At 58.3% G+C, this 564,255-nt stretch overlaps 6 protein-coding genes across 31 annotated transcripts; 3 read left to right on the forward strand and 3 right to left on the reverse strand.

The window, feature by feature from the left end:
• Positions 1-5,000: 5,000 nt before the first annotated feature.
• ARHGEF16 (Rho guanine nucleotide exchange factor 16) lies at positions 5,001-26,299 on the reverse strand. 4 transcript variants are annotated; one of them, XM_082421029.1, is made up of 15 exons: positions 26,147-26,293; positions 18,900-19,503; positions 17,046-17,088; positions 15,769-15,938; positions 14,106-14,162; positions 13,490-13,650; positions 12,256-12,408; positions 11,951-12,080; positions 10,664-10,738; positions 10,239-10,331; positions 8,229-8,380; positions 7,859-8,047; positions 6,907-6,980; positions 6,230-6,331; positions 5,001-5,685 (listed from the first exon to the last, which is right to left on the reverse strand). In XM_082421029.1, the coding sequence occupies exons 2-15, from the start codon at positions 19,482-19,484 to the stop codon at positions 5,546-5,548; spliced, it is 2,124 nt and encodes a 707-aa protein (XP_082277155.1). In that variant the 5' UTR covers positions 19,485-19,503; positions 26,147-26,293; the 3' UTR covers positions 5,001-5,545. The 4 variants fall into 4 exon arrangements, 3 of the variants coding, with proteins under 3 accessions (XP_082277155.1, XP_082277153.1, XP_082277154.1); XM_082421027.1 differs by having other exon boundaries at positions 17,046-17,091; positions 26,147-26,292; XM_082421028.1 differs by lacking the exon at positions 26,147-26,293 and adding an exon at positions 25,571-25,777 and having other exon boundaries at positions 17,046-17,091.
• A 13,086-nt stretch (positions 26,300-39,385) lies between these two features.
• Positions 39,386-365,910, reverse strand: PRDM16 (PR/SET domain 16). 4 transcript variants are annotated; one of them, XM_082463679.1, is made up of 17 exons: positions 365,567-365,910; positions 259,041-259,390; positions 206,510-206,560; positions 90,052-90,186; positions 78,835-78,937; positions 72,575-72,788; positions 70,624-70,771; positions 70,018-70,171; positions 63,819-65,232; positions 60,327-60,411; positions 57,318-57,487; positions 56,583-56,660; positions 50,980-51,149; positions 50,504-50,678; positions 46,462-46,692; positions 45,395-45,569; positions 39,386-44,207 (listed from the first exon to the last, which is right to left on the reverse strand). In XM_082463679.1, the coding sequence occupies exons 1-17, from the start codon at positions 365,601-365,603 to the stop codon at positions 44,073-44,075; spliced, it is 3,825 nt and encodes a 1,274-aa protein (XP_082319805.1). In that variant the 5' UTR covers positions 365,604-365,910; the 3' UTR covers positions 39,386-44,072. The 4 variants fall into 4 exon arrangements, with proteins under 4 accessions (XP_082319805.1, XP_082319804.1, XP_082319807.1 ...); XM_082463678.1 differs by having other exon boundaries at positions 60,327-60,414; XM_082463681.1 differs by lacking the exon at positions 259,041-259,390 and having other exon boundaries at positions 60,327-60,414; positions 365,567-365,631.
• Positions 79,399-99,294, forward strand: LOC309661775 (uncharacterized protein). Of its 5 annotated transcripts, none has more exons than XM_082463801.1 (4): positions 79,404-80,830; positions 87,009-87,202; positions 92,038-92,212; positions 96,082-99,293. In XM_082463801.1, the coding sequence occupies exons 2-4, from the start codon at positions 87,169-87,171 to the stop codon at positions 96,320-96,322; spliced, it is 450 nt and encodes a 149-aa protein (XP_082319927.1). In that variant the 5' UTR covers positions 79,404-80,830; positions 87,009-87,168; the 3' UTR covers positions 96,323-99,293. The 5 variants fall into 5 exon arrangements, 3 of the variants coding, with proteins under 3 accessions (XP_082319927.1, XP_082319926.1, XP_082319925.1); XM_082463800.1 differs by having other exon boundaries at positions 87,026-87,202; XR_014264270.1 differs by lacking the exon at positions 92,038-92,212 and having other exon boundaries at positions 79,399-80,830; positions 87,026-87,202; positions 96,082-99,294.
• LOC309661753 (uncharacterized protein) lies at positions 219,236-232,104 on the forward strand. Of its 2 annotated transcripts, XM_082463705.1 has the most exons (5): positions 219,236-227,447; positions 228,155-228,293; positions 228,685-229,002; positions 229,409-229,475; positions 229,762-232,104. In XM_082463705.1, exons 1-5 carry the CDS (start codon positions 227,189-227,191, stop codon positions 230,005-230,007), a joined length of 1,029 nt encoding a protein of 342 aa, XP_082319831.1. In that variant the 5' UTR covers positions 219,236-227,188; the 3' UTR covers positions 230,008-232,104. The 2 variants fall into 2 exon arrangements, with proteins under 2 accessions (XP_082319831.1, XP_082319832.1); XM_082463706.1 differs by lacking the exon at positions 228,685-229,002.
• LOC309661756 (uncharacterized protein) lies at positions 358,387-394,627 on the forward strand. Of its 15 annotated transcripts, none has more exons than XR_014264250.1 (3): positions 358,387-364,087; positions 365,922-366,027; positions 370,171-372,379. XR_014264250.1 is itself a non-coding variant. In XM_082463728.1 (3 exons), exons 1-3 carry the CDS (start codon positions 367,214-367,216, stop codon positions 393,645-393,647), a joined length of 672 nt encoding a protein of 223 aa, XP_082319854.1. In that variant the 5' UTR covers positions 366,037-367,213; the 3' UTR covers positions 393,648-394,627. The 15 variants fall into 15 exon arrangements, 1 of the variants encoding a protein (XP_082319854.1); XR_014264251.1 differs by having other exon boundaries at positions 365,927-366,027; XR_014264252.1 differs by lacking the exon at positions 358,387-364,087 and adding an exon at positions 364,484-364,637.
• Positions 394,628-410,736: 16,109 nt separating this feature from the next.
• On the reverse strand, positions 410,737-415,372 carry ACTRT2 (actin related protein T2). Its single transcript, XM_082436877.1, has one exon. The coding sequence runs from the start codon at positions 412,108-412,110 to the stop codon at positions 410,977-410,979; it is 1,134 nt and encodes a 377-aa protein (XP_082293003.1). The 5' UTR covers positions 412,111-415,372; the 3' UTR covers positions 410,737-410,976.
• Positions 415,373-564,255: the final 148,883 nt, after the last annotated feature.

The raw sequence follows: 564,255 nt of genomic DNA on the forward strand, positions 1-564,255 counted from the left end.
TAAAAGGAAGCCAAACCCTAGTGCAGTTGGAGCTGAATAAGAAACTGTGACCTCCGCAAAAATGCTGGCAGGATGTTTAACTTTCAAGTGGGAGGGAATTTGACCTCTCCAGTGGAAGGCAGGAAGAAAGGAAACGTCAAGCAGAATAAGAAAGTAGATTAAAGCCTGATTGAAGTTGTTACAGATGATCAAACATCAGATCCCTAGACTGCATTAAACATTCTTCAACAGCATTTTATTTACAAAAGACATACCTGGAAGGACAGAAGTATAAGCGTACAAAGTAAACAGAAAGAAAGCCGGGCCGTGAGTTTTGCTATTTCAGGGTGAAAAGCATCGTATGTGACTATATATAAATATACGCACATACATGCACCAACAGTTGAGGCTCAGATTCGTAAAGCAGTGGTGGGTGTAAAAGGCGGAAACGATTAAACTGGTGATTTTAATATGCTATTTACAAACGCCAATACAAAAGCAAGACAGCAATGATAACGTTTTAATCATCTTTACACACATGCTGTGTATACCTATGCCTATATTCATTTATTTATATTCATATATATACACATCTATGTTTAAGTCTATGAACTTCACACTCAACGAATGGAGAATAACAGAACATTTAACAAACCTAAAATTCCGTCTTTGAAGAGTAATAAGAATATTCTAACAAGACTGATGATTTTTTTAAACATGAAGCAAGAAAAAAAAATACAGAAGATGGGAGGGTTAACTACAGACACAGAGAATAAGACATAAAAGAGAATATTATGAACAACTACATACCAGTAACTTTGAACACTTAGAAAAATGGGTATGTTTTGGGAAAGTATAAAATGCCAGGATCAGTGTAAGTAGAAATTAAAAACTTGAATAAACTAGTAACTTAAGTAAATGCAAATAGTAGTCACAGCTCCGCCTCCCCCTGTGTCACCAGGAATGCCTGGGACAGGTGTCGGTAAAGGGGGCTGGGCCAGACTTCTGAGACACAGGAACTTGTCTGATGTGAGATGTTCCAGAAACATTAAATAGAGGAAATGCGACTCATTTCAGGAGGCCAGTCCCAACTGGGTTCTACAACCAGGTGAGGGCAGTACGAGAAAAGAAAATTACAGACTCACAACATGTATGCAGAAAGCCTGAGTAAAATATGTCAGCTTCTCAAAACTATTTAGAAAAACCCACTTGATCCAATGGGACTTGGACCTGATTAAAATGAGAGGACAGTTTAACATCAGAAAATGTGTCCATGTGTTTGGGTGACACGAAAAATCACGATGGTCTTGCTAGAAGTAGAAACAGCATTTGATGAAGTTCAGCTCTCTTTCGGATGTAAGTTCTTGGAAAACAGGTTACAGAAAGGCGATTTCTTGGCAATGGACATGTGCTAAGGATATACTAGTTGAGCAGGGAAAATGATGATTCCAGCAAGTGGCCCAGGCCTCCTCGCCCCCAACCTGGGCTCCTGCCTCCCCTCCCCCACATTGCTGGTCTCCTCAGCCCTGATGTGACAGCCTGTATTTCTGGCTGTCCTTCCACATTAGAACTGGGGGCATGGGCTTGGCTTGCGTCATGCTGGGCCACCTGGACAGGACCTGGGTTGGGCCATGTAAACCTCGTGGGAAGAATGAACAAATTCCCTTAAGGATGGAGAATCAGATCGTCACTCACTCCTCCTGACCCCAGCAGAGCTTGGAGGACCCCAGGCTATACCATCAGGTGAGCAAAAGAAGTAAGAGGTGTTCAGACCTGCGGGGAAGGGACAAACCAGCCTGTCGCTATAGGAAAGCTGAGAGGGCCAGAGACAGATTAGCACGATTATAAGAATTTGGCAAAGTGGGCCATAAAATCATATAGTTGATAGGAAACGTATAAAACCTATAAAAATCTGTAGTTCTAAAATACCGCCAATGACCCACTAGAAAACAGAATACAAAATAAGATCCTGTTCAACGTGGCAACAAACCCCGGAAATACCGGAATTTATCTGGCGAGAAGATGGGTGAAGCCCTTCACAGTTTCAGATCTTAAGGGCCAGAAAGTGAGGATGCCGGCCCCGGCCAGCCCTCAAATGGACTTGGTTCCAGTGACGGGGTAGATGGGTGACAACTTGGGGGGAGCGGTTTGGGGTCCAATGTCAGGAATGCTGACAAATAACAGAGAGCCGGGAGGAGGTGAGTGGGGTTCACCGAAACCCAAGGGCTCGCAGGGGTGTGGGTGGAGAAGCAGGATCTGCACATCCAAACACTGGTGCACAGCGTTGCTCCCAAGGGGCAGAAATGGCGGTCCAAGGGCTCTAAGGGAGGCCTGGGGATTGGGGTCCCCCAGGCACCGTTGGGTCCCAGGGGCCTGGGGGCCTTTGGATGCAGTGTAGGCCGAGGGCTGGGCCGCAGTGCCTGTGCCAGCCACCAGGGGCGATAGAGGACAGTGGGGCGGGGTGGGCGGTGGGGGGGGGTGTCTCCCAGCAGGAGGGACCCGTCAGGGATGTTCCCTAGTGGTTGGGAGCAGCCACATGTGCAGAGAGATCCTAAAGCTCATGTTGAGTGCGGTGAGAACGAGGTCACAGGAACATACACCCTTCATATAAATTATGTCCCCCTCTCCATAGAAGGGAAACTGATTTACAAGGACATGCGGCACATGGGAGGGTGGCCTCCAGGCCCTGGGGTGATGAGCTCAACTCAGCCCCTGATGCTCCCCCCAAAGGAGGGCTGGGGGCCATCCAGCTGTGTGACCGCCCACCCCTGGCCTCGGCGCTCCCGCGAACCACACCCCTTGTGCTCCCGCCTCTCCAGGGAGGGCGGAGGGTGCCCACTGCCCCTCGGGGCTGGGCACTGAGGTGCCCAGGGCAGCTCTGGGGAAGGGGCGCTAGCCCCCGCTCCTCACTGCTCCACAGTCACATCCACCCTGGTGGCCCGAGGCGAGAGGCCCCTGTGGAAGGGCTGGGACACCACAGTGTCGTTCCCACTGGACCCCATCTGGACATAGGCTTTGCTGGAGTTGGCTGGGGTCCTAGGAAGCCTCAGTGGCCCCCTGCAAACCCGCTGACCCCACCAGTAAGCAGAGGGCCCTTGGGCCTCTATTTCCCCACTTTGTAACAGGAGGGGCCGGGCTGGATCCATTCCTGGTGTCGCCCCCTCCCCAGTGGAGCAGCTGTGACAGGGTCCTGCATGGGGCCCCCTGTTATCTGGAGGGGGGAGTGTCACTAGGCACCAACACGGAGGACGTCTGTGGTCCTGAGAGGAGCAGCTCGGCAAGAAGGCAGGTCCGAGCTCCCTCCAGCTGGGGGTGGGAGAGTCCCAACTGGCCCTGCCCTGGGAGGGGGTCATGATGATGGGGTCATGACACCAGGGCCCGCAGGGCTGGACCCCAAGCTGAGCAGAGAGGCCCCTCGGAGGGGCCCCAGCAGCCACAGGTGCTGGGGGGAGCCTGGGCTTTCCTCTCACTGCCCACAACCCACCCTTCTAGGCCCCTCCAGGCCTCACCGCAGCTGGGGCCCTGTGCTTCCCGATTCTGCTGGGAGGGTTTTTGTCCCGAGCTGGCCTGGTCTGGCCCTCCCCAGGTGGACCCAGCCACCAGCAGCCCCGTCTCCAGTGACAGCCCCTCCCCAGGGTCCTGGGATGTCCTTCCTCCAGGCTAAGCATTCTTAACCTCTGCCTCCGAGGTAGAGGGCCTGCATCCACTTTGCAGAAGGAAACTGGGCTGAGGTCACTGACCCCAGGTCACTAAAGCAAGGACGTTGCCCAGGGCTTTTCCAATCAACTGAAAATGTACCTGGCAACCGATGGGCGGTGGGCTGGCCTGCCCTCCCCGAGAGTCAGGGGTCAGTGGTGAGAAGGACTAGGCAGGCTGCAGGCAGCTGGGCTTACACACCGATGCTGCCCACCTGCTCCTGCCCAGGGCACGCGCGCACACGCACACATACACACACACCTGCACCTCACCCTGGTCACTAGCTTGCCCCACGGCAGCTCCAGGAAAAGCGCAGGAGTTGGCTCACAGGTGGGAAAATGCAGGCCCCAGGTTTCCACCTGTCCAGGAAGTAGGAGCTGGGCCTGATCTCTGCTGACCCCGCCCCCCAGGTCACGCCTCTTTCACCGAGCCTGGCCCTGCGCCACCCCCCACCCTGCAGAGCTCCCTAGCAGGATGTTCCTTCTGGCTGCCCCAGGCCATGGAGGTCACCTTGGAGGTTAAAGGGAGGAGCTGCCCCTCCCTTCTGGTGCTGAACCTGGTTCAGTGGGCGGGGCTGGGATAAGCTCCACCCCCACCCAGTCCCCTCCCCCTGGCCCAGCGCACTCCTCCACTTCCTCCTGCAGCCAGCCCCAGGGATGGAAGTGACAGAGAGCTGGCCTCCCTGAGTCACCCAATTCTGGTCAGCGGGTGGGGATCCACACCCCAACTTTCAAAGGAAGACAGGGCCCCAGCAGATCGTCAGGAGAACGCCGGGAGCCCCACCCCAAGGACAGCACTGCCTAAGCGAGAAGGGCAACGGGCATGGGTGTGGGAATTGGGAGGGCTAGCAGGGGGCTTCCCGGGGGAGCAGACCTGTTCTCCTCGCACCTGGCCCAGCAGCGCCCTGCCACCCAGGTGGCCATCACCCTCTCGTGGGAAGCAGGACCCTTCTTCCCCAGCCCAGAGGCCAGGCCAGCCTGCCTCTCCCCACCTGCGTGTCCCAGGGGATCCTCAGGGAGCAGACCAGCTGGCAGGTGAGGGATGAGAGGACACCCCAGAGGGGTTCCCACAGCCTATGCCGTGTCCCCGAGTCCTCCAGACCCACCGGCCAGGCTCAGCCTCAAGGGGCTTCACGGGGATGGCCTTGCCCATGATGCTGCAGGTGGACAGATGGGGCAGGGCCAAGGACTAACACAGGGTGACCATGAATGGGGGCCCAGCACAGGTGACCACACAGAGGGGGACCAGTCCCGCCCACAGCACGTTGGGAATTTCTCAGGGACTGGTATGGCCCTTGCTGGGGCTCACAAATGTGCAAATCCAGGTGTTAAAGAAATACTTTAATGTCTCAAGTCACAATTCCAGTGCTGGCACTGCAGGGTCACCTGCCGGCAGCTGGGCCTCCTCTGGGAACATGGGGCAGCCCTGGGTACTCAAGGCTGGGGCAGGAGGGGTGCAGGAGGGAGAGCCCTCCAGGTCATCCCTGCTCTTCTCAGGGCCAACCGCCTCGATCACACGCCCATGGCATAACTGCCCCGTGGGTGCACAGGGGGCAGGGCGGGGCAGCCAGGAGCTGGGGGAGGGCGTAGCCAGCAAGCAGGCCTGGCTGGGCTCCTCCCAGGGACGCAGCCTGGGGTCAGGGCTGGCACGGCTCCTGAGCTTGTCAGGATGCTCCCCCGAGGGCGTGTGACCTTCCTCCTTGGAAGTGTCCGGAGCCTGCGCCGCAGCCCATGCGGCCTTGGGAGGCCGGGGACCTTTCAGGCCATGGGGGCAAGCCCACTTTGCTCCCAGGGGACGGACTCCACTTGCTGGAGTGCGGACCAAAGCTGCACGGCTGCAGCCTGGCCTGGCGAGGTGCCAGCAGATGCGGCTACACGTCCGTCTCCACCCGCAGCCGCTCCATCCTGCGCATGTTGCCCTCCACGGCCACGCGGCTGGTGATGCTCCGGGCTAAGTCCTCAGGGAACCAGCCCGTCTCTCCATCCCGCAGCCTCTCGCCATAGAACCATCCTGGACCCAGACACGGGGCAGGTGAGAGCAGGGTCCTGGGCACCAGGCAGGGACCCCTGTGTCGGCTCCCCCTCGGAGCTGCTGTTCCAGAAGACGCCAGGGCCAGGCATCCCTTGGAGCAGACCCCCCTCCCCGTCTTGCTCAAGGTCACGTGGGCACCTGGTCTTCCATCAGGTGCTCGGCCCCAACACTGGACTCAGGGGCTGAGCTCACTCCAACCAGCTTGGTCTGTCCTGTGCAGGTACTTGCAGGGGCCACCCTCCCGCTTAGGATACAGAGTGACCAAGAACCCACTTTTGATCCTGCAACTAGGGTACATTTGAGATGTCCTTGAGAGAGGGTACTGATGGGAGCCCTGGAATCAGGCCCACTGTGAGTACATACAGTGCCTACTTCGGGGGTAGGGGGCACTCAGGGCAGCTGCCCATGCCAGTGTGCTCTGGACCCTTGCTGCGGCCCCCAGACTCTCACTCAGCACCAGCCTGCCCGGCCCCTCTCCCACCTGCCCCACGTGCATCCCCCAGGCCCCTTCCCCTGTGCTCACCGTCCTCTTGCTCCAGGATCAGGACCACATCTGCCTGCTGCAGTGTGATCTCGTCCACCTGCTTGGCCAGGTAGGCCTTGGTGATCTCCACCTGGAGCAGGTCTGGCGGGGAAGGCAGGCATCAGAAGCAGGACTATTCCAGGGAGGGGGTGGGCCGGGAGCCCTGCAGCCCCGAGAGGGCAGGGCTCCAGTCCCAACACACCCCCTGTGGCTTGGTCTCGGTGGGGCCCAGGGGCCCCCAGGTGTCCCAGCACACGGTCACGTGGCAGCTTCCCTCCGGCTAAAGCTGGGACCCCTCCAGAGGCTGCAGGACTTGCTGCTCCCACTTTCAGGGCCCAAACGCCCAGCACCGGCAGAGGGTGTGCCCAGCTTCTAAGGGGCCAGGCAGGGCCCGAGCGGGGTGACAGCTCTACGGGCCAGCCCACTCCAGCTCCTTGGCCTCAGTTTCCCCAGCTACTGAGCAGCAGGGAGGACGGGGCCCTGAGACAGAGCTGGGCCTGTGTGTGCAGATGAACACACGCGTACCTGGGACTGGGGCCCCTCACCTGGCAGGTCACCCTGGGGCCAGGCTGTGGGATGGACAGAGGGCTGGACGGCACCTCTCCCCTCCAGGCCACCCCCCCCATCAGGGCCGGGAAGGGGTTGTGAGCCCTGCTGGGTTCGGGGCAGGCGCTCACCTCCTTTGTTAGTGGGGCCCGGCCGCTGCCTCTCCCGGTGCGTGAGCGCTGTGATCCACCGCGCGCGGTCACTCCTGGGGGCAGAGCGCGCGTGAGCGAGGCCCGAGGCCGATCCTACCAGCTGGCGACCTCTGCTTCACACTCCCCACCCAGTGCGGCACGGTGGGAGGGTCGGGGTGTCCCTGAGCCCCCCACAGCCTTCGAGGTGGGAAGGCAGTGGGGTGAAGCCTTCCGCTGCCCGGGTGCACTTTGGTGAGCTGGCCGGGAGCTGGAGGTGTAAGTGGGCGGCCCCTCTGGTCTCCCTGACCCACTGCGCTGGGGGCCGAGGCGCAGGAAATCACAGGCTCGGGAAGGAGCGGCAGGCAGGCCGCCCCCAGGCAGGCTGACCCCGAGTCACATCTGGCCAGGGACACGGAGTCGGGCAGCGGCTGCACCCACAGGACCCAGGCTGCCCTGTTTCCCGGCGCTGGACCCCAAGCGCCCTGCCCTGTCAGTTTGCTGTTAGAAACACTCAGCCTCAGCTTCGCACCTGGAAAGGGGGCCGTGCTGGAGGTAGCGTGGAAACCCAGCCAGCACCTTTCTGTGCGCTGGTCCCCCCACCATCTGACCTCACTGCCCTGCATGACCCCCACCCTGTGCTCCAGCCCTGTGTCCTCCTGGCAGGGGCCTCCTGCCTCAGGGCCTTTGCACTGCCGTGCCTCTGCTGAAGGCCCCTCCCCAGGGCCCCCACCCGGTACTCCCTCCCCTGCCTTGTTTCTCCTTAGTCCTCTCCCCTTGGACACACAGGACAGTTCAGCCGTGCATTTTGCAGCTGGAGTGTCCCCTTCCCGGGAGTGTGAACTGCTTGAGGACTAGGCCGTCCCTGGCACAGTGCGGTGCCCGGAACCCTGGATCAGGCATCCCGTCCCCACGGAGCTCTCAGGACCGCCCCCGCGGAGCCCCCCCATCTTACGCGGAGTCGGAGGATAGCAGCATCTTCCCCTGGCGGCCCTCGCTGTTGTGCAGCAGGGTCAGCTGGAAGGCGTACGGCACGAAGGAGCTGCGGTTGCCGCCCCCCGGCAGAGCGGCCTCCGAGGGCTCCATCTTCTGCACCTGGATGTGGTCCAGCTGGGCGTAGTCCTGGACCACGAAGCTGTCCTCGCTGCAGGGAGACAGGCGGTTGGCCAGATGCTGCAGAGGTCTGTGGGCAGCCTGAGGGCCAGCCAGCCGGAAGGATGCTCCCGAGAGCCGGCCCCAGCCCACCTCCCTGGCCCCCAGGCCACGGCTGCCGCCTGCTCCCCACTGCAAGGCCATGCAGCCTGGCGACCACGGGCGGGGCCCACCTCTTCTTCTTGGTGACCACGAGGACGTCGTTGAACAGGAACAGGTAGCATGTCGGCCGGCTGGCGAGTTTTCGGAAAAGCCCGGTTTCTTCCACCACGAAGAGCTCCCCGCGCTTCAGCAGCCAGCGGGAAGCAGAGATCAGTGGGAGGGACTGGGGCAGAGCGGGGACACGGGTGAGTCCCGGGGGGGGTGGGTGGCCGGGCTGTGCAGCCACGGGGATGAGCCCTGCCTCTGTGAACGGGGTGCCCAGGCCTCCCTGGGCTGCACCGAGGAAGGGAGCGTGACTGCCCAGGCCGCAGACAAAGGGCTGTTCAGGCCGTGAACAGGAGATCAGGGGGCGGCTGCTCTGTGCCTGGCCCGGGCCCAGACCCTGTGCAGCGACCCAGGACAGGCCTGTCCTGCTTCCAGCCAGGCCCAGGGGCCCACAGGGCACCTACCGAGGGCTCCCCTCAAACCAGGGGGCGAAGGCTGCTCTGGGAAGCCTCCTGGCCCACCTCACACCAAGCAGGGGGCTCGGCTCGGCTGCTTCTACGCAGACTGCAAGGAGCCCCCTGATCTGCGGGGCCACATCTGGCATCCAGGGGCCTTTGCTGCAAACGGAGCTCCCTCCCCTTCTGCGGCCTAGAGAACGGGCCCGGCTAAGGACGTGGGTCCCGTGTCGCCATGGCCGGTGCTCAGACAGCCTACCGCCAGCGAGGCTGGCGCTCTGGCGTGTCAAGCTGGAAGGGGAGGGGCAGGCAGGGCAGGCTTGGTGGGGAGGGAGCCAGGAGGCCCTGCCCACCAGCCTCTGCTCCCCTGACACGCCCCACCGGACACCCCACCCCTCCTGGGGCTCTGAGCCCCCGCACCCCGACCTGGGCCAGCTGCTCTCCTGCCCTCATGCCCTCCAGTTTCGAGACATGGGGGTAGAGGGGTGAGAGGCCCGCTCAGGGGTCAGCCAGGCCCAGGGTTGGGTCTTTGCTCTGGTCGGGGGCGTATTTCACCCCAAACGTGACATCTGCTGCCCGGCCGAGGAGAGGCTCAAGACCCCGGCCAAGGGTGTGGGCTCAGTGGGGCCGTGGCCATCATCACCCAAACGCCTCCTCTGTGAAGCCACTCTGACTCACCCCAAGGAGCCTGCTGCCCTTGTCCGAGCCTCTGTGCCCTCCCTGCACTGCCCTCTGGCCCCGCCCACGGCACTGGTTCCCATCGGCTCCAGCCTGCCAGGCCGCCTCTGGGGGCTGGAGGTCAGCAGCTCAGCCTGATTGATGATAAGCTGAGGGCGGGCCCATAGAGCTGCCCCAGGGACCCTCTGAGTCTCCTGCCCACCCGCCGGCCCACAGAGCTCTGCTGCAGCCAGGCCAGTGGGGGGAGGGGAGAGCAGGGCAGTGGGGCGGGGCAGAGGCTGCCTCCAGGCCCGATTCTGGAGAGCAGCTCCCACTTTGCCGGACAGCCCGAGTTGCTGCTGGGGCAGCCCCAGGACAGCACAAGGATGGGCTTGTCTGTGGGATGGTGGGGGAGCCCTGTGGGCAGAGGTCTGAGCTCTGCCTGCTTGGGAGGAGCTGTAGGCTGCCTAGAGCCCCGCCCCCAGGACTGACAGACCCATCTTGGCCCCAGCGGGAAGCCTGAGCTGGCCCTGAGGTCATCCAGCCCCTGCTCCCAGCACAGCTGGCAAGGAGCCTGGGCCCAGGCTGAGCCCTGCGACGGGGCCTGCCGCTGGCTCCCACTCACACAGCCCCGGGGTCTGCCCTCTGCCCCTGCAGCTCTGGGGGTGGGGGCAGCGGCCAGAGAGAGACCCACCGCAGGCAAGGGGGCGGTGGAGCTGAGACCTGAGGCCAAGGGGCAACGCTCTCAGGTGGGAAGAGGCCTGGGGAGGTCGAGGCGGAGGCCTGGCCCCGGGCTTCACCGGCGGGGAGGGGGGTGGCACCCCCAGAGGCCTCTCTCCAGCCCGCACGCCGGGGGGCGGTGACCCCTGACCGCACACAGAGCCGGGCCTGGGGACAGGTCAGGGGCCGCTGGGGACCGCCTACCTTGACCTTACTGAAGTCCAGCTGTGTGTGCAGCGTGTACATCTGCTCCGTGCGCTCCATCTTGTGGGCCCCCTCGTTGCACTGCTTCACCAGCTACAGGGCACGCACACGAGAGCAGGTGCTGAGGGCCGGCCCACAGCCTGGCGCCAGACCCCAGCCCCGCCCCGTCCAGCCCCGCCTGGCCACCCGCGGCACCGGCCCTCACGGCTGTCCTGGTCCCTGCCCTGCCCCGGGCTCACCGACTGTGTGAGCGGCTCTCTCTCTGAGCCTCAGTTTCCCCACCTGCACAGTGAGGAGCTGGGGAGGGACCGCCTGGAAACCCTCTCTGCCCCGCTCTCAGGGTCTCTGCCGACGGGTGGGCGTGGGGACAGAGCTCGGGGCTGGGCTGGGGCTGGGCGCCGCCTCCCCTACCCTGGACCCCTCACCTTGCTGATGGCCTTGAGCGCACGGCTGGCGGCCTTGTATCTCTCGGGGTGGCCCTGAGTCTTGAGGCAGAGTGTCTGCAGGAAGAGACCAGACGTGAGAAGCCACAGGTAGCCTTCTGCACCCCGGCTCAGGGGCCTGCCTGGGGCAGGGGCTCCCCTACCAACGCCAGCCCCCAGGGGGGCACCCAGGCCCCACCCCTTCAGTCCTTGGCTGTGGTGCTCCAGCCTGGGAGGCCCCTGAAGCCTCTATTTCTCCACTTCCCAGAGGGCCCCGGAGGGTCTGATATCCTGTCTGCCTGGGATGTTGACTCACTGAGCACGGGCCACATGCTGCCTCTCAGAGCTCAGCTGGGCTCCTGCCACGTGCAGGCTCTTGTGTGCATGTGTGTGTACGTGTACCTTTCACCCCACAAGGCCCTCTGCCCCGTGAGCTGGCATCTCAGAGCACGAGCCACTCCAGGAAGCCCCTTGGAGCCCCTCTGTCCACAAAACGGGGACGGTGACAGTGCCTGGGTCACCCCAGACCCACGCCCAGGACAACCGGCCGAGGGTAGGAGGAAGCAACAGCCCTGACTGATGCTCGGCAGGGGTCTGGGCGACACCGGATCAGACTCAGGACATGAATGAACCCCGTAACCATCAAGTAAGTGAACAAAAGTCCACCAAGCGCTGGAAGAGCTCCCAGCAGAGAGAGTTCTACGGGCAGTGCTGCTGCTGAAAGTGGGCACACCGGTCACTGTGGCGATCAAAGCCGTCTTGTAAGTGTCCTCATAACCGTACATAACACAGACGGAGCGGGGGGAGAAGGTCAGGAGGGAGCAGTGCTCTGCCGCAGAGGGGCCCCGGGCCCCCTGCCTGCCCGCGGCCGCGGCCAGGCACTCACGTCCGTCAGGAGGGAGCAATGCTCTGCCTGCAGAGGGACCCCAGGCCCCCTGCCTGCCCGGGGCTGCGGCTGGGCACTCACGTCTGTCAGGAGGGAGCAATGCTCTGCCTGCAGATGGGCCCCGGGCCCCCTGCCTGCCCGCGGCCGTGGCCGGGCACTCACGTCCGTCAGGAGGGAGCAATGCTCTGCCGCAGATGGGCCCCGGGCCCCCTGCCTGCCCGGGGCCGCGGCCGGGCACTCACGTCCGTCAGGAGGGAGCAATGCTCTGCCTGCAGAGGGACCCCAGGCCCCCTGCCTGCCCGGGGCCGCGGCTGGGCACTCACGTCCGTCAGGAGGGGGCAATGCTCTGCCTGCAGAGGGACCCCGGGCCCCCTGCCTGCCCAGGGCCGCGGCCGGGCACTCACGTCCGTCAGGAGGGGCAGCCGGGTCACCCTCTGCATGGGCAGGATCAGGAAGGAGATCATGGGCAGGCCCCCGCACGCGGGCCGCTGCTCGATCTCCCTCAGGGCCTCTCGGAAGGCGGCGCTGCTGCTTCTGCGACAGAGAAAGGGGTTCTCAGCTGCGGCGGGCGGCGCGGCCAGTCCATCGAGAGAGATCGGGCGGAAGCTGCGGAAGCCGGGCCGCGAGCAGCAACGTGCCCCGCGACAAGGGGCCGGAGCCTCCCGAGGCCACCCCGCCGGCCCCGTCCCGGGCCCCGGGGCCAGCTCACGTCAGCCGCTGCAGGGCGCGCTGCTGGTAGACCTCGTTGGAGCAGTAGGAGACGTAGGGGTGGAAGTGCCGCTCGGCGTGCTCCTCCAGGATGTCGCTGATGTCCTCCACGCACACCTGAGCCTTGTGCCGCTGCTCCAGGTCTTCGAAGAACCTGTGGGGGCGCGGGTGAGGCCCCAGGGCTGCTGGCCTGCCCGCGGCCCTGCACGTGTGAGCGCGCACACGCGCACGCACACGTGCGCACACACACGCATATGCACACACACACAGCAAGGCTCCCAGATGCACCCACACCAGGGGCTGGGTGGGTCAGCTGCCAGGGCGCTCCCGGGAGAAGCCCAGGACAGATTAGCTCCTTAAACCCGAAATAACTGGGCACACGCCCATGGCTAAATCCAAGGTCACTTCCTGCTAGAGTCTTGCAGATTCTAGCCGGCATCATGGGGAGCAGACAGGTAGGACAAAAAATTTGCCACTTTGACTGGATTCCCTGGGACTTGGGTCAGAATTGCCAGGAGCCACCTGGAGCCCCGGCCCCCTCTGCCCAGTGCAAGGCAGGGGCAGGGGTTCTGCTCCTTGCAGGTGATTGGGGTCTGACACCTGATCATCTCCCATGCCTCACCCCAGTCTGCAAGGGGGCAGGTATGGGACCCACCCCCTCAGGTTAGGGAGGGGACGCTGAGGCTCAGGGCGACGCCAGAGGGTGTTATGGGGTCGCTAGGGTGCAGGGCAGTGAGGGGCTGGACCCAACAGGTGCTACCTGGACCTCGCCCTCCATGGGAGTAAACACACACACACACACACACACTTGCTGCCACACACGCATGCACATGAACACACACACACACACACACACACACACAGGCCCTGGCAGGCCTGCAGCTACACACCCGGCCCCTCCTCCACCTCCTGGCCCTGCAACCAGAGCCCTGGGCCAGGCACCAAACACCTCGGCGCGGAACACGACCTGGGGCTGCAACTCAAGGCCGCCTCCTGCCTGCTCCGTCCCGCGGGCACCTCACGCCTCGTCATTGGCCCTCTGCGCTTGCACGTCCCCAGGGCCAGCTCTTGGTGGCCGCGGGGCCCGTGAGGTTCTCGCGCTCCCTGCCCCCCGAGGGCTGCTCCGGACCGTCCATCCGCACTCGCAGACCAGGGTCACCCAGAGCCCCAGCCTTCCCACCCTCGAGAGCCTGCGCCGTCGGGTGCCGGGCCGACGGGCTGGGCCCGGGCCCGACCTCCTGCTGGCGCTCAGGACGTCCGTGATGTTGGAGAAGAGGTGGTGGTGCTCTGTCTGGGTCATGGTCGCCCGCAGCTCCGGGGACTGCAGGAACTCGGCCACCAGGATGCCGAGGCTGTGCTGGTACGAGTACTCGGACGTGAGGATCTCGAAGATGGCCTGGCGCGAGAGCAGAGCGGGTGTGGGGGCAGCCGCGCTCGCCAGGCCCTGCCCGGAGCTGCCTGCCACACAAGGGGCCTGGCCCAGGGTGCGCGGGTGACAAGTGCTCAGGCCACAGGGATATGATCGGGGGGCAGGGGGCAGGTCGGGACTCGGGCCCCCTGGACAGGACGCTGGCTGGGGCTGTCCGCACGGCCGTGGGGACGTGAGCCCGAGTCCTGGGCTTGCACTCTGGCTCGGCCACTGATGATCTGTGGCGCCGGCAAGGACTCCCACCCTCGCCCGGAAAGTGGGTAACGGTAGCCCCCCTAGCCCACACCCCGGCCAGGGCATCAGCCATCGCTGGATACCAGGAGGCAGCTAATGGGTGGGTGGGCGATGTCACCATGGCTGGGGTCCCCACGCCCCCCACCGGCGTGTCAGCAGCAGGGCCACGCCCCCAGCCCACCCCTCACCTCCTGCCTCTTGTGCTCCTCGGCGGGCAGCTTGTCCAGGATGCCCGACTCCACCACCTGAGGACGGCACGGGCTCGAGTCACGGGAAGCTCATCCTCCCACCGGACCAGAGCCAGCACGGAGCCAGAGACGTGAGGCTGTCCGGGCAGAGCCGCCCCTCGTGGGACACCTGGGACCGCCGAGCTGGCCTGTCCCTGCTCGGTCCCCTCACCCAGGTCTCTCTTCTCCATGGACACCTTCCCTCTCAGAGGGGCCCTGGGGCAGCCAAGGAAGGGCATGGGCGTCCGGAGGGAAAGGCCTCTCCAGGGGTGGGAAGGGGGCTCTGTCCCACAGAGCTGCCCCGGGCTGGGAGGTGGTGGAGAGACTCAGAACCACCCAGGAAAGCGGAGGGGCGTGCCGAGCACGGGGCCACGACGCGGGCACACCTGGGCCAGGTGAGTGCCCGGAGGTAGGGGTGACACTGTTCCAGCATGGCGCACCGCCCCGCTCTCCGCCCCCCAGGCCCCCTGGCCCCGGCTGCCCCGGCGGGAGCGTGGCTCACTCGGCCACACTATGCCCGCCGAGTGCCTGCAGAGCCTGCCGGGGGCGACCCTCTGCAGGACCAGGGCCACCTGATTCGTGCTCCCCCCCCACCGGGCTGGGCGGAGGCTGCCAGCAGCGTTTGAGCTGGGAAGGTAAATCCTACGCCTCCTCAGACCCAGAGGCTTGGCCGAGAAACCTAAGCTCAGGTGACCGGGAGCAGAACCTCTGGCAGTGTTTCTAGGATAAACTGTCCTAGATCCCACCCCCGACCCGGGAGATCGCGCACATGCACCTCCGGGCACGCAGCTGGCACCTGGCAGGTGGGAACACACGTGCACTTCCGGAACTTTTCATCTGCCTGCCCTAACCCCCGCCCCATCTTGGGCCCTCCCTGGCCGGCGGCCCCATGGCATGCAGTGTCCTGGAGCTCAGTGGGCGGTCACGGTGCCTCAGCCCCTCTCCTGCCCCACGGGATGCAAATGAGGAGGCCTGTTGTACCGCAGACAGAAGCAACGGCCAGATGCCCCTCCCTGCTGCCCACCGCGCCCACAGCCCGCACTGCAGCTCCGTCCCTCGGCTCCCAGGGGACGGAGTCAGGAGTCTGTCTGCGCCACGGCCAGCTGCGCCCTCCTGGGGTAGCGAGAGCTGCCTCCCTGGGTACCTGCTTGGAGCACCGGCGCCTCTGTCCCAGCCATGCTCCACCGAGAACCCATAGCCCTGCGGGGCAGGGACCAGCCCCCTTTTCAGACGTGGAAGGTGAGGGGGCGCCTGGCAGTGGCACGCAGCTCCGGCCGGGCCTCTCCCCTCCCCTCTGGCCTCCTCACTCGGACCCTCCTGGCACTTTCTGGGCACAGCGCCCTGGGAGGAGGTCCCCTGTGCCCCCAGCTCCCTACAGGTCAGCCTGAGCAGGGCGCTCAGGGAGGTTGGGGGATTCACCCGTGGGACGACCGTCACACACACACAGGTGACACAGGCCCCTAACCCCTCTCCCCCCCAGCGACCACCCCCACGGGGCCCCGCAGGGCAGGGCAGCTCTGAGGCACCAGGAAGATCCGCCTGCCAGCTGGGCGCAGACGGGGCGTTTCTGGGAGGCCCACCCACGGGCCCGGGAAAAGGGCCTCTCCCGCCATCCCGGCCCCACCTCTGGGAGCTGGCTCCAGGTGATCTGGGGCGGCCGGTAGCTCTTGACCACGACGTGGACATCCACCTTCTGGGTTCCTTCAGGGCTGGAGGCCTCATCGAGCAAGTCATCGTCGGACTCGTGGCTGGTGTTCAGGCCGCGCTCCTGGATCTCCTGGTAGAACCGGGGATCTGGGGACAGGGGGTGTGTGTCACCTGCAGGCCTGGGGGCTCTGAGCGGTCCTGGCCCCCCGGGAACCCACCCGCTGAGTCCTCCCAAGGAGGCCCTGAGAGCGTCAGGTAGCACAGGGCCCCCCAGAGCAGGCTCCCCTCGGGCCAGCCGGCTCCCACAGCTGAGCTGGCCGAGCCCAGGGCAGGGGTGGCGTCCCCGTGCAGAAGGTGGCACCTTCAGACCAGGGCTGAGCCAACACATCAGAGAGTGGCACGGGCCAAACTGCATGGCCTTGGGGAGGCGGACTGGGCAGGGGCCGTCCCCAGGTCGGCCGAGGGCGCTCGAGGCTGGCTCCTGAGAGCCCCCCAACGCGAGGTGAGGTGTCCCGCTCTCCGGCTCTGCAGTGGCCACGCGCTCAGCAGCCCCGCTAGGCGGGTGCATGGCTCGGGGCGGCTCTGAGGGATCCCCTCTTTGCCGCTCCTTCCCGCCCTGGCTCCGAGAGCTGGGACATCCCTGCTGCTGTCCTGGGGGACGAGGCCCGATCCTGAGGCCTCCCCACGCCTGGACCTGTGGCTGTCCACGGAGGTTGGGGCTAGCAGGGAGGGGGCCCTTTCTGGCTGGGGCCCCTTACACCCACTGGCTGCTCCATCCAGGCTGGGCGGGCACCTACCCTCCAACTCCCATGGGGTCCTGCTGGCATCCCACCCCTCGGCAGGCTGAAGGCACTGCTCCGGGCCCTGCCACGGCCCAGGTGTCACCCATGGCCCCTGAGACTTTAACACTGGGTCCCTGTGGCCTGTGTCTGCACCCCAGGCCCAGGGCCCTCTGCCTGGCCTTGGTCCCACCGGCAGGGCCTGGAGCACACAGTGTGCTTGACAAACATCTGCTGAGGGTGAGTGGGGAGGCTCTGTCTGCCCGCTGCCCCTGGGACAGCACAGAGTCCAAGGGAACTTTCTAGGCCCATCAGAGCTGCAGGGTCAGATGGGCCACCAGGCCCTCCATTCCCCGGAGGGAACCCATCCAGCACGTAGTTCTCCGTCTCCCCCAGGATGCCCAAGTGAGACCAGCCTCCCCAGGGCCCAGCCCGGCCGCAGTGCCGCCCGACGGCGCCCCTTGGCCACACTCACCGTCCTTGAAGGAGCCCTTGTGTGCGCGTTTCCGCCCCAGCGTCTTCTGTGCAGAGAGACCCAGAGACATGGGCAGTCAGCAGGGAGGAGGGGCAGCGGGCAGCAGCCCCTGCACCTGGGCCCAGAGACCAGACCCTCCACATGTGACGCCACGCCCAACACGAGGGGCCTCTGCTGGGCATGCAGAAGGTGCTTAATAAACGTCGGCTCCACGAGGGAGGCGGGGCCGCCAAGCAGAGGCCAGGGCAGGTAGGACGGGGTGGGATGGGGCTCAGAGCAGGCAGGGCAGGTGACCCAGGTCTGGGCAGGCCCAGGAGGGCTGCCGAGAGGGGATGCTCAGGAAGGTGGGCCTGGAGGGAAGCCGAGGCAGCACAGGTGTGGCTGGGAGATGGCCTAGAAGGGACACTGGGGTGGGAGCCGGGGCCGCACGAGGGCCCCACGAGTCCGGGACCTGGGGGGGCAGGAAGAGCAGAGCCTGGCGGGTTGGCGTCCAGCCCCAGCACAGGCCCGGGGTCCCAGCAACTGCTGGTGGGGCTGCAGGGGTGAATTGGGGGCAGGCAGGGCTCTCAGGGCCCCATACCCTGGTCCTTCCAGTTGCCACTAAGAGCCCGCTTCCTTGGCTGGGACGCCATTTCCCCTGACCCACAGGTGCACGGGTTCCAGGAAAGCGGGACCTGGTTTCCTGAGACAAGTTGGAGCCTGAAACTCCCCGCACTGGTCTGGAATGTGTGGTGCCCCCAGCCGCACCCGGCTGCTCTCCCTGCTGCCCGGCACCCCCCAGCGTCCCCACCCCTTCCACCTCCAGGCCCGGGCACCTGCTGTCTCCGCAGCCCCTCCTCCACCTGGTTCCCATCCTGTGTCCACGCCTCTACTTTAACCCTCTCTTTTCCAGGACCCCTGCCCACCCCCCAGGCCCTGGGCTCCTGGGGAGCCCCACCTCTGTGCTCTCTCAGCACCCTGAGCACCCCCAGCCCAGCCCATGGGGCCCCACCACCCTGGGAGCTCTCCTGGGGCCTGCTCACTGGGTGCGTGAGGCCTCAGGAAACGTTGGCTGGCTGCATGAATCAAGCATGAATGAACATCGGACCCTGCAGGCCTGGCCCTGGGTGGGCGTGGAGGTGCCGGGGTCCAGGCTCTCCGGCGTGCACGGCAGGGGCTGTGCCCTGCCTCGCAGGCCAGGGGTGTCTCTAGCCCAAGGACAGTGGCCCTCCCCGCCCTGCCCCTCTGCACGCTGGGTCACCAGCATTCTGACAGGTGGTCTGGGCTTCTCCCCAGGTCAGGGCCAGGGCTCATGGTCTGGGCAGAAGCCCGTGGCGGAGGAGGCCACCGGGACGGCACCTGTGGGCGCAGAGAGCCCTGAGCCGGCGGTCAGGCAGGGCAGGGAGGGAGAGCGTGCAGGGGAGCAGCCGACTTCCGAGCTGCCACAAGCCCTCCTGAGTCCCCGATGGGAGCCCCTCGGGCAGACAGATCCCAGGCCAGGCGATGCTGCAAAGCCATGATTGAAATCTGTCCTTCAGATGGGCTGGCTCCCCCTCGGTGCTCAGAGGGACTTGGAGAGAAGGGCTGGTTCCTCCCCGGGCTCTGCTCCCCGCTGTGGCTGAGAGCCGGGGTCCTGGGTAAAACCTTCGATCTTCCTGAGCCTCAGCTGCCTCGTCTATAAAATGGGGACATTCACACTCTGCTCACGGCCTGGCTGTAGAGCTTAACTGGAATAAACCCTCCCAGGAGCCTGCACAAGGTGGGCGGCTGCATGATGATGTGAAGGTGTGTTCGGGCCCCTTCCCTGCCCACAAGCTCCCGAGGCCCCTTGAGGCACGGCCCCCACCCCGTTGCCCAGGCGCACGAGCCCCCTACCTTATTTTTGGCCGCGGACCGAGCAGGAGGCTGGCTGGGCTCCTCGGCCAGAGCCGGGATCTTGGGGCTGAGCTGGACGGGGCCGCCCTCGCCGCCGGGGGTCCCCAGCCCCTTCATGGCCGCCCGGTAGGATTGGTTCCTCAGATTTCGTCTCAGCATCCCCCCAGGACCCGTGTCCACGTCCATGTCGTCCAGGGAGAAGCTGGGGGCCGAGAGGAGCCGGGGGTCCCGCCGGGCAGCCTCTTTGCTGAGCATGGCCGCCCCAAAGCTCTGATGGCGGGCCGGGGTCTTAGCCTTGCTGGACACAGCCAGGCTCCGGGGGATCAGCTGCTGAGTGCCCATCTTGAGGGCTGCCGGGCTCTGCGTGCTCAGGACGATGGTCCTCAGCTCCTGGGCCTCAGGGGATGGCGACGGGGGCACCGGACTGTCGGGCTGGAAGGCCGCATTGCTCCTGCTTTGCAGGGAGCCCCGGACCATCGGGAGCCCAGATGCTGGGTTTCCCTCGGTGTCGAGCTTTAGCTCCGAGTGGAAGCGGTATTCCAGGAGCTTCTCCTCCAAGGAGCTGTCCGAGTGCTGCTGGGACATGCTGAGTGGCCGCGGGGACCTGGGGGAAAGGACAGAGGTGAGGGCAGCCCTGCTGCAGCCGGAGCCTGAGGTACGGCTGCCAGGATGCGGTGCTCAAAGGCTGGCTTCGCAGCCCGGAGCTGAGCTGCTACGCCCTGTGCCTCACTTTAAAAATCTGTAAAATGGGTACAGTAATAAGCACCCAGCTTCCTGAGGATGCTGGGAAAGGTGGGGAGCTCATACATGTAGCGCTTGAACAGGGACCTGGCCGCCGAGGGGCTGTGGTGTCACCGGTGCCGAATAGAAGGTTATCTGTGAGCCTCAAGAGGAGTGGCTGAAGGTTTAGAACTTCATACGATCAAAACGTCACATGGAGAGAACTCACTCCTTTAATTCTTTCCCATTTACTTTTAATAAGAACAAGGATAGCCACCACTCTTACACTTCCTATAAATGCAGAACTTCTGAATGTTAAAATTACAAGGGCCGGGTAAGGGTGGAAGCCTTTTTCAGATGGAGAACTAAGATTCTAAGTCACCCGCCCAGGTGGCCCCGCTGGGAGGGAACCTCATCTCAGAGCTTCACCACGGCGTCCCCTGCCACTTCCCCTGCGGACCTGGGGAGGACCGCTGACGCAGGAGTTTATCCAGCAGCTCTGTGGGGGGGGGAGGGCACGCCCTGCTCTCTCCCACCTGGGCGCACGCAGCCGGAGGGGGCCAGGCCTGGGATGGTGGGCGCCACCAGGGACCCACCGTCCGTCCCTGGACCCACCCGGCGGGTTCCAGCCTGAGCGCACCTCACACACACAGCCTTGGGTCCGGGTGCTTCCCCTGGAGGTTCTGAGCTTCAGCCCAGGAATCCCTCTGACAGGAGGCCGGGAAGGCCTGGCCACATGGGGTGGCCTAAATCACGGCACAGTGGGAGCGACTGAGGGGCCCCCAGAGGCCTGGCTCTCCGCCCTGCTCTGCTGCCCCAGCTCCCAGATTCTCGGCTAAAACCATCCCAGGAAGGTGTGTGCAGCTGGGCCTCCCGGGCCGGGCCGCAGGGAGGGGCTGCCGCTGGAGCCCTGGCCACGCCCACAGCGGGAGGATGGCCCACGCATTCCTGGGACATTCTGAGTCCCCAGGCCAAGGATGGCAGCGGCCACCCCAGGCCTCCCCAGGCGTTGGCAGCCGTGGGTGGGTCCGCACCTTCCTGGGTCACCCTCCCCGTGTTAACTTGGCTGCACCGTACCCAGGCCTGGCCGAGAAATGGGTTTCTTACAGGTTTCCATCTATGCAGGCCAAGCAAATGCACCCCAGTGGGCATCCAGGAGACGTCCAGCTCCTGAGTCTTTTTTTCTAGCCACTGTGTATTTCCCATGGGGGTGGTTTACATTGTATAACACGCAGGCGGCACTTAGAGGCCCACACGGAGACTGTGGTGCCCGTGACCCCTGCCCAGCCCATCCCCTCATCCTTCCTCCTTCCTCTCCCTCCTCCCCGTCTCAGGCCCCAGGCCTGAGTCCCCTCCTCTGACCCCAGGCCCCAGACCCAGCCTGTGGCACACGTCTTCTCCCAGGAGAGGGCAAAGGCTCTTCCGGAGCCGGAAGGTGCCAGACGGAGCCTGTCAGGCCAGCCCTTGCTGGGTGTGATCTCGGTTCCAAACAAGGCAGCCGCACCCACAGGCCTGGGGCGCCACCAGCCCGGGACCCAGGCCTGAAGGAGAGGGGCACTGTGCCAGGGGCGTGGGCCACTGCCCTGCTCTTGCACGGGCTTCAGGACCCGGGCCCGGCTGGAGCCGACTCCTGGGGTTGCAGCTGTCGCAGGACCCCTGTCTTCTTCCTCCCACTGCTTAGTTGATCACAGAGCTACCTGGGCATAGGTTCAAAGGTCAAACAGCGCTGAGAGGCTTATCATCCAAGATAGGCGTCCCCTCCTCTGCACCACCCTGTCTGCCACAAACCACCACTCCTGGCTTTTCAGCTTTCCCCAAATTTCTAAACAAGGCCCCACCTGCTCTTTTGAGATCTCTTAGCTGCAAGCATCACTCACTCTCCCCTGGCTGTGTGAACGAGGCTCCGGCCCCGGCTCGGCCGTGCCCCGTGGGTGTTTGTGTTAGCCTGGCCCGCCTGGCCGCCCTCTTGTTAATAATTCTCTCTTGTTTACTGGCTGGCTTTCTTCCTGTGAATTTCCCCCCGTGCATTCCAACATCCCTGCCCTGGGCATCTGGATCCTGTGCTCCAGAGTCCAAGAATCAGTCCTCTCTCCCCAGGCACCCCCTTCCCAGCTCTCAGGGCAGGAGCTTGGGCCCCTGACCCCCACCCCGCATCCTGGTCCTCCCCTTTCCTTCCTCCCTCCCCACTGAGCTGGGGCCCACCCCCTGGCACCTTCCCAAGGCAGCGTCACGGGAGGGAGACCTCTGAAAATGTCTTCTTTATGCCTTTAGAGTTCCACTGGAGATTATTTTCTTCCAGAATGGAGAAGCCTTCTTCCCTTGCCTTCCAGCTTTCACTGCCAACGAGACATCCGACGCCAGTCTGACTTCACCTCCTTGGTCACGACAGGAGGCTCTCTTTCCCCCTGCTCCGCTTTACCACCTACGGGGACAGGCACGGCGACGGAGCCACGTTCACTCCCTGAGCCACGGGCTTGAGCATCCTTCCCACATGTTTTAGGTCCACGTGTTTTCCAGTGCTATTTCTTTGATAATTTCTCCCACCTCCGTTTGCTCTGGTCTCTTTCTGGAACAGCCTTTAGTGAGAACCCCTCGTTTCTGACCTCTTCTCTCCTTCTCCTTCATCCCTTGTTCTCCTTTGTGGGAGATTCCCACCTTTCCTCCAAACGACTGTTGTTTTCATGGTCCCACGAAGAGCTCTCTCCTGCTCTTTATGCGGAGCAGCCTGTTCTTGTTTCACGGATGCCACATCCTCTTTCAATGTCCCAGTCAGCTGTCGGCTCCTATTTAGGAGACAGGCATGTTCTGGTGGGAGACCTGTGTGCCCTGTGAGCACACACACGTGAGCACACACACGTGAGCACATGCTTCTGCCTGGCAGGCTCTTTGGGACTCCCCACGGGGTCCATGTCTGGAGGCTTCTCCTCCAGCCAACTGGCTCTAAGAGCATCTCTTTCAGCGTCCTCACCGGATGCTGGCCCTTGCCTGGTGTCCTGCAGCCAGTGCAGGGGAGGGCCGAGAGCACAGACTCAATGGCGGCCATGTTCTGTGGGCAGCAATGCCACTGAGAGAGAGACCAGACACCCTGCAGTGACCACTCGAGCCACAGAGGCAGGTCTGCTCCCCAGCAAAGGCAGCCCTGGGAAGCTCCCCCACCGATGCCCACAGCAGCGAGGGCCGCATGCTGTCCGAATGTCCCTCTGTCTCCCCGACGAGTCTGTGCGTCCTTCAGGGGCAGGGATGATTTCCTGTTTACGTCCCGGCAAACAGTTGGGCTCAATTCGCAAACTGATGTGTGAACGCTGATATCGTGGGCGCCTGCCGGGCTCTGCTCTCCCTGGAACCGTGTCTTCCTGAAGAGGCCTGGGTGTTCCATGTGGAGAAGTAGCCCACTTGGTACTTTGCTTCAGGTGAGCCGAATCCACCAGGGCAGCTCCACAGGAGCCTCTAGACCCATCTCTGCCCCCTCCTGGGTGACGCCTTGCTGTTTCTGCTCAGGGTGGGCTGGGGAGGCCCCCTACGGCTGAGCCCTGGGAACCACAGCTTCTCCCTTTGCCACTAAGCAGCCCTTCCCGGTGTCCCCAGCACATGTGCAGGGGTGGGTAAGGGACACGCGGGGCTTGGGTGGGAGGAGCAGGGGCTGGGAGTCCACAGGTGGAGGTGGGGGAGGTCTCTGGCAGCCTCAGGTGACCCGACCCAGCCTGTCTGGTCCTACGTTGCACTTGGCCCTGCCCTGGCTCTGCATTTCACACTGACCTGGCCCAGAGGGCCCCTTGCAGCCCAGCACCCCTGGAGCCCTCGTTCTTCCTGACAGATGGGCTTCCCAGGACCCCGGCAGGCTCAGTGCCGTCCCTCCTGGCCTGGGCCTGGGACTCTGGTCACAGCAGCTCTCACAGCCACCAGGACCCAAACCGCACCGAGTATGGGACCTGCCACCCCTTGGGTGACGTCACCACAACACCTCCATCCGTGGGACGTCTGTCCCTCTAGGTCCAGCTGACGGGACCCTGCCTGGTGGGGCTCGGCCTCCCTGGCACCGTGCACACGACGCCATCTTTCCTGAGACAAACTGGACCCACAATGATGGCCTTGTGCTCGGGTAATTCTGCCCGGCCAGGTTCCAGACTTGGAGTCACATGGAATTTGGGGCAGGATTTGGCTTTGTAAACCATGCAGCACGTAGCAAACAGTTCTGTCTGCAGGGTGGCCAGGGGCAGCTGGGGGCTCTCAACCAGAGCAGCTTGGCCCCCCAGGGGACACTTTGCCGTGTCCGGAGACATTCTTGGTGGTCACAGCTGGGGCTGAGCTACCAGCCTCTTGTGGGCAGAGCCCACGGACACTGCTCAATACCCTACAGGGCCCAGGACCACCCACGACAAGGAATCATCTGGAACAAATGTCTGCAGTGCTGAGGTAGAGAAACCTCGGTTCAGCTAACTGGAGATTCACCCGCCTCCCTGGGGGTCGGGAAGACCCACCTGGCCGCCCTCAGCCCCGGACACAGCCTGGCAGTGGGAGGGGCAGTGGCAGGCCTCGTGCTCCTCCCACCCTGAGCAAAAGCCTCCTGCTGTCTCCTTCCTATGACGCCTCCGGGCACCGGCAGTGCCCACCCAGACAGGCCCCCCCGTGGCTCCCACTCCCGGCTCTGAATCCAGCCGCCCCATAAACCCAGTCCCCGTGCCAGGCTTGGCTGGCACACACAGTGTTTCCCCAAAGGAGCTCCGGATAAGAAATCAGAGCCCTGACTCCGACAGGTAGCCTGGACAGGTGACGCACGGGTGTCCTCTAAACACCTTCTCTCCCCGTGTGTCTAGCCCCTCAGGGATCTTCTGGAAGGCAGGCATTTCCCTGCTCTGCTAGGTGAGGAAACCAGGGACAGAGGGAATGTGACCTGCTGAGGTCAGGCTGCCGGTCAGCGGAGAGCTGGGCAAGGAGCCAGGCCCTGTCCTGACCCAGATCACTGCCCCAGTGGGCCAGCTGGGTGAGTGGCGACTCTCACTGGAAATAAAGATGCTGGTACAGGCGGCCAGTCGCCCGAGCGCGGCAACTGCCACAGGCGAAAGAGAGGGGCAGCTGAGATCCATTCAGAAACTGAAACTAGAATTCCAGGACCCAGCCGCGGGGAGTGGCTGTGCCCACCGGGTCACACACAGACTGGCATCTCAGGAGCCCCGCTGGCAAGTCACGTCACGCCACCTCACTCTGCACCTGGTTTCCTCTCGTACAGGTGAAAAGCGTCTCCCGTGTAGGGTGAGAGACACCCCCCTGCCCCGAGCCCCTGGGGAACCAGAGCCCTTGTGGAACAGAGATGCCCCTGCCCTGCACAGATTCCTCCCCTGCAGGTGCCCAGGTAGGAGGGGGAGGGGCCTCCACCAGCTCACTCCCCCCTGCCGGGAGAGCTTCGGAAAGCCCTGGGCAGTGCCCGTGATGTGATGCTGGCTTCTGTGGCCCATGGGCATCGTCAGGGCGGTAACCAGAAGAGGATCCAGCTGCAGCTGAGTCAGCACCCTCTAACTGCTCCCATTTCACGGAGCAGGAAACTGAGGCCCAGAGGGCTTAAGTAACAGGTTACACAGAGCCGGGATTTGGACCTGGGGTCCCCGCCCTTAAGCACTAGGCAGCAGGGGTGCAGGGTAGACTGCTGGTCGGCCTGACAAGCACCCACTGAGCCGCCACACCATGAGGTGCCGACTGTTCACCTCCAGGTCGGATGCAGAGCTCCCGGACGCCCCCCCACCCCGTGCCCGCTGCTGGGCTGAGGTCCACCCAAATCTCAAAAAGGATCCTTGCTTCCCGGATGCAGAAACGGAGGGTGGGCAGCTAAGCCAGGTGTCCTGGCAGTAAGCAGGACCCACAGCTTTGGGAGCCTAGCCCCGCCCTCCTCCCTTCCCCCTCCTTCTTAGTGGGACGCACGCACACCAGGACCCCTCCCTGCCGCCGGGTCTGCCTACCAGAGTGGGGGAGGAGTTTGCTCCCAGTTTGATGTGGGGAGGGGGTCCTCATTCTTGGGGCTGCTACTCCTGGTGCCAAAGCAGGTTTGGGCACCAGATTCTCCAGAGTTGCTGGGAGGGTCGTTCCGTGCACACCCTGCCCCGCCTTTTCAAAGGTCCTGGGGCTCCCTAGGGTCTCTCAGCCCTGATGCCCCAGTGGGAGCTCTGGCTGCGAGTTCCGTCCAGGGCGAGAGAGTGTCCTCTAGGGCTCAAAGGAGGGGAGGGGGCAGGGAGCTGGGACGCCCGAAGTCCAGGGGAGGGGGTGGGGGGGGTCAGAGGTCAGGGGCTCTAGGTCCAGCCAGGCTCTGTCCCCTCCCACAGCCCCCGCTGGGCAGCCACTGCGGAGGTGGGCAGCCGCAGAGTGACGCGGCCCTCGGGGCAGGGCTTTCGGGAAAAACGAAGGGGAGGAAGGGCGCCCTCGGCCTTGCCAGCCCCCTCCCCAAGGCTCGCCTCCATCACCTCACTCACCCGTCCCTTCCCAGGCCCACCTGTCTCCCAGGCTCACCTGTTCCCCCCTCACCTGTCCCCCGGGCTTACCTGCGCCGCGGGGCGGAGGACACGGAGCTACGAGCTCGGCGGCCGACGTGGGGCCAGTCCACCTCCAGGCTCTGCAGGCCCCGCGCTCTGTCCCGGCCGCTCGGTCCCTCCCTGTCCCCGCCCCCCCACTTCCTGTGCGGCCCTGCAGGAGGCGGCAGTGATCCGGCCCCGCCAGGTGGGCGGCCAGGTGGGCAGGGCGCGCGCCAGGCGGCTCCGGCTCCGAGTGCCGGGCGGGAGGGGCCGGCGGGGCGCGCCCCAGGTACCTGGCTGCGCAGCCTGCGTCACTGTCCCCACCTGGCCAGCCGGCGCCCACGTGACCTGCAGCCGAGCTGGCTCACGCCTCCAAGTCCCGGTCGGAGTCGCCCTTCTGGGACCTCCCTCCGCCCTGCGCCCTCCACGCCCACCGCCTCGGGCCTGGCGTTGCCTGCCAGGGTGACTCCAGGGCTACCCGGCTTCACCCCGCTGTGACCCTGCATTTCTCCTTACAGGCCCGGCTCTGCTGCCCCCCTCCTCCAGGTAGCCCTCCTAGAAGCCGACCAGCCCAGCGGGGAATTGGAGGTCTGCAAGGACTCCACTGCTGCAGAAATGGCCCCACCTTCTGGATTCTTTGCAGAATGGCGGCCAGAGGGCAGCCCAGGAGCTCTTGGAGAACTCTGGCCGCCTTCAAGGTGCTTGCTTTGTTTCCATCACCCCCATTTTACAGATGAGGTTCCTGAGGCCTGGAAAGCAAGGCGCTTGCCAGCCGGCACAAAGCTGAGTCTGGACTCCAAGCCTGCCCTTTCCAGGCCTTGTTCAGGGTGGGTCCCCCCAGCTTAGGCTGCAACAGCCCCCCAGCTGGGGTTTCAGGAATCAGGCTTCCTGGCACTGCAGGAGGTGCTGGGGGCGGGGACAGGTGGGTTTCCACTCTGAGCTTGGACTGACCTGCCAGTCAGCCAGGCAGGGAACCCCCCTGCCATCCGACCTGCCCTATGTCACCCACCAGCCCAGGGTGGCAACAGTGGAGGCGGCTCTCAGCATACTCAGGGACTGCCCATGACTTCCTCCATCAAGGGCAGAGGCCTCAACTTCCCCTTGAGGCCCACACTCTGCTGTGCAGCCCCCAACTTCCGAGCATTCCCTTCTCTGCAGGGGGAGAGGGCAGCCCAAGCCAGGAGACCTGCAGCACCTCCCTGTGCGAGGAGCACCCTTCCTGCCCCACGGAGCCAGGTGATGAGCTTTGGCCCAGGAACCTGGAGCAGAAACTTCTACAGCCATTGCCTGTGCCTGCTGGGTCCCCCGGCCTTTGCTTCCTCCAGGATAGGGTCTCCAGCCCCAGAATGAGGAGGCAAGTGGAGCAGAGCCAACTGCCACTGTTGGAAGCGCCTGACACGGGGGGCGTGTTTGTTACAGCAGCACAACCTGGTGGAAGCTGGCTGATGTTGATGCCTTCATCTGGGGCCAGCCCAAGGTTCATCTCCAGCAAGCCTCCTCCTCCTTCCTGCTTTCCTCCTACTTTACGCTTAGGTATTTATTGAGCAGCTACTGTATGCTGACTACTGTGCAGGGCATCAGAGATACAGCCATGAGCAAAAGTGCCATGATCTCTGTCCTTATGGAGCTCACTGTGGGGAAAGACAGACAAATGTAAAATGACAGCCACTCGGGGTTCCAGCAAAGACACAGTGATCAGATCTGGTGGAAAGACCCCTCCGGTAGTTGAGGAGAGTGGAGGGTGGAGGGGCCAAGACAGATACCCTGACCCCCAACCCAGACCAAGGAAGCTGATATCGTGCCTCTGCTTGAATACTTCCAGGACGGGGAGCTCACTACCTATCAAGACCAATTATTACATCATCCCTGGTTATTATGTTCTTTAGTCATTCCTTTTCTTTTTTTTTTTTAATTTATTTTATTTATTTATTTTTGGCTGTGTTGGGTCTTCGTTACTGAGCGCAGGCTTTCTCTAGTTGTGGCGAGCGGGGGCTGTTCTTCATTGCACTGCACGTGCTTCTCATTGCAGTGGCTTCTCTTGCTGTGGAGCACAGGCTCTTGGCGCATGGGCTTCAGTAGTTGTGGCACATGGGCTCAGTAGTTGTGGCTCTCAGGCTCTAGAGTGCAGGCTCAGTAGTTGTGGCTCTCAGGCTCTAGAGTGCAGGCTCAGTAGTTGTGGCGCACAGGCTTAGTTGCTCCCCGGCATGTGGGATCTTCCCAGACCAGGGCTTGAACCCGTGTCCCCTGCATTGGCAGGCGGATTCTTAACCACTGCGCCACCAGGGAAGCCCAGTCATTCTTGATATGACACGGAATCCAAATCATTTGTCATCCTGGCATGTTCCCCCAAGATGCTTCAAAATGTGTGAAAATCCCCCTTAAAATGCGGGGGGAACACTCACCTCTCTTCTGGATACGATTCCTCTGTTAATACAGCCCCTTCCTGCCACAGCTCTTGTATGTTCATCCCACAGCACAGAGCCCAGGGCCCTGTATACAGCAGGTGCTCAGCAAGGGCCTGGTGACTCACTGATGTGACCTGAGATCCCAGGACTCAGCCCTGGAGGTGCTGGGTGCCAGCCCCCTCCCCACCTGTCTTCGGTCCCTTTTCCAGGAGAGTCCCGTGGCCGAATGGGCCCCCCAGTGAGATTCCATTTGAGCCCCGCGCTGGGCTGTGCATGTGGGTGAGCTTCCAGCCGGCCACGGTCCCTTTGCTGACCCCAGGTGTTGGCACAGAGGGCAGGGTGCAGGGACATGCCAGCTGGCAGGGCACAGTCTAGCCTGGGGTGCACGCCTGCCCTCTCCTGGTGCCGCCTTCACAGGGCTGATGGCCCTGTGAGCTTGCTGCTCTCTGCAGGGCAAGGGGGTGCCACGGGCTTGGGGGCCTGGCTGGGCATTTTCTTGGGTGTCGTGGTTTGAAGGGCAGTCCTGCTGGGCACACCTGTGGCCTTGCCAGTCCCTGCCCGACATCAGTGCCCCCACCCCCAAAAGTCTGCCCTTCAGCCGGGGCCTGGCTGCCTGTGAGAGGGATGGCGCCCAACAGTCTGCCAGGTGGCAGGGCCCAGGCTGGCCACAGGAAGTGCCCACCGGGGCCATCAGTCCCATCTGTGTGTGTGTTGGGTGGGTGAGGGCTAATGGCTGACCCCTGTGGGCGGAGTCCTGGGCCCTGCGGCCACCTGGGTGGACAGACTGCTTCCAGGCAGCTCCTGGGAAAGGTGGGCACCTGCTGCCCTCCAGAGGCCATAGTCGGTACTACACCCACAAGGCCCAGAAGGCAGGAGGGTGCGGCTGGGGGAGTCCTGGGGGGTCTTGGCTGGTGGGGAGACCCAGGCCCCGTGGGTTCCCGACCCCCACTCGACGCCTTCCTAGAAAACGTTCTTTCAGAACCTGGCTTGGTCACTGCAGGGTTAATCCCCACCCACCCCTCCAGCACCCTGAGTCTGGCTCTGCCCCCAAACTGGGAGGCTTTGGGGGCCATCTCTCCATCTCCAGCTGGCTCAGTGTGTGGTTGGGGACAGGTGACCCGGAGCACGTGGCTTGGCCTGTCTGGGGCTCTGTACGCTCAGCTGTGAAGTGGAGATTTGATGATGGCATGTGAAATAACCCGCAGTCCACACTCAGGGCTGGCGGCTGCAAGGAAGCAGCTCGAGAGACCGGAGTGATCTGCGTGGGGAGAGGAAGCCGGGGCTGCCCGCACGGCCCTCCTCCTCTCGCTCTCCTGACAGCAGGGGCGAGTCTGTGGAACTCTCCCACCCTGTGGCTGGGACCAAGGGCAGGGGGGCCGGGTCAGCCCAGAGCAGATGGCCCTCTGGGACGGCGCCCAGGCCCCTCCTTCCCTGCCTTGGGCCTCCAGGCCGGCTGTGGCCCTCGCTGAGAGCCGAATGGTGCTGTGAGTTACCCTTATTTGGAAATAGGGTCTTTGCAGATGTAGTTTAGACAAGATCATACCAGATTAGGCCAGGCCCTAAATCCAATAAAAAGAGGGAGATCTGGACGTACAGACAGAAGGGAGAGGGTCAGGTGTCGATGGAGACAGGTCGGAGTGATGCGTCTGCAGGCTCAGGACACAGGGGGTGCCGGCAGCCGCCAGAAATAGGAAGAGGCAGGTAGAATCCCGTCCTAGAGCCTTCAGAGAGAGCACGGCCCTGCCCACACTTTGATCTCAGACGTCCGGCCTCTAGAACTGGGAGAGGATGCATTTCTGTCATTTTAAGCCCCCGGTTCGTGGTCATTTGTTGCGGTGGCCCAGGAAGACGACCGACCCTCTCCTGCCTTGTCTTTCTTCAGGGCTCCTCTGCCTCTGATGAGCCTCCTGCTTTGCTGACTTGTTTCTGTCCTTTTCTCTGCCTGCTGGGGTGGGGGATGGAGTGCATCTGCCCGCCCTCTCCCATGTGCAGGGGTGTGTCTGTGCCTGGCCTCGCTGAGCACCGTCCAGCAGGCTGGGGGGAGGAGGCCGGGCGGCACAGCCCCGGCTTCACCTGCGTGGCCGGCCGGAGCTCACCCGCACGTCCAGGCCTCCCCACTAGCCGGGGGAGATTTTCAGCCTTGAGAACTGAAAGGTAGAGGCCTCGCGAGGGTGGCTGCCACGTGGCCCTCCCTCCCCCTCCCCCATGGGAGCCTTGGCGGGGACATCACAGTCCCATCACGGGCTGGGGGCCTTAGCTCCTAGCGCCAGGGCCCCGGGGGCGGAGCCTGCACTGACTCCACGTAAGATGTGCGTCAGCGGCGTGCCTGGCCTGCCCAGCACTCACGAAATGAGGGCCCTTCCGCCTCTGGGGTCCCTGACGGGAGAGGATGTGGACCCCTGACCCCATGGCTATCGGGATTTCCTACGAAGAAGCTGACTGTGGCTCCAGGGCTACCTATGGCCCAGGAGGTCTCGCTCTGAGTCTTCCAAGCTTTTGCTCAGCTGCTGGGGCCGCAGCCCAGAGAGGCAGTATCCTGAGGCCAGCAGCCCCCCAGGAGGCCTTTGGGTCTGACTGTTCCAGTGCCCAGGGTTGAGGACAACCCAGGCTGCCAGGGACGAGTGGGCAGTGCCCGCTGCCCGCCCTTCCCTCCTGGGGCCGCAGGGAATGTGGGGGGTGGAGGGAAGGGGCACAACAGCTCTCCTTTCTTCTCCGGCCCTGGCATCCGGCTGACCCATCACTCACTGCAGGGTCCCACGGGTGCCCGGTCCAGCCAGCGGGCAGCTGGGAAAGGTCTCGCTGACCTCGGATGGTGCAGCGGCTGTGAGTGGGCCTGAGGACAGAGGCTCCTCTGTGCCAGGGGCCTGGAGGCCCAGGCCGGGTGGGGTCCGCAGATAGGCACGGGGGTGGCTTGGGGGCCAGGGTGCTGAGCGGAGCTGGCTGTCCCTCTGGCCCATGGGGGTGGCTTTGCTGAGCAGGACGCTCAGTTCAGGGAGCACACGGTCACTCCTCTTGTGCCCCAGGTAGCAAATGGTTGTTACCTGCTATTAAGCACCTGCTGTGTGCTGGGCCCCCGCCTCACCTTCTTGAATTCTTACAGAAACTCCCTAAGGTGTCAATGTCATCATCCCCATTTAATCCAGAGGTCAAGTGTTTGTGCTTTGTCACCTGGCTCATGAGTGGCCCGGCCAAGATGAGAGCCCAGATCTGTCTAACTCCAAAGCCCAGGGCCCCTCTCATAATTAGGGACTTTTTCAGGTTTCCAAACAGGTAAAGAATTTTTTTAAATGCGTGTTATCTGCTCCAATTGAGAATTCAAAACATTATAGACATTTTGGCGTGGATACATCTCCCACCATAATCAATAGAAATCTGGACAAAACGACTAGAAGCAACCGTTTTAAGCATTGGACAACAGGTGGCTGAGAAGAGTGGGGGGAAAGGAGCCAATGAGGTGAGCCCCACGCCTGACCAGCTTTCTTCTAAAAGGCAGAACCAAGCAGAGCACAGTGGCTTCGCTGAGCTGAGGGGACAGAGATGGGGTTTGGGGAGGCCGAGGGGACTGGGACTTGTGGGCAGAGCCCTGGAGGGGAGGCACTGATGCCGAGAAGGATCTCCAGCCGAGTCTGGTCAAATGCTATGCTGTGCGTGTGTAGAGTGGGATCCGGGAAGCCAGGTAAAGAACAGCTCCTAGCATTCACATGGGCTGAGAGACGCTTGAAAGCCAACTACCAGGATGACAAGGCCTCGTGGACCCCATGGCATTGGATGGAGATCAAAGAAGGCTACTTCTTGGGTGTAGGGTAAGCTAACCTTGGGGTGAAGGCTCTTCTACACCTGACATGTCAGAGCTTTGAAACAAGACTCGCAAAGACCAGGCTGGCCTCCAAGTTGTTAACTGCCTGTTAGCACAAAACTCAAGATTCTTAACAGAAGGCCAACAAGATCTAGGGTCTCAGCAATTTTGCATTTATAGCCTCCAGCACCCAATTAAACGTTACTAGACATGTGAGGAAGCAGGACCACGTGACCAAGCAGAAAAAGCAGCCAACAGAAAGAGACCCAGAAATGACGTAGATGATGGAATTAGCAGATAAGCATTTAAAACAGATATTATGATATTTAAAATGGATAACAAACAAGGACCTACTGTATAGCACAGGGAACTCTGCTCAATATTACGTAACAGCCTAAATGGGAAAAGAATTTGAAAAAGAATAGATACATATATATGTATAACTGAATCACTTTGCTGTACACCTGAAACTATCACAACAGTGTTAATCAACTATACTCCATGTAAAATAAAAAGTTAAAAAAAACCCCAGATTTTATAACTATTCCGAGGATATAAAAGGAGCCTTGACCATAATCAAAAGAGAAAGTGTAATACTGATCAAATGACAAATCTAAAGACAAAAATATACAAGATGTGAAAATTTAAAAATGTACTGGATGGAATTAGCAGCAGATTAGACACTACAGAAGGAAAGATCAGGGAACTTGAAGACAGGACAACATATGCTATCCAAACTAAAGCACAGAGAGAAAAAAGCCTGGGAAAAATAAGCAGAGACTTGCTGATCTGTGAACTGATATCAAGAAGTCTAACTGTATGTGTAATCAGAGGCCCAAAATGGTGAGGGGGAGAACATTTGTTAATTTAAAAAGTGGCTGAAAATTTTCCCAATGGGATAAACCCTCAAGCCCACAGATCCAAGAGCCTCAATGACCTCAAAACAGCACGAATACAATGAAAACCACACCAGGACACACAACAATCAAAGGGCTAGAAACCAATAATAGAAAATCTTGAGAATAACTGCTGATCCATATCAGAAACACTGCAAGCTGAGAACACCGGGACATCTTTAAAGTGACGAAGGAAAACAAAACTGTCAGCCAAGATGTCCATTTCTAGCAAAATGTCTTTCAAGAATGAAAGTGAAATCAAGACATTTTAGGACAAAAGCTGGGAGAATTCATCACTAACAGACCTGCACTACCATAAATGTCAAAGGAAGTTTTTTGGGCCATAAGAAAATGATAAGAGATGTAAATTCAGGTCTGCACGAAGCATAGAAGCCCACTGGAAATTGTAAATATGTGGATAAATATGACAGATTTTTTTTTCTGTGTGTTTTTTTTTAAAGATTTTTTTTTGATGTGGACCATTTTTAAAACATCTTTATTGAATTTGTAACACTATTTCATCTGTTTTTTTTGTTTTGGGTCCTGAGGCATGTGGGATCTTAGCTCCCTGACCAGGGATCAAACCCACACCCCCTGCATTGGAAGGTGAAGTCTTAACCACTGGGCCGTCAGGGAAGTCCCTCTATGTGTTTTAAACAGATTCTTTTCAAGATAATAGACTTTTTAAAGCAAAAATAATGACAGTGTACTATGGAGTTTTTAACATATGTAGAAGTAAAATATAATAAAAACCCAAAAGACAGGAAGAGAGCATAGAAATATACAGTTGTAAAGTTCATATATTTTACATGAAGTGATATAGTGTCACTTGAAGATAGATACTGATAAATTGAAGATAAAGCCTAATCCAATACTTAGTAATAAAAATCTCAGCCATATAAGAATAGAAGGAACTTGCTCATCCCGGTAAAGGGCATCTGCAGCTGACATCATACCTGATGGTGAGAAACTGAGACTTTCTCCTCCATCTCTGGAACGAGGCAAATGTGTTCACTTTCACCACTGCTATTCAGTGTTGCTCCTGGCCAGAGCAATGCGGCAAGAAAAATCAATAAAAGCATACATTTTGGAAAGGAAGAAGTCTAACTGTTTCTCTCTCTGTCTCTCTGTCTCTGTCTCTGTCTCTCTGTCTCTGCCTCTGTCTCTGTCTCTGTCTCTCTGTCTCTGTCTCTGTCTCTCTGTCTCTCCCCCATCCCCCCCTCTGCCTCCCTTGCTTCCCAGAGGAAACCACTACTTTGAATTTGGTGTTTATCCAACTCATGCATGTTTTTGCTCTTTTCCGACACATGTGTGTCACCATAAATAGTCTACAGTGTGGTTCCTTGAACTTCTAAACTCTGTAAATTGCAGCAGGCAGAAGGCCTGTACTCATGGGCTCCATGCTGGATGGGTCCTGGCAGGGCTCGGGCAGCTGAGTGTTGGAGGTTGGGACCACCCCAGATGCCTGCAGCAAGGCCAGGCTGGGGGCCCCGAGCTCGCCCTGGGCTAGGCCATAGGCCCCCCTGCTCCTTCCACCCCCTGATTCCAGCCTGGACGCCATGGGGGAAGGGCTCCTCCAAGGGCAGGCTGGATGGCCTGGGCGCGGGCACAGCGGCGGTGGGGACGAGCCTCGCCAGCCTGGGCAGCAAGTGCTTGAAGGTGGTCCAGGGCCTCCAAGACTTTGAGCTTCGTCATGGACCCTTTCCGCAAGGCGGGGGTGGGCGGGACACACTGTTTTCGAAAAATCATTGAATTAAGCTATAATGTACATAAAACAAGATTGCCCCTTTAACATGTACAATTAGATGAGTTTTAAACAAATGCATAGCTGCGTAAACACGATCGCGATAGGCAACACTACATCACCCCAGGCGGCTCCTCATGCCCTTGGCAGTCAAGCCGCTGTCCCCAGCCCCAGCTCCGGGCACTCAATGGCAGCCTCCTCGTTCTCGTGCTCGGGGATCCCGGCGCCTGCAGCCTCCTGCACGGGGCCTGGTGGTGAGCGCTGGCTGCGAGTTTTGTTGGGTGCATCAGCAGTGGCTCCTTTACTGAGGAGTGGAATTCCTTCCTTGGGTGCCCCACAGATGGTTTTCGGAGACAGACTATACAGACGACGGCCAGCCAGACATGAAAGAGGACTTAGACCTCTGCCCCACGATGGACGGGAGACAGCTCAGGCAGCTAAACCAGAAGCCCCAAACCAGCCGGCCAGATCGGCCAGGGCCTGGTCAGGTCAGGCAGCTCAGTTTGGCCCCTGCTTCCAACTCAGGACCAGCCAGAGAAAGCCAGGTGTGACCCCAACTGATCCCGTGGGGCACCCCCATTATAGTCAGTGCCTGCAGATCCCCCAGGCCCTCAGCCCCCATCAGGGCACACCCGGAACACCCCCCTTTCAGCCATGAAGCTCCCTCACTCCTCTGCCCACGTTTGAGTCTCTGCAAGTGCAGGCCTGGCCACGTCAAGCTCTGAGTAAATGGCCTTGGCCTCTTTGCATGGTGGGGGGGTCTCCCTTTATTTCCACGGTTTACATGCTCACTCACCAGTGGATAACCTTCGGGTTCTGTCCAGCTCAGGCTGTGATGCATACGGCTGCTGAGAACAGGGACACACAGAGGTTTGTGTGGCGGCATGTTTTCAGTTCACTGCCTTTTAGAGGCCGCCTCCTGCTCTGGATCGACTCTAAGGCCTGGTGGGCTCAGGAGTCCGGGCGCCACAGCTGGATCCCAGGAGAGAAGAGCTGACCCCTCCCTTGGGGCTTTGGGTGGGCCCAGGCCCTCTGCGGGGCCTCAGCGGGCGCCCGGGCTTCCCCGCCTTGTAGCCGTGGAATTCCGCCCTCTCTGCCCTGGAACTCTGGAGCAGAGCCCGCTTCCCTTCCCTGCACTGGGTGTGAGTTTGGGGAGGGGGCTGCCAGGCGGTGTTGAGCACAGCACTCTTTCCCTCACGGGGGCCGCAGCCCGGGCTGTGGCTGGAAGCCGCCGCCCACCCCAGAATCCCCCTCTGAGCATCTTCTTCTCCTGGGCGCCTCTCTCTAGTCCCTTTGTCCCCCAAAAGCCAGCCTGCGTCTGGCCATTTTACCCTGAATTAGGACACTTCTCAGTTTTGGGGAGACTTTTGCTGTCCTGACACATAAGTTAAGGATTCTCAGAATAGCTTCTCTGCAAATAACTGACAGTCTCACTTGGCCCAGAATGAATCTGAAGGGGAATTCAAAAGCATCTCTTTTCCCAGAAAACAGATTTCTCATTGACACATTTTTCTCCTGTTGATTTTTTTCCCCTTGTTTCCCAAATGGAGCTTTTTCCTCGATCCTTTGTGCCAGGAGCTGGGCTTCAGGGAGACAGAGTCTGCTTGTCAGCCTGTTCTGTGTATCTCTGCTCGCTTTTCCTCTAGGGTCTCCCGACAATAGGGCTCTTATCAGACAGGCTCGTGTCCCGGGACGCTCCTCTCCCCTCAGGGGAATATGGAGAAAGGCTGCTGGGCTGAACAAAGGTGGGAGGGCTGGTGCCCTACGGCAGCCCAGCTGGGAGCTCGGGGAGGGTGTGACGGGGTGTGCTGGAGACCAGCGCTCAAGCTTTTGGAGGTGTGGCCATGCATCTGTTCTGTGATTTACATCATTTGTCCTCCGAGAACGGAAGTGTATTTCCCGAAGGTTCTCTGTGCCCGGAGCTCTGGGGCGAACCCCACATCTGAACACGGGCTTCAGATCGCAGGATGTCAGTCACACCAGGGAGGAAATCACCTTGAAATGTTTACCTGATTCCCCCAACCAATCCCTCCCTGGGAACATGTACTTACTTGACTGCGTGAAGAAAGTAAAAAGGCTCAGTGCCCAGATTTAGGTCCAGGAATCCTGTTCCAAGATCAACTGCAGTTCCTTCCCTTTGGCGCCTCCTGGCACTGCTGTTTAGGGACACAAAGCCTTTCTCCCTCCCGTTACCTCCTCAGAGTATGTTCAGACCCCTCCGGAGGCACTGGAGTTCCCAGAATCCATGTTGAGTGAGGGTCCTTACAGCAAACCATCCATCCATCCATCCATCATTTGTCCATCCATCCATCCACAATCCACCCACAAATCCATCCAACTACCCATCCACCTATCCACCCATCCATCATCCATCATCCATCCACCAACCATCCGTCCATCCATCCGTCCATCCATCCGTCCATCCATCCATCCATCATCCATCCACAAATTCATCCATCCACCCATTCATCCGTCTATCCACCATCCATCCATCTGTTCATCCATCCATCAATTCATCCATCATCCATCACACATCCATCCACACATCCATCCATCCATCCACGCATCCATCCATCCATCATCCATTCATTCCTTCATTTCTTTGTGCAAGCTGCCTTCTACTGAGTGTTTCAAGCCAGGCTTTGGGGATGCAGAAATAAATCAAGTCACTTTCCATCTTCACAGTCCCCAAATCCAGTGCATGTAAGAGTTTCTGACTCTGTGAACAGAGAGAGGCTAAGGGGCTCCTGCATGTTCTGGGAGCCTGAGATGTCATCCGTGGGGGAGACTCTGGACCCCAGGCGCTTGAAAGCCATGGAGAGAAGGGAGATGCCCCCCGATTTCTGTTTGATATGAAATCTTGTTTTCTTCCTGCCTTAAGCGTCTGGGGGAGGACCATGGGCCGTCGTGGCGTGGGTGGGTTGTTTTGTCAGAGAGGCACCTCATCGGGCCTCTTTGGGTGAGGAGGGTGCCGCCCACCTCACCTCTGTGCTCTGGGGAGGATCGGCCACTGGTGTGAGAGTCCTCGGAATTTGAGAGCCACCTCCTGTGGCTTGAGTGGGTGAGGGTGGTGTGTAAAGGGGGGATGAGGAGCTTTGGGGATGGAGAGGAGACCGGGACTGTGGGCCAGGGAAGAAGTCACCTGTGGGATTGCTCAGCAGTGAGTCAGCAGTGGAGGTCTTGCTTATGAGCAGGTGTCAGGCAAAACAAATGTCACCTACGGAAGCCCCACCTGGAGATGCTGGAAGGCCAACCACCTGCGTCGACTCTCCAGGGAAGCTGCCTTTGTCGTGATGACCTTCCACCACCCAAAACTCCCAGCCGAGGGTTTTCCAGACATGCCACCTCCGGCCTGGCACCCTCCAGGTGTGTCCACCTCCAGGCAGGGCTGCCCCTGAGCATGCCTGTGTTGGAGGAGCGCGGGGTGCGGGGAGTCTGCCAGCAGGAGGTAGCAGGCAGGAGTCCGGGAGAAGTACAGGGGCCCGGGCCGGGGTGGGGGCTATTTGTATGGGGCAGGCGAGGCTGGCCCAGAGGCTTCAGGCCTAGAGGACACCTGAGTGACACTAATTAACCTCTGTGTCACCAGAAAGTAGAGTGGAGACACCCGTGGGTGAGAGGGTTTGGGGACCCCCCCGGGTGGTCCCACAAGGCCTAATTCAGCACGGAGCATTCGCTCTTTGTAGTTTAACGATTCAAGGCCTCTCGGTCAGACCAGAATCAGGTTGGGGGGCCCCTGTGAAGAAGGTCCCCAAGAAGGAATACTCAGAAAGAGGGGTGCCCTGAGGGCTAGGTCGGCTCCCCCTGCAGCCTGGGCATTTGCTCAGCCTCTGTCCTTCTGGCGACCGCCCGTGGGGCAGGCTCAGTCCTTGTTTGGGGGCAGTGTGAGGGGGGCAGGCCCAGCTGCTGTGGAGGGCTGGCTGGAGCGGAGGTCCACTCTCAGGAGGGGCAGATTTGGGGCTGGCCTTCCACAATGGGTTCCTCCACCACCAACAGGCACTGGACAAGAGTTCATGGGGGCAGCCTCTGGGGGCAGGCACACGTGAGGGTGGGCACGCCTGGGGCAGGCACATGTGAAGGTGGGCACACCAGGAGGGTGCCATGCCTGGAGGTGGGCCCACCTGGAGGAGGACACACCTGGAGGACATACCTGGAGGTCACCCTGCCTTGAGGTAGGCACACCTGGAGACCACCACTCTCACTGCAAGGCCATCCAGGGTAGTAGTCGGTGCCCTCTCTGAGCTTGTTCTTTTCTGGAAAACGGGAACAGCAAGGGGACCTGCCCTGGCGGTGGTGTCGGGAAGATGGCACGGGGGGGTCTCCACCAGGACTGGTGGAGAACCCTGCCATGCCCCAACTCTCAAGTCCGTCGTCCCCCGCCCTCCCCAGAGGCCTCTGTTCTCCCTGAATGAAGCATGAGGGCACGGAGGCTTAGAAAAGCACACAGATTTATTGCATATCAATCTCATGTATAAATTCATTGTAGCATCGGAAAGATTACATTTGGTATACAGTCCTAGACTACAGCATCAACCTCAAAATCAGCTTCTCCTAGGCTTCATCTTAAAGACATTTCTCTACACAAGTACATTTGTCTTTATCACAAGCATCAAAATGAAATCTGCAGAATCGCTCTCTGAATGATTCCTACACTTGGTGTCTTTTTTATTTCCTTCTCCCACAGCGATTTCCGTATGAATTAAGAACTGCATCTTCCGCGTGGGCAGTTCGGGACTTCTAGTCTTGAGGATGTAGACCCTAATCACATATTCAATAAGTGCATCTACGGGATTTTCCTTTTTGTAAAAATTTCACGAACAGACACGATAATGACTGCTACACACGAGCCATGCACAGTTTACTTAGAACAGAAGCAATTTACAATCGGGGGACGTGGGACACACACCAGCCTCCTTCTCAATGGTTTTTTAAAAAAACATTATATGAAAACCAGACATTTACATTTGATTTCTTTTTCAACATTATATAGCTCTAAAAGAAAAAAAAAAAAACAGAAACCGAATCTGTAATGTAACAGTGGTGAAGGATGCATGGACCCACAGGTTTGGCGTGTCACCAGCGTACACATACAGATGCTTTCAGTGCCGTCTTCTGACACGGGGCTCAGCTTCCCTCGTCTGGAACAGAACAGAGGATGCAAAATGCACGGAAAGGAACCTTTAGGGTTACTTTGTTCACAAGTGAATTGCACATTTGGAAACTCAAGCTGCCTTTTCATTTCATCTTCTTTTATGTTTTTCCAAAAGTGGTAATATGAATCAGTGACAGAAAAGAAATAAAACAAAAACACTGGAATGGCAGGAGAAAAGGATCGCTCCTTGGAATAACGCGAGGACGTCTTAGTCACAGTATCACTCATTGCTACAGAGACACAGTTTCATGGCTTTTGAGACCCGGCTGACCTCCACCGACCAGGAGCAGCTGTATCTTCGCGTCCCCAGCCGGGAGGGGAGCGAGGTGCCCGGCTCCCTGTCCGTCCCCCTACCCCGGGCAGCAGTGCGGGGTGCTCTCGGGGGGGGGTGCTGCCCCTCGCCCCCCCCCAGGACAGCACAGTGAATACAGCTCAGTAGATTTCAGTCACTTGGGCGGGCGCGCCGGGGCCCAGGGGCTGCATACTCCAGTGCTTCGAGGCTTCGGGGCTAACACGAGGGATGTGTATTCAGGCAAGTGCTTTGTGAACTGAGGAAGCAGCCAGGACAGAGAAGGCCGAGGGCCCTCAGGGTTTCCAGGGCCAATCAGGGTCGGGACACACTGGCTGCACCCTTGGCTTTGTGCAGGAAGGCCACGCGGGCCGGGCCGGCTCTCAGGCTCACCCCATCCACTCATCCGCACCCCAGGGTCCCAGGCCGGATGCAGGAACGCACGCCCCTGGGTTCAAATCGGGGGGCTTCTGGGTCCCGCTCATGAAGGGCTGGCTGGCCAAAGCGTTGGCAGCCCTGGGATCCTTCCTACCCGATGGTCCTGGGAATGAGAGGGTGTCGGTCCACGGGGGACTGGGGTTTGAGGGGCGGAGGAGGGAAGGGTGAGGAGGCTTCCTTTCCAATTTCCATTTGGGGGTAAGTGTCCACAGTCCAAAGAGGGAAGCAGTAGAGGCTGGACCGAAGGGCCCTGGCCCCCGGCACACCTGGCCCAGTGGGACACCTAGTTCACAGCCCTGACCCTGGCCACCCGGCCACGGACACAGTGGTCAGCCAGCCAGCTGCCTGCTGCGTCTGCGCTCCGAAGCTGGGATCTCGGAATTCTCCAGCCCGGGCTCCCTGGCTCCCAGACCCCAACCCCAGAGGGTCCCCCGGCACGTGGAGGCGTCTGGGCCTGAGCAAGCGGCTGGTGCTGGAGCCCGGGGGGCAGAGAAGGACCGGAGAGGGGGCAGCTCGCTGTGGTTGGGAGCAATGCTAAGCTTCGAAACCGGGCTTCACGGACACACCAGGCATAGGAAGTAAGTGCTCTCTTTGTCCAGGGGTACAAGGGCAGACCGCCCCCCCACCCCCCAGGCCTGCCAAGTGCTCAGGCCAGAGGAGAAACTGGGCTTGCTCTAATCGTTTTCAGAGGGACAAGAAAATAGGACTTAAAATGTGCAACCGGGGTTCTTGGGGAAGGGGAAGAAAAGAAGGAAAGGGAAGAGATAATGTTTACGAAGATCGCCCGCAAAAGTCCGACCGTGACGGTCACAGAGAGGCCAGAGGTGAACGGCAGGGCCGGGCCGCAGGGAACAGACCCTCGGGTCTCCCCCAGCCCAAACGTCCTGTTCTGCACTGAGAGAGTCATATCGCAAAAAAAAGCACACACCTTATTCTTTAGCAGAAGAAATCATATAATTTGGGTTTACAGAAATGGGGAGTTGGTATCTGAGGTTGACTTTTCAAAGGGGTCCCATCTCGACGGAGGGGAAGTTGGAAATCCCTACACACCAGGCGGGTCTGGCCGAGGCGGGTCGAGGGTGCCTACGAGCAGGTGTGAGCCGTTGGGTCTGCAAATCGTCACGGGTGTGGCCGCGGCCCCGCTCCTCCACCAGTAGCTTCTCCGGCTGCCCCGGGGCGACCTTCCAGCCGGCGCCCACGTGCGAGGTGCTCTGAGCCTGTTACCTCGACTGGATCTGGGAAAGGCCAGAGCCCTTTCACGGGGACCCGCAGGTCTGTGCGCCCCCGGGGACTCCCCACCGCAGGTCTCCAGCGCGAGGCTGGACCCCCAGTGCCCAGGTGGACGATTGTCTTGGCCTGGAGTGGCCGGACAGTTGGCCACTCCGTAGCCGTTTGTATTTTCACACTTTTTTTAGGGCAACTTGGGAGATTTTTTTTTTTTTTTCCTCTTCTTCTCAGGATGCTATTCTTCTTTTTATCTTCCAAACAAGAAAAGAAATAAATAGAGCACTTGTCTTAAATGCAACTGAAACTCAAATTTAACAGAAACACATGATTGTCTGGAAAACGGGCAGCAGGATTTGTTGGGCGGGGGACGCGGGGTATTTGGCACATTCAAAACCGCCCCACTCCCTGGTTGTTGATCACACATCACACGACCTTATTACACGGTTTTGGTCCTTCTCTAGATACTTATATTAACATTATTTCTTCACAATAAGAACGTCTAATGCCAAAAATACTGTTAAGGAAGAAATAAAATAAGAAAAGAAATGAATTAGAAAAAATTACAAGTTATATACAGATTAAGGTCAATTCCATCAGGGAAAACAAACGATTACTCGAAATTGGCCCCTATGGGAATAATTTAAAGCCCATCCGAGTGGAGAAGTAGCCTGGTCCCCGGGGAGGCGCCGTCCCCACGGGGCTCTGCTGCCTTTGCTCTTTGCGGTAGGTCGCGTCTGGACGCCCTTCGTTCTGGAGCCGGGTCCCGCCCGCCAGGAGCCCACACAAAGAGCGAAGTGGCAGTCGTGTCCTGGGGTGTCAGGTGCACGTGGAGCTTGGCGGCCTGGAGCAAGGGAGCCTTGGAGTGTGGCCCCCGGTGGCCCCCGAGGAGGCCCGCTTCCTTCCCCTTGTCCGTCTGACCGGGGGTGGGTGAGGGTGAGGGCTGGAGATCCGAATGTGACCGGCAGGCCCTGCCTTCTGAAGGACGGTGGCGGGCGGGCTGGCGTGGGGCGGCCGAGGCACAGCCCTTGTGGGGAGAACATCAGGGGCCCAGCTACCGCTCCGACCGCCCCCATACAATTGGGAGTCCGGGTGGGGGCCACGGGCACGAATCACATGGCACACAATGACAGGCACATTTCCGAGTCCCAGCCTTGGGCCAGCCCAGGACACCGTATCTGATTCCCGGGCACAGTCTGCAACTGCTCGCGGGAGTCGGCCCCCCAAACTCAGTTCTGCCCGGGGGAGGGGACCCCAGAATCACCTTGGCTTTACAAATACGGTCAGAGATAGAAAATTTCTCCGCATCTACAGTATAAAGAACACCCCTAAACGCAGTGCTGGTTCCCAGGCAGGTTTGGGTTTGCAAATAAGCTGAGATTTCAAAGCAATGCAAAATTACTTTTAAAAAACAATTGGCAAGTCACTTTTTGATTTTTTTTTTTTTTTTAAAAATACTGTCTATTTTTAAAACCACATGCTTAAATAGACTCTGTCGTCAATAAGATTACCAAAAGGGTCATTCTTGTAATTTTCATTATAAAAATCATCTGGGCGATTCCCTCTTTAGAGCACACCCAGCTGTCCGTTCCCTCTCGAGACACCACGCGGGCGCCTGGGAGCGGCCCGCCGGCCTCAGCTTGGGGTTCAAATCCCGCCCTCGCCCACGGGCTTGACTCTGCGAAGCAGCCCCCCTGCGCTGCGCCTGGACACTGTGAGCTGAACCATCTCGAACGCCGTCCTCAAGACCAATTCTTAGAGCCGGTGAAACCCTACGACGGCTCCAAGGACTCCGGGTTCTGAGTTTTCGTTGGAAAAGTTAAAGTTGAACCGTGGCGGGGGGCACAGACGCTGAGGAGAGGTCAGACGCAGGTGACAGGGGGTCTCCTCGGCCCCGGGCCGCTCCGGCTCCCCGAGGCCCTGGCCTCCATCTTCCGCAGCTGGGATTTCTGTTGGGACGTCGGGGGCCTGTGGTGGCCTCGCTTGGACTCTGACCCCAGCCCTTCCTGGGGAGGTCAGAGGTGGTTGATGGGGTTGAAGGCTCCGGACTCCGGCGTGGCTCCCGCCATGTTCAGCCAAGCATCCAGAGGGCTCTGGGAGGAGGTGTGGAGAGGAGCGTCCTCGGAAAGGGACAGCATCATTGCGTACGCCTGGTGGGAGAGAGGGCGGGGCACACCCGCGACGGGCAGGTGAGCGGTGCGGCCAGGGGTCCTGCAGACCCCAGGCCGGCCCCGTCCCCTCCCGGCCTCCCACCCGCTCTGGCTGGCCTCAGCTCCAGAGGTAGATGAGGGCAGAGGCACGGGGGGCCGGCCCACAGAGGAGGAAGGCGCGGTGGGAGGAGCTCTGTCAGGCGCTTGTGCAGAGTGCCACCAAGACCCTCAGCCTCTTTGGGGCACATCCCCCCTTGCAGTCGGCTCCGTATCCCCTGGTGATCAGCACGCGTTCCCAGGCAAGCGTGCTCTTTGGGAGGGAATGGGAATGCTGGTAGTTATCGCTAAGACCCTGTCAACGAGGCTCAGGCCCTGGCTGGTGGCGCCTGTCCCCTGTGGGTGACCATGGTGGCAGCACAGAGATATTATGGGGAAACGATGTGCAGTGTTTCTGAGACGTGCCTCTGGCCTGGAGCCCGGCTTAGCCCACAGGGCGTGAGTAGACAGGACTGGGGGCCGCTCAGGGCAGGCGGGCTGGGGGGATGTCCACCCGAGGTCACGCTCCGGACAGCATTAGTAAAAAGACGAAGACAGACACGCAAACGGCTTTTGCTGAGGCTCAGGTGGGCTGCAGAGAGCTGAGTGAAACCCCGAGCCCCCCAGACTGGAGAGAAGCAGGAGGCAGGCTCCTGAGACACCTATGCTGAGGAACGAGACGTGCCCAGCCAGCCGGGTGCCCGCTGACCCCGTCACAGCTGCAGCTTGCAATCCTGACCCCCGACGGGGCAGCGTCCCTCGAGAAGACCCTGGGCTATCGTCATCCCTGCTCGGGTAGAGGCAGAGGGAGGCCAATGCAGCCACGAGGGCAGGACACCTGCTGTGGACGCCTCCCTCCAGGGACGCGAGGACGGGGACCCACGTGTCCGCGAGCATTGTGGGGGGAGCGCCCCCGTGACGGTCCCGCTTGCGCTCATCTGCCCTCAACCTCTCCCTGCCCCACCCCGCTTGTGGGCAAGGGCCGTCATTTGGGGGTCTCTCTAGCCGATGCAATGGGCACGGGAGGTGTCCCCCAGGCAGACGTGGGATGGCCACAGCGAGAGACAAGGCTGTCCCTGGTGGAGGGGCCGCGGCTGCCGCCTGCCCTGCAGCCTGGGGAAGGTGAGGGGTGGGCTCTGGCGGGTACCTACCTGGTTCTTAGCCTGCCTGTACAGGGTCTGTTTTAAAGTCTCAGAATCTAGGGTGGAATTAAGCACATCTTTAACTTCAAATGCTTCCTCAGCTGCTCTGCGGAGATCCAGCCCCTTCCCAAAAGTCGGCATCGGCTCCAAAGCCAACAGACCTCCTGGATGCTCCTCAACACACCTGCACCAACGACCGGAGAGGGGCCTGCCGTTAGCCGGTCTGGCCTCTCGCCACCTCTCTGACGCCCCACGGCTGGCTCCGTGCCTGCATGCGCGCCACGGCGTCTCCACGGGCCACATGCACGAGGAGACAGACACACGGACACACGGACACCTGGACGGAAGCCACACGGATGCAGGAGAGCGGCGGAGGGAGGGCACGGAAGGAGGTGAGCACGTGCACACACTGCAGGCAGCAGGCAGGGCGCTTGGGTCTCGGCGGTGGGGGGCAGCCGGGGACGCCTCGGTTCCCGAGAATCTGGGCGGCTCTGGAGAGGCCCGGGGCTCCTGCTCCCCGGACTCAGGGCTGGGAGGAAACGGGCCATCTCGGAAAGGCCTCCGGGATCTACGGGCTTCCCCCAGGAGGATCTTGGAATGCCGGCAGCATCCCTGGTGCCGAAAGGAGGCGGCGAGCAGTCGGGACCTGGGGGACGTGGCTGTGGTCCACCTGCTTCCAGAACTGTGGGTGCTCTGCCCCCACCCCTCACAGCCCGCTGGAGGCCAGATGTCACCGCTCCGGGTTCTTCTGCACGGCCGGACACGGCCCGTGGGTCCAGGACCAGCTCCCTCTCAGCCTTCCCCTCCCCCACTCTGCTTCCAGGCCTGGGGAAGCGTGTGTGTGTGCGTGTGTGAGTTTGGGGGGCTGGGGCCCTGACCCCCTTTCCTGGGGCCCGGCCTCCCCCTTGCCTGCACACAGAAGTCCCTGCAGTAGGAACGCCTGCTGGGAAGCAGGGTGAGCCCCGCTGGGTGGATGGCAGGTGTGGGAATGAGGCCCCCCGCAACGGTGCTTGGCCCCGCCCCCGCCCCTGCCCGGGTCCCCCGGCACGCGGGGCCCCCGGAGGGCCGGTGCCCACCTTCGGGTGTGGTCGAAGCCCACGGCCAGCGAGGCGGGCGGCACCTCCTCCTCCTCCTCCGCGTAGGCGCCCTGGGGCTCAGGGGTGGGGGACGCGGTGTCGTCCTGCGACCTCCCCGCCAGGCTGTCGTCGTCCTCCAGCTCCTCCTCCTCGTCCTCCTCCACGTCCTCCGGCTTCCCGCCGGCCAGGCCCGGGCACTGGGGGGCACCGTCCAGGTCCTGGACTTCCGGCCTGAAATGACATGGAGGGAGTCGGCCACAGACGCCCGGAGGCCAGCGGGTCTGCTCCAGCGGCTTCAGCTCCTCCGCCCTCCCTGATGGCCCCCCCGCCCCCTGCGAAGGCAGCCTGCCCGCCGCGGTCACTGAACCCTCAGAGCCGGGGTCCCGAGTGGCTCTTCCGCACCCTCGGCCTCGGCTGCCATCCTTGTGGAGGGAGTGACTCAGGCAGAGAAGGGTGACTGCCGAGGGCCGGGCAGGGGCTGGAAGGGGACCGCTCGGCGGCAGGGCTCCTGTCATGCCGGTGTGGACACTGGGCTACTCAGGGGTTCAGGGAAGGAAGCCACGGCCGGCCTGGTGGGGAAGGGGGCTCTGGGCTTGGGCACCGCACAAGGGGCGCCCTCGGGGAGGCTCCGAGCACGGGAGGTTTGCCGGCCCAGCCCTGATGGATGCCTGCTCCTCCCCGCCCGCCGTGAGGGCACGAGGACAGGGCGGCCCCTCTGCAGACGGAGCGTCTGGGATCCAGGGTCCCCGACCATGCGGACCGGGCTGTTGTCAGCGATGGAAACCCGCCAGGGGAGTCTCTCCTGCAGCCCGGACCCCACCTCATCTCCCTCGGGGTCCCTGCAGCCGGGCGAGCCTTTCCCACCCCGGGTCCTCATGACTGAAAACGGAAAACAAGCAGTGAGGGAGAGGGTGCGCATTCTCTTCAGAAAATGTCACCAGCTTTGTCTGGTTCGTCTGCAAGGCTGTGACCAGGGGCTGTGGCCACAGGTGGGCTGGGCCCGAGGCCATCTGGGCAGGTGTCCGGCACGTGGGCAGAGGGGGGTGGGGAGGGCGAGGCACAGGCTTCCTGAGCCCGAGTTCAGAGCCCCCGGTCCCCACTCCTCCTGGACCTCACACGGCCCACGGGAGTCTGTCCACTGCTGTCAGGGGACACTCGGGGTCCCGCTCGGGGCACCAAGGCGAGAGGATACGTCCCCCCCGAGTGGTCACCACCTCCAAACGCAGAGAGGGTGGGGGGCCGGGCTGGGCTGGGGGAGACCCCGATGGCCCTGCTCTCGGCTGTCCGTGTCTTCACTTCTCTTTCCACGGGGAAGTATACGGATGCTGAGAGCTGACCTGACCTCCAGGACGGGCAGGACCCCAGCACGTTTCCCTCGTCACCGGGTGCACGCCCGTCCACCGCGGTGAGGCCCCCAGAGCCAGTTCCTGCCTCCCACTCTGGGTCTTGGCAGGGTCCCCTTGGACAGGGCTTGCCATCTCGGAGCCCACGCCCTCCCAGGGATGTGAGAACAGGCCCCACGCTGAGGGCTGATGCACAGCGCAGGTGGGGAGCCCTGGGCCCCGGGGCTCAGATCAGCGCAAAGCCCTGTGTGTCAGTTTAGCAAACCTGAGCTCGCTGTGCAGGTTTATACATGAGCCTCTCTGTAGGAGCAGCAGCCTTGAGCCTTTGTCTCTGCGTCCCCAGCCCCGCCCTGCATAGAGGGTCTGCGCGTTGGTGGGAGGCCTGCATCAAGCACCAGAGCTCACTGGGTGGGTGGAGGGGCGGACACGGCAGGGACAGAGCGGGGGGTCTGGCTGGAGACGGCTTCGGACAGAGAGGACACCAGGACGAGTGTCCAGGCCTCCACACAGCTGCCTGGGGCGGGGGAGTCTCCCCGAGGCCACCGTACCAGAGCAGCACGGCTGCGGCTCAAACAGCCATCCCTCCCTGTCCTGGAGTCTAGACGTCCCAGATCCCGCTGTCACAGGGCTGCTTCTCCTCCCGGCCCCTCCCCTGGACTCCAGTGGTCTGCTGGCGACGCTTGGGACTCCTTGGCTTGTGGACACATCACCCGATCTCTGCGTCGTCCTCACACGGTACCTCCCTGTGCGTGTGTGTCCCAATCTCCCCCTCTTCTAAGAACGCCAGTCCTATCGGATATGGGCCACCCGGCTCCAGTAAGACCTTATCTTAACTAATTACAACTTAAGACCCTATTTCCAAATAAGGTCACACTCTGAGGTGCTGGAGCTTAGCATTTCAACATAGGAATTTGGGGGGGGACAGGATTCAGCCCAGGAGTTTCTGGGATTGTAGGGCCACGAAGCCTGGCAGGCCCTGAATCCTCACTGACGGTCAAGAGAAAGACGCTGGTTCTGGATGATGTTAATATTGGCCCCTAACAGGACCGCCAACATCCTAACGCTTTCCGCACATTAGCCGACAAACGTCAACCGCGACCGTGGTCTCCACTTCCGACGACGACGTGCAGGCACCTCCAGTGGCCCCCGGCTCCCGGGACGCAGCGTCAGCAGGAGGGGCCAGCCGAGGGCCTGGGTTGGCAGGGTGGCTCTGCCCTGGCCTTCTGAGGGACGTGAGGCCAGCCTCCTCTGAGCGCCACTGACCCCCGCCCGGGGGCCCTGGTTGAAGTGTTCTGCTCCGTGGGGCTAGGATGGTGCCGTCCCCTCTTCCCTCTGGGGACAACTCCTCTGTCTGCTGGCTCTCCTGGAGCGTCCTCCTCGTGGCTGCGAGCTGGGCCTGCCACCCAAGCCTGAGGTGTGGGAGCCACCCCGGCACGGCCGCCCACCCCAGGGAGGATGCCCCGGGCATGTCTTTGTCAGTTCTCATCTGGCTTTGCCCTGGGCACAAAGGGAGAGTCTTTAACAGCCAGGACGTGCCTCGTGGCCTGGCCCCTGGGTGCTCAGGTCCGTGACTTTCTCTGAAGGCGGAGATCACAGAGCTTGAACTACGGCAGCTCTCAGAGCCGTGGGGTGCTGTGTGAGCACAATTCCGCACCCCGCACGCCGGGAGCGGATGGCAGGGGCTGGGTTCCCATGAGACCATAGCATGCGCCCAGAGCCAAGGATGGACGTGGGCACTTTGCTGGCTGTAGAGCAGGCAGGGCTGCCCCCAGGAGTGAGGTCTCCACTGCCAGCCAGGGCTCTGGGATGCGCAGCCCGTGGCCAGCCTCTCCCACGTCCCCTCCTCTGAGCCCACCCAGGCGCCAGGTGAGATCACCTTCCCGGGCATAGATTCAGGACTTAGCAGAGCCAGAAACAGTCCAAGTGTCATGTCATGCCCATTTGTAGATTTGACAGGTCTTTTTGGTGCCCCTGCTCTGCCCCCAGGGGCACCAGTGATGTGGGAACAGACAGGCTCTTGGGGAGCTGGATGTCCTGGGGGACCCTCGTCACCTTGCTGGGGATGGGTGGGGAGGGACCCGGGCCCTGGGGCCACAGAGCCACAGCCCACCCACTCCTCTGGGCCTCTGCAGAATTAGGGGAGCACATCCCTGAGGACTTGTGGAGTTTGGGCATCTCTGATTCTCTGCCAGCTGAGCCCTGGGATGGGGGTTATGCAGAATATCCTCCGTATCCTTGAATTCCCAATTCTGCCATTCTTCTGCCTCTGTGTGTGTGTATTTAAAGGGGCAGCACTCTTGCTAAGAAACCTTTTGTGCCTCGGATTAAATAAGAATGTCCTGGAGTTTCAGAGGCGTGGCAGATCTTGTGGCAGGAGCCGTCGCCTGGCCCATGTTTGGCTGCACGTCTCTTAACCGTGAGGCCAAACTGTGCCATTTAGGCCTCTGTGCTGGCATTGCACTGAGTGTGTGACACACGCCATCAGGCCAGGGCGCTTGTTCTAATCACCCTCTGCAGGTGGAGAAACCGAGGCAGAGAGGGGGCTGGGACGGACACTGGCTGCAGAGCCCACGGGCCTCGCCCTCTGCGGTGGGCCTGGGGTCCCTGGTGCTGGGACGGGGGACCCTGCTGTGGGCGTGACCACACAGGTGACCATGCAGAGCCCAGACCTTCCTGGGGCCCCGGGATGGGTTTCTTACCGCTTGTCTGTTCGCGTTGTTGCTTGGTTCATCTCGCTGTTGGCAATAAAGTTTCTGATTTCTGAGAAATAGGAGTCTTCCTTCTCATCTAAAAGTGCATGGTGGTCCGACTCGGAGGCGGGGGAGGAGGTGCTGGTCCCCAGGTGGTTCGTGAGGACCCCCGAATGCTGGCTCACTGCAGTGAGGGGGGAGCATGAGAGGAGGGCGTCCCTCAGCTGAGCCCCTCCCTCCACGGCGCACCAGTGACGGGGCGGGCAGCCAAGCAGGGTGTGCATTTGGGGCGGTCTTAGGGAACCCACTTCTTAGGAAAACCCAACAGGACGAGATTCTCCTTAATGAAAGTGGTCTGAGGGGTGACTGCAGGCTTTCCCACAGAACTAGCATGTGTTCCCTTCCTGCCCCCCTCCCCCCGCCCCTCCCCCCGCCCCTCCCCCTCCCCCCCTCCCCCCGCCCCTCCCCACCGGACAGACCCCCACCTGGAGCGTGCTCGTGCTCGTGCTTCTTCAGGTGTCTGTCCAGGTTGGTCTGCTGCCCGAAGCAGCGGTTGCACAGGTGGCACTTGAAGGGCTTCTCCTTGTTGTGGATGTTCCGGACGTGCCGCTGGAGGTTGGAGGAGATGCTGAAGGACCGGTCGCAGTACTTACACCTGTAAGACACGGCGCCTCAGCGGAGCCCCCGGCCTTGAGGAGACCCCCAGGCCACTGGGAGGCGGTCCTGGCAAAGCTGCCCCTGGAAGTGGGGGCTCCCCCCCAGACCCCTCGGCGGCGGATGGTGTCGGACTGTGCCCTGAGCAGGCGGGGGAGACCCTCTGGGGCCTGTGCCCCTGGGTAGGCAGCACCGGGGCCCTCCGGGGTCTCCCCTCATCTCTCGCCCTCTCTGCTGTCAGGGTCCGCCCAGCGCAGAGGCCAGGGCCTGGTGGTCCACGGCAGAGGGCGGCGTGCCCCCAGCAGCCTCAAGGGGGCACCCGCGCACCAGGAAAGATGCTCCTGGCAGGTTTTCCTGGGAAGGAGGAGCCCAGACCCGCTGCCTGCAACCTTCCTCCCTGGCGAAGAACCGCACCCTGGCCTGGTCCCGGCCCCTCTTCGCAGGTCCCTGGGCAGACCGCATCTCCCTTGGGGCCTCAGCTGGCCAGTCCATTGACAGGGCGCGGGGGCTGCCCCAACTCTCTCGAGCATCCTTCACTGACTGCCCTGAGGTGAAGAGGGCTCCCAGCCTCACCCCGTCAGGTGGCCTCCGTCCACGGACCCCCTTCAGTGGGGGGTGCCCTCAGCCCCTCTGCAGGGGCACCCCCTGCCAGGCTGCACGGCACGCTTGGGAAATTAGAAAAAGACGCTCTTTCCTCCAGATGCTTCTGTTGTCAGAATACTGTCGTGACCCCCCAAGTTTACCAGAGCAAAGCGCTTTACTGACGGGAAGTTGCCATGAGGCACGATTGCCACGTGCAGGTCCCCATGGGTGTGGGGCCTCGTGCGGGCACAGCCTTCACGACCACCCTTGGTGGCCCCGAGGGCAGGGAAAGAGAGGGTGATTGCCAGGGGAACTGACAGCGAGGGCCTGAGCGACACCGGCCCTGAGAAGCAAGCAGAGAGAACGAGAGAGAGAGAGAGCCGGGCCGGGGCACGGAGGACCCACGGCCGCCAGCTCTGCAGACACTGCCACCTCCTCCTGGCGGCAGGAGTCCCGGCCAAGGCCGTCCACCGCTCCCGCCCGCTCTGCACGTCCAGCTGGGCCATGGCAGAGGCACTCCGGCTCAGGGGTCTCCAGTCGCACACGTGTGCGTGGGTCTCAGCGTCTTGCACACACGTGTGGCTATGTGCACGCTTGCGGGTGCGTGTGCAGTGTGTGTGCACACGTGTTGGTGGGCACGCTCGTGTGCACCTGGCCTCAGAACTCCTCCCGGGATGCTCATGCAAGTCTCAGAGGCACAGGTGCACCGAAACATCCACCCCTGTGCTCAGGTCTCTTCCTGCTTTGGAAACGAGCTTCCACGGAGCGACAAGCTGAGAGGCAAGCACGGCAGAACGCTGACTGGCCGAGCCCTTCAGGAGGCAGAGTCTACGCAGCCAGTGCAGCGGGGCATGAGCTCGGGACATTAGGTTCACCCAGAGGGCGTGGCTGGAAGGCGTGGGGACCTGTCCTGAGGACGCGGCCTGGCATTCCTACAGGGGCCAGTGGCCGTGCTCCAGCACAGCGTACTGGTCACGAGCGCTCGGTCATATGCACGGGGACGTGCCTGAGGACGCTCTGGGGCCCTGGCCTCCTATCTGGGGACGGGCTGGCGGGGACTTTCCCAGTGCCGCCCACCCAGAACCCGAGGTGCCCGCCTGACACTTGACATTCAGAGGCTGGCCCTGCCTGGGGAGTCTGGGCAACCTCAGTGTTCCCAGGGCCCCCGAGGAAGGAAGCCTGAGGCCCCCACTAGCCGCCGCCGGGGCCCAGGAGCTGAGCTTTCCCTGCTCGAAGGGGTGGCAGCTTTATGAAGCTCTGTCCTGGTAGGTTGAGAGGCTCCAAGTTACCCCCACCTCCCGTCCTGTGGGATAACCCCTGGGGAGAGGGGCCCAGCTGGAGGGAGCCCCTACGGCTCCCCTGGTGTGATTCTGGGGCTTCATTTACTCAGTTCCCGAAGCGTCCAAATTCTGCCTGAGGCCAGGCTGACGCTGGCTCCCTCCACAGCAGACGGGCTAAGAGCCGTCCGTGATCTGCACGCTAACCCCCTGGGCTCCTCCTGAGCCGCGCTCAGCCTTCTCTGCTCCTCGGTGCCAGGCCGGCCTGCTGGGCCAGCTGAGCTGCCTCCGGGCCCCTGGGCGTCCCTGGGACGTGGGGCCTCGGTCCTCCCACAGCCTCGTGACTTGGACCCACGTCCTGGCTGCCAGCACCGGGAAGGTGGCTATCTTGTCTTTCTCAGCCTGCGGTGCCAGAGCAGCTGGGCTGGGGCTCGAGCCCTCTCCCTGGCTGGGCTGAGCAGAGATACTCGGGTGTCCTCTGACCTGGCGCTCCCCTCCCAACAGCCCAGAAAGGAGGATTTTTACATCCCAGCCTGCACAGTCTCGCTCCCCCACTCTGCCCCCGGCACACCCCCGAAGTTACAGAAACCCTCCACCCCCAGTGGTGCCAGGCTCGCCTGTAGGGCAAGTGCAAGGCCAAGCTGGCCCCAGCCCGGGTCTGGGCGTTTGCCCCCTGCCTGTCCAAGAGGCTTCACACGGGCTGCGTGGTGTGCCCGCCTTGGTCTACACAGGTGCCTGCACGCTTAGCCTTCCTTCCCTGTATCTTTGGAAATTCAGGGACCCACTGCAAGCTCCACCAGCGGCCGTGCATTATCCCAGAGCAGTGGGAACCCTGAGTACGAAACAGGATTGGACGAGGAGCTCATCACAGACCTGAGACCTCCCACCCTCAACCTCTGCGGGGCTGGGAGGGGCTGGGGAGGGCAGCGACGCATTCAATTTGGTCACAGAGTCCTGAATCTGGCCCTCTCCTGGTCCTAATCTAAATAAATGGCCCAGAGAAGTACATTTGAAATTTAGAGGACTGGTGAGCCCAGGGCTGCGAGGGAGCCGGGCTCTCAGAGCAGCTGGGATTTGCGTTGTAAATAAGCTGACAAGTGGCTAGTGAAATTTATGGCCGTGCTGTATAAAATAACACTCCATCGTGCTCCAGCAGGAGTGGGAGAGCAAAGACCGGCTGGCCACGGCGGCGGGCAGGAAGGGCCTTGAGGGGACCTTGCTGTGACCGCATCTGCCGCCGCCCTGGGAAAGCCAGCCGTGGTAGAGACCCAGCACCACGTGGGGGGGGGATGTGAAATGGCCCTTGGGGGGCTGGCAGCGTCCTCCCCGGGACCCAATGGGGCCACACCAGCCATCACAGGGAGAAACGCCTTTGGTCTTTGTAAAAGCCGGGAAAGGAAAGAAAGAAGAGATTTTGAAACCCAGCCCTAACAATAAAACGAGCAAAGAAAGGACACCTATGGGCCACCCGTAGCCCCGACGGAAATGGTAACAGGACCTTGCTGGGTGCTTTGACTTAACACAGTTAGCGAGACGGGGAGCCAGGGAGGAAACGCACTGCAGATGGGGAGGTGAGCATCCTTAAAGCCGGAATCCCGGGTCCCGCCAGGAGCCCATGGCCAGTCCACGAGCGCTCGCATCCAGAGCGTGACTCGAGGCCCCCCACCCCTGGGCAGCAGCTGGGGGGACCCCTGAGCACGGCGGCTGCCAGGACAGATGAAGGAAGCGGCCCCCCTCGTTCCCAATCCAATTTTTATATCTCTCCTCCCACATCTCAATAAGCCCTCTGTGCTGGAGCTTGAAGGAATGTGTCATCAACTGCCCCTGGCCCCGCAGCTTCACCCAAAGATCTCTAAGCCAGGACACGGGCTGGGCCGGGCAGAGGTGTGACCTCCTCTCCAGCAAATGTATCAGTCACACTAAGGAGTCTGTCTTTCTCTTGCTTGCGAGGGGCCCCTGACAGCCGGGCCTGTCCTGGCACACACGCAGCGCACACACGTGGGCTCCGGGCAGGCGGCGGGCGGTTTTCATCAGACCTGGCCTGGGCCGGCAACGGGCTTCTGTGGACAGACCTGCACATTTTCCTTCTCCAATTCAAGCCCTTCCGATTCACAGAGTGAGCCCAGAAGCCTCAGTGACGTCACAAGCACAGTCCCACACCCCGAACTCCTCATCGTAGGCTGCCTTGAACCAGACGTGGTCAGGATTTGCAGCGCAAACTTTCAAAGCAATCATTGTTACCCACGTCGAAACTCACAGATCGGAAAGAGCAAAAGAAGTCTATGATAATTAAACCCTTCTATAAACACGGCCCCGACCCCCCAGGGGCTCTTACACGCAACACTGTCCAGAAGTTGGTTCCCTTACAGAAAACACACGTGGCTCCTTTTCAGGGAGGGAACCAGGCCACACCAGCCTCTGTTAAGTTGTAAGTCACTTTTTGAGGGGAACGGCGGGCTGTGTGTTGTGGGCAGGCCGAGGGCACTGAACAGACGACGTGAGCTGACGCTTACCCGGCCAGGACAGGGCATGGTGACTGTGACACTTGCAGGAGCCCCGTGTGGCCGCCCGGCCGAGGGATGGGGACATGCCCCCCATCTCCAGGGCCGGTGGGTGACTCCCTGCTCTGTGCGGCAGCCAGAGGACAGGAATCTCATGTTGCCAACTTAAAACCACACCAAACCCCTTACTGCCGATGGCTGCTGTTCACCAGACAGCCCAGGATGTCGTCCTGGCATTGGGACCAAGATTTCCCCAATTTGCCTCATGGTCACCATCCCCTGGGACTCGCAGGGTCCCCCTGGGTGGGGTCCCCAAAACGCAGGGCACTACCCTCAGCTCTCTTCCTGCCCGACAAATGCCCCAGGGACCAAGAGGAAAGGCCAGAATGGTAAACTACCATGGCCATGATCTCGGACCCCTGGCAGGTCAGGGGCGTCTCTAAGCCTGGGGCTCCAAGTCTTTGAAATGGGGTGATGCCTCCACTAGTTGTGAACACGAAATGCACTGGCTCTCACACCCCCCATGCGCTTGTGCTCACACCTCTGCAGGCAGGAGCCCAGGCACCGAGGAGCGAGGTTGGGGGCAGAGGCGGCTTCCGTCCAGGGCGGTCAGGGGGATGTAAGGAATCCCTCAGGACGCCCCAAGCTTGGGCGGGACCCGAATTTGCATGGAGCTCCTTTTCCTCTGAGACCAGCCCACCCCGCCTTAGGCGCTTGCCCTGGTCCCCTGCCCAGGGCTAGGTCAGCTATGGCTGACGGCCGTGGTGAGGTGAGCGGAGGTGGGCTGGGTGGTGGTGAGGCTGAGGCCTCCCCCGCCAGACCACCCCTGGGCCTGGCTTCTCTGCTCCAGTCGACACCCCCGCGGCAGGTGGGAGGGCTGCTCCTGGGCACCCTTCTGGGTCAGTAGATGGGAACCTGCCGGTAGCCTAACCTTTACAGCGCCCCTGGGCGCAGGATGGCTGAGGGGCCAGGAGGGAGGGGCGCAGGAAGTGAGCTGGTGCAAGCATGCTGGCTCCCACCCGCTGCCCGTCCTGCCCGCCAGGAGCCGGCACCCCCTACCGGGCGGGCTCCTACCTGTACGGCTGCTCCCCGGTGTGCGTCCTCAGGTGTCTCGTGAGGTTCGCTGATCGGGGGAAGATCTTGCCACAGTACCTGGAGTGGAGGGGCGGGGGAGGGATGCGTGAAGCAGACGCGGCGCCAGAGACGCGGGCGCCCAGGTGCTTTCCTGTACTGTTTCTCCCACACCTGGGGGCCGGTGGCCCGGCTGCACACCCTGCATTTCAGTCTCTCCTCAGCCCCGGGGCCCAGCGGAGCCTCACAGAGGAGCTGGACTTGCACCACTGAGCAGACGGCACCGGCCCACCCTGGCCCGCTCGGGGCCGTCCCCCCGCGACCCCCCCGCCGCCAAGCAGTTTCTCAGCCCCGGAGCCCAGCCTTGGCCGAGCCGGCAAGGGCCGGCCTGCACGAGCCCGTGCACCTGGGGACGGACCATCTCTCCCCAGCAGTGGGCTCCCCACCGGCCCCCAGAGCTGTGGTTAAACACTGACCGCGGCGCCTCAGCCTCCGGCCTTGCGAACTCCGACCGGCTGGCCAAGGTCGCACTTTCTTGCGCTCACGGGAGCACAGCTTGGTGGGGGGCAAGTGCATATCTTTGGGGAATGACGTCAAGGGGACAACGGGCCATCGGTTGCTACCACGCTGTACCCTGGCTGAGACTGAGAGCTTTCTCCTGGAAGTGCAGGCTCACGGGCCGGCGTTGCACCTGTGGCCGCTGTGCCGGGGCCGCCCCAGGGGCTCTCGGCGTCTCACCTGCACGTGTAGCGCTCCTTGCCCTTCCTGAGGATGGGGTCCGAGAGCGTCGGGGGCGGGGACCGGAAGTTGAAGGGGTGGGGGGGGAGGGGCTGCAGGGAGCCGCCAGATTCCGCCTTCATGGCCGCGAAGCTCTCCAGCTTCTCAGTCATGGTCTCGATGGCTGACATCTGTTGGCAGGAGAGCGGGAGAGACTGTGGGGCGCCCCCGAGCCGCCCCCTCTCTTGACGCGCGGGAACCCGCCCCCACGGGCATCTGGGGGTCCTGGATGACTGAGCACATCACGGGCCCCCAGGGCAAGGAGGTGGTCACTGGAACCCGTGGCCTCCTCCTTCTTCTTGACCACTGGGCTGGGTTCCTTCCCTTTCTGCGGCCAGCCCTGCTCTTGTCCTTGCCTGGAAGCCCCTCACAGTCCAGTGTCTAGGCTGGGGGAGCCGCCACTGAACTTCCCCAGCCAACCTGTGCTGGCTGAGACGTGGGTGATGCAGGCTGCCGACACTCGCAATTACACAGCCCTTTACTTTGAAACAAGCCAGCAGGGCCCTGCTGGCTCGACCCCCGGCCAGCACTCCTGATGGCTAGTTTGGGTTAAAGACAGAATTACATCCATTTTTTTTTTTTTTGGAGTGGTAAAAAATTGATAGCTACCTGAATCAATCTCAGGTTAAAACATGAATCACGAGCCTGAGGCACTACCAGCACCTAGTGGCAGCAGGCCGTAATTGCTGGCAAAGTGCTAAAAGGAAATTCAACAGCCTAAGGTTGGATTCCACTAACTAAATGTTCGGAATGATAACTCCAACGTGACACGGCACAGGACACGGTGACACGGGCAAGAGGGGCTGCCTCTCTGCTCCTTGCAGATGCCAAGGCGTTGCCTGGGGAGGAGAAGGGAGTCACCTCCTCCTGGCATTGGTCATTTCCAGCTGGTGGGCAGGGTTCTGATCAGAATCCCAGGCTGCCCCTCTGCCCTGAGGCCCTGGGGCTGGGGGACAGGAGAGGGGAGGGGGCTGCACAGGCCTCAGCAGCACTTCTCCCCCAGAGAGTGCCCGCTGCAAGCCAGGCCCCGTGGGAGGCTGGGCTGAGACCAGAAAAGGAAGAGCTTTCATTATGCCCCGAGCCCCTCAAGGTTTAGGCTGGGGAACAACTGACTGGTTACAATAAGACACCAGAAAGGGGTTTACAAACAGAAAATGGGGTCCATCCTAGTGGCTGTGGCCTCCCTTGACCCTGGGCTGCCGCCTGGGCCCTGGCCAGCTCCGTCCAGTTGCAGGGCTTTGGGCCTCGCCATCCTTGTGGGGCAGGCACGCTCCCCATCAGATGCACACGATGCTTCCAGCCATGGTGGTCCCACCCATCCCCACTGATGGACAGATGGACACGGCCTTGGCCCTCAGCTGCCGTCCAGCCTCTCATTAGCCCCTCCATGGCCTGGACGATGGGACCTGGGCATACAGACTGCTGTCCATCTGCTTGTGGGTCTCAGTTTTAGCCACAGCCATGGGAGGCTCGGGGACTCTTCACCACCCCAGACTCCCCAGGACCCCAGAGGTGGTGAGGGGCAGTGGGCTGGCAGGACTGCCTCACCCTGCACCCTATACACCTGCACGTCGGGCCTCAGCAATGAAAGGCCCTGGCAAGGTCCTGCCAGGCAGCTGACCAATGCAGCTTCGTGCAGTGGTGACCCCTAGACTTTGTAGAGGCCACGACTTCTCCTGTCCGAGTGATGGTCTGACCTCAGACCATTTAATCAGGTGACTTACTAGTCCTCTCTCCCGCCCCCACCCCTGGCTCTGGGCCCACGGGCAGGCAGCAGGGGTGGCAGGTGGGGGGAGCGGGCAGCAGGGACAATGGGCAGCCGGCCCCCCGCCAGGCCCCTCTTCCTCAGGCCTGGGAGGGTCCGGCCTGCCTGGCCCGCTCCGCCTGATCAGATATTCCCGGCCGAGCTCCCGCACAAACACAAACACAGGATGTGCCTGGCTGGCCTGCCGGCTTTTTCCAGCCGGTCCCGAGGAAATCAGGGGAAGTTCTTAACCAAACTCCGAGGCCCCAGCAAGACAATGGGAGGCTCTAAGTTTAGCTGTGAACCCAGGCAGGGCACAGGTTCCACAAACCGCGGGGTTTGTCCCAGGCGGGAAACTCGGAGCAGGAGAACAATGCCCGGGCCTCGAGTCTGGGTCCAGGCCTGTCCCACAGCTCAGCCCCCGGCCCCTCCGGCTGGGACAGGGGAGGCCCGTGGCTCTGGGGCGGGGGCTGGGCCCCAAGCAGTGAGGACAGGTGGGCACCGGGGCAGGGAATCAGGGGGACTCCGCCGGCCCCGCTGCTCACCCCCTCTTCTGCCACCTCTCTGCGCCCACCCCTTGGGAGGACGTGGCCAGGGGGACACAGGTGTGCCTGTAGGCTTGGTGGGGTCTGCGGCCACTGCCCAGACTTGGGGGTTCTCTTTCCCAGACCCCTGATTCTAGTCTTGACAGGCGGCCTCTCCACCCTCTGCATCCCCAGGTGAGGGTGGTCCCCCTGCCCACTGCCCCCGGGACGCCTGGCCCTCGACGCCAGTCCCTCTACTGCTGTCCTGCCCCCTGCCTCTGCCCCCCTGCACTCAGGCCCTTCTCCTGCTCTTTCCCCTGAAGGATCCCCAAGTCCCTCGTACCAGAGAGACTGCTGGCGTCCACGCCTCCCCGGCTCGCTCGTGTCTATTCTCCCTACATTCAAAATTCTTGGGTTCGCTCCATCCGAGCTGCTGCCCACCGCCCCATGCAAGTTCACTCCCCCCCTAGAGCTTGAACCACAGGTCACTGGGGCCCCTTGTGGACCGGGGCCCTTGGCTGCCTCTGAGGGACCCACAGGGTGCCCCCACAGAGGACCACCCTCCTTCCTCACCTGTCTCGGCCCTTCCCATCCTCTCCAGCCTCAAAGGGACCCGTGGGTCTGCAGGAACGGGAAGCGGAGACCCGCCTGGGGTGCGCGCCTTGGCCCGTACGGACCTTGGGGCCCCTGGCTGGGCCTTACCTGGGGGTGGAAGAGCAGTGGGGACGGCCGCAGGTACTTCTCCTTAAGGGCTCCCACCGGGTCGGTCACCTTCCGCTTCTCCACCCTGCTGGACAGCAACACAGAGGGTTACGGACCCCACCGAGCGGCCCAGCGCTGGGTGGGGAGGGGCTGTGGCCCCCGCCCCTCTGGGCGCCCACCCGTGCCCCGTCGGTCACGAGGTGGGGGGTCACCATGGCGGCCCAGCTTCCATGTCCCCTGTGGCCACGTCTCACCTGACGCTGTGGGGACGTCTGTGACCCAGCCTCACAGTTGCCTGCCCGAGCACGAGCTCCCCATCACCATGCCCAGGTCTGTAGCCTTTCGAGTCTCCCCAGCGTCTGCCCCCCTCCCCACCCCCCCAGCTGCTGGCACCCAGGCACGTGATGAACGTTTGATGCTGGAGCCAGGAACCTTCTGAAGGGCCCGCGTGCACCAGCCTCTGCCAACTGGCCTGTCAGCCCAGAGAGGGCTCCCCTGAAGCAGAATGTGGAGCACAGGGGGGCTGCCGCCTACACCCCACGTCCCTCTCCCTCCCGGCCCATGGCACGGGCGCTCTGCCCTACTGGGCGGATACACGTGAGTGACCGGTAGGTCTCTATCCTGGGGAGGCTGCAGGGCCTCCCCGCGGCAGCCAGGCAGGGTCTACCTAAAACCTCAAGACAGCTGCTGGAGGTGATAATTCTAGAACATTGCCCAAATGCCAGGACAACTGTCAGTCACAAGCTGAGGAGGTGGCCATCCCTCCTCTCCCTGACCCCTCCTCTACTCTGTCCCAAGGACGCCTCCCTCAGTTTCCCCTGGGGGGGGTGTCGAGATTTACAAAGTGGGATTTGGGGAGGCCTGCCACCTCCCCACAGGCAGCCACAGCTGCGGTGACCCGCCACCTCGCTCGCCCAGGGCCACGCTCCCATCCCTCTTAGGCTCAGCTCTGCCCCCAGGGGACTGGCTGGGGCCTTGACCGGAGCAGGACAGGGATGGCCGCAAGGGCAGGGGCACCCCGCAGAGCGCAGGTGGCCACAGGTGACCCCACCGAGACCACAAGCCGGGTCCAAGGGGAGGAGGGGGTCTCCATGTGGGAAGTTGGCTTGAGGGGCACCTTGCTTTGCAGGGCTTAGCAGAGGCCCTGTTCAAAGCTGGACTGAGTTGGCCTTTCAACAAGGCCCCCTGGGGGGGTGGCGTGGGCCGAGAGGAAGGGGTCCCACGTGGGGGATTGTTAAATGTCTTCTTCTGCCTTTTCCCGACTTCTGTGTCTAGCGGCAGCCCAGCGGGCTGCTCCCAGCGACACCCGTCAGCTGACCCCACAGACCCCAGTGGACACGTGCTCTTCCAAGGCGCGTGGCTTTTGTCACCACACCATCCCCAGCCCATCTTGCAGAGACAGCAGCACGTGGCGGTGAGAGGGGCTGGAGGGCTGGGAGGTTGCCAGCCTGGCGGTGTTAGGGTTCCTCCAACCTGGGGGAGGGAGGATTGTGGGTATATGTCCACAGTCACTGCTGGGGCGTGGCCTGTGGGGAGTTTTGCTGGAGTCACCCCAGAACCACCCAGGAGCTGAGGGGACCCTGTCCCCTAGCCCTGGGCCAGCCTGTTAACAGGCAGTGACAGTCGCCCACACCTTCACTCGGAGAGGAACCTTCCCGACACCATGAGTGTTTATCTTGACTGGGCTTGGGGGGCGATGCGGAGAAAATTTGGAGCTAATCCACTCTCAGGCATTTTGCTGGTGCCTGTGTACAAAGTTGGGGGCCAGGCAGCCCCTCCACCAGCCACTGCACTTTAAATCCTGAGGGCAAAAGCCTAGCACACGCCGGGTCTCGGAGGAGCTCGGACAGGACCCGGGTTGGGGGCGCCTGTGGCCAGTTCCCGCCTTGGGGCCAGACTGGCTGCTCCCGCAGCTTCCAGGAAAAGGCCCTAAACCAGGCCTGGAGTGGGAGGAGAGGGGCACAGAAGGGCTGGGGTCCAGGAGGAGAGCTGGGACGGGGTGCACGAGGAGGCCAGGGACTGAGCAGGAACAGTTAACCGAGAGCCTCTTGCAGGCCCGCTGGCTCCAACTCCGGAGGCCCGACTAGAAGCGTCCCTCCCTAGGTCTCCAATCCTGCCCCCATCCTCTGCACAAGGGCGGCTCCTCCCGGGGGCATCCTCCCTCAAGCCCCAGGTGTCTCCTGGCTCCCCGTGGGTCCCGGAGATTCTTATTCTAGCTGGCAGATGCTCCCTGGGCCTTTGATGGCCATGTTCACCCCAGAAACTCTATGAGCCGCTGTCAGCAAACCATCTATGGATGGCGTGTTCTTAAAGAAAGACCCAAGGGGGGCATTTTTCATGTTTCCTGTGATGACGCCAGCAGGACCTGGCAGGAAACGGGGCCGGCAGCAGACACAGGCCGGCCAGGGCCCCGGGTGAGCGTGGAGGGCGGGGACCCGAGTGGGCGCCGGAGGGCGGGGACCCGAGTCGGCGCCAGAGGGCGGAGCAGGAGGCCGGCCCATCTCCCTCGTTGGCAGCTCTGCCATCATTTCTTTCCACTGCACCTTTAGCAGAGGTGACCTCACCTGCACACCCATCCCCAGGCCCTGCGTGGCCCCTGGGGAATAGCAGGCACGCAAGCCCTCAAGGCGGCCACATGCTCCCTGAATGCCCGTGTGGACACACTTACGTGTGTCCACACGGGCCCCTCCCACACAGAGCCGTGGGCCTGTATCAGGGGCTGAGCCAACACGCCTGCCTGCCCCTCCAGGCCCCCTCCCAGGCCCGTCCACGGGCACAGCCCCCTCCTCAGGGCTCAGCCTGCCCAGCACCCCCAGGACACGTGTGCTGGGCGGTCAGACCCCTCTCACCTAACAAACCCGCCTGATCAAACCGTGCCCAGCAGCCGGGGAGGGGGATTCAACTGGCCCCTCACTGGGAAGGTATCATTGGAATGGGACACTGGTTTTTGGCAAACCTTCCAAAGCTTCCTCCTTCCTCCCTCCCCCTCCTCCCACTGGGGACCAGCAGCTCCTCCTCTGGTCTCCCCTGGGCCACCAGAAGCCCAGCTGTGGAGCAGACACAGGGAAGCAGGGATGCTGAAGCAGAGGGAAGAGCCAGGAGTGCCGTGGGCAGAGTCTGTCCAGAGAAGGTGGCCGGAGCCTCCAGCAGGCGGGTGTCTGGGGTGGAGCCTGAGGGCAGGCTGCCGGGGGTGGGGGGAGGTAAGGGCTCGAGGGAGGACGGCGGGGGTCTCACAGCGGCTGTCAGTGAAAGGGAGCCAGGGGTGCCCAGGAGACCCCACCAGGGGCCCACCCCAGGAAAGGGCCGAGCCGGGCATGGACCCCAAGTGGCACGGACACCCCAGAGCCGAGGCGCCTGCTGAAGCCGCAAAGGCAGAGGGACGAAGCCTGGGGGGGCAGGCGAGAGCGTCCCCTCCCGCCGCGGTGCCCGCCTGGCGGCCCACCTGGGTGGCGGCCCCTCTGGAGAGCGGGTGAGGGCGGGGCATGTTAATACCTGTAGATGGGGTCCATGAAGAAGGGCGACGGCCTGGCGTAGTGCAGGGATGGCTGCTGGGGCAGCTGCGCCGGGCACGCCTTGGGCAGCCCCTCGCCGGCCCCCAGCCTGCGCTCGCCGTACACGTGGTTCTTGCGGGGCTCCCGGGTCGCTCCGTTCTGGCTCGCCCGCACCCGGCTGCCGATGCTGAGGTCCAGCGGCTGCTCCTCGCCGGACGCCGGGGCCGGGGGCGCCTTGGGCGCTGGCAGGACGGGCTTGGCCTCTTTGGGTTTGGTGGTGAGGTCGAAGGGTGACTCGGCGCTGGGGCCACCGGCCTTGAGGGCGTCCCGGGGCGACTTTGGCTCGGCCTTAACCAGCAGGCTGTGCGCGAGGGCGCGGTCTGTGAAAGGGTACAGGGAGTGGGGGAAGTTGGGCAGGAACTGGAAGGGGAACACGGAGTGGTAGGGCAGCGCACCCAGCTTCTTCTCCTGCATGCCCATGAAGCCGGGCCCGAAGTACTTCTCGGCGATGGACGCGATGGCCTTGATGGAGTCGCCCGCGGCGCCCGACGCTGTCAGCAGCTGCTCCTCGGGCGGCGGGAAGAAGTGCTGGGAGTAGAAGGCGGGCACCTCGCCCACGCTGTTCGGGGCGCCGGGGGCTGCCGCGCCGCCCCCGAGCTCGGCCTTGCCTGCGGCCGCCTTGCCCTTGGCCTTGGCCTTGTCGCGATCGCTGTCCGCGTCGCTGTCCAGGTCGGAACCCGTGCCCGTGGTCGTGTCCAGGTCGGTCCCGGTTGTGGTGTTGATATCCTCGAAGTCGCTGCCGTCTGACAGGTCGCTGCCCCGGGGCTTGAGCTTGGCGGCGTACGCGTCCTCCAGGCGGCTCTCCGGCTTCTCCTCGGGCCCCGTGGCCGCCGCGGCACCCTGCCCGCTGCTGCCGATGGCGGAGACGAGGGGCAGGGCCGGGTTGCCCAGGGGGCTGGGGAGCTTGGCGTCCTGCGTGTGGTTCCGGGGGCTCTTGAGCAGCGGCATGGGAGGTAGCAGGGGCGGCCGGGGGTACAGGGACGGAGGGAAGACGCCCGGGAAGCCGGGCGTGAGCGTGGGGAAGGCGGGGGGCGCCGCCGAGAAGGGCAGGCTCCCCGGGTGCGGCCTGGAGGGGAAGTACTCGTTGAAGCCCAGGCCGGCGTGGTTGAGGCTGGGGGGTGGCTTGGCCTTGTCCATCATGGGGCTGGGGGTCAGGGGCAGGCCCGGCGCGAAGATGCCACCCGGCGTGTAATGGTTCTTGCCCTCGCAGAAGCGCCGGTGTTTGTTGAGGGAAGAGGTAGTGCTGAACATCTGCCCGCAGTCCTTGCACTTGATCTGCGTGCGGCAGTCGGCGTGCATGCGCTTGTGGCGGCACAGGTTGGAGAACTGCGTGTACGACTTGTGGCAGACCTCACCTGAAACGTCAGCAGAAGCGAAGACCGGCAGCTATGAAATGATGGAAACCCTGGGCTGCAGGGTCCCGGGGGTGGGACCGGGGCGCTCCGGCCTCGGGGACCGGAGCAGCGTGTGCTTAGGTACGTGAGCATCTGTGTGTGTGTGTGTGTGTGCGTGCGTGCGCGTGCACTCACGGGCATCTGTGTCACTGTGTGTGAGTACCTACATACGTGCTCACATGTGTATGTGTGCATGCATGTGCGTACACGTGTCCGTGGGCACATGTGTGCTTGTGTACACACGTGTCATGCACGAGTGTGCATGTTCACACACGTGTGTACGTTGTACTTCAGGTGTGTACGTCATACATGTGTGCCCGCACGCGCGTGTGCACACATACGTACAGATTGCACGTGCACCCTACCTGGGACTGGCCTCTGGTGACCGGCACGGGTTGGCGAGGACACTCCCGTGCCTTCCCTGGGGTCCCTGGGCTGGCCTGGGTAGGTCTCCAGCTGCCTCAACCTTCTCCGCTGGAGAAAGGGGCCCTGACGCTCTTTGTGCCCTCCTAGCCCCCATGAGTTTGCCATGTGGCGCCAAGGCCTTCAAAATCGTTCCCAGAAACAAAGTCGTGGCACGCCATCACGTCTGCAGCTGCACCAGCCGCCCAGAATGCCCATCCGCCCTCCCTGCCACGTCAGCCACGCTGTGCCAGCAGGGGCGAGGGAAACACCGACCCCCGGGCTACGTCTCCCACTTTGTAAAGTTTAAAATGCTCTCTCTTTCCCCCCTCTTTCTGTCCCAGGCCCTGTGACCTGCACCCAGGACAGGAAGGCCTCAGGAGGGACCGGCCCCTTGGGGCTCTTAGTCCCGGAGGCTGGGCTTTGGGAGCACGGGTCCTGGCTGTGTGAGGTCACCGTCTGGGGGTGGCCTGAAGGTGGAGATGGGAGGGGAGCCACGTGGAGAGGGCTAGTTCCACGTTTGAGAAAATGGAAACCTCTCCCAACTGGGATGGAGAGGCCGCACCAGCTCTGGTTGCCAGACGCCGGCCTCTGCTCTTAACAGGAGAGGGTGGTGGCGGCCGAGGCCAAACGCCAGGACCCAGAGGCCCTGGGGACCCAGTCTCGGCCATTTTCCCAACGGCCTGTGAGCTGAGTGCCGACCAACTGCCAGTTTTTCTTTCTGCTCTTGTTTTTCTAACCAGCAAGGGAGGAATGATCACACACATACACACACACACACACGCACGCACACACGCTGTGTGTGTCTCTCTCTGCAGGACAATTTGCTTCCTAAATGCAGCCCCAGTGGAAACAATGATTTCAGTGCGTTTCTTGCTCACCGCACACCCTCCGCTGCCTGATGTCATGTGGCTCTAGCTGGGAGCGCTGGCCCGCAGATGATCGTGTCTTTAATCACAATATCTATTTATATTAACGGCTCTGCCTTCCTGGTCGTCTGGCTTGGCGGGACGTTTTCAAGGCTGAGGGGGAAGAGCACTGCCTCATTTGATCAAATCTGCCCATTTTGGGAGGCGGCTGGTGCAGAGAGGCTGTTCCACAGATGGTCTATAAATACCCGCAGGCCTCCGCCAGCCCTAGGGGGAGAAAGGCCGCTCCCCAGCTCAGGGCACCTGGCCAGACGAGTGATACCTTGCTGTATCCCCGGCCCCCGAAGAGGCTCTGTGACACCCTCTGCCCCCCATAGCAGGCCTCTGTGGCACCTCGTTAGTGGCTGCTGCCATCCTGAGCTTGGAAACTGGCCTTGAGCAGGCTCCCACCCAAGGCAGCTCTCAGGAGGGGCCCCTGGGGCCAGTGGCCATGCCTGGGCACAGGGAGCCTGGGACCCTTGCTTCCCACCCACCCACTCACACGATAAAGGGATCCTGCAGAGATGCTGGGGCTACAGAGAGGCCTCTGGGAGACTGAGGTCCTTGGAGAGGCAGGTCCTGGCCCTGGGATGGCTGACCGCTGGCTTAGAGCCGGTGACGGGAGGTGGCTGTCTGCAGAGGCTGGGGGAGGCCCGGGCAGCCCACAGTGAACTGGACGTGGGACCCGCGCCCGGTGGATGGTGCCCCAGGCCCTGCTGGGATGCAGAGGGGCCCTGGCCAGTACTTATTCTGATCAGCAGTTTCTTCTCCTGTAGGGTACGTGCAGGGATGCACACACACACGTGCACACACATGCACATGTACACACTCACTCCTAAGAAGGTCCTTTCTAAAAAGTGCCCACAGGAGCCAGTCTGCCTGTGTGCACGGATACACCCTCGCCCCGACCCCCCACATTTGAGTTTCCAGATGCAAGACACCCCACCGGGAGGTTATGCTGCCTTGGGCTGTGTGGTCAGTGAGGCTGGGAATTGGGGCAGGTTTGGTGCCCATGATGTGTGCTGTGTGTGGGCGCCCAGGGGCCGCGCGGCGGGGGACGGAGTCTGTGCACGAGTGACCGGCCGCCGTGAGCCCTTGCTCCCCCAGTGGCCCATCTTTTCTCAGAAGCGCTGCATCGTTTGCCCTCCGCTCACTTGTTCACAGTTTCCTTTCCAGAGCTGACCCCCTTAACTGTGGGCCAGAGGATGCTCTGCCCCGGTCGAGAGGACGCACAGGCCGATCTTCACGTCTAATCTAACTTCTCACATTTGCATCTCCCTCTCATACATGGCACCTGGCCAAGTTTGGGGGTTTTCTCTTTCGTTTTACCCCCTTGGCCAAAAGCCAAGGCCCAAGGTGGGCACGGGGCACAGACGAGAGGCGGAGGGCTGCTGATAGCCGGGGGGGCCCGTCCAGGCTGCCCCGTGTCCTCCCCATCTGCACACAGAGTCCGTGCAGGCAGCGGAAACAGTGGGCTCGGACCCTTCCCGACTGCTGAGGTTCCCAGAACTTACGTTACGACTACAAGCCAACACGACTTCACAAAGCCCATCTGCACGCCCAGAAAAGCAATGACTTGTAAGCCTGTGTGCAAGTTTCCTTTCCAAGCTGGCTGAAAAGCTTAGAAACCTATGATAGATGCACTCACGTGCGCTTCCTCCCACAGGGGGACTTGCTGGGATACTCGCCCTGGAAGCGGGCTATGCACCAGTCCCACAGTCCCGGCCCCCCCCAGCCTCCACTCCCACCCAGCCCACTCCTTCCTGGCCCCTCCCAGAGGGAACGGGCCCTGCTTCCATCGAGACTCAGACGCTCTTTCCAGGGTCTGCAGGTGAAGGAGGTGGTGGGTAAGAGGAAGACGGCCCCAGTGAGGTGGCCGCCAGGCACAGCGCTCTCTCCCTTTGCTTCCTCGACCGAGGGAGCAGGTGACCCAGGCAGGCCGGGGGCTCAGTCACCTCCAGCAGGACAGCTGGAAGCTTGGGCTCAAGGCAGTGGGCAGGAGGGGGGCACAGCCTCAGCTATTCAACAAAGGCCCGCGAAGCCAGTCAGCATGGCCTCTATGGGGCAGGAGTCCAGCCCTGTACAACCCCCAAGTCGGTGAAAACACCCGGAGCCACGTCTTCAAGCTCCCAGAGTTACCCCCCGACACACACACTGACGTGCTGGAGCCCGAGAGGCCCCAGGCTGCCCAGCCTGGGGTCAGGAGCCAGGCCCCTTGAGCTGGAATCGGGCTCTGCAGCCGAACCTTGAGGGCCTGGTCATTTAACGTTTCCACGCGCTTCCTTCTCTGTCAGTTCCCTTCAGTTGGACATAGTGTGGCCCCTGCTCCGTAAGGTTTTGTAAGGATGCTGTGAGGTCATGCGTGTGAAGTGATGGCTCAGCACAACCTCGTGCGGGCAGTGAGTCAGCACGATGCTGGTGTGAATGATGAGTCAGTGCTGTGTTGGTGTGAACAGTGACTCAGCAGAATCTTGTGTGAAATGAGACTCGGCGCAATGCTAGGCAGAGAAGAACCTTCAGTATCTTCCAAACTCCGAGAACCAGGGTCATGCCCCCGCGGTGGCCCACCAGAGCCCCAGACCCAAGCCCTGTGACCTCTGACCCCCTCTCCCCAAATGCAACCCAACCTCAAGGCCTCTGTGCTCACAGCCCCCCGTCGCGAGCCCTCTCCCCAGGCACCCCCTTGGTGCACCCCCACGCCTCCTGCAGTCCTCTGCTAGGACGCCTCTCGCCCAACAGACCGTCCTGACCTCCCAGCACGTGGACAGGACAGCACCCACCTGGACACCTGGAGGGCCTCCTGACCCTGCACTCCTGCCCCCCCCCCACTTAATGTGCCTGTCACGTGTGCCGTTACGATCTGTACGGCTTAGCCTCTGCCTTCTCCACTGGCAGGTAAACTCCGTGAGGACAGGGGTCCAGTTACTTACGGCTGGCCCCTGCTGCCCGGGTCAGGGCAGGCACACAGCCCAGGCTCCCCAAAGGCTGCTGGGGGGTGAACAGCAGGACTTGGGGGGCAGCAGTGGGATTATCACACCTGCTGGGGCTCAGGGCGGCACGTGCGTGCGGGGGAGAGGAGGGGAAGTGGGGGGCGGTGGGCTGCTGGGTCCTTCCGTAGGACCCGGGTTTCCTCACCACCCACTGCCCGCCTCTGGCCACTGGAGGGGCGAGTGAGGGGGAGGAACCAAGGAGGGCAGAGCGAGGACAGGCAAATCACGGCATGAGAGGGTGCAAGGGAGCAAAGCGATGGTGAAGCGGTACCAGGAGGGCAGCCAGGCCCGGGCTTCTCGCGGCAGAGGTGTCAGCAGCTGCCACGAGTGTTTTCTGGACAAACGGGGTCCCGTGAGTGGGGAAGAGCCGGGGGGTTTCACGCCTTGGCCTGACCCCCAAACTCCCACACCTCAGGGCTGGAAGCCCGGGCTGGGGGGCCACTCACATATGAAAGGTTTGACGGTGCTGTGGATGTGTTTGTGCTGCTTGAGGCCCGAGGATGTGGCGAACGTCTTCCCGCAGTCGGGGCAGGCGTGGGCCCGGGCGCCCACGTGCTGGGAGCGGATGTGCCGCTGCAGGTTGCTGGGGTCCGTGAACACCTGGGGACACAGACACCGTCGAGTTACTCCCCACCTGTTGCTCCACTGCGGGCCTGGGTCTGGCCACGGCATGGGGGTCTCCCTGGCTGCTCTGCCCCTGCACTGAGCCTGGCCCGGCGGGTCTCTGCTGCAGCGGTGACCCCCTGCATGGCTTTCGGCGAGCCGTCAGGCCTCCCTTGACTGTTTCTTCAACAGTAATTCTCGCGAGAACTGTGACCCTGAGGATGCTGGAGACGGGAGCTCAGAAGCGTTCTTCAGCTCCAGCACTTTGACCCATGACAGCCTGTCCTGCCACGCTGGCAGGGACCCTGAGAGGACCCAGGTCTGGCCCCGGGCCCTCCCCGGCTGTGCTGCCCGGCCCACTTCCTCTCTTCCCCGCACGACTCGGGGGCCCGTCACCTGCATCTCGACAGTGGGGGCGGGGCCGGGCTCGCGACCACGTTACACGTTACCTTCACACAGTTTTCACATTCGAAGCGCTTGCCACTGTCGTGGGACATCTGGTGGCGGATGAGGTTGGACTTCCAGTTGAAGGCCTTGGGACACTGGTCACACTTGTACTCTCGCTCCTCTGTGTGGATGACCATGTGCTGCTCCAAGCTGCGCACAGTGGACGGGGGTCACTGCGGGTCCCCCAGCCGCCCGCTGCCCGGGAGGGAGGGGCCTCAGCCCAGCACGGCCTGTTCCCGGCAGCCCCTTGGAGCCCCTGCCACTGCCTCCTGCTCAGAGAGCAGAGTGAGGTCTGGCAGCCGGTCTGTCCATCTCCCCCCCTGGACAGGGCAAGGGGATGGACGGGAAGGCATGGCCTTCCCACGTGGGATGGGGGGGAAGCCAGTGCATGGACAGAGCTCGGGCCCTCACCCAAGACCACACCCCAGGCACCCAGCGGCAGGCGGGGTCCCAGCTCAAAACAACTTTCAACTTGACGCTAACCTTGGGCCTAAGAAAAACGGGGTCTGGAAACTTCCAACACTGCCACGAGCCCCAGAGTGGGGACGAGGCCCAGGAGACCCAAGGCCTCCCCCTCTGAGTGACCTGGGGTTGCTCGCTGGCCAAGCCAGACTGAGAGGCTGCCCGCCACGCACACACCATGGAGGTCAGCGGGGAGTGAGGGCAGGGGGTCTCCAAAGGAGATGCGGTAGGCGGGGCGGGCACAGCTGCTGGGGAGGGGCTGCTGCACTTGGACGAACCAGCAGCTTGGAGCCCCCTCCTCTCGGGGGACATCCTGCTTCTCCTCCTGTCCCAGGTATGACCGTTAATCTTCATGAGCAAGGCAGCAATACATCATGGCCCGTTAATTACGGGGCCCAGCCATCCATTTAGATCAGAAACGCTTGGTTCTCGAGCACCCGGCAGATTGTAGCTTTTCCCCTGTTGTTAATTGTGATTTATGTGTTTATGTAAAGAAAACACGGACCCTCTTGAGCGGCGCTTACCGCCAAGGGCCTCAGTCGGGATTTGCCCAAACTCTTATTTTCTCAGTCATCCGTTCAGGGTGGAGGGTTTCCCGTCCCCAGGGGGCCGTGATGGGATTGGCATTCAATTCTCCGCAATCCCACAGCCAGTTAGTGACCTGATGGGGTTTTACTCTGACTTTGCAGGGCTGCCCTGGAGGATATTCTCAGAGGCAGAGGAGGGGCGCACATCGGGAAGGTCTTCACTGGACTGCCCGGCCTGCTTCTCCCCCCATGGGTCCCAGGGGCCCCTGCTCCCAGGGGCTGGGGAGGCCACATCCGGCCATCACACAGCTGGCCTGGCATCTGTGCCCACGCCTGTGAAGTCTCCACGGGGGCCCCCATGGGGAGCAGAGGCTGGAGCCTGGGGTGGGGGGTGAGGGGACCCCCGGGTGGCCCCTTCCTGCTCCTGCCCACTGTCTGAGAAGCGTGCCCAAGGGCCAGGCACTCCAGGAAGCCCCTGGGCGGCATCCCCCAGCCTGGTCCTGGACATCACGGAAGTGGCCCTGGGGCCTGACCCCTGCACGTCTGGGCGCCTGGCCTGTGTTCCTGACTTCCTCCAAGTCTGTCTCCGCAACTCGGCCCTGACCCCAGGATGGTGGGGCCACTGGTGGCTCGACCTGGTGACTTGCGGCTCCTTTGTGGATGGGGGGCTCTGACCAGGGGCCTGGCCTTTACGGTCAGAACAGTGACCACCGGTGGCCTCCAGCCGCCAGCCGGCGGGCCTGCTCTGTCCCCAGGGGCGGATGCGCAGGCCAGGGTACCTGCCCCTGAGGTGTGTCTCCACCTGTCCTTGGAGCTTTGGGCCTGTCAGCCTGGGAAGGCCTGAGGGGTCAGGGGTGACCTCTGCCCTCCTCAGGGCTTCCTCTGGGCCCCCAGGGCCAGCGGACCCTGCTGTCCTTGACTGGCTCCTGGCGGCGGGGCGGGCGGGGCGGGGCGGGGGCGGCACCTGTACTTGGTGGGGAACATCCGCTCGCAGTCTTTGCACTCGTGGGCCTGCCCGTCGCTGCCCCCGCCGCCCAGGCCCTCGGGCTTGAGCTCGTCGGCCAGGCCCTCGTAGAGCACGGCCCCCACCGAGCTGCACGCGTACTTCTTGTGGCGCCGCAGGTCCAGCTTGGACGGGAAGAGTTCGTCACACGCGTCGCAGCGGAACGTGGGGTCCTCTGCGAGGGAGAGAGGGCGGGCGGTGGGCAGGCGGCCCTGGGCCTGCCCCAGGCCCACCCCAGGCCCGGGGCTGCAGGGGGTGCCTCCCTCGCCGGCTGTGCCCCCTCCCGCATCCTCCCCGCCCTCCTCCTGGACCTGCGAGAGGCTGCCCCGGGGGACACAGAGGCGGCAGGGACCCGCGTCTGCCCCACAAGAAACACCGAGAAGCGCTGGGCCCCTCCCCGCGCCTCGGGAGCAGAGAAGGAAGCCTGGCCAAGCGCTTTGTGTATGAATCAGAAGAAAGACGGCACGGCTCCAATGCGTATCATAAACGATTGTCGTCAAGGTCAAACAAATAAAAGGGAGGCGGCGATTACGAAGTTTACGAGGCAGCATCCTGAGGACCCTGCCAAGCCAAACAGTTCGGAGCGTGAGTCCCCGGGGAAGGGCCTCCGGGCCCATCCCCAGCCCCTGGCTGTCCCGACGCAGCTTTTCCCTGGAGCAGGGGTCCCCCTCCCCGCCGAGGACCGCCTCGTGCTCCCCGCAGGTCTGAACAGAGAACCTGCACGAAGAGCTCCAGCACAAATGACTCGAAAGGTGTGCTGGTGAGTGGCTGTGTGAACGCACGTGTGCTCCTCGTGCACGGGTGTGCAGCTGTGTGTGTGTGCACGGGTGTGCACGTGGGTGAATATCTGAGCACGTCTGCCTCCTTATCAGGGCACCTTCGCATGGATGTGCAGGCATTTTTGTGCATCTGCACTCGTGTTTGTGCTGGTGTCATATGTATTCCTGTGCACGTGTGCATGTGTTTCTGTCTGCCGCCACAGGTGTGAAAATGTGCGTGCCTGTATAGCTGCACACTTGCATGCAGGTGCACGCAAGCGTGCCTGAGTGGGCACATCTGCCTTTGCGCACGTTTGTGTGTTCCTGTGTGTGATTCCTTGGCACACGTGAATGGATATGTCTCTGTGCACGCATGTGTGTTATGTGTGCACATGCACATGCATATTAAGTATACAAATTCATTTGCATGATTGACCATGTGTTAAGTGTGTTGGCTGTGCATGTGTATACGTGACGGCATGCACATTTGTGTGTGAATATGCATTTGTGTGCCTTTGCGTGTCTGTAAATGTGTGTGCAATTGTGTGTGTGAATATGTGTGCGTGGGTTTGTGTGTGAATGTTATGTGATTGTACTTGTGCGCATGAGTTAGTGTGTTTGTGTGAACGTGGGTGGGTATGTGTGCATTTTTGCGCGGGGGTGAGTGTGTGTGTGTGTGTGTTTGTGTGTGTGTGCATGTGAACAAGGACCTCTGGGCCTGGCAGTGAGCAGAGCCTTAACCTTGGGCTGGATGCTGACTGAAAGGGCCTGACCCTAAGGGGTGCAGAAGCCAGGGAGGTGGGGGAGATGGGGGCAGGCAGAAGGGGTGGTGCCCCCTCCTCGTGGCAGAAGGGCCACCATCAACATCTCAAGACAGGGGGTAGCTCTGCAACCTGGGCCTGTGGGCTGGGGGGAGGACGGGGGGATGGGAGGACTCCTCGAGACTGGAAGCTTCCCTGAGCCTGAGGGTGAAGGTATTGCTCCCAGCGTCTGGCCACACCCGGTGCCCCCACTAGTGGGCACCCAGAGCCCCCAACGCCCAAGGGGGACACTCCTGTGGGATCCGTCTCTGAGATGCCCCCGGGCCTTCGATGACACCCTCGGACACACACAGAGGCAGCTGTCACCTTCCCTGGGTGACAGGGGAGAGCTGCGGGGATGAGAGGAGCCCGGGGGACGCGTGTGTGTGGGGCAGGCCAGGCGGGCCCAGTGCTGGTCAGACACAGCCGAGTCCCAGCGTCCTGGCCTGCTCGCCGGCATGAGGCTGCTGTCAGGAAAGTGCCTGAGCAAGAAGGGGAAAAAACAGCTCGTGCTCAGAGTCTGGGGAATCCAGTGACAACCCCCAGCCCTGCCCTGGCTGCGGGGACCTGAGCTTAACTCGGGGCTTAGAAGGCTCTGCCCCCACCCAGTATCCCAGAAAGGCCACCCCTGGACCTGCCCCTGACACGTGCTGAGCCACAGAACAGACTGGAAGGAGGCAAGAGGGCCAGCTGGTCCTCAGCAACCACAGAAGCCCAGGATGGAGGGCGGCCGCGCCAGTGATCCTTGAGCCAGCGTTTGCGAACCCAAGGCCAGCAGGACCCTGGCGTCCCCGCCAGCGGGCAGCACCACTGGGCAGAAGCAATACGAGGTGGTGGGCTAAGTCAGAGAAGATTCTAAAATGAAGCCCACTGAGGCCCTGGGCCGGTCCTCGGGTGCTGGGGCGGAACCCCAAACACAGCCCTGGGAGGGGGCAGGTGGGCAAGGAGGACACACATCACAAACTAGTCACCTGGCAGGTCTGCAAGACGCTGCCTCTAAAACAGGAGGGGGCCTGAACGCTGCTTTCAGGGAAATGGCCACTGTGACGTGGAGGCGGGGACCCTCCACGTGGCAGGCTCCGTCCCGGGAACTTTATACGGTGTTCCCTCCCCCGAGCCCCGCATCAGTCCGCATGCTTTGTCACCGGTAAACGGAGGCTGCCTGGGGAGGCTGCCTGGCTCCCCGGGGCACCCAGAGGGGAGGTGGCAGAGCTGTGTACGTGGAGCCGTCGCTCTGCTGGGTGCCCGGGGCAGGCGGTTGAGTCCCAGCTTCCCGCTGAGGGTATAAGAAAGGCACCCCGTGTGGCGTGCGTGTGGGCACGCACTGTCACCCACCCGCCCCCGCAGGCCTTTCCTGTCCTTAGAAACATGGATTCCTTTCCACTGGGTCTGAGGACCAAGAGTACCATTTTAGAACAGAACCGGATGCATAGACCCCACAAAACTGCTCTTGTGGGCTTGTTCGGACTTCCTGGGCCGGAATGAGGCTGAGGGGGGCCCCTCCCACCAGCATCAAGATGAAGTTAGAAATGCCAGTTTGTATCTTACTCTTTCTGGACCCACCTAAGAACAGTCACCAACGTTGAAATTTGAAAACAAAGACAAGAAGAAGGGCCAGCCCCACCCATCCATAGCACTGACCAACTTATTTTTCCAGTTTGGATCTGGAATTTGGATTTACAATGAAAACTCAGCCTGTTTCTCACTCTGAAGGCATTTGAGGGCATCCTGGAGGCAGTGGAACCAACCGTGGAGGGCACCCTCTCCTCCATGCCCCCATCCCACCACCGACCCAAGTGTGTTCCTGTCGAAGGACAGAGCCGAGGACAGGACACGTCCAAGTCTCGCCCACCTGTGCCATGGTGTGGAAAGGTGTCCCAACGACTTCCATGCAGGTAAAGTTGACACTGAATACACACCCAGGGCAAGCTGGACGGGGCAAGAAGGATGTGCCCAGCACATGTGGTTTTCACTTTCCCAGCACAAGCAACTCCATTTTAAAGAAATACTAGAGTATGTTACACTCTGGTTACATTATGTTTATTGTGTTGTATTGCTATATTATATTATATTATTTTATATTATTTTATGCCTATCTCATGCTTTATACACAATACACTGCATCCTCTTGATATTTTTTGGAGAGGGGGAAAAGTTAATAAATTTGAGCCTTTCTCAAAAGAAAGGCATATTTGAAAGGAAATGATTTTCTTTATTTTCTCCCAAGAGCAAGAAGTTCCCCTGAAAGAGAAATCTTTCCCCTCTCCATTGAAAGAGTAAAAACAAAATAAAAAGTCCCTAGAACTAAAGAATCTAAAAGTGGCTTCCCTCTGCTCTGAATCACTTGTAGGTAAATGGGAACTGAATTTCTTTACAAAGCTGCAGCTTTGAAAGAGCATTGCCAGTCCCAGGTCTGCAGGACTGGTGCTGTTTCCCCCAGCGAACTGGCAAAGCAGCCCCCGCCCCCATTTCTTCCATGATACCTGGACGTTGTCCTGGCAGAGCCCCTGCCCCCAACAAGAGCACGCAGAATTGTGATTCAGAACTGAAGTCTCTTCATCTAAATCTGGGGAGGCCGTGGACCGGGGCTGAAGCTCTATCTTCCACCGAAACCAAACTAAACCAAGGCCATGGCGGCCTGATGTTTTGTTTGTCAAGTCTCAGCCTCACGTCTATCTGAAGTTCTATCAGCAACTTTTCAAGGCAAAGCAGGAATGTAACAGAAAAATACATCAGTGCCTAATGGCTTCAGGGAACCCAGGGGGACACAATTATGTGGCATCTACATGCTAATCTACCAGACTGGAGGCTCAAAAGCCCTCAAGAGTGCACTCCAAATTCCTGCCGTGATAAGGGGCCGCTGCATTTAGCTGGGGCTGGGATAAAAGATTTTTTATGATAATTATCTTAGTGAGGAACATTTTTACATTCTCTTTCTGTGTGATTCAGAGTTAACTGGGTGCGGGGGGGTCGGGGGGGGTACTGTTGAGAGGTGAAGGAGTGATCTTGACAGCAAAGGGTATGGAAAGTCAAATATTTGATGTTGGACTATTATGTGTGGAAAGCAATTAGCCCACAAACGTTTGATAAATTATTAGGAAAATGTAGACCCAGGTTATTTAAGATCGGGTGTTGGAAGGGGGACAGGAATCAAGGTTTCTAAAACCTTTTGGAAGAAAGACATGTCATCATACAAACGAAACCCCAACACCGAGTGCGCTCCTTGGGTTAGGCGGATTTATCTCTCGGCGTTCTCGTGCATTATCTAATATTCACAGGTCTTTTCAACAATTATTTTAAGTAAACTGAGACCATCCCCCTGCTACCCAGAGCTCAGCCGTTCTTTTCTCGGTGGCCTAATTAAAACCGAAGTCTAGAGGAGAGCATGCGTAGGGCCGTCTTGCAGAATTGTCCTTCTGTGGAGATAGCCTTTGGAACAACTCACAGGCACAAAGTGCTGCCCCACAAAGGTGGGCCACGCTCGGGGACCAAAAAGGTCACTCTGCTTCCTGCTAATTCCAACGCCCAGCTCCCTGGTCTAGCCAACCACACCCCCGGGCCATGACATTGGAGCAGTTCCTTAGAGAAACTTGCAGTTAGGGGCATTAATCATTAACCCTTGGAGTGTTTGGAGGGGAGGGGAAGAAAAACAGGAAGGGAAAGACCAACCTCCCCCCTTTCTCTAGCAGGAATGGAATCATGAGCTCCGGAGATGGCCAGAAGGAGAGGCTGCCTTTCTGCTCATTTGTGGGGTCTCATTCAAAGAAGAGACACGGTCTGCTCAGCAGCTGCACTTAGGGAGTTAACGGACCAGCTGGTCCTCCGCTGCCAACGCAGCTTCCTCCAACCGGACTTTTCCTCTGTGGCTTAAGAACTATTCCAGAATCCCAAGGCTTAACAATGTGGATGAAGGAAAAGAAATCTGGATTTCAGAAATCCAAGCTTATACGAGACTGTGATTTTCTCAAGCATCCTCTGAGATGTGCCTGAGCATGGACGAATAAGGAAGGGAAGTATGTCTACTGGACAAATGCCGAGTGACCAACCGAGAGGAAAGGACATTTAGGACGCTTACCGCAGTCCTGCTGAAAGAGCTCAGTGGCCACCGTACCACCGCGGAGCCCACCGAAGCCCTAAATTTTCCCTCTCTCCAAATAAATTTTCCCTTAACCTGTCTCTGGGACTTTTTGCTTTTAACTGCAGATGGGCGTTACTTTCAAAGACACTTATGGCATCAGTGCCCTCTCTTAAACGAGACCGAAACTTTCCCCTGGCACAGACTCTGGAGGCAAAGGTTTCCAAGCTGCAAAATGGTTTTGTTTGTTTTTAAGTCATGTAGAGAACAGGCAATGTTGCTGCTGCTAATACTAATTATACAGTTTTTAAAAATCCCCTCGGACTCCACCGCTACAAAGCTGTAAAGCGGCTCGACACCCGTTCACACGTACTGTCTGAAGTCGTCTCGAATTCAGGGTGTGGCCCACGTAACCCAAGGACGGAGAAAGCAAAGCGCTTAGGTTGAGAAGTTGTTAGGAAGAGGCTGGTTCTCTCATTTGGGGTCCGGGTGGTGGGCCTTGGGCAGCAGCTGGGGGACCCCCGGCCCCTGTCATGTGGCCCGAAGTGATGGGAGCTCCAGCCTCTGCTCCTGCAGGTGGGGGCTTACCATCCAGGCTGGGGGGCACCATCCCCAGGGAGTAGGAGCCTTCTTTCACGTGGACCAGCAGCTCTTCTCCTGGCTCAATGTCCTTAATGACTTTATAATAAATCTGTGAAGGAGAAACCAGAGAGAAGGGGTCAGCTTTGTCCGCCTTGCTGCTTGAAAAGCCACATCGCACACACCCAGCCCACGTGCCACTGACACTGCTCACTGGGGAGGCTGGCCCGCTGGGCACTTGACCTGCCTTCTAATTGCTGCTAAGAGGTTCCCCTTTGGAACTCCACAGAATACACTCAGAAGGGCTAGAGTCTATTTTTAACTTGTTTGATCCAGATTTTGGATATTGACAAAAGGGGTGCAAAAGGAAATAGGTGAGGATTAGCCCCAAAGTTCCCAAGCAGGGCGGGTCCTAGAGGGAAATATTAGGGAAAGTGCATCTTTCCATCAGGAGTGGAGCCTGGGTGGATTCGCAGGTTCCTTTTGTCAGTATGTATGTAAGACACCCTTTGCTGTCTGGGGGCGGGGTGGGGTCTTCAGGGGGGTCGAGAGTGAATCTGGATGTTTATGAAAGTGACTACGAACGCAGACGGAGGCCCGATCAGCGGGTGTGAGTCTCAGGTGAGTGTGGACGCCACCTGTGCCTGCCGCAAGCTCGGTGCCAGCAGCCGTTGGCGGTCTGCGATGGGGGACACCTCTGAAAACAGAGATGGGTCGGGTGGGGCTCAGGGTAGAGTCTGCAGCCTGGAGCAAGCTCTGAGGGACGTCCCATCTCAGTAGCAGCCCCGCACCTTGCCAAGGTGTCTCCTGAAAAAACATCGTCTGCATGGGAGGTGGCAGCCACTATCTGGACAATTCCAGCAACTCAGAAGGGCAGCATGACAGGGGCCATCGGGGATGGAGCCCAGGGACCAGGCTCCAACAGCTTGGGGGGCTTTGGGAGAGGACGGCGCCTTCCTTGCCTTTGCCAGACCCTACCTGGGAGCCCCTTCCCTCCCTGGAGACCAGGGACACAACTCCTCTGGGTGGGGGCACCCACTCCTCACGTGAGCGGGGCTGACACCAGGAACCCTGCATCTTAAATGTCAGGCAGCAGGGTGCATTTCTCTCAGGCCAGTCCACTGCCTGGCATGCTGGCACGTGGTGTTCGGGTCTTTCTTCAGATAACAGTAACCAAGGACCTTCCAGGAGCCCGAAAGCTCGGCCACAGGACTGGCTGGTGGGGGCCAGAGAAGGACCCGAGACGAAGTCCCTCTGCCCTGGGAGACCTGGGGGCTGAGGCTTCTCCAGGCCATTTCCATCCGAGGTCCTCCAGCGCCACCCTCCCCATGGAGGACCTGGCGGTTAGGTGTCAGGCCGGGCTTCCCAGAAGCAGCTGGCCTGGCTGTGGCCCCAGGGACTGAGCTGGGCACCGGCCTGCCGGTCTCCCTCCCCCCGCCCCCGGGTCCCGCCCTGGGGAAACATCTGGAAGGCTGAGCTTCCTCATCTCTGGTGGGGCCCCTTTCCCCCTTTCCCCCTCTCCCCAGGCCAAGTCCAGCTTGGACGCCCTCACAAACTGCCAGTCTCGACTAACTGCAGAATGACACCAATGTGCTCTCAAAGGGACAGCAGAGCCACACTGCGTCCCCAAACGCCCAGCCGAACACTTGGACTGCGGAACTGCACCCAGTAGAAGAATATGCACATGCGCAGATGGCTTATCAATGTGCAGAGCTCCTTTCCCTGTACTCGTTAGTAATTTCATTTGGCAACTATTCCCTGGCACGTCGCTAAAATAATGATGAGATTTTGAAAATGGAGACTAGAAACTGTACCATATTACCTTCTGTAATTAAATCAATTGTTATTAAGCTCCCAGTTTTGTATGATTTTATCTAAAAATTACACAGTGGCTGAATCATTGTTTTAAAAAATCAGACTCGAGTCACTGTATTTTAACATCGGATCCAGAGTGAATCCCACGCTTCAACAAAGCTCGGAGGAGCCCCTGAGCCATCCCGGGGAGGTGAGTCAGAGCTTATTAATACGCAGGAACAATCGCACTTTCATCCCGGCGGCGCTGAGTGAGCGCATCCAGCAAGCGCAGGTTTAATGCGCCCGCGGGCCGCTGAGTTCCTGCGCGCAGGCTGGGGCGGCCCGGCAGCGCGGTGGCTTCTCGAGGGTCCCCGTTAGAGGGCAATGTGGACCCGCCCGCAGCATCTTTCCCGGCCGCGCCCCCGCCCAGCCCGCGAGGGCCAGGGACGCGCGAGACCGGCGGCGCTCTCAGACCCGTTCCCGGCTCTGCGGCGGCCGCATCCTCTCGCGGCCGGGATGCTGGGCTCCTGCGCCAGCCGGGCTTCCGGGGCTGGTGCAGCCCGCCTCCCTCCTCCGCCTCCCCCTCCGACCCCCTCTGTGGGCCACCCAGCCTTCCAGGACCCCCACCCCACCTCTCCGAGGGCCCTCGGACCTCCAGAACCCCGCCCACCGCTTACTGGGAGGCTGCCCGGGTCCCCTCCCCCACACGCCTCCCAGCTCCGAGGGCTGCACGACCTCCTGCCCCCCTCCTCCCACGCCCCACCCCGCTCCGACCCCCTCGGAGGCTGCCTGGCCTCGGGGGGAACCGACCCTCCCCAGTCGCCGCCGGAGGGTCTAGCGCGCTGGCCGTGGGATGCAGTTTCTTGCGCAGCGGGCACCCCCTCCCCGGCCTGGGACCCTCGGGGCAGCCCCCCGGGCGCCTAGCAGGGGCCGCCTCGACTTTGAGCCGCAGTCGTAATTAATCGCTATTAGTGCTGATCGCAGAGCCTGGGGCGGGGCTGGGGGCGGTGGGCGTCCCCGACCTGCCTCCACCTTGAGGATGGGGCGGGGTGGCAAACCGGAGACCACTCGAACTTTCCCAAGCTCAGCCGGTCCCACTTTGCCAAGGGCGCCGGGGTGCGCGGGCCGCCCTGGGCCACACAAAGGCCGCCGGCGCTTTTACGACCTGTTCCCAGTGGCACCAAGGCCTTATCAGCCAGACGCGCAGAGAAAGACCCGGTTCCTGGTCTGCGGGGTCGGGGTCGGGCGACTTCCCGGGACAAAGGCCGGGCTTAGGTGGGACTGAGGCCTGGGCGGTCTCCTGGCTTATAGGGCACAATTACAAATTGCGCATTTACTGTACCGGCCGGCCCCTTCCGTTCGAGGCCTGTAATAAATTATTATTGCAGCCCCTTAAACATTCCTAAAGTCGGTTTATAACCTGCCTTTCATTGTGTGCCCCTCCGTGGGTCATATTCAGACCCCAGGGCCAAGTGGGCATCACGGACGGGCTGAGTCCTAAGGCTCTGCACAAGAGGGAAGACAGAAGCCTGTTCTCCAGGGAAGAAGGAGCCCTGGCCTCGGATGCCCTTTCGTTCCCAGGCTCAGCGCAGACCTGCCTTTGTCGGCATCTGAGTACCCCGGCCTGTCTCTAAACAGCATCCCTGACACTGTTTAAACTCGCCTCAGTCCTTGGACTGTGTGGCAAGGCAGAGCTGGAATTTTCTCTCTGGTTTCAGGATCTGAGGGCGGGGGCGTCGGGGGGGGGGCGGAACCCACAGCAACAGCTGAGTTTACTAGCGCCAATAAATGTCTGCTCTAAACGGCTTTAAAAAATAACAATGCCAAACAGACCTGATCCCAAGTTAAGTCCGTGTTCAGCATTTCAGTTCTCTTTGGAACAGCGAGACCTGATTGAACACGGGCGGGCGACACCAGCAAGGGGGCCTCCGGATTCTAACTGTATTTAGCCTGACCTGGCCTAGTTTCTTCCCCTTTTACCATCTCTAGACACAAAGAGACGGCTCCTTGTAGGTGAACGGAGCTGGGAAAAATAAGTGGCCACGTTCTCAACCAAAGACGGAGAAACTGCCTGAGAAAAGTTGGGTTTCGTATGGGCACATTCAGTGAGACCCAGCCTTTTAAGAAAATGAACATCATTTTCTTTTCCCCCAGCAACATTCTTTAAGACAAAGAAATATTTCAAATTGATGATGGCTGACACTTTGGGATATTTTCTCCTTAGAACTCCTTAAGTTTGTTTTTGTTTTTAATACCAAGTCAGTTTCACAAGGATAGATACTATTTTCAAACATGAAGAGGTACGTTCCACAATTTTTATTCCTCCTTAATCTTAGAATTTTAAAATTTAAATAGGTGAAAAACTCCAGCCAACCTACACTGGGTAGAAATGACTAGATTGCAGACTTCCAGCCTGTAGGTTGAATTCAGGCCAAAGCCGTGCTCTCGCCTCCCTGGAGCAAACGGTTTTCTTAAAAAACATGAAAGTGATAAGTGAACTGGACCACGTTCCCCGCCCCCCCGCCCCCCGGCCCCTTTGACCAGTTTGAGAAATTTTAAAGGCGCATTTGAGTAAAATAGGTGAAATCTCTTTCACAGTGCTTATCTTAAAAAAAAAAAAATTAAACATCTCTCCATCCTAGATTTCGGAATTCACTTGTGCTTGAATTTGTGAAGGCTTTCGGTGTGGTGCACAAGGGGCTTTTCACGAAAGAGAAGCACACAGCGAGGGGAATTTGCATTGCTCTAAGATCTTGCTGAAAAGCAAATTCGCCCGGTGGCCAGTCTGCCTTGGAGAGAGGAGGCTGGCCTGAGGGTTACCCCTGGGCATTTTTGGTCTCTCAGGATCCCCAAAGTGGTGAGGTGGGTCCTAGCGCTGCCTCATTGCTTCAAGACCTTTGGAAGTGTCACCATGTTTCTTCATTACTTGCTGTCCCCAAACGTGGACCATCTCTCTCTGGGAAAGTTGCGGACACTGGAGTCCTGAGGCTGGTGGAGGGGTTGAGCTTAAAAAACAGCCCAGGTGATGCTTCAGGATGAAGCAGGGAAGCAAGCGTTTGGAGCTGCCGAGGGTCTGGGCAGGTCTTTATTTCCCTTTGCCTTCACTGTGGGAACATTTCCCTGGCTCTTTCAGAGCAGGGTAGGAGCAAGGGGACGGCCAGCCACTCTGGGTTCGTTCGGCACCACCCGCAGGCTCCAGGGACTAGCAGACAATTCTTTCCTTAGGCCGAGAGAGGGGAGAAAGCTTGTCATCTTTGGGATTTGCCACTTTCCTCTCTTCCCAAGTGTGGCTGAAGCAGTTTGTGCCTAAATCTTTACTTTTTGCTGTTACATATTCTGTCACCTTCCCAGCAGTTCAACATTAAAAAACATCTCTCTATATATCTCTTCTTAGTTGTACAGTTTGTACCTGGATGTTACAATTATATTTATCTATGAATTATTATATTTATATATAATATAAAAATATATAGTATACAGTTTGTACCTAGATTTTTTTTTTTTTTTAACTTTTGCGTTTATTTATTTATTTATTTATGGCTGTGTTCGGTCTTCGTTTCTGTGTGAGGGCTTTCTCTAGTTGCGGCAAGCGGGGGCCACTCCTCATCGCGGTGCGCGGGCCTCTCACTATCGCGGCCTCTCTTGTTGCGGAGCACAGGCTCCAGACGCGCAGGCTCAGTAATTGTGGCTCACGGGCTTAGTTGCTCCGCGGCATGTGGGATCCTCCCAGACCAGGGCTCGAACCCGTGTTCCCTGCACTGGCAGGCAGATTCTCAACCACTGCGCCACCAGGGAAGCCCTAGATTTTTTTTTTTTTTAATGTATATATGTATATAGTATAAATTATTGGTCACAGTTAAATTGTCTTCATCATTCTTAAGTGCCTTCTTCTAATAAAGTATCCCACTTAATTAAGAAGAAAAAAATATAAATTCTGGTAAATGATGATAGCCAGTATCATGAATTGATACCTTGCTCTTTGCCCCAAAGGGGGTCAGTTTGCTCCAAAGAGTAAAATGCAACAGCTTTCTGACTCAAAACAAATTTGCTGTATTTTTCAAGTCTTTTGTAAATTGGTTAAGAAGCGCTAAAATGAATTCCCCATCCTTCTCATTTTCAAACAGAACATTGTATCTAATTGTTTGGAAGCTACCATTTAAACCGGCCCATCCACTTAACGATTTTTAATTTAAAGAAACTGTGGAGGGAGTGATGGGCTGTCCGGCAACAGGGCAGAGCAGGGCGGTGGACGTTGCCTGCCTGTCGTTTAAAATCCTAGCCCTGGCAGATCGCTCGCCCTGACAGGGGGATAGGCGGTGGGGGAGGGGAGGTGGTTCACACGGGAGCAGAGGAAATGAAAGCAAAAGAAAACGCCTTGAGCTTTGGCCTGGGAACACCAGGCTCTCATCAGAAACAAGTGTTGGCTCTCAAAGACAGGGTGCTGCGCGGTTATCCATTGGCTCATCTGCTAATGAAATTCCTTTGTTTAACACGCTCCGCGAAGGAGATTAGCCTTTGTCTGCTTCCACTTTGGGGAGACTCGGCCCCTCTGCTCAGGCTGAGCCCCTCACTGGCCCTCGGAAGGTGCTGGCGGTGGTGGGTTTTCCTCCTGCCCGGCCAGCCCCGGCAGTGGGGGTGCAGCGCGGGCCCCGCAGCCCCTTCGAGGTGTGCTGGGGGCTCCGACCCCCAAGTCGCGCTCCCCAACACATGCGCGTGTGACCCCAGCATCACGTGGTACCATCTTCAGCCCCACCGGCCACCGACATCCTTGCCCTGCTGAGGCAACATGGCAACAGGAGAGGGAGTTGGGCCGCGCGCTGGCCTCTTCCTGCCTTTGCTTCCTCGGGTGGGCACTTTATTTCCAAGCTCTTGTTTTCTTTCTTACCATTAAAACAAATCCAAGAACAGACCCTGTCTGTGTCTTCTGAAACATCTCAGACCAACTTGTTTGCTCATAAAGGTGAGAGGAAGAACCACCAGGGGTGATCTGAGGGTCTCGCGTTTTCCAAAAAGAAAAGTGGGAGTTGGAGGATGCTGGGGGAACGGTCGAGCCTCCCAAGGTGAACTGAAGCTCCCGCGGGCTCCTTGCCTTCTCTTCCTGCTAAGCTGGGAAAGTAAATCAAAGCACCCCAGGCTCTACAGCTATGGTCTGACCACCCCCCAAAAGTCCCAGAGGATGACATGTTCCGCCACAGCTGTCTGCTGTGCATGTTTTGGTCCTAGCACCTGGGCCGCCCTAAAGCTCGTGTGGCCTCAGGACCGACTGTGGGTTCTATGCAGTGGCAAACCACAAGTCACCTTTAGGTGATGCGCTGGGTGCAGGGGGACATTCATGGCCCCCCTGGCCTTTGCTGCCTGGGGCTTACCCCTCCAGAGCTGCACAGAGGAGGGCTGACGCCGGTGCTGAAGCTGGTGCCCAAGGAGCAGGAGTGACGGGCCAGTCACCTCTCCCCGAGGTCCGCTGGGGCAGGGACCGCTTAGAGCCACAGGGCTCCAAGAAGGGCACAGATGAGGATCTGGGGGAGGGGCCCTGAGCACGGTCCTGCAGTCCCACGGCTGGGCAGGGGGCACGTGCTCAGTGGCCTGAGTGGCTCCGGGGAGAACGAGGCCCGGCCGGATGGAAGGAGGCCGTCCTGGGGGGCTGCACTGCCTGGTGCCTGGGGTCCCCGAGCGCCCACGATGCAGCTGGAGGGCTGCCAGCCGCTCAGAACCTCACGGGGCATAGGGGTTATGTCTGTCCCCACGGCCTGTCTGGCCACTGGCAAAGGCCGTGCTGGGCTGAGGGGGATGAGACCCCCTGATCTCAGCTCGCCGCCCCACGTGGGTCTCTCCGGAGGACTCGGGACCATCCAGGAGGCCCGTCCAGAGCTGCCTCAAATCCTCTGGCCGCTGTGGCTTCTGGAACGTTCTCTCTAAGACACCCTCTCCTGCCTGGTCTCCTTTGTCCTCTGGACATTGGGGCTCAGGTCATGGTCACGAACTTCAAGTCAGTGCTCTTCTGACGGAAGTCACTTCTCTACAGAATACCATCTGGAAACACACTGTTTCCAGAAGCCGTTCTTATGGATCTGAGATCTTCAGCCCGGTTCCTTCCCTGTGTCTGTGCTGTGTTGGGAGGAGGTGGTGTGTATGTGTGTCTGTCTGTGTGTGTGTGTGGTGGGGAGCGGAGAGAGAGAAAGGGAAATTGTTCACTTAAGTGTGTTTGTGTGTTTGTATGAGTGTGTGTCGTCGGCGAGGCGGGGGAGGGGGAGTTCCCTAAGTGCCAGGAAATCCGGGGGGAAACTCTTGGGATTATGGAAATCTGAGAAACCCCATTAATATCGTGTAATGTTTCCTTCTCAAAGAGAGGCCTGTCTTCAAAAATCTTTGTTTTATTATTAATATTTCAGGGACGTTTTTATTCCAGCTCTACGCAGGGTCAAGCCGGTCGCTTTGCAGCAAGCTGAGTTGCCAACGGTCGGGACTGGGGGACGGAAGGAAAGACTTTCTGCTGGGCTGCGTGGCCATCCCGAGAGAGAGCACGTCAGGTTCTGAGAGATTGTCTACAAAATGGTTCGAAATCTAGCATACCCCCTTCAAAAAGGTATTTCTAAAATTCACTTCACTCAAACCAACAAATACTAAGAATCTATGTGTATTTCAGAGCAGTTTTCCTATTATTATTAGAGTTTAAAATTGTGTTATTTCTCAAAGGAAAATATATCCCACAAATTGCCCATCTTCCTTTGAGATCTGAGATGCGGCCGCCTCCTCACACCTGTTGGCTCCTGCTTCCCTGGGTGTTTGGAAGCCACTGCCATGCCGTTAAGTTTGGAGATGGGGACATTGGCGGGAATCTCGGTTGCCCGGTACCAGCAGGAATCACCCGCCATGGTCCCAGGAGGCAGGGCAGAGGGTCCTCTCTCCCTCGGAGGATGGAGGGTTTGAAAGGCCCTGGGTGGAGAAATTTTACTGCTTTTCATCTTTTTAAAATAATTTTTTTATAGATTTATTTATTTTTATTTATTTTTGTCTGTGTTGGGTCTTCGTTGCTGCATGTGGGCTTTCTGTAGTTACGGTGAGCGGGGCTACTCTTCATTGCGGTGGCTTCTCTCGTTGCGGAGCAGGGTCTCTAGGCACGCAGGCTTCAGTAGTTGTGGCATGTAGGCTCAGTAGTTGTGGCTCGCAGGCTGTAGAGTGCAGGCTCAGTAGTTGTGGCACACGGGCTTAGTTGCTCCACGGCATGTGGGATCATCCCGGACCAGGGCTCGAACCCGTGATCCCTGCATTAGCAGGCGGATTCTTAACCACTGTGCCATCAGGGAAGTCCCCAGGCCATTTCATTTTTGCTTTTGCTTAAATATGCACCGAAGTCCTCTCCGAGCCTGTGAACTAAGACGGGGATAATAAATCCCCCATTTTTAGGCTATTAGAAACATCCAGCAGGCAAGGATGACATTTTGATGTTACATTGGGTTTAAGTATTCGAGCCAGGTGTGGTTCCGAATGTAGGACGGAGCTTGGTAAGCACTGGGGGATAAAAGGGGGGTTAAATGAAAGGGAACCCATGAGTTTAGGGTATTCCTGTCCACTGGTCCTGAAGAAGGAAAGAGTTTGCTGCAAAGTAGTTAATTCCATTTGGACCCTGCGTGGAGCTGAAATAAAGGCTAACCTGAAATATTAATTATAAAACAAAGATGTCGGAAGACAGGCTTCTCTTTGAGAAGATGCTATGGCTGCATTTTCTGCATTTTCAAAAGCTTGCCACATAAAGGCACCTACCAAACATTTCTTTTTTAAATAAAAAATCTGGATCCTTCATTATTTTATGCTGCATCTCACAAAAGTGCAGTCCTGGCTCCGGCCTCCTGGTATTTTTTTTCACTGCCCCTCGGCTCCCAGACACACGACCAAGGACACATGTTCTTTGCAAAGACAGCCAACGGAAGGACCATCTTCCCATGTGCCTTAACCCTAATTCTCCTTCACTCACATTTCACATTCGTCTGAAAGGGTCTTTTCTTTTTAATTTTTATGATTATTCTTTTCCTTTATTTCCTCAATATATTTTGCAATTAAAAAAACCCTTTTTTTCAAAATGTTGGGTTCTCAGTGGAAGCTGTAGACCTCTCAGTAGCAGAGGTGGATTTGAGCATCACCAGATGATGTCCAGTGGAGGGAGGGCTGCTCGGTCCAGGCTGAGCCCCACGGCCGGGGACGGGGCTGAGCAGGTGAGGGCGAGGTGCTCGGCAGCTCACGCGGGTCCCAGGGCCTCCTGGGTGTGTGCTCTCTGCATTTCTTTATGCAAAACTGTCTCTCTAAAGTCAAGAGCCTCAAACGGCTTTTAGAGGTTTGCGCTGGCGACTCGAAGCTGCACCCTCTGTTATGTGGTCTCCACAAACCTTTTTTAAAGCAATGGAATCCTTTTTGCAGATGAAATCTCACGAGTAACCCCGAGACAGAGGCGAAAGCAAACTCCTCTGATGGAAGCGGCTGGGCCCCCAGGCATCTCGAGGAAGCCGTGCCCTGGGGACCCAGTGAAAGCGTGGCCTGAGGGGCCTGGCTCTGAGCAGAGTCTCTGGGGGCCACTTGCAAAGTTGTAATTAAAGACATTAAAGGACTAAGGCTCCTTTGTGGTGGAAACTCCGCGTGGCATCTTCTGTCCTGATTGGTTCCCGATACTGGACGCCTGCAGCCCTGGGCCGGCACGGACATGGAGTGGTGAGAAGGGTCCAGTGTGTCGAGAGGGGTCTTCGGCCTCTTGGGGGCTGGCAGCAGAAGCCAAAGCATCCCTTGGCCCTGGTAGGGCCTGGGCTGAAGTCAGGACCACACAGCTCAGGAAAAATATCAGTTGGCTCCCAGCAGGGCCAGGATTTTGTGCCAAAACAGGGCTAGTCACCTCCGCAGGCTGGCTGGGCTTCCACAGCTATTCTTGGGGACTCTGGGCAACTGGGGCCTCACCTCAGCCTTCCAGACGGCCAGTGCGGACCCTTCCGGGCAGCTTGGATAAACAGCCATTTAGACACGATTCTCACGACCAAGGACACATGTTCTTTGCAAAGACAGACAGAAGGACCATGTCTTTGCAAAGACAGACAACGGAAGGACCCCAAGGAGAGGGGTCCGGTTCTCCACTTCTCTCACGGGGGTGGCGTTTGTCGGAATGTGGACCCTGAAGTTTCAGACCCTGCCCGCTCCCGGCCATGTTTCTTCCCCTAAGCCATCATCTTTTGGCTCTCGAGCCCCGTCAGCCCCGGAGCAAAGGCTCTGATGGAGCATTCGGGGGTGTCGCTGAGTTCCTGGAAACTCAGCACTGGCCAAGTGTCAGGTAGCCCCCCCGCTGCAGGACGGGCTTGGTAGAGATGTGTCTAACCCCTCACCTGGCGGCCCCACTCCCATCCATCCTGGCGCCAGGGCCCCAGGGACAAGGCTCTGTGCGAGCCCCGGACCTACCTGCTCGTTGATCTGACACATGGTGAGGTTCTGGTGGTCACAGGAGCATGCCACGCGGACGTACTTGAGCCAGCTGCCGGCCCCGGCCTGATTAGCGTCCACGCAGAACTTCCCGCTGCCCAGGTCTTCGGAGATCTGCCCGGCAAGAAAGAAAACCAAGAAAGGTCAGAGGCATCCTGTGCGCTAGAGCCGACACACTCTATGTTCGCCCAGCAAGAGAGTCCGCCGTTTGGGTGCAGAGTAGGAAGGCAGGCCGGCCTCTGGGCATTGGCCGACCCTCCGGGCATCAGCCAGGCCCTCAGCCCGCCAAGCCCACCGACACCCAGGAGCCTCCAGGAGGGAGCCCGACGCAGAGGTAGGAGGACCGTCCTGTCTGTTCTCACCGAGCAGATCGCTGCCCTGGCACAGCCATAAAAGTGCCACCGGCGTTGTGAAAACTCCCCAGCAAGCGGCCCCACGTGTGAGAAAGCAGAGGCCGCTGTGTCCGAGAGCACGGCCCTCTGCTGAGCGCACTGGGCTGGGCTGGGGGTGAGCGGTCTCGAAGGTGAAGCTGTGGTCGGGGTGTGGCTGCGTGCGAATCTCGAGGCGTGTGCACCTGTGCGTGTGCGTGTGCCAGCGTGCACGCTCACAGCAGCGTGCACGTCGCCCTGCAAGAAGGAAAATCATTCGGTTTTCTTAAAAGTGGAAGTTTCCATCTGACGCTGGGTGTTTGCAGACGCCCAGCCGGCAGAGGCCCCACGGGCCCGACTGGCATCAGGTCCTTTGCTGCCGCTCTTGTTTTCTGAACGCCCTCCTGGCAGGCAGAGGCCGGGAGCGTCTCCGGCGTGCGCACCTCTGAGCAGGTCGTTTCCCAGAAGACCGACCTGACTGCTGTCCCTGCCAAGGTGGACGCTGCGGCAGAGTCCCTCCCACCTGCTTTGATCAGTGCCCGCTCAGGGGCCCGGATCCAGAGCCCTGGAGGCCAGTGGCATCGTGGGCAAGCTCCTGGGCAGCTGAGCTGGGAGGCTGGGGGGGGAGGGGGGAGGGGCTGAGGCCACCACCACATTGAGGACTGGAAGTAGGTGTCCAGGTGGGCAGGGGTGTCCAGGTGGGCAGGAGTGTCCAGGTGGACAGGGGTATCTAGGTGGGTACGGGTATCTAGGTGGGCAGGAGTGTCCAGGTGGGCAGGGGTATCTAGGTGGGCAGGGGTGTCCAGGTGGGCAGGGGTATCTAGGTAGGCAGGGATATCTAGGTGGGCAGGGGTATCTAGGTGGGCAGGGGTGATGGGAACAGGGCGTCAGAAGGACTCAGTGAAGTCAGGGCAGGGGGTAGTGACATGTCTTAGCACAAACAGAGGAGGCCGACCCCAGGCGCATGGCCCTTATTCCCCTGGGGGTTCGCCCCAGTGCCGCCTGATGAACAGGTAAGGACCCGAGAAGGGAGGCAGGCTGCCCCTGAGGCCTGGAGGAGCCCACTTCTGGCCAGAGAACCAGGATGCTTTGTAAACAGCTCCGGTGCCTCCCAAACGTCCATGGACACTTTCTAAATGGCCGAGGGTCCTGCCTGGCCCGGGAGTCAGGGAGGTTTCGGGAAGCGGCCGCCTTGCTGTGGGAGGGCCTAGAACCCACCTCTAGTCCTCCTGCGCATCCAAGCCCCACGGACCCCCGGAGCCCGCGGCAGCCCCTCCTGCCATGCCGAGGCTCTGAGTGGCTGCTGAGCTGACCTGGAAGGGGCTGTGAGCCCAGAGGCCTCCCTTGTGACGATTCTCCATTCTGGGGACTTCAACCAAATGGCCCTAATTCTGAAAGAGCGCCTGGGACAGTGTGGCCACAGGGAGGCTGCCCGGCCCAGCCTCTGGTCCTTGGCTGCCGGGGGTGAAGGGACACGGCCGCTCTGGGCCCCATCGGGAGGCCACTGTGGGCTTGTGGGGGGCAGGCCACACGGGAGAGGCCCCTCTCCTGATGCTAACGCCTCTCACGGGCCCCTCCTCTTACCTCCCACCCCCAGTGCAGGAAACCCGCAAGAAAGAGCCACCAAGCAAAGCTGTGGGTAGTGGCACCGTCACTCGGCGAGGCACCCGGCCGCCTGGCTCCATCACAGGGAGGAAGAGGGGCTGGCTGGCCAAGACCCAGGGACCCCTCCACCCCCCCAACCCTGGGCCTCCCACCCAGCATCTTCACAGGTGGGTGTCGGCGGGCGGCTGGCAGTCTCTCTGTCTCTGTCTCTTTGCCTGTGTCTCTCGGTCTCCTCCCCCCGCCCATGGTCCAGTCTGGACTAGCAGAGACTGTCAGTGATGCTGTGAGCCGTGACAACCAGCGCAGGGGGAGCCCCCGCGTCTCCCATCCCCCCAGAGAGCGCGCTTGACCCTGCGGTTCTCAAAGGACGTGTGGGGTTGGGACAGAAAAGCCCGGGAGGCCGGATGCAGGCACGGCCCGTTGCCTCAGTTCCAGTAGATTCTGCGACACTGCAGGGCGGCTGGAAGACCCCAGGCTCATCCCCCAGCCCCACACCCGAGCCCTGCCTGACCTAGGAGCAAATCCACACTTCTGCCGGCACACCTGCGGGCACATGCACAGCCCCCCCATGGCAGCACTGCCTCGCGCAGAGTAACTTCTGCATGGCCCGGCCCTCCCTCCTGAACGTCCCCTCTCGGCCCTCTGGGAACAGGCCTCTCTCTCCTCCACGTGATGGCCCTGCAGGTATTTGGACACGGCCCTCATTCGGCAGACAGCTCCAGGCCTCTCAAGTGCGTCTGAACGTGGACACGGCCGATGGCTAACCTGCACGGACACTGCTCTGGGGCCTCCGGCCTGTGTCCGTCCTTCTCGGGGTGCAGGGCCCAGAGTTCAGAGGCAAAAAATCCTCCAGGGCCCCCCTGCCCAGCTCCAGGGGATGTCTTCCCTCTCCGGTGAGCAGCCCCTTCCGGGAAACGTCCCTCCTCCTCAACCCGGAGGACCTGGTCCCCCAGCCCCGACCATCTGGACCATCACAAGGGTGGCAGCTACTTCCTGAAGGTCCCTAAAGGTCCGGGGCCCCTTCTCCCTCGTGGGCACCCTGGCTGGCTCTCTGGGGTGACAGAGGAGGCCTTGGTTAATACCTTCCACCCAAAGAGCCTAAAACTCTCCCTCTGACAGGTAGCAGGGAAGGGCTGACGTTTCCTCCAGGGAAGGCACAAGAAGCCCTGGTCCTGGGGCCCTGAACCAGCGAAGCGGGGCCAGGTTGGGCAGTGGGGGCCTCAGCCCGATGCCAGGACCACGTCTCTCTCCCGTCTTTGTGTGGAGAGTCCAGCCCTGTGGGGCACACCTGGGCACACCTGGGTGATGGAGCCGGGGCAGGGGGCAGGGGCAGGCACGCAGGCAGGAGCCTGGCCTGGAAGCTGCTGCTTTTCTGCTTCAGATCAGACCAGGAGTGGCCCTGGGCCTGGGCCTCGGGCCCGGTGGACAGGTGCCGTAGGCTTGGCTTCTTGTTTGCGGCGTGCATGGGCCGTGCCGTCTCTGGTTCCAGAAGGGGAGAAATGGGCCGCGACGTTTGTCTCTCTCTGGCCTCCTTTCCTTCTGTCTCGGGCCGTCTCTCCAGGGTCTCCGCCGTGGCCAAGCGGGGCCTCTGGGCTGCTCACACCATGAGCCGTGTGGGCTCAGGTCTCTCTTGGTACCAGCACTGCCCCTTCTTCGTCACTGCGGACCTCCCAGGCAGGGGCTGTTATTGCGCATTTTCAGGACACTAGATGGAGGCTCCAGGAGCAGGGCCGGGCCCAGCCCAGGCCCCCCACACACTGCCTGAGCCGGATCGAGGACCAGAGAGAGGGTCTCCGTGCCCACAGGACTCGGCACGCCCTGGGATCCAGAAAGCAGGCCGGGGCCGTCACAGGTCCCCCCTCCCGCCTCTCTCGGAATGAGACTTTCCAGGGCCCATAAGGACGGGTCATGTCACTCTCTGCCCAGCTCAGCAGGGCCTGAGGCCTGGTTTGGTCTGTGCTCAGAGCCGCGCCCCAGGAGGCCAATACAGGTAGAAGTGGACGGAGCAGAAGAGGGTGACTGCAGAGCCCCTACCCCAGGCTGCGAGCTTGGTTCCGCTCCTGCACAAGGCATGAACCAGGGAGGGTGTGACGGAAGGAAGGAGGTGGCCCGGTTGCCCCCTAACCAATCTCCTAGGGCAACGTTAGCAGGCAGTGGCCTGGAGGCTGCCATGGCCTTGGGGCTGGGTCTCTCTGCAGATCTGAGGTCCGGCCCCTCTGCCTGATTGCATACAAAGCCTGGCTCTGGGCAGTTTGGGGCTGAGCCTTGGGGGTCCCGGAACCTCCAAAGGAAGCTGCCCTCCTGCCCGCTCTCCCCTACTTGGCCTTCCAGGCCTCTGCACCCCTCGTCCCCCCACCAGCTTCCCCAGCTCATAAATCATCCCCACCAGAAAGGCCGAGTTATGAAGCAAAGGCATGGAAAAACTCTCTTCACCTTGACAATTTTTTTTGCACATCATTTGGGGTTTCCTGCACCTCGAATTTGTGGGCTCACTGCTGGGCTGCTCTCTCACGTTTAATGGGCAAGGCCAGCCTCTGGCCATGGGGGTGTGCGTGCCGGCGGGAATGCCAACGCCTCTGTCGTCAGCTGCCTGATGGGTTCCAAGCAGGCGGGAAGGAACGGGCCTGGGAGTCCGGTCCCTCGGCCCCGCGTCCTGCCTCTGCAGCTCGGCTCCATGGAGGCCTGGGCCCGGCGTCCGCTTCCAGCTCGGGGAGGACCCGCGGGGCAGGTCTCATCCTTCTCGCCCTGACCCCTTCTTTAAGCTGATCCAGAGCCACGGGCTCAGCCACCAAGCTGTGTGGGGCTGTCCTACCCACATGCACCCGCATGTGCGTAACACAGACACACACACACACACACACACGCACACCAAGATTTATGGCGTCCACGAGTAGCTGAAACAGAAAGTCCATTCTTGTGATGGAAGGAGGTGGGGGAGAGGCTTTCTGGAAACACCTCTGCTGGGTGCAGATGCGGAGCCTGGATGAGCTCGTAAATCCTCTGTCCTGACTCTCATTATGGGGCTCTGTGGTGACATGAGCAAGCACCAAGGAGAAATGTGGCCGGTGGGAAGGGGTCGCACGGCTGCCCAGCAGACAGGAGTCCTGGCAGGAGGGTCATGGGGCCCCACCTGCTCAGGCTGAGAGGAAGGCTGGGGGTGGGGGAGGGATGAGGGGGGGAGGGAGGGAGGGGGAGGGGAGGGAAGGGAAGGGGGAGGGAGGGGGAGGGAGGGGGAGGGGGAGGGGAGGGAGGGGGAGGGGGAGGGGAGGGAGGGGGAGGGAGGGAGGAAGGGGGCTGCTTCGAGGAGGAACTCATGGAAGCTGTTCCTCCAAGATGGAGGCCAGTCTGTCTCCGAAGCTCGCGGCGGGGGGTGGGTAGAGAGAGCCAGTGTCCACGGGGCTTGTGCCCAAAGGAGCCGCGTGGGGTTCCTAGGACACCCTTGCTGACCGTGATCTCCGTGGGACAGTTCCAGGACATTGTGGGGGGATAAGGGCCGGGGTCCCTCGGTCTCAGGGACCCGAGAGCACAGCCCAGGATGGGGATTCTGCAGAGGAAGCTGGGTGCCCGACAGGCTTGCTGATGGTGCAGCAAGGCCATGGCCCCACGCCCCTGCCTGGGGGAATCCACTCATGTTAGCGATGGGCAGAATCTCTCAGCTTAGAGCCAGACCCCAGAAACCACACTCTATGTGTTCGGGGGCCACAGATGCCTTCAAAGGTCAGACCAGAAATCACTTACACACCCAAGTGCTATATAAACACCCCCGGGGTTCTCAGACCCTCTCCCCTCAAAATCCAGACACCCAGGTGCCCCGGCGCTCCCTGGGGTTCACAGACCATCTCCCACAAAACACCCAGATATTCGATGCTGCTATGTTCCCGCGGTGCACGGCCCTGGGGGCCCAGCCTGGAGCCCAGGAAGCAGAGCTCACTGCCGCTGGACTTTCCTCTTCCCTCCCCACCTCCTTCTTCGGCCCCTCCTCCCCTTCCATCGGATTCTGATTTTACTTCTCCCTTTTTCTTCTTTTCCTCCTCAGGCCAGGGGCTGCACCTGAGGGGCCAACTCTCCCAGCAGCGTCTGTGCAGTTTGCAGAAAACCGGAGGGTGAGACGGCGGCAAAGCGGAGACGTTTGGTCTGCTCCGTGCATCGCCTGGGCTGGAGCAGGACTTAACATGCCTGAGCTCGCCAACAGCACCCAGGGGACAAGAAGAGAGGCTTCGGTGAACGCGGGGCTGTGTGGGCTATTCCGAGGGTCCCTGGCCCTTGGTGTGGCCTGAGCACAGCCCTGCTCCTGGCCCGAGTCGGGTGTTTGGGGGCTCGGCTTCCTCCCAGCCTGTCCCGTCCATCACGGCAAGTTTGCAGGCTGTCTCATCGGCCGTGGGCCATAGCCCTGACCCATCAGAAATCAACGGGCAAATTGGTGATTGAAACTAGTGCCCTTAAGTCTGCAGGGAAGTAAATGAATGAGAAACTTGCTCAGACACAGAAACCCCTCAGGGTGATTGGCAACCAGAGGGGTCTGCTGAAACCTCAGGCCCAGCAGCTGAGATGTCCCTATAGGCAGCCTGTGGGGTGGGTGAGAAGCCTTGCAAAGGGATGAGCGCCCCGTCACTGTGGGGATTCAAGGACCATCCCTCCAGGGTGCTCCAAAGGGAGACCGGACCTCTGACCATAGTTGCCTTTCCAGCCCTGACATTACAAATTCCGAATCTGACAACGTGGGGATTTTCTGGGCTCCAGCCTCAGTTTCCCCTTTGGAACTAGAAAGCCTCTTTCCTGCTTTCCAGCTGCGTGGAGGCCTGTGGCTCCTTGCAGGGAGAGCACGCTGTAAGGAACACTTGGTTTGCTCCTGGTAGCTCCTTGAAGACATCCCGAACAGAGCCCCACTCCCACAGCTCTGCCGGGTTCAAGGGCACGTGTGCTGCGGGGACATATCTGTGGCCACGCATGGCTGTGGGCATCTGCTGCTTCCCTGGCTGTCTGCACCTGCCCATCTGCTCTTCAGAAATGTGCCAGGTTGGGGGTGGGCTGTGCCCACTACAGGATGAAGAGGGTGCTGGCCAGAAGCAGGGCCTCTTCCTGGGTCTGCTGGGTGGGTAAGAAGCCCAGACTCCTGGCCAGTCGGGAATCTTCCGTGGGCTGCCCGGGGCCCCCGAGAGACAAACCAGCCCTGGCGGTGAGTAGGAGAAGGCCCCCAGCAAACAGGCTCCATCCCGTGCCTCCTCCTTCAAGAATCCCTCTGCCCTCAATGTTCAGAGCAGCACTGCTTACAATACCCAGGATGTGGAAGCAACCTGAGTGCCCATCGACGGAGGAATGGATAAAGAAGATGTGGCACGTATGCACAATGGAATACTACTCGGCCATAAAGAGGAATGAAATAATGCCATTTGCAGCGACACGGATGGACATAGACATTGTCATACTGAGTGAAGTAAGTCGGACAGAGAAAGACAAATATCGTATGATATCGCTTCCATGTGGAATCTGAAAAAATGGTACAAATGAACCTATTTACAAAACAGAAATAGAGTCACAGATGTAGAAAGCAAACTTATGGTTACCAGGGGGGGAAAGGCGGGGGGAGGGATAAATTGGGAAATTGGGATTGACATATACACATGACTATATATAAAATAGATAACTAATAAGGACCTATTGTATAGCACAGGGAACTCTACTCAATCCTCTGTAATAACCTGCATGGGAATAGAATCTAAAAAAGAGTGGATACGTGTATATGTATAACTGACTCACTTTGCTGTATAGGAGAAACTAACACAACATTGTAAATCAAGTATACTCCAATAAAAATTAATTTAAAAAAAAGAATCCCTCTGCCCACCGGTGTGTGGGGCTCTGGCATCATAGTCCGGAGGTTCTTGGGGTGTCCCCAAAGAGAAAGCCCCTGGTCCCTGCAGAGAGCCTGGGCCCAGCCTCAGCCCCCAGCAGGAGGGGGCCCTCTCGCAGACCCAAGCTAGCGGCTGAGCCAGGGGCTGCTGGGCGGAAGTCCCTGGCCCCTCTCTCAGTGGGGTGGTGGGCAGCTTTGGCCACCCACAGAGGGCACTTTTGCCCGTAGTCTCCGTCTTCAGCATAATGCTGGTAGCAGATGGTGGTACAAGACTTCTGTGGCCTTTCTGGGGCATTTCTCACAAGCACTGAGATGGGATTTCAGTTGCTGTGTGGACACCAGGGTCAAAGCAAGAATTTCAGGCTGAGCCTGGACCTGCCAAGGAGGGCAAACAACTGCGGACCCCAGACCTGGTCCCAGATCCCTGGCCCCCGTTTTACTTAACCTTGAGGAGATGGCTGGTGTCGCCAGGGCAGCTCCCTGCCAGATGGGTTCTTGCAGAAGTTTCTGTCCCCAAGTAATACAGGTGCACACCATGCCCCTCTCTGTCCCCGTGCCCTGGCACTGCAGTGGGGGACCCACGAGTGTCTTATGGAGGTCCCCGTGCAACCATACAGCAGGGGCTCCCAGCAAACACCAGCACAGACGGCCCAGCCTTGCCCAGCTCCAGCCTCAAAGGGGTTCTGCTTCTTGCGGGGTGAAAATGTCCACATCTGGTCCAGCCAGCAACAGCTGGGCCTGGGGGCTGACCAGAGAGTTTGATACTCAGGGAAGGGCAGAATCATGAGAAGCCATCCACGTGCCAACCCCCGGGATGGTCTGGACAGGTAAAGGCTGTTGGTACAGAGAAGCCTCCCCAAATCCTGGCCCGGCTTGTAAAGTTCCCCCCAGCTAGCAAGTTCCTGGCCTCACTGCAGGCTGCAGGCCTGCCCTGCTCCCTGGGCTGCCATGGTTAAATCGTTAACAACCCAAACACATTTTCAAACCCTGATCTGATTTGAATTTGGGTCCGGAGCAGAAGTCTCTGAGCCTCAAGTCTGCACATAAATGCAGATTCAGCTGTGACATTCTGAAGTGACACACTTGTGTTTGTTTCTTGATCATAAAAAAGATTGGAAAAAAAAAAAGCCCAAACACCCCAAACCAAAGGTTTGTGGCAGCATCCTTGCGAGGGCCGAGGCGGGAGCCCAGGGGCTGCCCACAGGAAGCGGTTTCTCTGTCGTTGAGTTAATGCGAGGCCCCCGGGAGGTGTCACATTCATAACCTTTTTCTGGCCACATTGATGGTGACAAACTGCAGAGCTTGTGACGGGGCACCCCCCTGCCCCGCCCCCTAGCAGGTGCAGGAGGAATTCCCACAATGGCTTGGCTGCTGTAAATTGAGGGGTGGGGGTTTCCAAAAAGAGCAAGCATGCTCCCTGAGGCTGGGGGTAGGGGGCTGCCTGCACCTCTCTTTGCCGGACAGAAGCCCCAAGCGTGGGAGCCAAACGCCAGGCTGAGGAGGCCACCAAGGATGCCCTGGGCCTCCTCACCCACCTCTCTGCCCCTTGGCTGGGATTCTGCTCCCTCCAGCCCACGACCTCAGCCCAGGGCCTTGCTACCCTCAGACCCTCTCAGACGACCCCGTCACCGTGGACAACAGCCAACGCAGGCTGCACTAGGAGTGACGTCCAGACGCAGCCCTCAGAGAAGCAGACACATTTGGGTGGAGGAAGGCTCCGTCTTCCCCCTGCCTTCCTCTTAGACATCCTCTTGTTCTCTGGAGGGCAGTGGTGTGCAGAGCCTGCCCCGGGGCTCTTTCCACCCCACCCTTGGTCAGGAGGAGGCAACTACAGGCCGCTGACGTTGCCCTCGCTGCTGGCCGCTGCTGAGTCTCATTACCGGGTCCCTAGATGTCCCCCTCCCTGACGGGGAGCCTCTGTTGTAGCCACATTTGTAGATGAGGAAACTGAGCACAGAGGAGTGAAGTAACTGGGCTAATGTTGCACAGCTGGAAAGGAGCAGATCAGCTGGACACTGTGCACTGGCTGCCTGTCTTGCCCCTTTTATGACCTGTGGGGACCACGTATCCTGGCCGGTCCTCCCCTTCTCACTGTTCTTCCTGAGGATGGTGGCCAAGAGCAACTGAAGCTTCCCTAGAGCCTCACCAAGGACAAGTGTTCACGCAGGGCTCACTGAACAAGTCCATGGAAGGATGGATGGTGGATGGATGAGTGGATGGCTGGATGGATGGATAAGTGGATGGATAGATGGATGGATGGGTGGATGGATAGATGGATGGGTGGATGGATGGATGGATGAGTGGATGGTAGGATGGATGGATGGTTGGATGATTGGATGGATGGGTGGATGGATGGATGGATGGATGGATGGATGGATGGATGGATGGGTGGATGGATGAGTGGATGGATGGATGGATAGATGGATGGATGGATGGATGGATGGATGGATGGATGGATGGATGGATGCATGGATGAGTGGATGGATGGATGGATGGATGGATGGATGGATGGATGGATGGATGGATAGATGGATGGATGGATAGATGGATGGGTGAATGGATGAGTGGATGGATGAATGGATGGTTGGATGGATGGATAAGTGGATGATGGATGGATAGATGGATGGGTGGATGGATGGATGGATGAGTGGATGGTAGGATGGATGGATGGTTGGATGATTGGATGGATAGATTGATGGATGGATAGATGGATGGATGGATGAATGGATGAGTGGATGGATGAATGGATGGCTGGATGAAAGGATGGGTTGATGGATGAGTGGATGAATGAATGGATGGTTGGTTGGATGGATGGATAGATGGATGAGGCACAGAATCCCCCCAACATGCCCAGACACTTCTGGCTTTCTCCAACTCCCATGGTGAGATATAAGGATACATTCTACCAAGAGTTGTAAAGGTGGCAGAACACAGAGACACCTCCCCCAAGAGGACTGCCCTGATCCCACACATTGGGGTGGGACCCTCTGAGGGGCTCTCACTGCCCCTGCCCCATCACAGTAAGGACGATGGTAGACCGTGGCTGTCCTGTCCACATAATTTCCTTCTCTTCCCCTGCATGATGAGGACTTCGAAGCTTTCATCTGGCCGATTCCCATGGCCAGGCTACAGTGGGTGCTCAATAAATGTTTGGGCAACAAATAATGAGTAGGTGCCTCAAGACAACGGATAACTTCCCCCAATATTCCATAGGCCTTTGCCCAAGGGTGTTTCTTTCCTCACGTCCCCTTGTCGCATTCTGGACCCTTTTCCTTCTCATTCTTCCGTGGATTCTGCTGAAGGACATACAAACCCTCCGTTTAGTTGCTCTCCCTCTCTGGAAATCAGAGCTGCAATTTTTCCTGGATCCAGTGTTACAGTGTTTCTCTCCTGTGCACAGTGCCGCAGTGTACTTTTCCCCGAAGTCATTGTGGCAACATCCTCTTTCCAGGACAGAGGCCAGGCTGGCTTGTCCATCTCAGCACCCCGTGGGACCTGGCACACAGTAGGTGCTCGTAGAAGGTCTGGCGGTGGCCAGGACGCATCCAGCAGGGTTATATTTAGTGCCTCCCCTGCCACTGACTCAGTCCCTCTGGGCCCATCCTTCTTCCTTCTCTGGGGGACATGTCAGTCTGGAGAAGCTCCATGACTCATCGCCTCTGTATCAGGCCTCATGTTTTGAAATCAGCTCCTGCAAATAGCTCCAATCTCAATGGGACGAATCTAAGCCCCATCACGAGCATTGCTCATTGCTCTGTGATGGACAAAAATGGCCACGGGAAGAGCTCCTGGTGCGGACGGCGTCTGAATGCCTGGCTAGAGGCCAGCTCTGGTTTCCTCCCCCCAGCGCCCAGGTGCCACATGTGAGAGTGCTGGCCGGGGCCTGGGCCTTGGTTTTGGCTTTACAGAGAGAGGAGGCGTGTTTCCCCCTGAACAGTTGGTTGTAATCGCTCCGCTTCCTAGGATTCAGCCGTCATCTAGTGGCTGAGTGGGGAGGGGTCCCGGGGTCCTGGAACTGTAACCCAGTGGGCTCATCCTTTCTCTTGCCCTCAACCCTCCCAGCACACTGGACGTGGAGTGTTAAGGGTCGGGGGTTTTGATGTCATTTTTCTGGATCCCGTGGTCTCCTTCTGGATCCCTCCATTCTCGGGAGCTGTCATCCTGGCCAGAGGTCATCGAGTTGCTCACTGATGGACCTTGAGCCTCACGCCAGGCCTGCCCTTGGATGTAAGCTCAGCCTGAGCTGTTGTCCTGGGAACCCAAAGCCGGCTTCCTTCCCAAGCTGTGGGCATGTTGGGTCAGACCAGCAAGTTTGGAAATGATTCATAGGCAGAGGTGAGGCAAAGTCAGTCTTGAATGACAAATGGAACCAATTAAATTCAATCGCTCTCCTTCTCTCCCCGCGTTCCAGCCAGTTCCTACAGCCAGTCACCTTTGACGAAATATATTAAAGGAATTAAGAGTATGTCCCCCACAATGATATTACCTGGACCCCTTTCAAGTCCACACCAGTCAAGTGCAAACATCTATTCAAGCCCAGGAAATAGAATTGAAACGGTTTATTAAAAATCTAATCACCAGCATTTATATGACACAAATGGTTCTGAACGGCACCCACCAACCCCACAGCCTCTTCAGGGGCAGCACAATGCAGTCGATTACCCAGAATTTAAATGGGGGTGTTTAAGAGCCTTGGAACATTTTAATCGGGAGCTTTCTTTGTGGATTCTGCTATTGTATTTTTCTCTTTGGAAAAAGGCAGAGGATGGGAGGACACATTTTCTTTCCTCCTTTGAGCGAGCTGCATATGACTTATTCTGGCAGATCTGTTTCTATTGATGTTGTCAGAACGTGAATAAAACCCATGGGAAAAGGGAACACCCCGCTTTGCTTAATTAAAGCAGAGTGGCTGGCCCGGCTGCTGTCCTGAGTCGGGACACCTCCCAGGTGACCGGATTGGAGCTCTCTCAAGATGAGAGGCTGCTTGCGTGCAGAGACGGTTCCCTTCTTCCCCAGGGTGGAGGCGGCTGGGGCCTCTGTCTCTGGGGGAGGGGTGGTTGGTCGTCTCCTTTGCATCTTGGCTTCCTGGATCTCTGGCTCCCGCACAGACGGTCAGAACAGCTGTGGGTACAGAAGGGTTTCCTCCGAAGCCTTCCTAGCCAGCCGCGGGCACCCAGAGCTTGATCACAGAGTGTCCAGGGGCCGAGACCCCCCAGACTTCCTCCAGATGGACGTGCTGCAGACCTGGTCTTTGGTGTGACTTCTGATCTGGGAACTATGTCCTGGAGACTCTTTGCCAGAGCTGCCCCACGTGGTGACTGGCCTCCAGCCCCACACGGCAAGGTTTGGGGCCGCTCTGGGCAGGCAGCCGGTCCTCAGCGATCCCTGGGAGGTTAAGAATGCTCACCGAGCTGGTGGTTTCCCTAAGTGGCACACGGCTCTTCCCCTCTGTCAGGGCCTGGGCTCTTTTCTAGAAGGTTCCCTGCCTCTGTGAGGAGATTCAGCCCTTAGGGATGTCAGATGGAAAATGTCCCTCAACCCCCTTTTCCTTCACCTCTCACTCTCTAAACATACATTCCTTTACTTTTATTTTAAATTCTTTTTGTTTAGTCTTCCTCTCCAAATGATGACTATTTTAAAATTATCTTTTAAGGAAAAATAATCACTTTGATTCTTTCCCAAGTGTTTTTTTTTGAAGACAAGGGTGGTTTTTTTCCTATTTAATGCCTAATTTAATTTAAAAAAAAGTAATGAAAAATATAACAGAATCAAAACATTTAAAATAAGTACACTCACTTCCTACTCCACTAATTCTTTGTCATATCAACTATGAATTACGAAAAATAAGTTCGTAAATGTAATTACTTTAAAATGCGTGACTACTTCCACTTTTGTCAATATTTTACATTTATGTATATATTCTATGGTGGAAATTCTCTCTGAAGACACTATCTCCTTAAAATCTTGAGGACCACCTTAGAGGCACTGTCAATAGCTGACATATAAAGTTGGAGTACAGGCCTTTGGAACTTGGCATCTCGCTGGTACAGTACAAGGACCAAGGTGTATCTGAAAATGAATCTCCAGCTGGGTGGGCCCCATGCTATAGCATCATGGTGATTTCCTTTAGACTCATATTTACAGAGGGGCCTGATTCTTGGGGAAGTCCAGAGCGGCTGCCCTGCATAACAGCCTGAGGGGGCTGAGAGGGCATCAGATGCGTTTCTTATGCATTGCCTTTGTGACTGAGAACTCTGGGGCTGATCCTGGCAGGGCTGGGTGGCAGGTCCTGCTTGGGGTCTTGGGCTGTGACCCCTTGGACGCCATCTCTGGGAAAGGCACACCCTGCCAGGTCCGGCCCTCTGCCAGCTGCACCTTGGGGAGGGCAGGGCAGGAGGCGGTGGCACGTGGAGATGCGGCCTCAGGGTGACTGGTTGCTTTGCCGGGTCCACTGTTGCTGCGGCCCCAAGGCACGCGGGTGTGACCCCTCACAGAGGCAGCTCTGTGTCCCACGCCCAGGACCGGGTCCCTGCACGACGGCTGGGGAGAAAATCCACCACGCGAGGGTTTTCTGCAGAGGCTGGGGGCGAAATTTCTGGATTCACATGGAGCTCAGACGCTAGGCTGTTTTCGCGACCAGCTCCCTCGCAGACAGTAACGGCTTCATTTCGGGGGTGGGGGTGTGTCCCTCCCGCTTTGCCGAGGCCCCTCTCACTTGAGGTCGGCTCCTCCTCCTCCAGCGACTTGAATAGGACGAGCTTTTTTCCTTTTCGTGTGTTTGGGTGGAAGAGGATCAAATTAGGTTTGATCTTCATCTCGCGCGGCTTCTGGAGGGCCGTCCGTTCACGGGAACCTCGGAGAGTAAGCAGTCTCTTTGGAGAGCCCGTACGTGGCGACATGGCCCCAAGACCAGGGCGCCGCAGGGCTGCGTGTGAGTTTCTGGGCAACGGACACGTGGGCGCAGCTCTCAGGGAGGTGCTGGGCTGGCGGCCCCGTCAGGTCCCTGCGTGTCCCAAAAAGCCACGTGGCTGTTGGTGAGCCGGGCTGGTGGTCAGCCGAAAAGGAGCTTCTCCCATGTCCCCACCCTCCCGGCAACAGCTCGCATTCTCTGCTGGTGGAGACCCGCCCAAATCACGCCCCGCCGTGCAATGCAAACGCACAACCTCCTGCCACTGGAAAAGGAGAGGCGACCCCCCTCCCCACGACAGCTAGATCCCCAAGCCGCAGGGACCCCTCTGCTCATCGAAGGGCAAACACCAGAGATGCCTGCTCCTTCTTAAACGGGTCAACATCCGAAAACAAAGCAGAGCAAAATAAAACATGCCGGTGCCACCCCTCACTCCCCTCCCCCTTGCCACAAAGTTCCCTTTGTGCCCCGGGAGGCTGGGTTGGACCCGACTGGGTGTTCGAAGACACACTTACAGCCTGATATTATGCAACAGGATGGTAACCCCACATTCTAATAAAAAAATAAACTAAATAATAATAAACATTTGACCTAGAGTAAAGATCTTTCACGAGACGCCCTAATCACTTTTCTGCTCCGACCTCAGTTTTTTCTGGACCAGCTCCAGGGAGCCCGGGGTGGTGCGACAGCCTTTTTCTTGGAGGGAACAAAAGGTCTTTTTTAGTCCTAAGGGCTGTCAAGTTTATCCAAATATTCTCAGCTTACTACTAGCCCCTTTCTGAATTGATATTTCCAATAAAAGGACACTTTGTATCTTTAAGCCACTCGGCCCGCCGAGCGAGGATGCCGAGGGCAGGGAAGCCCGCTGCACAGCCCCTTCGGCCACTTCCTCGGAGACAGGCGGGAAAAAGGCGGCCCCAGTGTGATGGGGTGGGAGTGGGCCGAGCGCAGGGGTCCAGGCTGTGTGCCGACGGATGGAGAAGACAGAACCCACAGAGGGTCCCCCCTGCACCTCACCCCGAGCCAAGGCATGGCCACGGCCCTGCGTCCTCCGGCATCTGTTCCCGTTTTGGCCAGGCCCGTCTAGTCTGTGATCAGCTGCCAAGCATGTTAAGTCGTGAGCATGCCCGGTGATGGAGGGAGAGTTCGTTTCAGCCAGGCCGAGCTGTGCTGTGCCAGGCCTGTGTTCCTGGCAGTCGGCTCTCCAGCCTCACTGGAGCCCACCTTTTATGACAGGCAAGGGCTGTTCTTAACACTGACCAGCTCCACCCCATCTGCCAGACCGCCTTCCACTAGCCAGCCCCGGGGCCCGGTCCTGCGTGTGCGTGTGCATTCGACTGCGTGTGTACAGAGGATGTGTGCATGTGTGTGCATTCGAGTGCGTGTGTACGGCGCATGTGCATTCCATTGCACGTGTGCAGTGCATGTGTATGTGTGCACGCGTGTGCACACGAGTGCACGTGTGAGCATGTGAGTGCGTGTACACAGTGCATGTGTGTGCCTTCCATTGTGTGTGTGTGTACGGTGCATGTGTACGTGTGCACGTGTGTGCATTCTATTGCATGTGTACGGTGCATGTGTGCGTGCGCATGCGTGTGCACGTGAGTGCACGTGTGAGCATGTGAGTGCGTGTGCACAGTGCACGTGTGCACCCCCACACGTGCGCTCACCCTTCAGAGCGGCCTCCGCAGCCCCACAAAGGGCACTTCCTTCCCTCCCAGCCTCCTCCAAACGGCTCTGATTAGCGTTAATGATAATTCTCATTAATCACCTTTGGCTGCTGCAGATGGAAGCAAGGCTGAGGCGAGGTGACAGGAGCCACTTAGGCGGTATTTACGACTTGCGAGCACAGCGGCAGCACCGGGCCCTGACACCTCTGGCCCGCGGCTGACATCAGGGCTGACATTTGGGGCTGCCGGCTGCCCGGCACAGGGCCTCAGTGTTTCTTCTTTGTGCCCAACATCAGGGATGCCGCCAGCCCCAGGCCCCTCCTCCTGCACAGTTCCTTCAGGGCCGATGGCGGAGGGAGGGGGCCTTTGGGGAGTGGGCAGCCTGCCCCCGGGCCGAGGAGGAAGAAACAGGAGGGGCACGCGTATCTGCCAGAAGCCCCCTCCTTCCTTCCCGAGGATAGCCGCCCCCCTTCCTCTCCCTGACCCCGGGGGATGGGCAACTGCTCTGGTTTGCGCTCCCTTGGACCCCGGCACAGACTCCCCCGTGCAGGGGTGGGACTGTGTCTGCCCCACTTGGGACCCTCGACAGCACACAGTAGGCGCTTGGGGGCTGAGCGCACAGTGGGAGGGGCTACATTGCCCTCCCAGGAACCTCACCAGAGCCCGCACCCCACACCCTGGAGTTGCCAGCCCATGCCCTCAGTCATTGCCGAGCCCGGGGGACCTTGCAGCTCAAATCACTCATTCCCAGACAGACCACAGAGAACCCTCCCTCCTGTGACTCAGGGTTGCCTCCAGGGGACCCCCTCCTCGCACAGCCCCGTCCACCGCGTCCCCCCCACTGAGATGCACCCGGTTTATTCTGGGGACCCCTGCATGTTTCCTGTTATCTCCCTTTTATGTCCACTCGCAGCCCTGCCCCGGGGGTGCTCCTGCGGGGTCAGACGGCAGTGGCACAGGTGTGGCAAGACGGTGCTGGTAAAGGATCGGGCCGCCCTAAAGCACTCCACTTCCCTCAGAAGCAATAAAAGTGTCTTTCTCGGGGCTCTGGGGGCAGGGGGATCGGCCCCACTTGTCAGCTTCTGGTCCCCCGGCTGGACCATGATAATTAAAACTGTGCTCCGGCTCTGGTTTCTATAAGGCCCACCTGTCCCCCTGGGCAGCTGGGGGAGGGGGGGAATAATTGCCCGGGCAGCAAATAACTATGTTGCCATCAGCGGGGTTTAATTTTGCCCTGGCACCAGGGGGCCACATGCAGGGGCACAGGGTCATTACTAGGCTGTTGCTGGGGGAAGGGGCGGGCAGCAGTGGCCCCAGGCGGTGACATTTTGGACGTAGACATTTTCGTTAAGGTCTGGGTTGAAATGGAAAAGGAGCCGTTGCCGGGACCCCTCCAGAAAGTGCTGGATGGTGGGTGTGGTTGGCGGATGGGCAGCTCTGACCCACTGTGCTAACCTGGGTCCTTCAAATCGCCAGACCCGTCCGTGTTCCTGTTACAAGGTCCAGCTGAGCTCTGCGAAAGCTGCTCTGCAGGGCTATTGGGGTCCGCTTAATGACAAACCAGGAACCCCCGAAGAGCCATTAAACCGCCTCCACCCCAGACCTCACACCGGGAGGAAAATCTTCTAAAGCCTATGAACTCCCACGCCACGGAGAGAACAGGGTGGGTTTGACCGCTGTGCCCTTCCAGAAGCCCACCTGAAGCTCTCGGAGAGCTGAACCCATATAGCAGCCTGGTGGGAGCGGACGGCTAGGAGAGCATCACTTAGACCGTCACCTGGGAGCTTCTATGCCCACGGCCACGTGCAGCGTAAGCCATGCCCCGAACCCAGGGAGAAGATAAAGGAATTCATTCACATTTCCAAAGACCTCCGGGGCTGATTCCAGTGCACGGTGCTGACTCGGGTCCTTCTGGTCCCTAACCAGCAGCATCTGCTTTCCGTGGAGTGGTTTTTACTGGGGGTGGGGACGGCATGGACCTGGGTTTTGTTTTGTTGCGGGGTTTTTCCCTCCTTCTCCTCCTCTTCCTCCCCCTCCCCTTCCTCCTTCCCTGCTTCTCGTCCTTTCTCTTCCTCAGGATTTTGGTCCCAACATGGAGCTTCGTGAAGGTCTCCTCGGGGAGACCGAGAAGCAGGGTCTGCAATCACTTCCTGCCACGTGCAGGCCGGCGTGGGAGCTTGTTGGAAGGTGGCCTTTTGCGGGGGGCTAGGGGAGCTTCTTATGGATTTTTTTCTTATGAAATCCAGGGTGGGTCACACTCTCAGGAATGAAGACATCTGTGAATGACACTCAGGCTCCCTGGGAAAATCCAATTGCTTCACCGAGGGGCAAAGCAGCCTCGTGTGAGGCCTGGGGTGGGTTTTGAAGCCACGGCTGCCTGGCCTCGCCTGGATTCCTCGGCTCTGAGATTTCCTGGACTGTCAACCCAGTGATTCCTTCCACAGTGGGAGGAATTCCCCAGAAATGAGGCCTCCCCTCGGATGTTTAATTAAGGACGATGTGGCATGTCCATTTCACGTAGGTGGTTAAACTACTTGTCAAAGGAGAACAAGAGTGGACAAACTGCAATTAATCGGACACGAGCCCATTGCCCACGGGCTGGGCAGCCCCTCTAACACGGACGGTGCAGCCTCGCACCTCGGGGTGGGCGGGAGGTCTGAGGCACCTGCCTTGGGCGCCTGACCTGCGAAGCTCAGGGGTCCCTGTCTTCCCTTGAGGGAGCAGTCACGAGGGGGCCCTTCACTGGTCCCTGAATAATGTGGCTACAAGTTTTGGGATCTTCAAGGGCCTGCTTTCCAGAGAGCTCTGAAGACACACAGTCCTGTTCCTTAGAAAGATCTCTGTATGTTTATATCTATCTAACCATGTACCTACCCACCTACCTATCTATCTATACTTTAAATCAGGTTCTCGACGCCCTTTGCAACCCAAGGCGAGGCTGTGTTCGTGGCCCCATTTCCGTAAGTGACCGGGGGCTGGTCTTCTGGTGACCGTCCAGCCCCCGCCCTATGTCCCTGCCTCCCTGCCAGCCCCCATCTCCTCCCCTCCAGGGAGGCCCCTGCCCACCTGCACAGCCACGCCTCCTGCTGAATTCCTTCCCTCTTGCGGCAGGACCCACGACTTGCACTGATGCACACCTGCGTCCTCTTCCTGGTTCTCAGGGGAAGGACTCCCGGGGCGCCCCGTGCACAGGGTAGGCGAGCCCTATCTCACCACATCCCCTCTGGGGCACGGCATTTTCTGACAAGATTGAGGTCAGCACTATAGACGCCCAGAGAGGGACTGAGGCCTTTGCTAGGAGAAGGCGGCCAAGCTCGCCAGAGCCAAAGTGAGGCCACTCCAGACCCTCGGACAGAAGTCCACCCGGAGGTGGGACTGAGTCCAGAGGGGGCACCTTCCTTCACCTTTCCATCGGTGTCCCGGGGCTCGCTGGCCACCATTTGGGCCCATTTCTCAAAGTCCAGGACACACCCGCCTTGTTCCCGCCTCCGAGGAAGTTGGGGTTTGGCAGGTGTTTTGCCCGGATGAACGTCAGGGTGGCACCCGGTGAGATTTGGACGCCCCATAGACCAGTGTGTGGCTATGCTCCACGAACCAATCTCTCTCTCTCTCTCAGCATTTTTCTTTCCTTAACCAAACAATGATTTTCCTGGGCGACACACAACCTGGGCGGGGTTGTTCTGTGTGCTTGAAGCAGGGGCTCCCAACTGCCCGCAACATGGGAGAAGTTCTGGGTAGCCAGAGACCCCGTCTCGGTCCACTCACCCTGGTCTCCCGCTCCCTTGGGGCGATGGATGCGGGTGAGGCGTGTGGGCTGAGGTGGGCCCCTGCGGCGTGAAGCAGATTGTGCTTCAAAGGCAGGGGCTTCTGAATGGGCTTCCGTGGCCCTGTCCACCCACCGGGTCAGAGCTGAAATGTGGGACGAGGGACGCTCTCTTCAAACTGTCCGCACTTGAAAAAGGCTTTTCACGCGGCTCAGCGGCACACGGTTCTGCAGACACTGCCCTGACTGTTGTCAGCATCTTGGCTCAATCGTCCAGAAGTGGCTGGTGGAGAAAAGGAAAGTGCCCAGAAGCCCCGGCCCGCAGCCCTTTCCCTCCTCCCTGCAGGGGGACAGTGCCAGCATGTCTAGCACCGCTTGCGGGAATTTCCAGGGATGTTCCACTTTGGAAAAACGGAGCAGTTTGGTCCACAGGGGAACTGGGAGGTGCGGGGTGCTGGGGCCATCTCCTCTTGTCACCCTGGGGCAGTCTCTCCTCCCATCGCAGCCCCTGCCCTGGCGGCCCCGTCGGACGCAGCGTGGCCCCGCTGAGCTCTTCCTCCTTCCCTTCCCACAGAACCCGGCGAGGATGCCCGAGCGGCGTCTCCTGCAGACAGCCAAATCTCCAGAGGTCAAAGTGGGCGCATGGCCGTGGGTGCCCTCTCCAGCCCCTCATCCCGGAGCCCACGCTCAGGGCAGACCTGCCTCTGCGGGGGTTGATTCTCAGTCCAGGGCCCCAAAGGCCAGGGCGATGGGGGTCACTGCGACCCAGGTGAATGCCCCGCACTCGGCCGTTCTTGGCCTCCGCTTCCCATCAGGGACCTGTGCCCGCTAGAGAGGGGCCTGCCCGCCACAGGGCACGACGACCTGGTCCCAGAACAAAGAGTAGCTCAGGGTCTGGAAGGATCGGCTGCTTCCAGAGGTGACCGGCCACCCTTGCCTGCAAGTCCTATCCACCACGCTTGGGCAGCAGTGGAAACATCCCCCTGGACTCACGTCCCCGGTCCACCCACATCTGGTCATCATTACAACGCAGTGTCCTGGACGACGAGATGAAAGGTGCGTTTGATGCAAATATGTGACAATGAGGGACAGGGGACCGTGGCCCTGCCAACAGGAATGCATGGCGTTAACTACATTCGCCTGTTGCTTCTCGCTGGCCGTGGAGCCACCGAAGGGGCCCCGCTGCACCCGGCGGGCTGGCAGCCTTCTCGACTGAGTCATCTGCGTCCTCAGGGGCTGCCTGGCTGCACGTGGTCACGGCCCCTACGAAAGCACACGCTCACGGCCTCAGTTTTCTGAGAGACCTTCCACATTCCACATCCAAGGTCCCTGTCCGATGCCAGCTTCTAAATAAACACACCTTCTTGCAAGGGTGGTGCTTCGAACGGGGGCTTGTTTCCAGGCTTCTGGCTGTCGCTGTTCCCTTCGGTTACACGGAGGACACGGTTTCTTTTTTGTTCTCCTCTGGGGGAAAAACGTTAAGATTGCCAACAATTTTCTAAAGACCCTTTAAAGGAAGACCCGGGGAGATAGAGCTGTGAAAGTTGGTGAGGGTAAACCATGATGACAGGTGGAGTCGCGGGTGAAATTCGAGCCCCAGAGTAACTGCAAGGAGAGATTCCTTGCAGATGGCGCGGACAGCCCTGCATCAGGGAGGTGGTGGTGGCACCCCCGACAGGGCCACGGGAGGCTCGCTGTTGGTGCCTCTTCCGGGGACCCTGTCTCCAGCCCTGAGACCCTCAGGGGACGGAGGGGAGACCCTCATGGCCTTGAGATACACGTGGTCAGGGTGGCCGTGTTTGTGAACTTTAACCCCTGGGATAAAGGAGTCCTCCTTCCCAGGACACCGGCCTCTGCTGCGCGAGGGTTTGACTTGTGGCCCCGATTCTCTGAACTTAGAAAATGATTCTGAGTTCAAAAAATGTATGCATAATTAAAGACTCCAGCGGGCAAACGGAGGCTGCATACATAGCTGAAAGACGACCCTGATGACAGTATTCGCTGCGATTGTGGTAACGTTTTTGCACTGAGAGTTCACGGGGCGCTGGCCCTTGTTCAAGTCTCCACGATCCTCTATTCTAGCACCAAGGGATGTCCATTCCCCTCCAAATGGTCTGAGCTGGGAGTGAGCCCACCTCCTCGCTTGTCACGAATCATCACGCACGGAGACTGTGCAGAGTCTCGGAATATGGTGGAAATCAGACCTAATGTCCATTCGTTGGGTCCTATTACCTTTGGAACTACTTGCACAGGCGCGGTGGTGTTTGTTTCTGGGCGCCCCATCTGGTCTGCAGCCCCTTGGAGACCATTACCCTTGTTGTCACACTTTTAAAGATGTTCGAGGGCTTTCAGCAAAGGTTGGGGGCGGCGAGAGGGGGGGTCACTCCCTGCCTCTTCCCAGGGCTCCGCCCTCATGCCCGCAGCTCTCTGAGGCCACAGCCGGGCATCTGGAGGTCAGCAGCTGGCTATTTCCTATGGCCGCCAAGGTCTTCTGCCTTTGAGCCCCTGGCTGCCACCCTGCCCAGGCTGAGCCTGTGAGAGGCGGGACCCGGAGTTTTACAGTGACTTTTACCTTCGTTCAGAGACGTGGGACAAACTGCCCTCCAAGGTGGAAAGTGGCCTGCTGCACTGTGTTCCTGTCGTCCACACTGACCCGGGCAAGGGGCCCCATCCCTGTCCTGGCCCTGGGGACAGACTTGTGCATGAGGGCGGGTCATGGGGACCGTGGGTACTACTGTCACCTCTTCCTTCAAGTGAAACAGCTTCTGTATACGCGGATTCCGGCATCATCCGAAGAGCACAGCGAGATTTACCCACCCCGCGCCTTTTTGCAGCAGCGTTAATACATGTTAACGGTTTTGTTCCGTTAGGATCACAGCCTCAGCAGGTTTCTCCACCTCACCACTGTGGACGCTGGGGTCCCATCACCCTCTGCTGGGGGTGGGGTGCATCCAGGGCCCTGCTGGTGTTGAGCAGCATGCCTGGGCTCTACGCACCAGCTCCCAGCGGTGACAGGCAGAAATGCCTCCAGATACTGTCGATGTCCCCTGGGAGGCAGAGTGGCCCGCGGTGGAGGCCCACGGGTGGGAGGCACAGCTGCTGAGGAGTGGCCCGCGGTGGAGGCCCACGGGTGGGAGGCACAGCTGCTGAGGAGTGGCCCGCGGTGGAGGACCACGGGTGGGAGGCACAGCTGCTGAGGCGGGAGCACCTATCTGCCATCGCTGTCAGGCTTCCGGGAGCGTGCGGCTGGGTCGGCAGAGAAGCGGCATAATCATCAGAATGGGTCTGGGTGAGATACCCCCGTGAAAGGCACCTGCACCTCTCCTAAGGGCACCGGTCCAGGGCCCGTGGGGAAAACTGCTTCCTGGATCCAGAGAAGGGAGAAGGCGGTCTGGGCGGGGCCTGGGGCTCTAGAAAACTCTGCAGGTGAGCCGTGTGGAGGGGATCCGCCCAGGCACCTGGTGGCTTTTCTCAGTCCTGCCACACTGCCTGCATCAGGTTGCCCATGGCTGATGCCTGGGGCCCAGGATGGGGAGAAGGCTGCGGAAGCTTCTCCAGCTCAGCCTGGGCTGGTGTCTTAGGAAGAGATGGCCCTCCATCCGGTGTGTGCAGTGCCGAGTGTCCTTGGAAGGAAGTGTCTTATCCATTCAGAAAGCGCAGGTCCCAGACGGAGAGACAACGCCGCCTCTCTGCTGGGCCATGGGCTGAGTGGGATCCCGGGGATGGTTGGGCACAGGATCTGCCCGCCAGGTGTCTGGCCTTCCTCCTGGGCCTAGGCTGTTTCTGGAGCACAAGCCACTCCTCTGTGCCCAGTGCCCAGCTAAGGATGGTGGCGGATCTCGCTGGGTGGGGTGAGGGTCCCCTGGTGTCCCCACGCTGGGTCTGTGTGGGCAAGCGGCAGCCAAGACGCAGGCTCTGTATCTGGGCCAGGCGCTGGCCGGCGTGTCTGCTCCAAGTCTGGAGGGGTGAAAGTGGAGCCGCCCCACCTGTTTGGAGACCCAGCATCCCAGCCTCCTGGGCCCAGGGTCGTGGCACCTACTCAGTTCCCTGAGCAGCCCTGCAGCGTGGGGACTTTCTCCGCGTCGGGTGGCCCAGCTTCCAGGACTCTGCCTCCGAACCTGGGCATCAGGGAGAGTGGCCGACTCTGTCCGGCCATTGGGGCAGCGCCCCCCGGAGCTCCCGGCTCCACCCCCTCCAGCTGCCCGATCTGCCCACGTGACTCCACTTTCCTTGCCATCGGCGAGCTCGTCTGTAAAATGGGTATAAGGGCAGTGCCTCCCTCGGGGGCTAATCTAAGCCTTAGCCAAGAGCACAGATGGCACCTGGACATAGCCAGTGTTCGGAGGGCTGGCTCTGCTGCGGCTGTTTCTATTTCTAAACGCTCTGCAAGCGGTCAAGGGGCAGGGGCAGGGGACATCGTCCTCTGGATTTCTCTCCGCAGTGTTGCCCTGCTGGAGACTGAGGACTTCAGACCCCTCCTCCCCCTCCCGGCTCCTCGGAGGGGCTGGGGCTGAGCCCCGCCGCAGGCCTCCCTGCGGCTGATCAGACGGCGGCCGCACATGCTAAAGTGCACAGCCACTCGCGTCTGCCCAGAGCTGCTCCCCTGGCGGGGGCTCCTTGCCGTCAGCTTCTTGGCTCAGAGATGACGGCTCGGCGGAGAGGGGCTGCGGGGCTTTGGAACAATTCCACAAATACCAGACACGCTGGGCCTGCTCAGGGCCGGTGCGACTATCCATCTGCCCGCGGCATGCTGATGTGGGCAAGGAGATTATTTGCTTAAGATTAGGGAAGTTTTGCTAATGCCACCATGGGAGTCATGGGAAGAGCATACGACCCTGTTTCCAGAAGAGCGTGGAGGGGTCTTGGGCCCTGAAAATTGCACTTGATTCAAGGTGTAGGTGGCAGCTGTCACTTTGTCACCGGCAGGCCAGTTGTTCTCGTCGGAAGGTGCCCGGAGGAGCTGGTACTCTGTGTCTCTGGCCACGTTACTCTCTGATCTCGTGGCCGGGGTGATGGGGGAGGGGAGAATCTGGGATCGCGGGCGCCCTGGTTTCCAGAGACGGCTCGTGGCCTGGAGTTTGGGAGGCCGGCCTGGGCACCCTGTCCAGCTCTGTCCGCGGGGCCAGTGGCTAAGCCTCCTCCTGCTCCAGGCTCCCCTCTGCGTGATCCGAGAGGCGCTGAGGGTCCACAGGAGAGTGAATGCCACCCTTATTTTATCACCGTGGCCGCATCCTCCCTAATCAGGGTCCCTCCCAGCCACCCCTTCAAGCAAGTGCTGCCGCCGGAAAAGCCTCTGGAACCTATTTCCTGCGAGGAAAGAGCAAGAGCCGTGACGCCCTCTCTCCCGGGCCTCGTGTATCCCAGCCACTGGGAGCAGAGTCTCTGTGTGGCCTGTGGGGTGCAGAGGGGGCAGCTTGGGGCTCCGGGCACCGGCAGGGCTCCAGCACCCAGACCCTGGGGCACTCGCGGCCTCACGCACACCCCGGGGAGGCGCAGCTGGATGGGGCAGTTGAGCCCTCGTTTGCTGGGCACGGAAATGAGACCAAGCTGCTCCCACCCAGCTGAAGGGATGGAAGTGAAGGTGTGGGGTGGTGGAGCTCTGTTTATGATTGGAGGACTGCGGGCGAGACCAGGGGCAGAGCTGGCTGAAGCGAGGCGGTGGGTTCAGAGGAGAGCCCGCGTGCTGTCTCCCCCCATGGTTCAGCCCTGTCGCTCTGGGCCCACCCCTGCTGGTCTCCCACCCGCACCCCCTCCAACCTCAGCCCCCCTCCCCGCCTCAGGACCGCTGACCCCAGAGCTCTGCGTGCCCCTCCCACACTGGCAGGTCTGGGTGTTCTGAGGCCCTCGCTCCAATCCCCCACAACCAGTCCCCCAGCTGGTCCCACTGCAGTGCGACCTTTGCTCCTGGTGATGCTCCCAGCAAAGCCACCTCCTCTCTGTCCTGCCTGTCTGGGGCTGGGCATCAGAGGCCCTCGTGCCCTTCTCCCTCTGGTCATGCTTCCTCAGGCTGTGGGATGCCCGCTCTGGCCAGCCCAGACCCGGCCGTGCAGACCTTCCTCTCGCCTTGGCACACGTGGTGCTTGCCTCCTGGGGCCCCGTCCGCACTTCGGACACGTGGCCTTGGCCATCGAGAGGTCCCCATGCTGCCCAGCCCGTCTGGGAATCAGACACGCGACCTCTTGCCTTCTCTATCCTCAACAGTCCTTGAGGGCAGGTGTGTCAGGATCTCAGAGGTCCTGGTCCCAGCAAGCACTGTGACAGGCAAAGTTTCTTTTTCCTTAGAGACCCTCCCGTGTCCTGTAATTCGGAATACCTGGTCACCTGACTTTGGATTAATTCTTAGCCATTTACAGTGTCGACCGGAACAGTCTCTGGAGACAAGCACCTCAACTAGGAACCAGCTCCATGAGCGTGGAGAGCCCCTGAGAGCCTGGAAGTCACTGCGCTCCACATCTCTTGGGACCCGGTGGCCAGGCCAGGGGGCTGAGCAGCTCAGGCCTCAACTGCGTGTGGTCGCCAGGCCTCTGTGGCCTCTGGAAAGGCCACTGGGCTTACAGGGCTGCCCTCGGCTGCTCTGGGCAGTGCTGCTGGCTCAGCTGGGAGCCGGGACAACGTGTGGGGAGGGGTCCGCGGGTCGGGGCAGCACAGAAAGATGCGGACCCTGGAGGCTGGAGGCCTGGCCTCAGTGGCCACCAGCTCAGCTGCTCTCTGCGTGTCTGGCCGTCCCCAGACCCCCAGCAGCCTGAGCTTTGGTCATCTACGTCTCCGCAGAGCTCATGGGAGGCCACGAGGATGAACTGAGGAGGGAGGGTGAGCAGCTTTGTGACTAGAGCGTTCCGCCCACGCGGTCCAGGTCACCGTGGATTAGGACCTTGGCCTGTGGTCGCCTCAACACTTGCATGGAGTGTAAGTGGCTGACCAGTGAAAACATCCTTGAAGACGGCGTTTTGGGGCAACCCCCAGGACAAAGGCAGGAGGCCGCCGGACGGCCTCACGATAGGCACCCCTGGGCCAGGTGCACGTCCAAGGTGTGACCGGAGGTGCCCCGGGCCTGCCCCTCCTGCTGTGCGGGCGCCCTGGACGCCGCTGTGCGAGCGAGTGGAGCCCGTGCACTAAATGGATCACAACAGATTACCCACCACCGTAAACTTCTAGCACACCCCACTCAGCGGCATGTCACACGTGCTTAACTTTTACAACAACCTCCAGGAGGAAGAGTGATGGCTGGGGAGCAGAGGAAGGCGGGCGGGTCCCAGCCTGGGGCTGAGGGGGGCTGGCTGGGGGCCAGTGTGCGAGCTCTCGGGGTGCACGGTGTCTGTCTCTCCCGCCTCGCTCTGGTTCCTCCTCGGGGGCTGCCCGGGTACAGCCCTGAGCCCGGCCCCGCACAGCCCCACGGAGCCCCTGGCCACTCCTGGGGATAAGCCTGCAGGCCGAGCGCCCCAAAGCCCGCCCTCTGCCCGCACTCAGGTCCCGCCGCGGACGCTGCCGTCCCCTCCCCTCCTTTCCATCCCTCTGCACAGGACGCGGAACTTTTATGTCTACCAACTGCGGCCCGACCTCCACCCTGAGCTGTCCATTGTTCATTAAACTGGGCAGAGGCCCTGGTGGGGACCCTGAAATTGGGGGGTGGGGAGTGGGGACGGGGGCTAATGTCTGTTTTCAATATGCGGCCAATCACGGCCTCTTTTCTTCTGTTTAGTATAATTTTATACTGGGTGGATGTATTTAGGGCCTGAACGGCTTGACAGTGAAGATTAATACCGTGCATTAGGAGATTCCAGAGCAAGTATTCGGGAGCTGGCTGAGCAGCTCCGTTCTCATCAGATGGCCGAGCCCGCAGGCTATTAAAAGCAGCAGGAGACCTTGAGGCTTAATCACAGAGGCTGGGCCCGTGGAGGGAGAAGAAAGGGAAAGGAAAAGAGAACAAATGAAATGATAGAAGGCGAGGGAGGAAATGCTACTGGAATCCCGTCCCCCCCACGCGCAGCCAGCGGGCAGGGGGGCGGGGGGAGGCAGTGAAGGGGAGAGGACTCAGGAGGGCATTTAGGGGGAGAAAAACAATTAAAAACTGCAGCCACCGCCAGAGACCACAACTCTGTGATGGGAAGTCTGCAAGGGGCGGGCGGCGCTGGGCTAGGGGAGACAGAAATAAATCAGCCCCGAGCCCGTGGGGGGAGAGGGCACCGGAGGAGGTGGGCCCTCCACTCGCCGGGTCCCCCCCTCCAGAGGATGGCCACGTGCACATTCCCTCCCAAGAGCGTCCCCTTTGGATGTGAAGCGCGGGGTCATCCTGCTCTCGGGATCCAGGGCAGGGCTGACGTTGGCACATCTGGGCCACCCTTGGGCATCAGTTCCTCCCGCCCCCAGGAGGCTGGAGACCAGGTCACAGCACCGTCGGGGCCCCCTGCTCAGGGAGAGTGTGTGCCTGAGTCCCCACCAGGGACCAGAGCCCCACACGGTGGGCTGGGGGGTGGCAGGGAGCAAGGTCCAAGCAAGGTGCTACGGTGCAAAGTGGGACACGGCGTGGCCTGGCGATGGGAGAGCTGTGGTCTGGAGACAGCAGCCAGGGCTGAGGAACCCTCACGCGCCTCCCGTCTGGGAAGAAACCCTTCCTGATTGGAAAAGGTGAAGTTCCAGGCAGAGGGAGGCTTGGTTTTGTCTGAAAATGAAGCTCGCAGGACCATTTTCAGAGCTCCTCTGTTTGGCGGGGGAGGAAAGAATCAGCTTGGAGCCCGAGGAGCTCCACCTAGCAGGGACCTGCTCCCCTCGCTGACATGGGGGGTTGATGGGTCCAGACCCTCCAGGGCCAGTGCGGGAAAAGATGAATAAAAGACAGTAACAGTCCTCTGAATTTTTACATCAAAAATACGGGTCACCGGCCTATCTGAGGTCGGAGGTCAGGGTGCTCCCTGGGGACTGTGTGCTGGCCGGCGGCGGGGGCGGGAAGGCGGGGAACCAGAAGCCCTGGACCTTGCCAAGCCCTGTGGGCCTGCACAGCCCTGGGCACCCGGCTTCAGGATGGGGGCGGGGAGGTGCCCTGGGATCCCAAGTGGCCCCCGCACACAGTTTTCTCCCTAAACCCAGCCCAGGTGAATGTGCTTTCCGGGCCAAATCTCCAGGTGGGCCTTCAGACTACCTGTCCTGGGCGGGGTCTCTTCCACCTGAAAGGCCGGGGACGGGGGCACTCGTGCCAATCCCTTTTGTGGGTTCCCTCTGCCTGCCCATTGCCTGGTGGGCTAGGATGTGTCTGGCATGCAAGCAGCTGCCGGTCAGGGCCGGCGTGGACCCTGGGGGGCACAGACGATTCTGCTCGGACGCCCCCAAGCCAGTGGACACGCCCCTCCCCCCCATGACGCCACATCTACCCAGAGAAGGACGACCGCCCCAGAGCTCAGGGCCCGTCGATCCGTCTGGTCTGGGAGACCTGCCACGCCAGCTCCACGGTCCCCAGAGGGCAGCCTACACCCCACCAGGGGGAGGGGGCCGTGCAAACGTGCAATGGCACAGACAGTCCCGCTCCCTGCTGGCTATTTTTGGAAATGGTTTTCCGATTTGTTTTTCTCCCAGGCTTCAGAATAAAAAGAGCTGAAGTGGAGCCCTGACACCTCCTTCAGAGCTGGCCCTACAAGGACTGGGGCCGTGGGACCCGGAAGGGCCAGGACTGGCCGAGCACCACCCACCTGGGTACAAAATGCGTGTGAGGCCCAGAAAGAGGAAAACACCAGACGCTACATCGGGAAGACGCCTCACGCGCAGAGTTCTTGCCAGGAGGGAGTAGCGGGCCCGGGCTGCCTGACTCTGCTTTCGTGTTGGAGAGGCCCCCGGACCCCCAGGCCCCCGGACCCCCAGGCCCACGGACCCCCAGGCCTACGACATGGGCTCTGCCCGAGGGCGCTCACTGGTGCAGCCATCCCGAGGCCCTGGACGAAGCCCAGCTGTGCCTGAGACCCACCAGGGCGGGGCTGGCTCCCTCCGCGTCCTCTGCCCATTCATTCTCCTGACGGAAGCCCACTCCATCCACAGCCCAGCGTGAGGGGCCCCGGAGCAGCCTGGGCTGCTGGCGTCCTGGGCCACGCCAGACCCTTGGCGCTTTACCTTTGCACAGACACACACCTCGTCTGGGCCGGAGCTGTACACTCAAATGCTCACCGAGCCTGGACCCTGGCCGCAGCCTCTGGCTGCACAGACGAGGAAATGGAGATGGAAGAGGGGGTGGGGGTCAATCCAAGGGCACCCAGCTCCAGAGTGGCGGAGCCTGGCACCCTCGTCCTCTTCCCTGGAGGACGAGCATCTCAGGGTGGGGGCAGGCCCCTACCTTCTGTTCTCCCTTGGCGCTCGGCGCTCGGCACATGGGGCTCAGGGCCGGGCCAGGCAGAGAGCGAGCCCTGGGCTGGACTGAGCCGAGCTAAATGTTCATGGCAGACCCAGAGCCAGGCCACTGGGGCCGCCGGGCTTTGGGCCCCTCACTCCCCACGCCCATGATAGCACCTGGCAGCGCCCGGGCCCCACGAGCGTTCTGAAGAGCAGAGAGCCCCCCCAGGACAGATCCCGATGGCACGTCGAAGACCCCCCGAGACAGGGGAGCTACCCTTGACCTGGGAGGCTGGAGAAGGCACAGCCTGACCCCTGACAGCTGCCCTTCCCCAGCAGCAAGCCGGCTGGGGGTTCCCCTTGGCTCTGCTGGGACAGGGGCGCCCTCTACGTTCAGGATGACTGGCTGACACGAGTGGGTGCTGGGCACCGACGGGCGGCGACAGACGGCTTGCTTCCCGCGGCTGCCACTTGCTGGGGCCTGACCTCCAGGTTATCAGGGGCCGCAGCCTGGGCGATGACCTCATTAAGCGCGGTGGCCACGTCAGCACCTTTCTGAAGCCTCTTTTATCACTCACAGCGTGCCGGGGCGGCCCCGTCGGCACCTCCTCCCTGACACGGCTCTATCTTATCTCCCTCGGGCGAGGGACCCTCGCTGGGAGCCAGCGAGCAGGTCTGGGAATGCCACGTCCAGACAGCCCGGCCATTGGCCCCCTTACACAGGCGGGGGGCAGGGCAGCGCCTGTGGAGTGCGGGTTTCTGGCCAACAGAATTGTGCAGAAACGCATTGACTTCTGGCCCCTGAAATTCAATAATCATTACGGCGATTATGCGTGCGAAGCCCCAGGCTTTTCCTCCGCAGTTTTGCACACGGTGCCGGCCCCCGTCGCTGCGCGGCTCACCTGGGCCCAGGCCCGCTGCAGAGGAGGGTGACCGTCCCTGGGCCCAGGCCCGCTGCAGAGGAGGGTGACCGTCACCTGGGCCCAGGCCCGCTGCAGAGGAGGGTGACCGTCACCTGGGCCCAGGCCCGCTGCAGAGGAGGGTGACCGTCACCTGGGCCCAGGCCCGCTGCAGAGGAGGGTGACCGTCCCTGGGCCCAGGCCCGCTGCAGAGGAGGGTGACCGTCACCTGGGCCCAGGCCCGCTGCAGAGGAGGGTGACCGTCACCTGGGCCCAGGCCCGCTGCAGAGGAGGGTGACCGTCACCTGGGCCCAGGCCCGCTGCAGAGGAGGGTGACCGTCCCTGGGCCCAGGCCCGCTGCAGAGGAGGGTGACCGTCACCTGGGCCCAGGCCCGCTGCAGAGGAGGGTGACCGTCACCTGGGCCCAGGCCCGCTGCAGAGGAGGGTGACCGTCCCTGGGAAGAGCCCAGCGGCTGGTGTCAGGAGTCCCGCCTGGGGCTCGGGGGCACCCAGCGTTCAAGGTCACCTCTCAGGAGGGCCTTCTTGAGTTCCAGGAGGAGGGCTTGCAGAGCTGGCTTGTGTGCCCCCGCCGCCCCCTCCGCCCTGCCCTCCGCACACACTAGGGCTGCCTCTGCGAGGGCAGCCGTGCCACAGCTCTGATGAAGGGGCTCTTTGTCCCCTGCCCTTGGCCCGAGAGTGGAGGCATGGCGCTGAGGGCCGCCCCTCCTGCCGGCCTCTCTTCACTTTCCTTTTGCTTCTCCCGGGGCCTCCATTCGAATACTAAAAAGGGGCCCAACCGGGCAGCGAACGTTTGCCCCAGAAAGCGCAGGCCTGGGCCCGTGTTGATGGAGGGCGCTGGGGGCCGGGCGGCAGGGGGAGCCCGAGCAAGTGGGTGGCTCCCCGCGCAGCCAAAACCAGCCCAGAAACGCCTGGGGGCCCCTCAGTGCTCCACTCGCACCCACTCCGTGTGGGAGCTGGGAGGGGGGCTTTCCTCCACCCAGCAGTCCTGCAAGAGCCCTGAGCAGCCTAAACTGCAGCTCGGTTCCAGTCTAGGTGGGGTGAGCCACTGAGATACTCAGCCCAGGGTCCAGATCCTCAGGGGAACCCAGGGCCTGGCCCAGAGGACCCTGCGGCCTCAGGGGATGGGCCCAGGAGAGGCTGCGGTGCAGGACGGGGTGCTGCCCTCCCTGCAGGGGGCCCGCGGGGCCAGTGCTGGACCACAGAAAGTGTTGGGGCGCTCGGGGTGGGGGCCAGGCCCAGGTGTGGGTTGGGGCAGGCTGCAGCTTGCTCGCACGGGGGCCCTGCTTCTCTGCCCGGGACTTGCCTGTCCACAGTGGGGACACCCGGTGTCTGAGAGGCACCAACTGCCCATGGAACGGTCAGTGACCCTTCCCCGTGACTCAGGCTCAGCAGCCGAGCCCCTGCCTGAACGCTGCCCAGCACAGGGATGCTCTGCCTTCCCGCTGCCCCACCCCAGCTGGCCCCTGGCTGCGTTCACTCCACAGGCACTAGATGAGTACCCACCGTAGGCAGGGCTCGGCCCAGGGTGCAGAAGGGGGAGGAGCGGACCTCCCAGAAGCAGGGGGACGGCACTCACCAGTGGGACTTCGGTCACGTCCCCAGAACCAGGTCCAGACGTGCACAGCCTCTAAGGGTCTCTCCCTCCTCGGCCTTGTTTCCCACCTGGAATACGGGCCAAGGTCCCTTCCAGCATCTGGGCTCACTCCTGGCTGCCTGGTGCCTCCCTGCACGCGCCCTTGGGGTGGAACCACATGTAAGACGATAATTCTAGGGCCAGTGGCATGGGAGCTGTCCCCAGCCCCTCCTGCTTTTCCAGGGCCATCGTCTTGGGCTCCCTCCATGCTCCCGGGATGAGATTTGGACACTGGATCTTTTGAGGTCCTCGAGGAGATCACAGGGAGGCTGTGAGACGTCTCCCCAGGCCCCCCAGAGCCCAGGCCTCCCGGCCAGCGCTGAGCACTTTGGGAGGATCCGGCTGCAGCCCAAAGCCCTGAGACAGATGCCACGGGCATCTCAGATGAAAACACGGATGCTCCGGGAGAGGGTGGCAGAGCCACACAGAGGCGGCTGGCAGGACTTGAGCCGATCCAACCGACCCATCCAACGTTCTGGCTGTCCAGCCTCTCCCCACACGTGTGTGCGGCGCTGGCTGGACACCAGGGTCGGGCGTGTGTCTGAACCACCCACCCACACCTCAAAGCAGAGGGGGTGCTGTGCGCAGGCACCAGAAGAGACCCCTGGCTCGGTGCAGCTGGGGCAAGAGAGGACACTGGACACCGTTTCGAACGTGCTTGGAGGACAGAGGGAGTGGACCTGCTGGCCATCGAGACGGATCCCGGGGAGGAGGTGATTTCTGCACAGCTGCCGGGAGACCGGCGTGGGGGGAGCTGAGAGAAAGGAGACCCCAGGACAGAATGGTGGTGGAGAGGGTCATGCAGGACCCTCAGGTGTCCTCAGAGGAGCACAGGCTCCCGAAGGAGAATGATAGGGAAGCCAGCTGGGGGCGCGTGGGGGGAACAGCAGCCCCTCCTGAATATCTGACTGCAATGCAGATGGTTGCCACCTTCAGTCGGGCAGGCCCCAGCGTCCCGCCCGAGACCCGGGACTCTCCTCGGCCCCCTTTGCCACGAAAGCCACATCAGCCGTCCGAGTCTCATCCGCTGGAAAAGCCGACGCCCCCCCCGCGCACTTCACACAGAACTCGAAGCACAGACACCTCTGCTGACGTGCTGGGGGAGGGCACCGCCCCTCACCGCCGTGGGGCAGAGCCAAAGGGAGAAACAAAAAAGGAAACCTGATAAACAGTTTCCATATCCAACATTTTCCACATTCAATTATTTTTAAATTAAATAATCTCTCCCTAGGAGAAAAAGGAAAGTTCCCGTTACACTCAGCCCTGCCAGGCCTCACAAAGCCCACATTGTGGGGCCCTGGTGGAGAATGAGTCCCCTTGGAGCCCGCCCCTCAATGCCCCCTTTCATATTCACGCTCACAGGCAGCCCCTCATACTGCCCCTGCACGGTGGAGACCCTGGACCACAGCCACACGGCCTCTGTGGGGCTCTTGTCAGCTCCCGGGAGCCCGGGGGGGGGACACCGAGCAGCTCTGGGTGGAGCGAAAAAGCCGCCAAGAAAAACCAAGCTACAGGAGGCAGCACGGAGAGGTGGCCGGGACAGGGGGTCCCGCTGTACCCGAGTGACTCATTCAGAACCAACAGCTGGAAGGGCAGGGGTTTTGCAAGCAGCCCATTGGCATTCATGGCCCGAGTGCTCTTGCTACCAGTTGGGTGTCCTTAGGTGAGGTACTTAACCAGTTTGAGCCTCACCATTGCCAGCTGTAAAATGGGAAGGATGTGTCCCCGGGCTGTGGCGAGGATAACGGAACAAGGGCACCGGGACATGCATGCGGGGGCCCTGGAGGCTCCGGTTTCAGGGACGGCAGAGTAGCTTGTGTTAGACCCACCCTCCTGCAGACACAAATATACACTGTGCACAAAATAGTAAAAAAAAAAAAAGATTCGAAGGCATTCGAGATGGAGTAAAAGCCTTGAAAGAAGTCCGCAATTAACTGCCTTTTCCCTTGAGGCCCCCACCCAGTCCACTTGGCACAGGGCAGCTAGAACTCCAGCAGAAAGCTTCAGTCTTATTGAATTTGGGTGTCAGAAGTTGGGGTTGGCGGCTGCCAGAGCAGCTGGACATCAAGAGAGGAATTCCTAGAGAGGACCCAGCCATAGACAGGTGGTCCTCAGTGTGCGTCTAACCCTCCAAAGCTTGGGCTCCCCCATGCATTGCCCATGCGTGGGGCAGACTACGAGAAGCACAGGGAAAAGCAACAGTTGGAAGGCCAAGAGGGCTGAGTAAAGACTTTGGCTGCTGCCCACCACAGCAGGGGAGGGAGAATCAGGAATTTGGGTCCCATCAACTTGGAGTGTCTTGGTGAACACTTCTGATTTTCCATTAAAATTCTGGGAGGGCTATACTTTAAGAGTAAAGCCTGCATCCTGAAACTAAGAGCAAACTTGAAACAGACACACCCTAACCAAGTGTTAGTCAAGCTTCTGCAAAATGAGCTCAAGGTGAGCAGCTGGTAACTGAAAGCGCTCTTAGAACAAAAACCAACACTCTTTGGAGAAAGATCACAGAATCTAAAGTTTCTACAATGTATCATCCACAATACCCAAGTCAATAAAAATTTTAAAATTACTAAGTGTACAAAGAAATAGGAAAATGTGACCCTTAATCAAGGGAAAAATTAGTCAAGACAAACCATCTCTGATATGACCCAGATGTTGGAATTAGCAGACAAGAATTTCAAAGCTGCTATTGTATGTCCAAAGACTTAAAGGAAAATATGACCAGAAGGAATGAATAGATAGGAAATGCCAAATGGAAACTGTATAAAGAACCAAATAGAAATTCTAGAACTAACAAGTCCCTGGATGGGCTTTTGATAGTAAGTTGGAGATGGCAGAAGAAAAGGTAAGTGAACTTAAAGACAGATCCATAAAAATTATCTAATCTAAATAAAAAGAAAAAAATTGAAACAAAATGAACAGAGCCACAGTCACCTGTGGGACAATATTTGGTATATGTGTAACAGGTCCCAGAAGGAGAGAGGAGATGAGATGGAGCAGGAAAATAACAAAAGAAAAGCCTGAAAAAGCACTAAATGCACAGAAATTTAAAACATCCACTAATCGAACAACTCAGCTAAGGAAATAAAAAGGCAAGCCAAACACTGGGAGAAAATATTTGCAATACATATAAATAACTAAGGAATTGTATCCAGAATATATAAAGATCTCCTAAAAACTAATCAATAAAAAGACAAAAAATCCAGTAAAAAAGTGGACAAAAGACTTGACAAACATTTCGCAAAAGCAGTGACACCCAAGGCTAATAGGTGCATGACATGAAAATATGCTCAAATATCCTTAGTCATCAGGGAGATGCCTCCTGAAACCACAGTGAAATGCTTCTTCATACCTGCTAAAATGGTTAAAATTTAAAAGATTGACAACACTAAACATCAGTGAGAATTGGAGCTACTGGAACACTCCACCATCACTGGAGGGAAAGCAAAATAGTTCATCACTTTGGAAAACGGCTTGGCAATGTCTTACACATTTAGTCATACATTTACCCTATGACCCAACAATTTTTACTCCTGGGTAACTTACACAAGAGAAATGAAAACTTAGGCCCACAAAATGGTTTGTACATGAATGTTCATAGCAACTGTACTCATAACAGCCCAAATCTGGAGACGACCCAGAATGCCCATCCACAGGAGAATGGATACACCTGTGATCTATCCATACCATGGGATACTATTCTGTGATAACAGAGAATGAACTTCTGACAAATGCAACAACATGGATGAATTTCAAACACTATTACGTTGAGCAGAAGAAGCTACCCAAGAGTACAGACTGTGTCAGCCTCCTTTTATGAAGTTCAAAGACATTTAAAGCTAGTCTAAGGTGAGAGAAATCAGAAGGGTGGTTGTCCGTCTGCCCTTGGGGAGTACTGACAGGGAGGGGCTAAGAGTGATGGTAATACACGCTACCTCAGTCCTGGTGGTGGGTACATCAAAGTCATCCAAGTGTACACTTGTGACTCGGGCAGTGTATCATCGTACACCCCACACGCGGGGGCTGTGAGGCTGGGCCACCCGGGTTTGAGTCTCGGCTCTGCCACGGGCTCCATGGGAGACCGCGCGAGTCTTAGACCCTCTGAGGGCCTCAGGTCTCCAATCAGCAAAATGGGGACAGAGTCAGCAATGAGGATTGTGTTACAGTTGAATGAGATACTCAGGTCAACCCCTAGAACAGAGTTGGCGCCGAAGAAAAAGCGCTTGTTAGCGCTTGCTGCTTTTTGTATAGGGTGGGCTGGAGGCCCATTTAGCACTTAGAGAGTTTTCAGCGTGTTCAGGAGCCGTGGACGCTTCACCCCGCAAGCTGCTTTCAGGAGGGGGAAGGGGATTCTCTTCGGAAACACTCGTGAACTCCCCAAGGACGAAGACGGTGTGCACTGTGGATGCCAAGGGTATCTCTGGGGTTGGGGGGGAGGGTGTCAGGGACCTGGGGAGCCATGCTGACCAGGGCGGCCCTCAGAGCCCCCTGCGTGTGCTGCTCTGGCGGGCTCTTCCCTGCTGAGCGCAGAGGCCGCAAAACATCAGAGTACTTTTGGCTGGAAGTGGGGCTCACTCTGGTTTTGAATTGTGATGTTTCCGATCTTTAAGTTAAGAACATGTGTGTGTTTTCTGACATCCTGGCTCCCCCATTTTCGTCTGCTCCTCCTGGTGGGCCGCACTGGCCAGGCCAGCCTGACACACTGATGGGGACTTTTGGGCTCCCCGGCTTCCCCGGTGACTCTCCCCTAGAGGCCGCCTCCAGGGCCACACGTGCCTCCCTGGTTGGACTGGACGCTCCCCGAGTCTCCAGCCCCTGCTGGGCTTGCGGGGGATCAGTGAGCTCCCGTCGCTGCCTCCGTGGCTGCCACACAACCAAGCCTTTGCTCCTGATGGCTGGTTCAGGCCTCCCAACGTCCTCATGCCACCTGGAGGCTCGTCTCCTTACAGCAAAGGGGAGGCGAGGCTCAGATGGGGCCACTTGGTTCATGAGAACGTGAGATTAGACGTGACCTGCTCCCCAGCCTGGGGCCTCCGGCCCCGCCCTGCCCGGCCTGGCGTGAGGGTGGCCTGACGGGGTCTCAGCGGGCGCGGGCTGGGTGCTTTCGTGCTGCGGCTGCACGTCCCCGGGGCTGGGCCCTGCTCCTCTGCCCATCCGGAGGGCACAGGGGCACCGTCCTTCGGCCGCTGTGCCCTTCTGCTCTCAGTCTCTTCGGTCCCTTTGGCTGTTAATTCCATAAAGAGGCCATTGTTCATCTAAATGGTCTTTACAGAAGCACGTCCCCGGCGAGTGGAAACATTTAGTTAATAATTTAACACTGTGCTGTCTGCTGAATTTTCAGGCCCCCAAATAAGATCGATGGAGCTAACAATCGGCTTATTGAGTTTGCCGGTCGTTTCCTGAAGACACAGGCCAGCGTAGAGGGATGGTCACAGGGAGGGGAGTCGGGGAGCACCGTGCAGGGAAAAAAACGTAGATGGTATTGATGCAAGTTGTCAAAAATAATTGTTTTATTTTCCCTGGGAATGTTCCAGATACCCCCGGACGCACTGATCCGTGACGCTGGCTCCCGAGAAGCAGGAGGTTGGTGTTTGTCGGCATTTTGCTGCCCCTCCCGAGACGTTCATCACATAAATGATCGTTATGTTACCATCCATCTCCGAACTGTTTCAGGAGGGGGTGAAGGGAAGGAGAGGTAGTGACCCGCACCCCCTTCTGTTGGCCTTTCAGGGTGTTTCCGGGGGGCAGGCTTGGGGGGCTTGCCTCAGAGGGTTGGGGTGTCCGAGTCTGTCGGGAGTTTGGGGGAGGCTCTGGGACACATGGAGCCGGGCAGCCTCGTGGGCATGTCCTCAGGTCTCCAATCTCTGGAGACATGGGAGACCGTGAGGCTCGGGCAGCGTGGGCAAGACCCCAGTAAGAGCACAGCTGCCACAGCTCTGCCCAGGACCTGAGGGAGGCCCCAGCCCAGAACCCCCGCAGCCTTTTACTAGAAGAAAAGGGGGATCACGCTCTGTCCATGAGGACCCTGGATGGCAGATTGCAGAGCATCTCCATGGAGCACAGCTGTCTGCCCTGGGGACCGTCCGGCAGCCCCGGAGAGCGAGGGATGCTTAGGGAGCATAGGGTCCCCAGTCCAGAGCCTGCCTAGCAGTTTTTCCAGCTCCAGCCTGCTGCCCAGAAGAACCACATCTTCCCACAGAACGAACGGGGGAGACTGTCTGTCCCCAGGACCCAGCCCCCTGGCTGGGAGGTTTCCTTCTTCTGGGAGTGGACGGCTCTCGGTTGCTTCCGGCAGTAGGGGCAACACGCTGGGCAGGCAAGGGGGCGCTCAGCCCCATCTCACACATTTCTTTGGAGGGCGGGGGCAGAAAGCATCAACTGAGCCTGATGAGGTTGTCACCTTCACTGTCACTTCAGGAGGCAGTGGGGTCTCGTGAGAGCAAGGTGATGGTCTCTCTGAAGCCCCACCACCACCTGTCTGGCCTGCTTGCCCGTATCCCTTTGCCAGAACAAAACCTTATGGTCCTCTAAGTCCCAGCCCAAGCAGCACCTCTTCCAGGGACCCCTCGAGGCTCTGCCAGGTGGAGGTGGACACTCTCTCCACCGTGCTGAGCCCTTTCTAGGGTCCTGCGGACCACCTAGGATGGTCATCACTTGTCCATCCATCTGTCCATTCATGTTTCCACGGCACCGATGCACCAAGGCCTGCTGTGTCTCCCTCCAGGCAGGAGCCAGGGATGCAAAGATGGGTGGGACACCTCCTGTCCCTGGGAAGGCTGTTTCCACTGGGGGCAGTGTCCCACAGAACACGGCTCGACTATCAGCGGCTGGAGGAGAGCACGGCCAGGAAACTGTGCTCCGGGAGCAGAAAGGTCAGGGGACACCTCTGAGTGCCTGGACAGGTGGGGCCTGGGGAGGGCAGAGAGGGGCAAACAGCTCAGAAGCCACCTGTTAGCAGCCTTCAAGCTGCAAGTCTCCCCAGAGAGAGAAGGGCTCCAAGGCTAATGGTCACCCTCAGAATTGGGGTCTTCCCCCTCTCTGGTGTTTGGGGGAGCTTGGCACAGTCCCAGAAGAGGGGCAGAAATGGTTCAGTGGCTGCCGTCGGATGGGGCTCCACTGCCGCTAGTACTGTGGACTCCGTCGACCCTCGCTGGCTCCAGACGCACCCCCCAGCTCCCAGCTGGTGTGTGTATGCATGTTTACATGCATGTGCCTGTATGTGCATGCATATGTGTACATGTGTGTATGTGCCTGTAGGCCTGTGTGTATGAATATGTGTGCCTCTGTGCATGTATGTGTATGTTCATGTATGTGCATTGTGCTTGTGGGGCTGTGTGAATGTGCACACGTGTGTGTACACACACATATGTCTTATGTGTGCAGGTGTGTATGTGTGCCTGCATGTGTCTGTGCATGCACGTGTCACGTGTCTACAAGGCTCTGTGCACGCACTCCTGCATGTGAGCATGTGTGTGCACATGTATCTGGTGTGTGCACGTGGGCATGTGTGTGTGTTTTGTCTCTTCCCCTCCTCCTTCCTTTCCAGCACCAAAGCTCAGGGTCTCAGGCTCTAGATCCCCGGGTGAGAGGGGGTGGAAATGCAAATCAGTGAGAAACTCTACCTCCTGGGCCACCTGGCATCCCCAGGCAGAGGGCAAATGGAAAAGTGTCCCAAATCATCGGCTGGAACCCAGAGGGCTGTGTGGTGTGTGTCCACAACGTCCACTGCCCCGGCCCAGCAGCGCCCAGGTCCTCGGCCCCAGAGTGGACATGTAGCCATCCTCTGGCCTCTCCACTGGGAGGGCCTCCAGCTAAGAGGTCCCTGCCCTCAGAATCAAGGACCCTGCGGGGGACGTCTGGGGAACCCAGCTTGGTCTGGAGGTTTGCTCTGCCCCCAAGACTGCAGCTTCAGAAATCAAAGTCCTAAGAACTCAAATGAGGACTGTTCTCCTGAAAAGAAGGGAGGCTGCGGGCTCAGAGAGGCAGCAACCGGATGCTTTCAGCGCAGGCGGCACTGGGAGCACTCAGGACGTGGGGGGAAGCACGTGCCTGCTCCCAGGCAGTCCCCGCCTCTCCTTCCTTCCGAATTAGACTTCCCAGCGGGTGTGCACATGTGCACGCATACCCACACACGTGGACGCACATACGTATGTGGGTACACACACACACACCCCACATGTGCACACAGGCACACAGATGCACACGTTCACAGATGCACACCCCCTGCCCAAGCACACGTGCCCTCGTGTACGTGCCTGTATACACATGTACACACACATGAACACCCCCCCACCCCCATGATCCAGGTGTGTCTGGAAGCCCCCATGCAGCAGTTTAGCCTGGTGTCGGACCCTCCGTCCTCCTTTTCCTGCCACCGTCCTCCAGAGCACAGCTGGTGTGTAACTGGTTTAGTAACACTTGGGGGTACCTGTGTTTAGACCTGTCATAGCTTCCTCTGCCCGCTGCCCTACGGGATCAGGGAATCAGGAATTCCACGAGGGAGATTCACAAGGATGTAGGTCCTGACGGCCAGAATGAGATCGGTGCTGGCCCGGCTCACCAGGACCAGACCCAGCCTCCGCCACCCCGAGCACTCGGTGGCCTGGCCCGCACGGCCCCTGTGAGCCTGTGAACCTGGCAGGGGCTGCAGGGGCACCTGGGGCAGCGCGGGCAGGCAGGGCCCGACACGGGCCACGCTGGCGCTTTCTACCAGGACGTGGCACGGAACACGGAATAATGGTGGATTTTGAAAGGAGATGTTTTACTTTGGAAAGTTTATTTGCAGATTTATGTCCGAGGGCGTGTTTTTTTTAAACCTTAGCCAGAGGTTAGATTTCAGATGTCCTCTGACTTCTCAGCTTCTTTGAAGTCCTGTTTATTTGTTTGGATTGGCCAGCCAGCAGCTCAAGCACACAAACCCTGCTTGGTTTAAGGCCTCGTTACGTGCGCTTTCGGACACGCGCCGCGCTGGTTGTGACTGGGTGAAGATCGCGCCCTCGACGGATGGCTTTCCCGCGTCCCCTGAGGTTTCACGTCGTCCCTCACTCTCAATAACATTCTTTCATCCACTTTCCAAAGCGGAAGCTCTGAGAACGGGCTGCCTGGGAAGCGAGCTTCCTCCTGTGGGACCGGCCCCGTGCAGGCATGCGCCTGCCACCTGCCTTTGCAGAAAGATGCTCGGTCCCCAAAACGCAGCCTCCGCTCCAGCCTCTGCACGAGGCGCTGGGGTCTTCGTGCACCGTGGCTCCTGGTCAGGGCTGCAGCTTGGCGTGAGCCCGCGGACCTCTCCAGGGAAACACCCGGCCCCGCTCCTCCGGCCTGTGCTCATGTCACGGTGGGGCCGGCTCTCCGGCCCTGAGTGCACAGGGCAACTTTCTGCTGTTGGCGGCCACACTGTTTTCCGGGGCTGGGGACGGAAGCTGTGAGCAGAGGGCACGGGTCTCGGCTGCCCTCGTCTGTGGAATGGGTCTGGGTAGAGTTCGCTGGGAGTGAGGAGCTGGCAGCCCACCTCCCTGTGATCCCTCCGGGATTATCGCCCACGGCAGAGCGTGCAGTGGGCTGTGGAGACCTTGGGTGAAGCTGGAAGTGCCCAAGGTGGTGGTGGGCAGGGGGTGGGGGCACTGAGTCCAGGCGGCTCTCAGCCATCTCCTCCCATGCTGGAGCCTCGTGGCCTCAGCTTCGTGGGCCTGGTGGACTTGGTGGGCCCGTCCTGTGTCCGTCCTTCTTTCCCAAGCACAGGAGCTGACAGAGGCTCCAGCAAGCAGAAGGGGTGAGGTCGGACGGGCTAATATTTGATGGTGAACCTGGGAACCTCAGAGACACCGTGGTGACCAGAACTGGAGGGCCTGGCCTGGCCACCTGGACTTCGGGAATGACCTGAGTGATGTCTAAGTGCCCTTCAGAGAAGGGGAGGGCCGGCTTTTAGGCTGACCCGCTGCCCTTGGCATCCCCCTTGGGCTCCGTGGCCTTGTGATGGGAACCCCTGGGCCCGGGGCTGGGACCTGGGACTGGGGCTCTTCATGGGGGAACTTCCGGGCCTTGAGATGCTCCCTGTGTCTGCTGTTGTCACTGTGACCTGAGCTTCACGTCGTGTCGGGCGTGGAACCACAGAGACTCCCATCCTCACGTGTAGGATTGCTCTGTGAACCTGTGTCCATCCATTCAAGGGTCGAGGAAGCAGACACTCGCGATTGCAGGCAGCCTAGTCACACAGCTTGTAAACAAAATGCGCACCAAGTCATTTAGACTCTGCGCCTGGGACCTGGACAGCGATGGCTTCTGGCAGAGAGAAGATTCCAGAAGATTCCTTTGGAGGAAGGCACTCCAGGGGCAGGTCTCTCATCCTTAATCTTGTGGCTCAGGTCTGAGCCCCCCATTCCCATAATCCCAAAGTGAGCTGGGGAAGCAGGAAGCGCTCCAGAGTCTGTGTTCTGGGGTGCAGCGGTACAGATGAAGCCCTGGGACCCATCCTTCTCCATCCGGGCTGCTGCACCTGGTCCTGTGAGCCTTCCTCTGGGGAGACCAGCCCCTCCGCTGCACACAGGGTCCTGGGCCTCCCAAGTCAGACCCCTACGCTGCCTTGGGGGGACCTTGCTGCTCCTGCCTCATTTGCTCTGGCCCCCACCCCAAGGGTCTACCAGCATCCCCGGAAGGACAGGCACTCAGCTCCTCAGGACACCTTAGCCCCCCTGCCCACCACCCCTGCTGCCAGCCTGCTTACACTTTGTCACTATAAGACTACAGATCTTCCTTGATTATGATGGGGTTATGGCCTGATAAACCCATCACAAGTTGAAAATATCCTAAGTCAAAAATGCGTGTAGTTCACCTAACCTACCAAACATCCCAGCTTAGCCTCACTTACCTTAACCGTGCTCAGAATACTCACGCTAGCCTACAGTTGGGCAAAATCATCTTACACAAAGCCTATTTTATAATAGTGTTGAATATCTCTTGCACTTTACTGGATGTAGTACTGACAGCGAAAAACAGCGTGGTTGTCTGGGTATAGAATGGTCATAATTGTATCCATTGTTACCCTCGTGATCTCAGGGCTGACTAGGAGCTTTGGCACTGCCTAGCATCACAAGAGAGTATATATCCCCCATTGCTACCAGGGAAAAGATCACAATTCAAAATTCAAAGTACGGTTTCTACTGAATGCACATCACTTCCGCACCATCAGAGAGTCAAAAAATGGGAAGTCGAACCATCACAAGCAGGGGACCATCTGTAGTAGGTAGATCATAAGACCCAGCAATTCCATCTCCAGACACACACCCTAGAGAACTGAAAACAGGTATTCAAACCGCAACTCGAACACAGATGTTCACAGCAGCACTGTTCACAGTAACCAGAGGCAGAAAGCCCCACGTCTAGCAAATGAACAGATAATCCAGATGTGATCTATCACACAATGGAATATTATTCAGCCATGAAAAGGAATGCGTTCCTGACACACGCTGCAACCAAAATGAGCCTCAAAAACACTGTGCTGAGAGAAAGTAAGCCAGACACAAAAGGCGGCATAATGTGTGATTCCATTCACAGGAAATACCTAGAAGAGGGAAATCCATAGACGGGAAGTAGATTCGTGGTTGCCAGGGGCTGGGCAGTGGGGAGGGGAAGTAACTCTAGCGGGTACGGGGTTTCCTTTTGGGGGGATGAAATATTCTGGAATTAGAGGCATATCACACCACTGGACCCTCCCAGGCTGGGGTGTGAGTAGCCCGGGGGCCCCGGGAGCCTGTTTTCCTCCCGGGGTGGGGAGGCACCCTCCCCGCCATCCAAGGTGGAGGCAGGAGGCTGCGAGGCCCCAAGAGGAAGGACAGGGCTCCAGCTCGGCTCGGCTCACGGGAGCGAGGGCTGGCCTTGCTGCACCCAGCAGCCCGCCCCCCTCTGTGGGTTCCCCCTGCAGCCCCGCCAGCAGACGCGCCATGATTGCTTGTCTAACCGGAGCTCCGCCTGTAACTACAGGGCCGCCTAATTGAAATGTATGAGAAACAATTAAGAGTAATTGGAATCAATTAATAGATGATTTTCTTGGGAACTAGTACACAATGTGAGGCAGAATCTAATTACAATTTCCAAGTGCACACATCTCCCCAATCGGGAGCTAGCGTGTTCCGTCGGTGAGCGGGAGAGGCCACCTCAGCGTGAGGACCGCTGAGCCGGCGGGTGGGGGGGCAGCCAAGGCTGGACAGAGGCGGGCGGCCCCTCCCGAGCAGGTGGGTCTCCAGCCTGCCCACTGTCCAGGGGGTGCCCGCCCAGCCCCGTGGCCAGGCTTTATTTTTCAGGGATGTGGTTGAGCCACTGCCCGGGCGGGGAGGCCACCCTCCCTCATCCTCTGAGACATGGGGACATCCGTGTCAAGCGAAGAAAGACCCCAGGCCTGGAGTCCCAGAGCCCCTCTGAAGGGGAGCTGGGGTGACAGCTCGCTGCTGTTCCACGGAGCTGGGAGACGGCTAATGAGGGGCCAATTAGCCCAGAACAGAGCCTCCGGGAGCCCAGGACAGGGGACCCAGGGGTAACGCACCTCAGCCGGTGCCAGAGCCTCTGCCCAGCGTGCCGGGCAACAGAGAAAGGCCGTCCCTGCCCGTTCCCACCAAGGGGTGTCCGGGCACCACCATCCCGCTCGGCAGCTAATTAGGGGATTTGGACAAATGTGTTTTTCCTTCAGGATCTGGCTTACTTCTTAAAGAAGAGGCCCAGAGAAGCCCTTCCCCCACCTCCCTCCCCAATTTTTGTCATCTTTTCAGCCGTCTCTGAGCCTGGACACAAAGCCTGGAGTATTCGTTCGTTCCTTCCTTCCTTCCTTCATTCATTCAACAAAGGTGTCTGCGCACCTCTGGGCGGGGGCTCCAGTGTGGGGGATTCCGCCGACCGGCCGTGTCCTCTGAGGAAGTACTAATCAACAGACGGGGGATAAAGGGGGTTGACAGGACCCCCGCAAGCTCCTTACCCTGGGTGGTGGGGAGAAGCAGCCCCATCAGGCCGGCCTGGGGGCTGCTTGGTTCACAGGGCTGAAGCCCACCCAGGCGGGGGTGGAGGCCAGGGCGGGAGAGAGCCCGTCCCTGGGGAAAGTCTCTTCCTCCTCCTCCTCCAGGCTGGAGCCCGGGTAGGCGGTGGGCGGCGGCGCCTGTCAGCGAGGGTTCAGCGTCCTCCTTATCAGATGGAACCGGGCGCTGCCTGCCACTCCTCCCCCCAGCGCTATTCTCCCGCATTCAGGCCCACTTCCTGTGAGCTGAAAGCCAAGCTCTGGGCACAAAGGGCTGGCTCTTATCTCCTCACCCCCTGACCCCAGGTGGGCACACGAGGCGGCTCTAATTTCTGCCCAGAGCCGCAGGTGACAAAGTCTCTGGAGTGGGGTGCGGGGGGAGTGTTCTCAGCTGCCCCCTCTTCAGCCCACCAGCAAAGGAGGTGCTCTGTTCTGGCCAAAGATCTGTGGGCCTGGCGAGGTCCCACTCTTCCTCACGGTCGTGGCCGAATGCGGGTTGGAAAAGAATTTCCAGACACAAGGCAGAACGTAAAGGAGACAGAATTTATTAGAGGGAAGGGTCGCTGCACCACACTCACGTGCTTCTCAAACAACCCCACCTCCCCCTGCCGTAATCCTCCTGGTGGCTGGTTTTCTCTGATTGGACCCTTGTGCCCCACGCAGCCAACTGACACTCTATCTGCTCTGCTGTGGAAGGCGGGAAGAGTGCGTGCTGGGGAGGGGGCTTTGACTGGGGGTTTGGGGCTGGGGGCTGGCTGGGGACAAGGCCGAGTCTGAGACCCCAGGACCAGGACAGCGACCGCCAAGAGGGTGGGTAGAGACAAAGAAAGCGCCACACTTTTTATCGTTAAAGGGGATCGGGGCTGGAGGGGCTGCTTGGAAGCAAGAGGCCAGTGAAAGTCAGGGATGAGAAGAGGCAGGGCCAGGCGAGGGTCAGGCTGGGCGTCTGCAAGGTGGAATGCATGCCCTCTGCTCAAGGTCACCACCGCTGGCATTCAGGATACTGAGCTCTGCAGTTCTGGCCAGGCAAGGGTTAAGCACTGCAGTGTGACTTGACAAGTCCAAGGTGAAGTGGGTGGCCAGAGTCTCAAAGGCATCCTTAACCCCTCTTGGCTGAGAATTCTAGCTGTTGTTCTCCGGATAGACCCTCCCATGTCACTTGTCTGGGGAACCAGAGATGCTGGCAGCCAGGCGGGCCCATGCTCTTAAAGGGACAGTGAGCCCTAAACCTTCCTACGGAGGGAACTTTTGTGGTTCCCCCAACTCAGCGCCTGGTGCGTTGCTTCTCAGCTGGGGGAACTCCACTCAGCCCAGTGCAGAGCCCAAGGATTGCCTGCTGGGTGGGTGCAGGGTGGGAGCAGGAAGAATGGCTGTCATTACGGGGGGCGGGGGGCAGGGGACTTGGGGCGCTTCACCACGAGGAGCCTCTCCAGGGTCCCACACAGACCAGTGCTTCCCCGAGGATGCTTGTTTTCCTGCAGCCAGAACAACTCCCAGCCCACTGGGCTGGCAGTGGATTGGGTGAGGGCCCGCCTGGGCTGGTGAGCCTCTGTCCTCCCTGGGGGCCTCCCAGAGACGGGAGGGCTCTGCTGGCTGGTGGCCACCGGCCCTGGAGCCTCCCCAGCCTCTTTGGGTCTTAGTAGCATCTGGCAAACAGGGCTCCTGCCAGGGCCCCCTCCTGGTGAGCCCCTTCCTTGCTCTGGCTTTCCTTTTTGAGGTCAGGATAATTCTAGACAGGCTGTTCAGTGCCTCAGCGACACCAAGTCCCAAGGGTCAAGGGTGAGACCTCTGCTTCCTGCCAGGCCCTGTGAAGGTGCAGCCTTGACAAGGCAGCAAGGTCCCTGCCCTCCCAGCCCACCATCCAGGGCATCATTGACCCCAATCTCCGCAAACTAGATGCCCAAAGCCAACCAGGGAGATGCAGTGGAGGGGCAGGGGCAAGGTGGGCTGGTGGGTCAGAGAGGTTGTGCTCTGATGCTCAGCCCTTTAGATGAAGAAGCAGGAGGAAAGCCCCCGCCCTCAGACCCTCATCGCATCTGCTTCCCACTCCAGAGCCCTGAGCCCAGGACGACCCCATCGCCGAGAACGTGGCTCCCCTGCCTTACACACAGACCCCCAAGCTCCCGCCTCCCTTAAGGTACAGCTGGGGTCCAGCCCCAAAGCCACCTGCTCCCCCACCCCGCCCCCGCACACGGCCCCCAGGAATGAAAACACTGGGCTCCAGAACGGGCCCCTGGGTGAGGACGAACGGGGGAGCGGTCTCCCAGGCTGTGCCATGTGGGCTCCTTAGAGCCTGAGGCTGCAGCCACGCCCACAGTGCACCCCGGTCCCCTCCAGGCAGACCAGCCGCATCCAATCTGGGGTCCCCCCTTGCATCGGCTCCGCCCAAGCCTGCACCCACATGTGGCTTGAAGGAGATGCGTTTAGGTTCCTTGGTGGACAGCTAGGGACGAGGGGAGCCAGCTGATGGGGGTGGGGTGCACGCTCTTCCTCGTTTTCCCACTAGAAAATGGGCACAGGGAGCAGGCGCTGGAGAACGGGGGGCTGGGGGCTCAGTCCGCAAGTGCCCGTGAGCCCGCCTGGCTGCAGAGCCAGCCCACGGGTTCCGGGGCCTCTGGAGTCCTCACCAGGCTCCGACGCCTGAGCCTGGTTCCAGGGTCTGGTAAAGCCCACTCCCAGTAGGAAAGCGTCTCTGCCTGGGACCCTCTTTGTCCCCGAGGAGGGGCTGTACAGTCTGGGTGGGGGCCTTGTGACATGGGCGCCCACCGTGTCCCGTTGGCACCAGGCAGGACCCCAGGGCTGCCGCCCTTTGAAGCGGGAGGGTGTCTGCATGTTTCCTACCAGCTTTGCAAGAACCCTGCTGCCGGGCGAGTGACGAAACCTCCAGGCTGGCCGTCAGCCCCCCAGGGAAGGCAGGGTTGAGACAGGGGCTTCGGGGATTTTGTCCCCCTTCCCCTACCGTGACACTTGGCACCGTATGGGACAGTTTTGGTTGTCACTGTCATCTGGTGGGCAGAGGCCAGGGGTGCTGCCAACACCCGACCCTGCAAAGGACAGCCCCCCAGGACAGATGATCTGAGCCCAATGTCAACGGTTTCCAGGTTGAGAAACCCTGACAAGGAAGCAGAGTCTCATAGCAGCTACGGGGGTGGGGGTGAGCTGGGGGCTTTCTTGGAGTTTCTCCGGGACCGGCCAGGTCATTGTCTAGCCCACACAGATAACCAGCCCCCCAAGGCTGGAGATGTGGACCCAGAGGCAGCCCCCAGGCTCTCCTGTAGGGGTCCCATTTCTAGAGCCCCTGTTCCTGTTTCCTAGGAGTCCCCAGGAACCCCCAGAGGTTTCCAGCTTGTTTTCTCCCATGAAATGTCTTTTCTGCTCAGTGGACTAGGGGACCCTGTGCCCTGGGCACCCTGGGTCTCACCCCCACCCCTGCCATCGTTGAAATGGGGAGAACGGACCATCTGCTGGGACCTGGGCTGTGAGAGGCTGCCTGGAAAGGTCTGTCGAGAAGCAGGGTTCCCTCTTGAAGCTTGGAGACCCCCACGTGGGGCTGCCCTGACCCTCTCACTGTCCTTCCCTCTGGGGCAAGTGGGCGATGGTGCCCAGGCAGTGCATCTGGGGACCTCGGCGCCACCCCCAGCACCCCCGCCCCGTGTGTCCTCCTTGCCACCGTGACGTGGCTTCTCAAACGCAGCCAGGCTCCAGGCCCCAGATGTCTGCGAGTGGCAGCCGTGTGCAGCCGCGAGAGCCGGCACGAGGTATCAGTAACCAGATCAGCGGCGGGGTCAGATAACTTATTGTCGGGATAAACAGAATTCCTGCCGGGCCCGCCGCGATTCTCCGTCCCATGTGTGGATGTGGGGACGGGGCGGTGGGGGTGGAAAGATGACTCCAGGTGTGCGATTCTGGGGGTGGGGTGAGGGGACCGAGGGGACGGATGTCCGAGGAGACAGGGGGGCACACAGGTGGCTGGGGCCCAGGCAGAGGCTGGAGGCCGGAATCCCAGGTTGTCCTTGGGAACGACCTCCCTGACCTGGATTTGGGTTATTTTACCCCTGAAATCTCAGGAGGTTCTGGGAGGTGGCTTTTAGGGGACTCTGCTGAGTGACAATTCAGAAAGAAAAAGAAGGAGGATAGAGACAAAAAGGATTTCAAATTCCCAATGTCAGCTTTGCAGAGCCTCCCAGGGCCTGCCTGCAGCGCCCTCAGGCCGTGTCTTCCCTCTGGACTCAGGGGCGTCTGGTCCTGGTCATCCCAGGCTCCCATCCCCGTCCTAGTGGCCCTCTCCTGCCAGGGTGGGTGTCTGCAGAGGCCCACAGCAGCCTGGGCGGCCAGAGAGCAATCTTCTCGGAGACTAAGGAGGCACTAGGCCCAGAGAGGCCGAGTGTGTCCTGGTGGGAGCAGGAGACCCCCTTCTCTGTCCCCATCCCGGAGCCCAAGCGGCCTCCGCTGCAGTCTGGCGCTCAGGGAGGCCGGCGGGAGGTGTGGGAGCAGAGTACGCTGGGAGAGACAGCCGTCAAGGGCCTGTGTGGTGTGTGATGGGACAGGCGGCCTCGTCCCCTTCCTCTGCCCTGGGCTCTGGCTCCCAGGCAGTGCAGAGACCTTCTTTCTGCTCGTCCGATGAGCTCTCAGGGGGCTGCACTCGTGTTTGGAGATGGGGTGATGACGGAGCCTGGGGGCTGCACCCGGGGAGGGATGCCCGCCCTGGCCGTTAGCCATGGTCAACGGGCCTCCGGGCAGGGCCGAGATTCCAGGGCCAACCCGGGTGCACCCCCCCCACCCGAGAGCTGACCGTGGTCCCTGCAGTGGGTTCAACAGTGTCCCCCTAAAACCCACATCGCCCCAGAACCTCAGAATATGCCTCATTTGGAAACAGTGTCCTTTCTTCCGGGGGCACAGTAGGGGCCTCCACCTCCACGCAGGGACACTGCCCTCCACCCCCAAGGGGCTTCCCTGCTTCTGTCCCCCAGGGAGAGTGCTGACCCAGTAGGACTGGGCCGGCGCTTCAGCTGTGCCTGCTGGGTGGCCTGAGCCTGTCCCGAGAGCCAGGGGCCACCACGGCCGCTATCCTCTTAGTTGCCTCGTCCTGCTCTGAGCTCCGGGCTGGGGGATTGGCCCCTCCCAGAGCCGGGGCTCCCCTCTGTGTGTGTGCGGGAGTGTTCGGAGGCCAGGGTCTGGGGAGGGGCGTAAAGTGGCCCCCCCCTGGGTGGCCGAGGGCTTTGCCCAGACCTCTGGAGCATCCGTCCCTGGGGGCACTTTCCCAGGGACTGGGGTCCAGGCCCAGGGGACAGCTGACTGCCAGGCCTGGACTTGGTGTCACGCCGGGTGAAGTCACATGTGGCCCCAGGATCCCTCCCCGGGTTGAGAATAGAGGGTGTGGGAGTGAGGACAGATTCAAGGGGACAAGCCCCGTGGATTCAGACCCACCTACTCCCGGTGCCAAGTCCGAGGGCCCCGCTAGGGCCTCAGTGCTTGGGAGGGGTCTGCCTGCCCAGCTGAGAGGCCATGCCTGGGAGGGACACGACGGCCTGGGGGCGACTGTCTGGCTTCTGGCCTGGGTGATGAGGTCCTTTTTGTCTTTCCCCAGGGAATGAATGAAGGAAGGAATGAATGACCTGCCAGGTTTGTGTCTCACCACCACCCTGCTGCCGCTCCACGCAGCAGCAATGGTGGGGCGTGCGTGGGGAGATCGGAGGTCATAGTAAGAGGGTGGGAAGGTGACCGTGAGGGTCCAGGATGGTGACAGGGGGTGGGAGGAAGTGGCAGGGGTGACCTCAGAGAGGCGACAGCGAGCAGGTCGGTGTTGGGGCAGCCCTGCAAAGCAAGTCCCCTTCCTTGGGGTTCTGAGATTCCCCCAGGCCCCGCTGGGGAAGTCCTGCCCTGTACCCACTTTGTAGAGTGGCGGGGGGGGGCCTCCGTGACCTGTCCTGTTGGCACGGGGTCCCCACCAGGCCTTGCTTCTCTGGCCGAGTGTCTAGGCGTGGCCACCCCTTCGGGCTTCTGACTCGAGGGTCATCCTTCAGCTACAGACCTTCTGCCTTCCCCAAGATAAGGCGGGGCGGGGGATGGAGAGCCCCCCCCCCTGCCCACCCCCCCCCCCCGCAACCCGCAGCAGGCCCTTTCCTTTCCATTTCCTGAGAAGAGAAGAGGCTGGTCCCGGAGTCCCTCGCCCAGCCCTGCCTGCGGCCCCAGCCATCAGGAGCTGTCTAAGCTGAAAAGGCTCTTTGACATCATTACATAAGCCGTCACATTGTTACCGGCCACGCCAGAAGTTGTAAATACTCGCGGAAAAAGCCCTCTTTGTTGACGAAGTTCTGGGATGTGGGGCCTTGCAGTTTTTACTGCTTTGGATTAAGGGCAATCAGGCCTGATAGAAAGTGCGTGGCCCGGGCACCTCTGCGCCCCTGATGGGGCTTTTTATGACCGCACGATCGGTTTCCAACCCCGGCAGCGGGGGCCCAGGGATTCCCTGTCCCAGGGCTCACAGGCTCCCCCGGTAGCTGGTGGCAGGTGGGGCCACCCCTGGTCCATACGAGCTTCCTTCTCCCTGGGCCCCTGGGGGATCCCAAGACAGAAGCCCGCAGCAGCAAGGAGATGCTTTCCCAGGAGGTGGGCAGGTACAGCTCCCATTCACTCGCAGCCCAGGTTACACCCCAGCTCCGGCTGTGTGTGCGGCTTGGAGGTCAGAAGCCCGGAGACACCCTGCCCAGCTCGCCTGAACTTTCTGATTTTCCCCGAGTTCTTCCAAGTCCAGGTGGCCCAGCTTTCAAAGTTGCCTTGGGGATGGCAGGTGTCTTGTCATCCCCAACCTCATGATTTCCCGCAGCCGATACCAGTGAGGGACAGGGCTGCTGGTGAGTGCTGATATCTATATCACACTTCTTGGGCTTCCCTGGTGGTGCAGTGGTTGAGAGTCTGCCTGCCAATGCAGGGGACACGGGTTCGAGCCCTGGTCTGGGGAGATCCCACATGCCACGGAGCGACTGGGCCCGTGAGCCACAATTGCTGAGCCTGCGCGTCTGGAGCCTGTGCTCCGCAACAAGAGAGGCCACGATAGTGAGAGGCCCGCGCACCGCGATGAAGAGTGGCCCCCGCTTGCCACAACTAGAGAAAGCCCTCGCACAGAGACGAAGACCCAACACAGCCATAAATAAATAAATAAATAAAAATTAAACTTTAAAAAGAATATCACCAAACATTCCGAGAAGCAACTGGCCCTGAATCTGATCAGGGACCACTTCTAATCTCTTTAAAAAAAAAAAAAAACAACAACAAAAAAAAAAAAACAAAACTTCTTAACCTCTGGAATATTTATCTCTTCATGCCTACAAATTACTATATATATATATATATGTATATATATATATGTATATATATATATATATACATATATATATATATATATGACACCAGACACCTCACGGAATCCCAAGCTTGAAAAGATGACAGTAGCGTCTCATTTCCCACCAAAGGCACACAGCGCTCTAGCAAGAAGCTCACGGACGACCGTGGACCGGCCCCCGTACGATGCCGGGGTGCCCCAAAGCCAACACACGAGCCCCTGCCCGGGAGCCCGACAGCGGGTCACAGTCAAGTTTCCCACAAGGCGGGGGCTACCCAGCCCCCCACACGCCAGCCCTGCCCTCGGCACCCACGGGCCCGCTCAATCCCACCGCCCCTTGGAACATGGTTTGTTTCTCAGCATCGTTGGAAACGCAGGAGAGCCACTGCTAGGTAACTGCACCACAGCCAGAAAGGAGAAAGTCCAGAACACAAGCAGCCCCCACTTTAAAAAATACAGTGGAATTTTCTTTTGTTTCTCCCCAGGTCCTCAGCAGGGGGGAGGTTCTGAATGAAGAAAGCAGATGAGCAGACACGGTGCCAGGGAACTGACGTCTGGGTAACAAGACCTGTGCCCATCCAAGAAGGCCACCGGGGAAGGGGCACTGTCCCGGGACCTGGCCTGTGGGGCTGGAGGCCGCGGGCCGCCAGCCTGTGACATCTGGGCCCGCCCAGGTCTGTACAGCAGGAAGGAGCCCAGAAATCAGCAAGGGCCTTGGGGTGTGGCATGGTGCCCTCCCCACCCCCGCCCCACCTCTGAGGTGGGACCCGCCCACAGGCCGCAGGGGCTGGAGCCCGGTAGGCCCAGGAGTCTCAGTTGTTTTTAAATTCTGTTTTTACAAGGTGCGTGAGATTTATAGGCTCTTGAAGGGAAGAAGGTGATGTAACGTGAGTCAATCAACAGACCGTTTATCCCGGGCCGGTTTCCTCTGTCTCTGAGCTCTGGAGACGCCCTGTGAGCACGTGATCTTCACAGAGGCCCACACACCGCACACGCCCACACATGTACCGCTCACTCCTGCTTCACACCCACAGCCAGGGTCCCTGGCACATGCTCCCGCCCCAGCTCACGCACGTGCAGGCGCAGACACACACGGAGTCCCCCGAAGCCTGGTGCAGGCTTCACGGAGGATGCTTCCACACGCTTCCACACGCTTCTGCCCTCACACACCCCCTCCCCTGATTGCCCGCATTCTCCTCCTTTGTGAAACCCCAAGGTGCCCCTGTAGTGTCTGACTTCGTCCCCTTGGAGCAGAGACGCGGGGCCCCCTGGGGAATGATGTACATTGTTACTCTGCGGGGCCCTGCCTAGCTGGGGGGGGGGGGTGGATGCCACATGCAGGGGGGCAGCCGGCTCCGTCCCCTCTGAACTCTGACTCTCCCTGGGGCCTGGCTGGTAGCTAGAAGCTCTTCCTGTCACAGCCAGGGCTGGGCTGGGCTGGGCAGGGTCCCTGAGTCACCTGGGCTTGGGCAGAAACCTTTGGAGGGATGGATGGAGATCAAAGCACTGGGTCTTATCTCAGCAGGACCTTGTGCAGAGCTGGGGAGCGTGGCTGCCGCGGGGTCGGTGCTCACATGTGAGGTTCCCTCTGGATGGCAGGTCCGCACCGTCGATGCCCGCCTCTGCCCCATTCACGGTCAGATGCAGACTTTGTGTCCTGAGGTGACAACAGCAGTGACCTGGGCCGCCTGGGAAACGAGCCTGTTCCCCGAGAACTCAGGTGCCCAGCAGCCCGCAGGCCCCACACCCTCCCGGGAGGCAGCCCCAGCTTGATGCTCACCTCGCACACACGTGTGTGACCACACGCACAGCCCCATGTACCTTTGGGTTGGCCCATGCAAAGGCCACTGCCTCATACTCAAAGTCCCAGGGACCTGTAGGGTCTGGTCCCTCACAGGCAGCAATGTATTTTCCTGTCTTGGCCCAATTTAGGTTTCTTTTAACTTGGCACACTTGTGCGTTTTATTAAGGCACTGCAGTGCAGCTAACTGACAGTAGAGGGGGTGAGCGTACACTTTGCATTGCTCTGCATCCAGGAAGAAGGAAGTAGGTCTCTCAAGAGATGGTACCTGGCTGTCGTGGCAGTGAGCGCTAAGCACCTTCCTCTAAGGGCAGTCTGGCTACTCCCTCCCTTCCTAGTCACCTGTCACGCGTGGCCAGCGTGTTGCTGACTGACTGGGGCGCTCAGCTGTGCTGTCCATAGGCCAGAAGGCCCATCAGTCTAACCCAGCTGGTCCTGCCTTGCTTTCCTGCAAGTGTGGGCAGGAGATGCCAAAGCTCAGTGGAGAAGCCATGGAAAGTCATAGGAGGAAAAGGTCCCTTCTCAGGGACAATGGCTTCTAGTGCCACGTGGGTGAGCTGGGGTGGCACTGAGGAAAGACTCCCCCCCCAGAGCGGCAGCAGGCTCTGCCCCCACTTTGGGGAAGCCAGTATTACACCTCGGCCTCAGTTTCCCCTACTGCCATTGACGCTGGAGGTCAGACAGGTGCTCAGAGCCCTCCCTACCCTCCTCCCATCCCTGGAGTCAAGGGCCAGCCAGCAAGACGCCCGTTCCCCCCTACCCTGGGGGGCTTCTCCCCCGCTTGCCCCACAGTCTCCCTCGGCCTGGTCCTTCCCCGTCAGCTCGGCTGGGGCCAGGAGGTCAGTCAGCCACCCCTGCCCCCGAGGCCAACACTCCCAGGCTGGGCTGTCTGGAGCAAATGCCCACGCTCGTCAGGAGAAAACAGTGGCTGTCTCTGACTCGCCTTCAGAGGTCGAGGCTTCCTGCCGGCTCTTGCACGGGGAGGAGGACCCCTGTGGGTCCTTCAGGAGGACCTGAGGGGGCCACACAGCCCAGCCTCCGCCCAGCTGTCCTCCCGCTGGGCCTGGGACCAGCTAGACCCCCGACGGCTGCGGTCCTCGTGTTCACCGGACACCACCCTCCCTGGGTCCTGAAGGAACAATCTCCCCCCAGCTGCCCCGACAGACATCAAAGCGGGACTCACGGGTCGGAATTCCCGGTGTCACTTCAAATGTCACGGCATGTTTGTAGCCATTTACGGCATTAAAAATGTAAATGAATTAATTATAGAGCTCGGGGCCCTTATTTTTCATTCACAGCTGCATTTTTCTAAGGAGAGTGGGGAGAGTGCTGGCAGCCACTGCAACTCTGTTGGCGTTTTGATTACTTTTTATTGTTACAAATCTTTCAATAAGCGGGGGAAAAACACCCTCTATTGCTTTTTGGCATGCCTGACATATCCAGATGATGCTCGGAATTTATAAATTTACTTTGTTACTTGCAATTTGGAAACGTGGTTATTGAGATTCCCCATCCTTCAGGGGAGTTCAAGGCCATGAGCGCTTGTCTGGCAAGGATGGAACTAAGAACCCCGAATTGGAAAAGAAATGATACACATGGCCCTCCCCCCATACACACCACACACACACACACACCACACATACACACACATGCACGTGTGCACATACATACACATACACACATGTTGTCTTGACACTTTCTTCCCCACATTTTCTGGTTTAAACTGCAGAAGAATAAGAAGAAAAGTGACATGGAAAAAAGTGAATTTGAGCCAGATAATTTTCTTAAAACACACACACACACACAACACCCCAAATCCTCAAGAATAGGAACAAGTTTGCGCAAGCTGTGGGTGAATAGCCCGATAAGACGAAGTAGAAAAGAGCTCGAAAGACGTTCTTACTGCAGTTATTAGAAGTCTTATACGTGTCTTCCCTTGTAATTGAATTTCACCGCATAATTTAAGAAAAGCCACACACAAAAAAACTCGTAGTAAAAAACTGGGGTATAATTTTCTTCAATCAACTCTGGCTCATGACTGCAATTACCCCAACCCTTTGCGAGCCTTGCTGAGATGCTCCGGGGACGGGCCTTGGAGCCGCCGTGGGTGGTGTCCTTTCATGTGCCTCTCAAACCGTTCTTTATTGTAAGGTTTCAAATTAGCGCTAGCAGCAATGAGCAAATTTGATAATTCGATCTCAAATTAGTTAATGTAATGTGCCAGTAACCACTAACTAGTGTATTACAAAGAGGAAAATGTATCTTTTTGGAGTTGGGATATAAAGTTAACCAGCCTGTCATTTTGCCTTTGGAAACTTTTTTGGGTCTTTATTAAAAGGAAATAATCCTATAAACAATGTGCATCCCTCTCGGCACTGGTGGAGGAGCGGGGGAGGGTGTGTGTGGGCAGGCTCTGGGCCGCGACACTCACCGCACCAGGCCTGCCCTCAAAGGGCTTCCCCAGTGAGCCGGGTCTGGAGGTCAAGGCCATCAGAGGTCCTGGGGAGGAGCTGAGAGGCAGGAGGGACCCACCTCCACGGCAGCTCCACTGCAGGAAGTCAGGTCCTGAAGGGAAATTGCGGTCAGGACCAAAGCAGGATGCTGCGGGGAGCCCAGGGACACCTAGCCCTGGAGCCTTCCCGTGTCCCACACCTTAATCCCAGGACCCCATCTACCCAGGCCTGCACCCAGCCCAGGAATGGAGCCAGCACCAAGAAAAGGGCGCCCTTGGTGAGCGTGGCCCTGGTTGTCCATCCTGGTCAGCTGGGATCCCCCCCGGGGTCAGTGAGGGTCTGGCTAGGAATATCCTCCTCCTCATCTCATCCCTGTCGCTCCCAGGTCGGGGCCTGCAGCATCACAGGAGCAGGCAGCCTAGGGGCAAACACCCTTTGCAAGTGGCCAGAGAGATAGTCTACCCAACGGTCACACTGTCAAACCAGACGGGATCACGAGGGCACGCTTATCCAGTGCGTCAGGTGCTTTCTGTGCACCAGGCTGTGGAGAGCCTCTTCTCTGTGTCTGGGTTATTATATATGTCACTGCTTCCTGCTACACCGCATCCCTGCTTCCTGCGACACTGCGCCCTTGCTTCCTGCTATACTGTGTCCCTGTTTTCTGCTATACTGTATCCCTGCTTCCTGGCTACACTGTATCCCTCCTTCCTACACACTGCATCCCTGCTTCCTGCTACACTGTATCCCTGTTTTCTGCTATACTGTATCCCCGTTTCTGCTACACTATCAGCTCCCTTCCTCTTCCCAGTTCCCACTCTCTCCTGGTTTCCTCCCAGAACTTGGTGTATATCGTTGATATTTAATAAGCACCTATTCTTCCCTGGAAGCTGGATTGATGTGAGTTGAGACATGAGGGATCCGAGCTCTTTCAGGCTGGACCTGATCCCTGCCTTGGGAAACGCAGGTTTCTTTGGAATGAGAGGCTAGCTGCCCCCTCAACCCCCACGGCATGGGGTAAGCCCAGTAAGTAAAGTGGGAAAGAAGGGCTGGAAAGACTTTCGAAAGCTCCACCATGGCCCTGAACTTGCTACTTTAATCAGACCTGAAAGGTCCCTCCCGCCCCCACCCGCCCTCAGTCAGTGACAGACGACTCCGGCCTGAAACGGTTTAAAAAGGAACAGGAGACGCTCTTTATCTGTGTGGCCTGAGCCCACGTACTCCAGGAGAGCCCCAGCCCCTGTCCGGCTGAAAGCCACGGCTTGTTCTCTCATCTGATGGATGAAAGGAATTTGGAAGCCTGATACTGTCCCTGGAGATGTCATTCAAATCCTCAGATACCTTCTCCAGGCCGGGCCACCACCACCAGCCTACGCATCCCTTCCCCTGCCCCCCCAAGCATCCTGGACCCTCACCTCTGAGCCGGGCTCTAATCAATAGAAACTAGAATGACGGGGGCGCGGGGGGGAGGGAGGTGTCTCCGATTGGTAGCCAGGAAAGTAAAAACATGATTAGGAATGAAGTCGCTGGGGATGCTCTAAATTGGGGCTCTTTGAAACCAGCCTGGGCAGATCAGCTTTCCTTCATGGGGGGATTTCTTGTCAGTTCTCATGTAAAGGAAAAGGATGAAAAATGCAAAAGACAAAGCTTGTGGCCCCTCCTCTCCAGGCTGCATGGGGGACAGCGGCAATGTTCTCTTGGCTCATTAAAAAAGTACAACAAAGAACAACAACTGCTAAGTGTTTCCTCTTAAAAAGAACAAAGAGAAAGCCACAGGTCTTAATGGTTCTCACTGATGGCTTATAAATGTGCCCATGTCCTTCAGCTAGAAGCTCTTCCTTGCCAGTCCTCCTTGGTTTTATTCCAAACTCCCCTTCCACCGCAATCCGCCCCCCCCCAATAATAATTCAAACAAACTTTAAAATCTATAGATGCAGCATTCCAGAGTGATGGATTTGCCCCTCTTCCTGAAATTCAAATATAAATCCCCCAGCCTTCTGCAAAGTAACCATGGCAGCTTGATTTATTTGGGCTGCTGCAGAGTTGCCCTGTAGACTTTCAAAAACTTGGAAAGGCAAAGAATGCAGGGAGAGGGAGAGGGAGGGAGGGAGAGGGGAGAGAGAGAGAGAGGGAGAGAGAGGCGCTACAGTGAGGTCCCTGCCTGCCCTGCTGGAGCTGCCATCCCGCCTGAGAGCAGGGGAGGGAGGGGGGAGGGAGGCGGGAGGGAGGGGGAGGGAGGGGATTTTGTTCAGAGCAATCCCATGCACTCAGTCAATCCGTCTTTCCCCGGATATCGCTAATCTGCACATTTCTCTTCTTGTGTGATGTTACCATCGCTTTATCACAAATGGGCTATGAAGACATTTGGAGCAGCTACTGTTGTGATCTATCCAAGATGAATAGGGGCGAAGGCTGAAATAAACTCCCCGTTTCCTGTCCCATCTGTCTGCCAGACTGCGGCTGCAGGTCAGGGCCATCCTCCCTCCAGGCTGGTAATTGCAAAAAAACGAAACAACTGAACCCAAACCAGAAGATCAAAGAGCTCAGGAGGAGAGGAGGAGGGGGCACTCTGCTGAGAACACGCTGGCTCCGGGGACGAAGGCGATTAGGGGAAACAACAACACGAACCCCAACCTTCCTTCATGAACAAAGCCAGGGACAGAAGGCGAGCGGGCAGCTGGAGTTTGCTCCTGCGACGGAGCAGGATAACCGGGCAGGGGCGGGGGGCAGACGCTCGCTCCATCCTCATCCTCGCCACCCCTGACCCCCAGGCCCTCGGTCATCTGGTCATCAGATCAGCCACACGTGCAAGTAAACCCTTCAGCCTCCGTGGAGAGACGTGATCTCCCCTCCCTCCGCCCCACCCCACCTCTGCCGCCTTCTCTCCAGGGCCAGTTTTAAAACCATCTTGGGCACACCACCCATGCCCAGACACACTGTCCTCCTGTCCCCAAACATCCCTCCCCTCCCACCACCTAGGACGTTCTGGTCACCGTGCCCACCACTTCCCTGGCCACCCCGGGACCCAGGTTTTCTGTCCTTAGATTTAAGCGACGGTGGGGTGGCCAGGACTGTTTTGTGGCCCCCAGCCCCCGTGTGGAGGGAGGGTGTGTTCCTGCCAGAGGGTCACGTGCCCCTGAAAACTGTGGTTGCTGGACCTTGTTTCTGGGGTCCCACACTTGGTGACTCATTAATAACATTTGATATTCAAGTGGACGAAACTCCGCAACCAACCAACATTTCCCCACCACCACGGGCAATAAATCGTAGCTGGGAGTGCTAACAGCGCTCACATTTACTCCTATTAATTCTTCCTGTTTCTGAATGCTGGGTCAGGTCCAGATTCGCTGCATTACAAGCTTTCCTGCTGGAGAAGCGAGGCCTCTAGGCTGCGTTCCAGTTATAACTGGCAGCTAATACCTTCACACATTCGCAAATCCCAGACCCGCCGGGGCAGGAGGGAGCTCGGGGTTTGCTGGGGGTCAGCAGATTGCCGTGCTCGCAGCCCCTGGGAGGCGATTCCAGCCCTCGAGGGGGCGGGCAGAGTGGGCCTCATGCAGCCTCGAGCCAGGGTGAGGGGCTTTGCCAGTGCAGCAGGCCCAAATAAATGATTTCTAATTTTGGGAAAAAAGTTTCCATTCCCATTTTCATTTTTCTTTCCACTTCCTTCCTCTCACCTGGATTCTGGGAGGGGGTGGAGGGACCAGCTGGGCAGAGGGCAGTGCGCTCTGATCCACTGAAATGCTCCTGCTTTCCTGACCTACCCGGAGCGATTTAAAATGTCACAGGTAACCAGGCTCTTGCCTCACAAGGGTCTCTTGTAAATTCAGCGCCGAGCGCTTGGATGCTATGCTTCCCCTTCTGACTCAGGGCTTCAGTGATGATGAATTGTTACGGAGAATGTGGTCCAGCTCCGGCGGCTCCGTGGGCAGAGTGGGTCTCCCTGAGTGTTTCGGAGGCAGCTAGCAGTTAAATTCCTTTCCAACGACTGCTCCCGCCTTAGGGTCTAACCCCTCGTGGGCAGAAAGCCAAGGATGAGGCAGCGGAAACCACACCCCCTCCACTGTCAGCTCATTCGGAAAGGCAGCCACGGCGCTGGAGCAGAGGGCAAAGGTCTGCTGGGTCCCTCAGCAGACACAGCGTGGCCCCTTCACAGGAAGACGCGGGCCTCCCAAAAGCCCTATGGTTGACAAACGCACGCAATGCCTGTAGGCTGCAGGCCCGAGGTACATGTGCGCGTGGGTGCCCACGCGTGGGTGCCTGTGTGTTTTGCAAAGCGTTTCTCCCCGGATGTCAGGATCACACGTGTTCAAAATCCAGGCGCACTGTTCAGAAGTTATTTCTGGAAAAATGTTGAATCTCATAGCAGCAATAAAAAGAAAATACTGCCTCAGCCAACATAAATGTCTATTTGGAACATGCTTGAAAAGCATTGGAATATTTGTGTAAGTTTGAAATTCCAGCCTTCGGAGGGGAGCAGCTTGGCCGTCAGTGGGCTTCGAGGAGGAGGATGGAGGGTCCGTTTCCGAAAGCCCCGTACTGAGCTTGTCCATTTGGTGGCCTGGACCTGCTGGCTCTGGGCTCCTGGATGGGCTCACGGTGCTTTCCACCGAGGGAATGACGCCGACGCGGGACACGACTAAGGCGGGGAGGTGGAGCTTCAGGCACCATTAGCGAGGGCAGGGTCCAGCCTCTGGGACCGGCCTCAGAGGAGGATGGGACAGTGGCCTCTTGCCCTCGGGGTCCTGTGGCCCCGCAGCCCAGCGTCTGTCCTACTGCTCACCATGCTACCTAATCAGCCACACACCTGCCAATCCCCACCCTGACGGCTTCCTCGCTGGGGCCCCGCACTGACCCCTCGTCTGGCACCGGGCGGGCATGGGAATAAGCGGAGAAGAGCCCAATGGGGGCAAGGATGCTGGTGGCACTGCTGCTGTCTGCTGAGGGCCTGAGATGGGCCAGGCTGAGCACAGGCCCTTTTGCACATGATCTCATTCAGCCCCAGTAGAACCAGGGGTCCTGAGAGTGGTCCCAATTCACACAAGGGGAGACAGAAGTCAAGATCAGAGCCCAAGGCATCTCTCCAGGGACAGGCAAGCTACCAGCCTCCTAGGCCTGGACATTGCTGGCCAGGAGCTGACCTGTGAATCTGGGGAGGGGCCTGCAGAACAGACACTGGTGGCTTGGGCAGCCTCTCTGGACCCAGGGGCAAGGGTGGCTCTGTATGGGGGCATGTTGGAAAGATAGTGAACCCAACTTCCCTGATGGGAGGTGGGACAGAACCTGGGATGAGAGACCAGCATCAGGGCTGCCTTTCGGGTCAGGCAGACCTGGGCTCCCACTCTCGCCCTTCCTGGCTGTGCCACCTGGGGGAGCTTCTGGACCTCTCTGTGCCTCAGTTTACCCATGCGTTAGAAGGTCAGTTGAGTGTTAAATGAAGACAAATCTGCCATGCTTGGCCCAGCCTTGACCTGTAAGTGGTCCTTGCCGATTCCTTGTCTCTCTCCCACTGCACCTCTGACTTCCCTGGGACCTGCCCACTGGGCCTGGGGATCTCAGCCCAGAAGGTTCCCTGGAGCCAGGATCGTGCCTTGGAGCCATGGGCACGAGCGAGGTGGACACCATCAGAGGGGCAGGCTTCCAGGCAATTTGGGGAAGAAATAAAGAATCTCTCTCTCTCTCGGCCTGGCTCCTCCTGTTTGTTTCCAAAAGTGAAAGAAAGCAAGAGAGAAAATGTAGACATACCGCGCCTACTTTTTGGGAAAAACAACAAAGATGCGTCCCTGGGGGGAGTGGCGCTAACACTGCAGGACTGTTGCAGGAGGTCTGGTTCTCATTAGCGGGAATGACTGCCCAGTCCCTGCACAGTTTGTGGCGCCTGCAGTGCGGGTTAACCCTTCCCGCCTCGCCCCCCTCCGCCACGCGGGCATGGTGGGCATCTCAGGCTGGGGGAGGGGGTCTCGGGCCAGGTGCAGCCGAGGACCCTGCTGCCAATGACAGCTCACACTGGAGCGTGCACACGCACGTGCACACGTGTGCACACACACGCACATGCATGCATGCACACACTGGGGCGCGTCTCCCTAGGGCTAGCTCACCTGAGGTTCTGCAGAGAGTCGCCAAAGTACTTGAAGGGCAGGAGGGAGCGGGAGAGAGGAAGGGAAAGATCAAGGGTGGCGATGAGGGGGCCGAGGGAGTCTGGGTGGGGTCACACCATGTCCCCTCGGGTGAGAAGGGCTTGCTGGCTGGGCTTGTAGAGCAGGGGCAGCCATGGACGTTGGGGACCGAGCGACCCAACTGATCGTGGCTCTGTCCCCGGGGAGCCTGGGCCTCACGACCGGGCTTGGCCAGGACCCCTTGGCATCCCAGAGGCCCCTGGGGCTGTGAGGTCAGGGGCGGCCGGAGCTGCGAGGAGGAGGAGGGCGGGTGCTAGGACTCCACCAGGCTGCCGTCACCCCGCTTAGCCAGGGAGAGGGCGTGTGGCAGTATGGCGGGGCGCTGGGGTCTTCCTGGGGGGACGGGCGGGGGTACCTGGCTCACTGTGGGCTCCTGCCTTTGGGTTCACCTCTGAGCAGCCTTCACCTGTATTATCTCAGTCAAGCTGTCCCAGGACCACTATGGAGGGATCGTTCTTGGTGATGCTCCCTTTACAGATGAGGGTGTGACCGTCTCATGTCCTCAGCTGGGCAGGGGCCGGGGCAGAGCCCCAGCCTGCGGCCCTGCTGCCTGAGTGTCCAGGCGCTGAGCTGTGCTGTAAAGTCTCAAACCAACAAGGACCTGCATGTGTGACAGTATCCTGGCTTCCTGTTTTAAAATGTGCCTTCCAAGTGGAAAATGATTAAAATACAGTAACATCCACTTGATGCACACACGTGCACACACACTCAGTGAGATCGGGGTCTGGGGGTCCTCTCACTGGGGGTCAGGCTTGCTCCACCCCCACCCCTGCGTGGATCCCGTGGTCGGCGGGGGAAAGGCTGCTCTCGGTCTTTCCTTGGAATGTGTGGTCTGAAGGTGGTGCTGGGTGAGCCTTGCAGTTGCTCTGAGGGGCCCGTGGGAGAAGCGCCCACACTGGGCGCCCTCGGCCCCTACGGTGGTGGTCGCTGAGGGGGACAGTGTGCATCCAGAGCCGTCGGCTTCAGCCCGGTGGGGCCTCAGGCTCGAGAGTCACAGCAAGCTCACTTAAGGCACTCGGTCCCCGAGGGATATGGGAAGGGAATGATGATGATGATGATGCTGGTGATGATGATGCTGGTGATGCTGGTGATGCTGGTGATGATGGTGATGATGATGATGATGATGATGGCGATGATGGTGATGCTGCTGATGGTGATGGTGATGATGGTGATGATGGTGATGGTGATGATGGTGATGATGATGATGGTGATGATGGTGATGATGATGGTGATGATGGTGATGGTGATGATGATGGTGATGATGGCGATGATGATGATGGCGATGATGGTGATGGTGATGATGGTGATGATGATGATGGCGATGATGATGATGGCGATGATGATGATGGCGATGATGATGATGGTGATGATGGTGATGGTGATGATGGTGATGATGATGATGGTGATGATGGTGATGATGATGGTGATGATGATGAAAATAATAATGATAATAGTTTTGGCCTCCATTTATTAGGCATCTTCTCCATGCTGAGTGCTGCTGCTGTCTTTTTACTTTCAGCCCTCATTGCTTCCCTAAGATATTTTCTAAGATGTGACGTACATCCACAGAGAAGTCAAAAAAAATTGCCCAAGGCCACAGACCTGGGACAGTGGGTGACCCTGAGAAGCCATGAAAGTGCTCCCCATGTCTGGGGACACTGTGGCCAGACCACGCCCCGCCCTGAGTTGGGAGGGGAGGAGCCAGGCTTGGGTCTCGCACCCAGAGCAGAACCGCACATCAGCGCAGCAGGGGACGTTTCTGATGATCGGCATCAGGGCTCTTCCCGTGACCCTCCCACCGTCATTGCTCCAAGGAAGCAGGGGGCAGACGCCCAGTGGACAAAAGAGGGTACACCCGGGAGAGTTCCTGTCACAGGAAGGGAAGTAAAAGGCTTTCAGAAAGGGAACCAGGTGCTGGGCGGGGGTGCGGGGAAGGGCAGAAGCCAGGTTTCCTCAGGTTCTCCCCATCCTTGGGGTGAAAATCTGGGGTGGGGACAAGTAGGGGCCTGGAGATTGCACAGATAGGATGTGGGGAATCGAGGTGGGGTGGGGGCATTGCTTGGTATTTCCCAAGGAGGAGCCATGGAAAATTAAACCCGCAGAGAATGTCCAGGCCACCTGGCACTAGCCCCTCCTGGACCCAGAGGGGGGCCAACCCCACATTATCTCCGCACTGCGTTCTCTAGTGGGTCCCGCCATCCCCCCGCAGCATCACTGTGTATCGTGCTGCACACGGCATCCCAGGTGCACTCTTACCACCATTCGTAAGAGAGGAAACCGAGTCACGGGGACGTTACGTCACCTGCCACCATCACGCAGCCAGGAGGCAGCAAAGCCAGAAGACAAGCCAGCGGTCTGGCTGGAGCTCAGATCTGCAGCCTGCCCCTCAATGGGAGGCATCCGGGCCTGAGTTCGCTTCTTCCTCAGGGCAGGGAGAGGATACAGCAAACCCCCACCCTGAGCTGGGGGCTTAGCAGTTATGCGCGAGCTGCTCTCTAAGAAAACGAGGCAGCAGGAACCACAGCGCAAACTCGAGAAGGGGCCGCGGTGATTCGTGCCCAGAATTGAGTCCCTCCCCTGGGATGGGGAGGAGTGGAAAATCCACCCCCCACCTCACCCCAGCATATACTGCACTCCCACTTATGATCTCCTGGTGGGGAGCAGGGCCCTGCAGGCCACCACTGGGGCCTGATCTACAGATGCCACCCATCCATGTGGTGTCCCACGTCCTGGTTTGCAGGAGGCTGAGGGGTCTCCTGGGACGTGGGACTTTCAGTGCTAAAACCGGGGCAGTCCTGCGCAGACAGGATGGTTGATTGCCTACCGAGGTCACGCAGCAGCGTGCCGTCAGAACCGCAGCGCTGGGCAGGAGGAGGAAAGACACTGCGGGGCTGGGGACGGGGCGGACTGCCCAGCACTCAGTGGGGGGCGCACAGGGCCACACGACGTGGTCCCCAGGACCGGAGAGGGACGGGGATCAGGGAAGCGAAGCTGGAGCCCCGGGACTGCTCGGGACCGTGTCTGAGGTCGAGAGGTGCTCTCCTCTCCCTTCCCGGGGTGGGGGGGTGGTATTTGCAGGTGACCCCCCTCGGAGAAGGTCACCCCACAGAACACAGAGCAAGATACTTGTATAAGGCCGAGCGATGGCAACACAAGACGGCACCCCACGAACTGTACCTTTTAATTGGTGTATTGTTTGGTATGTGAGTTGTATCTCAATAAAGCCATTTTAAAAATGCAGTTTTTGCACAGGGCAATCATTTTTCTGTGGAATCTTTAAAACTTCTCTGAAACATCCTACACCCGTGTGCAGTGGATTTTCACAGAGACGACCTCCATCTGTGACATGCCTCTGTCTCCGCGTGGCCGCGTCCAGGTGTAAAGAAAGTCCAGCCTTTCAGAACCATCAGGGCCTGAGGAGTCTGAGGCTTTCCAGGTAAGAGAGGGTGTGTCCCTTTCAACCTCTCAGCTCTTTTATATGGAAGATTTCTAAAGCAGGTGCCCTGTTCCTGGCCTTCTTATATAAGACAGCATGCGTCGTGTGGCTGTCGTTATACCTTGGATGTGATGCTGAGCTGACCCGCTCCAAGTGCACCCCTGCGGTCCTAGGATGGAAGATGGCTGCAGTCTGACCACCGGGGCGAGCGCTTCCCTTCCACTTCTGATTGGCTGGAGGCGCAGACCTCTGGAAACCAAGCCGCCTGGAAGTGTGGGAATCTGTTCTGAGCGGGCCCCTCCTGCAGCAAAGGAGCGCCATGGCAGGGACACCTCTGCCCCGAGACTTGGACGCTTTTCAGAGTCTGCAGTGACCTGGGCCTCACTCAGCGTCCAGCACGTGGACTTGAAGAGAATGGAAAGGGAATCTCCCCAAGCTTAACCCAGTGCCCAGCACAGGTGGGAGAGCTGCAAAGGGCTCTGTCCATGCGTGAATAAATAAACGACTGGGAAAGATGGAAAACAGGCTGGCAACTGCATCTTCTTACCCAGAAGGGTTTTCTTCTCCGTCTTGGAACCCAGCCCTACTCTAAGAGGTGAGGTCACCGCTGCTTGGCTTCTGCAGGGATGAGGCACCTGTGTGACATGGGGCTGCACAGTTCGAGAGGGCACCCCTCCCCGTCTCCAGCCATGCGTCCTGCCCTCGCAGTGGGCTCCGGTGCCTGACGTCATGCTGCTTTGCTGCCGTGACAATCGGCCACACCAAAGGCTTGTATTGCTTGACGAACTTCAGCCAAAGTCAGGCGCTACATGTAAGAGGCCACGACCAAGGGAGCAAATAGATAGAAAGAAGGAACTGAAGATCCACTTCCACCTAAGTATATGCCACTGACCAGGCCCTGGACCCTTAAAACCGGACCCCAGCCGGCGGCACCGAGAGGGCAAGGCGCTCGTTCTCCCCGCGGCACCCAGCCCATCTTCGGCCAGCCGTGGGCCCAGCTCTCCTGGGGTCTCGCCGTGCGTGCGCCCTGCACGCGGTTTCCTGCAGCCCCTCGGCTGGAATTGGGCTGTTTCAGTGTCTGTGGGAAGCTCTTCTGGGTGGGCTCTTTGTGAGTATTAATGGAAATATTCTTGCACAAAAGGACCAAAATGCTTAACTGCTGCCTGGAAGGCGGGCAGCCTTCCGCATCCAAAACCCTTTCCAGCTCAGAGTATCTCAGATGTGCGTTTATTTACCATCCATCCTGGACAAGCCTTTCTCAATAGGGTCCATTCTGGGGGGCCGGAGTGCAGAGGTCCAGAGGGTCCCTGTGCTCTGAGGCCACCCTGCCTTATCTAGAGGATTCAGGGCCTTGCTGGACAGCTGGAGGAGGGTGGGGGTACAGGAGGGTTTGTCCGGCTCCATCAGACCAGCTCCCGGGGCGGCTGTGTCCTTTGTGTTGTCCTGAAGGCACACAGAAGCCCACCTGGGGTTCGGCAAGGACCGGGCTCCGTGTCGTCCGCCTCGCTTGGAGAGCCAGGCCAGGGCAATGGCTCTGCAGCTCGAAGGTGAAATGCAAGGCTTTGTTTGCACAAAATGAGTGGGCATTTCTATTGGTGTCAACAGAGTAAGGCCTGACAAGAGAAAGTTCCATGGGAAACGGCCTTCCTCCCTTCCTGCTCGTTCAGAGGCAACGTTGCTCACACAGGTGTGCCACCTCCACCCAAGTCCTCGGCTGGGCTCCTGCCGCACTGCCCCCAAACATCTAAGAGTTGGCCTCCTGCACTCCCTAGTGCTTCATCTCAAAGAGCAGCACACACGGGATACACGTCACACCCGTGGGGATACTACCATCAAAGACGGTGACACCGAGCGTCAGTGAGCGTGTGGGGACACAGCACCCGGTGCACCGTCTTCGGGAAGGTAATACGTGATGCCGCTGTGGAAAACAGATGATGGTTCCTCAAAAACTTAAACATCAAGTCCCCATATGACCCAGCGAGTCCGCTCGTCAGTATACGCCCAAGAGAAATGAAAACACAGGTCCACACAAAAATGTGTGCATGCACGTCCAAGGCAGCACCATTCACAATCACCCAAAAGTGGAAACAACCCAAATGTCCATCGACGGTGAGATGGATAAACAAAATGTGGCCTGTCCCTACCGTGGGACATTATTCTACCGTAACCAGAATGAAGTCCTGACACATACACACTACAGCGTAGACGGACTCAAAACATTACACTCAGGGAAAGAAGCTGGTCACAAAAAAGTCACATACTGTAGGATCCCATTTATCTGAATGTCCCAAACAGGCAAACCCATAGAGACAGAAAGTGGATTAGTGGTTTCCAGGGGCTGGGGAGAGGGGGGATGGGCATTGACTGCTAAGGGGTATGGAACCTCTTTTGGGGGTGATGAAAATTTGCTAAGATTAGATGGTGGTGATGGTTCCACCACTCTATTCTCAATATACTAAAAACCACCAAATTGTGCCATTCAAAAGGGCTAAGTTTATGGTATGTGAGTTATATTTCAATAAAACTGATCTATACACGTCGTAAGCTGATCTATACACACATATACATGTTTACATTTACACAGCTGATTCTCATTATTCACAGATTCCGTATTTGCAGATTCGTCTACTTGCTAAAATGCATCTGCGAACCCAGACCGACCATCGCGGGGCTTCCTGTCACCCTGAATGTGCGCAGAGGGGAGGACACGCGGGTTCTGTGTCACGCACGGTCCCGGCTGCGGCTGAGTGAGAGACGCTCTGCCTTCTTGTTTTGGCTCAGACTGTTATCAAGCTTCCTTTTCGCAGCCTATTTAGTGTCATGTGTTTGGCATTTTGTGGGTTTTGCTGGTGATTCTCTGTGTAAAATGACCCCAGCCTGGAGCCGAAGCGTGTCTAGCGTTTCTGAGCACAAGAAGGCAGAGCGATGCGCCTGACAGAGGAAATGTGTGCTGGGTAAGCTTCCTCAGGCGTGAGTGACAGCGCTGCCGGCCGTGAGTGCAAAGTGAGTCAATGCTATATATTAAATTCCGGTCTTTAAACAGAAACACGTAAAGCAAGTTATGTGTTGATTGGCTGATGAAAAGGTAGTGACCAGAGCTGGCAGGAACCCAGCCGCCAAAGTTCGCTAGGAACACTGGGTCAGCGTTCTCAAAGACAGTGCTGATGGCACTTTGTAGAACTTTACACGGATAAAGAAAGTCGGCTGTGTATACATGGGTGCCACCTGCGTTCTCCTTTACCGGGAGGGCTCCCCAAATCTGACCTGAGCTATACCTGTGTGCACCCCACGGCCAAGCACGTGCTGAATGCCCACCCTTGGGAGGGCCCTGAGCCGGAGGAGTCTGATGGCAGCTGGAATAATCAGTCTTGAGGACACGCAGGTGGCCAGCTAATAAGGCCACCGGGAAACATGGGGCATGCGTGGTTCAGGTGTGACATGAACGTCGGGAGGGAGTGCCCTGAACGCTGGGCCAGTGTGGGACGTGGCTTTGCTTGGCGGAAGTAATAACCCACCGGACAGTCTGGTGGAACCCATTCTCTGGCTGGGCGCCTGTGTGTCTTTGCTTATTGGCAAACGTGCCTGTCCTGACCTGCGTTAACTTTGCAAGCCTCGGGCAGAGTCGCAGCTGAGGCTTGAAGAAACCCTTGTTGCAGGGCGCCGTGTCCTGCCATGCCATTGGGCTACGCACTGGTCACCAAGATGCTGTCCTTTGAAAATACAAAGTCCACGGAGGGCTTGATAATCAAAGGGCCGCTGAAAGTGACCGAAGCCAAACTTCCCTCTCTCTCTAGAGCACGTAACCCCAACCATGAAAGCATTTTTTTTTTTTTTTTCATGTGCCCATTCATCGGCAGGTATTCCTTGAACCCTGTGAGGGTTCAGGCTCTGGGGTCAGCGCTGTAGCCTTGGCCCCGAGAAAGCTGCTCTGTGGAAGGGGGCTGGGAACAGGGAGAAGCAGTTAGTTGTAGGGATAAGGGCAGAAAGCAAACAGAGGCACCAGGAAGAGAATGACAGTAGAAACCGGAAGACACGCTGAGGACCAGGCATAGACCTCGGCAGAGTCGGACGTGAGGGACAGAACCTCACCCAGTGATCCGCGTACCCCAGGTATAGGGCACCCCACGGGCACCAGGGAATGGGTCACTGCCGGAAGAGGAGAGGTGTTCGCGGAACTAGGAGGGGATGAGGGGTCCGCGGCGTGAGTACCCACAGGTGCTACGGCCCCAGCAGCAGAGTCAGCGCCTCGCTGGGGGTGGCGGGGGTCAGGGCAGGAGTTTCGGGAGGACAGCGTGGGGCCCTTCATCCCAGGCGGCCCCAGCTAGACTGGAAGTGGAACCAGCCCGTCCTACGTGTGGTGTGAGGGTTCCGTCGGGTACAGACACCTTGAAGCTGCAGGAAAGGCTTGCAGGAAAGTGAAAGGCGAAAGGATGACTTTTTGCCCAAACGTGGCCACAGCGGCATGAGAGTGCCCCTCCTCGGTGTCCCTGGCAGCTCCAGAACCGGCATATCTGTAAGACCCCTTCAGTTCTACACAAGCCCCCAGAGCTGGGCCCCGAGGTCCAGGCAGGAGCCCCGGACCTCCGTGAACAGAAGGGCTGGAAGAGCAAGAGTTTCCCAGGGGAAGCCATCTCTCCCAGAGGAGCCCTCTCACTGCCTCTCCAGCTCACACGGAAAGAGCTGCCCTGTGTGAATGCGGGCACTGAGGACAGGGGTGCCACGTGGCCAGGCCACTGCCAAAACCATTTGTCGACAGCCTATGATGTATTAGGAAACAAAGGCCCGTCATCCAGAGCTGCCCCGTCCAATGGGCTCACCATTTACATTGAAGACAATAAAGTGAAATCAGATGAAAACTTCAGAGCCTCAGCTGTACCGGCCACATTCTGCGACTCAGGGGCCACATGTGGTTCGTGGCTACCATCTTGGCCAGCGAGGTTCTAGACCACGTCCATCATCATATACAGTCCCCTTGCTCGAAGCCCCTGCCGCTGGGGTTACGCCTTCGAGGAGAAAGGACAGTGGATGCTCTGAGCCACGTGAGCGGGACACAAGGGAGAGAGGGACGTAGGGCTCGGGCACGAGGGGACGTGCCTCCTGCAGCTCAGGGGCTGGTCAGCAGCTCATGTGAACCCCCTTAAAGGACAGAAGATGCTCGATCACTTTACACTCACCCCCAAGCCTTGGAAGATGACCGGCTCCCCGAATCCTGCCCCACCTGCTGCTTTCCTCTCTTGGCTCCTCAGACCCCTGTAGGCCCCCTGGTGTGGGCTGGTGACATGGGAGCTGCTGGTGGACTTTGGATGCCGCTGAGCCGTGGTTCCCTCCTGGAGTGCTGGACCCTGGACTGGCTTCCGTCCTTGTCTCACCTCCTGGTCCACGTCGTCCTTTCCCTTCCTGCCTGGGCAGCCTGCCTCTGACGCCTTCTGTTCCCCGGCTGCCTGTCAGGGGTCCTAAGGGCAGGAGCCTGGCTCTGGTTTGATGCCGAGAGCCTTGGCCCCCGCTCTGATCCTTCCTGCCTGGCTGCCCTCACGCCACCCCCAGCCCTCAGAATCCCCCCCGCAACACACACACGGATAGGGCTCCCTGGGTCCAGGACACGGCCCCAGGCACTGGGACGGGCCGCGAGGAGGAGAGGGACACAGTCCCATAGAGCCTGGCGCCCACGAAGGCAGGGTGGGGGCTCCGTAAGGGCGAGGCCACCCCCTGGAGCACCGCCGCTGGGCAGGGAGTGGGTGACCCAGGTTGCTCAGAGTTCAAGGGCAGTTGTGCCCCTCAGTCCCACCTCCGCCCCACACACTGCTCTTCCCCTTCCGTCCGCTTAAAACGGTGCTTGAGCGGTATGTGAGAAGATTCTTCTTAAAAAAACACTGACCCTCCTTCCCAAGCGCTATCGTCTAATGCTCTGGCCCTTCTCCCCCTCAGGCCGCCTGTCGGCCTGCGGTCCCCGCACCCGGCCACCGTGAGCACGCAGCCCGCCCGCCTCTGCCCTCAGTCACCCTTTACGCATTCCTCTCACCCCTGCCTCCACCACAGGTTCCTCGGGGGCAAGGCCATGGCTTGAACGAGTCACCCCGTTTGCAAGGGCCACACTGGGCAGCGGGGGGCCACCCCCTTGGCTCCTCCGAGGTCCCTCTCGGACCATCAGAACCTGGGGCCCATCTGCGCGGGGCCCGATGGCATCTCAGTGGGGGCATCAGGCCGGAGCCTTGAGACCACCGGAGCTAGTCAGCTGGGCTGAGCGCTGTCCCCCGCCGACGCCGCAGGCCCGTGTTGACAAAGAACTGGAGGGAATGAGGCCAGGGGCTAGGATTCGCGCAGCCCGTTGTTCGGTATGGTTTGAAGAAGGCCCCCCATGCTTCCGGGGAGACCCCGAGCTCAGCATCACAGTGGGGCTGCCCGAGTCCCTCCTCACTCCCCACCCTCCGCTGCCCCCAGACGCGCTCCTGCCGCCCGGCCTTCCTGTGGGCCGAGGGTCACGCTCCAGTTACCCCAGGTCCCTGCAACCACTGTCGCCCTTGGGAGAGACAGGAACTTCTCCATCGAGGAGGGTGAGTTACTCTCCCCTGGGGCTGAATGAGTGGTGCCTTCAGCCTACAGAATTTTGGAAGAATTCGGAGAAAAAAGAGCCCAACGCCCAGAAACCCAGACTAAACAAAGCCTCCAGTGGGCGAGCTGCGGTGCCGGCCTGGGAGCCGCCGCGTGGAGGCTGGGGCCGCTGGGTTCCAGGCGGGGCGGTGCCCCGGCCCCAGAGGTGAGGGTGAAGGGGCCCTTTGTTCCTCGGGCACACGTGCAGGGCTACCTCTAATGAGAGTGGGAGCTGCACACCTGCATCAAAGGATGCCCCCTTCCCCTCCCCCACGGTGACCACGCTCCCGGGGGTCTGAGCAGGGGGCACTGGGGGTCAGCGAGGGTCCCAGATTCGAGCGTGCTCTCCATGAGCCCCTCACGGGAAGTCAGAGGCACCGGTGATGCGAGGAGCCCGAGGGGAGCTTGCCACCCTTTCTGGTCCCTGTGATGCCCTCCTCCCTGCTCTCAGAGCAGCTGCCCTCGTGGGGAGAGGGGAGCAGAGGCCAGAAGGCATCAGGCCCTCTTGCCCGCTGTCCCACGTTCATCCTGGGTACTATCTTAGAGGTGTCTTACCCACAGCTGTCAGGCCTGTCCTTCTACACTGGGGCCCAGGCCTCCCGCATCAGTGGCTCCATAGAGGCAATGACAGCGGACACAGGGCTTCCGGTGGGGTCGGCCAGAGCTGGGGTCCCTAGAGAGGCAGCTTCCTAAAGGCCAGTCCCCGCCCCACGGGCAAGAAAGTGCCTCAGATAAGCCCAGCAACACCACTGAGGTCAGAGCAGGAGGGCTGGGCACTGACCCCATGGGCTTAATTGGCTGTTTGGGGACAACCCAGAGGCCTCTGGGGGCCCTGTCCATCGTGATCCTGCAGGCAAGCTGGGAGGGAAAGCCCTGGGTTGTAGGGTGGAGACCTCTGGGCGTCTTCTGAACCTGCCGAAGGCGGAGCAGAGATGGAGATGGAGAGAAGGCCCAGTCTGCCACCTGCTTCCTCCACATGGAAGCAGCCCCTCAGGGGCCTCGTGGACAAGGCCTGGGGGCGTACAGCCCTCTCCATCCTGGGACACCCCACATCACAGTGCCTCTGAGCCAGGGTCTGCCCCGAAACGGAAGCTCTTTCCACCTGCAGTGCTTCACCTGTTTACCTGGATCTCGTCACCTGCTGCCTCCCTCAGGTGGGCACACAGGTGGGGTGCCTGGGCCCGAGGGAAGCAGGGAAATGGTCCAGCCATGGCTCTTGTAGGGAAGCCAGAAGCCCACACCCTATCACAGGAGCACGCGTACACGTGCGCGCACACACACACACACACACACGCGCACACTTTCTGAGCACCTGCTTGGAGCTGTGGGTGGTGCCCTTCAGAGACTCCAGCACCTGCAGGGCCAACGTTAACCGGGAGATGATGCGAAACCCACTAGAGACGAGCAACGGCCGTACTAACTCCTCACCGCCCAGTGACCGCGGAGCGCCCCGCACAGACGGCGCGCAGGATTCTTCCATAAATCCTGTTCAACAAGCTCTTCACAATGAAACACCCTACTATTAGCCCAGACAACCACTTACTCAAAACAAATACTAGTCATGAGCTGAGCGCAAACGCGGTCCCCAATGATCACCGGTTCCTGGCCTGGGCACTTCAATCTCTCTATTTATGAAACAATAATGGAATTCTATTTAACGGCATGGCGCCCGGGTTCGCCGCCTCTGATGAGTTTGCATTCCAACTTTGCCCCTGGCGATCAGCTCCTTCCTATTACCGCCTCGTCCTGCTTCACAGATGGATGAATCACCGCTCAGATAGCAATACAACCTTTACCCACGTATTATTATCAAAACCAGGGTCCATGGCGATTTTCAAAGGTTTCATTCCGACACAGCGGATGGGCTGGGGATGGAGATGCAAATGCGGCCCTGATTACCATACCCCTGTCCCCAGAAGCTGGCGGTGTGACTCTGGGCTTCTGGGCAGCGAGGGAGCCACCCGGGACACCTGGCTTTCTGGAGTGCTTGGCTGAGGCCTCTCCCTCCCTGGATGGGACCCTTCCCTCCCCCTCCAGTGAATGTTGGAAGGTGCCAGTGGTTCATCCAAATGCCTCTGGGCCCTGGCCCCATGTCAGGCATTAGGGTGGGATAGGGGGTCGATGGGATCTGGTCCCCATCTTCGTGGGGTCACCGGTTCTTGTGAAAACCCAGGCATTAGATCATCCCCTGTGCTGGTAATTAACTGCAGAAAGACAAAGTCCAAGTTCATGAGACAGAGCTGAACGCTTCCATTTGGGACAATTTAAGCGAGGTGGGCTGGAACCCTCCACGCCTCCCTTGTAGCGCTCACCACCCCTTCAGCGACCTGGTCCGCTGGGCAGCCTGAAGATACTCAGTGTGCTGGTGGAGCATGTCAGCCGGGGCTGCATCTTTGCCTCTGCACAGATGCCCGGACACCTGTCTCTGGGGGTCGCCCCGGCCCCGCGGGAAGCCTGGCAGCCTTGTTCCCGCCTCATCTTTCTTTTAGGGGAGCAGGCAGCTTGTTTCCCTTTCCTTTCTCTCTCAACTCCACCCCCCGCCCCCTTCTTATCTCCCACCAGACCGCGCGGTCAAGGGTGAAGGTTACGTGTGTGCTACTCGCCAAGAGAGCTCTTTTCAACACTCGGGGAAGCAGATAGCAGTGCAGCCCGGGCGGACTCAACTTGCTCAAGTGCTGTTTATCTTTTCGTGCCCTCTGCTTCCCGCGGGTGGAGACTCTGCAGGCCGGGGTGGAGGATCAAAGGCTCCCCGGATGTAGCTGGACGCGGCTTTGATTCACAGGGGCTAAAAATGCACGGGTTTAGAAAGGCCAGTCACCCCCATCACCTCCTCGCCTGCTCAGTCTGGCTCTGCGGGGCAATAATGTGGGTGTTGATTAACAGGCCTAAAGCCCGGCCACAAGATTCCTTCTGGCACTGCCCTTGGACAGAACAACTCCGCATGTTTTCCCCTCAATAAATCTATCATGTGTGGAAGGTCATTAGCACGACCTTGAAAGGCAAGTGTCCCGCCAAGACCTCTTCAGCCCAAAGACTCTGGTCTCCAAACCGGCCTTTCTGGAATGATCATGTGCCTTCTCGCTGGGCTCCCGCTGCCGTGTCCAGCTTTGGGCCTCCCAGGATCCCCTGTGCCGGCCAAGGAGGGGGATATGGGCCCAGGAGGAGCACCAGGGGCGTCCCGGCTGGGTGCCCGGCAGCGGGAGGTCTCTGTTACCTTCCCACAGGGAAGAACCTGGGAGAGCAGGGGTTGGAACTGGGCTTGTTCTCTGTATCCCACCCGCGGGGTCTCATCCTGGAATCTGGATCACCCGCAGGGCTGATTCACAGCACCAGCTGCACCCCGGGCCCCCCTCAGCGGGTCTGGGCTGGACCCCGAGAACCTGCCTTTCTAACAAGGTCTCAGGTGATGCTGAGAGCTACAGGCTCCATGTACCACACGTGTGGCACTTATTTGGAACTTATTTAAAACGGGCACTGATTCAATAGATCGGCAGTAGGTGGCTGGGGAGGTCCTGTCCCATGCTGTCCGGTGGTCAGTTTGCATGAGGAAATGGGGCACCAAGGGAAAGCCTGTGACCCACGGGCTGGGATAAGCACAAAAGCGCACGATATCGACTGGACATCCCCCGGGGGCCTGAAGCCATCCTTTTACCTCCTTTAACCTGCACAGGTTCCCCAGGTGTAGATGAAGAAACTGACGCTCAGGGAAGTGGGGCCCCCGAGGGGTCAGCAGTGGGCTGGCGCCGCGTCCGGGTGAGCGTGACTCAGGGCCTCTCCAGGGCCCCGTGTGGCATTTGGTTGGCCCTTCCATGGGGACCCCTGACTACTAGGGCTATTTCCACCCAGGCCGTCCTCCACTCTGGGACGCTGTGTTATCACTGCCCCAAAAGGAGGCTGCGTGGGTCGCGTCGTGCTGCAGACCTGCTTCCTCCACGCCTGCCTTGCGACACCCCGCGAGGTCCCCGCGCTTGCCGAGTGTCCCTCCTGCCCGTCTCCGCGTGGCTGGGGATGGGGACGGCCTCTCCCAGGCCCTGGAGTCAAGAGGCCAGGCTGCTCCTGTCACACCGTGGGACAGTTAATAAGGCCCCTGATGAAGGATGGGGACCCGTTTCTGCACCACTAATTTCCGTAACTATCGCTCTTTGAAAGACAGCTTGGGGCCTGGGCGCTCTCGGCCCTTCCAGACAGAGCTGTATTATGTGGCCAAGTTCAGGTTTCGTATCCCGTTTCAGGGGTCTAATGGGGCTGCCTCGGAGAACGTTGCAACGTGTTGCGATGCACGGCCGCCGCCTTGAGTTTCTTCCTCTGCTGAGCGTCCCCCTGGAGCCCAGTTCTCTCCTGGGCGGTGGGGATGGCGCTCCCTCCCGGGCACGGAGCCGACTCGGGCCAGCGTTCGGGGAAAGCTGCGGGATCACCCCAGACGGGTCCCCACCGCCGGAGGGGCTGCCAGACTGGCTGGGTCCAGGCCCGGAACGGTGTGACGGGCACGAGGGACGGAGGGACGGGCACGAGGGACGGAGGGACGGAGGGACGGGCAGCGTCACCTTTGGGATAACGGGTTCCGGCCGTCAGTGTTTCATCCTGGCCCCGTGGGAGCCGAGCATGTCCCAGCTCTCTGTGCCTTGGTTTCCTCATCCGAGAAATGGGGATGCCCATCGTGAGGAAGAAAGGGGTGACACATATGTGCAGGGGCCTCAGGGTCTGCAGGGCTGGCAGGCATGCTCTTCTATTAATCGTTCCCATTTTCTACTCCCAGATGCCAGGACCCTGCACTCTCGGGGACCCTGCCCAGGAGTTGCAGGGGTGACACTCAGGAGCCCAGTGTCCTGGTCAGTGTCGTCAGGATGCTGACTGTCGGCTCCGGGGACAGGCCTCCCTCACACCCAGCCCAGCGCCGCGTGGATGGGGCGGGGTGGGTTCCAGAAGTACTGGACACAGAGATGGCCTGGGGGCCAGGGGCCAGGCGTCAGGGCCGGGTCCTGTGAGCTTGTGAACAAGCGTCTGCTAGGCACCTGCACGGCGGGAGCACGGGTTTTGGCCACTTCACCTGCCGCGTGGGATCTGTCCCATCCTCCAGACTCCTACAGCCGGGCCTGGGGCTGACTGTCCAGGCTGGGTCTCCTCGGGGTCTGTCTGCCTGCAGCAGCCTTGTCGTCGCTGCTGGGTCCCCAGATTGTGGGGGCTTGTAGACCTGCAGGTTCCCCACTGACCCCCCTCCCCCCACACACAAAGTGTGTAGGACGCAGTGTGTCTGGTGCATGCCCCTGTGTCCTGAGACCACACGTCCAGTAGGCTGGCTCCTCCCCACCTGTGGTCCCCAGTTCTTCTCCCAGGGGTGATGGAGTCCAGGCCGAGGGACAGCTCAGTGCCCTGCCACAAGGCCCTGAAAAGAGGTGGCCCCAGGGGTAGTGTGCCAGCTCTCCCCCGTCAGGCCCTCCCCACTTTGGAATTGCAAAATACCAAATCTGCTGGGCAGTGGCCAAAAGCAGGAAGAGAACACCTGTCTCCCCCCTGTGGCATCGGCTGAGAAGGGGCGTCCTGGACCCTGCCCGCCAGCCCGGCCCCTGCCCCTTTCCTACAACACGGGCCCCGGGCAGGGAGACGGGGAAGGCTGACCGGGCTCCTGAAGGGGGAGGCTCCCAACGGGCCAGGACTTGGGGGGTCTCTCATCCACACGCGGAGACTCAATCACTAAACGCCCTGCAGCACCAGCTGCAGGAGCCCAAGGGGACCCAGAGACGGTAGGTAGGCGGCTCAGTCCCACGTCACTATGGCCACTGCTGAGCTGCAGAGGCGGCACCTGCTCCGGGCCCTGGCTGGGCTCAGCCCCAACCCCGGTGCTTGAGGCTGTGACCTGGACTTCCCAGGGAGGACCCTGGGTTCAGAAAGCAGACGGGGAGCGGGGGGCACTTTCCTGGCGGTCCAGTGGTTAAGACTCTGTGCTTCCACTGCAGGGGGCGAGGGTTCCATCCTTATCCGGGGAACTAAGATCCCACATGCTGCACGGAGCGGCCAAAGAAAAAAAACAGAGAAAAGTGTTGGTCAGAAAGCAGACAGGGGACCCCCGAGGTGGGCTTTCCCTGCTAACAGGGGGAGCAGGGTCTGGAGGACGCCTTCTCCTGGAAGCCAGTACGGAGGTGAAGAGCAGAAAAAGGAGTAGAAAGGGGGTCCGAGCTGCCCCTCAGCCCCGCCCCAGCGCGGGAGGTCCTGGGGACCTGCTGGAAGCTGACCCCGGCTCTCTGCTCACGGCACTGGACTGGGGGCCTGCGGGTCACAGGTCAGTCCTGGACAGCCAATCCCCCGAAATGCCAGAAAGTTCACCATGTTCTTCCTGAGGTGAGGACCGGCTGGTTCCCCAGGGATTCAGGCCATCGTGGCCCAGAGTGGACACTAGGGACCTTCCAGGCAGCCTGCTGGCCGTGAAGGCTTTGCCTCTCTGCCCGTGTGGCTCCGTACAGCCCTGGGCAGACGGCTTTGAGCTCTAGCCCTTTCCGCTTGCTAGCAGGCCAGCCGGCAGCCCTTTGTTTCCCTCTCCGGAGCGGGGCCTCACAAGAGCGAACATCCAGCACACAAGACGGCGCCAACACGGAAGCGGATCAGACAGCATCCCTGGCATCGTCGCCGGCACAGGAGGAACTGGGGGTGTGGAGGTGTGCGCACACGCTGGAGATCCCCAGGCCCTGCGGCAGACGCAATGCCCAGAACCCTCCGACGGGAGCCCGGGGGGCCCAGAGGGTCGGCCGGCACAGAGCAGGCGAGGATGCCCACCAAGAGGAAGGAGGGGAGCAGCAGGGGCTGCTGGGAAACTGGCACCCCTCTCTGGAATGTTCCGGAAGGCTCATGTGTCACCAACCCCGGTCTCTCTTCCGTAGGGGGACGCCACTGCCGGGCCTGCGGGTGGGGTGGGGTGAGGTCGGGCCATCGCGGGGTGGACAGCAGATCCTGCCCCTGAACCCGCACACACTGCCCGCTTTATCAACACGTGCTTTTCATTACTCACAGGACGGAGGGTATTTTGGTGTCTGTACCCACTTGATTCAATTACGGGGACCACGGTGAGGGATATTCCCTGCAGGGGACCTGGCGAACGCTCCAGTGCCCGCGGACGGGGAGGGGGGCCGGCAGCAGGGGAGGCGTGGGGAGAACGCTGACTCCGTTCCTTCCGAACTCCTGTAATTGACTTTTTAAAAAATGACATTAGCATTTAAATGGTCCCATCGTTACGAGGGTGAAGGTTCACTGGAATATGATCAATTTATTGAGCTCTTCAAATGTTCTGTGATATTTATTTTCGGATGTGTCACGCCGCAGGGCCTTTCCACCCGCTCTTTGATGAGGCTCCGAGTCCGCACAGAGAGGCTGCCAAGTCCGCCTGCAGGGGGTCTGAGCTCCTCCCGCCGAGGTGTGCCTGCCTTGCACCCCTCCCCGTGTCTGGGGGGCACCATGCTCTAGCGGTCAGCTGCCCGGCCCACCTCCCCTGCCCCACTGCCCACGCGCCAGCTGCCCTGGGAGCACCGAGGAGGGAGGTCGGGTGCCCCCGGGCTTGGGGCCGTGACACACCAGATGCGGACATGGGGTGGGCGGAGGACAGAGCCCTGTCCTACCCTGGGGGCTAGAGCCCTGCCCGAGCCCGGGGCCGCTGCTGGAGCCGAGATTTCTGCCCAGAGCTTTGTGAGTGGGGATCAGACACCAGCTGCAGGAGGGTCGCTTTGTGGCCTGGGAATGTTTTGCCAGAATTACAGGGATCAGGTGAAAATGTAAAATGACCTAAAGGAGAGCCCGCGGAACAATGGGACGCAGGCAGGAGGGCAGAGCAGCTTTCCCAGAGACACCTGGACAGGTCATCAGAACGTCCAGGTGGCCAGCTGGAGGGGAGAGGCGCTTGCCCTCTGTGGGGTTGGGGCCAGGGGAACAGGTGCCCTGAGCCAGACTTGGCTGGATGGCTGCAGTTCACACACCCACATCCTGGGCTCCCCAAGCTGTCCTGGGGGCCCTGAAAAACCTCCCCAGGACATGCTCTGGGCTGGCCAGAGCTTGGGGGGAACCAGAGCGCCAGCTGGCCTCCCTCCCACGCCGTCCAAGGTACCCTCCGCTCCCGAGGCTCCGAGCTCTGCATGTAAGGACTGCGCTGGCTGGAGGAACCTGCCAGCATCCGCCTCCCAAAGCCCAGGGTGTCTCTGCAGGAGCACATCGCTCTGGGGCTCATGGCAGGGAAGGGGCCACGTGCCACCCGGGCACACTGGGCTTCCTTCAGAGGCTGCAGACTGCACTGCATATGCCAAGTCCGCTTTGGTCCTTTCCTCGCTTTGCCCTTGGCCCTGGGCAGGACACTGCATCTCCGTGGCTCACGTGTGATCTCTGAAGTTCTCTAGATAAAAGGTCCTTTCAAGGAGCTGAGTAGAAGCCCAGCTGCCGGCATGGAATCCTCCCGCCCTGGCCCAAGGCGGACCATCAGTGTCCCATCATAAGGCCACGAACTTGGTCTAAAGACCATGGTCTGTGTCAAGACTGCGTCCCCATTCTCCCAGGGTGAGGGTCTCTCTGGGGAACCCAAGCTGTCCCAACTGCTTGACACCAGAAGAGGACAGGGACCCACATGCCAACAGACACAGCACCTGACAACAATCCCAGCAGCCTCTCCAGGGCTCCGGGGGGTCGGCTGGGGTGGGTGGGTGGGATCTACTCTCTGGGCTGGGTTACACGCCCCCATCGCCGAGGCTGTGTCCGTCCTCCGCAAATTGATTCCCAAGCGTGTGACTCGTAAGATCTCAGCCGACAGCATTGATCCCACGTGCCTTGGCAATGCTTCCAGGGCTGTTACAAATCTAAACAGTTTGAGTTGTGTGGAACCCGATTTTGTCAGCCCAGGGCCCCGTGCTGGTGTGGCCCGGAGGTTAGCGGGACCGGAGCAGTTTGGAAACGAGGTTCAGGCTGCTCAGAGGCTCCCACGGATGCAGAGCTTGTCTGACAAGGTCTTGACATCCCTGGAACCTGGAAGGCCTCCCACGGTCTCTCCAGAACCCAATCCAATATTTCAGGAGAGCGTCGTTGTCACGAGCACAGGTTGGTCCGTGACTGCGTAGCTCCCCTCCCCTCCCCGGCCCCCAGCCAATCTGCACCTTCCATGCTGTCCTGCCGCTGGGGGACCTTGGTGCCCCCCACCCTCGGGAGGAGCCTTCGCTGTGAATCCCGCCCTGGCAAACAGCCCTCCACCTCCGGAGCCCTCAGGGCCCCTGTGCTGCCCACACGGCTCGTCTGCCCAGTGAGGCCCACGTGTGGGGCTGGCATCCACTTGTCCAGCCAGGAAAACCAGACCGACGCTCCAGGTCATAACCGTCCCTGCAGTGAGTCACTAGAACGATAAACAAATTGCTTCGGAGGAAAAAAAATATCATCCGTTTGCCTCCAGGTGGAAAACTGACATTTTAGAAACCAAAAAAAAAAAAAACCCCAAAACCCTCCATAAAGCGTCTAAAGATGCTTATTGAATATGATGTCTGAACACACAAAGGCAGTTTCGAACCTGGAGAGGAAACGTTGTCTCCCCAAGCTGGACAGGAAAGCCTTATGGGCTGTTTGTTCTGTCCCTGCTCTGCTACTGTGCCACCACGGAAGAGCCTGAGGGCCCCAGCCCCACAAAATGCTGCGCCGAGAGACGTGAGGGTAAGCCCGCTCTGGGAGGCGTGCCCCCATCTCTGCCGCTTCCAGAGCTTTCTGAAGCGCTTTTGCTCTAGACAGGATTCCAGGCCACTGGGAAACCAGTTCATCATTTTGGCCGTATCTTCAATTGCTTTTCTACGAAAACTGACTTAACAGAAGGTCCATATGCCTCTCCCTCCTTCCCCTCCCCAGGTAAACACAATCATTTAAAAGCTCTGAAAAACACTCATGCTGCAAGAACCACACGGTTTATATTAAAAGTCAGATGGGAGCTGGAAAAGCTTGACTCTTTATTTTAAAGGTTCCCCAAAGGCAGATCACGTCTGGGGAAGCCGGGGCATTTGATGCTGGTTTGCAAAGGCTTTCGGGGCTGCCGGGCTTTGGAGACAAGACGTCCCCCAAGCCGGCGATAGAGGGCGCCTTCACCCCAGCGGCTGGCAGCCTGGTAGCAGCCCCGGCCCCTGCGGGCCTGGGCCCGGGCTGCAAGAGGACCACCCCTCGGGTCCCCCCAGGCCGCCTGCTGCCTGCCACACGGAGCAACTGGGTCCCACCTGCCGGGCCCTGCGAGCTTGGGGTCTTGAGATGCTCCTGCACCCCCAGGCAGGGAGCTGGGTTCTCACCCGAGTGTCACCCCTCAGAACTTGAGTTGTGTGCCCCCTGCCCTGGCACCTCCCTGGCGGGGAAGTCCCCCTGTGGCGGCATCTCGGGGCTAATGGGCACCCACGCCCGGACCACTGGGCCAGATTCCCCCAAAAATACGGTGTAGGGAAGGACAGAGGGAAGCCCACGCGTGCTGATAAGGTTCTCCCCTCCACCTGGTCCCCCAGGGCTTCACCTTTTCTCTAGCAGAGAATGTTACAAAGACCTGGGCTATGCTCACTGAGAGATGACCCAATATCAAGGGGAATGCAGGAGAAAATAAAGGGAAATCGCCGCCACAAGCTGCCCTGATAGGACCTCGACCCTAACCCGGGCCTTGGGGGAAAGATGCCCCCATCTCGGCGTACCCCGGCCCCTCCCATGCTTCAGACAAATAAAATGTGGCCTGGGGGGACACCAGGGGCGGTCAGTTCACCTGGGGAGGGAATGAATCCAGGTTTACCAAGAATTACACACGCAGCAACTCAAGCCGTAATAACCAAGCTTTCAATCGGCAGACTTCCCAGCCCCACGTGGACACAGGCCGCTGGCTTTCTCTGCAGGTGTTTTCCAGACACAAGACCGGGCTCCAGGGGGACCTCGGTGACCTTTACTCCTAAGACCCTCCCCCATCTCGTAGGAGGCGACCTTCCTCCTCGAGGGTGGACAGCCTGCCGTGGTTGCTGGGAGGGGCAGGGCCGAGGGAGGGGCCTCCCGAAACAGAGGCCCTGGCAGAGCCGGCCCCGCCGACAAGGCATCCCAGGGTCCAGGGTCCCCCAGACTACCAGGGGTGCCAGTCACCAGCCTGAGCGCCAGAGCTGGGGGCCAGGTCTCTGGGTCAAGGAGCTGGGAGCCTCTGCCTGGCTCACAGACAGCACCCCCCAGCCTGCGTCCCCAGGGGAAGTGCCAGAGCCTGGCACTTACCGACCTCTCCATGGAAATGTCTGCGTGCCAAAGCCAGCCCCAAACACATTCCTCATCTAGAACATTCTGAGAATACACGGAGCAGCCTGTTTATAGGTAGGAGAGGAGAGCCAAGTTGGATACTAGTTTCAGATGCTTTCCGTTTGCAAGTCCAAAGGGGCTTCCTTGGTAAAAGAGAGAGTGGGTGGTTCCACGCCAGGGGCTGGGCCTGGCACCTGGGCAAATGTGGGGTTGATGAATGCACGTGAGGAAGTGATGGTTAGAAAATGGGGCCCTCTGCTGAAGGCCACCTCCGAGGACCTCTGGCCGCACAGAAGGCCTAAAAGATGCGTAAACCCCCTGGGAGGTTCAGGCCTGCATCTCAAGGGACCTTCGGAGCCCCTGAAAATGTTCTGCCACAGAACTTGCACCAGCATCACGTTCCCAGGGTACCCAACCTGCTCCTGGCCCTGTGAATTCATTCAGAAAGTATCCACTGCACACCTACTATGTTCGGGCTGGGCTCTGGGGGCCTGGAACTAGCAGTGACAGAAAAAGATTCTGCCGTCAGAGCCACGTCTGAATCACCAGGCTCTCGGGGGACCCTGCACATGCCACGGCTCTGGGTTCGTGGCTGACTTGGCCGCAGTCTGAGACACGTCGTCTATACCGGCAGGTCCCACAGGCGTGTCCTCAGGTGGAGACGGAGGGGAACCAGCAGGACAGAACGGCAAAATTCACAGTTAAAGAGAACACCTGGGTACCTGGCAGCACCGTTCTGGTGACCGGATGCCAAACATGCCCGATTCTGCATCCAGTGCCCCGGGCTGTACATCAGCCTCACTGTACCTCCTCGGCCGCCCGGGAGGCTGATGGCATTGTCCCCGCTTCACAGACGCGTGACTTAGACTTGGAGAGTTTGGGGACTTGCCCAGTGTAGAGCTGCTAGCATGGGAAGAGCTGGGAAGGTGTGTGGCAGTGTCCCCCGCCCCCCCACCTCCCGGCCAGAGCCAGCCTCCCTGCTCTGCTCCTGGAATTTCGGAAGGAACCACCTCGGTGACTTCAATTGCACCTCAAAATCCTCCCCTTTGTTTCCAAGTGATTCATCCAAATTCTGCCTGAGTCCCTGAGAGATTTTCCTTCCCTCCCGGCGTGCCGAGGGAACCCGGCCCTGGTTCCTCCTGGACTTCTGGTTCTAAGAGTGAGCAGGTGACCCCAGGGAAGGCCGTCCACCCTGCTTCCTACTCGCCCCAGGAACTGGTCCTGCCCAAGCTTCCTTGTTCTTAGTATTGATTTTTTTTCAAAGCTAAACGCTTGCTTCAGACCTCAGCAAAGGTTTTAGTTGGCGCCAGTGAGTACAGAAGGAACAGCCCTTGGTGGGAGTTGGGGAGCGGCTGCACCTGCACCCCATCACGTCAAGACAGAGGGGGTGATGGGAGCCCTGAGGTCCTAACGTGGATGCTCCCAGATGTGGGGCTGGACACTGGGGGGCCGCGGGGAGGGGTGGAGACTGAGAGAAAACCACTTCCTCTGCGCGCAAGAGATGAGACTGCCACAGAGCCCTTCCCACCCTCCCAGGTCCACCTGCCCAGGTGAGACGGCGGTCCCTGAGTGATAAGTGACATCCTCTGAGAAGGTCATCGGTCTAGCTGGCTGTCCAGTGATGCTACACCATCACCCCCGACAGCCATTGCAGAACCTAAAATGCAAGAGCACTAAAGCCATAGGGCAATATCCCATGGCAATACCCCAGGGTAAGTGGAAGAGGCGAAGGTCTGAGGTTGATCTCGGCTGTGAGTATGCAGACTTGATAAGTACGTGTGTACACGCCTGCACCGCCCTTGGCCACACATGCACACGCAAACACCTGTGCGCACAGGTAGGCACGCACCTGACCATGGACACACATTCAGCTACTGCCGGCGGCCGCTCACTGGCTTAGTGCTGACAGTGAAATTGAGTTTCTCTTCCTAGGGCTTGGGTGTTTGTCTTTATAGATTAGCAGAGGAATCATGGGTAGTTTTGATTTTCTTATTTAAACGATCTTTGTGTTTTTCCCCTGCTTGCTTCACAAAGCATATATGTTATTATCATGATTGGGAGATAAGTCAATACTCCTTTTAAGAGATTCGGGATTCCACAAGGTTTTGTCCTAACGGGGCTCATGCTTTCCCGGTGACGTAATGGAGAAAACATCCAACCCCCTCGGTGGTGGGCGCCTGGTGGTTCTGCGCTGGCTGGCCGTCTGGGTGACACTGCTCAGGGGACGTGCTAGGCACGGGCTGGCTTCCCTGGCACCTCCCCTGGTGGTCCCCAGCCTGACCTTAGCTCCAGGCCACGGATGGGCCTTTGGGCGGGCTTCCCTCTGTGGGAGCCTGGGCAGAGGACGGGGCAGAGCCCCCTGTGTCCTGCCCTCCCTCCTTGTTCCTGTCCCCCTCTCTCTGCCCATCCCTTCACTCTGCCCTCCCGGGCCTCCTGCAGGACCCACCTCCCCAGCTGCCCCATTTCCTCAGCCGGAAGGGCCCAGCCGGCAGACTTCAGGCCTCTTTCTCAGAAGTCCTTACTTTCCACTGTCTTTTCTCTCCGCTGGCCATAGACAGAGCTCCGGCCAGGGCAGGTCAGAAGAAAGCCAGCCCAGGGCAGGGGTTCAGGTGCGGGAGCCGCTCCTCCGGGCCTGCCTGCACCGTCACTGGGGCGGGCGGCCGAGACCCGTCCAGCTCGGGCCCTCTGAACGCCCTGCCCTTCACCTCTCTCTATAAGGGTCTGACACCAGGGCATTTACCCCCATTCCAGCTGTGCCCTGGGCCTGGCATCAGGCTGCGCTAATCCCTGCTCCGGTCACCTTGCACCTGCCGGACAGAGGGCCCTGCCCTGCCGCTTGGACCCAGGTCGAGACACCGCCGGCCCTTCTGGGCGGACAAGCAGGGCTGTGGGGCCGCGGTGACCGCAGGCCCTTGGGCAGGAAGGTTCCCACCACAGCCTCCCCATCCCCACGCTTCAGGGGCCCAGAGCCGCTCTGGTGGCCACGCGTGCAGCTTCCACACCTGCTTTCTTTGCAAAGACAGCACAGAGGGAATGCACAGCCCGGCCCTGACAGCAGCGAGAGGCTGAGGAAGACACACAGAAAGCACACTGTATGCCCAGGTCTCCCCAAGACCAGCTGCAGCGCTGACAGCTGGGGCGGGAAATACAGGGGCGGGGCTGGAGAGCCTGTGGGGGGCTTTGAACAGTTCCCGCCCGGGGGCTTTGGGGAGCCTGGCCATCGGGAGATGGGGGTGCCTGGGTGGTTTGTGCTGTGGGTTTCTCCCTCCCCTCCTAGATCTCTGTTTTTAGACCAGCAGAGGTTTTCTGAATTGAGATGCATCTCCTGAAACACACCATTGGTCAACTGATTGATGCATTTGGAAAAGCTCCCGGGGGTCAGTATTCTACGGGTCGCTGAGGATGCAGACCTCAAGGGTAGGCCTTGCACTGAGATGCCCCCGGCAACATCCAGCCACAGCTCCACAGCCGGTGGTCCATCCACGGCTGCTGGGCGTCCTGGCTCACTGTGGTCACCGACGGGACCCCCAGGCTGTGGGCAGGTGTCTCGTGCCAGCACAGGGACGTCCCCGATGCGTCAAGCTTGCCGACCATTGTGCTCTGTGCGGTGCACGGCGGGGGCTTCCAAACGCCACCAGGGTTGCAGTGGTCAATTAAGTGCTGCTGCGGGGACGTCCTGTTTCGACATGAAATCACACTGGCCACCCGCGCTCTGCAGGCTGCTGCTGGGGTCCGACCTGCAGCAGGTCTTTATTTCGTCCCCCGTATGGCATCCAAACAGCAGGGGGCTTGCGGTGCTTGTCCTAAGAGGCAGCACCAGGCCATCCCTGGGAAAGGCCATCACGCTGGGAGGTGGTCCACGGGAGGGAGTAGGGTGTTGGGGGAGAGGCCTGGAAAGATTTTCTCTGCCACGGCAGGGAACGGGTCGAGGACCAGGCAAGGACCATGAGGACGGAGAGGCCGGCTATGCCGGGGCCTCGGGGCCCCTGGCTGGTGGGGGGGCGGGGGGCCGTGGTGACCAAGAGGAGCTCTCGATGTGAGCTAGGAAGCCCCCAGACACGGTTCCTGAGGTCCCCGGAGTCTGCATCCCCAAACGGCTGCTCTGGCCTCTCTCCTTTTTGGGTTACAGGACTCCCTGGCCTGACGGCAGCATCGGTTCACGTACAGCTCCCAGAGCATGGGGTTCACGATCTTAGGAGGGCGAGCGCCTGTGTGCCTGAGTGTGTGCACATGCGTGTGTGGAGGGACTCACCCCCCAGCTCCGGGGGTCTCCCGATATGCCCAGGCCCCAGTGTTGGAGACATTTGCACCCACCCCGTCCCTAGGCCAGCCAGAGGCGTCCCTTCACTGTGCTCCTTTGTCTCTGCAGACACGTCCAGGGAACAACATGCCTAGGAGAAGCCTGAGGGGGTGCTCTGCGGAGGGGGCGGGACCTGTGCAGGGCCCCCGGGGGTCCGTGCCGCTGATCTGCCCTCTGGTCTCCCAGCCGCCCTCCCAGGTGTGCAGGGCAGATGCCAGTGGCAGCTGGCCCAGGGCAGCCGACCCCGGGGATGGGGCACTGTCCCAACGTTCCGGCGGGTCCGATGGAAGGCAGACACATCCGTCTGGCCCACGCCACCCCGGCTGTGGGCCAGCCCCTCCTGAAGCCTGGTTCCTGTCTGTCTGCCGGCCGTCGTGTGCAGTGACCACAGGCAGCAGGTGACGAATGGCCGATGTCAAGGCCTGTCATGCCAACGGGGCCCGGAGGAAATGCGAGAGGCTCTCAGAATGGCTTTATGACCAACCTGTGGCCGCCGAGATGATCAATCACGTTGATCGGGGCAGGCAAACACGGGAGACGAGAGGCAGATGGCGGCCTGGAGGCCGGGGGTCAGTGCTGGGCGGGCAAGGGGCGGCCTGGGGAGGATGGCGTGTTGAATGCTGAACTTGAAGGCTGTGCAGGCCCCGTTGCCTCACGCTCGCTCCTTCCGTGACCAGGCTGGCCTCGGGGCCCTGGCAGGCGGCCCCGGGGGTGGAAAATGCCAGATCAGCACGGCGGAGGGATAGTTAGGGCGTGGGGGGCGGTTCCCTCCCCAGGGAGGAATCAGAACGCGGGGTGTTTCTCCGCGATGGCCTTGTTCACAGACCTGGAGCTGGCGGTGGAGACCAGGGCGGGGGGCCAAGCCACTGACCCCCCGGAGGAGGCCCTGCTGCTTCTCTGGGACCCAAGTCCTGAGCTACCTGAAGGCTGGGGGGCGGAGACAGCCCGGGGATAGACATCGCAGGAGTCGGGGCAGCTGGCCTTCCTGCCAAGGTGAGTCAGGGTTGCTGCCTCGTGTCTGCTTTGCACGGCCGGCTGTGCAAGGCCAGCTCCCTGCGCAGGGCCAGCTGCTGAGTTTCCAGATCCTAGCAGTTGCCCCCTTCCTGGACGGGTCCCCGAGAGCCCTGTGCAGGCGGGCGCTCCCTCCACCGAAGCGTGGTTTCTGGGCCGTCACGGGGGTGGCTGCTCTGGGCCCGGGGCTCCCATCGTGGGCGAGTGCGGAGAGCCCCTGGCTAGGAGCTTGAGGCCCGAGGCGGGTGGGAACGGGGGCCGCCACTCTCGCTGTCCAGGCCAGGATGAATCAGACCTTTCTTGGGGAAGTGCCTCCCGCTCAAGGACATTTTAGTCAGACATAATTGCTAGGAAAAATAAACCTGCCTTAACAGAAAACAGCTTTCCAGTTGTTTTTTTCCTCCTTGAAGCCTTTCAACTCCAGGTTTTGGCAAGTCCTGGCTGTGGGTAATTGTCAACACCGTGCAGTGTCCAGAGACCAAAACCAGGGGAACGGAAATGGCACCCGCAGCTGAGAGGGACCCGGGATGCGGCTCCGCAGGCACGCGTGTGCTCACGTGTGGGCACACACGCTCGCCGAGCACGCTGACCGCAGGCGAAGGGGAACTCTGTCTTGGCCACAGAGCAGGTGGCTCGGTGCGCCTTGGAGGCTCTGGTCCCGAGCAGCGAAGCTGGCGGGCCTCCCTGGGAGTGTCCGGAAGGGCCGCTATGGTGCGCAGGGCTCCCCCGGTTTGGGGTGGCTTCCTGGCTCTGCCTCCCTGTTCTCACGTCCCCCCCCCCGCCAGTGAAGGTCACCCAGAGTACGGGAGGAGCCCCAGCCGCATCCTTCCTCAAGGAAACTGGATGGAGCCCCCGAGGGACTTGGAAAGCGGGCAGGGCTGGTCCAGCCTTTGGTCCACAGCTGCGTCCCAAACTGTCCCCCCAAAAAGCCCTCCCAGTGGCAGGACGGGGTGATGGGGCCGTCGTCAGGAGCAGACAAGCCTACCGCTGGCACATGTGATGACCGCCGGTCTGTAACTGCCCCCCTGGACGGGCCCAGCTGGACCCTCCTCCTCCCTCCGTCTCTGTCATTCTTTAGGGGGCCTGCCAAAGGGGCACGGGGGCGATGGGGGGCCAGGAACAGGCAGCTGTGAGGAGGGGTGCGGGCCGGGGGCGGGGGGCCCGGGGGACAGGACGCCCATCACTTTGTCATCACTGACGTCCCTTGTTCATTTCCAGGAACTTGTTACAGGCGCCGTCAAGCCCACGGCTGACAGCCCGATGTTACTCACGTGGCTGGGTTCTGGAAAACGCAGGCTCATTTGCCAGGCAAAATTAATGAGAAGAGAAAGACTTTAACGAGATAATAATCTATGACTTCCACTGGGCCAGTCTCCCCGTGCGTCGAGGAGCATTTCATGTGAAACAATGCTGCACCCAAGGAAGCTGAGACGGGGCGCTGCTGGGTGGGTGGGCCCTCCCTGGCCCCCGGCCGGGATGTGCGGATCCCCGCACCAGAACACCCATTGCTAAATCTCAAGCCCAAAGGAGCAAATGCACAGCGTTTGTGTAAGTCCTGCACCCGAGCCCCGACCCAGGCCCAAGGCCCCTTCTCTTTCCTCCCTGCCCCCCAAAAACACAAAGGAGAAGAATGGAATGGAAAAGCCAGCAATGCAGCAGCAAAATAAACCTTTCCTAATGGCTACCAAACTTGCTGAGTGTCAGTTAGTTACTCTGTGCAGAGTCTGTAATAATCACGCAGCTCGGAGACAAGGCTGCTCTCTGGCAGGAGCCCCTGTGACAGGGCCTGGAAGGCAGGTGTTACTGTAATTAGCTATTGTTTGACTATGAAAAGTCAGGGCTGATTAAAGCCACTAAGCACAAGTGCACTATTTTGTTTCAAAGAATATTATGAACTGCACGCTGGGGCCCTTTCAGAGAGGGCCTCCCTTCCGCAGCCGGCAGTAATCAAACACGAAATCTGCATAAACCTTCAGGGTTTAATTCAAGCAGAGACCTTTCATTAGAAATATGTTACTTTATGAAATCTGGTCGCCAGCAAGGGGAGAAAAATGTGACTTCTTAAGAAGAGTGAATGGCACCTCTTTAGTGATTAACCCGAGATTAATGGAGGTCCCCACTGCTCGGCCTAAGTCCATTTTATTGCTAATTCATTTAGGTACCATTTCAGATATGCTTGACGAGAGTTACCTGCCAGGGCGACAGGTTTTGGCAAGCAAGGATAGCCATTACGGTCAAATCCCAAATACACTTTTTATTAAAGACGCTTTGAAAAGTGTCTTGTATTAGTCTCTTTTTTTCCCTTTCTTTTTGGGGGACTTTCTATTTAATGTACTCAATTAGTTAAAAATTCGGATCCTAATTCGTTAATCAGAGATGGATGTGACTGCTTCACTTTTAGCGGCTCCTTCCTTCCTTCCTTCCTTCCTCCCTCCCTCCCTCACTCCCTCCCTTCCTTCCTTCCTTCCCCAGCGCTGAGTCCATGGCGAGGGCGTTGCACTTGGGATACACACCACCACACATGTGCACACGCTCAGGCACACCCACCCATGTGCGCGTGAGTATACGGGGCACACGCACAGTCTGTCCACCCACACTCACGGACAAATGCCCCCCCATCCACACATGCACACACGTGCCCACACTTACCCACCACCCACACACATGCACACACACGTGCATGCACACACTCACACTTGAACACAGGGGGATCAGAGGGCTCTCAGGGCATCCTGGGTAGGATCACAGTAGAGGTGGAAGGGGGTGCCCCCACTCACCACTTCTGCCCCCAAAGCCCCCTCCCATGGCAGAGCATCCATTGTTCTTCTGGCCACTGGGACACCCGGGAGGCAGCCCCCACCCCTCTGTGAGTCCCTTTCTCCTGGTTCAGAAGAAACAAGGGATCAGATGGGTGTGAACAGGGTTAGGACCTGCTAAGCCATGCTGCCCCGCCCCCCACGTCCTGCCCTTGGACTCCTTTCTGCTTCTGGGGAGGGCGCTTTGCCCTGTCTTTCCATTCCAAAGGCATCCCCTCCCATGCAGGCCCTGGCTGTCCCTCTGGCAGCAGCGGACCCGGGCTACCTGCCCAGGCTCAGGCGATGGCCCGGCCTCTCCCTCCACCAAGGCACAATCTGACTCAAGGGACATCCCTGCCCTACTCCCAGGGGTTGGGGAGGGGGAGTCACAGCCTCAAGAAAGAGGGTGAATCAGTGTACCCGGGCTTCTCTCCTGCTCTAATCTCTTCCCCAGATTTGATTGGAGTCTTGGTTTATATCAAAAGGGAATTGAATAATACAGCAAAGAACATGGAACCACGGAAAACACTGCTGTCGACAATTGTTGACATTTTATCCTGTTTGCCTGGAGTCTTTCTTTTCCGTGGAAGAGACAGAGCTCCCCATGTAAGGGGGCGTCCTACTTTGGCTGGGACTCTTGGAGACCCGAGGGTTTGCCCAGTTCACGTGTCACCACGCCGTCCCTGGAGCTGGTCCCAGGGACCAACTAGGGTCTCCACACTCCGGGCCCCAGGCTGCTGGGGGAGTGGCCACAGGTTCATCACAGTGGTCCCCGCTTCCACATCCATCACCAGCACGTGGCTGCCTGACGTGGCGCCGGGGCCCTGCTGCCCCTCCCGTCACTCTGCCCCTCCCTGTGTCCCAGACGGGCGGCCTTCGCATATTCTGTTCCCCTCGAGAACACCCTTCCTGATGGTCTCTACTCCACCCTTTAGGTCCTGCCCAAGCCGTCCCCACCTGGAAGCTTCCGCAGCACTGCCCACACCTCCCTTCAAACGGCCTGGCTGCCCTTCTGCCCCCAGCACCGTGAACTCTGGCTCCGTCCACTAATTTAGGTGAACCCAGACCGAGGGCAGGGCCACATAGGCCACGCGGGTGCACAGAGACGTGGTCAGTGGACAAGCAGATGGATGGATGGATGCAAGGAGACCCCGCCCCACCTTGGACCCGATCCAGAGGCTGGGGCCACAAAGCTCATCCCAGGAACGCTGTGGGCCTCGCCTCCCAGCGCTGAGGGCACCCTGTGGACAGTAGGTCTGTCTCACACCATGTGTGGGGTCCCCTGGGTTGGCGGCGGGGGTCACTCTGTCCCTGCAGATCCAGTGAGGGGGACAAGGCATGGAGAAGGGACCCCCGACTCTCTCAGAGGAAAGGCAGGTCCTGGCCATGCCATCATGGCCTCGTGTTTGTGGGGCACTGGCTGTGTGCCCTGCTCAGTCCTCAGTGCAAGGCCAGGAGGGTGACGTGACACGACCCATGACCACAGTCCCCACTATTTGGCCGGCGAGACACCTGAGGCTTGAGGTGCCCACCCCCCTCCCAGGGCCCAGGCCTGGTCCCACTGTCCCTTCACGGGCACAGCTCACATGGCCACTGCCCCAGAGGGCATGGGGATGGGGCCATTCCTCACCCTTGGGGCTGGGGGCACAGGGCAGGGAGGAGGCCGTGGCCTTGCCCACCTGGTCCAGGCCTGGAACACTGGTCCCACACCCATGTTAAGGCAGCAGCCCCGGAGCCGGCTTAGTGCCTCCCAGAAACCCGGCATCACATCAAGAGCTTTTGAATCGCCCTCAACTAATGCACAACTAAGGACATGCAGCCGATACACCAGTTATTCTAAAATCCACACCTGTGTCCCAGGGGAAACATGACGATCGGTGGGCCACGGGGGGTTGAGCCCCCAGAGCTGGTGTGTCCTGAGCCCCTTCCAGGATCCCAGCCTTCCGCCAGCTCCCTGGGGGCCAGACCCCGCGTGGAAGGAGCAGCAGGTCCCAGGGGAGATCAACAGCTCGGGCTGCATGACGCCGGCTATGCACGCGCTCAGGGGAGAGCCCAGCACCTCGCCTGCTGAGGTTTTTATTCCTGAGTCCTGAGAACTGCCAACTGAAAATGCATCCAGCCCCTGATCAGAGACGGGGGTTGGGGGGACCCGAGATGCACAGGCTCCAGTTGCAGATACGAGCTGACGACGCGCTCCAGGGCCACGAAAACAGTCCCTGTAGAACCTGCCCTGAAGGAAACTGTGAGCCAGATACCCCAGGGCTGGAGCACTTCCTGGGCGCCGGCCGTCTCTGGAAGCTTCCAGAATCTGCCATCCTCCTGCAGCCCACAAGGGCACTGGGTCCCACCCTGACCAGCCCTGGTCAGACAGATGCCCCCGAAAGAGCAAACAGGCAAGCGGGGGCGCCTGAGTGGGAACTTGGTCTCCTTACAGGGGTCTCGGCTGTCACGTGGCGGGTTGGGGGGGGCGCGTCGAGGAGGTGATTGCCCAGCCCCTCCCACCTGCAGGTCAGGGAGTTGAGGGTGGGGTGTGTGTGGAGGGGGCAGAGAAGAGAAGGAGACGCCGTATGTCCGAAGGCAGGGACGGGCAGACCCAGGCCAAGGTGAAGCCAGGGTCACTTGGCCTCTGAAGCAGGCGCACCCTTTCCCTGCCACCCAGGCCCACCTCCAGCTGACCGTGACGGACGGCCTGGCCTCGCCCCGGAACCGGAGCTGAGAGACACGGCCCAGGTTCCGTGCAGTCCCAGAGGTTGGCTCCACCTGCTGGCCTCCGTCTCCGGCCGGTTCATTGGGTGGTAAGTTGATTTACGGCCACAGGCAGCTCTGAGGCCAAGGCTTCCTGGCAGCAGGGGCTGAGCCTGGCCCTGTCCCCGGCCGGCTGCAGGACCTGGGTGACCACAGCCTCTCGCTGGGCGGAGCTCCCAAGGGCTACCGTCTTGTTGTCATTCTTGGGTTTGGTTGGCAGTGACTTGCGAGTGAATTCTTGACCCCAAACTTTTGCCGTTTGCTGTTCTCCGAGGCCAGTCAACCATCAGGGAGTCCCCGCCTGCTGGCACCTCTAGGGTCCGTGACGACTACAGAAGAGCCCTCCCACCGGCGGGTAAGATGTGGGGGGCGTCCTCCATAATTTGGGGGGATGCTTTCGGCTCCTTCCTCTCAGATATCTGGCACAGGGGGATTGGGCTTTTGATTCTGACCTTGAGACTTCCAGGACCCCAGATGGGCCTGGCTGCCCAGCCACTGCCCTTAAAAATTAGAAGGACTTCCCCTGCACTGGCGGGGCTGATGGGGCACGTAGCAAGGCCACACTTCCCCGGGCCTGTCCACCAAGGCTCTCCACCACTGCCAGCTGCTCCGCTCCCCTGAGCCCGAAACCCGTACCTGTGTGTCTCTGTTCTCCCCCCCAAAAAAGCGAGAAACATGCCCAAGACCCCCATCTCTAAGACCCCCGTCTCCGAAGTGTCTAGCAGGGTCTGGTGGGCCTGCTTGCCAGGAAAGGCTCCTAGTGGGTGGGAGCCTTCAGTGGGTCACGGGGCCTCTGCACCTCACAGGGCGGGTCTCCAGCCCCAGGGCCTTTGCACGTCTGGACGAGGTCCATGTAGTCAGTGGTTTTCCCCAGCAGGAGGCAATACCACCCCCAGCCAGCCCCTCAGCCAGCCTCGGAACCAGGGTGAGGCTGGAGATGAAAGCAGAGCAGCTGGGATTGGATGGGGAAGGCGAACGTCTCCCCTCCCCCAAGGCACTGGGGGGCCTGGGGGCTGGGGTCCCGGACCAGGTCATCACTGACAGCCCTACAGCTTCCATATTCTAGGAAGATTAGACTCTCCTAGTGGCCCCAGTGAACTCTTGGGCTGGGCTGGGAGGCGGAAGGCCCACCTTGGAGGACCCTCTAGTGCCCATACCCTTTCCCCACCCTCTTCATCCTCACTTGGGAAGGTGAGCGCTGTGGAGGCTGTGGTTTCTGCTGAGGACCATGGATTTTTCTTTACGAAGGGACAGGCTTTCTCTGACCTACCCCAGGTAGTTGGGGCCTTGGGGTCGCCCACCGGCCAGGGCTGCCCACCACAAGCTGTAAGTCTCCAGTGGGGCTCCCTCACCCTCAGAGCCCGCCCTGCACAGCCGGGTGTCCTGTCCTCTGATACCCCATCTCACGGTTCTCTTTTAAATGCACGTGTTAATTATCTTGCCACTGCTGTAATTTCTCCCTGTAGTCCATTAATTAAGGGGTCACGATCTGAGAGCATATTTACCCAATAAGCTTTCTTTTTTAATTATCCTAATTGCTTGGAGACTGACAAAGACTCTCCTCTTCCCCTCTGCTGGTGGATTAGCGAGTGACAAACACACATGCACACGCGCACCCCACCTGACGCTTGCCGAGGGGCTGGGCCTGCATCCACAGTGGGGTCAGGGGCTCTGGGTGGCCCTGTTCAAGCCCCAGGGCTGCTGGGAACATGGGACCGTGGGGCTGGCGGGCTCGCACCCAAGGCCTGCTCACCACGTGCTCACACACGTGTACGAATGGGAGCCACGGCTGGTCGCTGTCAGAGGGCCTGGGACCCAGGCTAGCAGGGGTATGGGCGCCTGCTGGCCGTGTCCTAGGGTCAGGGTTGGTCAGCTTGTTCTCGTGGACGTTGTCTGTAAGCTGTAGGCAAACCCGGCCCTGATCTAAGCAGGACCCGAAAAGACAGCTTGGCCTCCTTGTAGGACTCGCTTAGAACCAGTGTCAACGTCCTTCATCCTATGCGTGGGGTTCCCTGTGGGCCAGGCCAGGCCTCGCCTCACTGATGGAAGGGCTGGTACCCAGCTCTGCCCCCTCCTCACTGATGGAGGGGCTGGTACCTGCTCTACCCCATCTGCAGAAGGGGGAACAGGAGCTCTGGTCACCCAGGGGTCCGTGGGTCGGCCCGTCAGCCACTCTGCGGAGCCCATTCTCATTCTCAGAGCAGCTCTGGGTCAAAAGAATGTGGACACCGGAATGTAAAATGGGGCAGCCACTGGGGATACAGTCTTGCGGTTCCCCCCAGAGTTACCCAGAGTCACCACAGGATCCAGCAGGTCCAGTCCAGCTATTTACCCAAGAGAATGGAAATCAGGGGCTCAAACCCTGGACCCTGGAGCAAGCACATTCACTGCAGCCCTAGTCACAACGGCAAAGATGGGGCACCTCAGATGCCCACCCACGGACGAACGGGTAAAGATGTGGTGGTCCATCCACGCAGTGGAATCTTCTCAGCCACAAAAAGGAACGAAGGACCGACACAGGCTACGACGCGGGTGAACCTCGGAAACACGATGCTGCGTGAAAACCTTCAGACGCAAGGGCCACGACTGGGACTCCATTTATACGAAGGGTCCGGAACAGGCAAACCACAGACGGAGACAGAGGTGGGCTGGTGCCGGGGGAGTGGGGGTGGGGGACGGGGTCCCCTCGAGGCTAAAGTGAGTGCCTGGAACTAGGTAGGGGTGGTGCCTACACAGCCTCACAAATGTACTAAGTGCCACAAAATTGTTCACTTTAAAGAACGGATTTGTATGTTTTGTGAATTTCACTTCAACAGAAAAGAAGAAGAGAGAAGAGGAGATGGCAGCCCCCCGCCCCCCACTCTTTCACTTCTTTCACAGGGGGCTGTCCAGCTCCCGGGGCAATGGTGGATCTGCGTCTGCCGAGGTGAGCGCAGGAACCCAGGGCAGAGGGGGTCCGTTCACTTGTTCCGCGGCGGATACGGTGGAGGGGTGTGCGGTGCTGGCGTCCTTTCCGGGCATCCGGCTGTGCCGGGCAAGCCCGCCCATTCCTTGCAAGTTTACGTCTCTTTAATAAAGATTAAGATGTCAGAGGGCCAGCCTTGCACAAAATCCACTTTTATTAACTTCTCATTACCAGCTGAAGGGTGAAGCCCATTTCTGAGCCTCTGAAGCAGCAAGAAGAAAATAGTTATTAAATGTGCGTTTAGGACGACCGGAGCTTACTGCCATTCTTGCTGACTCAGCGCGTGCGCCCGTGCCTCCCCGGCTGGGCTCCAGTTGACGGGGACCTGGTGAAAAAGTGACCTCACGGCCTGACCTGGGCTGGAGCCACTGGGCTCGGGATGCAGAGGGAGGAGGCCGGAGCTTGGCTGGCCAAGCTGGGTGGGCTCACATGAGGGGATCACAGAGATGAGGGGCCTGGGGCCCTGACTGGAAACGGGTCCTGGGGGTCTCAGTGGGCACTGAGTTCGTGGTGCGCTGTGCTGGCTGGACCTCGAGTCCCTCCAGCTGGGCCTGCTGTCATCTCCCCATTAACCACCCGCAGTTGCCATCCTTGCCTCTCGGGACGAACCCCACCGTCCACCTTCTCCAGGCGGCCCCTGGGCAAGGCTGTCACAGAGCCGCTGTCATGCCTGTCATTTCAGGGCCCCCAGACCAGGAAGCTGGTCCTGTTGACTTCACCCCCCTCTCCAAGGCGACTCAGCACCCCTTTCCCAGGACCTCAGGTGGGTCCCCTGAACCACAGGTCCCTGGCATCCCAGCTCAGGGGACAATGCTCTTGTCCAGGCTGTTGGTCACACTGTCCCTAGACCAGAGTCAGTTTGGTTCCATCTTCCTGTCACCCTCAGCACCAGGGTTCTCCCCCACTCTCCTCCCCCTGCGCTCAGAGCTCCAGAGCCACCCAGCTCCCTCCCAGCCCATCCGGGTTCCCACTTCCCGGATGGCCGCCCAAGCCCCAGGCTCCCCTGTACTCAGATGTCCTCTGGGATGTTCCTGGCGCATCTCAGGCGTAAGGTGCACCAAGTACCAAGCTAACATCCCCACCTCCACCTGCCCCACCGCTTGCCCAGGCTCCCCTTGCAAACGGCACCCCCCAGCTCCCCCCGCAGGTGCCCCACCGCTTGCCCAGGCTCCCCCTGCAAACGGCACCCCTCAGCTACCCCCGCAGGTGCCCCACTGCTTGCCCAGGCTCCCCCTGCAAACGGCACCCCCCAGCTACACCCGCAGGTGCCTTGGCCTCCTCGTGTCCATATACTAATGCTTCTCCCTCAAAAATACCCCAAATACATCACTTTTGTCACCTCCCTGGTCCCTCCCATGCCCAGCCATCCGCAACCTGGAATCCCTACAGCCCCCTCCCCTCAGAGCATGCCTTGACTCACCAGTGCCCGGGACGCCCAGCCTGGTCTGTGGTACTTTTGTTAAAACATCCCGAGCAGAATGAGACGGACGGGAGAGGGCTCCACGGGCAGGGGCCTGACAGTCACAGCTGCGGGCTCAGAGCCCAGCTCTAGCCCCGTGCGCAGTATGTCCTCAAGAAACACGTGCAGCGGGAACAGCTGAGGGGCCATGTGCTAGATGGCCACTTGGGAGCTTTGGGCAAAGTCTCACCACCGTGTGCCCGGAACCCTGGTCTGCAGAGCGGGCTTACCCGTCCTGTGGGTGAAGCTGTGTGCTGGGGACAGTGCTGGGGACAATGCCGGGGACAGTGCCGGCGCAGAGGAGGCTCTGCCAGATTGGTCCCCTGATCCAGTGAATGAACGGGCGGATGTTGACTTGAGGTCCCACCAGGCTCTGCCATCTGACCGTCGGTTGCTCTTTCAAAGGATGTTGAAGACTCCTCCGCGTTTCTTACTTAAACTATTTAAGGAGCTGTTTCCCTCAATATCAGTCTTGCCCAGGCAGGCTCTCTGCGGAGCGAAGCAAGAGGTTTGCCAGGGAAACGGCTGCTGCACCCAGAGGGACCTCGAGCCGTGTTTACAGGGAGCCGTGGCGGGACACAAGGTGGGGACCCACTGTTGTTGGTGCTCTGGCTGGGTTTTGGGGGGGTTCCATTGGCGGGAGCCAGGTGAGGCGGTGCCGGCCCTCAGGCCCAGGGGACAAAGGCCCAGTGGCCAGCAGCGGCCTTGCTCTAAGCCTGTAGCGGGGCGGCGGGAGCAGCTTTCCCACCACCTGACAGGTGGTCCCGTCTGGCCTGGACGCCCCGCAGGAGAGCAGCGTTCCCTACATATTTGGGATTGTCCCCGAATTCCGGCCTGGGCCTCATTTTCCCACACCTGCGGTAAGGCTGCAGCAAAGCCTGGTGAGAGGGGAGACCGGGCCTCGGGGCAATGGGAGTGTCACGCTGGTCACGGTCAACCAACCATGTTCTCAGAATGGCCTTCCATCCCTGGGCCTTCGACGCAACTGAAACCCAGGCAGAAGCAGCTCCGGGGCTGGCGACACACCCGGGGCAGTGCGGGGGACACACCTGGGGGCCGAGCGCGGCCAGGCTCCGAGGGGACGGTTGAGCGTGTGCTGACAGCACTGGAGTGGAGGCCGGGCCCGGAGGAGCCGCTGGGTGGGCAGGGCCCCTGGCCTGGCAGCGTTCCCGCCACAGACAGAGCCTCCCGCCCGTGGGCAGGCAGGCTCCGCTGGGACAGCGGTCCTTTTCAAGGAGGGCAGACAGCTTCAAGCCCTTTCCACACCTGGCAGCAACTCGGAGGGTGCGGACAGACCCTGAGCTGCCGTGCACTGAGGACCGAGCGCAGCGTGCACTCCTGTTGTCTGCCGTTATTATTATTATTACTGCTGTCATCGTGATGGCTTCAGGGCTTCCCTGCAAAGAGCCCTCGTGAAGGCTGGGGGCTTGTCTCTGTGGGTTCCCTGCAGGCTCTCCTCTTCCTCATGACCCCTTGTCAGGGAGGCCAGCCCTCCGACATTATCATCCAGTTTTGGGGACAGGGAGGCCGGGGTCAGCCGTGAGGGAGTAGAGGCAGGTGGGGGCAATGGGGAGGCTCTGACGCAGACTTTCGGGTCTGCGTCACCTCTGTGGCCCCGTCAGGGCCTTGCAAGACAGGCTCCTTCTGGCTCTGCCTCGATGGGCTCCATCAATCCACAAACGGGTGCTGAACCCCTACCCCGGGCTCCCATGTGCTGACAGAGGCAGTCCTGGGTCTTCAGGGTCCAGGGACCGCCACCCCCCCCGCCCCCCGCCCCAGGTCAGCCATGCACACTGATGGTGCAAACAGACCCTTGTCTGTCGAGGAGGGGCACATCATATTGCTAAGAGCACAGAGCCAGATGACCTGAGCTCAGACCCCGGCTCTAACCTCACAGCTGTGTGACACTGCACAGGTTACTGACCCTCTCTGGGCCTCGTTTCCTCGTCTGCAGAACGGGTTCTAGTTGATCTCGAGTGTTGGTCCCACAGCCAGCCTTTTGTAGCAGGTGTAAGTGCCCGAGCTCACTTAGTTCCCTTTTTCCCCAGAAAACAACCTGCACAGAGCCTTCGGTTCAGCTTTGGGCAGCAGGGTGGGTGGCTTGGAAAGGAAAGGGGACAGAGGGGTGGACAGCACCGTCCCTTGCCGTCCCGCCGCCTCGTGGCCCAGAACGGCAGCATGACATGCTCCCTTTGACCAAGAAGCCAAGTAGGCCGCGGCCCAGGCCCACCGTCAGCTGAGCAAACCCGCCCCACGGGGACACTTCTGAGTTGGGGCCAGGGTGGCTGTGAAGGAAACGCCAGCTCTCCCAGACTGCCTCAACCACCAGGCCAGCCAGACCGTCACAGCTCCAGCCGCAGTGTGTCTGTCACCTGCAGAGGCAGGCAGGTCACCTGGGAATCTGGCTCCAGGACAGCCCCGGGCAGGTCCCCCCCAACCCCGAGGGCCCGGCTGGGTGCTGAGTGTGGGTGGGCGGGCACTGTCCTGTGCCCCGTCCCCGCCCAGCAGGCACTCAATACCCGGCGCTCCAGGCCCTGTTTACCAGAGGGGGTGAGAGGGCCTTTCGCTGCTGTGTAAATAGACTTTCCAAAGGCCTCTGCTTTCTCACCCGTCCAGCTTTCCAAAGGCACATTATGAATTGGTGGGCTTATCAGAAGGGCCGTCTGGCAGTTAAAAGATGTTTCCACGCATTGTGAGGCTGCATGGAAACCGAGTCATGTCAGCCCCAAGGACAAAGGAACTCAAGTGTTTGAGACGCAAAAATATTTTGACCCGACTACATCATTTTTCAAAGGAAGAAAGTAATTCGCAGCTCACAATTCACTTGCTATCTCACAGGAAGTCCTGTATTTCTTATTAACTCCCCAAGGCCTGCTTCTCTGGGTGAGAGGTCACCTCGGAGGGCCAGCGTGTGAGGGGCATTTACGAGTTTTCTTTCCGTCGCTTCCTGTTGTTTTTTTCTTCTAGGGCTGCCTCCTGTTTGCGAGGGACGAGCCACCACGCTGCTCCGAGCCTTATCTCCAGGGTTTTCCCAGACCAGGCACTGGAGCTGGGCACAGAATGTCTGCCCTGCGTTGCCAGGTCGGAAACCAAGGCCCCGAGAGGTTAAGTGACTTGTCTCAGGTCACGCCCATGATGGTGGAGCCAGTACAGGAGGTCCTGTGGTCTGGTTCCCTTTGTGGACATCTTCTCCTGGCTCTTTGGTTCCCTCGTGGAAGGATGGTGTCTGGTGGGACCTCAAGGGTTCATCACCATCATTGGTATCATTATCAACATCACCATCATCACCACCATCATCATCATTACCAACATCTCCATCACCATGGTCACCATCCCCACCATCATTGTCATTATCAACATCACCATCGCCATCATCGTCATGATCAACATCACCATCGTCACCACCATCAACATCATGATCACCATCATCACCACCATCATCATCATTACCAACATCTCCATCACCATGGTCACCATCCTCACCATCATCGTCATTATCAACATCACCATCGCCATCATCGTCATTATCAACGTCACCATCATCACCACCATCAACATCATGATCACCATCATCATCCTCACCATCCTCACCTTCATCATCCTCACCATCTCCTTGGTCTCACTCTGAGCCCTAAGCTTGTGCCATGTGCTATTTTAAGTGTGCTTTGCACACAGTAACTCATGTAATCACTAAACACAACTTCGGGGCAGGAACTATTATCATCCCCATTTTACAGGAGAGGAAATTGAGGTCCTGAGAAGATAACGAAGTCCTCTGACAGTCTTTTGCCTTCCAAGAGGTCCTTGCCACCACCAAATCCCCCCAGCCCCCAGAAAGTGCCATGGACAGCCCTTTGTGTGGGCTGCAGGAGCAGCTCGGGGCAGGCTGAGCAAAGTCCTCACTGCCTCTGAAGCTGTGTTTGGGGGCCTGGCCCCCAGAAGCACAGGAATCGGGGCAGTTCAGGAAGTGCTCCCCGTGGCAGTGCAGGGCACTCGATTGGGCTCCCAAGGCAAAGGCTGTACCCCGGCCCCCGAGCGCGAGGAGGCAGAAAGGGGGCCAGGAGACACAAAGCTCCCCTCCCACCACGTCCTGGGGGCTCCCAAGGCGGCAAATGATGTGTCGTGTTGGGAAACCACGGGCCCAGAGAGGGGTGAGGGCTTTGAGGAGTATTACAGTGACACTTGGGGGTCAAAAGGTGATTATGAAAGGAGAATCACGGGTGTTTAATAAGGAAGCTGGGGTGAGGGACACACGCATAGCATCTGCTGTGCTAAGGGGAAGGAAGTCAGGACACGGCAGCACAACAAGTGAAACCAACCAGGAGAGGCGGCGGGAGCTAGCCCAGGCGGAGCTCCTGCCCTTGGTGCCTGGTTCTGGGGACACACGCTTTCCCATCAGACACGAGGGATGGCCCAGAGGGTGAGCGGTGGGCTGTCCTGCATGATGCTTCGCTGGGTACCCCCGGGCTTTCAGTGGGAGCAAGTGTGCCGCCTACTGTCTGCATGGCCTTGGCGGGGATTTGCCTGTCTGAACCCCAGGAAGATGAGCAGCTTCCTCACAGGGTTGCCATGAGGGCCCCGCACTCTCCAGATGTGACCGAAGCTCGTCACCTCTGCCAGGTTCGGGGACGCTGCAGTAAGCACGCAGATGTGGCCTCTGTCTCCCCGGGTCCTGGCCCCAACGTGGCCTGACTTTGCTCACAGGAGACACAGTCGCTGTGCCCCGGGCAGAGGCCTGTCCTCCTCGCCTGCTGAGAACCTGGCATTAAGCCCCGTCCTGGGACCTGCCGGTCAGTGCCCACCCACACCCTCCTCCTGGGTGAGCTTCGCAAGACACAGCCCTCCCCTGGGGCCGGTTCTACCTCTCAGGGGCCGCATGTGGGCGACATGGGATGAAGATGTCCACTGGCCTCCAGTGTGCCCACTGGTCCAGACCTTTCTGAGGGCTAATTTGATGTTTTTCTCTACCTTGCCAGTTCCCTTTTATTGTACCTCTGCATTTCTCGTCCAAAACAGAAATACAAAGGGAGGAAATCTATTCAAAATTCCTCCTCCTCATTTTATTTTTGTAGCTCTCCAGGGTGCCCATGCTTCAGATTCCCTTCCGATAATTATCTGCCCTTTCGGGGCCTTGGTAACCCAGAGCCTCGGGTTTGAGTGGCAAGAAGCAAGCGCTGGCCTGGCCGCGGCACACAGGACATCCTCGGTGACACTGAGACCTGCAAGCTTGGCCCGTCCCCTTGGCACCCAGCGCGAGTCTGGAGAAGCAGATTTTTATTATTCATTTTTGTCTTTGAATACCTCTCTTTACTCTCAACTGATCTATGATGAACAGCACGTCAGACTCTTTTTATGCGATAATTTTCCATCCCCGGCAACACACACATTTCTGTGGCTAATACTCTGAATCTTGGCCATTGCTCAGAAATAACAGAGGCAAGGTTCCAACAGAAAATAATAAGTCTTGCCTTTTATGACTTAATTTATCAACACTATACTGGAGAAACATCTTGTTAACTGGGTAAGAAGAAACCGTTCGCCAATACGGTCCCGGCTGATGGGAGTGGCGTCAGATGGAAATGATGCATCCCGTCAGCAAACGGAGAGCCAGTGCTGAAGGAGGGATCATTCAAAGAAGGAAATGTTAAGTGAGAACATGATACCCTCACGCCAAATCTGTTAGATTAAGAATCCCGCTCCTTCTGGCGCAAATCAATTTGTTATCCTCACAGTTTCCCCCTTTCTATGATAGAGAACTCACAGGAGAATTGCCCAGAAATAGGACTCCTTAGAATCATCAACCTACAGGGATGGGGCCAAGGCCATGTGACAAGATGGGGTCGTTTCTACCCAAAATGCACAGAGCAAACAGCACAAGAAGCTCTTGGAAGCTTGCCCACCACTAGGAGGAGTGTCTGAGCTGGGACATTGCAGCTGGGCATCACCAGGGGACCAGGGGCACCAAGAACAAAGGCTGTGGCAAACCATCTGCGCAGGTGACGGGTCTCAGAACATGAGCCGTGAGGGCAGAGACCTGGTGGAACTCAGCCTGGTGTCTCCAGCACCTGGGACGGCGTCCTGCACACAGTAGGCGCTTGGTAAGTATTTGTTGAAGGGGTGAGTGAGTGAGTGAATGAATGAAGGGTGTTTTGAGACGATGCAGAACCAGACAAAGCACCGGGAATTCCCTAAACGAATCAGTCAGGGTGAGTGAGGTTATGCCCCAATAACAGAGAGTCTCCAAGATGCAGAGGCCTGACAAAAGCTGCATTTCTGCTGCATGCCTGGCGAATTCACAGGGTGGCTGTGATTAATCACCTCAGGGTCTATCTTTCTGGCTACAGTTTCCGAGGGCACAGAGCGCTGGAGGGTGTCATGCTAGCCACTGGCCACTGAGCTAGAAGTGACCTGCATCTCTCACAGCCATTGGCCTGACAGCTCATCCAACCGCAGGGCAGGCAGAAGGTCCATCCTACCTCGGTCCCAGAAGGCACAGTCAGACATGTGGGCAAACAGCACTGAGGGAGCCCACACGAAGGCCCGGGGGGGGAACCCTGGACCACAAGGAGTTTATAATCTAACGAACGGGAATGCTCCCTGTGGACTGACCATGGTCACCTCGGCGTTAAGTCCTTTGCCACTTAGAGTGTTGCTATAGGACAGGAACTGTAAAAGCACTTTATGCGACTTAACATATTTAGTAACTAAAATACCCCATATAGATATTAATTTTAAAAAATCACGCATTATATCACCGCAAAGAATGACAGTACTTTTGTATACTTCCTTCCAGCCTTTTCATATTACGTATGTCCTTAAATGTGAGTATATATTTTATGTAAGATGTGGGTGTGTGTATAATATGCCACTTTCTGAAAATCCTTTTTTTAAAGAAGTAATAGCCCTCATTTTTTTAGAGCAGTTTTGGGTTTATAGGAAAATGAGTGGAAAGTATAGAGAGTTCCCATGTACCCCCCCACCCCGTCTCCCCCTCCAACAGCTTCCCCTGTTATTATCATCTTGTATTAGTGTGGCCACTTGTTACAGTTGATGAGTCAATAGTGATACATCATCATTAAAGCCCCTGATTGACACTAGGGTTCACTCTTGGTGTTGTGTATTCACAGGTCTGGATAAATATATGATAACATGTATCCACCAGTACAGTATCTTACAGGGTAGTTTCTCTGCCCTAAAAATCCCCTGCGCTCCCACATTCACCACCACCCCCCCAACCCCTGGCAACCACGACCTTTTTACTGTCTCCATAGTTTTGCCTTTTCCAGAATTTCATAGAGTTGGAATCATAGAAAGTGTAGCCTTTTCAGACTGGCTTCTTTCACTTAATAATACGTATTTAAAGTTCCTCCATGTCTTTCTGTGGCCTAAGGGCAATGATGATTATGTGTGTCACCTCCCCCTCCTCTCCTGCCGTCACCACCAGAACAACACTCCCCATGTACCTCGCTGGATGAGGAAGAAACTGGACCCAACTATCAGCTTGGAACCAAGCCCAGCCCAGCCCAGCCTAGATCAGCCAACTTGCACACAGGTGAAGATCAATGAGTGTTGTTTTAAGTGTTAAGGGTTTGGGGTGGTTTGTCACACAGCGTCATTGTGTAATAGCTGACTGATACACCAACTTCAATTACTCCAGCCCAACCCCCTCTTGCTTTTCTCTGAGTTCAATCGTATTTATTGTTCAATCGTATTTACCCCAATTCTTGAAGGGTCTGGAGGGCAATACATGGTACAACATGAGACTTAGGAACACTTGCTTTGGAGTCTTGTGGCTGGCCCTGGAAAATTCCTGGCCTCCCACTGAATTGTGTGGCCCCAGGCAACTGACAAACTGTCTGTTCCTTAATTTTCTATGCAGTAAAGTGGGAATAATAGTGCCTGGGGGTGATTGGGGGTAAATGAGCCGATGTGTATAAAGAGCCTGGCAGGCTTCCTGTAATGACAACAGTGACCATGACAGCGGTAAGAACAGCAGCAGCGCCCGGCTCCCAGGGCTTGTGTTCAGGAGGGGAGAGCCTCGTTGGGGGCAAGAGAGGCCCAATTCCACTTCCCCACAAGCCCACCCACCCGTCTGCTGTCCTTCCTCCCCAACACCCACTCCGCCTGCCTCCCACGCATCAGCACGAGGCACGGTCAGCCTGCAGCAACATGAGCCCAGAAGCTGCCTTGGGAGCTGGGGCAGAGGCTGGGGGCTCAGGGCCAGGCGCTGACAGGCCCCACGGGACCCTACCGCCACGCACCTACCTGTGCTACACACACCTGTGCCTCACACACCTGTTGTACACACATGCAGGGAGCCACCCCGCATCTCAGGGAAGTCGTGAGCAGAGGTGAGCTGAGAGGCGGGTGGACCTTCCGCGTCCCCGAGCCCCGGGCAGGTGCCTGTCGGGACAGCAGCCAGCTTCTCAGGCGGGCTGGGGAGGACACAGCCTTTCCCAAGAGTTTCCACCTGCCAGCCAGGCCTCGGAGACCCCCAGACGCTGGGAGGATGAGGCCCTCCCCGCTCTAGCTCAGGCCTGGGCCGAGAGAAGCAGTGGAAGGTTCTGTACCCCACTCTCGGGACTGGAGGCCACCCAGGGCCCTGCCTGGAGACCACGTGCCCATGGCCCCCCGAGACCTTCATGGGTGACCATCAGAGGCACAAGGGGACCTCAGGAAGCCGGCTCTCTCTGGAGGCCTGGATGTCCCGCCTGCACCCTGAGAGAGAAGTGACACACAGCTCGAGGTGACCGGCCGTGGGAGGGGCCCGGAGGGTCCACAGCACCCGCCCGCTGCCACCCTTTACCCCGGAGAGGGACGGGCCACCTTGACACCGTGTGTGTGTAAAACCAGAAGTCAGCCTTACACTCAGAACGATAATAATCGCACTGATGACCCGACGGCAGGTTTTGTAGAGCAAAGGTGAGCCCTGTGGTTTTCCCTGTGCCACAGGCAGAGGACGCGCCCACAAGCCAGCAATGCCTGCCGAGGACGCTTGTGTCTACTTTCAAAGCACAAGACGCTGAGCAGGCCTCAAGCTGATATATTTTTCTCTCCTAATAGTGCGGCACAATTTAATTAACTCACCATTGCGCCCACCTGAAGGTGACAGAGTTTATTGACACCACCATCTGGCTCCTATAAAGCCGGTAATGTAGACAGTAAATCCTCTTCATTACCCGCTGCCGGCGGAGGCCACCTCTCCCCGCCACCTTCCCCAGCGCCGTCCTGCGAGGGCCGCCTGGACACCCCAAGGTGCTGGCGCGGTTTCCAGGAGAGCGAGGCAGGCACCACGCCTGCCTGTAACCTCTGACCCGCTGCAGGTGGTATAGGGCCTGGCCCCCTGGTGCCCTGGCCAGGGCCACGTGGGCCCCCTTGTCCCACACCAGTAACAATAACAGTAACAGTGGCCACAGGCCCCAAGGTACATTCAGCTGGCCTGGCGACCAGAGCTGTGCTCAATTTATCGCTATCCTCCTGATGCCTAGGCCACGCAGGGCGCTGGATTATCATTTCCCCATTCGCAGGGGAGGAAACAGAAATGCAGAAGTTCAAGTTCAGCGCCTAGAGCCACACCATCCAGGGCAGAGCCAGGTTCAGAGGGCCAGGGGTGGGCTGGGCAGAGGCGATGGACCCAGCATGGCCTCCCGACCCGGGTCTCCAGTAAGAAGGAGAGGGTCCTTTGTCTACTTTTCGGGTAATGTACATTTTCAAGTTCTGAATCTGTCCCTTGAAATCAGTGATGTTTTGTCTGCCCTCGCTTGAGGTTTGGGCAGAAAGTGTCCGCAGGGTGGGGGAAGGGCCTGACCACAGAGATGTCACCTGCTCCCCATGCGCCCTGCCAGGAGCTGCTGCTGGACCCCAAGGAGGGGGGTCCCGCTGGCCGGGCTCTGGCCCCCTCACACCCACCTCCCTCCTGCAGGACCTCCACCCCAAGCTGCAGCTCAGAAGCCTTTTCAGAAGGTTTCACAAGGGATGCTTCAGTATGAGAAAGAAAACCCAGTTCATTGCTTTCTCAGCAGCAAAAACAGAGGGAATATTCACCTCTCATTCCTCCCACCCCCCAGGCGAGGTTCTCAGCGTTGGGTGGGTCCGTCTGAACAACGTGCCCCCCTCTGCCCGCTCTTAGTCCCTGCCCCACCCCGTCCAGCTAAGACGAGGCCTTCCTCAGACACGCAGGTCTGCAGCAGGTAATAAATTACTGCGGAGGAAATTAATTACCTGCATCTCTCCCCAGCTTAATCTGATGGTTTAGGCTGACTTCAGGGGCCCTTAGGTTGGGCTGGGGGAGGTAAACTCAGCTCAGTTGCTGGGGGAACAAAATGCAAATCCAGCCTGGAGCTGCCTGCGACTCGCCCTCGCCACCCTACTGCTGTTGGCCCATTAATCACCCTTATCTGCCTGGGAGGGGGCCACAGCGCCACGGCCCCCCAGAGGGCAAGTTCAGGTGCTGCGAGGTGGCGAGAGGGCAGAGTCCACCCGGGGCGGCTGAGGTGGAGGCGGCCAGGGCTTCCAGGCTGCGGCCCCTCCCTCAGGCTGGATTTTCTGCCGGCACCCGAGCCACCAGGGTCACGCCTAAGGGCCTCTTCAGATAAGCGTCTACAGTTGTGAAAAAATGAGGCCTCTGGGAGGGGCAGGGGGAGGGGCAAGAGCTAGACGCGGGGCTGGTCCCCAGCGGCTGAGGGTCCCCAAGGCCACCAGCCCAGAGCTGCTGCGGGAAGGGGACTGGCGGAGGTGGGGCTTTCCGACTTTCTGCGTCTTGGCCCCATTACACTTCTCCACTCGGCAGCCTTTGATTCAGCAAAATCAAGGATGCAAACTTCTTAGGAGTACTTAGTTTCCATGGCAACCGAAGCTGACCTCAACATTATTGTTCTCAAGAGGGGACTGACTTTACTATATGTTCATTCACTGAATTAATGGACTCCTGGTTCTTTTATCAGCAACCCCGAACAAAGGAAAGGGAAGCATGTCTCCGAAGGGCTTTCAGCCACTGTCCAGCCTTTGTCCGGGGCTTACCGGAACGAAGCAAGTCTATCCAGCCCGAGATTATCAAAATCAACTTGGAGCTGTCTCCGTGGCAGCTAAGCACACTTTGATTTCATAAAGACATAACCGATCCCACATGCAAATTATTAATTGTGAGCCCAGGCCTCTTAGGGCTTGGGACTCTGCTGTGATTTTTTTCAGGAATCAAGCGCATTGTAGGTAAACTGCAATTGAATTATAGCACCTGGGTGGCTCCTGAGCGCTGCTGGCTGGGGGTAAAGAGGAAAAGAAAAGGATTTCTAAAACTAACCTCGCTGGCACAGGCAAAGCATAACAGGGACAATCAAGCCTGTTCTGGTCCCAGTGAGACCGGCTGACCGCGACGCGTGCTCACCGGCCCTAGTGCTGGGGCCTTGGGGCTGGAGCATCTCCCCGTCTCTTGTTCCAGCCACAATCCTTCCTTCCCCACCATCCTTCCTCACCCTCCAGCCACCTGGAAAATACCTCTGCTTCCTCCAGGGGAAGAACAATGCAAGGGAAATAAACCACATGAAGCGACACTGATCGCAAATGCCTGGGTCCCTTGCGTGCTGGACTTGGCCCGAAACCCCCAAGGCACAGCCTGGTCGAAGCCTCTCCGAGACCTGGGGTGTGTGACCTTCTCAACTAATTGCTGCACAAAAGACACTTAGCAGCTGCCTGTGCATCTCCACTCCCACCTTCCAGGGTTTCCTGGCTCCCGGTCGGTCATCCTTTATTAGCCTTCAGGTCCCTGGGGAAGCAGCCGGGAGTCCCGGGGCGCCCATTACCAGAGGCGTTTCCCCCGGGCCAGGCTATAGAAAACATGCACGTATAACAGCCCAGTGGGATAGGCCGAGGTCCTCACATCCAAATAATCATTTCACGAATTATCATAATTATCAATCAATCACCCTATTTGGACAGTGCCAGGTTGGGCTATCGGATGACTTTTATGATCTGTAGCATTTTGTACGGAATAACAGAGAGAGATTTATGGACCTATCATGGTCCCTCTCCAGCAGTAGGGCTTTATTAGCTCTGTTTATTTTTGACTCTCCTTCAAAGCCTCGGGCTCCCCACCCCTGGCCCGGAGCGCTGGCTGGGGTGGCCACAATCTGGGATGCTTCTGAAGACACACCTTTCCCAGTCTGGTCCCAGCCCCACTGATGTGAATTCCTGATTCATTCATTTATTTTGGAGGGGCGGAGGCAGCGTGGGCAGAGAAGTGGGGGGGAGAGAAGAAAAAAGAAAAAGAAAAAAAGAAAAAGGTCACTTCCCTCTTCATTTTCTCCCAGTTGTACTGTATTAACACGTCCTTCCTTTTCAAGACGGTCAAAGAAAACAAGATAAAGCGAGACAATGGGACGGCTGTTGGGGGCCTGGTGTTTCGCCCTTTCATATCACAAGAGAGATTGAATCAAAATTCTTCTAGCTGATACCATCTCCCCGGGTGGACCACACTCTTGTTAACGGATAATTTCAAGCCCTCCAGAAAGTCAAAGAATAAATTTAAGCCTTTTGCCAAATGTCTATCCTATTGGATTTTGATAAGACGGCCATTGAGTCTTAATAATGTCTTCCATCCATTTTCAGCGGGCCCTTAACACGGCTCTTTATTCGTCCCCAAAGCCTCTTCGCCCGGCCTTTTTATTACAGGCTCTGGCGGGCTCTCCAGGGAGCCAGGCGACCCGAGTGATGGATGGACAACTCGCTAGATTATCTCCCGCAGATGTTTGCTCTCCAGGAGCCCCGGGCTTTCCCTCTAAGTAAACAGACTAAAGAGAGTCGGAGGCAGCGAGCAGTCCCAGAGGTCCCGGCCAGAGGCTAGAAAAGGCGACCAGCCCGACCTGCGGCCAAAGTGATTTTTAGGCGGAAGTGCGTGCGCAGCCCAAGCGCACACCTGGGTGAGCGACGGGCAGCCAGGGCACCAGCACGGAGCACGAAAGCTCCGGGCCGCGCTGCGCACGTGGAGATGGGGCGCCGGCAGCAGGATGCAGGAATGCAGAGACGTGGGTCGGGGGGGTGAGGTGGGGAGGGGGGGTGGAGGGGGTGGGTGGGAGGGATGAAGACGGATGAGTGGCACTGCAGGGGGACCCAGGGGAGACTGGGGGACAGAGGGACGTAGGAGGCCAGGACCACTGGGGGTGGGGATGGAGGGGACCGGAAGGAGGGGCGCAGGAGAGTTGGGGGGAGGGGGATGGAGGGTTCTCAGGGGCGGGGCCAAGCCCCGTGCAGGCTCACAGGCTGTGGTCGCTGTCACTCCAACGCGAGCCCCGCCCTGTGCCTGTGCCCTAGACCCTGGGTTCGAATCCCGCCTCCACTGCAGACGTAGGGGCCGCTAGCCTCGCTGGGCCTGGATTCTGTCCCCTGTAAACTCTTGACAGGTGGATTCCACAGACCCTTCAGCAACGTGGCTCTTTAATACTGAGAATTCATAACCACCGCTTCCTACAAAACATCACTGTTTCTGCATCTCTTGTGTCAAGCCACTGATTGAATTAATTAGCCTTAGTTACATTTCACCCACGCACGCCAATGAAGAGCAGGAAGTGGGACTCGGTTAATCCTGAAGATGGAAGAAGCGGCGCTCAGAGGTGTCAGCTGACCAACCCACGGCTGCACAGCCTCCAGCGCAGCCCCAGTGTCTCTTAAGGCCCCCAGACGTGCGTGTCTTTGGAGGGGGAGAGCCCTGTTTAGCCAGACTTGAAAATCCTAAACCACAGGACTGATAAATGGCTCTACGTCCCATTACCAAGGAATTCGCTAAATTAGTCCTTACAAAGCACACTGAGGCATGTGTGGTCCTCTTAGGTAATAAGCATATATGTATCTCCACGGCTGTAAGGGACACACCTGTTGGTAACCTGCACCTTCTATTTGGGAAGAAGGTCAAGGGAACGCTGCGCTGACAGTCCTCCGGCCCCGCAGCGGGACCCCGGCTGCCTTTGCACCTGAGTCTCTCTCAGCCCCTCCCTCCCTCCCTGGGAAGTGACCAGATGGCTCCGGACACCAGGCTTAGTTTTCGATCATCCACCAATGTGACCTGGGTCCCTGGCCAGACGGCACCTGCACCCACCCCGTGAGTAGCTCTTGGAAGGACGTCTGGACCACGGTAGCCAAGGCCCGACAGCCCCGCCGTTTGTAAAAGGAAAGGCCAATCAGGAGACGGCCCTGACCCAGGGAACAGAGGATGGGCCAGTTCAAAGGCATCCTTTGCCTCTCCACGAGCTTAACATAGACCCGGCCTTTCGACCTTCTGCCATGCACCTTGTCCCCAGGCTGGACAACTGACTGCCCGTCCCACCTCTAACCTCCAGCCTGGTGGGTGTCAGCCTGTCAGCCGCTTCTTTGTGGAAAAGATGGCTGTTTCACGTTCTCTCTGGAAGTTAAGAGACGAGCTGACTGCAGTCCCTGCTCGTGGGAAGTGGAAAAACCACAATTCTCTGAAATGTGGGAAAGCTGCTTCAGCTGCCCTCGCCACCTTATCCTTTAAGAAAATATGAGTTCATTCCCGGAGGCACGAAGGGGGAAGGGTTGCTGTTGGGATTTACTTCGGAGCCATCAGATGCGCTTCAAGGAAGAGAGGCCTCAGGCCCCCGGGCAGCGGGACAGGGAGAGGACACCTTGTCCCAGCTCTGCTCAGACAAAAGGGTCCCCCCGGGGCCAGACACAGACCACGGTTATGGAGACAAACGAGGCCAGAAGGTCACCGTTGCCAGAGGTCACCCCTTCACGAGGTCACCGCAGGGTCAGACAACGTCCCCCATTGCACAGTTTTCTCCAAAATCAATGTCTCCGGGGTTGACCCTGGCGAGAAGGGCAGGCCCCCATCCCTTACAGATTGGCCCCCCCAGACGGCAGGTCCCCCCAGACGGCGGGTCCCCCCAGACGGTGGGTCCACCCAGAGGCCTCAGCTCTAAGCAGCCAGCCAGACACAGGGAGAAAGTTACAAAGTTTGGCAGAACCAGCAAATTGCTTTCTTTTCACTTGCAGACCCAAAAAGGAATTTTCATGATGACGGGAATGCACGCTCAAGCGGTGGCGTTGGACCCTCCCAGAAGAGGTGACAGCACCCCGTGAGCACAGCTCCGTGATTCTGACATTAAGAAAACAGCCCTTGATAGGAGCTGGGTAGCCCCTGGCTGACTCATCGCCCCGGCCGCCCATGCTGTGCTTCCTGACGCGGTCGGGGTACCAGGAGAAGACGGACTCTCTCTGCTTCGTCTGGGTGGCGCTTTGAAGCCAAGATGCCAGGAGAGAGAAGGCTATAGTAATCCTACTGGAAACCCCAAATACCGCATCAGCTACCGTGTGTGTGTGTGTGTGTGTGTGCGTGCGCACACGTGTGTGCATTTGTGTGTATGTGTGTGCACGTGTGTCTCTGTGTGTGCACATGTGTGTCTGTGTGTGTATATGTATGCGCATGTGTATGGATGGCCCGAATTTTATGGATGTTGAACTCCATCTGATGAACGGCTTCTGGGTTTTGGAGGTGATTTCTGCATCCCTCTGCTGTCTGTCTAACATGCAGCGTGCACACGCAGGACGTGCCTGCCTGTGGGTGCCTGCTTTCCTCTGGGGGCGTGTGTATTCTTCTGGGCCTAGTTCACTCTCTGAACCTTTTGGAACTAACGTTTGTCAACCGGCTGTTACCCATCACCAGGGGACGATGCCCACGTTGACACTTGCTTTCGCTTGATGGTTTGCTTATTCAATGCCGCGCCTGAGCCCTCTTTGGAGGCTGAGTACTGCAAAAGGCTTTGTTGAATCTGCAGCCAATTGTGTGTTTTTTCTCTCTATATTCTTTTCACGTGAGTATCCAGTGGAGATAGCTAAATAAACACAACCTGCATTTATTTAATTTCCACACGTCAGCCTGGCCTGAAGCATTCCCCCAGGTACGGGGCTTGCCTCGGTTCTCCGGAACTAGGATGGTTCCGTGAAGTGAGCCCCTACTGCTACACAGTGAAAACAAGCATCCGTCCTAATCACTTGGGAATCAGCATTCTGCGCACACGCTTGACCGCAGATAACCTCGTACTCGGTGTACGCCGGACGGGAGGGGAGAAGGCGCAGACCAGCTCTCCTACCTTTTGGATGCAGCCCTCCTGGGACGACACCTCTGCGTCCGTCAGCATTTGCTGCAAAACAATTTGGAAAGGGGTTGTTAGTTTCCAACAAAATGCAGTCCTCAAGCTACAGCGGGTTATACATCGTGCGAGCAGAGCAAGCGTGCTCTGAAATAATACGGGTAAGGCGGGTGGCTTCTTCAAGGTGAGAAGGAGAACCGGGATCCTCTGTTCTGACAGTGTCTCCCCGTTTGTTGCACAGGGATTTGTTGGGATGGAGCCGCCCTGTGGAGCTCAGCCTGGTCCTGTAGTGACTGGGAACAGACCCACACGGAGGGGCCTTACTGCCCGCCGCACGTATGAGTAGGAACAGTCCAATGTGGGCACCGAGATGCTTGAAATGTGTAACAGGTTCCCTCCTTGTTTCCTGGGGTGAGCTCCTGCCCCAGCAGCGGGCGGTGGCAGCACCAGGAAGTCCTCCCCCCGCCCATGGGACACAGGCTTGGGACAGCGAGGAGAGAAAGTGCCAGCCGTTCTGGGTCTTTCTTCCATTCGACAGCTTTGGCTTGGAGCTTTCCTTGGCTCGGCTCTGAAGAGCTGTAGCATTTTGCCTGGCTGGCATCTCCTCTTAACCACCAAGTTCCACTCCAGCGGGGTGGCATTTCAGCGACGGGTCCCAGAGCGCTTTCTAAGCTAAGCAAACCGACAAATTAGCTGTATCCATGGGATTTTCCCTTCTGGATCGCAAGTACCCTGCACAGACACGTACAGAAATTTGTAATGTCATTTCCATAAGAATAGAAACCAAGATGGAAACTAATATTTGGAAAATAATAAGAGAAATGGGGTCAAATCCAGGGGTTTTATTTCCCCTCCCCTTAAAATGACACTATTGCCTTTTCAAATGACAAGCGTGGAAGAGCGTGCCCGCTGGTGCCCACGCAGGCCAGGTCAGAGGACCAAGATGCTGCGTTCCAAAATGCTGGCGGATTTGCCCAGGCTCAGCTGTAATAACAATAAGTCATATTTTTAAATGTTGAGAATTCTAACCAATTGGGGATTTTATGTTTCTTTTAATAGATTCTGAAATTGTGGTTTGGAATGCAACTAGGAGTGAAAACAGAGAATGAGACAGAAGAGGAGGACACGGAGACACCGGGGAGGTCTCCTCAGGAGAGCCAGCTAGAGATCAGGTCACTAGCTGCTCTGTCCCCGCTGGCCCGGGCTGGACAGGCCCCGGGGGAGACCTGGGGGCTGAGCTTTGCCAGCAGACGGGCTTGTGTAGTTTCCCTCTTGTCTGTCTGCTTTTCACTCCCGAAGCCAGAGCCTAGAGGGCTGGCTGGAGGCTCGGTCAACGCCGGGACAGGAGGAGGGAGAGGCTGACTGCTTGGGTCCCAGGAAAGCCTTGGTGTCCAGGAAGGGACCGTGCTCCCCTGGGAGGGAGATGGCCCACTCTCCGGCCGCAGGCTGCCCGGGCCTGCACCTGGACCGGAGACCTTTGTCAGCATCACGCAGAACTGGGGGTCCGAGCGCTGGCCCCGAGTCCTGTGATTCACCAACATGCCCCTTACGAAGGGGCGGCTTGAAGCAGAGGGAGAAAAAAATGTGTATTAATTTTTCCAAGCCGCACAGCCTCCAGGGCCCGGGACAAAACCACGGAAGGGGCGCACCCGTCCGAACGACTCCCCTCCCTGGGTCCTGTCCCCTCATGAAGGACAAAGGAGGCCCGAACCCAACGCCCGCCACCGAGGATCTGGAGCCTCACGACCCAGCGATGCCACTTCTCGTCACCCTGCTGCCGTGACTCTTCCCAGAGGAGGGGCCTCAGGGACCCTCCGCGAGCATGCTGACCACCAGGCGACTGTCCTGAGGAAGGTGACAAGCTGGCCTTCTCCGCCGGGCCCAGCTCATCACACGCCCGTGCGGGCCGTGCACCTGGTTACGGGCCAGGCTCACCATTGCTGTGGGGGCACCTGGAGAAGCCACCCTTGGGAGACCAGAGAGCCTTCAGGGCTGTACCTGCCCACGGCCTGCAGGCCTGTGCTGGCGGCAAAGCCCTGGTTGTGGGTAGAGAGGCAGACGTTCAAACCGCACCTTCCTTGAAGGTCAGGACGCCAGAACAACACACCAAGCACAGCACAGAAGCGGGCGGGGCCGGGTAGGACCAGGCAGAGGAAGGTCTCTCCAATGCTCCTCGGAGCCTGCCCCTTGGCTCCCCTTGGACAGGCCTGGGGTGTGGGCAGTTGAGCTGCAGGACCACAGGTGAGCAGAATGGAGCCCCACCCAATCCAGTGATGCAGAGAGAGCTGGGGTCATTAAGCCCAACCTGGCCGACAGCCCCGCCCAGAGGAAGCCTAACCCTCTGCCAATGACTCTGAAGAAAGAAGCCTCCTCCTGACGGGGAGTGGGTTCCAGGACCGCCCCGTTCCGGCAGCTTCTCCATGCCCACCCCCATGTAACGGCCCCTCCTTGGTAGGTGTGCCCGCCATAACCTCTGCTTTCACCCACTGCTGACTTCGGGTGCAAACCCACCCCACGCACCCCTCCTGGAGCCTCTGCTCCGGCCTTCTCCCCGCCAAGGCCGCCGCTTTGCTGAAAAACCTCTTTATTTTGCTCGTTGAGCCCTCGGCACACGCGCCGCTGGCTGGACGGCTGCTGGCAGCGGCGGGCTCTGCTCTCAAGCCCGTCTCCGCACCGGCAGAAGTATTAGGTGTGTTTTGATTCAGCAGTTTAGCCAAAAAAGTGAGGTTTGACCTGGAGCATTTGCTTCTCTCGTGGGTCTCGGTGCCAGGATTGAGCTAAGTGGGGTTGCTCAAAGCATCTTTTTTGACTCTTAAAATAAATAGCCTCTGTTCTCCAAAACGTCAGCCCAGAGGAGACACACACACAGACATCCATATGCTCACAGCTCCGGAGCTCTGGTGTGTCCCCCGAGGGGGCTAGGCTTTCTGCTTGGTGTCACAAACGGATCCCAGAAGGCTTCTCTCCCTTCAAAATAGTCTGTTATTAAAGGATCTGAAAACATACCTACAGGAGGAAACCCAGACAGAGCCCCGACCTCATGGCTTCCAAACCCAGAGAGAAGTGAATGAATTCCCCACCCACTGCCCAAGTCTGGCCTGTGGTCCAAGAGGTCACCAAACGCTCTCGTTTACCGACCTCTTCCTCTTGGCCTTGGAGCCCAGGCCTCTCTCTAACCTGTTTCTCTCTGTCCACTGCTGAAGTCGCCTTTTCCACCCCAAGAGGTAGGTGTGTCTGCGTCTAGAAGTGGCTACAAGCTGATTCCAAGGTCCCTCCCCTTGAATAAGCCTCCGCGGGCCGGGCCAGGGCCGTCTGCGCAGGTCACTGCTCAGGACTGACCCAGGAGACAGGGCTGGGGTTAGGGTTTGACAGAGGACCCCCTCGCATGCCGTCCTGGCTCTGTCTCACTCTGCTGCCCTCCGGGAAACTGGGGGACACAGTCTGAGCAGGCAGGTCAAGATGGAGGCTGGTGTCGCCTCCCCAGCCCCGTGGTCAGCTGCTTTGGACCCTGCATCACCTGCCCTCTGAGGAGGGTTTCAGGCCCAACGAAGCAGTGCCCTCAAATGCACCCAACGCGCTGCCGCTCAGAGCTCATCAAATCCCCCTGTTGCGAGCTCATCTTAATTCCTGCAAAGAACGCCCAAGGCCTCACGTGTGCGTCCTCCCTTCCTGGGGAGAGAGGCTTTTTAAAGAACAATTCTCATGCTGACTTTTCTGTCCAAATCAAAGTCCTACCACGACCGCCACTTTCCCTGGTAGAAACGCCGCAGTGACCGGTGATGGGCACAGCAGCAGTGTGGTGACAGGAGGACAGCGGGGGTGGCGGATCCTCCGTCCTTCTCGCGGCTGCCCCATCTGGGTGAGAGCTATCGTCATACCGGCTTTACAGGTAGGAGCTGGAGGCTCAGGAGTTGCAGCGACAGGGCAAAGGTCAAAGAGCTGCTGGGTGCGGGAGGCTGCGTCCAAGCCCCGGCCTCCTGATTCTGGAGGGACGGGGGCCGCTGGGTGGTGTGTCCGGTGGAAAGGAGCCACACGCCGCCGACCCTTCCAACTGGGACTCGCACCTGAACCCCGGCCAGACCATCCCCCCGCCAGGCCGGCCGTGTGGCCTGGGTGGGGTCCCGCTGGCAGCGCCCCCAGGAGCCGTCAGGGTGGTTAGTCCCTGGCCAGCCCGCTCTGGCTCCCGAGCAAAGGCTCCAACGGTGTTGACACAAACTCTTGAGCTCTCAACTGGGAGTGGGTCACATTTATTTATTTTTTGCATTAAAAAAAAAAAAAAAAAAACTCAGCTTAGCCGTGTTTGAGCTACAGAAATGATTTTTTTGAAAGGCGCCTTGGACACTGTTTTTCACTTTTATGCCTAAACAGATACTTCTCAGTTCTTTCAAGTGAGATCTTACCCAATGAATGGAGACTCTCTCTTTACTCCTAAGAAAAATATTTACACAGTCAAGTATGGCACGAAAAAGGACCCAGGCTCCTTCAGAGGGCCCGGCCGAAACGCATCTAGGTCTCCGCATGCAGTTTACATTCCCAGCCCGGCATCTCTGCCCTCCCCTCCCCTCCCCTCCCCAAAGGCATTTCCCAAGCCTCCCGCTTGGGACCCTGAAGTCGGGGTGCTGGGAGCGGCCCCTCCCGGGGGTGGGACAGGGGAAACCAGCCCTGCTTGAGTGACAGCCAGGTCCCACGTTCCCTACTTTTTCTGTTGGCCAACAAAAAACCTGGGCCCCCTGCAAGGGCTTCATCTAGACTCACCCCAATTCTCCCAGATCTCCCCCCAGACCTCCACCCCGGAGTGGGGGCCTCTATGTCTCTTGGCCTCTGTGGAGTGTTTCGGGGCCTCACTAGCACGAGCTAACGAGGGGCGGACGGCTTTTCCTGGCCCACACTTCCCTGCATGGCCCCAGCGCTCTGGCCATGGTTTGCCCGCTGTCAGATGTGCTGAGGACACTCTGCTGGCAGCTCCCGGCCGTGGGCACGCGCCCCTCTGCTGGACACCCTGCCCGACCCGGGGCTGTCGGGTGCCCATACCTCCCCTCCTGCAGGACAGACGACTGAGTGAGTGAACGAATCACGCCCTCTGAGTCCCCCAGGTTTATGGTCTAGTCTGTCCTAGGTCCCCTTCACAGCCTCCTTCCAGAAGCACCCATTGGGCACCTTTGGTCTGCCCTGCCCCACGGAAGGTGCCTTGGAGACATTTCAAGAAATCCTGAAACCGCGTTGATTCCAGTGTCAGCTACCTTTGGGGAAGAGGCAACGGCTGAAGCCCACCCGCCTCTCCAACAATACCGACGTGAGCAGGGAGCCCCTCGGAAGGGAGGGGCAGAGGTGGGCAGATGAGCTGGCCCAGAGGACGGCAAGGGGCCGCCAGGTTCAGAGAGGCCCAGAGGGCCCCGCTGCCTTGGGCGTCCGCAAGTGCCAGGCGGGGTTTCAATTTGCCTCTGAGGGTGAATATGGATGCCGGCGCTGGCCAGGAGGATGGTTGGGGGCCGGGGGCGGGGGGAGCAGGGGGGGAAGGAGGGTCTGCAGGAAGGGGGCAGGGAAGGGCGGCCTCGTGTAAGCCCTGGAGGCTAAGTGGCGGCAGTCCTTGGGTCTTCCCTGCTCACCCGCCTGTTGCCACGCCACGGTGGGCTCCGGGCAGGGGGGGTGCCCAGAGCTCAGGCCGCTGGGCCCCGGTTCCCCACCATCAGCTGGGGGACCTGTCAGAGGCCGCCCGAAGGGACACCAGCAAGATAGCAGGGAACAGAGGGCCGGCCGGGCCAGGCGCCACGGTGGGCTCACGTTAGGCATTAGAACTGAGAACAAGCCTCTGAGGGAGAGCTGCCGTTACCCTCTTTACAGATGAGAAAGGAGCTCAGAGAGGTAGAGTAACCTTCCCACACGTGCACAGTTGGCGAGGGTGGACACAGACGTCCACCCACAGGGATGGAGAGTATGGGGCCCGTGGGGCAGGGGCACCGACAGAGGGCCGGGCTGTGCAGCCCCTTTGCCAAGGAAAGACTGAAGGCAGCCCAGGTGTGGACCTGCCTGGTCCCTGACCCCTGGTCACCAGGCATCTGGTAGAGCAGGGTTCCCGCTGCAGCCGTTTTGCCGATGAAGAGCCCAAAGGAATAAGGGCAGTGCCAGCAGCCCCAGGGTCCCCAGCTTCCTTCCAACCCACAGACCACCTTCTTAGCAGCTCAGCACCTGAGCCGACCTCACCACGAACACTCCCCCGGCAGACGGCAAGTCCCTGGCCTTCCACTCGGAATCACAGGCCCCTCAGAGCCATCTGGATGGGGGTCCCGCCTGTGTCTCCCGCCAGCTCCTGGCCTGGGCAGCAGCCCACCCAGGCCCCCAGGGCTGTGACACATGGCCCCCTTGACCTGCCACCACTGTGACCTTAACTTGTCCCCTGTGCCTGATGCCATGGGGACATGGGTGCACTTGGGGCAGGGCTTGGGCTGACCACCTTCCCTGGGGGCGGCAGTTGTTCTGGGGGGGAGAGGGTGTTTGCAAGGACTCCTGCTCCCCCAGGACTGCCCCCCAAAGCTATCCCTTTCAAGAGAGAAGAGAGTGCAGGTCCCCCCCCAGCTCAGGACACCCAACCTCTGGCCAAGCCCTTCCAACAAGGCTCTGACTTCTCCCCCAGACCAAATATAGGCGCCTCACACGCTGGGCAGCTTGGGTCTCAGAGCCCCACCCCACAGACACTGCTCAGCCCTTTCTGTCACCACTTTCTGAATGGGGTGGCTTGGGTCCAACCCTGACCCGGCCTAGGAGCCCCCGCCCTCTTGTCCTGGCCCCAGCAGGAGCTCGTTCCCAGAGCTGCTACCTGGGGGCTCGTGTCCAGCTGCGCTCTGGACACAGAGAACAGACTGGTGGGCCGGGCCATGAGGGAGCTCGGGTTGGGGCGCTGACTAGGCAGGCGCCGGCAGGAGGAGGCCGCTGGGTCCACGCTTGTGTCAGCAGCCGTGGCACGGGCTCCAGAATCCCCCTCTGCCAGGCAGTGAGCCGAGGCCTGAGCCCAGGGCGGCTCCGTGGGCCCTTGTCCTGAGGAGGTGCGCATTCTGGGTCCCACCTGGCCTCAGGGGACAGCTTCTTCCTGCTGCTTCCAGAAGATGGATGTCCCCAAAGGAAGTGCACGTAAATCCTAAGAGCTGGGTGACGTGTGGCACATCCAATCAATGGCTCGTGACAGCCATAACTTTCAGCCTTCGGGAACCACTGGTGCGTCCAGGGGCCTCGCGACAGCCAGCTCCAGGAGCTGGACACGCACCCCCCAGAAGCTAGGAGAAGCAAATAGCTGTTTGTTCCTGGAGCTGGTGCCAGAGCTTCCTCCTGAGGGTCTGGGTTCAAGAGGAGAAAGCCAAGAGCTGGAAGGAGCGTGTGGACTCGGGAGGCCTCAGACCCTGCAGGAGAGTCCCAGCTTTTCTAGAACGTTCTTTCATATTCCAAAAGCCCAGTGTCCCTGTGCGGCTGACCCTTCTGTGGCCCCAGAACATTGCTCATCCATCGCGAGTGTCAGGCGCGTGCAGGACTGGCTTCCCATGGCTTCCCTGCTGTGCTCAATCCCATTTGCTTAAACCAACACCGGGCTCTGCCCATCGCAAACCAGAGGTGGCCCTGCCCGCTCGCGTCTGAAAATACGTCCTTCTGGGACCACTGCGGGCCATGCATGACTGGCTTCCGGACCTTCCGATAGCGCTGTACTCCAGCCTCGCCCGGACACCTGGATGACAGCCCAACTGGAGAAGCCGCCTTGGGGACCCTGCAGCCCGGGTGACTTTGCACCTTGGCGTCTCCCAAGGGGGAAAATAAATCACAGGTCAATGATCAGTTCTACGTGCACATTTGTCTTTTATTCTCAACCCTTTTTAGTTATAGAAATAACCTGCACATTGACAGAACCATATTAATGCACTTCCACTTGACCCTGCTTATCGATAACTTGTTTGTTAGATGATCCTTAATAATCATAAGTGAAGAAAAAGGGGTCATGGATCTCCAGCAGTGGCTGCTTGACAGACGCAAGTTTGAAAGTCCCGAGACCCAAGGCTGGGATGCGGATGGGGCTGGGCTGATGCTGAAATGTGACGACCCTCTCCCACCCCGCCCTGCCCACCGTGAATCCCCCGGGATTTGGGCTCTTCTTGGGCTGTGAATTCCCACCCCTCCTACTGGGGCATGGGGTCACCTTTAATATCGTGAAGGTGGGCGGGTCAGAGGTGATCACTCCACATTTCAGCACAGAGTTGAATTTCAACTCCCGTAACAACGTCAGGCAGTGCTTTCCAGGGACACAGAAGTGACACAATGTGAAAAGGCAGCCACCAGTGGTCCCTGTGTGCCCATGGGGGCAGTGACCTGGGGGACAGAAGGCCTTTCCCCATCAGATTCTGGCTTGTCCAATCCTCACCCTTTAATTATTCCACGTATTCACTCTGCAAATACTTGAGGACCCTCTCACTTTGGGGATTGCAAACTTCCAAGCCGGAAGTACATTGTTTTGAATCCCGATTATAATACTGTAGCAATGACAGTAATAACAGCCCAACTGTCAGCCCTGCGGGAGGCACAATAATCTCTAATAATCCCCATTTGCCCGCTGAGCTCAGAGAGGTTGAGTTCCTCACCCAGCGTCACACAGCTGGGAAGAGGCCGAGCTGGGATTCCAACCAGGCCGCACTCGAGCCATTAGGTTGTGCGGCCTCCACAGATCTGGCTCCATCTGGGGAGCGGGTCGGGGGTGGGCAGTGAGGAGGAGGGAGGGAAGGATGAGAAAGGGAGCTGGGCTTTCTCTCTCACAAAGGATGTTTCCCATCTGGGGGGAGGAGCCAGCTCTGCAGAGCCCGAGTGCCTGGGCTTTGGTCACAGCTGCCGTGCTAACTCGAGACCACCGTGCGTGGGGTCGGTAGGAGGTGGGGAGCCGCCCAGCAAGAGCGCACACTTTCCTAATGGGGCCCAATTACAGCAACAGCTGTGTGGAGGAATTCCGCACTGATCCGCTGTGAAAAGTGGGCAGCCTTTGGAATCTTAGAGCATCCATGCAACTGCCCTGCAGCCAGGAGCCCCCGGGGCCCGGGTCTGCTCTCTGGGGGGCGGGTTGAACCAGCAGAGCTGGGCCAGCCCACCCACTCCCACTCCGCCTCGAATTTCCAAGCACACCCCAGGCCGCCCCCACCCCGCTTCTGCATTTCCAGCTCAGGGTCAGGCACGTTGAAGATCAGGGAACTCGGGAGGACTTCCCAGACTTGCGAGCGCCTGTGGCTCAGGCCGCCCGCCCTGGGGACGCCTGTCGGGGCTTCCTGGCTGGCATGGGGTGTCCGCTGGACCCTCCTTCCTCAGGTGCCTTGGCAGGGCGGGAGGGGGCACAGGGCAGCACAGAGAACCCCGGCCCAGAGTCGGCTCTTCCGCCCTCCGTACCCGTGTGCCCCTGCTAACCTGCCTTGAATTGCTCGTCTGAGAAAAGGGGGGCACATGCGTCGGAGGCTGGCACTGTCCACGGCACCCCTTCCTGGGGCGGGCAAAGGGGAGTAGCCTACAGTAAGGGTGCTCAGAAGCCACAGTAGGGAGGACGAGGGCTACCTTGGCCTCTGGCAGGGTCGGCAGGGCAAATCTAGCCTGTGGCCTGTGTCCATGTGGCCTGTGAGCTACGAGGGCCGTTCCATGTTTAAAGAGTTGTGAAAATAAAGAATATGCAACAGGGATCACTTGTGGCACAAAAAGCCTGCCATGCTTACTGTCTGGTTCTCTGCAGAAGCAGCACGTGCCCCCCATCTCCCCGGCCCAGGGCAGACACCGTCACCAGAGGATGGAGGTGGGAGGTCCCGTGTCCTTGGAAATGCGGGCACGATGCTTCCTGAATGCTCTGTGAGCACGGAGGATGGGGTGGGCAGAGACGGCTCCCCTGTCCCAGGGCAGCTTTGCTCAGTGGCCAAGAGACGGGGCAGCCAGCAAGCCGGGTTCCCAGAACACCTGATCCCGCGAACAGCTGCCGCGCCCGCCCGGCCCCCACCCAGAGCGCATTCTCAGCTGCAGCCTCCTGCCGGGAAGAGATGGTGTGAAATTGGAAGCAGTTTGAAACCACTCCGTCCCTTGTCTTTCTTTCCTTTCCTGTTTGTTTTCCAACAAGAAGTGCTCAAAGTTGTCATGAAGGAAATCTCCAAACACCCATTGGGATGTCCACCTCGAGCCCCTCAACATCCCGGTGAGACCCCTCAGATGGGGAGACCCTTCCCAGGGGGCAGGTCTGGTGGCCGAGGGGCCCTGGGGGACTCGGAGTGTGAGGGTGGGGGACACATCCTCATGACACTGGGGGACCTGGGCGCCCTCGCCAACGCCTTCTGAAGAGCCCCTTGGCTCATCAGGAATGGGCCGCAGGTTGTCATGGAGGCCGTCTGGCTCTCGAGACCTCAGCTAGGGAGCTTGGTGCCCGAAACTGTCCTCTGCCGAGTCCACTTTAGCACGACGCTGGAGGGACCCAAGGATGTGCCTGTGTCACCTCGGGCCACAGTGACACCCCCAGAAGTGCAGAGAATGACACACAGACACCAAAAGCACCTGCTGACCGTCCTGACTTCTGCACAGAGCGTGATTTTACACGGCATCCCCTCTTTCTAACGAGTCGCCAGTGTGCGAGAGGTCACGTCAGTGCAGCGAGCACAAGTCACTGCCCTCCGGCCCCCGCCCGAGGTCTGAGATCTGAGGTCTGGATCCCACGGCTCTCCTGAGAGCCGGCGTCCAGCAGCCAAAAACCTCGGGACACGTGCCCAGCCCTGCTGCCTGCCTTCCTCTTTGTAGTCCTGAAAGCAAAGCAAGAGCTTCTTCAGTCCTTCTCTGGTTTTCCTGCAACGGCCAGAGGTACGAATGGGCAGCTGGAACCCCGTCCACAGACCCCGGAGGGGCGGCGTGGGAACAGGCTCCCATCAGACCTGTAGCAGGAGTGGCTGCGGGCTCGGGCCATGGGGTGGGGAGGTGGGGTGACACTCTGGCGCTCGCTGCCATGCCTGTCACTTTAACATGACAAGGTCACCCTCTGCCTGCGGGATGGACTCAGAAAACCGACCCCCATTAGTGCCGGAGGTAGAGTGGGCACAGGGGCGTGTGTGTCCCCAGGGCCGTCTGCAGGGGAGTCGGGAGGGCGCCTGGGGGCCCCGCGGGCTGTGAGCCTCTCCGGTCCTGCCCCACAGCTCTGAGCTGGTCTGCGGGCCGTCGGCGCTGCCAGGGAAGACTGTGCATGCAGCCCGTGCCTGGGACAACACGGCCTCAGGGAAACACTGACCGCGTTCGCAGAAATATTCTTGGGGCCAGACGGATTTTTAAAACTCTATTCTTGGAGCTGGGAGATTTTGTTCGGCAGCATAACTGATTTGCTTTTTCCAAAGACTGAGAAGAGAGCTGAGGTCTGCCGGGCTGCGAACCACACAAGGTCTGTGCAAGCACTGCCCGTGGGGGGGCGGGGGGGGGGCAGCGTGTCCCACACCTGGAGAGAGACAGGCAGAGATGGGGGAGATAAAGAGTCAGAGACAGAGAGAGACAGAAGGAGAGAGAGAGGTGGAGGGGACAGAGACAGAGAAAGATGGGGGAGAGACACAGTGCAAGCAGCCCCCGGAGACCCCGCCTGGCAGGGGCCCAGGAGAACCAGGGTAAGCTGAGGGGGGAGGGCACGGGGATGGAGACTGGGGTCCCACCGGCAGAGCTCAGCAGGCCTGCACCGTGGGGGTGGATGGCTCCCGGACAAAGACAACCTGAGCTCATCAGAGACAAGCATCACACCCGCACGTGTGCACAGCCTCAGCGGGGCTTGTGGTTTGACCGCTGGGCCAGCCTCCACCTCTCAGCACTTGGGGCGAAGAGCGAGATGGGCCCCCGTGTTGGGTGCCTCATTGACCCTCCTGGATGGCCCCGCCCCGGCCCCCGGTCCCTGTCCGGCTGGGCAAGCCCTGAATCCTCACACCCTCCATCTTTGGTTGTTTGGTTTGGTCTAACGGTCTCAATTACGGCACAATCGTGAACTGGAAAGACGGATTCCTCTGAGTGGATGCTGACGGGCTCTGCAGAGTCACCCAGCAGATGGAAGCAGACTTCTGGGCTGTTTTCCTCCCCCAGTTCCACACCCGAAGCAAACACATCTGCGTGCCCTGGTCGGTTCGCTTTCCCTCCCTAGACACCCTGTGCTTCTCCAGGTTTCTGCGCCTGGGAGAGGCCCTCGGACTTGGACAGATCCCCCCCTCAGGACTCTTTAGAAGAGGGACAGCCCTGCGGATGGAATCGGTGATGCCAGCTGACGGGGACCGCCTCGTGGCAGGTGATTTGTTCTTGTCTGGTTTTCCTCTATCAGAAAAAAGGTTTACTTGTATGAAACGATAAAACTTGGGATACAGCAAGGGGGCCCCATCTCAAAACAGAGGACCGGAGAAGTAATGAACTTGACCCCTGGGTGCCTGTGTGTGTGTGGGCCAGGACGGCGTGCCAGCCCCAAAGCCGACCGCAGACCAGCACCTGCCCCCACAGCCCCGGGGCGGGCAGCCCGCTGGAGGAAACTCTCCACAGCCAGCAAGGGAATCTGGCCTCTGCGTCTCACCCAGTCAGGTCCCAGAGCTGGGCCCTGAGTCCCCGATCCTGGGGTCCGATTTTGGGCCCACGGGTCCTGATTTCCTTCTGGCGCTGGCCATGAGTGGGCACGGCAGAGCTGGCCACGGCCATGTCCCTGCTCTCTGGGCTGTCTGCGCTCTGAGCCCCTCCACTCAGCAGCTCATGCCTGAGAGACACCACAATCTTTTTACCCAATTTTCCAGCTGAGTTGACTGAGGCCTGTGAAGGTCAAGGAGCTTGCCCGGGGTCACTGAGTAACACGGCTAAGCCTCTGGCCTCAGGACAAGGGTGCAGGACTCTGGTTCCTGTTCCTGATCGCTTCACCGAAGCCTCTTTCATAAATAATAGAAATAACAGGGCTTCGTTTTTCGCCGGAGGATGAACTCCCCAAACCACCACCAGGGCTGTGGTCAGCACGCGCTGCCAAGCCCTCGCGGGGTTCGAGGGGGCGCGAACAGCAGGCATTAGTCGGTCCCAGCCGTCCAAAGGCCTGGAAAGAGAGTCTGACGCGCGCTACACGCAACAGGGGCTGATGAGTCATAACTGACAGTTATTAGCCTATCATTAGACGTATGAATTGCCTCTTTCATACCACATGCCTATCCTTCAAGTGCTTTATTAACTAACGTTAACCAACCCAATTAGCAAAAGACACTGTATTTGTGTAATTAGTAACTTGAGGCTTTATCCTGTCTTGCTCTTAAAGAGAAAAGGCATTGGATGCTGATTAGCTTACACTGTACAATTAGAGAAGAGGTTGGGGCTCAGCCGGAACGTTCTGATCCCTGGGGTCCCGTTAAGGTACCCGGCCCTCCAAAGACCCGCGGGGGTTTATGCTTGTGGTGTTTAAGCGTCTCCAATTGCTTCCTCTCGCATCCAAGCTCCTCCCTGCTGTTGGCATGGCCTTCAACATGAGGAAGGGGAAATATTTATTTTTATTATAAACGTAGAGGCCCAAGCAGTGAGGAACCTTGTTATTAAACCCTCCAAGCCCAGTTCTGCAGAAAAGCTCAAAATCCAACTTTGAGTATTGATTGCAAGGTTTTTTTTCTAATCGGATGCCAAGAGGAGCTCAGTGGGGAAAGATGTGTCGGGGCCGGCCCTGGAGGGCAGCTCCTATGTTTGCGTCTCTGAGCGAACAGTCCGGTTTCAGAGGGGCCAGATGTTCTAGCTAAGAGCTGCAGGCTGCAGGCTGCGTGCGTGCACGCCACACAGAACTTGAGAACCGGCTTCTCATCCCGTCTGAGTGATCGGGCTGCAGGGGGTTCACCAAGAGGGCCCCGTGTTGGAAGTGACCATGGTGCACGGGCCAGGGGCCCTTCTGCACTCCCCATGGGAGCCCCAGACTCCATTTTTTTCATTTATTTTAAGATATATTTTTTTGATGGAAACCATTTTTATAGTCTTTATTGAATTTGTTAACAATATTGCTTCTGTTTTATGTTTTGGTTCTTTGGCCGCGAGGCATGTGGGGTCTCAGGTCCCCGACCAGGGATCGAACCCACACCCCCTGTGTTGGAAGGCGAAGTCTTAACCACTGGACCGCCAGGGAAGTCCCCTCAAACCTTAGTAGTTTGTGAACCTGCAGAGCAAGCTCTGTGGCTCTGAGTAACTGCCCCACTAGCTCTTCTTTTATTTGTATTTATTTACTAGGCGCGCCGGAAAACTCACAACCGGGGGTTGCTCGTACCATCTTCCCGCTGACCACCCTCGAGTTCTGGACGGGAAGGAAGATGGCCTCTGCCTTCCTTCCCAGCACCTGAGCCACCTGAACGAGGGAGCTGGTGTTTCACCAAAGCAGCCTTGAACCTGCCCAGCTGCCCGGCACCGCCCACACCCCCAGGCCGAGCCATCCTGAACATAGCCGCGTGAGTGATCCAGGCTAGCTGTCCCCTCACCCCTGGAGCATAGAGAAAGGCAAACCTCCCGCACCGAATTCCATTTGTTCGACAGAGGCGACAGTCACCTTGCAGGGCCTGGCGGTGCCTGCGGCCCGGTGGCCGCCCACACGTCTGGCTGCCCCAGGAGCTCTGTCCCGGGATCCGACACTTCTGGGGGCGGAGCTGGATTTCCTGCTTGCAACCCAGATGCTCGGGCAGGGGCAGCGAGCAGACCTCCCTGACTTCATTCCAGGGCCCGTTTTAGAGGGACGGAGCCTTTTTTCAACTCCGTCAAGTAGGATTCTCAGGCTTTTTTTTTCCCCATTACTTCTCAAATGAAGTTCAAACGCTTTAAGTCTGAAAGGCTCATCTCTTTTCTGGTCATCCTTGCTTTTATTCTCTGCTGCCTGTTCTCATGCACTTGCACACACACGCGCACACGCACACAGACACACACGGACTATCTGCCCATCACAGGCAGGTGGGCACGAGTCCGCCGGGCGCTCACGGAAGGCAGGACAGACGAGGAGACCTGGGTGCAAACACTGCAGAAACCTCTTCAAAATATTTGGGTTTGTCAAAATCCCAAACCGCTGTTGCCAGGCAGTTTTCCCGCTAGTGTTTGAGCCCTCGGGTATTTTAAAGGAAATGAAATCCGTGTGTTTCTGATTTATTTATACTTAACTCATCAAAATGCTGTTTTAAAGGACTATTTTGTGTCCAAAATGCCCTTATGCCTTTTTTCCCTTCCAAACGAAAAGCCATGTTTTGCCAAGTGTATATGACCTTAAATGCTAACATATTCAAGGCTCTTTCGAAAATCAAGCTCGTGAAGTCCAAACAGACCTGAACCGGCACCGACGCCCACTGCCCCCAGAAACCCAGCACCGGATGGGCAGGCGACGCCCTTTGCCCCCCCTGCTTTTAGCTCTGTGACTCTGCCCCAAGCAGGGGGTCCACCTGCCCCCACCATTGGAGCCCCCTGGTGCTGTGTCCGGTGGGAAATGAGCAAATTTCCCAGAGACGAGAATCCCCAGTTCTGGGGTTTTACAGGCCCTCCCAGAGCTCTAGCTGGCCCAGCTCAAGGTCACCTTGAGTGCGGCCCCTGCTTGCCCCGAGGACAAGGGGGCAAATGCTCCTCCCGGGAGAGGCGGGGGCTCCCTGGTCCTGTGGACCCCCAAGTGCCTTTTACCCCACCGGTCAGGGTTACTCCTCTGCCTCATCGCCCCCCTTGGACCTGCTGAAGGCAGGCAGCCAGGTGAGCACACAATTCTGATGCCGGTTTAAACCACTTCAGACCAGGACAATATTTTCTCTCCACTGAGAGAAGAAAAAGGTGGCGGTGTCAGTCCTGAGCGCGTGCAGGAGGGGAGGGGACAGAGTCCCACTTGCCGGCTGGGTCACTTAGAGGGGGACAAGCTCAGGCCTCCAGAGGGATAAACAAATACAGTGCTAGCAACACTGTCCCCTGACCTATAACACGGGGCTCAAGTGCTGTGCTTCGGGGTGTGATATTTATTTCTGGCCGATTTCATGCGATGGAGTTCAATTATGAATTTGATTGCTTTTTTTGTGCACAATATAAAATCCTTTATCCTCACGGCATTTAATTGTGTTCCCTGGCAGATTTGGTATTCGTCACGGCCCTGCTGTCCCCAGCCCCAAAGATAAACCATCCAAGGGGCAATAAACGTCCACTCTGATTATTGATGCTTTCAGGGAAATTGATTATCTATTTGAGGGGCGGAGCAGGCTGATGTATTACTGCCTCTTTCCCTCACACGAGAGCTTCCCTGAAAGACAAATCTCTTGATTGGTGCAATGGATTTTCTATCATATCTAACATTTTCCAAAGTGATGCCGTTTTATCTTAATATTTGGAAAAGGAGGTACAGCTTCTGATGCAGCCGGGAATTCTCCGTCATGTGCTCGCGGCATTTAAAGTTGAGAAAAGCAATGAGATAACAACTCAGAGCCTGGTGGGGGTGAGGGGGGGGCTGCTTCCTTATTCTGGTTGCACATCCTCTGTCCCACGGCCGCGGCTGAGCGCCGGGGCCCACGTGACATTCGTATCACATCTGTGATTTACTGAGAAATGTGTTCCCGGGGTTGTGATATTAGTGTGTGGTCCGAATCTTCAGAATTCGTGGAGTCTTTTCCTGCACCCCACGGGAAGAAAAGCAGGCTTTGGAAGAGTTTAATTGGATCCAAAGGAAAAAAAATCCAAGCAATTTTATTCTAGATTCAACAGCACGTACTTTGATGGCCAGAATGGCTTTCTCCCTCTTGTCATAATTTTTAAAACTGCGCAGGGGAGGAGAGTGTGGTGCTCACACACCTGTGTGGGGAGGTGCCGCCCTCCGGGCTGGGAAGGAGCCGAGTCCAGAGATGAACTTCGGCTCATCAGCGTCGCTTCTATTAGTCAAAAGATAACAGGTGTTATAAACGCGAGAAACGTTTGCCTCCGCGAAAATCAATAGCGACTCCATAATCAACATTGTGATTAGCTGTACCCTGGTCACGATTAGCCCAGGCTGTGTTCATGCGATAATTCCCTAACGGCAGAAAGAGGCCTTTATTTTGGCAGCGGCAGAGGCGGGGGATGGGGGTCATTTTGGCCTCATCCTGGCCCTCAGCAGATGCAGCGCACCTGTGGGCAGGTGGGCCCACGGCGGACGCCCGGCTCACACTCACTTCTGGGAGTCCTGGAGCTGCACCTTCCATGGCTGATCTGAATGCCCCGCAGGCCTCCCTGGGCCTCTCTGAGAGCAGCCAGCCCCGGGCTTTGCTGGCAGGGTGGGCAAGCTGCACACTCTCTCCAGTCCCCTTTGGATGCATAATGCCCGATCTTCGGGGTTTGGAAACCACCAGCTGAGGAATCACGGGTGGGTGCACCTGCAGGCACAGAGCTGGCAGTGGCCACGGCGCTGAGGGCTGAGCTCTGGTTCTCACTCCCAACCCCAGGCCCCACTCTGGAAACATCCAAAGACTTTGCAAAACGCCGGTGCCTGGGTCCACCCCCGTCTCATGAATGTCATGGGTGTGGGCCAGGAGGGCCCGGGCGTCGCAGTTTGTGAAAGCTCCCGGGTGATTCTGGAGTGCGGCCAGGGCGAGAGCAGCCCCAGCCCCACACGGGGTCTGGGAGCAAGGCGGCTTGGTGGGGGTCTAGAACGTCCCAGCGGGCTCCGCCATCCGAAGCCCACCAAGAAAGGAGGGACGGTGGACGGCGGGCTGAGAGCTCCCACCCCTCGTGGCGGAGGGAAGGAGGGAGAGCTTCCCAGAAGAAAGAGGAACCCAAGCACTGGGCCTGCGTGGAGCCTCGGGAAGTGCATCCCAGGCCGGGACCGCCCGAGCAGCGGCCGGCAGGCTGGGGGGCAGCTCGCCCCTGCGGGCAACGAGGTCTCTTGTCCTCGGCTCTCCCACCGGGCTACTTGCTTTGTGGAGGGTGGGCCCCATGGGACCTGAGTGCAAGGTCACGGCGCCTGACGCTGAGGCCGGCCCTGTGGGTGCATCTTCCCTCCCCACCTAGGGCACAAGCACCAGGCCCGCAGGCCCCTGTCGGGGAGCAGTGAGTTCCCCGCCATCCAGAGCAGACCCCGGGGTCCAGGGAACAGAAGAGTGAGAAGCCATCATCACGAAGTTTCCTGTGCTGTCCTGTCCCCTGACAGGCTCTCCCGCACAGATTTCTCCACACCACGAAAACTCAGAGAGGGGCTCCTGGGTCCTGAGCCTCAGAATGAGGGGAGAGTGATTCTCCGTGAGGAACTCACGTGTGCATGCATGCGCATGCGTGTGTGTGCGTGTGGGCGCATGCCTGTGCTTTGTGCGCATGCGCACACACGTGTGTCCCTGCTGCACCTGTGAGCACGCGTGTGTGTCCCGTGAGCTCAGGTTCCGGCTCGCTCAGGGCCTAGTGCGAAGGGGCCGGATGCAAAACGCCCATCCTGCCTCTGCTCCTTGGGAACAGCGCTGTGTGCATTGTGCATCTGAGGCCAGACTTTTTCATGATTGATGGCCTGGGCAGTACCTCTTTATTTTTAGTGAAGAAAATACAGTGCTTATAGACCGGGTCCACTCGGTACAAAGGGGCCCCACAATGCAGGCTCGGGCATTCTTCCCTTATTTGCACAAAGACCATGCATCCAGGCAGCTCTTCGCATCTTGCAAAAAAAGGTCCCACATACATTATCCAGTTTGATTGTCCCTCTTACGCTGTGAGGCAGCTCAGCCAGGTTAAGTGACTTGTCTGAGGTCACACAGCAGTAGAATGCACCAGTGCCTGGGGGAACCAAGTCCAGGCCTCTGCTTCCGTCAGCTAGAGGCTGTTTCCCTAAGGTCAGAGTGAGACAGAGGCAGTGGGGCCCTGCTGGGACTTTCTCCAGTGTCTCCTTCTATACTAGTGTTGCACACGGCGGTCTGAAGCAGCGGCCATTCCAGGGCCGGCCCCTGCCTGAGCCATCACCACTGTCCACCTAATGGACCCCCTGGCCTGTAAGATGCTGCTCCCCAGACAGTGTCTTGACTGCAGGGGTCCAGCGTCCTGGTGCAGCGTGGGTGCTCAAACCGCAGAGTGTGGAGTGGCTGCCGGATGCTGGCTTTGCTGGGATCGTGGTGGTTTTCCCAGGGCTGGGCCGGGCCAGGCTAGCTGTCCTTTCTCGCCCAGGCAGCCTGTCTCTGAGATGTCTCAGCAAGGATCTCCTCCGTGCAGGGCGGAGCATCGGCCTCCGAGGAGGTGAGCAGGCGGCCTCCAGGCCTCCAGACCGCTTGCATCTCTGTGCTCCTGTTTGCCCGGCTGTAGCAGCACTCCGTCCACTGGAACTGCTTCGAGGCTGGGCCCTTCTAGACCATTCCAAAGCTCACCATCCACCTGGCCTTTCAGGTGGAGGAGCACCACGGGCGGCCAAGGTGGGCAGCAAGACCTGCGGACGACAGTGCGGCTTGCTCAGCCAGAGGCAGCTGGTGCTGCTCCAGAGCTGTCCCAGGCCCTGGTGACCTGGTCCAATGCCCACCGAGCGGACCAGGGGCGGAGGACACAGGGGAGGCCTGCTGGCACCTCCTGGACTGGCCCTGCAGGTGTGTCTGAGCCGGATCAGGCCCGTGAGCTGCCCCAGCTGATGGCTAAGGTGCCGAGACCTGGCTCCACGTGTGTGAACCGGCGGGGGTGATGGGCAGGATCTAGGGCCTGGACGCACGGAGGAAGGTCCTCGGATGGAGAGCTGGCGCAGGCTGGGCTCCGAACAAAATGCTTGCACCTCCCCCTCTGCTCCCGTGGGTACTAGTGATCGTCTGTGCAAGGTGAGGCTCAGGTCTGAGATGCAGGCAAGCTTGTCCTGCAGAGTTCCGCCGCAGGCTCTTGCTGTCCGAGGTTACGTGGTCAATGGTTTTCAGGAGACGTTCATTATTACCTCGGCGCCGAACATCTGTGGCCAGCACGGCCGCCTTGCCGGTTCCCCAGGGAGCCCCCATCAGTCTGGATCCTTATTCTACACCGACTTCGTGGATCCCGAGGTCCTCGAGCCCAGGGGAGGTTGGCTGTTCCGGGTCCTAAGGCTCACCCACGTCGGGGGGATGGTCCCCGAGATTCCAGGGGGAGCCCCCCACCTCCCCACGTCCCACATCAGTGGCTGAGGGCACAGCCGGGTAAGAGTCGAGGGTGGCGGGTTACGGTGCTCTGCCCGGCAGTGTCGAGCTGGCCCCTCTCCTGGGCCCGTTCAGTTATTAACCCTCGTAGGACATTATCTTGCACCGAATCTCCCGGGTGCAGAGCTGTGGCCGGGCTCTGGGAGAATTTTATCGTCCTGTTCCCGAGCACCGCAGACAGGCCTGGGTGATCATTAACCCGGCTCCTGATTCCCTCTGTTCTGAAGATGAGCTTCCCGCTCCCGGCCAGCCCCTGCCCTCTCCTCCCACGCTTGGACCCCTTCCCCCGCCCCAGCTCCGAGGGGAAAGAATGGGAAAGCAGGTCCTCCGGGAGCTGGCACGGCAGACAATGGGTGTCTTGTGTGAGTAATTTAGCGCTGTGGCCAGTCAATCTGGTTTCTGGGCCCGCTGCCCTGACCCTCTTTAGAGAGGCTCGCTCTCCCCGGCACAGTGTGAAACGTTTCCTTTCACTGCACGACACTCTGCAGATTGAGACGTCAGCCTGGTCCAACTGCAGCAAATTAGCAATTTTTCTTTTGCTAATTGGAAATAAAAATGTTTGCTGAGGGAGCCGTTCGTCGGCATGCGGCTTTCGGTTTCTGTGCACCAGAAGGGCAGCGTTGAAAACGCGTCCCGAGAGGCTGCCCACCCCGGGGTGCCCCTCACCGCAAATCCTAAGGGGCCTCAGGGCGGCGGGGTGTGGACACGCCCCTCCCTGGCAGCTCACCTGGGACCGGGGCGGCCCTTGCATCCCGGACCCGTGCCCTGGAGGAGCCGGGCCCTGTGGCTGCTGCCCCCACTTCAGAAAACCATTAGAACTGGGCAGGTTGCAAAGCTGTCAGGTGAGAAAGCCCTTTGCCGGGAGGAGGAAAGCAGAAAATCAGGGGTGAAGAGCCAGGCAGCCCGCACCGTTCCTAAGCACCGAGCGCTCCCCGAGAAAGCCAGCTGGGTTATCTGATTTCTGAATAAGTGTGCGGAGGACGGCACGCCCTTGCCCCGGCACACACCCGGGAAGCACCGTCCTCCGGCCTCCAGGGGACTTGTAGCTTCAGCCCCCCTCAGTTCCACGGGTGGAAAAGAGCCGGGCGCTTAGGTAGAAGGGGACGGAGGCTCCTGCCGGGGTGGAGAGAAAAGGAGGCCTCTTCTGCAGATTGGAACAAAGAAAGAAGAGCCTCAGGGAAGGCCCAGAGCATCCCTTCCCGAGGAAAGTGGCCCAGGACCTTCAGATCGAGTGAGGCGATTTGGAAATCTGCGTATAAACGGAGCCCCACCTGGGCACCCACACGCCTTGTGGCCGTGCACGCATGTGAGCCTCAGGGCGGGCGCGTGCACGAGCGCGTGCAGTGGACCGCTGTCCAGCCTCTGGGATCCACGGCGACCCCGGCTCCCCCGCGGTCCCCAGGGTCTCTCAGGAATCAGGCTGTCAGGCCAGCGCCTAAAGGGTTACCGTGTTCCCCCTCCCTGTTTTTCTGATAAAGCATTTGACAGCCATGCCTAATAATTCTTTCTGCTGGGTTTTTTTTCTTGATGTCTTTATGTGAATATGAAGCCAGAATGAAAGGCTTTGGGGGACCCCCACGAGAGAGGAAAAGCATGAAACAGGGGGGAAGAAAGACGGTGCGGGGGGCTCCCCGCCGTGAGCCAGGCATCTCCTTTGGCAACCCGCGACTTGGCTTCAGAGGTCCTTTGTAAGTGGAAACGAGTCTTCTTCACTGGGCCACGACAATAGGTGTTTTGTCAGAGGGGGCCGGGTGAGGGAATCGCGGCTGCAAGGGGCTAGCCCCCGGGGCCTGCAGATGTTGGACGAGGGATGATTTATTGCTCCAGTGTCCTCAGTGGCATTTGGCTACCTTCCCAGACCCCAACGTCGGTGACGGAGGAGGGAGGAAGGCGAGGGGGGAGGGGGGACAGGGCGGCATGGCTGAGGGGCCCCCTGACACCTTGTTTGGGGGGGACGGCAGCATGCCGGTACTTCAGGGCAGAGGAGAGGGCAACCCAACAAGTCCCGAACGGGCTTGCGGAGAACTTGAGGAAGCCAGGCTGAGGCTCTCAAGAACATTCCCACGTTTTTTAAAAAAGAAGCTGCACGGGACGCGGCAACAGAGGAGCAATGACTTGGGTGAAAACGGTTTGTGCTCAGAAGCCACCGGCCTGGCCATGGTGGCTGGCGCCCCGTCCACTCCCTGGACTGATGCGGTACCAGCTGCGTCCTGGCCCGGTTCCCCAGTGGCCGCCTGTGTTCCGGCAGCCAACAGCTGGGGTCAGTTTCACCCGAGCAGGGAGCAGAGAGCAGCGGTTTTCCTTGGGTTCTGACCTGGCCCAAACCCGAGAGGCCGTAAACCCAAGTCCAGCCGGGAGGGCGGTGACTGTGGGGTCCCCGCTCCCAGCCCAGACCAAGTAAGTCTGGAGGAGGCGGGCAGGGGCCGCCCGGCAGCCTCGGCACGGTTTCCCGAACCAGGAGCCTCTGAGCCGCCTCTGTGTCCCCTTCGCCACACCCGCCCAACCCCCATGCCAGACCCCGCTGAGCTGGCGAGCTGGCACGCCGGACACCGAGCCAAGGAGATTCTGGGCTGTTGCCAGGGAAAATACATTGCTGCCGGACAGCTCGCTCACAACCGAAAACCGCAGCTTCCCCGTGGAATCCCGCGTGGGGGAGAATTCCACTTTGGGCCTCATCCCGTTTTGGAAGGAGTTTTGAAAATACCAAAACTTGGATCGAGGAGCCCTGGGGGGGGGACGTTACATAAAAACATGAACGTCCCTGGTCCAGGGCTGGGTGTTCTGTCTCCCTCTGACCTCGCAGCATTCCAGCCGGGAACAGCGTTGGCACCGAGTTGCATTATGTGGAGGAGACAGCACGATCCCAGGCGGTGGGTTCGGGCCGTCAGGGGCAGCGGTGGCCCCCAGAAGGGACGGGGAGGGGCCAGGAGGCAGGGTGGGTGGCGGGTGCGGGCGGATGGTGGGCGCTCGTCCCCGGACCGGCCGTCAGCAATCTGTCAGCTCCAGTGTGCTGTTGACAGCCCGGCGGCCACAGTCCCACCCTCTGCGACATCAAGAACGACTTAAACGTCTTTAGCCTCAGGTTCGGGCCGGGGCCTTCGTTCCACAAGGCCAGACGTGGCCTAACGACAGTGTGGACCATGGCGCCTCTTCCAGGTCCCGGGAGACGCAAGGACGCCCACCTACACGGTCTGCGACAGGCATGCGGTCTGCCCACCTAGGCCGGGTCCAGCAGGGAGAGCCACCCTGGAGCCCCGCCGGGCCACACGGCACTCTGAAACCCACGGGTCCCTGGACGGAGCACGCCGTGCACGGCTCCTCCAGGTGGGCTGTCGCTTGGAGAGGCTTCGGCGCTCCTTCCGAGGAGGGGGCCCGGGCTGCAGGGACCCACACGCACGCTGAGTGGCCATCGCCGTCCGGCCCTCAGCCCGTGGCACTGATGTGTCACCGCGCTGGCACGGACGTGAGAACCACTCTGGGCTTTTTTGTTCACCGGACAGTATTTGGACACAGCCCGTCCAGCGTCTTGAGGGCCTGGCAACTGCCACATCAGCACAAATATCCCCCCCGACTTTTCCCTGGGATATGCAGACACATTTTTCCCATGGAAAGAGAGTGTGGCCTTTGTGAGGGGGGCACGGCCAGCCCGGATTACAGTAAAGATTAATCCCAAACAAGAGACAAGCAAAATAGACAAAGAGCATCATACACTTCACTTTTCAATGGATGTTTTCATAAATGTATGAATAATTTAAATTATCATTGCCGAGTATTTATTCGAGTGTTTCAGGGGGAAAAATGCCTCCTCTTTTTTCTCCCTCGATTCTTTTCATTTTTGTCTCATCTCTTTTATGTGCTGCATAGGCTGTTTTCTTGCCATCTGAATCGGTCCGGGACAATGGGATGTATGAGGCTGAAGGGCTGCGGAAGAATGCCGCCCTTGTTGGCGATGCCGTGCTTGACATTGATTAATGAGGGTGCGGACACGGGCAGAATCTCTGAGAGCCAAGGGGAAATCAGAGGGCCCGAGGGCACCCCGAGGCGGAGGGCAGGGCTGGCAGGAGAAGGCCACGGCCATCCCTCCACGCCCAGTGGGAAAAGGCAGCGGGGGGCACCCAGCACCGGAGCCTCCAGCACTGGAGGGTCCTCTGAGGACAGGGCACCGGGAGGGAGCCCAGGTCCTCCATCTGCTTGGGGAGGGAGAGCGAGCCAAGATCGACGTGCTGGGGACACCGGGCAGTGCAGCCAACCTGCACTTGCCGGCCGGCTCCCACCCTGCCACACATGCTGTCCCCCATCTAAGGGGGGCTGGCCCGGGGAGCGCGCCTCCGAAGGGGTCACAGTGGACCGTGGCCACGGCTAGGCCTTGATGAGCTTCCACGAGATGGGCACTTTCTCCCTGATATGGTCCATGCATACCTGCCGACCCCAAAACGGGTCTGGCCTGTTCTGTTCTGTTCTGTTCCACTTCATCCTGGTCCATCCCCTCCTGCCCTGTTTATCTACTTATTTTTGTGATAGGAAACAACACCTGCACCTGACCCCTCGACCGTGAGCTCAGGACGGACCATCAGGACCAATGGAGGTGACGGTCAGCAGACGGGATGGTGTCATGGAGTGGCCTCGTGATGACAGCCCAGTCGGCTGAAATGAATACCTTCAACAACCAACTGTGTAATCCATCTACACAGGCCCCGGGGCTTAGCTCTGCCGCCGCTGACCTCCCAGATTGAGGGTCTGAAGGGAAGGTCCGGGAGGCGGACACCCAGGGCGCCACGCCAGGATCTCCGCCGGTGAAAGGACAGGTCTGCAGCAGAGCTTGGGCTGGGGTCCCCTTGGCCAAGGTCAAGATTGTGGCAACCCTCTCCCCGGCTGCGGCGTTTCTCTTGTCAGGGCCTGACACGCTAGGCGGATGAAGAAAGAGTCTGGAGACAGCGCCCACCTCTGAAGATGCTCCCACTTTGGGGGCCACAGCTCTGGCCTCCGCAGGATGGTGTCATGGTGACTCCTGCCACAGCCTCGGGGCCCAGAGAGCCCGACTGGGGCTCCCGCTTTGGGAATCAGCTCCTAAAAGCCGCCATTGCTCTAGGCTCCCTGCGCTGTTCGGGCTGACAAAGGCGTTGTTGCTTAGACAGAGAGAGGTGGGACTGGGAGTTGCCAGGTGTGGGCCCCCCTCAGGCCTAGAAGCTTCTGGTTTCCGTCCGACAGGAGGATGAAGAAGACGCCTGTCTAGTAGGGAAACCACTTCCCCACTCATGCTCTCCCTTGGGAAGAAACATTATACGGGGAAACGTTTTCACTGCATGATGCTGAACCCCCGCCCGGCCCCAGGGCCGGTTGTGCATCGCGCAGAAAAGGGGGCTGCGAGGGCATGACCGTGGGCTCCAGACCAATGTGACCAAGTGACCACGAGACTCAGACACGTGTGCCGGCACAGCTCCCCCGGCCGTTCCGTTTGGTTCCCTGGCCACTCCCTCTGCTCTGCATGCTTCTGAATTAATGGACCGGGCGAGCGGCCTTGATAACGATCTGGAATCGCAGGATTAATGGGGGGCGGCGAGGTCGTGTGGGAGGGCGCCCGCCTGGCCTTGTGAGTCCTCGGTCTACAGCCTGGCTGTGACCTTGTTCGTGGGTGACCTCGGGGGGACATGGCGTCCCGGAAACCCCGCTTCCCCACCTGGACAGAGTGGATCCGGTTGGGAGCTGCTCCGCCTCCTGGCGTCCTGGGGAAACACTAGGTTAGAACATGAGGTGCTTAGAGCACGCCACGGACCAAGCTCGCATGTAGCGACCCACACTTCGGCCCAGGCCGCTCCTCTGACGTTCAGATGCCCGCTCCCCGAGGAAGGTGAGCCCAGACTCCCTACAGCGGACCGCACACCATCACCCTCCGAGCTGAACTGCAGGGCACCGCCGGCCCACTTGTGGCTTCCCAGCCGGTGACAGTCCTGAGTGGCAAATTACAGCCATCACAATTTTATAATTACAGCGGCTGACGACCGGGGCCCTGCCCCACGCCCCCCAGCAAAGTACGGGGGGTTGTGTCAGCAAATTAAGCAAACATGGTTATATCTACAGTTTGATGGATTTGCCATGTTTAATTCATAAAGATTTGGGTGTTTTTCTTTTTTTTCCCTCCCTATTACTGGCTAATTTGAGGATCCAAAAATCTGTGTTTGTTGGTGCCATTGGCGGTGGTGGCCCCTTTCTGGCAGAGCAGGCGCTGCCAGCGTGGAGGACGGGGTTGGCGGCGGCTTTCGCGAGGCCTCCCGGGGAAGCACGTGGCAAGTGGACGGGGGGAGGTGGGCACCCCTTCCTTCCTCAGGTGACATCGTCCTACTGCAGGAGTCCCTCCACGTCCCCCGCCAGCAGCTCTGTTGGTTAGAGCTTTTAAAACAGTGCTGCCGGGGGGCGGGGGGGGGGGGCGGCGAGAAACCCAGTGAAGCAAATGCCCGCGAACCCCGTCCCAGGAACGAGGGAGAGGATCCCTTACAGGGCCGGGTACTTAAAAACGGCCCCTTTGACGCTGAGCTTCAGGGGGAGGACAGAGAGCCGGGGGTGGTGACAGAGCCAGGCGTAAGGGCCACGGAACAGCACAGGTTGGGTGGGAACCAAAGGGACACTGCCTGCTTAATTTTAATTTGCGTGGAGCCCATATATTGGGGTAAGTAAGGCAGCAGCGACTCGGGGCCAGAGGACAAGCCGCCCTTCGCTCCAACTTTCAAGACTCCGGAAGTGCAGGGATTTGCAGCCAGGACCTCGGGGTGTGGGGGGGGCCACCCCACAAGGATGGAGGGACGGATAGGCTTCGGCCCGCCTAGGGTGTCCGCATCAGGGGCCAGCCCCGCCCTGTCCCAGCCTGGACTCCCAGATTCCTGTGGTGTCCCCACCTCAGGCCACCCTGCCCCCACCTTCCACTTGGGCTGGGACTTGGGTTGGGGGGGGCATCGAGATCACCTGAAAAGGCAGCCCGAGGGTGACCCAAGCCCTGAGCCCCGGCAGGGACAAATGAGAAGCTTAACTAGTGCAAGACGGCATAAAAGGGAGAGGGAAAAGGAAGAACAAAGCTTCCGCCAATTTGCTCTTTTGGGCTTTGTGAAAACTGGCCCCTTTCCCAGCGATCGCCCCCATTGAATGAGGTCGAGCGCGCAGCTCTTCCGCAGCTCTGATGGGTTTTCACGGGGTGGTGAATGGGGTGCAAATTAGCGGAGCCCTCGGGAGGCTTGTTACTGTCACTCCCAAACTGACGTCCAGAGGCCACGTGAGCACTAATCAATCCACAGAGCTCGCCCATTATCGGGGCAAGGTAGGAAGCTATTTACTGTCTTCTCTTTCATGTGTCGTCCATTTTGCCCACTGCGGCGAGGCGTTCCGAGGGGACAGAGCAGCAGACACACACCTTCGCCGCCTGCACGCTCACACTCAGGCCCTGGCTGCCAGTCATGGCACGCAAACATGCACACATTCAAGTATGCACATGTGCACAAGCACACATGCGTGCATGCACATGCACACACACCCAAGCACACCCACGCACACACAAAGTTTGCACGCACATGCATGCACACACACATGTACACACAAGCACATATGCAAGCATACACACATACACACATTCAAGTACACACACATGCATAAGCACACATGCATGCACGCAATGCATGTATGCACAAGCACACATACAAGAGCACACATGCACACACGAGCACACATACAAGTATGCACGCACACACAAACACATATACAAGCTCACATATATGCACACACAAGCGCACACATGCCCACATTCAAGTACGCACGCATGCACAAGCACACGCGTGTGAGCACGTGCGTGCACACGCATGCACACAAACATGGACACATATACATGCACACACAAGCACATGTACAAGCATATACACAGGTTTACATGCATGCACACATTCAAGTACACACGTATGCATAAGGACACAAGCATGACACACATACATGCATGCACAAGCACACATACAAGAGCACACACAAGCACACATACAAGTGTGCATGCACATGCGTGCACACACAAACGCATACACAAGCACACATGTATGCACACACACCCACATTCAAGTATGCACGCATGTACAAGCACATGCATGTGAGCACGTGCATGCACACACATGCACACACAAAAACATGGAAGCACATACAAGCACACACAAGTATGCACACACATACGCAAGCATACATACAAGTATGCACACACACACAAGCACACACATGCACACACATAATGCACACAGAAGCACATATACAAGCCTATACACAGGTTCACATGCATGCACACACAAGCACGTATACAAGCACACACAAGTATGCAGACACATACACAAGCACACATACAAGTATGCACACATGCACACGCACATGCACACACAAGCACACACACCACGGAGGCACCCTGTGTCATTTCCTGCAGGTTTATTCTCTGCAAGAACCAAGGCTGGCTGGTGGCTGAAACGCTGAGGTAAGCAGCCCCGCGGGTGGAGTGGGGCACAGAGGGTGGCCAGCCCTGTCTTCCCACTGCGGTGGTGAACGGCCTCAAGCAGTCCCCGGAAGAGCAAGGACAAGGTTGGCCCTGGGGGACAAAGTCCCGCCATCTCAGAGCAGAAAGACCAGCGGAGCCAAACCCAACTTGTTTTCAATATTGAATCCACTGAAGGCCCCAACTCAACCAAGAGGTTTCGCTTTAAGCTAAACCCGTCTTTTCTTAGGGGCCCGCCTACCGCTCATTTAAAAATAGATCAAGTCCACGGCTTTTGAAACTGGTAAACTAGGCCTTTAGAAGAGACACACAATCAAGCCGACCTTTTATTCATCTCGGGGTTGAGGTGGACGTTTCCAGGGAGCGACTCACACTTATTTCTGATTGTTCTACTTAGAAAGAAATCAGTGCTGGCAATGCGACCCAGGGGCTCACGGTGACCAGCCCGGTACCTGGCAGGCGGCAGCCTCTAAATGATACACACACCTAAGGAGTGACTGAACAGGCTAACAAACGTCTAATGAACCAATAAAATAAGTAAATGCCTGATGAGTAAGTAAACCAATAGACACTAATAAGTTAATAAACAAGTATCCAAGCGAATAAAGGAGTATACATCTAGTGAGTGAATAAATAAGTATCTAATGAATGACTAGATAAACACATATGTATCTAGACATCAAGAATAGCCCTTTCCAGAAGATGTGGTGTGTGTATACACACATACACACACACACACACACACACACACACACAATGGGATACTACTTAGCCATAAAGAAGAGTGAAATAATGTCATTTTTAGCAACATGGATGGACCTAGAGATGATCATACTAAGTGAAGTAAGTCAGAAAGAAATAGACAAATACCATATGATATCACTTATATGTGGAATCTAAAATATAACATAAATGAACTCATCTACGAAACAGAAACAGACCCACAGACATGGAGAACAGACTTGTGGTTGCCAAGGGTGGGGGTGGGGGAGGGATGAACTGGGAGTTGGGATTCGCAGATGCAAACTATTATATATAGAATGGATAAACAACAAGGTCCTACTGTAGAGCACAGGGAACTATATTCAATATCCTGTGATAAACCATAGTGGAAAAGAATATGAAAAAGAATGTATATATAACTGAATCACTTTGCTGTACAGCAGAAATTAATACAACATTGGAAATCAACCATACTTCAATGAAGTAAATTTAAAAAAAAAAAAAAAAGAATATCCCTTTCCAGCCCCTTGAATCCAGGGCACACATTCAACGGCAAATTCTCTTGGATTTTGATCCCTTAAACTTAGCATATGGTATTGTTCTTTAGACCATGTCTAGGAAATATTTTATCAGCCTTGTCATGTGGCTTAAGCTACTGAAATTGGACCTGAATGTCAAACACACACGCATGCACACACACACACACACACACACACCTCTGAGAGTCTCCTGTGATGCCCTGGACCAGGCTGCCTGCAGGTCTGGGCTCTGACCTAGATTCTGAGTCTGCCCAGCCTCTTCCTGAGTCTGCAGGATGGGCCACCTTCCTGGGCCTCAGTTTCCCCATCTGTCACAGGAAGAACATTCCTCATGGCAATAGCTCAGAGCTGAACGGGTCACAGAGACAATGTCACCTGGAAGCCAGTCCTACTGCCCACGCAGTCAGCCAGCTGCAAGCCCACAAGAACGAAGTTTAACTGCAGAAGTATATGCAGCATACAAAGCACTATTTTCTGATAGAATAAATCAATATATTCATCTTCTAGACAGTCACACCTGGGTTATTTTTTAAAATAAGATGATACTAATAATCACCGATTTTCTGTGGCTGAGAAAGAAAAGTAGCCTTAAAGTGTCAGAGGTCCTTCTTGCAAAAGTCTCTAGAAAGTGCTACACTATTTCCTGTGTGAAGTAAGGACTTTGCTCATGGGCCGGCAGGAGAATAAATGATAGAGAATGTTTTGGGACTCCTCACTAGCCAGGGAGGGTAGAAGGCAGCTAGTTGCAGCTACTTTTCTAGAACACCAGCCTTAGCCAGATCCTCTTTTTCTGCCAGTTTGGAAAATGCTGGAGACAGTCCTGGGCCGCGAGACACATCCGTGGCCCAGAACTCAGGGAGGGTACTGCCTGGGGGAGGTGGGGCTGAGTCTCCTGGGGTCAGTTGCCAGGGCAAACTCCAAAGCAAAAGGTGCACTTGCAGTAAACTGGTGTTGCCAAAGGCTCCTGACCTGGGGTCCCAGGAAGCTCACCTGGGTGCCCGGCTTCCCCGCACCTGGGGTGCCTCCAGCTGAAATGTGTGGAGGGAATACGGCCCCTACAGCCACTCCAAGCTCAGCGCTGCTGGTCTGGCCCCCGAGGGAGCCCTTTATGGAAGTCACCTCTCCAAACCTCCCCAGGAAAAGGGAGCCTGGGTTGGCTCCAGTCTGTCCAAGGTCATGACAGGGCAGGTGTGGAGGTCGGGACGACCTGTCAGCACCCGGGGACGGGCCACGGTGGAGCTGTATTCTCTGCTGTTGAACGCAGGGTGTCGCCTGGACTCCTGTGGTTTGAAGTGTGACCATGCTTGGTGAATCCCAATCTGAGGTTTATTTCATGTCCTTAACTTCCTGACCCTTTCCTACTCCGGCATGAGCCTTTCCCAGATCTATGACTCATTTTTCTTGTCACTGGAGCCAAAACGCTCCCATACTTTTGACTGAGACGTTCAAGGCCACCAGATGCCACCCAATATCAGTCCTTCCCTAGCGAGTGTAGCCCCGATCATTCCCTTCTGAGTCGCTTGGAATTCCCAAGATGCCCTCGTGTGTGTGGATTCCCCAGAGTTACGCCCAAGGCCTCTCCCCAGCCCACAAGCACAAGGAAGGCTGGAATAAGTCACCCCGACTGTGGAGATGCCACCCCGACCTGCATAAGAGCGTGAATGCCCCCTGATGCGAGAGCAAAACGGTTCTGCGAAGAGCGCGCCAGTTCCTTCCATCACCAAGAGCCTCTGCCTCTGCGTGGGGGTCCTGGCGGGGAAGCCACAGTGGCGCGTGTCCAGGCGACCCAGGCCGGCCACATCCCCTCATGCCATCGGAGCCCCCAGCCCTGCCTCCTGGCCCTGGCACAGCCCCGTGTCTGGATGGGCTGGAGAAGCCTCTCCAGGGCCTGCGGGCAGCTCAGCCGTCCAGTGGCTGGATCACAAGCTCACCCCCGTTCAGGGCCGGACAGAAGGCTGTAGAAGGGGCAGGAAGGGGCCCCTCCCCCGCTCTCTCCCTGTCTCAGCTGGGGTCTCCTGGATGCCTGCACTGCAGCCTCAGGACAAACCTGGGGGCCCCCAAACCGGCCAGACCCTTTGAATAGAGAACAGGTGATGCGCAGGCCAGAGGCCGTGTGGATGAGACCCCCAGCCTGGCCCTGAACCCACCAGCTATGTCACCCCCAGATCCTGCCTCAAAGGGGCCGATCGCACACGTTCCTCTCCTGATGCTGGCCGCTGGGCAGGAACACGCATGCGGTAGGAGATCCGAGGAGGGCCAGGGCAGGACGGGGCTTGAGGCGCGGGTCAGGGCAGAGCAGGACGCAGCCGGCGCCTGGGCCCCCTGGGAGCCTGTAAGCCTGTAATCCTCGCGGGTTTCCTGTGGGCACCTGGTCCTGGCAGAGAGCAAAGGTCTCTGAGGGCACCACAGGAAACTGTTCCAAAGGAAGAAGCCGGAATAGGGAGCTCACGGGCTCCTACTTAAGTCCTGTGGTTCTCAACTGGGGGGTCCCGCTGCCCAGGAGACACCGGCAACGTCTGGAGACACCTGGTCGTCACGATCGGGCTGGGGGTGCTCCTGGCGTCCAGCCAACTAAACATCCCACGTCACCCACTGCAGGGAGTCCCAGGCCCCACGAGTCAACAGAGCCAGAAATGCCTTTGTGGGGGTCACTCCGCTTGCCCCTGCCCCCGCTCGGGCTGGTACCCCTAGGACGCCCCACGGGCTGCAGACGGACCGGCCCTCTGAACGCGGGACGCGCAGGGCAGACCGTCCCCTCCACAGTCCCGATCACTGCAACAGCCCGAGGGGCTGGGATCCCTGCACAGACAGGCACGCTGAGGCTGGGGGCGGTGGTGGAGTGACATTTTCAAGGCAGAGTCAGGATTTGAATCCAGGGCTGTAGAAACGGGTCTTGAGGCCACGCAGCCTTAAGGCCAGTGAATCGGGCAAAGGGCCTTCCGGTTGCTGCTGCCCACAAGCAGGGATCATAAGTAAATCTGAAGGCAACTGCCTTAGAGCAGCGTCCGCCCCTACGTTAGCTCTGCCCAGCGACCCTGAACTTCAAATGCACTTGCTTCCGCCTTGAAACTCTCAATGGAAGCACCCTGGCCTCCACGGGAGCAAACCTTCAGTATCTGCGCCAAGAGCGGAGGCCAAAGGCACTGAGATCGTAAAACTAGCTGCTCAAAAGGAAACTGGTCTTACATTTAGGTCTTTAGTCCATTTTGAGTTTATTTTTGTGTATGGCATTAGGGAATGTTCTAATTTCATTCTTTTACATGTAGCTGTCCAGTTTTACTAGCACCACTTTTCAAAGAGGCTGTCTTTTCTCCATTGTATATTCTTGCCTCTTTTATCAAAGATAAGGTGACCGTATGTGCATGGGTTTATCTCTGGAAAACATAGGCAGAAGACTCTATGACATAAATCACAGCAAGATCTTTTTTGACCCACCTCCTAGAGAAAGGGAAATAAAAACAAAAATAAACAAATGGGACCTAATGAAACTTAAAAGCTTTTGCACAGCGAAGGAAACCATAAACAAGACCAAAAGACAACCCTCAGAATGGGAGAAAATATTTGCAAATGAAGCAACTGATAAAGGATTAATCTCCAAAATATACAAGCAGCTCATGCAGCTCAATATCAAAAAAACAAACAACCCAGTCCAAAAATGGGCAGAAGACCTAAATAGACATTTCTCCAAAGAAGATATACAGATTGCCAACAAACACATGAAAGCATGCTCAAGATCACTAATCATTAGAGAAATGCAAATCAAAACTACAATGAGGTATCACCTCACACCAGTCAGAATGGCCATCATCAAAAAATCTACAAACAATAAATGCTGGAGAGGGTGTAGAGAAAAGGGAACCCTCTTGCACTGTTGGTGGGTATGTAAATTGGTACAACCACTATGGAGAGCAGTATGGAGGTTTCTTAAAAAACTAAAAATAGAACTACCATATGACCCAGCAATCCCACTACCAGGCATATACCCTGAGAAAACCATAATTCAAAAGGAGTCATGTACCACAATGTTCATTGCAGCACTATTTACAATAGCCAGGACATGGAAACAACCTAAGTGTCCATCGACAGATGAATGGGTAAAGATGTGGCACATATATACAATGGAATATTTCTCAGCCATAAAAAGAAACGAAATTGAGGTATTTGTAGTGAGGTGGATGAACCTAGAGCCTGTCAGACAGAGTGAAGTAACTCAGAAAGAGAAAAACAAATACATATATATGGAATCTAAAAAAAAAAAAAAGGGTTCTGAAGAATGTAGGGGCAGGGCAGGAATAAAGATGCAGACGTAGAGAATGGACTTGAGGTGAGGACACAGGGAGGGGGAAGGGTAAGCTGGGACGAAGTGAGAGAGTGGCACGGACATATATACACTACCAAATGTAAAATAGATAGCTAGTGGGAAGCAGCTGCATAGCACAGGGAGATCAGCTCAGGTGCTTTGTGACCACCTAGAGGGGTAGGATAGGGAGGGAGGGAGGGAGATGCAAGAGGGAGGAGATATGGGGATATATGTATACGTATAGTTGATTCACTTTGCTATACAGCAGAAACTACCACAACATTGTAAAGCAATTATACTCAAATAAAGATGTTAAAAAAAAAAAAAAAGGAAACTGGTTGGGCTCCTCCATCCAGGGCACTCACACAGTAGGGGCACTTGGAGGGGTGGAATTAATTAAATGACCTTGCATTTTGTAATTGCGAATTTCTTTCCAAGTCATAAAAAGGGGATAAATGCGCTGGGCTAGAACTCTCTCTGGGAAGTTCTTTTGGAGACTCAAGCTGGCGGGGCTGGCACCCTGGCCCCTGTGTGGACGCGTCCACCTGCCTGAAAGCCTCCTCCACCGAGACCATCCTTCAGGCTCTGGGTCCCGACTTGGCCGGTGGCTCCTTTGCCTTCTGTGGGCCGTGCCTGCCTTCCTGGGAGCTGGCGTGCGGGGGGACACACAGGTGGCGTGGTCTCCTCCGTGCACCCCCGTGTGGGCTGCTCAGCCTCTCAGACGGGTCCTTGCTTCCTGGACAAGACACCAGGCTCGAGGAGCCCCTGCAGGGGGTTGGAGTCTCCGACTCCAGTCACCTCGCCTCCCCTGGGGTTGTTTCCTTACTGCTGCTCAGGAAACAGACTGATGGTCCACAGGAGAGTAAACGGTGCACCTGCCATTTCCCACAGCGGCCAGGTGTCCGGGGATCGGGAGCCTCTCGTCTGCTCTGAGATGGGCAGTGTGGGCTGCCCTGCCGGGGGGCCCTCCCACTCCCCACGCCAGACACGCAGGGGCCCCCGGGTGCCTCGTTGCCAATAAACGTGTGCTCACTCATCCCCAAGGGCACAGGTCCAAGCCCACCCAGCAGCCTCTCCTGGAAACAGCCTCGCTCAGCCTGGGGCTCGGGCATGGCTGTGCTCTCTCCCCAGCTTCCAGCTAAAGCTACACAGTAAAATCAGAGACCGTCGAAAATGCTCGCGCTCTGCCACAATTCTGTGCTGAGGAGCTCGTGAAGGTTCCGGAACAGGGGGTGTGAGGCTAGGCCCTGAGACGCCTTGAAAGGGCCAGGACTCGCCGTCTACACGGGCATGGGTCTTGCAGGGGCACCTGGCAGGCCTCCCCCACTCCACGGACAGGAGGGACACACGGGCCTCAGTGAGCAGTGGCGCAGCCCCGAAACGAAGCCAGGGCGCCAACAGCCCGATTCCATTCCTAAACACCCACTCTCGGGCACTGACGCTCGGGGACCCCCTCACGTTCACCAGACAGCCCTCCGGGGTCGACACAGGAGAGGGTGTGACCGGGCTCAGGTCTGTGGGGGTCAGTGGGCTCTCGAAGGCCACCATCAGCAGCTCTGTGACCCCCGACAAGGCGTCTTGCTGGGAAACGTGGGACGGTGGTGCTGCTTGGTGCCGTCAGGGACACGAACGAGGTGGGGTGCTGTGAACCGGTCCACGACGCCAGGAACCCCTGGGGAAAGCGAGCATCATCGTGGGCTGGTCAGGGCCCAGCTGGACCAGGCGGGGGGGCGGCTGTGCACCTCGCTCTCTGCAAAGCCCTGGAGTCTGGAGTCGGGGCCCCTTGCGTCCCCCGGGCTTTCAGTTCCCCTACGAGAGGGTTAACTGCGCGGGACCCCGAGGTTCTGGCCGCTAATCCGGCACATGCGGCCTGCACTCCGAGGGCAGAGTGGGCAAGGGGAAGCCGGCTCCCCTCGCCGCGGGGGACCGTGAATAGCAAATCAGCTTCTCCAAGCGGGCAATTACCAGGGGCCGAGGCAGCCTGCCCTCGGCTCCCCCCGGAGGCACCCCAGCCCCCAAAACCTCACACATACCACTTTCCTTTCATCTCCTCCAGGCCGGCCTGATAATCAGATCCTGCCTCGTTCCTAATCCTTATTCTTTTTAAAAAATGGATTAGGAAAATCTCATCTGGAAAATTAATTAATGTGTGAATTCAACAAATATTTACTGAGCGTAGCACTTTGTTAAGTATTTATTTTTTACATAACTTGTATGTTCCCTCCTCCCACTTTTGGTTGGCTGGTCAAGTTTCTGGCTGGTCCATTTCTGTATTTCACGCGTTTAATTACTACTTCCAATAATATTATTCTCTGATTCAACCATTAAGATATATTCTTGCATACTCAGTCGGCCACCAAAGCACATATTAAACCTCGAAATTTTAAGTGGAGACAGAAATCAAATGGCCTTGCCGGACGACTGGGGTCAGGCGTCCTTGGCGGCCACGGTCCCGCTAACCTGGCTGACACAGCCCACGGTCCCAGGAAATCGCAGGAGACGGGGACTCTTTGGAGGCCCTTGATGAGTGCCCAGCGATTGTGTCCGCTGTCATCCCACCGCTGGCACTGGGGATTATTTTCAATGCCCCATTTTCCCGTCCCCCTAACCCTCCTGTCACTGGCTGTAGGTAAGTACACCCTCCTAGAGCAGCCCCCGCCCCCAGCCAAACAAAAGTGAACTGGCCTCCTCTTTCCCCAAGAAAGGAAGCCGAGCCTTTTCATGGGCTGTGAATGGGGCCCCTCATTTAGGCCGCATTATACCCGGGCCTTCATTTCCCCTTTCCTTCTTTCCCGCATTCAGGGGGGTTCTGACTTCAACTAATTCAATAACAATCCCGCCAGGCCTTCCCAGCTCCCGACTCGGGAGCACATTGTCTGGGGTGCAGCCTTCCCCTCGGCCGGGTCCGCTCTCCAATTAGCCAACTGCTGGGCCTTCTGTCCCTCCCCGCTCCTCCCTGCCAGCCGCTCATTTTTAACCATTTCCTTTTGAACCGGACTGCGGAGGGCCTTTGGGGGAGAGCCTGGTGCCGGGTCGGCCGACCCAGGCTCAGGTCACACTCATCCTGCAGAAGCGGCACTGGCCTCGCAGAAGACGTGAAGACCAGGCATAAGTGGGCAGCCAGGCTCTACTGTCCCGACCCCACCCCACACTGTCCTCCTGGGACGGCGAGGTGGCCGAGGCCTGCAGATGCTCCTGCAACGTCAGCGCTGCCTCAGGGCCGTAGGGGCTGGTTTGGGATCTTGTACAGCTTTGGTCCCGATGACCAATTTCTTCTGAAGTGTCGACACTGCATCTTTGACCCCCAAGCCAATTTCTCCTGCTTGAAGAAAAAGCGTTCCAAGGCCTGCAGGGAGCCATGTTCCCTCTGGTTTTTTCCGTTGCAGGTTCACGGAGTTCGTACACACACCCACACGCACACGCGCACACACACCACAGGGCTCAGACAAGGCGGGTGTCGGAGAGCGGTCAACCCAATCCCCATGTTTATTTCACTGCTGTTACCTTCGAACGAAAGACGTTGGAATTGGCTAAAAATGTCAACCCTGGGCTCTGACTTGGGTTAGCAAGGCTGTCATCAACTAAACCCCTCCTGGGTCCCCACCCCTCATGCTCCCAATGCAGGCACGGTTCCTCTGGGTGTCAGGAGGAGACCTGGCCGGGAGGGTTTGGGCACCAGCATCCCTGCAGGGACACGGCACCAGGTGTGTGCCATCACTGGTTCCTCTCTCCTACAATACCTGGGAATGACTCAGCCCAGGTATGTGCTCTCTGAGGGTCTGTTACGAGCTGAATTGTGTCATTCTCCCCCCAATTCATAGTTGAAGTCCTAACCCCAGCACCTCCTAATGTGACCCGATGTGGAAATAGAACCCTTACAGATGTAATTAGTTAAGATGAGGTCGTGCCGGGGTGGGTGGGCCCCTGGCACAGATCCTCCCTGAGAGGCTGCAGAGGGACCATGGCCCTGCCGACATCCTGATCTGGGACCGCCAGCCTCCAGACTCTGAGAGTGGGCGTCTGGGTGAAGCCGCCCATCGCTGGCACTTTGCTGCCACAGCCCTAGGGCCCAGTGCAGGCAACTCTGGTGCAGCAGCTACCTCCTTACTGTCACGTCCCCTGTGTTCAGAAATATTCAGCATCCAATCGACCAATTGGCCGATTTGAACACTGCCGTAGAGGGAGAACTCACCAAGGCCACTTTGGCCGTCACATCATTATTTTCCAAGTCCTCATCGTTTGCTAAATCCAGTGTCTGAGGAGTTGGGTGGCGGCATCTGAGGTATACCTACTAAAGACCCCGCCCGGGGCTTCCCTGGTGGCGCAGTGGTTGAGAATCTGCCTGCCAATGCAGGGGACACGGGTTCGAGCCCTGGTCTGGGAAGATCCCACATGCCGCAGAGCAACTGGGCCCGTGAGCCACAACTACTGAGCCTGCGCGTCTGGAGCCTGTGCTCCGCCACAAGAGAGGCCGCGACAGTGAGAGGCCCGCGCACCGCGATGAAGAGTGGCCGCTGTTTGCCGCAACTAGGGAAAGCCCTCGCACAGAAATGAAGACCAAACACAGCCATAAATAAATAAATAATTTAAAGACCCCGCCCGGCCCCCCCCCTTCTGTGTAACTTCCCGGAGAAACTTGGTGAGCAAACCAGGATGCAGCTTTCTGCACCACTCAGGAGGAGGCCAGCGGGGAGCCGGTACGCATTTGCCTGCATGCATCTCTGTGGCTTCAAGGCTGGGTAACTCATCAGAGATGAGAAAGCCGTCTAGGGGGGCAGAGCTTCTGTGCGGAGAGACAGTGGCCAGGTGCTGGGGCTGGAGCCGCCGAGGGTCCCATGCTGACCCTTCGGTCCAAAGGATGTACCAGCCTTGCCCATCCCAGGGAGCAGACTTTACAGGAATATGTAAACGCAAAGGTTGCCAGGTGGGGCCCACGCAGCTTGGCCTGTGTTTTGAATGTATTGAAAATAGGCATTTCTTATTTCCAAGGGGTCCCCTGAAAGGGGCACATTCGGGTCCTCCAGCGAGGCAGTTCACAAGGCTGAGAAGACTCGTGTGCATTTCAGCTCACAGTGGAAAGAGAGAGAAAGAGTTCTACGGAAATTCTAACCACCACGTTGTGGTGGAGGGACGTCTGGTGAAAAATTACCCACTTTTTTTTTTTCCCCCAGATGCAGCAAAGTAATCTCTCCCCCCACTCTCCACTTCCCCACCTCTTAAAGATCGGAGTATTCAAATGACACGTGCCTTCAGGACAATTCACTTCAATCCTTGCTTAACAAGTGGAGAAACCAAGGCCCAGGGCTGGGGGTGGCTGCTCAGGTCTCTGTCCATGGCATGTGACACAGACATCTCAGTAACCTGTATGTTGCCTCTTAGAAAACCTCATGAATTTATCAGATGTTTAAAAGGAACAACAACAAAAAAAGGCTGGACGTGGCCATTCTAACCCTTGTCTACTCAGCGTTAATGGGGGTGATGCCATCCTGATAACAGCATGGTAAGTCCTGGCTGTCCTGGGGTTTTGAAGGCACTTTATGATAAAGGATCCAAGAACTGTCCCAAGTCACGGGGCCAGGCAGCCAGCAGCCTTGCCAGGTCTCCCTGCATCTCCCCGAGTCTGCTGGACTCTCCCAGCGTGAGGGACGCATCTGTTTACTGGGAACAGGTGACAAGAACAAACCCCAGTCTGGGAGCAGGAGTCTGACGTCCTAGGGGGCAGCTGGAAAGCCCTCCCGACCTCCCACCTCCACCCTGGAGGCACAAGGCACTGGCAGGGGTCGGGGGTGGCTTAGGACAGCCGAGCCCCAGAGGGCAGTGGGCCCCTCACTGCAGGGAGCCCTGCCTGGTGGACGTGTGACTTCCGTGGACCTGGACAGGCACAGCTAAAGCAAGGAAGCCAGAGGCGCTGGGTCGGTGCTCTGGGCTCAACCCCAGGGTGCAGAGGTGGGGAATCCTCTGGACCCAGCGCACCAGCTCGGATGGACTGGGAAGCCACACTCAGTCTAGGCGGAGGCACAAGCGGGTAGGAGGTGCTGACCCAGAGCAGGACCTGCCCCATCCTAGTGGGTCCAGCTGGAGAATCAGCCTCCCCTGTCCCAGCGCAGAGGACCCACCCGAGGGAGCAGCCGCGAGAAGCGTGCAGCCCCGGACGGGGAGCAGGAGCCCCGTGTCCCCAGGCCTCCCTGGGCCTGACCGGCCAGCTGTTTGGGTGAGCCCATCTCCAGTGTATTTTAGATTCCAAGAAGGATTAAATAAGGAGGTCAATCCAAGACAGACCTTCAAAAGTTGGGCAATTCTGGTGTTGTCTTCGGGCTGTCAACGGGCCCCGGGTTCCCGCAGGAGCCTCTCCGGTTGGGGCCTGGTGTGGACTGTTCGTCTGTCTGGGTGAAGCAAGCGTGGGCGACGGCAGGGAGTCCGGGCCCGCCAGGGTGTCGCCGAGAAACTAGTGACTCGACCAATCTCAGTCCTGCGAGGCCCTCTGAGGGCCTGCTGCTCCAAGGGGCCGTCCCACGTCCTCAGGGCTGACTCAGAAGCCCCAGTGAGGACCAGAGGCCAGACCTCACCAGGGACTGGTCCCTGAGGGCTGCAGGACTGACAGGGCAGCAGCAGAGGCGCCGGGAGCTTAGCTGGCCCAGCGGCCCTTGGCCAGGCCAGGCCCAGGCTGGGCTGCCCTCCTGAATGCCAAGGCCCGTTCCTCGTGGGCTGGCGATTCCACCTCTCGGCCCTGGCGCTGCGTGCCCTCCATCCCCGGACGAGCTTTCAAGTCAGCGCCACGAAAGTCATCCCCACGGCGACGCAGGCTTTCTAGACAAGGCAAATACATTCCCTCCAGCATGGCAGCCCCTATGATAACATCGGTGGAATCTGAAGGCTTTTATCAAAATGCAAAACAGACCCCTTTTCCGTCTCCCTCCTCAAAGGAAGGCAACGAGGCTCACGCTGCCTGAGCTGCCTCCCCAGAGCCCTCGTGGTCCATCCCTGTCGTCGTCGTCATCTTCCCCCTCCTCCCCCTCCTCCTCTTCCTCCTCTATCCCCCCCGGCCTCTCATCCATCACTCGCTCTCTTCCCGTCCACCTGTGAGCTGCCGCCCCAGAGCTCAGCGGCCTCCCCCGGGGGCTCCGGGGCTGCAGGCCATTTCATCATCATTATTTTTACTTAAGTCCAGCGTGGCTCATACTTTGTCCACAAGGTTTTACTTCGGCCCTGAAGGAGGCCAGGGCAGGGGGCTTGGCCACCTTGCCCAGGCCCCGCCACCTGCAGGCCTCACCCTCTCTGGTGAGCCCCATCCTTCCCCACGGCAACGCACAGCTCCCATCCCCGCGGACCCTGAGGTGTGCCATTGAGAACGAACCAGCCGGGCGTCCTAATCCCCGGCCACCCCCACTTGGCAGTGCTCTCCCGGGCCTCCACTGAGTACCGGCTGAAAGGAAGGCTGATAAATTAGTCTAGAGGGAAACAAGGCGGCTTCTACTTGTAAAAGGTCATTGCGACTTTGTTCTGGGTGAGGGTTTATCTCAGCTGCCGCAGGGACAGACAATGCCTTGGGCCTAAATGGCAGAAATCTTAGCTCCGCTCCTGAAATGACTGTGCTGATAAGCCAGAATGGACTTTAGAAAGATCTAAATGGGAAAGGAGTGGATGTAGGTATTTTTGAACATGATTGAACAGGGATGACACAATGGGATGTGCAATTAAACTGGGCATTAGCCCAGAAGGCAGGAACGCAGACTGAAAGCCAGACAAAGGTGCTCCCCGTGGCCCCGCTCGGGGCTGGGGATCCTGGCCCTGCCCTGGCCGGCCGGGCAGGGGGCACAGCTGGGACAGAAGGACAGCAGGACAGGAGCCCCGCATGCCCTGGGCGCTGCTGTGGAGGCTGGTGCCTCTCTTCAGGCCAACTCCCTGGAAACACGGTGGCACGTGGCACGGGTGGACCGGCACACAGGTGAGCAGGGACCGGCACGCTGACCCCTGTGGCGATGACAGGGATCCTGTCTTAGCATCTCCCACGCGGAGGAGCAGACACGACCACCTCCGCCGACGCGCATCCTGTCGGCAGACTTAAAACGTCACCTTGGGGCTTCCCTGGTGGCGCAGTGGTTAAGAATCTGCCTGCCAATGCAGGGGACACGGGTTCGAGCCCTGGTCTGGGAAGATCCCACATGCTGCGGAGCAGCTGGGCCCGTGAGCCACAATTACTGAGCCTGCACGTCTGGAGCCTGTGCTCCGCAACAAGAGAGGCCACAATAGTGAGAGGCCTGCGCACCGCGATGAAGAGTGGCCCCCACTCGCTGCAACTGGAGAAAGCCCTCGCACAGGAACGAAGACCCAAAACAGCCATAAATAAAAAAAAAAAAAAAAAAAAAATCACCTTTAGGACATTTTCTTCACTGTGCTCTAAACAATATGAGGGCAGGGCGGGACGCTGCCCCAGGACACTGGCTCCGGTGGGTCCCTCGGGGCCTGCTGCCGTGCGCCCAGACTGACCTCTCACCCGGAGAGGCCATCCTGGCCTGACCTGGCCTCGATCAGAGCAAACCCAGCCGCATCTCAGTGCCCAGCAGGGCCCCAGAGAGTGGAGGGAGCCCTGCGCCAGCCCCGAGCAGAGCAGGAGAGGGTGGCCTGCAGGGGGACCCTCCGGCAGCTGCTGCCCCTGGACGGGTGGTGAGCGGCTCCATCACCCTGGTTTCTGGCTGAGGCCGAGGTGGCCTGTGACACGCTGAGAGCATTCCTAACCTGGGGATGACCAGCCCGCAAAAATTCCCAACTCGAGAGAACCTTTGATAAGCAGGTCTGGCTGGGAGGTCCACGCCCTTGTCCCGTGACCCAGGGAGACCTTTTATGGCCTGCGAGGCCTGGGATGCTCATCTGACCCAGCAGGGAGGGAGGCCCGGGAGGGGGTGGGCGATAGGCCAGCCAAGGCCGTGCTGGGGGTCCCCGGGGAGCCTCCGGGCCAGTAGCTGCCGGCTCTCAGGAGGGGCCACCCTCCCTGCCCGTCCTGCTCTCTGCGAGGCCGCTGCTGGGAAAGTACTTGAAAGAATCTTTCCGTGTATATGAGTGACACTGCAGATGCCTCAGTCTTAGCAGGTGGGTCCCACCGCTTGCTTCCTGCCTGGGGAAGGCGGGCTCAGCCCAGAGAGGGCCAGCCAGAGGCAGCCCAGGCCAAACCTGAGAGCCACCCCCGCTCGGCCGGCGGTATGGGTGCAGACGGAGGAGGCTGAGGGGTACGTCTGAGCCACTCCACGCCTTACTGGTCCCCGTTCCCCTGGAGGAGCTGGGGCCCGAGCCATCACCCACTGGACAGAGTGGTGGGGGTGGAACGCCCGCGTGGGCTGGGGGCTGCTCTAACCGCTGGCGGCTGGCACAGGGGGCCAGTGCGGCTGGCCCAGTCTCCGTGCTCAGCGTGTGTTGGCTGCATGAACTACAGGGGCGAGCGGCAAGGCAGAAGGATGCCACCTGGGGGTCCCCTGTCTGGTCCCTCGTCCCTGTGCCAACTTACCATGCGACCCTGTGGGATCCCCTTCCCTTTTTAAGGCTCGGGGTTCCCACCTGCACAGTGAGGGGGAGAAATGGTGACGCCCCAATTAATCTCCGGGCATGACACAGACGATCAGTGCCCGGGAAGCCCCCCCTCAACCTTGACCATCAGGCCATGCCCTTGGGAGGGGCGTCAGGTCACTGGTCAGTCTCCAGCGGGCTCCCCTCCGGAGGACAGCAGTGCCAGTGGCCAGCTGTCGGGGTGCGGGTGGGATCGCTCTGGGGCCCCTTCCCGGCCTCACCTGCTGCCCAGAGCTCCACCAGGAGGACAGTGGGGCCGCCGGGCTGCGCCTGGTTCTGGGGTTGGGGGCAGTGGTGGAGGGGCGTGGGGTCGGGAGCAGGGAAATCCACGGTCAGCCCCTTTCTTGGGGCTTCGACCCGGGAATGGAGACCTCCCAGTGGCCCCTCTTGCACTGCTAAATAGAATGCAGATTCCTGGGGACCCCCATCAGGAATTCTAATCCACTAGGTAAGGGTGGGGCCCTGAATCTGCATTTTGAAGGTGACTGGGGGATTCTCAGCACGATCGTTTGAGAACCGCAGCTCCACGGGACCCAAGCCTGAGGTGAGCAGGTGGAAAAGATTTCCTTTTAGATTCCTGGACCTTGCGCCTCGCAGGCTGACGGCCTGGGGTGGGGACCCCATGGTTCCTGCCTGAACGCGTCTCCCCGGCCACCCCCAGCCAGGCCCCAGGTGCCCTGGGACCAGCTCAGGATCCTGGCTCCAGAGAGGCTGACAGCTGTCTCTGGGGTCCGGAGAATTCCACGCCGGGGCACCCGAGGGGCGGACACTCATACCTGCCAGGCCCTGCTGCGGTCCATCGGGCTGGGATTTGGGATCTACTTACAGACGAAATGAGGACCACGGAGTAGAAAGCGCCTCGCGTGGCCAGCATGTGCACACAGCAGGTGCCTAATGAACGCCAGACCTTCCCCTCTCGCCCACGCTTTTGGGTCACAGAGCAGCTGCCCGGTCAGCCTGCCCCAGCCTTGCCAGTCCTGCCCAGCACAGGGACCCAGGTGCCTTTGTCACAGTCCCTGAATGTGTGATCCCCACTTCCCTTAAAGGAAAAGGGGGGGAGGGTGGGAAGAGGTGACAGAGCACCCCATTCTTGCCGGCTTTCTGGGAGCCAGTGGGATAGGCTGAGCCCAGGTCCCCTGGGGAGGCTGAGCCGCCACCCGGAGGAGGAACCATCCTGCCCTCCTTCCGCCTTCCCACTCGCCTCCTTCTGACGACCCCAAGGCTACTTCCACGTCTCTGGTTCACAAGCAGCCTGTTCCAGGGTAAGGGCGGGCTTGTTGTCACTGGCGTGTGTGTGTGTGTGTGTGTGTGTGTGTGTGTTCCTGTGTGTATGTGTGTGTGTGTGTGTGTGATGCAGATGGTAAAATACCATTTAAGAAGTTGGTATTCATGGACGTCTCTCGAATATGAAAAGAAAATATTTATTTCCTTTTTCGCTTGTGAATCAGAATGCTCTATTTAAAGAAAGTACCCTCTGCTGGACTGTGTCTGAGTTATTACCCCTTAAGGAAATAAAGAAGAACTACCAGGGAGGTATTCTTAGTCATTCTCTCTCCTTTTCCCGAAAATTCCTTATATACCCGTGCCTCGGAGCTGGGCCTAAGATAGTGCAGGATTTCACGGCATTCTTGGGCTAAAAACGTCTGGACCTGATGTCATGGTGCTTGGGAGAGATGGCAGAGGGTCTGCGCTGGGAGCGGTTCCCGAGGAAACGAGATGGCGCGGGTTTCTGTGTCCCCAGCCCCGCTGCACAGGCGCACCCAGGCCGCCTCCCACTTGGCCCTGTTCCCACAGGACAGCCCCTCTCGTGGAATCCGGGTTCCTGTTTGACAGCCTGGGAAGAGGTCTCCAAACCTGTTGTCATCCAGGTGTTTCCACGGGCTGTGAACATCCACTGGGCGGCAGCTTACGACTTTGGTCGCTTTCTGAATACACGTTCTGCCTCATAAGCGCGTTCAGAAAATCATTCCAGGGGGCAAAAAGGCCCTGCCATGTTTCTAGGTCTAAAATAAAATTCCAGACCACGCAGAAGGAAAGTCAGTGTCAGGGGTGAATTAGCCGGCTGGGCAGAGGAGGGCAAAGTAAAGGGAGACTCAGGGCTCCCGTGTCCCTGGGGGGCGGAATGCTGCCGGGATGGTTCTAGTGTGTATCCTGGTGCCACGGAGAGAAAGGACAGAAAAGATTTGGGACTGAGAATACCAAGCCCTGTGAGTAAGGCCATCAGACCAGCAAGAGGCCCAGCCTTTACAGCTGAGACCGGTCCTGGCCCCCTTCCCCAGCAGGCTTTCCCGCACGGCTGGAATTCCAAGAGTAAACACAGCAAGATGGTCTAAGAGCCAAATACAAAGAAGCAAAGAAGCATGCCTCCCGGCATGGCCGCAAGAGCACTTGCCGCGCCGGCTTTAGGGTGAAGAATGCACGGAAGAGGCTGAAGTGTGATCCTTGCACCAGGATGAACGTGGAAGAGAGAGGGTAGGAAGCGTGCTCGTGTGTGTGTGCAGCACGGAGCACGGCCACCTGTACTCGGGCCGCAGGGCTGGCTCTGGGACAAGCCGTTCCCTGCAGTAGCATCTGCATGCCCCCAGCAACCCAACCCAAATCATCCCCCTTGCCTCCTGGGGCCCCTGGCGCAGATGCTGGAGGTCTGGAAGGATTCCCCCCTTCTCTTTCTTTCCAGCCTGGCTACTCTCACCCCCACGGCACATTCTAATTTCCTAGAAGTTTTCACAAACCCAGTGATCAGGGAGGTTTGTTGGGACTTTTGGTTCAAAACCAGGACAGTCCTGGGCAAAACAGACAGGGCTAGTCCCTCATCTGGCCAAAGCCAGGCGTCTCTTGGGTGGGGTCTGGGCACCTGTTTTTCTGATGCTCCAGGTGATTCCGTGTGAGGCCCTCGGTTGGAGACCTCTGCTCTCAGGTCTCAGACACCCGGGAAACGTCTGAAGGACAGTCCTGACCTTCGAGTACCAGCTGTCACATTTTGCTCTGCAAACTTGGCAGACGCTGTCTAGAGCCAGGGCTTGCCCCTCCTCCCAGGCTGCGTGACCCTCCTCTCGGGGTCACCTGGAGCAGTGGGGGGCTGCTGAGCCCAGCTTTCCTCTCTCACCGTCCTGGGGCCACAGGTCCCTCCACGGGGTGGGCTGGGGCTGAAAGAGCCGGGGATTCTGTGGCTGTCGGCAGTTCAGGGCCACAGAGGAGGTGCCCGCCGGCTGGACACCAGCTCTGCTTCCACAGGGCTGCTGCCGAACGACATGCCTGCGGGTGCAGACCAGCCGCGGCTGCTGCTGTTTCTCCCAAAGGATGAGCACTTCCTTCCTGAGCCTCGGGGAGCGGCCAGGCCTGGCCATGGGGGCGCTGGCTGCCTCAGCCCTTCTGAGGCCGGACAGGCGCCCACAGCGCCGGGAGGTCAGCGCAGGGGGCAGGGCGCTGGGAAACTCAGGCTTCCGGGGCTACCAGGTGCATCCAGGATCTTTCAGGTGACAAGTCCAGCACATGTGTCTGTCTCCAGGTGGACGGGATTTCTCGTTTGGTCCTTATGTGGCAGGGACTAGAGAGAACTGAAGCCCATTCCCAAGAGCCTCGGGAACTCTGTCCCGGGGGGAGGTGGGTGCTTGGTTATAACAGGAGTCACTGCTGCCTGAGCCCAGGCCTTGATGGCCTTGGGGGCAGGGAGCCCCGGGGTGTTGGTGAATCGTGCTCACATTCAGGCGTGTGGTAAGTTCAGCAGGAAAGAGGACAGGGTGCTTGAGGCCAGAGCGTGAGGGTATAAATGCAGGAGAAGAAAGAAGTGGAGGCCCGTTCCCCACGGAGACCTGGGGCTCAGATTGCGGCCAGCGCGGAGGTGCCCACGTGACTCCCGGCCAGGCTGGGGCAGGTGCCAGGGCGCAGAGGCCAGCCCCACCCAGGAACTCCTGCCCCTCCCGGTGTCACACTGAATTTGGTCTCAGCCAATCTTACATTAACGACAATGTCTCAGAATCTCAGCGTGCAGGGCTGGGTAGCAGCTTTTGCCTGGAACATCCCCTACCCTAGCATCTCTGGATGTGCTGGCAGCCCGTGGTCCTCGGGGGTGGCCGGTGGGTCCTGGCCCTCGCCAAAGCCATCCAGGGGGAGCCCTGGACCCCAGAGGAGCTGGCTTGGGGGCCGTGTGATGGTAGCACCCGAGAGACAGGGCAGCCTGAGGCCTTGGGGCTGTTTCCCCTGTGACCCTGGAGCTTCCCGCAGGCCCTGGCCCAGACACGGCCATTTGTTGATTGAGCAAATGAACATGTATATTAATATTCAGGAAACACAGCCAAGGGGATGAGGTAATCCACTCAAGTAAATTCTTTAGATAATTGAAACCCCATCAATTCACGTTAACGTTTTCCACCAGCTCCTTAAACAGAGGCAGACGCATTTTTTTTCGACAGATGATGCTTGAGTGCCAGCTAGAGGCTGGGCAAAGCTCTGGGCACCAGAGAGCCTGCCTTTCTGGGGGAGACAAGTGCTCCACCAAGAAACAAGCAGAACCGGGTGCTTTCGGTGCAAAAATCACTCCCGCCACCTCCCCGTGGAGACCTGCACGGCCTGCCCCAGCCCGGCTGCACAGCTGCAGGGCCCTGCCTCGGGGGCAGGTGGCATCTCTGAGGAGAGGACTGCACAGCCCGTCTCCCTCTGGGCTGTCACTCGCAGCTACCTCTTAATTAGCAAAATAAACAGCACGATGATAAATGTCATGATTTACTCAACAAATGATCAAAATCATTGTTTTTCAGACCCCAGGGCAATAAAATGCAATCACTGGGTGATTTATTCTGGGCAGGCTGCGTCTGGGGGGAGGGGTCCGGGAGCGCGAGCGTCCTCCCGGGCACGAGGACAGACGACCTCCCTTCGAGATGCAGCCCATGGGGGCCGTTTCCACGCACCCCACGCTCCCATCTGTGGCCAAGGATGCGGCTGCCAGGTCCGGGGAGCAGGCGGAGCCCATCTGTGCTTTCTTCCAAAATGACAGGGAGTCACTTCCTGGTGTCCCCCAAAGCACTCGGTGGGAGCGGGGGAAGGCTTAGAGTCATTGAATGTTCCTGACGCCCACATGGGGAGGAAGGCAGATGAAGAGTGGGAGGAGGGTGCCCAGCCACGGGGCCCACACGCACCGTCCCATTTTGCTCAAGTAAAATTCCTACGTGAAACAAGGCTGCTCCTGCCACCTTGACCCTGAAGATGCCAGGTCACTCATGCTGCCCCAGCAGGGACAGAAGCATCGTGTCACCGGAAACCGTGTGCACCACAAAAAGAGAAAAGGAGATGGGACCCTTGGATTTTAGTTCAATGGAATGGTCCACGATAGGAATTCTGTTCTCTGAGCAGAAAGAAAATTGTTTCCATGGTGTCCCAAAAGGAGGGTAGGCATAATCGGTTTGACCTTGATTTTGAGCCCGTCCTCCGAGGGACACCCACCCTGTGTCTGCGAGGGGCTGTCTCTGGACCCCCCTCTCCTGCTGGACCCCAACACCAGACCTCACGGGAGCAACCACACTCCGAGCCCGGCCAGGCCACAAAACGCTCCCACCACCCTCCACCCCTCGGGGGTCCAGACCCATCCAGGCTCATCCTCAGAGTTCCTTTGCCCCCTTCGCTAGAATGTCATTGCCTGTTCTTTCTTCTCCAGGAACTAAATGCCATGTAACTTGTAGTAAAAGCAAATCAACCTGATTTATGGAGCTTAATTACCAGCATGCGATTGAACATCGACACACGCAAAATTCGGGGCCGGACTGTAGGCCTTTGCGTGTTGTCCCTGGGACCTGCCTCTGACGGTCCTGCGTCTGCCCTGGCCTCCTTGGCGGTGACACTTAGGCCCTGACATTTCCCTAGCGATTGTCTTGGTCCCCAGGCCTGCTTTGGGCTGAGCTGACCGCAGGCCCGGGGACAGCGTCCCAGCAGGAGCACGAGGAGGTGGTCAGCTGCCTCACTTCGGGACCCCGGGGTTCGCTGGAGGCCCTTCTGCGGTCCGGAGCCGCAGAAAGATCCAGGCTCTGGAGCCTGGGCTTTCCGCTCCTAATCTCGAGCCCTGTTTGCAGCAGAGCAAAGGCGAGGACCACGCCTGCCCTTGAAGGGGCAGCAGCCGGCCGCTCCTCTGGCCCAGACGCTGTCACACTCGAGCAGGGCACAGAAACAAAGTGAAACATCGGTCGCCTGTTTCGGGATGCGAGTGAGGCTCTTTGGTTTCCACCCCAGAGACCCATGGAGCTAGAAGAAACCACCTCGACCTTATGACTTATTTCAAGCAAAAGCGGGTTCGCCCTGATTTTCGGGGCGCCTGCTTCCTCCTCCCTCTCCTTCCGGCCCGATTCTGCCCTTGGGGCTCGACCGCGATGACGGTGATACAAACAGCTGCTCACGACCGCATCCGACGGGACGGGACAGGAGGCCGCGAAGCCCAGAGCAGGTGGTCGGGGCCCGAACTCGCCGAGGAAACAAAGTCAGATCCCGCCGGTGCGTCTGGAACACCACGTGAGGACGTGGACTTGGAGAAATACCTGCTGGTGCCGGCGGGGAAAGGCGGCGGTCAGGTCACGGTCCCGGAATCAAGGCGCTGTCCGGGGGAGGTGCCGTGGAGGGGAGCGTTCCCGCACGTACACGGAGGACAAATGATATCGCAAAGTCAACAGGCACCGGGCAGATAACAGCCACGGCCCGTACCAGGCCCGGCACCCAGGGCGGCGGCGATACGGGCTGTTTCTTTAAAAATAGAGCAAACAGAGGCCTGCATCAGAGCAGACAAGAACCAGGTTGCCTCAAGGTCATCCATCGCACTACCCGTAGGGTCCGTTTACCCTGCAGCATCTGAAGGCGCCTCTTAATTCAATAGTCCAGGCCTTTCCGAGCACGCGACACAAACACCCCTAAATTCCTTCCGAACAGCCAGGCGGGAAGGGCAGGACAGGTCGTCTGCAAAAAGCCACTGAACAGCCCAAACCACTTACCTGTTACGTTGTCTGAAGATGCTCTCCTCGGCCCAATGAGGGCCACCCTGTGGGTCTCCGAAGAGCACACGACCTGCCCCCAGGAGGGCCGCATCTCCCAACTCCTCACCTCCCACCTCACCTTGCTCCCACCTGGCCGGCCGCTTCTGCAGGTGACCCGACCTTGAGAGGCACACACGGCATGGGGCGCCTGGGAACAGCAGGGGACGGGCTGGCCTGCACGGTCCAGCTGGCCAAGCTGTGGCCTCCCCAACTCCGGGTTGTTGTAAATTCTGGCCGGCCTGCTCTTCCGTCCATCTGGTCAACCCACTACCCCTCTAAACCTTCTAAGTCTACAGAGCTCAGGCTGTCAGCTGGCAGCCGGTAGGGGGCTTCTGTGTCCCCTGATGTCCACACTCCATGTGCTACCACAAACCACACTCCCCCAGCTTGCTGGAGAGTGGGGGCGTCCTGCGTTCGGGGCACCCTCGTGTCCTTGTGAAGGGCATGGAGGTCTCAGGTCTGCGGCCACTGCCACCAGCACATGCACCGACTCAGGCAGCCTCTTTGACCTTAACGGAGGGTTTCCAAAGCTGACGGGCCCGGGGGAGATGCTCAAGGGCTGCTGGGGGTCCAGGAGCCTCCCAGGGGTTAGGAAGAGGCCGTGCCCATCTCTAGGGAGCAGCGGAGGCTCCAAGGCAGCCTTCCAAGCCGTAAAGACTCACGAGAGGGGAAAGACAGATGCAGATTCGCCCCTTGCTGTACACAGAAGGCCGAGACACACAGTTTGGGAACTTCTCCAAAGCCACGGAGCAGCTGGGGGGAGTCGGCTCCCCTGACCCCCGCTGCCCTGGTCCTCTGTAGGGGACACGGCAGCCGGCCACACAAGGCCCTCTTCCCTCCTTGGACAGCGCGCCCCTTCCTAGAACTGACCTCCATCCAAGCACTTTTGGAGGTTGTGAAACACCCAGAAGGAATCTGGGTTGGCATTTGCATTTTCCGTCCAGGCAGGGTCCCTGCCAAAAATACCACCGAGCATTGGCCGTGTGGAGCCAGCAGAAAGGCTACGACCAGAGGGGAGAGCGCTTCTGTGGGGCCCACGGTCCTTACGAGACCACCTTGAAAGCGCCCCCACTGGGGCCCAGTGACGCTCGTGGCCCGAGCAGGATACCTCCGGGGGGAGGGCTGCCTTTGGGGGTGTCAGCAGCCGTGTCCCCACCTAACCGGCCTCCCTCTCCTGACCGCACACGGGCTCCAGGACCATCGAGCCAGGCCCAGATCGTCAGGGAAATGTAAACCACAAGGTGCCCCTCTCTGTCCCCGCTCATCTGAGAAGCGCGGGCTGCTCTTAGGGAGCCAGCTGACCCGGGCAGCCCGGCAGGAGGCCCTTGGCATGGATGTGCCTGGGGCATCTGTGGCAGCGTGGCCACCAGCCACGTTTTACGAGCTGCCCCTGGCTGCTCCTGCCAGGAGGTGGGCCCCCATCTGAGGGGCTTTCCCGGGAGCAGAGACTCCTGTTCTGGGAGAGTCCATCCATCTCTGAGGTTCTGCCGAGATTGCAGCCTTAGCACCTAAGATCCAGACGGGAAGCTCGGGGGGTTTAAGACATGAGCTCATTAAAGACACATTTCCGGGAAGAGAGCGGGCACAGAGGACGGGGGCTGCCAGGCAGCTACGAGGCCCTCTGGTGTTTTCGGAGTCGCGTCATGCAAGCCGCAGGATAAAATAAGCCTGGGAAATGTGACATTCGAATGCTCTCTCCTACCCAGCCTCCTGCCCCCGGCGGCTCAGCTCACCCGGCTTTATAAATAGATGGAACACGAGATAAATGGCCGCGATCGATCACCCTGCACGACAGAGCTCACCTCCCAGCCGAAGTCCACCTCCTTCAGTGCAGCCCGGGGCGCCACCATGTACGGGCCAAACCGCTCCCCGACCTCCATCTTCTTCTTGGCCCAGATCCCCAGGCCGGCCCCGGGGACGGAGGACTCGCGGAGCTCGAAGTCTGGTGGGATGGGGATGTCCTCAGGAATGTAGACGGGGGCCTCGTAGGGCGAGCCTTCCTTGGGGGTGAAGTCCTCGCTGGTGGGGAAAGGGGACGGCGGCCCCATGGGGATGGGGGACATGATGCTGTCCTCGGTCTCGTCCTCGGCACTCTCGCCAGCCAGCAGGTCGGGGTCCGGCCCGTACATGTTATTTACAATGTCGCCGTCACCTGGAGGAGACAAGGCAGTGTCAGGCTCTGCAGCTCGGCTTCCCAGGGCTCAAGGCTCGGGACCACCTGGGACATGGGACAGAACAGAACCAAGGGCGCCAGAGGCCCAGGGGTCGCCCGGCCGCCACCCCTGCCTGGGAGGCACGGCCTCTGCTAGGGGCTCCCAGGGGACTGTTCCAGCAGCGTCTTGGGGAGCAACGCAGACCCCTGGGGGGCTCCCCGAGGCCCCGGGGGCAGCCCGAGGACACGCTGGCCCATTCTGCGTTAGGACAGGCGGGAAGGAGGTGCCCACACTCCACAGGTCGGGGGCGGCGGGGGAAGCCGACACACCAGACACCCGACCCGGGGCTGATGGTGAGGCATTCCTTCTGGAACCGCTTTGTGTCTGCAGCCTTGGAAATTAGGGAACGGGGGCAAGTCCCAAGTTCTTGGGAAGACTCAGAATTTGGGTTACTGTGAAATTTGCCATAATACCTGGGCTGCTCTGGGCAGCTCAGTGGGGCCGGCTGGGCCCTGGGGAGAGTTCCTGGAAGTTCCCGATGAACTCATGGCAGGTTAGGACAGAGGCCTGTTGAGGTCATGAGTATGGGACCCATGGGGTGGCAGGTCATGGGACTGAGCAAAAGGGTCCCCAGCTTGTCTGTCTGCTGTGGGCCTTTCTTCGGGGTCCAGCCCAAGAGGCAGTTGGTGCCAAAACAGTGCCACCTAGAAGTTCACCCGAGGGTAGCCCGAGGCACAGAAAAGATAATAAAGAGTGGGCGGGGGAGAGACAGGGCATGCAAGCAGGTCCAACAGCCAGGAAATCAGCTTCACTCCTCGGTATCGACCCGAGAGTGGAAAACAGGGAGGCCGATGGGTAAGGATGCCCAGCGGCGTTAACCCACAGCCCCCCGAGGGAGGGGCAACCCAACTGTCCATCAACAGATGAGGGGATCAACGCGTGTGGTCCATCCACACAACAGAATATTTATATTAACATAGAAAAGAGAAAAGGATCACTGACACAGGCTGCAACACGGGTGAGCCTTGCAAACATCCCTCAGAGTGAAGGAGGCCGAACACAAAAGGCTACATGTCCTACGACTTCATTTATGTGAAACGTCCGGAAAAAGCAAATCCACAGACACAGAATCCATGTTCGGGGGGAAAACCGAGAGTGACCGACTGATTGGCACATGGTCTCCTTTGGGGGAAGAAAATGTTCTGGAACCAGATGGAGGGGGCGACTGCACACCCTGGTGCCTGTGCCCTGTGCCCCTGAATTGTGCACTTTAAAAATGGTTCATTTTTATATGCTGTGAATTTCACTCAATAAAATTAAAGAAGTCAGAGGAGAGTGAGAGGAGGAGAGGGGAGGCCCGGGGGTGGGAGGCGCACGGGCGGATTGCTCATGGCTCGGAGCCCGCTGACCTCTGATCTAGATGCTTCCGCCCAAGTCCCTCCTTCTGGGACTTGAAAACCTTAGAAAGTGACCCAAACGCTGTGGTCACTTTGGCCCTCATCTCGCGGCCCCCTCCCTGCTCCTGAAAGGGTCGTCTCCAGGGAGACGGGAACTTTTCAGTACGAGTAAAACGACCTCAGATCCGATGGAGAAGTAACAAAATGTTTTCTTTCAAAAGAAACCAAAGTCTAAAAAAAAAAAAAAAAAAGAGAAAGAAAAAATGGGGATAACACTTATTTAATTTAGCAGTATTCACAGAAGTAATTATTATGTTTTATGTGGCCAACGGTTCCTTTTTAATTGACTCGTAGGATCCTTTCAAAAATGCAACAACAGAACGGCAGCTGCTACTCCCCCATCCTGGGGACCCGAGGCTGTTTAGGTTTGAAAGAACACCCCGACCTTCCTGGGGCTGCGCGCGCACGAAGGTGTATTGCGGGGATAATTAACATGCCACCTTATCATGTGACCTGGTGACTGCACAGAGCTCCCAGCAGACTCAGGTAGGACCCCCCCCAGCGCGCTCCCTGACCCCTCCAGGGTCTGATGCCTTTGCTTCCGGGCCGGTAGGAGTCCGGCTCTGTTGGTGTGAGGGCGCTGGGCAGAGAGCGGGGACGTGTCCGCATCCCGTGCATATCCATCTCAGGGCTCTTTTTGTTTTTCTCGGTTGTTTTTTGTTTTGTTGTGTTTTGTTTTCTTTCTGTTTGAATTCGACTTCCCAAAACTCCTCACCTACCGGAGGAAAATCAACGCTTGAAGGGCACGTTTGATTTACTGGCCAAGCAAACAGCTTAGGAGAGAAAGTGGTGTTTCCTGCTGATTAAAGGAAGGCTGTGTATCGCCCACCTCCCACCCGCCGCAGTCACCGAGGTTAAGTGATTGCCCGGAGCCGCCAGGAGAGCCCAGGTCTCGTTCGGCTGCCCCACTGCTGGCGGGGAGGGGGCCCTCTGTTTTCAGACGTGGCTGAGAGGAGGCCTAAGGGTGCGCAGAAAACATCTGGAGAAAAGGAGGCGCGCTGAGCAGCCCCCCAGGCCCTGCAAGAAGCAGGAAGTGGCTCGGATGCTGCTGGAGCCCGTGCGGGGCCAGCACAAACTGTCCCTCCCCCGAACCCCGGGTCCCCGAGCAGCTGGGGGGCTGGATGGAAGGAGCATTCTCCCTCGGCCCAGTGCCCCAGCCAGACTGCCCTCGGGACGGGTGGCCCAGCAGGAGCCCCTCAGCCCCGGGCTGCCGGGCATTTCCAGGGAGGGGGCATCATTACCCCCGGCCCCCTTCCCCTGCCACCCAGGCCTGTGACCACCGTCACATTCCCAGCCAGTGCTCTCTGGAAGGGCGGAATGCAGTGCCAGGGACATGAGCTTTTTATGACCTTGGGAATCTAGGCTGTGCCATGGCATGTTATTTACTCATGAGGAGACCGAGGTCCTTCACTGGGGTTTTGTGGTAGTTTCAGGCTCAGGGTTCATGACTGAGCCCGTCATCCCCAAAATTTCTCCTGGGAGATCCACCCAAATAATAAAAACAGGGAGGGGAGGGGAGGGGAGGGGAGGGTGCAGGCAGCGACAGGAGGAAGAGGAGAGGCACAGAGCGATCTTGAGCCACGGCCACGGCAGTCAGGCCACAGGGCACCTGCCACTGGGGCCGGGTCCCAGCCAGGGCGGCAGGCTCTCGGCGAACTTCATGCCGAAACCCCATTGGAGGCTTGTCTGCCCTCTCTCACCCAGATCCCTAAAGCCACCCCTCCACCCCCCAGAGAGCCCCATCCAAACATCAAACCCACGGCCAAGATTTCAGGGTCTGGAGCGAGAGAAGGCCCCCAATGAGCACCGCTGTGCCCGACTGGCCGGGGGCAGAGGGTCCCTCCGGTACCATCCGTGGGGCTGGCAGCCCTGCCGTGGCTAAACGAGCAGTATCCCGGGCGGGGGACATAAAGACCCCCGGCCCTTCCCTGAAGCTCCAGCTCCTGGTTGCTCGTAACCCTGGAATCAGGCCGATTTAAGCCTTGATCTGCGGCCGGGGGAGTGTGAGGTGGGCTTCTCTGAGCCACCGTGTGTTTTGCTCTGGTTCCTCCTTTATTGTGTGGCGGGATTTGTAGCAGAAGCCCTTAAACCATGCAGGGCACGGGGAAGGCCGTGGGCCGCCCGAGGCCACCTCAGCCAGCCCCCTGCCTCCACGCGGCCCTGTAGGTGGCGGGACACGGCTGCCTCTGCCCGGAGACCCCCAAGAAGAAGGGAGGAAAACGCCCGTGTGGGGGCCGCCCTTCCACCTCCAGCGCTGCCTCCACCAGGGGGGCGTCGTACTGCAGTCTGCAGAGAGGTCAGGTGTCAGGGTGGACGGAACATCACGTGCTTCTCAGAAGACTGGCCGTTATTGGAAGAAGAGGCTTCAACGTTCCTTCCTAAAACACCTGCACCCAGCCTCCTGGGCCAGCCCTGTCCTGGGGCGCAGACCCCAACCTCTGGCCTGGCAGGCTGCCCCTCGACACCCCCCTGGTCCAGGTGGACCGTCTCATTTGGGGCGGGGGTGCTACACGTCACCCCACAGACACCAGGGCACAGGCACCAGGAACAGGGGATGGTGTGCTTGGAAGAAGCCGTCCGGGCCCAGAGGTGAGCTCAGCCTGATGCCGGCTGGGCCTCACCCCGCAAATGCCACAGAGCTGCCTCCCCTGCACCCCCAGCACGTGCTGTGAGACCCTCCTTTCCTCCCCCGAAAGAGAAACACCCTCCACGCAAACAAAACACACGGGCCGCGCCTTGGGGTAAAACTGAAAATGCATCCAGGTCTGGGTCTCCTTGCCGGTTCAATTGTGTCTCACCCTCATCACCGGGTTTAGAAATGTAACTGGGTGAGTGAATGTCACAAGAAGGCAAAGTGGCTGCAGAGGCTCCGGCGGGGTGACACGTGGCCTGGGGGCCCAGCCTGCAGGACGAGGCAGCTTGACCTGTGGGCCCGAGCACCCCCTCCCCCCAGCGATAGCCTATGCGGCAATCATCTCGGGGTCAGTAGGTCAAAAGCAAATTGCCCTCAGCCAACTTGATGCTGACTCTGGAATGGGGGGGGGGGGACTACCACCCCCAATAGGGCAGAAGAGATCCTTACACGAGAGGGAAAAGAGGGACCCCTGGACCCCCATGAGCCGAGCTGCCCAGGAAGGGGACTTGGGGCACCGCTGTCGTACCCATGCTGGTGGCTGTGCTGGACATGGAACTCGGTTTGCTGACGGAGCTCTACGGGTAAGACAGTCGACGGCGGAGTCCACCCAGCTGCCGAGAGGTCACCTCGCTGTCTGCCCTCGGCCTTGGCCTGCTCCCCGTGGACCTGGGATGCTCGGCCCTGCCCAGTGAGGACTCGTGGGCCAGATGGCCGCCTGCTTCCGGGCTGCCACCTGAGGTCCTCCCTGCCCTCTGCAGCCGGCCCAGTCACTCCACAGACCCCAGCCCCGGAGGCTCTGTCCCCTTCTCAGGCCTCAGAGCCAATGGAACCGCTTCCTGTGTTCATCCCCAGAGGAGGACCAGGCAGCCTGGCCTGGGCCGGCCGCGCCACTATCAGCTGGCCACCCTGGAAGTGGCTGGGCTCCCGGAGCTGACCCCTTCTCCATGTAAATTAGAATAAACGCACCCGCCCTGGGCAGCGACGGTGACACTTGTGGGAGTGGCATGACGGCCAGGCCCAGGCTCAGGTCTCGGTTGGCTCCCCCGAAGCTCCTGGCCGCCCACATCTCTTTCCAAGATCACATTTGGGGCTGAAGTTTGTTTACAGACCTCCTCCTCAGTCAAGGACATGCCCAGGTCGGGTCAGGCCCCCTCGTACATCTTGTGAGCCACCCCCTTCCTGGAGCCCCAGGAGGCCCAGCGCAGGCCCTGGGCCGGGAGCTCCCTTGGCCGTGCTGCACCCTGTGACCTCTGAGCCACAGAATCCACAGCCACACCCCTCGGAGGAGTGGGGTTCTCGTGGGAGACCTGCCTGCCCGGCAAAGACGTAACCCGGGTCCCACAGCGCTGACTCAAGGACACACGGGGACTGGGCACCAAGGGACACTCTTTGAGTCAGGCAGAGTGAGGTCGACGCTACGCTGAACTGAGCTGGAAGCTGATCTCAGGTGTGGCCCCTTGTCTGAAGGAGCCCAGGTGCATTTAGGAGATAATGACAGATCCCAAATGCCCCTGGAGACAGGACCATACGGCGTGGCGTCCAGCTGGGGGTCAGGCCAAGGTCCAGCAAGCTCCACGTCCAGAGCTGCCCACGGGACACAGACCAGCTGGGGCGGCCCCCAGAGCATCGCCCAGAGGGACAAGTCCAGTCTGAAAGGCAAGTCACCGGCAGAGGGGGCGGGTCCTCTGAGCGTCCACACTGCCCGCTGGCAGCCAGAGCAGGGAGCAGGGCAGCCACGGTGCAGACCTGCAGGTTCCCGACAGGAGCCAGCTGAGCGGGCTGGGCCTGGGGGTCTGAGAGGCAAGACGGACTCAGCCTGGATGTGGGGGGCGTTCTGCCCCTCTAGCTCAGGGGTTCTCAGAGCAGGGTCCCCAGACCAGCGGCACCGGCATCCCCGTGGCACTTCTAGAGATGCAACTCCTGGGCTCCACCCAGACCTGCTCGACCTGAACCCGACGGGGGCTGGACCAGCCAAGTGTGAGGACCACTGTGGGAGCTCAGCAAGGGGGAAGGAAGGGCAGCCGTGTCTGCAGTGCCCCGACGGTCAGAGTGCAGCGGGGGGATGGGACCCAGCACAAGGGGAGCAAGTCGCCCTAAACCTTCCAGGAGCTCTCCCTGGCAATCTGGACCAGCACCCAGCTACACGGCCCCATTTCATGCATCCCTGACCTGCTGCAAGTAACCGAAAATGTGCCACTTAGCAGGAGAAAAGAGACCGTCACCGCATCTCCCGTAACCCTGCCTAGTCTGCACCTCAGACTGTTTTCCATCAGAAGCGCTTGGAGGAAGAAGTCTTTGTTAAAGGAACCACATCCCGGCAGAGCTCGGTCCCGGCCTGGTTCATTCCACCCGCCGCACACCCCGCCCCGGCTGGACAGGAAGGTGGGGTTTGCCAAGGGCTTCCCAAGGGCAGAGTGAGAGCCTGCCCTCGCCCGGCTTGCAGGGCAGCCTCCAAAGTGTCTGTCAGCCGCAGACACGAGCTGCTTGCTTTTATTAACGAGTCTTTGGGGGGTGAAAGGGGACGAGAGCTGCAACAGCATGTCCAAGTGTTCCCCCTTTCCTGGCGTCGCCGGCAGGGACAGGACCCACAGTTCCGTGCAGGACACACTCTGTTGTATCTCAGTGAGATGGGCTGGGCCAGGCCTCTCCGGCCTTTTCAGCGGAAGCCTCCTACACAGAGGGCACCAGACACGGGGCCACCTTCAGGAAGTGCCCTCTCCAGGATCTGTGGGGGCCCAGGTCTGAAGTCCCTGTCGTATCAATCAACAGCAAGGACCCCAGACCATGGCCTCTCCCAGGGAGAGGCAGGCTGGGGCACGGGCACCCCCGATCCCACGGCCAACTCCAGGTTTGAATGTCCGGGTAGTGATCAGTTTCACCAGGCCTGTCAATGCAGTATTTAAAACTCACCGTTCAAAAAAAATTTTTTTTAAGAATTAAAGCTACAGTTCAGTTCAACTTATGAAAGGAATACGGTGGTCGAGGTGAAGCCGAGTGGAGAACGGACAACCCACCCGGTCACAGCCCTGAGACCTTGGGCAGCACATCCCTGGTTGGCCACACGCCCATGCAATTCGAGGACCGTCCCGGAGAGACGGCGAAAGCAACCTGGGGACCACAGGTGGGCCTGGTCAGAACACTGTCTGCCTTGGCTCTGCCCGCCTGTGTGTGACAGGTGCTGACAGGCCTCGGGGAGCACGCAGCCAGCACTGTGGTGACTCTCTCCTCCAGAGAGGAGGCAGAGATGTGACTTCACCCGTCTTGTACATCATGGAAGGGACGCTCGGGGAGTGAGGACTTGCTCAAGGCCACACAGCTAGTCAGGGCCAAGCCGGGAGTGTTTAGACAGTCTTGATCGAAAGTTCTCAGACCCCGTATCACACAGCTCCAGTGTTCCCACCCCTGTGAGAAAGCACCTTAAAGAGTGCCCAGCCTTTAGTGATGGCCTTCCTCGTGTCCACAGAAGACACACAGGAAATGAATGGGTAGATTTATGGGTGGACGGTTGGGTCAGTGGATGGGTAGATGAGGGGATAAGTGGATGGGCAGATGGACAGATGGATGAATTCAGGAATAAATACATGGATGAATGGAGGGGAGGGGGAAAGATGAGTAAGAAGATGGATAAATGGGTAGATGGATGGTGGATGGATAAATGGTGGATGGATTGATGGATTCTGGAATTGAGGTCAGTGGATGGTGGATGGATGGATAGTGGCATAATGGTGGATGGTGGTTTGTGGATGGATGGATGGTGATAGAATAATAGTGGATGGATTGTGGATAAATGGATAGATGGTGGATGGATGGGTGGATTGATGGATGGACGGTGGATGAACGAATGGTGGATGGCTGGATGGTGGATGGAGGTTGGGATGAATGGTGGATCAATGGATAGGTGGTTGGTGGGTAGGTTGATTAATGGGTAGATAGTGGATGAATGGGTGTATAGTGGGTGAATGGATGCATAAATGGATGGGGGCGAGGACAATCTTGAGGGCAATTTTTAATGACATAGGTGGAAAGCAGGAATCCTCACCACCCACCCCCCAACTCTTCTTCCCCGAGATGAAGCCCCACTAACAGGAGGCTCGAGTCTGATTGGTTAATCTGAAGACAATACCTGGGCTTGCTGGGCCCAGACCCCACCTCTTGGAAGAGCGCCGGGTGTCTCTGCTGCTCGTTCAGGGCTTCCCTCCCTCCACCCGCGCAGGGTGGCATGCCTGGTCCAGCATTGTAGGGGTCGGGGGGCACATCTGTGATGCCGGGGTTCAGCCGCAGGCCTGCCCGGCCCTCTCACCTTCCACTGGAACCTTTTTGGAGAAACAGGATGGGACTTTGGTTCCCATCCTCTGACTTTGACTTCTTGAATCAAGCAGAGAGGAGTGCTGTGTACTGCGCCCCTCAGAGACTCCCCCAAACTTCTTCCCCAGAGCCTGTAAGTCCCCGCGGTCTGTGACTGTCACAAGGACCATCTCAGCTGCTGCTGGGCTGGGAGGGGACAGACAGAGGGACGAGCGCACTCAGATGAGCTGGGTCTGGGGGAGCCACCGGCTAAGGTGGTGAAATAAGATGCCCTGATTTCTAATCGGGATTTCGGTGCAGCCACCTTCCTGTCCAGCACAACAGGCGAGGGGAAGCCCCCTCCTCGGTGGGAGGGTCCTTGGGCCACAGCCCCACTTCCGGAAACGGTTTGCTAGAAAGAGAAACCTGGGAATTGACAGGGTCAGTCTTGCTATTGTTCTCGAGCTTTTAATCAACCGCAGCCACCACGGCGACCCCTCCCCCAGCCCTGGACCTTGGCTTTAAGACAGGAACTAAGAGTCCCCATTCCAGGAATGCCCCTGCCCAGGGCTGCGGCCACCAGGGGTCTCACCGCCTGCCCGAGCTGCCCAGGGCTGTGGCCGCCACGGGCACCTTGGCTCCTGGCCTCCCCCTCGCCCGTCACCGCTGAGCTAAGCCCAGAGCAGCGCGCGGCTGTTATTAACGCGGCAGATTAATAGCACCGGGAAAAGACGTTCCTGCAAACATGCTAAATATTAATAACAGTCGGTGGCCGTTTATATTCCCAAACCTACTCCTGGGACCTTGCCTGCAGGGACCGGAGGCTACGAGCCCCAGCTGCCGGGCTAATGGAGCTGCATTATCATCAGGGCCTGGAGAGCCCGGGAAGGCGCAGGGCCTGGGGTCTCGCTCACCGCCCTGTCCCAGCCACTCCTGCGAGGGCCCGAGGTACGGACACCTCCCCCGAAAAGATGCAAGCTTCCCCCTCCTCTCCCCGTCCTGACAAGATGGCAACCGCTTTCCTGGCTACTGCCACACACGTGCACTTCTTTTGTCTCAAACCCTGAGCTGGCGGTGGCGGGTCCAGGCCTCTGACTTGGCTGACCGCTCCACCGGCCCCCACTGCCTCTGGTCACCTGATGACAATCGGGAGCTGGTGCAACTCCCAAGACGTCACGGCTTGAACTGTGCCCCCAAAAGAGATGTACTGGTGTTCGAAACCCTGGAACCTATGAATGTGACCTGATTTGGAAATAAGGTCTCTGCCGGCGTGACCAAGTTAAGATGAGGTCATTAGGGTGGCCCTGACCCAACGGCTGGTGTCCTGATAAGAAGAGGGGATAGAGTCACACAGAGAGACACCCGGGGAAGACGGCCACGTGGTGACCGAGGCCTCCAAAAGGGAGACAGTAAACGTCTGCCGTTTGAAGCCCCCAGTTGAGGGTACTTTGTTACAGACACGAAGGCGCAGGCACAAAGAGCAAGGCTGGAGGGCCCTGACCAGCCACAGTACGTGGCCCCGGGGCTGCCGTCACCTCTCACAGGGTCCCCCAACAGAAGGCCCCCGCCTGCCCCTCTGTTCTTAGTCTACCCGTAGCACCAAGTAGCAGGTCACCGTCTACCCATTTTGCAGACGAAGAAACTGATGCCCAGAGGGTAAGGGAGCAGGTGAGGCCCTTGCCCCGTTCCCTGCACGAATCTCCAGCTGCTGGCTGGCCACTGCCAAGCTCAGCCGACCTCAAGGTCAGATTCACCTCCCGGGGTCAGCCCCGCACGTCTGGGAGAACCAGAGGTGGTGCAGAGGTGAATCCAGAAGGGGACTCAGAGGAACTGCTCCTGCCGCCCTCCCCTCCCACACGTGAGGTCGGCGGGTGGGCCCTGGGCGAGCGTCACCCCCACCCCACGCCCCTGGGGCCCCTGCGCCCTCCTCCGCGTCCTGCCGGCGGCAGCCTGGCCCCCATGCCGTGGGACTGCCTCTGAGACAGCTCCGGGAGCCCGCTGCCCTCGGAGGCCCCACCCCAGACCCCCACGGCCCAGCCGAGCGGCCACAGAGCTGTGAGGGGCTCTGCCGGCAGCCCAGACCACCTGGCCCTCCTTAAAGCCGGCGCATGATTCTAAGACGATTATTTCTCCGCGCAAAGCTCGGGGGACTCCGGCTCCAGCGTGCCGATTTCAGGCCCCGCATCCACTATTTCCTCCCTGCCTCCGTTGCCCGGGGCAGGCTCTGAATGACTCGCGATGCCACTGTAATTTTGATCAAGGCTTGTTCCCGGTCAAAAGCCTCTTTGTTTCAGAGAGATGTGATTTGGTCTTTTTTCTTCCTCTCCTTTATTCCTTGGTTAATATACCACTTCCCTGAGCCCCGGGGGCAGCGAGGTAGCCCACGGATTGCTCAAATCTCATGTTTTTCTTCTAAATCACCGCCGACTCTCCCTGGCCCCTGTGCTAAGCACCGTGTGAGCTGGCGGCTCAAGCAGGGGGTGTCCCCTAACCTGTCACCTCCGTACTGTTAATGCACCAGAGGGGCCCCGGGCCCCAAGACGCCCCCAAATATCAAGGGAGGGAGGCTCTACACACCAACTCTGTAACCTCACATCTGGCAACACCACAGTGTGCTCTTGTAAAGATTGAAATAAAAGATGCCTAGCATAACATTTACCGCCTTAATTATTTATAAGTGCACAGCCCAGTGGCATCAAGCACGTTCACACTGTTGTGCAAACATCACCACCATCCGGTCTCCAGAACTTTTTTAACTTCCCAAACCGACACTCTGCCCCCATTAGACACTCCCCACCCCTCCCCCAGCCCCGGCCCCAGCCTCCTACTTTCTGTCTCCGTGAGTGTGGCTCCTCCAGGGACCTCACAGAAGCGGGATCGCACAGAAGGTGTCCTTTTGTGTCTGGCTTATTTCACTCGGCATCGTGTCCTCAGGGTCCATCCACGTTGGAGCAGGTGTCAGAATCTCCTCCCTCTCTAAGGCTGAATAACATTCTGTCGCATGGATGGACCACATTTTGTCTCTCCATCGTCTGACGATGGACACGTGGGCTGCTCCCACCTTTCTGGTGATGGTGAGTGACGCTGCCGCGAACATGGTTGCACAAGGGTCTGTGTGAGTCCACAGGGCTTTGACCATCACCGTAGCCCACAGGAGAGAAGGTTCGTACAGGCCGTTCGCCCAAAGTGAAACCAGCTTCTGTCCGGCAGCCCCTCATCCAGATCCTGGGCCCTCCCTCCCTCGCCGTCCCGGCTGATTCTCGGGTGCCGTAAACACAGGCAGGCTCTCCTTCCACTATGCCTACAGATGCGCTCTGGACCTCAGCCCCCACCCCCATAAAAGACGGGTACATCCAACCTGCCCAGAAGTTCAAGGTACCAGCGCAGCCCGACGTGGGGACTCTGTCATCGCACGATCGCCAGGGGCCCCACGCTGGACAGCGTGCGCCAGCTGCCAGCAGGGCCCACGGCACCGCTGGGCTCCTTCTTCCTCCAGCAGCCCTCCGTGCCCCGCGGTGCCCACACCCACCCCGCAGGAAAAGGGGACCCCATTCTGCTGGGCAGCACGGCCTTGGAGGCTCCCCAGTGAATGGGGCTTTGCCCTCAGGGTCTGGGGGGCTGCTCTGGGATTTGGGGTTTGGGGAGGCCCTCATCCAAGCTGGGCTTCAGAGGCACCTCCTCCGCCGGAGGGTCCTCGGGCCCCTCCCCTGCTCAGCCAGGTTTTCTGGGGCCTCGAGGCCCAAGGGCTGTGGAGTCCTGGACCCTCCAGATGGAGGAAGGGAGGAGGGACACAGAAGGGATGTGGCTCAGGTGCCGAGGGCAGCACGTGGCCAGGACGGGCGTGGAGACGGGATCCCAACAGCCACAGGCGCACTGAGGGGTGGGGACGGTCCCCTGGCCCTAGTCAGCCACCTCTGCTGGGGGTTTGGGGGGATGAGGCCGAGGTCCCGGCACGGAGGGAAGAGCGCGCACCCGGCGGTGGCCACCCTGCGCTGCATTTCCCCCCGTCTGCGCGGCCCCGCCAAGGAGCAACGGGCTGACGCCGAGCCAGCACCCCGGCCACGCCACCACACTATTTATAGACACGTTTATCTCCTTAGTTCCCACCGACCCAGCCTCTGCGGCTCCATTCACAGGCCACGCAAGTGGACAAGTGTTGCCCGAAACAGAAACAGCTGAAGAGAGCGGTCCAGGGGTGCCTCCCTCTGCCCCCCTGGGGTCCCCGTGGGCTGGGGTGCCCGTGGGAGTGCAGGCGGGAGGGGCCAGGCTCTGGGCAGGGTGGGTGGGGAGGACATGGCCCTGCTTGGAGACGCCATCAGCCAGATGCTTGGGAGGCAGAGCCCTTTCCTCCTGGGCTTCTGCTCCGCGGCCTCTGCTGCCATCGGAGCAGGCTTGGCGCTCCCAGCAGCTCGGGGTGCTCAGAATGAGAGCTGGGCCGGAGGAGGGGGCCGCCGTGTCCATTCGCCTGCAGCCCTGGAGATGGGGTGGCCGGTGGTGGGCGAGGGTTCCCTCCCTTGAGGCCAGCTGGCTCCCTGCCCTACGCTCCCTGCCCCCATCAACCAGGGGTGTGTGGGGTCCTTAGGCTGAGCCCCTCGGAGGTCAGGACTGGGGGCTCAGGGCTTCTCAGCTCCCCCATGGGCAAGTGGTGCCTTCTTGGGCCTCAGCTCTCAGGGGGCCGCGAAGACCCTCCCTTTGTCTCTGCCCTGCCCAGGCACCTGCTCCCAATCCCCTCTGCTCTCCTCTCTCAGCTGCCTGGACAGTAAGGGGCTGCAGATGGGAGGGACGAGGGGTCAGCTGGGGGTGCCCCGTCCTCCGGGCCACAGAGCCAGCGACAGCCACAGCGCCCCTCTGGAAGCCTCACCCCTTGCAGACCCCGGGGGGGCTGCCCACTTCCACACACACACACACACACTCCCACCCCAGACCAGTCTCTAGCTTCGGCCGCTGCCGACACCCACCCTGGCCCTCCGGCCACTTTCTGCCCTAATCAAGACGTTTATAGTTTTAACCATCAAATAAAGTGCTTGACTCCACCAAGCCCAGCCCCCAGCTCAGCGGCTCTGCAGCTTCATTTAGCAGGCCAGTGGCGAGAAAAAAAAGAAAGAGAGAAAAAAATTCATTAATTTTTATTAACAGGGAGAGCCATTTGTTCCCTGTGACAATATTTGACTTGTCGAAATGATTTTCACCTCTGCCATGAGGTGGGCGCTCCCACATACATCACCCGATTACTCGGAGCATGCTGGCCGCAGTCATTAGGCAGTGAATTAACGACAATCCCACCACTATTAATCACCCTGACAAAGGCGTGAGCTCGCTGCTGACCCGAGCGCGGCTGGCCCGGGACCTGCAGCCCGAGCAGAGGCCCGTGCAGCTCCGGGCGGCCCCAGGGGCTGGAGCAGGCACCCGGCCCTTCCGTGCCCGCCCCCCGGCATCCTGACACCAGCTTGGGGGGGCCAAGAACCGGGGTTTTCTTCCTTGGGGACAGTGTTGTTTTACTGTCACCCTCCTCGTCCAGGTGGTGACCGACATCCACGTGCCTGCCGGGAAGTTCACCCCAATAACCTGACTTGATCCCCGAGACACAGCCCAGCATCGAGGTCCATCATTACCCCCATTTTATGGATCAGGAAACTGAGGCACTGAGAAGCCAGGACCTGCCCACGGGGCGGCACCGGGACTGAAATCCAGGTCTGAGGAGTTGCGGCTTCTGCTCTGGCTCTGACCCCCGTGACAAGGTCTCTGATGCCCCCAAGACAGCCGTTGCTGGAGGTGGCATCAGGGAAGCTAGTGGGGATTTTCTTTGGTTCCTGATAAGCTTTACAAGAATATTTTCGGATTGCACGTACTCAGAATGGCAGGGCTAACTGGGCAAACCTTAGAAATCTGATGTTCGTGAAGTTTATTGGCTCCTAAGGTCCCAAACTATGGGTTTTTTGGAAAAGGATGAGCAGAAAAGTCTCAGGTAGTACAGGAGATGCCCCACTTAGATGAGGGGAAATGAGGCTGGGAGGAACCTGAACAGGGGGTGCTGGGAGACCCCAAGGCAGGGACATCGCAGACCGGCTCTGGGGATTTCCGTCTCAGGTCTGGGCTGTAGACCCACCGGCAGCAGCCTTGAGTTCCCCTGAAATGGTCCCATCCCAGGTCCTTGAACCTGAGGGGTCGGCCCCCAGGGAGGCGGATGGGCAGAGGGTCTGGGCAGCACTCCGGGCTCTGCGTTAGCTAGACGACACGCCTGCCTTCGTAGCTTCTCTGCAGAGGGGAGCGACAGGCCCACCTGTCAGAGTCCTGGAGGGACCAGTGACGTGACATCTGCAGAGCACTTGACAAGGGCCGGGCAGGTGGTAGGTGGCCCAGGAAACACTGCCCCTCCCTTCACTCCCTGACACCACTTTAACCATTTTCGCACATTAATCCAATTAATCATCTCTACATCTTAAACCAATGTCTTCCCATTAGCCCAGCCGTCAGATCTGTATTTCAGTCTGGTGTAAACCAGAGTTTGAAAGCCCGGGGGTGGGGGGCGGTGGGGGGGAGGAGGGACTAACTCCCGACACATTTGTCTTCTTTCTCTGGACTTCTCATTTTTTATGCTTCAGCAAATTTCCTAATTTTCCTCATTAGCGACTAATTCACAAGTCTCAACAATCTTTCCACCTGTTCCTTTCATCGTGGCGCTTGCGGGATGGGAAATAGCCCCTTGCTCACTTGTGTGATGCTGGGGCCGCTTCCCAGCAGACATGGGGGTGGGGCCGGGGCGGTTCCACGGAGGCGCAAAGGGACCGCAGAGGTGGCACCTTCTGTGCCTGCATCGGATCCCCAGGCGGGCCCCCAGCCCCCACGGGACCCCTTGGTGACAAGCACCCGACCCAGCTCCTTCTGCCTCGGCGCCTCTCCCTAAACCTGCTTGCCCCGCGACCCGCGGCCCGAGCTCCAGGGGCGCCGGGAGCAGCCCGCGGGTGGCTGGCTCTGGCTGGGGTGGCTCTCAGGCATCCCGTGCACGTAAGGGTGAGTGGAGGCCGCTCATGCAGGATGGAGGCCCGGGGCTCTGGGTGAGTAGCCTCCTTATTTTTCTCTTGACAGTATTCTTGGAACATTGCCTTCTCAAGCTCGCTGCTGGTAGTAGTAGTCACGTAGTGTAGACCAGCACCGACTGGGCCCTCTCACGTGCCCTCAGCTCCTTCCGAGGCGGCAGGCAGGAGAGGCAGATGGAGCGGTGGTGAGACGGTGTCCGACCCTACTTATTGCATCCGGCTGTGTGTTCTCGGACAGGTGCCTGCAGGTCTCTGGGCCTCGTGGCAGCATCTAGACAGCACAGTAACACCGGTGCCTGCTTCTCAGGGCCGCCCTGAGAGTGAAATGAGCTGACACAGGCAGGGGGGCTTCTGAGCACGCTGGACACCAGAACAGCTGGCCTGGTGAGCATCCCACTTCACAGATGAGACCTGAGGTCACTCAGACAGGCCAAGAACCTGGCCCGGGGTGACCTCATGCTTCTACCCGCCTCCGGCCGACCCTCGGGGAGGCTCCGCCCAGCGCCCGCCACCAGCAGGGCCCCTGGTCCCCGGCAATGCACAGGGGTTTCCATGGCATCAGCACTTTCTGTTTTAAGGAGAAGCCACAGGCCACTAGTGACACAGTCTCGCGGAGCTGTATCCCCCCGCGAAGGCCCCCCTTAATGGGACCCTGAGCCCAGTGGCAGCTGGTACATTTGAACTGGGCCCACCGCGGGCCTGGGGACTCACTGTCCTTTTAAGAATTACCCAAAGACACTCTTAGAAAGTCGCATAATGGCCCATCGCACCTGGAGTGGACCCCAGGGCGCCTGCAAAGTAACCCCCGTAATGTCTGCCACCAGCCACCCCGGGAGGGCAGGCCGCCTGGCTTCTCAGCACAGTTCTCGGGAGCTGTTCCTCGTTACTTGCTTGCATCAATTTGATTTTCTCTGCTAAGTGGAAGGCTGTGGAAAAAGCTGGGTTTGGAAATCCATGATTTCCTGGCACTTAATGAATTTCAGCCAAACGGAAAGCAAGGTGAGGCTCTATTGTAGCCTCAGATCCAGACACAGGAAGGACCAGGGGCTAAGAGGAGGCTCCATCCTGCCATTCTGCCCCCCCTCAAAAGCCCACAGAAGCCCCTCTCCAAGGCGCTTCTCAACTTCCATTTTGCTGAGTGTTCAAATACCTGTGGTGCAGCCACAGGGAAAGGAAGCTGGGTCCACATTCCCGAGTCCAGGTGAGCCCATCCCTGAGTCCAGGTGAGCCCACCCCTGAGTCCAGGCGAGCCCATCCCTGAGTCCAGGTGAGCCCATCCCTGAGTCCAGGTGAGCCCCATCCCTGAGTCCAGGTGAGCCCCATCCCTGAGTCCAGGTGAGCCCATCCCCGAGTCCAGGTGAGCCCATCCCCGAGTCCAGGTGAGCCCCATCCCCGAGTCCAGGTGAGCCCATCCCCGAGTCCAGGTGAGCCCCATCCCCGAGTCCTGGTGAGCCCCATCCCCGAGTCCAGGTGAGCTCCCATCCCTGAGTCCATGTGAGCCCATCCCCGAGTCCAGGTGAGCCCCATCCCCGAGTCCAGGTGAGCCCCATCCCTGAGTCCAGGTGAGCCCAACCCTGAGTCCAGGTGAGTCCCACCTCTGAGTCCAGGTGAGCCCATCCCTGAGTCCAGGTGAGTCCCACCTCTGAGTCCAGGTGAGCCCATCCCCGAGTCCAGGTGAGCCCATCCCCGAGTCCAGGTGAGCCCCATCCCTGAGTCCAGGTGAGCCCAACCCTGAGTCCAGGTGAGTCCCACCTCTGAGTCCAGGTGAGCCCATCCCTGAGTCCAGGTGAGTCCCACCTCTGAGTCCAGGTGAGCCCAACCCTGAGTCCAGGTGAGTCCCACCTCTGAGTCCAGGTGAGCCCAACCCTGAGTCCAGGTGAGTCCCACCTCTGAGTCCAGGTGAGCCCATCCCTGAGTCCAGGTGAGTCCCACCTCTGAGTCCAGGTGAGCCCATCCCTGAGTCCAGGTGAGTCCCACCTCTGAGTCCAGGTGAGCCCATCCCTGAGTCCAGGTGAGTCCCACCTCTGAGTCCAGGTGAGCCCATCCCTGAGTCCAGGTGAGTCCCACCTCTGAGTCCAGGTGAGCCCATCCCTGAGTCCAGGTGAGTCCCACCTCTGAGTCCAGGTGAGCCCCATCCCTGAGTCTAGATGAGTCCCACCCCTGAGTCAAGGGAAGCCCAGGCGAACCCCTAAGCCCAAATGAGCCCAGTCTCTGAGCCCAGGGGGGTGGTCACCCCAGGAGATTACCTGCCTGTGATCAAGTCCTCTTGGGGAAGGGCTGAGCAGAGGAGGAGCCTGGAGCTTCTGCCACCAACCCCAGCAGGCCTGAGCCATGTCTGAGCGTGTCCTCGTGTGCTGGGCCACCTCGCAGAGGCACGACCTTTCCCCGCGGTGTCACAGATACAGGGGCTGGCGGGAGGCGTCTGGAGGGCAGAGGTCCCCCCCCCCCTTGCACGGCTGGGGAGAAGGCCTGTGGTCCAAAATACCAGGGGGGGAGAGCAGGTCCATCAGGTTCCCCTGTGCCCCGGCCCACCCAACTGACCCCCGTGGGATCTGGGCAGCCCATCGGAGGCTCAAGGCAGTCCCACAGCCCATGTCCCAGTAGCCCCCAACACGGCCCCTCCCCTGGAATTGCTTCCCTGCATCTTCTCCTGTCAACACGGCCAGGCCTGCATAGGGCGCCACCGACACAGGGCCATGACCTCATTTCTCTTGCAGGTCACCTCACTCACCCCCGCCCCATCCAGGCCACCCGCTGCCACCAGCACTTAGCTAGCAATTCCTCACACTTCAAATCCATCCTTTCCAGACACACTTAGCCGACTACACGGCGGAAAAGTTTTCTGTCCGATCAGCAGATTGCTTGCGGGATTACGTCGTGGCCAGAGGGAGGCCGAGGGCGGGTTTCCAATTTGAAGAGCGAAAGCCTTTCGCTCACACGGCACAGCAGCTGCGGCTCCGATGCCCTAACCCGCGAGGCCTCGACGGCCTGCGTGCGTGAAAACCATTCTGGGAAGCTGCCGGCCTCCTCCCCAGCTGACATTGATCGTGTTTCTAAAAATTAAAACAAGGCAGCAAAATCCTTCCATTTAAAGAACTCCGTCTTCTTGAATTGCCGATCACACTGTCTGCCAACCCGAGGACAACCTAAAATTACTCTAAATCACTTTTCAAACCTTAGAAAACCACGAAGCAGAATGATCTCCTGTGTTTATCACACATTATACTTAAGCTATTGGCCGGCCGTCTGAGCGGCATAGAAGTCACAGGGTGGCAGCCTCTGGAGTTTGTAGAAGACATGGGTTGGGGGGTTAGGCAGGCGAGGGCCAGAACCACAGACGAACGGCACCCCACAATCGTGTCAGAGGGGTCGGCGAGCTGGCTGGACAGAGGGTGGGGGTACCCAGGTGCCCGCAGCGCCTCCAGGTGGCAGGAGCCACAGCCTGGCCAGGCAGACCTCTCCCCAGAGGCGCCCTGGGGGACACGGTTCCATGCGGGATGAATTGGGCAGCCATTCATTGTTGTGGGTTGGACAGTGTCCCCCAGATTCACATGTTGGAGCCCTAACTCCCAGCATCTCAGAGTGCGACCTTGTTTGGAAATAGGATCATTGCAGGTGTAATTAGGGAAGTTAAGATGAGGTCTTAGGGGGGCCCTAGTCCCATAAGACTGGTGTCCTTATAAAGGGGGAGGTTTGGACACAGACACGCACAGAGAGAGGCCGTGTGAAGGCGAAGCAGAGCTGGGGTGATGTGTCCACAAGCCAAGGAGCCCCAAGGATCACCAGCAAACCACCAGAGTCCAGGGGAAGGGCTGGGAGGAGGAACCAGCCCTGCGACACCTGGATCTTGGACTTCCGGCCTCAAGAACGGGAGAAGCAGATCCCTGCCGTCTGAGCCCCTGGTCTGGGGTACGTGTAGAAACCAACACACCCACTAATCGCACTGATGGATTTCACTTCACATCTTTTCACTGCGCACCCACTGTGCACGATGGTCCAGGGGCTCATTCAGGCGTCGGGATGGACACGTAGTTTGGACGACCAGGGTTTGCCGAGTGGGCAGCCAGTGTTTCTTAAAAACACCCTCTGAGGCTCGGTGCTGGGGGCTTCCACGAGCGCCCCCTTCCTAAGGCGTTCTGGAAGCTGTGTTTGCGGGTCCCCAGGCCCGGCCTCTTGGAATGGTGCCGCTCTGACCCTTGACTCCTGCCGCTGTGTGTCTGAGACTATAAAACTCGCCCCTGCCTCATCACCGACTCTGAAGGTTAAGGGGCAGCGGAGCTCAGACCCACGCTGCACGTGTCTACACTTTCCAAGTCGCTCATCTTATTTCCCGACCCACAGCAGGGTCGCCCCAGACTGCCATCGGGGTTATTCCCTCCTCGGCAGGTGTGTGTCTTCCTGCTCGGCCGGTTCACTGCCGTCAACCCTGAATTACTCCCTTCCCGGGGGCAGGGTCATTTCTGTCCGAACAGGCTGCCCACAAAACCAGGGTAAAAGGACGATGAGTAAATGCACAGAGACTGGGACCCAGGCAAGGGCACTGCGCTCCCGACGGCTCTGCAGCGCTGCACGTTTGGAGTTCAGATGATCTTCGCTCCCCCGGGATACACTGTTCCATCTTAAAAACATAAGCCAGCACATCCACAAAGACGGAAAGTAGAAGAGAGAGTGCCACGGGCTGGGGGAGGGGGTGGCGTGACCGCTTAATGGGACAGAGTTTTTGTTGGAGACCATGAAAAAGTTCTGGGACAGAGAGCAGAGAGGTGGCGACCATGCGCACGGGGACGTACTTAATGTGGCGAGTCACACACTCACTGATGGTCAAGATGACAACTCTGATCTGTTGTCTATTTCACCGAAATGGGAAAGTTCCGGGGAGAAGCTGCTCCCAGCACCCCATCTCCACCTCCTGCTCCTTCAGAAGAAACCCCGCGTCTTCCCCAGGTCACACACTCGCTCCCCCTCTTCCATACCCAGTGACACGTGTGTGGGGACGAATCGAGGACGCGGTGACTGCACGGGACGGGGAGGGCTTGTAGACCCAGGGCGGCCCCTCCGAGCCCCTCATGGAGGAGAGAGACCCCTCCACCCGCCTCTGGAGAAGCCTGCTGGCCCCGGAGCCTGGTGACAAAGTGCCTTCCGAGCAAGGGGACAAAGGGCACAGCCCAGGAAGTGATTTTACACCTAATGGTTCCCGTGTCTTTTGTTCAGCTTCTTCGGGGCGCCTGGCAGGCCTGTTCACACTGCATCCAGTGAAAATCGCAGGAAGGCCGAGGTCTGGGATCTCGTAACAGGGGCAGCGCCTGGTCGCGGGATGGGGCGCGCGCATGTTTTGTAAGACGCCGAGAAAAATCCCCACGCAGACGTCTGATCGCTCCAGAAAGCAGGCATGCTGACAGCCTCTCTGGACCGCCCTGGCTGGGCTTGGGAGCCATCTCTGGCAGCCGGGCGGGCAGGGGACACTTAATTGTGGGCCGTTCGCTGGCAGGGAGCCCTGCCTCTTCCAGGGGCAGCCAGCATGGTAATGAGACAGTTTCTATGGAAATGAGCTTATAACTATTCATTTTCTCCCCATTCCCGACCCATCCACAAAGAGGTTTTCCAAAGTGACCCCCATTTTCCTACCCCCGACATGTCCTCACGCCATCGCCGAGCAGCTAATCAGCCTGAGGAGAAAGGAGAGAGGAAATGCAGGCCTTTGACAAGATGTGGGAAACCCCTCGGTCTGCACTCGCTGTGTCTGTGACCAGCAAACAAAAAGCCCTCGCCGGCCCCGCGGCCAAGTTTCCAGTAAACTCTTCCCTGAGTACTCTGAGCGCATTTTGTGTGTGTTTTCTGGTGGGATCTGAAGCACGCCTTTGCCATCTTTTGAGAAACTCTGCAAACCGTCCTGTTCTGCTGGAACGTTCGTGGCTGGCCTCGCTCACCTGTCGCCCGGTCCCCGCGAACCCCTGTCTTTCTTGGGACAGAAAAGGGCCCCAAGGGGGTGGGGGGTCAGGGTAACATCAAGTCCGGTCGCTCACCCCCTTCAGGCTGTCAGGGATGGGGAAGGGGGACTACCAATTTCATCGCATTTTCTCTCCCTTTTTAGGGTCTCAGAAACTAGAGGGACAACATCGTCATGGGGAGAGGAAAAGTAAAAGAAGGGAAGCCACCAACCCACACGGGAGTCTGCCTGGGACACGGCGCAGGGGCTCAGACCTGGCCTCTTCCTGGCTGTGTGGTCTCAGGCCGACACTTGATCTCTCTGAGCCCTGCCCCCCATCTGGAAGTGGAGGCGGGCGGGCCTCCTTGGTCATCGCTGACTACTGAGGTCTTGTCACCCGCTGCCCAGGGTACGGCCTGAGGACACTGACCGAGAGGGGTGTCCTGACCCAGGCTCTGTCTGTGCCTCACCTATGCCTTGGGCACGAGGAAGGTGGACCCTATATGCTCCTCGGGCCCCGGGGGGGGGGTCCCTGCCTCCTTCCCTTGAGGCCTCCTTACTCCAGGTGGGGATGGGGGGGGCGTTCCTTGAGGGCCTCTGTACCTTCACGCCTCCGAGATGCCCGAGGGGTGCCTGTGCACACAGTAGGCGCTGCACGGATGCTTGCTGAGCTCATCCCTCCCTCAGGGAGGGAGGGGCGTGACACGGCATCCCAGGCTGACCCATCAGCAGGTGATTTTGACATGATCTGAGCACAGGAGACCCAGGACTCCGGGCAGGCGGTCTGGCGTCCCACACCGGCCACTCGCTGCCTCCCCAGCTCCCCCAGACGCCACTCTCACCCAGGGCCTGACGCCCGCGGGCCCCCCAGCTCCGTGTGCAGGGGTGAGACCCCTGGCCACGAGAGGAGGATACCCGGCTGCCCCAGCCAGGCCCTCGGTGAGTACGCGAGGAAGTGTGAGGGTTCCACCCTGGGGAGGGCGTGTGGCTCTCAGCAGATAAAAGTACAGGACACTCAGTCCTGAACTGCAGATAAACAACAGGCAAATTTTTAGTCTAAGTGTGTCGCATGCCGGATGGAGACTCTCTCCCACCCGCTCACCCTGGGCTGTGTCTGGGGCCGCCCCCAGGTACACGTGGGGCTGCAGCCTGGCACCCAGCTCCTGCAGACCAGGGGGTTAAATTATTAAAGAAAAGTATCTAACAAACCCTGACACCCAGACTCCTTCCCCCACCCAGAAGCTGGTCGCATCCATTGGATCAACTTCTCCAGGCCTGGGTGTGGGGAGGGCGCCTTCTCAGCTGTTAAAGAAAATATCAGTTTTAAAATTTAATTGACTCAGCAAAAAACCTAAACTACCAGTGGCTCAGGTACAGGATTAAAACACACACACACACACACACACAGACACACACACACACACACACACACACACAATTTTAAATGCCTCTCATTTAAATAATCATAATACATTTTAAACAGAAAAAAGTTTTAAGATCCAAATTGGGTCGGTTCCCTCGTTTGGAAAGTAGCCCCCTTGAGGACAAGACCCAAGTTTTACTTCGTCTTGTGTTTCATCCTTGCTGCAGTCAGGGTGCCTCTCAGGGTACAGCCGAGTCTTTTGATGGAGAACGTGGACCATTAAACAGAGAGGAGACACCCTCCCCGTCCTGAGACCCTGGCCGCTGGTGGTCCTCGCTAACACAGACCAGGAAGGGTTAGATGCCAAAGGTGTGGGGGAGTTATGATCTCAGGTCATGTGTCGTGTACATGAAATACTTCATATGTATGACCAAGGGGTTTCCCACATCTTGTCATAATTAATTTAATTTATATACAACATATGACACATAACTTATGTAATTTATATATATTATATACATATATCTATATATAAAAGATAAACACACAAGACTGAAAACGTAAGCAAATATTATCTCTGTGTGATGGGCTGTGAGACTTTCATTTAAAATACATGCTTCAGTATTTTCTACAGCGAGGATTCATTATATTTATAATTTCATAACTTTTATAGCAGGTGACAGTTTATGGTAAGTGTTTAGGTGGGAGAGCAGACTTCTCCGTGCAGAAGCTGCTGGGCCTGCGGCGGCAGCGGGCAGACAGGAGTGGGTGCTGGGCCCCCGGTGGTCCTGGGGGTGTCCTGCAGCGTCACCAGCCCGGAAACTGCCCGCCTGGGTGTCTCCCAGGACCCTCTCCGCTTGCAGACGAGTCTGAGCCACCCACGCAGAGCCTCCGGTACAGCAGGTGACAGGGCGCCCTGTCAAATTGGGAACTTTTCAGGAGGCACCTGTTTGGGCCATGCGACCCTGCCCACAGAAGAGGCCCAAGCCTCCCCAAGCTTTCTGTAACACACGAGCCAGCATTTCTCTGCACTCTCCATCTCTGTCTCTGATCCAGCATCTCTTTTCTGCGCAGGTGGACCTGGTCCCTCCAAACTGGACCTAGCTGAGTCTCGTGTCAGTGGGAATCCATGCCCCCTCCTCACACCGTTCTATTTCGAGTGGGGTCAGTGCAGGGCATGGAGCCTGGGGGAAGGGCTGCCAGCTAAAACACAGTAAATACGATCTAAAATGCAATAAATACGATAAAAAGCATGCCGTACTTGGGGCATACTTCTATTAAAGATTATATGCTGTCTATCTGGAATTCAAGCGTAACTGGGCATCCCGGGCTTTCCATCTGCTGATTCCGGCCCCCTTCCCTGGGGATCTGATGTTGGCTTGGGCTCAGCCATTGCAGAGGGACCTCCCTTTCGTACTTCCTGCTTTGTGAGCCCCACAGGCTGACCGGACAGGTGCTGAACCCCCTGTCCTGGAACCTCAGCCTGGGAGACCGGGTGGCCATGCCAGCCCCGGGTGAGCATTTGCCCCTCAGACGCCTAGGCTGTCCCTCCCGCCCACGCCAGCCCCAGTCACCGCCTAGAGACTCAGTGACCTACGGCACGGTGCCATGGGCAGACCTCACAGCATCGGGCTCCCCAGTAGCATTGGTCCCCCTCTGGACACTGTGGGAACCACTGGTCCCCATTGAGGCAGCTGCAGTCTGTCCCCCCTGGGCTCCCGGAGGCCACGTGGATGGTGCAGAGACCCCTGCAGATGCCTGACTCCCAGAAGCAGGTCTGGGAGGAGCCGGGGTGGTGGCCCACCGACCACAGAAGCACTGAGGCTCTGCCCGGGTCCGACACTGTCTGCCGCAGAGAAAAATCTCCCCAAACAGGTATCTTTCCCTCTTTCCCACTCCCATCAGTTAAAACCCATCCAAGTGCGGAGCTCAGGCCCTCAGCGGGAGGAGGGAGACACCGGCAAGCAAAACCCTCCAAACCAGAAACCCATTCTTGCCTCTTTTGGAGGGGGGTATTGATTTGAGTGGGGGCCAGTTCTTCTTGTTAATAACGGTCATCGACCTAAAGGGACCCAGCCACAAAAGCAGAAGCAACGGCTCCTTCTTTTCTCTGCAGAGAGAGAGAGATGGGTGAGGATTCTCCGCAGGGATCATCTTTATCGTTTCTCCTCCAAGAATAATTTCCCCCGAAGTCACCCCCGATCAAATTGATCACAATTAACATTCAAACCGGCCCCAACCAAACGCGTCGCAACTGTTCTGCCACCCCGGGCCCGGCCCCATCTGTTGCTGGCCAGCAGAGCCCCTCATTCTATCATGGTCCAAGTAGGTTATGTGAATAAATGGGAGAGGAAGTCAACGAGATATATTAGCTCTGCGGGATATTCGTCATCCCTCTGTCTCTCCTTCTCCAGGAATATCAGTGATGAATTTGCAAATGGTTCTGGATTATGACAGAGCGTTTTCTCTCTTCTTTATTTATCCCTCCTCTGAGCACCTTGATCAGAGGCCACAGTGACAAATGCATGAATAAAAGGCAGAGACAGTATTTTAGCAATGTGTTGTAAATCTCCTTCTACGCGTTATTAATTTAAGGAAGTCCATTACACCAAACAGCTCTGCGGAGGAAGACAAGGGTAAGGCAGGAACGGCCCTGGCACTTGAGGGTCAGAGAAAGGAAAGGAGAAACCCAGCTCTGTCCCCGTGCCGAGGTCGGGCTGGTCTCTCACCAAATCCCCGAAGCCTTCAACCACCGAGGTTTTATTTAATTGAAAGACGAAACATTTGCTTCCCACAAACGCAAGCACATTTTGCAAAGTGGGAAATGGCACAGTTTGCAATGATCTCATTCTTCAGGAGCTGGGACGGCGAGGCCCATGGGCTGCAGACGGCCGGGTGGGTCAGGAAATGCTGGTCCTTTCTGGAGGGAGGAAGGAGGAGAGCAAATAGGGGAGCTCAGGGCGGGAACAGTGCGCTGGCAACAAGGCAGCACCACCATGAAATCCGGGCACAACCCGAGAGCCGGGCAGGGATGGCGAGAGCCCGAAGCCAGAGCCCCTCTGAGCAGATGCTAATCGGGGCGGCAGCCGCAGCGGTCGCGTCCCCACCCAGCAGCCTGGGTTTCTTCCCCCATTTTACTTTCTTTTAAAACCCTCCAAGAAAGGAGCCGCGGGCCCCGGCCCATAACCGAACTGTCGCCCAGAGACGCGGGAGCAGCCTCTCCCAGGGACCTTCCTGGGAAATTTGCAGGGAGACCCCCAGCCCTGCAACCTGGGGGTCCCTGAAGAAAAGCCAGGACATCCTGGAGGTCAGGGAGGCCACTGCCTGGCTCAGGCCAGGATTCCCATCCCAGAGCTCTGGACCCCACGTCGCAGACCTGTGTGGAGCCGACTGGAGCTCTGGGGTCGGGGAAGAAACAGCATTTATTTCTAGAAGGGACGAAGGAGGTGGTTCATGAAGACCCTTCATCCACCCACACAAACAATTAGTTTTGGTGTCTGTGGGGTTTTTTAACGACAGAATTTGGGTTTCTTTTTCTTTTGCTAAGACTGATTTTCCAGCAGTTTTCATAAGTGTTCCTCCCCGGCCCTGCCCGACTGCCCTCACCCACACTCGTCCCCTGGGGTTCCTGTTGTAAGGGAGTGAGGGTGCCTGGGGTGATGGCCGGGGTGCGGTTGCGGGTCTGCACTTGTTCTGCGTGCCCTCCTCTGCCAAGACTGGCACCAAGGTCCCCCCACAGAGGCGTGAACCGGGAATGCTCCGGCAATGAACACGTGCTGAAGGACTTGAGAACACCGGGGGCCCAGCTGGGACCTTGGGGGACATGGAAGCGGGAAGGGGGGAGAAGCCCCTTTAAGCCCTCTCAACCTGGAGCCCGGGGTCACAGGAGGGCCGGGTCCTTGAGCTGGACGGGCCACGCCGCTGATGGCTGTCCTTCAGCCCCTTCTGACAGCGCCCCACGTGGCATCTGTCTCCCTGAAGCGTCAAGCCACTTCTGGAGAATGCACAGACCACTCTGTCCCCTCCTGTAAATGCCCGCCCAGTCGGGACAAGAGCACCCACCAGAAAATGTCCGCCCCTGCTCCCGAGGGAGAGTGCGCCAGCCTGCGGTGACAGCCCCCATCAGCCCATTTAGGGACACGGTGGTGGATGCCGTGTGCAGATCCTAATGACTCATCCCAGGCAAAGCCCCGGCGGGTCTGCGTGACAGCGCAGCCGCTCGCGGGAAAGCAGTGGCTCTAACATCAGAAACATACAGACAAGAGGGTTCACGGGTCGGGAGAGACAGGATTGCAAGGGGGCAAGAAATCCCAGGTGGATTTGACTTTATTTTTTGTTCATCAGCCTAATTGCGTCAGAAGCTGTGACTTTCTTTAAAGTGGAGCCCGGGGAAGGAAGACTCCCCGGCAACACGTTAAGTCAAAGTGCCCGAGTGTGGATCTCCGCGCAGACATGCATGTATTAATTTGAATTTTGCAAGACAAGTGTTGCATGTCATTAATATAATTGCCAGTTATAGAAACGGCATATTTACGGAGTTTTCTCTATAACCGTGCACACCGCACCGCCCAACAGTGACAGTTTAATATTCAGCTGGTGTTTACTTAGCATATGACTGTTAATCAGCGTAAATTAAATGTGTACTTGAAACCTCCACTTAAAGCTCTGCTAATTATTTTTTGATCCAAACAGGACGGCCTCTTCCGGAGGGGGAATCGGGCTCTCCAGGACCAAACATCAGGGAGAGAAACTGTTGCCAGCGCTGAGGATCGGCCTCCAAGAGACCCAAGGCAGGTTCTCGTGGGCGTTTTCCCGCAGCGAAGGATGGGTGGTTTCCCCGTGAGCCCCGCTCTGGTCCAGCCCCGTGGCCACCCCCGTGCCGGGGAGCCCAGCCTTCCACCCAGGAGGGCTAACTGCTCGTTGGGTGGGTGAAGGCTGTGCGTTCCATTCCGCTGAACTGCTGAACTGGGACCGCGTTCCGGGCACAGGCAGTGTAGCCTGGACACACGCACGCGCACACGTGGATACACGCATGCACACGCGCACGCACGGCCCGGGAGCCCGTGCTGTCTCTGGCTCCACTCCCAGCCCGTGCTCCTCACCCCCGCCCCCCCCGCAGCCTCCACCCCACTCAGCACTCACCTCTCCTGTGAACACGAGGATGTGCGGGCCAGGAGGAAAGAGAGGGCAGGCCCGGCAGGAAAGGCCGGGGATGGGGTCTACTCCCTTCTCCCACTCAGAAGAGAAGAGGCAGACACGAGCCCCGCCTGGGAGCAGCTCTGGCCTGGCCGTCGGCCTCAGGCTATCTGGTCAGCCCCTCTGGGCTGGTATTTCCTGCACATCTCCTGACTAAAGGCCCTTTAGAAACAGCCTCTGTTGGGGCTCTCGAGTCCTCCAGCCCTGGGCTCGGCGGGGAAAGAGGGGCCCCAGTAGGAAAGGTGGCATAGCGGAGGACCAGCCTGAGCCTCTGGGCAGAGCTCATCCTGCCTGAGAACGAGAGCCTCCTACACTGTCCTTCCTCAGGACGGTGGCCTTGGTGTCCTGGCTGAGTCCTGGCCACCTGGGTGGTGTCTTCGCAGCGCTCTGCAGCGGGCCTGGCCTGGGGGTTAGGACGCACGTGGATAGCAAACAGCACAATCCTGGAGACCACTGGCCTCTGCTCTCAGGGACCCCACGGGGAAACATGCCTCCATAAATAAGTGCGTTCAGTGCCGTAGAAGGCGCCACAGTGGACAAGGGCCCACTGCAGAAGGAGAGGTCACGGCAGGACCCCCACATGCTCCGTACCTCCCCTGAGCCTGCTTCTTTGTCAGAGATGGGGATCGAATAGTGCCTGTTTAGAGGCCCAACAGGCTGGAGCAGAGACGGTGCGTGGCAGATGAAGGCACTCAGTACATCTCAGCGGATGGATGGACAGAGAGAGAAATGGGTGGACACATGGGTGGATGGATGGATAGAAGGATGGAAAGATGGATGGATGGTGGATGGATGAATGGATGGAGAGAAGGATGGATGGATGGTGGATGGATGGATGGATGGTGGATGGGTGAATGGATGGAGAGAAGGATGGATGGATGTACGGACGGAATGAGAGAAAGATGGATGGATGATGGATGGTGGATGGATGGATGGATGGAATGAGAGAAAGATGGATGGATGGTGGATGGATGGATGGATGGATGGATGGACAGACAAGTGAATGGTTGGATGAGTGAGACAGAATCACCCTGAAAGCCTCCTCCTCTGGTCCCTTCTTCCTAGACTCTGGGGAGCTTTAGACCATGGTCACCTCTTCTCCAGACCAGACAGGGGAACAGGGGTGCCCAGGGCCCGGAGCCCACCGCCTGGTGAGGGGACACACACTGTGGCCCCATCTGCTGTGTCCAGAGACAAAGGCAGTGGGACCGCTGGAAGACAACACAGGGGCCCGAGGTTCTGGTGACGATGCCATGACCAGGGGTCAAGGGTGACTCCCACATAGTCACAGCCCCTCCCCTGAGGGCTGCCCCTCCCACCTCCCCACATGCCCCGGGGGATAAATAGCAGGGCTCTGCTTCGGCCGCAACGTTGTCACTGTGAACCGGCTTCCCCCAAAGTCTTTCTTTTCTCCCATGTGTTTGGAGTTCAAGTCCAGAGGGGATACCCAGACTCCCTGGGGGCGGAGGGCAAGTGTGCACGCATGTGCTCGCAGTGGGCGTCTGCAGGGGCCGGAGAGTAAACGCCTCCTTCTCGGACAGCCTGGGGCCGCGTGTCCACACCAGACGAGGAAACAAGTTCTGGGAGGTGGCCTGGCTCCCCCGAAGCCCCTCCACTAACCAATGGAAGCCGGGGGTGCAGACTATGCCCGTGTGGTTGGGTGCTGGACTCTGCAGACGTGGGGAGGGGTGGCTGTACCCGTCCTCGCCGTCCGGGGTGTGTTGTCTCCTTTTAGGAGCTGCCCATGCCCTGGGGACACGACGCCAGCGGATCCCCAGCACTCAGCGCCTAGCGTGGACACATCTGGCCACACAGGCCCCTCGCCAGCATCTCCTGTCCACCAGCAAGGGTCTTAGGAAACATGTGGGCCCCTGGCCCCACAGAGCACTGAGTGTCAACCCCAAGGACCAACGTCGGCCAGACCCCAGCAGGAGTCTGTCCCAGGCCCAGCGGGAACTGGAATCGGCTTCCAGGGTGACAGCGGCCCGAGGGCGCCTCAGACACTGTGTCCCCACACTGGAGTTGGACGGTCAGCCTCACTGCCCCGGGCTGGACTCTCCGTCCTGAGCAATTCAGTTGCCCGAGAAGTTAATTAATATGAACTGTCGGTTTCTCTCTTCCTGGTGAAATAAAATCCGGCAAAGTCCTGGCATAAAAATGGTGTTCCATGCCTGTGGGCTGGTGGCCACTTGAGGCCCCGCAGATGCCAGCCAGGCCTTTGAGGCCATTGGCACAAACCCTGGATGGCACGGGACCCTGCCGGCTGGGAGCGTCCGCCCTCCCTGCAGAGGGGCTGCGACGTTGTCTCGGGACAAGTCCTGTGTCCCTGAATCCCCAAGGACCCCTCACCGCAGGATCCAGAGACACAGACCACCGGCCATGAGTGACACCACAACTGCAGAACCGTGGGCCAGACCACGGAACCTCTGGATGGACAGGACCGCGGAGGTTGCTGTGGCCGATGCCCCAGCAGCCTGAAGGGGACGCAGGCATGGAGGGCTTCAGGGACTTCCCAAACTCCTACCAGCCCCTAAGCCGACATTTTTTGCAGAAGGGAGAGCCAGTGTGTGGGGGGATATGGTGACTCCCCACTGATTAAAACACAGTCGCTGATGCCCTGGCTTTCTAGAGGACTTTAGATACGTGCTACCTAAAGAGGACGGACTTGGAGATGTTGTGGGCACTGGTGTCTCAGGGGAGCAGGGCAGCGAGTGAGGGGCCAGGGTTCCCGTGAGCCGCTGGTACTCAAGCCAAGACCCCTCTGGGTACCAGGGCAGGATGAGTCCGGCGGGACGGCGGTGTCGGATGCCAGGAAGGGAGGAGCTGGGGCTGAGCGGGCCTGGAGGTGGGTCCTAGTGCTGCCTTGGGGCCACCCCCAGACCCCCTGCCTTGCCCACCTGGTGTCCAGGTACATCCTGCTCTCAGGCGACTCCCATCTGGATACGCTGATACACAGGGCAGGCCAAGGGGTACAGACTATGGGACTGGGGGGAACTGGGACGGCCGAGATCCCAGGCCCAGCCCCAGAGAACAGCACACGCAGCTGTCTGCTTGGCTCACAGGGCTGAGGATGCGCCGACGTTGCCCAGGTGGCCAGCCTCGGTGTGGACCCACCTCTCTCAGGGGTCCAGCCCCAGCGGTGTCGGCTTCTTCTCTTGGCGGCTCTAAACCCAGAGGAATGCGGTGGAGCACCTTCCACAGGGGGGTCACTTCTTCTTGCTACGAAACCCAGAATCACTCACAGATTCGCTCCCGCATGCCACCGCCCCGCTCGGCCACAGCAGGGACAGAAAGTTTTGGCGGGCAGGCTCCGTTTTCCCTTTCACAGACCAAAATCAAACCGAGGAGTCCTAAAAACCACTCAGTGCCCCAGTTCCACTGGGAACAGGACCTGGGGAGGCCGCTACTTGGTGCTTCCGGAGGAAGGGCTCTAGAGAAGCAGGCAGCCGAGGTCAGGAAGCCGTGTGGAGCTGCCTCTCAGCTCTGCCCGGCAGGGAGCCCTCTAGACCCTCGCGGCTCCTTTTCAGCAGCTTGCTCTGCTGCCCGGGGAAGACGCCCTCAGGATTCTCCTGGAAAATTCCATCTCACAAGAGAGGTCTTTGACCCAGACGGAGTGACCTTCCCACTGAAGCCTGGCGCTCTCAAGGTCATTCAAAGTCATTGCACTCAACAGCCCTGACCACAAACAAACCTTCCTGCTCCAGTCGGAAAGAGGGTTTCTGCCCTCAAAGCTGCTTCTGGGAGCCCGAAGGGCTGCTTTGGACGCTCACAGGTGAACTGAATGTTCCGGCTCATCCGGGGTCATCACAGTGACCCCCCCTGCCATAGGTCCTGATTGTCCCACCGCCTATCACACACTGAACTCATAAGAACGATTTGTCAGAAGACAAAGCAGACAGAGAACATTCCATGAATTCAAATCAGTAGAATGCACCTCCTCAAACTGTCCTGAAAGACCTGGCACTTATGATGACCCCAGAGACACTTCTTAAACTTTCAGAGAATTTTAAGCCTACAAGGTTCTTTCGTCAAATGGCTTAAATCTGAGCAAAGTGAGGCTCAGAAGGAGGGGGGAGGGACTGCCCAGTGTGGGCTGCGGGCGGTAGAGCCAGGGCTGGCTGGGGCATCCCCCATCAGGTGCGCAAGCGTGGGGCACACCTGTGCCGTGGTTCCGATGCTGGTGGAGGCCCCCTGGGTCTGGCCCGGCCACACCTGGAGGAAGAACAAAAGAGCAGACGGCGGTGCACTGGGTCCAGGGAGCGCATCACAGACGGCAAACCCGCCCCAGGCCTCCTCCCCGAGTGCTGGGGTCCCAGAGACGCGGGCCTCCGGTTAGACACAGTCGCCTTCCTGTCTGGCTCCTGGGTGGGGACGACTCAGGATAAGGGCGTGTCGGGGAGGCTGCAGGCTCCTTGGCGTCGCTGGCAAGGGCGGGGTGGGGGACCCAGCAAACACTGAGCCCTTTGCAGAGGACGCTCTGGCCAGAAAGAGACTTCTAGAACTCCGGGGAGAGCTCAGCCAGGACACTGCACAGCTCACCTGAGGCTTGAAGACCTGGCATCCATGGGTGCCTCAGAGGCCCCGGGAAGGAGCCGACACACAAGAGGGCAGGCGGGCATCTCCTGGATTCCAAAATCCGGAGCAATACTCCCAGGGCAAGGGCTGCCTGCAAAGGGGAAGCCCTGCCCCTCAGAAAGGGGAGGGAAGTTCAAGGAGGGGGTGCCAGCTGCTCTGGGGGAGGGGTGACTCACAGCTCCCAACGTGTCAGCCCAACGGTGCACGTCTGGAGGGCCGGCTCCCCTGAAGCCCCGGGCCCCTGGCTTTGCAGGGCTGCCTGGTGATGGTCAACCCTAGAGTGAAAGACACCGAGGGGCCTCCGCCTGGGATGCTGCTCTGTCCTGGCGCCTGGCCTGCTCCCAGTGGCCCGGCGTCACCCCCAGTGGCACGGCGTCACCCCCAGTGGCATGGCGTCACCCCCAGTGGCACGGCGTCACCTCCAGTACTCCTTCACTTCCCTGGGACTCCCGCTTGCCCCTCAGCCTGGGGCCCCCAGCGTGAAGCCATGCTGATGCCTCAACCGGCCCCCGCCCCCCACAAGTGCACGAGGCGCAGGCGCTATGCCAGGGCCTGCATGAGGGCATTCAGAGCAGGGAGGGGCGGGCATGAGGGCCTGGAGAGGAGACCGCCCCCTCGAAGGCCGGAAGCAAATGCTGCCCATCTGGGTCTCTCCGACGGCGGCTCAGAAGGTGAGCAGAAGAAAAAGCTTCACAGAGCGGAGCCAACCCAGAATCAGAGCTCCTCAGGGCAGCAGGTGGCCCAGGAAGTCAGCATCTGAATGGAGGGATCTTATGAAACGAAACAGGAAGCAGACCCTGATGCATACACGGTGAACACTGCACTGGGTCTGGCTGGAGCAAGTCGGCCTCCCACCACCGGGGGAACCTGGAACCTCAGGCTTCTGCTCCTGGCCTGAGACCCAGGCTCACGGATGAAAGCCAAGGACCCGTCAGTGACCTGGGACCCAGCCCCCATGCCCGGCACCTCACAGGCGAGCAATGCTGGCATGGGACCAGATGCACCTGGGCCTCCCTGAAGAGCCAAAGCTCAGACCGGGGTCCCGTCCTTCACTAGGACACTGCAGGGCCATGGTGACGGATGCCAGCACCTGACGCCCACTGCTCGAGGAGGAGAAGACAGGAAAAGAGCGATAACCGGAGAGGGAGGGACACACGGGCAGCCCCCGGCCTGTATGGCCTCAGCTCACCCACAGCCTCACCTGGGCCGGCACCGCGGTGCAAAGCGGGGTCACAAAGGCATCGGCATTTCCAAGTCTGCCTGAGTCCGATTGCTGGACAGCAATTGGGGGGACAGCAGAGACATGAGTGGGACCGGGGGACCACGTTGCACACCAAGGCACACGGGTTTCCCTTCCTTCTCCGGGTCCAAGATTATCCAGCATGAGGAAGCATGCTCACATCACTGCTTAGAAGTGAACACACCACACATACACACAAGTGCACAGGCACATGTATACACCTACACACACGTGCTATCCTTGACAGCAGACTTCACACTAGTTTTAAAGCACATCATTTTTATGAACCGTTTCCAGTAGGATTCTTGAATGCTTTACATCGTCCCTCAGAAACTGAAGGGGGTTGGTTCCAGGACCCCCCCAGATACCAAAATCCTTGGACGCTCAAGTTCCTTATCTAAAACGGCATAGTATTTACACATAACCTAGGCACATCCTCTCATATGCTTTAAATCACTGCTAGGTTACTTGTAATCTTAATAGCAATATGATGTAAATGCTATGGCAACAGTTGCCAGAGCCACGCAGAGTCAAGTTTTGCCCTTTGGAACTTTCTAGGATCTTGTTTTCAAGTATTTTCAGTCCTTGGTTGGTTGAATCAGTGGATGCAGAAGCTGAGGATATGGTGGGCTGACCGTCTGATTGTCCCCCGGATAGTTTGCCTCACTCCCTGGTTAGGGGAGCCCCAATCTCTGCCAGAGCAGGTGAGGGGGTGTGGTTGCCCCCAGGTGTGCAGGAACCGAGACTTTGCTGCGACACAGAATCCTGACGCCCCAGTGCATATGTCGGGTGGGGGGGTCTGAATGTTTTCCCCACCAACAAACCCTGTCCTGCAGAAGCCTGCATCCCATGGACCCAGAGACCTAGAGATTATCATACTGAGTGAAGTAAGTTGGACAGAGAAAGAGAAGTATTGTATGATATCGCTTATATGCGGAATCTTTAAAAAATGATACAAAGGAACCTATTTACAAAGCAGAAACAGACTCACAGGCTTAGAGAACGAACGTATGGTTACCAGGGGGGATGGGTGGGGGGAGGGACAGTCAGGAAGTTTGGGATTGACATGTACACACTGCTATATTTAAAATAGATAACCAACAAGGACCTACTATATAGCATGGGGAACTCTGCTCAATATTCTGTAATAACCTAATTGGGAAAAGAATTTTAAAAAGAAAAGAAAAAAAAAAGCCTGCAACCCATCCCGCCCCGACCCTCAGAGGCCCCAGGAGGTCCAGTCCCAGCCGGGAGGCCATGGGATCCCCCGAGGTGGTGGTCACATCCTTCCTGACCCAGGGGGCTGCCTGACCTCTGGGTGACAGGGTTGCCCACGTGCTAGGCGATAGGGGGCCACGGCTTGCTCGGACAAAGTAGACCATTAACTGGACCCTGGCTAGACCCATCGCACTTTCTTAACACAGTGATCGGGAGCCCTGGTGGGTTGGAAGGACCTCGCCACGTGGCCGAGACCTGGTCTGGTGAGCTGGAGGCCCCAGCCCCCTGCTTGCAGGTAAGATCTCTTTCCTGGAGGGTGGGGGTGGGAGATTAGGAGAGGCAGGATGTGCCGGGGTGCAGGGGTGCAGCCCCCTCCAGCCTCGGCCCTGACCACGCAGACACTACCAGTGACGCCTGGGGAGGGGTTGGCGAGTGTTGTGCTTTGTGCAGGAATTTTGATTACTTGACTCTGCTGCCCAGAGGAAGGGAGCCCTGGACGTGGCTGGATTGCGGTGACCTCTGGGAGCGGGGGAGGAGACCTGGGGAGAAGCTCCCTGGACGGCGGGCCAGGTGGCATGGGGGTCCCAGGGGTCAGCTCCACAGATGTCTCTGAGGCAGAGGCCTCTGGGTCCCCCCAGGACAAGCGGAAGGGCTTCTCCTTTCTCAAGGCGGCAGCCAGGTGAGAGGACTCTCAGGGTTACCTGCTGGCCGTCCCTGCCCCGGACGGGGCTTCACCTGCCTTCACCTGGTGGATGGAGAGAACAGACACCTGACCCAGGTGACTCAGACACGTCCTGCCTTGACCTTCTGGCCCCGGGGCGTCCTGGAACTCACAAAATTTTGGGAAAAGGAAGTGCCCTTTGCTGGGAGCTGCCCCAGGCAGGTTGCCAAGCCCCACTGCGGAAGGGGGCTCGGCTTCCACGTTTGTCAGCGGGGAGGTCACTGCAGCCGCCTGGTTGGGGTAGGACACCAACGGAATATTATTCAACTATGAAAACTAAGGCCTTAATCCTCACAATCACAGTCAGCGCTCGGGAAAGAATCTGCAGCTCATATTAAGAGTAGCTTCATCCTTTCGTTCGCTTATTCACTCATTCTTATCACTCTATAATACATCTGTACTTTACTAAGATTCAAACTATAGGGCAGGACCTCAGGCCTCCTCTAACCATCCTGCTTGGGGCCTCCGTCCCCTGGGCCGTCTGCCCGGCTTCCCCGCAGGCCTCCCCTGGAGGTCTCGGTCTGGCCCGGCCGCCACCGTGTCCGGCCTGACAGGGTGGAAGTGGATGAGTATCTCAAGTGAACGAGAATCATGGCGCAGGGCTGGCGTCCCTGCTCAGCAACGAGGACACCGAGACAGGAGAAGCTGGTCCCAGAGCTGCACCCACCAGTGAGGACTCGTCAGCCCAGGTGGACCCCACAGGTGGCCAGTGCCCGTCGGAAGGCCGGGCCTCACACTGCCTCTCACGGACTCAGCTGCCCACGTCCTGGGGCCCCAGCGCCTTCCTCTGTGGGCAGTGGCGGCTGGGCCTCGCCTGCTGGTCCCATGGAGGCAGAACCAGCCTCCGGGACTCAGGGGCATTCCTCCCGCAGTGACGGGGCACAGGCGGTAGGAAGGGCCCGTCGCCCAGGACTGGGGTGGGCAGAGGCCTGCAGCGCCGAGGGAGGGGCCCTGGCACGCCAGGAGGGGAAGCGGTTGTCTTCAACCGCAGCAGGGGAGACCCCTCCCCTAAAACAGGCTGCCCGAGTGTCTGCTGTGAGGACCCTGGGCTGACGCCCCAGGGACACGGACCAGTCGGTCCCCTCCCACGCTCCGAGCTGCAGACACTGCCCCTCACGCTGCTTTCAGATTCAGGAGGCTCAGCCCTTGCCCTGAACCTCACTGTTCAAAAACGAGAATCCCAAATGCTTTCAAACACTGTTGTCCTTTTCTTCTATGAGGAAGAGAGACAGGTGGAGAGCCGGGCTCCCACGGGCAGTGGGGAAGCCGGCACTGTTGCCCGCCCTGACGCCCCGACGGCGGGCAGACCCACGTCCCCTCTGCCCCGCAGACCGGCGCTCCCTGTGCGCCTCACCTGAACAGCCGGTGAGACCAGGGCACTCGGGCCGCGGGGGTCCCCCTCTGCCCCGTCCTGGAAGGGCCTCGAACCAGCCACGTGGCCTGGCAAGGCCCCGATACAGTGACACACGCTCTCTTTTTGCTTTTATTTAAAAAGACAGGCGGCCGAAAAGACAGAGTGCAGGCTTCTGCGTGTGGGCGTGTGTGCCCGTGTTCACCAGCCCCCGTGTGATCTAATGAGAAACATAGCCGGAGCCTGCATCTGAGCAAATGTTTAGGATTCCCTAGCGGAAAAGCTGCTACCGATGGATCCGGGTCCTGCTGAGAAAGCCCGGGAGCTGGCCGGGGGCGCGTGATGCCAGGTTACCCCTCGCCCACGGAGACTACCTGGGGCCCGGCCGACGAAGCACTTTGCCCGCAACACTTTGCCGCGGCTCTGCAGGCAGATGATTACGTGAACGTCCCGGTCCCCCGTGTTGATGCCGCGTACATTGAAGTAAATGCCCACTCTCGGGGGAGCGTGCGGCTCGGGGGCACCGGCTCCAGGAACCACCCCCCCCCCCACCCCGACGCACGGGCTGTCTGTCCCGACGCCCAGGCCACCTGAGGGCCACACAAGTTTTAGCTACGGCCTTCGAACGTCTGCTGCTGCTGCTGAGAACGCGCCCTCCTCCTGTGCATCCCCGAGACCCGGATGCAATTTTGAAAGTGAGATAAAGGACGTGGGCAGAACTGTGGCCGGAGCTGACCCGGCCAGCCCTCACCCCAGCACCCGGGGCAGGGCTCCCACGCTCAGCCGGGCAGCAAGTCCCGAGCTTGTTCACAGATGTTTTCACTCGATTTTGTAAATGTGCTCCAGGTCTAAGACATCGCTGTTTGTTCTAGAAATCAAAAGGTCTTGCCTGGCTGTGAAAGACGCCTGGCCACCACCGGCCCGAGCCCCTCCCCACCCCTTCCTGGAGGACCAGACCCGTGAATGCGCCGGGGCAGGGGGACGCCAAGACTTTCGGTTTCTCCCGAGCTTAGTCTTACAATGTGCTCCCCGCTCCTGCAGGCTGAAGGTTTGCGTTTGGCTCAAGCCATGATGTCTGTCCCCACAGCGGCAAATGCACAGTGTGACCCCGAATTTAAGGAAGCGCTTGCCCCAGTTGGACCCAAGGGCCACCGGCTCCTGGGGGCCAGGAAAAAAGTCCCCTTCCATAGCGACACAAACCTCCGTCACAGGACGCCTGGGCCAGGCCAGGTCTTTGCTCGGCCACAACGTGACCAATTTCAAGTGCTGTCGCCACCACGAAGCTAAGAGGGTGGGAATGGATCCGAGTCTCGGGAAAGTTCTGATGCGTCCCACCATCTCTGTCTTTCTCCTTCTCTATTTCTGTTTCCCTCCGGCTCTCAAAAATCAGGACTGGCAAAGCACAACAGAATAAGGCTATTTTTTTCCACAAAATTTATCATCCCCTGAAAAGGCCGCAGCAGCCAGTGTATTATTTACGCCTTGTCGGGATGCACCCTTCACTCCCTCACTCACATCCTCTGCAGCCGGGGGCGGGGGAGGGAGGGTGGGCAGGAGGGTCTGGGGAGAGGCCAGGCCCGGCTTTGATATCTCACTGATAACGTATTGTACAATTAGATCAATTTGACAATTTCCATTATGGCTGATAAAATATTTATCGAGCCTTGGAGATGATGTCTGGCCTCTGCACCATTTGTTCTGCTAATGGGGGGGCAGGGACGAGGCTGCAGACAGAGCTGGGAGCCACTTCCTCATCCCCTCCCCCCCATTAGGTTTGCAAATTGCCAGCACCAGTCGTAAATTACCACCCAGCCCAGCGAGATTGATGCCAGGCTGACAGGGTAGGTAGGTGACTTGTGATGACATTGTTTCATGGAAGCATTAATCATGGCAGAAAGAGGAAATACCCTCAAATTGGCCCATAAGTCTAAATATTAAGGAATGAGAAGCAGGCAGCTGGAGGATGGTTTTAGCAAGAGCTGGAAATTGGGAAATGAAAAACATTTTCTATTATTTAACAAATCATCTTAATAATTCCCAGTGTTTTTGCTCGGAGTTCCAGGGAGCCCAGCCTGCAGGGACCAATCGTGCCGTGCTCTCTTGCCATCCCCGATGGTTAATAAAACGTGCCAGCCTCCGAGGCCGCCTTTGTCGCCGGATTTCCATGTCGGGGGAAAGGGGTGAAAATCGGGAGTAAAAGCACGTGTGGTGTCGCGGGCTGGGGTCGCCTGGCTGGCCGGTGCCTCCACAGCAGCAAGGCTTTCTCTGAGGTGATGGATGTCGGACGCAGCCTCGCTCAGGCCAAGCCCATCCCAGAGCCGCCCGCGTGCTCCGGAAACTGAGGCGGGGGGACCGGATGGGCTGCGGGGCTCGGGATGCAGGGAGGGGGTGCTCGGCTGTGGTCCCACCTACAACCCACCATGCGGGGCAGCAAGCGTGCCCCACGTGCTGCTTCGAGGCCACGAGTGTCCACGCTGGCTCGTTTTTACAGCGCTGAGCTGGGCTGTGCTGGTGAAATACCGCTGCAAAAGATAAATGGCCCTTAATGAATTGCCCCTAAGTTAGAGAGCCGACGTGGTTTTAATGGCAAATGAAAAATAAACACACCAATAAGTGAGTGAAAACGGTGGTCCGGGGCCGGTCCTCAGCAGAGACGGGTGGGGGTCGGAGAGGCTGGGGTCCGAGCCCAGACCCTTGGCCTGTGCCCTCCCGAGGCTGCTGGGCTCATCCTGAACTGGGGGCCCAGTGGGAGCCCCCGGTAGCCACGTTTCTACTCGGAAGGCCACAGTGCAGAGTAATTAAATTAAATTGATGCTGTCCCTGCTTTGAGGCCACCCTTGATTTAAGGCCAGAAAAGGAAGCAATTAAATTTAATAAAAACCAGGTTCCTAAACAAAGATACAAGGCCGGAGCGCCATCCGGAGACTGGTCCGCCCGAGGGGGACACTTTGGGTGCTGCCGATGTCGGCTTTAAAATAAAAGACATAATCTCCTCCCGAGCCTCTTGCTAACACGCTGCTCTGAACGCCGGTCCCGCTAATGACTTTGTCAAAAACCAGAACCTACAGTCCTTCTCGGGCGGAGACTCATCAGCAGGCCGACTGCGGGGACCCGAAGCCCGCGTGTGCCTGGCAGGCGTCATTAAAGGTGGACCGTGGGGGCTCAAGGTCAGGGCGCATGGCCCCCTGGGGGACGTGTGAGGGGACGGCCGAGACGGGGGATGACGAGTGGGAGGTGCAGGCGTCCTGGCAGGCTTCCTGCCGAGCCCCCGGCGGCGTCCGCGTTCCCGGGCCCCCCACCCCAGCTCGACCGCACTCAGCCCAGGAGCTCTCCCTGTGATGGAGCAGCTCCCGCTCCTGCAACAGTACCAGAGGTGGGGTGGGGGGACCGGAGCGGCAGTTTCTAAAAAAGTTCTCCCCTCGTGAGAACGCGAGAAATCACAGCCCAGCAGAGAGGGGGTGAGCCGCAGCAGGACAGCCGACCGCGCCGCCCACTGTCCGTGGTGGATTAACGGTGACTGCGAGCTGGCCCTCCCCTGCGCGCCCCCCGGCACGTGGCACTGCGGGACTGTGCCCCGGAGGGGTTCAGCTCAGGCGGGTCTGGGCCCCAGCTGGAGCCCTCCCCCCACAACCAGCTAACTGCTCTGTCACCTCGCTCTCCTGGCTGGGTGACCGGCATTTGCAAAGTGAGTCGTCTGCTATCAATCTGCTGCCTGCTTTGGGCAAAGGGGCAGGTGATTCATTATTTAAACATCAGTCCCCGCACCCCAGGGTCACCAAGGGCGGCCGCAGCCCTGTGCTTCCAGGGCCCTCACAGAAATGGATGGGCTCTGGGGGGGTGGGGCGTGGTGAGGAGGGAGGCCGGCGGGGCTCCAGCCAGAGGGCGGGGGAGTGCCTTGTGCCGCGTTTCCCTGGGGAGGTCAGGACCCAGGACGGGCAGCAACGGTGCCAGGCAGGGCGAGAGTACAGGACATCCCTCTCCCCCGGCCAGTCGGCGGGCCAGCCTCTCCGAAATGAGAAACGCAGAGAAGTGCAAACGCGCTGTGTTTAGATTTACCAGCCAGGATAAGTCACGGGAGACACACTGCATCTCTGGGCACCAGCTCCGAAGCCGCCCCAAGAACAGAAGCTCCATTATCTCATCCTAAAGGTCAAAGTTGAACGCCCACAGCACCGGGAAAACTAGTCGAGGGGGAGGTAAGAGGGCAGCGCAGGGGATGGCCCTCGTCCCTCCTCCTCCCTACAAAAGGACGATGAAAGAGCAGCAAAAGGAGAAAAATCCCAAATCCACCAGCCAGCCCCAATCCGGGGTGCCAGCTCATCCCCCAAGGTTTTCCAACTGAGTAACCAGATGGCCATGTGCCCCACCCCACCCCATGTGTAGCTGGAAGGCCTGTGCCCTGGCACCTGCTGGGCCAGAGCAGAAAAGCTTTCTGGGACTTTCCAGAACTTTCCAGAGCTTTCTGTGCCGAGTCTCTCCCACCTCCCGGGGGCTGATGCTGTTTTCTGAAAGGAAGGATCTGTGACAAGAGGTCAGGTTCTCTTGGTTGCCCCCACTCCCACACAGGTCTAAGTGCCAGGGTGACGCACAGCCAGGGGAGTTCGGCTGGCTGAATGTCAGCTTGTTGGCTGGATGGACCCAGGCACCCTAAGGAGACGCTGAAGATGTCGCCTGCACCTTGAAGAGGACTCAGGACAGAGGCTCCAGAACACGCGTGGCTCTCAGGGTGGAGCCATGACTCGGGGCAGACGCGGGGTCCGAGCCGGCCTTCCTGGGGGACAGGACAAGCACAGACCCAGACACGACCTCAACCGGGCGGCCCGACTGTCCCCCCAGCACCTAGCATCTCAAGGCTGGCTCAGCGAATCATTCTTGTAGCTAACTGATGGGTTTGGCTTTCAGTTCTCTAAGAGATGGACGCAAAAAAGCTTAAATGTCAGATGATGTCGAACTTGCGGCAGGTCCTTTGGATTTTACACAAAGCTCAGGATGGATGCGGTCTCACCCTTTTCCTCCCCGAACTCCCAGATTACAGTTCTCTGACGGGGAAGATGGAGTAGGGGTTGGGGGGGGACACACAAAATTACTTGAAAGGAGGTTTAGGGTTTCCCCCCTTTTCCCACCAGGCTCCACCCTCCCTGCTGCCCACCTGGCCAGTGGCCCTCGCCCCCCAAGTGGTCCTGAGACATCTCAGCCCAGAAACCACCAGACCCTGCCCACACCGGACAAGCAGGGGGGCTGCTGGTGGCTCTGCTCCCAGTGGGAAAATTGCAGGGGCTTCTGTGAAGCAGCGTTTTCTTCTGCATCAGGGATATTTCCATGAACCCACTTTGTAGGAAACCTGATTCCCAGCTGCTGTGTGGAGGTGAGAGGGGAACTCAGGGTTCATGTACTCGAGAAGGAAGCCTTCTCGAGTCTTTCTTTGTTCATCACAGGAAGTCTCCACCCTCCTCCACCCACACGAAGCCACCTCCTCCAGGGAGCCCTCCAGGGCTCCACATCCACCCCCGACTCGTAGCACCTCCCTGGCTAGCAGGCCAGGCACCCCGGGAGGGGGCTTCACTGCCAGAACATTCTGGGACCTTTGAGAGAAACATCCTAAGGACTCAGCCTGGGTGGCTGGGGACAGCACCGGTAGCGTCCTCCAGGCAGTCACCACTGTCCCCAGAACTTATCTCACACATGATGAGGCTTTGCAGGAGGGAGGGGTCAGCTTTGCATTCCTCGCTCCCTTCACGACAGGCTCACGTCTAAATCTGCACCGTGTGACCCATCTCACATGCTGGCTCTCGGGCCAGGTGGCTGCGAGGTCAGAGAGAGGGGAGAGGGGCCCGGGGGCCGCCCGAGGGTGCTGCTGCAGATATGGGCCTGCCCTCGGCCCCTGGATGCCTGGGCTGGGAGCAGCTGGCAGCAGGGGCCGTCCCAGGTCTGATCTGCACATCCCAGGCTGGGGCTGGACTCCACCTGCCTGCACGGCCTGGTGGCCTCTCTCTGACTCAGTTTCCTCATCTGTAAAGTGGGATAAGACTCCTGCCGCTGACCCTCCCATCCACCCCATTTGCCTGATGACCTAACCCTGCGAAGAACCCCCCCAGGGCTGAGACCTCCCTCTGCACCAGCCCCAATCCAGAGCTCCCCTCGGTGACTTGGGCCAATGTGAAGGCTGTAAACGAGTCTCCAGCATCCCAAGCACTGGGGCTGCCCCATCACCCATCACAGGACAGGAAGGGGTACGGACTGCAGTCTGCCCAAAGGAGGGGGCTCTCGTGTTGGGTGGCGAGGAGCCTGCAATCGTCTGCACAGCAGTGTGTTTGCCAGGAGTGGGAGGTGGGGACGAGGGGGGCGCAGGCAATGCCTGATAGGCCTATTCCTCTGTCCACACCCAGTACCGGGAGCCACTGCTCAAAGAAACCAGCATCTATGGCCTGGGACAGCTCGGGGGCCCTCAGAGCTGTCCCATCAGAACTTGTGGACACAGGGACGTGGCAATCATTGTGCCCAAAACTAGGAACCGGCTTCTGCCCACTCTGCAACCCAGAGAAACAGTGACAATAAGGCAGTGGGGGGCAGGGGTCCCGGACACAGCCAGGCCTCGGTTCAAATCCCAGCAGCGAGCGCTTTGGAGACTGTGGTCCTTGGAGAAACGCCCCGTCTCCCCAGGCCTCCGCCTCCTGTCTGTAAGATGGGCGACACCAGGGCTGAGCTCCTCGCATGCTGTGAGGACACTGGATGGTGTGTGATCCCCGGGGGGTGTCGCTCAGTGCCTCCACCTTCCCTGCCGTCAGCCGGCCTGGGTGGGGGGCAGCCCCTCTGTGCCCAGTCCCGCCCCAGCGGCGTCCTGTGGCTGTGGGGACAATACCAGCAAAACAAGCTCGTTGCACCTGGACGTTTAATTTCAACTGCTGTTAAATGAGAGGAGACGCCCCGGTGCTCGCTCTCCAGGCTCACCCCCCAGCACCCCAGGGGGGCCCCTGGCCCCTCCCCGGACCCCACCTTCCCTGGGCCGCTGGAGGACACTGAGGAGAGTCCCGGGGGACGGCACCCAGGGGACCCAGCCGGAGAGCCAGGGGAAGAGGCAGCGGGGGTCTGTCTCAGGGCTGAACAATGCCAATACCTGTTTCTCGGGGTAACCCAAGCCTATAATTACGCTGAGCCCCGGGGGTGTGCCGGGGCCACAATGCCGGTGCTCGGAAGGAGGCCGGGGAAGAGACCCTTCAATTGTCACTGCCACGCCGGGCACATTGCGTCAGGTGTGCTCCGGTTACCGGGCTCACAGCTGGCGTGTTACCTGCCCGCATGGAGGGGGAGGGCGCGGCTGGAGCACAGAGCCCGCCGGGCTGGGCCCCGCTGGCCTTGGCCGTGGCTGCTCGGGCTCCTGGCGCGCTGGACGTGCTGGGACAGCCCCTTCCCGGCGGCGCGATCTCATTGTTTGCCCTCAGATAAGAAATGGGGGCTCGTGTTTTCTTTGCTTGAGAAAATGTCGGGCCCAAGGATGGTGTCTGCAAGACAGGAAGAGCTGGGCGCAGGGGAAGGGCCGCACTGGCCCACCCTTCCCCCCAGGTGCCCCTCCCCAGGGTCCCCACCTGCTCTCGGCCCGGCCTGGGGGGACGCAGGCTGGGGGTTTGGCGCCCGACCCCCAGGGTCCTCCAGGTCAACGTGGGGACCACGGGTTCACCCTCCTTCCCGGGCAGAGCGGGGCCCGAGCCCTGGGGGCTCTTCCTTGGTTTCTGAGGTGCTCCGCAGCCCCCCCAAACAGATGGGCAGCCCAGCTCTGCCAGGAAGATGCCCGTCCTCCCTTCCACCCTGGCCTGGCAGGAGGCCGGTGTGAGGACGTGGGGCCCCAGGCCCCAGCCTGTGGGTGGCCGGCAGCTTGGCCGTCTAATCCCCCGCTAATGCGACCCGATTCCCTCCACCAGGGAAGGTGGGTCCCGGGTGCCCCGCGCGGGCTGCGCCGTCGGGCCGCTCCACCGAACAAAAGGCCGCCTGTTCGCTGCCTCTGCCCCATCGCGGCTTAAGGACATTTTTGTCATTTTTGACCAGCTAATGTCTTGAAAAAGAAAATAAGTTCTAATCGCTTTAAGTTTAATCTTCACTGTTTTGAACACTCTAGGTGCCGATGCTGACTTTCCTGGACCAATTAGGTGCAGGCGCTGCTACTCACGGCTCTTTTCCTGCCCCCCGACCCCCGACCCCCGCGGTGCGGGCAGAGATGCCCTAGTAGTCGGCCTCAGCCGTGGATGAGACCCCCGCCCCCATGTCCTGTCCAGGCGACCCGTAAAGCGCTGCCCTCTCAGGCCCGACTGTCCGTGCGTGGTCCCCGTCTCCCGGCCACTGCTCGGGCTGTGCCCTCCGCCTGGCGTTCCTTCCCTCTGCCAAGAGCTCCTCTGCCAGCCAAGCCCTCGTCTTTAAGAATCAAGATGCGTGCCATGTTCCAGGGAACCTTCTGGGCTGCCAATCTCCTCCCCCGCTGCTGGCCTCCTGGCCCTTCCCACACAATTCCCATTATTTGGGCAGAGGCTGTGTATGGGCCTCCCTTCTCATCGGCCGTCAGCTCCAAAGGGCCAGGCCTGGGACACACGCATCTCCCGCCCCTGCACCAACCCGGGGCCCATCATGAGCCTGGGTTCTGGATGTCAGATCACTGGCTGAATGATTTCCTGGGAGCCGTCCCTTTCTGCAAAATGGAGCCAACGACTCCGTGTGTTGTGAGTTCTGCAGAAGTCACATGAGATCAAACGCAATGGCCGGGTGTCTCCCGGGGGCTCTTGGTAAGGCGAGGGGAGGGCCCGGAGTGGCGGGTGCTGGGGTAGCAGCTCGGGACCACAGGCTCTCAGTGGAAGGACCCCCACCCCCCAGGTCAGCTCCAGCAAAGCCTTCCTCTGGGGGCCCACCCGAGGGCCCTGTACCAGGATCCAAGGAAAGCCAGCCCCGCGCAGCATTCCAGTGGGTTTCATCTCCTCCAACACCCAGTCAGGACGTCCCTCTGCTCCGTGTGGGGAGGGGACAAGCGTGACCACCACGCCAGAGCCTCATACCCACCCGCCCACCCACCAGTCAGATGCACCAGGGCCTCGGATCACCGATGCGGCCACGCCTGCCGCAGGTCTGAGGGCCCAGCCTCTCTGAAGCGTGCTGCTGCGGTGTCTTCTGTAAACATTCACCCTCCCGGGGCAGTTAAACACTGCTCGGTGCTAATTACAGGCCTGTTTTTCCATAAACTGGGGGCAGGAGCACAGAATTTGTGTTTGCAAGACGCAGGGGCCCCAGGCAGCCTTGCCAAAGCCACCCCGTGTCCCTTCAGGGAGCAGGGAATTCCTAAGCGGATGCTCCCGTGGGTCTCACCAGGCTCTCCTCAGAGAATGCGGGACCAAAGGGTCACTTTGCTTCAAAGATAAGTCCTGTTTCAAATGAACCATCCTCTCTCTCTTAGGAAGTGGCAAGAGTACGGACAGGATTGCTCAGAACGTTCTGGCCTCCTGTTGGCTCCAGGGAAGCCAGATCCGTCAGAAAGACAGGGGGTCGTGATGGGAGTAGGTGGAGAAGCCCCCTCCCACCCTTTCCCAGCATCTGGGGTCTGAGGTGGCGAACTATGCAGGATGCAGCCCATCTGCTTCTTGGAGCATGTGCTCTCCTCCTCTGGAAGGTTTTGGAAAGTTCCAGAAAGGCCTATGTGGGCTGGACCCTTAGGGCCCAAGGCACTGCTCTGACCAGGCCCAGGCTTCCTGACCACCCCCCAGCCAGCAGCTTCTTCTCCTTTGTCTGCTGGCCAGAGGAATCTGGGCAGGGACCAGGGCTTGTGTCCAGGTTCTGACGTTTCGTAAGCATCGTCGAAATAATAAGACGATATAATGACCGCACATTTCTCCCCGCTGTGTGGCCACATTGCCCTTCGTCCCAGTTCCGAAATTTGCCCTCGCCCTCCTCGGCGCCCCGCCTTCCAAGCTGCTCAGGCTGCAGAGACCCAGCCCCAAACTCTGATAAATAAGTTTAAACCTTTAAAAAGTGCCCTTAATGCCCCATTGTGCCCTTGATTGCTCATTCCCCAACTATATAATTAGCACATAAAGAACTCTCTCCTCCAAATTAAATGGCAGTAATTGGGTTTTTTAAAAAAACTAATTTAAACCCTAAACCCTTTGAAAAAAAAATTGTCATTGTTTACATATTTAACGGACTAGCATTTTAAGTATTACGGGGCTAATTTAACAGGCTTATCTAGGACGTGGGCCACAGGGCGAGGCCCAGGAGGAGGGGGCGCAGCAGCAGGAAAAGGGCCTCCCCTCTCACGAGGAAGTGGGGGGGGGGCGCCCAGAACCCCAGGGCAGCCCTGTCACCCGGACAGACCTCAGGGTCAAGGTCATCTTTCAGCCCTTGCTGAGCTGGGAGCTGCCCCAGCCTGCAGCCACCTCCCCAGGGCGCTCAGATGGGGAGCGGGCACCGCGGAGCCGGCACAGACCAAGGGGCAGGGGGCCGGCACTTTCCCAATGGCACAAAAACATTTGCTTATTGTTTCTAGAATTGCCTCATTACATTTACTTTCTGCATTGGAGTCAGTGGAGGGGGTGTAAGAATTTGAATTAATTTCACTTCGAAATATTTAATTTTCACGCTAAACAATCCTTTGAGGTAAACGGAATGAGAAATGGGCTGGGACGGCTACGAGCGAAAAGACAAAATTTTTGTGAAAACCTTTTTTTGAAAAAAAACACAAAAACTTGACTAAATGGAGACACATATCATGTTCTCAAATAGGAAGGATTAAAAATCATAAAGTTTTCTATCCCCAGAATGTTAACCTAAAAATGGAACAGATGACAAAATAAATCTCTGTTGTTTAACTTGAAAAAAATGACTCCAAAGTTTATCTCGTGGTTGGGGGGCGGGAATATAAACCTGAACGATGACAACAGATGTTTAAAAGAGAAGGGGAGCCTTGCTCCTTCACGAATTTGAATATTCGATATACGGTGCAAAGAGAATACAAATAAAAATAAGATAGTTGAGAATTTCAAGGTGGGGTGTAGACAGGAGGAAACGCAGAGCGGGGTCAACCGCACACGGAACAGGGCAGCCTGGAGCGTCCCAGCATCTTCGCTGCCTCCCAGCAGGACCAGCCCCCTCCCTCCCTCCGTCCCTCCGTCCCTTGAGCCACGCATCAGAACAGTGACCCACGGGTGCAAGTTCCCAACACACCCTTGGAACCCACGAAACGGCCGGAAAGAAGCAAACAAGAAGATCTGCATCATCTCACGCAAGGTAGACGGTGCGAAGGGGACCGAGGGGTCCAACTGCACGAGAGTCACAAGTTGACATAAAATACAAAAATTCTGCACCACAAGTGAAGAGGCACCCAGCTCCCGACAGAAGGAAGGTGAAATCTGTCTGTCATGAGCTCTTGAAAATTCAGAAGCTGAAGCTGAGGGTCCCCAAGGGAAAGGCTGGCACGGGGGTGGGCAGAGGAGGGGACGTTGAGTGTCAAGTCCCAGACATGCCCGCTAAATCGGTGGGGGCGTGGGGTACCGTCCACAGCTGGGGTGGCTGTGAGGAGGGAGGCGCCTCGGTTTCCAAGCCCGAGGAAGTGTCCAGCCTCTGACCACACAAGGACTCAGCCCCGCTCCTCCTGGAGCCCGGACGCTTGCTGCTGCATTGGGGGTTTGTTCATGGTTTGCCAAGGACATACGGGGATGGGGGCACAGGTGGGCGTGGACTGACCCTTGTGGCCACCAGGGAGAGCCCGGCTGCCCACAGGCCCCAGGGACCCTGGGGTCAGACACACGGCCTGAGACTCAGGGGACCACTTAGCAGTGGGTGTGTGTCTGGGGTCTCAGCACCTTCAATCTTTCTTCAAATCATTCTGGAAACACTTCTGCCAGAACAGGTCCTCTGCACGTGAGCGCAGCTGGCCCTTGGTGGGTGCAGATGGCTGTGACCCTCCCTCCCGGGGCCCTAAGGCCAGGGGCACTGGGGGCTCCCCGAGCCCAGGCTGGGCTCTGTCCTTCCACAGGCCTGCTTTTTGTTCTCTTCCTTTATCGTTTTCATAGAACGAAGATCCTTATCTCATCAGGAGAAAACTGCCAATAACTATGATGTAATGTATTATATTAAATAAATTACATATAATAGAATAGAATAAACTATATTTACATATGTATACTGTACATGCGTATATACATACATGTATACACACAACACAGAGAGAGAGGAACAGAGAAAGAGAATCTGTCAGTTTGGCGCAGTGCAAGTCTAAACCAAATCCTTTTTCTTTTCCGGGAGTTTCTGCTCTGCAGGGTTTGGGACCCAGTGCCTATGGAGCGCCCCACCCCCCCCGCGGCACAGACACCCTCAGGCTCTGTCCTCAGGCTCTCCCACAGCCACGGGGAGAATGGGAATCTGCCGCAAAGGCCCCTGGGCTCCCATCCGGTCCTGGCTCTGCCCGTGAGCATCAGGATGGGTCCGTGTGGGTTTCAAATGCACTGGTGCTCTGAACCTGCTGCCCTCTGCGCTGGTCGCAATACACAAGGGTGCACACGCGTGCACACACCCCGGGTTCCCCCCGTCTGCTCCATCAGGGCGTGCAGACAGCCCCCACGCCAGGAAGGAAGTGGGCAGCGGTGACAACGCCCCCACCAGCCCCCCTTGGTCACCCTCCCCTCATTTCACACGGCCCTCCCACTTTTCAGACAGGACATCAGGCTGGTGGCAATGGTGCCAGGCAGGGGCCAAGCAGACCCCAAATCCCAGCAAGGTACTGGAGGGACTGCAGACAAACATGACATGTGTCTGTCCAGCTCGTTCCCATGGCGCCCAGCTCGGGAACCTGGGCAGCCCGGTGCCATCACTGCCCAGAAAACACCAACTGACCGCCAGTGTGATCCCTGCCAGCATAAAGGAATGAAGAAGCAACCCCATAATAGTCTCAAGCCCGTTTTACCTAGGACAGAACAGGACCCACAGTGGGCTTCATGGCCCCAGAGTTTTCCGGCACAAGGCGCCCAGGGTCGAGAGCAGTAAACAGATCGCTGCCTGTCACGCTGGGCGCTCTCTGCTTCCCTTTTTCTAAAGATAATTTTTCTACCAAATGCCAAGTACACGTGGCAGACAGACCAATCTTTCTTTCTATGTTAAAGCACTCAGGAGGGCTCTTTCTCAGAGCTGATCCCTCAGCGGAGGGGCTGACCAGGGGGACAGGAGGCTTTGATTCAAGCACCGTCTGAAGTGGATGGAAACATACCGGCCCGTTTCGCAGGAATTAGCAATCTAGGCAGGAAGCCGGGGGAAGCGTCCCAGATGCCGGGAGCTTCCCGACAAGGGCCAAGTCCAGAGCCTGACTCTCGGCACAGAATCCCCGTGACCACCCCATCCAGCTTTCTGGGCTCCTAAGTGAGCAGCCGGGGCTGACAGGCCTCCCCGGACCGGGGTCTGGTGGCCACTTCCCCGCTGCTTCCACTCACAGAGGCAAACCTGCCTCTGCCCAGGGGAGCCGGCCAGCCCTGACCCAGGTCCCACCGTCCCCTGCCCTGCGGAGAAAGGGCCGGGTCTTGCACACAGAGGGAGTGCAGTGGCCTGGAGCATCTATATTTGCTTAGCAGCAAGTCTTCCAAAATGAAACCAGAAACCAGGTCTAATCGTTTGAGCTCGATAAAGATTCCCCAAGTGCCCGGGAATCCGGGCTGTGCCACGCTGGTAACCAGCATCCTTTCTCCCCAGACCCACGGCTCCTGCAAGCAGCAAAATGAAGTACATTGGCTGCACCCACGGAGTTGAGGGTGGGGGTGGATATCTATCTCACGAGGGCATCGTCTGGGTAAGATGATATCTGATGTAGCAAACAAGAAAAGCAAAGTTCAAGAAAGCAGCACAGATCAGCTTTTGGCCAAGTCTGTGCACGGCTGTTATGCATTTTAAACCACCCGATGCCAGATCGTAGCAGGCTCCCCTTGCCAGAAACCAGGAGGGTCAGGCAAGGATCGCAGAGGAGCTCAGAGATTTGTCTTTAAAAAGCACGGTGCTGAAATCTATTTTGAGTTTTGCAAAACAAGAGGCCGTGGGCCCTATCTCCCTCCCTCCATCTTTTCTCTCTGACCTTTCCCTTTTCCTTTAAAGCTAGCATCCCAGCCGTATTCCCACTGCCGGCCTCCAGCTCCAGGCCTGGCTGGGCTGACCGAGGTGTCAGGACAGGATCCCAGCAGCTGTGTCCAGGACCACTCGCTGCCCTGCCCGCTCCCGGCTCCAGGGCTTCACAGGGCTTGCCAGCCGGGTCTGGGTGAAGCAAGCTCCCGGCCCTCCTAAGTCTGCCAGAACACACGGGGAGGGCATCTGGGGACCGCGAGCAAGTGCTGGGCCTGACATCCGAGAACCTGTGCCCCACCCCTACCCCATGCACCAGCCACACAGAATCAGGAGCCTTTCTGGAATGTTCCTTGCACCTCCCTGCCTCTGCACCTTTGCTCGTGCTATTCCCAACACCAGTCTGGGCTGGGAGCCTCCCCTCCTCCCCTCCCTCCGGAAGCATCTTCCCTACAGTATAGGTTCCACACGAGGCCCCAGGGGCTGGGGCCACTGGTCTGCCTGTGCCCCCGACCCCCCAGCCCTTCATCTCCCACAGAGCATCAGCCAGCGCCCCTGGCCTCCCAAAGCCCACCTGGGGACCTCAAAGCCACACCAGGTGCCAGAACCACTTGTTTCTGAAGGCGCCTAAGAGACTCTGGATGCTGCCCGCAGGTCACCGGGTCTGTCACTCACTGTGCAACTGCCATCCGACCCTCAGGCCTCACCATACCCATCTGTACAATGGGTCCACTAGGGCAGTCCCCGCAGCACAGGGAGGAACTGAGCCGCTGGGAGCCGGGAGGGACTGGCGGAGGAGGACGCACCCTGGCAGCTGGGCTAGGCTTGCCTGGGGCCCGGCTGGGCCGACACTGTTCCCAGGCACAGCCGGGCTGGCCGGATGAGGCCCGGGGACCTACCACCACCTCTGCCGGCCGGAGGAGCTGGGCCGGAGAGGGAGGCCACAATGGGCCCCTTTCTCCCCTAGTTGATTGAGACAGTTCAGTTGAGAATATTTAAACAGTTGTACATTCACAGATTGCAGCGAGGGGCGAGGAGACCTAAGGAGGGAGCCGGGGATCAATGCATAATCAGATAACTGCCCGCTCCACGGGCTTTAAGCGAAGATCAGCCACTCAGACCTCTAATTCCTCCTGCTAATTAAGCAGCCTGTTAATTGCTCTTGGGGCTTGTAATGCCCGTCATTATGCCTGTAACAGCCCGCTGACAGCAATGGGCCTGAGGCTCGGGGCCCACAAAGGAGCCCGGCCTTTAATGAGTCCCCAGAGCTGGGACCCCGCGCCATGGGCCGCGCCTCCCCTGGGTGCCTTGCTCCCTCGAGGGGCCCGGCACGGAGGGGTCAGTGCCCCTCACGCCGACCAGACGGAGCACAGATGCTGGGACTCGCCAGGATGGAGAGCAAAGGAGAGGCACCCGGAGCCCTGGCTCTTTCTTCCCTTGAGAACCCTGCCTGGTCCAGGGACCCGCATGACGGCTCCCCCAAAATTCACAGCTCCCTGAAATCTGCTCGAGCTCCAGCCGGGTCAGCGTGGGGCCCGCATTTTCCGAGTGCACATCCTGCTGTGCCGGCCACGCTGCCCTTTGGAGCCTCCAGGCAGCAGCTGAGTGGCCTGGAGCAAGTGGCCTCACCTCTGGGGCCTCAGTTTCCCCTGTGTGACCTGGTGCTGATGGTGCTGACCTCAGGGGGTCACAGGAGACCTGGGGGGCTGAACAGATCCCAGCCAGAGATAACACAGAGGTGGCCCACCCCCTCCTTCCACCCTCGTCAGTGGGCACCGGGCCCGGCCTCCGGGTCAGCTCTGGGGGGCTTTCAGGCCCAGAGCCCCAGGCCTGGGCTATGCAGTAAGAGCCCAGACCTGGCCCGAGAGATTCCAGGCCCCCGAAGCCTGCTGGCAAAGGGAGGATGGGCCTTCCCAAGGAGGTACATTGCCGGGAGGCTCCCATCACAAGCCCTGTTGCCTTTGGCCACTGAGGCACCTGAGCAAGGCTGAAATGTCAGAGCCATTAGGCACAGAGAAACTCGGCAGGGCTGTGTTTGGTTTGGGTCTGCTGAGCGGGGTTTTTCTAGAGACCCACAAATAGCCACAGAGAACACCAAGGGCCCAAGGGACTGGGGGAGGTGAAACTGGCAGACTCTGAGCACAGGGGTGGGGAGGCTGGGGTGGGGATGCAGGGGTCGGGGTGCAGGGGTGGGGATGCAGGGGTCGGGGTGCAGGGGTCAGGGATGCAGGGGTCAGGGTGCAGGGGAGGGGATGCAGGGCTGGGGATGCAGGGGTCGGGGTGCCGGGGTCAGGGATGCAAGGGTCGGGGTGCAGGGGCGGGGATGCAGGGGTGGGGCTGCAGGGGTTGGGGTGCAGGGGAGGGGATGCAGGGGTGGGGCTGCAGGGGTCGGGGTGCAGGGCTGGGGCTGCAGGGGTCGGGGTGCAGGGGCAGGGATGCAGGTGTGGGGATGCAGGGGTCGGGGTGCAGGGGTGGGGATGCAGGGGTGGGGGATGAAGGGGTCAGGGTGCAGGGGTCGGGGTGCAGGTGTCAGGGGTCAGGGGTCGGGATGCAGGGGTGGGGCTGCAGGGGTCGGGGTGCAGGGGTGGGATGCAGGGGTCGGGATGCAGAGGCAGGGATGCAGGGGCGGGGATGCAGGGGTCAGGGTGCAGGGGTCGGGGGTGCAGGTGTCAGGGGTCGGGGTGCAGGTGTCAGGGGTCAGGGGTGGATGCAGGGGTCGGGGCGCAGAGGTGGGGAGGCAGGGGTGGGGATGCTGGCCTGCGTGTGTGCGTGGCACTGCCTCCTTCCAGGGCTCCTTCCTTCCTTGCAGGTCTGCCTGGGGGAGGGGCCGCAGACCCCTGGGCTGGGCACAACAGCCAGCGTGGGTTAGAGATCACCATCTTGCTAATGTCCTCCCGATGTCTAGAGGGTCACTGCGGTGCCAGGAAGCCAAGCAGGGACCCAAGCCCTCACTCCTTCCCCGCCCGGGGGCCAGGCAGTATGGCCCAGTGGCATAGCAGCCAGGCGGGGCCTGGAATGCGGCGGGCGGCTGCTGGTACAGCAAGGGGGTCGGGCTTGGCCCAAGGGCCCTGCTGTGGCCTCTGCCTCTGTCCTGCCTGGTCCACTGTCTGCTACCGGACAGTGGTCACTTTAGAGGTCACTCGTGAAGATGGCCCCTGGCGAAGGTCACCGCCGGCCCAGGCAGGCCAACAGCAACGCGGAGAAGCTGCAAGGGCTCAGAAGAAACCGGGCTTCCCGCCAGGGCCCCTGCGCCAGCTCCACGGGGCTGGGGTCTCACACCCGATGCTGGGAGACCACTCCCAGCCTGGGCACCAATGGCAGAGACGAAGTCCTGTCGGAAGCCTGAGGCGGCAGAGCCGTGCCCGCCGGTGGGGTGGGGGCTCCTCGGCCATGACCGGGGCTGGGACTCGGGCCGTGAGCATTTCACAGACGCTGCCTCGTTCAGCCTGATGAGCACGTGAGCTCTTTTCTCTCCCCCAAATGAGGAGGGGCGGAGTGACTTAATCCACATCTAACCACCCCCTTCTCCCAGATCCCAACTGAACTGGCTGGACCCGTGGCCTCCAGGGAGCGCACGGCAGGGCCAGGGCTGGCCGCCCCCCGGCTCTAGCCGCGTCCACATCACCTAGGAGCCGGACGCTGCTCTCTGAAGGGAAAGGCAGTAAAGAGGAGGGTGGGAGTTCAAGTCAGAGCGTGGTGCCTCCTCCAGGAAGGCCCCGTGGGCTCCAGGCACTCTCCGCCTGCACCTGGGGAAAGCATTTTACCTCAGCCTCCTACCTCGCTTGGGGGTTTACAGACTTGACAGGGGCCTCGAGACACACTGCGCTTAGATCCCCCATCAACGACGGTCTCCTACAACCGTCTCGCCAGCTCTCCCAGGCTCCCCTGCAGGTGTAGGCAGACAGGCTCCCAGACATGGCCAGGTGACATTGCGCAGCTCCTGGCCTCATGTGGGAGGGGAGGTGCCTGGCGCCTGGGACAGGGCTCCGAGCTGCTTCACGGTAAGCGATTCAGGGCTGGGAACCGCAGAGGGGGAGGCAGCAAAGGTGGGGAGCCCCTGACTGTGCCCGGCTGTGGCCACAGCCGACACACAAAACCTGAGTGGACCCTCCTCCACGTCTCGGTCGTGGCATCAAAGAAGGCAAGTGGCCCAGAGGGACGGATGGCTCCTTCGTGCGGCTCACTGCCAGAGCTCCCGGCCCACCCTGCACCCTCCTGGGCCTCGGACTCCCCTCGCCCCTCCTTCCAGAGGGCCCTCCCTGGCTCAGCGTCTGGGCCACTGGGAGGCTGGGAGCCTGGTTTGAATTTGCGTGGCCGGGGCTGGTTCTCATTGCTGGCAGCCGCCTTCCCAGAGCCCCTACAGGAAGATTCAACCTGTTCAAAGTAGAAATAAAATAAAATACAGCGGCATCTCTCCACCCCTTATTAAATTAAAAATTCTGGCCAGTAAGGGAAACCCCTAAATTTGATTTCCTTTCCTGGACTGTTTTTGGTGGCGGGGGTCAGAGTCTGGAAGAAGGCAGGACTGTGGTATTTGCTGGGCGGAGACGGTTCATTTTTTTCGCTCATATAATGATCCTTTCTTTCCCCGGCCTGCACGTGAGTTATGTTCATTCTGCCCAAACCCATCACTCCTCCACGAGGTGCTCGGCACTGCCTAGGGGTCCTGGGCTGGGCCGGCCCCTCCGAGGGGCGGTCGAGGCTTCTAGAAGGCGTAGGAGAGCCGACTCCTCCGACCAGACACCTGACCCTCCCGAAGAAACCTGCAGACACTGGATGTTCCCGGGTCAGTGCCTTTGGGGGTTCACTCACCGCAGCAGCCGCATTTGACCGCCTGGGGGAGGAACGGACGTGAGGCTGTGCAATCAGACAAAGAGGATGATTTGCAAAGAGAGTTTCGGGGGCCAAGGTATCAGGAGTCGATTAGAAATAGTCAGATGGCCTGTTTTACTTTTCCCCACACTGGATGGAGAGGTGGGTGGGCAAGGTGGGCAGGGGGTAGTCCTGACTGCGCTGCCACCCTCCTGGCCGCCGTGGGGCCCCTGACCTCCTCGGCATGTGCAGGGAAGGGGCCCGCGGTGAGCAGGGCTCCCCTAATAGAATCCATATTCTGCCGGGTGCGCGTTTAATATAAAAGATCTGGCGATACCCACCGTCCGCCCTGCTCTGGTCCCACTGAAAGGCCTTTGTTCGGGGAGATTAGAGAGGGATTTGCTTTCATTTTTCACGATGTTTCACTCACTACATCACCGAGGGTATTGACGTGGCTGCAGCCCCTCCTCCCCTCACGGCCCGCCCGGTCCTCGCATTCCAGGGGTCTCCAGAGCCTTGGGGACAGGGTCCTGGCTGAAGGGACGCCTTCCCTGGGCCGGCTGCGTCCGGCCAGGCTGCAGGCGGCTGTCTAGGCCACGGCACCGTCCCCCCGAGGCTGCGTGACTGCCCTCGGTCCTGCGCCGGGTCCCTAACCAGGCCCGTCTTCCCCTCCTGTCCAGACTCACATCTGTTTCTCTGCATGCCCTGGTCATTCTTCACTGCCACCCTTTGTCCCCGACTCCTGGGTCCCGGCCGGGGCCTGGGACACACTTGGGCCGAGCATCAGGGCCTGAAGGCGGGCGGCCGCACGATTCCCGCAGGTCTCGACAGAAACGGTTTTGTTCCGGCTGGGGGCCTCTGCGAAACGGCTTGATCTTACTGTGTTTTGTTTTAATTAAGAGCTGATCTTTTTCTGAGCCCATTCCTGAAAATAGCTCCATGTTGCTTTCCTCCAGGACATAAGGCTTTTAAAATAAAAGTCTTTTTTAAAAAACAAATAATGCTGTCCCCCCACCGCTCCCAGGGTCATTTGCACGGGCAGATGCTGGTGCCGGAGCTACTGTAGCCCCCGGGCCCTGCTGGGAGGGTGGGCTCCTGGGGCCCAGGCCAGCTGAATCCAGCACGTGGAGGCCCGAGGCCGCCCTATGGCCGGCGGGCTTCACGGGGAGGCCGGGCCCCGGGTCCTCCACTGCCCCTCTGCTCGCAGCCTCCACCCCCTCCCCCAGCCCGGCCTCCAGAGCCCGGGCACTAATTGCAGCATTTTCCTGCACAACAGAAAGAAAGAGGAGAAAACACCCACTTATGTTGTCCCAACATGAGATTCTGACATGTTAACAAGTTTATTATATCCTGTTTCTAATCTAAACACAGAACGAGTTCTCTCTGCAGAAGTGGGAAGTCGGCCCTAACGGTCTCTGGGGCCGCAGCCTCCCTTTGCTCCTGGCCCGGGCTCGGCCCGCTGCCCAGGGTCCCCTACTCTGCCCGCCGGGGTCACTCCCACGGGGCCCTCCGCTCCTGGACAGCCCCCAGCACCTACCCAGGCTCCTCCCACTGAAGGCTTCAGAGGCCCCAGCCCACCGTCCTCCCTGGGGTCTGCAGGGCTCGAGGAGACGGGGCTGGCGGGCAGAGGTCTGAGCTTCACTCTGGCCATCCGGGTGGTGACGACCCTTTGAGGTCACTCACTAGAAGTAAAGGACAAGCATGCACCAGGGGTGGTCTCGGTGAGGAACAAAGCCCCCAGCTGCCCTTCAGCTCCCGGCTGGCCCATCCTCCGGCCACACCCTGGGCAGGGTGGGTGCCCTTTACACCTGCGGCATTTCACACCGCCCCTCAGCTTTCTTTATGTTTTGTCCATCTCCTGGCAGTTGAGGTGGACAAGGAAAACAGCTCCCTGAATGCAGCCCAAGCGCAACAGACGCATCCCCGAACCTTCCAGCGCCCGGGGAGGGGTGGCCGCCAGACTGTGAGTGGCGGCGGGGGGGGAGGACACATGATATTTGTGGAACAACATGATATGGGACCAGTGAGGAGACATCCTACAGATTTAATCCATCCCCTTAATTACTTGGATTTCAAGCTGCGAACTGATAAGAGCCCGGCGGCAGGGGCTGGCCCATCATCGTCTTCCCACAGAGGCTCAGGGAAGCACCTGTGGACCCAAGCCAAGGATGGGCATTGGACGGCTTCAGCCACCGCCCCCCCCAAGCATGGGGCCCCACATGCGAGCGGGGCCGTGCCCCAGGTCCCCCAGCCCTCGGGGAGAGACCACCAGTACCCGCTGTCTCGTGGGGCTCAGATTCCAGGGCAAACAGGCAGAGCTGCCAGCCAGGAAGGTGGGCTCCCCGCTCCGCTCCCCAGAGACTGGACAGCAGCCGAGACCACCAGGCAGGGCAGGGGTCCTTCCTTCCTGCAGCTCTGGGGGCTGCAGGGAGCGGGGTGCACCCCTCCCCCAGCCGTCGCCCTCCCCCACGGCCTGCAGATGGGCCTGTCAGCTGCTAAGTAAGAGACAATCCAGCGTGACCAGAGGGCAGGCCTTTCTCAGCTTCTGGAACAATTTTCAAACACTTAACTCCATGGCTTACATTAAGGAAAAGGATCAGTCATCAAAATCTCATTGTGCAGGCACGAAAACCTGGCACCCCCTCCGTCCCCCATGTTCCCTAGGCCCGGTCCTCGGGTTCCTGCCAGCCCGGTTGCGCTGCCCCAGAACCCCGGCCACAGCACGCTGCCCAGCCCAGCCCCCCTGGGGGCTGCAGAAAGGACACGGAGCAGGGGGGTCCCCAGGGAACGTGCTGCCGCAGTCATAGCCCCCGTGCCGAGGTCTGGGGCCCACTGAGGCCGCACCTCGTCCCGCTTCCCCCAGCCCTGCCCAGACCGGCGGGGAGGCGGGGGCCGGACCCAGAGCCCCCCTCACCATGTGCTTTCAGAGAAATGACTTTCCAAGCCGGGGTCCAGAGGAAGGTAATTAACCAGACCCCAGAGGGCTGAGCCTGCAGTCGGGTCACCTGCCTGGTCACACAAAGAGCCACCATCGGGCCACGCCAGGCTGGCCACGGCACTCCACGCGCACCAAGAGGCGGGGGCGGCTTGCTCTCCTCCACCCACACCTCGAAAGGAAGCCCTGCTGGGCTGAGAGGTGTGGCCGGCTGCTGAGGAAGGGCGAGCAGGGCTCAGCCAGGCAGGGCCGGCCACACGAGCCCCCCGGACCACGGGCGCCCAGGTGGAGTCACGGGGCCAGCATGTTTGGCCACAAAGCCCCTCGGCTGAGAGAGGCACTGAAAGCAGGGTGGAGGCGGCCCAGGGCAGCCCAGGGGTGTCCCGGCCATGCCGCTCCCACCCCTCTAGGCCAGCCGAGCCTGTGGTTGAGGCCCCGCCTCGCCTGCCTTGTAATCAAGCAATCCTGAGAGCTGAGATTGCGCAGACGCAGTGCCTCCCTCCAGAGACCCGGGCAGGGGCTCTTCAGTGCTTTCTGCGATGGGAGTCCCCAGTGCCACCCGGCCACAGAGGCACTGCCCGTGGCCGCCTGTCCACAGGCCTGCACACGCACGCCAAAGCACGTGCGTGCACAGACGCTCACGTGTGTGCACCCACACATGTGCACGCACATGTGCTCTCACGTGCGCACACGTATGTGTGTGCCCCCAGCGGAGCCCCTGCGTGTGGGCCTGGTGCTCACGTCCCTCGGTGGCCCCCTCCCCACTCGAAGCCTCCTGCCCAGTGGCTGAGATCACGTCCGCCCTGCGGTCCCCAGCATAGTCTGCTACCCATCCATGAACGCCATCCTGACACAGGCCGGAAAGCCACGCGGGAAGGCTCCCGTCTCCGAGCGCGGCCGGAAATCTCCTTCCCCAGGAGCGTGGAAGAGTCGGAGGCCCAGGTGCCACAACCCAGGCCCTCCTGTAGGTCAAAGGAAAGCACGGGAGCCTGCTTACAGCTCCGGGAAGAGCAGCGAGTGCTGGGTTTATGGCCCCATTGAGGAGTCAGGGCAACGGGAGCTCAGACGCCTACAAGGACCACCGGTCTGTGGTTCCAGCTCCCAACTCCAGCATGAGGCCAGCCGTGCCCAGGCCCAAACATGCACGTGGCCTGGTCCTCTGGGCCAAGCCATTCCCCGGCCCTGCTCCCCACGCTGGAGATGGCCGAGCAGAGGCCAGAGAAAGACCCAGGCCTTTCCGTGAATCACTGGCTGGAAGACAGAAGACAGTAGAACGGGCCTGCGTGGCAGCCGGCGGCAAGGTGGCTCTGAGCTCCCCACGCCCGCCTGGGCCCCACGCCTCCCCCTGACTGGCAGCTCTCCTTCACTGCCCGGGGGCCGGTGATGCTGGGGCAGGATGGGAGCTGGCTCCACGGCAGACCCCAGTCAGCTCCCAGCGGCCCTGCCCGGGCTCTTGAACCCCTGGTTCCAATCGGCCCCAGCCCTACACGGTCTAATGCGACTTCCTCCTCCTAAAGAAGGCCACGGCCATGACCGCAGGAACACGGGGCTGACCCTCTGGGCCCCTGGTACCATTTGTATTTAAAATGGCCTTAAACCTGGCCCGCCCGGGGGCAGCCCTCACAGAGCTGGGTGTGGAGAAGGAAAGCCCAGGAATGAATCATTCCAAGAGGATGTGAGCCGGCAAAGTCGTGGCTAGAAAAGCTAAAAGCAGAAAACCTTGGGGGCGGGGGGTGGGTCTACCCCACAGAGGACCGTGCTCACCCGATAGGAGACCCCGGCCAGTGCGCGGCTCTGGGGGAGCCTGTCACCCCACCCCCGCAAGCGACTGCGGAGTGGGCCTCCGCGTCCATCTAGCGCTGCAAACGCTCATCCCACACTCGGGACGGGTGCGGGCCCAGCATTCCCGGTGGACCCCAGGTGTGAGTGGTGTCGAGACCTTGGCTGCTGCCTGGGCTGTGGCCAAGCGAACGGCACTTCGCTGGGCTCCGTCACACACACGTCCACGTCCACGTGTTTGTTCCGAAGGGTCTGGTGCTGAGTTGTGAGAGAGCCAGTAGAAGCCACGGTGACCTTTCCCTCCTGATAGGGGTGGCCCTCAGGGTCCAAGCCCTAAGCCGAGTCACCTGCCGGGGCGTGATCCGTGGGCAGAGCCAGCCTGGGACCCGGCTGTGCCAGACAACCAGACCAGTGGGAAGCTGCTGTGACCTGCCTCTTGCCCCGCCCCAGGTCAGTCCCCTGGCGGGGAGACCCGCATCATACCTGGCCTCGGCTTGGGACGCCCTGGGGTCGATGGGCTCACATGGTGTCTGTAATCAGAGCTAGGGCTGGGGGCCTCATGGGGCAGCCTCTACCCCAGGGGAGAACGAGAGGCCTGACAGGGCCTGGCCAGGGAAAGACAAGGGTCCACATCCTGGAGTGACCAAGCCCAGACCAGGGCTGCTGCCTGGGAGTGAGGTCAGTGGCACCCAGGCCAAGCTGCCATCTTGGGGGTGAAGAGACCAGGGAAACGGACTGATGGGCATCCTTCCCCGGTCCCCCTGGCACCTCCCCCCCTGCACTGCTCACACACACTTCTGTCCTTGGCTTTGATTTTGGTTTTGTATGTGGTAAGTACTCAACACAGGTGGAGTGAACACCCCAGGGAATGGACACAGTGAGTGAGCCTCTCTTGGGTGACCTTCTAGCAGGCAAGGGCACCTAGGGGCCTGGGACCATCCCTTCTACGGCTCCCGAGGAGGACCTGGCCTGGCGTCCTCCGGGTGGGGGCCCTGGCCACACACCTGCCTGAAATTTGCACCTGATGTTGAACCCAGCCTCCTGGGGAGCCACTGGGCAGGGAGGGGCTGCCACAGAGCCCCCCAGGAAGGCAGCCTGGACAGCGGCTCCCAGTACTGGATGCAAGGTAGAAAGGCGACACTCCCCAGTTCCCGGGGAGACCAGAGAAGAGACAGGTGGAGCTTTGGGAGGCCCCAATATGGGAGTGGGCATCAGCGGCCTGGGTGCCCCTCCAGCGCGCTCCCCCGCGGCTGGGAAGGCGGGCAGGGCTGGACCCTCCACCCCGACATGGGCTTGCGGCGAAGGTGGCGCTGTGGGTGGCGAGTGCGGACTGCCGCCATGGCCTCTTTGTCCTCGGGAGCGCGGCTCACGTGGCCTGCCTGATGGAATATTGATCCTCGGAGAGCAGAGTCCGGCATGCCATTAGTCCAATCTGCTCTCAAGCTGACACAATCCCATCATTTGTCATCTGCCCTGTCCTGCTGGGTTTGTTTAGGAGCTGGGGGTATTTGCTTTATCTGCCACTTTCCAAGCCTCCCCCCACTCCTTCCCTGACGGGCGTTTACGGGGCCACCACATTCTCACAGCCCCCCACCCCCCCGGCGGGGACAGTTGTCTGGGGCTCCCCCCCACCGCCCCTCACGTGAGGGTCTCATTAGCACGGACCCATTTGGCCTCATCATTCCACAGCAAGCGTCTCCCAGTGACTCAACGAAACGAGTCCCCCCATCCTTTGCAACCACCATGGCAAAGGCAAGCACAGAGAGGTGCTGCTCCTGACTCAGGGTCACACAGCAAGGAAGGGCTCGGTTGGAGTTGAGAGCCGAAGTCCTCAGGCTCCAAAGGCTGCATGCGAGGCACCGGGGGTGCCGTCACCCACCAAGCACGGGCTGGTGGATGGGTGGGCAGGGGTGTGACCAGAGGAGAGAGAGGCCAGGACCAGCTGTGCAGAAGGGACTCCTCCTCTAACCGAGGGTCCGAGCCGTCCGTCCGGCATCTCGGCGTCTGCAGGAGCCTTCTCTCTCCTCCCCCACCACCGACTTCTGGGCTCTTTCTCTTGTCCCCCAAGGCCGTCCAGGTGGCTGGTTTGGAGGCGGGAGTGATGCCCGGCTGGCGGGGCCCAGGGGACAGATGCTGAATGGGGACAACAGTGCGGGCGTCCTTGTGGCCCAAGAGCCCAGCAGCAGGGGCAGCTAGCTTTCCCTGAGTGTGACTGTGTGTGTGCAAGTGTGTGAGTGTAAGGGGTGTGCACGTGTGTACATGTATGTGAGTGTGCCCGTGAGTGTGTGAACGTGTGCGTGTGTGAACGTGTGCGTGTGTGTGCACACGAGTGGGGGTAAACGCTGCTGTCTTCAAATGACACTGACACTCTGACATTTCAAAGGAACATCTAAAAGCCAATCTACATTTTAAAAACCTGGCAAATTTGTTGCTCAAATTCCTCCACACATTACGTGGTATTTAAAAACAAAATCAAACAAAACATTGGCAGGCGGAGGAAACTACTCCAGTGTTTGTCCCCGCGCATCCCGAGTGTTTAAAATAAAAGAAGGAGAAATAGGAAATATTCTCAAGTCAAATTCTAACTCTTTACATCCGGGGCCCCTGAGCTCAGAGACTGCTGGGGGTGCAGCACTGACCCCTCCGCCCCCAGACCCCGGCACATGCAGTGCAGGGAGGTGCTGGGGGGTGTCGGCACCTTGGGGGCATTCAGTGGGTAGGGGCCGGGGATACCCCTCAATGACCACGATGCCCCGGACAAGGGATCTTCCCGAACAAAGTGCCCAGGGGGTGAGAAGCCCTGCTGCAAAGCTGCCCCGCCCGCCCCCGCTGCTCCGCCTTCACACCCCGCCTCCCTGCCTTGCTGTAAAGCCTCTGCTCCAACCCACCTCCCTCCTTCTGTCCCTCCTTCCCACACCTTTATTGAGCACCTGCTGTGTGTGGGCGCTGAGTCTCTCTGGGGCGTTGAGCCCCCATCACAGCATCTCTTTTCCTCCCACCCTTCCTCCCCACCGTCCCCTGGGCCCCCCTGGCCTCCCTCCTCCGGCCACGGCAAGACCACGGAAGGCAGAGCTCGGGGTGGGAGTGTGCGGGTGGAATGTTCTCGCCCCTCTGCAGAATCCAGACACCCAGACCCTCTCCAGGGGACCTCGGGTGGGAATGGGTACAGCTGTCCAGACAGACCCCAGGGAGCGGCTCTGAGTCAGTTCTCGGGCGGGCTCGGGGGCTGGGCGACCAGGGCTGGTGCTGGCCGGGCTGCGGAGGGCCCGCCTGGAAGTGGGGGGCAGTCCTGATCTTCTTAACGGTTTGCTGAGCCTGGAGTGAGTGGCAGGCCCTGGGCTGTGCCCTTTGCACGCCTGACCTCATAGTCCCCAGGGTCCCTTCCCACCAGGACACCCCGCTGGCCGCCCCGTCCACCCAGAGGAAGCCGCCCTGCCCTTCACCTCCCTGAATGGCTCCAATTAGGGTCATTGCAGACTCAGATACATTCGTCAATAAGGTGACTTTCCCCTTAGTCACTGGTGCCCGGGCCCAGAGCAGCTGCCCGGCCGCCGGGGAGAGGACCATGGGGGGCGCAGCGTGGACAGTCATCGCCGGGGCCCTGGGCGTGGGGTTCGAGCCGCCGGGCGCTGAAGTCATCAGTAGCAAAAATAAACACCCGGGCGCGAGGGGCCGGGCCCATAAAAGCAGGCGGTGCGGCTCCCGAGCGCGGAGTGTTTACGAGCCCGCTGCCTCCCCGCCCCGTCCGAATGCGGGGCTCCGGTTTCATTTTATTTGGGGAAAACTTCTACTGCAGCAAAACAGTGTTCATGACTAAAGAGAAGCAGAACTCGGAGGCCGGGCACCACGGCCGGTCTGACACTCAGCGCTGCGTTTCCTCCGAGCGGGAATTCAGAGACAAAGGCAGCTCTTCTCTCCGTTCCCAGTGCCCTTTGTCGCCAGAGGAGAAACGCTGGCTTCCTCAAGGTCTGTTTAATCCTTTCAAGCGATGCCCCGGATCCTACTTTGCCTTTACCTAAGACCTTTTTGGTATTTCCTTCCGATCCCCCCAAAAATAAAGGAAAAAAAAAAAAAAGAAATGACAAGGAAATCAAGGAACTTCCCGAGCTGGTAAGCGCGGATGGGGCCGGAGTTTTATGAAAGTCTTTTCTATTTACTTCCCACCTAGATAAGATCTTAATCACAGCCCCCAAATTATCGGAGCTGACATTTGTCGAGGCCGGGCCGCTCCCGCCCGCGCTGGCCATCAGCCTTTCTTCCTGCCCCCCTTTCAATGCGAGTTAATTTCGAGAACATGATTTATCTTGCTGGGCGAGCAGCGCCGAGGCGGCCCACCTCGACAAAGGGCGGGCTGGGGAGTGAATTGCAGCCGAGCTGTCCGGTGATTGGGTTCCGTGGGGAAGGAGAATAGGCAGCAGTATGTTGCCTGATGTGATGCTGGGCCTTTTCAGCCCGCAAAGAAAAAAAGATTAGGCTTCTGACGGCGGGGCTGACAGGCGTGCTCGGGGCAGCAGACAAAAGGCCGGTACCTGAAAGCCGGACCAAGCCGTCCCCCAAGGGGGGGCGTGCGCCCCAACCCGCCTCCTCTGCATGTGCTCAGGCGGCCTCAGCGCCCTCCACTGACCACTCCCCACCTCGCTCTTGCCCTCTCTCCCTTCTCCCTCCACCCCCTCCTCCCCTTCTCCCTCCCCCTCCTCTCCCACCCTCCCCCTTCTCCCTCCCCCTCCTCCCCTTCTCTCCTCCTCCCCTTCCCCCCTCCTCCTCTTCCCCTTCCACTCCTCCTCCTCCCTTTCTCCCTCCCCCTCCTCCTCTTCCTCTCTACCTCTTCTTTCCTCTCCCTCCTCCCCCTCCTCCTCCCCCTCCTCCTCCCCTCCCCCTCCCCCTCCTCCTCCCCTCCCCCTCCCTCCTTTCCTCTCTCCCTCTTTCTCCCTCCTCCCTGCCACCCTCCCCACCCTCCCCTACAGCCCCAGGTCCTGCAGTCGGGTCACTGCCTGGCTCTCAGCCCTCCGGACAAGAATCCCGCCTCTGTGTGCAGATTCCTCCCCGTCAGCATCCCCTCAAGAGGGAGAATCTTGTCCTTCGTGTCCTCACCCCACCCCCCAGCTCAGGGAACACACAGAGGCCTGTGCAGACCGGCCCCCATGGTCCGCCTGTCCCCCGGGGATCTGGCAGGGCAGGCTTCGAGCGAGGGCGCAGGGTGCAGGGTTCCAGCTGGGCCCAGGGTTGGGGTTTGACACTGGCTCAGGTGGCTGCCCTCGGGATGCCCAGGACCCTTCAGGGCACAGCCAGCATGGGGTCCCCCCCCCCCCCGCCGCCCAAGGCCTCCCTGGCCCGCACACTTGAAGCAGACCCGCTGGCCTGGGGCCATGTCCTGGCCAGCGCCCCGCCACCATCCTGCCCAGACACCATCAATCTCTGGCCTCTCCTGATTTTGACGTATCTCCCCCTGGGAGCCTCAGGAGGGCAAGGACTGGACCACCGTTCTTGTGCACTGACCAGGCCGTGTACTGACTCCCAGCCTGTGTCCACTCTCATGACCCGCACCACCCCCCCCGCCCCGCCACCGGGTCCTTCTCTGGAGGTGACGGTGCTTGGACCTGCTTCCTTGGAGCTCTCGCTCCCAGTTAAAGGTGCTAAGCCTGCCATGTCCTGAACCTTCCCTCCAGGACCACAGGAATCCCACGACTCAGACACAACATGCTAGGGGAAGGAAAATTCACACCAAGCCAACCGTGACTTCCTGACAAAAATAAACCATCTCTTTGGATGTCAATTTGCAGGACTGTGAGAAAAGGCCTACTTTAGATCCACCGTGTTCACTGAAATACGCTAATTTGAATACTAGGGAGACAGAAGAGCCTTGGGTGGGACAAGCAGAGGAACTCTGGGCAGGGGGCTCCCAGGCCCACCAGTTTCCGTCAGCACAGCCCTGGGCTGCCCGGAAGAGGTGTTGAGGTGGGTGGAGCCCGGGACCTCGAGGAGGCCCCAGGACCCAGCACAAAACCATCCTCTAAGAGGACACTGGTGTCCCTTCCCCATCCCAAGGGACCAGCCCAGGTGTTCACAGGGAAGCCGGACCCAGGAAGGCAGGCTCCTTATGCCCAGCAGAAACCTGGGGGTGGGGGGATGCCTCGCCTGCTGGCTCCAGGCCAGACAGAGGGTGGGTCCCAGCATCATGAACTCTTGGCCTCATGTCGGACAGACCAAGTTCACGGCCGGACGGGGCACAGGCCACGTGCCCGAGAGCCGGTCAGCCACGCCCTCCCCCAGCTGCTTCTTCATCTTCCTGGGCGGGGGTGGGGGTGACGAGGAGTGAAGGAAACACTGCCTGAAGCCCCCCGCGGGACCCAGCGCTCGCCTGCACGGGTGCTGTGCAGATGATGTTGTGTTCTACCTTACGTCAAGAGTGGGGGTGAAGGCTGCAGTCTCAGGCGGTCACCTGGAAACGGTGAGCCCGGGGCTGCGCTGCACCTGGGGGGACGATGCCACCGCCCGGGAACTGAAGCCAGCTTCCGGGGTGATGAGCTTCCCCCCAAAGCTCTCATCACAGACGCCATGCGGATGGTGTTTGGGGACATTTGGCTTTGGAGATCCTGACTGCAGGACCTCAGATGGGGCTAGAGATCCTCCCTCGCCACCCCCTCCCCCGGGGTGAATGCCACGCTGGTCATTGATGACCATGGTTTCCTGCCCTGATGCGAAGCCGTTCCCTAATCGCTGCTCAATTAATCCTTGGCCGAGGCCCCTGGTCTAATGGCTTGTGATGCATCACTTGGCCCCCGGGAGCGTTAAGTATGAGACAGTTATTAAAAGACAGTTGACTTCTGGGAGCTCTGTGGAGCGGAATCATTTTAGCATCTGTTTAGAGAGCCACGCTGGGTGTTGGCACCAAGGCGGCATGAAATCACGGCCCCGAATCCCTGGGGGTTACAGGATGAGGCCGCTCCCAGCGGTGCCATCCGTGGCTAATAGTAAAACAACAACAACAGTAATAATGATAATGCATACAAGTTCGCGTCCACAGTATTCAGTCTCATCCAAGAAGCTGGCCGCTCACCCACCTGCAAACACTGATGAACTCAGTAAGTACCCATGGTCCCACAACAAGGAAGACCTGCGACATCCAGAGAGAGGGCCAAAGCCCTGGCCTTTCTAGGGCAGCACACACCTGTCTTTTCAATATATGTGACTTTATTTTGCCCCATTTAAAAATGTTCTGACACCTTTTGGAACAATCCACGGTGATCCTAGAGTGACGAGGGGTTGCTGCCCCTGATTTCCTGTTCCAGTGTCCCCTCTCCTTAGGTTCAAGAAGAGAACCATCATCTTGGGCCCAGCCCCCAGCCTCCTGGCAGCTCAGTCTGGCCTGGAGCGGCTGCCCTGGAGACCCCGTGGCTTCTAGATCTGTGAGTGCAGAGTGAGGCTGTGCAGACCACTCTGGGCCTCACAACCTCTCTGTGACTTGCTGCCCTCTAGCTGCCCTCTCAGGGTGGACCTCGGTGCCTGGCGCTGTGTCCACTCCCATCCGCGTGCCTGTGACTAGTTTACCATGGTTACTTTGGCAGTTCCATCAGGCCCTGAGCATTGGCCGCCACAGACGCCAGCTGACCCATGGGAAGGGAGAGGAGATCCAGAAACCGACCCTCGGTTTGGTCTGTGACCCTGCAGGTGACCTGGTGACATCTCAGATCACAGTCTAACACTGCCACCCTACAAACCAGCTCAGACAGTGGCTACCCACGTGGAGCATAAAATAAAGTTAGGTCCTGACCTCACACCATATACACAACCCCCAGTAGAAGGATTGAGGGATTTAAATACAGAAAGCAAAACTTCAAAACTTCAAGAAGGAAGTGGGGGAGGATCTGACCTGGGGAGAGGGAAGGAATTGTTAACTAAGACACAAATGCACCGAGGACAAAAGAGAACACTGATCGCTCAGGGTTCCGCATGCTCCCTCCCTTCATCCAGCAAACCCTGCATCCCTGCATGAGGTGGGCATGTTCCCAAGCAGTACAATCAGTTTGTCCGAGCAGGAAAGAGCTTGGCAGGGCCAAGACCGCCTTACAAAGGCAACCTCGGCGGTGCAGGTGCCTCTGCGGCTCCTGCTGCACGATCCCGCCCCACCGCTACCCCTGAGTGCAGGAGCCACACGCACGCGCTTACGACCTCGCGGGAAAGCCCAGCCCCAGGCTGGCCACACGGCTGCGTGGCCATGGGGGGCTGGCGCTCGGCCAAGCCCAGGGGCACAGGGTGAGCAGAGACCTTCTGGGGGCTGTCCTTGGGGAAGCGCGTGGGGTTTGGCCAGCAGAGCTCCTAGGGATCATGTGTATCTCTAACAAGGGAAGGTGGTTCTAAGGTGTTAGTCCAGCGGGGAGGACAATAGGGCCTGAAAATCCGCCCGGGGCCGCTTCCCATAATTATCGTGATACCCTACCAGGGTTGGCCACAAGCACAGCCCGGCGGGGAAATGGGCTGAGACCAGAGGAGTGAGCCCAGCAGGTACCTTGAACCTGCTGCTGTTAAGGAGATCTGCAGGCTCCCTGTTGAGCATTAAATGATATATACTTAAAGGATTGCTCTATTTACATTAGAATTAGTCCAGCAGACTGACACCAAGGAATTGCTGGCTTCCAAATCCCAAGGCCCGTAATCCCCACGTAAGCCTCCCCGTCTAAACCACCTGGGCCCAGAATCATGAGTCACAGCTCCCCAGGGCCGGCTAGCGGCGGCTCCCAGTCCTTTGCCTCCGCCCCTGGGGTAAAAGCCAGTCTGCAATCCACCACACTGTCCCCCCCAAGACCAGCGGAGCGGGGACCCTCCCAGCGGTGGGTTTCAGGAGACCCACAGGGTGACCCTCTCCCTCGACGCCAAGCAGCTTTGCTCTTGAGCACGTGGCACCCATTCGGCTATGCTCCCCACAGCCCTGCTTCCTGGGCCCCAGGCCCCTGAAGCCAGAGCAGCAGGGCCCCTCGACGCCCATAGGGCTCCTACTGTCTCCGGCCCGATGAGGTCTGGGCTGCCCACTCCAGGCCACAGTGCCAGGCTTGACCCCAGGCCACCTGACCCAGGGCCTGCTCCCCCCACCCCCGACCACTGAGCAATCCTGCCCCTCTGACCAGGGCAGGGATGGGAATCTGCTCCCACTCTGCTTCCCATCAGCTGGGCTGGCAGGGCTCTGCTGGCCCCCAGGACAAGCCGTCAGGGGGCTGCGCCTGCCCAGCCAGCCACATCAGACCTGCAGACCCAGCTCGTGTGGCCCACTGGTGCCGGGTCAGCGATGGCTCTGCCTCCCATGCTGACCCAAAGGCAGGGGCCGGACCTGCCCCTCAGTGTGGCCCCGCAGGCCCGGCAGGTCCGGACAGAAACCTGGGGGTGCCCTCCCTGCCCACAGCCCACACGCAGTCCTTCAGCAGCTCCTGTAGTCTCAGCACCTCCCGGCCCCGACCTCGCCCGCCCCCGCCCCTCCCCCTGGCCTGACGGGCAACCCCTCACCTGCACCCACTCAGGCACCTCTATTCCCTGTGCTGGAGCCGCGGGGTCTTTGACACATGGGACCGGGCTCGGGTTGCCACCCGCGGGAAGCTCCTCTGGTGCAAGCTTCTGTTACACCTCGAGCAAAGCCAAGCCGTGCACCTCCTGCAGGCCGCCCACCAGCCCTCCTCAAGGGCCCCCGCCCTCCAGCCCCTCCTGCAGCTCCTCCAGCGTGTCAAGCTCCCCCAGCCCCCGGGGGCGGCTTCCTCCCTCGGGCAGCCTGAGTGTCTCCTCCAGGCTCCGCTTCAGACCGCCCACCTTCACCCGGAGAGCCCAGGCCTGGCCATCCTCTGGCATGAACACATTTGCAGCCCGCTGGTGGTGCCCCCCCTGAGGGCTGTCACCCTGTATTCCCCACACCCCGCACTCGTGCCACGAGGGGAGCCGGCTGGGCTCTCCCCCGGGATGGGTCCTGTCCCAACCCTGCCAGCCGGAAACTGGGGACAGCAGCCCCAGGGGTGGAGGCTAGGCCGAACTTGCAGGCTGTCCCCCCCGTGGGAGCCGAAGTGGAGCCCCAGGGGACACACGGAGGACGGTCCAGGCGGGGAGGGGGAGAGGCTTGTGGCGGGGGCGGGGGGGGTCCCCCCTCTCCTGGTCTGGCTCCCCTCCTGGACGTTCCGTGGCCAGCTTGGCCGGCCGCCCTGAGGATCTCATCCATTTCCGCCCCTTCTGGGGAAGGGGAGGGGCAGGGGCTGGGCCGGAGGTAGGGGCGGCTCCGGCCCCTGTCTCCGGGAGGGACCTGCAGCCCCTGGAGGGGCTGATCCGAATGCTGCTTGTGGGCCGAGCTAGGAATGTAATTACCGAGGGGGCCGCACTCGCCCAGGAATGCATTTGGAAGGTTACCATAGGAATCGCTGGCCTATTCATCCCGTGCGGCCTAATCACGGTCATGAGGAAGGGATTGGGGACAGGCCGCGGGTTACACCCAGGAGACGCGGAACAAAGCCCCCCGCACTCGCGCCTTAACCCTTTGGGGTCCAGACCAGTGACCGTGGGCGGCCCACGCCCTCCCGAGTCAGGTCCAAGCACGCTGCCCCCCACTGTGCTTCCAGAAGAGTCCACTGGCCAGGACAGCACCCAGAGCCGTCCAGGATGTGTTGCCCACACAAGCGCCTGTCTGCCTTTGAATGGACAGCAGGAATGAGGGGTGTTTAGGCCAGAGGTGAGCAGCCAGGGCCCTGCTCTGGGCCGGGCCGTGGAGGAGGCCGGATGGCCACGGTGGCCCAGAGCGGTGGACAGGATAAAAAGGACACGGGCCCTCAGTGCCCAGGAACACGGGGACGTGGGTTTACCCCGGGGGCAGGGCAGGCCTGGAAGGCTGGGCTGGGGGAGGCCAGCGGGCAGTGGGAAAGAGCCGGGGTGCGGCGGCGTCCAGGACGCCGGCCCCCGCTGCCGGGTGGAGAGTGTGTGGCCCCCATGCCGGCTCCCGCCACTCAGTGCCGGCGGGCGGTGGGGTGGGCCTGGCTGTCTGGGGAGGCGAGCTGGCCTGCCCTCCTGCCCGGGCACCCCCGAGCCAACGCCTGTGGTGCCAGCCGTTCCAGAACAATCTGTCGGGTCCCGCCCCCACCCCTGCACCGCCAGTGCCTTCCTTCTGAGGGACTCACCCTGACACCCGCCCCCATCTCTCATCATGCCTTCCACGAGCATTTATTGAGTGCTTACTGTATACCAGAAGCTGCTAGGTGCCAGAAGGGACCGGAAAACCATCTGGGGGGGAGGGCAGGCCACAACCCAGAAATGCAGGGTCAGGGTACCACGGGGGGAGGGGAGTGTGGGCTCTGGAGGAGGCTTCAGGAGAGGGGTCTGCATGGAAGAAGGAGCAGAGGTGAGATGGGGGTCTGGGACAGGCCATGAGCTCCTGCCCGAATGTGTGGGAGGGGTCGACGGGGCCAGCCCTGCGGAACCTGAGGGCAGTCCCGGCTCTTCTCACCTGCCCAGCATCGGCTTCCTTGTTCCTGCATCCCTCTCCCCGAGGGGGCTGAGGGTCTCTGGGGGTCAGCTTGGGCATCCCACCCTCCTGGACCCCTGACTGGTGCACACAGCCCTGGGCAGGTGGGCCGACCAAGGAGAGAAGGCAGTTCTCCCCCGGGCTGTCCTCGGGACTGGGTCTCGGGCCCCTGCTTGAGGGCTCCCTCCTTCTGGAGGTGACTACACTGTCCCGGCCCCTCCAGAGCTGTCCATCGGACACCCCCCATCCTGGGATGAGCTTCACTCGCTTGCAGCAAACACGAGCTTCTAGAAGGGCAGCCCCGGTGCACGGAGACTCCCGCCCTCCGCCACCTCCCAGCAAGGACTGCCGTCCCTAGGCTGCCTCTGTAAGGCCCGCTTGCCTTCTGGAGGCCGCCTCCCAGGTCCCCACAAAGCCGCTTGTTAGCGGGTCTTCTGAAAAGACCGGAGGGGAGAGCGTGCGCTCGGCCCCCGAGCCACGCTGTTCTCAACAGACCTCGGGGGACCTGTCTCCGTGGGATCCGCCGTTCAGCGGTGACCCAAGGAGCTGTGTGTTGTCAACACGCCTTCACCGGGCCAAGGAGCAGCCTTGGGAAGAGGAAGGCAATTTGTTTGTGAATTTTGCCCTTTGTTATGGAAAGCTGTTGGATTTTAAAAAATTGTAAAGGTTTGAACCGTTAACTCCCATGGCAGTCTCGCCCTGCGGATGGGGAGGTTTGAGGATGTGTTTATTTCTTTAAAAAAACAAAACAAAACAAAACCAAAAAAACATACAGAATTGTTGTTAAGTAGCCGTATGCAAATTTCCTGGGGCCTGTTGATTTTATTCTCTTGAAATCTTATTGAAAAGGCTCAACCCCACAAAAATGAGAAAAATTGTGCTCTCCAGTCAAGCCCTGATTTTCCATGGCCGTTTCTCAGGTTCAAGGCCTCTCTTTTAAGCTCTTTTGGCCTTTCAAAAAGGAGCGTTTGTGCTAATTGCAGATTTCTCGCCCCCTCTCGGCACATCTGCTCACGGGCCGCCCAGAGGCCCCGATCACGTTTGGGCTCTGCGGTCAGGACACCCCCATGTGAAGCGTTCCTGCCTCATCCCCACTCAAGGGCCTGGGCAATCCTGGGGGTCCATTTGCAATCTGGTTTCTGGGGGTGTGTTGGAATATCATCACAGACAATGGTGCTTGGAGAGGCAAACCAAGTGCAGTCTCAGATCAACACAGATTGTGGGGAAGGGCATTGTTTCAGGTCGAATTATGACCCCAAAACTTGTATGTTGGCATCCTGACCCCAAGACCTCAGAGCGTGACAGTATTTGGAAATGGGGCCTTCACAGGGGCAACTAAGGTAACATGGGGTCATAGGGTGGGCCCTAATCCCATGTGACTGATGTCCTTATAAGAAGAGGACATAGGGGCTTCCCTGGTGGCGCAGCGGTTAAGAATCTGCCTGCCAAGGCAGGGGACACGGGTTCAAGCCCTGGTCCGGGAAGATCCCACATGCTGTGGAGCAACTAAGCCCTGAACCACAACTACTGAGCCTGCGCTCTAGAGCCCATGTGCCACAACTACTGAAGCCACATGCCACAACTACCGAAGCCCACGTGCCTAGAGGCTGTGCTCCACAGCAAGGTAAGCCACCGCATCAAGAAATTCGCGCACCGCGACGAAGAGTAGCCCCTGCTCTCTGCAACTAGAGAAAGCCCACGCGCAGCAACAAAGACCCAACACAGCCAAAAATAAATAAATAAAATAAATAAATAAAAATTTATATTAAAAAAAAAAGCAGAGGAGATAAGGACACAGACAAACACAGGGGGACGACCAGGTGGGGACACAGGGAGGAGACGGCCGTCTACACGCCGAGGAGAGAGGCCTTGGGAGGAACCAGCCCTGCCCACACCTGGATCTCGGACGTCCAGCCTCCAGGACCGGGGGAGGATAAATGGCTGTGGGTTAAGCCGCCCTGTGTGTGGTGCTTCGCCGGGGCCGCCCCAGGAACCCAGGACAGGCTCAGCGAGGGGCCGGAGCTGCCCAGCCATCCTCTGCTGCCCGACGGCAGGGTGAGGGAGGATGTGTTGGATGCACTCGGGCCCCAGACCGGGATGAGCCAGCGTGGGTGTCACCACCGCACAGACACGACCCGGCGGCTTCTGGTCCGAAGGAAGCGGGGTATTCGGCGCCCACGGGCGCTCTCACTCCACTGTGACGCTCTCACTCATGTCCAAAACTACTGGCCAGCGGGGCACGATCTCACCCAAAGTAAGAAGAAGGGGAGGAGCCGGCTGGGAAGCCGAATGTTCTAGAACAGTCTATGTCGGACGCAGCTGTGCTTCGCAGGCTGTCCTGCTGCACGAGCTCCTGCTCTGCTCTCAGCTCATGAAATTCTGCAATAGGAACCAGCCTGCTCGTTCAGGCGATGGCTGGGGTCCTCCCTCCAAGGAGCAGGGGTGGGGGGTGTTCCAGAAACATCTACAACAGAGCATCAAAGCCCATGAACCTGGGAAACTTCACACCCAGCACAGAAAACCCCGATTAGCACTTCCCCAAACACCCAGAGACCAAGACGTGGGGCATTTTGAATCCAGAAGTGCCTTCCAGGAGAACAGCCAGAGGTCCCCCGCCTGCTGGTCAGAGCTGGGGACGGGGCCTTGAGGGCTGATCGCAGACACTCTCAACCAAGAACCCCCACGTGACCTGAACCCCCAAGCCCGGAGGTGTCCGCCGGTGACAGCCTTCACTCCTGGCGCTAGGTCATTCCACGACTACATCTTGGGCGACTGCTCTGTGTGCAGCCAGCCCAGCCGAGCCTCCAGCACCAGGGAGAGGGACAGCCCCGGGGGGGGGACACCTGCAAGCCCTCCCTCCCTGAACGTCTCCCCAGCCCTGCAGAAAGACAGCCGTGGGCACCTCGCTCCACCACGGATCGCCTGGGTGGCCTGGACACACGGCCTCGCGACAAGTTCTGCATCTGTATAATGGGCATTACCTGGGGATGCTGACAGCAATTGAACGAGGCATCACTGCGGCCCGGGGGTCCCCAGGGGCTCTGGGGTCCCCAGGAGGGGCTCCTACTCCTCCCCCAAACCCATCTGGTTAATTAGCCCCCCCCCCCCGTGCGGTTCAGGTTTAAAAGGAGCCCTGTTGCTAAAAGTGTCGGGACACTGCCCCTGGATCCTGCCCTCCTGCCTTAGATGCAGAGGGCAGATGGGGCAGCCGGGGCCGGCCGTGCTTTGAGGACAGCCCCCAGCCAGGGGGTCTCTGCCCCCACCCATGGCTCCACTGCTGGGTCAACCTGGGCTGTGCGGGCTTGGAAGGCACAGGGATGGGGTGGCTTCTCTAGAAAGTTCCGGGTGGCTGAGGTCAATGCCTTCTCAGCCCAATCTGCCCTGAAGACCCCTGCTGCTCCTCTCCCGCTGCTGGCTCTCCCTCTGACCCCACCAAGCTCGCACCCTCTCTGGGACCCTCCCCTGGACGGCTCTGCCGGGGACCCCAGGGCTCCGGGCCTCCTCTCCCCAGTCGGTGAGGTGCGTGTCCCAAGGTGCAGCGGGAACCTCAGATGGAGCCCACCCTCCCTGCAAGGAGGTGCCACCCCACACAGCCCCCTCCCGATGGCACCGACTCCAAAGGTGCCCGGACAGACGCCCCCAAACACGTCCGCTCACGCTGCGGAGTGGCCGCCATTCACACAGATAAGCCCCTTTAGAAACGAGGGGGGATTTAATTCAGCGTCTGAGTGACAGCGCGAAGATTTATCCCCTGCCCAGACAATACAGCGCTGGGGCTTTAATCTCCCCCAGACAATGCACTGCGGCTCGGCCCTCATCGCGGGCTTTTCCCACGATGCTGGTGATTAGCCGAGGTGCCCTGGATGAAGCACTATCTCTCGGGAAGCGTGTCTGCGTCTCCGTCATCCAGGCCGGCGGGGAGCGGGGGGAAGGTTGAGCTCCTCTGGGCACCATCTCTGTTCCCCCAGCCAGAGGGGCGCGGCCAGGGTCTTCCCTCCCTGGCCTTCCCGGGTGCCCGGCAGGCCCAGGTGAGCCCAGGTAAGCGCACACCTGAGCAAGAGGCTGCTTCCACTCTGATCACACCCCGCCCCCCGCAGATGGTGCAGCTCGCCCAGCTCAGGGTGGCCTCTCCCCAGCTGGACACCTGCCCAGGTCCTGGTCCTTTTTAGGGGCCCCGTGGCCGATGCTTGCCCCCTCCTCCTCCTGGAAGCTCCAGGCCAGAATGTCAGCCAGTGACAAAGTGACAGGGGTCACCTTGAAGTGAGCTCCTCCCTTTCCAACGGCCCAGTCTCATTTGCTACCTCTTGGAGGGGCTCCAGCCCAATCACCAGGACCACCTGTGGTGTCTCCCCTTCCCTTGGAGGGTGAGGACCACGTTTATCCATCATCTTCCACCCCCACAAGCCCAAGCCCAGGCAGGTCCACGGACACAGAGCCCGCCAGGACCCCCCTCCCCCCACTCCCTTGCCCTCTGAAACGACCGAGGAGGCCTCCCACTGACCTAGGCGGGCCTCGCTGCTCCTCAAGGGAAAGTTACACGGGGGCTTGTTCCCGAGCAGACGGGGTGAGCGGGGGCTCTCAGAGCGTCCGCCCCAGAAGAGCTGGCCCCGTGCCCTTCTCCAGGCCTGGGGAATGCCACGCGGGAGGCACCTGTGAAGGGCCCCGTCCACCGAACGAGGGTGGGTGTCTGCGGGGCGTCCGTGGATCCGCGTGAGGGTGCTGTCCCCCGTCACCGCCCCTCTCAGCAACGCCGCCCGCGGTGGAGCCGGTGGACAAGAGCTGACGCTTTATCTCCTTCACTCTTCCTCGCGTGCCCACTGCGCGCCAGGGCCCACCACCTGACCCCGCCCCCTGCTCAGCCATTGGACCCAGGGCCCCCAGGGGCCAGCCCAGCCCGCAGGACCTAGCCCTGGGGTCTTTCAGAACCGGGCTGCAGAAGGCACCCCCATCCCCACCGGCGCCTTCTCCCTCCCCCCATCCCCTTTACCTCCCACGGCCCCCTTCCCAGGGGAGAAGCCCCAGGGAGGGGCTTGTCTACACGGACCTGTCATACCCTGGAGAGCCTGGCTCTGCAGAGATGGCGCCCGCCCCATGGCTCACAGTCACCACGTGCCCCAGCCGCCACTTCTCCCTCGGCTCACTCGACACACGTGCGGGGCCCCCGTGGTCCAACAGCCCACCTCCTGGACGGTCCCGCTCAGCCCTCGCCCATCTCCCGGACACACGTCCCTCCACGCAGGGCCAGGGAGGCGGGGAGGCCCAGCCTGGGGCCCTGCGGGGTGGGGGCACTGGGCAGAGAACTTAAAACAGTAACAGGAGAAGCTGGTCGTCGTCTGCCTTCTATCACCACCATGTGCAGCCACTCCAAACACAGGGGTCCGGTGCCCCTCCCCAGGGACTGTTAATCCGGGCGTCCCCACCAACACGGCGGCGACACAGTTAGACGAAAGCACCGAAAGCTTCACCCGCACGGCGCCCTCCTCCTTGCCAGCCTGGTGCTGTGTGTGGAGAGAGCCCTGCCCCCGCCGAACACCCCTCCTGAGGTTGGGACTTGGGGTGGGCTGTCGTGGATCTGCCATTCCTCAGACGGCGGCACGCCAACCAAGGTGGAAGTCGGCACCGACCTCAGCTGTGCAGCGGGAGGGGCCGCAGCAGTCCCCCCGACGCCCCCACCTGCATTTACCAAACCACCTGGGGATGCCCTCTGAGTCTAAAATCCAAAACCGTGAAACTGTCCAACGCAGAGGCCGGCAGTGCTAAGTGTAAAGGTTATGAAGACGGGGTTTCTTCCCTTTTAGGAGTAGTTGTTTTAAAGGTAAAGAAATGAATCAAGAAAACCATGATCGTGGGGACTTCCCTGGTGGTCCAGTGGTTAAGACTCCAAGCTTCCACTGCAGAGGCACAGGTTCGATCCCATAACATCCTGCAGGCCGCGCGGCTCGGCCAAAAACAAAACAAAACAAAACAAAAAAACGTGATCGTGATAATTACCGGGTTGTGACTAAAAACGTTTTTGTCGCATAAAGGAGAGCAGAGTTAAAAATGACCGTCGTGGGTGTCAAACTCCAGGGCGTGATGCTGCCCTGCGGCCACCTGCCCAAGGCCCGCCACCTGCAGGACTGGCTTGGCCTCATTCTCCCAGATCCTCCTGACCCTCCAAGCTGGCGTTCGGGGGCCCCCCAGCCCTGTCCCCACCTCTAGTGGGACAGCTGGGCCTTGTCTCTCTTTCCCACCAGGCTGGTCACTCCCGAGGCCCGGGGCACCCTGACATGTGCCCAGCACACAGTGAGTGCCCACAAAGGTCAGCCAAGTGGCTCATCCAGACGAAGGGGGGAAATGGGGCCTCTGGCAGAGGGGGTGACCTTGGCCTTTCCCTGGGCACAGCCTCCAGAAGGCCAGCCACACCTGCAGAGCTGCTCCTGCCCAACCCTGCGCCCTGCATCCGGGCCCCCCTACCTTGTTTTGAGAGGCGAGGACCACCCCCAAAAAGCCACCGGAGGCAAGAAGAGATGCCCTACAACCACCCCCCAGAGGGGTCTTCCTATCAGCAGCCTAGCCTGAGCCAGTTCCTGGAATTTCACTGCAAAGATGCTCAAACTGAAAAACCAGCTGGGGGTGTCCACCTGCCCTTCCCCTCGCCCAGGCTGGCAGGCGAGGGGCTCTGACCGGGTGCTCGGCAGGCACAGGTGGGTCCCCTTGCCCTCCCTCCTCAGTGAGGCTCTGGCCACTCACCAGCACGTGCCAAGTGCCCTTTGCCAGGTCCCGGAGTGCACACGGGTGGGACGTGGCCCCTGCCCTCCAGGGCCGCACGGCTGGGAGTTCAGGGAAACGGCTCCTTCCTGGGCTGGGGCAGAAGAGGCTTCAGAGCGCAGCCCCTCTCCACCCAAATGAAGACAGGACTCTTTGAAGAGCTCGTGAGTGACCTTGGCCCACAGGGAAGCTCTCTGCTCCCCGAGACCCGGCTCCCCTCCTGTCCTGGCGAATCCCTCATTCCCGGCCAGAAGGGGGTTTGGTGGGAGGCACCTGGGCAGAAGTGGCATGGGGACCCAGAGGCCCCTGCATAGGCATTCAGGGGAGGTGGGCAGCAGGGGGCCCCTCCCACCCAGCCTGCCTGGGGGTGAAGCCTCACCCATCCTGCCCCAGCTTGTGGCAGCACCAGCCCAGAAGAACCCGCTGGGCTGTGGCTGAGGAAGGGGAGCCTGGGGAGAGATCTCCCCACCTCCGGGCATCCGACCTGGTTTGGGGAACCCAGTGCAGTGCAGGGAAACTGCAGCCAGTCTGCAGGGCCCTCGGCCGGGGACAGGGACATCAGCGTGACTCAGGGCAAAACTACACCCCCAGACCACTCGCATCCCGGCCTGGGTGTGCCCCTTTACAAACTGGGAAGGACCCTTGGCTTCACTGAAGCCCTCTTGCCCACGAGGTGAGCAGAGACAGCAAAGGAGGCTTGGAGGAGTTTCTAAGCCTTCAGGGCGTGGGGCCGGGTAGGGGTGGGGGGCCGTTATCAAGAACTGGCCCCCGGAGGGGCAGCTCAGACTCCCTTCCCGGAGAGCTGGGGTCCTGGCTGGGGGCTGCCTGGACAGAGTGGGGGTGAGCCCTGCTGCGGATGGGGACCCTGCCCACATGTCGCTGTGACGGGCACCGAGAGGAGGGGACCCCGGGGCAGGCGCTGCAGAACCCCCCACCCCAGGTCTCCTCGCAGCCCCGCGTTGCCACGGCGGCTGCAACAGACCCGGAGTCCAAGCATCTTCAGCTTCCCCACCGGCCTCCTGCCCTGTGAGCCATGTGCCTGGACCACCCTGGGCATCTCTGTCAGTGACCAGGCACATGACCTGTGCTCCCCACCAGCGCCCTGGCTGCTCAGAGGAACCTTCTGAGACCCTTTCCGCTGGGCCTGTGGCAGCCATGTGGTCCCCCAGCATGGCGCAGTGGCCATGTCTCCAGGACCCCCAGAAATTCCCCCTGCCAAGACGTGGTAGCAGCTCTGGGACAGAGGCCCGCTGGGAGCTGGGAGTTTTGGGGGTGATGCGTTTTTAAGATCTTTTCAACTGTGGTTCGGGCGACAATGTTTCTGTGAGATGAGAGGACCCTGGCCAGCTCCTGCCTGATTCGTAACCTCCAGGGGAGACCGAGATGCAGAGATGGCAGCCTTGCTGCTACCTTAGTATTCCTACTGTGGAGGACGGTGCACTAGAGCCCAGTGGAGCCTAGTTGCTCCCAGCTGCCCCGCCCAGGGACCATCCTCACCCCCGGCCTGTAGATGCGGAAATAGACCCAGGTCAGGAAAGTTGCCCAAGGTCTCTCGGCCAATGAAGGACCCATCAAAATCCTGAGCTTTTCCAGCCAAGCCACACCCTGTCCTTCGGCTCATCCAGCGACCCTGATGCCCTGCCCTTGACCTTTCTCATGACCTTGGCAATGCAGGCGGCTTCTCTGAATTGCTCTCTCCTCAAGGGGGGGATATGGGCGGCGGCATCGTTGACCCCAGCCCTGGCCTTACGGTCCCCATGGATGCACACCTCGAATGCCCTCAGACAGACGCATCTCTCCCAGGGAAAACCTGAAGGACGGAGTGAAGAGGCGGCCGGCGGGAGGAGGACACAGGCGGGGACTGGCATGGCACCCTTTTAAAACACAGCACCAAGTAACCAGCAAATGGCCCCGCTGGTCCATCTCAGTGGGCTGCAGGGCAGGGGGCCCACGATGGGGGCAACGGGGCTCGCCCTCCTGGCCACTCCAAGGGAAACCGAGGAAGACCAGCGCCCTGCAGGGCACCCACCTCTCTGCCTACTCACCATCTGCCCCAGCTCCAAGGCCCAGCTGCCTGCTCCAGAAGCTTCCGAGGCTTGCCAGCCCCAGGCCCGGGCCCCCTTCCTCTTCCGGGCCCCAGGACGACGCTGACCGTGTGAAGGCAGGGATGGGACTGAGGGAGGCTGGGAAGGTGCACGGGGCCGGGAAAGAGGAAGAGGCCGGACCAGAGGGGAAGTGCGGGCCGGTGAGGGGCTCTCGCCCCCGCCGAGGTGTGGGTTCTAAAAACAGACCCTCCCCTTTCTAAGCACACATCCCCAGCACCCCCTCCTCCTCCAGTGACCTCATTCCTTCCCAACTGATGGTCCGACTTGGCCGAGGCAGCCAGGGGAGGAGCAGAAGCGAGGGGCCCCGTGCAGGGGCCCGAGCGGCAGGGACCGTGAAGGGTGGAAGAGAGAGGGGGCCCTTCCCCTCCAGTGGGCGACTCGGGGCGCCTGGCCCAGGGCGTGGTAGGGCCGGGTCCACCGCACACCCAAAGTGGACAGGTCACAGGACACAGCGTCTGAGAGGCCGCAGGCCACCCTTGCCCAGGCGGGATGGGAGGGCAGGTCCGTGGCGCTTCACAGGGAGGTGGCCCAGGGACAGAGGTCACTGGGCATTTGTAAAGCAAAAGCGGGGAGGGAGGGTGGCTTCCCCACCTGCCCGCCGCCCACCCTGACCCGGGTTCCATCCTGACACCTCGTGCCTGCCATCAAGTTCTCTCTGCCGCGACCAAGGGATCTTCTATTTAAACCATGGACCATGGAGTGGGGGACAGTGTGAGAGCCCCCAGCCAGGCACCCCAGGGCACCCCCTGAGCAGATGGTGCGCCCCCTGGACACCCCCAGCGGCGAGTCCACTCCTACAAGTCCCCTCCCCACCCAGGCCCTGCTGCCCACGGCACCTGCAGGGCCAGCCCCGCCTGGGATGGGCACAGGGTCCCCGAGGGCTGTCTGGATAAGAAGGCCCAGCCCGGGCTTCGTCCCAGATGCAACTGCTGAGCTGGAACCTGGACGTTAGCGGCAGCCGGGGCCACAGTGGCCATCCGGGCAAGCCCCGTCCTCTCACCGAGGTGGAAGCTGTGCCCAGGGAGGCCCCGGGCGGGACCAGAAGCCAGCCTCCCTTCCGCGGCTCACTGCCCGGCCTCATGGCCTCTGTTCGCTTTCCTGAACTAACTGCAACGTTCCCCAGACTCTGGGGTCCTCCTCCTCTCCCAGTCGCGCTTCCCCGGGGCGGTGGGGCTGCTCTCGCGGGCACACGTGCTGCTTAGCTCAGGAAGGCCCTGGCAGGCATGAGGCCTCTGGGCCAGCCCGGCTGAGGCCTGGTCACACGCTTCGCCCCAAACCGCTGAGAATACACCCGGTTCTCAACCACTCTGCTTCCTCTGTGAACCCCAGAGGGTGAGCCCAGGCCCCTTCTGGGTGGGCAGCCACGGTGTGTTCAGACCACGCTGACCCACCACAGGGCTCCTGGGCCCAGGATGAGAGGGTTGCTGCCTTCTCACCACAAGCGGGCGGACGGGGCAGCGGGAGAGCCCTGACCGCCCGCCAGCACGGCTCCCAGCACCCCGGCCGGCGCCCAGCAAGGATGACCGTGGGGACCCCTGGGGTCAGCACGTCCCCGGGCCGGAGGGGCAGCAGAGCGGGGCCTGGCCACCTGTGCATGGCAACGTGGGGACGTGGGAGGGGCCTGGAAAGGCAGAGGGGTCCCAGAGACCCCAGCCCCCAGTCTTGCTCGGGTCCCGGCTTTGTCTCACCCAGCTCGGAAAACTCCCCAGGCTGACGCAAGACACCGGGGGTTCCGGAGCTCGGTGGTGCCCCCAGCCCAGGGAAGAGCAGGACGGAAGCCCCTGGCCCTGCAGGTGCTGCCCCTGCCCCCTTCCCGGCCCATGGGACTCTCGCAGCGGGGGTGGGGAGGCGCGTGGCCTGGAGTCCCCAGAGGGACAGCACCGGCCGGGAGGTTTCCACGGGGTCCCTGCCCACTTGGGCGGGAACGAAGGGGCAGGCGGGATGAGCCGGGTGTGTCCGGAAGGCGCCGCATCCCCCGTCAGCCGAGCCCGGGGATGCCAGCGCTCGCCACTAGACCAGCCGATTCACACCCATGAGCGAGCCGCTCCAGCATGGGAGCCACCTCCCCAGCACGGCTCGCCGGGGCCCAGTGCGGGCGACGGCTGCCCTCTGCAGGGTCCAGGCCGGGCACTGAACCTGTCAGGGGCTGAGAAGCACCGCCGCCTGGACCACAGCCGCCCTCAGATCCCCACACCTCCCTCGGATCCACGGATTCGGATCCTGAGACGGGAGGTTGGAGAACCCACTGTTTACTTAACATGGATTTATTTTTAAGTCAGTCCATTCTGAAAATTCCACAGCTGCCCTAGATGCTTAGAAGCCAAGGGGAAGCAGCAAGGCAGGCTGGGAACCTCAGGTGTGTGTGGGTCCGGACCCCCCGCTGTTCCAGGTGCCCTCAGTGCCCCAGCGCCCACCCCGCCCACGAGCCCCGGGCCCTGGCACTGTGAGTTCCTCCTGCCCTGAGCACTCAGATGTTGGTTTCCAGGTCACCAGCAACCACAGACCACACTGGTTGTGGCCACTGCTTTTCCCCAGACCACGGCCACTGGCCAGAGCCACAACTTCTGTTTGGCGCTTCCTGGAACACAGCAGCCTGACCACCGAATCACACAGGTCCACATTCTGCGGTGACTTTCAAAAATTCTCAGCGCGCAAGGAAATTTACCAAGAACTCCCTCCCTGACCCACCCGCTTAGCCAGGCTGGGCGTGCCTGGGCCTGCCGCCCCACCCCAGCCCGGAGCACGCCCACCCTGCCCTGTACTCTGGAGCCCGTCTGCACTGCCCGTTGCTCTGCTATGGTCCAGGCAGGGGCTGACATTTGCCCCGAGATTCAACGGGCATCTAACGCTGTCTGCCTCTGACCCCAGGCTCTCCTGGGCCCTGGACAGGACTGTGGGTGGGTGAGAACCCCCCCACCCCAGCCAGGTCAGGAGGAGCAGTGACCAGGGGAGTCACGGGCAAGCCTGTCAGCCAGGGCTCCCTGCTGGTTCTGGGCCGTCACAGAGCCGAGCTGTCATCTCCAGAGGCAGGAAAATTCCTCCATAGAACCCAGAAAGCCCACTTGGCCCGAACTTCCAGCCGCCCGCTGTGTCTTTCTGATCACCCACTTCAAAGGTGCTGAGATGGCTACAGCGGCAAGCCTTCACCATCTTCCCTGAGTTTTAAAGGTTTTGCCCTGAGACATCACGGCCCCCCTGAGATAAGTGGAGACTGGCCCCACCCCGCCCACATTCCCAGCCCGGGGGCAGCCTGGGGACCCCAAAATATATCAGCCCCCCACCTCACAGCACAGTGCCCAGGCAGGGGCTGCCCGGCCAGAGGGAGGAGGGCTCCACGCCAGGCGGCATCCAACTCGGGACTCATCTAGAACCTTCTGCAGAAGCCCCGGTGGGAGGCCCCGCCATCCCGACTGGGTTTCCATTTCCCACTCGCGGACCATAGGCGGTGAGCATGCATCAGGATTTCTAAGACTAAACGGCACATTTTACCCTGGAAATGAAAAGGGAACTCCGAACAAAGCTCGCAGACTGCCCCTTGGCCAGGCCCGCAAAGCCCCCTCCCCGGACGCATCGTGCCCTGGGTGCTGGCGGCCAGCTTGGGGGCCCGCAGGGTGAGGCAGGAAGGCTTAGGACGTGCGGTGGGAAAGTTGGCTGAAAGCACGCAGCACCCTCCGCCTCGGGGTCCGCTCTGGGGCCCCACGCCACACCGTCTCCACTGGGCCACCTCTCCCGTCCCCTGAAGGGCCTGGGCCCAGCTCCAGAGCCACAGGATGGCGGTTTGGACTGTCAGCCTGGCCTCTGGGCCGGGGGGAGCGCCCGCACGTGCACCCCGCAGGGGGACCCGTATGTCAGCGCTTGTCGGCCGCTGGCTCAGTCTTGCCCATTCTGTCGGGGCCCACGTCCCCTCCCCAGGAGGCCTTCCCAGACCCCCTGCCGAAAGCAGCTCTCCCTGCCCGGCTCCTCCATATCACCCGGAGTTTCTCGGCAGTTCTCACATCTGACCACCTGTCAGTGTGCTCGCCCTGGGAGATAGGTCCCCGAGGACCGGCCCGCACTCTCCTGCCCTGTTCTCAGCCCTGATTCCACGGCGCACACGGCAGCGGCAGGTGGCGGCCACTCGCTAAACCTGCGACCACTGAAAGCAGGTGGCCCTGCCCCGAGTGCCTGCCGTGTGTGTCTACAGCAGGGATGACCCCTTCCCGTGTGTCTGCAGGAGGGACCACACAGCCCGTGTGTCCATGGCGGGGACGGGGGACAACAGGGCAGGAGCCTGAAGGTCCCCAGGGTGGAAGCAGCTCAGGGAGGGTCAGTAGCCGTCTCAGCCCAGGTGCCCTCCTGGGCCACCTGTCCGGGGGTGGCCACGTCCTGCAGCCCCTTGCCAGTCTCCTGGAGACAGGGGAGCGTCGGCAGGCTCTCGCAGGAAAGCGTGGGAGGAGGTGTGGCCGTGGCCCCAGCCTTTCTTATCGACTTCCACATGGATCTGAGCATTTCTGAAACTGGAGGAAACCAGGAAGAGGAGCTCTGGGGGAAGGGGGAGCTGGCCTCGTGGTGCCATCCCCTGTGGGAAGCCCAGCACAGCCACGTCCAGGCCATCTCCACTCCCCCCTGCCCGCCCCTGTCCACCGCAGCGAGTGTCATGTGACCAGCAGGTCTGGGCCTTTAGGGCTAAGAGTCCCTTCCTGATCGGAGCCCCGACTTCTCAAGAGGCCACGACCAGGCCTCCTTCTCACTCTGCTGGGCATCTGTGGACAGGAGGAGACCGCCGCGGCCGTCGTGGTCTTGGCCTGTCCCGAGAGCCCCGTGTCTGGGAGTCTCAGAGCCGGGGTTTCGGGGAGGAACCCGGGGAAGCTGCCCTGTCCGCCTCCAGGCTCCCCGCAGACCCCACACAGGGGTCGGGAGCGGAGATGGGCGCCCCCAGCCCTGGGAACCTGGGGAGCTGGGCACGAAGGCGCTGCTTTCAGCCCAAGGGTCTCATTCACACCGCGTCCCCCCGCCCCCAAGCAGGGATGGCTCTGCTGCTTCAGGAAACTGGGATCAGGTGCCCTGCTTAGTCTCCGGGGAACGCGGCTACAAGGAGAGACACTTTCGATTTGAGATCGGGGTGCCTCAGCCAGAGGCCAAAGGTGGGGAGGATTTGGGGTTCCAGTGAGAGGTTGCCGTTTGCGTCAGAGGGAGCGGGGAGCCCCCAGGCCATGCCCGGGGTCCCCCCAAGCCGCAGGTCCCAAAGGCCACCCTGTGGCACAGCCCAGGATGAGTGTCATGGGCGTGACCAGCCCAGCCGCCTCAGGGTGCGCCCCTGGCCCACCTCTCAAGCGGACACGTGCCTGGCGGGGGCACAAGGGGCCGGCCCGGCTTCTTTGGGCAAAACGGCCACTTGATTCCTGAGGGCTCTCCACCGTTACAGGGGCCGCCCCATGTCCCCTCCAGGACAGCGATGTCTCTGGGCTGCTTCCGAGATGCCAGCGACTCATCCACCCCCTCCTGGCGGCAGGGGGAAGGGCCGTGCCCGGAGGATCACCGAGGGGTGGAGGAGGCGGATTTGAACCCAGGCCCGTCTGGTACAAAGCCTGGGTCCCTGTCTGCCACGCCAGAGGCAGCCCTTACCTTCCTGACCCCCGGGCTGTACTTGGTGGGTACTTTTATCCCACTTGCCCAGTTAGGCTGTGAGCACGTGGACAGCCAGGAGAGAGCTTCCTAGACATCCGGAGAAGCAGAGGGACCCCCGTCGCCGTCCCTGAGGAAATGAGTGGATGGACACGCGGACGAATGAAGGGACTTTGAGTCCCTCGGGTGCCCTCCAGATGACCAGCAGGTGCGGGAAAGCGACACGAGCGTGTTCCCATTTCCACTAAATCAAAGAAACGCCCACAGGGAGTGGACTGGGGCCACGGGATGAACACCGGGATTAGGCTGGGCCTGGAGAAGATGCGATAAAAGAGGGGAGTTTGCCCAAACGCACAGGAGAGTGGCGTCTGGCCTGCGCCTGGCGGGCACTTCTGCCTCGATAAGGAAACTGTTGTATAAAAAGGCTGATTGACCAGCATGCGTTTTCTGGCCTGGGGACATTTCGTCTCTCCTGTACAGGAACATAGGCAGCTGCTGTGCTCAGGGGCCTCCCAGCGCCTCCCGCCCCATCAGTGAAGGTGGCAGACCCCCTGTAGCTCCAGGTGGGTGGACAGGCCCCTCTGCAGCCCACTCTGTGGAGGACGCAGGTCCAGGCGGAGGCGGCTTTGGGGCACAGGGACACAAGGCTGGATAGGAGAGGCCCAGGGCCCACACGTTTCAGAGGGTGATGATTGGCTGGGATCTCAGCCGGGTACCACGGCGCAGGCAGCAGGGATACAAAGAGGGTCCATGCACATCTTCTGGCCGGGGCAGCGCCGGCACAGGTCACCTCTGTCCGTCCACGGCAGGACCACACCTGTGAAATTCCCTAAGGCCACAGTCCCCCTGCCAGCGGGAGGGCGGGTGAGGTGACAAGTGACCAAGCGTTGCGCAGCCCTAGAAACACCTGCATCTTCCAGGCGCACATGGGGAGAGGGTCTCTTAGTCCTTCCAGAGAGGGACTGGGGTTCTAAACTAGAAAACCATCCCAGAGCGATGGGAAAAGGCAGGGGCTGCTCAGTGGGCAGCACAGAAAGCTGCCCAGGGCTTGGGAGCTGGCATTCAGGCGCCGCTGGCCTCATTTCTTCCAGGAAAAACTCCCCTGTCCATTCTCACCCAGAGGAAGGGTCATCCACCAGGAGTGGGCACGGGGAGAGGGTGGGCATGGGGGGCGTGGGGAGCATGGGGGGGGATCTTCTATAAATGCTTTTCATGCCCCGACTCACTCCCACCTCAACCAAGAAGCAGCTGTAAGTTTATTCAAACACATGAGAACCCACATGGGGAAAAGGCCATCTAGGGGGTGTTGCTGTTGGTTTCTGGATTGTCCTCAGCAACTCCGGCCCCCAGCTCCCTGATTTAATGCAACAGAGACCCCAGAGCCCGGCCTCCCATCTCCTCCAAGAGGGGTTTTCTCAACCAAACAGAACCGGCGTGTACACACTGCACGGAGAGCAGCAGCCGAGGTCACGGCTCGAGTGGCAGAGAGAACGTATAAAATAGACGGTCCTGTTAGAAGTTTCGACCTCATAAATCCCCGCCGCGCTGCCGGCTGGCTTTAGAAGGTGAGAGAAACAACATTACAAAGCGAAATGAGGGGAGAAAAAGGAATGTAGCATGAAGGCCAAAGAGCAGGGAAGTCACGGGGGACGGAGGAAACACAGCTCGCGGAGAAATTCAGTCTAATCTTTGCTCAACCACAAGCGGGAGGCCGGACCCCAGTGCCACCGACAGAAACGTGCCTCCCTCCCTGGAAAATTGATTTGTCAACAACCAGCGACTCGTCCAAAGGCATCTCAAGGTTGTTTAAAAAAAAAAAAAAAAAGTAACGATGAAAACCACAGGCAACGGCTTGTACGACCAAGAAACGTTTTTTGAGAAAAGGGGATTCCAGCCATAGTGAGGCTGCTGGATGGATGGTCTGGAAAGGTCGGATCTGTAACATCCGAGGGCACATGGGGCATCCCTAGCTAAGAATTCGTTTGCAAAAAAAAAAAATCAAAGTTGGTTAAAATCTCCTCCTGTGATCTAAAAACTCCCTCCCACAAACCCAAGAAATGTGAATTTCCTCATTTGGGGTTGAGTTGCCTGCCAAGTGCCAGGAAGGACCCTTGACCTGACCCCGATGTGGACGGCGGTTCCCCACTGGGACCCCCGGGCCATGTGAGTGGCACAGTGACCCAGAGGGTGGAGCCCGGGGGGCATTCCCAGCACCGTGGCTTCTCGGGCCCTGACATGGGGTCTCTTTCTGCTGCAGACTGGCTGCCCAGGTGGGAAGCCCCCTCCCCATCCAGTTTCTGTCACCAGAAGACGGCGGCCCTCCAGCCCCCCACTCGTATGGGTGGGTCGGCTGACGCAGGTGACCCCCCTTAAGAAGCAAACCTCACCTTACCCTTCACCTCCAAAGGAGCAGGCGCTTCCAAGGAGGGGGCGGGCTGTGTGCAGGTCCCCCCCACCCCCGGCCACTGACCGGCGTCCAGTCCCAACTGCAAACACGTGGTGCTGGTCTGCAAGTTGCCACTGCTCGGACCTCGGCTTCCTCTTTCCTTCTTTCTCCCCCCCCCCCCCCACCAAGACTTTTGTTAGAGGAGAATATCATGTTTAGATTGCGGAATTCCATCACTTAATTGCTTCACTACTGGAAATTTCAGGAGGGTTCTCGTTTTTCGCAGAAATCTCCAGGCGCGAGCACATTTCTGTAGATCTTTTGCCTAATTAACAGCAAACTCATAAAAATAAATAAATAAATAAGGCAAGCACTGACAGATTACGCAAAGAACCCTTCATTTGCTCCAAGAGGAAGCCTCGACAGTGGGAGAATTCGATAAAACCTCCACCCGAAAGGTCTCGGGAGAGGACGGAGGTGGCTGGGCCTGGGGTCCGGCCCCGGATGGGAGGGTCTGCTCTGCCCAGGCTCTGGGGCCCAGCGCTCATGGGTTCCCATCCGCGGTGCAGCCGGATCAGCCCCCACGGCTCTCTCTCGGGCCTCCTGCTTCCAAACAGACCAGCACGTCCAGATGAAAATGCAGCCTGGGGAGGAGGTCAGGGAGCGGGATGGTGGGTGGGAGCCAGGCCAACGAGCGGGGCTCAAGGTGTCTCTGTTCTGAGGGTGTGCAGGGCCGGGGGTGTGGGGAGATGTCTCGTGGGGCAGCCTGGGCTCTGGGGGAGCCTTCCTGACCCAGAGGGCCAGGCCCTGCAGCACTGGAGGCGGGCACGGGGTGAACTTTAGCTGCAGCACCAACTCCAGCCTAAAGGGACGCTGAGCCTGGGGGGGTCAGAAGCAGTGACCCCGGAGTCCAGGCCGGCCGTTCTGGCGGTGAGACCCTGACGTGGACCTCGCCGGGCAAGAGCCCTAAGAGTTTATAAAGACCCCCGTATGCACAAGTGTTCCCTGAGCAGGCCTCAGTTTCCCCGTCTGCCTTCTCCCTGAAAAAAGGGGAGCTGTGGTGCGTGAACAACAAGGCGCTCGGGGTAGACGGCTGCCCAGCCACTCCAGGCCACCATGACCTTCAACGGTGCCTGTGGACACTTCTAAGGCCACCCTGAATCAGGCTAGAGGAAGGTGCCGGCTCCGTGCCCAGACCAGCGGGCTTGCGGTCAGGTGCAGAAAGCCTCAGAGCCCCAAGGACGCAAGAGCCCACATGTCAGTCAAGCCACGTGTCCGGAGCGCCAACTCTCAGGGCCTGTGCCCACCTGGGGCCCCACAGGCCTGGGGGGGATCCCGGCCGAGGCCTCCTACAGGCACCCTGAGAAGACCTGCCGTGGACACTGCTGTGGCCCCTGTCGGGGCCCCAGGAGGCAAGTGAGCCCAGGCGCAGGATGCTGATCTCCTGGAGGGACAGGCAAGCCGGTTCTTGATTCAACCACAGGCCCGGAAGTGACGGGTCGCCTGTGTCCCAGACGGAGCACCGAGCTCAGAGAGGCTGCGTGCCTCGGGTCTCAGCTTGCGGGAAGCGGGTGTGGGATCCGGGAGGGGTGTGCGTGAGCCTCAAGCCTACGCCACCCGCCCCCTAACAGCCAGATGGTGAGCCCTGACGCCCCACCCAGATGGAAAGTCAGGAAGGAAGCCGTCCAGCTCCTGCCCCGGTCGGTCCCTCCTTCCTGCACCCATCCCGGAGCGGTTTGGAGTCACATTCAGCGAGTTGAACCTCCCACATCTCTGATCCTCCCAGGCCCTGCCCTGTAGCAGACCAAGTTCATCCCTGGGCTGTGGGATGATTCCCACCCAGTGAGGCAGAGATCCCCACCGCTGCGGCTTTAAACACCCTGGGGTCCTAAACCCAGCATCCCGCCGAGATGCCAGTGTGTCTTCCAGGCGGAAGTGCCACCTGCACGGGTGTGGGGTGTGCCCGGGGTCCACCTGGACTTACGTTCTAGAGTCAGGAGTGGGTCCTGGGCATCAGCCCGGAGCAGCTGGATGTGCCCATGTCCCTGACAAAGACGGGGACGATTTGGGGAGAGACGGGGCAGGAAAGGGGGCCTGGAGGTTTGGTGGAAATAAATCCCAAGCATCCCAAAGCCCAGCCAGCCCTCGCAGCAGGTGTGCGGGTCCACCTGGTGCCTCCACCCAGGATCCCGCAGGCTTCCTGACTGCAGCGCACAACGGGCACCCAAGAGCTCCCGGCCCGAGCGGCGCCCCGTCTGCCCTCCCCACAACAGCTGCATCCACTGGGCCCCGCACGGTGACTCCCCCCGAGGGAGGCCCGCGAACAGCCCTGTCTGGAAAGTAAGATGCTGCCCGGTCTCTCCAGACTTTGTTTTTTGAAGAGGGCAGGAGTCCCGGGTACAGGACCCGGCAGACGTGGTCTGGACTCAAATTCTCCAGGACGAGGGTAGAGCGGACGGAGCCTCCCTGGCTCAAATGTCCTGGGCCAGCGGCCTCCACTCTGGGGCCGCACCTCAAATTTCGGCGACAGAACGGCCACAGAAAGCAGTCCGCTTTATCGGCGGCCTGCGCGAGCTCTATATTGCCGTGGCCCCTTGCCCCCAGCATTCCACGCCTCCCAGGGGGGGGCAGATAATCCCACAAAGGGCCTCATGCCAGAGCCCGACGTTGCAAAGTGCTTTCTCCAGCCGCTGAGTGCTTTTGACTCCATCAGCGGAGGGGTTCGCAGGAATCTCCTTACTGGGCCCCAGGGTTCAGATCGAATGTCCCTTTGAAAGGGCCAGAGGGGACTCTGTGCCCCTGCTCCTGGGTCTGCGTGACACCAGATCCAGCCCGTCCTGGCTGGGCTCTTGGAGGCCACTGCTTGTCCCACCCCAGCTGGTAGGACCCCCAACACCCAGGGTCTGTGGGGAGGAGGGAAAGGCCGTCCCCTGGCCCAGCAGATGCCGAGACCCTCTCCCCTGCAGGGAGCCCACGATCAGTGCTCGGACGCACTGTCCCAGCCTCCCTCTCCTCTCTCTCCGTCTACGGCCTGTGGGACCACGGAGGCCCAGTGACAGCCCCCTGCACCTGCCCGAAGCATCCTCCTCTCCGATGTCGATGTATCAGACTCCTACGTCGTCTAAGACTTGAAAGCAGAGCCTGGTTCGTGCAGTCATGTCTGTGTGCACGGAGCGCTCTGTGTATGTGTGCACAAGTGTATGTGTGTGTACATGTGTGTATGTGCATGCACTTGCTGCATGTACACACCGCATTGTGTGACTTGTGCCTGTATGTGTATGTGCATGCACAGGTTGCATGTAACTGTGGGCATGTGTAAATATGTGTGCACACGTGTGCATACACATGCACTTGTGTTGCATGTGTGTGCTATGTGCATGCACAATGCAAGCGTGTGTGCCTTATACGAGTGTGCCAGTGCATGTATGTGCATGTGTGCCTGTACACACGCGTGCACGCGCGTGTATGCCAGCGCATGCATCAGACTGATGACAGCAAAGCCCCAGTGTCCCATGGTTCTCTGAGTGAGTCCTTGGCGTGTCGCCCTGGACAACATGAGAGCCAGTTTCAGGGCTCAGAGCGTCGGCTGGATAACTAACGGCCCAGCAAGGAGAAACTCTTCCCCCCTTTCAGCTTTCGGACCTGCCACTCAGCACCACAAATCCCCTGGAACTAAACCAAACAGGAGACCCCAAAAGACAGGGTCTGCTCTAATGCTTGGAGGGGATGCGCCCCCCCTCCCCAGGGCAGGAAGCTTGCCACGGTCCCCAGCTCTACTCCTCCCAGGAACTAGGTGATGGAGCCCCCAGCCCGACAAAGACACCCACCCGGGTCACACGGAGAGCACAGCCGCCCCAGACGATCCCCAGCCCTCCGCGTGACAGTGACTGAACGTCTCCGCCGGGGCCCAGGGACCGGCACGGAGGCCTGCCCAGTGTTTCACATTCGTCTGCTCTGCACTCATCACAATATTGTCTGGACGAGCTTTTTAATCTGTAGGCCACATCCAGGGGTCCCCGGGGAGACTGCTCAGCCCCACACAGTCACACACAAATCTGCCTTCTGCCAGGTGCAAGAAAATTCCAGAAACCCAAAGTAGCTGCTAACAATGACAGCCTGGATCCTGCAGAGAATAACAGCAAGAATAATACCATGCTCAAGCGCCCTGCAGACGTTATCCCAGCCTTCACTCCCCCTCCAGCAAGTCGGGGCCTGGTTCCCCCAGGTCCCTTGCTCATGGGCAACCCTCTTCTCCGTCTCCGCCGTGGCCAAGGGTGGTTCCAGATGAGGACAGGCCATTGTCCCTGTGATACAGGTCCAGCTGGCCTGGAGGTGCTCCTGGAGACTGCAGGGCCCCACAGCCTTTCATCATGCCCCCCACCCAAGACACCCCTGCCCACCTTCCCTTCTCCCCGGTAGCCTAGGGCCCCAAGGCCAGACTTCCACCCCAGTGGCCAATGCTCAGCCCGCAGGTGGGCCCACCAAGTTCCTCTGGTTCGGTCCAAGGTCAGCTAAGGTGATGGAGCTGCACATCCCGTTGGAATTTGGTAGGTGAAGACCAAGAGCCAGCCCTCTTCGGGCCCAGGGCTGGGAGCTGGTGGGATGGGGCCCTGGTGATGTGTGCTGGGGTTTTCCCCACATCCCCGGGGCGCCCCGGCTTCATGGCCCAGTTCCGCCTGCTGGCCAAGGGCCCTGAAGGCCTCTATCTCCGGGCCAGGCAGGGCGGGGAAGATTCGGCTTGGTTTTGCTGTCACAAATTCGGTGAGTGTCGGGAGCTTCTTTAAGGAAGAAAGTCATCCTGGCCCCGGCCCTTCCCACGCACCCTGCGGCCAAGCCGTGCCCACTGCTGGCGACCATCACCCCGGGACGGGAACCAGCATCGTGGTCACAGTTTCCCAGGAGGCCCACGTCCTGCCAAGCCCAGCGCAGGCCTCACTGAGTCGAGGCATCTCCGCAGCCCCAGGCCCTGCAGGTGAGGCCAAGCATTCTGCTCTGTCTGGTGGATGAAGAATCAGGGGTTCTTTGTCAGAAAACTCAAGGCTGCGTTCCGCCACGCCTGGCCCTTCCCTCACTCTGCCACGCCGAGTCTGTGGGTCAAAGGGGGGTGTCTCCCGGGGGAGGAGAAAGGCCCTGGGCTGCGGTAATGGGCTTCTCACCCTCGCCGTGGCCATCAGCCCCCTCCCCGTTGAATGAGGGTAGTCTGTCACGATCGGGAGGCAACCTAAAACCCCGGGTAAACGGAGACCTGGGTTCCTGATCCAGGCTGCCGGCCGCAGGGACCAGCGGCTCGGCCGAGACGGGCCTGCTCCGAGCCGCCGCCGTCATTAGCAGATGAGATTCGATAACCAACAGCAGCCTTGAGCAGCTTTATCTAACCTTCGGAAGGTAAGATTAACACCTTCGATGGAGAGAAAGTTAAGACTTGGGGGCCCCTTCGCTTTGCAAGTCTGACTCCCAGCCGTGAAACGAGAGCCCCCCTTGGGCCGGCGATCTGCCCGGAGATTTCTGAGCAATCTTAATTTCCACTGGTTTTTTTTTAAGCCCTTTTGTTCATAAGGACACTCAGCCAAACGGGAGGCCACCGAAACTCCACCCACCCCTCCCCACCCCCACCGCGGGGACACTCTCCAGCACACGCACGTGCTCAGTAAAGACGCGTGGGGGAGCCGAGCATCGGGGGCCCAAGCGCCCAGTGTCACCCGGCTTATTGTCAGAGATGTCACGTCTCCCCAGGCTCCGGGGAAACATGAAAACCTCCCATTGGCCCAGGGTTACTTGTTGCTGCTCTGATTTCATTTGCACGGAAGAAGACAGGGACCCCCGTTCCTCTGGCCGGAAACCTGTGAGAAGCCCCCTGGTCGGAAAGGGCACTGGGCTGGCTCAAGGCTGCCTTGGCTCAGCTGGAGGAGCGGCCGGTGGATGCTTTAACAACCGACATCAGCACGGCGGACGGCACGGACTTCGGGAGGGCGGAGGACAGCGCCCGGCCTCCTGTCGTGGGGCTTATTTTTAAAGTCACGTCAAATCACTTCCAGGGAAAAATTGATCTGTCTCTGATAGCTTTTCCTCCTGCTAACGTGATAAATAAATAATTAGCCACATCGTCGGGCTGTTTCATTAAAGAAAAGGATGGCTGGATGGGCCGAGATAGAGAAGCCGATCAGAAAGACGGAGCCCGGCTGTAAAACCCCCCCCCAATGTTTTATGACACCATTTGTATTCTGTCAGTCACAAGCTTTATGTTCAGCCCAAGCTGGGAACTGAATACCCTATTCAGAGAGGTACTCACGGGCGTGTTATTGCAATTTAATATTTTCGCACACAGACACATCATTATCTCGGAACCTGACACTGGCAGCATAATTCTGTAATTTTTCAAGAGGGCCTAATTTTTCTAAATGTGAGCGTGAGGGCCCGGGATTATCTAAACAGCCTCCGCTCCTCTTTGTTTCTTCTCGGGGGTTATAAACTGCAGGAAAGTGCTCACACATCGGCCTCTCTGCACCTTTGAACTTCTCCCGTCTCTGCTCACACAACAACCAGCTGCAAATGGCTCTGGGCCGGGAGGCCCGGCTGCCGCAGCCCCCGTTCCAGACGCCGCGGGGAGCTAAGTGGCGTCGGAGGACAGCGAAAGTGAGGGGGTCTTTGCAGAGCACAAGTGGGCAGGGAGGTGCAGCGCAGCTGACGAAAAAGAACGGCCCGAGGGTGCATCTCATTCAGACAGCAGACCCAGGCTTGCCCAGAAGTGCCCGCATACGTGTGCACGCGCACAGCACACTCGTGGTTGTGTCCGCACGCTCCCCAGAGACCACCTCGGCACGTTGTCCAGATGAAGGGTGTATGTCAGGGGCCGCGTCTCCCTCGAGCTGCCTCAGTTCCGGCCAACAAAATGCTCCCCGGCTTTCAGGCAGTTCAAGAATGCACTGCCTTTTCCAAGAATGAGCTGAGAGTGATTTGCGAAGAAGGCCGGCTTCCCAGGAAGGCATCTCGGGACGAGCAGGTGGCAGCGAAGAGGAAGGTGGCACAGCCCGTGCCCCACGCTGGTTGCTGCAGCCCCAAGCAGCTCGACGCTTCCCGAGCAATCGACGTTCTCTGTGTCACAAGCTCCCTCCCGAAAGGGACCCCGGGGGCCTTCAGGCAGCCTGGCGCTCTTCTCCTCACTGACACCCCAGAAATAGTACCCAGGACCCCACCTTGATCGAACCCTGATGCCAGCAGGGCGGCGCGTGGGGAGAGGGGTGACCCATAGCCACGTCTGAACTTGGGGGCTGGGAATGGCTGTCAGGTCAGCACAGGCCGGTGACGCTCATTCCAACACAGTGAGGACCTAATCCTCTCGCTTTCCTGGAACCGAGGGCGGAAGCGGCCTCTGCGGCAAAAATATGAATTCTAGGGACGTGGCCTCACTCTGAACCTTCACAAGGAAGCGTCACCTAAGGGCAAAACAGTGCCAGGGAGCAACAGGGGCCCCGGCGCATCTGCGCCAGGGAGGGAGGAGGGACCCCAGGGCTCTCCTGCGGTCAGCACTCGGGCTCCCCTGGTGACCATGATTTTCAGTCTTTGTTTCAATGTTTTAAGGACCGAGGTGACCAGGCATCTCTGAAGAGGCTGTTACAGCCCATTGAGCAGATACAAATGTCTGAGCATTTTTAAGTGCCCGCCCCTTCCCCTCCGAGAAGCAGCTAGACAGAGCAGCTTAGATGGGAGACTGTTATATGAATCCATATCTCAGCATAACATTGACTGCCAGCACCTGAACACAGATACGGGACTAAACTGTGTCCCAGGAAAGGTTCCCGGTCCTATTCAGTTCCCATCCGTCATTGCTTGACCCAGGCATTTCCCTCCTGTGCTGAAACGCTGGAGGTGCCCTGCCTGCCACTGGTACCGGAGAAGCACTGCACAAATTTCATCTGAGCCACTGAATTTAAGGGCCAGGGGGCTCTCGGAAGCAACGACAGCTACGGAAACCTCCTCTCTGGCATCCCTCCCTCCCTCCCTCCCTCTCCTTCTGGCCTTTCTAACTTGAACTAGAGAAGTTGGTTGGGGGTTCTGCCACCCCTCCATCAGCACAGAGCCAAGGCTCGGGAGGCCCGAGAGAGCTTGGGGCCTCCAAATGTGCTGAGCTGGGGGCAGCCTGCTGGCTCGCTCCCCTTCCAAACAGTTTGAACACAGAAGCCCAGCCCCCAGGCAAGGACCTGCTGGCCGGTGAGGGCCAAGAGTCAGGTGGGCACCTGTGACTGCCCAGACTCATCACACTGCCCAGGGCGCGGTGACATCACCACATCGTCCTCCAGGTGGGCCACCCCGGGCAAGCAGCTGCCCGGGACCCTCAGGCATGGCTCAGAGCCCGGCACACAGTAGGCCCACGGACAACGTTCAGGGATGAATGGACGGATGGAACAGAGCAGCCAAAACAAACAGAAGACCTGAGCCTGCAGGACGTGGGAGGCCTCTGATGAGAAAAGAGCCGGCAGATGCCACCAGCTGTTGAAACCCCGAAGGCAGATGTGAGGATGGAAAAGACTTAGTATGGCTGAGGGGCCGGGAAGGCGGCTGGAGGGAGGGGCCCGGCTGGACGTCAGGGGCCAAACAGACCCCAGCACCTGTGCTCCCCGGTTTGAAGATAAAATCACGAGCTAAGGACCCTGTGTGCTTTATATCCTGGCTGAACTGGATAGTCGGAATCGAAGTATCAAAGTGGATGCTTTGCTGTGGCCCCGAACGGCCCCCACGGAGGCGGGTGGCCGTGGACCAACAAAGCATCTTCCCAATCAGGCCCAGGAGGTAAAAGCGACACTCGGTTCTGACTGTCTGTCTGCCTGGAGGGGGGGGTGTCCCGACTCAGCCCCACCCGGCCTGAGGACCCTCGCCTCCCAGGCAGAATCACCTCCCTGAACGCCATGGTCCCTTCCAGAACCTTCTGTGTGGTCATGCCTGCCTGCAGCCGGGGAAGAAGCACACAAGGCACAAAATACCCACGCGTCCACACCCTGCAGCCCCTTGACCGAGTCACAACTCACTTTCACTCTCCCGGACGGCCCCCCCTTCCCCGGCTTCAAAGGCGAGGGCTGGTGGTCATGAGCCGAGGCAGGCGTGGCGGTCGGGAGGGGGACACAGCCCAGCCCAGAGTCGGAGCGGACGGAGTGCGGACTCTGGGGACTGAGAACCACATCCCGCCAAGCCCGTCCCTCGGGCCGACCCTGGTGTGAGGTCCCCCTGCGGCCTCAGGAGCAACATCCAGGGGGCCTAAGGGCACAGCCTTGACATTTGCACCAAGCATCCAGCTCTGTTATTCTTTCTAAAGTAGGCAAGTGGACAAAGCCACTCATTTCTCAACTCGGCAGACCCTGAAAAGAAAGCAGACCTCACGCCCGACCACCACCCTGGGCTCATGGAGTCACGGTGACACGGCCTGGTCCCCAGAGCCAGGGGTCTCAGGAGATCCAGCCTGGGCCCTCCCGGCCCTGCCCCTCCAGGCACGGCCATGAGAAACAGGAGGGGGCTTCAGACCCAAAGAGGAGGTGCCAGGGTCTCCCTCATGCCTCACCATCACCCCACATCAAAATTCATTATGGAATATAAATTTTACATCAAAAATCAAATCTACCTAAATCCATCCAGGGGAGTCAGAAGGCTAAAGGGCAGGGTGATAGTTCTTAATGTGGCCAGAAGTGCCCAAGTATGTTTCTGGAACCTTCCTAGGAAACCCCTGCGTGCGTCCCGGGAACCCCTCTCCCCCCACATCAGCAGGACAGCAGCCTTGGTGCCTGGCTTCAAACCGAGCCGCCTGGGGTCTTTTCTTCCTGTTAATTCCCCTTGGCATTGCCTGGGGCTGGGAGGGAGACAGACCCCCAGAGGAAGCCCATAGCGCCAGCACAGGGAAAATGACAGTGGGCACGGCGGCCGAGCTGGTATGTCCTGCCCCTCCCCCACGCTGGAGAAGCAGAGGCTTTGGAGCACAACTCAGGTCTCCTTGAAAAGCACCTCAGAACCAGGAGGCGGCCGGTCAGAGGAGCCCTGCACTATGCCCACGTCCTTCCCCGCAGATGCGTCTCCATCCACATACCTGCGGGAGTGAGGAGAAAGTATCCTCCATCACCGGCCTCATAACTGCAGAGCAGCTCAGGCCGGGCCAGGGCTTGCGTGGGTAACTCGGCTTCCAACACACACACACTGGGGCTCACCCCCCTGACGCGCCCCACGCTGGATGGGGTGCAGACCAAAGGCACACACCTCCCTGGATATTTGTGACCTGCTGACAAGCGGCACAAGTCTGGTGAATTTCCTAACCGAGTTCATTTTGCAGAATCCTCACGTCAGGCTCAGAAAGTGGGTGTTCGGGGCGACGGGTTGTCTCTTCGGAGATGAGCAGAGCGAGGGTTGACCTCACTTCCCCAAGTTTGAGCCCGGGAACACTGTCCACGGAGTGGTTTTGCTTCCATGCCTGTAAAGCCTGTCTGTGGGCCTCTCCTCCCACCTGGGGGGCCCGGCGGGGAAGGCTGGGTACGCTAAGGGCTCTGCAGCATCTTGGGGTCCCCTCTGCCCCGAGGCGAATTTTAGATGAGCCCTTTGCCGCGTCAACCATCCCACCTCAAGGGCAGGGTCAGGCCAGAGTGAAAAAGGGACCCGGCACTCATCAGATTCGTTTAAATATAGGCTCCACTGTCTCCACCCTGAAAGATGCGTGTTTGGGGTTGAGAATGGCACACGCGTCAGATGGAAAATGTGCACGGGGTAATGTGGAGCCTTATTTGGAGGAGATAAAATATTCACCAGGACCCAGCCATGTTTTAAAATGATTATAAATTATTTTAACAGTGCATTTGCAAAGGGTTATAAAAACAGCCATAATATATTTTTTTCCTTAGATTCTAGAATTACCAGTGTGACAGCTAATGCAATAATGATTTGTTTCAAATGCCAGTGTTTAAGCTGTATAAAGCTGATTTTATACATTTTTCCAGTAGGCCGCATTGTAGTTAATGAAATTAAACACACCAATCGCATTTGTCCCCAGGGGACGAGGAACTGAACACACCACTGGTTTATTTTTTTATTAAAATAAATTGCAGCCGGCAAGATGGACTAATTGCATACAGAATTGAAAAAGAAACATTCCATTGATATAATTAAGCCAATTTTCATGGACAGAAATAGTTATGGTGGATATAAAATAAGCAAAGCCTTCACCAGAATCTGACTTTCTTCCTTTTTTTTTCCCCGCAGAATGTTAACTATTAAACAAATATGTATCTCGGGCCAGCACACTCCTATCTGCGGCCCCAAGGCATTGTTCCTCGGAGGCCAGGGAGAGGCCGCCGGCCTGGCCAGAGCGCCTTCAGACCGAGGAGGATTGGAAGGTGAAAGCCAGAGAGAGGAGAGTGGTCAGAGCAGAAGAGGCCACCCCCGTTGCCCTGGGAGCTTGGCAGCCCTGTCCGGCCTGGAATGGCCACTGTGGCCCTGGCTGGAGCTTGTGAGGTGCCCAGACTTGAGGAACAGCGGCCGATTCCGGGCTGGACCTGAAACTGCAGCCAGCGGCTCCTCCGCCCTGTGGGTCAGGTCCACGGCCACAGTTCCTCCTCTCCCCGATTGCCTGGGGGGAGGGGGGAGGATTACTTCCCTCCAGATTTGCGGTGGGGGTGGCGGTAGGGGTTCGAGGGGGGAGCCAGCAGGTCCTACACCTCCTGCGCTGGCTCGAGGGAAAGGCAGTAAGTGGGGTGCAGACGAGGCCAACCCCTGGTCAACACTCCAGCTCTCCTGCACCTGTCCTTGGGAGAGGACACCCAGAGCCAGGGGCTGGAGACCCTGGCAAGGCCTCTGCCCAGCCTGCGTGGGGAGAGCAGAGTGGAAGAGTCCAGTCCCGGGCGGAGAAAGAATCCAGTCTGAAGGAGGCGAGTGCACGAGGCAGCCAGTTGCATTCACAAGCTGTAAGCACATTGATATCTTACTTGCTTTTTAAGAACAGACCTGTTACAAGCTGACCGTTGGCCCTGGGAAAATGCTTAAAACCTGACACACTAAAAAAATAAAATAAAATAAAATCCTCGGAATTAACTGCAGGCTGCAGTGCCCTGGTGGGGGGCGGGGTGATAAATAAGAAACCCTGGAGGGCTTTACGGAACATTCAGTTTCACCATTAACTTGCTGTGTGATCTTGTCGGGTTATTTGACCTCTCTGTGCCCTGGGTTTCTTACCCAGAAAAGTGGCGCCGGCTAGCCACACTTTATCCTCCTCAGGGTCAGTGAACGGAGTGGGTCATACCTCCCAAGCGGACCATGAGCACCTTTACGGGACCGTCACCCTGAGGCTGCAGCGAGCGGCACGGAAACATGGGCAGCAGCTCAGGCTGCAGCCCGCTCGGGCCTCCCCGCAGGTGCGTGCCAGAGTGCACGGACCCCAGCGGCAAGTTCGGCGATAGGCAGGGCTCATTCCTGGAAAGCCGAACCCCCAACCCCGCCTCGGTTTTCCCGCACCGGCCCGACTTAGACCCAGCCTTCCGGGCCCACTGCCGCGTCTCTCCGGGCCCAGGTCCGCGACGCGACTTGGAACCGCACACGGCCTGCAGCCCACGGAGTCTGGGCGAGGGTCAGCAGTCGGGAGGGGTGAGGAGCCCGCCCTCCTCATTCCAGGAAGCCCAGGGAGGCGGGGACCCCTGGGGCCAGACTGCGGTCCTGGAGGAGGAGGTCTGGGCTGAGACCAGGGGCTCGGCGCAGCCACCGCCACCGACCCGCTGCGCGGTGTAGACGCGGGCGCTCCTTGCGCCGCGCCGTAGTTGCCGCGACTTTGTGCGCAGAGAACCCCGGGCCGCGGAGACCATCCGCTCAGCCTGGGGACCCCCGGCCCGGCCCGGCGCGTCTGGAGCCCCGGGCAGCCCGAGCCCGCGCACGCAGCTAGGCCGGGCCGGCTCCCTCCACCTCGAGAAGTTTCTTGCCCGCGCGCGCGCGCGCGCGGGGACGGCGCCCAGGCTGTTCCTAGTCCTCCTGCGCCGGCTACGTGAGCTGCAGCGTCCAAGACTTGTTACACGGGTTTGATTCAAAACCTGATAAATTGTATTTAACGCTATTTGAAATTTTTAAACGAAATTATTCACAAGATTTTTAATCCTGGACAATTTTTGTTGAAACTCTAATTATAGGTCACCTTAATTACCAGCCCAGCCCCCAAGGATCTCTAATTGCCTCCTAATTGAATAAAACAGGGGGCTAATCGCGCCCACGGCGGCCCAGCGAGCTGGCGCGCCTCCCCCAGGGGCTGGTTGATGGGACCCCCCGGGCCGACCTCTCCGCCCGCACCAGGCCTCTCAACAGAAACGGGGGACCGGGTCCCATGCCCTGAGCTCTGCCCAGAAGGGAGACGCCCGGTGCCTAGGGGGCCGCGGGCGGGGAGGGGAGAGGAGGACCGGCCCGCACCTGCACCACGCCAGCAGCCAACGGGAGCAGCGGGGCGGCCCTGAGCGGCACAGGGTGACTGGGGACCCCAGGGCAGAGCCGGTGCCCTTCCCCCAGGGAGCCCGTCGGGAGGTCACTCCATGAACAGGGATCCCCCCTCCAGCGGGGCCTCGGCACCCTGGCACGCCCGCGGGGCCCCTGGCAAGCCAGAGCCTTCGGGCCATCCGCGCACCGCCGCGGGGCACCTGGCCTTGGCCGCCAGCCCTGCACCCCGCCCCTCCACCGCAGCCTCCGCGTTTTCGCCCGAAGCGGGGTAAGCCGCCAGACTCCCGCTGGACATTTCCTGGCGCTGCTGCCCTACCAGGCGTCCAGATGGGAGGCTGCTGTCCGGCTCCTGGGAGAGGACGAGTGGAAGGGGCAGGCCTCCGCCCTCCCCCACCCCCGAGGGTGGGAGAAGGCTGGGCCCAGCAGGGCTGCAGCCTGGCCTGTTTCTGCTGGGGAGAAGGAACAGGCTGGCAGCTCAGCCTACAGCCAGGCTCCCCCCACCCTGTCACACACATCAGTCTCCAAGGAGGCGCACAGAGCCTTCCTCTAGCAAGAGGCAGTGCCCCCACCCACACCCCAGGGGCTAGGTGGCAGTCAGTAGCTGTCTGGAGGAGACTCTTCCCAGGCCTGAAATACGCAGTGTCTCGGACTCTGGGGTCTGTCACCTCCATGGGGATCAGGCCTCACGGGCACTTCCATGAGGGCCCTGGCTGGATGCTGTTTCGGGGGCACATCCTTCCTCCCCCAGGGTCCCTACCTGCCCACCTGGCTCCCAACAGCGGCAGAAACACAAAGCTTTTGTGTGGCATTTCATTTTTAAGTGTCGGGCAGGGACGGCCCCATTTCCCCACCGGCCAGCAAAGCCTAGCCGTGTGTGAGGGGACCCTGGCCCCGACCTGTCCTCACCCCACTCAGGCCTCCCAGGCTCAGCTTGAGATGGAGGGTTTCCCAGCAGCTGATCTGTAGCCCTGGCCTGAGTGCCCCAGTGTCCTCTGACCTTACAAGCTCAACTCAGAGCCCCCAGTGTGGGCCCCAAAGTTGCTACCAACTCAGCCAGCACGCAGACCCAGCGGGAGAGACCCCCTGGAGTGGGGTCCTGGGGGAACAAACAAAATTAGAGCCCCAGATGCACCCTCTAGGGCAGCCCCCCAAGCTCTGAATGGGGGGGGTCACACCCCACCCCCGACCCGGCTGTCCCTCCACGCCTGGCAATGGCCGCGGGCACAGGCCAGTTCTGCACGCTGGCCTTGTCACCACGACCTCTTTCCCTTCTCCCAGCCCCCTGACCCTGGCCGGGATGTGGCTTGGAGGGAGAGGTTCTGTTGGTGGCACTGGGTCTGCCCCACTGCCTCGGATTCAGGTAATGGAGTCAGGTTCCTCGGGACGCCCACATCTGCTTAAAATACTGTCCAAAGAAATGAAATTTCTCAGTGGATCCAGTGATCTGTGTCGGGCAGGCAGCGAGGTCCCGTGCCTGCCTGGGCCACCTTCTTGGGGAGGGCTGGGGGCAGCTGTCCTGGCTGTGGAGCGCAGGCAGGAGGGGTTCCCACAGCTCGCTCCAGTGTGGCTCTGGCTGGGTCTGGGCCTGACAGCCCTGCTCCGCGCTGGCTTTTTCTCAATAAGGACTCCCAGGAAAAGAAACCCTGTGCTCTGCCCTACCCTTGGGTCCAGTTCTCCCGCCTCTGAGCCGGGCTGCACGTCACTGCCAGGCACCCATTCTAAGGCCCTAGGCAGAGCCGGGCCGGGAACCTTCCCCACCTGGCTGGCGTGGAGTACACAGAGAGCTGAGGGCCAGACGGGCAGCCGGCGGGCGTGGGACGCTCGCAAGTTTCGGCGGCCGCGCCGAGCGCCCTGAGCCGGCCTCTCGCTTGCAGCGAAGGCCCGGCGAGAATTCGGCCGCTTTCCACCTTCTCGCTCCAGCTTCGGGCCCTTCCTCGGGGAGAGCCTGACCCGGGCAGCCTGCCACCGGGGAGCCGAGTCACTGAGGAGATCCGCGGTGCACAAACAGACCCCGACACGCACACGAACACGCAGACTCCGCGCGCCCGCCGGCGGGCAGATAGCACGCGCACAAGCAACCGAACGCGGGGCCTTGTTCGCACCAAGAGGGGCCAGAGGTCACGGGAGGCCGGGGAGGCCGAAGCCACGAGCCCTGGGCAGAGGAGACCGGCTGGAAATGGGCGCTTCAACGAGGGGCCCCGAGAGGCTGCGGGCGGAGTCCAGGGTCGTCCTGCGGAAGCTGGGAGCTGCTTTTCCCCCGCGGGCCCGACGCGAGGCCTACGACTCGGGGGGAGGGGGGCGGTGCGGCTGAGCCGGCCGAGCACCGAACCGAGAGGGTAGGACTTCTTCGGAAAAGTGCCGCGAGTTTCGCGCCCCCCGGGCTCACGCTTGGGGGCTCGGCCCTGCGTGCTGCGAGGCCCGGACGGGCAGGGTCGGGCCCAGGAGGACCGGACCGATCGGCCTGGTGGTCCGGCAGGGATTCCCCAGGGGAGCAGGCCGGGCGCCCCTTCTGCGGGTGGGCGGGCGGCCGCGGAGGAGGGGGCGGCGAGAGCTGGAGGAGCCGAGAACGCTCGGGACGGCGCTCGCCGCTTCGCTGCAGCCGGGCCGCGGCCGGGCTTCGGGAGCCGCGCTCGCCGGGCCGCGGCGCCGCCGCCCCCACCTGCCCGCCTCTCGGGCCGCAGCCCCGGGCCCGCGGGCCTGGCACCGGATGGCGCCGGCGGCCGGGGCGCGGAGGGCGCGCGGGTGGCCCCAGGCGCGGCGGCGGGCTGTGGGGCGGGCGGCGAGCGCACCCGGCCGGCGGCGAGGACCGGGCTGGCGGCGGGCTGGGCGCGCGGAGCCCGGGCGCGCGGAGCCCGGGGCTCGGCCCGAGACGGAGCGAAAGAGAAAGTAAGACCGGGGACCGGGCAGTCTCGCCGGGGGCAGCTCTGTCCCCGCCGGGCCTCGGGGCGGTGCCAGGCGAGCGGGCGCGGGAGGGTCCGAGCGGGGCCGAGGTCGGCGGCGGCGGCGGCGGCGGGGAGGAAGGCGGCCCGGTGGGGACTCTCCTGCCGGGAGCACCGGCGCCGGGGCGGCCGCGCGGGCTGCCGGAGTCGCGCAGGAGCGCCCGCCGCCGCGCGGGGCACCAGTTGGGAATAAACTTCACGACCATAGTTCCAAGCCCAGGAAAACGCCTCCATTTTGCTCCCCCAGTGGCTGTGGCTGTCCTGCCGTCGCCACCCCTGCCCTTGCGCCCGAGGAACCGGGTGGGCGCCGGCCCGCGCCCCCTCCTCCGCCCCCTCCCCGGCTCGGGGTCTCCCTCCTCTGCGCCCGGCTGGCGGACGCCAAAGGCGGTGCTCTAGCGCCCACTATTTCAAAAGCCCGGAATATGATTTGACCAGGACTGAGAGCCACTCGGAGAGAGAGGGAGAGAGCGAGCGAGGAGGAAAAAGTTGCTCTCCCCTTTCGTCAACTTTTCGCTAACTTTCGCTTTTCGCTCCCCTCCACCCCCAGCCCTCCCCCTCCGCCCCCCTCCCCGGCCCCCACCGCGCGCCTCGGGTTCCCGGGCCCGAGCGCTTGACACTGGGGGGGGGGGGAGGGGGTTCGGCGAGGAGGGGGCCGGCGCCTTCGGGGAGCGCGCGGCCCGGGCGCCCCGAGCCTCCGCGCCGAGCCCGGCCGCCCCGGAGCGCGGGAGGCGGAGCAGCCCCCGGGCCGCGCGGCCGATCCGGGGGCCGAGAGCCTGAGGCGCGCCGGCCGCGCCCCGACGCGCACCCCTGGCCCGGGCGCCCCGGCCCCGCGGCCCGGGCCCGGCGGCGCGGCGCGGCCGAGCGCGGGAGACTTACTTTTGGCTAGCTTCCTCGCCCTCGCCTTGGATCGCATGGTGTCGGCTCGCGGAATCTCTCTCCTCCTCCTTGAGTCCAGAAGCAGCTACACACTATCTTCATCTCCCCAGCATTGTCAGTTTGGACACCTTCGCACATGCGCACAGAGCACTCAATCTGACACCCCTCGCCGGGGCCAAAAAAACTTTGCAATGTATTCATCATCCTCATCGTCGCGCCGCCGCCGCCGCCGCCTCCTCGGCGCGGGATTGGGGGGCTCTCCTCGGCCTTCCTGGTCTTCACCTCACTTATCTCTCTCCCCCCCCCGCCCCTCCCTCCCCCTTCCTCCCCCCTCCCTCCCCCCCTCCCCTTTCAGCGCAGCTCGGAACTGGCCCTTTAAGAAAACATTCCGTGCTCGGCGCTCCCGCCCGGGGCCCGCACCCCGGACACTTTAAAAGGACCCAGGTGGCCCCGGAGGCGAGGTGACTATTCGCCCCCCCCCCTTCCCCTGAGTCGCGTCGCGCTGCTGCTCCCGCCCCAGCTGGGGCCGAAGATGGAGTGGCGGCGGGGTTTGTCCTCGAGACTTCCTTGGATCTGGGGGCAAACGCGCCGACAGTTCGGACGCGGGTCTGGCTGGTTTTGCTTCGTCTTATTGCATTTTATGACTAATTAAAAAGCTTTGCGTTCACCGTCGCCCCAGCCCGCTTTCCTCCTGGCTCTTCCCTCCGCCCCTGCCCCTAGCCCGCGATCGCCCGAACCCGGCTCCTTCGAAGCCCCCTTCGGGCCCCGCCGCCCCCCTCGGGCCTCCCCGGCCCCCGCCTCCGCCCCCACCCCGCCCCCACCCCTTCGCCCCCACCCCTTCGCCCCCACCCAACCGCTCTAGCTTCGGGCTCCGCGGCTCAAAAACAACAGCGGCAGCGCCGCCAGCTCCGCGCTCCGCCACTGCCCGGGCCGGCGGGCGGGACTCGGACCCGCCGCCCTCGGTCCCGCACGGAGCCGCAGGGAGCAGCGCGCCGGGCACTGGGGAGGCGGCGCCGGGGCAGCCGTCCCAGCGCCGGGCGCCCTGCACCTCGCCGCCTCGGGCGGGCCCGCTCTCTCCTGCCTCCGCGGCCCCAGGTGAGTACCCAACGGCGCGAGCGCCCGAGCTGGGCCACCTCGAGCGACCGGAGCCTCTGGGGACACGTCCCCCTCGCCTCGCGCGGCCCAGGTGCGTCTCGGGCGGGAGAGCCGGCGGAGGAGCAGGTGCCGGAGCGCTGGCGGGAGCCGACTGGGCGTTGCTTCTGCCCCACAGCCCTCAAATTCGGCGGTGCGGCGGCGGAGGGGCAGGCTGGGCGCAGGCAGTGTGTTCCGGGCCCAGGGGCCTGGAGGGGACGGTGAGAACTGCTCATTCGAGTATGTCTGGGATTCGAGAAGGAATTGGAAGCAAACGGAGGCGCTGACCCCCGCGCTCTTTCAAGTACCAGGGTTCTGCCAGGCTGCGGGACTTGGAGCTGCCAGAGAGTCTCCCTGAGCCGGGGAGGGGTCGTGTGCGCGGTGCGGGGTCTCTGCCGCCCTGGGTGGGCTTCGGGCCGTGCCCCTCCCCTTTGTTGTGCAGAGAGACCAGTGGCGCCTCCGCTGGGACCTACATTCGGAACCCCGCGCCCTCGCCATAAAAGAGGTGAACTGGCAATGTCCAAGGAGCTGCCCCCGAGACCCCGGGGTCCTAGCAGAGGCGCCCCGATACCAAGGGGCGCATGGCCCACGCTACCCCAGAGGAAAGCCCGACGGAGCCGGGCTTGTCAAAAGCCAGCGGCGGCAGCGCGCTGGGCCTTCCACCCTGGCCTCTCCGCCGTCCTCAGCCGCTTCCCTGCCGGGATTCGAACCCCGACGGAACCCCCACTGCTGGGGGGTGGGGTGTCCAGGCTTGTGCCCGCCCGCTTACTGCCCCGGACGGAGAAGGCGCTCTCTGCCCGGCCGGGATGCCCACTGACCGCCGCCTCTGTTGTTTCCGGCCCTCGGTGAGTGTTGCCTGCGGTGGCGGCCCCGAATTCACCATCAGCTCAGTCCCCTGGCCCGCCGCCCTCCGACGGCCTGTGGCTCGCCGCCTCCCCCTCGCCGCCTCCCGAACCCTGACCATCTTTCCTCGGAGACTGGGCAGAGAACCGCCAGGCTCAGAGGGTCCCTGGGCCTTGTTGCCAGGCCCTCCGGGGCTTGGAGGAGAGTCCCCACGGGGGGCTAGGGCGTGGCTGCCCTGGGTCCTCGTGGGCTCAGAGCCCTCTCAAGCCCAGGGTGTGTGTGTGTGGAGGGGTCGCTGGGAGAGGCAGGAAGGGAGCTGGAGCCCCCCGCTCTGGAGCTGTCTCCCTCACCCAGCCACGGCAGGCTCCAGCAGGGAGCAGAATTGCGCTGGGGCGCTGGCCAGGAGAACACAAACACAGGGTCGCCCTCCCGCCTCGGCACCCCAGATTCTCCCAGCCAGGCTAGGTGTGAGGCCTGGGGGGAATACAGTGGCTCCTGTGAAGCCCTCCCACCTGCAGAGAGAGGGAGTCCCTTCCCCACCCCGACCCCCAGCTTAGCACTGTTTCTCCCACCCAGGTGGCAGCCAGCAGGACCCGAGGTCAGGAAGGCCCAGCCTCTTCTGGGGGTGCCCCAGCTCACTCAGGCCCTCTCTGTGCTCCCTCCCTCAGCTCATGCGGTGATGAAAATTGTGGAGCAGCCTCCAGACTCTGGGACTGCACCCTTGCCGGGGCCCAGGAGAGGAGGGCGGGCGTCCGGGGAGAGGGCCTGTCTGTGCTGTCTCTGGCCGGTGTCCCCTAGGGCCCTGGAGGGTGGGGAGGACTACAGCTCCGAGCCTGCCTGGGGAGGAGTAAGCTAGCGGTCAAGGGTGACCAGGAAGACAGCCGAGGTGCCGACACCCCCAGGGTGCGCTCTCGAATCAGCCCCATCAGCTTGAGAAGCCCGGGCGGGCCGTCCCCAAGGCCATGGCCCTGGCCGAGGTTGGGTCCCGGCCTGGCCAGGCCCTGCCCCCGCGTGGTGAGACTTAGACCTGACGGAGAGCAGGTCAGGCCTCAGGGAGAGTCCTGAGGAGCAAAAGCGTGGAGCATGGGAAATCAGATGCAGGTCCTCCGGGGCGCCCAGCTCTGTGTCCTGCCCCACCGCGGACATTAAGAGACTTGGGGAAACAGCTTGGGCCGGGGGGGGCTCAGCCAGAATAGGACAGTTTTCATTTCAATGGTACCAAAAGGTTTAAAGGCTGTTTTCAAACTGAGCTAAGCTTTGGGGATTCTTGTGGCCGGGCCAAAGCTGGGACCTGGGGACTCCGCACTGGGGTGGGAGTACGCAAGTGCCGCCCACCCCGTCCCTGGTGCCCTCCACAGGGGCTTCTGTCCCTGCCAGACTGTCCAAGGCTGGTGACGTGTGGGTCGGCCACAGTGATGTGCTCTACACCCTATGGCGTTTGGGAACAGACTTCAATGCTGCGGTCTAGGGGACGGGAGGGGGGACTTCTACCACCAACTTGTGCCGCAACCTAGAATCCTGCTTCAGGCCAGAGCTCAGCACACTCCCAGCCTCCCCAGCAAGCAGGGAGGCGCAGCTGGAGACCCAAGACCAGATGAACTCCTTTGAGAAAAGGCTGGGCTCGGGAGAGAGCACGTGAAGTTGCTCCTGCAGGGCTATCGTAAGCCTCACTGCGGGCCCCAGGGCTCCCAAGAAGCCCATTTGTAATAAACCACACTGGGGTACCGTGCACTCCCAGCGTCCAAACTGCGGGGCTGGAGGGTCCCTTTGCTCGGCCAGGAAGGGGCCCCATGCCAACTGGAAGAGGCCGTGCCTGTGGAGAGGAGGTCCACATCGTGAGGTCTGTGGGCCTGGAGGTGCAGGGTCAGAGCCGTCCAGCGGCCCAGCGCAGGACCTCTGCAGACTGTGGCTGCGGGGTGGGAACAGGCAGCCAGCAGGCCAGATGCACTGACTCCGATAGCTTCCCGCTGCTTTCCTCCACGTTCCCCTCGGTGTTCGCTGAATTTGGCCACTGGCTCTGGGCACTCAGTCTCCGGGCTCCATCGGATGAAAAGTCAAGTTCTGTTCACCCTCCAGTTTCTGCTCAGAAAAGAGTAGCTGAGAGAATAAAAGCAGGCTCCGTTCGTTGACGTGCGGTCTCCTCTCAGGAGACCCGGAATTGCCCCAGGAGGCGTCCAGACCACCAGTCCTCGCCCCACCCCCGACTTGGGGCCACCGAGTCAGGCCGAGATGGGGGTCTCCCTCCCTGGGCACATTCTGCCCCACACTAGGTGGAAATGGCCCCCATTTGAGCAGCAGCAGGAGACCACGTGGGATGCTTGGGGACAAGCAGTATGGTTCCCACTGCACACAGAAGAGAGCGGAGATGATCTCTGTGGCCAGCAGGGGACCCAGTCGAGGGGCTGAATGCAGAGGGCTTCCAGCCTGGGGTGAACAGTGTTTGGTCCAGCATGGGGTGGGGGGCACAGGCAACCCACAGAGCCCTTTCCTCCCCAGCCGGACCTCCACACTGGCCCCACGGTGGGTGCTGCCCCAGCACCGCACCTCAGCCCCAGACTGGGACCACAGGAGCCTCCCTGGACCCTGGGGTTAGTATTTCAGACCTCCTTTTGCCCCTCTTCCTACCCCAGGCCCAGAGACACTCGCTGTGACCCAGGTAAGTTTAGAGGCCAGAAGCACACAGGACCCGATTTCTGGCCAGCGAGTTCAGAAGCTATGTGGCGACTCAGAGCGGAGGCCTCCGGCACCCACACCCTGTCCCTGGTTCTGGAGTGGGTCGCAGAGAGGGTTGGGACGCTCCCAACCAAGACTTCCAAGGAATGTGAGCCATGTAGCTGATTTCGAACAAACCCCAGATGTTTAGAAGCCTACTTCCTTCTCAGGCAGGAGGACGCTCTCTCTTGTACACCGGCAGCCTCTTGGGAGGGCTCCGGTGATTTCTCTGCCGGGATCTTGGAGTTCTGGCTAAGGCCACCATCTTGCAGGAGCGCAGATGCTCGTAAGGGGCACCTGGGGTCTGCCACGTGCTTTGGGGGGGATGTGATGAGTTTTGTTTTCTTTTTTTTAATTTAAGAGATTGAGGCTGTGGGCTTGAACTCCCTCGTTTGAGCCAGGTGGGAGTTGACTCCAGTATCTCCGCCCAAACCGGCACCCCAAGAAGCGCAGGAAGTCCCTGGCGACTCGTTCCGCCGCAGCGCGCAAAGCGGGCGGGACTCACCGGCTAAGTCCCGGGGCTCCAGCAACCGCGCGCGGGCTGCGGCTCTGGCTCCGGCCTTGGCCGCCGAGAGCAGTAAACGGAATCGGCTTCCCACGCTTTCCCTCTCCATGTCGGAACTTTTCAAAACCCGCTTAAGAATCCCGTCGTCCAATTTGCGCGGATCCTGAGCCTCGCGTTCACCCCGCCCCACCTGGAGAGAGGACCCTCGCGCCGCCCGCACCCCCGGGCCGCCGGCCCGCGCACGTGGGGAGCACCTTCGTTCCCCTCAGCGCCCTGGCCCTGCGGCGCGGGCAGAGCTCCGCCCCGCAGAGGTGGCACTGCGGTCGCTCCGGAAGGGTGCCCGCGTAGACGCGGCCGCCGCCTCCTGCTCCAGGTTCCGGCTGCGCGCAGGCAGGGCCCTGTGGCAACAACGAAAACGGAGAGCCGCGTCGTTTTCCGGGCGTCCTCTGGGTGGGAGCCCGCCCTCCGCGTCCCCAGACGCCTCAGAGCCGAGCAGACTCCGCCATCCACACCTGGGCTTGCCAAGCCCTCTCCTCTGCGTCCTCTGAACCTTGGTCCCTTCCCCTACACCCCGACCCCGTTAGTCTGTAAACCAAATTTCGCCTTTGGTCCTGCCGCGTCCTCCCGACGTAACCGTGGAGGAGGATTTCTTCACGCCTCAGTTTCCCCATCTGTGCAGAGGGGCAAAATACTTCTGCGCCCCTCCCAGGGTTGATGTGGGATTGGCAGGGAGAGCGGAGGATGGAAAACGCCCGGCGGGGCCCAGCGCTGCCCACCTTTTGGGGCTCAGAGGTCGTGCCCAGACTGCAAGGGGCCCAAGGTTGCTCTTGAGCGATCGCTGCCCTCCCCCTTTTCTCCCCCCGCCCCCACCCCAGAACGCCCCTCCCCCCGGCGCGGTGGCGGAGGTGCGAGGGTCCCTCTCGGCGCCCAAGCGCCTCCAGTCTCCGCTCTGTCCCTGGACAGGGTTTCCCTCGCCCTGGGCGGTTCTCTCAGTTTCCTTTGGGGCCCAGGGAGGTTTAACACAACAGGCTCCAACTCTCGGGGTGGTACCACCGGGCACCCAAAATCTCACGGAGGGTGGGTGCTGGGGATGCTGGGGGAGGGGAGACAGGCGATAGAAGCCCTGATTCCAGGTGAGCTCGCAGAAGGGAATTTGCCCCCGTCCCTCTCCTCCCCGCGCCGCGGGGTGTCGGGCTTCTGGGCGGGACCCTGGGGCGTGACCTAGGGCTTAGAGATCAGCCTTAAACTAGCCCAGCTAGTGGTGAGGGAGGGAATAGGGAGCTAGGGGAGCTCGGGGAAGGGCACGGCCTATTCAAACCGTCCAGGCTGCCCACTGCTTCTGGGCAGGACCAGTGGAGGATGGGGGGTGGCGAGGGGGCGCCAAGTGGACACACCCTCCCCAGGTCCCCTTGACCTGCCACCAAACCAGTAATCGCTGGCGGATCTCTGAACCGGCAAGAAAACGGAAGAGACCAGGACCGCCCCAGGCAGGGAAAAAAATTACCTCTTGTGCTGAGTGACCCGAAGCTGATGGAATCAGTTGGGGATTCCTGTCCCCTGGGGCAGGGCTGGCTTCTTCTGACTCTGGCGCCCAAGCCCAGGACCCGGGGGCTCTAACAAGGGAGAAGGGCACACGCAGTTCTTGGCTCCTCTGCCCCTGCCTGGGCTTCTCCACCTTCTCTCCCTTCTGCGAGGGCAGTGGGGCTCCCTCCCCAGTCCTCCCTCTCGAATCTGCACGAGGTTCCCCGGTGAAGGAAGGAACGGTGGCCGGAATGGCAGGGACATGCTGACACAGTGACACAGGGCCCTGCGCCTGCGGCTCAAGCAGGTCAGGGGTCCTCACTGAGGACTGAGGGACTAGGGTAGCAGCCCCTCACTCACGGGGCACCCCCCCATGATATCAGTGGAACTATGATGAGTGTCTTGCCGGGTGGGGGGCAGCAGAGGGATTGCCTGGGCACTGCCCTCACCACGCACTAACACAGGACGCCTCCCCTGCTCCCCTGAAGGACAAGCAGACTGCTGGGGGGAGGGGGGGAGGGGGGGCAGGAGGGGCTCAGCTTAGTCAAAGCCAGCTCCTTCCCCATTCCGCCTGGGACCCTGGGTCAGCCCCCCACCGGCCTCCTGGGCACCCCAGTTTCCTGCTGTGCAATATGGGGTGCTGTGGGCACAGCTGCCTGCAGGGGCGGGGCCTGGCACCTCCTGGGAGCTCTTGGGCTCTTGGAGAGGGGCCTGCTAATGGCAGGAGTCCCTGCACCCTCTGAGCCCTCCTCTCCCAGAACCAAGGCCTGCCCCCAGGGCTCTGAGTTGGATTCATGGAGGGCAGGTCCTCGCTCCCTTGCTGGACACAGAGGGCAAAGGACTGGGGACGGGGCTCCCGGGAGCTGTGGGTTCCCCTCGCCCTGCAGCTCTTAACACACTCCCAGAGTCACGGCTACCCTCCTGACCTTGGTCTGGTCAGAGTGGAGGCTGTCCGAGGGCCAGCTGGTCTCCTGGCACCTGCCTTCAGTGCTTCCCATAGGTCGCCACCTGCCCCCTGAGAGGCCAAGGCCGTCAGACTGTGTGCAGACCTAATATCCATTCATTCATTCATTGATGTATGGCCAGGGGCCCTGGTAAGGCTGGTGCGCCTGGAACTTACAGTCGCACGGCGGGGGCTGAACGTGAAGCCTGTTCCTCCAGCAGACCTGCAGCTTCCAGGGCATCTTACCCTCCCCTCCCCCCGCTCCCCCCAGGGTCCCAGTGCCTGGCCCATGCTTGGAGCTCAGTGAATGAATGAATGAATGAACAAATGAAGAGGGCTGAGTGAGTAGAAAGTGACCTGGGATACCTGAAGGCTGATTTCAGCCCAGGAGACGGAGGAGGCGTGGGCAACCTTCCAGGCCAGGGCAGTGGAGGCGCAGCCCTGTGCTGAGTGCCCTTTCCTTCAGCTGTCCTGATTCAAAAAGGGCCGCCCTGCATTCAGCAGCCTGTGCCAAGGGACAGGGACGACACAGCAGTGAGCAAGCCACCCAGGTCCCCTGCTGCAAGGTGCAGGGTTTGCAAAAGGGAAGCCCACTTGCTCTGGGGTGGGTGGGGTCAGTGGGATGATGGAGGCAGGGGACAGTGGCAGAAAGAGCATCCTTGGGAGACATGCGGTCTCTCCGTGGGCTTCCCTGGCCTGGAGTGATGGAGCCCAGGTGGTGCCGGGGCTCCTGTACCAGGCAGCGTGCTGGTGGCCGCCCAGCTCACTCCCATCCCTGGGCTGCGTCACAGTGCGTGTGACCCGCATGAGAACCCCACGCAGTAGAACCGCAGTCAGGAGAAACTGGTGCTCAGAGGCGCAAGGACTTCCCGCAGAGGCGGGACAGTGGGAGTCACCTGCTGGACGCAGATCCCTGTTCCAGGTGCCACGCAGCAGGATGTCTGCAGGGTTTGCGGAGGACAGACGGACACACCGCCGTGGAGGGAGGGGTCTTCATCCGGGACCTTTCCTGGGTTTCATGTGGTGCCAGGATCGTGAGCTCCAGAGGAGGCTCTGGCCTTTGGGTCACCATGTGCTCCTGACAATGACCGTGTCCAGAAAGACTCAGCCACTTGGGGCTGGTATTTTCTCAGAGCCCAGCTGTCGCTGGGGAGTCAGACCAGTGGCTGACTGCCACCCAGTGGCATCCCAGGACCATTCTAGGGCCGTCCCCGGGGCACAGACCAGTGGCTTCGGGTGCCCAGTTTGGAGCTAACATTTCAAGCAAGTCAGGCGCAGAATCTGGGCTTCTAGGAAGAAATTTCCAATCATGAAATGTGTCATTTGAGAAAATATATGTGTCAGTTAAGTGTGCGCTGAGCCTGGACCACATGGGACATAGTTGTTCTAATAAACATGAATAAGCCAGTTTTCACATTAGAGAAATAACAGTTTCGAGTAGAAATGTGGCACTTTAAAAAGAGGTTAATTAATAAACAGCAGGTAATTGTTCATGGCACATGGTGGCAGAGGGCAATTTTCATTTTAGAGCAGAGAAGGGCCAAATGCCCCCCCCACCAAACTCAGATTTTTTGTGTAATAATCACCTTGGCTTCACCTCCGCCTTTAATTTTTACAGCTGGAGCTGTTTATCATCGCTCCAACTTTCGCTAAAAAGGAAAAACTATCACTTAAACAAAGCCATTGAAAACTCAGCATCATATGTGGATTTCTTAACATAAATAAATCATACAAACCAAGATTTATGTTCTCCAAATGATGTCATTCGCTGAAGGCTGCCTTCCCAATCAAATCAACAGTTAGTGACTCTCCTTTTGTGTGTGTGCTTTTTTGCAAAATAAGAAAAGCCGCTCTGGAATCCTCGTTGCTCTTTTTCTCCGCTCTGCCCTGGACATCAGAAAGGTTTCTCCCTTTCTGATCAGCAGAACTGGGTCTAAAAGGCGACCACAGACTCAACGCCACAGACCGCATTTCAAGCCTTTGTTTTTGAAACCTAAGTTCTGAGTTGAAAGGCTATTAAAGCTTCCTGAAGGGTTTGTTCAGACCCCAGCAGAAGCTGAGGACCCTGTGGGTCTCCCAGAACCTAGGATGAGAGTCATCACATTGAAATGAATGAGGAAGATGAAAATCACCACCAGTGATGCATCCGTACTACGGAGGAGTGTTCGGCCACAGCAAGGAACAAAGCCCTGACACAGACCACGATGGGCATGGACTCAGTGAATGAAGCTAGTCAGACCAGGCCACGTACCGTACAATGCCACCTATGTGACACGTCCAGGATGGGCAAATCCATAGAGACAGAAAAGAGACCGCTGTTTGCCAGGGCTGGAGGAGAGGTATGTGGAGGTGACTGCTTCCTTAGCACGGGGTTTCCCTCTGGGAAGGTGAAAATGTTCTGGAACTAGATAGCCCACTTTAAAACAGGGAATGTCATGCTATGTGAATTGTATCTCAATAAATCGGTTATTTAAAAAATCACTACTGAGTATGTACGTTTCAAAAGCTTTATGCTCATCTTACAGCTTTTTCCGTTTTGAAATGAGCGTGCAGACGGATGAGTGTGTAAGAGGCACGTGCATACCTGCAGGGTATAACGTGAGCGCTGGCCCCAGCTCCTGGGTGAAGCACAAGCACGTGACCATTTTCTTCAAAGCTCTCCGTGCAGCCCCCTTTCTCTAATTGTGTCCCCTTCCCACCAGCCCAGAGGTAACCACCCCCAGGTTTTGGTGTTAACCATCTCCTTGACTTGATTTCCAGCTTTATCATGTAATATAGATCCTGAAAATGTGAGTCCAGCCACAGAAGCTTACTCAAATTGAAGTGAGTGAGGAACATTAAAATCATCAGTAGCGGGTACGTGAAACGTGGTGAATCCAAACTGTGACATGTTTCTCAGCCAGCGAAGGGAATGAAGTCCTCACACCTGTTACAGCATGGAGGGCCCTTGAGAACATGATGCTCAGTGAGAGAAGACAATCACAAAAGGCCACATATTGTACGATGCTGTTGATATAAAGTGTCCAAAATAGGCAAATCCAGAGGGACAGAACACAGATCAGTGGTTGCCTACCTGTGGAAGGAAAAGCAGTGGCATCTCAGCAGGTGAAGCTTTCAAGAGATGAGCCAGACCACAGTCCGGCTCCAGCCCCCGGGCGTTGACAGGAAACCCTCAGTTGGAAGCCGGCAGGAAAATAAGGCTGACCAAGGTCAGGTGCCCCGTGATCAGAGTGTGGGTGGTATATCCATTCAGGAGCATGCGTTCATTGCACACCTACTATGTGCCAGGGCAGCCGTAGCCCCAAGGATATAGCAGTGACTGGAACAGACAAAAGGCTCTCCCTCCCCCACCAGCTCCCTTTCTCATGGGGAGGGAGCGATAAGCCACATACAGCGGGTGGAAGGCTGCACTACTGTGAGAATAAGAAAAGAGGAGAGGTGAGGGGTTGGGGGTGAGGCGTGTGCAATTCTCAATAGGGAGGCCTGGGGACACTTCCCTGAGGTGGTGGCATTTGAGCAGGGATGTGAGGGAGTGAGAAGGGTGCCACGTGCACATCGAGAGGAACAGCATTTGGGCAACGGGAACAGCCAGTGCAGAGCCCAGAGGCGAAAGCACCCAGTGCTGGAGCAGAAGGAAGGAGGGAGAGGAGCAGGAAATCCATCAGGGGGTAGTGGGCTGGGGGAGGCCGCAGACTGAGGCTGTGGCTGGAATTAAGATGGTTAATCAGCTGACCTCGAAGTGGGGAGAGCATCTCCTGGGTTACGTGGCTGGGCCCAGTGTCATCACAAGGCTCCTTAAATGTGGTAGACGGAAGCAGAAAGATTCAGATGGCCTTGCTGGCTTTGCATATGGAAGGGGCCAGGAGCCAAGGAGAGCAGGCAGCCTCTAGAAGACAGAAGAGGCAAGAAGATCTATTCTAGACCCTCCAGAAAAGAAAGCAGCCTGACCAATGATACCTTGATTTTCACCCAGTGAGACTCACTTCAGACTTCTGACCCACAGACTAGTAAAATGGTAAATCTGTGCTGTTTTAGGCTACGTTACAGCAACCACAGGAAACTCATACGGGGGGGGATGGAAACCTCATCCATCTGTGGTGAAGACAAGCTGCGTCAAGATAAAGGTCTGAGCCAGGCTCTCCCAAGTTAATCCAGGGGACAGTGGCTGCGGGGACGTTGGTCATGGCCGTCCTCACGTCCGGCTCCTACTCGCTCTGCCCCAGTATGGACCAGTTGCCCTTGACATCCCACCCACAGCCACAAGCCTAGAAGCTCTGGTCATTATCCCCTAGGGAATGCCTTTGGATCTCCTGCTCCCTAGTGCTTGTATTTTCTTGGCTCACTTTCTCACTTTTGTGGAGCACGTGCTGCAGTAACTTCTGGTAAACTGGAAGATACATTTCATTTCTAGGACCTCACGTGTCTGAAAGTGCCTTTATTCTTCCACCACCCGGAATGCTAGCCTGGCTGGGTATAAAATTCTAGATTGGAGATGATTGTCACCCAGAATTTTAAGAGTTTTGCCCCACTGTCTTCTTGCTTCGAGGGTAGCTGTTGAGAAGTCCAAGGAGATTCTGTTCGCTTATACTTTGTACGTGACTTGCTTTTTTGTCTTTGGAATCCACAGACTCTCCTCATTGCCCCACGTGTTCCTCTGTTTCACAACGATGCACCTCAAGCATCTGATTTCATCCACGGTGGGTTCTTTCAAACTGGAAGCTTACGTCCTTCAGCTCTAGGAACATTGCTTGAAACGCTTTGTTGCTGATTTTCCACTGTTTCCTCTGTTCTTTGCTTTTGGAAACTGATAGTTAGCATGAAGTCTTCTTCTACCCATGTGGTCCCGGTGTCCTCCTAATGGCTTTGTACTACTTGTTTCAGTCTCTGCCTTTCCTCCAATATCTGCTGATCCTTGACTGTCTGCCCGTGATCCAGAGGGGGTAGTACAGAGCTGGTTGGAAGATCTGAGAGGGTGGGGGGCTGTTGCCTTTGAGATTCACAGAAGGGTGGTCCTGGGAACCCTTGGTGACATCATCCTTAGGGACCAATCTAATTCCCAGTGATTGAGGCAGGGGTCTGGCTGCCAGTCTTCTGCGGGCCACGTTGGGGTGAAGACAGGGGTAAGGCTGCCTGCATTCCAGGGAATAGAACTTGGGGCTTTCCTGACATGGGGGAGGGGCGGCTGGAGGGGGAGGGGATCTAGGACTCGAACTTCCTCACAACCCCCTTTCACATCCGCTTTCCTGACCGTAGCCACTTGTGCACCCCTCATTTAGGGGTGCTTTTATGGCCAATCCTGAGATTGGGGGTACTCTCTGTCCTAAATCTGGTAAAATCTCGCATTTCCACTCTCCATTTAGGACTGTGTCTCTTGTCGGTGACCCAGTTACCGCGGCCCCATGCAATTCGGCTTTTAGACATTTGTGGTTTCTCTGTCCTCTGCACCTCTTGGATAAATGTCTTTTAACATCGCTTTGTTGTGGTTGAAGTGGGTTTGCCGTGAGAGGACTGTTACATGTGTTTAATCTGCTGTCTTAACCTCAGGCTTTTGTAGAGAAGCTGTGTCCATTCTTAGGTCTGGGCCTGGTACTATGCAGGGTCCAGCCTCTCCAAGCCAGCTTTCCTGGGTTCTGATGGCTTAATTCCCCAGAGCCTCCCCCATGGCGCATTCCAGCAAAAAAGACTTGATCCATGAAGTCTGTTAGTTCCACTGATATGTCCTGGGGTGGGGGGACCTTCAGGGACATCAATTGAAATAGTAACAGCGGTTTTCTCTGAGTGATGGGATTTCAGGATATTATAACTTTTTTGTGTTATGCTTATGTGCATTTTAATTTTTCTCCAGGCAGTATATATTAGTTGTGTAATTGTTTCGGTGTTTAAAATTAAGAACAAAATCCTCTGTGTCTTTGGAGAGCAGCGCAGACACGCTGGGGCTTCTCCTGGTCCCGCTGTCGGCAGTGCTGCCTCACTGCGTGTGTGAGAGGGGCACTAAATACAGCTTTATTTTCTAAAGATTAACTTGATGTCTAAATCAGAGCCTCATTTCTATGAGGGTGTGGAAGACTGGGACACGCCCTGAGCTTGTGACTCAGTTTCCCGGTTGTTTCAGATGTGGGGAGGGGCATCTGGGCTTCGAACACGGGGTGGAGGCGGAGGAGGGGGGGAAGGGGGGGCAGGAGTGAAGGCTCTGGGGAGAGCTGCCCCTCCCCACCCTGTGACCTGTTCGGGTCTCAGTTTCCTCACCTGCAAATGTGAGAACAGCACCCACCTGTGGACTGTTTTGGGGTGAAGGTTGCTGATGTGTGTGAGGGGCTAAGAATCCTACACAGAAAATTTACCATCGCAACCATTTTTAAGTGCACAGCGCAGTGGCATTAAGCACATTCACACTGTTGTGCAACCATCACCACCATCCGGTCTCCGGAACTTTCTCATCGTCCCAAACTGACACACTGCGACCACTAGACACTCACTCTCCACCCCTCCCCCACCCGTGACACCCATCCTTCTCCTTTCTGTCTGGATGTGGCTCCCCTAGGGACCTCACATGAGTGGCACCAGACAATATTCGTCCTTTCGTGTCTGGCTTATTCACCGAGCACCATGTCCTCGAGGTTCACCCGTGTTGTAACAGGCGTCAGCATCTCCTGCCTTGTCGGGGTGCCTGTTACCGCAGAGCGAACTGGACCGCCCTGGGTCACCCACGCATCCGTGGATGGACACTCAGCTGCTTCCACCTTGCCGGGCTGCTTTCACCAATGTTCTTCTTCTGCATCTCGCTTGTGGCATGGGATTGCTTTTGCTTCTCTGCACAGGGTGGGGGAGTTGCAGCCCTCTTCGGGGGGCGTCTTTGCGGGTGCGGGCACTCCATCACATACCTCTGTCTTCTCCCTCTTGACTCTGAGCTCCTGGAGGCCGCACGGGCTCTGATCTGATTTGCCCCGGTCCCCAGTGGGTGTGAGGTGGGCACCTCCTCCGAAGCCCCCACTCATCAGTGGACAACTTTACCTCAGAGTCAAGATTCTATTCACTTTCCAGCTGGGGCTGCACCCCAAGGGGTGCTGAAGACTCCAGCGGCTCCCAGGTCAGGTCCTCCCCTGGTCCTGGACCCCAGGAGGACACGGGGGATGGGGCAGAGCCCTGCTGGGGAGGGGGAATTGGGGGCTCTTTGCTGAGGGCTTGAGGGCAGAGACTGACCTCCATGCACACACTTAAAATTGGGTCTGTCACCCCAAAGGAGGCTATGCCGGCCAGAGCCAGGGGCGCGGTCCCAGGGCTCCTGGCATCTCCCCCCCGCACCCTCTCCTACTCTCTCCACCCCAGGCCAGGTCCTCGGCCTCAGCAGCCTCCAGGGAAGGAAGGCTGCACCCCAGACCCCAGCCTCCCCTGAAAAAAGTGACCCTTGGAAAACCTCCTAAAACGAGGCTGCTTCCGGGCACCAGGCATCGGGATGTTTACAAGTGACAGGATGAGATTCGCCTGAGATGCGAGATGCGGGCGTCACAGACAGAGCCACGGGCAGCACGCCTGCAGGATAAAGAGGACTTTGTAAACACAGACAGGAGGCGCCGGGGAAGGGTCCTTGCGGTGGAAGCAACCCAGCCTTCCAGGGCACCTTGGAGCCACTGGGGGCCCACACCAGGGTGGGCTCTACACAAACCCACCCAGAGAGCCCCAGACTTTCCGTTCCACCACGGGAGCCCTCCCTGCACATGGACACGGAGGATGCAGCCCCTTGGGCACTGCAGGAGGGGAGTTTACCAGAACTGCAAGGCCATCTCCCCCAGGAAGCCCTCCTGACCCTCTCCAGCCCAGTGGAACTTAGCTCTCATTCTTGGTGCCTCCATGACATACATGGGCTGCAGTCTCGAGCACAGGAGCAGCTGGGGTCCGGTGGGAGGGGATCACAGGCTGACACCTACCCTGCTGGCTCAGAGAATGGGCTCCAGCAGAGGCCCCAGGGGGGCTGTGTGGTCAAAAGAGACCCGTACAGAGAAGCACATGGAGGCAAGCCGCCTCGCGCTGAGCCCTGGAAGGATGGGGTGGGTGGACTTCCCCTCCCTGTAGCAGGATGGGTCACCTGCCCCTCCCTGCTGGCCTCCTGGCGCTCCTTCACCACCCCCCGCCCTCCACACCCGGTCCTCCCACGCCTTCTCCAGGACAGGGGACCGGGGACTCCGCAGGGGCTTGAACACACCCTGGTTCCCTCCGGGCCTGGGGCAGCCAGAACAGCCATCCTCTCCTCCCCCTGCACCACCTTGAGTGCAGCTGGCTCCCCTCACGCCCCTGCTTGTGGACACATGCGGACCCCGAGGGTCCACTCATCAGGGCTGCCAGCCAGGAGGGTGCCATGGCCAAGATGGCAGCTGGTGGTCTGGTGGGACCCCTGGGCCTGTCCCAGGACACAGGCCTTATTCCCCACCAACAAGGGCAGCTATTTTCCATTCACAGTAACCAGCTGCAATCTGTACCTTCTTCTGCCGCCTCTTCCAGGCTGCCTCCATCTCTCACCTGCACTCTTACTGCAAACGCCTCCTGCCTGGTCCTCAAACTATTATCTCCCCCCTTACAACTCTCAGGGTGTCACTCAGAGAGGGGATGGGCTTCTTACCTGTTTTATTTCCCTTTATTCTCCAATGCCTGGCAGAGAGTGTGACACATGCGAGATGATTGATAGTTTTGGATGGATGGATGGATGGATGGATGGATGGATGGATGGATGGATGGATATGGATGGATGGAAAAATGGATAGATGTATGGGTGGATGAATGAATGGATCGGTAGATGGATGTATGGATATATACATGGAGGATGGATGTACAGATGGGTGGATGAATGGGTGTATGGAGAATGGGTGGATGGATGGATGGATGGATGGATGGATGGATGGACCACCTGCCCGATGAATGAAGGAAATTGAGTTTCATGATGAAACTGGGAATGAACTGGGGAAACTGAGGCCTAGCAGGGGGTGGGGTGGAGCTTGCTCAAGGTCACAGGGCACAAAGGCAACAGAGCTGGCCCAGGACCCCAGACCTCTGTTCTCCCTGCCCAGCTGCCTGCAGTGATACATTTCACCTTGACAAACAGGCAGGACCCGTGTCTCGTGTCTGCCATTGGCCCCGGGGGAGCCCAGGACCTGCCCCTCCTCCCCTCTGTCCATATGCACCTGCAGGAAGCACAGCTCTCCCATCTGCCCTTCCTGGCCATGGCACGCTGGGTGGAGGACCCAGAAAAGGAAAGATGGCGCCCACTTGGGGTTGCTGATGAGAACAAATAAGGTGATGGGCTTGAAGGGACCAGGCGAATGGTGGTCACGTGGCACCTGTGCCCAGCCCCTTCCGGACACTCTTCCCTTTGCCCCTGTTCTGCTTAAACTGCTCTCAGGGGTCTCCAGAGACCTCCGAGCGGTCCATGCTCCATCCTCATCTTCTTTGTGCCCCTGCAGCATTGCACCCGCGTGTCCAGCTCACTCCTAAAACCGGACACCCCCCCACGCCCACAGCCTTGCTGAGACCCCTCCCTGTGACGGGCTCCTGAGTCGGCAAAGCCTCAAGTCCAGGGTGCTCCATGGTGTGCAGGAAGCCCCAGGGGAGGCGCCCTGGGGTGTAGGGTTCTCCCATCTGTCCACCTGTCCTGCACTCCCTGCCCCTGCGCAACACGCAGCCACGTGTTTCATATGCCCACGGGCACAGCCCAGGCACAGCCCAGGCCCAGCTCTTCCCAGCCCCACGCCGGCACATTCTCCCTCGTGTGTCCCTGGGCCTCTGACCTTGCCCATCACAGGGGCTAATGATGAACCTGGCTGGGCCTCTCAGGACCCTCCCAGGGTCAGGGTCTTGGGACCATCCCTGAGGCTCACAGGCTGTCATCTTGGGCTGGGGTTGTCCACAGCCCTGGGGGGCATGGCACAGCCTCCTCCGGGGTCTTTGGCCCAAGAGGGGACTCCCTGACCCATCAGGGTCCCCTGGAGGGCGGGCCCAGGCTCTCTGTAAACGAGGCGCTGCAGAGAACAGCCGCCCTGGGCTCCAGGGTTTTTATGGGTTTGCCTTAAAGATTTTATTTCCAGAAAAAACCGAAAGCAATTAATCCAAATTACAGAGTAGTCATTTGCAATAATATTTGCTTTAAATACATGTATTTTTTTAAACCCCTAAGCTGTGAGCCTCCAGTGAGTTCGAGGTGAAGGACACCTTGAAATAATTACATTTTTTGCTCATTTTATGTTGTGAAAATGGCTTAGTCAGTTTGGGGAAGAATTGTAAAATGGTCAGCTGACTCACTTATAAAGGCAACGTTATTTTTTCTCCAGATTCTGCCAGAATAACCACACTGCCTCGAAGGTGGATTTCTTCCAAAGACACCTCAAGCGCTGGTCCAGCTGCCTCTTACCGCAGCCCCGAGCGGCCAGGGGAGCAACCCCCCTCCCGGAGGCACTCCTGCTGGGTGGCATCAGGAGACCAGGAAGACAGGGGTCCAGCATGGCGGGGTCCATACGCTGGCAGACACGCCGACCACCCTACTCAGGTGGGTGGGAGGGAAGGGCCCCAGGTTCACCTGCTTGCTTTGTCTCAGTGATGATTGGGGAACTTACCCACCGGGATAAGCGCAGCCCAGAGAGAGGGCAGCCCAGCCCAGCTAGGACCCTCTGGCCAATGACCATGAACAATGAGAGGCTTAGACACTTGGAAGATGAGAATTCACTAAAAGATTAGATTGTGCTCAGTACAACATCAGTACCTGTAATCGTGCTGGGTCAGAACACCTGGCTTTGGTGCCAGTGCAGCCCCTGAGCACCCAGGGACCTTGGGCAGGAGCTTTCCCATCTGTTTCCCCAGATATTTTATCATCCAGTGCCTCCTCCCCAGACTTATGACTTGTAGATATGTTCCCCAGGATATGGCGTGCCTTTTCATTTTCTCAACAGTGTCTTTTGAAGAACAAACTTCTTAATTTTAGTAAATTAAAATTTTAAAATAAAAGAATATGAAAAAGATTATATATGTGTATAACTGAGTCACTTCGCTGTACAGCAGAAATTAACACGACATTGTAAGTCAACAAAAATTGACTTCAATAAAAATTTTTTTTACCTTTTTTTAAATTTTATTTTTAAGGATTTGTTTATTTATTTATTTTTTATTTTTGGCTGTGTTGGGTCTTCGTTTCTGTGTGAGGGCATTCTATAGTTGCCGCAAGCGGGGGCCGCTCACTATCGCGGCCTCTCTTGTTGGGAGCACAGGCTCCAGACACGCAGGCTCAGTAGTTGTGGCTCACGGGCCTAGTTGCTCCGCGGCATGTGGGATCTTCCCAGAACAGGGCTCGAACCCGTGTCCCCTGCATTGGCAGGCAGATTCTCAACCGCTGTGCCACCAGGGAAGCCCTAAAAAATTTTTTTAATTTATAGTTTGTACTTTTGTTTCTGTCCTGTTTAAAAAAATCTTTGCCCAACCCAAAGCTGCTAAGATTTTCTCCTGTGTCTTCTCTAAAAGCTTTATAGTTTTAGTTCTGTTTAGATCTGGGATCTATTTTGATTTTGTTTTTGTGTACGGTGTGTGGTAAGGGTTGAAGTTCATTTCTTTGAGTATGGGTGTCCAGTTGTTCCAGCATCATTTGTTGAAAAGTCTATGATTTCCCCACTGAATTGCCTTGGCAACCTCATCAAAAATTACTTGACCAAATATGCGTGGGTCTCTTTGTGGACTCTGCTCCATTGATCTATGTATTCATCCTTCCATCAACGCCGCACTGTCATGAGTCCTCTAGCTTTATAATAAGCCTTGAGATACCACACAAGTCTTCCAACTTTTTTCTTCTTTTACAAAATTGATTAGGTTACTTTAGGTGGATTGTGTTTCCACATAAACATTAAAACTAGCTTGTTAATTTCTATAAGAAAGCTTTCTGGGATTTTTTTTTTTTTTTTTTTTAGTGTTATTGCTTTGAATCTACAGATCAATTTCAGGAAAACTGTCATTCTAACAATACTGAACCTTCCAATCCATGAGCATGGTATATCTCTCCATTTATTTAGATCTTTAATTTATTTCAGTGATACTTGGTAGTTTTCAGTGTATGAGCCTTCACATTCTTTTTCTTTTGGTTAAATTGATTGCTAAATACATAATTTTTATTCTATTGTAATTTTTAAATTTTCCATTTCCAATTGTTCATTGCTAGTATGTAGAAGTCCAATTAATTTTTGTACATTGAACTTTTGTACATTGTGATCTTGCTAAACTCACTTATTAGTTCTTGTATATTTTTTGTAGTTTCCTTTAGATTTTCTACATAGATAAATATGTTATCTGCACCTATTTCTTCTTAGGTGAACACTAGTAGTTTGTGTTTTTCAAGAAATTTATACTTTTCATCTTAGTTTTCAAATGTATTAGCATAAAGTTGTTCATAGCATCCTTTATTATTCTTTTATTGTCTGTAGGCTTGGTAGTGATGTCCCCTCTTTTATTTCAGGCATTGGTAATTTGTGTCTTTTCTCTTTTCTTCTTGATAATTTTGGTTAGAGATTTATCCATAAACCTTTTCAAGAACAGGTTTTGGTTTTATTGATTCTTCCTGTTGTTTTCTATTTCACTTATTTTCTCTCTTAGCTTTATTATTTCCTTCTGCTTACCTTGAATTTAATTTTTCTTCAGTTTATAGTTCTTACAGAGGGAGCACAGATTATTAATTTGAATTTTTTCTTCTTTTCTAATATAAGAATTTAATGTTACAAGTTTTCCTCCAAGCACTGCTTAACTGTATCCCATAAATTTAAAAATATTGTGTTTTCATTGTTATTCAGTTTTAAATGTTTTCTAATTTCTTTTGTGATTTATTTTTTGACTCATGATTTATTTAGAAGTGTGTTGGTTAGTTTCCAAGTATTTGGGAATTTCCAGATATTGTCTGTTACTGACTTCTAGTTTAATTCTCCTGTAGTCAGAAAACTTATGTTACATGATTTTAATCCTTTCAAATGTATTGGGACTTGTTTTATGGCTCAGAATATGGTCTCCCTTAATGACTCTTTTATGTGCATATGGAAAGAATGTGAATCTGAATAAACCTTTATTGAAGTTAATATAGCAGCTCCTGCTTTCTTTTGGTTGGTGTTTACATGGTGTATCTTTTTCCATCCTTTTACTTTTAACTTATCTATTTTGTTTTGTATTTAATGTGAGTTCCTTGTAGACAGCATATAGCTGGGTTTTGATTTTCTTTTAATCCAATCTTACAATTTCTTCCTTTTAATTGGAAGGTTTAGGCCATTTACATTTAATGTGGTTATATATATGGTTGGGTTTAAATATACTATCTTACTATTTGTTTTCACGTCTCATTTCTTTGTTGTTCTTGTCTTCTTGCCCTCTTGAATTAAATGAATGTTTTCAAATATCCATTTTGCCTACAATATGGGCTTATTAGCTATACCTTTTCTCTTTGGAGATTCCTGTAGAGTTTATGTCTTTACATCGTTAAATTACCAAAGTGCTTTCAAAGAATGTTATACCACTTCACTTATGGTGTAAAATCCTTACAATAGGTTTCCCCTTTTGTTTCCATTTCTTCTCTTCTGTCCTTTGTGCTATTGTCATAAATTTCACTTACTTATAAAACTTTTAATATCTTGTCATTATTTTCCTCTGAGAAGTTAATTATGTTTTAAATTTTAAAAATTCAAATTAATCACTCTTTTATCTACACACATATTTATCATTTCTAATATTCTTTCTCTGTGTAGGTTCATATTTCCATCTGGCATAATTTTCCTTTTGTGTAAAGAATGTTATTTAACATTTATTGCAGGGCTGGTCTACTGACCATAAAGTCTCTCCACTTTAATTTTGACTGAAATATTATTTTGCCATCACTTGAAAGATATTGTTCTTGGGTACAGAATTCTAGGTTTCTTCCTTCAGTATTTTGAAGAAGTCTCTCCATTGTCTTCTGGCTTGTGTAGTTTCTGACGAGAAATATATACTTATCTTTGTTCATTTATACATAATATATCTCTTATTCTCTGGCTGCTTGTAAGATTGTCCCTTTATCTCCTTAGCAATTTGGTTATGATATACTTGGGTATGGTTGTCTTCTTATTTTTTTCTGCTTGGAGTTAATTGAGATCCTTGGATCTGTGAGTTTACAATGTTGTTGTTGTTTAACGAAATTTTTAATATTTTCAGCAATGATTTCTTCAGATACTTTCCTGTCCTTCATCTCCCTCATCCCCATCAGAGAAGCTGATGACATGTATGTTAGACCACTTCTTATCATCCCACTCATCACTGTTGCTCTGTTCATTTTTTCAGTCGTTTTTTCTTTTTTTATATATATAACTTTGGATAATTTCTGCTGCTCTCTTAAAAGATCCCATTGATCTTTTTTCTTTTTTAAAAAAAATTCCATAGCATCTAATCTGCTTTTAATCACATTCAGTGTATTTTTCCATTTCAGACAATGTATTTTTTCATCTCTAGAAGTTCATTTTGGGTCTTTTTAATCTCTTCTATTTTTCTCCCCATCATATGTATGTTTTCCTCTGCCCTTTTGATGACATAGACTATACTTACAATAGCTGATTTAACATTCATTTATTGTATTTCTATCATCTGTGTCATGTCTGGGTCTATTCTTAGTTAGTTGGTTTTTCTCGTGGTGATGAGACATATATTCCTGCTTCTTTTCAGGCCTGGTAACCAAAAATCAGACTATTATTTTACTCTTCAAGAAGTTGCAAAGGAGCACACAGAGTTTCAATATACACTTTGCTCATCCTGTCCTAGTGTTAACACTGTACATCACCCTGGCACGGCTGTGCATGCTGGGAGGTTCATCTTGGCACAATGCTTTTGACTTATCTCTGCACTTCATTTGAATTTCACCAATTGTGAAAATGCGGGAGACTCTGGACCCATCTCTCAACTCACCAGGAGCTCTGGGCTCTGTTTAGATTCCCCTCCCTGCACTGCAGCCTGGAAACTCTCTGCAGACAGTGAGCTGGGGCAGGAGGAGTTACACACTTATTACAAACTCAAACAGACACAGTGCCTCACACCTGTCTGGGACAGAGGATACATTTTGAGGAGTGCCATGAAGCTCCAGGGACCTCCCACTCAAGGCCACATAGTGTCAAATCCTGTTACCAAAGACTTGTTCCTTTCTACTTTAAAAAGAGGAATGAAAACCTTCAGAACCTCACTACTGCTGTATTTCCTGTGGGAGGAAGGCAGGAAAAAAATGTTGGTGGAATACGCACCTGCTGTGAGGTATGTTTTTCACCTACCTCTCACTGAATCTACCTTGTCCCCAGAATACACCTGAGGCAGGTGCTACAATCTACCCTGTCCCCTGCACACACCTGAGGCAAGCACCACACTCTACCTTGACCTGTGTACACACCTGAGGCAAGCACCACAATTCACACCTTGTTCCCTTCACACACCTGAGCCAGGTATTGCTGTACCCATTCCCCAGGTGAGGCCCCTGAGGAGCCTTTCAGGAGTTCACCCAGACCTCAGAGCCACTGAGTGCAGGCGTCTTTCTGGCCTTCCCTCCAGGGAAAACTGCTCGCTCCTTCAGCTCCTCCAACGTTGGGGAGAAGGCAGAGCATTGGGAGGGCGGCAGAGTCCTAGAGCTCAGAGCCCACCCCAGACTCGCCTCCTTCCAGGAGGCTTCCTGCCCACTGCTGAGCCACGCTGGCCTCAGGGAGCAGGTCCCCCTGATCTTCTGGCCCCTGGTGAGTTCCCAGGTCTTTCTTTATGCCCAGCTGAGATATTAAACAAGGAACTTAAGGAAGACTTTGAGATAAAATGGGCATGTTTCTGAGAAAATACAAAATGTCAAACCTGGCCCAAGAAGAAATAGAAAACTTAAATAGATCAAAATTGGGAAACAAAGTCCTTACCCTTCTCAAAAAAGAGCCGTATGCCAAGACAGTTTACAGGTGAGTTCTTTCAAGGGACAGATAAGTCATATATATATATATATATATATATATATATATATTTCTAGAAAATAATAAAAGTGGTAAAACAACCTCTCATTTTAAGAGACAGGTGTCAGTTTGGTGCTAAATTTGGATCAGGGCAACAAAAGGAAAGGAAGTAAAGGCGTATATAAACACAGGCAGGAAAATCTTGAGTAAAACATTGGCTACCTGGATCCAACCATGTGTTTTAAAATACACACTCACCAGAAGAGCTAAAGTTGAAAAGACCAAACCCCACATGTTGGCGAGAATATGCAGCAGCCAGAACTCCCATATAGTGTTATGGGGTATTTTGGGGAAAGATATGGTGGTTTCTTATAAATCTAAACATACGACTACCCCATGACCCAGAAATCCCACTTCGAGATGTTTACTCAAGAGAAATGAAAACATGTCCACAAAATGACTTGTAAAAGAATGTTCATAGCAAATTTATTCATAATGTGAAAAAACTGGAAACATCCTATGTGTCCATCAGTGGGAGGATGATCAAACCGTCCTTGTAGCAATGAAATCAGTTGGACCCCCGATCCACCCAAAGACACAGCGAACCCCAAAACCTTCATGTCGATTGAAAGAAGCCAGACACAAAAGGGTACCTCCCACGTAACTCAGTTTACGTGAAATTCTGGAGCAAGCAAAACTAATTAGGATGAAAAACTCAGAGCTCTGTTTACCTCTGGGGAGGCGAGCAGGGCAGGAAGGTGAGGGAGATTTTTGGGATGACTGTTTTGCATCTCCTGGATTTGGGTCATGCCCAGGTGAGTGCATTTGGCAAAGTCATTGTATGTAAATTTTACTACAAAAGAAATAAAAGGGACCTTGCAGGAATATTAAACTCTAGTTAAGGATATACCTGCTGCAGTATTTAGGGGAAAGTGAGCTGAGGTTTGCAACTTACCTTGAAATGCATCAAAAAATAAATAAAATGAATTATTGGATAGATAGAGGGAGAGACGAATGGATAGCTATGTGATAAGGGATGTTTTGCAAAATATTAATATAAATGGTATAAAACATTAGTACATTTTATTAGTTGTATATTAATCTCAATGGTAGGTATATAGGTGTTCATTGTAAAATTCAACTTTTCTATATGTTTGAAAATTTTTGTAATAAAATGTTGGGAAAGATACATCATGATCAAATATTTTTTTATCTTAGGAATGCAAAGATGGTTTAAATTCAGAAAATTGATCAATTCATATTAAGGGACTAAGGAAAAATTAACAGGTGCGGAAGAGCGTTTGATAGAGGTTTAGCTCTTCCTGTCTTTCTAAGGGTGCCCAGAGAACTGGGACAAGAAGAAGCTTTCTGGGACTTCCTTGGTGGCACAATGGTTAAGAATCCACCTGTCAAGGCAGGGGACACGGGTTCGAGCCCTGGTCCAGGAAGATCCAGCATGCCATGGGAGCAACTAAGCCCGTGCGCCACAACTACTGAGACCGCGTGCCACAACTACTGAAGGCCTCACGCCTAGAGCCTGTGCTCCACAACAAGAGAAGCCATGGCAATGAGAAGCCCGTGCACCACAACGAAGAGTAGCCACCGCTCGCCACAACTAGAGAAAGCCCGCGTGCAGCAATGAAGACCCAACGCAGCCAAAAATAAATTAATTAATTTAATTAAATTACAAACAAAAAGAAGAAGAAGAAGCTGTCTTAACTTGGTGAAGGTGGTCTTCAAATAACCTAGAGCAGGTTTCTCATGTCATGGAGTTTGGAAGCATCCTCTCTGCCATCAGGCACAACACAAGGATACCTGCCCCTCCACCACCACGACTGCTCCGTGGAGCTTAAGGGTCCTGACGCCTCAATCAGACACAAACAAGAAATAAGCATCTAAGAATTGAAAGGAAGGAGTTGACCTATTGTTATTTGTAAGAATAAAGATAGAATAACCACATAAAAAGGAAAACAAGAAAGGTCATCTATATAACGGTCATCCATATAACAGTCCTCAGTAACTAAGACAAACAACAGCAGCAACAACAAAATAGTAAGTTAAGCAAGTTCAGTAAGATTCCAGATTAGAGATCATCATACAGAAATCCTAGCGTGCCTCTGCATGGACCGCAATCAATTAGAAAAAGTAATAAAAAATAAGATGCCATTCACGTTAGAAGCAACGTCTCCCAGGTACCTAGGAATTAGTCTAACAAAGAATTCACAAGGGGCTTCCCTGGTGGCGCAGTGGTTGAGAATCTGCCTGCCAATGCAGGGGACACGGGTTCGAGCCCTGGTCTGGGAAGATCCCACGTGCCGCGGAGCAACTGGGCCCATGAGCCACAACTACTGAGCCTGTGCGTCTGGAGCCTGTGCTCCGCAACAAGAGAGGCCGCAATAATGAGAGGCCCGCGCACCACAATGAAGAGTGGCCCCCACTTGCTGAAACTAGAGAAAGCCCTCACACAGAAACGAAGACCCAACACAGCCATAAATAAATAAATAAACCCTAAGTTTACAAAAAAAAAAAAAAAAGAGTTAGAGCTTTGTGAATTTAAAAAAAAAAAAAGAATTCACAAGGCTTTTCGGGGAAATGCTTGCTCTCTCTTAAAAAGCATGAAACACGACGGCTAGAAGTGAGATGGACAGAACGACTCAACTTTGCAGAGATGGCCGTTCTCTGTTTCATCTCTAGAGTCCATTCCAGTCCAATCAAAATCTCATCATTGTGTTCGGAGGATCTCATTAATTTATTCCAACATGGACGTGGCCGAAAATAGTTAAGAAATTTTTGAAAAGAAGAGCAAAGCTACTAAACACTAGACCTCTACAGAACTACAGGAATACAGCAAATGAAACAGAGCATGGTGTGAGCGGGGCGTGGAGAACAGAGCTTAGAAAGAGGCCTAGGTGACCACGGGTGTCACCTCTGGAGAAGGGACGACAGTGGCGTGAGTGCGTTTGGAAAACAGACTCACTGTGTGGGAAAAAAACAACCCCTTGCACACGTGCTCTTCAGCCAGATCAAGTCCTAGGTGTGAATGATAAAACCACATCAGTTTTATTAATGGAAGGAAAAGTGGGGGTGATATCTTTGTCATCTTGGGGCAGTAACGAATTCTTCCTTTAGACCTACATCCTTCCCTGTAGCTGGAAATTAAGGGATTTGGCTCCACTGGAATTAAAGATTTAAACAGATATAAAAATACAAAACAGATAAAGATATCTGTCCAGTGAAGAACACAGTGGGGAAAGTTCACAGCATGAAGAAGTTACAGCTAAAACAACTGAGTGATTAATTCAGAATATTATCTGAATTAGGACAAGCTACCGCTGAAAAAATTCAGAGAAGGGGAAACTTTAGTGGCCAACACATGCGTGGAGATTTTTCAGACTCAATAGTAATCAGACGAATGCAAATTTTAAAAAAGATTTTCCACCTAACACCCAACCAATCTGCAGAAATTTGAAAGTCAAATAATACCCGGTGTGGGTGAGAATGTCGGGGGGACCCCTGTCCTGTAAGGGGAGGGGTGGATGGGTTGGGTGTCCAGAGCGGAATCAGACAGAGCTTAGTGAAACTACTCCATCATCCGTCGCCCACTCCAGGGACCTGCTCCCGGGTCTGCGCAGGGTGCCATGGGGTGCCTGTCTCAGGGGGACAGTGGGTGTCCGCCGGGGCAGGTGGGAGACAGGGAGGAAAAGCCATGGAACGGCCAGAGACAACGGTCTGGGGGTTGATGCTGGCAGGTGGATAAATCTTTAAAAACATGCTGGCGACTGAAAAGTACATGAAGCCACGTGAAACCAACAGCACAGGAGCAAGTTAAACACACAACACGTACACACCACGTGCAGCACAGAGCCCTGGAGGCAGCCCCCTCCTGCCCCCATACCAGGGGCTGGAAACTGGGGGCTGTCGAGGCAGAGATGCCCCCTCTGGGCTCACGGCGTTAGCAGCAGGTGAGGTGCCAAAGGGACCAGCCGGCCCCAGTGCATCTCAGCAGGTGCCAGCTTGGTCACGGACCATAAGAAGACCTTCCCTCAGCCTCCCAGCCACGTCCCCTGGCTCCAGGCCTGACTCCCCTGGGGCACAGGGCCCTGGGTCCTGGCTCCTGACCTGTCCAGGCTTTGAGCTGTGGGAGAGGCGAGGGGCAGGGGACTTGGACCGTGAGACCCACCCCCACTCCCGAACGCTGCTAACTGGGGCTCCAGCTGGCCCTGAGGGGGGCAGTTCCAGCAGGTGCAGAGGGAGCTGAGACCCTCCCTGTTACTGGATGTTCACCGTCACCTGCCTCACCCCTCGGGCTATCTCTCAGCCAGTTTCCTACACTTTCTAGCTTTTCTACGTTTTATAGATGAGGAAGCAGAGTCACAGAGTGACCAGATAGATGACCTTCCTGCGGTGGCAGAGCTGGTGACAGCAGGCTCGGGGCCAGAGCTGTTGGACCCGAGGCTGCTGACCGACCCCATACTTGGTGCTTAGCTGTTCTCGGCCACCTGGGCAGGTAAGGAAAGTGGGGTCAACGCGGACAGGGAGGAAACCCCGGGGTCTGGAAGCAGCGGGTGGCACGGGGGCCAGGGCCACGGGTGGAAGTCGCCACCAAGAACTTGGTTAGGCGTCAGGGGTGGGGGGGCCCTCACTAACGCTGGACTCAGCAGGCCGTGGCCGAGGCTCAGAGGAGTCCCGTCGAGGAGGGGGTCCTGGGCGGGACGGGGCCTCCCTGCTCCGCTGTGGGCCTGGGTACCTCCACGCCTGTCCTCCCCACCCCCAGGAAGAGGTCCTTGGACTTGGTCTTGCTGAGAGCCAGAGCCGCCGGGGCCTGGTCACTGACGCCTCCCACAGGCTCAGGCACCCCATACAGGGGCGTCAGGTCCCCCCAAGAGCCCGAAGTATTACCTTGGCCCCTGATGGCTGCCGGCACCCAACCAGGCTGCCCGGGCTAGAGCCCAAGGCCTCTGGGACAAAGCATGGCTGAGGCCCCAGGCACAGCCGGCGGCCACCCCTACAGGTGTCCAGCAGTAACCCCACCCCAGGCTATTAACGGTGTCACTTCCAATCTCTCCCTGTGCTCTCCCCTCCTGGGCATCACCGAAGTGCTCAAAGCACACTTTGGTCCTTGAAATGTGTTCTTTGTCGGGGGACACGCCCAACACTTGCAGCTCAGAGCAGGCAGAGAATCTGCTCCCTTACCACGACATAACTGTGCTTCCAGAGACGACCAGCTCTCCTGCCACCCCCCTGCCAGCACCCCAGGCAGGGATCTGCACAGGCGCCAGCCTCTGCCCGGAGGTGAGAGGCCTCATCTGGGGCCTCTGGACCACTGGAAGGGATCAGGTCTTCATCCAACCCCCTGGCTCTGTCCCATGAAATAGCCTCTGTCCTCCAGCTAAAGGTTTGGGGCCGAAGGTTTCCTTACGCCCGAGACGGAGAGAAAAGCATTTAGAATAAAAGTGGTTGTGTAACCCTTGCGGAAAGAATGATTTTGGTCTCAAGTAATCCCCAGCAGAAACGCCGGCGTCATTTCAGACTCTGGCCGTACACGCGCTTCAGCTGGGGAGGGGGCCAACTGGACGGGGTTAGGAGGAGAGGAGCCGCAGGACCGCAGAACAAAGTAAGTCCTGGAGTCGTCTCACCGAGTCTGCCTTGGGTTTCCTTCTCTGTCTTCGTATATGGCTTCTAGGAAGGAGGGCCTTGACTCCTCCTGGATGGTCCGGGCAGTGAGATGTGAAGTCCAGCCTCATCGCACCACGTGGCTCTGGGCCTGGGGACCCCTGCTCGCCCACGCCTCGGCCCCCCGGCTGATTGCTGCGAGCGGGCCCCGCTGCAGAAGATGCTCTGTGCAAGGGACGGGGGGAGACGGGCTGGGACACTGCTCTTCAGATCCTTGGGCAAGAAGCCGGAGCAGGTGCCCCAGGCTCGTGGGGTCAGGAGCAGTAGTCACCCTCGGGTGCGCCTCCAACACCCATCATGAGAAGAGACCCCTTTCTCTAAGCAGCTCTCTCCTGGAAACTTTAGATTCAAGAAGAACAAAGCGGGGACCACGCTTACCGGTCCTGATACCTTTCTTCCGGGCTTGGCCCACCAGGGGCTGCCTCCCGAGGAGTGAGCCTGAGCTCCTGACCGGGGAAGCCCTCACCCCACATTCTCCCCACAGCCCCTTCGCCCCTCCGCCCTCAAAGCAGGTCTGCAGACCAAGCGCCTGGGCATCACTTCTGAGCATCTCCTGCCCCCGCACCCCCTCCCCATGCCCGCTCCTCCCAGGGCCGCCAGGCCTGGGGCAGAATCTGGGTGGGAACACGCGGTCGGGTCTAAATACCAGTTCCTGTCATTCCCCCATGGGCGCCCAGGCTGGGGCGGTCCTGCCACCCTGGGCATCCCTGACCTGCTGGTGCCCCAGACGCCCACGGTGCACTCAGGGCCAGATGGGAGGGGCCCGCGTGTGTGTGTGCTTGGTCGCCCCACGTGCTGCCCTGATGCAGTGGGACCCTCAGCCCCCGCCCTGCTCTGGGCTTGTCGGGGAAACCCTGCCTCTGCAGGATGGTTCAGGCCAAGGAGTCCGCGTTTTTACTATCACTGGCTGGTCATGTGCATCTGGCCTGCAAATCTCGGGCACTTCATTTGCATGGCAAGGAATGGCCATCCCGGGGCCCAGGTGCCGTCCGGGCCGACTTGGACATGGAGCTGATTGCTGTTGTGGGCCTCACTCCGTGTATGATCACCTGTGTGCGAGTGTTCATGTGTCTCTGCGTGTCTGCGGGTGCACGCGTGTCTCCGTGTGCATGTGCACATACACGTGTACATGTGAGTTGCATGCCTGTACACACATGTGCACGTGTGTATCTCTCTGTGTGCAGGTGTGTGCGTAAATGTGCATCTGCGTGTGTGTGTCCCACCGCAGCCTGCAGCACACATCCACACAAGTTGGGAGGCCCCCCAAGACGCAGGAGGTGACAGGTGAGAGGACCAGGGCTCAGGGTCGGGGCCACTGGGTCCTCACAGGCACTGAGGCCAGAGTCACAACCCAGCAACTGAGTCACCGAAGATCCACCAGCCAAAGGGGTCACTCAGCTCAACTGCTCCCCAGGCCCACAGCAAGTTATATTCGTGGATTGCCTTCAAGAATAACAGTGATTTTCCCCTAGATCTGGGCCTTGCTGTGGTTTTGTGGCAGGAATTAAATTTGTATTTGTGTTCTGAAAGCTTGACACGTGCTTCTTATCCACCAGCTTTCAGAAAAGCGAGTTGGTTTCCTATGTCCTGCAAAGGGGCTGAGCCACGCGGTGTGAGGTTTGTATCAGCGTCATGGGGAACTCAGGGCCTAGAGGGCTGGAGTCCAGCCCCTCCCCGGACTCCTCGGCAGCCGGACATCACTTCCTGTGTGTGTCACCCTCGGGCACAGGCACCCTCTGGAGACTCAGAGATCTGAGTGCAAACGGGAGGAATTTGGCCAGTGCAGGCACAAGGGCCACATGTCCACAATGCCCACAGCAGAGACACGACCCAAAGCGCCAAGCAAAGCAGGCTTGGCGGCCCGTGGTGAGCGGGTTTGCACTCAGCAAACGGACCCTACCTCTGAACCCAGGGTCCAGCAGTCCTGCAAGCTCTGCCCAGCTCAGGCCCCAGGGCTCTCCCAGGGTCCTCCTGGCACCCCTGCATGGTGGGACACACTCAACAGCAGGGGTATTTTGAGCAGAAAGTGTGTTGCACTAAATGTCATAAACAGTTTCCATTGTGTTCTGTATTAGTAAGGGTCCTGCAGAGACACAGAAGCAATAGGGTGTGTGTGTGTGTGTGTGTGTGTGTGTGTGTGTGTGTGTGTGTGTGTGTGTGTGTGTGGAGAGAGAGACCAGGGAACTGGGCAGCTCGAGCCCAAAGGCCGTCTGCAGGCAGAACTCCTTCCTGCTGGGGAAGGTCGTTCTTGCTTTTAGCCAGGCCTTTGATTGATCGGGTGAGGCCCTCCACAGTCTGCAGGGCAATCTGCTTCACTCAGAGTCCGCTTAGATGTTGATCTCATTACAAACATCCTCCCAGCAACATCTGGACCCATGTGGGACCGGATGTCTGGGCACCGTGGCCTAGTCGAGAGGACACAGAAGATTGGCCATCACAACTCCTTGCAGACGTGCCGACACGTGAAGAGTAGAAAACATGCTCTGAGCCCCACATTCAGCACGGAGTTTCCCAGGAAAACAAAGGCAGGCGTTGACAAGCATGCTGACCAGCCCCGGGAGGCCTGACCACCTGGCCTGGGGCCCTCGGGCTTCAGGGCCAGGAAGGGCCTTCGAGGCTGAGCCCAGGAGGGTGGCCCCAGAGGGGAGAGGATGGGGGTGCTTGCGCCTTTTCCTTGGAGGACCTGGTGCTTTCCTCCCGTGGGCTTCCAGAACCCTCCCCCCGCCAAGACAGCCACCCCTGGAATGACCAGAGGAAGAGTTTGAGCCGCAGGGAAGCTTGGGCCCCAGGCGCTGGGGCTGGGACGGCTCGCACTCCAGGCCCTGGGAACGGCTCACAAAGGCAGAGATGCTGGGTAAATGCATCACAGATGCGTCTTTCTATCAAGGGCGAAAATCTTTGGTTTCCGGTGGCACACACCACCGTCTGCCTGCACATCCGTGAAGGAAAAGCAGAGAACTCTGGGTTGGACGGAGAGACACGGACGGAGGGGCCAGGGAGCGACCCTGGAGAGGTGAGACCACCAGTCATCGACAGACAGGGAGGAGGGGAATCAGGACACCAGGCCCTGGACAGGTAAGCCCACCTACCGTAGGTGGACACATAGGGAGGGGTCTGGGAGCCACCCTGGGGAGGTACATTCCCCTGCTCCAGGCTCATGAGCCCCCTCTGCGAGGGTTCAAAAGGGGTCCACAGAGCCTGCCAGCATTGTTCCATCACCAGGGATGTCCAAGCTGCTGACCAGAGCAACGTGGGCAGAGTGGGTCGGGCCCCGGACCGAGAGCCTAGGGGTGGCACCTCTGTGATGATGGCTGGACCTGGGGCCAGGGCTCTCCATCAAGGGACATGCCCCAGACCCAAGGAAGACCACTGGCCTCCCAGTGCCTTTGCCAGTGCTTCCCCAGATCTACGGTCACCTCCGATGATCTGCCCATCCCTTGCAGCCCAGGAGCCACATCTCTTGCTGCAGGACATGTCAGGGCTGGCTTGGGTGTACAGCCGGGGGGTGTGGGTGCATTTCTGCCCCTGCACACAGCTGCTGGTCTGGGAGGGTCCTGTGTTCCAGGCTCCCCTCTTTCTGCTAAAAGAGGACAAAGGTTGCTTGGGCCAGTTGCCTCCCCACTCTGAGGGGGACCACCCAGGGCTCTGAGCACGGAGGCTGAGGAGACTGGGGGAAAGTCATCAGCTGTGGTCCTTCCATTGCCTGGTGACCCTGCTTGGAGCTGAGACGCCGGGGCCCCCACCAGGACAGTGGTGTGCGGGTACCAGCGGGGCGGGGCTCTGATGGGGAGTTGTGGCCGCTCCCCGCCAGGGCTCCCCGCCGAGCTTCCGGCATCAAGGTGGGGAGTAACACAGGGAAGGAGCCTCATTGGCCAAAGTCTCTGCAGCCCCAGCGGGTCCCCGTGGGACCCAGAGCAGTCTCTGGCGAGGGTCCGAGGGCGCGCTGCTCCCCGCTTCCCCGGGGCCTTAGAAACGAGCTTCTCATGGGCTCACAGGTTTTTCTGGTTAAGCTCCTTACCGCCCACATGCACAAGCCACAGCCAATATTTTCAGGTCTTTATAGAGTCTCACTTCCACTTTCTGACTGATGCCCCTGGGGACGTTTTATGTGAAACACTCTCCAGCCCCTGAGAGATAAAAGGCCTGCCCTCCAGCGGGGTGGAGCGTCTCCTTCCTTCCCTCATCTGTCTTCATAAAGCTCTGCTTCCTGGCCCCGCCGGCCTCCCGTGTGGGTGGAGGGCGGTGGCTGTGCTCATTGCGGGGACCACGTCGGCCTGCTCTGCCAGGACTCCAGCCGGGTGGGGGGGGCGGGGGTGGCGGTGCACGAGGAGCGCCGAGTTCCTCCTCCTCCGGTTGACCCTACAGCGTGCTGTTCCCTGCCCCCCGGGGCGGGCCATACCTCCCCCCAGCCGCTCATGTTGCCTCAGAGAAGCATTGGCCAGAAAGCGGGGAGCGCCCTCTACACAGAGAGGGCCCTGAACGAGGGTACGAGCTTCCTCTTGTCTGCGCCTGCTTCCTGGGCCTTCCCCATCACGCTCTCACTCGAAGCCTGGCCCTGGGCCCCTCCGTGGCGGCTGGGCATGCCCCCTACTTAGCCCTCCGTAGGGCCCATTTGGGGGCGTCCCCCGTGCTCCAGGTCCTTACCAGGCTTAGGGCACCCTGCTGAAAGGGATGGCGGGGTCCCCGTCTTCCCCAAATCACAGGTGGCACCTGACCCTCCATTGTGAATTTCCAGGCCGTGAGCCTGGGGTCGGGGCTGCCCTGGCTCCTGTCGGAACCTCCGGGGCCCACTTGGCCCGGCCCGGAGTCGCTGCTGGGTGAGCAAGTGTTAAGTGAACAGACTGGACCCAAAGCGTCCCTCGGGCGCAGGGAAAGGAAGGCAAAAGCCTCTCCATCTGTGCCCCCCGACACGGGGTTTGTGGGTGAAATGTCCGCGTCTGGCGGGGAGAGGGGAGAAGACGCTGGAAGCGCCACCCCCGTCTCCCCCAGGGTGTTGGGGTGACCCTGGGGCCAGGCTGGCCTCAAGCAGCCTGTCACAGCACAGACCTCACAGCACAGGCCTGTCGCGGGGAGGCTGAGATCCGCGTCCGGCCCCTGCCCCGCCTCCCCGGCCTCCCTCTAATTGGGCCCAACGATTTCACACTCTGGAGCCGGACGGTGCTTGTTTTGGCTACCCGAGCGGCCCATCCTCGCCGACCCCGGGTTGCATAACTGGGAGGTATCCACTTACTCAGGCTGACGCCTCTCGCCGAGGCCTGAACCGGGGCCGCGGTGGGCGGACCAGCCTCCACTGCTCCCTCCCTGCCAGGCGTGGGGTGCGGTCCCCCATGGTGACCCCCGACCCCGTGGGCAGGCTGGCAGCGGCAGGCGGGGCCCCCAGCTGTGGGGCCCGGGAACGGTCACCTCTGAGCAGAGTTGGCCGACCTGGGTGGTGGCAGGCCGCGGGGTTGCCCCCACCCTCTGACTGCATCTCTGCCCAGCGTCATCCCCGGCCCTGCCAGCACTGAGGGCCTCCGGTCAAGAGACAACTGTGGGGCGGGGAGCCGATCCTAGAAACGCCCTGCCTGGTGTCTTGGTCCCTGGCCAGGCCCCTCGTGAGTAGCGCCTGGTGCCCCGGCTGCAACCCCTGTGGCCCTGGATGTGGCCCAGCTACCCACGTGCGAAGCCATGCCGGGGTCCTGGGCCCTTACAGCCCATCCACCCTCTTCCCTCGGCTCCCGCCGCCAGAGGTGGAGTGAGGGAAACAGGAGATTTGAATATGGGAGAAAATTATTATGTCTCCGTGCGAGCTGGAGCCCAGCCCCGTTCCCTGTGAGGGTGATAACCCGGGACGCCGCGTCTAACGTTTCCGAGCTCCGAGCCAGGGCCGGCTGTGACAATAAGAGCATTGTTCCCAGTGTCGGGCACTGTCACCGGCGCAGAGCCCTGAACACACGGGGAAAGCAGGACGATGAGGCAGGCGCGGGGCGTCCCAGAAAGACGAGAGCCGCGGCGGGGCTGAGAGCAGAGGCGGCGGGACCCGGCCTGCTGCGGACGGCGCTGCCTGGGGCCGCGACAGGGACCGGTGGGAGGGTCCGGGGCACCCTTGGTGGGGGGCAGAGGTTTTCATTTGTAGCAAAACTACGAGGCTGGAACTGGCTCTGGCTCCCCTGCCTGAGAGCAGGCGAGGGGCCCAGGAGTTCAGGACCTGCCTTAGGAGGTCACCTCTTGGGATGAGAGCTGGCACCATGCCAGGTCCCAGGGAACCAAGAGCCACCACCTTCTGGGGAGTCGGGTCCTTGCTGCAGAGCCCCTGCCCCGCCACGAGCACGCTGCGGGGGGGGTGTGACCAGAGCCCCCCTGGACCTGGCAGGGACAGGGGCACCACCCCCGGGGGCCCACCGGCCAGCTCAACACCGTCGAATCCCAACCAGCCCAAGCGCGTGCCTGTCATGCCCGCTCAGACGACCCACTCCCCCCCGAACATTCTAGGAACGATGGGAAGAGCGAGACTCAGCCCCCCTCAGCCAGCGCTGGCCCTGCCTCCCTCTGTCCTGCTTCAGGCCAGGTGGGCAGGAGGTTGGGGACAGGGGAGCCCGGCTGTCAGTGCCCTCTGGGGCCGCCCCGAGGCCTGGCCGCTGTGCCCCTTCCCCTTATTTACACCTGCTCGTCCCGGGACAGGTGTCCACTCTGGCCCGTGCCCAGGACAAGGTTGCGGCCGGCAGCAGATGCCGCTCCTCAGAGCACGGCCTCTCTGTGCTGGCACCTGGCCTGCGAAGGAGGAGACTGAGGCCGGACCCAGGCCTCGGCGGGACTGCCCGGCGCCGGGCTCCTGCCTGGACCCCTGGGCTCTCCTGGCCCGGGGCCTGGGCTCTGATGGCACCTGCTGGAATCACCAGGCTTTGTGCAGCCACGCAGCATCTCCCACAGTCCCGTGTGACCCCTAGCTGGCCCTCAACGCCCCCCACTGCCACCCGTTTGAGCAGGGGCCCTGGGGCCACACGCGTGGGCCCGCACCGCCAGGGCTACCACCACCCAGAACCCGGGGCACCAGGTGGCTACACTGGTCCTTCTTTGGGCCCCTGGCAGCCTGAGTCCAGCGTGTCCCTTCTGAGGGTCGAGACGGTCAAGCTCCTCCGCCCCCAGGCGCCTAGTGTTCCCAGGGCGGCTGGGCTCCCCTCGGAGAAGGGCCCACCAACTGGACCTTCAGAGGGGTCAGAGTGGGGCGGGGCAGAGGGGTGTCAGGATGGGGCTGCCCTGGGGGAGGGTCCTGGCTCTGTGTCTTTCCCCCGGGCCCCCTCCCAGGGGCATCGTCTCCACCAGCATCCCCTGATTCTCTTGTCATCTCGATTCTCTCGTTGGGTTCCTGGAGTGCAAAGCTAAACTCTTAAGCATCCGTAAATCCCCTTGCCTGGAAGCTGGCAAGCTGTACAATATTCAAGCTGTCCACAGTTGTACCTCACTTCTTTACCAGTCTCTCGTGCAGGCAGGGGGCCAGGGGTCCTGCCATCCTAGGGCCAGTGGAGCCCCGTCCCCACATTGGGGAAAGGCAGGGGTGGGGAGAACACTGGGGTTGCAGGGCGACTCAGGGCCTGAAGGTGCCCCCCTGCCCCACCCCTACCCGCACACAGCTGTTGGCTGTCCGGCCTCGGGCCCCGGCTCCGCGGGAGAAAGGACCCTGTGGAGGCTCAGCCTGTCTGGCTGTTTGTCTCCTCCAGGACAGGAGCTGGGACCCCCCCCGCCCCAGGCAGCCCCCTCTGCCCGAAGGCCCTGGGGAGAGCGTCCCACGTGGGTCTTCAAACCTCAGGGCAGAGTCTGGGGGCGGGAGCGGCACCAAGCCCGGGCCTCTGGACACTGGCTCTGAGGTGCTCGTGGTTTGGACGGCACCTGGTCCGTGCAGGTGGCAGGCGCTGCACACAGTGGAAACTGCTCAGGGCTCTGGGGCCACTGCCACTTCGGGGCGGGGGTCCGCATGCAGAGCCTGCTGGCTGCCGGACTTGGAATCCCCCGTCCTTCCCAGGCTCTGGCACTGTACCCTGATGGGTCCTTCACGGCGCACAGCGGCGCCGGGGGTTCGATCCAAGTTCACATCTATGCCCGTGGCCCCGTCCCCTCTTCGGCAGCTGCATCCACCCCCGGGGGACAGAACAGCGTGGCCGCTCCCTGCAGGCTCACCCCCTCGGGCAGGGTGGGGCACTTCCAGGGCTGCCATGGAGACCCTCAGAGTGGAAACTGTGGGCTCCAGAGACGGGCAGTGTGGGCACAGGGCTCAGGGGTTACTACCAGTGGATGCTCTGCCCACCCCACCTGAAGGTCAAGGCCAGGACCCCCCTGTGCCCAAGGCCAAGGCCATGTGCCCATGGCTGGTCGCTGTGGCTCTGGGCAGAGGCCAGAGTTCAACCGCAGGGAGCCCGCTGGTGACCAGTCCTGCCTGGGAGAAGCGTTGTCAGGGCCCAGGGAGGCACCGAGCTCCTCAGAGGTGACCGACCACCTGGAGGGTGGACCACAGCTGAGCAGAGAGGAGCCCCCCACGGAGCAGGGCAGCCGGGCAGCTCTGGGCATGTCGGGCACGTCTGCCGCCGCCATCACACTCCTCGGCAGGCCCGGTGGATGCCTTGGCTGCACGTGGCCCCTCTGTTAGGATCGGCTGTGAATTCGGGGGCTTCTGTTCCAGGTGGGGTGGCCCCTGGGAAGGACATAGCCACACCTGTCATACTTTGTCCCTTCTGGGGGCTGGTGGCCTCTCCTTCGTGCACTTAGATGCCCAAGGGCATCCTCAGCTCAGGCCTCAGAGGAGGGTCCCTTCTCCCACAGGATCCTGGCACCAGTAATGTCTCGCCCCCCAGCTCAAGTCGTGCGGAGGGACAGGCAGTTGTCCTCATGGACATACACAGTGGCCGTCACAGCCTCCAACTGTCCACAATGAGGCCTGGGGTTTGGCTGAGGGGTGGAGGACCCGAAAGCACCAGGTCCCCCCAGACTACTGCATCCTAACGACCCGATCCTCTCCAGGGCTCGTGGCTCCTCCATCAGAGGCTGGGACCACTGGAGCCCCTGGTGACAGAGGTGCCTTCAGATCTCCTCCATGACGTCCCAGGAGGTTGCTGTGCCACGGAGTGGCCGATGGGGTGCTTGAGGGAGCACACCTTCAACCTGAGTCCCACACCAGGGCAGCACTGCTTGTGTCTGGTTCCCACCATGTCACGTGGTTTTGGGGGTACCCCACAATCATGGCCAGGATCTCTCATGGAACCCGCTTCTGAGTCCCCTGCAGAAACCTGTGCCACTGTCCAGAGTGGGAGCTGGGCCTTGGGGGGGTGGGTGGAGCGTCACAGCGGGGGCCACCGTAGAGCACGGGCGGCCCTGATCCCTGTCTACCCTCAGGACACGGAGGGGCCTGGGCTTCAAAGTCACACCACTGGCCTTCAGGATATGAGTGGTCACCTCTGGCAGGGCTGGGAGAGAGGCCCTCGGCGGGGAGATGGAGGGCCTGACGTCATCTTGGCCCCACTAGAGATACTGGCGGGTCAGTCTCACTCAGAGCCAGGGTTATGCTCAGGCACGACTGGCCTCGGCTCTCCATGTCCTCCTCTCCTGTCTGTGAATTTTGAACCTCAAGCAGAGCTGGCCGGCCTGCAGCATTCCATCCCGTCTTGCACCCATATGTTGCTTCACAGAAAGATCTGGTTCAGGACCAAAGGGCTGGGAAGGGGTCTGAAGAGGCTTCTGTCAAGATGTGAGCAGTGGGAACCCATATCTTAGAAACAGGAAAACTGGCTCAGTTCACTCCTTGGCCTCCTGACAGGCAGGGCCTGAGGAGCTCAAAGCCAGAGAAAGGCTTCTCTCCCCTCCTCCGGGACTTAGCCCACACCATCCCCAAGCCCTGATCTTTCACATTAGACATCTCCAGGACAAAGAAGGGGTCAAGCTGTGGATGGGAAGGCTGAACTCAGGGCTACTTTATTTCTCCTCCCTCATTAGCAGCAGCCTAGCCTGCCTGACGCTCCCCTGGAACCTCCCACCCCTCTCAAGGAAGCCAGAATTGGAAGTCAGATCAGTTTCAAAGCGTCTGATATGGATTCTGTCAGGGAATTGGGGAGCTACTTTCCCTCTCTACACCCCAAGCAGCACCCCAAACTTAGTGCTGAAGATGATCTAGAGGAGAGAAAACCACTATTGTCACCACCATACCCACCATCACAATCACCACCACCACCATCATCACCATTATCATCATCACCATCATCATCATCATTGTCACCATCACCATCATCATCATCATCACCATCATCATCACCATCATCATCACCATCATCACCACCACCATCATCATCATCATCACCACCACCATCATCATCATCATCATCATCACCGTCACCATCATCATCATCATCATTATCATCATCATCACCATCATCATCACCATCAACACCATCACCATCATCATCATCACCATCATCACCACCATCACCACCATCATCACCATCATCACCATCATCACCATCATCACCACCACCGTCATCACCATCATCACCATCATCACCATCACCATCATCATCATCATCATCACCGTCACCATCATCACCATCACCATCACCATCATCATCATCATCATCATCATCACCACCACCGTAATTAACACCACCCCCATCAGCAGCAGCACCATCACCCACATCATTACCACCATAGCAATAGCAGCAGTAGCAGCAGCCACCATATGAGAAGCAGAGTATCCTTTTTTTTGTTTTTATTTTATTTTATTTTTTAATAGCTCTTTATTGGAGTATAATTGCTTCACAATACTGTTAGTTTCTGTTGTACAGTAAAGCGAATCAGCCATATGCATACACAAGTCCCCATATCCCCTCCCTCCTGAGCCTCCCTCCCATCCTCTCTATCCCACCCCTCTAGGGAAGCAGAATATCTTGAATAGAAAAATAAAAAGAGGTGTTAGTTATTTTCTTTAAGGTGTGGTTTGGTAACACAAGGACAGTCTTGGGTGGAGACTGGTGGAGAAAGAGTCCTGGACTGGGAATCTGGGCTGCGCTCTGCCCCCAGCTCCCTGAGCCTTGACGTTCTCGCCTGTAAAACAGTGACCCTGAAAGGGAAGGTGTTGAGGGTGGGTCCAGTGGCCTTCTCCAAGTTCCCCTGTGACCTTCAGGTATGATGGAATGAAATAAAAACATTACCCAGGAGCCCCATTCCTCCAGGTCCTCCCTCTTACAACTAAAAGTCCTGGTAGTAACACAACAAGCAAGCACAGGAAGTGTCTGGAAGGCAGGAAGGTGGTAGGCTGCTGAGGCCTGAGGGCTTGGGGGGCTCCCTGGGCTTCCTTATCATCACCCATATATCCCCACAGGGCACCACAGAGGCCTCCAACCCCAAATCTCTAACAGGCACAGACAAAACACTCCAAGTAAATCCTGTTCCCTTGGGCAAAGTGTGACCTAACAATAGAATGCCTTTGGGGAATGTCCTCCTCCTCCAGCCAAATGCCAAACACCATGCCCCACCCCTGTGGTTTCAGTGGGCAGAGTGGAGAGTTGATCTAACGCACCACTCCACCCACTGCCCACCTCCAGGGGCTCCAGTTCCCATGCTGGGGTAGTGTTGGTGGGGTCCAGGGATGGACTGAGACCCAGCCACATCCAGCAGCAACGAGACTGGAGGAGGAGGTGTGGGCAGTGTCTTTTCAGCCCTGCTTCACCCCCACCCCTGGTGTCTGTGGGGTCCTGCAGGGGTCTGACCCTCCGCCTCACCCAGCATGAACACGACGGAAGGTGGCAGGGGGAGGTGAGCTAGTTGACACTCTGCCTCCCCTCCCCTGGTGTCACTGGGGCCCTGCAGAGAGCTGAGCATTTAACCCCACTCAGGGGCAGCGAGGCAAGAAGGGTTAGTGGGGCTGAGAAGGGAGCTGAGCCTCCACCCCACCTGTCTGTAAGAAGGCTGTGTGAGTAGTGGCCACCTTGCTGGGGAGGTGTCAGTGGGGCCCCCTGGAAAACTGAACACACCCACACACCCAGCCCTCATGTTCCACCACCACAGGGGGACTGCCTGCCACAGAAAGATTAAATAGGATCCAGAGTTTCAGGATATTCCAAATGTCCCGGGTAAAATAAAAAATCACTTATCGTACCAAGAGCCAGGAAAATCATAATGTGAATGAGAAAAGACAAACAGCAGATGTGATTGTCAGAGCAGATGGAGATGAACCAGATGTTGAGGTTATCTGGGTAAAGGTTTTAAAGCAACCATCATAAAGACATTTCAGCAAGCAATGACAAATTCCCTTGAGACAAATGCAAAAATGGAAACTCTCAGCAAATAATTAGAAGTTATAAAAAGAGAACCAAGTGGAAATTATCAAACTGAAAAACATAACTCAAATAAAAATGTGTTGGAAAGGCTCAAAAATAGTGTGTGATGACAGAGGGTAGAAGCACCGACTTTCTCGACAGGTGAATAGAATTTACCCAATCTGAAAACAGAGTAGACTGGAAAATGATGAACAAAGTCTCAGGGGCCTTAGGGACAAAAACAAAATTGCAAACTTTGGTATCCTCAGAGACCCAGAAGGATAGAAAAGTGAGTAGACTGTAAAAATATTAGAAGAAATAATAGCACAAACCTTCCCAAGTTTGACAAAGGACATGTCTGCAGATTCAAGAGGCTGGATAAATCTCAAGTAGGATAAAGCCAAAGAAATCCACGCCAAGACACATCATAATGAAACTTCTGAAAACTAAAGACAATGAAAATCTCTTGAAAGCAGCCGGAGAGAAATAACGCATTACCTGTAGGGAAACACCGATCAAATAATAAGATTTCTGATCTGAAACCACAGAGGCCATGGAGAAGGAACCAGCACAATATTCTTCAAGTGCTGAAAGAAAATGGTTAACTGTGAATTCTATATCCAGCAAAAATATCCTTCAGGGATGATGGGGAAGTAAAGACATTCTCAGATGTTGGCAACTAAGAGAATTTGTTGCTAGTAAACCTACCCTTAAAGAACTGCTAAGGGAAGTTCTCTTAAAAAAAAAAAGAAAGAAAGAATAGCACAGGGCCAAAAGGTGGCTCGGAACTCCAGAAAGGGCAAAAGAACATGGGATTGGGTAAAAATAGTGGTAATCATATTAGACTATTCTCATGAGTTTCTGAAATCCTTTGAGGGTTGAAGGAAAAACTTAAGACAATTCTATTTAAAAGTTGGGAGGGTAAAGAGACCTAAATACACTTCACTCCAAGTGGTAAAAACGTTATTACCAGTGGGTGGTCATGTTTACTCAGAGCAATCACCAAGAAATCAATACAGAGCAGTACACTCAAAACCTTAGCAATAAATCAAGATGGAATCCTAAAAAGTGTTCTAGTAACCCAGAGGAAGGGATTACCGAACCAGGGTCATTTGCCCAAAGCACAGCAAGCGAAACGCTGAGATGCCGAAGTTTGCAGCAGAGAAAAGGCTTATTCACAAGGCAGCCAAGCGAGGAGATGGGAGAACCAGCCTCAGATCCACCTCCCCACAGCCCCCCGCCAAAGGCCGGGGGCTTGAGATATTTATGAGATAAAGAAGCAGGGTGGGCTTAGGCATGGGGAAAGGTGATTGGAGGTTGGGAAAAGGTGAGGTAAACGGTGTCCTGTGCAGGCATATCTGAGTTACATGCTTCCTCATGGGATGCGTGTTCAAAAATGTTGGGGCTTAGTATGATCCGAGGGTGGAGTTTTGGGCCCCCTGACGTCAAAAGGTCACTCATCGGACACCTGCACAGGCCCAGTTTTAGGGTCAGTGGTCCCAACTAGTCTTAGCCGGCTCGAGCTTGAACTAGACACAGCTGACTCTAACTTTCTGGCAAACAACTCGGGCAAACATCTTATTGTTTGCGCTACATGAATCTTGGAGGGTATGCAATTTGCAATAGCATAATTAAGTGAAGGCAGGCTACCAGCAGAGGGATTTTTAACAAGCTGTAAGACTAGCCCAAGAATTTGTGTTAGTCACCAGTGTCTGTTAACCCTATGGGGCACGGTTTCAAAGGTGAGAAAAAGGAAACAGAGGAAACAGGAAACAATAAAATGGCAGACTTAAGATGGAACATATTACCTTAAATGTAAACCGTCTACAAATGCCAATTAAAAGACAGAAATTGGTGGATTTTTTAAAAAAACAACCCAGCTATATGCTATCTTCCAATACACTATATGCACATTTCAAATATGACATAAGCAGTTTGAAGGTAAACACATGGGAAAAGATATACCAGGCAAACATTAAATACACAAACACACACAATTTAGATAGATGGGTTTATTTCATTCAGGATGAATTTCTTCAGTAAAATTTCCTAAAAGTAAGATTTCCCCTCCCTCTGTACTACCTCTCATTCCTTCCTTCCTTCCCCCACCAACCCGTGGTGTCTACCCTTCTGTTCTTTTCTTTATGGCTTATAACCCCATAAAAACACATATTCACTTATATATGTACATACCAACGTGCACAGGTATACACGGGGAAGTGCCATTGCTTTCTTTAACAAAAAAGGGGGAATTCATTTTATAAAGGCATCTCTGTATTTTTGTTGTTGTTGTTCTGTATTTTTTAATAAAGTTTGTAATCCAATGGACACACAAAACAAAACTGCATTGAGAAAAACAGTTTCATAAATTAATAAGTGTTAGGAAGCTGGGGGAGAGGTCAAGGTCACAGGAAGAAGGGAAGCCAGTCTTTTGTAGAGTCTTTTTGTGTGCGTGACACTTCCAAATTGCGGGAGCAGGGCCCGTGCTGTAAGGAAGCGCACTTGTACAAATGAGTGACAATACAAAGTCTGAGTATGAAAATAAGATTTTCTCTGAAAACACATTTTTGGCACAGATTTTTAAAAAAATGTATGTCGGGGAATTTGATTTTTAAGTTAGTATATATTTATATATATTATATATTTATATATACACACATGCCAAGTTCTGCATATTCCACCAAGAGAGAAAATCCTTCCATTTGCTCTTTTCTGACTGTAAACTGTACATCCTGGGTGAATCAAAGATGGTGGCGGCAGGAGAATTAAGAGAGGTGACATCCAAATGAGCAAGGGGAAGGGAGGGGTGGGGACAACACAGCCCAGTGAAATGTTCCTTGACCCCAAGGTTTCAGCAGAAGTTTGAAGTCCTGCGTGAGGGTCTGCGATGTGTGTGCGATGTGTGTTCACGTACACCAAGACATCCAGAGTGTCACAGCCTGTCTTCACTGTGCAAAAGTCCAAGTCACTAATTTAGTGCAAAGGCAGTTCTGTTTTGTTTCTTAAAAACAAAAACAACAAAAAAATTCCACTGCCCTGTTCCTTTTCTCCAAAAAGAGGAGAGAGAAACCCAGCCTCAAGGTGTCTGCAAGTCCATTGGTTGGTGGTCTGTCCTTGGGCTAAATGTCATGTAAACATACTAGCAGCACCACTGCCCAGGGGCATCTCTGTATTTTCCACTTCTCTCCAGTAATATTTTGAGAGAGTTCCACCCCATCGATGTGGAAAAATTCCCTGTATGCATAATTTATTCAAATGTGATTTTACTGATGGCCATTAACTTTGTCTCCAATATTTACCCCCAAACAGGGCTGTAAACATCTTTGGAAGTAGAAACATCACAATAATCAAGCCCTGATTCTTAAGCTCCCACCGGGAGCAGGAGCTTCGCAGAGCCTTAAGCAGACGGGGATTTCTGCTCCTGACCGTCCCCACCCGCCCGGGACAGGGGCTCCATTCCACTCAGCTGCCCGGCCCCATAGAGGCAGAGTGATAGCCCTATGGTGCTTTCCCAGGGGAGGATTTCGTGACCTCAGAACAGGGCAGCATTCCTGCTTGCTCCTGCCCCCACTCCCGACCCACCTAAGACACATGTGGGCAGGAGGCCTTGGCCCCTGCTTTGGGCACAAACTCTACAGATGGACACTCAACTCATGACCCAGGGCTTTCTCAGGAGAAAGGGGGTTGCGGGACAGTACCACTGAAAAGAGATTCCCCACCAGGGTCAGAAATTATTCTGGTGCCCCAGAGAATGAACCAAGCCCGACATGGCCAAAGACTGCACCGTTTTGTCCTTTATTGAACATCCCGCGGATGCCAAATGGTGAGCTCACTTCCCACTGCAGCCACCCCGCGCGCAGGGCCCCTCAGAAGCACCTTCTCTGAACCACGGACGTCCCAAACTCCTTGAAGTCCTCAGAGGTGACCCACATCTGCTTGAAGCTGCTCAGGGAGGTGACGATGGAGGCGCCAATCCACGTGGAGAAGCAGCGGTCGGGCGGCGCTGTGATCTTGATGGGGGTCCCTCTGGAAGCCACCTGCTCCAGCTCCCTCAGAAGACGGTCATCCAGCCCCCGGAAGAGCGTGGTGCCCCCGGAAAGCACAATCTCCCCATAGAGCATCTTCTGGATGTCGGCGTCACACTTGGTGATGCTGCAGGAGACCATCTTGGAGAGGCCCGGGTTTTGGATGCCCAGCTGCTCGGGCGAGAACAGGGCCTCGGGCGCCTGGTACAGCTGGTCCCCGATACAGATGATGCTGCCGTCGGGCAGCTTGTACTCCCTGAGCACCTCCTCCGGCCTCCGCGACAGCTCCTTCTCCGGCTCCAGGGCCGTATAGCAGAGCTTCTCCTTGATGTCGTCCACCAGGGCTTTGTCCAGCACGCACGGGAAGGTCCTCCCGCTGGCCAGCAGCAGCCGGGTGAGGTGCTCCGTGATGTCTCTCCCCGCCACGTAGAGCTTGGTGATGGCGTGGGGCAGGGAGTAGCCCTCGAAGATGGGGACGGTGCAGGTGACCCCGTCCCCGCTGTCCACCACCAGGCCCGTGATGCAGGCCGAGGCGTAGAGGGCCAGCACGGCCTGGTCCGACAGGTAGAAGGCGGGCACATCGAAGCTCTCAAACATCACCTCGGCCGTCTTCTCCCGGGTCTCCCTGGGGTTCAGTGAGCGCTCCGTCATGAGCACCGGCCGGTCGCTGGCTTTGACCCCCAGCTCCCACTCTAAGAGATGCTTCCAGAGTTTCTCCATGTCGTCCCAGCCTGTGATCAGGCCTCGCTCGATGGGGTAGTGCAGGTGTAAGACCTCGTTCCTGTGCAGGGCCTCTTCTCCCACAAAGTACTTCTTCTGATTGGCCCCCACAGAAGGCATCTTGAACTTGGGGTGCCCCACGATGGAGTGGACGACGTGGCGGGGGCCAATCTCTCCAGACAGGCCTGCCTTACAGAGCCCGGACCCATTGTCAAAAATCACAGCTGGAGAATCTAACACGTGTGGGTTAAACATGTCTGTGGCATCCTCATCCGCACTTCGCCAAAATGAAGATGGAAGCCTCCTGAGCCACTTTGTGACGTATGAGGCTCCTCTGGAAGTTTCGAGGGCACAGGATTCCACGGTTCTCGGGGCGTCTCCCAGGCAGGGCTAGCAGACGGCCAGTCCCCGAGAGCCCTCCATCCCCACCCGCAGATCTGCTCTCCTCTCAGGGAGCCCGGGCTGCTGAGGCCTTTTCAGGAATGATGTCCCATATGTAACAATCCAGCCAAGGCAACCACTGTCCTCAGCCAGCATCAGAGGGCCTCTGGGGCTGGGGGCTTGGAGTCTCTGCCCCCGCCCCCACCTGGTGAGACTCCAAAGGGGAAGTCCGGCTGTTCCCACGGGCCGTGTTGAGCAGCCTGTTGTGGAGCCTGGAACCAGCGAAGCAGCCCAGCCTGGGCCAGCTCATAAAACTGGCATCTCTGGCCCTCTGTTTGGAGGGAGCTGCCGTTTGGAGGGTGACAAACACACTTCTCTTTGCTAAAGGGGAAGACCAAGCACCAGGCAGAGGTCCAGGTTGGAGGAGCAATGCCCAGGGCTCTGACTCAGCAAGCACTCAGAACATAGTTTTGGAATGCAGACTCCTCCAGGAAGCTCTCAGGGATTTCTCTTCTCTTTACCTCATGAACCCTGACTCTGTCTCACAGGGTAGCTGCTAAGCAGAGCCCTCTGGGCCTATTGGCTCTCTCTCCAGGCACATGTACACCTGCTCTGGCTTGAGGTCAAGGGCCCTCCTGGCTCTCTGCAGCCCCGGAAGTGCTGTCACAAACAATATCCAGTGGTTGTGGGTTGGGAACCCAGTGGCCTGTGAAGACAGGGATCTGAGGTTTCACCGGGGGGGCAGCCCTGATTGGAGCCCCGGACATCTCTATTTTGGGCCTGTGACACAGTTGGCCAAGCCCACTGACGCGCTGTCAGAAGTGACCAGGTCACCAAGTCTGAGGCTGAGAGTGAGGCCGGGAGGGCAGTGAGGCTGCAGGTTTAGCCAAGCCCACGAGGGCAGGGGGAGCCCACTCCAGCCTCCCGGAGAACCCCTCCAGCAGCCCTGCAATCACACCCTGGGCTGGTTTCCAGCTCAGGGGGAGAAACTGGGAGGGAGCTCAGACTAGGGAACCAGGGCTGACTTTTTTCTTGAGGAAGGTGGAGCCGGTCTTGGAGAACAAAATGCTCACTTGGTGTTCTGTCACGTCCGAAATCACCCTCCAGGCCAGCTCCTCCCCAACCAGAAAGCTTTCCCAGGAGACCAGCTCCCCTCCAGGTCCCCTCACCTCCCTCTGCGGGTGGCCGTCTCTGCATGTCTTGCCGACCCTTCTAAACCCACCAGCAAAAAGTGAAAATGTGTTGTCATGTAGGGTAGATGCACGGCGTGGGTGTGTGTTATAGACACGTGGTGTAGACCAGTGACATGGGCGTGCAGCTTTGTGGGAACCCCTGGGGCTCAGACTCGGGGGAGTCGATAAAGACTTGGTATCACTGAGATTCTCCCGCAAAGGACACCTCTGGAATCAGATGCACGCCGGGGTTGACGCTGGGAGAAGACTCACCCCCCAGACTACACAGCCCAGAACCACAGCTACCGCTGTGTGGGCCTCTAAGGTTTGGGGCCCAGCGTTCAGGGGAGCACGTGTGCCTGGAGGCTGCTGGGTCGAGGACGGTCCTTAGGGCGCCGTGTCTTGGGGGTTCCAGCCTGCTTACATCACAAAAGCCCTATGCATTCGGCTTCTCAGGCTTTGCTAGAACTTTCCCATTGTTGCCAAACACTCCCGGCTGAATCAGGAGTGTGACCTCAAGCTTTTTCAATTTTGGCCCTAAAAGTGGCCCACGTGGGTGGTGATGTAACCATGCTGGGTGCAGAGGTCAAACGCAGGGGTGGGGCCCTTCAGTGTGTCCTGGGGGCCCAGCGCTGGCTGGGGCACGGACATTTGCAGGGGGACAGAGCAGGGGGAAGGACAAACGTTCATGCAAAGCTCGGACTGACCAGCTGGGTGGGGGGGTGTTCTGAGGCCTCACTGCACCCCGCAGCTGTGACAGCACACAGCACAATGTGTAACAATGTCCCAGGACAGCTGGCCAGACCTGGTGCAGGTCCCACGGGCACACGCAGCCCCCTCCCCGTTCTCTGCAGGCCCGGCGTGCACGACAGCCAGCAGGGTAAGTTCAGGCCCCTCCACCAGTTGTCAAACCTGTAGCGGGCAGTTCTCCCCCTGTGACCGTTGCCCATCCCAGACAAGCTCAGACCCTCGAGGACACAGCTGTGAAAGCTGGGCCATCCATCAGGGCGGAGGCTCCCAGCAAAGCCATCCAAGGAGTTCTAGGACCCCTTTTCCTAAATGTTTTCACTCTGCCTGATGAGCCTGGGAGAAGTGCAGCCCTTCACCCTGGGTCTGGGACCCCAGCCACTCCTGACCACCCACGACGGTCACGGCCATTGGGTGCCACGCGCCCGGCAGAGCAGGCCCCGGGGAAGTGGTCACCACTTTGCTTGTCTCTGTGCACTTGGGCAAACCAGTTCTCTTCTGGCCTCTGGGCCAGCTCCCCTGCTGCATTCTTGCATCTGCTGTCAGAGCCCCGCCCCAGGCTCGGGGAAGTCTTCTGCATACCGATACAAGTGTCTGAACCGGCTCATAGATTGTCCATCACCTGGAGAGGCAGGAAGGCTCTGAGGACCCCACCCCCAAGAAGTGGGATACTCCCTGGGGGGTGACACCACGTGGGCACCAAGAAAACCAGTGGGTTTATGAGCTACGTGATGTTGCGTTGGTTTCAAGCTCGCCCCGGGACAGAGATTCCACCCCGTGGCGCTCAGGTGCCCGGTATCCTCTGCTCAGCCTCCTTCCCCTTCCCCGTCTGCCGCCCATCCCTCCGGCCACCTGGCTCAGGACGTCTGGGAGGGGCCCCGTGCATCTCGGTGCAGGTGTCCACATCGATGGCCACAGCTGTCCTGGCCCCTTCAAGGGATGCGATGTTCTGAGCATTCGTTGCAAGGGGCGGGAGGGTGTTTGCTATTAACCCAGGGACGGCTGCCCTCTCCCAACCCAGCTAGAAGTCTCCCTCCAGGGCCGCCCTGCCCCCACCCCATGCCGGCCATGCCTCGTAAATCGCTTGAACGAGTTTATGGGAGAACTGGCCATAACTCCATCTCCCTCCGCAGGGCAAGGCTCACGCTGTGATTACTCTGCAGGGCACTTGTTTCCGTCCTGTGCAGGAAGGCTCGCTCTGGTTCTGCCCCAGCAGTCACACCCAGCAGCAGCCGCCCAGCTCCCACACGGCCCCCAGGCCCATGCCCTCGATGGGAGGTAGACGGCGACTGGGCAGCCTTGGGCGGCTGCCAGGCATTTAGACTTGGGAGTGGGTAGCCCTGGGTCTGCTGGGCACCCCTGCTTCCCACTGCCCTGGCTACTGAGCCTGGGCCACCCAAGCCCTGGGCCAGGTTTCCCTGTCTGTCCCATCGTCCCTCATTCCATCTGTCACCGACGCCCAGAGCCTTGACCAATTAGTGACCAGCAGACTGGACTTATTAGTACTGGTTGACATCTGGTGGCCTTATCCTGCTTGCTGAGGGCCTGGCCCCGTGTTAGCTGGCAGCCTGAAGGAACAGGGCGACTCTGTAGATGGCAAGATGGGCACTGCTCAGGCAAGAGAGAGGGCAATGTACGTGTTAGAGGGGGCTTGTGGGAGCCCAGGGACCATGGGTGCCTGCAGGTGCCCCCGGGGATGGTTTCTCTTCCACCCCTTTGCCCCAGGTGTTCCCAGAGGAGCCCAGAGCCCCGAGCGCTCTTCCTGGGAGCCTAGCCCCTTGGAATCTCTCAGACGGAACTTGTGTCTCCTACGCACCCATCCATTCATCCATCTACCCATCCATCTACCGTTCATCCTTCCATCCATTCACTCATCTACCCACCCATACATCTACCTATCCATCCACCCATCCATCTGTCTGTCCATCCATCCATCCATCTGTCTGTCCATCCATCCATCCATCCATCCATTCATCCATTCACGCACCCACCCAACCATTCATCCATCCATCCATCCCCCATCCATTCACTCATCCACCCACCCACACATCTATCTATCCATCCAACCATCCATCTGTCTGTCCATCCATCCATCCATCTATCCATCCATTCATCCATCCACGCACCCATCCAACCATTCATCCATCCATCCACCCATCCGTCCATCCATCCTTCCTTCCATCTACCCACCCAATCCATCCCTCCACCCATCTAACCTCCTATTTAATTATCTCCCCGCCTCCCATCCCTCCCGCCCTCCCTTCCGCCTTTCCTTTCTTAGCAGCTGAACTGAGCATCCGGTCTTGTCTGTGTCCACCTCCGTTCTTGGTGACCTTTGGGCTTCAGCAGAGCCTTTCGGGTCCCCACAGTTGCCAGCACGGCACCCGTGAGTCCTGCCTGCTCTGCTGTCCTCTTCCAGCCAGCTGGGGCAGAAATGACACCCTTAGGTCGCTCCTCTCTCAACCTCCCATGAGGCTGGCTCACTGAACTGGAGCGGATGGGGCAGGCCTGGCCCACCTCGACCGCCGTGACACCAGTGAAAGTCGGTGTTCGCGGAGCAGAGGGAAGGAGCTGGCAGCTGGCTGACGTGCTCTTGGGAGCTCAGCAAGGCAGCCCTTGGTGGGACCGTCCACGGTCCTGCATCGCTTAGTGGACACGCCACTGAGGGGTCGAGCGACGCAGACCCATTTGGGGGCGAGGCCGTCAGAGGCCAGACCACCACTTACCCCCACCCCGGCTTTTTGCCCCTCATTCTCATGGAACCCTGGTCCTGAGCACTCAGAAAATGTTTAAAAAGTATATTTTTGTTGGAGAAACTTTGGAAAACACAAGAACAGCATTACAGAGCGAATAAAAAGCACCCCTGGCGCTACCTGGCTAAGCCCTGCTGATACTTCGCTACGCTCCTTGGGGATGACCTGTAACTACGCGCAGCCTTCCACTGGACCGTCTCACGTCCGTCAACATTCGCCCCGTCCTGCGGGCGCACCCAGTCTTCCCACAGCTGCTTCTCTGGGTCCGTGCTTCCAGGGTGGGGCCCGCAACCCTCCCCACCCCACCCCGTGGGCTCCCGTGTCCTTCCCACCCTGCCTGCCTCACTTGCCGGGTGACGGCTGCTCAGGCCCGCCCAGAGTCCTCCGGCAGAGCCCTGGGGAGCCCCGTGCAGGGCCGGCTGGCGGTGGGGTTTGTCTCGCATTCCAGGAGCTCTTGGTCATGCATTGAATTGGGGGCGCCGGTGGCTCAGGGGCCAAGTGCCCCCAGGGCTGTGGGAGAGGATCTGAGCCTGATCACCCCTCACCTGTCACAGTGGGACCCCTGTGGGTGTGTCCACGGCCCGAGGGCAACGGCTTTCCTTGTCGTCGCTCATCTGGGTGGAGGTGGGTTGGGGGTGGGCAGTGATGGTAGGAGAATGTGGAGGGGCCTCAGACTTCACCTGGGGCAGCTCCCCTCCCCTCCTCCTTCTAAGTGGGTCTCACGAGGCCCCCCCCCACCACGATCAGAGCCAGGAGCAGGCTACCTGAGGGTCAGAGCTGCCCCCTGCCCCAGACGCTTCAGCAGATGTCAGCCGGGAGGGCCGCTCCCCTGCAGAGGTGCCCGGTGTGACCACGGCCTCCCGCTGCTGCCCCCAGCCTAGCACCACCAGCATTTCCCCAGGGGCTCCGGAGGGCCTGGAGGTCTAGGGTCCCCACGTCGCAGATGGGCAAGAGCCTGACCCTGGGCCACCTCTAGGTGCAGGTCCATGGAGGGGGCAGCGTGGGGCTCCTGCTTTGGCTGCCGGGCTCCTGCTCCCCACCCCAGCCCCAGCGTGTCCCCACCTCCCCGCTCACCTGTCTAATCCTCTCTGCGCCATCTCACACACCCCCTCCTGACCGGTGCTGTGACAGGTCCCTGGTCATTTCGTTCCAAAGTAACAACAGGCTTTTGCATGCCGGTGGGAGTGAAGGGTGGAGGGCCCTTCCTGGCCCCTCCCTGTGCATACTGTTTACTATCTGGCCACCTTATTGTAGCGTTTGCTTCTGCGGCTTGCGGGCAGTCATCTGGGGTCAAGGGTGCTGTGACAGGCTGGCCCATCAAGCCTCATAAGCATCTAGGCTGCTGACGCCGTGGAGACCGGTCACAGCTTCAGAGGACACGCGCCTCTGTGGCCGGAGGGAGGGACCAGCCCCACCCAGCCCCCAACTGGCAGGAGACACAGCTGGCCTCCCTGGACAGGTGATGAGCCCCACCTGGGCACATGCTGGGCAGAGAGGTGGACCCCCCCCGGGACAGGTGTGGCTGTAACCCCAAGACTGAGGTTTTGGGGATCCAGGTTCTGTCTCCAACAGGACAGGGGACCCCTGCAACAGCTCCAGGGCTCTGCGAGGGGCCCACGGACCTCGGCAGGCTGGGAAAGGCAGCCCCTCAGGATCGCCTCTCCCGATGGGGGTGTCGGGTGGGTGTCGGATGTCAGGAACTCTAACCGCGTGGCCCAAGCCCACGTGTCAGGGACGTGGATGCAGGTTTGTTGGCCTTCCCAGCACAGCCCAGCGTGGTCCAGAGGCCCGGGACTGCCACCTGGGGGGCTGCCCTCATAGCTCAGCTGCCGTAACTGAGTGCCCCAGGCTGGGCGGCTCACACAGCAGACGCTTAGTCCTCACCGCTCCGGAGGCAGGACGTCCGAGATCCGGGTCAGTTCCCGGCGAGGTCCTGCTTCCCGGGCTCCCGCTGTGTCCTCATGGGGCCGAGAGGGCTAACTCTGGTGAATCTTCCTCTTGTTTTAAGGGCTCTAATCCCATCATGGGCCCCACCCTCATGACCTCATCTCACCCTAATCTCCTCCCAAAGAACCCACCTCCAAATACCACTGCACTGGGGGTCAGGGCTTCAACATAGGAACTGGCGGGGGGCGGGGGGGAGGCGGACACATTCAGCCCATAGCAGGGGCTGTCCTGTCCATCCCTGCATGGAAGGGAGCAGGAGAGCTACTCTGAGGGCGGGATTGCCGGAGGCCAGGCCATCAGCGACTCAGCACTCACAGTCCTGGAGCCTTGGCGTCACCTAACTATGCATCCAACCTGGATGCAGAGAAGGGGCGAGAGAGCCCAGACATGCTGAGATGCCAGGCACCTCTGCCCAGGAGGCGGGGGGCGGGGGCAGAGGGGCAGAGGAGGTGGTCCGAGGAGAGGGCAGCCAGAGGGCCGGCCAGGGGCCTCACCTGTCTCCAGAGGGACGGGGGACACGCTCATGGGCAGTCAGTCCTCTCTCCTCCTGGACTTGGAAACCTTGGGGCCCCGTCGTGTCCCCTTCTGGGACGATGCATGTGCGTGGTGTGGGCCATGGGCACCCTGCCCACCCTGCACCCTGTCAGAGGCAGCGGAAGTGGACAGACTGGAGACAGCCCTGGAGCTGGCCTCTGGTCACTGCTGGGCAAGCCCGAGAGGCTCCATCAGCCGGGGCAGGAGAGCAACGGCCTCGCCATGCATTCCATCCCTTTTGCTTTCATTCTTCTGACTTTGCTCTAAAGGTAACAGGCTTTTGACTGGAAACATTGCGGCAACGGACCCTGTAAAGTGACAGAGAAAGACCCCTCCTCACCACCTCCGCCACCAGTGTTTCTCCAAATGTGGCCACAGTCACCACTGGGTCTGAATCTTCCGGATGTTTTCTAGGCACAAGTACCTATGGAAACACCCGGAAATAGGCTTTTGCTGTAGAACGGAGGCAGCCACACGTGCTGTTCTGCCCTCCCCGGGGGAGCATCGCACCCTTGTCCGTGAGCCCGCGGAGCGCGGCCTTGACCTTCTCACGGCCGCTCGGTGACTGTCATCCACTTGACCTAATTCGTCTGTACAATCTCCACTGACGTTTTTCCATTTAATAATTTTTCAGTTATTGAGGTTTTTCAGATTTTTTTAAACTATCACAAATGAAGCCATGGTTGAATATTCCCCGTGTACCCCTCTCCACGTGCTTGGTGTGGCCAAGGGCCAGACTCTGACTCAGGACCATGCAGGGAAGTCTGCACACGTTTACAGCGTGGAGGGAGCTACCAGGGTCTGAGGCCCCATTTTTTTAATTTAATTTTTATTTTATATTGGAGTAGAGTTGATTTACAATGTTGTGTTAGTTGCAGGTGTACGGCAAAGTGATTCAGTTATATATACACATATATTCATTCTTTTTCAGATTCTTTTCCCGTATAGGATATTACAGAGTATTAAGTAGAGTTCCCTGTGCTATACAGTAGGTCCTTGTTGTTTATCCGTTTTATATATAGTAGTGTGTATATGTCAATCCCAATCTCCCAATTTATCCCTTCCCCCACCTTCCCCCTTTGGTAACCATAAGTTTGTTTTCTGTGTCTGTGAGTCTGTTTTATAAATAAATTCATCTGTATCATCTTTTCAGATTCCACATGTAAGTGATATCATATGGTATTTGTCTTTCTCTGTCTGACTTACTTCACTCAGCATGATAATCTCTAGGTCCATCCATGTTGCTGCAAATGACATTATTTCATTCTTTTTTATGGTTGAGTAATATTCCATTGTGTATATATATATATATATATATATATATATATATATATATATATATATATATATATATACACACACACACACACACACCACATCTTCTTTATCCATTCATCTGTTGATGGGCATTTAGGAAAATGCTCAAACCAATAAAATCAGAAATGAAAAAGGAGACGTTACAACTGACACCACAGAAATACAAAGGATCATAAGAGACTACTACAAGCAACTCTATGGCAATAAAATGAACAACCTAGAAGAAATGGACAAATTCTGAGGCCCCATTTTTGAGAGATGATGGAGCAAGTCCTAAAGGGTCTCTCTCCTTGCCAGGTGTAATAAAACATCCATGTGGAAAGTCAGAGGGGGGCATGGTTAGAATGGCAACACCTGCCATATCCGTCTCCTCCTACTGTGACAAAGGACCACAGCCAAGGGACTTACACAACATACACTTCTTATCTCACGGCTCCATGGGTCTGGAATCTGGGCATGGTTCACCTGGAGCAGTGGCTCGGGCCCCTCATCAGGTGGCCAGCCAGCTGCTGGCCGGGCTGTGGTCTCATCTGAAGACCGGGCAGAGAGGTGAGGAGGGCTCCGCTTCCCAGCTCACACACATGGCTTTCGGCAGGCCTCAGTCCCTCGCCGCAGGTGCCTTCCCAGGAAGCCTCGCAATGACATGGCAGCCGGCTTCCCTTAGAGCAATCCTAGGTGGGGGAGGGGGGACACCCAGGACAGAAGCACCTTTATAACCTGATCTTGGGAGTGATGTCTCATCACCTCTGCTGCTTCAGAAGCGAGTCAGAAGCGAGTCAGCCCAGTGCCTACCAGGGGATGGTGTTACTAAAGGCACACATGCCGGGAGATGGGGTCATCGAGGGCCATCTTGGAGGCTGCCTGCCCGGGGCACTGACCAGAGCACCAGGACCGGGGCGGAGGGTCGCCGGCGGGCAGCTCAGACCCCAGCACGGCTTCTCCAGCCTTGGTTTCCTCAGCTCAGCAGGGATGTCGCCTGATGCCTGGCAGCTCAGGGCACTGATGGAGTTTAAGGGGAAAAGGGTGTGCGGCCATCTGGGGAGAGCAGGGGGCACAGATCAGCTTGTGGGAGCACCGGGGCTGAGAGCCGCCTCTTCTGGGCCCCTCCTGGCAGCCTCGCTTACCTAAAACACCGCCGCGGCCACTTCTTATTGCTTCGAAACGCTGTGTCCTGACCTAGGACATCCCCAGGGGACCTAGGGCGCCCCCCCCCCACCCCGTCGCCCTCCCCCGCCCCCAGCCCCTGCATCCCCCACCTGCGCAGGCCTCCCTGGCCCCAGAGCCTCGGAGCTGCCCGCCACAGCCCCACCCGCGCGGCCCTCAAAAAAGAGGTCTCCCGCCCCCTGCTGGCGCCCCGCGGGAACCGCCTCGAGATCTGGGACGGTGGCGGGGGCGCGGCCGGGGGCGGGGCCGGCGCTCGGGAACAAAGGAGGCTTGTTAGCTTCACGCAGGCAGGACACTGGGGGGAGGAAAAAAAATCAATGTTTGCTAAATAGGAGAAAAAAATCACCCTGCCTCAGTGGGGAAAAGGTTTATTTTCAAGTGTATTAAAGTGATTACCCAGAGGAAAAGCGGAGCAAATGAACAAGTGTGTAGAGTGGTGAGTCGCCCGTTTTCCCAGGGAGCTCGGGAGAGCAGAGCTTGCACGCTGCCCCCCCCCCCACCCCGACAAGCCGGACACGGCCAAGCTTTCGGTTTTAAATAGTTTATAACATTTCAGAGGCAGCGTCTAAGTGAGGGCCGTCCCTGGAGAGGCCCTGCAGACCTCTGCATTTAGCCAGTGATAAATAACCCGGAGCACGCAGGGCCCGGAAGGATCCCAGATTTAATTCAAATAATTTAAAATCTAACGTTGAAAGAGCTCTTTGCATTCACGGGCCGTGCGCGTTTCCAGCCTGGAGAAAGAAAAGGCTTTGTGTTCTGGTGGGGGCAGGGTGACGGGCTGGAGCCCAAGGTTCGGGGACTAACCTTTTTACCATGTGCTGCTTCCAGCCGGCTAGCCGACATTTTTCATATTGTGAGTGGCATCGGTTCTGAAAGCCAGACGTGGGGGGAACGTGGTTTATCCTCTGCATGGAGTTTCGACTCCAGGTGGAAGGATTTTTGCTTCCTCGCCAGCCCAGGGCGAGACGTGGAGGGGCTGCCCGTTCTCCGAGAATGCTTGTCCCTCCCCGACAGCTCAGGTTTCTAGATGGAGGCGTCGTGATGCGGACACGGCCCCCCGCGGCTGCACACCTTCTGGGGCCCCGTAGAGCGGTCCCCATCATGGTCGGGGGCCGGGGCCCATCCGAGGAGGGAGCCCACAGTTGGCCTCGCCCCCTTCCGGCCTGATCCACACATCAGGAAAGTGGCCGGGGCCACCAGGAGATGGGTCCCGAGAGACTGGAATCGTGGCTGAGACAGGCCGGAGAATCCACGCTCAGTTTTGAAGGATGTGTGAACCTGTGTGTTGTGTCATTGTCACCCCAAGATTCACGGCCACCAAGAACCTCGGAATATGACCACGTTCGGAAATAGGGTCTTTGCAGATGCAGTCAGGTAAGTTAAGATGAGGTCATGTTGGATTAGAATGGGCCCTAGTTGCAATGATTCGTGTCCTTGGAAGAAGCAAAAACAGAGACACACAGGGAGACGGCCACGTGACGGCAGAAGCAGGGGTGATGTGTCTACAAGCCAAGGGCAGCTGGAAACACCAGATGCTGGGGAGGCACAGAGCAGGTAGTCCCTGGAGCCTCCAGAAGCAACCAGCCATGGCCACTCCCGGACTCAGACTTCTGGCCTCCAGACCGCGGGAGAACACATTTCTGTGGTTTTAAGCCCTCGGCTGTGGTGTTTTGTCACAACAGCCCGGAAGATTCACAGGACAACGGTCAGAGGTCTGAGCTGTGTACCTACAACCAGCATCCATCCATCTGTTGACATTATGTAAACACGGGTGCCGTGATGGGTGACAAAAAGCATCCCCTTTGTGAGCTGCTTCCCTTCCCCGAGCTGCTTTGAGGCAGCGCCGGGTGCCCTGAGCCTGCGGACACACCTCTGCAGCAGCTTTCCCTGCAGCCGCGGAACGTCGGTGGGGATGAAGCACACCCAGCAGCTTGCCTTCCTAAAATGACCCATCTCCCCTGTCCTGACTGTTCCTTTTCCTTTTAAGAGGATCTACAGGACCTTCTCTTAAAAGGTACCCAGAAGGCAACCTCTCGTGTTCAGCATTCGTTCCCAGCTTGGGCGGCGGAGGCCCTGGAGCACCGTGGAGGAGACGAGGCTGGAGGAGCTCGTGGCACAGGGGGGTGTCCCCCCATCTCAGCCCCAGGCCGCGTCTCACTGTCCCCCCTGGCGGCGTCAGACTCTGGGCAACTGGCCACAGATCTAGGGTTTCCGGGGGGCTGGGGACAAGATTTCTGTACAAATAAACACTGCTGGCCTATCAAGAGGGAGACCTTCCAGGGCACTCAGGAGAAGCCTCCCTGGGCAGAGCCAGGATCGTGCATCTGAGATCTTGGTGGTGAGTATGGGGGGGTGGAGGTGCCCTCCAACCACCAGGGGTTTCCTGACCCAAGGCCGGGAGAACCGCACCCCCGAGCCCCCTCCTCCAGTGCCTTCTCTGCCTGACTCCTTCCTGGCTGACAACTATCTCAGTGCTCAGGGAACGGCAGTCCCGGTTGGTGGGCACAGCAAAGCATCTGGCCAGGCCCGCTGCCGCAGATGGGGAAGGGTGATGAAAATGCACGGGATCAGCCGGTGTCGTTGCCGCTTCTGTCCTTCAAGCTGAACAAAATCCATGGCCAGACCGTGTCCAGAGGCCTGAGGCCAGCTGGCCCTGCCCGCTCCCCACACCCACTGTCCTCCAGCTCCTCGGGGTCGGGGGTGCCTCTTCTCCCCAGTTTGGGGAGCATTTCCTCCAAATTTCCAGACGTCCGCACAAAGGCTCAGGGGAGCCTCGTGGACCAGCCTCTCCTCCTGTCCTGCCCAACAGGGTAGCCACAGCCTCCTGTGACCGTGTCCATCGACGAGCTCAGTGCCCCAGGCCACCGGGCAGTAGCCACATGTGGCTGGTAGCTGCCAAACTGGACATGCCTGTGCAGGCCTGCCCACCAGGCCATGGAGGTCTGTGGGCAGTGATGTCTGGGGCCACGCCCTCCAGGATAACCCCTGAACTCCCCACCCGGCGTCCCCCGACGTGACCGGTTAATCAGGGGTGTGCCCGTGTGCGGATTTTTTGACTTTAGCCTCGGTTGGCAGAGGTGGGGTTACCACCTGCCATAGGACTTGCATGTACTAAGACTTTTTCCTTGTTTATCTGAAATGCAGATTTAAGTGGGCGTCCTGAACTTGTATTTGCAAACCTGGCCACCCCACGTGCGTGCGCCCAGCTCACAGGCATGGGTCCTAAGCTCTCCGGGGTGGGCATGTTGGTGACTGGCGTTTTCCTCTAGGAACCTCAAACACGCTGCAGCACTGGGTCAAGAGCTCGCCCCATCCCATCGGAAGGAGGCAGACGAGGGAGGAACGTGAGCCTCGGGGAGCCCGGCTGGGGAGAGCTGTGCCCCCTGGGCATCTGTGCCAAAGACATGCCTGGAGCTTTCCAGAAAGGAATTCAACCTAAAAATGGAAACCGGCGCCCCTCCCCCATGTCCCCGCCTGTCTGTCCAGACTCCCAAGAGAGAGACCGCTGGAAAACCAGCGGCAGACACTTCAAACAGTCACACCGCACTCGCCATTCTCACAAGGGCCGGGAGGTAACCATTACCCGTGCTCGGCCCTTATCACCACGTTCCCAAGCAGCTCGGTTAGCCTGAAACAGCCAGACCCAAGAGGCCCGGGAGCTCGGCAGGTGCCAGGAACCCAGGACAGGGTCTGCCGCTCTGGGGAGAGCAATGGTCCCGCCTCCCCCGCCTGTGTGCTTCAGTGGCCGAATCTTCGAGGATGTTGTTTCAAAGATTCAGTGCAGACCCGGCCAGGGTCCCCACCTTGCCCTCCCACTGCACCACGGCATGTACCGAGCCCCTGGCTGAGTGAGCTGGGACCATTCGGCGGGGGGAGTGGGGTGGGCAGGGAGCAAGGTAACAAATACACGTCCAGGTGGTGTCGGAGCCGGGGACGTGACGTGAAGAATATGAAACAGAGTTCAGGACACATGGGCTGAGGGCTCCACTGAGCCGAGGCCCCAAAGACAAGACAGAGGGCGCCATGGGGGAGCTGGCAGCAGAGCACTCCAGCATGGCAAGGGAACAGCATGGGGCGGGCACAGGCCCTGGGGCAGGAAGGATGTCATCACCCCTAGTTCTCTGCTGACCGTGAAAACTGGCTCTTGGATTCGGGGTGTTTCCCCATCAGCCTTGACCTGGTAAGTAAAGAGGTCCATGCCGGGGGAAGCACCACACCCAATGCCAGCGGATACCGGGGTCAGCCAGGCTTTGGGGTCAGGGCTGGGCTGAGCTGAGGTGGCCAGGAGCCCAGGGCTCAGGTCCCCTCGCCTTCAGCCCCTTCTCTGTTTTGTGCGGACACAGCCGGGGTCCTCCCCACAGAACGTGGCCAAGTGGCCTGGCCTTCCGAAGACGGAGGCTCCAGGGAAAGCCGTCACCCCCACTGAGAGGCCTGAGGGGCCCCATCTGTAATGGCCAATGGCTCAGCTTTGTCAAGTGGCCCCAATGCCCTGGCTTGGGCCCTCCCACCTGTGGGCAGGGGCCAGGGCTGGTGGGCCTTCCGGGACTCCTCTCCCAGCCTGAGCGTCAGGCTGGGCTGGAGGGGAGCTGAGCGCCCGATTCACTCTTGCCTCCCGAGAGCCCATGAGCATCTCCGCAGGATGATGGGCAAAGGTGGGATTTTCTGTAAGTGGAATTCATTTTGGTTATTCGCTTGGCCTCCTAAGAGTGGATAGCTTCCCACGGTGATGGCTCTGAGGTGGACATCCTTGGACATACGTCTTTGCACAGGGGTGTCATCTGCTCCTCACGAGCAAACCCTTGAGGTGGGATTTCTGGGTCAGACTCCCCCTTAACCACCTGTCTGAGTCAGTTCAGGCTGCTTTCTTGCTGTGTCCAGACATAGGAGATGGGGCAGGAGGGAGGGCAGAAGGGAGACAGAAAAAGAGAGAGGGTGAGTGCCCTGGTCTCCTCTTCCTCTTATCAGGGCACTAATCCCTTCAGGGGGTCCCACCCTCGTGGCCTCATGTAAACCTAGCCACCTCCCAGGGGCTGCACCCCTACTCCCATCACATTGGGAGTTCGGGCTTTGACACTTGAATTTGGAGGACACAGTGCAGCTCGTAGCACAGTGCCAGCTGCAGAGGGATCCAGGCTGTAGCGCTGCCCCCTGCAGAGGTGACACTGGAGGACATGGTGAGGGGAGGCTTCCTCAGGCAGAGCTTTGGGTGGAGAGAGAAGTGGCCCAGGGGAGGATCTACACGAACTCGTGGGCAGTGGTGAACGGCTTCACGAGCTGCTCAGAGGACTGGGAGGAAGCCGAGTAGAAGAGAGGGGACGAGCAGTTCTGGGGAAGAGGCGTTTGGATGGACCTCGAGGAGGGGCCGGAGTCACACGACGATGCCCACCAGGGGCACCGAGCAACCCCGCAGACAGGATGGCTGGACCAGTCCTCAGGCAGCCTCTGTCCTTGGCCATCTCTGTTTTGGACAGAGCATTCATGGACGAAGTAGGCATGGCAATAGAGTTTGAAGCTACCGTCTGGACTTCTTCTCACTGCAGTTGATGTAATTCTACTATTGCTGTATGTCCAGCTCAGTATCAGGGACTGACCCTAAGTCCCTGTCATGACACCACAACATCCCCCGAAGATACCAACCAGCCACTCGGTGGCCAGTTGGTTACATGGAACCATTTCCATGCTGGGAAGTCCAGGGACTCATCCTGATGGATTGTGTTCTACGTATGGGTTTGCTTTTCCTGCACGTGGGATCTCCTCGGGCACCATAACCAAGAACTCAGAGTGTCCGATTCAGTAACAGAGGGTCTTGAACCATGTTGCCTCTGACCATGGACCTACTGGTCCTACCATGCACCACACCATCCAGAACTGGCCAGCCTGGAAGAGGAATGGATGGGCCCCTGTGATGCAGCTCAGAATGATGACATTCTGGAATGTGGAGTGCTATTCCTTCATTCAGGGGTTGCTCCTTAAGCCGGGAACAATTGTATGGTGCTGTAGCCAAAACTGGTTGAACACATGGACTTCAGAACCAAGTAGACAGCAGGTGGTCCCTCTCACCATCACCCCAAGTGACTCACTTTGGGAATGTGAGCTTCCCATCCTCACACTTTTGGCTCTGTGGTTCCCAGAAGAACACATTTCCACCAGGGATTACAGTCGTAAGAGTCCCACTGAATTTAGGACAATTCCCTCTAGTTATTCGTGCCTCATTGTACCAGTAAACCAGCAGACACAAGAGAGCCATTGCCCTGGAAGGAATAATTGATCCTGACCATTGGTGGGGGGGAAGGGGGACTGCTCTACAGTGGGGTAGGGAGGAACATGCCTGGCATTCATGTGATCCGCTGAGATCATTCATCTGAGCTTTGGGACTCCAGTGCCCAGTTTTAACTGTAAATGGGCAAGTACAATAATTATGGCCTTAAAGGGCAGAGTAACCAGGACTTCTAGTGGGTCCCCTCAGTAGTCAAGTCAGCTAGACCTGGAGGAGTAGTAGTTCGGGGGAGGATGTCTAGAATAAGGAGATGATGAGTGTCAGTTGTAGTCTTGAGACCCACTGTAGCTGTGGGACTGTTGTTTATCTCACTGACTGTCTTATAACCTTTCCCAGGAATTAAGACCAGGCTCATGGAGAACCTGTGGCTGGATGAGGTGAACTTACTGTGGGAAGGAGGTGACTCTGAGCCTGCAAGGGCGAAATGTAGTAGACCCTATTGGGGCCCCTCTCAGATCCTCAATCAATGGCGCCGTCTCCCCATTGCCTGAGTGCTGGGTGCTAATGGCTTATGTTGCCTCCTTCTGAGAATTGCTTTCAGGTGCCCTAGAAGTTATGCAACCCCCAGGGGAGAGTCCTGGCCAATGACAGTAGAGTATAAAAGGAGAGACCTTGGTCTCTGCAGCACACTCTATGTTCTGGAGCCCAACCCCTTATGTTGCAGAGACTCTGCTGAGACCACAAGGGACCAGCTCTTTCCCTGCCCTGCTTCTGCCCCTCCCTTGCAGGCTTTTGCTGGTGAACATGTCCCTGATACACACAACTACACCCGGGGTCAGGGGAGGTGGACTCGAGGAAGACACTTGAGCCGACCCTTGCTGCTGGCTGGGCGACTAGAATTTCCCCTATGAAAAATGTGTCAGGAAAAACCATGATAATTCCACTATGCACTCCAGAGTGAGAAAATCCTGTGTTCAAATCCCAGATCTGCAACTTCGTAGCTCTGGGGCCATGAGCAGCTCGCTCCCTTACCCTCTTTAACTTTCATTCTTTGTAAAGTGTGGAGAATAATGGAAACCCCAGGAAACTGAAAGGTTTAAATGATACGGTGCCCATAAAGCACTTAGTAAAACACCTGCACATGGGTCAGCGCTCAGGGCACAGCGGTCACTGATGACACGGCGATGATAACGATGACGGAGACATTTGGTTCTACCACATCAGACTCCACCCTCTCACTGGTCTCTCTAACAATCAGATTTGAGTAAAAACAGGGCCCCAGTCATCTAAATGCCTGGAGCTTAATCCCAGCCACTCTGTGGCTTTCTAAATTTAGAGCTTATAAAATTACTACGTGGTTGGAAAGCAGGGAAAAAGGAGAAAAGTGGAATTGTGTGAATATACATATTCAAATGCTGGGGTTGAGGGAGATATGATATTTACGTCCTGATGACTGGGATATTCCCAAATATTTTTCCTAAGAAAACATCAACCCTCTCAACAATTCCACCACCTATTCAGTCCTTAGTCTACACATCTCTCCCTGCTGGATTTTGAACCCCATTAAGATAGATGCATTCTGGGGCTTCCCTGGTGGCGCAGTGGTTGAGAATCTGCCTGCCGATGCAGGGGACACGGGTTCAAGCCCTGGTCTGGGAAGATCCCACATGCCACGGATCAACTAAGCCCGCGAGCCACAACTACTGAGCCTGCGCATCTGGAGCCTGTGCTCCGCAACAAGAGAGACCACGATAGTGAGAGGCCCGCGCACCGCGATGAAGAGTGGCCCTCGCTTGACGCAACTGCAGAAAGCCCTCGCACAGAAACGAAGACCCAACACAGCCAAAAATAAATAAATAAATAAATAAATAATTTTTTTAAAAAAGAACTTTAAAAAAAAAAAAAAGATAGATGCATTCTTTTCACCAAGGGAGAGTCCTTGGTAATCTAGTAATCACCCTCATTCCCAGCCCATAAAGTTCCCTTATAGAGATAGATCAGCTTCCAGGAGTACCAACTTCATCCTGACCTCTCCCAGGGCATCCCCTTTGTCTTAGTCAGTGTTAACTGCTTAGCAGACCACCACAGCCTGGGGGACTTATAAAGAACAGACATTTATTTCTCACAATCTGGAGGCTGGAAGTCCAAGGTCAAAGTGCTGGCAGATTCAGTGTCTGGTGAGGGCTCACCTCCTGGTCAATAGACGGCCATCTTCTTGCTGTGTCCTCATATGGTGGAAGGGGTGAGGGAGCTCTCTGTGGTCCCTTTCATAAGGGCACTAATCCCATTTATGAGAGCTCCACCCCCATGACCTAATCACCTCCCAAAGACCTCACCTCCTAGCCTCATCACATTAGGGTTTAGGATTCCAACGTATGGATTTTGGGGACAAACATTCAGTCCATAACACTCTTCTTCTAACATCTCCTGGCACCTGCTGTAGTGAGCAGACAATCTCCCCACTGAACTTTGGCCTATGAACCTTCCACTATTTCCACTGACAGGGGAGGCTCCTGAGTCCCTAACAATAGTCCTGGAAGCTCTAGACTGCTGCTTCAGGAAAAGTAGGTCCCTTTATGGATACAAAGAGGCTCTGGGACTACAGGAGGCTCCCTTAGTCCTGGCTGTTAGCAGCACCCTAAATAAACACTCCCCTCCCATCACATTAAACACCTCCTGTGAAGACCACAGGTGGACTTGATGGTCCTGAGGAACGCTGGACCCAGGTCAGACTCTCTGATCTGCATGCAAGATAATCGTACTCACTGTCTTCATCATGGTTCAATGTTTCCTGCTTGTACCTATTGCATTTTGGTAGTTATATGTGTATGTTTATGTGAGCGGTAAAATGCAGAGTGCCCCTTTTTTTCCCTAGGAATATTCCAATCAAGATAACCTGAGAACACTTCTGAATAAAAAATAGCTTAGAAATGCCAGGCAAATATGATACACATCTTTCAAAAGGAGAGCTGAACTTGCAGAAGAGTAATGGAAATTTCCATGACCCAAAATAGTAATTGAGGTGAGCTAACACTGTGGCTGCCTGGGGGCTGGCTCCCAGATGCTGGTCTTGATAGGGGGCTTGAAATGGGCTCCCAGAACAGGGGATGAAGCCCATAGGCACCAAAGGGGAAAGTGTTTGGACTGAGACTTCTGCAGGAAGCCGTGGTCCCCATACAATCTCAGTGAAAGGAATGAATATGGACAAAATCCACCTAGCGGCACACAAATATTACAAGAAAGCTTGTCATGCTTTACCTCGACTGAGATGGAAATTTTTAAAATCTGAAGAGAAGCATTTTCAGAATGGTGGAGTAAGGACCTCCAAAACTCTGCTCCTCCATAAAAGCAAGGTGAACACTTGCAAAAATTACCAAAAACAACTTTTTTAGGACTCTAGAAATTCATCTAAGGCCTCCAATAATTTGAAGAGCATTTCTTCAATAAAATGGTTGAATCTTAAGAACAGAGGGATTTGTGGCATTTTAACTTGCCCTACCCCATTCCCCTCTCCCAACAGTGTGGTAGCCTAAAAACCAATAGCATGTCAGTAACAATTGCTACAAAAAAACAACAGCCCAATGGGCACTGGTGGGGGAAGTTCCAACAAATTCCTGGGAATCTAGAAATCCATGTACATGTGCAAGGGGGTGCACATGCCCAGGAAAAATCTGAGAAGGCCCTAATCTCTCACCTCCAGCTGAATTTGGGGCTCTGTACAAGGAGGAATTGAAGGCTAAGACAGAGTAGTAACCTGCCTGCTGGAGCACTGAAGTGCCCTCATCAAAGTCTGAGAGATTTATTGATCAATGGTATTCAAGGAAATCTCTGTCCAAATATTCATTAACCACTAAGCAAACCAAGCAGAGACTTCAGTGGCCACAAATGACAGAGAATACAGACTTTATAGAATTTGTTCAGGAAAGTCACTAAATAAACAAACAGTAGCAAGAGCAAAAACTCTAGGGTGACAGGACTCTAATTTCTGGAGTTGTCACACTATATTATCTAAAATATTCATTTTTGAATTTTTTTTTTTTTTTTTTGGTCATGCCATGCAGCTTGTAGGATCTTAGTTCCCCCACCAGGGATTGAGCCCAGGCCCTCGGCAGTGAGAGCGCAGAGTCCTAACCACTGGACCACCAGGGAATTCCCCAAAATGTTCACTTTTCAACAAAAAATTATGAGACTTGAACAGAAACAGCACAGTGAGGTCAATAAGAGAGAAAAAAAAGAGCAGTCAGTAGAAATTTCCCCTGAGGAAGGCCAAGCATTGGACTTATAGACAAAGATTTATTTTTTTTAATTAATTTATTTTATTTACTTATTTTTGGCTGCGTTGGATCTTCGTTGCTGCACGTGGGCTTTCTCTAGTTGCGGCGAGCGGAGACTACTCTTCATTGCAGTGCGTGGGCTTCTCATTGTGGTGGTTTCTTTTGTTGTGGAGCACGGGCTCTAGGCACACGGGCTTCAGTAGCATCATGAAGCCTCAGTAGTTGTGGCTCACGGGCTCTAGAGCGCAGACTCAGTAGTTGTGATGCACTTGCTTAGTTGCTCCACGGCCTGTGGGATCTTCCTGGACCAGGGCTCGAACCTGTGTCCCCTGGATTGGCAGGCAGATTCTTAACCACTGCACCACCAGGGAAGCCCTAGACAAAGATTTAAATCAGCTACCATAAATATGTTCAAAGAACTAAAGGGAATCATGTCTAGAGAACTAAAGAAAAACATAAGAATGACATCTCACCAAGTAGAGAATGTCAATAAAAAGGTAGAAATTATTTTAAAAATAATTAAAGAGAAATTCTGGGACTTCCCTGGTGGTGCAGTGGTTAAGAATCTGCCTGCCAATGCAGGGGACATGGATTTAATCCCTGGTCTGGGAAGATCCCATATGCCATGGAGCAACTAAGCCCGTGCACCACAACTACTGAGCCTGTGCTCTAGAGCCCACGAGCCATAACTACTGAGCCCACAAGCCACAGCTACTGAGCCAACGTGCCACAACCACTGAAGCCCACGCACCTAAGCCCATGCTCCGCAACAAGAGAAGCCACCTCAATGAGAAGCTCATGCACCACAACGAAGAGTAGCCCCTGCTCGCCACAACTAGAGAAAGCCCATGTGCAGCAATGAAGACCCAATGCAACCAAAAATTAATTAATTAATTATTTAAAAAAAGAAATTCTGGGGTTGAAATTATAATAACTGAAATGAAAAAAAAATCACTACATGGGCTCAAGAGCAGATTTGAGCAGAAGAAAGAACCAGTGAACTTGAAGTTAGGTAAATTAAGATAATCCATTCTGAAGAACAGAAAGAAAAAGGAATTTAAAAGAATCGATAGAGGCCCAGAGACCTGTGGGATACCATGCAGCATGACAGCATACACATAATGGAAGACCCAGAATGAGAGGGAGAAAGGGGCAGAAAGAAATTTGAAGAAATAATGGCCAAAATTTCCCAAATTTGATGTAAAACTTTATACATCAAAGAGGTTCAGTGAACTCCAAGTAGAACAAACTACAAGAGTTCCACCCCAAGACACATCATAGTCAACCTACCGAGAGACAGAGGCAGTGTTAAAACAGCAAAAGAAAAGATAACTTCCCATGAGACACTTTAAGTCAGAAGACAGTGAGATCACATATTCAAAGCACTGAAAGAAACATGCTATCATCCAAGAATCTATATCCAGAAAAACTGACTTTGCATGAGACACTTTAAGTCAGAAGGCAGTGGGATCATATACTCAAAGCACTGAAAGAAACATGCTATCATCCAAGAATCTATATCCAGAAAATCTACCCTTCAAAAATGAACAAGAAATTAAGACACTCCAAGATAAACAGAGTGAAACAATTCATCACCAGCAGACCTGCCCTACAAGAAACACTGAAGGAAGTTCTTCAGGTTGAAATGAAAGGACACTAGACAGTATGTTGAATCCACAAAAAGAAATGAAAAGTACCTATAAAGAGAACTACAAAGGTAAACATAAAATATGGTATAAATGTATTTTTTGGTTGTAATTATTTTCTTATTCTACTTGATTTAGAAGACAACTGTGTACACAACTGTGTACAACAACACTTATGAAACTGTGCTGATGGGCTTAATATGTATAAAGATGTAATTTTTACAACAATATGGCACAAAATGGGGGAGTGAATAGAGGGAGCTATATAGAAAAGCAAAGTTTGTGTATACTATAGATAATAAATTAAGTTGATATTAATTCTAACTGGCTTACAATCATTTAAGATGTTAATTGTAATCCCCAGAGAAAACACTAAGAAAATATAGTAAAAGAAGCAACAGTAGAAGTAAATTGGCACACAGAAAGCACCTATTTTACACAAAAGAAAGTGGTAATGAAGGAACATGGGAACAAAAATGACATAAGACATATAGAAAACAAACAGCAAAATCAGAGACATAAATTTTACATTATTTGAACTACACTTAATGTAAATGGATTAACTCTTCTTATCAAAAGGCAGAGATTGGCCTTTTGAATAGATTTATAAAAATCATGATCTAACTACACACTGTGTACAAAAGACACATGTTAGATTCAAAGACATAAATGGTTTGCAAGTAAAGGGATGGGGGAAATATACCATGCAAAACAGAAATCAAAAGAAAGCCAGAGTGGCTATATTCATATCATATAAACAAACTTTAAGACAAAAATGGCATGAGAAAAAAAGAAGGACATTTTCTAATGATAAAAAGAATCTGTCAGGAAGACATAACAATTATAACATATCTTTCTAAAAACAGAGCCCTGAAATACATGAAACAAAAACTGATGGAATTGAAGAAAGAAACGGACAATTCACAATAATAGTTGAAGCTTTCATTACCACAGTTTTGATAATGAATAGACCTGGGAAGGAGATCACCAAGGAAATGGAAGATTTCAAAAGCACCCTAAGACAACTGCACCTAACAGACATCTACAGAACACTCCACCCAGCAACAGCAGAATGCACGTTCTGCTGGGTGCACATAAAACATTCTCCAGGGGAGACCATACGTTAGGTCATAACGCAAGTCTCAATAAGCTTAAAAGGACTGAAATCATACACAGTATGTTCTCAGACCACAATGGAATGAAAGCAGACATCAGTAACAGAAGAAAAATTGGGAAATTCACAAATATGTAGATATTACACAACACACATGGATCAATGAAGACGTCACAATGGAAATCAGAAATTACTTTGAGATTGGTGAAAATGAAAACACAACATACCAAAGCTTTATGGGATACAACCAAAACAGAATATAGCAAGAAAGTTACAGCTAAAAACACCTATACTGAAAAAGAAGAAAGATCGCAAATCAATAACCTAACCTTCCAACTTAAGACACTAGAAAAAGAGGTGCCAACCAAACTTAATGCAGACAGGAGGAAGGTGTGATTGTTAATTCTGTGTGTCAGCTCGATGGGCCACGGGGGGCCCAGAGATTTGGTGAGATGTGATTCTGGGTTTGTCTATGAGGATGTTTCTGGAGAGGTTCACATCTGAATCAGTGGACTCAGTAAAGCAGGCTGCCCTCCCTAAAGTAGATGGGCCTCATCCAACCAGCTGAAGGCCTGAATAGAACAAAAAGTCTGGCCCTCCCGTGAGTAAGAGGGAACGCCTCCTGCCTGACCACCTTCAAGATAGGACATTGGTTTTTTCCTGCCTCAGGCTTGAACTGAAACACCAGGTCTTCCTGGGTCTTGAGCCTGTCAGCTCTTGGAGCTACAAGATCAGCTCTTCTGGTTCTCAAGTTTCTTCCAAACATTTAAAAAAGAACCCTGCACAAACTATTACAAAAAATAGAAGAGGGAATATTTTCTTTCTTTTTTTAAAAAAATAAATTTATTTATTTATTTATTTTTGGCTGCGTTGGGTCTTCATTGCTGCGTGCAGTGAGCGGGGGCTTCTCTTCATTGTGGTGCACAGGCTTCTCACTGCGGTGGCTTCTCTTGTTGCAGAGCACGGGCTCTAGGCACATGGGCTTCAGTAGTTGTGGCACGCAGGCTCAGTAGTTGTGGCTCACGGGCTTTGTTGCTCCACAGCATGTGGGACCTTCCCGTGTCCCCTGCATTGGCAGGCAGATTCCTAACCACTGCATCACCAGGGAAGTTCCGGGAATATTTTCTTTCTATGAAGGCAATAATATCCTGATACTAACGTAAGATAAAGACATCCCAAGAAAAGAAAACTAAACTAGAATCTAGAAAAAAGACTAGAATCCTTTATGAATATTGATGTAAAAACCATCCAAAAATACTAGCAATTTGAATCCAATGACGTAATATAAAAAAGCTTATACACTATGACCAATGGGAATCTATGCAAAGAAAGTAAGGCTAGTTTAACATATGAAAATCAATTAATCTAATACAGCAAATTAATAGAATAAAGGACAAAAACAACATGATCCTCTTAATAAAGGCAGAAAAATCATTTGACAAAATTCAACACCATTTCATGGAAAAAACACTCAACAAACAAGGAATATAAGGAGATTTCCTCAATCTGATAAAGGACATCTATGAAAAATCAACAGCTAATATCATACTTAACACTGAAACTCTGAAAGATTTTCCTTAACATAGGGAATAAAGCAAGGATGGCAGCCCTCTCATCACTTCAACATTGTACTGGGGGTAATTGCGAGGGCAATTAAGCAAGAAAAAGAAATGAATGTCATCCAGTTTAGAGAAGAAGCAAAACTATATTTATTCACAGATGACATAGTCTTTTATATAGAAAATCCTAAGGAATAGGATCTATTAGAACTAATAAACAAGATATTTGTAGGATACAAGATCAATGTACAAAAAACAATTATATTTCTATACACTAGCAAAAAACTCTCTGAAAATGAAATTAATAAAACCACTTCTTTTATAATAAATAGCTTCAAAAAGAATGAAATACTTAGGAACAAATTTAACAAAAGATGTTCATGACTTGTACACTCAAAATTCTAAAACACTGTTGAAAGGAATTAAAAAACTAAATAATGGAAAGACATTTATGTTCATGGATCAGAAGACTTAATATTGTAAAAATGGCAATATTCCCCTAATTGATCCAGAGAGTCAATGAAATCTCTATCAGATTCCCAGTTGGCTTTTTTTTCTTAAACAGTAATTGACAATCTTATCCTAAAATCCATATGCAAATCCAAAGGAACCAGAAGAGTCAAAACAAGCTTGGAAAAAAATGAACAAATGGGAAGGAGGTGCATGTCTGAAGGACACAGGAACCAATCAAAAGAGCTTTCAGTGGCCAAAGCTGGAACAATTTGAGTAATATAATAAATAATAATGGTATTAGATTAAAACCCAGAAGGGAAAATATCCATGGGTTCATAAACAAATGATTAAATAGATAAATAAATGTGGGAGAATAGGCAACTCTTCTGTTGAGAAACATTTCAATTAATAAATGTAAAATCAATGGATGGAAATTTAAAAATCATCATTAGAAAACCACAATAATCATTGCTGTAGGCAGGATCCATCAATAAAAGTTAAAATTAGTAGGTAAAAGTTTAAGGACAAACAGGATATTTGTATAGCCTCAAAGTATTTCCCCTCAAATATTTCCGTTAGTTACAAATGGAAAATAGTAACTTTACAGTGTAAAACCTGACAGAGACAACCCTATCCAAGAGGTCAGGGTTAACATCATCTGTCCTAAGATATAGTGACATCACTGCTCCCTGATAGCATGCACTGAGAAGGACGTAGCATTTTTGTGGCATTCTTTCCTCAAAATGCCAAACTCCATGTAATCATGAGAAAACAAAAGAAACTCAGGTTTGTAGACATTCTTCTAAATACCTGACGTGTACTCTAAAAGTGTCAAGGTCCATGAATGACAAGGAAAGACAAGGATGTCACAGATTGGAAGAGACCACATGCCAACCGACCACAGTGGATTGGATCCTGGAACAGAAAAAGCACATTGGTAGGAATGCTGTTGAAATCCAAAAGAGGTCTAGAATTTAGTCTTTTTAAAAGACTTACTAAAAAAGAAATATAAACATCAGCAAAAATCTCTTACCATTAAAGATAATGCAAAATAGACCCATGAAACACACCATTAGAATCACAACATTTTAGAGGGTAGTCTCCAAAATATTCAATAAGTAAAAATTCCAAATCTAAACACTTTCACAAAATACTAACAAAGAAATAACCCCCCAAACCATTTAACAAAGCTAAAATCACTTTGATAGTCAAGAGCAGACAAAGGCAATACAAGAAGCGAAAATTATAAGCTAAATCCACTTATGAACAGAGATTTTTAAAAATTCATAAATAATACAGCCAAAAATTAAATCCAGCAAAATGAAACATGCAAACAAATAAAAGACAAACTATCATTACCTAACTGGGTTTATCAGAGCAATGCAAATGGTTTAACATTAGAAAGTTTAATTCACATTAGTTACCTTGAGTATTAATTATGCTTAGGTTTAAAGCATTTGACAAAAAAGTCAAATACGCAGTAAACACACAAGGTTTAATTCTCCCAGGGGTGGAAAGAGGCCATCCACAGCTAGTGTGGCAGTTCCCTTTAGGAGGTTGTCTGAGGGTTCAGGCTCTCTCTATTTTGTCCTCCTCACCTCTAAGGTGCGACCCTCAGCTGTCTGACCCAGGAAGATTCAAGACCACAACTACATGTCTATGTAGGACAGAGGCCACAAGAAAGATCAGAACATCCTTATGTGCACAATCCTGAAATTGTCCATTCACTTCAACTCCAATGAGTCAAATTGTTGTCATGACTACAACTAGCTGCAAGGGAGGCTGGGTTGTCATTCTGGGCAGTCATCCACTGAGCTCACAACCTGCAGTTCTACTGTTGTGAGAGAGCAAATGAGTTTCCATCTACTTATTACACCATCTCAGAGCCCAAGCTGTGCCAGTGATGTGTGTTCCTCTCCCTGGATCTGGGTAGAACGCTGGGTGACCCATCACCCACCCTGACGCAGCCAACCCACAACAGGGTGAACGGGAACTTAACTGCAAGTGTGATTAAGGTGGCAAATCAGTGGATAGGGAGATTTTCCTCAGTGGGCCTCACCTACTCACATGAGCCCTTGAAGGGAGCAGCGCTGTTCTGGGGGAAGAGATTTGGAGCCTCCTCCATTAGAGAGAGCCATTATACATGAGGGACGGTCTTCATTGCTGGCTCTGAGGTTGGAGGGGGCCACCTGGCGAGGACTTAGAGCTTAGACCAGACCCTGGCAGCCAGCCAGCAAGAAAACAAAGGCCTTAGTTCTGCAACCACAGGGAACTGATTTTTGCCAACAACCATGAGCTCCGAAGAGGATTCCAAACTTCAGAAAGGAACATGACCCGGTTGACACTTTGACTACAGTCTTGTGCAACCCTGAGCAGAGAATGGTCGGGCTGTACCTGGATTCCTGACCCACAGAAGCCCTGAGACAATAGGTGATGTTCTCAGCCACTAAGGGTGTGGTATTTGTTACGCAGCTTAGAAGACTGATACATGTCCCATCTCTGTTTACAACTTCCTAGCTCCATGCTGATTTCATCCTCATCCTCACAGACTCAGGGAGCAGAACAGAGTTCAGAAACAGATGCATACTTACAAGGACACTTGCTTCTGACAAAGATGGTGAGGCAGAAGAGTAGGGAGAGGATGGTATTTTTAATCAGTTGCGCTGGGTCAATTGGATAGTTGTACAGTGAAAAAATGAAACTTGGCCCTTACCTCACACCATGCAAAAAATATATATTCTAGGTGGAAGGCAGCTCTAACTGGGAAAGGAAAAACAATAAAGCTTCTAGAGGGTCTTGTAGACTACGTTCATGACCTCACCAGGCCAAGACTTTGAACAGGGCACCCAGAGTACTAACCAGAAGAAGAAGATTAATAAACTGAATTATGTGAAATGAAGGGATTCTATCCATTACAAAAGACAATTATGGGAGTCAAAAGAAGCGAGAGCATGGGCCAGGACCTCTGCAGCAATGTAAGTGACAAAAGGATGGCTTCTGGAATCACACGGAACGTGCGCAGATCAGTAAGTCTCAGCAGGCAACCTTACGGAAACACGGGTGCATCTGAGCCAGGCTCTTCATGAAGGTGGAGCAGCAAATGGCCAGAAAGCATGAAACAATCCCAGCCTTTTTAGCCTCCAGGAAAATGCAAATTAAGACCACAATAAGCTATCCTGGCTTGGCTAAACTGGAAAGGCTGATAAGGCAAGTCAGCAGGAACGGGGAGCAAGAGGAACCCTCCCGCGTGGCCAGAGGGGCCCACCTCAAGTTCATGCCCAAGAGCAGCGGCACACAGGTGTACCCACAGGCATCCACAGGATTGTGGATAAGACCCTTCATCAAAATATCGTAAAACTGGGGACAGCTTGGTAGTAGAATGGATGGATAAATAATTCATTTAAACAAGAGAATGCTTCAGGGGGACAGAGACCCACCAGCACTTACGCCCTGCAGGAAACCACAAGACTCACCCACAGAACATGCCACGTGGTCCCTCCTGCCTGAAGTTCAGAAACACAGAACGAATCCACGGTGTCATGTCAGGATAGTCACTACCTTTGGTGCCAAAGGTGGGGTCGTGACGGGAAGGACCCGAGGGGACTTGTGGGGTTCCAGAATGTTCTGTTTCTGGATCTGGGTGCTGAATACACGGGTGTGCCCACTTTGTGAAAATTCACCCAATTGCACATTTACGACTTTTGCAATTTTTTTTGTATGTATGTTGTCTTTCAATAAAATGTTCATTTAAAGAAACACAAGAGAAAGGAAAATGACAAAGGATTCCAGTAGAAAATTGGGTAAAAGCGATCAGGGGCTTTTACAGGGACGGTAACACGAATGCCTGAACTCCTGGCAGAGATGCTCAAACTCACCAGCCCCGAGGGAGCTGCTCATCAAAGCAGGAGTGACAGGCCCCCAGAGCCCAGCCGGGCACCAGAAGAGGTCTGCTGACACCAGTGCTGGGGACCTGTCAACATCGCCAGCAGCTGGAGGCACCCGTGTTGACACAGCGCCCCCAAGCGACCTGGCAAGTTTTGCAGGTGAAGACACGCCTGCCTGGCAATTCCGCTCTTAAGAAGCTCACTTGTGGGTGTCAAGGAACCTTTGCAAGAAGGTCCATCTTAGCGTCGTTCACAATAGCAAACCTGGGAAGGGCCCGGGATGCCATCCCCAGGAGAGGGGGCAAGCACCCACCGACCGGCATCGTCACACAGCAGCGCGGCCGCGACCCCGGTCATCCCTCGGGGAAGCCGACACCAGCATATGCCCTTCAACCAACACGCGAAGCAGAACTGAGTGTGTGACCCCGACAGGAGGATGCAAGTCAGGCCTGGGGACGGTCAATGCCACACCGAGAGATGCTGGGGGACACAGAACGTGATCGAGGGCCATCCGTGTGACCAACGTGACAAAGGCGGCATCAGTGTGAGTGGGGATGGGGGTGGCATGTTATCCTCCATACTTCTTTCTATGATGGGAAGATTCCATGCTTCTGAACAATCCTTTGAAGAAACCACAGAAATGAGAACGGTGGTGGCCTCAGAAAGCGCCTCGACTCCCTTCTCCCTGGGGAGCCTCCCTGCCCCATCGTCCACCCTTCTCAGCCTGATGGAGACGGCACCTCCCTGGGCAGACCCGTCCTCCAGTCCCCTTGCCGATTTCATACCTGGGGCCGCAGCCACAGCCGGTCTCTGGGACACGGTTTGCTCATCCCCCCCCAAGGGATGTGTGTCGTGGGGTAGCTTCCTAAAGGGGCGTTTCGGTTCCCGAGGGGAAGAGACCTGAGTTCTGACCCCAGCTCCCCAGGTCACCAGCTCCCCAGCCTGCGGTGACTTCCTGGGCCCCTCCCACTGCCGGCACCGGAGGACCCCCGCACTGAGGCAGGCAGAGTGCGTGCTGGCCCGGGAAGGCTCTGCCACCACCAGAGGGGTGATGGGCTGAAGGGCCGTCATTCAGCCAGATTCAGAGTACAGCTACCTGGGCCATGGTTGTGGTGACACTGACCATCCTCGTTGTGACCCTGGGCAAGTCCTCTGCTGCCCGGACAAAGGAAGGCCTGGCAGCAGGACCCTGAAGCTCGCAGAATGCTGGGCCCGGGTTCCCACAGCAGGGACCTTGGGCAGGGGTCACAGGAGGGCCACCACCCTGCTTGACCTGCATTTCCCTGACCTGGGGCTCTTAGAGGGCAGGAGAGGAAGGCTGGCCAACCCTAAGTTAATGGCCCCTGACTCTCACTTCCTCAGGTGTTAAGCGCCCCTCCCCTCTGCCCACTAATTATCTGGAGTTTTTCCAGAGCCCTGAGCCTGAGAAGGGATTTCTTGAGGGATTTGGTTTGGACGGGGAGAGCCTTTCCTGCAGGAAGGGCCTCTAGGTGCCGGCCCCCAGCCCCAGACAGAGGACCTGTTCTTCATCTCGCCTCTGTGCACATGCAAAGTGGATTCACTGACTTCCTGGTCCTTCTGGCCTCCATTGGGCCACCATCCACCAACACAGGTCGCCCAGCCACCCCATAGCCCATGCACCAGCCCAAGAGACTGTCCCATGTGCACCCCAGAAGGGAGGGAGTTCGTGCACCAGCTGGACACTTAGTAGGAGCTGAGTGAGTACTAACTGAATGGATAAACGTGTGAATGGATGGATGGACTTGTGTGTGGGTGGATGGATGGATGGATGAAAGGGTGGATGGATGGATGGATGGGTGGATGGGTGGATGGATGGGTGGATGGATGGATGGATGGATGGATGGATAGGTGGATGGATGATGGATGGATGGATGGATGAAAGGGTGGATGGATGGATGGATGGGTGGATGGGTGGATGACTGGGTGGATGGATGGATGGATGGATGGATGGGTGGATGAGTGGGTGGTTGGATGGATGGATGGAAGGGTTGGGTTCTAACTGAAGCCAAGTTTTCCTCCTGAGACACTTGTTTAGATAAATCCTACCAACCACTCCCCCAGGCTCTCAGGAGTGCTAGCAAACCGGCGTCCTCGCTGGCCAGGAAGCCATACATGGTTTAGCTTTTATGACAGAAACAACACTGTAAGGACCTGAGGCAGCTTCCAGACCTTGATCAGCCAGATCAGGGGTGCTTTGGATGGGCTGGGCGGCTTCAGGGCCCCTGTCAGGCTCCCTCTTAGCAGTGTTCTGACGTCCACCCTGGTAGGATGGGGCAGGCAGGTGAGGGGCACCTTAGGACAGCAAGGAGATAGGCTCCTCCCAAGTCCCAAGAGGAGCTGGGAGCCTCGGGACTGGCATCTTTCTCTGAAAAACTGGAAGGCATGACAAAGCCCACTCTGCTCAGCAATGGACTGGAAACCGTGTGTAACCACCGTCAGCCGTGGCTCAGGAAGCTTCTTCGGGATGGGAAGACAGCTGAGATATTAAAAGCAGGAGCACTCTTGGAAGAGCAAACGCAGGAGTTTGCGAGGCAACAGTGCATCGGCGGGGACACAAGTGGTGTCTGGATGGGGAGGCTGCCTAACTAAGGGGAGGCCACATCTGTGGGACCCTCGGTCTTGGAGCAGGCCGGGCGGATGTCCAGGAAGGGCGTGGATCCCAAGGTCTGGAAGGGCCTGAAACCTCAGCCCAGGGGAGAGGCAAGAGCAGTGTCCACTGGGACACAGTCGGCCGAGTGGTGGGGCGTCTTGACTGCAGCAAAGGCCTCTCGCCCTTGGAGGTTTGCTAAGAGGCCGTCGCCGTCTCTGTGCAGAGTATTAGTGAGCTCTGTATATGCCAATAAAAAAATAAAAGCCACTATTAAAATGAACCCCTGGCACATACCTGGTTTCGATCACAGAGGAGCTGGCCTTTTGCGCTGGAATTTGCAGCATCTGTTCCAATTAAGCCTCGCTTTTCAGCTTAAAGATATTAGCCTGATCACTCGTGCTCTGTTTGGACATGAATAGCGCATTGTCTGCCCCGAGCAGCGCTGCAGTCGCGCAGACACCATTAAACAGCCTGGCGGCCCAATTAGAAGCGGAGGTGGGCTGGCGGGGGTGGGAGCGGGGATTGACCACCAGGGCCAGGCGCCTCGTGGACACAGGTGGGGGGACAGCTAACGTGGACCATGTGTGGCAGGGCGGGCTCTGCGACAAGCACAGACTTAGCTGTCTTGACGCTGGTGTGCCCTGTGCCCAAGCAAGGCGGCCGGAGCAGGGAGCGGGCAGCCCACCGTGGGGCCTGACAGACGGGCGTCTGGGCAGATGGTGTGACCCAGAGTTCTCACGGGAGACCTGGGCAGAGTTCACGTCCATGTCTGCCAGCCTCGCACGAGCCCCTCCCTCCCCCGGTGGCACATGAGCATACACACATTCACACACACTCACATTCTCATTCACAGGTGTTCACAGGCACATACACACACACTCACATGTACACACACACACACACTCTTACGCATTCGAAACTTCAAGTGCCACACCATCCCCACTCCCACCCACTGTGACCAGCACATTATCTTATGATTGGCTTTTTTTCTGCTTAAATGCCAAACCTAGGAAACATGTCTGGGCAAATTGAGGGGTCCAATCAAGAAGTAAGGGTGTTTGAAAAGATGGATGGATGGATGGATGGATGGTTAGATGGGTGGAAGGATGGATGGATGGATGGATGAATGGATAGATGGGTGGGTGGGTGGATGGATGGGTAGAAGGAAGGAGGGATGGATGGGTGGGTGGATGAATGGGTGGGTGGATGAATAGATGGGTGGATGGATGGACAGAAGGGTGGATGGATGGATGGATGGGTGGATGGATGGATGGGTGGATGGATGGATGGATGGATGGATGGGTGGATGGATGGATGGATGGATGGATGGATGGATGGATGGATGGAAGGGTGGATGGATGGATGGATGGATGGATGGATGGGTGGATGGATGGGTGGATGGGTGGGTGGATGGGTGGATGGGTGGATGGGTGGATGGATGGGTGGATGAATGGCTGGATGGGTGGATGGGTAGGTGGATGGATGGGTGGATGGAAGAAAGGATTATGCATAGCTGGATGGATGGATGTGATGAATCTATGTGTGTGTGTATGTATGTGTGGTGGATGAATGGATGGATGGACGGATGGATGGATGGATGGATGGATGGATGGATGGGTGGATGGATGGGTGGATGGGTGGATGGATGGGTGGATGGGTGGATGGGTGGATGGGTGGATGGGTGGGTGGATGGGTGGATGGGTGGATGGATGGATGGATGGATGGATGGGTGGATGGGTGGATGGATGGATGGGTGGATAGATGGATGGGTGGATGAATGGATGGATGGGTGGATGGGTGGGTGGATGGATGGGTGGATGGATGGATGGATGGGTGGATGGATGGATGGGTGGATGAATGGATGGATGGGTGGATGGGTGGGTGGATGGATGGGTGGATGGATGGATGGATGGGTGGATGGATGGATGGGTGAATGGATGGATGGGTGGATGGATGGATGGGTGGATGAATGGATGGATGGGTGGATGGGTGGATGGATGGGTGGATGAATGGCTGGATGGGTGGATGGGTGGATGGATGGGTGGATGAATGGCTGGATGGGTGGATGGGTAGGTGGATGGATGGGTGGATGGAAGAAAGGATTATGCATAGCTGGATGGATGGATGTGATGAATCTATGTGTGTGTGTATGTATGTGTGGTGGATGAATGGATGGATGGACGGATGGATGGATGAGGAGTAGCTAGGTAGGTAAGTAGAGCTATGCGATGGAAGATACTAGAAGCCACTATAATGGAGTGGGATTCTGATTATTTCCTATTTCTTCCTCTCACTTTCTAGACTCTCCACATTCTCTATAGCAAACACACATTACTTCCATAATCTGACATAGACAGAGATTCCCACACTAGTCCTCTCATTCCAGAGACCAAGGCGGGAAGAATTCTGATGCACCAAGAAGCTGGCCTGTCCTCGCACTTGGTTTTGAAACAGAGGGGCCTCTCTCTCCTCTGGCTCGGCTGGCGGCTGCTATGACATCATCCCTGTGGCGTGTAACTTGAGAAGCGTGTCAGGAAGCGTTGGGACTGATTGATCAGGCGTGCTGGTGTCCTCTCCCAGGAGGCCTCGGGGCAGGTCCGATGGGCAGCTGGCTGTGTCTCTCAGCTGTGCTTAGGCTGAGAGCTGAATCTTCACCCCACGGGCAGAACTCTGCCAATGAGCCTGGGATGATCTCGTGTCAGACGAGCCAGCCAGGGCTCGCATCAGGGTGCATCCCTGCTAGGGTCGCCCCCGCCCCCTCTCAGCCCAGCCCCCTGGGTGGGCTGAAGTTGCTGCTTCTTCTCTGGACAAGACAAGACAGATGGTGGGGCAGCGGCGGGAGGCTGGCCGAGGCGTCAGGGCAGCCGGGGCTGGACGGCGGGGTCGGGAGGTGGACAGAGCCCAGGCAGCCTCAGCCACACGCTGGAATGGAGACAGCTGTCCTGTCTGCTTTCTGTCTGAGGCCACATGAGGAGCAGGTGACTTTGCGAGGCCTGGGGAGTGTGGCTTCGATCAGGGTTACTCCTCGACGCCTCGGTGCTGAGGCTGTAATATAGAACCGCCGTCCGCCCCGGAGGGTGGTGTAGGAACAGCATGAGAGCTCATCTCCATGCCTGGACAGGAAGGGACGGGCCAGGGGTCCTGTCTGGCCCCCTGGGACAGGACTCAGAGCTCCCATCTCTGGTGGGTTTCGGGGCTCACATGGCTATCCCACCCCTGGGACGGAAAACCCCCAGCAGGATGGCTGCGTGGGACACCCTCCCTTCCCTCCACTCCAGTATCGTTTCTGTGCCCCAAGCAGGCGAGACTCATGCCCAGGAAACAGGCCCCTCATGACGTGGGAGGGGTCTCTCCTGAGGCCCCCTGTTGCTTTTTATCAGGCGAGCGCTCAGGACGTGGGTCTCCCAGCTAGGATACCCCGGAATCCCTCGTTGCAGAGACACCCACATGCCTGAAGCTGGCAAGTGCATCCTCTGTAATCTCGGAAGTGCTGGGGCCAGGCCCTAGGGGGCGACACCTGGGCCTGGCGAGGGCCCCTAACTGCCCAGAGCCCCCCTTCATCCACCTCAGGGTCTCCAAGGCGACTGGCTGGAAGAACCCAGGAGTCGGCCTCTGCTTTGACGCATCTTCCGGGCTTGCCAGGGAGGATGGAGGGCCTGCCCGGCCCCTGTGAATACCCTGTGGTGTTTTTTGAGCAACTCTGCTAGACACTGGGCCCGAGTCCCCACACCCACCCAGAAGCGGGTCCGACCACCTGGCAGAAGGGCCAAACCTGGACCAGGTTTCGAACCCTCACGACAACTCCTGGGGCCAGAAATCGTTCTTGTTCTCGCTCCCACCAGGGGGACCTGGGGCTCAGAGAGGTGAAGCAATCTGTCCAAAGTCACACAGCTTTTAAGCAGCAGAGCCAGGACTGGAGCTGAGCAGGACTGTTGTCTGCCCCAGACACCTCCTCCCTGGCATCAGGTCGAAAGGCCCAGGCCGGACCCACGGTCCCCGCGCCCCCTGTGGGGTTGGCCCGCCGCACCGTATTAACTAATGCAGTGCACAAAAGATGTTAAAGAAAAAAATCAATTTATGATAAAACTGGCAGCTAGTTCAGGGCAAAGACAATTACCTTTATGTTCAAGAGAAACGGGGAGAAAGCACTTATTTAAATTGCTGTCTTATAACTGCCCAAGGAGCTATTTTCAGACGCCGTTCAATGTTTTTTCTTCTTTTCCTGGAGAAATCCACCTTCTCTCTTCCCCGTGTGTGCCGGGCTCGGGCTGGGAGGGCACACGTCTGCAGAGCCCACCAGACCCCCACCTGGCACCAGCTGTCCCAGCAGGGCCCCCTCCCAAGGGCCGGGGCGAGCGGGGGTTCCCAGGATGCCTTTCCAAAGCTGTTGAACGGTGGACTTTGGAGGCCTAGAAGGCAACGTTGCCTTCCCTCCGTGGTGGGGGGAGACCGGTCAGGCCCCCCTCACCAAAGCAGTTAAAAAGTAAACACAGACCCCAAATCACGTTAAATATGTTAAGAAAACACACGGCAGGCGGTGTGGATGTTAGGTCATTTCTCATAAATATTAATACCGGAGTTTTCCAACGGGCAAAATTAACGAAACAAAGATGCCTCTTCACTTGCAACCTCGTATACTAGACGTCCCTGGAACAGACCCAGCAGGGAGGGGAAAACCGAGTCAATTCAACCCAAAAAAAGGCTTCTCTGCGCTCACACGGAGGCTACCAGTTGAGGTTGGCAGGAGGCGGGCTCTCCAGAGCCTTGAGCTGACCGGCCGAGGTGGGCGAAGCTTCAGTGAGAAAGGGCGAGCTGGGGCCAGGGCTCCATCAGGCCTGGGAGCTGCCCCTCGGGGGGCTTAGGGCATCTCATCCCCGGGCCCCCAGGCGCCTGCTCCCACCCTGCCCGACCGTGTGTGGAGAGATGCTGGTACAGTGACCCCTTTCTGCAGGGAGTCTTCTCCCAGGCTCCCTGGACCCCCCCCCCTCAGGGCCAGGACCCCATGTATCCCCCAGATGGGGCTGGCCTTCCGAAGCCCCTGGTGAGGGAGTCCATGACTTCACCTGCACGCTGGCAGCACCCAGACTCTGCGGCCTCTCTCTTCGGGGTCTGTTCGCTGCGGTCCCCCTCTGTGGGCCCCAGGGTGTCCTGCAGGGAGAGGGCCCGGACGCTCTGCCCTCGTCTCTCCAGCCCGTTGGCCCAAAGGAGGCCGGGAAGGAGCAGAGGAAGGTAGTCTGCAGCGGCCACGTGGGCTGGTGCGGGACGCCAGGCTCGCTCTGATTGTCCAAATGCAGCCATCATGGCAGCTGCACCAGTAGCTGCCGCCCAGCTCAGCCAGAGCGGATGGCAGCCAGGAAAGGACTCTGGAGGGAAGAAAACCTCATCGTGGAAACTAAAAAGCGTCTGCACGGACTGGCCGCACAGCTGGTGGAGGACCCCAGCGAGCCTCTTCGTCCGCAACAAGGGCCACGGGAACACTGGTCCAGGGGCCTCGCCGCCCCACAGGGGAATGACCCCGGAGGCCCCACGGACCCACACACTGAGGCCGGGCCTGGCACCAGCTGGGACTCAGGTGCTGGACCCAGGTGGACGTGGCCCAGGTTGTGTCTGTGTCACCTGCCCACCTGGAACAGGTACCTAGAGGCCCTTCACCTCTGATTATCTACTTACTTTTCACTTGAAAGGGTGGTTGTAAAGTTCGACCATTGAACACATAGAAAGAGAATATATTCATGATCAAGTGGCTCAAACCAGGGGACCCGGGGCCTTTGAAAAGCAGCAAAGGAAGAGACGTTTGGAAAAGGTGCGTTGCCTACAGAAACACAGAAACGCGAACATAAGGAGGACAGCAGAGGCCCTGTGTGGAAGACAGTGGGGAAAGTCCTGGAAGGAAAAATCCCGCGAGTTCAGAAGCCCACACCCAGTGAGAACAGCTTTCCAATGCAAAAGCGAAACAAAGGCCTTTTCGGACAAACAAACCTGAATGAATTCATCCCTGGCTATAACTCACACCACCAGCAACATTAAAGGGATTGAACAGCTGACAAACTTGACAACAGGATGAATCTCAAAGGGATCCCTCTGAGTCAAGGAGAATCCATCCCGAGTGATTCCATTTGAACAAAACTCGAGGAAACACAAACCAAGCTGTAGCGGTAGGACGCAGACCAGCGCTTGCCCGGGGTCGGGGGTGGGCTGGCGAGGAGGGGAGGTGACAGTGGGACACAGGGGGACTTTGGGGTGATGGGTATGGTCAGTCTTTATTATGGTGATGGTTTCACAGGCGTATACCTATGTCAAAACTTACAGTCACATGCTTTAAATAGTGCAGCTTCCTGTATGTCAACTATACCCCAATAAAGATCCCCCTAAAGCTGTTATAAGAGAACACAGGACAGTGCCTGACATGTGACAGTACACAGCCCGTAAACGCTGGCGTTGCCCCAAACCATTTACGATGGGGGTGAATAAGTGAATGAATGAACTCACCCTCCACTAGCTCTTGTGTGGGCCCATTTCGCAGATGGATCCTAGGCAGGCTGAGGGCCAGTGGCTGGGGTCTGGCCCGCCCCCAGGGCTCTCCAGTAGAGGTGCACCCTTATTCCAACTCCACTGCTTGGAGGAGCCCCCTGGGAACCTCACTCTTGCTGGGTTATTTTTGGAGCTGTTAATGACTCTGTTTTCCTTTCCAATGACCTCAAATGTTTCACCGCCCCAGACCCCCCCTCCTGTGCCGTGTGCCCAGAGCCCGAGGGCCCCCTCTGTACCTCACTCTCCCTGCCTTGGTTTACTCTCCTGTGTGCCCCTTACCGTGGCTGCTGCTGTTGGCTGAGATGGTCAGGAGGGGAGCAGTGCCCACAGGTGTCGTGTGGTGAGGGGAGATCGGGGGGCCTCCCCCCACCAGCCCCAGCCTCTGCGCTGCCTCCCAGGCCAGGCAGCAGGCTTAGAGCTCGCCTTGGACTCTGGGCCTGGGCCGTCCGGGCTCTGAGGACTTGTCAGTCGCCTTCCCTAACACTTGCGGGGAAAACGCATGCAGCATTTTATTAGCCCAAAGCCGCTTTTCCCCTTGATTTCCAAACCCCTGTGTATTTATAAAGGAAATTTAATCGGGTTGTTTTTAATTCTCTCACACTTAACTCATCAAAACGCTATTTGGTAAGAGTGAGACCAGACCAAGGGTTTCTCCGGAGTTGAGGTCCGAGGGCTGCACAGGGCTTGCGAAACAGCCGGGTCCACCCTGGAAGGACACGCGGGGCCGAGATGGTGTTTCCCTCAGCGGAGTTGCCTCCTGCCCTGAGGGGCCGGGGAAAGGTCCCGCAGGGGCGTAGAGGGGGTGGCCCTCCCCAGCCAGCACGACCCCCACTTCCATCGAGCTTCTGGGGAATCTTAGAACCTGGATCCTGCACCCCAGGTTCAGCCCAAGTTCGGTCCAGCCCCCAGCTCTGAGTCCAGGTGGTCCAAGGACACAGAGTGGGACGTGGAGGCCGTGCTTCTTGCCCACCCGACGGCCCCCTTGAGACAGAAGGCGTCCCCAGGAAGGAGGGGAGTGGTGTTCACAGAGGCCCGGCATAAGCCTGACCTCAGAGTCCAGGAGGCCGAGCCCGGTGGGTGGACATCTCTGCCCTCCGCGACGGCCAGGAATGCTGGGCAGCCGTGTGTCCAGAACACAGCGTCCATCCACGGAGCACGCTGTCCGCAGCTTGTGAGGATTCGGCCCTGCTGACCTTCCTTCTGCCGGGAGAGGTCCAGCGGTCATGCCAGGACGGGGAGGAGCATCGCCCCCAGCCAGAGGACAGGGGACACCCGTGAGTGTCCGAGAGAGGGACCCAAGACAGCTGGGCACCAGCACACCTCTGCCCTGAAGTAGCTGCACAGCTGCTGGAAATGCGGTGCAAAGCGGGAGCGAGCGAAGCACAGGGCAGCCCCGGGCAGAGCAGGGCAGGCCGGCCAAGGAGCTGACAGGTCTGAGAATCCAGGCGTCCCGGCACGGTTTGTGGTGTCGCGGGTGAGAAGGGCCGGGCAGCCAGACCCCGGGCCCAGCAGAGTCCTGGCGAGCGGCGGGAGGACAGGGGAGCCCCCTGTCTTCTGGGCACGGCCCCGTCTCTCCTCCCCCTGGCCTGTATGGACACCCCGACACCCCAGTGGGAATGGGGCACAGGCAGGAAGGAGCAGGCACTGCTGAGCTCCCCACACGCGCACGCACGCACACACACACGCACACACACGCACACACACACATCCACCCACCCACACACACACACACCCACACACACACACACACCCAAACACCCACACACATCCACACACACACACACACGCGCGCGCGCACGCACACACACCCACACACACCCCCACACACACCCCCACACTCACACACACACCACACACACACACGCACACACACGCACACACACGCACACACGCACACACACACACACACACTCACACACACACCCATACACACACACACACACACACTCTCCCACTCAGACACTTCACACCCTCGTGATGCACTCACGCTGAGGTCCCCGGGCCCCGCCTCCCCCGGCTGTCCTCCACGCCACCAGCTCGGCCTAGTATGCGACTGGGGTGGGGGGGGCACCACCTCCTGAAGGGTCCACCCCCTCCCCTCTCAGAGACTTTTGGTCACTCAGTGTCCAGTCCTGGGCTATCCTGCCTTCTCTTCCTTGTCCTCCTTGACACTGGGGAGCAAAGGGGGGGTGAGGGGAGAGGCTGGGTGGAAGAGCCCCCACCCGTGAGCACTAGGCAGGGGCGTCTCCGGCTGGCTCTGCACCCCCAGCTCTCCCCAGGCAGGAGGTCCAGCCGGGGCTGCCATGCAGGGGCCAGGGAGCTGGGCAGACCCTGACACCCACCCCACCCCAAGGAGCCCAGAGTCGGCTGCCCTGGACCCCCGCCCTCCCCCTGCTGCCCAGTGACTCCGAAGACTTCCAGGGGCGGGTGGGCGTGCCCAGACACCACCTGGGGTGCTCCGTCGAGGGGGAGGCAGGGCTCTGACAGGTGGCTGCGACCTCCCCTGGGGCAAGTGTGGACCTGTCGGCCCAGCACAGGGGGACTCGGGGGCGTGTGGAGGACACCTGTCCTCGCTCCTCAGCCCAAGGTCCCCTCCAGCTCCCGGGTGCCCTCCTGGCCCAGCTCGGGGCCTGGCTTGTGCAGGGCCTGGGGACCTGAGGACAACCCGGCTTGGCCCTGCCTGGGGGGTAGGGCCTCAGTCCGGTGGGGAGGTGACCGGTGGCCCAGCAGTAATAGTCCCGTGTGGCCAGTGCTGGGACAGGGAGGGACAGGGCCCCGAGTCCACGTGGGGCGGGGCCTGGCGGAGAGGACAGGGCAGCGGGAGGAGGGGAGGGCTTGGTGACTTAGTCTGGGCACCAAGTACCAGCCAGCCCTTCAGTACGCTCCAGGCTGGTGGGCAGCACAGGGCAACGGGCAGCCCCTGAGCGGGATGCGGGGTCTGGCTCGGGAGGACGGAGTGGCAGCAAGAGCCCGGGGGTCCCTGAAACCCCTCCAAAATCTGGAGGCCTCCAGAGCAGAGGACAAGCCCGTCACGCTTGTGGGCTTGTGGGCAGGCCGGCTTCCGGGTTTGTTGTCGTCTGTCTGAGATAAAACAGGCCCTTTGGAAGGAGAACCAGCCCCCAAGTGATAATCCAAACGGCCCCCCTTGGCCCTGGGGCTTCCTCCGACCAGAGGGTGTCGGTGGGTGAGGACAGAGAACCAGAGCAGAGCAGACCCCCCAGGCTGCCCACCGCACTTGGCTGGTCCCACACAGGCCCCAGGCGCCCTGCAGCCCAGAGACCCAGGGGTTCCTCCCCACCAAAGCAAGTGTCCCAGGTCACCGCAAAAGCGGCCCCGCCTCGGCCATCAGGAAGTTGACCTTGGTCCAGCCCCAAGGGCCCATGTCCGTCCTCTGAGGAAGAAGGTGGGCAGCTCGGGCCAGGGTACTGGGCAGCTGGGCCCTGGGGGGCTACAGTCCACGGCCAGCCCGACCCGAGGGGTGACGGCCGGCGGTGGCCGTGGAGCCCACAGCCAATGGCCTTTCTATTCCATTTGATTTCACCTCCTTTGAGCATCCGTCCCCTCTCTCCCTAATAGAATTACTCTTATCTGCAAGTGATTTAAACTCTAAGGTTTACTGAAGATTTAAAGAGTGTGAACACAGTTGGAATGTTTTAAACTAACAGTACAAGTTGCATTTTAAGAAAATAATTAACTCCCAGGGGAGGTGTGGGTTTTGGAGCAATGACAGACTTTCAAGGCTGCCTTCCCTATATGGAGTTTCCAAATAATAAAATATCTTTGATTCCCTGCTGATGTCAGACGAGAACCTGTTAGTGTGCAAGCAAACTGTCATTTTTTTTTAAGAGGGCCCATTAGTGTCTTAAAGACGCAGGAGAGGCCTTCGCAGAGGGCACAGGGTCTGGGGAAAGCCTGTGCAGAGCGGCCTCAGGGCTCTCGGGGTCTGTCAGCCCCGTGCCTTCTCCTGCAGGGTCCCAGGCCTCTCTCCTGGGCACACAGAGGGCCCCGTCCCCAACCAAGGGGCCGGGCACCGCCTGGTGAGCCCCAGGTACCCCATCGGCCACAGCGCCGTGTCCCCTAAGCGCGGCGGCAGTGCCGCCCGTCCCGGCCCAGGTAGGGTGCGAGTCTCCCCAGGAGGGGTCCAGCCCTAGAGAACTACAAGGTGGGCTCTGGGACCTGGCCTTTGGGGGCGGCCCCTCGGGGATCCACCCCTGGCGCTGTGCTCACACTTGACCTTGTATAATGCCCGGCGAAGCGCTCTCATCAGATTTCATTTGCTGCTCACGAAACCCGGAGGGGGGCCCATCCCATTTTGCAGACTGGAGCTGCAAGGCTCAAGGAGGCTCAGAACTGCCGAGAGGGGCCCAGGACCCAGGAAGCCGTGCCCGCAGAGCCCAGCCAGGGCTCCCTCTGTGGCCCCCTTGTCCCGCCCTCTCCAAGTTTGGGCTGGCAATGGGTCCCGGCCTTCTCACCGGGTCTCTAGCTCCAAGGACGGAGTGCAGGCCGTGGAGTTAGAACTCACTGCTGAGCCCAGGCAGGAAATACGAACACTGGCGACATGGAGAGGCGGGAATGGAGGGGGCAGGCTGGACAACCAGGAGGGGCCTCCCTGCCACAGTGGCAGCCCGGTCCCGGGCTGGTTCACACTCTCTCAGTCCAGTGTGAGAGACGTTCACACTGGACGGCCTGTGGGGAGTAGCTCGTGTGATCCACCCACCAGCCGTCCCCAGGGTCACGGTGCCAGGGACTCAGGCAACAGATCCTCACTGTGCCGAGCTTGCGTCAGGCCCCGTGCCGTCCAGGAGCCGCCACGTGGGGCGCCTGGCCAGGTAAGCGTTGCTGCCATCACTGCTGAGAGCCCGGGGCCGGTGTGTCCTCCGCTTCGGCCGGGGACAAAGCGTGTAGAGTCGACAGTGTAGACCACCGCCAAGGACAGGGGGTCCTGGGGGCCCTGGGAGAGCTGGCCCATTCACACAGCATCCCTGGGCTTTCCTGAGGCCCTCGGGCCATGTCCGGCCTGCCCAGCAGCCCCTGATCTTCTGGCGGGGGCAGGGGGTGAGTACAGACGTGCTCCTTCACACAATTCCTAAGATGCAGTCAGAGCACGTGCTGGGGCAAGGCTGGCAGTCCAGCGGTCCCCACACCCTGGCTGTGCCTGGACCACCTTGAGGGAAGCCCGGAGGGGCGGTTCTGCCCAGCACCCCTGAGGGAGGACGTCGGAGAGCTCTGGGCCGTCCTGGCCCTCGCTCCAGTCCCTCCTCGGAGGGAGCAGCTCCCGGGGTGGGGTCCGAGGGGGGACCAACCCCTCCCCGCCCAAGTCCCAGGAGCAGGCCTGCCGGGAGGGGTGGCAGGTGGGGAGAAACGTAGCCATTTGTCCAGTTCCCTCACACCTCCCCGCAAACCTCTGCTTCTCAGGAAAAATTCTTTCTGGTAATTTACTCGCAAAACATTTGGCCATTAACACCCAGCCGAGAGTGGATGGCGGGTCGCAGACTGTTAAATCCTCCACACCTGGGTCCTGTCGCCCGTGTCACGCTGCCTGTTGCTCCCCTCCCGCCGGCTCAGCCTCAGCCTCTGGTGGGGCGGGGGGTCCCGTCCTCAGGGGCCCCTGGGCCCGTGAGAGATCCTGCCCTGGCCCCTCGGCCGGGGGCCTTTCCGGCTGCCCATCAGGAGGAGCCCATGTCCTGGATCGTCTCTGGGGCCACAAGCAGCAAAGTATCCCGGGCTCACCTGGACGTCTTCACCCAGTGGGGATGGGAGGCCCGGGAACCCAGGATTCCCCACACTAGCTGTGGATGGCCTCTTTCCACCCCTTCCCGTCGGGCCGCCCGTGAGCATTGTGCCGAGTCTTCAGGGGCCTCACGGGAGCCTTGGTTTCCAGGCATCCAAGGGACAAGAAGACGTGCCCCTGTGACCTGGGGGCAGATGCTTCTCTGCCGGCCCCAAGGCCTCAGTGCTGGGCTGCTCAGGGGAGGAGAAGGCTTCTGGCAGCCAGACACCCCAACACCCCCCGCCATGGAGAAGGAGGCAGCCAGAGGTGGCACCTCCCCAGGCTCACAGCAGGTGGCCACTGTCCTCCAAGGTCAAGTTCAGTCCCCTCTGTGTGGTGGGAGTGACGGATACTCGGATACTCGTGGTCCAGGATCCCACCTCTCAGGCCTCAGCCCCCTCCCCCCAAAACCAAAAAGCACTGGAGAACACTAGTGCTGGGTGGTGGAGAGCACAGCTTCAGGGGCGGGTGGACGTGTGTATCCGGGGAGAGAGGGGGGCACGGCCTCACATAGGATGTGTGCCCGTGTGCCTGCGTGTCCACGCGTCCCTGTGTGCATCCGTGTGTGCGTGCATACGGGGCATGGCGTCACATAGGCACACACGTGTTTTGGTGAGAAAGCAGATCAGCATTTTGGGGGGAGGGGAAAGGGCAGGAGAGGGAGTCCCAGGCGCCCTCGAGATTGGGCATGGTGTGGTGGGCTCAGGGGTCACGTTTTCCCCCACCACCACCACTGCACCTCGAGCCTGGTCCTGGGCCCCTGAGGGGACATTGGGCGTTGAGCACTGTTTGGGGACCTTCATACTCACTCGGACCCTGGAGATAGGACACAGAGCCCACTAAGGAGGCACTCAAGGTCACACAGCTGGGAGGGGCATAACCAGGATTCAGCCCTAAGCTGGGGCTTAGGAAGCCCTAAGCTTCCAAGGAGGCCAGGGACCACCCCCCAGACCGTCACCCAAAACCTTGGCCCACCAGGGCTTGGGGACGTCCCAGGGATGCCGGGACTTTGGGGGCTGCTTTTGCGGGAGAGCTTGTGTGACCCCAGACCTGGCCTCGGAGAGGTCAAGGCCAACAGGGCAGGGGTTTCACCCCCAGGAAGGCTTGAGGCTCAGCTGGGCTTGCCCACTGGTGCCGTCTCTGCTCGGGAAGGCCGGAGGGAAGACCTTTCCCCCTGAGAGATGGGAAACTGAGATTCAGGGAGTGTTCGTTAGGACTCTCAATTGCAAGTGACAGAAACTGCAACGCGAACCAGCGTCAGGCAGACAGACCGGCCCCACGGCTGCACTTCTGCCTTCCAGGGTTCGTGGCTCAGACAAAGCCACCAGCACCAGCGGCTCTGGGGTCTCAGCTTCCAGGAAAGGCCCTTTCCAGACCCCTCTGCCCCCTCCCGCCACGCCAAATGGGTTTACAAAGACCTGTGCGGTGCACCAGAGAAACTAGCGCTATCATTAAGGGATTTAACGACAGCTTTGCCCAATACTGGGGATTTGTTATGTCTCTCATTACCCATTTTAACGTGCACATTGCCCTGCCATGCGGCCCCGCCTGCAGGCTGCCCTCTCCTCTGCCGCGTGTTACTTTCATTAGAAGGCATTTTATGAAGCCACTGATCACAGATCCTCGGCCAACCCACTGCCGGGGCTCGCGGGTGTGGTGCCGTGCACTGGGTGGCCGGTGAGGGCCCGCGGGTCTCTCTGCCCACCCCGTGTGCCAGGAAAGGGTCTCTGCGCCCGGACCCTGCCCCTCCCTGACGCCCCCAGCGGGGTGAGGGGGGCAAGAGTCGGGACAGACCCCAGATGGCAGTCTGCCACAGCCATTCCCTCGGCTATGTGATCCCAGACGAGCCCGGGCCTCCGCTCTGAGGCTCAGCTTCCCCAGGACTGAGGATAAGCAGACAAATGACTTTCAACCTATTTTAGCAGCGGGATTCTGTTTGCCCACAAACCACCAAATAGCGTGAAAACAAAACGAAGGCAGAAATGAAGCAGATTCTGTAGAAGCAAAACTTGGCCACCCTGTACCCACCCCGGGAGGACTTGGAGCCCCCCAGATCCCTGTGGGGGGGTTCAGAACACAGCCAGAAGCCATTGGGTCCGAGGCCTGTGGGTGCCCCCAGCTCTATGACTTGAGCCTCGGGCACTGCAGCCCCGCCCTGACAGCCAGCCTCGGGCACTGGGGCCCTGCCAGCCTGCAGGGGCCCCCCAGCTCCTGGGCCCGGGGACGGGTCAGGGCCCGGGGACGGCTGCAGGAGGAGTAGCTGATGTCAAAGGCTGAGCTCCAGCTTCCAACAAGTGAGTGCCACCCCCTTCAGTGTGTCTTCTGAGCCCTGCGCTCCGAGCTCAGGCCACCAGTGGGCACCGCCCGGATGAGCCTCTGTTTACAAATGGGGACTGTCACCTCCCTGAGGGGCAGCTGGAGGCAAGGCCGCTTGTAGCTGAGGTTATTTCCTGCCAAGAAGGTTCCAGACAAGCCAGATGACAGTGGGAAGGAGCTGGGTGAACAGGGCGCCCCTGGTCCTTCCAGTTCCAGAGCCGGAGTCCCCTCGGGCCCTGACAACAGTCCGGATTGGCCCCCCAGGTCTGGGTGCTAGTGGCCTCCGGGTGCCCAGAGACCCCTCCATGTGGCCAGGGATCCTGGGCAGCCGCCGAACGTGGACCCCATTATCTGGACTCTGTGAGCCGTGTCCACAGCACGACGACAAGGGGCCGGAGCAGGGCTCGTCGGTCGCCGACTCCCCTGCACCTAGCGCAGTGCTGGTTCTGAAGATGTTGGTGAATAAGTGGCTCTTAAGAGCTCAGTGGTGGGGCCGGGGCGAGGGCCGAGGCTGCTGTGTGCACGGCAGGTGTGCAGAGAGGAGGGCGGGGGGCCGTCCCCTGTTGCCTCTGGGCCTCCAGGGCGAAGGGACGTGCTGGACAGAGGCAGCAACCACTTCGCCCCTTATTCTGGAAGGATCCCCGCGTATGGACACCTTCCCTGAGGTCACCTGGTCTTCCCTCCCTTCCCCAGACAAAAGCCCGTGGGACAGGAATCTGCGGAAGCCAGGAGAGAGCGGGGGACCCAGCCCAGCTGTGACAAGCTCCCCCCGCCCCCCAGAAAGCAGTGAAGGGCTAAATCAATAATAATGTCTGCCGCTCCGGCACTGCCTCCTGATCAGGTTGGGCATGGCCCGGCGATCGCGCCCACAATACCTCGCATTCATTACGCTCCTTAAAAATGGTGTGCTGTGTCTGGAAAACAGGAAGTGGCCGTCAGTCTCCCGTGTAAAAGCCATCTGAGGCCCGTGGACCAGGCATGTTCTCAATCAGGAAGCAGGCAGTAAATAAACATTTATGTCCCGCGGCCGCGCACACCCGCCTGCCCCCGGGCTGCAAAGGGGCACGGAGAGCGGAAATTTGTTTAGTCCTATAAAAGCACAGGCCGTATATCAATAGATGATTAAAAATGGAAACGTGGCTGGCTAATGGACGGTATTGATTTTAATAAGCGTTAAGTACATGGAGTTCAAAGATAAGGAAGGGCTGGCGGGCCATCTCTCCACGATCTGAGAAAGTGACTCACTCAAAGAAAAAAAAAAATCCTCTTTTCCAAATTGAAACTTTCACCTGGCATATGAGGATCTGGGGGAGTGGTTTCCAAATCGGCGTCCATTTCGGAATATCGAGTGTGACGTGAATGATGTATTAAATTATTTCTGCCCTGAGGTCGAGCACGCTGCCCCCCAAACAGTAGCAGCACAAACTCCAGGCGGCTCAGTGTCACGGGGTCCGGCCAGGACCCTGCAGCCCATCCGAGCCCTGTCGGCGCCCACCCTGGGCTGCGTAGATGCTCCTGTCCACCCTGGGGCACCCCCTTCTGTTGTGGACCCGCCTGGGTTCCAGGTGTGCAGCCCCGTCAGGGCAGCCCGCGCTGGACAGCCCGCACTCATCCGAACTTTATTCCTAAACCCGAGAGTGGCCTGGACACCCCGGGGCTCTAAAGCCGCACTAAGTCTTGTACCGAGTGCAGATGTGCTCTGGCTCGGTTCACACGAGGACGGGCAGGAGGAGGGACCCCCACAGCAAGGCAGCGGCTCCTGAACCCTGAGACGGTCACGGCAGGCGGCGGGACCCCAGGGCCCTGTGCCCTCCTGCCTCTCAGCTGCACGGCTGGTCACTGAGTGACCGCTCAGCAAGTGTGTCCGGAGGGAGGGGCTGGCTCCACCTGGGCATTCACCAAGAGCTCGGCCAAGGCCAGCCCAGCGGTCACCTGCTGCCCCACAGAGATGTGACCATGACTCTCCCAAACTCCAGGCTTCCCTGACCACCCAGGGGGGCTTGGGGGACTTGCTCCATCCATAACCCTGGTTCTTCTCACGCCCTGGCCATGAGGGGGCCCACAGTGCTCTGGGCCCTGAGAGTCGGGACCACAAGCCAGACACCCACCCAGAACATCAGGTGTCTGCTTGGGGCCCCCTTCCTGGCGGCAGAGGAAAGGACGGCTCTGTGACAATGACCAGACCGCTGTCCGCCCATCCGCTCGGCCCTTAGCCAAACCGGGACCAGGTAGCGGCCGGGTGGGGTCTGGCCAGGAAGTTCCCAGGCTGGGAAAGACCGCAGGGCATCCTAACCATCACAGGCAGCCACTTAGAATTTTCTGATAAATTATTTTGTCTCATGCCTGCTTTCCAGGCGACCTCTTTGGCCTCCAAATGTCTTATAAATCATTTCCCCTTGAGTGGGAACCGAATTCTACCCAAGTCTCAGCTCCTAAGTGGGTGAGCTTCTCTTCCGGGGAGATTCCTCATCTGACCCCACTGGCTGGTCAGGCCCAGGCTGGGCCATGAGGTTAGGAGCAGGTTCAAGATGGGGGATGGTTTGGGGGGTCCCTGGCCCTGAGGGACAGATTTTCTTAGAAAATTGGAAGGTAAGAGTGTAGATAGTCTGGTCCTGGTTGGGGACGAGTGCATTTGTGTCTTGGGGCTGCCATAACAAATTACTACAAACTAAAAGTTTATTCTCTCGCAGTTCTGGGGGCCAGGGCCATGTTCCCTCCAAAGCCTCTGAGGAAGATCCCTCTGTCCTCGCGTAGCCATCCGCCCACTGTGTGCGTCTCCTCTGTGGGTCCGAATCTCCCTCTTCTCATAAGGACGGCCGTCATTTGATCAGGGTCCACCCTAATGACCTCATCTTAACCTGATCACATCTGCAAAGATCTTATTTCCAAATAAGCCCACCTTCGCAGGTGCTGGTGGACGCGAATTTGGGAGACACTGTTCAATCCATTACAGGGGGTCAACCAAGTCTCCCTAGAGACTGACACCCTCCACCCTCCATTCCCCAAAAGCACTGGTTCTGTCCCACAGTGGGGGCTCTGAGCACAGGCACTGGGGTGATCTGTCTGTGCTGCAGGCCCCCTCCAGGGCTCCTCCCTGGCTTTGATGCTCCCCAAGCTCCCAGGGGCAGTTTAGTCCAACCTCAGACCTCGCGTCCTTCAAGCGTCCTTTTGCTCCTCAACGACAAGTCTTGGCCTGATACCCTCTCCTCAGAAAGGCGTCCTCCCATTGCATCCCCAGAACTGTCTGCTCCTTTTCTCTAGTTCCTACATCATAATTTGTAATGATAGATTAGGTTATTTTTGTTCCTGTAAGACGTGAGCTCCACTAAGGCACAGACTTATCTGCTTGTTCACCATCATATCCCTGAGCCAACATGGTGCTTGATAAATGACCACTTGGGGAATAGTCATTGAATGAAGGTGTGGAAGGATGGGTGGATGGATGCTGGATGGACGGATGAATGTGTGGGTGGATAAATGGTTGGGTGGATGAATGAGTGGATGGATGGATGGATGGATGGATGGGCAGACGGATGGATGACTGAATGGGTGAATGGATGGTTAGGTGGTTGGATGGGTAGATGGGTGGATGGATGGATGGGTGAATGGGTGGGTGGATGGGTAGATGGACAGATGGGTGGGTAAGTGAGTGAGTGGATGGATGGGTGAATGAATAGATGAATGGATGAATGAGTAAACAGGTGGATGGATGGATGGATGGATGGATGGATGGATGGATGCTGGATGGATGGATGAATGTGTGGGTGGATAAATGGTTGGGTGGATGAATGAGTGGATGGATGGATGGGTAGATGGACAGATGGGTGGGTTAGTGAGTGAGTGGATGGATGGGTGAATGAATAGATGAATGGATGAATGAGTAAACAGGTGGATGGATGGATGGATGGATGGATGGTTGGATGGATGGGTGAGTGAGTGGACAACTGCCTTACTCAGTGTTGCCTCTTCAGGTCCAGCACAGACCACACTGCAAGTGGAAGGTGTTCAGGAAGCAGAGGGTGATGGAGGGCACAGAAAGAAGGAAGGAACATGGTGGGTAAGTAAGAAGGTTTGGACCCTCACATCAAGGTAACAGAAGCAATCACAGGGCATCGAGATTCCGCTCCACCTCCTGGGGCTGGAGCAGGCATGCTTTCACAGAGCATAGCACGTAGCAGCCTCAGGCACTGGCCGCCTGAGCACATTTGTGAAAGATGCCCTGAAGCCTGTTTTCACTTTGCTCCGGGGTCACAATGCAGCTGCTCTCCCCACTAGGTAAGGTGACACTTTTTGGTTTTTGCCCTAAGACTTCCTCTTCTTCAGGGTCAGACAGTTTTCCCATAAAGGGCCAGAAAGTGATAGTTTAGGCTTTGTGGGCCTGAAGGACTTGACTCTGCTGTCGTGTAGTGAAAGCAGCCATGGGTAACACTGGACCAGCTGGCATGGCTGTGTCCCAGTAAAACTTAATGGACACAAGCTTGAATTTCATATGAAGTTCATGTGTCATGAAATGTTATTCTTCATTCTTTTCAGCCTTTTAAAAATGTAAAAACCTCTCTTAGATCATGGTCCATTCCAGAACAGATGGCAGGCTAGATTAGGTCTATCGGCTGTCATTTGCCAACCTCTAGCCTAGAAGCAGGGCACTTCCTTTTTTCCCTAATATTCTACAGTTTGGTGAATATGCGTGTGCTCATTCGATAAATCAGGACTCTATCAAATCTATCGGGATTTGATAGACCACAGGCAGATTCCCTCCCACATTGTCCCTTTCCCGACCAAAGTAAAAACCACCTACATATGGTGTTTGGTCAGCAACTGCCACAGTCATGCCGTGTAACAAAGCTCCCCAAAGCAGTGTCTCCCAGCCGCAGGCACCGGCCATCACACTCGCGGTCAGCAGGCCGGTGTGGTCTGGCTGAGAGACGCTGGGCCCGGCTGGGCAGCTCTGCCCAGGGCTGGGGCTGGGACGCTGTGCTGTGTGCCTTCTGGGGCCTGGACTGCAGGACACGTGAGCCCCGGGCCCGCTCTCGTCAGGGTGTGTGCCCAGCAAGTGGGCGGGAGACCTCTGCTCAGATCACACCTCCATCCGGAGAAGTCACAGGGCCCGGCACAAAGTTCACAGTGGGGGCCACCCCGCCCACCCTGAAGAGGAGGGGTGAGTATTTGCTGAGCAACAAGCCAAACTGTCACATATGTTCTTGTTAGTTTCTCTAAGTGACTATTAATTCCATTAATAGCCTGTGGGCCCTGCATGCCCGGAGCTGTGTCCACGCTGCTCGCCTCCAGAAAGCACTGAGCAAATATTTGTTTGGCGAGAGTGACACCCAGATGTCTGTTCTCCCATCCGCATGGTGTTATTGCCCCTCTTTCTCCCCGGCACCCTCGCAGCAGCTGCGCTGGAGGAGTGGGCAGGAGACACCCCAGCCTCAAGATGCCTTCCTGTCGGCCAGCCCTGGCAGGCCGCTCAGCTGCCCCAACAAAGCACCACGGATTGGGGGCTTCAACAAAGACATTTATCCTCTCCCAGTACTGGAGGCTGGAATCCCAGATCCAGGTGTGGGCAGGGCTGGTTCCTCCCCAGGCTTCTCTCCCTGGCGTGTAGATGGCCATCTTCTCCCCGTGTCACTTGTTCATCTTTGTACGTCTGTGTCCTGATTTCCTCTTCCTATAAGGACACCGGTCCTTGAATTAGGACCCACCCATAAGACCTCATTTTACCTTAAACCCCTCTGTAAAGACCCCATCTCCAAGTACAGTCACATTCAGAGGTCCTCAACCTATAAATTGTGAGGGGCGGGGACACAGTTCAGCCCCTAACACAGGAGCTGGCTGAAGAGGTGGGCTCTGTCCTCCAAAACAGAGTTGGGGGGGCTCTGAGGATTATAACCCAGCCAGGCCTCTAGCACCCCACAGCCGCCCACGGGTCTGTCAGGCCCTTGAGCCGGTGGAAGGAACGTGCCCACACGGATGTCTGGTGAGACACAGAGGGAGCCAGAGCCCGGCTGCTTGTTTGCCGGTCGCGCTAGTATCTTGTCTCTAAACTGCCAGCCGTCATCCCTGGATTGAGGACTTACATTTCTCGGCCAGCGCACTTACTTGGCGGTCATGACCACCCATGCACACACCAAGGCTGCAAGCCCGGCCTTCCCAGCTCAGACTCCTTGACGGCAATTTGAGATTCTTAGAGAAACGCTTAGCAGAGGTGGGCGCCGGCACCCCAGCCCTCGAGCGGGGGTCTTGCTGAGAAGCAGGGACCAGGAGGGAACACGTTCACAGGACAGTCAGGGCCCAAACCAACTCCCCTAAGGCAGGGTCAAGGAAGGCGTGATCCCCTCCTTAACAGCTGTAGTTTTAAAATGTTATCACTTTCCTCCATGTTTTTAACTGAACACTTTGGTTCACTAAGTATGTTTTGGCTTAATGATATCTAATAAATTGTAACTTAGAGAAAAATCCAGAAGAATGAAAACACCCAGGTACGATGTCCGTCTCTCCCTTTTGAGTCTTCCGGGGCCCATCCAGTTTGGTGTCCTTGGGTGGCTGGTCTCACCTGCCCTGTGCGTCCCAACCAGGACGGGGATCCCAGGGCTCCGCTGGGTAACGGGGCAGGCGGAGCACACAGCAAACGTGCATGGGGGTCCCGCGGGGGCTTCCCTCTGTCTTTTGATCCTCCTAGCAGGAGAATAAAGCTGTCCCACCTCCTCTGACTTTTTTGGAACTTGTCGCTAACCGACATTTGCATCTCCTCTTTACTGGCATCTCTTCTTATCTCTAGTTAAAGCAGAAAGAGAAAATGCAGTGACAACAGGCTGCCTTGAGATTTCTAAAGTGAATTTCTTCTATAATTTATTTTCCCTGTCAACCAACCGGTCAGTCCTTCAGCCCTGCCCCCTTGGCTGGGTGCAAGAAATCAGCACATATGGGCCCTTCTTGCTAACCCGGGGATCCTGCCGTGACGATCTGGCCTTTCAGGACTCTCTAACCACCACTGCCTGCCCCCCATCCACGTCAGTCCCCAGGACCAGCATCCTTCCCCGGCCCCGGCGATCCCCATGGCAACCGCGCTTGGCTGGGGTGGTGACAGTCACACCTTGAATAGGGCAGAAGGTGGCCCAGGAGGGCGTGTGCAGGCCGGCCTGGCTACTTCACCTGGACGCCCTGAGCTCCTGGGGAGGAGGAGTGGACTGTTCGCCCACCCGCCCCGGCCAGGGCACAACCCCGGGGGTGCCACACGCATCCTTGTCATCGGAGACATGCCTGTTTATTGCAATGCTTCCAGCCGACAGCAGTCACGTGTCTTCTAACTCAGTAGATTCCCCCACCATGGGATGAAGATTCTGTTGCTCGTGTGTGTTCTGGGGAAGGACAGGTTCCCTCCACTGGGCTCCAGCCCATGAGGTTGCCCAGGGGTCAACATGAGGAAGCAGTGCTGTGTCCAGTCCCATCCCCCACTCTGCTGCCCATCAGATGAGGTCCTGGGGGCATGGGTTCTGCCCTGCCCCGTGCAGTGCCGACAGAGCAGGGCCTCTCTCCTGACCGGGGCCCAGGGTCCTAGGACTGTGCCATACACCATATATGGATGGTGTCCCTATATGGGTGGCTCTGTATCTCTACTCTGACAATTGTCTCTTTGTCCTTGTAACTATATCACATTGCTTAAGTACTGCAGCTTTAAAAGACTGCTTTATCTGTGGGGCCAGAACTCCCTCTTTGTTCTTCACAAGTGATTTGGCTCTTCCAAATTCACTGATCTTCCATATAAATTTAAACATTAGGCTATAAGTTTCCACAGAGAAATGGATGGGATTTTTATCGTGGTTGCATTGATTCTGCAGATCGATCTGTAGCAGTGGACTTCTTCACCTGAGTTTTCCAATCTATGAATATGATATACCCCTTAATTAATTCATGTTTTCCTTAGTTTTTCTGATGGTTTGTAGTTTCCTGTGATAAAGTTTGCATATCTTTCACTAGATTCATCACAGCATTTGATATTTTTGATACTATTATAAATGGTAACTTCAAAAAATTTTTATTTTCTCTTGGTTGCTAAAATATATAGAAATGTTTGCTAAACTTACTTATTAACATTCATAATGAACCTATAGACTCTTATAAATGTTTATTTACATAATCATATCACCTATAAATTTTGACAACAGTATATCTTCCTTTCTAATAGTTATAACTTTTATCACTTTTTCTTGCATTATTGCACTAGCTAGAATCACTAGTCTAGAATTTAACAGAACTTGTAGTATCAAGCATTCTTGTCTTGTTCCCAATCTTGGAGGACTTTCAACAATTCACCATCATGTGTGATATTTGCTGTAGGTTTTGCATATTTACTTTGTCAGGTTAAGGAAGCTGCCTTCAATTCCTAGTTTGCTAATTTTTTAAAATTGTGAATGGATATTGAATTTTCTCATATGCTTTTGCTTAATTTATTGAGATTATCATGTGATTTTCACCCTATTCCATTTATGTGCTTAATTACATTGATTAATTTTAAGAATTTTAACCCAATTTTTCATTCCTAGAAAAAAATCTAACCTAGTCAAATTATATTATTTTTTTCTTTTTTCTTTTTTTTATTGAAGTATAGTTGATTTACAATGTTGTGCCAATCTCTGCTGTACAGCAAAGTGACTTAGACACATATATACATTCTTTTTTAATATTTTTTTCCATTATGGTTTATCACAGGATAAACCGAGTGCAGTTCCCTGTGCTATACATTAGGAGCTTGTTGTTTATCCAAAGTTATATTATTTTTATATACGGATGATTCTGAGTTGATTAATGTTTGTTTAGGATCTTTGAATCCAAATTCAGAAGTGATGAACAATTGCTCTGTGTGACATTTCTTGTGATGTCTTTGTCCCTCTTTGGTATCAAGATTATGCTGGGTTTGTAAACCTAGTTGAGGAGAGTGACCTTTTTTCACTTTCAGTTGAAAGTGACTCTTTCAATACGAGAGTTTGTATAAGATTGGCATAATTTCTTAAATGTTGATAGAATTAAACAGGCAAGTTAATTTGTACCTAGAGTTTTCTTTGGGGGAAGGGTTTTAATTACAGAGACAATTTCTTTAACAGTTATACAATTGTTTAGATTTTCAATTTCTTCTTATAATGGTTTTAACTTTTATTTTTCAAGAACTTTATTTCATTTACATGTTCTAATTGATTAGCATAAAATCTTTTAAAAATACTTTCCAAATCTGTAGTGATTTTTCCCTTATTCCTTCCTAACATTGGCTATTTACACTTTTTTGTTCTCACTCTCTCACTCTCTCTCTCTTAGGCTTATTAATTTTATTAGTCTTGCAAAGGATCTATTTTGGGCTTCATTTTCTTACCTTCATTTTCTATTTCATCAATATCTTCTCTTTATCATTTTCTTCTTTTTACTTTTTTTGGAGTTTGTTTTATTACTTCTTGAGATGACTGTTTATATAATTGATTTCCTTTTTTTCTTCTTCTTCTTTTTTAATGCACTTAATGGTATAAAGTTACCTTCAAAAAATACTTTGGCTTCATACCACACATTATGGTGTAACATATTTTTGGTTGTCATTAAAGTCAAAATATTTTTATTTCCAAAGGGATTGTTTTCTTTGACTTGTGAGTTATTTTAGAATATCTTTCTTAATTCCCAAAATTTCAAGGTTTTTATTATTGTTATCTGTTTGTTTTTTTATTTCTAGTTTAATCCCACATGATTCTGATCCTCTGAAATGTTTTAAAACTTTTATTTTATGTGTATATAATACATATATTAGCATTTGGAGGGGCATAGCATATCCATGTCCATGAGGTTAAGCTGCTGATCATGTTGTTTAAATCTTCTGTATCCTTCATGATATTTTGTCTACTTGTTCAATTTGTTGCTGAGAGATTTGTGTCAGGATCCACTCTGAATCTGTCAGTTTCTTCTTTTAATTCTATCAATTCTTGCTTTATTTATTACTATTACTATTTATTTGAGACTATGTTATCAGGTGGCTTTGCATTTAGAATCCATACATCTTCACAGTGAATTGAACATTTTATCAACAAAACGTTCACCTTTCTCTCTGGTAATGCTCTTTGCCTTGAAGTCTACTTTCTCTGGTCTCAGTGCAACTGCTCCAGTTTTCTAATGTAAGTCCTTCCTAGCACATTTTTTTTTAAACTTTTTATGTCAACTTGCTTTTATCCTTATATTTAGATTGTAGCTTTTATAAATAATTTATACTTGGATTTTGCTTATGTAGATTTTTATAAACAAAATGTATTTGGATGTTGTTTTTATTGAGCATGACAGTTTTTGTCTTTTAATTAGAGCACTTTATTTGCATTTAATGAAAGTAATGATATATTTGTAGTTAAATATATCTTTTCATTTACTTTCTCTCTGGCCTCAATGATCTATGATCCTTTTCTTCTCCTTTCTTGATTTTTTTTTTTGGGGGGGGGGATTGTTTCAGCTTTTAAAATTAACTCATCCCCCATTATCTCATTATTTATACATGTATTTCTATTCACTTAGCAGTTACTCTAGAGATTATAGCATCCATCCTTGAAGTCAAGGTCAAAGGACAATGCAAAGACATTAAAATAGTTTAATTCCATTTTATTCTCCCCAACTTACATGTTTTCATATTATGCATCTTAACCATATACATATGTAAAACCCCAGACATTGTTAATTTTTGTTTATACAGTCGATTTTCATATAGATTAAACCATATGTTTACAGTTTGCAGTGCTGTTTCTGAACATTTCACTGTTTCCTTTAGTGAGTATCCACTGGTGACAAGTTCTCAGATTTTGTTTGTCTAGAAATTTCTTTATTTGCTTTCTTTCTTGAAATACATTTTTGCTGTCTGTATAATTCTAGACAGACATATTGGTTCATTATTGTTGCAATATCTTCCCAGTGAAGGTGGATGGGCGATGGTTCTTCACCACGATGATTCCTCCACCATCTTTTCATAGCCCCCTCACATCTGTAACCTGAACTTTCATAGACCTGTTTGGGCTTTGTAGGACTTCTTGAATCTGTGTTTGGATGTATTTTGTCAATTTTAGAAAATTTTCATCCATTATCTAGGCAAATATTGCTTCTCTCTGTTCTCTCTCTCTCTCTCTCTCTCCTTCCCCTTGGATCCAATTAGAAGTCTGTAGCATTGTTCACTTTATCCCCTATGAGTCTTAAATTCTCATCTGTATTTTCCATAGTTTTCTTTCTTCCTGCTGCAGATCATTTTTTTCTCCTATCAGTCTTCCAGTTCTTTAATTCTCTCTCCATCTGTGTCTAATTTGTTGTCCAATGTATCCATTGACTTAATGTTTATTATTATATTTTTAGGTTCTTGATTTTCATTTGGTTCTTTTTTATAGTTTTTAGCTTTCTGATAAAATTCTAACTCATTTAATGTTTGTGTCTGATAATCCAATATTTGGAGCTCCTGCAAGTCTGTTTATATTTCCTATTGTTTTCTTGGTTTTCATTTACATTATCTTATCTCCTCATATATCTAGTTATTTTTTGTTGAGTGCCAAACATTATATTTTTTAAATAACTAAAAATAATTGAGGCTTAGAATTATGTTATTAATATCTTCCTCATGAGAGGACATATGTTTGTTTCTGACAAGCAGAAGGAGCCACTCTAACCCAGGACCACCTTAGTCCAACTTCAGGCAACGAGATGATTTGCAGACTCTCAGTCTCCCAGCGAGATGCCATGAGGGGAGAGGCAGCCCCAAACACTAAGCGCCCCTTGACTGTCTCCTGCATTATGTTCTTCTAATTCTCCACTGCTTTCTGGACTCTGATTCAAGCTGGTTTTTTCTGTCTTCAGTGGGAGGGTTGGTCTGAATTATCTATTTGCTTTTATTGTTCACAGAAGTCTTTCTCTGGTCCACAGTTCACTTTCTGAGGCACAGGCACAAAGCTGTGAGGCCTGAGGCATTGACTGAGGCCAGAGGGGAAACTGGATGGTGAAGGAGATCTTCCCAATAGGTCTGGGCACTGAGCACCACTGGGAAGGGCCAGTGTAGCCAGGGGACCACAGCAGAGTGGAATTCAGCTGTGAGTTTGGGTGCAAGGATTCTCATAGCAAGAAATGGTAAACACAAGAATCCCTCACATCTGCCCCTCAGAAGCTCATGCTCCATCCCGCCTGGACTGCTGGTGGCCAGCTGCAGCATCACTGGCTGACCATGGCCGCCAGCTCATGGTCCCCGGTCACCCAGCTCAGACACCATCAGACCAAACCTCTGAGTCTCATGGCTGAGAGGAGAGAGAGAGGTGAGGGAAAGGTGGAGTGAGAGAAAGGGAAAGAGGGAGGGAATGCGTAGAGACACAGACATGGAGGGTGGAGAGGAGATATTTGGGCCAGGGAAGCAGAGCCAGGAGACAGAGAAGCACAGAGTTGGGAGAGGCCTGGCCAGAGAAAGGAGAGGCCAGAGGAAGAGTGGCCGAGAGATGAAGAAAGGACACTTTTGTTCCCCCTGCCCTCGGTCAGGGCCTGCCCCCCCACCTCCATGCCTCCCCATTTCCAACCCCCTCTCCTTTCTTCCTGTTCACATCACCCCAGCTTCTTGGACCCGGCCTTGCAGCCTAGGAGCTCGGGTGAAAATCCCATCTCATCTGAGCCCGGGTCTCTGCCTCTGCCTCGCCTCAGTGGCGAGGTCCGAAGCTACCTCGCCACTTCCTGCAGGAGCCCTCCCCCTCGCCATCCCTCCCCCTCACCATCCTCCATACCCTGATGGGCACAGGCTGTCTGTCACCTTGGACACTCAGGCCCCAAACAAGCTTTCCCGGGGCCATAATGATCTCCATATGGGGTTGACAAGGCTGCCATCTCAGCTGCAGCTCACCCCCACTTCTCAGCTACTTTTGACTCTGGATGGGGAGGCACATTCCTGATGCGGGGCAGGGGGTGAGGGGGGAGTGGGCGGGTCCTGGAGGGGGTGGGGGCAGAAGCTCTTCCTCCTGGTGGGTGTCTGCAGCTCAAGGCTATGAACAGCCCCCACTCAGACGCTGCTTCCCCACATCTCGAAGCCACCAGGTCAAGGAAGGTCGGCTCCCCACCCACCTGTCCTGCCACCCGCCTCCCACCCACGCAGGTTGGATCTTGGTGGAGGCAGGCGGCTGGCAGCTCTGAGGAGCGGGCGAGGGCCAGCGGAACTCGCTGTCTCCACGGCTGCCCGTGATTTTCTGGGCAAGTCTCTAATCCTGGATGACACTTCTGGACCCTCCGCGTTTCCACGTGCCAGAATTCCACCCACGCAGTTGCTTGAATCCATCCCCCGCCTCTTCGCTAAGGGCCTCCGATGGCACCGAATCTGCCCCTTCTGCCCACCCTGCCCAGGGTTGTGGATCCGGTTTCCATTCTGAGTTAGCCTTTGAAGATGGCATCGAATGCATGACCCAGAGGCTTGTCTCATCCCACAAGTATGTTTCAGCTCAGAGGTTACCCAAAATAGATCTATGAAGGCTCCACTTAGGCAAAGTGAAGATGCAGGGCTGGTTTGAGTGAAATCAAAGCCAACCTCGGTCACTGCCCCAAACAACGCGGAGCATTTGCTGAGATTTGGGGGGAATCCCTCGGGCTCGCGGGTGTGCATGCCTGAGCTCTTAGGAGGGAACGGAAGCCCGGGCTCTCTGGGCAGGGAACCCTCTCAGGTGGGCCACGCAGGAGCTGCCCATGCTGGCTCTCCCAGGTTGGGTGCTGTGGGCCCAGCAGGAAGCCAGGGACCCCAAGAGCCCAGACTTGCCCTCTGCCGCCCACCTGCCTCCCCCACCCCTGCAGATGTCCCCCCAGGCCTAGGCTCCTGCTCTGCCTCCCCCCTCTCTCCCTGCAAGACCTGTTTCTTCCCCGAAGACAAGCTCACACCCTCCCCCTGCTGACAAGGCCAGCCCCCATGAAGCTCCAGGGGCACTGCCCCAGGTGGAAAGCAATGGGGCAGGGATTTGAGCCCAGCCTGGCTGGTAGCAGATTCTCTGCTGATCACTACTGCCCTACAGCTTGGGGCAACCCTGGAGCATGGGGCGGCAGGCCAGGGGGGCAGGGACTCACAGGACAGACCCAGCAATGTTCCTGCTTGACGGCCCGTGGAATCTCTCGCTCCTCTTTTGCAGCGAAACAGATATACGATTGGGTAGATTTCAAAAAATCACAAGAACGTGTGAGCTAGGAAGGGAAGCTACTGAAGGCATCTGTTTGGAGCTGTAATCGTTTCCTGGAGCTGCCGTGACAAAGTGCTGCGAACCTAGTGACCGAAAACAACAGAAATGGATTCTCTCTCAGCCCTGAAAGCCAGGATCCCCCAGTCAAGGTGTGGGCAGGGCTGCACTCCCTCCGGAGGCCCAAGGGGAGGCCCCTTCCTTGGCTCTCTCCAGCTTTGGGAGGCCGCCTGCAAGCCGGGGCGCTCCTGGGCTTGTGGCCGCATCACTCTGACCCTGCATCCTTGTCACATGGCCTCTCACGTGGATTAAGGGCCCCCAATCCAACAGGACCTCATCCTAACTAATTAAATCTGCAGAGCCCTGATTTCCAAATCAAATAAGGTCACATGCTGAGCTTCTGGGTAGACATGAATTTGGGGGAGACCATGTTCACCCCAGGACAGGAGCCATCGGCTCGTGGATGTCAGCCAGTCCCCAGCCCCACAGTGTACACCGACATTCCCTGCCTGCGCCAGCGGGACCTAGAAGCAGTGCCCTGGCTATCACCACTAGACCCCTTCCCAGAGCAGGGCTGTCCTTGCGCTGTGGGTGCAGGGGGAGGGGCCGCAAGGCTCACAGGCAATGGGGTCACCAGCTGAGTGTGCCTGGCAGGGACATGGAACGAGGGCATCCCTCCTCCCTCTGGGCCCCTGGCATTCCCGGCCATCCAGGCTGAGAGGTTAGTATGGCACCAGAAGTCAGCCCTGCATGGACAGCACATGAGACTCACTCCTGTGCCCGCCAGCACCAGCCCCCGTGAAGTCAGCCCAGCCCTGCAGCCGGGACCACTTCCGAGCCAGTGCCAACCACCCCCCCACCGCCAATGTACAAAGATGGCCTCGGAGGTGTTGATTAAACACGCAGCACCGCGCGCTGACCCTGAGCAGGCCAGGTGAGAGCCCAATAATACTCACAGACAGATTCGAGGGGCCCTAAAAGGCTCAAAAGATTGATATTTGCTCAACTCCTGAATGCCCACAAATTAGCTAACTACACACGGCTAACTGGTAGACACACAGCTGGGGAGGAGGCCTTCTCGGAAGCGCGGACCGCTGTAATTGATGAGGATGATATCCTTTCAATCGCCTGCGCTCAGGCGGCTTGGGCAGCAGCCCCGCACCCGCCCCATCGCCCAGTGACCGTGGAGAGCGACAGGTGCTCTCCAGGGCGGCCCGTCTGCAAACAAGGCTGCCTTCCCAGGAAGGGCCCAGCCGAGAGGAGGTGTTACCGGGCACAGCTGCCCTGGAGGTTATCCCAGTGTCCCGGGAGTGGTGCTGAGGCCGTGAGCCCAGAGAAAGGGCCCAACCCAGCTCCCCAGTGCCCCCCCAAGGCCCACTCACTGTTCCCCCGTCTCTGGCAGACATCTGCCTCCTGGCCTCTTCCACCCCCAGGTCTCCCCACGGCCTGGACATCTCCCGCCTGGGCCGACCCTGGGGGTCTCAGCAGAAAGGCTGGCTCGTCCGAGGCATTCCCAGACCTCCGGTCAAGGGCCCCCTTGCGGACCCCCCTCTCTCTGCCCTGTTTGTTCTCTTCCTCACATTTCACCACAAGCTGTAAATATCGGGATTTTTGTCCAGCCCCCGGGGCGGGGGTTCGTCCAGCCCCATTCCCTGGCTGGCCCTCACCCCCTAGCACGTGGCTGGTGCTGAGTGGACAGCTGCTGGGAGAGCAGAGAGCACAGGCAAGGGGCCTAGGGGGGCCCCACCCACGCCGGGGCCCCCAGGGGAGTGAGAAGCTGCTTTGCCCTCCGACGGCTGTCCGCCCTGGGCTGAGCCTTCCACGCCCCAGGCTCTGCTCTAAGCTTCCACGTGGTCCCCTCCCAAAGGCACCCACCCCACGCAGGGCTGGCGTCAGGGGTGAGACCTGCAGGCCCCGGGCTCAGAAGGGCCACACTTGGGACTCTGTTTTCGCCGTCTTACACACTGCCTTGACTTTGTGCTGAATTAGTGCGGTCCAATGGGATGATGGGGGCTCACTCCCCGAGGGGTCTCAGCCCCCTGGCCCCGGTGCCCGGTTCTGCCCAGTCTCCCTCCCCACCACCAAGGCTGAATTTCACCAAGCTTGGTCTTCAGAGCCTCTGTGGATGAGGAATAGTGGCTCGGGGGAGAGAAGACATGTCCCCAAACGACACAGAAGGCTCCCTGTGGGGCTGCGGCTCAGGACACACGGGGCAGGTGGTCCCCAGGTTCCTGACCCCTGGGGGCGGAAGGCGGAGGGGTCAGCCTCTGGGTGGGGGACCTCGAGGATCCTGGGGCACAGGCCTGTATGGACATCCTCAGGGTCCAGTGGAAACCAGGAAGGCACCAAGGGTCTTGGCGGGCACGGTTCATTGTTCTGTTTCCATAAAATCACTTAAGTGGCAACTGGCCTTGAAATTGATCCCTGATTAGAGCCTGTTGGAAGCCACGTTGAATTAATGATGCAGCCAACAGCCATTTTTCCCCAAATGTTTTTTATAGCAGCAGTGGGGTGGGGGGGTAGAAGGGGGACAACTTCAAATAAAAGAGGTTTGGGGCCATGTTATGTTTGGCTAATATTTGAATTTTACCTAAGATTACTTTTTCTCCCCTATTTAATATATTGTTTTAAATAAAAATTCCTAATAAATCTTGAGAGAAATATGCCATAGCAGAGCTTAAAAACCGTAGTGCCATATATAACAGTTCATAAAACATTCTACCCAAATAGCCCAAATTGTAGGGCGTTTGGACCAGAAGTGGTTACCTCCAGGAGCGGCCTTTTATCAGCTACTAAAATTAAGAAAGGGCAGTGCTGTTTCTCAGCCAGATAATTAAGTACCGTTTTCTCTTTTTTAATTCTATAAAATTAAACTTCCTGTTTTAAAGGTCTGGAGAGGCCTTGGGCAAAGGGTCCAGGGATGAGCCCTGAGGGCAAAATCAGGGAAGCAGCAAAGGCCTTATGTGCCCAAGACTGTAAAACGCAGGGCTTGGAAAAACACGCCGCAGTCAGCAAAACATTGCAGGTCATAAATCAGAGATCCATTTTTTCACGTCATTTTGACTAATCCATTAACTCGTGGTGCCCAGGGCTCCATCAGAAACAGAAGCTGCAGCCGCCCCGCACCTCCACCTCCTGTGTTATTCAAGCCCCATGAGCAGTGGCCCACGGCGCTTAGAGCCGGGTGGGGCGGCCGGCGTGGCCGGCGTGGCCAGAGTGGCCAGGGTGGCTGGGCCCTGGGTCCCCTCCTTGCCCGCGGCTGGTTCTGGGGCCGGGCGAAGACCACAGATGGTGGGCAGCAGGGCAGCCGCTGTCCTGATGGGGAGTCGCTTGCTTTAACCCCCAAGGGCGAGGGAGCCGGAGAGGACTGAGGTTCCTGAGGCCGCAGACCCACCGGGAACTGACCGGTTCCCAGTGCCCAAGAATTTCTTCTTTGTCACGCCAGGGAAATAAATCTTAGATCACACCGCGGCACCTTAATTTGATTTCATTTTGGTTGTTTGGGGGCCTTTTTGCTTGTACGTGTAGACAGAATCTTAATGAATCTTTAAAATATCTAACAACACAGACAGGTGGGCGGCTTTGTGGTCACAGACAGACCGACAGGACAGTTGTGTCCACGAGACACGGGCTCCAACGCGCCAGCCGCATGACGTGATTCTCCGCTGGTTCCCGAAGCCTCCTCCTGCTTCTGGCCCTCCAGTGGTGACCATGTAGGTGACCCGCCTGGGGTGACTGCCTGCCCCACCCAAATGGGCTGCTCCCCGACCCAGAGCCAGGCCGGAAGTGGGCCGAGGGTCAAAAGTCAGTGTGAAATCTGGAAGTGCCGCCCACGGGAGCTAGGGTCTGGGTACCCGGACAGGTGGGGAATGCATTTCTCACCTAGACATGGTGGGGGGTCGGGGGGTGGTGCCAGCGGATGTTCTGGGACAGACAGAGGTGGTTGAAATAGCACCGACTGACCCGTGAATGCGGCTTTTCATCTGGAGGGAGGCACGGCTGGTGTCCCAGCCCCGCGGATGGTGGCCTCTGGTGCTTTGCCGAGGGAACTGCATGTCTGAGAGGGACGGACGGTTTCCGTCGAGTGGGCTGAGCGCGCCAACCCCGATGCCCGTCAGGGGCCCAGAGCTCCAGGGCAGCAGCCTCTCGTGGGCTGCAGGGAGGCCAGTCACTCCCAGCCCCTGGACCCCCTCCCTCCCCAGGCCCATCCTGACCACACGCTCCCGGAAGCTGTAGGCTCACAGCCCGCCTTCCAGGCCAAACCCTTCTGCACATCTATGGAACTGCACATGTTCATTTTCATAACAAAATACTTGCTAAATCTTAAGAGAAAAATGTCAAGTCTTTTATGTGGTTATTAAGGTATCAGCCAAGTCAGGTTATCAGATGTCAGACATCTGTAGAGACGCTTTTACTCCAGATCACCTCTAAGATAAAACCCCGCTCCTCTGTCCTGGCAAAGGGCACTCGGGGATGCCCCCCAGGCCAGTCTGTGCCAAGAGGGGTCCCCGGAGGAAAGCCAAGTGCCACCCACACACTGACATGCACACACACGTGCTCACACGCACGCACACGTTAACACAGACTGACGTGTGCGCGCACACACACACACACACCGACAACACTGACACACACGTTCACACACTGACACACACACACTGGCACACTCACACACACTCTTGTTTGGGAGACACTGAAGAGAACTTTTAAATCAGCCGAGTTCCGTCCTCCTGTTCTGAAGGCTAAGGGCTGTGCTCGGCTCTGATCCCGCCTGTGAAAGGCCCCAGCTGGCAGGGTCCTGAGCCCCCAGCCCCCCACCCCATGCAGGGCCCCCGGGGGTCCTTGACTCTGTAGAAGGAGTGACAGAGAGATGGACATCAAGGTGGGAGCGGACAGCACAGCGGTTCAGGTGCCCCTGCTCTGGAGGCCAATTCCACCTGCCCCCCAGGGTTTCTCCAGACAGGGGCTGATGGTCAACCAAAGGGGACCCAGCCCTGGCACGAACAGGGTTCCCCATGGGTGGGTTTATTAATACTAAAAGTTCCATAGATGTGTTAATAACAAGCATTTATTTATTTAATTGGTCACCTTTATTTTTAAAGTAAGGTTGCGTGAATATCAGACGGTGGGGGGAGGTCCGAGGCATGTCTGTAATGGGTGGTCTTGGCCCAGCATTGGCCCTGAGATGCTGCATCGTGGGGTGTGGTGTGGGATAGCCAAGGCAGAGAGTGGCTAGTGATTTCACGGTAGCTGCATGTAGGTCTCTCATGGTAGCTGTGTTTCCCTGTCTCTGTCTCTGTCTCTCTCTCACCACTGAGTGCATTTCCTTTCCAGGGTTGGAATCGTGCACCCAAATGGAAATCAGTGGTTCCCACATTGGTGTCCTGAGGGCCTGTGAAAGTGGGTGTCCGGAGTGAGGGGTGTACCTCAGAGGCCGTGTCCAGGAAGTGACTGGTCATCCCTTCCTTGTGGTCCCGGTGATGGCCTCCACAGCTCAGCGTCCCCAGGAGCCCCTGCAGGACCGACCCCGCGCCCACGGCTGACCCAGCCCCAAACCCCACGAGGAAGGCCTGGCTGGGCTAGGAGGGCCAGTGCCCCCCGGCACTTTAATTGGCAACAGCCAGCAGACGCAGCCACATCTGCGGGTCATTTCAAAGACAATAAATCAGGAACTTTCGAGACTGGCGCCCTGCCAAGGCAGAGAGAGGGGCTAGGACAATGACAGCGCCGCGGCCCCGCATCCAGGGTGACTCGGAGGCCAGAGGTGGTGGGACGGGGGAGAAATAGATGAGCTTTGTCTCCAACAAGTCTTTGTGGTCAGCCCGGGGTTGGAAGTTTATACAGAAGGAATGTGCCCTCAGTGAAAGGAAGGGCCACAACGAGGGGCTACTGGGTTTGGAGGGACCCTTGGCTGTGAACACAGCTCCCAGGGTGTGCGTCCAGAGGGGAGAGGTGAGGGGGTCCTCAGGGGTCAGCAAGGAAGGCTTTCCGATTCTGAATGGGGAAATTGAGGTCAGCAGGGAGGTGACTTGCCAAAGTCACTGGGCGGCCCCAGGACAGAACGCAGCCCCTGACTCTGCCCGAGACATGTGGGCACATGGCCCCACCCAGGGAGCCGGGACAGAGCACTCCCAGGAGTGAGGGTCACCGGCACATGGCCGGGCGGCATCACTGGGAAGGCTGGCATCCTGCAGGGGCCCCACCACCAGCAGTGACACAGCAACCCATGAGAGTGAGGCCCACCTGCCCTGCCCCCAACCCAGAGCTTCCCTCCTTAAAATCCAAATGCCTCTGAGGGGTCTGCTTTAGAGGAAACCCATTTTAAATCATCATCATTATAGATCAGCTCCATTTAACCCCCAAGAACTCTATGAGGGAAGCCCTATCAACTAAGCCCATTTTACAGATGCGGAAACTGAGGCTCAAGGGGTTTAAGGGACCTGCCAAAGGTTATACAACTAAGTCAGTGGCAGATCTGGAATCAATCCAGGAGCCAGCCCTCCTTCTTCTCTGAGAGAAGGGAGACAGGATTAAAAATTGGAAGCCCGATTCAGGAATCCAACTGCTCACCAGGAGGGCAAACAAAGGAAGCTGGAGAGACTCAGGAAGGAGAATGTACCTGCCCAAGACATAGCATCATGAATTGTCATAATATTGGGGAAAGATGCCCTTAGAAGTTTCGAGGGCTGGGGTGGGGGAAGCAGATCATATACAAATTATCAGGAATAAAATGGCACCAGACAATGAGGAAACATTTTCAAAATTCTGAAGGAAGTAATTTCCAGTCTAGGATCCAGGATCCAGGCAAACACACAATCAAGAGTGTTGGTAGAATAGAAACAATTTCAAAGATCCAAAGGCTTCAAAAATTTACTTTGCATGAGCCTTTTCTCAGAAAGCTACTTGAGGATGTACTCCAGTAAATCAAAGGCATAACCCAAAAAGTAGATCCAATGGGACTCAGGAAATAGGGAATCCAAAACCGGAGAGAAGCAGAGAAATGCCCAGGGTGATGGTGAAAGCAAGTCCCAAGACAACCATTGCACTGGTGACCTCAAGATGAGGTGAAAAAAATGGTTAATAGCAACTCCTTTCCTTCCCAAATGTGTCCCAAGTAAAGTAATAACTAATGAGCAACCAAAACAGCATGAAGGGAAAAAAAGGAGGATCCGAGAGGTCAGCTCCAAGAAAATAAATAAGTGAAACTCACAGAAAGTGGATATATTTGGCCACTTTTAGAGAAATCTTACAGCTCTTTAATTAGTAACAGCTGCATAGACATCTATGCAAATGAAAATATAAGGCAATTGCTAATACAGGCAAATTTAAAAGTTGCTTAAGAAAGGAAATGAAATCATAGTTCTTTCCGTGGCTTAGCTGAGAATATTATCCACACGTTCATAAGAAAGTAAACCCTGAAAACTGATGTAATAAAAAATTGTGGGGAGACTAAACTGACAGTTGTATGTGAAGATGGTTAAATCCTCTGACAGCACAAAGGCAACAGGATGTTGTTACAATTAGTTATGTGATGTAAGGTATAAACATGTCATTTTAAAACATAAAGATAAATTCAGATAAAACTCTGAGGAGGACTTCCCTGGTGGTCCAGTGGCTAAGACTCCGTGCTCCCAATGCAGGGGGCCCAGGTTCAACCCCTGGTCAGGGAACTAGATCCCGCGTGCCGCAACTAAGAGTTCGCATGTTGCAACTAAAGATCCCGCATGCCACAACTAAAAACAATTCCACGTGCCGCAACTAAAAGATCCCTCACACAGCAATGAAGATCTCGCGTGCCGCAGCTAAGACCCGACGCAGACAAATAAATAAATATTTTTTTAAAAAAAGCAAAACTCTGAGGGAGCTGAAATGGCTGTTTTCGGGCGGCAGAAATCAGAAGGCTGATGAGAAGTCGGAGGTCATCCACTCTCCTTATTAGCCTTATACTACGTAAGTGTATAATTTTGACAAAATATTTCCATGTGTAATTCAGATACAAAATACAGCAACAGAAAAAAGGAAGAAATGGAAGACCACAGGGGCGTGCTTCACTTCAGGGCCGTCTGGAGGTCCCCCTGGTGTGTGGGCCTCTGAGCATTTCCTTCTGGGTCATGATGCTCTAGTGGCCCCCACAGCTGTCCCCACCCAGCTGGGGTCTCGTCCTCAGAAACACAGAGATGCCAGAAGGTAAACGGATTTCCAGCCACAGTGTGGGGAGTTGCTGCTGCTGACAGACCCCTCTCGACAAGAGGTCAAAGATGGGAATCCAGGCCAGGCCATGGTGGGGAGCCAGACAGAATATCCAAACAGCACCCTGAAGGCCGGCCTCCCGGGAACATAGCTGGGGTGCAAGGTGAGACACACCTGCGCCTCCCAGGCCCACCTTCTACCGCGCTGAGAAGAGGCAAATGGCGGATTTCAGATTTCAGTGCTGTATTACCTCTCTCCACCCCCCTCCCCCCTCCGCAGCCTCACGCCCCTCCACGTGTCGCTGAATTGGTGTCGGTTCCAGGTCCGTTGTAAACTCCAGGGGAAAGAGTGGACCGTGATACTCTTCCCAGGACATGGGGCTGCCCAGCCAGCCCTCTTTCCACCTTTCCTGGAAGCCCCCAGCTCGTGCCCACAGCAGGATGGATGGCGTGGCCCTGCCGTGTGCCCGTCTGCACATCCGTGGATGGCCCAGGACAAGTGGGGATGGACAGGAACACTTGTGACCGACCCTGCAGATCGGGCACAGCAAACGTTTCTGCAACGCACTCTTCCCCTTGCAAAGTTCTCCCTCTGGTGTCCCCTGGAAAGGGGCGGTACAGCCGTCACCTGCAGCAGGGCTTGGGCTCCCTGAGAAGGGGGCCGAGCCGAGAGGGGCTGTGTCGGAACCCCGCATCGTGCTGACTTCGGGCAGGCTCTCGGTGAGGCTGGGCTCTGGGGACCGAGGATGGGCTCCCAGCTGAGCCTTTGGGCCTGGTGTGCACAAGGCCCCTCCTGACAGCACTGGGGACAGGACCACTGGCCCCAAAGTGTCTCCACCTCTCCCGGTCCCGGGGCCAGCATTAACTTCTCACCTTGCTTAGCAACAGGCTTCTCTCCAGGAGTGACCAGGCCCCCTGCTGAAGGGTGTGTGTGTGTGTGTGTGTGTGTGTGTGTGTGTGCGCGCGTGCACACATGTGCACGTGTGTGTGATGCGTATATGTGTGTGCAAGCGTGTGTGTGCACCCATGCGCATACCTGCATGCAAGTGTGTGCACATGTGTGTGCAGTGCCCCCAAAGGTGCTAACTGAAGGGTCAGGAAACGGGGCAGAAATGATGAAATGAAAATACAGAGGACTGATATTCCTTCTCACCCTCAACAGATCACTGACGTCCGCCGAAACTAGGGGGCGAACCTGGGCCTACCTGAGTCCGTGAGGCGCCTCGGAGGGTCTCTGCACGGGCATCTCCCCCAGAGGCAGAGGTCCCGCCCCCAACCAAACGTGGCCATCTGGCCAAGCGGGCCCTTTCTTCCTCATCCACGTCTCATGACAGCGGGAATTCCCACCTTCTTAAAGCAAAAACAACAGAAACACTCAAACCCAGGGGTCACGAGCAAAGCCCCGGAGACACCCATCCTGTGACCCAGCACGAGCCAGGAAGACACTGATGTCACTCGCGAAGCTGGCGTCTTTGCTCTGAGACCCGGGCATCTGAGCGAGCCCGGCGGGGCGAGGGCTCAGGGTCTCCAGACGCCTCTGCTCCCGGCTGCCCCCTCATCCTCATGCCCCGGAGCCGGGCTCTGCCCTGTCCTGCGGGCCTGGAGGGGCCCACGCTGCGCCCAGCCCAGGGAGGAAGCTGGCGCTGAGCTTTCTTTCCTCGACGCCTGCTGCAGGAGCAGTTCTGTGCAGGCCCACATTCCAATATCGCTAGCCTGGGCCTGGTGTTGAAAGACGGCACAAATGATAAATTAAATGAGAAGGAAATGGCTGAGGGCCCCCATTCATAACCCAGAGTCGAAGGCGCCGGGCCCATGAATCTCCCCTTGAGCGCTGCTGCGCTCATAAAGGTCCGATTCACGCCAGAGCCAGCCCTGCGGACCTGCCCGAACAGGATTTACCCCCAGCGGCCGGGGGAACAGAGGCTGGGGGCAGGGAGGCTGGGGGATGGAGGCTGGGGGACACACACACGTGGACTTGCCTTTGGCCCGTTGTTCCAAAGGGATTTTCCCTCTTCCTGCCCTCCCCCACTTTCTTACCCAAATAAGAGGGTGCATGGTCACCTCACAGGACCCCCACCCTCTCCTGGCCTCTCGGCCTCTCTGGAAGCCCTGGCCCAGGTGTACAGAGAACAGTTAATTGCAAAACGTGTGACTGGGGCAGCCCACCCCGCCCACCGCATGGCACTTTTCCTGGGTAATGAATTCAAGCGCACGGGAAATGCCAGCACGAAGAGCGGGGCCAGAAAGGGGAGGGGGCGCTATCCCCTCCCAAACACGCTCCCGGCCACTTAATCTTCCGCCCGGGTCAACACAGCGATGGTTTTGCTCCAATTCCGAGGCTGTGGTTATGGCCCCTCGCCCCCCGCCCCCCATCAGAAGGTGCACTTGGATCACTGGGTACAAGAATCAGGCCAAGGGAACGGCAAGTGGGCAAAGCGGTAAATATGTCTTTCAACAATAACTGAGTCTCGTTTAATCTCCACTTCTGAAGGATTCGGTCATTTCAGGGTTAAGGTGATTTAGTTCAGGGCTTCCCCCTCTCCCACACCCCCGGGACGTCCGGAGACCAGGGTGGTCCCAGACATCGGGTGGGTCCTGGGCATCTCGGGCTCCAGGCTGGTACCTGTGGATGCCTTGGCTCCTCCGACCCCTTGGCGATGAGGTCCACCCCTGGCCTGCAGTGATGCCCCCACCCGTCCGCTAGCTTGACCCTCTTTGCTGCCGTTGCACGACTGACCCTGGTCACCACAGGCTTTCAGGACTTCGGGGTGGCCCCGGGCACACTCAGCTCCTGCCTCCTCTGCCACCTGCCTGCCCGGGCTGGGGGCTCAGGCCACCCCTCCAAGACAGGGGCCGCCGTGACCCGGGTGCAGTGCAGCCTGTCAGGGGAGGGTCGGGGCTGAGCTCGGGGGCCTGCCTCCCAGTGAGCCCTGCACCCCCAGGTCCACCTCGTCAGGAGTAGAGGGACGGGCCAGCACCGAGGGGTCCAGTCACACATTTCCCCAGATCCTCCGCAAACAGAAAGGCCAAGAATTTACTGCCTCAGTGCAGCTTGATTCTCTGGCCTCACCCGGTACATCTCCTTGGCCCTGAGTTCACGTCCGGCCCCCCAGCTGGGGAAGAAGACAGGGGGTGGCGGGGTCCCCATCAGTTAACCCATCATGATGTCACCCCCGATCCCATTGACACATCTGTGTCTGTGGAGCGAAGTCTGGGCTGAGAGGAGGTGAGATCACGCGATTGCCGTGTTCGCAGTCCGGAGGGTGGAGACTGGGGTGCGGCGGGGGCCCAGCAGGACGCAGGTGGCTCACTCCGCAGGGTAAGCCGAGGAAGGCTAGCCGGGGGGTCTTGTACAAGACGCGGGCAGGGCTAGGGTAGGAGGGGGCATCGATTATACCCCCAGGGCTCTTAGCTCGGGGGCCCCTGCAGGGGACGGGCAGCTGGCAGTTACTGGGCCTGGCCGGGAGGGCGGCGTGGGGAAGGGACACAGGGAGACCCGCAGTGCCATCCCCTGGCCAAACCCAGCCAGAGGCAGAGCCGGGAGCCCAGGGGTCGCCTCCACGGCCAGGCTTCCGGGCCGCCCACCCCACCCACCTCCGGCCCCAGGGTGCGAAGCAGGTAGAGACAGGCTGGCGGAGCCGGGGGCCACGAGCCCCCCATCCATCTTCTCAAAGCAGTTCTCATTCTGCAGAGGTGGCGGCCATAACGAGGGGGGGTTGAGCTGTTGACCACATGACTGGAGGCCGAAGTCTGACCTTGGGGTGGGGTCGGCACCCTCTGGACCACCAGGGCAGGGCCATGCCTCGCAAAGCCAAGGAAGGCATCGAACCAAGCAGAGAACCTGCCACCCTAAGCTGGGCACTCCTAGCGGGCCCGACACGTTACCCTAAGTGTCCACCGTGGCAGAGCCAGATCCCCGGACCTTGTGCGATGGCCCTGAGGAGTGACGAAGGCTCTGAGCGCCCAGCCACCGTGTGGGGCATGTCCTGGGGCCGCGTCGCACAGCACCATGGCCGGGCTTAGACAGCAGGGAGCCCTCTTTCCCTGTCTGGAGGCGTCACAGGGCCCCGGCCCCTGCCCTGGACTCCGGTGGTCTGCTGGCGATCCTTGGGGCTCCTCAGCTTATGGACACGTCACCCAGCTCAGCTTCATCTTCACACGGCCTCTCCCTGTACACATCTACGTCCACATTTCCTCCTTTACAAGTCCTACTGGGCTAGGGCCCCCCTAAGACCTCGTTTTCACTCGCTCTTTGGCAAAGCCCCTATTTCTAAATAAGGTCACATTCTGAGGTACTTCAGACTTCAAGGTGGAAACTGGGGAGCGCAATTCAGCCCACAGCGGGCGCCGAGGAGGTCCCCAGTGCACCGGAGGCCCTGCCCCCACTGAAGGCCCTCCACGGAAGGAGCAAACCCAGGCCCAGCTCCCCTTCAAAAGGTCCTGGTGACAGAGCCGGGCCCACCCAGGGTGTCACAAGGGTTTTGCACCAAAGCTGCAGCGAGGGAGCCTCTGTGGGCGGCCTGGTCCCCAAGACCCCAGGGGCACAGGACCCCGGCTGCTTCAGGCAGAGGCTGGGAGTGGCACGCACCGCATAGCCCGCCTGGATGGCTCAGCCGCTCCCCCCATCAGGGCTGCTCGCGGCCCCAGCGGCCAAATTTGCCTGGGCTTTCAATCACCCCGACAATTCTGGAAACACTTCTGATGAGGCGGGTTGGGTTACAATCACAACTTCTGACTTCAAGAGGGCCGTAAAACAGAGACCCTGAGCATGCTTTCCGCTTTTTTTCCAACATTAGCGGCTTACCCGATACCTACTCTGAGGTTCCAGTTTCCTGAAAGCCGATGACACGTTGGGGCCCAGGGCCGGTGGTCTCCCCGCGCGTAATGAGCGTGTACGCGGCTCCGGCCGGGATCACAGACACACACGTGTCGCCCGGGCCGTCATTTTTTTTCATTACCCATCAGATTGGGTTTATCTGTCTTTTCTACCGGAAAAGCTTCCAGCATAAAAGATGAAGAGAGCGTCCTCCTGGGGCCCGCTGTGGCTTCACCTCACTCCAGAGGTCAAGGGTAGAACAGAAGCCCCGCCCCACGTCCCCACACACGGAATCCAGGCACGGCGGTCAGGCCAGCGAGGGTGCCGTGCCTGCTTCATCTCTGCTCTAAGTGGCCTCAAACTTTCTCTGCCTTGGTGTCCGTCACCTTCCCGACGGGCTCCGGAACGAAGGCCCTCAGGAAGGGGCTCTGCTGCAGATCAGGGGCCCCGGAGCCCAGAAGGGCAGGCTCCCCGTTTCTAGCAAGCAAACACCACCAGCTCGTGGCTCCACCGAAGTGACGGATGTCTGAGAACAGAGACCGGGGGACGGGGGAGCAAGAGGAAGAGAACTGGCCTTCTCTGTGCGCCTACTGCGTCCCTGACCGTGCGTCCTCGGAGCCCTGTGAGCCGCCCGTGGACGAAGGTCACCGGGTCCGGGGAAGGGAAGTGGCTTGTGCAGAGCAGACCCTACACCCGGTCGCCAGCCCCCAAATGCCCCTGCTGCTTCTGCTGCACCCCGAGTTCCCAGAGGGCAGGGGCGGCCGCGGGGCACGGCGGGCAGGCGGGCGGGCAGGAGTGGGTCCCAGGTGGGTTTGCTGGGGGCGGGCGTGCTACGGCTGGGGCTCCTTCCCAGTCTGGGAGCCGAGATGCGGAGCCGGGGGCTCAGAAGGAGGGCAGCAGGGGTGAGAAGGCAGGTAAGGACACACCCTTGCAGCGCGGGCGCTTCTGGGGGCAAGGTTATTCCACGTGACCCCGAAATAGTGGATTCACGGCCTGAAACCTTTGTCCACACGCAGGGAGTATGTGAACCTCACTTAATTAATGACAATGCGTCAGCATTGTGACAAATGTCGCTCCTGAGGCAGGATGTTAACCATGGGGGGAGGTGGACAGACCCCTGCACTACCTGCTCGATATTCTGTAAATCGGAGACTGCTCTGAAATATAGTGTCCACTAATTTTTTTAAGGCGAATAGACAGGCTCCTGCCCCGCCTCCAGAAGCACGCAGTCGAGGTAGCAGAACCAGACAGAGGAAGAGAGAGAAGCTGCCGTTGCAGAGCCTCAGACCGAAGCCTGGGGGCCCCGGCAGCCCTACTCACAGGGGATCTGCCGGAAACCACGGGCTCTGCTGTCCAACGGCATCCGGACCCGCCCACCTCCTCCAAGACCCCGGCCTCAGCCCCCACACGAGTCTCTCACGCCCCCCGAGCAGTCCTGGGCCCTGCAGAGGCCCTGCCCTTGCTGAGAGGTGGCCCAGGGCCCTGCACAGCCAGCCAGGCCCCCACCCTGCCCTCCACCTGGGGTTGGGGATTGAATGAAGCAACAGACCCACAGGAGCAGCCGGTTGACATGTGTCCCCCCGGCCTGGAGTCCCACGGGCCACACTGGTGTCCCCCCTCTCCAAGCATCGCCCACTCCTGTCCTGGGTCCCCATGTCCTGTCCCGTGTCTCCAGCCCCTGTGCTATGTCCCCATGCCCTGTGCTATGTCCCCATGTCCTGTACTGTGTCTCCAGCCCCTGTCCTATGTCCCCATGTCCTGTCCTGGGTCCCCATGTCCTGTCCTGTGTCTCCAGTCCCTGTGCTATGTCCCCATGTCCTGTCCCGTGTCTCCAGTCCCTGTGCTATGTCCCCATGCCCTGTCCTGGGTCCCCATGTCCTGTACTGTGTCTCCAGCCCCTGTCCTATGTCCCCATGCCCTGTCCTGGGTCCCCATGTCCTGTCCCATGTCTCCAGTCCCTGTGCTATGTCCCCATGTCCTGTCCTGGGTCCCCACGTCCTGTCCCGTGTCTCCAGTCCCTGTGCTATGTCCCCATGTCCTGTCCTGGGTCCCCATGTCCTGTACTGTGTCTCCAGCCCCTGTCCTATGTCCCCATGTCCTGTCCTGGGTCCCCATGTCCTGTCCTGTGTCTCCAGTCCCTGTGCTATGTCCCCATGTCCTGTCCTGGGTCCCCACGTCCTGTCCCATGTCTCCAGTCCCTGTGCTATGTCCCCATGCCCTGTCCTGGGTCCCCACGTCCTGTCCCATGTCTCCAGTCCCTGTCCTATGTCCCCATGTCCTGTCCTGGGTCCCCATGTCCTGTCCCGTGTCTCCAGCCCCTGTGCTATGTCCCCATGTCCTGTCCTGGGTCCCCACGTCCTGTCCCGTGTCTCCAGCCCCTGTCCTATGTCCCCATGCCCTGTCCTGGGTCCCCATGTCCTGCTCTGTGTCCTCCAGCCCCTCTTCTGAGATGCTACCCCACCCCACCTGGCCATGGTGGAGAGTAAAGTCCAGACCGTCCCTCAAGGCCAGGAGGGACATGCACAGTGGGATGACCGTGTGGGGACACAGGGAGAAGACAGCCGTCTACATGCTGAGGAGAGAGGCCTCAGGAGGAAGCAGCCCTGCCCACACCTGATCTCGGACTTGGAGCCTCCAGGGCTGCTCGGTCATGTTTCCCAGGTCTTGGGTCTTGATATTCTGTTCAGAAAATCAGGAAGACCCAGATTTGAGAAGCATACACTTGGAATGGAGCAGGGGGACGGGGCTAGCAGAGGCCAAGCCAGCCCAAGGCAAAGCTTGGGATGCAGGGACCAGGACGACTGACCCTGCCAACAAGCAGATCGGATGTTTAGACTGGAGCCACCGTGGGCTCTGGAGGAAGCAGCAGCCTCCGGGGCAGAGGTCACTGACGTGCAGCCACGTCAAGCAATGCCCATGAAGGCCCCCCAAGCAATTCCCCTCACTTGATCGGCGGTCTTACAAAATCGGGATTTGAATGCCTTTAGTCTGCACACACCATTGGTTGCAATGATTCCCATGAACTCCTCTTGCCTGATGTGAGACACTTTGCACATTTATGTTACTTGCCTGGCTCGGAAAGGACGTTCACCCTGCCTGACGGGTTAACCAACCAATTGGCTCTTCTTTTCATACATTCATTCATTCAGCAATTTTTTACTATTGAATAAATGTGTCCCCATAAGCAGGTCTGGCTGCGAAGTACTCGGGACTGGACAAGGCAGAGCCCCTGTTCTCAGGGGACGCATAATCCGGCAACAAAGCCACCGTGCCGTGAGAAATCACAGGTGCGGGGAGAGCCGAGACCCCAACCTCACACTCGCCAGCCCTGCCACCGCCTTGGCTCCTGGACCACGAACTTCCAGGGTAAAGGGAAATTTATCCAAAATCTGAGCCCTTAAAAAAAAAAAGAAAAAGACCAGGAGGGACCTGCCCACCTCTCTCACACTCCCCGCCTTGTGGGGGGGGTGGGAATCCCAGCCCCAGGGGGCCCCATACCTTCCCAAACCCTCCACGCCCTTCACACCCGGCCGTCTCTGCCCACACCTGCCCTCTGCCCAACGGAAGCCCACTCACTCTCCCAAGCCTGGCCCTGCATCCCCTCTCTGCAGCATCTGGTGGGCCCCAGTTTGGCATCGGCGTTCCCTGGCCTGCTCCAAGCCTCCTACGCTGGTCTGCAAGCTGAAGGAAGCACTGCATCCGCCGCGCTGGCTGCAGTAGGCACGCCATCAGGGTCCACTCGGAGGGTGAGTACGGCTGCCTCCTGCCCCGTGGGCCCCAGGCCGGCTGCCCGGGCTGCTCTGCTGCCCGTCTCTGCTTTAGGGGATGGAGCGCCTTGAGCTGGGGCTGACAGACGCATTTCCCTGCTCCACGCCGGCCCAAGAGCCAGAAGGATGGCCGCAGCCCGGGCCACACCGAGGCTGAATGGCCACACAAGGCCCCTGCCCGGGCAGTACAGGAGCCGCCCTGGGGGTGACCGGCGCTCCGGCCGGGCCGGCGCAGGGCTGCCCGTGACCCGCGGGGCTCCTGTGCACGGCAATCCCGCCCCGCACTCCGCAGCCAGCGCCCCCCCAGCCCAGATGTTCTGTGGAGACACATCTGTGGGCCGCATGTGACCAGATGATCTGCAGAAACGGGACCCCGGGAGGGAAGACCTTAACAGCAGAGCCATAAAGGCTCTCCCATCCTGGATGTGCTCACAAGAGAGTCCTTATTGGGCATCATAAAAATATCATGCCTGCTTACCCGGGATTTATAACGCAATAAAATGTAAACAAACAGCTTTTTAGATCAAAGTAGCATAAATAACAGACGCACTGGCTTCTGGAGCAAAGTTAATAAATCGGAGGGTTTTCAGCTCAAAACCGTTCTGGCACTGACACCTCCCAACCTGCCAAGCTGGGGAGGGGGCGGCTGCAGCCCCCGGGATCCACTGGCACACGTGTCCACTTACAACGCGGCCATCAGGACCCTCACCCACAGGCCTCGGCTGCCCGGGCCCACCCTGCCCCGCCCAACTGTGGTCCCACACGGGGTGGGGGGAGGTCCAGCCTTTTAATTACCCCCCGATCTAGGCCAGGCTGGGGTTCCCTGAGGACCATCCGGAGGCCAAGCCCAACCGTTATCCCCCCCAGCTCTCCGCCAGGTCTCTGCCTTTTGAGCTGGAGGCCTGGGCTCCCTGTGTTTCCCTAAACAGTAACCAGAGGCCGTCCTGGCGCTCGGTTCCCTCATCAACCATCCAAAATCCCACATCTCCTTAGGGCCTCAGAGCAACTCATGAGCGCCCCTGAGACCCCCCGGGATCTCCCCGATCCCCGTGTGCACACGAGGTAAGTCCACAGGCTGAGACGCGTGCCCACTCGTGCTCCTGTCGGGGGTGTGTGTGTGTGTGTGTGTGTGTGTTTTGGTGAGGGGTGGTCAAGGATGGACCTTCAGAAGCCAACTCTTTCCTTTTCCAGCTACTGCTCCTCCCGGAAAAGGGCTTCACCGCCTCCCAAGTGAGGCTGGTGCCGGCCTTGCCCGTCCCAGGGGTTTCTGGGTCCCAGCCCTCACTCCCTCAGACCGTGATCTGCATCGTGGGGTTGGACCAGTGCTGGGAGCGTGGGGCCCGGACACTGGCTTTGCAGGTAGGGGAGCCAGATTTAGCAAAGAAAAACACAGGGTGCACAGTTACGTTTAGATTTTAGATGAGCAACGAGTAACTTTTAGCCTGAGAACGCTCCAAATATTGCACGAGACACGTGGCCAGGGGCTGCATTGAGTCCCCCCAAAAGGTTATGTTGGAGCCCTAAGCCCCCAGACCTCAGAATGCGATGGTATTGGGGGATGGGGTCTTTACAGACCGAATTAAAGTGAGATCGTTCGCATGGGCCCTGCTCCAATCGGACTGGTGTCCTTATAAAAAAGGGAGGTCAGGACACAGGCCCAGGGGACGGCCATCGGGGAAACAGGGAGAAGACAGCGTCTACACACCAAAGAGAGTAGGCCTCGGGAGCCCTGCGCACACCCGGTCTCGGACTTCTGCCTCCAGGACGGGGGGAAAGTGAACCCTGCTGTTCAAGGTGCCCGCCTGTGCTATTCGTTGTGACAATCCACACACACACTAATACACGGAGTTATCCTGAAAAGTCATCTGTCGTTTCTTTAAATTAAAAGTTAACTGGGCCACCTCCCCTCCCCTCTCCAGACGGTAGAGCCTAAGCCTTCCCCTCAGCGGTCACCAGAGACGTCCCCCCGTCCCAGTGCAAACCTTGGGCTCTTCCTGTGGCCAACCACTGCTCAGGTTTGGGGACAAAGGCTCACACCTGGGGTATAAGCTGTGGCCTCAACGCTGGCAGCCCATGGCCACCACGTGGGGCAGACTGCCCATCGCAAACACCCGGTCTGTCACTGGTCAGCTGGGTCACCCCCGAGCCACCTGGGCGGGATGTAAAGGTCGACCCCACCAGCTCTGGAGACGGGGGTGGTCCTCAGGACTCTCAGTGATATTCTAGGCTTTTCCTGAGTTGGGAAAACAGATGCTGGCCATGGGCTCAGAGCAAGAGTCAAGGGGAAGAGGGAAGTCAGGGCATCAAAGGTCTGGGAACATCCAACTGGGCGGCAGACACCTGCTCTGAGCAGCCATCCAGCCCACGAAGACGTTATTTGCTGGAATTCTCCCTGGCACGACACAGCAGCAGGCAGCAACAGGAGGAGAAAGGAAGGGAGGGGGCTGCACCATCATCGGACCCGACGCCCTGGAAGGCGCAGAGCTCGCCTGGACCGGCCAGCGGTGCTTTGGTCGCAGCCTCCAATCTTCTCCACGGGGCTCAAATGAATTACCGCAGTAATTAAAACAGCAGTGGTTCTGTGAAGACAGCCCAGGGGTCCGTATTTATTCTCTCTCTCCATGATTTTCATGCCATGTTTGTTCCGATTATGAGCGAAAACACGGTCTGTCTCACCCCCATCTCTGCAAAGCTAGCACGTTAGTGGGAACGTCCAGCTGGGTCCCCGTGTCCCCCGGGCCCTGACTGGGGAACCCATCATGAACTGGTGCACCCGCATGCATGCCCCGGACCTGCATGCACACGTGTGCACGGGCTCCCCAGGGTCCCGCACATGCCAAGGACCAGGATGGACCGCAAGGGGGGCTCCCAGCGTGGACTGTGCTTTGGACACAAACCAGGTAGAGATTGTTCTACTGCCAGAGAAGACCCCGTGTCACCGAGGGACGGGACCAGTCCAGCCGTGCTCCTTCCCCGGCCCTACCGGGCGCCCAAGCGCGTGCCTGTGGACCCTGAGCGAGGCGCGGCTGCATCGCCACCCCCCATACCCAGGAGGCCTCCGTGAGCGCTGCAGCGGGCGATCTGATTCCAAATGTGCTTGTCTAAAAATATCCCCTTTCTGTGTATTTTGACTCCAAGCCTGAGAACACGAACGGGTTTCCGTAGAGAGCAGGAGACGTGAAACCTGAAACATCTTGGAGTGATTTGGGCGCTTTCTTCACGGGACATTCTCTCCTGTTGTAACATGATGGGCTTTCTCCTGAATTTCAAACATCAATTTGGCCAAGGCAAGCGGAGTGTTTGGTCTTCCAAACCGTGAAGATCTGAGACCGTAAACTGTTGTTTCTTAAATGTTTCAAAGCATAACATTGACACCGACTTTTGCTGTAAGACAATCTGGGAAACGTAACGGCCCTAAGATGTTTTACGGGGCGTAGCAAATCGCTCCTGACACTGACACTGGGGTGTGCGGAGGCCACTGCACCATCCGGCTCTGGGACGGGAAGGCGAGCGGGGCTGGGGCGCCCCGTGGCCCAGGGTTAGGGTGTGGCGGCCTCTTGGGGGGTCACTTTTATGAAGTGACAGGAGCTTTGTGTGAGGCATGCTTTGGCACACACACACAAAAAAAGAGAGTGCTTTTTCCTCTCCTTAAAGGGGGCAGGGATCACGGACACACACACCTTCATGCTTCTGGGTCCCTGGTTTCGTGTGGAAGGGACATGACAGCTCGCGGACGCCCTGGAACTGCTGAGAACGTGAAGTGTGGTCCTGTTCCTTGGAGGTGAGCTTGGAATCTGTGGCCAGACCCCCCTTTGGAGCAGGGCCCGCCTGGATCAGGTGGGATCATGGGACGCTTTCTACCTTTCTACCTTTCATCTGAAATCAGTTGATGAGATTTCATTTTGTGAATTTCACATTCTGGCTGGGACGCTCTGTCTTAGAGGCTAAAATCATGCAACACAGAAGCGAGTGTGATGCTTCCGCAAGACGGGAGGGCCGGGGCTCCCACCTGCAGGGTGGCCGAGGCACCAGGTGGGAGCCCCGCCCGCCCAGCCCCAGCCTTCAGCCTCACGTGTCCCTTGCAGGCCAGGGCCCTCTTGTCCCCAGGATGTCCCACTGCCCTCATGAGGGAGGGGCTCCTCCAAGGCCACCTGGAGCCTGGGACCCGTCAGCCCCTTCCCCTCCTTCTTCCCAGCAGAGAAAATACTCAAGCAACACAAGCACCGCCCACTGTCTGAGGACTAGACTTTCTGCCCAACTCTGGACCATCCTGGGAAGTGGCTCCACTGACACCAGGAGGGGTTGGAGGGACGTAGCTGCTGAAATTCTCAGAATAGCCTCTCTCCTCTCTGAAACCCCAGCAACCCAGAAGCAGACCCTCTGAGACGGCAGACCAGCCAGCTCCCAGGAGGGATGGGAGGCCCCCTCCTCCAGCACCCAGGGGAGGGGCTTCCCGGGGTGTCCGGCCCTCAGGCCTGAGGCTGCACTGGAGACGCCCCATGCTGGGAACAGCTGCTCAGTCCCGGCCCCAAGTCGGCCCTCGGCCTGGGAATCCTGCTGCCCAAGAATTCCCCGGAATTCCTCACCGTACACTTGGGATGGTGCCGAGACACGGGCTCCATGAAGCCAGCTGCACCCAGAGGGGTCCACCGGGAGGAAAGGCACCCCAAAATAAAAAATATCCATGTGACATATAATTTCATAAGAGCTTTTTAAAATCTCCATATAATCCCAGACTCCCATTTTTAGCCATTAACCTGTTCAAGCGAATAAGTGCACTAAATAATTCTATAAATGGTAAAAAAACAAACAACAAAAAAAACCATTGATAGTATAAGGCCCTGAGTAACCTTTCTCACCCTAAAAATACAGACCCCTGGACAGAAGATTGGGGACACACAAAGCTGTCCCCCAAGGCAAGAGTCCCCTCAACTGCACACGTGGGGCAGATGAAGAAGCTGAGGCCCAGGGTCACCTCCTGTAGGAAGGGGGAGGGCCCTGGGGGCGGGAGTCCGCCGACGTCAGCCTGTCCTCGGGGCCAGCCGAGCTCTGGGCTCAGGGACAGGACACAACCCTCTTCGGGAGCTCAGGGCGGGGAGGCCGGAGAGCCGACCAGACCGGTCCTGCCCTGAGCCTAGGTGAAGCCCCCCATAGAGGGGCAGAGCCAGCACCCCCTGCCCACCCCTCCCCGCCACACCTGCCCGCCGTCCCGGGGGCGAGGATGGCTGGGGCGTTCGAGGGTTAGGAACGAGCAGACGTGATGCAGGAGCCAGGCCACGGGGTGCAGGTCCCTGGTGGGGACAGAACAAGTCTGATCCCGTCCACTCCTCGGTGCCGCCTTGCCCGTCCCACGTGGCACCTCCGCAGGGCACGGGGGCAGATCCCGTGGTCCTCCAGCCACACAGCTGCCTGACATCCGGGAGCATCTCTCTCTAGTCAGGAAGGCGTTTTGTCTTTAATTCCAGTCTCAAGTCAATTCCAGCCTCGGCCCCTCCTGCGTGGGGTGGCAGAAGAGAAGCAGTGCAGAGTGTCTGGTCCAGAGTGGGTCCCCCCCAGGGCTGAAGGCTGAAGGGGTCAAGGGAGGTGGAGGTCCCCCCGCCACCCGCCCCTCTGTCCCCAAGGCCGAGCTGTGTGTCTTCATCCCTGGGTGGGGCACTGTCGCCCGCTCCTGACCAGGCTCGAGCCCCCCACTCCTTCTAGAACAGGGAAGCATTGGGTGCGAAGGGAGGGGTCCCTGCTCGGCAAGGGCCTCCCGCCCTGGAAATCTCCAGAGCGAGGCGAGCCCCGGACCCCGTCCCTCGTGTGACCCCAACCTCCTTGGATGCACTTCAAGCGTCAGCTGACTGAACCCCACGCTGTCCCCAGGGCCTCGGGTGCTGACGGGGGTAAGGTGGCACGGAGGCAAGGACGGGCACCGGCCCCCCGAGCAGGACGTGGTCTGGTCCTTGTGCAGCCGCTCTCGGTTTCCCATTGCTGCTGTAACAAATTTCCATAAACTTGGTGGCTTAAAACAGCACACATTTATTCTCTTACGTTCCAGATGTCAGACGTCCGACGCCGGCCTCCTAGGGCTGCAAGACCAGTCCAGCGCCCTGGCTTCCCCATGACCGAGGCCAACCCAGTAAGTAGGAGGGGCCCAAGCCCGGGGAGGGGGCGTGACTCTAGGACTGAGTCCAGGGTGGGCAAATCCACACACACACGGAGAGTAGATTTGTGGTCGCCAGGGCCTGGCAGGGGGGCAGGGAGTGGTGGTGAGAGCTGAAGGGAACAGGGGTTTGGGGGGTGATGAAAATGTTCTAAAGTTGTTTGTGGGGGTGGTGGCACAGATCTGTGAATATCCTGAAAGCGCTGAACCGTACTTTAAGTGGCTGCGCTGTCAATTAGTGCTCAAGAAAGCTGTTGAAGAAACGGTTGCTGTGGGGGCGGAACTGCGCTGATGCTGAGACCCCAGCCCGCGCCCTCCCCACCCGTCCCACCATCACACCACTGCCTGGCCCTGCGGGTGGCGGATCGGCCCTCAGCTCCCACTCAGGAGTCTCCAGGGCAGGGCTCGTCCCGGGTTCTTTCTTTTGTTCTTTCCACGAACTCTCACCACTAGGGTTGCCTGATAATATCTGGGATGCCCAGTTATTTCTGACTTTCAGATCAGCAACACTTCATGTTTTGGTGTAAATACATCTTGATATTGTATGGGACACACTTGCGTAAAGCATGACTCGATCTGAACTCAAATTTAACTGGGAGTCCTGCATTTGTATTTGCTAAATCTGGCCACCCTGCCCGGAGCCCTGTGTGGGCGCACACTCAGATCCCAGGACCCCGAGGAGGGCAGATCCCAGAGGGGCCAGCCGGTCAGGATGGAACTGGGCCCGGGTCCCCGCCCAGGATGGCCGTGGCTGCAGTGGCGACCACTCACCACCAGGGGGCTCCGGGTGCCAGTGCTTCCTGGGCACCCCGCTCGGCACCCCGCCCCAGACCTGGGGTCTGGGGACCAGAGGCTGGGGGGAGCCCCCTGCAGGGATGGCTTTGCTCCCATGTTTCCCCAGCTGTGCTGCTGTTGGGAGCTCAGCTCGGCCCTTCCCTCCGTGAAGCTGCAGCACCAGCACGAGATCCAGGGTGGGGGGGCGGCCCAAACCTGGGGGATCCCCAGCCCTCAGCTGAGAGGCTGAAGCAGAGGTTCCTGGTCAACACACGAGGAGCAGGGGCCATGGAGGTGCCCCCAGTGTCTATTCTCTTTTCTGTCCTGTTCCTAAATGGGTCTGAGTCTGTTAATTCCTCAGAACTTGGCGACATCAGCCCACCCTGGAGGGGTCCCTGTGGGCGACCCTGCCCTACCGTCCCCCCATGGATCCCCAACTACTCAGGACACAGCTCCCCTGCTCCCACCTTGGGCTCCAGCACAAAATTCGTCCTCATCTCTCCAAGGCCCGAGCTGGGGTCCAGGGACGGGCCGGGGCAGGGGTTTCAGCTCCGCCTCCTCCGTCAGCTTCCCCCACCTCACCCCAAATAAGCATCTATCCTGTGTCCACAGTCCACGCGTGGCTTCTGGAAACCGGCAGGGAATGTCTTGCTGCTGCAGACAGGAGCCCACCCGCTGGGCAGAGAGGAGGAGGGCCAAGGCCGCAACAATGACCAAGCATGGGGCAGCCCTTCGGGACCAGCCAGGGACCCCGAGTCAGAGGACAGTCAGAAAGGAGGGCGGCAGCGATGGCTCAGAGCTGCTCATGGAGGCCCGGAGGGAGGGGCCGGCGGGCCTGATGTGCTCAGAGCTGGCCAGGAGTAGGGCCAGGAGGCGCCACGCCTCTGGGAAAACTGGGTCCTCAGGGACCTCAGGGGTCTGGAGCCAGGCAGCCAGGTTCAACTCCCGATTCCCCCCTTCCCGGCTGTGTGACCTTGGGCAAATGGTTTGACCTCTCTGTGCCGACCTCCGTGTGAGGCAGCTGTGAAGCACAGTGAGTTAACTAACTTGCATACGGCTGGTAGAGCCGTGCCCGGTGCAGCTGCAGTGAGAGGGACCAGCCGTGCTGTGAACATGAGGCCCCGGGCTCTGTGGCCGGAGCCCATGGGTGGATAAGCGTGGTCTGGGGGACCCCTGAGCCTGGCCACACTGGTCCACCATGATGGTGGGCTTGGCTGGGAAGTCTGGACTGAGGGAGTGTGTGGCGTCAGGGGGCCCAAGGAGGGCAGCTGTGAGCAGAGGCCGGGCAGGACCAGGTACTGTCAGGGCAGGGGGGAGCTGGGGGGCGTCCCCAGACCCTAAGTACAGGGAGGGCGGGACCCGGGGCAGGGGGCACCACCTTCCCCCCGGCCCCGAGACAGCCCCTCAGCAGAGCCAGGGCTGGCTGGCGGGGTGCTGAGCCGGCCCCCTCCACGAGGGGTTTCAGGGTGGCGCTCACTTCCCCACCCGCGGGGGAGACCCCTCCACAGCTGCTTGGTGAGCCGGCTGTCACGTGGGCTTTGCTGAGGGTTTTCTCCCTCCCAACTTTTGATATTTGGGGCCCACTTTTATATTTTAATGCATGTTTTTATGGAAATATTTATGGTGCACATGTAACACATAAAACACCATTGTAAAGTCGTTTTGCCCCAATGTTGCTGAAATAAAAGATGTTGTTAGTGCTATAATTGCACAGAGTTCTCTCTGGCCGTAACGAGCATGGTCTGGGCCCGCTTTGGCTTCCGCACCTGCCTGCTCGCAGGATCCTGCCTGGAGACGGGCCAGGCCTTGGACCCCCGGTGACGTCCTAAGAAGACGGCTAGGAGCTGGCAACACCACCTGGACATGCCTCGGTTTCCTCACTTGTAAACGGGCAGCTGTGTACCCTTTGGGCCACTCTCCTCTGACTCAGGAAATAGGAACACATGTGACAATCCAGGGACAATGTTCCCGCCTTGGCTGAATGGCCTGTGGAGAATTCCTACTCTGACCGACCAATTTGCTTCCAGGTCTGGAAGCTTCTTCCCCCCAGGAGCCTGGAATTCCGCTCTGACCAAGGACACCCCTGGGCCGTCCTCAGTCACAAGACTCGAGAACACACAGTCCCTTTGGTCCAACCTTCCCACTGGCCTGAAGGGTGCACAGCTCGGGCTGGTCACCGACATGAGCAGGTTTAAAAATTAATGCGCAGACATCGGAAAGCCTTCTTCAGCCTCGGAAACTTTCTGCCTCTCCATCCTGGGGAGGCCCAGCCATGAATAATTGAGCGGTCACACCGTGAAACCTCTTTGCGGGAAGAAAAAGGAATTATCATTAAAAGCAGCGCTGGGATTCCAGGAAGGTGGGTAACAGAGCAGAGCAGACGTGCAAGTAAACAGCCCCAGGGGACCCCAGGCGGGACCTGGAACAGAGCGAGGGCCACGCTGGCCAAGGGCCCGACCCGCTCTCCATCCTGCCGTCCGCATCTGCAGGACGGGGACCATCGGGTATGTCTCCTGTGGGCAATGCAGGCACCAGACGGCCAAGATGCCAGCGCCCACTTGGAGACTACTTAGGTGGCACGGTTATTATCAGCAGTAGCACAAGGGCCAGACCATGCCCGGAAAACCCCCCTGTCTCCTAGAAAGTTCCACAGGAAATGTGACAAAGCACAGATTAATTTCAGAAAGAGGGTCTGTCTGTCCATCCAATTCCCCTTTAACCAGGTACTGACCACTGGTGGCGGGCACGGGGCAGTGTCCATCTGACACCCATTTTCAGTTGAGAAAAGGTGGGTCAGAAACAGCTGTGCTTCCTCAGGTCACCAGTGGGGACAAGAGCACAAAACAAGCCAGGTTTCCCTCCTCCGCTCCCGCCACCTGCAGTCTGGAGTCGCGAAGACCAGAGTGTCAAGGTGAACGTGCACACATCTATGTCGTCTGCCGAAACACCTGTGCAAAGGCCAGGAGCAGGCCAGCCCTGGGCCAGACCTTCAGCGCCTCCTGCACATAACAAGCGTGGAAAGAGGCAGGATGAGCTTGTGAAAACAGATTCCCCAAATCTCCCAAGATCTCACAAATTCTCCCCCGTTTCTGAGATGCAAGATACCAGGTGTCCATGTGATAGAAAATACGAGTTGACTGGAGAGACCCTGCAGCTGGCATGAGGCTGGGAAGTGGAGCCTGGGGGTCCCCAGCAGGACCCCCACAGAGACTTGACCCCCCCCCGCCGACACGCACACAGCCCACCCTCAGGCAGAGGGACCTTGGGCAAATCACTTTATCCCCTCGGCCTCAGGCTCCCTGCTCGTAAGAGGCCTCAGAAAGGCTCACAGTGCCCTGGTGCCAGGGGTTGAACTGTATCGCCCCCCCCACACAAAAGGCATGGTGACGTCCCAACCCCTAGTACCTGTGAACACAATCTTATTGGGAGATGGGGTCTTTGCAGATATAACCAGGCCAACATGAGGGCATCGGGGTGGGCCCTGCCGTAACACGACTGGTGTCCTTATAAGAAGAGGAGACAGTCACAGGGAGAAGACGGCCACGTGACAGCAGAGGCAGAGACTGGGGTGATGTGGCCACACGCCAGGGCACACCTGGAGTCCCCAGAACCTGGAAGAGGCAGGAAGGAGCCTCCCCTGAAGCCTTCAGAGAGGACGTGGCCCTTTGGACACCTTGATTTCAGACTGCCAGGCTTCACAACCGGGAAAGAGCAAACTTCTGTTGTTTTTAGCTCCCAGCCGTGGGGCTTTGTCGTCCTGGGCGTCCTGGGAAACTCACACGGCCTGGTGCTCAAGGTATACAGTGGGCACTAAATAAACAAGGGGTGTCCAGGTGTTCACGGAACAAGGAATGACGGGACAGAAAGGGGTAGGAAGGGAGTGTGTCTGGGGCTTTTAAAATTTGCCCAGGGGTCCCTCCTGCTTACTGTCTGCTCGTCTCCCCTGGGCTTTGGGGAACAGGTGCTGCAGCCGAGCGCTTCAGCTGCTGGTGGGACGCAGGCCTGACCCCAGGGGGCCCACAGCTGGTGGGGTACAGGGCCAGACTTCAGGGACCGACAGCCAGTGGGGTCACAGGGCCAGACCTCAGGGACCAGTGGCTGGTCAGAGTACAGGGACGGACCCCAGGGGACCCACGCTGATGGGGGTGCAGGGAATGACCCCAGGGACCACCCCATGGGCCACCATCCAGACCGAGCCCTGCACGCCAGGAAGTGGGCCAGTGTGCAGACCAGCTCACGTGCAGCTCCCCGCCCCCCACCCCGAGCTGCCCCAGTAAATATGCATCTCCTCTGTTTTCACCATCACCTTTCTTTATTTATTCATTTTGGGGGGTTAAATAAGTGTTTCCTTTTGTTCCCAGCAAATACCTCTTCCACATTTTTGCACTTTTTAAATATTCACGCATGTAAAAGAACTAAGACACACATAGTTTATTTATTATTTAGGGCACTTTTTCTCTGATAAAACAGAAACCCCACATCTGAAGGGGACTTTTACATTTTATTTCCATTAACGCCTCTCGTTAAAGTTTAAAGCCTGCTTTGTCCCCGTACTTGAGGGCTGATATTTCCGTCTGTCAGGGAACACGGTTCTGCTTGTCGACATGACAGGGAGGAAAAAGAACAAACAGGAAGGGAAATGCCAGCCTGTCAGCTGCGTGATGGGGCCAAGGAAATGCAGGCGGCCCTCGGGTCAGGACCGGCCTTGGGAACAAGGCCCCAGATCAGGGCCGGGGGTGGGGAGATGCCGCCCGTCTCCATGGTGACTCGGGACCAGAGAGTCCCGGCTGGCTGCCCAGCAGCCCGGGTGGCCGCGGCCTCAGGCCCACGCCCAGGGGCCTGAGACAGGTTCGGATGCAGACGTGTAAGTGCCACACATGGGGCACGAGGACTCAGCCCGTGTGCACACCCAGAGCAGGGCTGTGGTTCCCCTCATCCGCCGCATCCACACTCAGATGCACAGAGTGCAGCCTCTCACACCCATGCACACACCAAGGCTGGCCCACCAGGCATGCCCCCCGTCCCTGGGCCTGTGCAGGCAGCCCCACTTGCCCCAGGGCACGTGGTCTGTCTGAGGGCCAGAGGGGACCCGGGCCCTGAGTCCTGGGTGTGCCCTTAAAGAGTGTGCATGCATGTGTGTAGGAGTCTGTGAACGCGTGTACACATCTGAGAATGTGTGCATGTATGTGCGTGCACTCGTCTGTACATATATGTGCACATGTGTGTAAATGTGTGTGCACGTGTCCATGCGTGCATAAGCACACATGTGTGCATGTGTACAGTCTATGTGTGCCTGTCTGCTTATGTGCACACGTGCGTGCATGTGTGTGCATGTGAATGTGAGTACTGGTCTGTGTCTGTGTGCACGTGTGTGCACAGGGACTTTGTCCGTCTCACCCCCTCCGTCCACTCTCTAAATGCCTTGGGAAAGATTCCAGAACAGACCCAGTAAAACGCATGGGGAAGGGGCTTACTTCCCACCCAAAGGGCCTCGAGTTTCGATGCAGATGTTTGGGGAACAGAGAACTGGGGACAAGTTACATCATTACACTACCCGGGTCCCACCAGGTCCAGGTTGTGCCCAGGCCTTCCCAGACCCGGAGTCTCCTGGAAAGGGCTTCCCCTGCCGGGGGCTGAGCTGGCAGCACCCAGGACCACTCCCCCTGCAGGCAGCACTGCCCAGTCCTCTGAGGACGTGGCCACGGGGCGGGCTCCCCACGCTCACACCCACCAGCACCCCGGGGACGGAGCTGGCCACAGGGTCCTTCCTGGTGGGGATGAGGGGCTGGGCCTGTGTCTCCGTCCTTCTCAGGAGGATTTTCTGAAGAAATAGTTTTTGCCTCCCTCTGGGATCTCGGGAGGCTCCAACAGCTAGGGCAGGGGTCCCAGGCCGTGCCAGGAATCATGGCCGATGACCAGCCTCCCCGTCCCAGGCCCTGATTCTCACCGTCAGACGCAAATCCTTGTTTGTAGAATAAACCCACAGGCAAGGTCAAGGGGGCGGAGAATCCCCCACTGCCCAGCCCAGCCACTCCTGGGGCCTCCCGAGCCACTGGCCTCCAGGGAAAGGCCCTTTGACGCTGGAATCAGTCGGCTCAGGAAGCTTCCCAGCGGAGCCCGGCAGACGCGGATGGCGTGGGGAGAAGAAGCCAGCCCAGGAGGCGGATGGCCCAGGCGACCTGGAGCAGACGGCAAGACGGCCCACGCATGGAGAAGGCTCCTCGGGCAGCGTCCGGGCTGCTCAGCTTTCCCAGGGGAGACCCTGCTGGGGGCAGGTGGAGAGCGGCACTGCCAGCCACGGGCAGAAGGGCCCAAACAATTTAGGATGCTCACCGTGCATCAGAGCAAGCAGACTGCCTGGGCCACCTCTGCCCGTCCGCCCCTCCGCCCCTCCGCCCCTCCGCCCCTCGGACCCGTGCTCCTCCTCCCCTCTGCCCCTCCGCCCCTCTGCCCGTCCGCCCCTCGGACCCGTGCTCCTCCTCCCTGCTCCCTGCCCTGGAGTGGACAGCAGCCGTGGCACCTGTGTCCTCTGGCTCCCAGAAGGTTCCATCCAGTGGGAGCCCATGCAGGTGACAGGAGGGGCACCTGAATCAGGGGCGTTGTCACCTTCCCCCGGCTGGGCTTGCCCCGCCCCCCCGGCCCCAGCTCCTCTGGCGGCTGCCCCGACCCCGCGTGTTCTTCTATCCCGGGCACCTCTCTCTGCCCTCACCCTCCAGGCCAGGGACAGTCAGCTCCTGCGCTGCCCATATTAAATCCTGCCAGGTCTGGTCCCCGCCAGGACACAGCAGCCCCCAGTCTGTGCCCCTGAGGGCCAGTGCCTTTCCGAAGAGGGCAGTGGTCCCAGGAGGCTGGGGGCCAACGATAAAGGTGTCCCCAAGAGCTAGCTCTGGAGCCAGAGTGCCAGGGGCTGGGGGACTCACCTCCTTCTGTCCCTGGTCCTCCCCAGCAGGCCCTGGCCAAGCTCTCCTGTCCCGGGAGCCCCCAAGTGGGGTCTGGCTCTCACCAGACTGTCCCCATGGGCAGAGTCAGCTCTGTTCCCGTGGCGGCCATGCAGGGGTGACCAGGGGTACTCTCCACCGTCCAGGATCTCAGGGGAGGAAGAGGCCAGAAAAGCTGTCATGGCACCCCTTGTCCCCAGACTTCCAGCTCATAAAGGGTGGGCATGGCCCCAAGGACAGAGCAGGGCATGTGACCACATGTGCAAGCTGAGTGACCCCAGCCAGGGCTGTGACCCCTCTGGGGTGAGAAGTCACGGCCTGGAAGGGGTGGCGGGAGGGCCATGGGGGCCCACGAGGTGTGGATGCCGCCATCAGTCAGAAAGTGGACAACATGGACACACTGCCTGGCACGCCCTGACGTGTGGGTTTGATTGTGTGGTGTGCCTGCCCGGTGTGGACCCACATGAGAGGGTGCAGAGCCTGGGCATGAAGCTCTGGGCTTCTGGAGGGAGGCCCAGCTGGGTGGGAAGGATGCAGCCCAGGGCAGTTTCTCCTGCAGGACAGAACCACCATCCTGGAAAAGATTCACCCCAGGGCAGGGGAAAACACTGATCTTCAGGGAAAGTAGGGCTGCATTCGATTAGTGCTGTCTGCCCTGGACACGGGAAGGAGCCATAATGGCATGAGTGACACCTATTGGCCTTTCCTGCCCCAAGGGCACAGCCCAGCACAGGACAGAGGGCTGGGAAGTCACTTTTTCTGTGTTGTCTTCCCACCAGGCTGTGAACACATCCTGGACCGTGACCTGGTTGAAGACACCAGCGTCTGGAGGGCTCAGGGAATGTCTGCTGAGTGAATGAATGAAGCAACCCATGAACGGTGTCTGGGGAGGCACTGAGGCCCTGCCACTGCGCCATCTCCCCTTCCCTGGGCAGCTAAGTCAGCAGAGGTCCCTGAAGGCATAGGACAAAGCTGCACAAGGGGAGCAGAACTGCCGGGGGTGGGGGCAGAAGGCTGGGCCATGTCGGGCAGGCAGGGGCGGGTCCCAAGGCCTGGACCAGGGCTGCTCAGGGTGAGGATGGAGCCGGGGCCCTGATGCAGCAGACACCGTCTCCCATCCACCTGCCGCCCGTGGCTGCTGACACCAGCATCTCCCCGCTTAAGCTCAGAGGGGAACACCGGAAGCGTCACCTCTAATCACTATTTCTCATACTCAGTCTTTTTTTTTTTTTTTAAAGAAAGACTTTATGGTGGTGACAAGGATCTGAAAGAGAAGTTCGCTGGGCCCCAAATGGTGCCAGGGCCCCTGCCACGGCTCTCCATGACTCAGGCCTGAGTGGTCCAGCCTCCAGGACAGCACCTGGAGGTGCAGCAAAGGAAGGCTGTAATTAAGACGTGGACACTGGGGACGATCAAGTGCAAGGCCCTGGCTGCCGGGATGAAGCCAACAGCCCGCCAGCTGCCCAGGAACCCGGCCTTGAGGCAAAGCGGGCCGGGGTGCAGCCTCTGGGACTGGCCCTCTGAGGAAGGGCTGGCAGCAGGCTGCAGGCACCCCAGCCACCGTGAGAGGGGCGGCCGGCGGGTACGAGGACCACGCCAGTGACACAATCACGTTTAGAGAAGAGCTGCCTCCATCTGTGGGATGAAAACTGCCCCCTGGGAAGAGCCACCCGGAAGCCCCCAGTCGCCCCCTGCGGGCTCATCATCGGGTAAGAGGCTTGCTCGGGTGCCGCCAGACTCACTCAGCACCTACCTCCCACGCCACTGGCCACTCCTTGTGGAGCAGGTGGGACGAGAGCCGCTCTCCGCATCTGCAGAGAAGATGGGAAGAGAAGCGACTTCCCACGGCCCGGGAGGGGCAACCAGAGAGTCACACAAAGCCGGGGCCCCCTTGGGACCCCACACGTGTGCACACGTGGGCACCCGCTCCCGCAGCCCCTCCTCTTCGTCTCCGGCGGCCTCCAAGACACTCAGCAGTGGCTCCCGTTGAGGGAAAAGGCACATCGGGCCCAGCTCGATGGCAGACGCGTCGTGCCTCCTAGCTCTGCCACGGCCTCTACGTGCCACCGGCCCACGGAGGCGCATTCTGTCCCCCGGGCGGCGGGCGCCTGACAGGTGGGTGAGAAATGCCGCGGCGGCAAGATTTATTGAACAGCGAGGCGGCGGCCGGGATGGCGCTGGCTGGTCCTCCCACGCTGAATTATCTCTGGCAGAAATAAAAATCAGCAGAGCGCTGGCTTTAGATGGGCTACGATCTGTTAGCAGAAAATTGGACTGTCATCAGCGTGCCATGTTCATTTTGTCTGATTAAAGAGATATTAATCTACTGTCACTGCTACAGCTCTGTCAGCAGAGCTAACAGGCCACGGAGGCAGGGCTGCCTCAGGGACAACAGCAGACAGGGCGGTACAGCACACGGATCTGCTCCAAGGCCACCGCACCTGGGAGGGGCTGTCCTCCGGGGACACGACAGGTCCCCGGAGCAGTCACCGGCACCGAGGGCACAGAATAACCACTGTGGACCCGAGGCTTCGGGCGCCCCAGTTCCCGAACTGCATTTGTTCTTCTGAGGCGTGGACGCGTCCCCACACTTAGGGTCGCCTGCGGGGCCTGCCCTCACCTGCAGAGAAGGGCAGGAACCTTACCCACGGTGCTGCCACGTCTCCTGCCAGGCTCGGGTCCCTGCTGACCACAGGGTTGATGGGGCCAAGCAAACGTCAGGATGGTTTAGCAAGAGCGGCTTTGTGGGCTCCTGGAGGCTCAGACCCACAGAGGAGACCCTCGCCAGCAGTGTCCCCCTGCAGGCCCCGACGGGCTGCTCAGAGACCCAAGTCAAAGGCTCCGTCCATGTGGACACAGCCCAGGGGCCATCCACACTTCCTCAGCCTGGCGCCTTGGCCACCGGAGTCCCACCTGGTCCAGAACGGCCTGGAGGAAAGGCATTGGGTGGTGACGTGGCACCTACTGAATACCTTACCAACCCAGCTCCCCTGGGAGTGCCTCTGGGGTCGGGGCCTCTTAAATTAAGATCCACACAAACAACCTCATTTTACCTTAATTATCTCTTTAAAGATCCAGATACAACCACGTCCTGAGGCACAAGGGCTTGGTGTTTCAACATGTAAATCTGGGGAAATAAAAACACCCACCAAATATCGTATATTAACGCATGTATGTGGAACCTAGAAAAATGGTACAGATGAACCGGTTTGCAGGGCAGAAGTTGAGACACAGATGTAGAGAACAAACGTATGGACACCAAGCAGGGCAAACCGCGGTGGGGATGGGGGTGGTGGTGTGCTGAATTGGGCGATTGGGATTGACATGTATACACTGATGTGTATAAAATTGATGACTGATTAAAAAAAAACACCCACCACACCTCCTTTCCCTCAAACCTCGTCCCTCCTCTGAGCAGCGGTGGCTTATGGGGGATGAAGCCCAGCCTCTCTAGGGTCACCTCCTGGGCATCACACAAGCACCAGTGCGGTCCCAGGCGAGGGAAGGGGACCCTCGCCAGCTCCCGCTGAGCTAATCTGAGTTTGGGGGCAGTTCGCCTCGGATTCCTCACAGCCGCTCCATCAACATCCAGGCCAAGCGCTGCAGTGCGTGGGCTACATGAAATATTCAAGAGAGTTCTATTATTGAATTAACTATTTATCGATTTATAATTTAAAAGATGCATGCCCCACCGCTAACAAAGATTCCACACCGACTCTTGATTCTGAGAGCCTCGGCGCACCGCTGCCCCCGGGGACTCCCACTGGCAGCCCCCGCCCCGGAGGGCAGGGGAGGGCGAGACGGGGGGCCCAGTGCGGCCCCTGCCCAGCGACGTCTCCTCTGTCCCGAGACCTAAGCCATGCTGGCCACGTGGCCGCCGCTCAAAAACTCGCCGAGACACACGGCTTACATCAGCTCATTCGGGCCTCACCGACCCCCGACAAGCTCGTCTTTTTAAGAAAATTAACTTTCCTTAGAGCAGCTTTAGGTTCAAGCAAAACTGAGGGAAAGGCACAGAGAGTTCCCGGATCTCCTGCCCACATCCCGCCTCCACACACACCCTCCCCACTGTCAACATCCCCACGGAGGACGCACCTGTCACAACCGACACACCTGCACTGACACGTCGTGATCACCCAGAGCCCACAGTCTGCACGTCGCGGTTCCCTCTTGCTGTTGTACGTTCTACGGGTTTGGACAAATGTAGAAAGACATGTATCCATCATTATGGTATCATACAGAGTGTTTTCACTGCCCTAAAATGCTCTGTTCTCTGCCTGTTCATTCCTCCCCACCCAACTCCTGGCAACCCCTGATCGTTTTGCCATCCCCGGAGACTGGACTTTTCCCGAATGTCATAGAGCTGGAATCACATAGAGCTCCTCTCACCTGGTAACAAGCATCTAAGTTTGGAGGCAGGTATTCTGGTTGTGCCCGTTTTACAGACTCAGACAGGAAACGCAACTCAGCCAAGATCACCCATGGGCCCCCGGTGGAGCCTTGATGGACACCCTGCTCCAGACCCTTCTGCTGCCTGGTGGTCCCGAGGGACACTGGCACACAGAGGCCCCAGACCTGGCCAGACACAGCTCTGTCGCGGGCAGTTTGGACCCGGTCTGCAGTCCTCCGGCCGAGGCCTGACCCCGAGTCTTTCCCAGCCACACTTCAGAGCTGGCGCGGTGCTGTGCCAGCCTCTGAGGAGGGGACAGAGGGGACGCCAGAGCTCCCTCAGCCCCGCCCTCACTCCCAGGACCAGGACTCGACACAGACGTCAGGATTATGGGGGTTGAATGGCACGCGCTGTAAATAATCACTGTTTTAAGACTCGCACATCAAGCCCCTAATGGCATTACTAGGGCTCGGGATGAAGCCCAGGAAGATAATTACCAGCATATCAGGCTCCAGATGGTAATAACATCTATTAAAGACGACACGCCAGGAAAATCCCTGGATTAGGGTGAGAGGGGCTGTGCCCCAGGAGAGCCCCTCTGTGGAGACAGGCGCTCCCACACGGCCTCCCCTCCCCGCGGCCAGTGCCCCGCCCAAGACGGGAGCTCAGTGCACACCATGGGTGCACCCCACAGAGGGCACCGCCCAGGCCCTCCCGTGGAGGGGTCTTCTGTGAGCATCCCAGGGCGACCTCCCCCCGGCCTCATCTATGAGCGCCCGTCCAGCCTTGAAGGGTCAGCCGTGGCCTGGACACCATCTCCATCTTGAGGAGCTAGAATCCTGGCACGAAAGAGACGGCCTGGGCCCGCAGGAGAGGGAGGGGAGGTTGTATGGGGCTGTCTACAGGGGCTCGGTAGGCTGAGGGCCCAGCAACGGGTAAAGGGATAAAGAAACTCAGCAGCAGTGGTTTTAACCCCCAGGAGGAAATGGGTCCCATTCCAGCCCTCTGACCTCAGGGGCCAAACTCCCCGGGAAGCCAGGGGGCAGCGCAGCAGAGAGGGGTCCCTACAGGTCAGCCTCAGGGACACAGGGTCAGGCGGCAGAGGAAGACAGTGGGCCTGCAGGGGCTGGAGGGCAATGTCCACGGGGGACGCTCACTAGCCCCGATGGACCTGTCACCCGTCGGTCACTGGGGTCTTGCTGGTGCCCAGCAGCTGCAGCCAGCGTCGAGGGCTGCAGCCGCAGCTTGTGCTGAATTTCGGGTAGACACTGCTGGCTGGTGGGCAGGGCTGCCCTGTTGCCCGGTCACTGTGGACTGCTCAGTCGGCCTGGGTCCATCCGCTTGGGTCCAGCATGCCCAGCCCAGGGCAGCGGTTGAACCGTCAGAGGACTGACCGCTGCTCCCCAAGATCCTCTGGGCCTCTGTCTGCGTGGAGACCCCACACCAGCAGCTATCGGAGGGGAAGATGGTCCAGAAGGCCAGGTGCCCGGGCTGCCCCCCGAGCTGATGACTGGATGAATGAATGAGTGAATGAGTGAATGAATGAAATGCAAGGGACCCTGGGAGTTCTGCAGACGGAACCCTGCCCAGGATCCCCCTTCTGGGGTTCCAGGATCCATCAGGGTGAGCGGCTTGCAAACAGGCCGGGCCGGGGAGACTGAGCCAGCATCTCCGTGCCCCCAGCCAGCCACTCAGAGACGCTGCATCCCAGTTGGGGCCAGAGCTCTCCACCCAGAGTCGGAAGGCAGCCGAGGGATCCCTTGTGGCTAAGGCGCTGCCTTTCTGGAGAAAGAAGACCACCAACCAGGTTCATGCCACAAAATGGACCTTCCCATTCTTTTTTTTTTTTTTTTTTAAAGAAAGGTGATTTTTTTTTTTTAAAGGTTATTTGAATTTATTTATTTATTTATTTATTTATTTTTGGCTGTGTTGGGTCTTTGTTTCTGTGCGAGAGCTTTCTCTAGTTGCGGCAAGCGGGGGCCACTCCTCATCGCGGTGCGCGGGCCTCTCACTATCGCGGCCTCTATTGTTGCGGAGCACAGGCTCCAGACGCGCAGGCTCAGTAATTGTGGCTCACGGGCCTAGTTGCTCCGCGGCATGTGGGATCTTCCCAGACCAGGGCTCGAACCCGTGTCCCCTGCATTGGCAGGCAGATTCTCAACCACTGCGCCACCAGGGAAGCCCTTCCCATTCTTGAAGAAGCAGAAATGAATGTTTCCAGGGTGCGTGCTCGAGGTTTGCCTGTTCTCATCTGCGTGAAACCCTGGGAGTCGGGCTGAGAGCCTTTCAGGGGCTCATCAAGGCTGTGTCCACGGTCACTGGGGGCAGCACAGGGTTCGAATGCAGGGGGCACAGTGAGTGGAGGGGCTTGCACCTCTGTCTGTGGGGGTCGGTTTCTCCGAAGCTTCACTCCCATTACTAACGGGCTGATGAGGCCAACACACCTGGCAGCCAAAGGAAGGGGGCTTCACATCTGCCCCGCCCATCCCGTGGGACTGATGTTGGGCAGGAGACGGGGAGGGCGAGGCCGTCTCCCTGCCAGTCAGAGCCGTCTGGTTCCCTCGGAAGTACCGTATACATGTCTCTGCACCCCTTCATTCATTCAGCAAATACTCCCCGGGGCACCTGCCGGGCCCCAGGCTCCGAGGCAGGTCAGGGGGAGACAAAACAAACAGGGCACCTGATCATGGAGCCTTCCCCTATACAGAGAGACCGAGAATCAGCAAATGAAAGAGAGCGGAGAGCACCATGCGGACAGGACGAGGCCAACCCCACAGACATGATGGGCAAGCATTCCCAAGGGACCTCGAGTGTGAATCGGGAGCAGAGCAGCCCGGGTGGACATCAGGGCAGAGGTGGCCCTTCGGGGAAGTGGATGTGGGATGTCCCACACCTTGGTCTGGGGCGGGGGTGCTGTGTGCTTCATGGGATTAAGTTCTACCTGGATAATATAGAGAGGACGGGAGGAAGGAAAACACCAGGAGATGTGCTGGGGAGGGACCGGGGCTGCACTGGATCGGAGTCAGGGATACTGGCCCCGAGGACATGTCGCGGTGTCGTCTGACTCTGAACAGCAAGAAGGACCCTGTCCTGCAAAGCCTGGAGCCAGAGCGGCGGGGGGAGGGGGAGGGTAAGCGCCCCATGGGTGGGGGCGGCTCTAACAGGGCCTGGCCAGCAGACCCCCGCCTCCCAGCACCGTGCCCATCATGCTTCCCGCCTTCTCCCTCCGAGGCCCGTGCAGGGGACGGTCCCCATGTCACCGCCTCCTGCTGAAATACGCAGGGGGGTTCAGGTTCTCCTGACTGGATGCGTGCCAGCAGTGACCCAAGGATCCAAACTGCCACCCTGAGGGTCTGGGACGGCTTGACCGTGTCCTTGCCAAGGAAATCGGGCCCCTAGCAGCCTGGGCCCCACAGTGGCTTCACAGCTAATGGAACTGTCACCTATGTTCCTTTTGAAGTCTGTACCTTGGGGACCAAGTGGTGGCCGCACTTGACCATGATGGCAGGAGTGGCCACTGCAGAGAGGGGGCGGGGCTGACGTCCATTCCCAGGGGAACTTGTGGGGCTGGTGAGCGGCCCTGGGGTCCTGGGTAGTGGAGCAGGGACGTTTGGATGGACGTGGACAGAGATGAAGGTCTTGGGCTCTGCATCTCAGAAAGAGAACCCACCCCCACCCCCCAACCCCGTCAGAGAAACTCGCCACCGTGGTCAGGAGACCCTGGCACAGTTCCATCAGGCAGTCGCTTGGCAAAGAGCTCCTGGTCTCCCCGAGATCCAGCCGCATCCCCCCTCTCGCATCTGGGCCACAGCTGAGTCAGATCTCGGCCTCTCTCCTGACTTAAATGCCCCAAGAAGAGGAAGCTTTGCTACAAAATCTCCAGGAAATGGTTTGAGAGCCGATTTTTCAGGTGTTGTCCCAAGGATGAGATGCAAGGTCAGTTCCGCGTGAGTTTCCCGACATGGGTTCACTCACCAGAGCTTGTGGACTTGCTGGGTTGGCTGACGCAGCTCCAGGAGTTTGGCCGCTGGCGGACAGACCTGGACTCAACAGCGGCCAGCAGCCGAGCTGAGACCCTCACGTGCAGCCCACACCCCACGGCCCCTGGAGCTGGCCTGGGAAGGAAGGCCATCGGCGAGGGGGCCTCCGCTCCATGCTCCGTGTGTGCCAAATGCCCCCGCCTCCGTCTTACGGGGACACTTGTGAGAGCTTTTAGGGCCGACCCAGATGGTTCAGGATGGGCTCCCGTCTCAACATCCTGGCCTCGATCCATCCGCAAAGACTTTGTTCCCAGGTTCCAGGAGGAGGACCTTGCGTGTCTTTGGCCGTATTCCAGCCGGCCGTACGCACTGGGGCGGGAGCCCGATTCCAGTGGGAATGACAAGGTCCTGAAGTAGCCGCAGTCAGGCCATCGACCAGCTGAGGGCAAGAACCGTGCTGGGCCGTGGATGGAGTGGCCATTAGAAGGTTTAGTGCCCATTGTCATGGCTACTTGACCCCGGCATCTCTCGGGACAGAGTAGGTGGAGGGTCCAGGGAAATGTGACCGATCCACACAGCAGGCCACCTCCCTGATTAGACTTGTCACTGCGAGAGTCGTGCCTGTCACCCAGGTCCCCTGAAGCCAGTTCACAATCTGAGTCCCAGGTTGAGGGCAGGTGGGGACCTCCAGGAAGGATCCAGAAACACTGACCCAAGAACAAACTCTGATCTGCCCCCAAAGAGACCTGCAGGCTATTAGCGGGCTGTCTGTGCTCCCAACACAGGCCCGCAGACATTACAGGTTCCTGGGGACCCCAAACACCACGGCATCCCCCAGCCAAATGCTCAGGTGACACAGAAGAGCCAGCCCTCATTCCACCCAAGTGGGCTCTGTGGCCTCAGGAATCGGAATACACATGTGGGAGGTGGACGGGTCTCAGGGAAGGACCCTGGATAAGCCCTTCTCGATCTCCCAGCTGAGGACCTTCTTCACGGTGGGGCTGCCCCGTGCATTGCAGGGCGTTCAGCGGCATCCTGGCGCCTACCCCACTAAACGCCAGTGTCACCCCCTAGCTGTGACAACCAAACAGTCTCCAGATGCTGCCGGATGTCCCTTGGGAGGGAGGGTCTCCCGCAGTTGAGAACCACTGCTCTGGATTATTCTAAATTTAATCAGGTGATGAGCCTTGGTGCATTTTCCAATCGTGGAAACGCTATTGAGAAAATCAGCAAAGCCCCGGGCAGGACACACTATTGATTTGGTGAACGTGTTTTTCCTTGTATCCACGGGGAGCATTTGCTTCCACACGGCAGCCGTGACATCCCCTTTTTGATCCTGTCTTTGACCCCTGTTAGTGTCCCACTTGATGCCATAATCTTGTCTACAAAGATCTCAGTCACCCTGAGGTCACAGGGCATTGCACTGGTCCACCGAACACGACACCAGGTCCACCGATCCTGATGGTCGGGAATTGGCAAACGTCTTGGATGACTTGATAAGGTCCATGTGCACCGGAGGGTGGATAATAAACTCATGAAAACTGAAGGGTCAGATGCGTGGATGAGGTTTCTGGGGGACCATGGTCTGAAACATGGATCCTCTGAGGGGAAACAGAAGCCACCACTCACGTCCTGCGCCTAGAAGGAGCAATGCCATTCGGGGAGCTCTCTGGATCTTGGAAGCAACTCACCCCACACTCACCCCTCTCCACCCAGGAGGGGGCTGCTCCTATTTCCAGGGCGATCCGGAGGCTTCCGGGGTTGAGCGGGGCCCAAGGCAAGAGCCGTGGCTGTGGGCTGAGGGACACTCTGCCCTGCTGGTGTCATCGCCCGGCATTTCCAACAGTGATGGAAGTGTTGGTAGCAAATAGGGAAGCTGCTTGGAATCCCAAAGAAGCTGGAGCCGGGAATCACGGCGCAGAAAGCTAGGGTTTGGAAGCAAAGTCATGTCTCCCCCGAGAGTAACCTCTCCTTTCAAGGATGAGTTCCTGGTTCCCTACTGTGCCCAGACCCAATGCCTGACTGTTGACATCAGGTCAGTCTGAGCTGCTCACCACCCACTGGGTGTTATTCGGGCCAGGAAACCGTCAGGTCAAGCATGGCGGCACCAATCTGCCACCGCATAGGAACAGCGTCTCGGAACTCCAGCTGGTCAGGAAGGGACAGAGATGCAGAGAGGAGAGGCGGCCAGGACTCCTGAAAAATGCACCCTTTGACCCATTGCCCTCCTCCCTCACCCACAGCTTCACGGGGATTTCCTTACGAGTTTTGATGGAAGACAAAAAACTTAGGCTTGGTTTATATATGGTTCTGAACTGTTTTCTGTCACCGGCCAGAAGTAAATTCGAGTGATGCAGCTCTAATCCGGCTGGCCCTGAAGATGGAGGGGGAGGAAGCCATCCAGCAGGCCGAACACCCAGCACCATATGTTCTTGTCCACTTTATCAAGACAGAAAAGCGGCCACAGGTGGGAGGGACACCAACTCCAGAGATTCCAGAGATGTACCAGTGGTTGCCCAGCATGACCCGGGGCTTAGAAAGAGGAAGCTGGTGACCTGGAATCCGAAGGAAGGGTCTGGGGTGGCCCTTCTGGAGCAAACACAGCTGTGAAGATGCTCTTGCCCCAGCAGGTGCACAAAAGGGCGTCCACGCAGACAGAGGAGACTCTCGGAACCCAGGCAGACCACTTGGGGGGAATGCCTCCCCAGCTGCCCCGGTGCTTGCTCAGGGTCCCTCACAGAGTGGCCGTGGTGGCAAGGAGGGTGATTGCTGTGGCCTGAGTTATGTCCCCCCAAAACATACACACAAGCCCTAACACCTAGTAGCCGTGACCATGATGATTTAGGGGTAGGGTCTTCTTCGCAGATGGAACCAACTTAAGATGAGGTCATTAGGCTGAGCCTTAACCCAATGTGCTGGTGACATTCTAAGAAGAGGAAAAGGCCGTGTGACGACAGAGGCAGAGATTGAAGTGAAGTGGCCGCAAGCCCAGGAACACCTGGGGCCACCAAAAGCAGGAGGAGGCCGGCAGGACCCTCCCCTGGAGCTTAGGACGGAATCCCCTGGATTTCAAACTTCGGCCTCCAGACTGTGAAAGAACAAATTTCTGCCGTTCTAAGCACCCTGGTCTGTGGCACTTTGCTGCGGTGACCCATAAACAAAGGTTAGGCTCGGGTTCAGTGATGCAGCCTTCAGGCCAAGGTCAACCCCATTACCTCTGCCCTGTGACTTACCTGCCCAAAACAGAAGCTCCCACTGGGACCCTCGTGTGGCACATTTTCCTGGGAATTTGGGCCACCCACTGGTGTCTGGCAGATGACCCTGGAACTCTGCCATCACAGAGGGGCAGCAAGTTGTCCTCTCCGGATGGGGATTGCCTTCCCTGCCATGATGCCCCGGAGGGCTCTGCCGTCTGTGGACGTGCGTTACACACCCTTCCCCATCCTGGCACTTCACCCAACACTGCTCCTGACCAAGGATGCCCATTCATGGTAAAACTACGTGGGTGGGCTCAGCAATGGGCTCTGCCCTCCCATTTCTCTGGTCCCCATCACGTCAAGCCTAGTGAAGCCTCCGTCCTGGTGCCCGTTGGGCTGCCACACTACGAAAGGTTGGGCCTCTGTCCCAGGGTGTGATTTATGTCTTGAATCAACAGGCTGCTTATCCCAAGGCCAGATTCCAGGTCCAAGAAGCCAGGGGCAGAAGAAGTGGTGCCTCTCACTCACACCTACTAACCCAAGACCTTTGCTTCCCGACCCTGCGGCCTTGGACTCTGCTGGTTCAGATGCCCTGATTCCCGAGAGGGATGCTTCCTCCAGTTGACATAACAGTGGTTCCACGGAATAGAAGTTGAGACTGGCAGCTGGCCTTTGGGGCCCTGCCCATCCCTGAACCAACTGGCCCAGTGACAGTGCGTGTGCCGCCGGGGGCTGTTGATGCCACATCCAAAGGGGACATTGGAGGAGGAAGACTGGGCCCCAGGGCCCTCCCCAGTGTGAAAGTCAGTGGAGAAGCACAGCAACCGAAAAAGGGAAAAGCAGGATGCCCGAGGATTCAGACCCTTTAACAAGGTTAGACTGAGTCACCCCACCCGGAGAGAAGCCCGGCCAGCTGAGATGCCAGGTGAGCAAAGGAGACAGATCGAGCTGAGATGGTAAATGTGGGCTGTGCCTCGGGATCGCATGTGGAATCCAGACTACAGCCCCATCACATCCGCGTGCCTTCTCACACAGGCGAGTGCGTGTGCGCATGCGTGTCCTGGTTCCCTTCTCCGGCACTCTTCATTTCCCATTGTTACTTGATTAATATACGGTTGGCAGTGGTTAACTTGACAAGCTATTCTATGACTCCAAAATGTTCACATACAAACATTTATTCAAAAACATGCAAAACATATGACATCACAACTGAACTAAGAGAGAAACTAACCTTGCCAGAGATGAACGCCACCACTGTCACTAGGAAATGGGTATCAGGATGCTGGGATTTTTGTCGCCCCTTTAACAAAAGGAGGTGAAAGGGTCTTTGTTTTTCTGACGGGTAATTGCATCTCGTTAGGCAGAAGCACTCACAGGGTGCCGTCGTTGGCCAGGGCTGGACGTACATCTATGTAAGAAGGGTGCGTACGTGGGGAGTAGCCAAAGGGAGGCCAGCGCTGGCCGTGTGACCTGTTGTCCCTGGGCTCCCAGGCTGCCCTTCGACACGCTGGGCTGCTGGGTAAGGACCCCGCCGATGACGTCCCCCTGGCCAGCTGGCTTCCTGCGAGGCTCTGCCAACTGGGGCCCTGGAGGGCGGTGGGGAGGTAGGTGCTGGCGGAGAGGATATTTATACGTCGCTCCTGTTACTTTCATCCCAGACACTGGCCCCTGGTCCCGTGGGCCACAGTTGATTCTGGCCGCCAGCTTCTTTGGGCAGAACCAGCCCGTAGCGCCTCACAGGGGCACCAGCAGCCGCTGGAGAGGCCCCTGCTCAGAAGACAGACGCCCCCAGGCCCATGGGCTCCTCTCCCAGCTCCTGGGTCCTGAAGACTCACGCCTGTCTCCCTGCAGGTCCTGTCCCTGGGTCACACGCATGACCCCCTTGGGCCTTCCCAGTGCCCCTGAACCAACGCCTCCATTAAATCCCCGCGTTCTGTGCTGCTGGCTGGACCCTGGCTTTTGAGCAGACCTCCCGGCTCGGCGTGTGGGGACCTCGTGGTTGCACAGACAGGCTGTGCCAGATGCCCGGCCGGCGGAAGCCATGTTCCTCAACGTCGCAGTCAGGAGCTCTGATAATGCCGGCGGGAGGGGAACCATTCATAACCAACCCTGATGTCGCTTTCCGTGTGACCCCCCCGAAATGCACCAGCTCACGTAAGCCTCCCAGCAGCCCTTGAGGACCATTGTGACGGGCTGAACCGTGTCCCCCAGATCCACGCGCTGAAGTCCTAACCTCCAGGACCTCAGAATGTGACCTTATTGGGGATTAGGGTCTTGGCAGATGTAATTAGTTAAGATGAGGTCCTACTGGAGTAGGGTGGCCCCTAATCCCATAGGACTGGTGTCCTTCGGAAAAGGGGATTTTGGACACAGACATGCACAGGGAGATACCGTGTGAGGACAGAGCAGAGCTGGGGTGATGCGTCTATAAGCCAAGGAACCGCGAGGGTAACCAGCAAACCACCAGAGTCTAGGCGAGAGGCCTGGGGCAAGTCTTCCTCATAGGGGACTCGGCAGGAACCAGCTCTGCGGCACCTGGATCTCGGGCCTCCAGACTTCGGGCGGGGAGAGAGGGCCCCCTGCCGTGTGACGCGGCCCCGGGACACGCCACACACAGCGCCCTACCAGTGCTGGAGGCCTCTCAATGCCCAGGGTTTGCTGCATGTCTGCAGGTCACCCAGCGCTGGCTTTACCTCCCTGGGCTCACTGCCGGCTGGACCCTCCCACCTGCCCGACAGGTGCCCCAACAGGTGCCCCGACAGGTGCCCCGACAGGTGCCCCGACAGCAGGCAGGTCCGCTCGAGAGGTGAGGGCTCTGGGGGGGTCTCGCGGGGACACGGCCACAGCACCTGGAACCGGGGGCCTCCATGAGAACATGCACACTGGGCCAGGCCTCCTGTCCTCCAGCAAATCGGGGCGAACTCCCCGGGGCCTGGGGAGGGCCAGGCTGTCCAAGGGCTCCCACACAGAGCCCCTTCCCACTGAGGCAGTGACCCAGTGCAAACAGCAGAGCGGACACCCCAGGACCCCGAGTTTGAGCCCCTCTCCCCCCGTCACCAGCTGGATCTTTTGAGGAAGTTCCTTAACTTCTCGACCCCTGAAGGGAGAGTTACCAGCAAGACCACGACCGTAGCTATTCACAGGGATGTCACTGAGCCAAGACGCGCCGCACCTCGAAGACAAGGGAACAGGGTTCTGGAGAGAGTGGTCTCCGGGCTAACCAGGACATGCGCCGGGCAGCGCCAGCCGAGGATGCGGGCGCTAGTGCTGGTGCTAGCGGTGTGGACCCGGCCATGGCCCCCTGGGATTGGAACTGTCCACGCAGGTCCAGGGATGGTGGGACAGGGCGGGGGCCAGAGCTGCCCTGGGCACCATCGGAAGCCCCATCCTGGGCTGCAGACCACCAGGACCCTGGGGACCACAGGCCCGGGGGTCCTCACGCTGAGGGTGGGAAAGTCAGAGCAGAGCTAGGCCACAGCCGCCCAGCCGGGCACCGCCCCCCATGACCCCAGCGCGTGGATTCACACTCCAGAGGGTCTGCTAGGAAGTGAGTCGGGTCAGAGGGTGGGGGCCCTTCTCAGGTCCTTGACAAACTCAGCCCCTTGTCCTCATGAGAGGCCTGGACGGTGGGGCGGCCGAAGAGAGTCCTCAAGGCCAGCAGACTGGAAGGCCTCAGAGACCCTGTGGCCCCCCAGGTGTCGTGTGTGCGTGTGTGCATGTGTCGTGTGCGCGTGTGTGCGTGTGTGAGTGTGCACGTACATGTGTGAGCATCTGGGGGGCGCTTCTGTGCATTTGTCAGCTCTGTGCTCATCTGTGCGTGTGCACGCATCTCATGAGTGCGTGTGTGGGCGTGTGGGTTGCTGCGTGTCTGCATGCCGTGGCGCTCAGAATCGGAAAGCGAGAAGAGATCCTCTCTCCCCCCCCTTCCCCACCCCCAACATGGATCTGGCTCTCTGCTCCATGGACAGCAGGCCTGGGGGTCTCTGAACAGAGCAGAGACGTCTCCCTCCAGGACCCCGTGCAAACCTCCGCGTGTCCAGGCCCCGACGCGTGATGGGTGTGGACCAGGCTGCACGTTCGCGCCTCTCTCGTCTGCACCCCGGCCCAGGGACAACGTGGAAGTTCGGTGGCCAGAGCCACCCGAGCTCAGAATCCTCCCACAACACCTTCCCCAGAAAGTCCCCACTGGCAGGGCCGCTCACGCAAGGCCAGGCAGGAGGACACCCCAGGGAGCGGCACAGAAGGACAGCATGCCAGAGAGAGGCTGGATGGGGAAGTGGGAGCCGGCACCCCCGTTCTGTGCCAGCAGACCCCGTGTGGCCTTGGGAGATGTCGGGCTCTCACTCCAAGTCTCAGCCTCCCCACCTGATCCGAGGGGCGGCCAGGCCGTCCCAGGCCTCCCAGAGCCATGCTCCAGTGATGGCGCGTGAAGGGGACGCCCTGCACGCCTTGCCTTGGGCCGACCCCGGCTGTGGACGCAGTCCCACCTCCAGCCGAGCCCTGACCGCCAGAGCTCCAGGTCTGGAGGGGGCAGGGCCTGCCCGCCCACCAGGCCAGGGTCTCCCCCTCCTCCCCACCCCCTCCTGGCAGCAGTGCCTTCTCTCTGCTTTCCTGGGCTGTAGCTCTCGGCCTAATTATCTCTAACCTTCTGTTCGAAGACCCCTGTCCTTGCCTGATAAAAACCAGTAACTTTGAAAGCAAACTGGGTCTTAATTTTCCTTGACAGCCCTGCTTGAAGCATGCAGGCCGAGCTGGGGTTTAATTAAATGCACATTCGTATTCCAAACAAATTAAGTACAATTAAGGACCCCGAGTTATGGGTATCTATCACTCCGTGATGTTTTTGTAAAAATTACCCCATCGAGATCAAAGTCGGAGGATCCTTGCCTTAATTGCTTCATTAGGGCGCCGTGCACCAGGCTTCGAAAGGACCGGCCCTGGTGTCTCTTTGGGAATTACCCAAACGACGGCTCTCAGAGTAATTGCTTCCATATTTCTTTCTCGGAGACGTTCCGGCCTCCACGGATCAACTGCAAGGGCTTCAGGAACCCAGCTCTGCTCTGGTCCCCGCAGCAGCAGCCGAGGCGTTTTCGTGGCGCCTGCACTGAGGCCCCGCTGGGCCGGCTGGTGGGTGGGCTGCCCCCTGCCCTGCCCTGCCCACGCTTGGCCTCTCAGCCGGGCAGCTGGTGGCCCAGGGGGCACGGCCCAGGCCAGCCCACAGGTCCCCCAGACAGGCCGACATGCACCACACGGACCTCGACGGGTTGGTGTCCCCCGCACGGCCCAATCCTGGCCTCCCTGCTGTGGCTCCAAGCCATGGAAGGGGGTGAGGGCCCCCCACTGAAGTCCCAGGCCTGTGGGGACCCAGCCACTTGCATGAGGCGGCAGGCAGGGGCCGAGCAGGGTCAGGAGCCGATAGTGCGGTTCTGAGCCCTCTGAGAAGGCTCAGCCGCCCTGGCCTCCGGCCCTGCAGCCACTGCAGATGGCCCTTCCACCCACGGGGCGCCCTCACCTGGACCCCCTCGGCAGGCCTCCTGTACCGCCAGCCCCCGCGTGGGGGAACGTGCGGGACCTTGCATGTGACCCCTCCAGGAGAGGGGAGCAGGGCCTCCTCAGGGGTCCCGGCCACACGGCTGCCAAGGGAGGGCCTCTCGCGCCAGCCCAGCTCCCACGGGGACCCTGCGAGGATGCCGGCAGCTGGCCCAGGATTACAGTGGCCCGAGGGCAACGTCCCAACTAGAGCTGTCAGGTAAACAAGACATTGTCTTTAGTACAAGTATGTCCCGTGCAGCCCTGGGGGCGTCCTCACACCCAAAATGACTCACGTGTACCTGAAATCCAGGCGTACCTGAAATCCAGGCGTACCTGGGCATCCTGCATTTTATTTCCTTGCATCCCACCCCGCCCCGCCCCGGCCAGAACATCTGGAAGGGGGGGGTGGGGAGGACACGGACCCCAGGTTCGCTGAAGAGCTTGCTTGTCCTCCACAGCAGCCCGGCCTTGCTGGACAAACGCCTGACGGGCAGCACGGTGGCTGGTTCTCTCCAGAGACACCCCAAGGCCTGAGAGCCCCCAGACACCCTGCCCTCCAAGCTGTGCCCGTGGCCTGACCCCGGGCCCCCCTGCCCAGCTTCCCCCGCCGCCCACCCACTCCGCAGAGCCTCCTCTGCGGACCAGGAGCTGCTGGGGGCACAGATCTCATCCCCCCAGTCCCTCCCCAAGTCCACCCTCAGCCTCGGCCACGGGTCTGGCCAGCACCAAGTGCATTAACTCCACGCCACGCGTCCTGGAAGGTGCCGGTCACGTGGGGGACATCCTGTCAGTGCCGCATCGCAGATTGAGAGTGGGGGTTTTAATCCCAGGACCCCCAGAAACAGAGCAGAACTCGTTTAGTGGGAATGGAAACGTCAAGGATGGATGCTCTCACCTAAGGGGGAGCTAAGGGTACCCATGGCCGATCCCGGGCACCGCAGCTGGAGCGGATGGGCGCAGGTGGATTTCCAGGGCCAGCAGAAGAGCAGTTGCTTCTCGATGGTGTCAGGCCGACCTGGAGTGGGATCTCTGCCCTAGACTAAAGACCCCGCTGGGGTCCCAAGCCACCATCCACAACAAAGCTGATGCCCACAGGATGCCCCTGGTTATAGGAGAGCACTGGACCCTTCCCACAGACCAGCCCCTCACCCAGGGCACCCGCTGCCCACTGCCCAGAGCTGTGCCCATGCTCAGGACTCACATGAGGCAGAAGAGGCTCCCAGTCTGTCTCCGGAAACCATCCACACTGCAGGAAAGCGACGGCTCTTAACCTGCTCTGCAGGGAAATCCTCAGATGCCAGAGAGGGGCCGGCCCTGCCAGACCCTACTGCCATTGATGGCCCTGTGTCCCTATAGCTCCAAGCCTGCCCATCGGGGAGGCCATCTCCTCTCCACTTTGCAGGGAATCACACGTGTGAACAGTGCTTCCCAAACTGTGTTCCGTGGAACACTAGGGGTTCCACATGCAGTGAAAACATCAGCATTTATTCTCCCCTCCTCATGTTTGGGCTGGACTGAGGCTGGATGTGGACCTTCTGACATCCTTCTCACAGCCCGCCTGTGGGGCAGGTGCTGCTAAAGCCTGTGGAGGCTCAGAGGCTGAGTGGCTGTCAGTCACGAGGCAGGGAGGCCTGTGTGGGAGATGAACCGAGCTGGCTTCCAGGACAAGGCCCATCCCAGCAGTCGCCCAGGTGGGGCCAGTCCTCTCCCTTCCAGGTCCAGGTGCACACGCAGACCTCCTCCTGAGGGTGCATCTGGAGTCCAGGGACTGTAGCACCGTGGCCCCCGGCCAAACAGGGCAGTGAGGTATCATGGGCGGCCTAGGACACCCGCTGGGCTCATGACCTGCCGGCCAGCCTCACACTGACGTGCTAATGGACTATACGTTGTCTGTTAGCATAGCGGGGACGGGCCCGGGGCTCCCACCATGAAACTTTAAGTAGAAATGAAAACAGGCTCTGAGATGGGTCAGTGGGGAAATGCCTGGGCCCGTCTGCCGGTGAAGTCTCCACAGCGAGCCAGAAACCCCTGCAGACCTCTCTGGGGAGCTGCCTCCACAGAGACCCCCATGTTCCCATGGAGGGCGCAGCCCAAGGAGGGGTGGCCCGGCATCTGGACACGCCCCTCCGACTCCCCTTGGAGCTCTCTGAGGTCTTGTTGAAAGGAACCCCACCTCCCCTTGCTCCCCCACTCCCTTGTTCTGGGGCGAGAGCCTTGGGTGGCCCCTGGTCGAGGCTGCTGGTGGCAGGGTCCCCCCTCTCCCCACCCCACACAGGACTGTCCCTCCGGGACTGTCAGCACCACTATCAGGGAGAGGTGACGATGAGAAGATCCGCTCCCCCTACAGCAAGACTCCTCACACCAGGGCCCACGGCCCCCAGCCCCACCCTCCTCCCCCTTTCAGCTCCCAGCCAGGCCTTCAGAACCACCCAGCCCAGAACAGCTCTGGCAGGGTCGGTGGGGAGCCTTCACCCACCAATCCCTCCTCTGTTTCTCCATCCTCCCCTGGCAGCCCCGTGGTGGCCTCTGACATAGGCTATGACTGCCTGCAGCTTGGCCCCCGGGGCCTATGGCTACAGGATCCCACCCCCACTCTCCTTGGCCTGGCCGCCCCTTCTAGGTCCCTTCCTCTGTTCTCAGCCCCCCGCCTCTTTGTGTGGGGTCCCCAGGGCCCAGACTTGTGCCTCATCCGTCCACACTCAGAGACTCCCTCGGGCTCGGCCTCAAAGCCCACCCACAGGTGTGGCCCGAGCATCCAGGGCCAGCAGCCCACCTGAGCCCTGACTGCCTCCCCTGAGCGCCGGGTACCTGCTGGGTCCAATGTCAGGGCTGCAGCCAGCACCGTCCACACCCAGCCAGGGTGGTCCCCCCAACGCTGTCCTCAGGCCAGGGACGGGTGACAGGAAGGGGGTCCCCCACTGTGTGCCTGACTCGGGGGCCCATGGAGGAGTCTCCCCACTCCACCATCCCAGCACAGCCCATGCTACCACCTGCCCACGCAGGCCCCTAAGGCTGCCTAAAAAGACACTTTCCCCCGAGGAGCCCTCAGGACCCTGAACCCGGCAGCCCCCTAAGACCCCCGATGTGGCCTGACCCCTGACTGGAAACGACACTCCACCTGCACCTGCTGCCACCCCAGGAAGGAGCCTGGGGGCTGGAGAGAGAGAGTGAAGCTGAGGAGGCCAAGCAGGAAGCCCTGCCCTTGACTTGGGGGGTGGCCGGGCCCCCAGACCACCTCCCGTCCTGCCTCAAAGTGCAGCAGCCAAGGTAAGGTTCCGGTCATGGCGCAAGCTCTGGAGACCTCACAGTGACGGCCTCTCCCTGCAGGTGGGGTCCCTGACATGCTGCTGGCCGCATGGAGACTGTACCTCAGGACGCCAAGGCCATCCCCCCTGGAACGACCCCCAGCGCCGTCCCCACTTGGCATTGATGACACCCCTGCTGTGTCCTGGGTGCTGGAGACACAGAGGACCCCCTCCCTGCCCTCAGGGGAGGTGGCGTCTGCTGGGGAGAGATGCGGGAGCCTGGGCGCCGTCCTCCCTCCTCCACACCCCTCCCCTCTGTGTCCAGCCCCACCTCCATCCTGGACCCTCCGGTCATGCTCCCCAGAATGCAGCTCTGGCAGTGGTGGTGTTTACCCACGTCTGGCATCTGGGGTGCTGCTGGGGGTGCCTGACACACCCTAAGTTACACCCTTGCGTGAGTCCTCCTCTTGAGGGCAAGCAGAACTTGTGACTGGCTTCTGGCCAGTAGAATACGGCAAAGGTGCCAGGAGCCATTCCCTTGAGTAGGTGGCATTAGGTAAGAAAGACTCATCTCAGCCACCCGGAGTGACTTAGTCCTGCTGGCCTTGGAGACGTGAGCTGCCAGGAGAGACCCCCACGGGCTGGGGCTTTTGGTGGCCTCTAGGAACTTGGAGTGGCCCCCAGTCTCCAGCCAGCAGGAAGACAGGACCCTTCGTCCTATAACCACAAGGAAACGAATGCCGCCAGCGCTTGCAATAAGCAGGAAGCAGCTCCTCCCCGAGTCGAGCCCACAGATGAGAGTGCAACCCGGCCGACACCATGGGTGCAGCCTGGAGAGACCCCGAGCAGAGGACCCAGCCAGGCCGTGCTGGACTTCTGACCTTTGGAAACCGAGGTGCTCAATGTGTGTTCTTTCAAGCCACTCAGTGTGCAGTGCTCTGTTACCCAGCACAGGTGACTGATGCACAAAGACAAGGCCAGGGTGGGTCCTGCCGGTGAACGCCAGGTGCAGAAACTGAACAGGCACCCTTCCACCAGGAGTCCCAGAGCTCCGTACCTGCTGCCCTCCCGGGGGCACCGGCTGCCTCTGCTCACCCCCCCCCCCCGACCAAGCCTGTCATCAGATACCAGCCCAGCCCACACGCTCTGCTGAGAAACTACCTGGAGGGCACGGTCCACCCTGCTGGGCCACCCACAGGCCAGGCTGCCCTCCCCCATCCCGTCCTCCCGGGCCTGCCCCCCGCCATCCCGCCCTCGGGACACCTGTCCTCCGGCTGCCCCTCGCAAAGGGCTGCCCCTCCCGCAAGGTCCACCTAGATGCCCCTCGTTTCTGGAGCCTGGGGGCCCCCACGATGTGCCCCAGACCCTCCTTCGCACACCGTGTGGCCCTTCGCTGCAGGGTGGGCTTGAACATGGGCACACAGTGTCCGTGCCTGCTGCAGCCCCACGCACCCGGGGGCCCCCAACGTATGCATGCTGACAAGCGCATGGGGTGGGGTGGTGAGGAAAGGGGCAGAGCAGCGAGTGCACAGGCCAGTCCCACTCTTGAGGCAATGTGGGCAGAGCAGGGGGTGCTGGAGGCTCTGGGGCGGCGTGTGAACAGGTGTGCAGGCTGGTCAGAGCCAGCGGTGCCAGGAGGGCGGGACTGTGCCTGGGAGCACTGTGGGGACACAGAGGACCAAGGGTCATCCGCCAGGCTGGGCCACGAGGCCCCTGAGACGTGGTGGGAACGAGGCTTAATTAAGAGGGGGCTGGGCTCCTCCCCCAGAGACCCCAGGAGCCCAGCTGAGGCTGCAGCCGGGCATCCCCATGGGCCCTGCCAGTTTCTGTGGCCACCTGAGTGGTCTGGCCAGGGTCAGGGAGGGAGGGGATTCCACAGGACAGGGTGGCAGTGGTCTGGGGAGGAGACATCTGGACAGTGGGCGAGCAGCAGAGGGGACGTCAGAGCTCAGCAACAGGGCCTGGGCTCCAGGGTTTGGGGGCCACCAAGAGTTTAGGAAGGTCTTGAGGGGTGTTTGGGGCAGGCATAAGTTCACCCTGGGATATGGGGCTTGGGGGGCTCACAGGACCATGGAGGAGATGGGCCAGGGGCACTGGGGGTGGGGGGCAGGTAGGCTCAGGGTCCACTCCAAGGTCACCAGCAGGGGTCATGACCTCAGGTGAGAAATAAGGCATTTTGGGTAAAGAAATGTCACAAAGGACTTCCCTGGTGGCACAGTGGTTAATAATCCGCCTGCCAATGCAGGGGACACGGGTTCGAGCCCTGGTCCGGGAAGATCCCACATGCCGCGGAGCAACTAAGCCCGTGAGCCACAACTACTGAGCCTGCGCTCTAGGACCCGCAAGCCATAACTACTGAGCCTGGCTGCCTAGAGCCTGTGCTCTGCAACAAGAGAAGCCACCACAATGAGAAGCCCATGCACCGCAAGGAAGAGTAGCCCCCGCTCACCACAACTAGAGAAAGCCCGCGTGCAACAACGAAGACCCAACGCAGCCAAAAACAATAATAAAAATAAAATAAAGATGTGTATCTATAGAGGCTTATATTTAAAAAGAAAAAGAAAAAGAAATGTCACAGAGGGAGGAAGAGTGGCCAGAGGGGGAGCATTTGGAGCCCGGCCTCCCAGAGTGGGTCACGCCCTGCCCCGACCATGGTCACCTGTGAGCCCTGGGCAGTGGCCATGGGGACCACCTCTCCCTGGGATCCCACAGTGAAAATGGGGGGTGCGGGAGGGAGGCCCCCTGGTGAGTCAGTGGAATAATTAGGGGGCCTCTCACGCTGGGTCCTTGTTGGAGGACATCTGGCCCTTTTCACGGGACCCGTCAGAGACTCATGCTGGGGGGTCAGGGGGTTGGGGGGAGCCCCTCACCCCCCAGCGGCCTCTCCTCAAAGAGGATCGGACGTCGGGGGTGTCCACCTGCCCCCAGCACAGGGCTGGCCCAGGCTTCGAACGTTCAGAACACAGGGGAGGGTGGGGTCAGGTGGTCTGCTCACTGGCTTCCTGAAGCCCCCGGGGGGGGAATGTCCTGTGCTCTGAGTCCATGCCTGGGGGCACCCAGGGGCTGACCCAGGACCACAGAGGCCAGAGCGGGGCAGGCAGCCCTGACCTCGCTACCCCTCCACCCCCGAGCTGGCACCGGGGTACTGGGGGTGAGGGGAGGCCACTGCCCCCAGAGGGCGATGTTCCAGTGGACGCCGGGCATGGACCTGGACCCGTGTGGGAGTGCAGGACTGTGGGTGACCAGGTGTGCCGGGTCCCTCCTCCCCCTTCCCCCTCCTCTCCCCTCCTTCCCCCTCGTTTCCGCTCCTTCCCTCCCCCTCCCTCCCCCCCTCCCCCCTCTTTCCCCCTCCTCCTCTCCCCCCCCCTCTCCCCTCACCCCATACTCAGCCCTTGGTCAGAAGGCCTCGCCTCAGTGTGATATTAACCAGGAAAGTCATTTCTGGCCAGGGCAGCAGAGGTGTTGGAGGGAGGGGTCCGGGTTAGGTCAGGTTCTGTGGGCCCAGTCGACCTGCCCGGCGCTGAGGATGGCGCCCACACTAGGCACACAGGACCAGAGAGCACTCAGCGCCTCCAAGGATGGATCTTGGGGGGCGATGTGGGCTGGGGGCAGCGGGCTCCTCGGTCGAGGGTGGGACGATGGGGAGGGACAGCGGGGGGCCAGTGGGCGGCATGACAGCTGAGATTGGTGTTTGGCCGGGTCAGCGGGTGACCGTACAGAAAATGAGTCCCCGGGGCGGCAATAATTTTAAGTGTCAGGGAAAGTCAAGGTCGTACAGCCCTGGTCTGTGACGACTTCTGACCACAAACAAATATATATGAAAACGATCGCCCGGGGCGCCAGCGCCAATGCACGAGGAGGCTTAACCCCTGTGTGCCCGGGCGGCCGGGGTGGTGGGGCCCATCCACCCTCCCCCAGGTGGCCACAGAAGCCATCCCTTCGAGGGACAGACAAGCACAGCCTCCCATTACCCCGCTGCCCCCATCCAAAGACCCTCCCACCCCAGCCCAGAGAGCAGAGCGCCTTCACAGAGGAAACGCAGAGGCTCCGTGAGCCTTTCCAAAGTCACCTGCCCTCCACCTCCAAGCGCGTCCCGAATAATGAGATCGAAGACCTCGGAGCCTGGGGTGGGAGTGGCAAGTCGTTACCATGGTTATTTATTCGTTTGCTCATTGAGACCCCCCGCCCCCTGCTCGGTTCAACCAAGATTTAAGAACGCTCTCCGTGTGTTCACGTGAATCAATAATAGATGCACCGTGAACAGAGCCGGGCCCCCACCTCCCGCCCACCCCCACCTGCAGCCTCCCCCGTCTAGGCATGCAGGCGTCCGGATGAATAAGGCCCTCCCGCCCCGTGCGGGTCCCACATGGCTCGGCTCTGGGGAGAGCCCCCCTGGGCCCTGGTCCTTCCGCAGGCAGCACTGGCCAAGCCTGGCACTGCTCCGCCGAGAGAGCCGTTGCTCCAGGCTGGTCAGCACGCAGACTGCCCTTCCTCACCAGGGCCCTCAGTGAAAACAAGGAAACCGCTTCCCGCGTGTGGTGCGTTGAACACTATCCCCCAAATCCACGTCCACCCCAAACCCCAGAATGTGGCCTTACTTGGAATTGGGTCTCACAGGTGCAATTAGTTACGGATTTTAAGATGAAATTATCCTGCACTCAGGAGGAGCCCTATTCCAACGGCTGGTGTCCTTATAAGAAGAGGAGCCAGTCACAGGGAGAAGACGGCCATGTGACTGCAGAGGCAGAGGCTGGAGGGATGCGGCCACAAGCCAGGGGACACCTGGAGCCCCCAGAATGTGGAAGAGGCAGGAAGGATCCCCCCGGAGCCTCTGGAGGGAGCCCAGCCCTGCTACACCCTCATTTCAGACTCCTGACCTCCAGGCTGTGAGAGGATCAATTTCTCTTATGTCAGGCCCCCCAGTCTGTGGTACTTGGTTCTGGCAGCCCAGGAAACTAGTCCCAAGGTTGTTCAAGGTGCTGCCCCAGGCCTCCCTGTGCAACCTCGTGGCCCAAGTCGGTCCTGTCCCTGCCCTGTGAATTCCCGCAGGCATCAGGGTTCCCCTAAACACCCCACCCCTTCATGCAGAAGTCAGCAAAAACTCTAGGAAATATTTTGATGAAAAAAACGTCCACCTGGGACGGAAGACAAGGTCTTCCTCACTCCTGTACTCAGAGCCCAGAACCCCGCTCCCCAGAAAACAGGGCTCCCCCGGCTAAACACCTTCTTGGAGGGCCCCCGTGTGGAGGTGGCCAGGCAGACATGGCGTCTGGTCTCATCCCGACGGGTGGCAGGGCTCCAAGTAGCAGCGGCGAAGGCAAGCACGTGATTTCCGCCGGGAGACCCAGAAAGTGGGCACTGCCAGCCGGCGATGGGGAAAGAATAGGACAACATCGTTCCCGACTCCTGAAAGGACTCACGTTCCAGCAGCCACGTTGGTGCAATGACGGGCGTTGTGCGGCTTTACCTGGAGGGGCCAGGCCGGCTGCCCTGGTCGCCCCGCGCTTCCCGGCGCCGGGCCGTGCTTGGGAGCCAGACTGCTATCCACAGGGTCACGCGTGTCCCTTGTTGCCCTTTCCCTGCAGGTGGGCCTGAGCCGTAACCGCGCTGCCTCCCTGAGTACGCCCCCCTTGTCCTGTGCCCCACTGGGGGACACGGATCGCAAGTGAAGCCCACCGTCTGAGCTTGATCGCCACTTGTTTTCCATAATGGTATCTCCTCAACCTTGAAACGACTTTCTGTTCTGGAAATTATCTGACATCTGAAAATAAGCCGTATCCGAGGACAAATGCTGGCCGCTGTAGCCAAGACTGAGGAGCCATGAGCAAATAAATGAGTTTTGGGTCTGCTGATCCGGCTGTTGGCGAAGCTGGAACAATATTCCTCCCCAGGCATGCTCGTACGCCAGCCTCTGCTCAAAGCCGGCCGAGGCTCTCACTGCCCCCAGCACTGAGCGCAGGGTCCTAAGCTCGACCACTTGGACCAGGAAGCCAAATCCAGTCCAGTGGCTGTTGACCTCTGGAAGCAACGACTCACACAGATGGACAGAGGGACCCCAACCCAGGAATCAGAGGCCAGTGAGAAATTAAGGAGTGGGCTTCCTCAGGGCTGGCACTGATTGCCCTGGGTTAGCCCGTGATGGGCACGTGTGGGCACACGTGTGTGCATGCACCTGGGACACACGTGCACACACCGGGCAGGTGCAGGCACACACAGGCACATACATGCACATGTGGTCACACACACACATACAAGGAGAAAACACGTATGCACACATATGGGATTCACACAGGTACACACATGGGGCACAGGTGAGTGGGTGCACAGGGCACAGGACTGCACACATGAGCTGGAATGTAAACGAAAGGTGCGAAGAGGACAGCCGTGGCATCCCCAGGGGCTGAAGCCTCTGGGCTCTGGGCGGGCACGTGGAGGGAAGGAGCCCAAGACCTGAAGGGGGAGACAGCAGCCCCGAGGGTGCATGAGCCCGGTGTTCCCAGGCTTGTCCCCACGCACCTGCTGAGAGGACCTTCCTGTTCCTCAGGAAGAGGCTCTGCTCTCTGGGGAGGCCTGGCCCCTGCCCGACTGGGCCCCACGGGGCTCTGCCCACCGGCTGACAACCACCCAGACGGCAGGACACACGCCGCCATCTGCCGCGGGCTCGGGGCCCTGGGCGGTTCACGGTCAGGAGCGGCCATGGGCGGGCCCCCAGCTCCGGTGTGCGGGGGCAGCTCCAGCGCGGAAAGGGACTTCCCACGATGGCCCAGCAAAGCCGTGTCCCAGCTCCAGCGCTCCCCGTGGCTGCCTGTGAATGTGGGAGGCCCCCCAGCCCGGGGCACTGGAGAAACAGGGGGGCGGGGGTGGGGTGCGGCCGAGTGCAGCCCCGGTGCCCAGGGCGGGGTCCCGGCGGGGTCCTGGCCCTACACCCACGCTGCTTCTGGCAGCAGCTCCGCGTCCGCCCGGCGAGCACAGGCTGGCCGGCCCCCTTGCTATTTTGAGGCGAGGGGCACAGCGGTCGAGGCACCCTGTCGCCAGGAGCCAGGCAGGGGGAGGAGGGCAGAACCTTCAGAACTAATGTCAATTTTCTGCATCAAATATTTTGATAATTAAACAAAGCTGATCAAGAGAGGCGAGCAGCGCGGCTCCGGAGCTCAGGAAGCAGCCCATTAAATAGAGGCCCGCAAGCGCCCGCGGCGGCAGCCCCAGATTAATGACTCGGCCGTAATAGATTTTCCCAAGCTCAGCCACTCGGGCAGCACGGCCAGGAGGGGCTCGCAGCCCCAGCCCAAGGAGGCCGTTAAAGGGGCCGAGAGAGTAAATCAAGGAGCCCACGGCCGACGGGTGGGACTGTCTGACCCAAGGTGTCCCCCTCCCCCAGGGTGACAGGGTCTGCGATCTGGGCTACCGACCGGGAGTCCCCTTCAGACCATCTGGAGATGGACGTCCAGCCCCAATGGACACGCGGCCAGAGAGACGGCTCAAGGAAGAAAACCACCCCCTTACGCCCACCCGGTCATGCTCTCCTTGGAGGGCACGCCGTGTCCACAGTGACGCAGAGGGGCAGACCCGAGGGGCGCTGGGCCCTGGGGCCCCTCACCAGTTGCCCTCTGGTCTGGCCAGGGGATGGTCAGGCTGGATGGCACTGCCTGAGGTCTGTCCCCAGACCTCGTCCACCTGACTCCCCTCCTGCCCACGTGGCTGTGAAGTATGGAAACCAGATGAAGGAAGCAGAGGCCTGATAGGATCACACGGCAGGGATAGGCTACACTGGGGATATTTTCCGGGGCTGGGGGTACTTAGGGGTAATGAAACCCAGGGCTGCTGAGCAGGGAGGGCAGGATGTGCTTTGGGGGCAGGCCCCACGCGGCCCTGGCCCCGTGAGGCAGCTGTACCGTGCAGGACGGGGCAGAGCCAGGGGCACCCGCAGAGCCCCCGTGGTTCCTCAGGACCCCTCGGTGAGTGGGAGGGTGGAAGCCACCTGTCAGGTGACCTCCGAGCTCACAGCGCTGGCACGTCAAGGGCGCTGCCTGGTGTGGGATCCTTCTCTGCAGACTCACTCGCCAGGTCTTGGAGGGGGATTTCACGCACACGGAACGAAGATACCGCATGCCGTTCCTGGGGCTTCCATTCAACACATGCTTATTGGGCAGCTGTGTGGGCCAGGCCCAGGAGGACAGCGGGGTCAGGGGTGGACCCCATCTGGGCCCCCATCCTGTGAGGCTCATCCGCTTGGGCTGGCCGAGAGGAGCTGGGCAGTGGTCTCCGAGCATGGCCTGCGTGCTACCCCCAGGTACCTGGCCCTGGCAGCAGGAAGGGGTGGGGGCACGCTCCCCCGAGGCTTGGCAACTCTGGCCCCGAAGAAGCTGCAACAATGCGGTTTCAGCAAAGCATTCCCTGGGGGTGGCAGGCGGGGCCATGGCGGGGTCCTGACTGGAGGTCCCAGAATTATCCAGTCTCCCTGAGCCTCCTGGTCTCTGAGCCTCCCCAGGAATGGCCAGCAGGTCCTCGGTCCCTGCCCAGTGTGGTGCTCAGGATTCCCCTGCCAGGCTCTGCCTTCTCGGGCCCCAGGCCAGGGGACTGGCCGGGGTTGCCTGGGCCCATGGGAGGTGAGGGGAGACCTTGCTGTGCAGCGAGAGCTCCCCGGGGACTCTGACCTCAGCTGCTCCTGCTTTGCCACCCCCTTCCCGGGAGGAGAGGCTCCAGAGGGTGGGTGTCCTTGCTCCCTGCCTGGCCTGGGATCCCTCCACCAGACCCGCACCCCCTGTCCACTGCGGCCCCGTGACGCCCACCTCCCCCACCCCGGACACAAACGCTGCCCAAGCTGCCACAGAGTCCCTCCGCAATGTTCCACTGGCCAATCCCCCCCATCCCCCCAGGGCTGTCTCAACTAAAACCCCTTGATCTCTGCAGTTTTCCATCCTTGAGGAGTGGAACCTCTCCGTATCTGCCCCGGCAGCCCTCTGGATACAATTTCTCTTCGTACAGACACATTCTAATTAGAATAATTTATCCAGACTGTGCTCCGGTGCCTAACCCTGCAGGTCAGCAGAGCCGGCACAGGCTGAGGGGGGTTACAAGACGGAGATGCCAGTGGGGAGGGGGGCATGCGAGGCTGCATGTGCAGGACCTCCCGTGCCTGCAGCGTGTGTGCACACGTGTCTGTGCGTCCGTGTGCACGCCGGCTGGACTGAAGCCCAGGACCAGCTCCGGGAGCCTGCCCAGGGTGGAGAGGGGGTCACATAGCCCCGGGACAGCTGCCGCTTCCCGTTTCATTTGTGCATCTAGCAAACACTTATTTGGCACCTATGGTGTCCCCAGGATTCCCCGGGTGAATGAACCAATCCAGTCCCCGCCCTCGCTGAGCCCCCACTGTGGTGTCTCATGGGGGAGAGGGGAGCAGGGGCAGGGCAGCTGATAATTGGCCTGGCGTGACCATGTAGCCCAAGGGGCGGCCTCCAGACCCCACGACCCCTCTGCTCACAGCTCTGGCTGGCGTGCCAGCCACCCCCTGCCTTCACCGGGTGTCACGGTGATGTGTGTGAGGTCACTGCCAGCCCTGCGCTTTTGCAGAGGCTGTTCCCTCCAGCAGGGACACCCTTCCCTGCCTGGTTCACCCAACTCCTCCTATTCGCCACCACAACCTGAGAGGCGGCAGCTCCACCGTGGAGCCCCCAGCCCCTCAGGCTGTGCGGACCACCTGCCTCACTGCCCTTCTGCCGGGTGCGGGGGGAGCTGCTCTGGAGTACGATTGTCCTCCTATGTCCATGTCTCCGTGGACCTCGAGCCCACAGGAGGGGCTCTCCCCATCCCCAGGGAGGCACGGGGGCAGGGGAGCTTGGCCTGGGGCTCCTCCAAGGGTGGGCACCAGGGACCACATTGCCCGCTGCACAGTGGTCGCTCCACCTCCTCCGGCCACCTCCATCCCGCCCGTCCGTCCGTCCATCCATCCATCCGTGACTGAGGTCCAGCCCGGGGCTCCCCTAGCAGCAGGCCTCCCGCTGGGGCCTGGGCGAAGAAGCCAAGGGGCCAGCCCCCCTACCCAGCCCTCTGCAACAGCTCTCGGGGGCCGCGAGGGAGGGCTTGCTCTGAGTTAGCCAGGACCCCCACTTCCCTGAGCCCCCGTCTCCCCACCAGCCCCGCGGGCACGGTCGAGCATCCCTGGGAAGGGGCCACAGCGGCTTACGCGCCCCGTGTCGCAGGGGCACGGAGGTCAGGGGGGCGCCGCCTGCTCGCTGCGCCCGGCCGGCCTGTGAGTGCAGCGCGTCTCAGTGGGCGCCCGGCGTTCCTCAGGCTCGAGCCCACAGCGGCCGGTCCCACCGGAGCACTCTTCCCCAGGGAGCAAATCGGTGCAGCCCCGCCTGGGCTCTGGGGGGTCTGTGTGCACCCAGGGGCCCAGAGACGACCTGACCAGCTGTGGGTTGCAGACCAGTCGCGACAATCATGCAGCGTGGCCAGCACAGCAGGGCACAGCTGGGCAACACCCACCATCCCGGTGATGAGGGGGCAAATGAACAGCAGAGCCGAGCATTGCGGCCCATGGGCCCCGCTCGCCTACCAGGGGCGGGGGCTGGTGGCCGCTCAGGTCTGCAGTGGGTGCGGCTGCGGAGCTGAGGGGCCCTCACTGTCTGCCCCTCAACGTGAGGTGGTCACGGGCAGAGCGTCCAGGAACCCAGGGTTCATGGTAATAAAGGACCCAGAAGGTCCCAAAGCTCCGGAATGAACTGTGGCTGGGGCCCATTGAGAAAACATAAGGCAGGTCTTTGGGGAGCAGTCGGACGAAACGGGGGCCAGGGAGGCAGCCCAGGGAGGGAGGGCCAGGCTTCCACTGCCAGAGCCCCGGGCTGGGGGATGGGGGGTCAGACACGTGGCCAAGAATGAGTAGCCGGAGAACAAGGGGGGTGTCCCGCACAGAGACAGGGTCTGGCGCAAACCCAGACCTTGGCCACTGGGAGCTCAGGGACCCAGCAGTCCCCTAAGCTAGGAGCCCGTCTCTGTCTGAGTCAGATGCAGCCCCACGTCCAGGCTGCCACCTAGAGACCCCACGTCCCAGCCACCCCAGGTCTAGACGCTCCACAGGCCCGCCGAGATACAGCCCCCGCCCGCACTGGGGGACCTGGCACCCCACCCACCCTGCTGCAGCTGGAGACCCCGCTCAAGGTCAAGAGCGGCCCCCGAAGTCTGCTGGGGGAACGGCCGAGCATCCGGCCACAGGCGGTGTCAGCCCACACATCATGCGTGCGCCCAGTCACGGCTGTCACTGTAACTACACAGCCGCTCGGGCAGTGCCATATTTCTATTGGCTGTGACAGCGGAGATAAATCTGCCGTGGCCAATCCTCTGTGGGCAGCAGGCCATGGCGAGGAAGGTGCGGCCAACTGAGGCGGGTGCTGAGAGCCAAGGGTCCCCGCGACCCCAGGGCAGTGGGCGTGACCTTGTGGCCGCCACCGCTGACAGAGGCCACTTCCCCCCTGCTGCCCCTCTGCCCTAGCAGCGATGCCTGTTTGGGGTGGGACTCAGGGCTCCTGCCTGCGGCCGCCCAACCCCTGGGATCCTGCGCTGCCCCTACCCCTGTGGCTCCACGTTTTAGGTTGTCACTTGCCGGCTGTGTGACCCTGGGCCAGTCACTGGCCCTCTGTGGCCTCCCCTTCCTCCTCTGCACAACGGGTGCCAATGCCCCCTCCCCACCACTGCCCTCGGACTGAAAGGCGGCTTTTGCAAGCATCACTGCCGCGCCTGCCGCGCCCGAGTTGGGAACTCGATGAATCCCTCAGGGCTGATGGATGCTGCCCTCACCGCAGGGTCTCTCTGTACCCCTCGACTGACTTCCTTTCCCACCCGGGCGCCCCCGCCACTGATCCCTGAGACCAAGCCCTGGCCGCACCTGGACCACCGACGCTAGCACAAAGGGCCGGCCTCCTTAGGCCAGGCTGTCAGGAATTGTCCCCAGGTTAAGCTGGGGGTCCCGCCTCCATCTCTGAGACGCCCCAGGCTCAGGGCTCTGCACCACAGAGGCTTGCTGAATAATAACAACAACCCCAGTACTAATAGCCAGCCCTCACGGGTGTACGCCCTGCACCCCGCCGCCCCGCCCAGGCCCCACGGTCCCCTTCAGCAAATCCTTCCCTCCCAGGCAGCTCGCAGCACAAGGGGTCCAGCAGCCCAGTGCTGGGGTATCTTCCTGTGTCCTTCTCCCTCCCCTAACACGGAACCTGTGCCCAGGCCCAGGATTGCCGGACCCTCTTAGAATTGCAGCAGAGCGGACCCCAGGGAGGTGCCCGGCCAGTGCGGCCGTGCCCCCTCCATGTTTCCCGTGGCCTCTGTACTCAGACCTTGCCCCAACTTCACCTTGTCAACCCCATTATCACACCTCCATCTTCACCAGTCTCCCTGGACCCCACCTCGTCCCGTCCACTCTGCCTCGGTCCTCCCCATGGTCCCCGACGCTGCCCTCTCTGTGTCACCCCGACCCTCCCTGGCCGGGTCAGCCTGATGGTCTTCTCCACGCTGCCTCTGGTTCCAGCTCGGGAAACCCCAGTCCCATGGCGTGTGGGGCGGGACCAGCTCGAGCCTCACCACACACGCCCAGCGGGTGTCCCGGAGGGCGGCACCAGATGACCTCAAGTGGCCTTCTGGACAGCTAACTAAGAACCTTTCCACGGAGCCGGGATTGAGGCTCATTTACTGAAAATACTGCAGGACAAAGGGAGGAGGTGATATCAGAGCATGCTGTAAAAACCGAAAATGACGCCCAGTTCATCGGGCAAAGCAGTTCAAAACAAGAAACGTCCCGTGGAGGTGCTCCGGCCATTCTAGGGCAGGCCAGGACCCTGGCACGAGCAGACCAGGGGAGGGCGGGTCCGCTGCTGTAAAGATGCCTGCAGCCCGGAAGGGGCTGGAACTCTGGCCACCCGCGTGCCCATCCCCACAACCCAGACACGACGCTTCCCCAAGAGCAAAGCGCTCGAGGCCAGGGTCACCGAGAGACCCCACAGGAGCAGAAGCGCCTGCCTCCACACGGCTGCCCCTAGGCACAGCCAGGCCCGAGGCCTCTGCCCGGGGCCGTGGAGACCCCTGGCCTCAGCAACAGCCCGGCAGGCCCAGCCAGTCTCTCCTGCCCCCCAACGGGGAACATAAACTTTGGGGTGCTATGAGCGGGCAGCCCGGCGGTGACATTTACACTCCTCCAACGAGAACACTGGCAAACCTGCAGCAGCAGCTGGCAAAGGGGCAGACCGTGTGGCAGTGGGTGCCAGCCCCTCCCTCGTCCCCTGGTCCCCGGGGAGGGTCCTGGGCGACCTGTGCCCCGCCGGGCCGCCCAGCAGGGAGACAGAGCCTCATCCGTTTCCATCCACACCCGATCCCGGTTCATGCCGGTCCCTCCCCATCCCCGATAGATAATGGTTTAATAAGCGATCTGTTTTTTATTTAAAGGGTCGGCAGTAAAACCGAGATCACATTTCTCACTTGGTGGGTCAAAAAACCGCTTACGCTCATTTCTGCAATGTAAAGCGACACTCTATCAAACCAAACATTTCCAGATGTGCCCAGCTTGCGCCGAGGTGCGGGCGGCGGGCTGCAGGCTGAGCGGAGGCTGGGAAAGCAGGCTGGGAACACCACCTACTGGCCGGGAGCCGGTCCGTCCGCGCTCCTTCCTGCCCTGAGGTCCTGCAGCCGCAGCAGGTTCCTGGGGGTCGGAGCTCTGGGACCAGCCTTCCACCAGCACAGGCCAGCGGCCAGCCAGCACCCAGGTGGGAACATCCGGCTGTCCGCCCAGCCTCTCTGGCCACCTCCTGCCGCCCACCGACCACCCCAGGCCACAGCAGCTCGAGGGGGGCCTGGAAAGCCATTCTCCCAGGGGAGCTCGGGTGTGGGCAGTACAGGGAACAGACGCAGTGTCCAATAATCGTACGAAAATCCGGGAAGGGGAGGAGACCCAGGAAGGACTAACGCAGCCCCAGGCTGATTCGAGCCCCTTCCTAGTGCCTCGCACGCCCAGGGCTGGGCCCCGCACCCCAGATTTGTTCCAAAGAGACTGATGGGTCTTGACCTAGAACAACAAACTCCCAGACAGCATGGCATACGGGCAGGGCAGGCTGGAGTCCACCAGCTGCCCCGTGCCCAGCAGGCCACGGCCATCGCTCACTCTCCAGGCCCCGGCACCGCGAACACAGAGGCCAGCCACGGGGCAGCTCCCCTGAATGCAAAGACGAAAGCAAACAGTGTCTGGGGCTGCAAGCTTCCTGAAAGCTACCAGATTCAGGCTCGTAAACCGACAGGCTGCCCAGGGCGACAGACGCCGCAGGGAGTGAGGAAAATGCTGGAGCGGCTTTGCGAGAGGGTTCCAGAACGCCCACGGCCGCAGCTCCTGGACCCACCTGGGCCGTCTCCCGGGGTGACCACTGGAAACACACTTGCTGGCAGTCACCGTAAAACGAATTCCGTGGCTCCCCCCACGGTGTGCAGTTTTCACTCTGAATTAAAACCGCAGCCGACTCTAAATTTAATAATAGAGTTATAAACTCTTGAAAGGGTATGGATGGCTGACCGATCCCAGAGAGAAGAAGGAGCCTCTATAAATAGAGATCCTTGTAAGCAAATTTCGGGATTTGGTCCAAAGCTTGTTGAATTACCTTTTGTGAGAACTCCATGTGTCTGTGTCGGTCCCGGCTGAGGCTGGGTGACAGGAGTGCCAGCTGGACTCCTGTGAGACCCTGCCCTGCAGGACCCACCAGGCTCTTCCTTCTGGAGGAGTTCCGACCCCAGAACCCAGTTTCCCACAGAGGCCCAGCGCCCGCGCGGACAGACAGACCGCAGGCGGGAGCCGGCTGGTCAGCAAGTGTGATCCTGCCTCCAGATGTGGGATGGACCCCCGGTGTGCCCAGCCAGGGCGGCCTGACCAGAGCCAACTGGACGCCCACCCGCCCCCAGCCCCCACCAGATCCCCCAGACCATTCCCTCCCAGCCGTCCCATAAACGTGCATAACGGAAATCCCCGGGGGGGTCCCTGGGAGGACGGTCTCCCCCACACCCCGAGGGGCCTCTGAGATACCCAGTGTGCCCCCTCCTCTCTCTAATGTTGAGTTTGCAGGACGTCTGCTGGCAGGTGGCTCGTGCTCACTGGTCACTCTGAAACCAGCTGGCAGAGCCCAAACCATGAGGTCACAGGAGCAGAAACCTACGGACTCAAGACTCTCTCAGCCGCCCCTCGCCAGCACCCGCATCCCTCACTCAGCCGTCCCTCGGGGACCCTCTGTCCTGTAAGCTCTGACCTGAGGTGCCTGGGGCACCTCCTCAAACAGAATGTCCAGGTGCCACCTCCTTCCCCACCATCCTATCTACATCTCTGAACTCTGCCCACGAGGGTAACTAAGGGGCCCTCCCTCTGCATCCTGGGGCTTAAACATCCTGATGGAAGGAGATTGCAACGGAGACGAAAGAGTAAATCTTGAGGCTGTTCCTGGAGCAGATGCTCCCTCCTCCAAGTAGCCTCCTTGGTTTAACACCCCCCAATTCTGGCCGCTCGCGCCTACTCTGAGCTACTTAGCGGTGGGGTCTGGGCTTTCTTCATCTGTTCCTCCTGCCGGCCCACCATGGGCACCACCAGCCCCCCCCTCCAGTCTCTGGCACTGAAGGCCCATCTGGACGGCCTGGTCATTCTCCATATGAAAGTATTTGGTGCATTTTTAAAATAAAATAACTCAGAATGAAATTATTTTTGCTTTTGTCACAAATGAAGGCTTCGTGCTGGCCCTTTACATGAGTTGCTAAGCCTGACATCACCCCAACATGGAGCAACTGTCACCCCTGCACAGAGCAGAGAAGCCGAGGGGGCCGAGGGGCCCACCGAGCACAACCCAGCACCTGGCTTGCGGGACACAAGGGCAGTGCTGAGGGCGCGGATGTCAGTGGCTAACCCGTGAGTCCGCACAGGCTTGCACCTGTGAGGACTTGCACGCCCCCTTAACCCCCCAACACTTGAACCCAAGTCCCCGCTCTGTCCCGGTCCTGGGCAGAGGCTGGGCAGCTGAGGAGGGGCGTGAAGGGGTCACCCTTGCACAGGAGAGAACTCAGCAGCCCGCTGGGCGGGTTCAGGGACTCAGAGAGGAGGGTCCAGTCTCAGGCTTCCCGGGGGGCTTCCTGGAGGAGGAGGAATTGGAAGAGCAGGCAGGGCTTGCACCTGAGTGGACAATCGTCCTGGGGGAAGGAACCCTGAATGCGGCCTGGAGGCACCTCCGGAAAAGTGAGGAACCCAGCCCCAGACAGATGGACAACAGGGAGAGGGCCGCACCTGGGCCGGGGTATGGCTGGGCAGCTCAAGTCCAGGCATGGGGGGTGGGGAGGTCCCATGAGTGCACTGGGAGCTGCGTTCCCGGATTTCATGTCACCTTTTAAATAATGCAGCAGGGGACGAAGTGAGAGAGTGGCATGGACTTATATACACTACCAAACGTAAAATAGATAGCTAGTGGGAAGCAGCCGCATAGCACAGGGAGATCAGCTCGGTGCTTTGTGACCACCTAGAAGGGTGGGATAGGGAGGCTGGGAGGGAGGGAGACGCAAGAGGGAGGAGATATGGGGATATATGTATATGTATAGCTGATTCACTTTGTTATACAGCAGAAACTAACACACCATGGTAAAGCAATTACACTCCAATAAAGATGTTAAAATAAATAAATAACGCAACAGTTTGGGGCACCACACTTTTCAGGACCCAAAACACCTCCCCCGGGTGGCACCTAGGGGGATCTCACAGCAAAATCAAGTTCATGCTAAAGTGGCATTTCAGCACACCCAGGAGTGGGGACTGGGCGATGCCTTGGACTGGGTGCCCAGGGGCGGTGGAAAAACCCAGGAATCCTGCCCAAAGCAAAGGGACGGTCAGGCCTGACCTTGACCCCATCCCTCCGGAAGGAAGGCGGAGCCCTCGGTCCCACCGTGCCTCCCCGCTGCCCAGCAGAGGTCAGGAGCCTGACTAATGTTGGCCCACCTTCCGGGATGAATGCTCTTCAATTCAGAAAGTGGGAAGCAGCGGCTCACAGCTACGCAGAGACCCCCTCCCAGAGAGAAGCCAGGGGCAGGCTGGACCCCGGGTCCCTGACTCAGAGGTGAGCAGTGGCTTGGGGGTGGCGGGGTCGTGAAGCATAGACTTCACTTCCCGTGTACCTGCCCTCCCAAGGAGGAACCACTGGGGGATGATCTGCCGTCGCTTCACCTCTGCCTGGCTGCCCAGTCCTTGTCCCCAGACAGCCCCTGTGACAGGCAGAGAGGAAAGAGAGGACTCCCACCCCTCGGCCGGCACTCCGGCCCTGCCCACCTCACAGAGGAGCCCTGGGCAGTGACCAGACCCAGGGCTTCCCTCCAGAAAAACAGGTCCAGGAAGGGAGTCTTCTAAGAGAGGAGGCCTTCAAAGTCTTCAAGATGCAGCAGAACTAACTCTGCCTCGGGGGGTCAGGGAAGGCTTCCTGGAGGAAGAGGCATTTAAGTGAAGGCAAAAGAGCTCCCCAGGTTGAGGGGAGGTAGAGGGAGGGCAGTCAGCATCCAGAAGACCTGAAAACCCGGGGAGGGCTAGGGCCAGAGGCAGCTGGTGGGGGTGGGGGTAGGGTGGGCAGGTGAGGCCCAGGTCAGGCCCCCCTGCCTCCTAGCAGGTGAGGCCCAGAGCCTCACTTCCTCTATAAAGGGGTCAAAGCCATGCCAAGAGGGAGCCGAGCCAGACTGAAGTTCAGGCATCAAGGCCAAGGGCCCGGGGTGCTTCACACACACACGGGAGGAACTGTCGGTTCCCACGCCCTCCACCACCATAGGTCCTCCCACTCCTGAGCGCAGAGGCCGACTCTCCGCGCGGTGCAGGCGTGAGGACGGAGCCCTCAGTTGCCCCGTGATGCCCCGTCCTTGACACCATCCTCGGCAATGAGGAGAGGACCCCTGAGCCCCTCAGAGCCCCCAGCTTGACTGAAGACGGTCGCCCTCCCGCCGACCTGCGGATGAGGGAGGGGATTCGCGCTCCTGCCCGGTGAGCGGACTCCTGCCCGTGCCCGCCTGAGCCAGGGCTCTGCTCTGCATGGCTGGGCCCTCGGGAGCCCCAGGGGCCTGGGACCTGGGGTGGGTGCGTTTGGGGCCAGAAGAAGGACTCTGGCTCCAGGGGATATGGGGGTCCAGCCCAGCCCAATGTTACTACCCAACATCTACCATGGGCCGGCCTGGTTCTGGGGGCTAAGGACCAACAGGAAAAAAGCAAGACGCCCCTGGAGCCCGGAGAGGACTTAGGGTCTGGGGGTCCTCCTGACTCCTCCCCTCCCCCATGCTGCCCCCAACTCAGGCCTCAAGGCCTCACCTGGACCACCCAGGCTGCCCCTCCTCCACAGCCTTCGATGACTCCCCTGGGCTCAGACCGCCAGCCGGCCTCCTCCACCTGCACCCAGGTGCCCCTTCCCCAGCTCGGAGACCCACCCCTTTCCGCTCGCGGGCCCCCCTCCACGTGCCCCCGGCTCTCTTTCTCAGCTCCAGGCCTTTGCACACGCTGAGTCCAGCCTGGGACACCCTCCCTCCCTCAGCCGCCAGGGAGAAGCAGGCCCCGCTAGTCAGGAGGCCCCCGCCCCAGCCCCTGGCTGTGAAGCCCACCTCCTTCCGGCCCACCAGAGGAGGCCTGGCCAGCCAGGACCACGAGGCCAGTGCAGCAGTGCCAGACCCCAAGTCCACACAGAGACCCTACAACAGACCCCTGGGGGTGGCCACCACCTGCTCCCCCCGCTCCACTGGGCGACACCTCTCTCTGAGGGTGGGGGGCAGGGGTCCGGCCTCTGCTGATGAGCTGAGTGCAAACTCGGCAAGCTCTGTCAAAATATTTTTAGCATTTGTTCTGTTTAAAAAACCCTGAGGTATTAGAGTGCACTAATCTTTAAAAAGGTTAATTTATTCATAGAGATTTTGACAGAGATGTATGGCACGGTGCAGCCGCGGCCCTTTCCTGGGGGAAGCGCACTCACGGAGAGCCGCACACAGACAGGCCGGACCCGTCCACCCAGGGCCAGGCCCCTCCCCTCCTGCGGACCCCCCGGCACTGGCTGGACCACCCCCCTTCGCTTGCTGGCCTCTGCCCCATCTCGGGGGAGGGGCTCAGAAGACAGCCCTCAGCGTAAAAGGCAGGTCCCGGCTGAATCCCAGGCCAGCTCGAGGTCCCTACCCCCACTTCCTGTGATTCGAGAGCCGCTGAGAAGCCCCCTTCTCCAAAGCAGCCCCCCATCAGCCCCCCAGGGCCTGGGTTGCACGCCCTAGTCAAGCCTACGGTGAGCATTGCCCCCAGAGCTCCTTCAGGGTGTTCACAGCCTGGGGGGGAGGGCAGGTCAGCCTCTCCCTGGGGGTGGTCCAGAGCCAGGGGGCCATGGGGACCCTATGGGCAGAGCACCCACCCTGTCAGGACCACGGCTTCTGGGAAGCAGGCGGCTCTGGGTTTGTGTGTGTTTTAACAGTTTGTGGGACACCAAGATCAGTCCCACCCCAGGGCCTTTGCACCAGCTTCTCCCTCTGCCCAGGACTCCTGCCCAGACCTTCCTATGGTGGCTTATCCTCAGCATCCTGGCCTCAGCACAGACACCACCTCCTCCAGGAAGCCCTTCCTCACTACCCAGGGATCAGCCCACAACCTGGGCCCCAGCATTTCACTGTTTTGTTTCTGTCAACTGTCCTCTGCAAGGTATGTGTCCATCTGTCATTTGCCTGGTCCTGGTGCCCCCCCCTACAGAGGGTGAGCGCGAGGTGTGGGGCTTCTCATCAGCTGCTGTGTCCCAGCACCAGTTCCAGCCCAGGGCCTATTCTCAGAGGCATTTGTAGAATCTGAGGCCATGAATGTGTGTCCACACGGCTGCCCGGCCTCCGGAGGCCCCTCCAATGTGCTGGTCCTGAGCTGGCTGGGCCGAGGTGGGCGACCATTGCCCTGGGGGAACATGCAGAGCTTCCCGCCCCTCTTCTACCAGAAGAACGCGGTGACTGGCATCTCCGGGTATGGCCTCCCTGCTTCTGCAGAGCTGTTGCCTGAGATGGAGCCCCCAGGACCGGCGCTCAGCCTTCTCCGGCTCGGTGGTGCCTCCCCCTGGGTCACCGCCTTTGGCAGCCCTGCCGCATCCCTGGGGGAGACTTGCCTGAGCCTGGGCAGCGCAACCCCGTGAGCCGGCCGGGCCTTCCGGAGCGGCCTGGCCACGCCTGGCATCCGGCTCCGAGGCCGGCCCGCGCCTGACTCTGGGTGAGGGGCTTTCCTTTCTGCAAAATGGGTCACCAGCTGGTGCAGTGGAACACACAGCCCCGAGCCTCGAGCGTGACGGAAGCTCAGCAAATGTCAGCGTGATGATCGGGGAGCCCCAGCCAGGTGCAAAGTCCCCTCCTCCGCTCACGGGGCACCCCAAGACCCGGCTTGCGCCCAAACCCAGAGGCGCACAGCACCTCCCCCACTGTCGTCGGGTCACGGGGGCTGCCCGACAAGCCTGCCCCCCACACGGCTCCCCTCTTGGAAACCTCTCCGCGTCCTTGAAGCAAAGGGCAGCGCAGGGAGATATGGGAGACAGATGCGCCCCTGGGCCGCGGTAAACAAGGCGGGAGAGGGCGGGGATTGGGTTACGCCGGTGAAATATCGTAAAATAAATACAAGGACGGTTGGTATACTTCAGGTAAATTAGCCTGATTCAAGCTGTCAGCTTTAGGAAAAGTCTAAATAAACAGAGCTTGCCGTTTCTTCCCGGCATAGGAAGGGGCGAGGGCGCCCAGCCGGGCCAGGCAGCCATGCTAATCCGTCAACCTGCGGGCAGGCAGCGGCCGCGGGCCGAGGGGCTGTGGGCGCGAGCCCCCCATAGAGGCGCCCACCCCCAGGTGCACAGCCGGGGCCCCGAGTGCATCCACGCCTCCGTGGCGTCGGGGTGACTGGGCCCCCACCGGCCTCTCGGGGCGCCGGGCTGCAGAGCGGGAGCAGGGCATCAGCCAGCGCGTCACCGTGCAGCCAGATGGGGTCCGGCACGCCTGGTCCAGCTGGCCAGCTGGGGGCAGGGTCTCAGGAGGGTCACCCCACCCTCAGAGCCCGGGCTTCCTCGGCAGTGAGACAAGGGCGGGGTGAAGATCTGGAGCCCCCCGGGGTTCACAGTGGAGCCTCTCTCTAAGGAGGCCTGGCTGAGGTCACCAACACAGCAGTCACTGCTCTGGCCACTGCATGACAGAACCAGGGCCAGACGGCCAGCCAGACTCAGGCCGGGGCTGGAGGGGCTGGCCGAGGCCCTGGACACCCTCCCCACCTCACCCCCCAGCCTCCTCCGGCATTCAGATTCCAGGGCATCTGCCTTTCCGCAATAGCCCTCTCTCTAGGGAAGCCTGTCCAGAGCTCCAGCCACAGACCAAGAGGGTTGGGAGAGTCCCAGGGGCAGGGCTGACCCTGAGTGAGGGTCTCACACCACCACTGGGGCAGCATCCTGCCCTGCCCTGCCCTGTCTCTGTTTCTCTATTTCTCTCTCTCTCTCCATCTCCATCTCTGTCTCTGTCTCTCTCTCCTCCTCCCCCTCCCCTCATCTCTCATCCCCAAATCACAGCCATGCTTCCACTTCCCTTGCTCCATCAAGGGCAGGCACACCTGGCTTGAAGGCCGGCCAGGCACCAGCACCCGTGTGGTCTTGGAGCGGTCACCTTGGTCTCATGGGAGACTACTGAGCTGTGAAAAAGCCCCTCTGGAGTCTCCAGTGGACGCAGGGCTATGTCTGCACGCTCCCAGGTCCTCCGTCAGTGCCCGGTCACCCCTCCCTCACCTTGGCCTGTCCAGGGCCCCCGCTGGACAGGGGAGGGAGGTTCAAGCCCTCCACCCACCCTGATGACAAGGGCACCTCTCCATCCTGCTCAGAACACAAGACCTGCAGGGGTCAGGCAGCCTCCCGGTGCCCCCGTCCCATCCCCAGAGCCACATCTGCAGAGGGTGGCGTCTGGCTTTGCCAAGCCAGGCAGAGGCCAGGAGGACCCACGGCCGGGGGTGCCGGGCAGGGGGAGACTGAGGAGCCCTCGTTTTGGATCCAGGCCACCCTAGTGCCCATCACCTGGGCCATTATGCTTGGGGGTCTTCCTGTGGGGTGAGAGCTCTCCCACGGCCCCAGGAAGGGGTGAGCGCATTTGTGGAGAGGCTAAACCGAGGGTACCCCTTGCCGAGGCACTGGGCCCCTCCCCGGGTGACCCTTGGGAGAGGAAAGGGATGTGAGTGGGGATGAGGCTCAAGCTGGCCCCGCCCACACCCGCAGCGGGGCTGGTGCCAGGTGAGGCCCTGAGCCCTCCGTAGGGACCCCTTACAACGCGAGCATTTTCCGGACGATGGTTAGTAAAGGCTCACAGGTCAGGGGTACGGAGACCGCCCCACTCTACACTCACTGGGTTTCTAAACGGCCATGACGGGAGATGCTAAATGCTCTGCTTCCATAGGAGGGGCGTGCGTCCAGGAAGCAGACTTCAAGCAGAAAGTCCCAGTCACCGGCTTCAGAACCCAAAGGGCCACCCAGCCCCAAGGTCAGGAACTCAGTTTCCAGCCCTGCTCAGCCAGGCCTTTCCTGGGGCAGGGTTTTCAGAGGCCCCTGATGGACATGGCCTTGGCTCGAGGGCACTGGGGTCCGTGGACAGACCCTCGCCTGTCCAGCCGGCCCGGCTCCCCACACCCCCTACCCTCCTTACCCCTGAGCCCCCGCACGCAGGGGCTGGGGGCAGGGGCACTGGGGGAGGATGTGAGTGGTCCTCGGGGCAGGCGGGAGGAAGCGGTTTGATCTTTGGGATGGAAGTTTGTTGATATCCATTTCCCTTCCTGGGGAAACTGTAGTCCGTCTTAATTCAGGGAAACAGGCTGGAATCAGCAGCCCCACCCCCAGAGACACCCCCACCGAGGGGCTCAAAGCCGAGCCTGTGTCAGGGCGTCGGGGAAGAGGAGCAGGAAAGGCCCCCAGCGGGAGCTGGGGCTCTGCCCGCCCGAATGGATCAGGAACCGCACTTGGGGCGGCCTGGCAGGGCTGGGGTGGCGTGGCAGGGCTGGGGTGGCCTGGCAGGGCTGGGGCGGGCCCATCCCCAGGGCAGCCTCCCCCTTTCCAAGTGCAGACTCGCTGTGGAGCGGGCAGCCGGCGGGCACCTCTGGTTTGGGTTTGCTGCCGCTTGGCTACTTTCCAGGCTGGCTTCTCAGTGACACCTCGGGCCACGGGAGAGGAGGGGAGGGCAGAGCCACCCCTGGGGCAGGCCCCCCCGCCCACCACTGCAGTGCATCTGGGCTGTCCCTCACTGCCCGGAGGTAGAGCTGGTGACCCCTGGCCTCCCTCCCTCTCTCCCTCCTGCTGGACGCAAACAGTCCTCTGTACAAGTCACAAAATTCATCAAAACTTCGGGGAGCTGGGGGTCGTAACAGGGGGTGGGGCATGGGCAGTGGATAAGCAGAGACCCCATGCTGGGTCTGCAGTCATAGCCGAGGCCCCATAAAGGGCTGCAGGCCCCAGACGCTCCTAGGACTAAAGCCAGGGTCGACCAGGTGACCCATCTTGAGCCAGAAGACCTGCCTACTGGCCCCTGCCCGAGACCCCCCAGCGAGCATTCACCCCTCACGCCCACACACGGAAAGAAGGCTTCAGAGGGCCCAGCTTGCTCCTGCAATACAAGACCTCCCCCAGGGGTCTGGGCCCCAGCCTGATGAGAACCTCCATCCAAAACCTCCCCGACAGCCTCAGGCTTCCCCTCGCCAGGAAGTGTTTTGCAGGGCTCTGGCGGAAACCCCAGCTCCGTCACATCGACCGGAGGGCACTGGGCCCTGGGAAGCAGCGGCTGGGGAGACGGCGCTACTGGGCCACATCCCCCCACCCGGCAATCGGTTCACATCCACAGCGCCCAGAGCCCGCTTGCCAGATGGGGGAATTGGGTATTTATCGCGGGCTATCGCTAACAAATTGATCATTACTGCGTTTACTTTGAAGAATTTGCAGCTCAAAGCTTGACACGCTGTTGTTTCAGCCCCGAATGAACAGAACCTTTAAAATCCCTGATCAATTGCGCCTGAAGGTTTACACTAAATTTAACAAATGAAATCTGTTCCTGGCCCCATGAACTCAGCCAAGGGGCCACCGCCCCCGCGCACGGCGTCCACTGGGCTCTGGGGATGGATCCAGAGGTGGGTCAGGATCAGCCCGGCGCCCAGACGCCCCAGGTGTGAATCGTGGCACCAACCAGAGCGAAAATTGCCCCAGTGGGTGGCACTCCTGTCTCTCACTCCTGCCTGATAACGAAATCGATGTGCCCTCATGGCCGGGCAGGTTCCAGCCTCTCCAGGGCGACACCCAGGATTATGGAGAGTAAATGAACGCTGGTGATCGTTGCCCCAGAAAACACCTGTCCTGCAGGCTGGGCCCGCCCACGTCCTCTGGCCCTGTGCACAGATACAGGGGGCCCCTGCTCCCCGCAGCCTCCCAGCTGCACGTGGCGAGGGGCAGGCGGGGCTCCTGGCCTTCCGGGCTCCCTGGCTGGGCATTCAGGGAGGCGCTCGTATGGGTGGGTTTTGTGTGGGGTCACCCTCCCTCCGCAGGCCCAGCTCCAACGAGATGGTCCTTTGGTGCGGGCTGGGTGACTGGGGGTAAGTGGAGAAGGGCGGCCGCTGGTCAGAGGACAAGCCCCGCCCACCAGCAGCAAAGCTGGCCTTTGGGAGACAGGGGGTCGGCACCCAGGGCTGTGCCAAGTGTTCCAGGCGGCACAGTGTCCCCAGCTGGCAGGACGACCAAGACCCTCCACCCCGAAAGCAGGCAGGCTGGTCTGTGCCCAGGGTCTCCTTCTGCCAGCTCCCTGAGAGGCCGGGGGAGTTTCTATGTTCTCTCTCAGAGGGAGCCAAATGTCTTTGGCCCGAGGTTGGCCTCGGGAACCAGAGCCCCTGAACAAGTGCCAGCCTCCATCCGGAAAAGGGGATGCCTGGGCCTGGACGTGACCCCCAGGAGAAAGGGCCACGTCACTAAAAGCCAAGATGTCTGGACCTCACAGGGCCAGTGTCCGGAACCCTACACTCCCTCCAGGGACACCTCGCCCAGGACCGGGGTCGGTCACCCTGTGGTCCCTCCCCACTCCCCCTGCCCCTCATCAGCTCCACCTGCCAGGAGGGAGGGGTCTTCCTCGGGGCTCCTGTGTCTCCTGCCCACCCGAGCCCATTCCCGACTCTCCTGGGGGTGGGAAACAGCTCTCGGGACAGGAACACTGCCTGGGTGCCGGGGGGATGCACAAGAAAGGGACAAAGGAGCCACGATTCCTGACACCCAGGGATGGCAAGAACTCGGCGACCATCTGTGTCCCAAACACAGGAGAGAAAGCCCTGCATGATGGGTTTTGTTTAGTTTTTAGAAGATCACTGAGGAAGAAGCTAAACTGAGAAACCCTTCTTTAGTTAGCAAGAAGGGAGGCGGCGTCCCATAGGAGGGGTCTGGCCTGCGGACATCGGGGGGCCCAGCTCACCCACAGCCTCACGTCAGGGACCCATGGACTCGAGCCCACGCCCGGGGCTTCCACGCGGCTCACAGCCACCAACGGACAAGCCTCCTCCTCCTCCTGACTCTCCTGGCCTCACCACCGGAGAGGGAAGCGGTGTCCCAAGAGGAGACGCGGTCCCGGTGGTTTCCCAAAACACAAAGAAGCCTGCCGCTGTCCCTGTGCATCCAGCCACGTCCCCTCCAGACCCCACAGTGCAGGGAGGGGCGGCCTGTGGTGGGGTGCTGAGGGTCCGTCGCCCGCGCCCCCCGCTGTGTGACCACTGCCCGGCCCTGCCTGGGGCTGGACAGTGTGGAGAGCGGAAATCAGCCCCGTGGGGACCCATCACAGTGCAGACCTTCTCCTCCCTCCCCAGCCAGACAGAGGCAGGGAATACCTCCACGCCCTGTGCAGAACTGGTTACGGTGACACAAAACGTGTGCTCGCTGGCCCGTCACACTTTTCCCCGTGCTCAGCCCCCTCCTATCCCACTCCCAAATTGACAGGTTGGTGAGATCCCACCTGCAGATGAGGAAACGGAGGCAAAAAGACATCTGATAGTTTGTCCCAGGTCACCCAGGGAGCAGGTAACCAAGCCAGGACCCCAGGTGAAGCCCCGATTCAGGACCCTGTCCCCCAGCCCCAAGCCCTGCATTCAGGCTATCCTGAGTCCCAGGAGTACCAGGCGCCCCCCAGACCCGGGAACTCAAGGTGCTGCCCCTCCCACAGGAGCCAGCACCCAGAGCGGGATTTGAGCCTGGACACTACTGCCGTCCTCACCGGCTGGAACAGGCGGAGGATGGAGGCTGAGCCGCTCCTGAACGACCAGAGGCCGCCAGAAGTGGAGGCCGCTGCCCCTGAGACTGTGCCAGAGGCCCCTGGGCACTGAGGACATGGCCCCACCTCTGGGCAGTCTGTGGGCTAAGTCGGACCCTCTGCCTCTGCTGGCGGCCTGCTCTTCCCATTCCTCTTCTTACAGGGCAGGCGAGGAGCGGACAGCCTCCTGCCTCAGCATCCGGCCTCAGCCTCCCCCTCAAGCCATCCCCCCAGGCCAGGGGCAGCCTCTGGGGTGGTACGCGCTTCAGGGGACCTGGGACTGTTCCCTGAGCCCAGTGTGCTCAACCCCCGCACTCAGGCCTGACCCCTCCCTAGTTCATGGGGTTAAAGAGGTCCACTCACTGACCCCTAAATGATCTTCCTGGTCCTGGCCTTCCCTGTCCCCCAGAACCCCCCCATCACACTCACCTCTTCCCCCCACCTGTCCCTCAAGGTTCAGCTTAAATCCCCATCTGCAGAGTCACCACTGGCTCGCTGACCCCCTGGGTCTCTCCACCCTCAGCACCTTATTACACCAGACTGTGTTCCCAACTCTCTCAGGGCAAGTCCAAATCTCTCCACAGTCCTTTTAGCAACCACCCTGACAGCTGTAGATATGTGTGTATTCGTGAGTTAGTACACACATATATGTATACAAGGGTAAGAGGGTTAGTAGACATGCATATGTATACACGGGTTCATATACGTGCATTTGTATGCATGAATTGGTGCACACATGTATACATGGGTTAATGCACACACGTTTATACATTAATCAGTACACACCTACATGTATACACAGGTTAGTGCACACATATATGTATATGCTCATTAGTATGTGCATATGTATACACAGAGTAGTACACACATGTATGTGTGGGTTAGTATACATGCATGTGTATACAAGGGTTTGTACACATGTATGTGTATACGGTGTTGGTATACATGCATAATTTACCCAGTTCTGTCTGCTGAGAGGCACAACAGTAACACCCCAGTAGCTGCAAGCGCCTCAGCATCCAAATCTTGGTTTCTAATTCATTCTCCAATAAAGGGATCAGAGATCCTCAGGGAACTGGATGACTGTAGGGCTGGAATGAAGGAAAATACAAGACATGCCTGGAGCACCTCATAGTGCAGAGAATAAGAAAGTACTTGAAAAATAAAAGTGTGGGGCATGTCAAAGGGACACAGACTCAACTGAATGAGCTTCCAACAGCTGAAGCTGGAAAAACTTGAGCCACAAAATAAATCACACAGTATTGGATTATAACTGAAAGTATAAAATAGATGTCTATGAGTTCATGGTGATACAAATGAATGAGAAAGAAAGAAAGAAAAGAGAGAAAGAAGAAGAAAGAAAGAAAGAAAGAAAGAAAGAAAGAAAGAAAGAAAGAAAGAAAGAAAGAAAGAAAGAAAGAAAGAAAGAAAGAAAGAAAGAAAGAAAGAAAGAAAGAAAGAAGGAAGGAAGGAAGGAAGGAAGGAAGGAAGGAAGGAAGGAAGGAAGGAAAGAAAGAAAAAGAAAGAAAGAAAGAAAGAAAAAAGAAAGGAAGGAAGGAAGAAAAGAAAGAAAGGAAGAAAAGAAAGAAAGAAAGAAGGAAGGAAGGAAGGAAAGAAAGAAAGAAAGAAAGAAAGAAAGAAAGAAAGAAAGAAAGAAAGAAAGAAAGAAGAAAGGAAGGAAGGAAGGAAGAAAAGAAAGAAAGAAAGAAAGGAAGAAAAGAAAGAAAGAAAGAAAGGAAGGAAGGAAGGAAGGAAGGAAGAAAAGAAAGAAAGAAAGAAAGAAAGAAAAGGAAAGAAAGAAAGAGAGGGAAAGAAAGAAAAAGGACGGGAGGAGAAAGGAAGAAGAGAAAGAGAAAGAGGGAAGGGACAAATCTTCCTGGCTGAGAAACACCACGTGTAGACACCCCCCCAGGAGGTGGAGTTTAGTCTCCACCAGCACCCCCACTTCTAACCTTACAGGGGAGACACCTGGCAGATACCACCTTAATTAACCAGATGGTCCAGGCCAACATCCCCTGTGATGTCATGTGACCCCAGGACCCCCTATGATGTGACAGAGGGGCACCTCACCTCAGGGATGTTCTTCCCAAAACCCACAACCCCAGTCTAACCTTGAGAAAAACACCAGATAAGCCCAGAGAGGGGACTTCTTCCAGGACACCGGGCCAGTCTTCCTCGAGACTGACAAGGTAGTAGAAACAAGTGAAGGCTGGAGCCGTCACAGTGCTGATGAGACCAGGAGACAACACAGCTGAACGGCCCTGGACGGGGCTCTGTCCTGGCTCGGGGGGACGGTAACAGGTGACTCGGAGTAGAGTCTGGGGCCCCATGCCAAGACCCTGGCAGGTCTTCCCGGGACATGTGCTCACGGTGATGTAAACAGAGGGGCAGCAGGGTGGCAGGGTGGGGACGGTCTCTAGGAGGACCGGCCAGGGTCCTGGAGAAGGTCCACCAATCTCAGCTCGTCTGGTGTTCTTCTGGCAATTACACTGGAATGATGGGGTTTTGGAAAGTATCCCCAAAAGAGGGGTACATAGGAACTTCTGCACTCTCTGCAACTTTTCTGTTCATCTAAAATTATTCCAAAATTAATTTTTTTTTAAAAATCACCCCAGCACAGTGGCTTAGTGGAGCCAATGCTCAAAATCTAGAAGTTGCTGATGGCCTGATTGTTATTGATTCACACCCTGGCTCTTCTGAGCACCTATTGTGCACTGGATGCTGGGCTCTCCAGGGGAACTGAGGTCAGAGGCTGCAGGGACCCTGGGGCCAGGACCTGAAGGACTGGCAAGGGCCCTGGGCTTAGAGGACATTGGCCACATGTCCGGTGAGTGGGCTCAGCAGACACCAGGACAGTGAGGGTCTCCAATGAGGCCTGTCCCCCTAGATGCCTGTCTGGTTTTCAGGGATCCCCCATCCAGGAGAAGAGTGGGAAACGAGCGACCTCCAGGTGCCCCACAGTGAGCTCAGCCCTTGGCCCCAAGCAAGTAGGCTTCCCAAGCCCCGTGTAAAGATGAATGATCGGCCCCATTTCGAACGAATCCCATTAATGACTGTTGAGCACATCCATAACTTCACCAACAAACTCAGTCCGCGAATCCCCAACGAGGCTGGGTCCTTGATTAATGCTAATGGCTTTTCTCACCAGCTGTGAAAATGCATTTTCCATAATTTAGCTGTCATTACAATAGGAAGGATTTTTAAAACACAGGCGCACACTATGTGCTTGAAGGCCTGGAGGGGAACAGCCCCAGGAAGTGCCAGGAAGCAGCTGGCCCTGCCCCCCGACGTGCAGGGGGTTACCCCGGCCACACCTGGCACCTGCCTCTGGCTCCCAGGCCAGGATGCAGTCCAGCCTCAGGGCACAGTGCCTAGGGTCCACCACGGAGCACAGAGCCTCTCCCGGGGCCAGGGCAGAGGGCAGGACAGCGACCCACCGGCTGGGACCAGGTCCCGCGCCACCACGCCTCTCTTGGAAGGAAGGAAAGAGAGAAGGACGGAAGGTGCCCTCCTTGGCCTCTGGGTCCCGGAGCGGCACCAACACTGCGGCCGCGGATGGAGCCCCAGGTGATGGGCCGGTGTCTGGCGAGGGCAGCCTGAGGTCCCCTGCCCCCTGCTCTCATCCGGCCCGCAGGGCACAGCAGCCCGTTCCACCCTGAGTGGTTTCTAGCACAAATGAATATCTGAAAAGGGCGCGGGGGTGGAGTGAACAGGGGAAAGACCTCAAGCAGAGCCAGCATCGAATCAATTAACGCGAGTTCTTCCGAACAACGCCGTGCATGCTTTGCCTTCAATTAGCGGATCTTGCCGGGGCCGCTGCAGGCCCGGAGCCACTGCCACGGAAACTTTCCCCTTCTTGTTTTAATCTTCCACCGAGCCCGGCCTTTCGCCTCCAGCCCATCTAATTGAAACTAATCTTCGCGGGCAAGGCCTGTCTCTTCCCCCTAATCCTCCTCCGAGGAAGTTCACATGGTCCCAATTACAGCCACACCGGCCTCTTTTATTCCTGTCTGCGTCTCCCTCTGCCAGCCTCCTTTTTTGAAAGTCTGCATTATTAACTCCATGCTTGCAAGTTCCTGCCTGTCACGGGGCCGCGAGATGCTATCGCCGCTGCGATGGATAAGGTTACCACGAAAGCATTTTGTGGATTACGTTTCGCACAAAGGCGATAGAGGGCATGATAGCGCAGAACCAGTGAGCTCTGTGGGCGGAGGGGGAGCGAGGAGTCTGGCCGGGGACCCGGGCTCTGCTGCCTGCAGCCCGTGGGCCAGAGCCGAGGGCATTTCTGGAAGCTTCCTGGAGGGGCGGAGAGGAAAAGGGGGAGCAGGGCAGCCCAGCAGGGCAGGGCTCTCCGCTGCCAAAGCTGCTCAGCCCCAGCTGGCCCCCGATGTTAAGGCTGCTGAAAAGCGGGAGATGGGGTCTCTGGAGCTGCCCCAGTACTACCACAGCCAAACGGAAATCCTACATTTCCAGGCTGTCAAGAATGTCAAGTTTCCGTGCTCAGGGCTGGAATCCCATCACCGCCCTGTGGGCACGCTGGCTATCGCGGCCGATCAGACCTCCGTTTGCAGCTGGGATGTCTCCGATTAATTTTTTTTTAAAGAGAAACTGAAATAGTCATTACTTAACGAAGACAAGTCCCCAAACCTGGGGCCTAGGAAAGAGAAATGATGAAATGGGCCGCACTGCTGGGGACCAGGTGGGGAAGGGGGGCGGGGAGAGAGAGGCCCCTCTCATTACAGACCAGCTCGGGGCCCAGGCTAAGCCACAAACACGTCAAAACTCCGAGCAGAGGCCCAAATTTCTGCCCACTACCTGCAGGGTCTTGGGTGAGGGTCTGCTGTCCTTGACCTTGATTTATGTCCTGCTTCGAGCTTGATCATAAAATGAGAGGCATGTGCATCACCTGCCCACCCCAGCCCCCCACCGTGCACACCAGCTGGTAGCCACGGCTACCCCAAAACAGGTCACGGAGTGGGAAGGAGCTCCCCGCAGGAAAGTCCCAACCAAGACCCCTCTGGGTGGGACCCTCCTGACACACTCCCCTGGAAGCCTCTGCCCTTCGGGGCAGTACACAGAGCCCTGGATCACAGGCTGCACTGAGCCAGTTCCTCAAAGCTCCGGCTTCCTGGGCCGAGTGAGACTGCAACCCGGGCAAGCCCTGACCAGGGCGGCCCACCTGCTTGCTGCCCGCCTCGCTCTGTCCCCCAGCGCCTGCTGTGCCGCCCCATCAGGCCCTGAACCCAGACCTAGTGGGCCGGCTCCTCCTCATGCATTTCTGTCCTGCTTCCTGCAACCTCTCCTTCACAGAAGCCCACGGACTAACGCAGGTACCGCTCCGAGCCTGGCTTTCTCACCTGTGTCCTGCAGCTGTACCTCCCAGCCCAGGAAAGGTGCGGACCAGGTCAGAGAATGTCCAGCACGACACTGCCTAGCCCTGGGCCTGAGCGGGGGCACACACTACCCCCAGTGAAGTCATTCCCCTCCTCCCTCTGTCTGTCGGAGTCTTTTGCTGCCTTTGGGCCTCCTCCAGGCAGGAGCCGGTACTGACCAGAGGCCCCAGGAGTCACCTCGTGAATGCGTCTCAGCTCCCAGTGGGGAGTGAGCCCCCGACAGGAGGACCAGACCCCCTCCTTGGGCTGTGTCTTAGCATCCCAGCCCTCGGCACTGAGCGGACATCACCTCCACTCAGCCCGGTGCTTTCCTGGCCTGGAGGGGCAGGGTGGTGGGTAGGGAGAGGAGACCATATGAAGAAGGGTGGGAAGACTCAGAGATCCTGCTCAAAAGCAGGAGAGAAAAATAATGATCGTAAAGTACAATGAAATGTCAGGATGGCTAAAATCAAAGAGACTGAGGACGCCAAGTGCTGACAAGGATGTGGAGCAACGAGAACTCAGCTAAGTGCTGCAGCTGTGCCGGAAGAGTTTACCAGCTTCCCTTCAGGCTAAACCTAAACTTACCATAGCACCCAGCTATTTCACGCCTAGGTATTTACCCAAGGAATGAAAACATGTGTCCACCCAGGGGCATGTAAGTGAATGTTCCAGGCAACTGTATTCGCAGTAGCCCTGCATTGGAAACTACCCAGAAGTCCATCAACAGGGGAGTGGATAGACACCCTGTGTTCCATCCATATAGTGGATACATGCAATGGATATAATGTATGAATATATGGTAGATGCACGCAAGAGCTACAATGACTGGGTGAATGTAGTAGATACATATAGATACATGTATCAATATATATGGGGGGGGTGGATATATACAATAGATACACTGGATGGTTACATACAATGAATACAATGTATCTATATATAATGGATGGCTATGTGGTAGATACATATTATGGATACAGTGGGTGAGTACATACATTGGACATGTACAATGGATACAATGTATTGATATATACAATGGATAGATACATACACTGGATATAATGGATAGCTATGTACAATGGATATATACAGTGAATACAGTGTATCTAATGACTGCTTCTATGGCGGATACATACAAAGGATAAAATGGGGGGGGCGGGTAGAGGCATCTGCCTGAACAATGTATGGATATAAAAAACCACTACCCAGCCTTGGAAAGGGTGAACTATATACATAACAACATAGATGAGTCACAAAATAATTATGCCGAGAGAAAGAAGTCAGACCAAAAAGAACACATACTTATTCTCCACTTGTGTAAAACTCTAGAAGAATAAAAACTAATCTATAGTGAAAGGAATCAGATCCAGGGTGGCCTGGGGAGGAAGGTGAGGGGGGATTGTCTGCAGAGAATGGAGAGAACTTTCTGGGGAGATGGCAATGCACTATAGCTTGATTGGTGTGATGCCTTGTCCTGAGAAGTCAAGACTGGCTCAGGGTCACCCAAGGCAGAGCAGGGTTCATGCCCTCACCCCTTGGATACTAGCCAGGTGCCTCAGGGTGCCAGCCCCATGCTCCTTGCTGGTGACAGTGATGGTAAAACAGACCCATGATGCCCACAGTCATGAAACAAGACTGAAGATGAGTAAGTGGTGAGAAAAAGTGTGCTTTGTGTGTGTTGTGGTAATTCTAGGAGGAAAATGGGCAGAGTTTGGTGAGAGGATAATGGGGACAGCTTCTTCAAGGGGGCAGAATGCTACTCTGAGGAGGTGACATCAAGCTGGACCCAAAGGACGGGAAGGAGTCAGCCGGGCAAAGGCTGTTTCCCTCCACAGAGCCCAGGACAGGGGCAGGTCCTCGAGTGCTTGGGACAGCTCTGGGCTCCAGAATGTGCGCAGAGACCAGAGGGCAGGATGGGCAGGGGCCCCAGACCACAGCCTGTGTGGTGATGAACTGGAACAGTTGACGCAGGGGAACCAGCCAACCCGATTTCCCCAGGACTGAGGGGTCTCCGGGAGGCAGCACTTTCTGTTTTAAAACTGGGACAGTCCTGCTCACCCTGGGTGGGGGACATGCAGGTTCCTTCAATTCTCAAAGGGCCACTGGGTACAAAAGAAAGAAGACTGGATTCTTTGCAGCTGGGCTGGATGTGGGGGGATGGGGCAGCAGAGCAAGAACCAGGCTCCAGGGAGCCCGTGCCTGTGTCCTGAGAAGGGTCAGCGCCTCCTGCTGAGTTGGCCCCAAGCCCCTGCCCCGGGCACTTGTCTCCCTGGACAGAGATTCTGCGGGTCCCAGCCGGCCAGCTTCATGGCTGGATAATGGGATCACTAGGGATGGGGGTGGGTGAGTAAAGCTTGGGGTCGGGAATATCGTGGCTCTTTCATTCAGGCAGCAGATGTCATAGGGACCTGGCTCTGTGCAGGCACCATCCCAAGTACTAAGATGGAGCCGAAACGGGCACCGGGCTGGCCGGATGCTGGGGCTGGGCCGGACACAGCTCAGGGCACAGCTCGGCCAGGGGAGCCAAGACACAGAGGCCAAGCTGGGCTGATGAGCCTTCCCCAGGTCAACGTGAAAATGTCCGCAAGTATCTGCTTCCTGTTCTTAAGAATAACAGCCAGACACAAAGGTGTGAGGAACCAAATCTGGGGAGCACCTGTTTTGCACAGGCTGAGAACATTCTCTCCAGGAGATGGTGCCACTGAAGCATCACAACCATGGGCTCATGGCTCTTCCTTTTTAAAATATCTTTCCTAATGAACAACGGCTAGTTTTTTTTTTTCAGCAGACATAAGCAGGATGTACATTTCACAACTGACGTAGCTGACGTCAGCATTTTGACAATTCTACCATGTTTCTGATGTGTTTTTGTCTGCTCAGGCTGCCATAACAAAGTACAACAGATAAGGTGGCTTAAACAACCGAAGTTCATTCTCTCCTGGTTCTTGAGTCCAAGATCAAGGTGTCGGCAGGTTGGTTTCTCCTGAGGCCTCTCTCCCTGGTGGGTAGACGGCCGTCTTCTCCCAGTGTCCTCAGATGGTCATTCTCCATGTGTGTCTGTGTCCTGATCTCTTCTTCTTATAAGGACACCAGTCACATTAGATTAGGGCCAACCCTAATGACCTCATTTAATTTAAACACCTCTGTAAAGATCCCACCTCCAAATATGGCCACATCCTGAGATACTGGGGTTCAGGGCTTCAACATAAGAACTTGGGGGCCGACACACTTCAGCCCATTTCTTGCTGGTGCTGGTCTTTCTCATTCTCTGGGGATCTGGAAACACACCGTCTCGCCTCCTGGCTGCCACACACTTACGTCATCATAGCCAGCAGAGCAGCACTTTCATGTTAAAAAGCGCGAAGCAAACAGTGGCAGGAACCACTGTTCATCCCCAAGCCCTGGCCCAGGCGGGTCACGTGGCTGGGTCCCACCAATAGCAATCCGGAGAGCGGGGGGCCAGGCGGAGCCCTGATTCCTCTGCTCCCTCCTCTGGAAGCAAAGGGCCCAGATGGTATGTTGCAGAAGGGGGACACCTGGGGACTCCCACTAAGGAGAGCCCCCCAGATCTCATGGGACTGTGATGAGAGCAAGAAACCAACCCGGGCTGTGTTGTCATGAGAATTCAGGGCTTACTTCTTAAGCCTCAGATAGCCCAACAGTCCCAGGTGATACACAGAATTAAACTTTACATTTCCAGTGATTATTCCCAGCCATCTCTGAGATGAGACCCTAGACGCCTCCCTGCCCTCACCCCCATCCTGGGCGTTTCTGAAAACAGCATCATGTTGGAGGATCTGCGTATCCCTGGCGCAGTCTGAAAAGAAAGAAACTCGCCCGTGTGAACTGAAAACCCAGCCCCAGCTGGGACTCTCCGGGGATCCCTTTTCAGCTCTGTTCTCTGAGACATGAATTCCCGAGGGACCCTGATTAAATCCATGTCTACACCTTAAAGATCTCATGTGGTCGAAACCGCTGCTCAGGTAGACCGATAAGGGGGAGTGGAGTAATTAGCGGTGTGGGGGTGAGAGGCCGGGGAGGGGGTGGCCAGTCAGGGGCGCGTCACAAAGGGCTGGTGGCCTGGATTGCAGCCAGGCGGGTAGGGAAGTGGCCCGTGCCTTCCCGAGATAGCAACCCGGACTGGAGGCACCAGGCAGGTGCTTACATGCTTTTGGTCTTTTCTGACCCTTTCTCTCCATTAAATTGGAAGTTCGCCTTCACACTGTAAGTCATCAAGAATGGTAGATGGGTTTGGAAGTTCTGACGGAAAATTCTAGATAGTCAGATAAAAAGAGGACCTAGAATCTGGCAGAAACTGTTTGCTAACTTTTACTGAGTGCTAACCATGTGTCGAGAGCCTGTTCTCCTAATGCTTTGCCCACATTTAATGCCCACAACAGCCCCGTCTGTAGGTATGTTAGCTTCCCCAGTTGAGGGGTGAGGAAACCGAGGCACAGGTGAGTTATGGGGGTGGGGGGATGACTCGGAGAGAGGCAGCCAGAGTCCGGAACCCCTGCTGATAGCACCACGTTGTGCCTCTCGCCACGCTGGACATGACATTGGAAGAAGCAGGTGAAATAGATGGAGAGATGATCGAGGCCAAAGAATTCCCAGCCCATCTTCAGTATCACATGACTCTCAAGGTGGTTCTCCACGCTCCACTGCAGAATCGGGATGTCCTTCCAAAATAGGCTCAATATTTGCAGTCAACCTATTTCTCAAACAATTAAAGAAAACAGAAAAGATCCACTTTTGGTAGTTGAATCACATGCACCACAGTTCAATTTTGTAAAGAAATAACTATTTCATGCTCAGGATTAAAATAATTTTAATTTTATAATACATTTATTATACAGTATCATACATTTCCCCTTCCACTATAGCTTTCAGCCAGCCACTTCTCCTCCCAATATAACTTTAACTCTGGAGAACGTGTTTTCCAGACACACAAGAAGAAGAAGAGGGTGCCATGCGGCCATGGAAAGAGAGATTGGAGGGAAGTAGCCACAAGCCAAAGAAAGCCACCAGAAGCCAAAAGAGGCAAGGAATAAAACCACCTCTAGAATTTCTGGAGGGAGTGCAGTCTTCTCACCACTTTGATTTTGAACTTCTGGCCTCCAGAACTGTGAAAGTGTAAGATACTATTGGCTTTTGGCACTTCCCCCACCAGTTTGTGGTAATTTGTTATAGCAACCCTAGGAAACTGATACCCTAGGCCAACCAAGAGAGGAAAAATAAAAAGAGGCAATAGAAACAGACCCACAGGTGATCCAGATACTGGAGTCATCAGAAAAAGGATTAACAAAGGCATATTTAAGAAAATAGAAAATTTCACCAGAAATTTGGAATCCATGAAAAATCATACATGGAAATTCTAGAACTGAAAAATAAAATGCCTTCAAAGGAACAATAATAGGACTGACAGTGGACTTCTTAACAGAAATGACAGAAGCCAGAAGACAGTGTGAGTGTTATAAAGTGCTGAGATAAAATAACTGCCATCTTAGAATTGTAATGCAAGAGAAAATAACTTCAAAAATAAAGGTCAACAGTTCCTTGAAAAGTTAAACATAGACTAACCTAGCAGCTCCACTCCTAGATGTATGCTGGAGAGAAATGAAAACATACGTCCACACAAAACTTGTACACAAATGTTTACAGCAGCTTTATACACAAAAGCCCAAAAGAGGAGGCAACTCAAATGTCCATCAACTATTGAATGATAAACAAAATGTGGTCTACCCATATGATGGATACATTATCAAGCCATAAAAGGTACCAATTCACACTACACCATGGATGAACCTCAGAAACATTACATTCATTCAAAGAAGCCAGACACAAAACAGCACATCTTGTGTGACTCCATTTACACAAAATGTCCCAAAAATTCAAATGTATAGAGACACAAAGTATATTAGTGGTTGCATAGTGCTGGAAGAGGGAACAAGGAGTGACATTAAATCAGCATGAGGTTTCTGTCCAAGGTGATGGAAATGTTCTAATATTAGATTGTGGTGACGGTTGTACAACTCTGCAAATATACTAAAATCCATTGACTTGTGTACTTAAAACACGAATATAGTGGTATGTAAATAAAGCTCAAAAAAGTTGTTTTTTCAGTGAAAGCCAAAAAATTTTTGCAAATACAAAGTGAGAGAACTGACATGGCAACAACACACACACACACACACACACACACACAAATGTTAAAAAGTTCTCAGGCAAAAGGAAAATTATCCCAACCTGGAGAGATGAAATTCATGAGACAATTAAGTGCCCAGAAAGGATAACTAGGTGAATAAATATAAATGATTTTGTCTATATAAAACAATAATAATGATGTCTTATAGGCCTTTAAATATATGTAGAATTAACATATATCACAGCAATAATGCAAAATGCAAGAGAGGGTCAAAGGAGTTAAAGGTGTCTGTGTGGTACTCAGTTATAGTAGAGGTAATAGACCAAGCATGCATGTTTCAATCTTTAAAGACTAGAAGAAGAATAAAATATATGATGTCTAACAAGCTAACAGAGAGAGAAAGGAATAAAACAACCAGAAACAAGAAGGAAAGGGATCAGATGGGCCCAATAGAAAATCTAATAGTCAGATGGTAAATTTAAAGCCCAAAATATCAGTAATTATATGTAAAAGTATTAAATGTTCCAATTAAAAGATAAAGATTGTCAGACTGTATTTTTTAAAAAAAACTAACTATATACTGCTTGTGACACACTTTGATTATGAAGATGCAAAAATCAAAATGAAAAGGATGGAAAAATCTGTGCCCTATAAAACTAACCCAAAGAAAGCTGGTGCTTTTCATGCACAAATATCAGAGACAGGAAGACATCAAGGAAAGAATCCGGATGAGAGATAAAGGGGGATGGTCAGTGAAGGCAAAGATGGTCACTCCCTCAGGAAAACACAATAATTTTAATTTATATGAAACTAATAATACAACTTCAAAACATATAAGGCAACAAGTGACAGATGTAAAGTGAGAAATTGGAAAAATTATAATTATAATGGGAAGTTGTTCATCTGCCTCAGCCTGTAATTGATAGGAAAAGCAAAAGTTCAGTAAGAATGTAGACAGTTTGAAAACGTGAATTAAAATGACACCCGATTTACAGTTATACAACACTGTACCCCCAAACTGCAGGACACACATTCTTTTCAAGTATAGGAATGTTAACCAAAGTTTATCATATCCTGAGCAGAACACAGACCTCACAAACTTCAAGGGCAGGGCCAGGATGACGGACAGTAAGGTGAGGCTTCCCAAATATGAAGAGACATTCATTCCCAGATTCATGCAAGTATGGAGTTATCACTGATCACAGTGGAATTAGGCTAGAAGTCAATTAAATAAAAACAACTCTAATGCAGGGAAATTTTTGTGATAATAAGAATTCTCAGAAAACAATAAAAGGAAACATTTTAACCTGATAAAGAGCATCTGCAAAAAGCCTAGAGCATGTATTACACTTCATGGTGAAGGTTTCCCCCAAGATCAGAAATGAAACAAGAATGTTTGTTCCTCCTGCATCTATTAAGCCTACGCTGGGGGTCCCAGCCAGTGCAATATAGCAAGAAAAAGAAATTAAAGGCATTTGGTTGGAAAGGAAGAAATAAAACTTTTATTATTTGAAGACAACATGATTTTATATGCAAAATATCTTAAAGAATTCAAAGGTAAACCATGATTAAGTAAATTCATTGTGGTCACTGGGTCCAAGGTCAATATACAAAAGTAAATTACATTTCTATGTGCTAGTGTTGTTGACCCACAACAAGAAATGAGATGGACCAACCCACCCCACATAAAATTTGGTTCAGATATACATACTGCTGATCAGACACATACACACACACACACACACACACACACACACACACACACACACACACACGTCCCAAGAGAATATGAGAAGGTTTACCACTCACACAATGAGGCTTTCTAGGGAGTGCAGCACTGACTCACAGGCTGGTCTGGAAATGGCTTGAAAGAGCTTGGCCTGGGTTTACACAGTGGTTAGGGAGTGGGCAGGGTGAGGGTCCCACATACAGGCTGGGGCTTACAGGGACAATAAAAAAATTAGAAAATAAAACAACCAAAAATGAAATGATATTATTTACCATAACATAAAAAATCAAATACCTAAGAACAAGTGTTATATGTGCAATACCTCTCACAGAAAACTACAAAACATTGTTTTAAAAAGGTAATGATGAATGTGGAGAAAAGGGAATCCTCTTGCCCTTTTGGTAGAAATGTAAATTGCTGCAGCCACTGTGGAAAATAGTATGGAGATTCCTCAAAAAATTAAAAATAGAACTACCATATGATCCATCAATTCCACTCCTGGGTATTTTTCTGAAGAAAACAAAAACACTAAATAGAAAAGATACATGCACCCCAATGTTCATTGCAGTAGTATTTACAATAGCCAAGACATGGAAGCAACCTATGTGTCCATCAACAGATGAATGCATAAAGAAGATGTGGTACATATATACAATGGAATATTACTCAGCCATAAAAAAAGATTTAAATAAGGCCTTTTGGGAGAACATAGATGGACCTAGACAGTAATATGTTAAGTGAAATAACTCAGACAAAGAAGGACAAATAGGAGTTGCAGCAGGGATAGGGGAGGATGGGGGTGACAGCCATTTCTTCTAGATGCTAGGGAATGCAGCTGGAACTGGATCCAAAGCAGGCTCTCCATATCAACTAGGCCTAGAGGGCAATGCCTGGCTGGAGGACCAAGTGGAGAGCAGAATGCCAGCCACCCTGTGCCTTTGGATTGGAGAATTTAACCCATTTACATGTAAGCCATGTGGCTGACAGGGTCTTGGTGCTCCGGCCGGGTGTCAGGCCTGAGCCTCTGAGGTGGGAGGGCCAAGTTCAGGACATTGGACCACCAGAGACCTCCCAGCCCCATATAATATCAATTGGTGAGAGCTCTCGCAGAGATCTCCGTCTCAATGCTAAGACCCAGCTCTACTCAATGACCAGCAGGCTCCAGGGCTGGACTCCCCATGCCAAACAATTAGCAAGACAGGAACACAACCCCACCCATTAGCAGAGAGGCTGCCTAAAATGATAATAAGTTCACAGACACCCCAAAACACATCACTGGACGTGGTCCTTCCCACCAGAAAGAC

Source organism: Balaenoptera physalus, assembly GCF_965194825.1.
Source record: "Balaenoptera physalus genome assembly, chromosome: 1".
Classification (NCBI taxonomy): domain Eukaryota; kingdom Metazoa; phylum Chordata; class Mammalia; order Artiodactyla; family Balaenopteridae; genus Balaenoptera; species Balaenoptera physalus.

Coding starts and splice junctions, on each gene's coding strand:
- ARHGEF16 (XM_082421027.1), bottom strand. CDS start 19,484: ATGTCCCAGCAGCACTCGGACAGCTCCTTGGAGGAGAAGCTCCTGGAA. Junction 10,739..11,950: donor GGCTGCCCCTCCTGACGGAC/GTGAGTGCCCGG, acceptor CTCTTCCTGCAG/ACACTCTGCCTCAAGACTCA. Junction 6,981..7,858: donor CTGCTATCCTCCGACTCCGC/GTAAGATGGGGG, acceptor CTCTGCCCCCAG/GAGTGACCGCGCGCGGTGGA.
- LOC309661775 (XM_082463799.1), top strand. CDS start 90,253: ATGTTCGCCCAGCAAGAGAGTCCGCCGTTTGGGTGCAGAGTAGGAAGG. Junction 90,407..92,037: donor GGAGGGAGCCCGACGCAGAG/GTAGGAGGACCG, acceptor TCCCACCCCCAG/TGCAGGAAACCCGCAAGAAA. Junction 92,213..96,081: donor CCCACCCAGCATCTTCACAG/GTGGGTGTCGGC, acceptor TTTCCTCCTCAG/GCCAGGGGCTGCACCTGAGG.
- LOC309661753 (XM_082463705.1), top strand. CDS start 227,189: ATGCGGCTTTCGGTTTCTGTGCACCAGAAGGGCAGCGTTGAAAACGCG. Junction 229,003..229,408: donor CCGCTCCCAGCCCAGACCAA/GTAAGTCTGGAG, acceptor CTGACCTCGCAG/CATTCCAGCCGGGAACAGCG. Junction 229,476..229,761: donor AGACAGCACGATCCCAGGCG/GTGGGTTCGGGC, acceptor CGCCTCTTCCAG/GTCCCGGGAGACGCAAGGAC.
- PRDM16 (XM_082463678.1), bottom strand. CDS start 365,603: ATGCGATCCAAGGCGAGGGCGAGGAAGCTAGCCAAAA. Junction 50,679..50,979: donor CGAGCACGAGCACGCTCCAG/GTGGGGGTCTGT, acceptor CCCTCACTGCAG/TGAGCCAGCATTCGGGGGTC. Junction 46,693..50,503: donor ACAACGCGAACAGACAAGCG/GTAAGAAACCCA, acceptor ATGTCATTTCAG/GCCGGAAGTCCAGGACCTGG.
- LOC309661756 (XM_082463728.1), top strand. CDS start 367,214: ATGTCCAAGGAGCTGCCCCCGAGACCCCGGGGTCCTAGCAGAGGCGCC. Junction 367,543..383,537: donor TCTGTTGTTTCCGGCCCTCG/GTGAGTGTTGCC, acceptor TTTTTTCTCCAG/ATTCTGCCAGAATAACCACA. Junction 383,753..393,519: donor ACGCCGACCACCCTACTCAG/GTGGGTGGGAGG, acceptor TACGTTTTATAG/ATGAGGAAGCAGAGTCACAG.
- ACTRT2 (XM_082436877.1), bottom strand. CDS start 412,110: ATGTTTAACCCACACGTGTTAGATTCTCCAGCTGTGATTTTTGACAAT.